The sequence below is a fragment of the Schistocerca cancellata genome, chromosome 1 (assembly GCF_023864275.1).
Source record: "Schistocerca cancellata isolate TAMUIC-IGC-003103 chromosome 1, iqSchCanc2.1, whole genome shotgun sequence".
Classification (NCBI taxonomy): domain Eukaryota; kingdom Metazoa; phylum Arthropoda; class Insecta; order Orthoptera; family Acrididae; genus Schistocerca; species Schistocerca cancellata.
Window position 1 is genome coordinate 55,229,179 of NC_064626.1, and position 576,716 is coordinate 55,805,894.

The 576,716-nt window shown below is 43.1% G+C and overlaps 1 non-coding gene across 1 annotated transcript; it reads right to left on the reverse strand.

Moving 5' to 3' along the window:
* Positions 1-270,344: 270,344 nt before the first annotated feature.
* Trnat-ugu (transfer RNA threonine (anticodon UGU)) lies at positions 270,345-270,419 on the reverse strand. The gene has a single exon. It is a non-coding gene; the product is annotated as a tRNA-Thr (tRNA).
* Positions 270,420-576,716: the final 306,297 nt, after the last annotated feature.

Consider the following 576,716-nt stretch of genomic DNA (forward strand, 5'->3'; position numbering starts at 1 on the left):
CAATACGGTGACACCATACACTCTGTACTTCTCTATTGGCACAACACGTGGGCCACTCGCATGCTTCCGTATGGTCGTATCTTCGTTGACAGTCTGCAGTAGGACACGGTGACAAATGTTTATCAGAAATGTAGGAATATGAAATATTCCTGTTACCCTTCGTCTTCCATGTGCAGGATATCACGTGAGGAAAGAGGAAGCTGAGTTTCTCACGAGAGCTGCTTTCAAAATAAGTGCTGATGTATGTGTAGAAGCTCTCCGGCCTGAGGGAAATTTATTATAAACATGGCTCTGAGCATTATGGGACTCAACATCTCAGGTCATAAGTCCCGTAGAACTTAGAACTACTTAAACCTAAGTAACCTAAGAACATCACACACACCCATGCCCGAGGCAGGATTCGAAACTGCGACCGTAGCAGTCCCGCGGTTCCGGACTGCAGCGCCAGAGCCGCACGGCCACCACGACCGGCAAGGAAATTTATTATAATCGAAATCAGAATATGTTCAAGTATTCTGTAGCAAAGTGATGTTAACGATATTAGACTGTAATTTTGTTGGGCCACTCTTTTACAGCAGGGGTCACCTGCGCTTTTCTACAGTCGCTTCCCACTTTGTTCTGGGTGAGAGATTCGTGATAAAAGCAAGCTAACTAAGAAAAAAATGTGTAGAGTACCCACTTAGATGCCGAATTAGATGTCCATTCGGAATTGGTGGTTTATGCTCTCTGGTAACCAATCAAGAAAAGTGGGACTGCAATCGAACATGAATCACTTGTTTTGCAGTCTTTGTAGTTTCCAATTTGGATGGCGCTACAGCCTTTACTTTTACTTCTAGGTGTATAGCGCCGTAGTCCAATCGTTTACTAACTGGTTCGTAATACTCATCGGGAACAGATGAAGCACAGATTGCCGGCGTGGTGGACATTTCCAGTGTTATGATCATTTAGCGATTCACTAGTAGTGATATCTTCCACTGAATCACCTTGTGCTTCGCCTTCATAGTGTAGTTCTTCAATATGATCAAAAGTCATTCCTTTCGTCAGCTCTAAGACTCGATCGACGATAGCCACTCCTATCAATGTGGAACGCCGAAAAACAGAACTGCCTGCTTCCGGTAGAACATTGGTAAAACATCTGTCTTGCAACACTTTTACAAACCAAAACAACAGCGTCGGTAACTTCCCGCTTGTCGTCGTCTGTGACAGGCTCCCAACTATGTACACTCCTGGAAATGGAAAAAAGAACACATTGACACCGGTGTGTCAGACCCACCATACTTGCTCCGGACACTGCGAGAAGGCTGTACAAGCAAAGATCACACGCACGGCACAGCGGACACACCAGGAACCGCGGTGTTGGCCGTCGAATGGCGCTAGCTGCGCAGCATTTGTGCACCGCCGCCGTCAGTGTCAGCCAGTTTGCCGTGGCATACGGAGCTCCATCGCAGTCTTTAACACTGGTAGCATGCCGCGACAGCGTGGACGTGAACCGTATGTGCAGTTGACGGACTTTGAGCAAGGGCGTATAGTGGGCATGCGGGAGGCCGGGTGGACGTACCGCCGAATTGCTCAACACGTGGGGCGTCAGGTCTCCACAGTACATCGATGTTGCCGCCAGTGGTCGGCGGAAGGTGCACGTGCCCGTCGACCTGGGACCGGACCGCAGCGACGCACGGATGCACGCCAAGACCGTAGGATCCTACGCAGTGCCGTAGGGAACCGCACCGCCACTTCCCAGCAAATTAGGGACACTGTTGCTCCTGGGGTATCGGCGAGGACCATTCGCAATCGTCTCCATGAAGCTGGGTTACGGTCCCGCACACCGTTAGGCCGTCTTCCGCTCACGCCCCAACATCGTGCAGCCCGCCTCCAGTGGTGTCGCGACAGGCGTGAATGGAGGGACGAATGGAGACGTGTCGTCTTCAGCGATGAGAGTCGCTTCTGCCTTGGTGCCAATGATGGTCGTATGCGTGTTTGGCGCCGTGCATTTGAGCGCCACAATCAGGACTGCATACGACCGAGGCACACAGGGCCAACACCCGGCATCATGGTGTGGGGAGCAATCTCCTACACTGGCCGTACACCACTGGTGATCGTCGAGGGGACACTGAATAGTGCACGGTACATCCAAACCGTCATCGAACCCATCGTTCTACCATTCCTAGACCGGCAAGGGAACTTGCTGTTCCAACAGGACAATGCACGTCCGCATGTATCCCGTGCCACCCAACGTGCTCTAGAAGGTGTAAGTCAACTACCCTGGCCAGCAAGGTCTCCGGATCTGTTCCCCATTGAGCATGTTTGGGACTGGATGAAGCGTCGTCTCACACGGTCTGCACGTCCAGCACGAACGCTGGTCCAACTGAGGCGCCAGGTGGAAATGGCATGGCAAGCCGTTCCACAGCCATCCAGCATCTCTACGATCGTCTCCATGGGAGAATAGCAGCCTGCATTGCTGCGAAAGGTGGATATACACTGTACTAGTGCCGACATTGTACATGCTCTGTTGCCTGTGTCTATGTGCCTGTGGTTCTGTCAGTGTGATCATGTGATGTATCTGACCCCAGGAATGTGTCAATAAAGTTTCCCCTTCCTGGGACAATGAATTCACGGTGTTCTTATTTCAATTTCCAGGAGTGTATTTCAGCGATGGTCGAAGGGTGTACGTCCTCCATTATTCTGATTATGCAACTGAAAGATATGACACAGAAAACAACAACTAGTTACTGCGGCATAATCAGAAAAGCTGATTACTACATACAGTACAAGTCATATGTCACTTTAAAAAACGAATTCTTTAAAATGGTTCAAATGGCTCTAAGCACTATGGGACTTAACATCTGAGGTCATCAGTCCCCTAGACTCCGAACTACTTAAACCTAATGAACCTAAGGACATCACACACATCCATCCCCGAAGCAGGATTCGAACCTTCGACCGTAGCAGCAGCGCGGTTGCGGACTGAAGCTCCTAGAACCGCTCGACCACAACGGCCGGCAGAAATTCTTTATTCTTGCTCGTTTATTATACTTATAACCCCCAACCTTATGTATTTAGTAGGTTTTTAATTGTTACAATATTATTTGCAGCTAGTTTACGAAGTTTACGAGTGAGCTGCAAGTAGTGTTACGTACGGAAGTCACTGTATTCTTTCATAAACATATTTTATTCTGAGGGTTAACGCTGACATATCACTACATATACCCTCAAGGTTCGCAGCAGCCTACTGACGGAAAACAAGTCTTTCCGGTTGACTTCTATAAAGTTCGGGCTGGATAACCTCAATGTTTGAGGTTCACAACCATGGTATGTCGAAGACGCAACCGGGACAACATAACTCTCCCCGCGTGCATTCCGTCCCGTGCCTCGCGATAGATATTCGTCGCGTGGTTGGCTGTCTGTTGTGGTCCCTCGTGAGGAATCCTCAGCACTCTTACTCGGAGTTGTTTTCATATGACAGGGCTTAAAATTTCAATTCTTTTACTAATTCACATCGTTTGGAAAATTAAATTATCTGCATTACTACTATCATTATTCCGTGTTGAGTTGCGTACCTTATTAACCTTCTTATCCTTACGACTTCTGATACGAAAAACTACAGTTGAAGAAAATGAAAACCGTCCAGTTTCCTCGAGATTCCAACCCGAGTTCTCCACTTCAGTTGCAGTTACTTTGACTGTTGCTCTATCAGCGCTCTCAGCTAAAAGCGTTTACCAAGTGAGTATTTAAGCGGCAATTGTAAAAGTTTCTTCCCTTGATTTCTGGAAAAGTATGCGTTTGCGGACCCCACACTAGATAATGAAAAATTCTCTATTTACCATTATCTATCGATCTCTCCATGTTGGAATCGATTGATCATCTTAACCTGTAGGGGTGACTTTCACAAAACTGGGGGGAGGGGTGTTGGGAGGTGTTGAATCAAAATATCTTAGAGTCCTCCGTTTTTGATTGAACACAAGTGACCTGCCAAATCTGAGCCGAATCGGTAGGCCGTGTCTGAGGCCTTCCCCTTGTCAATATCTCGTCTTCTGTTCGATAATTAGGCATTCCACCGTGGCACAATATTCCAGATGTTAGCGTCTGTCTGCTCATCGAAATCTCCGGAGTTCCGGTTTGTAACCCAGACACCACTCAGATTCTGAATAAAAATCATTATCCGATGCCATTGAATGCTTCTGGTATTTGGAGTCACGTTTTTCTGCCAACGACGCTGTCTGAAGAGGGTCATGTAACACGCTTACGCTTGGACCGTGTGACGCAGCCGAGAGATTCGCACACTGGACTCACACTCGAAAGGAAAACATTAAAATTCCCTCCCGGAAATCCGGACTTAGGTTTTACGCGATTTTCCTTAATCACTTACTGCATATTCCAGGATGGTTCCTTTGAAAGGGATCAACCTATTTCATTCCCCGTCCTTCCATGGTATGAGATTTTGGTCCGTCTTTAATGAACTCGTCTTGAATGGGACTTAACGTTCGTTACATTTCTTTCCCTTTGGACAAGATTCAGCCACTGCAAAGGGAAGAATCATAAATTATCAATGGCATCAGTATGCAGAAGGTTAAGCAGGCCACTGCGTTCAAGCTAAGTGTTTCACTGGGAATGGCGTATTATCAAATAGCATTATGATCACCACTTGGTTTGCAAAATTTTCCAGACATAAACTGTTCCCCCACTTGCGTGAAGAAGGAAGCAACTGTGACATTGTGCTTAGTAATGACATGCATATAGAAGATCTGTCTGTAGACTCTCCTAGCATTTTTTAACAGAGAGGAAAGATTTTACATAAGATGGAGCAAGTTACTGGTAATTAGCAGAAAACTTGGGCTACAGTAGAGGGGCATTATTGCATGGCTTTTTGTGTCGTTTTTGTGGTACTCTTTAGGAACTGTATCTTAAGATGTGCTACACACAAGTTTCTACTGACTTTAATTTTTCTTAGTTCTGAATTAATTATTCGCTCAATCGTCACAGGCAAGATTTATTTATTTATTTCATCGTATGGTGATTTTATACAATATACAGTTGATATAAGGCAAATGATTTTATACATTATACATATGATATTAGACAAGATTAAACCTTAACGTCCGTGTTTTTCAACCAGTTAATTTAGCTGAGTGTGAGAGTGAACAAGTCATCGGGAATTCCAGGGTAGGAATGAAGTGGACAGCGTTGGACTAAATGTTCAACTGTCTGCTCTTATTGATTACATTCACACATTGGTGAACTGATCCAGCCCCATTAGTACCTGAAGTATCGACAGCAACCATGTCCAGTCCTTAACCTGTTGAAGCGGCACCAAAGGTTCCTCAGTAGGTCAAAACCTTTTGGCTTCTTTGTGAGAACAAGGTGTTGGGCTCTTGTTCCCAATGTTTTTTTTTGTTTTGACCATTCATGCTTCCAGCTTTCATTTTGATCAAAACCATCCGCGATTAGCTGTCCTGCAGTAACACTTGCTGGTTTTCTTGATAGCAATCGTTGCGGTGGCGGATGACAGAATTCCTGGTGCAGTGTTACAGAGGGTGATGCAGACATTTTCTTGGCCTCCCTCAGTAGAGCTTGTTTCCGCCTTAAGTGAGGTGGAGGGATGTGACTCTGTACAGGTAACCAGTGGCATGGGGTTGATTTGATGGAACCAGTAATACAGTGCATTGTGCCGTTAAGTTTTGTGTCTACCTTCTTCACATGTACACTTTCCAACCAAACAGGTGCACAATACTCGGCAGCAGAGTAAACAAGACTGATGCCAGTTAAACGCAGACAGTCAGCAGGGGTGCCTCAGGTGGTACCACTGAGGTTATGTAGTATGTTGCTCCTTCCAGCAACTTTATGAGAAAGCTTGGTGATGTGCACTTTGTACCTCAGGGTTCTATCTAGAGTGATTCCGAGATATTTTGGGAAAGGATTGTACCTCATCGTTTGTCCATTGAGCAAAACTCATTTTTGTAGTTCGCAGCAAGATTCGCTAAATGGAAAGAAGAAACTTCAGTTGCAAACTTCAGTTGCTTGGGATCAATCTCCAGGTCTTAGGGAGAGTTGACATCTTCTCCATATTCTCCATAAGAATTCGTTCACCATCTTCGAAATTACTGCCCTGTGGTAACAGTGCGATGTCATCAGCATAGATGAATTTAGTTGATACTGTGGTTGGTAGATCACTAATGTATAAATTGAATAGTGATGGGGCTATAAGAGATCCCTGTGGTAGTCCATTATTTAGTTTCCGTTTATGTCTTTTAGAGCTGCCTAAAAACACTTCAAATTGCCTTTCACTAAGCATGCTGGATACTAGACCCACAATTTCTCGACTTGGTGCAACTTTCAGTAGCTTGTAAATCAGTCCCTGTCGCCAGACAGTGTCATACGCGGCTCTCAGGTCGATGAAGACAACTGTTGATATCAGATGGCCTTGAAAACCTGCTTCAGTATGGGTTGTTAGGGCAAGAACTTGATCGGTGCAGCTGCGTTCTTGTCTCAAGCCAGCTTGTTCAGGAGGGCTAGCAGCCTCAATGAACGGTGCTATTCTGGTTAGGAAGACTCGTTCCAAATGTTTGAATGTACAACTGAGCAGTGCTATAGGGCGGTAGCTTTCTGGGCTGTTTTCATGTTTGCCAGGTTTGAGAGCGGCTATAACTTCCGACAGTTGGAATTGTCTGGGAAGTTTGTTCTGTTCGAGTATGTAAGTGAAGAGCGCAGTGAGCCAGCGTATGCAGTGTGGGCCCATGTTCTTAATGAATTCATTATACACTCCTGGAAATTGAAATAAGAACACCGTGAATTCATTGTCCCAGGAAGGGGAAACTTTATTGACACATTCCTGGGGTCAGATACATCACATGATCACACTGACAGAACCACAGGCACATAGACACAGGCAACAGAGCATGCACAATGTCGGCACAAGTACAGTGTATATCCACCTTTCGCAGCAATGCAGGCTGCTATTCTCCCATGGAGACGATCGTAGAGATGCTGGATGTAGTCCTGTGGAACGGCTTGCCATGCCATTTCCACCTGGCGCCTCAGTTGGACCAGCGTTCGTGCTGGACGTGCAGACCGCGTGAGACGACGCTTCATCCAGTCCCAAACATGCTCAATGGGGGACAGATCCGGAGATCTTGCTGGCCAGGGTAGTTGACTTACACCTTCTAGAGCACGTTGGGTGGCACGGGATACATGCGGACGTGCATTGTCCTGTTGGAACAGCAAGTTCCCTTGCCGGTCAAGGAATGGTAGAATGATGGGTTCGATGACGGTTTGGATGTACCTTGCACTATTCAGTGTCCCCTCGACGATCACCAGTGGCGTACGGCCAGTGTAAGATATCGCTCCCCACACCATGATGCCGGGTGTTGTCCCTGTGTGCCTCTGTCGTATGCTGTCCTGATTGTGGCGCTCACCTGCACGGCACCAAACACGCATACGACCATCATTGGCACCAAGGCAGAAGCGACTCTCATCGCTGAAGACGACACGTCTCCATTCGTCCCTCCATTCACGCCTGTCGCGACACCACTGCAGGCGGGCTGCACGATGTTGGGGCGTGAGCGGAAGACGGCCTAACGGTGTGCGGGACCGTAGCCCAGCTTCATGGAGACGGTTGCGAATGGTCCTCGCCGATACCCCAGGAGCAACAGTGTCCCTAATTTGCTGGGAAGTGGCGGTGCGGTCCCCTACGGCACTGCGTAGGATCCTACAGTCTTGGCGTGCATCCGTGCGTCGCTGCGGTCCGGTCCCAGGTCGACGGGCACGTGCACCTTCCGCCGACCACTGGCGACAACATCGATGTACTGTGGAGACCTCACGCCCAACGTGTTGAGCAATTCGGCGGTACGTCCACCCGGCCTCCCGCATGCCCACTATACGCCCTCGCTCAAAGTCCGTCAACTGCACATACGGTTCACGTCCACGCTGTCGCGGCATGCTACCAGTGTTAAAGACTGCGATGGAGCTCCGTATGCCACGGCAAACTGGCTGACACTGACGGCGGCGGTACACCAATGCTGCGCAGCTAGCGCCATTCGACGGCCAACACCGCGGTTCCTGGTGTGTCCGCTGTGCCGTGCGTGTGATCTTTGCTTGTACAGCCCTCTCGCAGTGTCCGGAGCAAGTATGGTGGGTCTGACACACCGGTGTCAATGTGTTCTTTTTTCCATTTCCAGGTGTGTAAATTACTGTATTATTAAGATCAGCAGACCTCATTATTCTGAGACTGTAACTCTCGCATATCAGTCTACTGAATTTTCCTGTGATTAATTTTTGATTATCTTGTGTTTTAAAAACGAACAAACGAGTGTAGCCTCCTTCTAGTCAGTCTCTTATCTTACGTCTTACAGAATGTAAGAGTACCTTTTTCTTGCTATGCGTAAGTTTGTCATGCTGTTTCACTTTCTGTAATGCAGGTTTCCTATGGTGTTGAACGTCGTATTATCACTGTCCACCGTAACCAAGCACTTTAGCTCTGCGATAACGACTCTGCACCTGACAGTAAAGGAGGAAGTGAAACCAGCAAGTAACAGAGTCATTTTTGACCAGGAGGATGTCTCAGAATTAATGGTCCTTGACAATCTATTGACCACATTCTTTTATTTTATTAGTGGTGAGGTCACTGTGATGCATCTTACGTCCGACCAATTACCCTCCAGTGGAATTATGTACAAACATTTCAGTTGATGCACCCATTTCAATAGAGATACACTACGTCATTCAGCGTTCAACGGTATGTTTACGCGAGTTCTTCCAGAAGGTAACTGCGTCTGCACAATTCACTTGAGGGCCCATCAGGCCCAGGGCAGTGACTGCGGAGGCGCGGCCGGGGGCTTCGGATGGCGGCGTCGGACCGCGAAGGGCGCAGGGCGCAAGGGCGAGGGCCAGGCGCGGTATCCTGACCAGCTGGCAGTACGTGAGGAGGTTATTGGAGATATTGGGAACGTCTGCGTGGCCAGAATTCCTGCCGGGATGAATCCGCCGATGGCCATACGTCACGCAGTGGCTCCTTCCAATAAATCCCCTGGCCCCGCGTGGGTTCACAGTCTCTCTCAATATGAAATGTGAACGTATACTAACTCCCAATGATGTTCAGGTACGTTGGATAGCGTGAACAGCTGAAAACAGACAGTGACAAGATATACTAACCGTCCACTGCTGTGCGCTGTTTTAGCCCACTTTCCACGTCAAGTGTAAATCCTCAACTGTATTTTGGTAAACCTCACTGCGCAATTATAGGATCACTTTTTTTCGAAATCCCGTAATTGTCTCTCGTTGTGACGCATAGATTTGAAATTTACATAAGAGAGCAAGGTTTCGATGTATGTGACGGGAAGGTCATCGCTAAGATGTTGATGCAACCTTTAAGGTGGGTTAATGACGTCACTTTGGAACCATCTCTCTCTCTATTCGTTTAGTCGGTTCCGACTCTTCGTGACCCCATGATCCAAATCACGCCACTTTTTCCTGTCTTGCACTTTCTCCCGTAGACCTTCCAGGTTGGAACACATTGCTTATGTGAAGCCATCGGTCCATCTCATCCTCTGACGTCCTCTTCTTCTAGTTCCTTCAATCTTCCCCAGCATTAATGTTTTTTTCCAGCGAGGCATGCCTTCGCATTGTGTGTCCAAAGTAGATCAGCTTTTGTTTTAACATTAGACCTTCCAGGGAGAAATCTGGTTTAATTAGCTTCAATATTGATCTGTTGGCTCTCTTTGCAGTCCATGGAACTCTAAGAAGTTTCCTCGGAGTCAATTCTTCGCCGTTCAGCCTTTCTAATGGTCCAGGTCTCACATTCATACATCACAACTGGAAAGACCATAGCCCTCACAATACGGATCTTTGTTGCTAGTGTTATATCTCTGGACCTTATAACTGGAACCATAGTTCATTACAATTCCGTCCATCGCCATCGTTCACATGTCACACGATGAGACGGTAGTCTCACCTGTATCTCACCCATTTTTTTTACATCCCTGTGATGGAGGTCAGACACAAAGCGTTGACTCTAGCGGTTTTCTTGAGGATGGACGAGGAAAGCATCTCACAAGGGGCGACCATGGTGTTGGGATCACAGGTTTACTTCGAGCTTTGTACTCCCTTAGCAGGCCGTTCAAAGAACAGAATCTGCAATTAGTAAGATGCACTACTCTAGCAATTCCATGATAATTGGAGGAAATGTTTTACACGTCTAATGTGTACCTAATGTATCTGCGAATAGGTGCGCAACAGAACAGTCCCTGGCGCTGAAATGGATAGCGTTCGAACTTCAAAACACGAACATGAATTAGGCAACGATGGACTCCAGCTCAAACTTAAATTTTAACCTATATTTCTTCATCACTAGTCATATTATTTAATTTATATGACATTTGAGAGATAATATAATTTAAAAAAAAAAACCTGTATTTCCATGCAGTTTTAGTGAGATTCATGTTATTTGACTACTGACTATTTTTAATTAAATGTAATTATTGCAGTTAACTATTGACAAGTAAATGAAGAAACGCATAAAGTTAATTGTGAATTGTACAGTATCCATATAGGTGTAGATGTAGAACGTTAGACGTATAGGAGGTACTTATAAAAATTTTACATCGTTTTTCTGGGAAATTATGAGCCGTTGCATAAAAAGTCGCTACCCATGTTCTCAGAACAGGTCCACCTGTAACTCATCAAAATCCGTGATTAAGGGATGTGATGGTCCCCTTGATAGACCACTTGGCCTGAGTAAACTGCCCGATCCTCCAGCAGCAGGTAGGGGCGTGCAGTCTGTTTGAGCTGTACCCACGTCTCTCGGCTGGGGTCTCAAGCGATGGCACCCAATGGGAAGTCTCGCCCTGGCAGATCTACTTTGAAGACCAGAATCGTCAGGGCCAGCTATATGGCTGGTAGACCAGCGGCTTCGCCCTGTTGACGACGTTTCACGATTGTACTGTTGCTGCTACTCCACACATTCTACCGGTAACTGGCTTGGAGATGGCAACAGTTAGAAAGGAATGCACCAAAGGAAGGGCGGCTCTCAGCTGACTAAGAGAGTACTTGTACTCACTATGCCAATTATGTTACGACACAAGAACTGGCCTACAGGCACTTAGTAAGCTGCGCAAACGACGCGATGTGCTACAGCATGTATCAGTCTAGTCCATAACAAAATGCTATGATGCGGTACCTAGCTGCAGAACTAAACAGGTAGTAGGCGTGTATACTCCTCGGGGGATTACGACTACCAGGCTGCGTTCAATGGAGCTATAGTTGTTTGATTTCTACCATACAGGGTGAGTCACCTAACGTTACCGCTGGATATATTTCGTAAACCACATCAAATACTGACGAATCGATTCCACAGACCGAACGTGAGGAGAGGGGCTAGTGTAACTGGTTAATACAACCCATAAAAAATGCACGGAAGTATGTTTTTTAACACAAACCTATTTTTTTTAAATGGAACCCCGTTAGTTTTGTTAGCACATCTGAACATATAAACAAATACGTAATCAGTCCCGTTTTTTGCATTGTAAAATGTTAATTACATCCGGAGATATTGTAACCTAAAGTTAACGCTTGAGTACCACTCCTCCGCTGTTCGATCGTGTGTATCGGAGAGCACCGAATTACGTTGGGATCCAAAGGGAACGGTGATGGACCGTAGGTACAGAAGAGACTGGAACAGCACATTACATCCACATGCTAACACCTTTCTATTGGTCTTTTTCACTGACGCACATGTACAATACCATGAGGGGTGAGGTATACGTACACACGTGGTTTCCGTTTTCAATTACGGAGTGGAATAGAGTGTGTCCCGACATGTCAGGCCAATAGATGTTCAATGTGGTGGCCATCATTTGCTGTACACAATTGCAATTTCTGGCGTAATGAATGTCGTATACACCACAGTACATCTGGTGTAATGTCGCCGCAGGCTGCCACAAAACGTTGTCTCATATCCTCTAGGGTTGTAGGCGCATCACGGTACACATTCTCCTTTAACGTACCCCACAGAAAGAAATCGAGAGGTGTAAGATAAGGAGAACGGGCTGGCCAATTTATGCGTCCTCCACGTCCTATGAAACGCCCGTCGAACGTGTACCTCACCCCTCATGGTAATGTACATGTGCGTCAGTGAAAAAGACCACTAAAAAGGTGTTAGCATGAGGACGTAATGTGCAGTTCCAGTCTCTTCTGTACCTAAGGTCCATCACCGTTCCCTTTGGTCCCTACGTAATTCGGTGCTCTCCGATACACACGATCGAACAGCGGATGAGTGGTACTCAAGCGTCAACTTTAGGTCACAATATCTCCGGATGTAATTAACATTTTACAATGCAACAAGCGGCACTGATTACGTATTTGTTTATATGTTCAGATGTGCTAACAAAACTAACGGGGTTCCATTTAAAAAAGCGTAGGTTTGTGTTAAAAAACATACTTCCGTGCATTTTTTTATGGTTTGTATTAACCAATTACACTAGCCCCTCTCCTCAGGTTCGGTCTGTGGAATCGATTCATCAGTATTTGATGTGGTTTACGAAATATATCCAGCGGTAACGTTAGGTGACTCACCCTGTATACTCAAGATACATTAGGATGTTGTTGTTGTTGTAGTGGTTTTCACTTAGAAGACTGGTTTGATGCAGCTCTCCAAGCTACTCTGTCCTGTGCCAGCCTCTTCATCAGCGAATAACTATTGAAACGTGTATGCTTCTGAATCTACTTACTATGCTCATCTCGACGCTTCCCTCTACGATTCTTAGCCCCCCCCCCCCCCCCTGCCCCGGTCTCACTCCTCGACCATAGACACACTTCCCTCCAATACGAAACTGGTCACCCCTTAATGTGTCCTATCAACTGGTCCCTTCTTCTAGTCAGATTTCGTCACAGATTTCTTTTCTTCCCGGTTCTATTCAGTACCTCCCCATTAGTTTCGTAATCTACCCATATAATCTTCAGCATTATATTATAGCACCACATTCGAAAGCATCTATTCTCTTCTTCTCTAAAATGTTTATCGTCCATATTTGAATTCCATACATAGCTACATACATCTCCAGACAAATAGTTTGAGATAACGCATCTTAACACTTAAATCAATATGCGTTGGTAAGAAATTTCTCTGCTTCAGAGAGGCTTGTCTTGCCATTGATAGTCTACAATTAATATCTTCGCTACTTCGTCTATCATCAGCTATTATGCTGCCCGAATAGAAGAACTCATATATAATTCCCTCAGCGTCACCTGAGACTAGACTGCTTTCCATTATCCTTGGTTTGCTTTTGTTCATGCTCATTTTATATCCTCCTTTCAAGGCAGTCTACATTCTGTTCAACTACTCTTCCAAGTCCTTAGCTATATCTGACAGAATTACAGAGTCATCGGAGATTCCCTTATTTCTTCCCCGTGAATTTTAATTCCTACTCCAAATTTTTTCTTTGGTTTCCTTTACTGCTTGCTCAATGTTCGGACTGAATAACACCTGAGAGGTGCTACAACCTTGCCTCACTCCATTCTCAACGATTGCTTCTCTTTCATACCCTCTTACAACTGCAGTCTGCTTTGTATACAAGTTGTGAATAGCCTTTCGCTCTCTGTATTGTACACCTAGTGCCTTCATAGTTTCGAAGAAAGTATTTCATCAAACACTATCAAAAGCTTTCTTTAAGCATCAGTGTCTGTAAACATAGTTTTACCTTTTCTTAACCTACCTTCGAAGATACGTCGTGGCGTGAGTATTGCCAAGCATGTTCCTACGTGTCTCTGAACTCCAAAGTGATCTTTCCTAAGGCCAGCGTCTACTAGTTTTCCATTCTTCTGGGCAAAATTCGATGTAGTATTTTGTAACCATGACTGATTAAATTAGTGGTACGATAACATTCACACCTGTCAGCACCTACTTTCTCTGGAATTAACATTATCCCACTCTTCTTGAACTCTGAGGTTTTTTCACCTGTTTCATTCATCTCGCTTACTACATGACACAGTTTTGTCATGTGTAGATCTCCCAAGCCTATCAATAGCTCTGATATAATGTCGTCTCCTCGAGGGCCTTGTTTCGACGTAGGACTTTCTATACTCTGTCAGATTCTTCTCGCAGTATCATATCTCCCATGTCATCTTCATGTACGTCCTCTTACATTTCTATAATAGACGTTCATATTAATTTTTGTCAGCTTCATTTTCTGTACTTTTATATTTTATGCGTTCTTCAATTAAATTCAGTATCTGCTGTTTTAACCAAGAATTTCTATTAAGCCTTGTGTTTTCACCTCCTTGATCCTCAACTTTCTTCACTGCTTAGTCTCTGAAGCTACCAATTTGTCTTGTACAGTACTCCTTTCTGCTGCTGTAGTCAACTGTTGGCTAATGCTCACTCTTAAACCCTCAACAACCTATGGTTGTTTAAGCTTTCCAGGTCGCATCACCTCAATTTTCTATTTTAGTACAATTTCTTCAATTTTAGTCTACAGTTCATGTCCTTCAGAATATAGTCTTCTATTTGTTTCATTGTAGCCTTTCGTTCCGTCAGGTGTTTCCGAATAACTCCTCTCTTTTTTTTAGTACAAGCATTGCTGTTTCCATCCACTGGTTTACAATTGTCTTGATAATAATTCCCCTGTTCTATCTGCAATTCTGTCTGGATTTTTTAAAATGTATCTGGCAGTGTGAATTATATGTGACAAATTACTGCACTAATTCTACTTGTCAACGCCACGCTGAGATTTGCGCCAGCTCTGCTATTATTTTAGAATGTGGTGTACCGTTCGTATGGTCTCACACGGCCAGACGATTCGGCTGAAATTTGGAAGATCGCTTGCGTACAACCTAGAACGAAGGGCTCGAAGATATTTTGGCTCAACACCCTCCCGTTTCTGAGAATATTAACCCTAAAGTTTATGACGAGAAATCGATTCAAAACTGAAGGGATTGATAAATAATTGTAAATAGAACAATTTTCTTCATCAGGTATAGTGTCCACAAATGCATACTTTTCCAGAAATCGAGGAAAGAAACTTTTACAAAAGCCGGTTATGTACGCGCATGGTAAACGCTATTTCCCGATAGCGCAACGGCCTACGTAAACTGGCTCGGAAGAGGAGAATTTGGGTTCGAATATCGAGGAAACCCAGTGGATATTATTCTTCTTGTTTATATTATTCCATATCTCAATTGATAGGGATAGGAGGATTGATAAGGTGAGTAAAGTAAAGATGAATGATAAAAAGATAGGCAAATAAATTCCTCGAACGTCTTTGGATGAAAAAAAGAAACAACTGAAATGTTACTCCTGGTCACTTTATAATGGCTGTTGCACTCACTGTTGCGTGTCCTATCTTCGAACAACTGGATGGACGGTACTTGTCATATGAACATTCGAAACAAATATACTCGCGGCACCTAGAACATCTAATGAATGCAATCTTACGGCAGTTACTCTGTTCCTTTCGAATATTAGACGGAAAGCAAATCTGGTTTACACTTAAATACATGTGTTTTTCGGGAATTAATTTTGATGCGTACCACGCATACGACATCGTTGCCTGAAAAATTGGTGCTGAAAGTTGGTTATGAATTATGGCGTGAATAAATATTGCATCCGTGCGGTTGTGCCATTTCCGCTGGGTTTCCAGAAGCACACTGCAATTCTGAAGCCTACAAAAAAAGTTTCTAACCTGGTGGTAGAAGTAAACATCGCACGGCTGGCTTACAGGTGCGCAACTGGCGGTATTACTTTTACCGTGTACGTCGGTTACCCTCGTCATCAATAAACACGATGTCATACATTAGAATATCAGTTTGCCCACCCCAGCAATCCAATATTAGACAAAACTTGTTATCAGCAACGTATGGTTTTAAAACATTCTCAAGAATTGTTCTGTAAATTGCTTTTGTCAATTTCCCGGATTTGGAGGAAGTAATGTAAACCATTTTCAACGAGTCGGTTAGGCGATTGACCTCTTCTATAATCCGAGGACCAAATCTAATATTTGTTTCTTGTGAACACGGGAAAACCTTAGGCAACACTTTTCCAGACGCTGTGATGGCATACTCCACCGTGTACGAATGTGTTAGCTTTTTTTTCCTACTACCAACTGCGACAAGGGTTCGTTTTTCTCCCTTCATGCGATAACGTGTGTCGAATGTTCACCCGATACTCGCATCCTGTTTGAGCGGTGTTGATCATGTAATTACGATTAAAACCGGTCATATGTGACGTCGTTTGAGTGCTGAAAAGCGACGCCACTTTCTGTAAATCTTATAGATTTTCCACCTCCTTGTGGGAGACGTAAAGGGCTATTACAAATGATTGAAGAGATTTCATAAATTCACTGTAGCTCCATTCATTGACATATGGTCATGACACACTACAGATACGTAGAAAATCTCATAAAGTTTTGTTCGGCTGAAGCCGCACTTCAGGTTTCTGCCGCCAGAGCGCTCGAGAGCAAAATGGCGACAGGAGCCGAGAAAGCGTATGTCGTGCTTGAAATGCACTCACATCAGTCAGTCATAACAGTGCAACGACACTTCAGGACGAAGTTCAACAAAGATCCACCAACTGCTAACTCCATTCGGCGATTGCATGAGCAGTTTAAAGCTTTTGGATGCCTCTGTAAGGGGAAATCAACGGGTAGGCCTGCAGTGAGCGAAGAAACGGTTGAACACGTGTATCTGGACATGCTGGAAAATTGGCTCATGCCACAACTGGAGACCGACGGCGCCGACTTCATCTTTCAACAGGATGGTGCTCCACCGCACTTCCATCATGATGTTCCGCATTTCTTAAACAGGAGATTGGAACACCGATGGATCGGTCGTGGTGGAGATCATGATCAGCAATTCATGTCATGGCCTCCACACTCTCCCGACTTAACCCCATGCGATTTCTTTCTGTGGGGTTATTTGAAAGATTCAGTGTTTAAACCTCCTCTACCCAGAAACGTGCCAGAACTGCGAGCTCGCATCAACGATGCTTTCGAACTCGTTGATGGGGACATGCTGCGCCGAGTGTGGGAGGAACTTGATTATCGACTTGATGTCTGCCGAATCACTAAAGGGGCACATATCGACCATTTGTGAATGCCTAAAAAAACTTTTTGAGTTTTTGTATGTGTGTGCAAAGCATTGTGAAAATATCTCAAATAATAAAGTTATTGTAGAGCTATGAACTCGCTTCAATCATTTGTAATAACCCTGTACTTAGTGACATGCCGTTGACGATGTTTATATTCCGATTTGAAATTCCTTGCCCGAGATAATGATGCAGAAAATTTTAAATCCTTATTGAATTATGATAACAAAACCAGAGGCCGTATTTGAGTCCAAAGTCGTTTATTCTTTGTTAGACATGATGTCATTTTCGACTCCAAATGGTTTCATCTTCGGGCTCCAAGTATAACCTGCGTCCATATCAGTTTTTATGTGCAGTGAACAGCGGGCCAAAAGTAACAGGATTCCGCAACTTCAGTGGCAATAACTATGTCCCGCAAGTCAGATGACGAGTTGTCGTCTGTTATCCGAGTAGCCGATCTCTTTGTGTAATGCATTCATGATCTATCTAGGATAGCCCTACAATTGTCCACCCGTGGCCAAGACTGTTGCAGAGTCGACGAAGCCGTGAGACCATCTACTCGGCTCCAAATCAAATGGCCCCAGTCAGTTTTGGAGACGATGCTGCAAATTGTGTGCACTGTCGGCACCGCAAGTGCGAGGCCAGCAGTCTTCGTCACATCTTCTATCTGCCTGTATGTGCTGAGTATGGCCTCAGCCTCAATACCCAAACGGCAGATGTGATGGCGCCTGTGTGACGCTCGATAGTTACAGGCAGGGCCTGCTGCATATCTCGTATGAGGTCTTCCGGCAGACACTCTGAATGAACATGAGGTTTCGTTCCGATAGTGGAATATATTTACCTAAGGTACACCATAACGCTCCTGACACTACAGCACTTGATAACTAGCAAACCCCACTCTTCGTGTGCCTGCTCGGACCCTGCTGAAGCAACGACCACATGTCTTCTCACAGGTTGTGTGGGCGAAGCCAGATGACCAGTCTCCGCAATGGCCCCCACCTGGAGCGATACCAACGCGTTGCCACCCGCCACTCACCTTGCGGTGAGGGCAGAGTCACCTAGTCGGTTAAACTCAAAGGTGTCTCGACAGCAGAGCTCAAAGGGCAGAGTCACAGAGTCGGCTAAACTCAAAGGTGTCTCGACAGCAGAGTTCGTTGCTGAAACAATAGACACCTGTGGAGTCGTATGCAACGCCCCGGATTCTCCGCCACCGCTAAATCCCGAGCCAACAGCCTGGAAACAGCTGACGGTGGCAAAAAACGTCTTCAGCTGTTCGATAACTGCTGTCATCTCCTGCTGATGCACACTGTGCATGTACTGTAGTACTACTAGCTTAAGACTTGACTATAAAATCACGCACAGAAAGCTGAACAATAAGTTGCTATCTTCCTGACGAGTGTCGAATGGTACCTGATCCCTTTGTGAGCTCTGAAGCTAGGCGTTCAAAAGAAATGATATCTATGCTATAGATTGCGTGAATGTTCTCTTTGCAGTTGCTAAACGAGAGATCACAGCCCTTAAATACAAAAACACGCCCGGAATTTCGTAAGTAAACTACAAAAAAATACAGATCGAGCTAAATAGGTAACATCCTGCACTGCTGGCGTGTCGCAGGCGGCAGCTGGAAAATAACTAGGCTGAAACTAACGGTCGCTGGTGTTCCAAAATAAACAATTGTCAAGTGCACTACAGATTGCGCGCATCTACGTTTTACAGTTACTAAAATGCTGGATTGCACCAATAAAATACAAAACATGCAAGGAATTTAAGATTAAACTACGAAAAAACAAAAAAAGGCTAAATACGTAACTTGCTGCAGTGCTGGCGTATCATGTGTCACAGGGGACAGCTGGAATTTACCTCAGATACTTTTGGTCATGTAGCATTTTTACTAACTCTTCTGCCGGCCGCGGTGGCCGTACGGTTCTGGCGCTGCAGTCCGGAACAGCGAGGCTGCTACGGTCGCAGGTTCGAATCCTGCCTCGGGCACGGGTGTGTGTGATGTCCTTAGGTTAGTTAGGTTTAAGTAGTTCTAAGTTCTAGGGGACTTATGACCTAAGATGTTGAGTCCCATAGTGCTCAGAGCCATTTGAACCATTTTGAACTAATTCTTCTGTTTGTTTTTGTGTCTCCTCCAACAGCTGTCAACAGTCATCAATTAATTACAAGCGCGTCGCTAATAAAGCCTTAAATAGTTCAACGTTTTTCGCATTGAGCGCTCTACGCAAATTGCGGTAAATCGATAGTATTGGCACATGCTCACTGTAACGTTTATTTTTAGAATCATTGTATAATTAGTTTAGAGAACTTATTTATGCTCAACAATAAAATTAGAGGTTCACTATTTCGAAGCCTCGTAATTGTCTCTCATTGCGGAGCATACGTTCTAAATTAGGTTCAAAAGTGCCTGGATACTTTCTGTGTAATGGTGCAATAGCCTGACGCCCTGTGACGTTATCCCCGGCCTCGGTGATGCTACAAACGGCAGGCTGTTGATACGTGGCGTGAAATGCTGCCAGAGCTCAGATGTTCACGTGGATTACTGACGTCAAGTTGGCTTCAAATTTCACCACAATTCTACTCGTCACCTTCGTGGACATGTCACGCAATGGGAAGGTCGTCACAACGCCTCATAGCTACATTTCATCACTTCTCTTCAGATCGCTCCGATGCAGGTCAGAACCATGACACCTTGCGTTTATTCAAGCGAACGGATGGCTGAGACACACCGCCGCTTAAAATCGACACGACACGAAGAGGTCTACACTGAAACCACAATTGCAGCGTCTGGGGTGTAGACAACGAATCGATAAACTCTTCAGGCGCCAGAACAGCGGGAAAGCTCAACTGGTGTGGAAGTTTATGACGCGTAAATTTGTAACGTTTTCAGCGAAGTTGCGTGGGGGGCACAGAGGGTGTTTTTGCTGAAGTTTGGGGGGGAAGGGGTTGCGGGGGGGAGGGGAGGGGTTGGAGGGGTTGGCTCCTAGGGGGACGTGAAGCCTTTTTCTGAGTGTCGGTGTGTCTGACAAGGGAATGTGACAACGCTGGGATCACGGATTGACTTCAAACTCTGTACGCCTGTACTATGCCATTAAAACAACATAATGTACAAGTAGCAAGGTGAGCTACTCTGGTAATTCTGAGAAAATCGCAAGAGAATATTTACACGCCTGTAATGTTACTGGTGTGTCCGTGCATAGGCGCTAGAGTTCATGGTGGTTAAGTGGTTAGCGTTCGAGCTTTGTAGGACGAACGTGTGCGAGTCAACCCTTCATTTTTGTACTACAAGTGTCAATTCTGTGATATTAAAAAAATTGCACTTACACTATTCGTTCTCTCTACATTAGCAACGTCTCACCGATGAGCACAAGTCCGCCGCTCGTGGTCTCGCGGTAGCGTTCTCGCTTCCCGAGCACGGGGTCCCGGGTTCGATTCCCGGCGGGGTCAGGGATTTTCACCTGCCTCGAGATGACTGGGTGTTTGTGTTGTCCTCATCATTTCATCATCATCCAGGAAAGTGGCGAAATTGGACTGAGCAAAGATTGGATAATTGTACGGGCGCTGATAACCACGCAGTTGAGCGCCCCACAAACCAAACCAACCATCACCGATGCGCATGCGCTGTGGCCGACCGCTTCTAGGCGCCTCAGTCCGGAACCGCGCTGCTGCTACGGTTGCAGGTTCGAATCCTGCCTCGGACACGGATGTGTGTGATGTCTTTAGTTTGGTTAGGTTTAAGAAGTCCTAAGTCTAGGGGACTTATGACCTCAGATGTTAAGCCCAATTGTGCTTAGAGCCATTTTGAACCTTTCTGTCACACGAAAGGTCTTCTTAAGTTCACTCCTTACTGCTCCAGCAAGAACTGGGGTGACACTGAAATGAGAAACCTCTACAAACATTTTTACAGAAAAGGAGAATGTGGACCCCAGAGATGGCAGAGATAATAAAACCAACAACACCAACTCGTTCGCCGAGCGAGACATACGTCGGAATGACTTTTTGGTGTCCTGACGACGTCAAATGGCGCGACCGTTTCGCGGTTACGGTTAATTACTCAGCTAACACGGGACATCAGCGACTAAAAGGTAGATTAATTTTCACTTTTTCTTTCTTAATGCATTTGACGAGAACCAACCACCTTACTATCTAAGGACGTCACCGAAGCGAGAGATGAAACATCAGACATAAAGATGTGTCTTGAGCCACGGGTCTTAGTTTTCACAAAAAATATAAACACCAACCGTCATAGCCCTCAGTGTGCGTATAACTTACCACACACTGTCCACCACCCATATGACAGCCTCTATAAAATATTCCAGGATGTATTTGTAGCTCAAGGAAACTGTAAAGACCACTGTAATTATTGTCCAAGCTCAACTGTCCGTAGGTAAACGACCCTGTGGTTAAAAGCAAAATTTCGTAGACGTCGAATCATACAAGAATGAAGTCATTTTTCGTTTTACTCTACATCATTGTAAATATTTAATCTATATTGACATGTGCTTTTGATCTTCCATCAGATAAGCTTATAATCCCTTTCAGTATACCACGCACTTTACTTTTGTTACACGAAGTGCACCAAACGTACATGTATATTCAAAGAGAACTCGTACATACAGTGGTATTTCACTTTTACACGTAGTCCCTTACGATGCTTTCACTCATATTACATACACCTGAATATTTCGCAACTTATAAAAGATTCATACGTTGAATCTTTAAATATTTACAGCAACTGAATAACAGTAACTTATAAAAGATTCATACTTTCGAACTTTAAACATTTACAGCAACTGAGTAACAGCAGATTAAACTATGTTCGAGAATTCTGTCAATCTTACTAAATAACGTTTTATTTTCCACTTACGTATCTTCATCCAAATAATCCAGTAGGCTGGAAATTAGTGAAAGTGGCTACAAGCTGAAATTATTTGGTACTGGACTTTAAATTTTGGCATTCATCTGACAGCCAGACGAACCTCCAGAAAAATCATTGTCCAAACACGGAGATTATAAAAAGAAGGGACAAGTGACATTTATAAGATGTAGATCGTCAAAAGTGGATGTTTGTGTACATGTGCATGTGTGTGTGTTGTCTGCAAATGACTGAGCCACGTAAGGTCTGTAAGTGAAGAGAGTAGAGTGAACTGTTGCCAATACGATCGAATGACAAGACTATTTCTTTCTACTTGAATATCATTAATGACTGGTCGCCTAAGTGTCGCTGCTGTACTCGTTGCACCTGATGTTGGCTGTATTAGGGAAATAGGTCTTAAAACTAATATCTAACCAAGGCATTGATTTCCGTGGGTTAATTCGTTGCAAAGGTTAATGATTTCCTCCGCTGGTCCTAGGGGCTTTTTTTTTTTTTTTTTGGATGTTTAATATAAGAAGATGAAACTACTCTAGCAAACCCAGTAAGAGATATCCCCAAAACTTAAAACTGCGATCCATTTTTGATTACACTACTGGCCATTACAATTGCTACACCACAAAGATGACGTGCTACAGACGCGAAATTTAACCGACAGAAAGAAGATGCTGTGATATGCAAATGATTAGATTTTCAGAGCTTTCATACAAGGTTGGCGCTGGTGGCGACATCTACAACGTGCTGACATGAGGAAAGTTTACCAACCGATTTCTCATACATAAACAGCAGGTGACCGACGTTGCCTGGTGAAACGTTGTTGTGATGCCTCGTGTAAGAAGGAGAAATGCGTACCATCACGTTTCCGACGTTTATAAAGGTCGGACTGTAGCTTATCGCGATTGTGGTTTATCATATCTCGACATTGCTACTCGCGTTGGTCGAGATCCAATGACTGTTAGCAGAATATGGAATCGGTGGGTTGAGGAGGGTACTACGGAACGCCGTGCTTGATCCCAACGGCCTCGTATCACTAGCAGTCGGGATGACAGGCATCTTATCCGTATGGCTGTAACGGATCGTGCAGCAACATCTCCATCCGTGAGTCAACAGATGGGGACGTTATCAAGACCACAACCATCTGCACGAACAGTTCGACGACGTTTGCAGAAGCATGGACTATCAGCTCGGAGACCATGGCTGCGGTTACCCTTGGCGCTGCATCGCAGACAGGAGCGCCTGCGATGGTGTACTCAACGACGATCCTGGGTGCACGAATGGCAAAACGTCATTTTTTTCGGATGAATCCACGTTCTGTTTACAGAATCATGATGGTCGCATCCGTGTTTGGCGACATCGCGGTGAACGCACATTGGTATCGTGTATTCGTCATCGCATTACTGTCGCATCACCCGGCGTGATGGTATGGGGTGCAATTGGTTACACGTTTCGATCACCTCTTGTCCACACTGACGGCACTTTCAACAGTGGACGTTACATTTCATGTGTGTTACCACCCGTGGCTCTACCCTTCATTCGATCCCTGCGAAACCCTGTATTTCTGCAGGATAATGCACGACCGCATGTTGCAGATCCTGTACGGGCCTTTCTGGATACAGAAAATGGTCGAAAGCTGCCCTGTCCAGCACATTCTCCAGATCTCTCAGCAATTGAAAATGTCTGGTCAATGGTGGCTGACCAGCTGGCTCGTCACAACACTCCAGTCACTACTCTTGATGAACTGAGGTATCGTGTTGAAGCTGCATGGGCAGCTTTACCTGTACACGCCATCCAAGTTTTGTTTGTCTAAATGCCCAGCCGTATCAAGGCCGTTATTACGGCCAGAGGTGGTTGTTCTGGGTACTGATTTCTCAGGATCTATGCACCCAAATTGCGTGAAAATGTAATCACATGTCAGTTCTAGTATAATATATATGTCCAATGAATACCCGTTTATCATCTGCATTTCCTCTTGCTGTAGCAATTTTAATAGCCAGTAGTGTATTTCTCGGACGTTAAGTCGTCGACAAAAATATAAACATAAATTATTTTTAGGTCTCCATATTATTTCCAAAATTGATTTTTCTGTTGCAGATCTTCACTAGCAACAAACTGTTAGAGGTTGTTCAGGGATACTTGTGAACATTATGGAATGAGGGGCCGACAGTTTGCAGCGACTCGTTACACAGTTATAGCATTTCGTGTTTTTTCTTCTTTTCCCAACCAGCTTTCTATCTTTGTTCCTCTGAAAACAGTGCACAACAGCAGAAACGTCGACGGTATATTGGTTAACAAAGCTGTTGCATTCACTCGCGGTACTTTCTGTTGACAACACTAATGCTCACTTTTGTGCAGGACCTGAAGCTTGCATTCAGCATTGCTCCGTTGTGTCTCGGGTTTGATTTTATTAGTCTTAGTTCCACATTAACAGTGATACACAGCAGTAGGGACAGATTTTGTGACGAAGGGTTGCCCTCTTGCGTGGGTTCACTGAATGCGCTGGTAGGGCGATACAAGTACGCTTCGTTTAGCCCGTACTGCAGACACGGTCACATCGTCATAATACTTTTGCATCTTTACATAGGCACCTGCAAGAAACCGGAACCTTTCCTGATAGAACGATGTCATGTTACAGACCTTTTCTATGATTTGAAGGTAGTTTCACAGAAACAAATGTGATATGCGTAAAAACCGAATTAATCACAATTATATTATTATCCTACAACGCCGCAGAAGATTGTGGGTCTCTGTTACCAAAATATTCGGATAACATCACTGAACTATTTCCGAAAGTTTGTTCCTACAGTTCTGGTTCATCGGGTATACATAAACAATGTTTCCTTTAAAAAATTATTAATGCTTTCGTGGACACATGCTGATACAGGGTAGCAATTATCGAACTACACTCAACACAACTGTCATTATTTCTAAACGGTTTGGGTTAGGGCTTTCATGCTGCACTGTTGACCGCGAAGTTTAAGAATTAGTATGCGCGTGAGCGCCTTGTTGCTGTCGGTCATTTGCACGTGAAAATGTCGCGGTACAGATTGCCTGAGCATGTAGCACTTGTGAACCGTCTACTGTGCGACTAACAACAGCCCAGCTACGGACCAAAGTAAGTTTGCGTCCGAGTTCAAGCTGAAGACAATCGGTCCAAGTGTGCTAACAATCAAGAATTTGATTCGCAAGTTAGATAGAACGGGTAGTCTTTGCGACGACAGTATTGGCAAAGTAGGTCGTCAAGGAAGGATGAAAACGCCGGACAACATCGAGAAGACACACCAGCCCCAGGAAATCGATCAGATGAACTGGACAAGTGGTGGGGATCAACTGGGTGACAATGCGACAAATTGTTATTGAAGACATGCATCTCTTCCCATTTAAACTCATCAGCCATTAAGCCCCAGGCCCACGGAACAGCGGTTGTGTTTCGCCAACACTATTGTCCACAGAACTGACGAACAGGGCTTTGATGTGTATATGGTTGGGTTTAGCGACGAAGCCCACTTTCATTTGGACGGGTTAGTCTATAACCAAAACTAGCGCGTTTGGGGAATTGAGAACCGACATTGGGCGATCTAAGAGTCTCTTCACCCTCAACGGGCGACTGTGTGATGTACAATGTCCAGTCGCGCAATTATCGGTGCGATATTCCTTGATGGCGCAGTGACTACCGAACGGTACGCGAAGGTTTTGGATGATGATTTCATTCCTATTAGCCAAAGAGACGAACAGGGCTTTGATGTGAATATGGTTGGGTTTAGCGACGAAGCCCACTTTCATTTAGATGGGTTAGTCCATAACCAAAACTAGCGCGTTTGGGGAATTGAGAACCGACATTGGGCGATCTAAGAGTCTCTTCACCCTCAACGGGTGACTGTGTGGTGTACAATGTCCAGACACGCAATTATTGGTGCGAAATTCCTTGATGGCGCAGTGACTACCGAACGGTACGCGAAGATTTTGGATGATGATTTCATTCCTATTATCCAAAGAGACCCTGACTTGGACAAGATGTGGTTTATGCAAGACAGAGCTCTATCCTGTCGAAGCAGGAGAGTGCTTGATATCCTGTAGGAGCACTTTGGGAACCGCATTCTGGCTCTGGGGTTCCTAGAGACCACTGGCATGGGCCTCGATTGGCCGCCATATTCTCCAGATTTGAACACATGCTACTCACTATTGTTGCACTATATTAAAGACAAGATGTACAGAAATAACCCTAAAACTATTGCTGAGCTGATAACCGATATTCAGGATGTCATTCACAGCATCAATGTTCCGACACTTCAGACGGTCATGCAGAATTTCGCTACTCGTCTGCGCTACATCATAGCCAAATGATGGCAGGCATATCGAACATGTCATAACCTATATCGGAATATCTGCAGTGACGTTTACATGTTGAAAAAAGTGTGTGCACGTTTTATTTTTCATATAGTTTAACAATTGTCACTCTGTATGTTATCTATGTTGCTCATCTTCCCCGTAGCTTAATATTGGTTCTCTCATTTACACTGTCGAACGCTTTTATTAGATCCACAAATCCAGTGAGCGTGCCTGGAATTTTCGTCGGTCTAGTTTCCATTATCAGAACTGCCTCTCTATTGCCTTCACAATTTCTAAGGTCAAAGTGATCGTCACCTAAGGAATTTTCAATGGCCTTTTCCGTTCTTGTGTATATTATTATTGTCTCGAACGCGAATAAGCGATCCGTTAAGCTAATTGCGTGATAGTTCTCGCACTTATCTGTCTATGACACTTTCGAAATTCTATGGACGGTATTTTTCTTCTAAAGCCTGATGGTATGTCCCGAATCCAAACTCACAGATTCTACACACCGACATCAAAACTGGCTTGTTTGCCTCTTCCTCCAATGATTTTAGGAGCCCCGAAGAAACGTTACTCATCTCTACAGCCTTATTCGATAGCAAGACCTCCATTTCGACTACCATTCCATTTTCTGTTAGCTCATCAGACTGTACGTTCCCCTGCTAGAGTCCTTCAGTGTACTCTTTACACCACCTGCTCTCTCCTCTGCGGTTAACACTGGAATACCCATTGCAGTCTTAATGTTGATGCCATTGCTATTAATTTCTCGATAAAATTTTTCAGCTTCTCTATACTCTGAATCAGTCCTCCCGAGGACCATTCCGTTTTCGGTGTCTTCGTCTTTTTGTGTATGTCTTGGCTTTCGCATACCTGTACATCCTTTTTGTTCCATTCCCAAGTGACTTACATTGTTGTTTTCCTGTCATTCCCTATATATTTTTGTATTTATTTCTTCCATCGATCAGATTATATATGTCTTCTGCTACCCAAGGTTTCTGCACCGTTACGTTCCTTGTTATTGTATTTGCTTGTCCAGCCTTTAATTTGCAGGGCATAAATTAAAAATATTTTCGGAAAGAGCAGAGAAAAGTTTCAGAACCTCTCTTAGAGAAACATGTGATGTATGTGTTCTGCTGAAACTTAGTGTTAATTAAGACAACGAACGGAACAAAAAAGATAACTTTTAGCAAATACAATACAGACTCCCGTAGCATAAGTTACTTGTATTAACTAAAAACTTCTGAAGTGATAATTGTTTTTCATATCCCTTACTACATAATAAAGTCAATACCACCCTAGAAATTTCTTGAGGATTGTGGAATAGTTTCTAAACACTGCTCAGAGAAGCCGAAGACCTTCTTATCTCTCTTACACAAGTGTCGTCAGTCTATTAGTAAGAAGGACGTTTACTTACGCCAATTTGTGTCTCGTTTCTCAATTTCATCTTTTCCACAGACTTGGCGAACCAATACGCATGGATTTCTACCAATGAATGCCGTCTAATGATACCGTCGTAACCTCCGCAAAATCACTAAAGTACCCTGTAGACTTTCTTACTCGCGGTTAAACGAATCAACCTCGTATTTCCTTTAATTTTTGTAGAGTCCTGTCTTGCAGTTTTATCCAGATTGGTCGGAGTAGTGTATTTCTTGTTATCATATTCATGTTGATGACCATCATCACATCAGCACCACCATCAGCATCACTGTCATTTCCGCGAGAAGTCATGCGCTAGTGCTATTTATCTTTCAGTGTTCCAGGTTGCTCTACGCTTCATCTCTCAGCTGATAGGTGACAGCTTACTCTTTGGCAGACTACACGCTTTAAATAGTTAATTACACTCATGAGACAAAACGTTATACCCACTGCCCACCGCGAGGTTTTATGCTACCCGGTGGGGTTGGAGGCACGAGACGCGGTAAGAGAAGTATATGAGCGGATCAGAGACGAATGGGGAATCAGTATACAGGGTGTTTCAAAAATGACCGGTATATTTGAAACGGCAATAAAAACTAAACGAGCAGCGATAGAAATACACCGTTTGTTGCAATATGCTGTGGACAGCAGTACATTTTCAGGCGGACAAACTTTCGAAATTACAGTAGTTACAATTTTCAACAACAGATGGCGCTGCAAGTGATGTGAAAGATATAGAAGACAACGCAGTCTGTGGGTGCGCCATTCTGTACGTCGTCTTTCTGCTGTAAGCGTGTGCTGTTCACAACGTGCAAGTGTGCTGTAGACAACATGGTCTATTCCTTAGAACAGAGGATTTTTCTGGTGTTGGAATTCCACCGCCTAGAACACAGTGTTGTTGCAACAAGACGAAGTTTTCAACGGAGGTTTAATGTAACCAAAGGACCGAAAAGCGATACAATAAAGGATCTATTTGAAAAATTTCAACGGACTGGGAACGTGACGGATGAACGTGCTGGAAAGGTAGGGCGACCGCGTACGGCAACCACAGAGGGCCACGCGCAGCTAGTGCAGCAGGTGATCCAACAGCGGCCTCGGGTTTCCGTTCGCCGTGTTGCAGCAGCGGTCCAAATGACGCCAACGTCCACGTATCGTCTCATGCGCCAGACGTACAAAATTCAAACGCGGCAACCCCTCAGCGCCGCTACCATTGCCGCACGAGAGACATTCGCTAACGATATAGTGCACAGGATTGATGACGGCGATATGCATGTAGGCAGCATTTGGTTTACTGACGAAGCTTATTTTTACCCGGACGGCTTCGTCAATAAACAGAACTGGCGCATATGGGGAACCGAAAAGCCCCATGTTGCAGTTCCATCGTCCCTGCATCCTCAAAAACTACTGGTCTGGGCCGCCATTTCTTCCAAACGAATCATTGGCCCATTTTTCAGATCCGAAACGATTACTGCATCACGCTATCTGGACATTCTTCGTGAATTTGTGGCGGTACAAACTGCCTTAGACGACAGTGCGAACACCTCGTGGTTTATGCAAGATGGTGCCCGGCCACATCGCACGGCCGACGTCTTTAATTTCCTGAATGAATATTTCGATGATCGTGTGATTGCTTTGGGCTATCCGAAACATACAGGAGGCGGCGTGGATTGGCCTCCCTATTCGCCAGACATGAACCCCTGTGACTTCTTTCTGTGGGGACACTTGAAAGACCGCCAGAATCCAGAAACAATTGAACAGCTGAAGCAGTATATCTCATCTGCATGTGAAGCCATTCCGCCAGATACGTTGTCAAAGGTTTCGGGTAATTTCATTCAGAGACTACGCCATATTATTGATACGCATGGTGGATATGTGGAAAATATCGTACTATAGAGTTTCGCAGACCGCAGCGCCATCTGTTGTTGAAAATTGTAACTACTGTAATTTCGAAAGTTTGTCTGCCTGAAAATGTACTGTTGTCCCAAGCATATTGCAACAAACGGTGTATTTCTATCGCTGCTCGTTTAGTTTTTATTGCCGTTTCAAATATACCGGTCATTTTTGAAACACCCTGTAGCAACGATAAGTAGAGCAAACGGGGAAATCGGACGACTTAAGCGACTTTGGCAAATGCCAGTTTTCTGCGGCTTAGTGCCTGGGAGCAAGCATTTCGGAAACAGCCAAGCTGATAGGCTGTTCACTTGTTACTGTCTTGAGCATCTATGGGAAGTGGTTGATGAATGCTGAAACCACGAGTGGGCGACAAGAAGTTGGACGTCCGTACCTCATCACAGAGCACGGGGATCGGAGGTTTGTCCGCTGTCTAAGGCAGGATAGAGGTGCGATCTGTAGCAGATCTGACGACGAGTACAGTGCTGGCGCTGATGCAAGGGTTTCTGAGCACGCCGTTCAATGCACAGTTTTGAACACAGTGCTCCACAGCAGAGGACCCCTACGGGTCCCCATGTTGACTCAGCAACATCGTCACTTGTGATTGCAGTGGACACGGGATGTCAGTGGAATCGTGCCACCTCGTCGAATGGATCCCGTTTATTGCTAACGCAGGTCGATGGTTGCGTTCATATAAGCCGTCATCCAGCTGAATGGCTGCTGCAAACACGCAGCGCGCCACAGGTGCAGACAGGTGGGAGCAGTATTCTGTCATGGGGACCATTTACCTATCTTCCATCGGACTTGCGATGGTAATGGAAGGGTCCGTGACAGCTGCGGACTATTTGTAAATTATCAGGGACCGCTTGTAACCCCTTATTCTTGACCTCTTTCCCAAAAGCCCTGGCATCTTCCAGCAGAATAACCATGTCGCAACAGCAGAATCGTGCTGCATTGGTTTGAAATGCATGATAGTGAACTCAAGTTAATGTCTTGGCCATCAAATTCGCATTATCAGAATGAGAGACAACTCAATGGAACGCTCTTGCGTGCCAGCTGCACGCCCACAAACAAACCACCCGTGAATTAAGGGAATTGTGGTCATAATGTTTTGGCTGATCATTGTATATCGGTACCAAAGATGTTTATGGAGTTTGGTACAATCATGCTTGAGAAAGAATGAAACCTTTAAAGTTTATTTCAGTGGATACTCACACCATTTCCGTTTATTGATTTTTCTGGTTCCAAGCCTTCAGTCATTATCAAAAGCCTGTTATATTTCTTGGCCCTTGGCTTCGGCACAGTTTGGAGGGAGTGAACTCAAGCTCGATGATCCTTCTGTTCTACTAGGAGTATAGATTGCAGAACTGAGCATAGCCTACTGCGCATATTGGCAACATAATTGCAAGATCTTCGTATCTCCGTCTGCGTTTGTCTGCGTGAGCCAGATAATCCTGTATGTATATCAGTAAATTCCTCAACGATATAGAAAGACATCTGTATTTAGCTACTGAATTCGGTGCTACATTATATCATTTTTCTCTCTTCCTGTGATGAATCTGTTAATCACGCGCCTAAGTAGGTAATCACCATTAAACCTCGACAGCACGCACAATCAAATACATGTCTGAGAACATGTGTTACTTCCTTCGTGTTTACGGTATTGGCGGCGCCAAAACGTTAACGAGACTGAAATGTTGGAACCACCGTTCTCTGAGATATAGTCGAAAATCAAGAGCTGAAGTACACTACGCACCAGTAACGTACAAAATTTAAAGAAATAATTAAATGGTGATGAAATATATCTGCATCTTCGTACAGTATCGACCGAATGTTATTATAATCATCCCTATTCTTTTTCAAAAACAGTCTTTTTTCCTCAGTATCCATACCGTATTTTAGGTAACGTTATATCCTATATTCCAGTTCCCTTTGAAATGTAAGCTGATCTTCTTCAGCAGACCTGCTGCATGTGTGTGTAGCTTTATATCCCATACATTTAAATGATGTGCTTCTCCTGGTGTGACATAACATGAACTTACACTAAACTCATATTTACTGTGTCCCATATTTCACAGCCCTAACGCCGAGACACTGAGCACATAAACATATTGTAATAGACCATCATACAGGAAGGATGGCGTGGTCTACTCATTCGCAAGAGGAAGAAAGTCGATTGGTATACGTTTTTGTATTTCTGTACCTTCAGGAACATGACTCTTCCAGTGTAAGTCGAAACACTAAACAGAAAAAAATTAACCCGTTGTTTTACATCTATCATAGTTCTGTAACGTCCTCTTTAATACACAACTGATCCAAGTATACATTTTTTATGAAATTTGTCAGAGTTTTTCTCATCATTCTGTTTTCTGTATAGCTCACAATATCGGACTGATTACAATACGAGAAATGTTGGAATACCATACGTATTTCCTGTAATATTCGTGTAGTTTCTGTTTGATTTATTATAAGGACTCCATCGATATACAACATATTACTGTGAACACCATCTGTCCTGTCTCAAACTTGGATTTAGAGATTACTAGCAACTGTATAGTTATTACTGCTCTGTGTATTTTGCGGTAGAAAATCAGTACATTTGTGTCCCTTTGCTCGATTTCAAGACGTTATAGATCCTCTGCTGTAGTACAATCTGCTGGAACCGGATCTTTCCTTCAAAAGATACCAACGTATTGAAGAAAACGAAACTTCACCGGTGACCGTTCACATTTACCGTTGTTCGTTATTACTCTTACCCGTACTATGTGGCTTCCTAGTTTTCGGCGTAATTGAGGCATCACCTAATTCCTTCATAACGTAATGTGTATCGCTTCCTCACCCTATTGATTATGACACAGCTGTTCTATTCTGTTAGAGATGCTGCATAGTTCAGATAATTCGCGATCTCAAAATCAAGGTCGTCAAAGGTCAATGCGAACCTAGTCCTTTTTACGTCTCCGTCATGCAAGCGATATTTGCACGTTTTGCGCTTGACGACCTGATGACGCGGAGCATAATTAATGATTTGCAAATATTTGCTTCACAATTGTGCCAGCCGACGGTGGCCGTTACAAAGTGGTAATCATAAGCTAACACACGTTCATAACGACGTTTACATTTATCCACATTCGAAAATACAAGTGGCTGTGTCTGTAAACATCTACTGCCCGTTTGACGGTAGACCGAAGCATATGAAATGCTACAAACTCTTCATTTAACATGTTTAAATACAAAGCCACTTCGTGCTGCCGTCTGACAGTGGGATGTATATGATAATTAACTAAATTTATAGTTGTAAACAAACTGACACATTAACAGTGTTTATAGAGGGACACAAATCGAACGAATCTGCATTACAGGGAAAGCGTGATCAGTGTAACGATGGAACTCATACCGGTGCCCGGAAACTTCTGTCGTACGAGGAAAGCTTGCGTATTCGTCAAGGCGATATGTGAAATTATAACGCGTGAGAATCCAAAGATACTAACACACGGGAAGTTCGTCTATAATAGGAACAAGTGCAGTATTTACACGCCGAGAGATGAAAGAGAGTACGCAGACTCTGCCTTAAATCCGGAAACATTCCACGTCCCAGAATTTGGTTAAAAAACATTTAACAAAGGAACTAGAAAACGAAGCAGAATACGTATAATGCACAATCCACAGTCTACGCCGCAGCTATACTATCTCATTGTAATTTTCTGACGCAAAGATGCGCACATTATGTGCGCTCACATTTCGGATCAGGTAAAAAGGCGATTCATCATTGAAGACGGCATGATCCACATAATCTTCGTCATCATGCAGCAACATCTCGTTTGCTGATTTTGGTACGTAGACCGTGGTCTGTGGGCCTTAAAGCTTGTAGCAACTACAAATGATGAGGACCTTGCTGTTAGCGTTTTCTTAAAAATCTCCACCAAAAAGTCCGTAAAACTGGTAATTCACGACTAGTGTCCCGAAATATTTTCTGGTGGCTACGCGTAGAAGACTCACATTCGTTCACCACGTACTTCAGCCACTCTTGGTCGTTCCATACGCTTCCTTTTACGCACACGTATACACCACTCGCCATTAAAATTGCTACACTAAACAGAAATGCAGATGATAAATGGGTATTCATTGGAAAAATATATTATACTAGAACTGACATGTTATTACATTTCCACGCAGTTTGGGTGCATAGATCCTGAGAAACAAGTACCCAGAAAACCCACCTCTGGCCTTGATACGCCTGGGCATTGAGTCAAACAGAGCATGTATGGCGTGTACAGCTACCACTACCCATGCAGCTTCAACACGATACCACAGTTCATCAACAATAGTGACTGACGTATTGTGACGAGCTAGTTACTCGGCCACCATTGACCAGACGTCTTCAATTGGTGAGAGATCTGGAGAACGTGCTGGCCAGTGCAACAGTCGAACATTTTCTGTATCCAGAAAGGTCCGTGCAGGACTTACAGCATATGGTCGTGCATTATCCTGCTGAAATGTAGGGTTTCGCTGGGATCGAATGAAGGGTAGAGCCGCAGGTCGTAACACATCTGAATTGTAACGTCCACTGTTCAAACTGCCGTCAATGCGAACAAGAGGTGACCGAAACGTGTAACCAGTGGCACCCCTTACCATCACGCCGGGTGATACGCCAGTATGGCGATGACGAATCTACGCTTCCAACGTGCGTTCACCGCGATGTCGCCAAACACGGATGCGATGATCATGATGCTGTATACAGAACCTGGATTCGTCCGAAAAAATGACGTTACGCCATTCGTGCATCCATGTTCGCCGTCGAGTACACCATCGCAGGTGCTCGTGTCTCTAATGCAGCGTCAAGGGTAACCGCAGCCATGGTCTACTAGCTGATAGTCCATGCTGAAGCAAACGTCGTCGAACTGTTCGTGTAGATGGTTGTTGTCTTGCAAACGTCCCCATCTGTTGACTCATGGATCGAGACATGGCTGCACGATCCGTTACAGCCATGCGGACAGGATGCCTGTCATCTCGACTGCTAGTGATACGAGGCCGTTGGGATCCACCACAGCGTTCCGTATTACCCTCCTGAACCCACCGATTCCGTATTCTGCTACCAGTCATTGGATCTCCACCAACGCGAGCAGCAATGTCGCGATACGATAAACCGCAATGGCGATAGGCTACAATTCGACCTTTATCTAAATCGGAAACCTGATTGTACGCATTTCTCCTCCTTACACGAGGCATCACATCAACGTTACACCAGGCAATGCCGGTCATCTGCTGTTTGGGAATGAGTAATCGGTCGGAAACTTTTCTCATGTCAGCACGTTGTACGTGTCGCCACCGGCGCCAACCTTGTGTGAATCCTCTGAAAAGCTAATCATTTGCATATCACAGCATCGTCTTCATATCGGTTAAAATTCGCGTCTGTAGCACGTCATCTTCGTGGTGCAGGAATTTTAATGGCCAGTCTTGTACAAGCAAAACTGTCGAAGTTGCCCTTTCATTTGCTTTAATATTTATAACAGTATGTTAAATGTGATAACAGCTACAAAGCTTCAAAATCTTAATACTCATTTTGAAACACACTATTTTTCGGAGGAGGTTATGTTGACATCGGTAGACTGCAATCTTAAAGAGAAATGGAATATTGCTTACCATCGGGCCTAAGAGTCCTCCGCTAACAGTTACATAAACTGAGGAAATACTCGTAGGTACTTTAGTATACGTTAAAAAAGTAATGCCACGGGAATTTTTGTACTGTGAGCATCCACCTAGTTGTGAGTGTTATCAGATCCTAAAGAATTGTTTCATACTCATAATATTCATGGAAGTCTATAGTAATGTAAAAATCTGAAGTAGCTAGTAGTTGAATACCCCAAGATATATCCTGCTGAAACAAAACAATATATACTCCCAATTGCAAGCCGTTCTTATACAGCAGCAGCTACATTATTTGCTGTAATAAATGTAGAATTGATTCACGTTTTTCTTTTTTCATCAGTCATACTAAAAACATTGCCTTGTATTGATTCTTCTTTTGTCGTACATTATGCGTTAGATGAGTATGTGCCAAGCAAGATCGTAAGAGATGGAAAAGCGCCACCGTGGTACAACAACCGAGTTAGAAAACTGCTGCGGAAGCAAAGGGAACTTCACAGCAAACATAAACATAGCCAAAGCCTTGCAGACAAACAAAAATTACGCGAAGCGAAATGTAGTGTGAGGAGAGGGCTATGCGAGAGGCGTTCAATGAATTCGAAACTAAAGTTCTATGTACTGACTTGGCAGAAAATCCTAAGAAATGTTGGTCTTATGTCAAAGCGGTAGGTGGATCAAAACAAAATGTCCAGACACTCTGTGACCAAAATGTTACTGAAACAGAGGATGACAGACTAAAGGCCGAAACACTAAATGCCTTTTTCCAAAGTTGTTTCACAGAGGAAGATTGCACTGTAGTTCCTTCTCTAGATTGTCGCACAGATGACAAAATGGTAGATATCGAAATAGACGACAGAGGGATAGAGAAACAATTAAAATCGCTCTAAACAGGAAAGGCCTCTGGACCAGATGGGATACCAGTTCAATTTTACACAGAGTACGCGAAGGAACTTGCCCCCCTTCTTGCAGCGGTGTACCGTAGGTCCATAGAAGAGCGTAGCGTTCCAAAGGATTGGAAAAGGGCACAGGTCAGCCCCGTTTTCAAGAAGGGACGTCGAACAGATGTGCAGAACTATAGACCTATATCTCTAACGACTATCAGTTATAGAATTTTGGAACTCGTATTATGTTCGAGTATAATGACTTTTCTGGAGACTAGAAATCTACACTGTAGGAATGAGCATTGGTTTCAAAGTGACGGTCATGTGAAACCCAGCTCGCGCTATTCGTCCACGAGACTCAGAGGGCCATAGACACGGGTTCAAAGGTAGATGCCTTGTTTCTTGACTTCCGCAAGGCGTTCGATACAGTTCCCCACAGTCGTTTAATGAACAAATTAAGAGCATATGGACTATCAGACCAATTGTGTGATTGGATTGAGGAGTTCCTAGATAACAGGACGCAGCATGTTTTTCTCAATGGAGAGAAGTCTTCCGAAGTAAGAGTGATTTCAGGTATGCCGCAGGGGAGTGTCATAGGACCGTCGCTATTCACAATATACATAAATGACCTGGTGGATGAGATCGGAAGTTCACTGAGGCTTTTTGCGGATGATGCTGTGGTATATCGAGATGTTGTAATAATGGAAAATTGTACTGAAATGCTGGAGGATCTGCAGCGAATTGACGCATAGTGCAGGGAATGGCAATTGAATCTCAATGTAGACAAGTGTAATGTGCTCCGAATACATAGTGAGATAGATCCCTTATCATTTAGCAACAATATAGCAGGTCAGCAACTGGAAGCAGTTAATTCCATAAATTATCTGGGAGTACGCTTTAGGAGTGATTTAAAATGGAATGATCATATTAAGTTGATCGTTGGTGAAGCAGATGCCAGACTGAGATTCATTGGAAGAATCCTAAGGAAATGCAATCCGAAAACAAAGAAAGTAGGTTACAGTACACATTTCGCCCACTCCTTGAATACTGCTCAGCAGTGTGGGATCCGTACCAGATAGGGTTGATACAAGACATAGAGAAGATCCAAAGGAGAGCAGCGCGCTTCGTTATAGGATCAATTAGTAATCGCGAAAGCATTACGGAGATGACAGATAAATTCCAGTGGAAGACTCAGCAGGAGAGACGCTCAGTATCTCGGTACGGGCTTTTGTTGAAGTTTCGAGAACATACCTTCACCGAGGAGTCAAGCAGTATATCGCTCCCTCCTACGTAAATCTCGCGAAGAGACCATAGGGATAAAATCAGAGAGATTAGAGCCCACACAGAGGCATACCGACAATCCTTCTTTCCACGAATAATACGAAACCGGAATAGAAGGGAGAACCTATAGAGGTACTCATGGTACCGTCCGCCACATACCGTCAGGTGGCTTGTGGAGTTTGGATGTAGATGTAGATGTAGATGTAGCTGTTCATAGGAGTGCGTCATGGACTAAATATGTATAGAGTTCTAATAGTCATTGATTGAAGTAGACTCTTCTATGCAGAGAAATCGGTGTTAGTAGTCACCAAAGAAGCAAGAATAAAAAGAAGACGTGTGGAAAAGAGGAGAACAACGGAGGAAACATGATGAATATGCACCTGGGATGCATTAGTGTCATGCAAGTTTAAGGGCAGTTAGACCGGAAAAAAATATTCTTTTTCACATTTTTTGCATTTTTATCTCATTATAGAATTTGCAATTGTCAACTAATATATATATATATATATATATATATATATATATATATGTGTGTGTGTGTGTGTGTGTGTGTGTGTGTGTGTGTGTGTGTGTGTGTGTGTTTGCGTGTGTGTGTGTGTGTGTGTGTGTGTGTCTGTGTGTGTGTGTGTGTGTGTGTCACTTCTAAACTCACATGGGAAGAAAATCTACATTGGTTGAAAATATTACAATTTTTACGTACATTACTTGAAGATCTAATAAAATCGGTAACTTTTATTTATGTCTGTGGTTTGCTGTGTTATAACGGTTAAATTACCTGTTTCTATTGTTAGCACTGTCAAAAACAGTATCATGGTGCAATTACCGCAATGCACAGTACTCAAACAGTCCATACAACAACAAACATTCCATCCCAGCAGCAGTCATGGATACCATAAAACCTATTGAGAGAGGCATGGAAAATCCTGAATACTGAAGAATCGTCTGCATGGTCAGACTCAAAATTCTAATGAGTCATTCAGTAATCTTACATGGAGTTGTTTATCAAAAAATGTTTCTCTTCGAATGAAGACATTAAAGTGGGGCTTCAGTGATACTCTTATTTCTTTTAAGGATGGCCACATTGGTAGGGTGAAAGTGCTACAGCATATGGAAATTAATCCAGGAGCAAACAGCATTGGAGAACTTGAATGGATGGACAAGTTTCGCATTGATAAACAGAGTATGCAGCACAGTTGACTACTAAGGTGTTCAGAAAGAAGAAAACAAGAAAAAACTTGGAAAAAGATCCAGACAATGATATACAGTATGGCGCCAGGTGCTTCTAAGTGATTAAAATAAAAAAATAAGCATATACTAAATGAGTTACAGTCTTTTGAAAATTTAGAAGCAGTTCCTGAAAATATACATTTCTGTTGCATTTTCCCTAAATCTCAGAAACCACTTTGAGTAGAGTATTCTAATTTTTGGGGAGTAATGACATACATATCCTGAGACAACTGAATGAAAAGAAAAAATATAATGTAATGTATAAACAAAATTATTTAGGATAACGGACAAAAAAGTACACATATTTTTATCTGTGTAATAAAAAAATTGTATTTCTTAAACCAGTGTAGAAATGCAATTATTGTAGATCAGTAGACCCAGAACATACAGTTTAATGTCCTGTAAGAGTTCCATGTCAATGGCTACAGTAGTTGCTGAAATACATGGAAGGCAAGTCACTAAATTTAACTTTGTCAAACTCCCCTTAAAAGAAAAAGCAAGTTTTAACTTTAGCTTGAATTTCCTGAAACTTAAATTACTTCATGTTCTGATACACTCTGGCAAAAATCTATTAGTTACTGAGCTGAAATTTTGTATACTGCCTTAAAACATGCTTAACTAAAAAGTAGAGTCTTCTTGTGATTTAACTTTGAAAATAAAATGCTTTTTTGAAGGAAAACCCAGCATTCATTTGAAAACCTTTTGATACTCAAACTTAAAATATTTTCTACCACAATTTTTGACAGCATCACCTTGTCTATAGTCTGCTTTAACACATAGTACTGTAAATAACTTACAGAAAAAAAATTCTACTTTCTATTTTGAATAATATGACCTATGATGTATATAAATTATTAATGTGGTTTATTTCACTTACAACCGAAAGTAAAAGTCAAAAAGGGTGACAGATCTGAAGCTGTGGTTCATACAAAAGTATGTTCGCAAGTTATGTCTTAAAAAAGATGGCAAGCATTATATGGGCTTACAAATCTTATTCTTTGGGCAAACTGTTTAGAAAACTGTAAATTTTTTCAACGTTTCCGCTGGTAGTCACGGACAAGTCCCCATAAAGGACAGTTTCAGATGTATCTACCAGTCTGCATCTGGACGCCTTAACCCAAGGCCACTACTTCTACATACACCATGTTTAGGAGAAACACAACACCTTGAATGACTAGAGATAGGTTGTTCATATTCACAGGACATGTACAATAGAATGTTCTGCCGAAATGAGTAGCATATGAAGCATGTCAACCTTAAGGTTCAAGGTCAACATAGAAATTGTGGCTCAACAAGACGTACCAGTAAAATGTGTCTCGGCTTTTGGAGTTACTATAAACCAAAGGCAATGGATCAGTGTGACTTGAGTAGACATAATGGATACCTCGCAGATGTATGCCCAAACCATACTATCCAATCAGTGAGTTTAAAAGAGGACGTATTATTGGCGTAAGGGAATGTGATGCATCTACTGGGGAAACTGCAGCTCTTGTTGGACGAAGTTTTCCAGCAGTGCAACAGGTGAGTGCACAATGGTTTACGGAAGGCCATAGAAGAGGACAAGATGCGTCAAGTCGCAGCGCCCAGACTACCCACAGAGAAGATGGACACCTCATCCATCGAAAAAACGCACATTGGCCTTGAACATTACAGCAAAGAGAGTTGTGAACCAAAGTCAGCCAATAGCACGCTGACTAGGGCGACACCACGACAGGAGTGGCCCCCATATCAAGAGAATGTAAGTGCCCCTTCACCTAGCCATGGCCACAGTGGAAATCGAACCATTATCGAAGCACCTTAGCCATTACTTATGAACTGTTGTGTATACCAAACGACATTGAGAACTTGCATGTCGCCAGTTGCTTGCGACACCTCTTTGTGAAAAAGCAAATTTAAGTAATTTCAATTTGGCTTACTGTAATAAACTCTATTAATAAGATTTGCTTGAATTGTTTTCTAGCTAACTAAGAAAACTGCTTGCTAGGCAAATTACATTAGACAAGTAGGTAGTTTACTACATGGATTCCAATAAAAATCTCATCCCTCGCGGCTACAGAATTTTCTTTTGTGTTTTGCAGGCACCTTAATTCTCGCTTGTGCTTATTTTGCAATGGTGTTGATTTGCTTTAACAGACTCTTATTGTGTGTTTGCTAAGCAGTGCTTTCTGGTGGGCACTGCTGAAAATTTCTTTGGTTTTGTACTCATTTTTCTTGATTGCCTTGTCTGTTTCTTGTATTTGTCCCTTCCGGGCGTGCCCCACTCCACCTATCCTACCACCTGCTAAGTTGCCACGACTGCCAACATTACATGCAACTCAGCCAGTGCAGATGTTTCAGTTCCAGACTCAGCAAATATCTACACTTCTCAACACGGTGCAGCAGCTACTTGAAAACATTGCGCGCCTGATGGAACAAGCAAAATATAAAGCAGTTATATCGTCTTTTCGCCAGTTTCATGAACAAGAAAACGAATGTCTCGAGTGCTTGTAACAGTTCAAAGTCCACGAAATTGCTCACAACATGTCAGGTACTGTGAAATTACTATATTTTTTGTCCACAGTAGGTAGTGGAGTGTTTAAATGTATCCAGAGATTATATCCTAACGCCACACCAAGTGAACTTTCGTATGATCAGGTTGTAGATTCGCTAACTAACTCTTATGAGCAACAAGTGAATATGGTAGCAGCTACGTATCAATCTCTAAATGCATAAAACGGTCCGAAAAAGCTTATACTGAGTGCATAACAGATTTACGGGATATGGCAAGGAAATGCCAATCCAAATGTGCTTGCTCTGCTTTATATTCAGATATTACACTGCGTGATGCGATGATGTACAATGTAACTGATGTCAAACTCAGAAAACAGTCCAATCCATCATTTCAGCAAGTAGTGCAAATACTAGATCAGTATCATTACGGTGCCCTGTCCGCTGATAATGTTAAGCAGCAAGCAATTTGTTTGGTTGGGTCCCTTGTTTGCAACTGGACAATTCGGAAGCAGCAGCTTGCACTCGCCCCACGCCATAAACAACTATCCATGCTGCATAAGCAGCTCGCTACACAGGCAGCTAAACAGGCGTACAGTATTTCGTCATGTCCTACGTGTTATTCAACAAACGCCAAGACTGCCCCTCCCAACAAGCACAGTGCTATGCTTGAGGCAAGGAAAGACATGTAAAATCTGGATGTTTGCAACGGAACAACAAATTCGGTGCACTCACAGAAATCGAGTCACAAGGTCCATGTTGTTAATGCAGTATATTCAAAGCCTGCAACGGGAGTTCTCAAAACTGGCGCACGAACAGTTTCTTCAGTGATATGCCAGTCCAGCAAACTTTTTGCCTCTTTGTAGGACACATGTGAAATTGCAGTTTGGCGTAGGTGCCTCTGTCACTTTGCTGAATGGTCGCACATATGAACTGTTACGCTGCTCATGCCTGTCTAAATTTAGCACGAAATTGACAGCTTCTATTGGACAAGACATTCCCATTCTCAGAAAATGTACTTTCCCTGCAATGTATAGCTCGCATATGTGAACAGTGACTCCTATGGTGCTACAATCACGCGATTTTGAGAACATATTTAGTAATGATTCATTTGATTTATTTGGCTTTAACATTCAGGACATTGTGTTGTCAGTGTCTAGATTCCATGTAAAAGACAGTATAGCTAGCTTGCAGGAAGTATTCCCAGAACTCTTTTTTGTAGGTTTAAACAAGGCTAACAATTTTCTTGCACATGTTATTCTGAAAGACATTGCTAAGTTGAAATTTTGCCAGGCCTTAACACTTCCCATTGCATTATCTAGGCAAAGTGACTTCTGAACTTAAAGAACTGCAAGATAGTGGAGTCGTTGCGCCCATACAAGCTAATCCGTGGGCTGGTCCAATGGTTTTGCTCCCCAAACCTTTGGGTCACATTGGCCTCTGTGTTGACTTCAAGTCTACAGTCAACCTACAAACTGTGATTGATACCTATCCATTGGCATTCCTAGAGTATCACATGGACAGATTAAGCGCTGGTCGGTACTTTTATGAAATTGATACGCGCGACGGTTATCTTCAAATAACGCTCTCATAAAGTGTCAGTAGTAAACACTCATTTGGGCTTGTTTAAATATTTGCTATATCCTTTTGGCAGTGAAACATCCTAGCAGATTAAAACTATGTGCCGGACCGAGACTCGAACTCGGGACCTTTGCCCTTCGCGCGGAAGTGCTCTACCAACAGAGCTACCCAAGCTCTACTCACGCCCCGTCTTCACAGCTTTACTTCTGCCAGTACCTCGCCTTTTGGCAGTGCTTCCGCACCTGCCGTTTTCCAACGGTATTTGAAACAGCTGACTGCTCAAGTGCCAAACTGTTCAAACTATTTGGCCGATATTGCCGTAGCAGGTAGAACACCTGAAGATCATACTGCAAATTTGGCAGCTTTATTTCGTGTGTTACCTGACGCAGGACTAAAGTATAGACTGGACAAGTATGATTTTTTAAAGCTGAGTTGCAATATCTTGGTCATGTCAGAAACAGCCAAGGTGTACATCCTCTTCACTCGCATTCGTTAGCCATACGATACTTGCAAGTTCCTCGCAATATCACAGAATTGCAGTCTGTCTTAGAAAAAATGAACTATTATTTTCGGTTCATACCGAATGCTGCACAAATCGCAGCTCCACTGCATCGCTTGCGTCGCAAAAATGTCCGCTGTGTTTGGACAGATGAGTGCCAAGTGGCTTTTCAAAAACTTAAAGATGCATTATTCAGTGATCGAAGCTTAGTTCACTTTGATCCTGACAAACCAGCTGTATTGCAAGTTAAGGCTTCTTCTTACGGGATTGATGCAGTGCTTTCGCACAGAATTGGTTATGAAGTCAGATCTGTAGCTTTTGCATCAAAGTTTTGTCCATAGCTCAATGTAACTACTCACAATTTGAGAAAGAGGCTTTGGCTGTTGTGAATGGGGTCACCAACTTCCACCACTATTTGTATAGTAGAAAATTATACTTTATAACGGATCACAAGCCTTTGCAGTCCTTGTTTCATCAGAGGAAACCGATTTCTGTACGAACTGCCCAAATATTGCGAAGATTGGCTTTGTTGTTGTCTCAATACGAGTACGAGATTGTGTATCGTCCGACAGCTCAATATGGTAATGCGGACGCAATTTCACGTCTACCGATTGGCCCTGATACAGACTTTGAGGCTTCTGTGGCATCTTGTTGTCACATCGATGGTCAGGATTCTGAATTGCTTCAATTTTTTATACTGACCTATAGGAAAATTTGACAGACCACGGAAGCTTGTAAGTAGGCTGTTTATGTTTTCTTTATGTAAGTAGGCTGTTTATGTTTTCTTTATGTAAGTAGGCTGTTTATTTTTTCTTCATGTAAGTAGGCTGTTTATGTTTTCTTATTGGCAACGTTACGTAGCGCTCTATATGAAAATCACTGGCTGAGCTGTGTGCAGTCTGTGGCTAGTTTGCATTGTTGTCTGCCATTGTAGTGTTGGGCAGCTGGATGTGAACAACGCGTAGCGTTGCACAGTTGGAGGTGAGCCGCCAGCAGTGGTGGATGTGGGGAGAGAAATGGTGGAGTTTTGATATTTGTAAGAATGGATGTTATGAACTGCTATATGTATTATGACTATTAAGGTAATTACAATGTTTGTTCTCTATTAAAATCTTTCTTTTGCTAACTATGCCAAGCCCGCATCTCGTGGTCGTGCGGTAGCGTTCTCGCTTCCCACGCCCGGGTTCCCGGATTCGATTCCCGGCGGGGTCAGGGATTTTCTCTGCCTCGTGATGGCTGGGTGTTGTGTGCTGTCCTTAGGTTAGTTAGGTTTAAGTAGTTCTAAGTTCTAGGGGACTTATGACCACAGCAGTTGAGTCCCATAGTGCTCAGAGCCATTTGAACCATAACTATGCCAACTAGCAAGTTAGTGCCTTCCGTAGTTTGAATCTGTTATTTAGCTGGCAGTAGTGGCGCTCGCTATATTGCAGTAGTTCGAATAACGAAGATTTTTGGTGAGGTAAGTGATTTGTGAAAGGTATAGATTAATGTTAGTCAGGGCCATTCTTTTTAGGGATTTTTGAAAGTCAGATTGCGTTGCGCTAAAAAAATATTGTGTGTCAGTTTAAGTACAGTCGTGGATTATTGTTCTAAGGGGACGTTTCAAGCTGATTTAAATTTGAAAATTTTGCTAACATACATTCGCTCATCTTGGTCTCGCTCATTGCACAGCATGCAGAAATCTGTAGTGCGGTGACATTTTGCACGTTGGCATAGCCTCGCTGTACTGAAAGGAGTGATTCTTGTTCAGAATGACAGTGGAAAGTCACGTGTGTTGTCCCTAAAGTTTTGCAAAATGAAGTGTGGCAGTTACTTCATGACGGACACTGTGGGATTGTTCGTACGAAACAGTTATCGCGTCGACACTGTACTTGGCAGGGTATGGCCACCCAAATAGAACAGATGGAGTCACAGTGTCACACATGTGCGGAAAGTCAGTCCGTTTCGCCATAAAAATTCTCTGCTTGGGGTCAGTCGGAATCATCACAGCAACGTGTGCACATAGAATTTGCGGGACGTTTTTGGAACATTCGTTGATTGGTTGTGGTAGACTCGCATAGCAAGTTTCTGTTTGCTGTGCAAATGAACTCGACAACGTCATATAGCACAATTCAGGTATTTTCCTCTATTTCTTGCCACGAAGGTTTACCTGAAGACATAGTGTCGGATAATGTCCCTCAGTTCACGTCAAATGAATTTGAAACATTCTGTGAACGCAATAGCATACATCATCAGACTAGTGCACACTTACATCCACAGTAAAACGGCGAAGCCAAACATTTTGTCAGAACTTCCAAGCAGCAGATGTCCAAGCTTCGCTCGGCACACACCAGGGACCAAGCATTGCAGCTGTTTCCCGCCTATCGTTCACACCCACGAGATGGAACACCACCGGCGGAACTGCTTCACAGCCTCCGCCATCGGACACTGGTCCACCAGCTCCACTCTTCTGAGCATCGGAAGCCGAAGCAATTCTGCAAGTATCGCTTCGCGCCGGATGAATTTGTCTTTTAGAGGGTTTTTGGCGCAGCAGCAGGTGGGCACGAGGCGAGATAGTGCGTCCACTTGGCGCTTGATGTATCTCCTTTCAGGTCCAGACGGCTTGCAGCGCCGACACCACAATCAACTTTGCCACAGTCATGGGCACGGTGGTCCTTTGTGTCCCTTCCTTCAGATTCACGGATCCTGAGGACAGCGCGGCCACAGCAGCCGCTATCACGACACCGCGGGACGACCCCATGGAGACGAAGCCTTCGTCTCCTCCGCCTCCACTCGTCCTACAGATGGAGCTGGAACCGCCCACACTGCAGCAGCCGACGCCTACCGCATGTGGTTATTGGCCTACGGAGGTGGACGCGTACCATTCTGGTCGTTTTCCGGGGGAAATTTCCGCGAGAGCGAAGTCCGGATGTACGACGGGAAACCTGACGTGCCCTGCAGCCACAGCTTCCAGTCCAGCGCAGTGTCCATGTAGTGGACTGACAAGACAGCCAGTCCACAGTGACGGGTAACCGAAAGGCACGCGTTTACACTCGCCGGCTGGCGTTAGGTCTGAAACAGGATACGTAATGAATGCTATAAAGAAAAGTACGTAGCTGCTGGAATACTTAACTTTAATCCATCATTTGTATACAGCATTCTGGATGATACAAGTGAGACTCTCTCTAGAAATGGTTAATGGTGCGTTGCTTGGTCGTAGCCATGGACTTTGCTGAAGGCTATACTAACTATCTCTCGGCTAATGAGAGAAAGGCTTCGTCAGTGTAGTCGCTAGCAAAGTCGTCGTACAACTGGGGCGAGTGCTAGTACGTCTCTCTAGACCTGCCGTGTGGTGGCGCTCGGTCTGCGATCACTGACAGTGGCGACACGCGGGTCCGACATGTACTAATGGACCGCGGCCGATTTAAAGCTACCACCTAGCAAGTGTGGTGTCTGGCGGTGACACCACAGTCCACTCTCCAGCAAGGGTGGAATGTTCCGGCGTAACATCAAGCGCCAGTACGTCGGTCTGGAACGATACAGCAGGAAAGGCTGTGAGACGACGTCAGCCAATAGTGCGCTGACTACTAGGACACCACGGCAGGAGCGTCCCCTACAAGAAGATAATATAAGCGCAGCTTCGCCAGCTGCGGCCGCATTAGAAGACGAGCCATCATCCAAACGCCTTAGCCGTGACTTATGAACTGTTGTGTATACCAAATGACATTGATTGTTTACATGTCGCCCGTTGCTTGAGACACCTCTTTGGGAAAACGCAGTGTTAAGTATTGTATATTTAACTCACTATAGTCAACTCCATTAACAAGATTTGCTTGAATTGTTGTCTAGCTATCCGATAAAGCAACTTCCTAGGCACCCTATATTAGACGAGTGGGTAGGTTACGATAATCTGCATTGCATTGCAATACAGATCTGCGACCTCCTCGGCTCTGGCACAACAGTGGAGAAGTGTAACACTATCAACGGTGACATTCCTGTTCCAGAATGATGGCTGAAGGCTGAAGTTTTATTAGCCGCCAACGGTAGGAGTGGTGTCACAGTGACGTATTCCGACAATACAGGCAGCGCGAACTCAACGTTTTACGTTGTCGGGTGCTGTTGGGTACAACCACAAATCACAGTTGGTGTGTGTCCAGGGCTCTGGGATCAGTGTGTCCTACATGAATGACATCCTGCGACCTGTAGCCATACCCTATCTGCACAACACACCATACGCCATTTTAAGCAAGACACCGCACGACCACATGTTGCTGCATGAAAACGTGCCCTCTTGGTGTCACAGGGAGTGGACCTTTTTCCCTGGCCTGCCGTATCATCAGCATTTTCGCCAAGCGAAAATATGTGGGATATGGTGGGACGACGTGTTCAGCGCTGTTACCCAGTGCCAACCACTATAGACGAACAAACCGCCTATTGGCTTCTGTCTCGGATTCTTCGGCCGACGTTCATCTAATGATTTTTCTGACGTTTCGCCAGCACGAGTGGCTGGCATTGTCAAAGCTTCACCCTCCATTGCCGGTGGTGAACTGGAGGCGAGCTCGCGGCCGCAGGCTATATGTGCCTGGCGCGCCAACGTCCGAGGGCTTCTCCGCGGACATTTCCGGTGCGGTTCTCCTCTTGCTATCTGCGACGGTCGTTCGCTGCAGTACGGGAAGCCAGGATCCGTTTACCTTAAGGCTTTCCTCTTTCTTGTTGAAACTGTTCGCGTGTTTTTGGATTTCTACAGCTTCTCTGAACAAGCGCGTGTGATAGTGCTTCTCTACAGACAGAACTTCCGTGTCGGCGAATTTTATTACGTGGTCGGTCTCATTCAGTGCGTGCTCTGCCACGGCCGATTTCTCCACCTGCCCAAACCTGCAATGTCGCTTATGCTCTTTGATCCTGGTGTTAATGGATCGTCCAGTAATTCCGATATAAACTTTTCCGCATGTGCAAGGTATATGGTATATTCCCGACATTGCAAGTGGGTCTCTTTTCTCCTTCGCCGATCTAAGACACTCTTTGATCTACCTTGTCGGTTTGAAAATCGTCTTTACGCCGTGTTTGCGCAATATACGGCCGATTCTGTCCGTCACTCTGGGAATGTGTGGCAGAAAGGCTGTACCCGACATTTCTTTTTCTGGTTCCTTACTTCGCGGAGTATTTGGCCCTGTTACACTTCTAATGTAATTTGTGGAGTACCCATTGCTCCTCAGAACAGTTTCCAGGTGTTGCATTTCTCGTTTAAGGTGTTGAGGCTCACATATTCGTCCTGCTCTCGTTACGAGCGTACTAATCATGCCACTTTTCTGGCTCGGGTGGTGGTTTGACAGTTTGTGCAGGTATCGGTCCGCGTGTGTCGGTTTTCGATACACGCTGTGTCCCAGGTTTTCGCCGTCCCTTGTGACCAGCACATCTAGAAATGGCAGTTTCTTATCCTTTTCTACTTCCATGGTAAATGTTATGTTGGCATGGAGGCTGTTCAAGTGACTCAGGAATTCACCGAGCTGTTCTTCACCATGGCTCCACGTTGGTGAGCTTTTTCAGAGAAGCTGTAGCAATCGAAAAACACGCGAGCAGTTTCAACAAGAAAGGGGAAAGCCTTAAGGTAAACGGCTCCTGGCTTCCCGTACTGCAGCGAACGACCGTCGCAGGTAGCAAGAGGTGAACCGCACCGGAAATGACCTCGGAGAAGCCCTCGGACGTTGGCGCGCCAGGTACATATAGTCTGCGGCCGCGAGCTCGCCTCCAGTTCACCACCGGCAATGGAGGGTGAAGCTTTGACAATGCCAGCCACTCGTGCTGGCGAAACGTCAGAAAAATCATTAGATGAACGTCGGACGAAGAACCCGAGACTGAAGCCAATAGGCAGTTTGTCAACAAGTGGCCCCGAAAGCCTTAACAATTTTGTACTATAGACGAAATTTGGAACCAGCTGAACGCAGCATGGATGAATATACCACAGGACGGCATTCGCACTTTACACGCTTCTATGCTATCATGCATGGAACATGGAGGACCCTGTGTCTACTACGTCTCGGAACTCATGTTGAACCGAGATGACTGAAATACTATTCACTTGTAAGAGGACCATGACCAACGAATTTATTGCAAGTGCACTGGAGCAAACGTAATTTCGATGGACTGCTCACGCGCTGCCTGCGATATGTATGCTTCAACAGAATCGCAGACCAGAGAGCACTGTCGGCAGCAGTAGGAGTAGTAGCTCGCAGTCGAGCGGTTGGGCCGGTCGTGGAGAGCGGCGGTGGTGCCTGAGCCATGTCGAATATGGTAATACCAAAAATTACTATTCATAGCCGCGCGCATATGTCATTATGTTCGAGTATAATGACTTTTCTGGAGACTAGAAATCTACTCTGTAGGAATCAGCATGGGTTTCGAAAAAGACGGTCATGTGGAACCCAGCTCGTGCTATTCGTCCACGAGACTCAGAGGGCCATAGACACGGGTTCACAGGACAGGAAGATGCCGTGTTTCTTGACTTCCGCAAGGCGTTCGATACAGTTACCCACAGTCGTTTAATGAACAAAGTAAGAGCATATGGACTATCAGACCAATTGTGTGATTGGATTGAGGAGTTCCTAGATAACAGAACGCAGCATGTCATTCTCAATGGAGATAAGTCTTCCGAAGTAAGAGTGATTTCAGGTGTGTCGTAGGACCGTTGTTATTCACAATATACATAAATGACCTTGTGGATGACTTCGGAAGTTCACTGAGGCTTTTTGCGGATGATGCTGTGGTATATCGAGATGTGGTAACAATGGAAAATTGCACGGAAATGCAGGAGGATCTGCAGCGAATTGACGCATGGTGCAGGGAATGGCAATTGAATCTCAATGTAGACAAGTGTAGTGTGCTGCGAATAAACAGAAAGATAGATCCTTTATCATTTAGCTACAAAATAGCAGGTCAGCAACTGGAAGCAGTTAATACCATAAATTATCTGGGAGTACGCATTAGGAGTGATTTAAAATGGAATGATCATATAATGTTGATCGTCGGTAAAGCAGATGCCAGACTGAGATTCATTGGAAGAATCCTAAGGAAATGCAATCTGAAAACAAAGGAAGTAGGGTACAGTACGCTTGTTCGCCCACTGCTTGAATACTGCTCAGCAGTGTGGGTTCCGTACCAGATAGGGTTGATACAAGACATAGAGAAGATCCAACGGAGAGCAGCGCGCTTCGTTACAGGATCATTTAGTAATCGCGAAAGCGTTACGGAGATGATAGATAAACTCCAGTGGAAGACTCTGCAGGAGAGACGCTCAGTAGCTCGGTACGGGCTTTCGTCAAAGTTTCGGGAACATACCTTCACCGAAGAGTCAAGCAGTATATTGCTCCCTCGTACGTATATCTCGCGAAGAGACCATGAGGATAAAATCAGAGAGATTAGAGCCCACACAGAGGCATACCGACAATCCTTCTTTCCACGAACAATACGAGACTGGAATAGAAGGGAGAACCGATAGAGGTACTGAAGGTACTCTCCGCCACACACCGTCAGGTTGATTGCGGAGTATGGATGTAGATGTAGATGTAGATTTGTAACAAGTGATTTTGCACTAGTGTTATATCAAGTCCCATTTAAATGTTTTTTAAAAGTCTTTTAATAATAATCCTTCTTATAAAATCAACTTCTGACAACTATTAATCTGAATTTAAAGATTTTACTAAATCCTCCTATCCATGGTCATCTCGATTAGCGTAAAGAAAAATCAGTTGTTAATTTTTACACATGACAAATCTAGCGGCCAGTATTGCACTGGGATGTACCAGAAAAAATTTTTGTAGGAGCAGATATATACGCGTTATCCGGCGACGTAATTGAGATAGGAATTTTCAGTTTATTCAGCATGAAATTTCAGGGCCATGACGCAGCATTGTTGACGTCTAGATTTACCAGTTTATATTCACAGTCAGTTAATTATTGGAAGGTTATATATGAGTTACAGTTTTGTTGAGAGGTTAGTCACATTTGCCGGCTGCGGTGGCCGTGCGGTTCTGGCGCTGCAGCCCAGAACCGCGGGACTGCTACGGTCGCAGGTTCGAATCCTGCCTCGGGCATGGGTGTGTGTGATGTCATTAGGTTAGTTAGGTTTAAGTAGTTCTAAGTTCTAGGGGACTTATGACCTAAGATGTTGAGTCCCATAGTGCTCAGAACCATTTGAACCATTTTTTTGTTAGTCACATTTTATTATTCCGAGGTTACGGAAGTAAACTGTTGGGAGGTTACCCACTTCTGCAGAACATACTAATGTACATGTCTTTTGAGTATGGACGTCCTATCTCTAGTCGTTCAAGGTGTTCCGTTTTTTTCTGAACATGAGTGTATATATGCACGGTATAGACAATCTCCTGTCAAAACATGTATCATCCGCCGGAAGTATTTATGTAATTTATTTAATGCTTCAGTTGATACTCTGCCCCGGATACGCTGTCGTTTCCCCGAGCATATATTCCTTTATTTCTTTTCAGAGGTGTTCTTGGCAGTAAGGCCTTTGTAATTTTATTAAATTTTCTCTGGGCACCTAACCGTAACCTCTTTGATACAGGCTTTTGTGTGCACGGGGAAAATTCCTAACAAGTCCAGGAGTGCGTCAACACGCATCCTACTGAAAGTACCAGCCAGGCTGAACAGTATTCCTTTACGGATGTGACGCAGTTTGAATTTCGGCGTTTTCGCTTCGCAGTTTCAAGAGTATGTATTTTTATATAGTTCTTAGAAAATGAACTACAAATTGATCATGCTGTAAAATAATTACGACTATATTTATCGCTTTCTTGAAAATGAAAAATGTGGTTTTTCCGTGAGTTCGTTTATATATTCTGATAAAAAAATCAGATATTGATTATATTAATGAAGCAAGCAGATAAAAGTAAACCGTCACACTCATCGAATTTGAGCAGTTATTCCAAAGGTTAAATGTCATAAACCTCAGAAGAGCGCAATTTCAATGTACCTTTACTTGGAAGAAATTAACCACGAATGATGCGACGGTTGTCAGTTCATTTACTTGCCCTTCTCACTCCTTTCTTGAATAACAGTAGGTAAATGCTACAATTCTCAATAATAATAAGAATAGTTTTTTACTTCCGTTACACGGTTAATTAGGAGCGTGTTGTTACTCCAATAGAAAATTATTTTTCAACCACTTCTAAACACTACGAAACTTGAAACTAAAACATTCGTCCTCATAATATTAGCACTATTTTTTATCTTTTATAAATTATAGCAGTGATCTTTGCTTGTCTGCAACAGTTGACAGGTAAAAATGTAATACAGCAACACTGGCATCAACAGCACTAGTGACACTAATAGATTACACACTTAGTATCACAACAGTGAAAAAGACATGGAATTTGTAACATTTTAAGTAACGTATAAAATTTCCTTGCCTCTTTATTTACATGTCTTGTAGTTTGTAAATAAAATACTCCTTTACAATTTCCAGTCACAAAGTAGGAGACAAGAAATTCCGGTTTTCCTCAAGAATGGCATACAAATATTTCCGTGCTTCTCTTCTTCGAATGGAGAAACCGTGTAGTTTAAGGCTGGTATTTTTCGAGGGCTTGATTCGAAACAAATATGTGAGGTTTTGTTTTGCTGTGGGACACTATGACGTGATTAGCATAAGCCAAGACCTCATCTCTCTTGAAGCATCTTTAACGGCGACGTGATTGTGATTTTCGAAAAGGTGAGAACCTCTGGACTTTCTTCCGTGATAGTCCTTGCGATATTGTCTGTGATTATTTCCCACTGCACTACGCTGTCTTCACTATTAATAATAATAATAATAATAATAATAATAATAATAATGGCGTGTGACGAGGGCCTCCCGTCGAATAGACCGCTCGCCCGGTGCAAGTCTCTCGATTTGACGCCTCTTCGGCGACTTGCGCGTCGATGGGGATGAAATGATGATGAGTTGGACAACACAACACCCAGACCCTGAGCGGACAAAATCTCCGACGCAGCTGAGAACCGAACCCGGGCCCTTAGGATTGACAGTCTGCCGCGCTGACCACTCACCTACCGGGAGCAGACGCTGTCTTCACTAAAATGACGCTAGAAGTATCTGGGAAAATATATTTGCTTACAGCCCACGAACAAAACATACCGCCGTAAATTATAAAATACTCTGGCTATGGGCACATCTTTCACTGTCCGAAAAACGTATTTTTCCTTTGTGTTTGCCAGTAAGAATCATTTGTGCAATTAATCGCTTAATCTATGGTATTCCTTTTGCTAAATCCGAACTGACGATCGCTAAGTCCTTTCAGTTCTTTACAGTTTTTTAACCAGTTGCATGGAGATTCGTCTTCCTAAATGGCTGAGCAAAATGATTCGTCGAGATTACTTTGCATTTGTTACGTTTTTGTTACCACAGCGCTAGAACCTTTCCAGATATAAAGTATCCGACACTACACGAAGCATTCATTTCATAAAATCAGGAAATCAGGCACGACCTGGAGTGTTATGTGGTGCAAAGAATCAGCATAAATATTCTAAGTGCCGCCTGAGGAATGCTGCGCAGGCATTATTTCTTGGATAAATGGTATAAGTAGCCCCTGTCCAGGACAAGGTGTGTCCGTCACCATTCCTAAATCTACCTATAGTTCATATTCCTTGTCGTGTACGTCTTAGGGAAATACCATCTGCAGGAGATATTAGGCTGAATCCGTCCAATTACTATTTGTCGCTGAGACGTAACGGTTTATAAACTCAAAGGTGATTTTCTACCTTTCCACTTCCATTAATGTAAATATCTCCCCATGTGTTTAACTGGAATTCAGACTTTTGTGTGACACTGAGTGCTTACAATGTTTTTCAGAGAGATATTATTGCATTCACCTCAGCTGCTCCAGTGGGCTTACTTACAATTTATAATGCATTCGCAATCTTTCTTGTAACATTGCAGGATTGGACAGGGTCAAATCTAATTTTGTTTTTTTCCCTGCCCTACACTGTTGCGAACTAGGCTGTGCACGACGCTTCAGTCCTTCAAGGCCAATTTCTTCAATGACATAGTGTAGTTTGAAATCTCTACTGCCTGTAGCATTACTATGCTAGGCAACCGATGTGGCATTATCATCAGTGGTTGGGAAAACAGCAGAGGCACCCATAGGTTATCAGTGTATACACTGAAGAACCAAAACATGAACACTGACTGGTGGCCTTGTGGACAGTTGAAGCTGCAAGGAAAGTGTGCGAGTGAAGAAGAGACGAAAGGGGGATCATTGTAGTGATGATACGAGTCGCAAAGGGGGAAATCAACTGACGTAAGCGTCTGACAAGTGGTGGATTGCAGTGGTTCAGTGCTTGGGTAAGAGCTTCTCGGAATCGGTGAATCTGGACCGCTGTTCGAGCGATGCTGTCGTGAGTAGAAAGTTGTTGAAGGATGGTGAAACTGTGAATAGGCGACGAAGTGTTCGATATCAATAGATTTGAACAGAAAATGAATATTGGAGACCTTTTCGCAGTGTAGGCGGCTGTCTATGGTAGGTCTGCGATAGAGTACAATGCCGGTGCAGACACAAGTGTTTCAGAGCACATTGTTGAACATGGGACATCTCAGCTGTTCAGTCCTACGTGTTCAAATGTTGAGTCAACGACGCCGTTAATTACGACCGAAGTGTGCACTGGATCTTGGTTATTATGCCGAGAATCAATGGAAACGTGAAGCCGGGTAGATCAAGTCACATTTCTTACAACGCTAAGTTGATAATCGTGTCCAAATAGGCCGTCATCCAGGGTAAAGCCATGAACCACGACTCGCATTCAGGCTTGTTTGGAAATTTGTGCTAAGGTCTTATGGGACTTAACTGCTGAGGTTATCTGTCCCCAACCTTACACACTGCTTAATCTAACTTAAACTATCTTATGCTAAGGACAGCACACACACACCCATGCCCGAGGGAGGACTCAAACCTCCGACGGGGGTAGCCGTGCGAATCGTGACTAGACGCCTTAAGTTACGTTGTGCAAGACGCGACAGTTGGCTGCGACTGCGACGCTGCCCCCTCCTCTTTTCCCACCCTGGCAGACGGCGACACGACCGCAACGCGACAGGAGTCGTCGCTGTTTCCCAAACTCCGGTCGGCGGCGGCGGATTCAAATACATAAGAAAAATAAGAATTCCGATTTTCTTGCTGTAAAGATACTGTATGTTAATGCAACAAAGTTACATCGGCTCCTAGAGTTAGTTTTTGGATACAGGTTCTCCTTTTACTTTAAAAAATTGAAAAGTATCTCTTCCGGTTTTGCGTGTTTTTTTCGCTGTATATTACTTCTCTATCAATTGTGAGGAAAGTAAAAGGCACAAAAAATTTATGTTTGCGTATCTTACAGTTTCACATCACAGCTTGATAATGAGGTGTCTATTTTTCCGATATTCGTCACAGTTATTCCGATACTTAATTTACAAGTAACCTACTGCATAAAATTTGAATTGTGTACAGTGAAAAATGTGGTCGCTGGCTACTTTACGTATGGTCCACGTTAGGTCATACATCGTTGCCGATGAAAAGATGCTAACATATCGAAATTATTTTTAAAGTTGAGATTAGAATGATATCGATCTCCGTTTCCGAGATTTGGGCTCATATATCTCCGGGAGCGTCGCGACTAGCCGCCAGTTTTGTCGACGCGCAACGAGAATCGTGTGGTCATCACACGATAGAGAATGCATTTGTTTTGTTTCGCTGACACATTTGGACCTAATGAAACCATTTTATGTCATATATCTCCGGTATGAGTTACTACTATTTCTCCATATGCTCTTGACAATTTCATTTAAAATGCCACGAAATGTAGGTTTCTTAAAGCCAAGTGATCAAGCAGAACCCATTTTCGTGGTTGTACTTAGGCATCTGAACCTGTTCCAAGCTTTCTTTCTCGTTTATTTCTCTGATACGAGTCCCGAATATTCCTCCATCTGTTTCTGCACATTTCACCTAAAATTCCAATGAAAGATAAGTTTATTAACAATAAGCGCACGCTTGCGTCATTGCATTGTTTCAAGTTCTTGACAACAAGATAGGGTTACACCTTAAACATCTCTAGAATTTTCATTCAGAACGTCTACAGTATACACTGGCAGAAATGTGGAAGAAATAATGTCCGTGCTTGTTCACAAAATTTCCCCAAATTATACTTGTCAGTTTCTCCCATGCAGATACTTTTGGAACAAGCTAAGGCAACTTTCATAGCCGACTGAATCTTTATTCCCATCCAAATGAACTTCCATATTCTTATATTCTGACAGCATACATCGTTATGGATGACATGAACATTTAATCTTGCCAAGCTGCACTCAAAGATGACTCCAGGATTTACAAAAGACGAATTTCAATTGTGAACTGTGTCAGACCAGAAGGGCCTTGTAAAACAGTAGTGCACTTTTGGCACAAGTTTTTTGAGCACCATCTTCTACCAATGAATTGAAGTGAATGTGACAAATTACTTATTGCAGCATACTGTTTGCGCAATCTGTTGAGAAACGCCTTCCTCAAAAACGAACATCTACTGATTACAGAAAGCTGTACAACAATCTGGTGGTGGTTTCTCACAACTAGAAGGTATCATCAAGACACCAATCTACCGTTTACTTTCAAAGTGAATGTATTGTAAAATGTAACTTTCTCGTTGTTCGTTGTACTTAAGATTGTTCATTTTATAATGTACTTGCCGTTTTCAATTTTTATCGTCACAAAAAAGAGTAATGCGAAAATTTACCTTCAAGTTCATTTTCATCATTCTAATTCTACATCTGCATGGATTATACTGATTTTCATAACAGGCCTGAAAAATTTGCATTAATGGGAAAATATTATATATTTCAATCACCTGCCAGTTTCCACTGTGCACCAATTTCTTCCCAAATTCTGTCTCTGGACATAGTGTCTCTATATCTAGGGTTCTTCAAATCGTAAAGGCAAGGATGTTGCGAGACCAGCTCACAGAGAATCACATCCTGTGAGTGGCTCATTTCAGTTTTCCTTGACTGGCTCGACATCTTTCTGGCAGCCGTACGTCATTGTGTCATGCGACTTCCGTCGCAACACTGCTCACTGGTGCAGTGCTGCGGCAGCTGCCGCAACAGTCACGCGTCGCATCCCAAACTCGAACTGCACATGCGCCAGCAAGCAACTTCTGACGTCACGTAGCGACCCGTCGCAGTCGCTAGTGTGCGTCGCGTCTTGGACAACGTACCTTTAGAACAAGCGGCTACCCCATGAGGCGATTCGGGCCTGTGAAGGCACGTTTATGCTCTATGGGAGATTCAATTGCCCTTCCACGGTATCTGTGGCAGTAATCTAGTGCACCATTACATCTGTGGTCTATGGGAATATTATTGTGGATCACCTCAATTTTTCCATACATGACGCTTTCCCTAATGGCAGCTTCCAGCAGCATAACTGTCCGTATCACAACTGTCTTGGCAACCTAATTCTCCGGGCCTGATTTCAACGGAACGTTCGTGACCGCTATTGAGTGCGACTTCCTCTTCCCGAATAAATCGGCTTTTAAATTACGAAATTGTGTGAACGTTGCATCGAAATCTGATGCTACATACCTCTGGAAATATGCATTGGGCTAGTCTCATTCAAGCAACGAAGAATCTTTTCCATACTGCACTCCAAAGGTGGACCAAAATGGTATGAACCCAGTGATGATGATGTTGTGGCATGTCACTGTAGGAGTGCACTGAGATGACAAAGGTCAGGGGTTAGCACAAGGTGAATAAAACGGCAGTTTATTGCCGTAGCATTCATTTGCACTCAGGTGATTCATGTGGGAAGGTTGAAACGTCCCCTTAGAACAATATTACATGACTGTGCTTAAATTGACACACAATATATTTTAGCGCAACGCAATCTGACTTTCAGAAATCCCTACAAAGGAATGGCCCTGACTAACATTAACCTGTACCTTTCACAAATCACTTACCTCACCAAAAGTCTTCGTTACTTGAACTACTGCAATACAGCGAGCCCACTACTGCCAGCTAAATAAAAGATTCAAACTACTGAAGGCACTAACTACTGATAGGCATAGTTAGCAAATGAAAGATTTTAATAGAGAACAAACAATGTATTTACCTTAATAGTCATCAAAAGTCATAATATATACAGGAGTTCATGACATCCATTTTTACAAATTTCAAAACTCCGCCATTTCTCTCCCCACATCCACCACTGCTGGCGGCTCACCTCCAACTGCGCAACGCTACAACGCTAAGCGCTGTTCACATCCAGCTGCCGCTGCCCAACACTACAATGGCAGACAACAATGCAAACTAGCCACAGACTGCACACAGCACAGCCAGTGATTTTCATACCGAGCGCTACGTAACGTTGCCGATAAGAAAACATAAACAGCCTACTTACATAGCCCCCATGCTCCCCACAAAAAATTTTACAAACTGTTTTGGGCACTGGACAATACATATTTGTTAAAATTTTTCATAATCGTAATTACAATAACAAAGAAATCAAATGCACACACTTATTAATACCATGTTGGTCAAAAGCTAAAATTTTCTCACAGTCCATAAAGACGGTCAAGATTGTTCATCACTGTAAAATTGCAGTGTTTTTCTCAAAGTCTGAGCAGTAAAAGAAAATGCACACGGAAGTAGTGGATTTCCATGGAGTCTTGAAGAAGTAGTGTTGTCCTTCCAACGGAAAGACAGTGCTGACTCTTGACATGCTGATAGGTAATGGGCCACAACAGAGCAAACCCACAGCAGAGTCATTCGAACTTTTGAAGAATATTGGTAGGTAGGTCATCACAGAGCACACCCACTGTAGTCCTGGTACAGATTACGGTATTGGTGGGCTACCAGAGGTGCAGACCCACTGTAGTCCTGGTAGAGATTGTGGTATTGGTGGGCAACCAGAGGTGCAGACCCACTGCAGTCCTTGTAGAAATAATGGTATTGGTGGGTCATCAAAGATGCAGACCCACTGTAGTCCTTCTAGAGACAGCCAGCAGCCATCTGTTGCGGCTGTAACGTTGCCGGTAAGAAAACATAAACAGCCTACTTACAAGGTGTGCGAGCGATAATGGCCGGATGACGGGAATTAACATATTATGGACGCGGAATGGTAGTTTCAGCTAGACGCTTGGCACATTCCATTTCGGAAATCGTTAGGGAACTGAATATTCCGAGATCGACATTGGCAAGAATGTACCGAGAATACCGAATTTTAGGCACTACCTCTCACCACGGACGACGCCTTGCGGTGATGGGATAACTGCCTGCTGATGTCAGAGAAAAGATACAAGCACCTTTAACAGTGCACAGCATACAGTGTATCATCACCTATTTCTGTATGTGAGAATGTAACGTAGGATCAGTTTCATTCGAACCACCATTCAATAAGCTGCGGGCTTCTGCCACCCACATTCGACGTTTGAAAGGTAGAGATACAACGAAGATTAGGATTCCAGCAAGAGCCACGTCATCACCTTGGCACGAATAACAATATCCTGTATGAAAGTCAGTGCAAATGATGTGTGTACGTTTCCTCCAGATAGAAGGCAGGCGGAATCCGGATGTAGTTATACCGTCAAACATCTGTGCCAGTGGAGAAGAACACATCAACATTCGTTTGCTCCATACTAGACAGCGGACTTGTTAAAAGCTGACTAATTATTACATTGGTTATTTATTTAACGTGGCGCAGTAAATTTTGAGACTGCATGTGTGGAGTATAGCTTAAAATTTTTGCGCAGGATTTCAGATTAACAAAGATGATTTAACTCATTCAGTTACAAATGGTTCAAATGGCTCTGAGCACTATGGGACCTAACTTCTGAGGTCATCAGTCCCCTAGAACTTAGAACTACACTCCTGGAAATGGAAAAAAGAACACATTGACACCGGTGTGTCAGACCCACCATACTTGCTCCGGACACTGCGAGAGGGCTGTACAAGCAATGATCACACGCACGGCACAGCGGACACACCAGGAACCGCGGTGTTGGCCGTCGAATGGCGCTAGCTGCGCAGCATTTGTGCACCGCCGCCGTCAGTGTCAGCCAGTTTGCCGTGGCATACGGAGCTCCATCGCAGTCTTTAACACTGGTAGCATGACGCGACAGCGTGGACGTGAACCGTATGTGCAGTTGACGGACTTTGAGCGAGGGCGTATAGTGGGCATGCGGGACGCCGGGTGGACATACCGCCGAATTGCTCAACACGTGGGGCGTGAGGTCTCCACAGTACATCGATGTTGTCGCCAGTGGTCGGCGGAAGGTGCACGTGCCCGTCGACCTGGGACCGGACCGCAGCGACGCACGGATGCACGCCAAGACCGTAGGATCCTACGCAGTGCCGTAGGGGACCGCAACGCCACTTCCCAGCAAATTAGGGACACTGTTGCTCCTGGGGTATCGGCGAGGACCATTCGCAACCGTCTCCATGAAGCTGGGCTACGGTCCCGCACACCGTTAGGCCGTCTTCCGCTCACGCCCCAACATCGTGCAGCCCGCCTCCAGTGGTGTCGCGACAGGCGTGAATGGAGGGACGAATGGAGACGTGTCGTCTTCAACGATGAGAGTCGCTTCTGCCTTGGTGCCAGTGATGGTCGTATGCGTGTTTGGCGCCGTGCAGGTGAGCGCCACAATCAGGACTGCATACGACCGAGGCACACAGGGCCAACACCCGGCATCATGGTGTGGGGAGCGATCTCCTACACTGGCCGTACACCACTTGTGATCGTCGAGGGGACACTGAATAGTGCACGGTACATCCAAACCGTCATCGAACCCATCGTTCTACCATTTCTAGACCGGCAAGGGTACTTGCTGTTCCAACAGGACAATGCACGTCCGCATGTATCCCGTGCCACCCAACGTGCTCTAGAAGGTATAAGTCAACTACCCTGGCCAGCAAGATCTCCGGATCTGTCCCCCATTGAGCATGTTTGGGACTGGATGAAGCGTCGTCTCATGCGGTCTGCACGTCCAGCACGAACGCTAGTACAACTGAGGCGCCAGGCGGAAATGGCATGGCAAGCCGTTCCACAGGACTACATCCAGCATCTCTACGATCGTCTCCATGGGAGAATAGCAGCCTGCATTGCTGCGAAAGGTGGATATACACTGTACTAGTGCCGACATTGTGCATGCTCTGTTGCCTGTGTCTATGTGCCTGTGGTTCTGTCAGTGTGATCATGTGATGTATCTGACCCCAGGAATGTGTCAATGAAATTTCCCCTTCATGGGACAATGAATTCACGGTGTTCTTATTTCAATTTCCAGGAGTGTACTTTAACCTTACTAACCTAAGGACATCACACACATCCATGCCCGAGGCATGATTCGAACCTGCGACCGTAGCGGTCACGCGGTTTCAGACAGTAGCGCTTAGAACCGCTCGACCACCCCAGCCGGCTCATTCAGTTACATCAAATACCCAAGCTGCGAATGGAACAGTGATCCAGGAAGTGCTGAATAAATTTGTTTATTTCATTTCTATGATCACAAACGTGAAGGTTCTCAGACAACCAGTTTCGGTTAGCCATGATCTTCTTGAAATATGTTTTGAAAACGTGTCCTAATATAATGGAGCCATTTTGGCATTGTCAAATGATAAACACAAAATCAGCGCCAGCATCGCCGCACATATGAGAAATATGGTTTACACTTGTCTTCTGGTTAACAGCGCTATTGTTCATGACAGACCCCCAAAACTGCTCAAATATTAGCGCTGTTGACGAGATGATTCTAGTATATATCATACTTTATAAATGAGTGACGCTGCTGGCATTGACTTTGCATTTATCATATGACGATACCACTATAGTTCCATTATGTTAGCATTATTTTTGAAACAGATCTGAAGATGGTCATTCCTCACGCAAACCGGTAGTCTGAAGGCCTACAAGTTCGTGATCATAGACGTGAAATAAAGGAATTTATTCTACATCAACTACATTTCCTCAAAAAAAGGTGATAAAAGTAAATGTAATAACTGTAGCGACATAGCCTGCTGGATTCGGTCTACAAATAAAACACCAAAATTATGAATAAAAATATCACTGAAAAAGTAATATATGTTGATCAATCTGGCTTTACAAAAGGGCAGTCATCTGTTAACAATGTTTTTATACTATCACAAGTAATAGATGAAACTGAGAATTGAACAAGGAGTTCCATCTTGATTTTACAAATTTGAAATACGAATTTGATAATGTGAGCATGTATGTGCTATGGAATATAATGGCTGAACGATATTATGCATCTGATTTCATAAATACTATTAATAACCTGTACATGGACACCAAAATTATTTACATGTGGAAAAAATAACCACACAGCCAATGAACACACACGAGGGGTGAAGACATATATACTGCATTTCCGCAACGCACTTCAGTAGTGATCAGTATATGCAAAATGTGAATAAAAGAGAAAATAATTTTATATCGTGACATTAAATTCAGTCTTGTATGCAGCTGACCTTACAGTGATTTCAGAAAATGGAAAAGACCTTTGCATGGGAGTCTGTATGTTGCAGCACATAGCCTCACCATTTGATCCTAAACTGTCTGTAGATAAAACGAAAACAATGGAATTTGTGGTGTTATGGGCCAGTTTTCCGGAAGCTGTTCCGTAATGAGATTCATAACCCGTCTTTTCAGGTTAGACTAGCAAATCAATGTAAATTACATGCGAACCATTAAAGTACAAAAATGACAGAAAGAAACATCAATTTCCACATCAAAATAGTTCACCAGAAAATAAATAAATGATAAAGCACTGGGTTTGCAGTTAATCTGAAAACTTAATTTTGAAAGTAAAATTAAATAATGAAGATGCTGGTTAAATAAATGACTGACTGTAGCTGAAATTTTGTTATCTAAAAAAATGTTTGTCAGTAACTTCAGGGTAATTTAATGCAATATTTTCAAAAAAGGCAAGCGAATTATTTTTAATTGTAGAAAGATTGATTTGAATTTTCTTTAAGAAAATGAGCAATTGATTCACTTTCAGCATAAGTACAGTACAAAATGTAGCATAAGTCACTCGCTTAGCTAAATACTGAATAAACTAACTTGCACACACTTAATTTTTGCTGTATTTTTAGTTATTAGGTCCGCCAGTGAAATTTTACGTTACTTTAGGCGAGGTAAGTTAATACTCATTACTGCTAATTAGCTAAGCCTCTGTTATCATATAAAAAAATGAACAGTTACTGAGGCAGCAAAACTAAGACTGAAACTCGACATTAGCAAAAAAAAAAGTTAATCAATTTTCATGATTTTTCGTCACTCGGAGATTGCATGAAAAGGAAAGGGACCCTGCTTGGTAAAAATGTCTCAGAACAATGACAACACAGGAGCCCTACAGGTTTCAACTATTGCAGGTTATTATTCAAGAAAGTTAGTGATAAATATTGGTTAAAGGACTGCCACTGGGTAATGCCTGCATAATATTATTTATAGTCTCTGTTAACAGTATTACAGTGCTGCAGCAGTGCAGACAACAAAGAACGTAGCTAATGACAATGCTTAGCTGCTGCTGCTTGAGAACCACGAGATGTCTCCAGAGAGTTTACCTGTCAAATCCGACCTTGGCCTCAATGCTCGCTATTTAATAACGGTGGTGCACCTACATTGGCATGATCATAACTGTATACGGCGTCTGTAGGAGCGCCCAACAAACACTTCTACACTCTTTCAAGACTCAAGCTGCTCATTGTCCTCTCTGCTCTTATCGGGACAGACACTTTCTATGCACAACGCTAAGCAACGTCATAGCTACTGTTATATCGTTGTTGCTCTTGATACGTTTAAATACAGTTCACTTAGCGATTACAATTTTTATTGTGATTACAATCAATTATACGCCTTCACAAGTAATTACGCTATTAGATCCATTATTTGTTAAATATAGGATCTGTAATAAAAATTACAGATTCAGAATTAGCAGTAAATTACAAGTTATCAACGGATATTAAACGGTGAAAAATTTTGGATGGTGCAGAAGGTACACTCCAGGAAATGGAAAAAAGAACACATTGACACCGGTGTGTCAGACCCACCATACTTGCTCCGGACACTGCGAGAGGGCTGTACAAGCAATGATCACACGCACGGCACAGCGGACACACCAGGAACCGCGGTGTTGGCTGTCGAATGGCGCTAGCTGCGCAGAATTTGTGCACCGCCGCCGTCAGTGTCAGCCAGTTTGCCGTGGCATACGGAGCTCCATCGCAGTCTTTAACACTGGTAGCATGCCGCGACAGCGTGGATGTGAACCGTATGTGCAGTTGACGGACTTTGAGCGAGGGCGTATAGTGGGCATGCGGGAGGCCGGGTGGACGTACCGCCGAATTGCTCAACACGTGGGGCGTGAGGTCTCCACAGTACATCGATGTTGTCGCCAGTGGTCGGCGGAAGGTGCACGTGCCCGTCGACCTGGGACCGGCCCGCAGCGACGCACGGATGCACGCCAAGACCGTTGGATCCTACGCAGTGCCGTAGGGGACCGCACCGCCACTTCCCAGCAAATTAGGGACACTGTTGCTCCTGGGGTATCGGCGAGGACCATTCGCAACCGTGTCCATGAAGCTGGGCTACGGTCCCGCACACCGTTAGGCCGTCTTCCGCTCACGCCCCAACATCGTGCAGCCCGCCTCCAGTGGTGTCGCGACAGGCGTGAATGGAGGGACGAATGGAGACGTGTCGTCTTCAGCGATGAGAGTCGCTTCTGCCTTGGTGCCAATGATGGTCGTATGCGTGTTTGTCGCCGTGCAGGTGGGCGCCACAATCAGGACTGCATACGACCGAGGCACACAGGGCCAACACCCGGCATCATGGTGTGGGGAGCGATCTCCTACACTGGCCGTACACCACTGGTGATCGTCGAGGGGACACTGAATAGTGCACGGTACATCCAAACCGTCATCGAACCCATCGTTCTACCATTCCTAGACCGGCAAGGGAACTTGCTGTTCCAACAGGACAATGCACGTCCGCATGTATCCCGTGTCACCCAACGTGCTCTAGAAGGTGTAAGTCAACTACCCTGGCCAGCAAGATCTCCGGATCTGTCCCCCATTGAGCATGTTTGGGACTGGATGAAGCGTCGTCTCATGCGGTCTGCACGTCCAGCACGAACGCTGGTCCAACTGAGGCGCCAGGTGGAAATGGCATGGCAAGCCGTTCCACAGGACTACATCCAGCATCTCCACGATCGTCTCCATGGGAGAATAGCAGCCTGCATTGCTGCGAAAGGTGGATATACACTGTACTAGTGCCGACATTGTGCAGGCTCTGTTGCCTGTGTCTATGTGCCTGTGGTTCTGTCAGTGTGATTATGTGATGTATCTGCCCCCAGGAATGTGTCAATAAAGTTTCCCCTTCCTGGGACAATGAATTCACGGTGTTCTTATTTCAATTTCCAGGAGTGTATTTTATCTGTATTTTCGATGGTACAAGGTCACCAGCCCAGGTCTCGCCAGCATCACAAGTGTAAGCTTAAGGCTAAGCTGTAGTCTAACACAGATTATAGAAACTGTAAGATCAAAAATAGTCTTCAAAAACAAAATCCTGTCGTAATTTAAGTTTTTAAAATATGATGGGTGTGGCATTACGTTCGGATGCAAGCAAGTAATGGACCAAAAATTAATTAAATACATGTCCATTTGTGGAGGTACTGTAAAATATTTGCGGAATAAAATCAGGAAAAGAAGCCATAGGAAGTGTTACAAAACGTCTACTTTTGAAACTGAAGTATAGCGGACAACTAAACAACAAGAAAGTAGAATACATGATCAAGAAACAAGGTTTCTATGTAGAGCGGGAAGAAGTCCTAGAAAAGGTCGCAAAGTAAATGTGGGTACAATAAAAAAATTATGAATAGATAACGTGAAAGAATTGGGGAAGGAACGTGTAGACGGTATAGGTGGAACAAGGTTCCCGCTAAAGGCTACCAATTATAGAAGCACTGGAAAAATAAACTAAATAATGGCATATAAGAGATGTAGCAACGTAACAGGATATTTGCCTAACATTTGAAACAAAGAAGTAGCAAAAGATTAACACAGTTCTCTCCGAATGCAAAACTGGAACATATCAAGATTTAATAGTTTAATGAAATGTTATATTTATAGCTACATGCAAAAATCTCTATCTTGACTAATGTTGACAACTCCGTTAGCCTTCTAGCACTGTAGCATTCATCCAGGTTTTTCGGGGTATGTGCGCAGTTGTTGTTGACGATTGTCATGCATCTAAAAAATTATTTATCTAGAGAAGTTATAAAAATTGATCCGTTATGAACCTATGATGGTCCAGTAAGTGAGGCGAAATTTTTTTTTTTTTTTTTTTGCATGGACATTCCCCTTCTTGTTGATATTTTATTTCATATTCAGACTCTGTTCTCTTTTTGATGTTTTATTTATTTGTTTATATCCTACGCTCTAATTTCCACTGATAGCCTTGGGTGAGCCAGCCCTGAAAAAACTCTACCATCTAATGAGCAGGATGTATGAGACAGGCGAAATACCCTCGGACTTCAAGAGGAATATATTAATTCCACTCCCAATGAAAGCAGGCGTTGATAGATGTGAAAATTACCGAACTATCGGTTTAATAAGTCACGGATGCAAAATACTAACACGAATTCTTTATAGACGAATGGTAGAAGCCTACCTCGGGGAAGATCAGATTGGATTCTGTAGAAATGTTGGAACACGTGAGGCCATACTGACCCTACGACTTAACTTAGATTCAGGAAAGCCAAACTTACGTTTCTAGCGTTTGTAGACTTAGAGAAATCTTTTGACAATATTGACTGGAATACTCTCTTCCAAATTCTGAAGGTGGTAGGGGTAAAATACAGGGAGAGTAAGGCTATTTACAATTTGTGCAGATACCAGATGGCATTTATAAGAGTCGAGAGGCATGAAATGGAAGCAGTGGTTGGGAAGGGAGTGGGGCAGCGTTGTAGCCTATCCCCGGTGTTATTCAATCTCTATATTGAGCAAACAGTAAAGGAAACAAAAGAAAAATTCGGAGTAGGAATTAAAATCCATGGAGAACAAAGACAGCAAAGGACCTGGCAGAGCAGCTGAACGGAATGAACAGTGTCTTGAAAGGAGGATATAAGATGAACATTAAAAAAGCAAAAGGAGGAATGTAGTCGAATTAAATCGGGTGATTCCGAGGGAATTAGATTAGGAAATGAGACGCTTAAAGTAGTAAATGAGTTTTGATAGTTGGGGAGCAAATTAACTGATGATGATCGAAGTAGAGTGGACATAAAATGTTGACTGGCAATGGCAAGAAAGCGTTTCTAAAGAAGAGAAATTTGTTAACACTGAGTACAGGATGTCGTTTTTGAAAGTATTTGTGTGGAGTGTAGCCATGTATGGAAGTGAAATGTGGATGATAAATAGTTTAGACAAGAATAGAAGAGAAGCTTTCGAAATGGTGTGCTACAGAAGAATGCTCAAGACTAGATGGGTAGATCACATAACTAATGAGGAGGTATTGAATTGAAATGGGGAAAAGAGAAATTTGTGGCACGACTTGATTAGGAGAAGGGATCGCTTGGTAGGACATATTTTGAGGCATCAAGGGATCACCAATTTAGTTTTGGAGGGCAGCGTGGAGGGTAAAAATCGTAGAGGGAGACCAAGAAATGAATACACAAAACATATTCGGAAGGATGTAGGTTGCAGTAGGTGTTGGGAGATGAAGAAGCTGTAGAAGGGTAGAGTAGCATGGAGAGCTGCATCAAACCCGTCTCTGGACTGAAGACTACAACAACAACAGCAACAGCAACAACAATTTTTAGTCATGATTTCTTAAAAATGATTACCATTTATTAGTTGTTCTTCTGTATGTGCGTCAGATAATGCAGAAACTTCGTTATGTATGCATAAGATGAGGATGTTCATAAGCTGTTAAAGCCAATGAACATAAAATGGAAAAACAAGTTACAGTTTACAGTTATGTCGATAGTATTAGCACACTTTAGATTTTCACAGTTCAAATATTACTATGTTTTCATATTATGCGATGAGAAACCGAGAACATATGAATACCCGACCGTAGTGATTTACACCACATACCAGTAACAAGGGAGCTTCCAACCTGGAACCCACATTATGAACCAAAAGTGGCAAGTGAAAAAAATTCAAACAGTTGTGTCATCATGAGCCCATAGCAAGTCTCCAGCACAAATGTCCATATAACACTTCACAGCAGCATTATTATGCAATTCCTAGCGCCAGTATACACTATTAACAGATGTTTCATCACGGACTCACTGTGCCCGCAGTCGCTAGATCAGAAATTTTTTTGGCTGATAATACACCATCTTGAGTCACAACAGTTCTGTTTAATCAACACCTCCATCTTGGAGTACCATATTTAGCTACCTGAGTACAGTATTTGCTTCACATTATGACCCGACAGTAAAACAAGAAACAGTTTTACGAGAAAAGTATCTCAGTGAGATTGGTTAACAAATATTCATCATCTATTACCAATTGGCCCCGACATGTTTGTCGCCAGCATCGGAGAAAACTTCGTTATTACCACTAACACTTCAAATGGTTAGATTTGTTATGACTGTACAAAGTATCTCATTTTCGTTTACATAAACAAATATAAGTAAATGATTCAGTAAGAGCAGCTATTTTTGTTATTCTCATGTTATTTATCTGATTGTTCTTACCCATTCATACATTGCTCTGGTTTCAAATATCAACGTCAACCAGTAACGAACGAATATTTTAATTTATAGTTACTTAAAATTTCTTGAAAGGAAGATTCAAGACTTCTACAGCACCATCGTCAAGATTTTATTCTTGGGATTGCCGACGTCATTGGCTAGTTCTCTCTTTGTTGCAAATAGGTGAGGCTTTCATTCTGCAGTATCAGATTAACCCAAGACCTCAGTGTTTACTCCTTTACCTCATGAACCGTGGATTTCGCTGTCGGTGAAGTGTTTTTCGTACTTAAGCGCTACAGACGGCCGTAGGTGCAACCATATCGGAGCGGCATTTGTTGAGAGGCCAGGCAAACGTGTGGCTCCCGAAGAGGAACAGCAGCCTTTTCGGTGGTTGCAGGGACAACAGTTAGATGATTCAGTGATGTGGTCTCGTAATATCAATCAAAACGGCCTTGCTATGCAGGAACTGCGAACGCCTGAAAGCTAGGGTAAACCATAGCTGCAATTTTTCCCGAGAGCATGCAGCTGTACTGTATGGTTAAATTATGACGGTGTCCTCCCGAGTAAAAAAGGCTCCCATTCTCATCTCCAGGTGTTAACTACTCCCCAGGATGTCGTCATCAAGAGAAAAAAAAAACAGGCTTTCCATAGACCGAAGCATGGAATGTTTGGTCCCTTAATCGGGCAGATCGGTTAGAAACTTTAGAGAGGAAACCGAATGATTGTAGTTAGATACAGTAGGAACTAGTGACGTTCGTTGGTAGACGGATCAGGTGTTGGTTTAACAACGAATAAGGAATAGGTATTCGGAGGAGCATCTACGGACAGCATAGTGCAAGCATTTTCGTACCCAAGATTGACCAGAATGCTACACCAACCACAATAGTACAAATACATATGCCAATTAGCTCCACAGACGAGGAAGAGAATGCAGAAACATATTGTAATGTCCCCACAGAAAAATACCCTCTACCACGAAACAATTAATCATTGTCAATCAAATCATCCACATTCATTCACTTTGGAAAAGTATCTGATCTGGTTTTCTAGTAATATATGCGCCGACAGCTCGTCGACGCCAGAGTATTTTCTAGTATGTTTATTCTTTGGAATAACAGAGATACATGATATGTATTCTCCATGGTTGTTAGACTGGTAACTAGGTCAGCTTCGAAGTATCTGTTAAAGGATTGAGGTGTTTTCTGAGAGATAAATATTTGCTTTTCTTCTCGCTAAAGCGAGCTATTAACATTTGTGCCACTAACGGGTTGTTTGGAGTGAAAGAAACTGTAACGGAAAATAATTAAGACTTGGAACCAACAGAGATCTGGACATGTAATGGAGATGGATTGAAAATATAATTTCCTTCATAAATAAGGTTTGTGACCCCTTTTATTCTGGAGTGAATGAACGAATGAGTTCTTTGTCTGAATCATTGATGATCGCGTTGGCCCTGTAATTAGTGGGGAAGTTTCAGCTGTGTCGAAGAGAGGCTGCAATCACCGAGTCTTTGTTAAATCGTCCAAAAAGGCTTCGTACACGTCTGGAATTCGAAATCTTTCGTAAAAGGAACGAATTGTTTAAACGATTGATTTTCCCAACTGAATGCAGCGCTTAACAATAATAATAAATGTTAAGATCTCTTACAGCAAGCCAGCCGCTGAATACTAAGACGAAGGGCTCCACCAGAGATTCTATTTGGCTGATTTCACGTAATGAAATATTATATCAAAAACTGTACATAGATAAAGGAGAGAGAGAGAGAGAGAGAGAGAGAGAGCGAATGAAAAATTATAGAAAATACTAATAATCCTCCATTAGTCTAATTTTTCACCTGTCTTATCACGGATCAGACTAAAGACAAAACGGGAGGCCCTTACTCTACTGTATAGATTTATGTGTGAAAGTGAAGGGATCTTAAAGGCAACAGATACACGTCTATACAGACAAGACATTACACAAAGTTAGCGGCAAGCTGCATGCATTCATCATTCAGCATTTATTCTTCTTACATTAATACATTATAATGGCGACCGTGACAGGACACGTTTTTGGACGTTGCTAAAATAATTTTGTTCTCTGTTTCATGTGAACTACGAGGAGCTAACTTAACTGACGCTTGGAAAAGAGAGGAAATACTCGCAGTCAAATTAAGTGGATCTACAAATAAGAACACAAGACAATACACTGGGCACGGGGAAAAGGCCAGATCTATAGTTTTATTATTAAAGCTTGCTTAGTATAGATGAAGTATACGCTTTTCTGCTTAGTATTATTGGATATATGAACATTCATTAATTGTGTTCATGCTAGATGTAGTTTGATTGACCTGCCCCAGTTGCATTTATTTGTATAAGTACAGTAAGAAAGTAGCCACAGAAGTACTCTTGTGTGAACGGAGTTACATATTGTGACAGTAGAAGGGAGATATATATATATTGACAGTAGAACATTTATATGGTTTTAACTAGGGCAATGTTTAGGATGAGTCAGGCAGAGCATAGCAGCACGCAACAGCCTTCAGCTGTTAGCACTGATAATAATGATGTAGTAAGAAGTGTTGTAGAACCGATTGCTACAGATAGCGCAATAGAACGCCCTGTAGACACGGAGGGACATGTAACAACAAGTACGAAACATGGATTAGATCCATTGGTAATTATCATGAGAGAGATGCAGATGATAACCGAGAGCATGAATAATATGGAAACCGACATTAACGCGAAATTAGCCTCAGTTACTGAAGGGCAAAATGATTTGAATACAAAATTAGCCTCAGTTACTGAAGGGCAGGAAAATTTGAAAACCGATATTAACGAGAAATTAGCCTCAGTTACTGAAGGGCAGGAAAATTTGAAAACCGACATTAACGCGAAGTTAGCCTCAGTTAATGAAGGGCAAAATGATTTGAACGCGAAATCAGCCTCAGTTACGGAAGGGCAGGAAAATCTGAAAACTGAGATTAAGCAGCAGTTACAAGACAGTTTTTCCGAATTAGAGCAGCGGATAGAGGCGAAGACCAAGGAACTCAAAGATCAGGCCGATGAGACGGAACGAAAATTAACGGCACAAATAGAACTGGTGAAAGCTCAATGTGAGGAATCTACACACCGCGTACGTGTAGAAATGAAGGAGTATGTGGCTATTAAGATAGATACTGTACGGGAACAGGTGGAAATGGTTCCGCAATTAGTACAAAAGCAAGACACCATGTCATGTGCAATTGCGCAACTTCCTGAATTGGCACGTACGCAGACTAACCTAAAGGAAAGTGTTGAACATCTAACAGAGCGTCAAGACGTTATAGACCACCAAATTAACGTATTAACGGGTAAATTATCCGAAATCACATTAGAAAAAAAAGGCTAATGTGTGAAAACGTTGAGCAAAAGATTAAGGCAGCATTCCAGGGTTTATCTGGCAAACAGGAAGAGAATTTGTTTGCGAAAGGACTTGAGGAGGTGCGACAGCAGTTAGGGGCTGATTTGGAGTATTGGAAACAAACGATAGAAGAGTCGATGCGCGCTTCACAACAAAGCTCAGAACAAATGAATACAGGCCAGCAGCAGAAGTTGGCAGCGATTATAGAGCCAGTTACTGCACATTCGCACACGATACCGACTTGTGTAAGTAACTCAAACATTAATTTGCCACGAGCTAGTTGTTCGCGTGAATTCTTATCTAACGGAGATTACGAAAGCCTTTGCCATGCCGAAGAAAAAATGATAAAGCACCGGCAATTCCAGATTTTTAACCCTGACAAAAGGGGGGTCCATCCAATTGTTTTTATTCGAAGTTTCAGAGGAGTGCTACCCAGAAATTGGTCGGAGTGGCAGAAGATCAGTTTTGTTACAGGATATATACAAAGTTCGGGGGCGATCTGGGCCTCGGACATGACTTCTGTTTGCTCGACATATGACGATTTTGAGAAGGCGTTTTTAGCAAAGTTCTGGTCAGAAGGGGTACAGGAACGCCTAAGGCAGGAGGTGCTCTACCCAGAGCCTTTCTCTTTTTCGAAAGGAAGTCTTAGAAAGTACTTCGAAAAATATATAAATAAAACAAGATACTGGGACAGACCTATGCCCTTGCCAGACATAATAAACATACTTAAGGCAAGACTACCAACTAGCATCCGGAATCAATTGATTTACGGCAACGATAAAGACTTGGAGTCGTTCCTCACGACGTTAGGCCATATAGATATTATCGAGGAGAACAACCAGAAAGCCCGTAATAATAGATTCCAATATAGGGAGATAGAACCTCCGCCAAACGTTAGGCAAGGGAATGAACAGAGATCGTTAAATAATGGAGAAACCCCTCAAAATCTCAATAGTAATCCCGGCAACAGTCTTGCGAGGGGCTATCCAAGGAACAACAGGAACGGGAAAAGATACAATCCCGTGTGGGGGAACGAAAGGAATTTCACACCCCAAGCCTGGAATAATAACAATAATAGAAAGTGGAATCAACCGGCGGGAATGAATTCAAATAACCAACATCAGTGGGGACGGACATCTGCGAATCAACCGGTAATTACCGAAGTGACGGATGATGTCAACCAGCAAACAAATCAAAATCCAACAAACTTGTAAGGACCCACTCGTGCCCCGGAGGAGCGGTCAACAATTGGTTGAGGGGCAACAGGATATGTGTACCCATGCTAACGTATAATGATGGACGATTACTGGCAGATGAACTGACCGAGGACTTTGAACCACAAGATGAGGATAAGGAACAGGTGGCAGTAGCCGAAGTGCAAGTCATTTTGGAGACCGTACTTATAGTGGCGGTTTTAGACACAGCTGCAACCACAGATGTTATTTCGGAGGCACTATTCAACAAGATCAGAAATATAAGACGAGTACCAATTTTTCCAGTTCAAAATTGCAGAATAATAGGCGCCGTTGGGGCTCGATCGGCTAATGTAAAAGTGCAGTCACTACTTGGTGTAGAAGTCGGAAATGTAGCAATATTAAGCACATTCCTTGTTGTGAAAAATTTGGTGGTAGATTGCATTATCGGAGTCGACAGCCTACGTCAATACGGATGCAGAATAGATTTTAAAACAGGAAAAATTTGGTTGAATGTTAATAAACAAGAAATTGAGTTGGAGTTGTTGAAAAAAGAAAGCATTACGAGAAAATATAATTGTGGGATCAGTGTGCAAGTAATCAGGACGGCACAAAATTCGAAAGAGCACGTAATTAATGAGTTCCAAGTCAAAGATGATTTCGGTCAATTAGGGTGTGAAAAGTTAAGTGAATCCGACTGCATTATAGAAGATCAGAAGACGCAGCTCAATGAATTATTATTATTGTATGAAAACGTGTTTGATGAAAGGCCAGGAGTTATTAAGGGATACATATGCCATCTCTACGTTAAGCCGCACGAAACGTATTGTAGAACTTTCTATCCTGTTCCCTGGAGGTTAAAGGCTCAAGTTCAAAAAGAAATAGATCGCATGTTGAAATGGGGTTTGATCGAACCCTCTACAAGCCCATACTGCTCCCCATTGTTGGTCGTGCCAAAAGCAATTGGGACTGTTAGACTGGTACTCGACGCCAGAGAAATAAATAAAATCATAATTCCAGTAAGAACACATCCGGAAAACATAGACGAACTTATACAACGGTTCCAGGATGTCCAATATTTGAAGAGCATTGATTTGCGGAGCTCGTATTGGCAAGTCAAGCTGGATGAGTCATCAAGGAAATACACGGCTTTCATTTATTCCGGAAGAAGTTACCAATTTACTGTAGTTCCTTTCGGACTCAACATTAGTGCTGGAATCTTTATAGCAGCTCTAGATTATGCACTAGGCCCAGAACTCAGAAGCAGGATAACAGTGTTTGTTGATGATTTGCTTATTGCATCAAAAACTTGGGAGGAGCATATTACCTTACTGAATCGAGTGTTGGACGTGTTCAAAACCATGGGAATAACTGCTAACCTACATAAATCCCATTTTGCAGTAAACAGAATCAAGTTCCTGGGGGCATATAATTGACGCAAAGGGAATTTTACCAACCAAGGAGACTGATAAAATTTACTGAAGATTAGAAGATAGGGAGGAATGGTGTTGCGAGTGACAGAGATGAACGCTCGTAAAAACATAACAATAAACTGTTTGTGTGTAGTGTTAGAAAACTGAAATAATTAATCAGTGATACAGATTAGAGAAATAGTGACAAACTATTACTATCGAGTGCTGCAAAGAAGGTAGTGGAGATAGGCTTCACCTGACTGACCTTCAAGAAGAATGAAATGTTTCCCGCAAATGACGCTGCATAATCAAAAGAGGTTCCTAGTGAATGTTCATAGATAACTTCAAGTGCACGCTTAGATGTGTAAACGTGTGAAGGGATGCGTTTAGGCAGTGAATCATGAGTGACGGTTAACGCCGCAAAGATAATTTCCCGCGCAAAACAGTTGACGTCGGCGCGAGAGTTAGAATCGATATAGACGACACAGATATGCTTTGTAAGAGACTCGCATCAAACGCGAGGGTGAACTGATGGATGTTGAACTTTAAAAAAAAGTGTTGCAATTAGACGTTAAGAGTTCTTGATTTATTGTTGAATGTTAAAAGAAAGTAATATTCATAGAATTAGTAGTTATTTAATGGGTCTTGTTCGTTTTGGAATTTTGTTTCAAAAAATCCATTTCCATATATGTGCATGTATGAACGCCGGATGAATCAGAGAATAAATGAAAGAAGTGAATCCGCATTCCTCAATGCTAATAACTTTTACATTACAGCAATCAAGCGGAGAAATATATGTTTTTAGGATAAAAATATTTTGAGTATAGATAAATTATATGACTTTTCAAGGAAATGATGGATTATGTCTTTGTATAAAATGAGCCACACTTTCCATTATTCGATGATTTGAATCCAAAATCTACTGTAAGTTGCATGAATCCTTTAAATTACGAAGAATAAATCATGGACAGAAATGTGTCAGAATTTTCGGACTTATAAGCACAAGTGGGGATGCAAAGTCCAAAAGAATATTCAAACTAGAGTGAATATGATGATGTTTTTGGCAACAGCATTAGTCAATGGCTAAATGGAAAACTTACGTCAATGGCTAAATTCCTTGCAGTACATCGTAAGAAAAAGGATGCATGAAGCCATAAGGATTTTGTTTTCAAAAAAGGAGAATCTTGGACGGTGCAACCTAACCAGTTCTCTTACAGGAAGAGTTTCCCTTTCGGTCATTGCTAATTCTTTTGGAATGAATGTTGCATGTGAATTCGGGTATCCCTGTCCCTTCCACTCTTCCCATTGTGGGCCGCGTAGAAGACCGACTACAAATGTGGACGTCGGGGACATGCAAGATCCGGGGGAGTTTCAGCACCGCAAGATATTGTCCTAGGAACAAGATTGTAAAACGAAAACTCACGTTATTTATTGTAAAATGTTCTTTTTTTTTTGCTAGAGGCACAAATCACTCTTCTCCAAATCATTATATAAATCGATCCCTATCTTTCCTTTAGAGATCAATTTCAAAATAATTTTTTTTTCTTCTGTAGGCTTTCCTATCTTCTATGTACCGTAGGCTGGGGGTCTAGGCTTAAGAGGTTTTCCAAGGTTTCCCTGCTTAAGAAAGTTCCCGAATGGGTAGACCCTGATAACAGTTTCATGAAAGATCATCTTCCTTGGTTGTGCACAGCAGACATAACACCTTGATGCACGTAAAAGCAATACAGCCGCGGTACCTGTCTCTTCATTTCTTCTGTTTTCAAAGTTTCTTTTCTTCGTCTGTCTTAAACATAATATTTTTTTTTTAGGCGGAGGACTGACACTCATCACTTCCGGGTTATCCACACTAATAGATAGCTCGCGAAGTGTGTTCGGTAAATAAAAATTAAGCTCACAAACTTCGCTCGCTGCGAGGTACATTGTAATGTCCCCACAGAAAAGTACCCTCTACCACGCAACAATTAATCATTGTCAATCAAATCATCCACATTCATTCACTTTGGAAAAGTATCTGATCTGGTTTTCTAGTAATATATGCGCCGACAGCTCGTCGACGCCAGAGTATTTTCTAGTACGTTTATTCTTCGGAATAACAGAGATACATGATATGTATTCTCCATGGTTGTTAGACTGGTAACTAGGTCAGCTTCGAAGTATCTGTTAAAGGATTGAGGTGTTTTCTGAGAGATAAATATTTGCTTTTCTTCTCGCTAAAGCGAGCTATTAACATTTGCGCCACTAGCGGGTTGTTTGAAGAGAAAGAAACTGTAACGGAAAATAATTAAGACTTGGAACCAACAGAGATCTGGACATGTAATGGAGATGGATTGAAAATACAATTCCTTTATAAATAAGGTTTGTGACCCCTTTTATTCTGGAGTGAATGAACGAATGAGTTCTTTGTCTGAATCATTGATGATCGCGTTGGCCCTGTAATTAGTGGGGAAGTTTCAGCTGTGTCGAAGAGAGGCTGCAATCACCGAGTCTTTGTTAAATCGTCCAAAAAGGCTTCGTACACATCTGGAATTCGAAATCTTTCGTAAAAGGAACGAATTGTTTAAACGATTGATTTTCCCAACTGAATGCAGCGCTTAATAATAATAATAAATGTAAAGATCTCTTACAGCAAGCCAGCCGCTGAATACTAAGACGAAGGGCTCCACCAGAGATTCTATTTGGCTGATTTCACGTAATGAAATATTATATCAAAAACTGTACATAGATAAAGGAGAGAGAGAGAGAGAGAGAGCGAATGAAAAATTAGAGAAAATACTAATAATCCTCCATTAGTCTAATTTTTCGCCTGTCTTATCACGGATCAGCCTAAAGACAAAACGGGAGGCCCTTACTTTACTGCAGATTTATGTGTGAAAGTGAAGGGATCTTAAAGGCAACAGATACACGTCTATACAGACAAGACATTCCACAAAGTTAGCGGCAAGCTGCATGCATTCATCATTCAGCATCTGTTCTTCTTACATTAATACATTATAATATGATGAAAGATAAACGAAATTAACGGAGATGAACACTTAATTGTGATGAAGGACTGGAATTCAACAGTACGGAAAAGAAGAGAAAACGTAATGGGGGAAAGAGGAAGCCACTAACTACAATTTTGCTGAGAGCTTAATTTAATGGTAGCTAACACTAAGGTTTAAGAATCATTCAAGATGGTTATACACGTGTAACAGACGTCGTGACTTTCGAACGTTTCAGATTGATTATATAATGAAACGATAGAGATTTCGGTACCAGATTTCAAGCCAGGAACAGATGTGGACTCAGACCAGAATTTATTGATTATGATTGTAGACTAAAATTGAAGAAACTGAAAAAACGTAGGAAATTAGGAAGATGGGGCTTGGATAAGTTGAAAGAACCACAAATTGCTGACACTTTCAGAGGGGGCACTTGGCAACGCCTCACTATAGTAGGGGAAGGGTATACCGTCATAGAAGAATTGGTCACATTAAGGAATGAAAAGCTGAAGATAGCAGAGGATAAAATAGATAAAAAGACATTACCTACTGGAAATACTTTGATAACACAGGTGACTCTGAATTTAACTGATGAAACGAGAAAATACAAAATTGCAGGTAATATAGCAGAACGTAAATGACGAAAAATAATGCAGACAGGAAATGCAAAACGGCTAAGCAGGGACGAGAAAAGTAAAGACTTTTGATAAGAGGAAAATCGCTGTATGAATATCAAGAGCTCAGAAGGAAAACCAGAACGAAGCGAAAAGGAATAACTGAAAGGTGGGAGGAGTATATATCGCGTCTATGGAAGGGAGATGAATTTGAAGAGAAAATCACAGAAATAGAAGAGGATATAGATGGAGGTGAGAAGGGAGATATGATACTGAGAGAAGAACTAGGTAGATCAGTGAGGGACCTGAGTCGAATCAAGGCTCCGGGATTAGACAACATTCCGGCGGAACAACTGATGGCCTTGGGAGAGCCAGCCATGGCAAAGCTCTTCCCTCTTGTGTAGGATATATGAAACAGGAGAAATACGCTCAACCTTCAAGACGAATGGAATAATTCCTTTTTCAAACTAGGTGTGAAATTTACCGAGCTGTTAGTTAAATACGTCGTGGTTGCAAAATACTAACACGAATTTTTCAGAGGAGAGTAGAAGCCGAACTCGAGCAAGATCGGTTTGGATTTCGGACAAATGTAGGAACAAGTTGCGCAATACTGATCCTACGACGTCTCTTATAAGATTGGTTAAGGAAACGCAAACCTACGTTTGTAGAAGTTTTAGACTCAGAGAAAATTTTAACAAAAGTAACTGGTATACTCTCAAAATCTGAAGGTAGCAGGGGTAAAAGACAGGGAGCTAAAGGCTATTTACAAAATGTATAGGGACCAGACGTCAGTCATAAGAGTGGAGGGAAAAAGAATGTCAACTATAGACTTATGTGCCGGAAAGTCTTTCCTAAAGGTATTTGTATAGAGTGTAGCCATGCATGGAAGTGAAACATGTACGATAAACAGTTTAGACAAAAAGAGAATAGAAACTTATGTAGTATGGTGCTACAGAAGAAAGCTGAAGATGAGATGGGTAGATCGTGTAACTAATAAGGAGGTAATGAATATAAGTAGGTTGAAAATATATTTGTGGCACAACTTGACTAAAAGAAAGGACTTGTTGATAGGACACATTCTAAGACATCAGCTTATCACTCATTTAGTCTCAAGGTATTACTCATATACGAGGGTCAGTCAAAAAGTAATGCCTCCTATTTTTTTTTTCTACGTTTAATTGTCAGGAAATTTAAATGCAATTACATAGGTTGAAAACCACAACATTGAGGATCATTTTGTCATTTTTCAATGTAATCTCCGCCCATCTCTACAGTTTTGGTCCATCTTTGAACAAGGGCATGTATCCCAGCACGGTAAAAATCACAGCTCTGCTTCCTAAGCCATTGACGCACGGATGTTTTGACGGCCTCCTCATCTTCAAAATGAATCCCACGATGAGCTTCTTTTAGTGGCCCGAACAGATGGAAGTCTGATGGTGCCAGGTCAGGGCTGTATGGGGGATGAGGCAAAACTTCCCATCCAATTTTGACAATCTCGTCAGAGGTGTGACGACTGGTGTGTGGTCTTGCATTGTCATGCAAAAGAAGAACATCTGCCATTGATTTTGTTGGGCGAACTCGCTGAAGACGTGCTTTAAGTTTGTTGAGGGTTGTGACGTATTGAACAGAATTTATTGTGCATCCCTGCTCCAAAAAATCAACCAGAATCACACCCTCTGTATCCCAGAAAACTGTTGCCATAACTTTCCCTGCCGATCGCACAGTTTTGAATTTTTTCTTCCTCGGCGAGCTTGTGTGACGCCACTCCATTGACTGCCTCTTTGATTCGGGTTCAAAAAAATGCACCCATGTTTCGTCCCCGGTCACAATTTTTTTCAGAAACTCATCTCCCTCCAAACGGAAGCACTGCAAGTGTTGGGAGGCTATTGTTTTCCTTGCCTCTTTATTCTGATCGGTTAACATTCTTGGAACCCACCGTGCACAAACTTTTGAGTACCCCAATTGTTTAATAATCGTGATCACACTGCCTTTACTAAGAGAAATAATGCGACACACTTCAGCTGCAGTCACCCGACGGTCACCACGAATGATGTCATCAACTTGCTGAATGTTGTGTGGAGTCACTGCACTCACCGGCCTGCCGCTCCGCTTTTCGTCAGTCAACGGTGTTTGCCCTTCAGCTTCCTTACAACGACGAACCCATCGTCTAACAGTGCTGACATCCACTGTCACAACACCATACACCTTCTTCAGTCTTTCATGAATGTGTATAGGCGTTTCACCTTCTGCATTCAAGAATTCAATCACACAACGCTGTCTCAAACGAACATCGATGTCGGCCATTTTACAAACTTCTGCTGTGCTGCCACCTGTTGACACAGAAAGTTACTACTGCAGTGGATTGCAGAAGAAGGTTTGAGGAATGGCGCCAAATTCAAATTTTTCACTTAACTTAATTTCTTTAAGTAGAAAAAAAATGGGAGGCATTACTTTTTGACCGACCCTCGTAGTATTGTAGGAAAATATTGGGGGGGGGGGGGGGGGGGTAAAAATCATTCAGTGAGACCAAGAGGTGACTACAGTAAGCAGATTCAGAATGATGTAAGTTGCAGTAGGTATTCGAAGATGAAAATGTTTCCACAGAGTAGATAAGCTTTGGGAGCTGTATCAAATCCGTTTTCGGACTGAACACGACAACGATAACATGGGGAAAGTGGTTGTGTCACCACATAACGGAAGTTATTGTAGCTTATAGTGAGCTGATATCTTTCACATCAACTTCAGCTTGAATATATATATCTCATTATGCAGCCTCTGAAACGTTATAAAGCAAAACTAAACTTGAAATCCAATGAAAGACTTTAAAGACACGTTACCATTTCTACGCAAATTCCACAGAGTTTAAAACAGTAGCGAAGCAGTCAATGGGACTTGTAATTACCAATGATATCTTCTGATGTTCGTCTGAGAGATGACAGGTTATTCGACTCAGAAAAAGAATTTAGGTTTTGGTGTATGATATGCCTTGTGAAGGAAATTTATGCTGGTTTGTATAATGTTTAGTAAATTGCGATAGAGGGTACCGCATCTGCTTTGGTTACTGATGTATAACAGAAGGGTCACATTTAAGGAACTAAAAAGTTCGTAATATGTAACCCAAACACAGTAAAAACAAAAATAAAATAAAAAGAGAAACTTAGTGTTTGTATTATAAACACAAACCCATTATAGAGTTCCATTCTGAACAGTGTTACTAATGTTTCGTGCAGAAATTTACGGTGTAAATGCTATTTATCAACAGCCGTTGATCAGAAAATGTTTTCAAAGTGTTATAATATTGATGAGAAAATGGGAATACTAATTTGTGATAATTACCTAGTAGATATCTTGTACCATTCTTTGTTTCTGGCTTTGGTGACATTTACCAGCACAGATATGTTAAAAATGCAGTATAACGTAGCAGAGCAGTGTTATGGTGCAAAGAAACATATTCTCCACTCTGCGGAAACTTTTAATGGAAGTTTGTAAAAATTCAATACATCTGCAGTGCTTCGAAAACAGTTTTGGGGTGCTAGCGTTCCAAGAAAACCGATAGACTTTAGCTGGCACTTCTTAATTTGTTTACGGAAGTTGGTAAGAGGCTCCGCTTGAATTTAAGATGAAGGAGGTTCCGCTCTTAAGACCAACGGAAACGAATTCTTGGAAATAAAGGGCCTTCTCACGCCCAGAGTGGAAAAAAGAAAACAGGGCTTTCTTATAACACAAAGGAAAAACCAGTGAACTTTTGCTATTGGAAGGGAAATTTACTTACAGAAAGAAGTTAATTACATCTGTTCAGTGGATTTTTTGGGCACTTTAAGAAGTCGGAGAGACCACGGAGAGCAGCATCCTAGCAGCGCAGTAGGTCTGAGTCAATTCGTGGAGGTATCAAGTTGTGAGAGATCAGTTAGAGGTAACAGGTAATTATTTTAGTCGTCACATACTTTTCTAAAGTTACACTTTTACCAAGTACCTCATTCCCAGGACTGGTTAAATGCATCTTACCGTCTTAGTATTTGCTGTGCAGGGCTCATCATTTCTATACCAATATTGGAACCCACTTCCGTTTGAATCTTCTTAACGCAGTCAAGCAACGGTCAACTCCACATTCCCTCATCCCTTTCCACCTACTGCCTTCTATATCAATCTGACTTCTCGTTGAAACCTCAGGCTGTTTCCTACCATCGACTCCCCTCTTATAGTCAAACGTTTTCTTTAGGCAGCTGTTAACACCATCAATATATTTGTGGAAGTGCATGATGAACACAATACTGTTTTGTAAATAAATTTATTCACGACTGGTTTCGGTCGTAAGGCAACCTCATGGCAGAGAAATATCTTTTACGAAAGCAACATCACATGGCATTCGTGATTTTAAAGATGGCATGAACAATTGAACAGCTTGAAAAACGTAAGAAACAACTGTATGCAGCATTACATTACTGCCTCACACAACAAGTAGACTATTGACATTCAAGGTTACGAGTTTACATGATGGAGTCAGTGATGTAATGATGAGTACTGATGTTTGTTACGTTTTTAAGTCACTCAATGTTCCTCATGTCGTGTTTAAAAGCATTAATGTTTTGTGATGCTGCCTTTGTAAAACGTACTTTTCCACAGTGAAGATGGTCTTATGACTCAAATCGGTAGTGAATAAATTGACTTACAAGAGAGCGTTGTGTTCGTTAAACATTCAACATATTCTTCTACTCAGTTTATACAACTAGGCTTTGTACCCCCCCAGTTGGAATCAGTACCTGTGTATTGCGTATTCGGTCTATCTTTTAAATCGTCACTGTTCTTTTGTACTATGACATCCCCTATTGTTCTGGTCTTTTGTATAATGTTACCTACCAAACAAATACTTGCATAACAGCTCTCTCACACTTAAAATGAAGACTGGCGAGCCCGACAATGCTTCCTTATTACTAGATATGTATGGGTATCAGCTGTATGTCCTAATCTCCTTTTGCTCCTCTCTCTGTCCATCTGCATCTCCCACCAGTCGTTGTCGATGTCGACCTCCTGTCCCCTCTCTCTGTCCATCACCCCTATCTCTTTGTCCGTCCACTCCTCTCCTTCTCCCTCCCCCCACACTCTCTCACTCTCTTTCTCTCTCTCTCTCTCTCTCTCTCTCTCTCTCTACCCCTCTTTGCCTCTCTTTCGGCCACTCTCTCAGTTCATTTCCTATTACCCGATCAAAGTCCATTTTCCCGAACCCTTGTGTCCATATATTCCCCCCCTCTCTCTCGCTGACGATAACACTTATTTTTTGGTATTGCAGGCGATGCCTAGGTTGTGAACTGAAGGCACTTAAAATGAATGGGTCATTTGACTGGAATCATTGGTATATGGAGTGTGAGACGGACCTCTCCAGCTGTTGGATCTGAGAGGACAGTAGTTTAAACGGTAGTATTTCGCAAAATTTTAATCTGTGAATGGGTAGGATTACAAAGACTCGGGCAAGTCCGGAAGAACAGACACCGTCTATACGTAATTAATGTGACGACGGCAAATGATCTCTTCAGCGCAGATGCACAACAAGCTCCAACCCCTACAGAAAATCGGCAAAATGCCGCTAGCAATGAGGATAATGGTCAAGGGGTACTACAATAGTACTGTGTGTATAAGTTGAGAATTCGGGCCTGACGGTAGGCATTCTAGGGTAGTTCTTACAGTTACAACGGCTACTGTGTGTAGCTGTGCCAGTGGTCAGCACATCTGTCTAGTAAGCAGGCGACCCGGCTTCGAACCCTGTGCAGCATAAACTTTCAAGTTTCCCCATTGACTTAAATCACTGACCAATCGCACCCACTGTCTGTAATTCCTGTTTCTTATTTCATACTGACTGCTGCATCAAACTGGTGTCTATTCTTTCTGACATTTCTGAAATAACAGACACCCCAGTTGAGGAAGGCTAATGGTCTCTTCAGTAAAGATGCACAACGGGAACGAACCCTTACGGAAATCAGCGAAATGCCTCGAGTAATGAGCATAATGGGTAAGAGGCACTACATTAGTAGCGTATGGAGAATTTACGAATTTGAAGAATTTGGTTCTGACGGGAAGCATGCTACAGTAGTTCGTTTAGTTGCTATGACTACAGTGGCGTAGTGGTCAGAGCATCTGCCTAGTAAGCAGGAGACTGGGTTCGAGTCCTGGTAGGCTCAAATTTTCAAATTTCCCCATTGATTTAAACCAATGCATATTTTCCGCCAATACATATCATTCATTTGTGCCTAAGTGCTGCTACAGTAGCCACTGAAGGCGTCGTGCGTTGGTCTCTTAACAGCAAACTGCGTTTTTCTCAGCATCGCTCTGTCTATAGTTCTATGCCTTCTTTTATACCTATTCTGCAGTAATCTTTGCATATTTAGAGGCTTTTCTGAGAGTGACTTTACATCATGGAGGTTTCCTCCCACACAAACTGTTCCACTTGGTGAATGCGCATGGTCTGGTGCAGTTGTTAGATCGCTTACTGCTTCTACAATGACAGCTTATCAAGATTTAAATTAGTTTGAACGTGGTGTTATAGTCGACGCAAGATCAATGGGACACAGGATATCCGAGATAGCAATGGAGTGGGGATTTTCCCGTACGACCATTTCACGAGTGTACTGTGAATATCAGGAATCCGGATAAACATCAAATCTCAGACATCACTGCGACCGGAAAAAGGTCCTGCAAGAGCGGGACCAACGACGACTGGAGAATTTTCCAACGTGACAGAAGTGATATCCTTCCTCAGATTGCTGCAGATTTCAATGATCAGCCAATTTCAAAGATCAGCCAATAAAATATTTGTGGACATTAATCACTGGTTCCTAGCCAATTCTTTGTCACTAAACTTTGAAAAAACACACTACATGCAGTTCAGAACTTGTAAGGGGTGTCCCACGAGTATATGTCTAACATACGATGACAAGAAGATAGAAGAATTGGACAGTGTTAAATTCTTGGGATTACAGCTTGATAATAAATTCAACTGGGAGGAGCACACCACAGAACTGCTGAAGCGTCTTAACAAATCTCTGTTTGCAATGCGAATTTTGTCAGACATAGGGGATATAAAAATGAAAAAGCTGGCATACTATGCTTACTTTCATTCCATAATGTCATATGGGATTATTTTTTGAGGTAATTCATCAAGCCAAGCTAAAGTTTTCCGGGCACACAAACGTGCAGTAAGAATTATATGTGGTGTGAACGCAAGAACATCCTGCAGAAGCCTGTTTAGGGAACTAGGGATACTAACTACAGCTTCCCAATATATTTATTCCTTAATGAAATTTGTCATTAAAAATATATCACTTTTTCAAACCAACAGCTCAATTAATGGAATCAATACTAGAAATAAGAATAATCTTCAGAAGGATTTAAAGTCACTTAGTCTTGTACAAAAAGGTGTGCATTATTCAGGAACACACATTTTCAATAACTTGCCAGCAGCCATAAAAAGCTTAACAACCAATGAAATTCAGTTTAAGAGAAGTCTAAAGGATTTATTTGTGGCCAACTCCTTCTACTCCATTGATGAATTTCTTAGTAAAACTAACTGATTTGTATATAAGTACAACATAACTTCTGCACAATTTCAGTGCAGTAATCTGTTCACTGAAAATTTGTGTGTCTGTGTGTGTGTGTGGTTGTGTGTAAGTATAATCTAACTTCTGCACCATTTCAGTGCAGTAATGTGTTCATTGTAAATAAGTATTTCAGTAGTTGTATTACATGTTTATTAACTTATAAATAACTAAAAAGCTTTTTTATTTTAAATTCAGTGCATTAGTATTTGTAAAATGACTCTTAGTGTTCATTAAAAAATTACGATCATTCCACTTGGGACCTGTGGAATGGTACATTAGCTTATCTGTTTTAGTTGTAAATATTTGTCATGTATTGTTGTTTTTCTGACATGTTCCACATCCTGGAGGACCTCCTCACTACGGATCAATTGGAATGAAAGTAAATCTAATCTAATCTAATCTAAAGTCAACAAGTGTCAGCATGCGAACTATTCAACGAAACGTCATCGACATGGGCTTTCGGGGACGTAGAAGCCTCGAAGTGAGTTGTTCCAGCTTCCCATTCGACTTAGAACCAGGGGTCCACGACTTGTTATGGAAACAACGTTGAAGATTGAGAGCTTCGTCGAAATTCCATGAGCAAGTCTGTCTTTCTCAACGTTCTCTGCCAATCGCTGGAATGATCCGAGTATGATCTCGGAGCCCAGACGCAGGTATAGTTTCTTCCAACGTGCTCCTCACTCTGTAGTTCATTGCAGCCTCTTCCCTCAATAACTGCTGGAAACGCCTCTTCAGGCGATTGAATGAGGCCGACAGGCATACACACTGAGTGCACAAGGTCTTCCTTCCCGTCCCTTGCAGCTATTTCCCAAAGCAGTATCATTATTCATCATAGTCTTGATCTGCTAGTGAATAATGGACCAAGACCCTTTAGTGTTTGTATCCTGCTGGCACACGACACAGCACCTTTGGCAGTAGGTGAAGTTTACTTAAAGTTTTCCTCATATTCTGAAGAGAAGCTCCTCATCTCGTATCTTGTGGATCGATTCAGATTCCAGCATCCTACCTCTACTCCCCTGGTAAATCAGTTCTCCTCAACTCTGATTCCTCTATACAAATCAGCCCTTGGTTCACTTTGTTAAAACGCTTTGTGGTAGCCGCAGAAACGCCAAAGTAAGTGACGTGAAGTGTAAACTGAGATGTTTATACCGCTTGTGGTTTCTAGCCCCCATGAATCCCTGGAAGAAGTGTATTCATGCGCCCAAATGGAAGATGAATCAGTTCTCTTCCACTCTGATTTCTCTATACAAATCAGCCCTTGGTTCACTTTGTTAAAACGCTTTGTGGTAGCCGCAGAAACGCCAAAGTAAGTGACGTAAAGTGTAAACTGAGATGTTTATACCGCTTGTGGTTTCTAGCCCCTATGAATCCCTGGAAGAAGTGCATTCATGCGCCCATGGAAGAAGTCACTCCATATGGTAGTCTCAGATATAGTGTTGCATGCAGTGCTGACGCATTTAACACCCCGATTATGTTCTGATATTAAAACAAGTCTTCAAAGCACACTGAGTCCGAGAAGCATAAATTTCGATGAATGAGAACGGGTAGTTCATTCATTAAATAGTTTGATACACTCTGTCATGGTCGCAGCCTTCACAAATACTTTTATCTGTAAGTTTGAAACCAGTTGCTTTTGCGTCATATCGGCGTACCTTTATCTCTACAAAGCAAACGCTGCTTTATGAATGATAGCTTTTTGTGTTAGAATTACTGTGAGAGGTAGCTAGAAAATAAACAACTTTGACGTTTTCTATAGCGAACAACCAATGAAAGTATCATTAACCGTGTTGTCTTTTGGTGATTGTCATAACATGACAACAGTATTAAAACTGAAACACTTCCCTAATGTTCTCTATGATTATTGGTTAGTTATTATTGAACCAGCTGTCGGTTTCTTAGGCGACTGTCAAGTGGAAACTTAAATTCCCAAACACACATATTACTCATTCGGATATAGAAGATAAATAAACTGTGTACAAAACCAGTTGTTACAGTTTTATATCTACTTGTGGTAAGAAATACGACCGTACTAGAAATAGCTGAGTTATATGTATATAGTACACAGAATTCCAGCTTACTTTAAATAATCCTGTATAATGTCCTTTTCCCCTGTATTTTAGTTACGAAAATATTAGACCACAACAGTAAATTCAAGTTTATGTTTCGTGTGTTCTTGAATGAATGATATCAACATAAATATTTTGTTTTGGCTCTTAACCAAATATAACGACTTCCGTATGACATGAAAAACCAATACTTTGGTTGTAACCTTCTTATTTGTCTTTTGTGTCTGTGCAACTAATGTCTGTGAAAGACGTACATCTTTTTATCAGTGTTTCTGACAGCCAGTAGCACCTGATGATGGCCTAAGAAGCCGAAAGATGGTCCGTGACGAAAGAAATAATATTTTACAGAGCATCAGAGAAGTGTATTCTTTTAAAAGTTGTTTTCATTTTCTGTCCTGTGTTTCCCATTTAGTATCAACGATAGAATATTCTCGAGTTATAGAGTAATTCGAATTTACGCTCATTTTCAACCTTGAATATGAAAATGTGAGTAAAACTGAGGCTATCCAAATGTATCAAAGTGCGTGTATCACTTGAGCTACTTGTTCCTCAACGACTGTAGCAGCGGACAGAGGCAGTGTCAAAGAGGTTTCGTTCTCCACCATAACGCCTGGGGGACGCGCTGAGACAAGTGCGTTGCTACAGCTCCCACCAGACCGATAAAGAACAGGCTTCTTGGAAGGTTTCTCGTCGCCCACTCGCGCGACTGAAGAAATTTCGTCCTCCGGTTTGACCGTTTTTCTCTCAGGCAGTATACAACACCTCCAGGGATCTAGAGGGGGCGATTTCCTCGGCCGCCAACTGAAGTTCTTCCTTTGTTCGGGGGCACGAACTATATAGCTCTTCCTCCAGCAACAGGAACAGTACCAACTGTAAATACTTACAAGGTAAGCTTTCGCTACATAGAACAAATTATTACAATAATTAGAATTCGTGGTTGTTTCCATGTAGCACTATGTTGTAAACATACTAATTTAGTTACGTTTGCATGTATTTCAGTCCACAATTAGTTGATCACAGTAAGTGAGATTTACAAAAGACATATTGTCTGAGTATACAGTAGAACTGTATTACACAATAAGAGATTCTTGGGAGTCCTGAAATAGTATTTTTCTTCAAAAGGAATTTTCCACTTGCTTATAATTAAATAAAGAACATATTTAAGAAAATAATCAGTCTTTTCTTGTGAGGTCACACCTTAACAATTGTTATATACTTTGTCTTGCTCTTATTTGCTTTATATCTAATTGGAGTGTTCACACGACGGCAGTCTGTACAACGAATACCACAACGTTTTCATTAACAAGTTAACTGTAGAGGTAACACCCATAGACCGTCTATCTCTCTCTCTCCCTCTATCTCTCTTCTATGTTGTTTTATTTTATTTATCTGGTCGTCAAAATAAGTCACTTACTTGTCGAAGAAAGATAATGAATACGACGCAGACCACAGCAGTTAACATGCATGCAAGAAAGCACGCTTTTGCGGAAATAAGATCGCCATGTGGACATGTAATTATTCACGAATACAAATCGAGTGATTATATTGAAGGTCAGCAGGAGGAACTCCTGTTTCATGTTTTTGAAGCAGTTGAATCTCTGCGTTTCATCCTTTGTTGCATCATTTACTGATATGTTTAAAATTTACTTCTATTTCAGACCTGCCTACTGTACTCCACCTGTTTTAATGTTAATGACAAAGTAACTTTACGGCAGAAATGTTAAAAAACCCGATAAGTTTCGTATGATTAAGATCATGGTTAACTTCTCACCGATACTAAGTGATACCTCTCACTGAAAGCAGATAACATCTGAATGAGGGTTTCAGGCCCATAATTAGTGTGCATCAGCAGTCCATCTTATCGATGATACCGTTGAAATGAATCAACACTATCACTTAATAACAATTTGTGCTACAGAATCTCTCTGTGCACCTGCCTCGCGTACCGTCGATTCAGTCAAATATACACTAACATTCATGTACCTGTTTGCAATGTACGTAACTCCGTCTCACTACGTAAGTCATTACTTACGTTAAAACTTCCAGACTATCAGTCCCGCATGTTTCACTGACATATTGCTATTTTCATTAACTTGGTTATTAAGCTAAAACAGCGTTAGAGTCATCATGAACCTTGTTCTGAAATATCTTTGTTTTTGATTACTTATATAACTACATTGCTGAAATTACACCAGTACCCAAAAAGAGAAGTAGGAGTAATCCGCAGAATTACAGGCCTATGTCACTAACGTCGATTTTCAGTAGGGTTTTAGAACATATACTGTATTCGAACATTATAAAGTACCTCGAAGAAAACAATTTATTAACATATAGTCAACACGGATTCAGAAAATATCGTTCTTGTGAAACACAACTAGCTCTTTATACCAAAGAAGTAATAAGTGCTATCGACAGGGGATGTCAAATTGATTCCATATTTTACATTTACACAAGGCTTTCGACACCGTTCCTCACAAGCGTCTTCTAACCAAACTGCGTGCTTACGGAGTATCGCCTCACTTGTAAGACTGGATTCGTGATTATCTGTCCGAAAGGTCACAGTTCGTAGTAACAGGTGGAAAGTCATCGAGTAAAACAGAAGTAAAATCCGGAGTTCCCAGGAAGTGTTATAGGCCCTCTATTGTTCCCCATCTCTATTAACGAAATAGGAGACAATCTGAGTAGCCGTCTCAGATTGTTTGCAGATGATGCTGTCATTTACCGTCTTGTAAAGTCATCAGATGATCAAAAAGACTTGAAAAATGATTTAGATAAGATATCTGTATAGTGCAAACAGTGGCAATTGACCCTGAATAAAGAAAAGTGTGAAGTTATTCAAATGAGTACTAAAAGAAGTCAGCTATATATCGATTACGCGATGAGTCACACAAATCTAAGGGCTGCAAATTCAAATAAATACATAGGAAACACAATTACAAATAACCTAAATTGGAACGATTACATAGGTAATATTGTGGGTAGAGCAAACCAAAGACTGCAAGGAAGTGCACTCCACATGCTGATTTGATTACTGCCTAGTATTAACTGAGTGAAAGCTGCTAGCTCTTGGGAATAAGCTAATATTGCTAACAACAAACGACATTAAAGAAAATATATACTATGAGGGCAATGTCATAATTCCCAGACTATTGAATAGGGGTCGACAAGAGGTTCTCGAACTTACACCACATATAGCTCGAACAGCCCGTTTTTGAGCCAAAAATACCCTTTTTGAATCAGAAGAATTACCCCAAAAAATAATAATAAGCATGTGAAAATATGCAAAGTAGACTACTTTTCGTGTTGAACTGTCACTTATTGCAGATACTGTTTTAATGGTAAATAAAGCAGCATTTAGTTTCTGAACGAGATCCTGAACATGGGATTTCCACAACAACTTACTATCTATCCGAACGCCTAGGAACTTCAACTGTTCCGTCTCTCTTATAATATGCCCATTCCGTCTGATCAATATATCAGTTCTTGTTGAATTGTGAGTTAGAAGCTGTAAAAACTCAGTCTTACTGTGATTTAGCATCAAATTGTTTTCCACAAGCCACGAATTTATTTCATGAACTACATTATTTGATAACGTTTCAATATTACACACAAGATCCTCCACTACCAAACTGGTGTCATCAGTAAACAAAAATACTTTTCAATCACCTGTAATACTAGAAGGCATATCATTAATGTAAATAAGAATCAGCAGCGGCCCCAGCACCAACCCTTGGGGAACGCCCGACTTAACAGTGCCCCATTGGGACTTGCGACCGAACCGCTGAATCTTTCCATCAGTTAATGGGGTATGTTCTCCACTGACTCGGTTGTTTTAACCCCCTCCACTGACGGAATGACCCACTTCCCAATTCCGTATGTATAAAACCAATACAGACTTGTAGCTGTCACGCCTTTGCGCTTACTGCTACGTATTTTAACTGTAAATAGCTCAGTCCCAATGGTAAGAGGCAGTAGTGAATTCACGTAGTTAATATTTCAATCCAGCACAGCTGCCACAAGCACAGCTCACTTTTACTCCACTCCTACCCTCGCCATTGCACCGCATTAACTAGGTGCTACGTGGACCTTGCTAAATTCACTTGCGTATACATTTTCGACCGTTACTCGCCAGTATTTACCTAATGAATAGTACACTCCTAACTGGACTATTTCCCTAAGAGCTGTGATGATTGAACGGGTTCGATCCACGGCCTACAGTGCCCTACAGTTCACACGGTAACACTGCCTACCTGACCCACTTAACTTGGTAGTGAGCTTATGTATCCAATCACCACTGCTAGCAGCAGTGGATAATCCTATCAGCACGACGAGAGCAGCAGACTTACCGTCGAATCCTCCTGAAAATACTTATAACTATGGTCGCCAGCTCTGAAGGAGCAAAAGAATAAATCAATTTTTGGGCTCGTTTCAAAGTGAAATGGCTTGAGTTTAATTTAAACTTAATTCTGAATATTACTATTTCTGATCATTCTAGATGATTCTACAAAGCAAATACTCTCTCAATTTCTGTGAGGTGGCTTGGTAATTACTAGCAAGACAGGTTATGCAACTTCGGTTAACAAAATTATATCCTTCAACTTATTTAATGATTTTGGATATTACTCTTTGGACCATTGATACAGAATCAGTTAAGTGACTTTACTTGAAAGGTTGCTCAGAAAAATTTAAGTAACTGTAAATAGGCGACTCATTCTGGTGTGACCATTGCTCTTTTCAACATTCTTATACGCTAAAGTATTCTACAACCAAAAGAATTGTAAATGAAAGAGGCGATGGTGGCCTCAGTCTGATTTCACTATACTATGTTTGAGGTTACTACACTTTACAATGAACAACATGCGTCGTAATTTTACTCATTACTATATTCTGTCCTCTGCACTTGCATAAAAGAAAACTGGTATTCTCCTTTTACATGTATACAAAGTTCGACTTAACAATTACAAGCAGTCTTGCCTTGGGTAGACGTGTCGGTGCTGGTGATGAGATGCACGTGGCTAACGCAGCTCTTCACGCCTCATGCCCTTAATGGCGGCTGGAACTACGAGCTGTAGCACTCGTATAAGCTACTGCACGTCCGCCATAAATTCTGGGCGCAGGAACTCTTACAATCAGCCCCAGTGGCATAGAGGCGGCTTCGACAACCATTCGTTGCGTTCTACTCCACAAACGGCGACGATATTCGCCTCTTCGCTGTTGCACAATCACTTTTGCGTGAGCACAGTTACGCACGTCCGATCACGTCAACACTCCCCAGGCCATTTCATTGTTCAGTCCCTGTGTCTCCAGCTACCCCTAGCTACGCTCGTATCACCAAGAGTGGGGGCGTTCCCCTACCACCTTTTTACCGAAATCATTTAGTATTTAAGAATATTTATATTTACTACCCTGGAGTCCATACCAGCCATAATAATTTACTACTAGTGTTTTACAACATTAAATTATACAGTAATAACTTATAATTACCAAGAAAAAGAATACATTTGACTCTGAGAGCTTAGTGCATTGTCTGACAGCGCTAATTCCCAGTTTCGCCAATAGATGGCATCAGGGTGCACTCCCTGGCAGTCTCACACAAGCGCGCCCATTTCAGACGCGCGGGCTCTTAATTACTGTCAGCCAACCTTCATTTCAGTTCCGTTACACATGCCCCACTTCTTATTGAAGTATCTTACAGTGATAATTCAATAAGAAGTCTCTCCTATAATGAATCTGAAATGTTCGATAAGCTTTTTACCAAGGGTTTTCCCTTTCTTACTGATACACCTCGATACTTATATTACATATTTAAAATGAAACACCAATTCTTTCTCTCTTTCCTGCTAAACATTACATAAATGATTTACATATATTCTTTCCAATTTTCTTACTTCTAAACACAGTACACTTTAAACATCTTTTTTTTACAAAGTTTTAAATACACTTCTTTTATCTCAGGCAAGTAAAACACACGTTATGCGCCTATTACTTTGTAGCCCGTCCTTTTCACTTTACCTCCTCACTTTTCTACCTCTTCCACAACACTTATTTACACATCTATTAAGGCTTTCTTAGAAGCTCAGTCTTTCCCAGTCCGTTTAGTCTCTTCTTAAACTAGAAGTTTCTTTAGAATACTGCAATATATTTTAGTGAGCATTTACCTTTCACATAGAACAAAAGAAACACAACTATTTACATATTGGTTTACTTTAATATTTATTTATATATTTATTTTCAGTCTGGTAGAATTCGTGGTTCATACCTTTTGAGATCCACTATGTTTCTTACTCCCAGGCGTTTGCCTGTTAATGGGTACTCTAAATAATAAGCATTCACATTGGGTATTGACACTATTTTAAATGGTCCATTATATATATATATTTAAATTTGCTGATCTCGTTATTAATTTCACTTGACTTTTCATGTGTTTTTACAAGAACGAAATCACCTATTTTGAATTTGGGATTTCTTACTTTTTCGTCGTGACGACGAATTCTTGCATCTGCTTGTTTTCTCATCTTGTCTTTTACTAAGTTCTTTTTACTATCATAATCTAATTCAACTCTATTTGGAAATTCTAGTAGGTCTTCTACTAGACTTTTACTCCTTGTCTTTTTCAGGATTTCTTCTGGAGTAAATCCAGTGCTCTCGTTTGTTAATGAATTCATGATTTCTTCGAATTCACTCACATACATGCCCCACTTCTTGTGGTTACTATGGCAGTACGTCCTAAATAAGCGACCTATCTCACGCATATATCTTTCTGCTGGATTGCTTGATGGGTGATAAGCTGAGATATGTACCACTTCTACCTGTTTCTCAGTTATCCCATCCTTCCACATTTTTGAGCAAAACTGAACACCATTATCTGATAGTATTCTCTTTGGCTTTCCTACTTTCACAAAATAATCACACACCATTTTATCATACACAGCTCTGGCAGTAGCTTTTCTCAAGGGATTTAGCTTTATATACTTTGAGAAAAGTTCAACTGCTACAAATATGTACACAAAACCCCCCATGGTTTTCGGTAATGGTCCAAAGATATCTACTGCTACTATTTCTAATACTTCATCAGGTTTTATTGATTGCATGGGCCCTTGATTAGTTGCATTTGTTACTTTCGCCTTTTGGCATAGATCACAAGATCTTATCCTCTGTGCTACCCTTCGTGCCATGTTGTTAAAGGTAATGCATTCATCTAACTTATCGGTACACTTCCGTGCACCACAATGGCCATATGCCAAGTGAACATAATCTATCAGCACTTCAGTGTGTTGTTCTGGCCAACATACTCTCCACTTCCCTGGATTATTTAATCTTTGAAGATACAGTACACCTTTATGTATTTTATATGAAGCCCTTATGTTAGTTGCGTCCGGATTGTCAAACTTGACCTTTACCGACTTGAGTGCATCATCATCACTTTGATATCTTCGCATATTCTGAAATATTTCCCTAATTTTTTCTCTTCCTTCCGCTTTTTTGAAGTAATTCACGTCAAAAACATCTTCTCTATTCTTTACACTTTCTAGTGTCTCACATCCTTCCGGTAATCTCGACAAAGCATCCGGTACTGCATGTTCTTTCCCTCTAACATACTTGATCTCTATATCAAATTGTTGTAAAAACAGCGCCCATCTGGTCAACCTGTTATGTAACAATCTGCAGTCCTTCAAAAATATTAAAGCTTTGTGGTCTGTATGGACCACAGTCTTATGTCCCCATAAGAAAAGTTGAAATTTCCTAAAACCCCATACTATAGCTAAAGCCTCCTTCTCTGAAACTGTATAGCTTCTTTCGTACTTAGACATGGTTCTACTCGCAAATGCTATTTGTCTATGAGTTTTTTCCCCATCTATCATTACCTCCTGAAATATGGATACTCCCAATCCATAATCTGAACTATCTGTTGCCATGTGGAATGGTTCACACAGGTCAGGGTGCCATAACTTTACGTTTTTAGCCAAATTGTCTTTTAGCTGGTTGAATGCTGTTTCACATTCCTCAGTCCGTATATACACACTGTTCTTCTTAAGTAGGTTGTTCAGATGTGGGCTATTGAACACCTGATCATCCACATACTTACGATAAAAGGAACAAAGTCCTATAAACGACTTTAGTTGTTTTTTATTCTTGGGAGCTGGACAATTTCTTATTGCTTCGACTTTGTTGGGATCCTTTTCAATTCCCTCTGGTGTTACTATGTGACCTAAAAACTTTATTTCTTTCTTCACAAACTCGCATTTTTTCAGGTTCAGGGTCATTCCTCCTTTAATTAAAGCTTTGAACACCCTGTCGCATAACTCCATGTACTCTACCCATGTCCTTGTAGCAATTAACAAATCATCTACATAAACCGTGATTAGCGAACTAAGTTCACTCCCTAAAATTTTGTCTAAAACCCGAATGAACACTGAAACGGAAGTATTTAGGCCAAATGGTACCACTGTGTAATGGTAGCATTTGCCATTGAATAAAAATGCCGTGTACTTTCTAGACTCCTCACTTAATGGGATTTGCCAGTATCCTGCCATTAGGTCTAAACTAGTCATGTACTTTACACCATTAAACTTCTGCAATAAATGATCTATGTTCTCTGGACGATCCAACTCCCTCTTCACTACTTTATTCAGAGTACGAGCATCTATCACTATTCGTACACTTCCATCCTTCTTACCTACTATCACCAATGGGTTATTACATGGGCTAGAACTCAGTTCAATGACCCCACATGAAACCATTTTATCTATTTCTTTTTGAACTGCTTCTTTCTTAGACAAGGGTACATTATATGGTGGTTTAAAGAAAGGTTCATGCTCCTCTACCTCCATGCAGTACTCATAATTTATCACTCGTCCCGGTTTGTCCGAAAATACCTCCTGATTTTCTTTCAGAATTTGCCATAGATCCTCCCTTTGGGCATCAGATAGTCCTTCCGTTTTATCCACTACATTTCGAAGGAGTGTCTCCTTATTTCCATCTTCAACTATCTGCCTCACCAGAAACCAATCGAATTTTTGACCTATTCCTGAACCATGATCAACTCTAAATTCTACCCAACTCAGCTGGTTCTCTTCCATTACTCTAGATGATTCAAATGGTATTTCTAATACCGCACTATCAACTTTACAAACTATTACCCCTTTGTCACAATCTATAATTACTTTTTGTTTTATTAACCAGTCAATGCCTAAAATGATCTCGGCACTGAGCTCTGGAACTACTAAAAATTCATTAGAAAATAGCTTGTTTTTTATCTTAAATTCCATCATCACTTGATGTTTAACAGGTTTACTACATTTCCCTGTCGCCCCTATCACTTTAACACCTGTTACTGGCATCATGACTACTCCTCGTTGCTCTTTGTTCATCTCAAAAAATGCGTGCGAAATAGCACTTATTTGAGCACCCGTATCCAACAGTACATATAAATCGTACCCACATACATTAATGGGTAGGATTGTTTGCATCCTATTGTCCTCTTTCATACTTTCTTTATCTTCCCATAATAAATCCTTTTCCACCGCCAAGTTTTGCCATATTATTTTTCCGGGTTTTATACTGACCATTCCGTCCGGAGGTTTCTTTCTCCTTTTCATCCTAAATTCTTTCACCACTTTTTCCAATAGTCCTTCGTCTAGGCTCTTTAATGCCATCTCGTTCTCATTCGAATCTGTCATGCCTGAACTCTCGGTTGCGGAATCGGAAACTTCCTCTATTTCTTTTTCTCCCTGGATGCTTTCTGATGATTATGACGATAATTCCTCCTCCTTAGAAATATGACCTTCTTCGGGTTCAAATAATTCTCGCAAATTATAATCCATTTCTCTACTTTCCCTTTGTTGGATAGTGCATTCGCCACTCTTACTTTCATTATTTTCCCCTACTAATGGAATTCCAGTCTCACTCAACTCATTTGCTTCAGTACTACAGGGATCACAACACTCTTTCTCTTGGTTAGATACACTTTCTCTAATTTCTTTAAAAGAATCTTCATCACAGTCATGTACTCTTGCTGTCACTAGGTACACATCATAATCGGTATGGCTCTCTAACACTGTCATATTCGGGTCCAAATTAATCACTTGAGTGGAAGATCTTTCTAATTGTGCTGGCTGGCTTTTGAGCTGATGTATATATTCTGCATACGAGGTAATTTCTGAACCGACATGCGTCTCTGCACTATGCCCCTTTTTCTTATCCACCCTTTCCTCTTTAATTACTTCTCGATGCGATTCGTTGACTATTCGTACGAACCTTTTACCATAAGTCACATCACTCCTCCCTTGCCCCTGCCTCTCTGCACAGTTGCCATCCCTACCGACAAACAACGCCTCCTCTGACTCTTCCTTCATCAATTCGTCACTCTGACCGCGAATTGTACTTATTTCATTCACGTGAGCCTTCACATCCGACCGATATTCTTTTCCTACTTCATTTCCCTTAATAATTCCTCCCTGCTCTCTCTCCTCTGTTTGTATCCCTGCATTATACTTCGCAAAGTTTCGTTTATGTAACTGCTCTTCAGGCGAACGACGCACTATCCTACTATAGTACTGCCTACTCCGATCTTCCCTATATTTGGGCCATTTCTTTCTTTCCGCGCGCGTTAGGCCCTTGACCTGCGCGGTATTTAGTTCTCCTGATTTTGATAATGCATCCTGTTTCCCTGATAGTGTCCTCTCCCTCGCTGAGAGTTACCTTCTTGACCTCTTCCTCTCATCATGTTAATTTGCGGTTCATTCCTACCACCTTTTACTATTCCATTCTGATTTCTGAAACCTCGAAACTCTCTAGTTTCACGCCACCTATCTTCATTCTCGATTTTTTCTAAAAATTCATCGAATGTTCGATGAGTGCCTCCTACATAACGCTTTGAATCGTCAGGTAGCTTTTTCCACAACTCCCACACTATCTCCGATTCTGATCTACGATCTTTAAGATACTCCAAACGCTTGAACCATCCTTCACAGTATTCTTTCATGAGCCCACGCCCATGTTCTGGCATTCTGGCGACAACGAATTCTCTCCACAACCTATCTCTCTGTTGTGTGCTCCAGAATTCCTCAAGGAACTTTTCTTTGAAGTCTGTAAACTTCAAATTGTCGATATCCAAATTCAATCCCCAACGTTTAGCATGACCTGCTAAAGCGTCTATTACTAAATTAATTTTTTCTTTGTCCGACATGTCTGTTGGTAAGACACGTTCACAATTTTTTATAAAATCCATTGGATGCCATCCACCTTGTTTCTTTTGAGGATCGTATTTTTCCTCCCTACTCAGTATTTCCGATTTTTGCATTACCAATGGGATACCACTACAGTTAAGAAACGTCTGATTCTGAACTTGCTGACTTAATAATTTTATCTCATTACGCAGTGTATTTTCCTGCTCCTGCACACATGCATCAAAACTCAACATGGTATTGCGCAGTGTTTCAATATCAGCTGCCGTTTCTTTAACAATCTCTTTCTTTAGAACTGGTACTATCACCTGTAATTTACTTACAATTATCGGTTATAATTTTTCACTAACCAAAGGTTCCACTGATTTCTCTATTCTCTGAATTTCGGTATCAAATCTTTTCTCTATTTCTGTGACTTTTCTCTGGACATTTGTTATTTCAGCCCTAATGCTATTTACTGATTTGTTTACCTCTGTGATACGTTGGCTTTGCATATTCAAAATATCTAAATTGGCTTTTATTTTACCAGATAAGTTTTCATCCAATTGGGATATATGACTAGCCATTTCTGCTTTCAAACTAACATTCCCTCTCCCTTGTGACTTGCATCCACAGATACATTGGGTTCACTTTTCACTACCTTTGGTTCACTTCCCATTCCTCCTGTCTTATGGGTGTGGATTCATCTATAAGATTTTCCAACCCTACAACAGTATCTATGGTCCCTAATTCTGGGTCTGACATTGTAATGTTTTCGTCTTGCTTGTTACTATTCGACTCCATCTTAGGCTGCTGTATTTCGTGCCTAATAGAAATGTTTATTAAACCAAGTATTACTTGTTTAACTCCTCCTATTGGACTTACTTTTGCTGCTTTGCAGGTTGTCGTCTTGAACTTACCAATTGTGGTATATTTGTCTACAACAGAATTTTAAATTTAAAATTTTCTTGACACTACAAGTTTATATAAAACACTTTTATTGCAGCCATTATTCTACAAACATAGTTAGTCCTGTCACGGTCGCCACATGCAACCAAACCGCTGAATCTTTCCATCAGTAAATGGGGTATGTTCTCCACTGACTCGGTTGTTTTAACCCCCTCCACTGACGGAATGACCCACTTCCCAATTCCGTATGTATAAAACCAATACGGACTTGTAGCTGTCACGCCTTTGCGCTTACTGCTACGTATTTTAACTGTAAATAGCTCAGTCCCAATGGTAAGAGGCAGTAGTGAATTCACGTAGTTAATATTTGAATCCAGCACAGCTGCCACAAGCTCAGCTCACTTTTACTCCACTCCTACCCTCGCCATTGCACCACATTAACTAGGTGCTATGTGGACCTTGCTAAATTCACTTGTGTATACATTTTTGACCGTTACTCGCCAGTATTTACCTAATGAATAGTACACTCCTAACCGGACTATTTCCCTAAGAGCTGTGATGATTGAATGGGTTCGATCCACGGCCTACAGTGCCCTACAGTTCACACGGTAACACTGCCTACCTGACCCACTTAACTTGGTAGTGAGCTTATGTATCCAATCACCACTGCTAGCAGCAGTGGATAATCCTATTAGCACGACGAGAGCAGCAGACTTACCGTCGAATCCTCCTGAAAATACTTATAACTACGGTCGCCAGCTCAGAAGGAGCAAAAGAATAAATCAATTTTTGGGCTCGTTTCAAAGTGAAATGGCTTGAGTTTAATTTAAACTTAATTCTGAATATTACTATTTCTGATCATTCTAGATGATTCTACAAAGCAAATACTCTCTCAATTTCTGTGAGGTGGCTTGGTAATTACTAGCAAGACAGGTTATGCAACTTCGGTTAACAAAATTATATCCTTCAACTTATTTAATGATTTTGGATATTACTCTTTGGACCATTGATACAGAATCAGTTAAGTGACTTTACTTGAAAGGTTGCTCAGAAAAATTTAAGTAACTGTAAATAGGCGACTCATTCTGGTGTGACCATTGCTCTTTTCAACATTCTTATACGCTAAAGTATTCTACAACCAAAAGAATTGTAAATGAAAGAGGCGATGGTGGCCTCAGTCTGATTTCACTATACTATGTTTGAGGTTACTACACTTTACAATGAACAACATGCGTCGTAATTTTACTCATTACTATATTCTGTCCTCTGCACTTGCATAAAAGAAAACTGGTATTCTCATACAACATGCGTCGTAATTTTACTCATTACTCTATTCTGTCCTCTGTACTTGCATAAAAGAAAACTGGTATTCTCCTTTTACATGTATACAAAGTTCGACTTAACAATTACAAGCAGTCTTGCCTTGGGTAGACGTGTCGGTGCTGGTGGTGAGATGCACGTGGCTACCGCAGCTCTTCACGCCTCATGCCCTTAATGGCGGCTGGAAATACGAGCTGTAGCACTCGTATAAGCTACTGCACGTCCGCCATAAATTCTGGGCGCAGGAACTCTTACAATCAGCCCCAGTGGCATAGAGGCGGCTTCGACAACCATTCGTCGCGTTCTACTCCACAAACGGCGATGATATTCGCCTCTTCGCTGTTGCACAATCACTTTTGCGTGAGCACAGTTACGCACGTCCGATCACGTCAACACTTCCCAGGCCATTTCATTGTTCAGTCCCTGTGTCTCCAGCTACCCCTAGCTATGCTCGTATCACCAAGAGTGGGGGCGTTCCCCTACCACCTTTTTACCGAAATCATTTAGTATTTAAGAATATTTATATTTACTACCCTGGAGTCCATACCAGTCATAATAATTTACTACTAGCGTTTTACAACATTAAATTATACAGTAATAACTTATAATTACCAAGAAAAAGAATACATTTGACTCTGAGAGCTTAGTGCATTATCTGACAGCGCTAATTCCCAGTTTCGCCAATAGATGGCATCAGGGTGCACTCCCTGGCAGTCTCACACAAGCGCGCCCGTTTCAGACGCGCGGGCTCCAAATTACTGTCAGCCCACCATCATTTCAGTTCCGTTACAGACTCAACATCTCTACCACTCTCAATATTGCGGAGAATTACCTTCTGTTTTCTGTTCTTAAAGTAAGAGGCGAACCCATTGTAAGCTACTCCCCTTACTCCATAATGGTCCAACTTCTGCAGCAATATTTTGTGGTCAACACACTCAAAAGCCTTCGTTAAATCAAAGAAAACACGTAGCGTTCGCAACCTTTTATTTAATCCGTCCAAAACCTCACAGGGGAAAGAGAATATAGCATTTTCAGTTGTTAAACCATTTCTGAAACCAAACTGTACATTTGACAGCAAATTATGTTAATTTAAATGCTCCAGTAACCTTGTATATACAACCTTCTCGAGAACCTTAGCAAACACTGACGGCATAGAAATAGGACTATAATTGTCAACATTATCCCGGTGTCCCTTTTTATAAAGTGTCTTCACTACCAAGTACTTTAAATGGTCAGGAAACCAACCACTCCTAAAGGAAAAGTTACAGATATGGCTAAGTACTGGGCAAAAATACATAGAACAATACTTCAGTATTCTGCTAGATACCCCGTCATATCCATGAGAGTTCTTGGTCTTTAATAATTTAATTATTAACTCAATCTCCCTCTGGTCAGTATCATGGAGAAGCATTTCAGGTAACAGTCCCGGAACACTTTTTTCTAGGAGCGCTATATGATTCTTTGTTGGGACCAGGTTTCTATTTAGTTCACCTGCTATATTCAGAAAGTGATTATTAAATACTGTACATATATACGACTTATCAGTAACACGGACATTCCCACTAAGCAATGATTCTATATCCTCGACCTCTCTCTGCAGACCAGCCACTTCCTTTATGACTGACGATATGGTTTTAATTTTATCCTGAGACTTAGTTACTCTATTTGCATACCACATACTTTTTGCCTTCCTAATAACTTTTTTAAGCACCTTACAATACTGTTTGTAATGAGCTGCTGCATTTACATTTTGACTGTTTCTAACGTTTCGAAATAATTGCCACTTTGTTCTACTGGATATTCTTATCCTGCTAGTCAGCCACCCAGGCTGCCTGTTTGTGACAGTACCCTGTTTTGAACGTTCTAACGGAAAGCAACTTTCAAAGGGCACGAGAAAAATCTTGAGGAAAGCATTATATTTATCATTTACAAAGGTCTCTAGAGCAACTGGCTCAGCTTTCATAAAAAGTTGATAACTATATTTAACATGTGTTGCAGCACAAAAATCTTTTAGAGTTAAAACTTGTGAATCATGATCTGAAGAGCCATTCACTTTCTTGCTAACAGAATGCCCTTCTAGTTATGAGGAATGAGCAAAAATATTGTCTATGGTTGTACTACTGTTCCCTTGCACTCTCGTTGGAAAGAATACTGTTTGCATAAGATTATATGAATTAAGGAGGTCTACCAGCATCCTTTTCCTTGCACAATCACTTATACAATTAATATTGAAGTCACCACATATACCTACCTTTTTGTATTTCCCATGAAGTGAACCAAGAACCTCCTCTAGCTTTAGCAAAAATGTTGTGAAATCTGAGTCTGGAGATCTATAAATAACAACAGTTAGAAGTTTAACTCCACTAAATTTAACCACACCTGCACAACATTCAAACACCTTTTCAGTGCAGTACTTTGAAACATCTATTGACTCAAATGGGATACCTTTTTTTCACATACATGGCTACTCCCCCACACCGCAAAGAGTTCCTAGAAAAGCTGCCAGACAAAATATATCCTGGTAGAGGAAGCCTCTGATTTACCTCCTTATTTAAGAAGTGTTCAGATATACCAATTAACACAGAGTCAACATATATAAGCAGTTCACTGACTTTATCTCTAATACCTTGTATATTTTGATGAAATATACTAATTCCCTCATTACTCGGATACCTAAGCTTTGTCGAAAGCGGTTTCTTTGTTAGAGAGACTTCCCTTAAGCAGGAATACCTATCAACTGACTTCAATCTAAAAAAGGTGCAGCTCTAACACCCACTAGTACAGAAATTTTCCCGTGCGTGATCCCATCACCCCCAGCTAGGCTGTCACCTATAAGTTATGCCAACCTCCCCTTTCCATACCTGCTGAGATGCAGGCCATGTCTAGTGAAATCCGTCCTGCTGACAGACTGCACCGACACCACTGAAATATGACTCATGCCTTCTCTCATCAGCACACCCCCAAGTCTCATGTGATTACCCTTGACGGCTGTATTAAGATGAGGCCGATCGTGACCCTGAAACACTTCCACGAAATGCACATTCGTGTTGCCAGTCTGAGTGGCTACCTTTTCCAGGTCACCATCTATGTCATACTCTCCATCCCTATCAATACTATTACCTGCCCCACCCACAATCACTACCTGATCCTCTTTAGTAAAATCCCTACATAACCACCCTATGTTAACAGTCACCTGAGCCAATCCTGGATTAGGTTTCACAATGCTGTTGCCCTGGTACTAACTCCCCAGCACTTCCTGCAACTGCTGGCCTACACCTCTGCCATGAGAACTACCTAACAGCAGAACCCTCTTCTTCTTCGACTTTGCAACTGTTCTAGCCACCGTAACTACTGAGGTCTGCTGCATACTTGCTATATCTACAGCTACTGGACATTCCTCTCCACTAGACTCTGTCAGTTGGTCATATCTATTGTAAACACCAATAGTAAAACTATCTGAAAATCTTCTTCTCCTAGCAGATCTGTTGCCAACAGCCAGCTCCCATTCCCCAACCCCCTTCTCCCTCCTTATCCTATCTAGCTCCTCCTGTGCGGTTTTCAACTGCACCTGAAGGGCACAGATCTTTCGCTCCTGCTCCTCTATCAACTTACTCTTGCTACATAACCTGCAGTTGCAGGAGAGGATCTCACCAGAATGCCCACTGGCTTCCCCACTGCATTCCTCCGAGTGAAAATACTTCGAACAAGTCTCACACCGCAGTTCATTACTCACGAACCTACGGCAAACCCCACACTTCTCACTCATGGTAAGATTTTACAGGTATTGAAGCAAAAGAACTACTTTATGTAAGTTCCGCTAGTACAATAAGAAGATGTTAAATAACTAACTACAATAATCACAAACTTACTCTAAAAGGGAAGTAACTACTATTATTAACAGTGTTAATCATCAGCAAATGAGAATATAACAAAAGATTAACACAGAAAGAAAGTCAAACGTCTAATGACGCAATAACAAAACTGAAAACAGTTCCCAAAAATTTCTTCTGAAATTATTTCACCAGAAAACACCAAGAACACCGGTTGAAGACAACTAAATTTCCTAAATAAACCACTATACACAAACAATTAATTAGTATTTAGCTTTCGATGCGGCGCTGCAGCTGCAACTGGTCACCGCGGAATGTAAACACAGGTAAAAGGTTAAGAGGTTAAGTTGCTCGATACGAAACACTCACAAATATCAGGTCACAACACAAGAAAGGCGGAGGTGAATGAAGAAACCACTAATAAGTCACTTATATAGTAAATATTATCACAAAAACCGTTAAAATATGTATCTGAAACCTAAAAATATATCAAAACTTAGAGAACGATCTCACACGCAGTCACGCGCTTATGACGGCACACCAAAGAGTACTCCTGTGCGGTGTGGGAAGCGCATCAGGTAGGACTGACGTATAACATCGAAAAAGTACAGAGAAGAGCAGCTCGGTTTGTATTATCGCGAAATAGCAGAGATAGTGTCACAGACATGATACATGAATTGGAGTGGCAATCATTAAAACAAAGGCGTTTTTCGTATCGACCGGATCTTCTCATGAAATTTCTATCACCAGTTTTTTCCTTCGGTTGCGAAAAAATTCTGATGGCCCCCACCTATATAGGGAGAAATGATCATCAAAATAAGAGAAATCAGGACTCGCACAGAAAAGTTTAAGTGCTCGTTTTTCCCGCGTGCCGTTCGAGAGTCGAACGGTAGAGAGACAGCTTGAAGGTGGTTCGTTGAATCCTCTGCCAGGCACTTTATTGTGAGTAGCAGAGTAATCACGTAGATGTAGATGTAGACATATTGCAGATGAAAATCACTGTTACCATGCACATGATTTTTGTGAACTCTCTGTCTTTCATCTCCCCATCTCTGCAACAACTGCAGTCGGAGAGCAAATTGTAAGGACGTTATATCCTTTGCAGCTATTCATGGACGACACCAGAAATTTACCGACCAGAAGAGAGTGCCTTGTATATAATTGAAATATTTCTGAAAAATTTTCAATCTCCATAACATCATGTACTGAAACAGACACTGTGCTTTTATTTTTATTTTTTTTTAAAAAAGCGACTTACCACGAAGTAACGAGTTATTCCAATGCGATGGAAACTGGTAAATGTGATGTAAATGGACAGGCATACAAATGATTACAATTTCGGAGCAAATGGACGATTTATTGAAGACAACAAACTTCACATACTGATTAAGTCAATAACGCACTGGTCCAGCTCTACCCCTTATGCAAGCAGTCATTCGGTTTAGTGTTGTCTGAGGGAGTTGTGGACTGTTCTACTGAGGGATATCGCTACAAATGCTGTCCAATTGTCCCATTAGATCGTCAGAATCTCAAAGTGGTAGGAGGGTCCTGCCCATAATGCTCCATGTGTTCTCAATTGGGGAGAGATCTGGCGAGCTTTGCTGGCCAAGGTAGGGTTGGCAAGCACGAAATGAGGCAGTAGAAACAGTCGTCGTGTAAGAACGTGCATTATCTTCTACGAAATGAAGTGGTGCTCTAGACTGTCAGTCCTGGGGACCATATGTCGGCCAACAGTCAGTCTGGAATCCCAGCGCCGACCCGGGCGCCTCCTCCAGAGGCGTCTTCGGGCTGGAAACTCATTGACCAGAGTATAACTGTCTTCAGTGACGATTTCCTCGAACTCCGACAACCAATGAAGTCATGTGGACGCCCCAGACAGCAGTAGGATACTGAAGTTACTGTCGCTTGCCCTACGACCCTACAGCCATGAGTCTTGGGTGCCGTTTCTTTCCACACCAGGACGCCTTTGGTTGTTGGTTGTCATCCGCAGCACCCTTACAGCACAGAGATACGTCGACGATAGTATACGCCCCGTTTTGTTGCCCGTCACGCCAAGCCATCCTGGGCTTAGATTTCAGAAAGATAATGCTCGCCTGCGAGATGTTCTCTACTTGTCTAAGTGCTTGCCACGCCTCATCTTGGCTTGTAAGATCGCAATTGAGAACCTATGGAGCGTTATTGGCAGAGCCCTCCAACCAGCTCGGTATTTTGACAACATATCACCCCAGTTGAGCAGATTTCGGAATGACATTCGCCAGGAGATATCGTTGTTGTTGTGGTTTTAGATCGCAAAACTGCTATGGTCAATAGCGCCTTAGGGAAGTGTAAAGAAAACCAAATTGGAAATCAGCAGCAACTGGAGCGAAACTCAAAAAGGACAGACACTAAAAAAACAGAAGGAAAGCTTAGAGGAAGACATACAGCAACACTTAATCAGTGTAAAGTCTAATAACTGCTTGCACAAGGGCCAGGGGTGGACAACTCCGTTACTGACTTGCTCAAATTTTGAAGCTCGTTCTCTTGAAAAAAAAATCACCAAATTTTTTCAGAATTTGTAATCATTTGTTTTTCGGTACATGTACATCTCGTCTACCGACTTCCGTCAGTTTCGAATAATTCTGTCTTGTGGCGTCTTTTCCTTTCGTCTAAGAATGGATAGGGGAACAAGGCCTCCACTAGTACAGAACCGGTTCTGCCCTACTACTGGTATGTGCTTGAATAGAATCCATATTCATACTACTTCGTAGTTTATTTGGTACTGTCTACCTGGTGAACGTCTGGAGATATCGCAATGTTGGAAGTTTCAGCTATGTCATTGGTTGCTCGGTGCTTTTAAATAGTATACAGCGTCTGACGGAGGAACATTTAATTTTTAGGAGGTGCAAATATAGACCAGCTCAGATAAAATATATCTCATATCATATATCATGAAAGAAGGTTGTATACATGGAAGAACCCTGGACATACTAAAAGGTATCAGATAGATTATATAATGGTAAGACAGGGATTTAGGAACCAGGTTCTAATTTGTAACACATTTCCAGGGGCAGATTTGGACTCTGACCACAATCTATTGTTTATGACCTGTAGACTACAACTGAAGAAACTGCAAATTTAAGGAGATTGGACCTGGATAAACTGAAAGAGCCAGAGGTTGTACAGAGTTTCAGGGAGAGCATAAGGGACCAATTGACAGGAATGGGAGAAAGAAATACAGTTCAAGAAGAATGGGTAGCTTTGAGGGATGAAGTAGTGAAGGCAGCAGAGGATCAAGTAGGTAAAAAGACGAGGGCTAGAAGTAATCCTTGGGTAAGAGAAGAAATATTGAACTTAATTGATGAAAGGAGAAAATATAAAAATGCAGTAAATGACGCAGGCAAAAAGGTATACAAACGTCTCAAAAATGAGATCGACTGGAAGTGCAAAATGGCTAAGCAGGGATGGCTAGAAAACAAATGTAAGGATGTAGAGGCTGATCTGACGAGGGGTAAGACAGATACTGTCTACAGGAAAATTAAAGAGACGTTTGGAGATAAGAGAACCACTTGTATGAACATCAAGAGCTCAGATGGAAACCCAGTTCTAAGCAAAGAAGGGAAAGCAGAAAGGTGGAAGGAGGATATAGAGGGTCTATTCAAGGGCGATGTACTTGAGGACAATATTATGGAAATGGAAGAGGATGTAGATGAAGATGAAATGGGAGATACGATACTGCGTGAAGAGTTTGACAGAGCACTGAAAGACCTGAGTCGAAACAAAGACCCTGGAGTAGACAACATTCCATTGGAACCACTGACGGCCTTGGGAGAGCCAGTCATGGCAAAACTCTACCATCTGGTGAACAAGATGTATGAAACAGGCAAAATACCCTCAGGCTTCATGAAGCATATAATAATTCCAATCCCAAAGTAAGCAGGTGTTGACAGATGTGAAAATTACCGACCAATCAGTTTAATAAGCCACAGCTGTAAAATTCTAACACGAATTCTTTACAGACGAATGGAAAAACTAGTAGAAGCCGACCTCAGGGAAGATCAGTTTGGATTCCGTAGAAATATTGGAACACGTGAGGCAATACTGACCTCACGACTTATGTTAGAAGAAAGATTAAGGAAAGGCAAACCTAAGTTTCTAGCATTTGTAGACTTAGAGAAAGCTTTTGACAATGTTGACTTTCAAATTCTAAAGGTGGCAGAGGTAAAATACAGGGAGCGAAAGGCAATTTACAATCTGTACAGAAACCAGATGGCAGTCATAACAGTCGAGGGACATGAAAGGGAAGCAGTTGTTGGGAAGGGAGTAAGAAAGGGTTGTAGCCTCTCCCTGATGTTATTCAATCTGTGTTGAGCAAGCAGTAAAGGAAACAAAAGAAAAATTCGGAGCAGGTATTAAATTCCATGGAGAAGAATAAAAACTTCGAGGTTCGCCGATGACATTGTAATTCTGTCAGAGACAGGAAAGGACTTGGAAGAGCAGTTGAATGGAATGGATAGCGTCTTGATAGGAGGATATAAGATGAACATCAACAAAAGCAAAACGGGGTAATGGAATGTAGTCGAATTAAGTCGGGTGATGCTGAGGGATTTAGATTAGCAAATTAGACACTTAAAATAGTAAAGGAGTTTTGCTATTTGGGGAGCAAAATAACTGATGATGGTCGAAGTAGAGAGGATATAAAATGTTGACTGGCAATGGCAAGGAAAGCGTTTCTGAAGAAGAGAAATTTGTTAACATCGAGTATAGATTGAAGTGTCAGGAAGCCATTTCTGAAAGTGTTTGTATGGAGTGTAGCCATGTATGGAAGTGAAACATGGACGATAAATAGTTTGGACAAGAAGAGAATAGAAGCTTTCGAAATGTGGTGCTGCAGAAGAATGCTGAAGATTAGATGGGTAGATCACATAACTAATGAGGAAGTATTGAGTAGGATTGGGGAGAAGAGAAGTTTGTGGCACAACTTGACCAGAGGAAGGGATCGGTTGGTAGGACATGTTCTGAATCATCAAGGGATCACCAATTTAGTATTGGAGGGCAGCGTGGAGGGTAAAAATCGTAGGGGGAGACCAAGAGATGAATACACTAAGCAGATTCTAAAGGATGTAGGTTGCAGTAGGTACTGGGAGATGAAGAAGCTTGCACAGGATAGAGTAGCATGGAGAGCTGCATCAAACCAGTCTCAGGACTGAAGACCACAACAAAAACAACATCAGTTGCCCATATATTATTAGTTATGTATACCGGTACATTGCCCATAGAAGGAAACGGCAGACATTGCGTATTTACAGCCTCCATACATATGGTTTATAGGGGTTTCAGCGTCTTCTAGTCAAAGTTTATAATGGACTATTGGAATTTTGTGGATTGATAATTGTAATTCGCTGGGTAACCCCATTAATGCTAGTCAATGACGAGACATTTTTCACGCGTGACGATAACAACAACGCTTTACTCACATAGGTTGTCCAACGATAAATGATATGTCTGTGCAGAAAGACACATGTAAGAACGCTTCATTGTATGTGAGCTGCAGTTTGACAGAAAATCTGTCGATGGAGCCTCTTGAGAGAGCGCATTGCGAGTTGTTGGTCAAGGCTACCGTGTGTTACCGGGACCAGTTATCTACGATCCCTTGGAAACGGGAATACAGTATCAGTGAAAGAATTTCCTTTAGCTACGATTATGGGTAAGGTTCCCCTGGCACCCGAAAAAGGAAACAAAAAAAGCAGAAAAAATTAAAATTTGATTATTAGTGAAATCCGTCAGCTAAGTTTTCTCCATATAACAATCATCAAAAATATACTTGTGAAATATTCTGGCCTTATGATATGTAAAACATTGTGTAAACTTTAGCTAGCAAATGATTGTGTGTTCAGTGCGTCTATGTACTTGAAGAGTTAAAAGGTCACAGAAATGGTGTATATGAGGGAATGTGAAATTGTTTAAATTTACTGATACGTTCAGCGGTGATCCTCTCTGCACACAGTATTAAAAAGCTAAGATTGGTGGCAACCCGAACCATGTGAATAACAGTCCGGACACATACGAGGCGGTACACAAAAATATCGATCTATTTTTTCTAAAAGTTACATATTCTCAAATTCTTTACAAAACGACCTTATCCGCTTCAAAACATAATCATTACAACTAGTACCTTTGCTCCACCGGCGGTTCTACTGTTCGAAACATCTTTTGCAGTTCTCTTTAGAAATGGCTGACAGCTCCTCACTCCTTACTTACCTTGACTTCTTCAATGTTGTCAAATCGGTGTCCTTTCGTGCCCCTTTTTACGCGTGGAAGTAAGAAATGTCGCACCATGACTCATCATCAACAATGATCTTTGACAGAAAATCTGGATCAGTTTCAAACTTAAAATTAAAATTCCATGAACCGAGCTCCAAAATAATCCACTAATTTCTGACAGTTGATCAATTGTCTGTCAACGCGCTGTCAGCCCAAGCTCACGAATTTTTTTAATATTTTCGTCGATTCGAGCAGTTGATGGACGTCCAGTATGAGATTTGTCATCAACCGACATGTCGCCATTTTTAAGTCAAAAGTCAAGCAAACCAAAAACAGTTTCAGCACGCATTTTTACCAAGTAGAAAACAAAATTTCACCGCTACACGTTGTTCACCTAAACTTACCATCATAAAAAACTAAACAAGAAGAAAACAGAGATAGCAAAAACAATCACTGCAGATGAACAAAACAAGCCAGGTCGACAACACAGGGGGCACTGAACTGGTAGTGAGTTGTGCTTGACGTGACTAGCGGCAGAAATGCATACTGCGCAAGCTTTGCCCACGGTAATGTTATTCCGGTATTTCTCGGGTGCCCCCTCGTACACAGTATTTCGACTTTTGTTGAAAAAGCTACTCCAATCAGCCACGGGTCAGAAATAATCTTCCCGGAATGAATTATTCATACTCAGGCGGTTCACAAGAGTGTAAGAGGGCACATAACACATGTTACTTACTGCTGCAGATTACTGATCAATGAAACGCAACACAGAGTTAAACGATGATGACTTTAGTGTCATCCTAGTGCGCATAGTATCATTTGATCACCAAAGCTGCCATCAAGAGAATTCGACAAGATATGATCTCTATTTCCTGTGACATTTGCCGATTCAGTCCACGAGAGACCAGAAGCCAAGAAAATGTGAGCGCACTGGATTGGCGCTGACGATACGAACTTCACTGACACACAGACAAAAGACGACTCACCCTCGACATTTATACGTAAACAGAAACGACAGTTTCTAATAGCGTTATATTTCGTTGAAAAGACGCCTATGATTTAAAGGGCAAATTAGTTTTCTGACAAAAATGCAGCTTAATGTTTGAAATTCGCCTACAATCCTCAGAAAGTGTGAATGGTAGCTGCTTTATTTGTCATGGTAATTTTCAGGTAGTTTTGAGCGTAAATATGAATAAAATAATTAATTTGATAAATATACTCAAGCTCCATTGATATAACCATGAAACTTCTTGAGACGACAGATCTTGGTCAGAGATGTTAGTTTTACTGTGTCAGAGCAGCAGTAAGTGAGTGTTAGAATATGTGGCTATGGAGGCCTTAAAGGTTTGAAATGGATGGAAGCCGTTCTGTCGTGTAATGGACGCAGCATTATTTAAAAAGGATTACGTAATTACATGTTATGATGAAAAGTATAGAGTATCTGGAATTGTATTAACGGAGGAATTATGTAATCCAACGTGTAAGGTAACCTAGTTTTTTTATATTTGTAGTTGTGTAGTTTCTTATTGTTATAACATTACGTATGATTGAAGTTTGATGTAGAAATGTTTAAATGCAACATACGGTTTTGTGTTATAATTGAAACAACTGTCAAAGAAATTAACTGTACACAAGAAAATTATCAAGAAATATTTTGCTAACTTGTCTAGTTGTAAGAACTTCATGAAACTGTGTATTGCTGTCATGGAATAATTAAGCATAGTTTTACTTGGAGTCTATGTTCTTATTTATCCGTCGTTAAATTTAGTTCCTCATTTTTCATTCTTTACCTTTGTGAATGTGTTTGTATGCACGCATTGCATATAGCGAGTTGTGAGCTGCAGTTGCACTTTTGGGAGAATCGGTAAAATTACCGTCTTGCACTGCACATCTCAAGTACGGTAAATGAAATTTGGTTTTGGACACTCCTAATAGTAACAGGTTGCAGAACAGACTAGCGTTCCTTGTTCACACGTAGGCAACAAATTCAGTTATCATTAAAATTAATGTCGACTGAAAGATGCAGTGATTGTAGAAATGTATTTGAAAAATATATCACTTCAAGGATTCCAGATCAGTAAAAGATTTCAGAAATGTGCTTTCTTGTAAGTTTTCAAGCAGTTTATAAGAAAGTCAGATGCGTAAAATTTATATGTTCAATTTCTGTGTAATTACGGTAACAGATCTGATATAGGGCTTGTTTACAAGACTAAGATAAAGATGAACAATATTCCGGGCCAACATTTTAATCGTAATCGTGTTGTTTTGCAGTCAGAGAGCATGTATAAATTTCACTGAGAACGGATTTCCTTCTCGCAGGCGAATTGTCTGGTGTACTAGCTAGTCTAGATTTCACACGGTGCTTCCGTTCACAATTTAATTACTCCATACTTATGTTGTCCTGCACTGAGGTTTAAGTACTTCATTATCAGAATAAGCTTTACCTGTGCTTCCGATACCAATGAGACACAAACAGGAGTTTAGAAATTTAACACTAAACTTTCGAGTCTTATTAAGACGTATACGTGCAACATGTGTTTTAAGAAACCACGGCGACCAACTCGACTTGTCGAGCAGTATCTATACGATCGACTACAGTGATCGCTTTGAACCGTAGTTTAAAATTTTTTAGTATTCTTATTACCCTGTAATTACCAGATTTTAAAAAATCTTACTCCTCCAATACAAATTGCAACAGACAAAGCTTGATAAGTAATCTGAAGAGCTGTTTAGAAAAGTCAAGTTCCCTGGATACAATTGCAGTGTCGAAAATGTCCATGTTCATTTAGTGTACATGCTTTTGAGAATTAAGTCAGGTATGCGCAGAAAGGTGCATCGATATCACTCTGTGTTTAGGTCGCCACTGATTAGCAGAACTGAAATGCCTTACCTGCTGGTAGCTGTAGTTGCTCGGTGCCGTAACTGCATTTCACGATGTCCTTAGGATTCAGTTGTCTGTGGACGCACATATTGATGTTGCTCGTTAGTCCCTTGGGCTCAGACTGTTGCTTAGCAACGGCGTGGCCCGCTGCAGAAACGACTGTATTGTTGAGAACTAGTGTCACGTCGTGATACGTCGTTTGCACTGAGGCCGGTGTTACACTGCCATACACCATCGGCAAAGAAATTTTATTAAATATTCGTAAAATTTATTTGACAAAGATATTTGACGTGGCGCTCAAAAGCTGTATCATACATTTTGTCAAACTTCAAGATGGCGGACAACATCAACCCGTTATTAAGCGCTGCATGTGCTTGTACCTTAATTTCATTGTGTGTGCGTTTGGAAGAAAAGTGGCGGAAAAGGGTGGAAACATACTTGCGTGGAGCCGTGGGTATTACGTCGAGATAATAAAAGCACTCAACTAAGTTTGTTACGTCGACCCTTGCATAAATTACTTACAAATGGATGAGAGTGCGTTTCAGTACTTGCTCAGTAAAGTGGCTCCCCATATTACAAACCAGAATACTCACTTGAGGAATGCTATACATGTTGAAGGCAGTCTCAGCATCATTCTGCAATTTCTAATTAAAGGAGAGAGCCACTCGAATACTACAGCGAACATTTACTAAAACAAGTCCAGATAGCTGTGAAGAGATTTATAAAACCCTGAAGGAGGAATGTCTAAAGATAAATAAATATTTTTACACTATATGGACGCTAAGTTATATTTCCACTTTTAAGTTATTTAATTAGTAAAACTAGTGTTCGCATAAGTACAAAAATTAATAAATAGTATGAAACAGATGAAGCACTATATAACTTGTGGCTTCCGCAGTTCGTAAATAGAAAAATTGAATGGAGAGCAAAGATTTATTTATTATTTTAGAGTGCGTCGTCCTCTATTCCAGCTTGCTCAAAAGCTGTCTGATGTTTACAGATGTAGAGGTGGATGGCTGTTGCTGCGATTGTGCGATTGCAATCGTCTGCAGCATATCCCAACTGCCCATCTGCACAACATTAATAACATACGTTGTTCCCCTTGCCCCACCCAACCCTCACCCACGACCAAGTAGAAGCAAGATTGTTATAAAGAATCGAAGAAGGAACATAAAACTAAACTTTGCAGCCACGTTTACAAGGACGCTATGGACGTCAGACAGCTGTAGTGATTCCAGTGGTGGAAGCGGCGATATTTCATATTGAAGTGAACATACAGCGAACGAGTTTTATGATCAAATCTATAGTATGGCCATTCATTAGATCATATTTCTTTGGCGAAAGCCGAGCTTTGACTAAGTGCCCCACTGCACTATCTGAGTCCTTTCACATAAATATTTCACACATGAACTATGACAAAGAAACAGGATAGTGTAATAACGGAATAAGAGAAATTGCGGCAAATAATCACCGCAGAATCCAGGAAACCATCCAGCAGTGATAGGAGGAAGGCAACTAGGCTGGGACGATCGGGGCAAAGTCCCCTGGGATAAGATGCCTCTGGAAAGAGGAAAAAGAGACAGAAGAGGAAAAACTGTTAAGTCGAAAAAAATTATGAAATCGTTTAAACGAGGAAATTTGTGAAACCGATTAGACGAGAGCAGTCTTTTGCTATGTCAAAACAATGAAATACTATTTTGGGAATAATCCTGACGTTAGATATGTGAGTCATCTACCTCCTTCACCCATTAGAAAACTGAATATGTAGAACGTAAAGACTACCCGCCCGCACACCTTTGCGCGTTAGCACGGTGTTCTCGGAGTTCGGAGAGGATCACCGGCTCCGGGTTGAATTAGGGGTTGTGATTATCACTTACACAACCTGTTTTCAGCTATACCGACATCTTTAGTCTCTAGTTAAACCTGACTGTTAAAACCGTTCAAAACCACCTGTTTTAGAAATAACCGATATTTTGTAGCGGTTATTTCCAGTAGTAAACGTAGACTTCAAAACAAGATTGAACTACGACTTTGAAGCAGTTGGAAATCTAGCTCAACATTAAGTTGATGGTGTGGCGAAAATCGGTCTCAGTGTCTCCACCAAAGACGGGCAGGGTGAAGGGGACAGACGTAGCAACGGCGAGAGTGAAAGGTCGCAAGCTGAAGGCTGGCGTACATAGTCACTCTTATATGGTATCAGTTTTTCTCCCTAAAACAACGACAATATTTAGGGTTCAGTTGATAGCACTTAAACAAAATCATTAGTATACCAAATATATTTACTTTCTCTGGTAGGTAGGTGGTAGGTTCCTACAGGACCGAACCGCTGAGGTCATCGCACCCTACAGTTACACACTGCTTAATCCAACTTAAACTAACTCACGTCAGGGACAACACACACGCCGATGCCGGCGGAAGGAGCCTCGAAAACCGTGACAAGGCGCCAGAGATTTCGCCACCACCCTGTGCGACTTACTTTCTCTTCCAAGGTGAATTGTGGATGTTTCCTCCTTCTATCATGCCGAAAGTTTCTTGTACCTCCCTCATTTTTTAATGATTTAAAGCAAATGGAGCATTAGACTACATTCCTAACACATTTCGTTCCACTTCCAAACTGGGATGATACCAATCTGCAATACAGCCGATGTCAGAGGGCGACTGTGAGGAACTACAGTATTGACGAGGTGTACCGTCTAACAGGCCACGCCATGAAGCAGGAGGTACGGTTTTGTCTCAGCAGTGCTCCACCTGTGCTTATATGATATAGTTCTCGCTCGTTTCTAACAGTCGGCTTTGTTATTAATATAGCATCGATTGGAGTTCCCATTGTCTATATAATAACCGATAAGTTCAAACTAATGTGAATTTTACAAATAAACATTATTCACGTTTTTTTTTTTAAATTAAAAATTTAAAATCGTAAACCTACTGCTATGGAGAACTGATATGCTGATTTTTTACCTGGTTATTAGTAAGAAAAAAAAAAGAAATTGTTATAATCGATCTAAAGAAAGACCGAAAAATATCCATTATTCAGAACTAAGATATCGGCATCGGTTATAACTGGCAGTTTTTTGCCATCCCTAAATTAAGTCTTCCCAGACTACAAGGGGCTATGAGCCGGCCAGCCTAGGTGTCTTTTTTAAGCGGTAAGTTACTTTAATTATGAGAGACGACGGAATTAACCTAAATGAAAGTCATTTTAAAACTTTTTTTATTACCGTCCATGACCACAAATTTTTTTGTCTTTATACTTACGTTTGCATCCAGCAATGAGCATCTTCAGATCTGTTTTAAAACGTGTCCAAATATAATGAAGCTGAAGTGCCTTCCCCAAAAAATACTCACAAAACAGCTTAGCATCGACCCACATATTGAAAATATGGTGTAAACTATGCCACAGTACCGGCTCAGTCTTCACGTTTTCAGCGCTGCTATTCGTAATCCACATAACTGTTTGTTGGACACCTGAAACGGAGTTCGTGGAGAAAGTTGTAGTGTTATGCACAGATGCGTGTGAGAATTTGGACGCGTCAACTCTTGCGTTACATTCATGGAATGGTGAGAGATATTTAACACCAGAGATGAGACATTGTGGACACCAGTGCCTGCGATACCAATGAAGAAAACTGCGTCACTAAATAGCGACGCGTATCTGGTCGCATCCATCATAACTGTGTGTAGGCCGGCCTGTGTGGCCGTGCGGTTAAAGGCGCTTCAGTCTGGAACCGCGTGACGGCTACGGTCGCAGGTTCGAATCCTGCCTCGGGCATGGATGTGTGTGATGTCCTTAGCTTAGTTAGGTTTAATTAGTTCTAAGTTCTAGGCGACTGATGACCTCAGAAGTTGAGTCGCATAGTGCTCAGAGCCATTTGAATCACTTTGAACTGTGTGTAGACAGAAGTGTGGCGCCCAAACAACCGTGTATTACGCACATGCTTCGCGTTGTTTGTGACGCTGTAAAGTTTATCAAAGTGGCAAAAATTCGAAAGGGATGGTGGCGGGAGTAATTGCTGTTTTATTTTGGGTGGAAATATTTTTCTAAATTTTTGTATTGGATGTGGCCAAAGAGAGATTTTCTGCATAATTTGACAGTTTGACCTACCGAGATTAAATGGTCATGAAATTTTACACTGATATCTTTTAATGATATGCTAGTCGACAATTGTGCTGTTCGTTTCCTGAGGAATATCTATCCATATACCTTCTAGGCATTTCGAAAAACAGTCGCAAATATCTGAACTACAGACCACACATATTTGTTGTGGGACTTGGCCGGCGAATGAACAGAACCAAGAAATTGTGATACTCTTCATAGTTCTAAGAGGGCTTGTATTTTATACAGATTATCTAAAGAGAGCTCTCCTTACACAAGCACACTGTACAAAAATTTATCACCCCCAAAATGCAAACAACGCTAATACCGTGGAATACCATCCATAGCTATGTCTTACAGAAGCCATTCACTGCTGTTAGACGGTACAACTAAATTTTGGGGATCTTGACTGCTACGTTTCTGTATCAGAATCAGCATTAATGTACATACTCAGCAAGCCACAGAGTGGCGCATGACGGAACGTACCATGTTCCAATACTAGACATTTCGTTTCCTGTTCCACTAGCAAATGGAGCAAGGGCTGCAAGAACTTCAAAAAACATCCAGAAATATCTCAGTTTAGCCAGAGAGTTTGTAGAGGATGGTTTAATAGGCGAACAGTATGACTATCCATGATTTTCCATCCGAGTTTTGCTGAGATTACCATAATCCGTCCTTGGTCATTCTTGGTGAGTCGTCGTGTAGGATTCTTTCTATGTGCTTCATCGAGAAGTTCTCGAAATTTATGTCCAGAAGTAGCATCAGCGCCGTCGTATTCCTTGTAAAGTACAATTCTAGTTCCTGTGGTTGAAGTGGGAAGCTATAGTACTCGTAATAATGTGCAAAACGGATGTTACTGTGATGTATTTATTGACTACACACCATAAACTGGTAATATCGACACAGATAATAACGACTGACTCAAAATTAACAACTTATAGAGAGAATTGTCTTCCTGCTGAACTACGAGAGTGGTTGGAAAAGTATCGGAATCACTACGAGAGGTCAGCGGTAGCGCAACCAGTTGTTCACGTGACACTCATTGGACTCTTGCCTGTAAACAAGTGCCACGTCAGTGTTCTTGGAAGAGAGCTATGACGATGATGCGGCTCTGTTGTCGTTCCCGCGTGGTGATCTGCAAACATGGAAAAAATCGAGATTCGAGCAGTGATTAAGTAGTTCGTAAAGAAAGGTATGAAAGAAAAGGATATCCATGCCGATTTATAGAATACACTGGGGACTCTGCACCTCCATTTCCAACTGTTTCCAAGTGGACAAATGAGTTTAAATTTGGTCGGGAGAGCTTCGATAATGATCGGCGCAGTGGTTGGCCAAGATGTTTCCTACTCCAGAAGTCAATGCAGAAGTGCACAAAATGGTCATACAGGATCGCCGATTGAAAGTGCGTGAAATTGCTCACACTTGCCAGATATCATCTGAAAGGGTATATGTATATTACATTTTAACTGAAGAATTAGAAATAAAATGATTATCTGCAAGACGGGTGCCGCGACACTTGAGCTGGATCAAAAATGCCTGAGAATAGACATATCGAAACAATGCTTCGCCCGTTTTAGAAGAAACGAACAAGATTTTTTGCGCCGGTTTGTGACCACAGATGAAACTTGTGTGCACTACTATACCCCAGAGACAAAACAACAGTCAAAGCAGTGGAAACATGCTGATTCTCCACCAGCAAAGAAAGCAAAGACCAATCCTTTGGCTGGAAAGGTCATGGCATCAGAGTTCTCGGACGCGATGGGGATTCTTCTTGTAGATTATCTCCCTACTGGGCAAAGAATTACTGGAGGATACGATGCTAACCTGCTGGGGTAGTCGTGAGGTCTGAGGTGCCCTGCCACAGTTCCCGCGGCTCCCCCAGTCGGAGGTTCGAGTCGTCCCTCGGGCATGGGTGTGTGTGTTGTCCTTAGCGTAAGTTAGTTTAACTTCGGTTAAGTAATGTGTAAGCCTAGGGACCGATGACCTCAGCAGTTGGGTCCCATAGGTACTTACCACAAATTTCCAATTTTTTTCCTGGACAAATTGCAACAAAAGGTACGCGAAAAAAGGCTAGGTTTACCAAGGAAAAATGTCCTCTTAGATCAAGACAGTGCGCGCCCGCTCACATGTGTAGTCGCCATGGCAACATTACACGAACTAAGGTATGAATTATTGCCACACCCGTCTCATTCATCTGATCTGGCTCCGTCAGACTTTCATAACTTCCCAAAACTGCAAATTTTTCTTCGTGGACGAAGATTCAGTTCAAACTAAGAACTGATAGCTGTAGTTGACAACTGTTATGCAGGCCAGGAGGAAACTCATTATCAAAAATGTTTAGATGTGTGTGAAAGCTTGTGGGAGTCAACTGCTAAGGTCATCAGCCCCTAAGCTTACACACTACTTTACCTAAATTATCCTAAGGACAAACACACACACCCATGACCGAAGGAGGAGTCGAACCTCCACCAGGACAAACACATTTTCGAGATGGGATCAAGGCACTGGAACATCACTGGACCAAGTGCATTAATCTACTAGGAGTCTACATTTAAAAATATACAAAAGTTTCAGTGATGTAAGTGTTTTTTTTCTATTCTTTTCCGAGAAGTTTTCAAACCACGCAAGTAGAGCGCAAGGCATCCATCCTATGAGCGTCTGGCGAGTAAAGCGCACAGCCTGTATCTAGTACTCGCCCTCTTGATATTTCATAGCCATTCATACACTTTCGTTAGCTTAAACATTATTCAGGCATTTGTTAAGATGATCGATTCCTGACATTGTAATATTGTTGAAAGACAGTATTTATTACCTGCAGGCTTCTCCAAATATCTGTATTGAAAAATGCGAGTTTTCTACCGAATATGTGTTAGGCAAGGTTACTTGCTTCGCGCCAGAACAACTGTGCATTCACTACGTACGTAGATGCTTACGTTCAGGGCGTTCTCATGCATAACCACAGCGCCTCACACCACCGTCTACGCCGGCCGTGATGTCCGAGCGTTTCTAGGCGCTTCAGTCCGGCACCCCGCGACTGCTACGGTCACCGGTTCGAATCTTGCCTCGGGCATGGATGTGTGGGATGTCCTTAAGTTAGTTAGGTTTAAGTAGTTCTAAGTTCTAGGGGACTGATGACCTCAGATGTTAAGTCCCATAATGCTCAGAGCCATTTGAACCATTTTGAACCACCGTCTACACTGCCAGAACCATATGGTCCACCAGCTCGTTCAGCCAGTGTGGAAACTGCATCCCGCTACACTCACTGAATGTTATACTCTGTTCATCACAAGAATAAACCTGATGTCAACATTACGCCATGTACTCTACCGCGTTTCAAGTGGAGCGGTAGTCAAGCTGTGTCCAGCAGAGTCAAGTACCACAATTAGGACACGTTTTATGCTGTATTACATGCACATAGACTGAGCGATAATACGGGACAACAGCTTTACCTGTGCATTTAGCTTGGACAGCACTGGCCAGACAGATGATCCAACTAACCAGCAGAGATGTGAGCAGTTGCAGTTCAGAAGTAAAAAGATACGAGCAAAGAAACAATATACCTTCGTGTGTCATTGAACTTTTGAAGGAAATGAAATAATATTCGTCAAAACTCAAGCACTACCGCACGCTTCTTAGGTGATCAGACGGGAAGCAAAAAATGGTCTCATTCTAACCTAACACAGTATTCTAATTACAAACAAGAGTGATGAAAATTCCCAACTTCAACACAGAGAAATTTTTCTGAGCGAGCAATGTGTGATGCAAAAGCGTACTGCAGGGATTAAACCGTACTGTTGAATACTGGAGCCCCTAAAGGTATCAATTTCACTGAGTAGTCTGCTAACATCTTAGTCCTTCCTTATCCGAATCCGAGAAATACGTTTCACTTCTGGAACTGTTATCTGCTGCTTTGATAATTAGTCGATTGAGAACAGAATTCGCGAAGCCACACAAGCGCCTCATTTTCTCCTCTTCTTTTCTTATGTGCCGTTGAATATCCCGCCAGCGTTCGGCAGTGACATGTGAAAAAGCTGCTTGCGTTAGTTCCTGTACGTCAGGCAGCTCAACAGTCTTGTTATTTCTGCTTAACAATCTTCTTACTTCCCGGGCCAAAACCCTTAAGTTGGCTCGATATTATTTCTGTTGGGTTAATATTGTAATGGTTCAGTGGCAAATGTAACAATGCAGCATATGTATGGCGTGCTTGTTGTGGTGCAAATATTGTTCCTTATGTTTGTTCGATACTTACCACTCTGTGAGACTACAACTGTAGTATGAAACAATGGACGTAGTCCATATGAGGAGAATTTTATTTTTCATTTTTGCCCTATGTTATGTTTTCTTAATTTAAGCAATCTTTGTTAACGATCTTTCAATAAAATGTCGATAACTAAGAACTTATGTATGAAATGAAAACAGGAATATCGCTTCAGTATAGTCAGAAAAAAGAAGACTTGCATTATTCATATAAATTATGATGGATTTTACAGTTACATGACATGTAGGTACAGGGTGTTTCAAAAATGACCGGTATATTTGAAACGGCAATAAAAACTAAACGAGCAGCGATAGAAATACACCGTTTGTTGCAATATGCTTGCGACAACAGTACATTTTCAGGCAGACAAACTTTCGAAATTACAGTAGTTACAATTTTCAACAATAGATGGCGCTGCGGTCTGGGAAACTCTATAGTACGATATTTTCCACATATCCACCATGCGTAGCAATAATATGGCGTAGTCTCTGAATGAAATTACCCGAAACCTTTGACAACGTGTCTGGCGGAATGGCTTCACATGCAGATGAGATGTACTGCTTCAGCTGTTCAATTGTTTCTTGATTCTGGCGGTACATCTGGTCTTTCAAGTGTCCCCACAGAAAGAAGTCACAGGGGTTCATGTCTGGCGAATAGGGAGGCCAATCCACGCCGCCTCCTGTATGTTTCGGATAGCCCAAAGCAATCACTTTCTCAGTAAACCAAATGCTGCCCACATGCATATCGCCGTCATCAATCCTGTGCACTATATCGTTAGCGAATGTCTCTCGTGCAGCAATGGTAGCGGCGCTGAGGGGTTGCCGCGTTTGAATTTTGTATGGATAGAGGTGTAAACTGTGGCGCACGAGACGATACGTGGACGTTGGCGTCATTTGGACCGCAGCTGCAACACGGCGAACGGAAACCCGAGGCCGCTGTCGGATCACCTGCTGCACTAGCTGCGCGTTGCCCTCTGTGGTTGCCGTACGCGGTCGCCCTACCTTTCCAGCACGTTCATCCGTCACGTTCCCAGTCCGTTGAAATTTTTCAAACAGATCCTTTATTGTATCGCTTTTCGGTCCTTTGGTTACATTAAACCACCGTTGAAAACTTCGTCTTGTTGCAACAACACTGTGTTCTAGGCGGTGGAATTCCAACACCAGAAAAATCCTCTGTTCTAAGGAATAAACCATGTTGTCTACAGCACACTTGCACGTTGTGAACAGCACACGCTTACAGCAGAAAGACGACGTACAGAATGGCGCACCCACAGACTGCTTTGTCTTCTGTATCTTTCACATCACTTGCAGCGCCATCTGTTGTTGAAAATTGTAACTACTGTAATTTCGAAAGTTTGTCCGCCTGAAAATGTACTGTTGTCCCAAGCATATTGCAACAAACGGTGTATTTCTATCGCTGCTCGTTTAGTTTTTATTGCCATTTCAAATATACCGGTCATTTTTGAAACACCCTGTGTTTCACATTGAACGAAAGAAATGAGTACGGCGAGACTTTCTTTAACCTCATTTCGTTCGTTATTGCTCGTTAGTTCGTTGCATTTGTTGAGGACAGGTGTCCTACGACACCCATTCACGTTCAACCTTGATCCATTAATCCTTTATTTTATTTTCTACACACTGCATCTAACACACTGGCGGAACACGCTGAGCTAGGGTGCCGGTAAAGGAGCCTGCAGCTAGGATCGAACCCGGGCAGATCGGCTCATGACAGTCTTGCATACGACTGATTGAGGTACTTCACTTACCGGACTTGAACCAGCGATCTATGAGCTGCACTACGTTATCCGTCTATTATGCTACCGATTCCGCTATCAGTCCGATGTGCATCTGTATATTAACTGTATCAAACACAGTCCTTCGGAAAACCAAAAGCCGGGTTTTTCTCTAAATTTATGAAAAATGTTAAGAACGACCTATTTCTCGGCATTATATAACCGTGTTCCACACGCGTGTTTCTCTGCTGAATCGGAAGCAACCTCAGCATTTTCATACCGCGTATTAACAACGTGACAATCAGAGCAATACTGAGACTGTTACTGTACACGATTTTTCAAAGAAAAACTACATAGCAAAAACGTGACTATGGAAATCGTTGATGACTGTTAACGCATTAGAATATCATACAGTTTTATTTAACGTAACTTAGTAATAAAATATCTAGTTCATAAGTAGGACCTACTTCCAAGAGCGTAACAACACCAGTGTAGGTGCTTGACGGCTTCTAACCAAACATCGCGTTTTTGTTTGTCTACATGAGGTTTGTTCTTATGGTGAACAGAAGCGGTACAAAATTGTAAAACTTGAAAATAAGGAAATGAATTGTTGCCTGAAGAGAAGGGGTACCTTACAGGGTAAAATGAATGCCAGTATGCCTCGGTACGGATCCTAACTTCTCTTATCTTGGCCTTGTGGTCTTAATGCAGTATATATACATAGAAATGGCCACGACTTAAATTTGAGTTACGCGCCCTGTTACACAGGTGCCAATTACGTTGCGGGTGCACAAATAGGTTCATAAAAGTGAAGAACACTTGTAATAGTTTATGTAGTAGCAGTCTTGAAAACATTTAGACACTAAGCATAAGGACGCACCCTGTAAAATACAAGCAAGAATACTGCGCACAGCCATTCGTAGCATTGCGGACCAATTACAGGCACTTCATCATGTAATAATGAAATCAACAGCGGTTAGATGTACCTTTTGATCGGAAGCTCTAGAAAAATGCATCCGTAGCTCAGTGGTATAGTAGTCGGTGTAATAGGTAATTGCCTGGCGCCTACGTTTGGTTTCTATCGGGTGTAGTACATTCTATTTTTTTGTATTACTCTGGTAGTTTGTTTAAGCGATAGAAATCACGAATTTAATAGGCTCTGGTCATGGTTCTGATTGCGTTATTATCAGCCGTCAAAAGTGCTTAAAATTTCGTTTATGTATCACTTAAGGTCCGTTTCAAAAGCCCACAACATTGTCTGCAATCTGCAAGGAAGTAGGACTACGAGGTAGGCAATAAATCTCTCATTTCTTCCATCTCCTCCACGTAGCTGGAGTAACGTTCCAGAAGCCATCATGGACTCTTGGCACGGGGTGAGGCGAGCATTCTCGTCCGTTTCGAATCTGTCTATACGTTTTCAGTAGTGTTTACATCTGATGCACAGAAACATTAGTCGCTACGAGAAATCACATTATTTCCTGCAAACGCTTCCTGCATCGTTGGCCTGTGCGTAGCAGACTGGTCCTCGTGGAAACATATTACTTCCTCATTACATAGTTGTCTCACTGACGCCAGCGTGATATTACTCATAGTAAGACCATTTTGGCCAGCCTCAAGTCGACTATCTATCCTGCGAAGTATTTCAGATCCACAGGGACGTTTCCATTGAATAGGCATTCTGGCCAGCCTCAAGTCGACTGCGAAACATTTCAGACACACGGGAAGGTATCCAACCCCAAACTGCCACAAGGTTACGGCCACTGTATGATGCCTGCCAGTGTCGGTTCTCTGAAATTTTTCAGTAGTGTCTCCCGAAAACTAACACCGTTTTCCCTGTAAGGATTCCCATTTTACTTCGCGCAGCATCACGGTAATTCTCGCTTGTTGATCGAAGCTACCGGTGACAAATCTAGCAGCACAGCTATGAATTTCTTTGACGTCTTCCTTAAATCCTGTCTGATGAGAATCTCAAATACTCTTAAAGCATTAAAAAATGGGAGTACTAGTGTTTTATACGCGATCTCCTTTACAGGTGAGCTATACAATCCTAAAGCCGTCCCAGTAAAGCAAGGCGACAACTAGCATCTCCTAATAAAGTTCATACTTGTTTGTTCCATTTCACTTCCCTATGCAGAAAGTGAACCGAGGGCTGGCCGGCCGCTGTGACCGAGCCGTTCTATGAGCTTCAGCCAAGAAGCGCGTTGCTGGTACGGTCGCAGGTTTGAATCCCTATTTGGGGCATAGGTGTGTGTGATGTCCTTAGGTTAGTTAGGTTTAAGTAATTCTAAGTCTAGGGGACTGATGACCTCAGATGTTAAGTCTCGTAGTGCTTAGAGCCACTTGAACCATTTTCTACATTTAAATGGTTCAAACGCCTCTATTATTTTAGTATATATTCGGGTGTGAGCATTTCATGTACATAAACTCCGCGTGGCGTGTTTCACGCAACTGCGAGACATTTTGCTGAACACTTCGTTAGAAGAAGCCTTCTGAACAATGGAAAATGTTAACTCGCAAGTAGTACTGGATCAGTGACTGTTAGGACGTTCAAACTATCTGGTCTCAACACACTGCTTGCATACTTTGTGAGTAGCTATGAAATCTCTTTATAACCAATTTTCACTTTAAAATAGACAAAATAGGCTTGACTGATAATGTTCTGATGTTTGTCACTTGTCAGGGAATGGCAAAATTTCCAAAAAATGGACTCGGAACCTGTAAGCATTTCCTATACGAATTATCAGAGAAAGATGCAAGGCAATGTTTCAGTTAATCTATAATTAAAATTAACGCTGCTAGCTGTCTATATAAAAAAGAACTTCGACTCACATGTCAGAAGAAGAATATCATTACTAACACTGGGTCTGGTTTGATCAATTCACAGCCGGTGTCATGCTACATCCGGTTTTAGGTTATCCCAGGTATTAGGTTAGCCCAGGTAACCCACATGTGGTCCTCGGTTCGCCTACTCGCTCTTCCCCAGGGAACCATGGGAAATTGGTCCCAGGGGATGAAACCGGGTAATTGTAGGAATTATGTCCAAAGTCTGGATGTAATTTTACTCTGGTCACCTGTCATAAAAATGGCGGCAACACCTCTCCTTCTCCCCTCGCCACCCATCTGGACCAAGGATGAGTATTAAGCAAGCCCTTCTCACCTTCACCTTTTAAGACTGGGACCCTTGTGTGGATGGAGTTACTCAGCTCAGGAGCTGGACTGCACAGTGAGATGGTGTGTCTATTTGTTTATTAAAAATTACCTCACTTGTGTTCTATTTGTTAATAGCAATTTGATATATTTTCATTCGAAGCACCAGGAGAGACCACAACCAAGCAGATACGTAAATAATTTCATTATACCGTATCTTACATATTTTCCAACCATTTTCGGCAATTTTCCCACTTTATAACCGGAGGCACTTTGGAGCTTGGGGAGAGGTTGAAGGCTATGTCTATTTGTTAATAACTAAGTACTTCACCTTGGTGTATTTGTTGATAACAGTTTTGCATTACGTGGCACTACCAGAGACCACACTCAGGAACATATGTAAAACCTCTCATTTTTACGTTTTCTCCCCAATTTCATGTATTTTTATGGGATTTCCCACAGTTATGCGTATTTTGTCCAAGATTCCTCACATGTCGTCGACTTCATTATGCTCTCAGACAATCACAACGCGGTATATTACCGAATTAGGTATCACTGCTCTCGAAACACATCTCCCCAACTCTCTCTATTGCCCCTGAGACACCTGCGTGGGCACCATGTGATAGATTGTAGAGTGTCTCTTTCTGTTTCATTCATCAGTCTTCTGATTGGCCAGGTGCGGCGTACCACGAATTCCACCAATGTGCCAACCTTTTCATCTCGGCGTAGCACTTGGAATCTACGTTCTCAGTTATTTGACGGGTGTATTCCAGTGTATGTCTACTCTACGGTGTTCACCCCTTAGCAACAAGGAAGTTATTCCCTGATATCCTAACTCATGTCCTATCATCCAGTCCCTTCCCCTTGTCACTGTCTTCCATACATTCCCTTCCTCGCCGATTATGCGGAGTACCACGTCATTCCTGACCTTATCAGTCCACCTAATTTTCAACATTCGTCTGTAGCACCACATCTCATGTGCTTCGATTCTTTTCTGTTCTGGTTTTCCGACAATTCATGTGTCACTACCATGCTTCACAGTGCTCCAAATGTACATTCTCAGAAACCTCTTCCACAAGCTAAGAACAATGCTCGATTCCAGGAGAGTTTTCTTGGCCGGGAATGCCCTTTTTGCCAGTACTCGTCTGCTTGTCATCTCCTCCTTGCTCCGTCCATTATTGCTTATTTTGTTGCCCAGGAAGGAGAGTTCCTTAACTTTATCGACTTCGTGATCACCAACTTTGACGTTAAGTTTCTCGTTTTTCTCGTTTCTGCTACTTCTCATTGCTTTCTTATTTATTTGATTTACCCCCATTTCGTATTCTGAGCTCATCACACCGTTCATATCATTCAACGGATCTCGGAATTCTGCTTCGCTTTCACTAAGGACAGCAATGTCTTCAGCAAATCTTGTCATACTTACCTTTACACCTTGAATTTTAATCCCACTCTTGAATCTTCCTTTTATTTCCATGAATGTTTCTTCGATGTATAGATTGAAATATTTTGGACGAAAGACTACATTCCCATCTTATACCCTTTTTAATCATAACAGTTCCTTCTTGATTTTCTACTCTTATATTTCCCTCTTGTTTATTCTACATATTGTATATCATTCGTCTTTGCCTACAGCTAACCCCTATTTTTCTCAGAATTTCGAACATCTTACACCATTTGAATCTGTATAACGCTTTTTCCAGGTCGACAGTCCTATGAACGTGTCCTGAATTTCCTTTATCCTTGCTTCTGTTATAAAGTGCAACGTCAGAACTGCCTCTCTGTTGACTTTACTTTCCCTAAAGCCAAGCTAGTCGTTATCTAACAAATCGCCAAATTTCTTTTCCATTCTTCTGTGTATTATTCTTGTCAGTAACTTGGAGGCATGAACTTTTAAGCTAATTGTCCGATCATTATCGCACTTGTCGGCTCTTGCAATCTTCGGAATTGTGTTACTGATGTTTTTCTGAAACTCTCGCGGTGTATCACCAGTCTCATACATTCTGAATAATCGTTTTGTTGCCACTTGCCCTAATAATTTTAGAAACTGTGTTATCTATCCTTTCCTTTATTTGATCTAAAATCTTCCACAGCTCTTTCAGATTCTGATTCGAGTACTGGATCCCCTATTTCTTCACACTGGATCCCCAGTCACTTCTCTATGGATTCCTCTTCCTTCTTCTATCACGTCGTCAAACAGGTCATCCCCATTACAGAGACCTTCTGTGTACTTCTGCCTGTTCGCTCTTTCCTCTACATACAACAGCGGAATTTCCGTTGCAGTCTTAACGTTAGCGTCGTTGATTTTAATTACACCGAAGCTTGTTTTGACTTTATTGTAGCCTGAGTCAGTTCTTTCGCCAACCATTTCTTTTTCTATTTCTTCGCATTTTTCAAACAACTATTTCCCCTTAGCTTGCCTGTACTCTGCTTACATTTCACTCCTAAATGACTTGTATTTCTGTACTGCTGAATCTCCCTGAAAGTTTTTGTATTTCCTTCTTTCGAAGATCAACAGAGCTATATCTTCTCTTATCCATGGTTCCTTCGCAATTACCGTCCGAGTAACCATGTTTTTCTTTCCAACTTCTCGTACTACTCTTCTTACAGATTATTCCTCTTCCTCTGAACAGCCAACTGAACATTTTCTTTAGCACAATATGTGTAGCCTTAGAGAACTTCAAGCGTATTTCTTCATTCCTTAATGCTTCCGTATCCCACTTTTTTGTTCAATGATTCCTCCTGACTGGTCTCTTAAACTTTATCCTACTCTTCATGATTACTAAATTGTGATCTGATTGTTTATCTGCTCCTTGGTACGCTTTACAGTACAACATCAGCTTTAGGAATCTCTACCTGACAATCATGTAGTCTAAGAAGCTAGGGTCACGCAATAATATTCTTTCGGTGTATTTTTGTACTACTTATCATGATGAGAATCATTTTCATTACATTATGAAATGTATTTACGTGATTATTACTCACGGCCCCCAGTGTTTTACTTCCAAAAAGGCAAATAAATGTACTCCGATTATCAGAATAATATCAGGCACACTGAAGAAGTAGCCAACGGCCTTGCAGCAGTGGTAACATCGGCGCCCGTCAGATCACCGAAGTTAACCGCTGTTGGGGTGGTCAACCATCCGGTCTGCCGAGCTTTGCTGGCAAGCGCGGTGCACTCAACCCCAGTGAGAAAAACTGAGGAGCTACTTGACTGAGCAGAATCGGCTCCGGTCTCGTAAACTGGCACACGGCTAGAGGAGCCTGTGCTGACCACATGCATCCAGTGCACATGGACAGAAATGCGACGACCGAGAATGCAACACGGACCAGCAATTCGCTAGCCTGAAGCCTTGGCCGCTACACCGTCGACGTTTTCTTTGTTAGACAAGTAGAACGAGGACTGACCATCCTATACAGTGAAAGGACAAAACATTAATAATTCGAATGTTATTAACTTTGGACAACATATTATATAAAAAGATGCTTGTGTTTAGACCGTCTTTCGATGTATAGTGCTGAAAATATGGTATCCCGTCAGCAACTTCCACCTCGATTCCCTTTTTGGTCAAAAGGGAGGGAGTGTCTAGCAAAAAGCCCTAACACAAGTCTCTCTGTTTTCGATACAGAACGTTCTCGCAATTTTCACCAAAATGGGTGACACACATGTCAGACTCTCCTCTCCTCTCGCAAGAGGAGACAACATAAACGCAGCGGCCCACTGTCATATCCTTCACCGAGAAGCCGCGCAGTTCAAAGCAACAGGCGTGTACTTTCGTCCAGCAGCGTTGTTCCCACGCACGATAACGCTCGCCCGCACTCTCCTGCGTTGGTGTCGGATTAGCTTCGGCAGCTTAAGCGGGGCGTTTTTGAACATCCTTTAACGTCATCGCCCGTTAATTAGGACTTATTTCTTTTACTTGCAATTAACATGAAAGGCAGTTTCGGGTTTTATATTAAAATGGAAAGCAATGGCGGCAACGTTAAAAGAAATTGGGGCCTCTTTCAATAAACGACTGGCTTAATTCAGAACTTTTACGAAAGTGAATGCAATTTCTTCTGAAAGTAGCAACGGCCCACAGTTTTGGCTTGGAGGGCACGTCTTTTGATAAAATTTGATACTGACCATGAATTTTGTGGTGTCACCGCCAGACACCACACTTGCAGGTCGTAGCCTTTAAATCGGCCGCGGTCCGCTAGTATACGTCGGACCCGCGTGTCGCCACTGTCAGTGATTGCAGACCGAGCGCCACCACACGGCAGGTCTAGAGACGTCCTAGCACTCGCACCAGTTGTACAGCCGACGTTGCTAGCCATGGTTCACTGAGAATTACCCTCTCATTTGCCGAGACGATAGTTAGCATAGCCTTCAGCTACTTTTGCTACGACCTAGCAAGGCGCCGTATTCCATTGATATTGAGATTCTATTAATGTATCATCAAGAGCGAAGTTCTACAAATGTGGATTAAAGGTAAGTATTCCAGAAGCTACGTACTTTTCTTTATAGCATTCATTTCGTATCCGGTTTCAGACCTCACGCCAGCCTGCGTGAGTTTAAGCGCGTGCCTTTCGGTCTCCTCTAGCTACAAGGTGTTGGCTCTTCTGCCAACACTTCAAATTTAAATAGGTTTCCTTAGAAAGTTAGAATTAAACTGACTGTCGGGCTTTGTAATAATCAAATGATAGTAGGATCTATCGTATTTCACAAACAAAAGACTACGGCACATGAAATGGCGCACTAACACTATATTAACCAAAGGACACGCTTTCGTATTTGAGAAAACAAACAAAACAATGAATCTGTAAAGGAACTACAGATTTATAAACGAAATATTGTTAAACTTTAACAGTATATTTTAAGGAAATAAAAGTCAACTTACACTATCCTACACAGCCTAATATTTAAAACAAAATATTCTCTACATGAAAGCTGCTATATTCAAATACACGCACTTGATATTCTGGTTTCTAATAGTAATTCCAGTTGTTAATAATTAAGTAACAGTCCAAGAAAGATCTCCAATCACCATTTCATCGAATGCGCGGAATTAATCGCATAACATGAATCGTGTTAACCGAGAGAGACACAATGCCAAAAAGAAAGGAGCAAAAGAGCAGAGCAGAAAAGAAAAGAAAGTGGTGCCCTTGTTTCACGACTGTTTATACTACTTGCACGTTATGATCTTTGTGTGATTATCGATATAATATCCAGAGGTGCCTGCCATAATTACATAACTTTGAGTAAATTTTGTGTAAAAGTTAGGGACGTTATAATCCGCCGTACAGCCCAGGCTTGTCTTATTCTGAAACTGAAGGATTTTTTTTTTGGGTGGAAAACGAACTGAAAGACTTCCGTAGTTGTTTCAAAAAACTGGAGGAAAATGATTATGTGAAAGCTACAGCAAAGTTAGTGAGACACCACGACGAATGTTTGAATGCGAATTGCGAACAAGTAAGGACAGGGCTAAGTTTCGTTGCAGTACCTTAAATTGCAATGTGCAGAGAAGCAAGCGTTTTTTACTTTTGGAATGACACTTTTAGTTACAGCGGCATATGAATTTATGATTGTCAAATATAACTTCCAGCAGAAATACGCCTTACATTGCCCGAGTTTCTGGATAGGTACCGACAGTTATTGTCAGATACCCTACCACTGGTCAAGCCTCGGATGTATATGACTCTTGCCGTCCTTCACACATCGGCAAGTTCATAATAATTTTCCATGAAGGGAAAGCATTGGTCTGAAAAATTTTGGAGTACGACGCAATCCACTCTCTTCGCAGTCCAAGCAGATCGTATTATATCAAACTGGAGGGAGACAATTAAATGGAATTCTTTAAGGGAATGTCATGCAGTATCAGCCAGATTACAGTATCGGCCACTGCTGTGATTACCCTTTCGATCCCTAGATGGCAGTAGTGCGCAGTAAGCAGAAACAAGCTTGTGTCTCCAGGTGCACTGGACGCGGATAACTTCTTCCTCTTCCCAGCGATTTTTCTGCTCTGAGTACTTGATGGCGTTGCTGAAGCACTTAGTGCATGGAGGATATGTTGAGGCCTGTCGTGCACATTTTTAAGGAAAGTGATTAATGTTGTCTAGCGATTCAGGCGCTCAGTCCGGAACCGCGCGACTGCTACGGTCGCAGGTTCGAATCCTGCCTCGGGCATGGATGTGTGTGATGTCCTTAGGTTAGTTAGGTTTAAGTAGTTCTAAGTTCTAGGGGACTGATGACCACAGATGTTAAGTCCCATAATGCTCAGAACCATTTGAACCATTTTTTTTTTGATTAATGTTGTAGATGTATTTCGGTTACCTATGTTATGTAAGGAATGACATCTAGCAAATGTTTCATGACCATTTCTGTAAAAGACTAGATCCTACTGCTTATTTGTCGTGCAGTACCGGCCACTCCACTGTCTTACTTCTGGCCGATACAAAAAGCCAGTTACAGTATCAGCCAGAATAACTTCAATTTTTTAACTGTATTCTCTACTTTTTATCTGTTCTCGGACTGAAATGGCGGAAACTAAGAGTAAAGTAAGATGAAAATTGGTCGAACAGGGCACAAAAATGGCTGGGAGCAAGATTATGTCTCACAAAGGGACTGCGATGGAGGCAGCTGAAGCGTTTTCATTAATTAGAAAGGAAAAAAGATCGCCACCATGAGAGAACATATTAAAAAACGGACGAATTAAATTCTGAAAGAGAGTTGAAGAATGTTGTGGTGTTCCAGAATAAAATAAACACCCGAGGGGTGGCCACAGAAAGCCGCTTACAAAGAGGCAAAAACCTGGAATATACTGGAAAGAATGGGTCCACCGAAGAGACTAATATGTGAATTATGTTTTCGGAGTCATTTGAAGAAGACTGGTTGCTGTGTACCAAGTGTAGAGGCTGACCACATGTTGGATGTTGTAATGTTTCTCGCTTTGCAACCATCATATTCAGGTACAGAAAGCTCTTCTTACAGCAGTTGAGAAGGCAGCAGTTGCAAGAAGACGTAACGTGGCGTGTGGTACCGATGACAGACGGTTCGTTAGCTAAGGGTATCGTGAGAAAGACCGCCTGAATTGTGGTACTTCTCCGCGATTGGCTGCTGCATTCGGAAGTTGCGCGCCAAAATGACAAAATGGTTCAAATGGCTCTGAGCACTATGGGACTTAACAGCTATGGTCATCAGTCCCCTAGAACTTAGAACTACTTAAACCTAACTAACCTAAGGACAGCACACAACACCCAGCCATCACGAGGCAGAGAAAATCCCTGACCCCGCCGGGAATCGAACCCGGGAACCTGGGCGTGGGAAGCGAGAACGCTACCGCACGACCACGAGATGCGGGCCCAAAATGACAAACTATTGCTATTAACATTATACAAAGTGTTGTGGCGTAGCAAGACAGCCACACCACTCGGAGGTAGCCGAAAGGCACGCTAACTAATGCAGACGGGCGTGAAGTCTGTAACAGGATACTTCATAAATGCTATAAAGAAAATAACGTAATGTCGGTTTACTTAACTTTATTATCCTTGTGGTATACTTCATTTATGATGAATACAAGTAAGACTCTCTCCAGATATGATTAACTGCGCCTTGCTAGGTCGTAGCTATGGACTTAGCTGAAGGCTATTCTAACTGTCTCTCGGCAAATGAGAGGAAGGCTTCGTACGTCTAGTCGCTAGCAATGTCGTCCGTACAACTGGGGCGAGTGCTAGTCCGTCTTTCTAGACCTGCCATGTGGTGGCGCTAGGTCTGCAAGTACTGATGGCGGCGACACGCGGGTCCGACATGTACTAATGGACCGCGGCCGATTTAAGCTACCACCTAGCAAGTGTGGTGTCTGGCGGTGACACCACACAAAGTAAACAGCGTATTTACTTGCATGCCATATTTAAAACTTCTCTCAATGTCGTGCTATCATTCCATTACGTCACAAGCATTAATGACCAGCAGAACAATAAACAACTGCGAAACGAAAAGGCGAACGAAGCTCTTCGATGATCTCCGGATCCTGCCTAACTTTAATGGCTGGCGAAATGGTTCCGCTGTAAGATCAGAGCCGGTTCGGCCGTGTTGAAGGACAGACGTATTGTCTGCCGCGGTCAGTATTAGTTACGGTGTATGATTATGTGGTACATATAGTTGAGAGCTGTGTGACAGTAATTATGGGGATAGGTAGTTCATTTATTTGTTGAAGAATAGAAATTATTGCTGACTCTAAATTGGAGTGTAATTGTGCAGTTTCTCGTGTTATGCTAATAAAAAGCGACTGGCATCCCATATAAACAAAGTGATTGGAAATTTAATCGAGGTACTGCAATCTTAGTACAAATAAGATCAGTGACATGCCATCTGTGCCAGAGGAGGTACGAAGAGATATATTTTTCAGGGAAGGAATTTATCATACGCTCATATAAATATCATCCCTCTCTCCCTCTTTCCACTCTCTCTTTTTCAACTTGCCGCAAAGTTTGGATCAGAAGATTAGCTAAACATTGCTGAACTGAGCTGAAATAGTACCAGTAGCTTCCCATACTTGTTTTTTCTATTATTACATAGTGTATCATTAACAACCGATATTCTCACCGAGAAGACAATGGCCAATACTGCAAGAAACTTTCTACATGCCTTGTAATTCTAACTCCTTCACTTTCGATGTAATTTAGTACCATAAATAAAAAATTAAAAACATTACACTGTGCTATTCATACAGTACGTCTAAAGAGAACAGTATATTAATATCGAGATTAGCCACGACAAATAGTCAAGTCGAAAAACTCAAGCCGGCTAACACTGCACGACTCTGCCCTATATAACCGCCCTCCGTCGCTGATATTTTTCCATTACTTCAGTCACATTACTTCAGTCAACACTCGGTCTGCGTCCCAGCGACGGTCAAATCATCAATAACATCGCAAGAAGCCATGGGATCGCTTATTTTATTTCTTCAATATTACGGGGATTGGCCAAAAAAAGGCTTTCCATTTTCCCTGCCTATTGAGCCATAGAGGCTCGTCCCTTATGAAAGTCTGCAGAGGAATGGTCCTATTGAGCTGACAATAGGCCATCCAGGGCTAGCGTACCGCGCCGCGCATACTTCGCGGATGCTGTTCGGGCCACCTGCCGGTCGTTCGGTTTTACTGCGCGGACACTTTCCCTCAGAGATGCAGACGCTGGCTCCCAAGGCGGCACGGCCAACTCAGGGGCGTGGCATGGAAATACCCTTACCAGCAGGAACTGAAACAATGCAGAGTTTCTCCTCTCACTGGGTATGCTACGCACCGTCCTGCTGTTCCTTCGTTCTGCTCGCGGAGGGCGTCCTGTGATGGTTATTACTCACATTTGTTAATACTGTATTCCATCCGCAGTACAGTAGTACTGAAACTTATTTTCTTTGACGTAAACTATATTTAGCTTTTTTTAACTTCTAAATAGCTACATATAACGTTTCAATGATTTTAATTTATTAACTAATAGCATTTGTGCAGGATTAAATGCGCTCTAAAAAAATTGACTGGAACTTATCATTCAGTTCTGGGATTTGAGATTATTATCACGTGACTATCATCTTAAATACAACACACGTACGACGTCTCCATCACTTTAACGCATTATTCAGTTGGTAAAAATCACGATTTCTTTTTTCCCAGAACTGTTGATTGAAGCGCTGTGTAACGGTGGCAAAGGTTTCAATGCCTCAGTCGAAGCTACACTCTTCTTTCTTTACGAGAATAAATCGCCACCTTTTGAATAAACTCCTGTTTCATCGTACTGATGTTTATAACACTATGCATACGTATCATCTAGTCAGTTTAGTTTAAAAGGAGCTGTTAACATTTGACCTAAGAGTTAACACTAACTTTTAGAATAAGCTAAGGTAAACGAAGTGATGTGAAACGTATACTCCAGTAACAAAAGTAATAGGGTAGCGATATGCACGTATACAGATCGCGGTCTTTAAAAATTGCTTTCCATTAGAACGTTCTAAACAGGGTACTAGTAGTAATAGGCAGCCTTGGTGGCTGACTATGGGATAAGGATATCATGTAGAATGCAGTTGGATTTATATCAAAATTTTAGAAGTAGTCCAATCAAGCTACAGTAGCCCATTACATATAGTATTTTAAGGTACTTCAAAATATTGTTAGTAAGGCAAGGACAACGTGGTACTGAAGTAGAATAGCTCATTAACAGGATAAAATTTAAACCATATTGTCAGTTATGAAGGAAGTGCCTGGTCAGCAGCACAAGGTCGACGATATAAAGTCAGTTCGCAGTAAAAATGTTTCTATTACGGATAAGTCAGATTTATGTCCAATATTTTACAATTTTCAGAGCATTGCTGGTGAATTAAATAAAAATGACGTTTCTATAGGGAATCACATAGCTCTATTTGAGATGTCTGAAATACTCCTCTGTGATACTGACAAGTGGGAGATTGAGTCAATAATTAGATCACTGATAACTAACTTATCTCATGGATGCGATGGAGTAACTGACAGACAATTAAAGTACAGTGCTGCACATGTTGGTCCCGTACTTCACAATATTTGTAGTTTTTCAAGAATAGTCACTTTCCTGAAAGACTAAAGTATTCGGTAGTAGAGCCGCTTTATAAAAGGGAGAAGGGGATAATGTAGACAGTCTTAGACCTACTTATATGCCATCAGTTTTTGCTAAAATTATTCAAATGGCTGTGTTTGTGAGGATAATTAATCATTTTGTTTCAAATAATTTGCTATCAAATGTACAGTTCTGTTTTAGAAGTGGTTTAGCGGATTCTCTGACAGGTATTGGATGGATTAAACAAATGGTTTCGATCACTAGGCATGTTTTTTTTTTATTTAACTAAGGCGTTTGATCGTGTTGGTGACAAAATATTGCTCCAGAAGTGTCACCATTATCGAGTACAGGGAGTAGCTCACCATTGCAGTGGAAATCCCACATTCAGAATCTTGTTCAAAGATTTAATGCAGCCATTTTTACTGTTCAAACATTATCTGTAATAGATGATAGTTCGACACAAAAGGTTGTCTACTTCGCTTGTTTTCGTTCACTTACGACGTATGGTATTATAATTTGGGCTAACTCTTCGCATTGTCAAAGGATGCTTTTGGCTCAGATACGGGCGTTTCAGGCAATAAGGTGTGTAATTTCGCAAACCTCTTGTCGATCACTGTTCATTAGTCTGTGTATTCTGACATTGGAATCTCAATATAGATATCCTTTACTGTCATTTCGTGGTGCCAATATCAGCTTATTCCCAAGAATAAGCAGCTTTCACTCAGTTAATACTACGCATAAATACAATCTGAATTTGTGTCGCACATCCTTGGCTCTTGTGGAGAAAGGCGTGCAGTAAACTGCTGCATCCATTTTCAATATGCTAACACACGATTTTAAAAATCTAGCTTCTCCCTGCCATGGGGCCAAATGACAAAAGTGTCATCGACATACCTAAGGAAGCACTTGGGTTGGTGAGTGGCTGATGCAAGTGCCTCCTCTTTGTACCTTTCCATGAAAAGGTTGGCTACCAATGGTGATAAAGGGCTGCCCATTGTCACTCCGTCCGTTTGCTCATAAAATTGACCCCTGTATTGAAAATATGTTGAGGTCAGCACATGCTTGAGCAGGTCGATCAGGGCACCATCGATCTTCTCTCCACTGATATTGAGTGAATCGGTGAGTGGCACTCGTGTAAAAAGTGACACCACATCGAAACTGACCATGAAGTCAGAGTCCACGGCGTGTAGCTTCCTTAGTCATTGTAGGAAGTCCTCCGAGTTCCGAATGTGGTGTGCACAGTTGCCCACATATGGTGCCAGTATCTTCTTCAGGTATTGCGCAGTGAGGTATGTCGCTGCGCCGATGTTACTGACAATAGGTCGAAGAGGGACCCCTCCTCGTAGACCTTGGGGAATCCATAGAGTCTGGGTGGTACAGGTGCTTTGGGATGAAGCTTCTTGAAGACCTGTTCAGGTAGACCTGTCTCCTTCAGCAACTTCTGGGTCTTCTTGTCCACCTTCAAAATGGTTCAAATGGCTCTGAGCACTATGGGACTTAACTACTGAGGTCATCAGTCCCCTAGAACTTAGAACTACTTAAACCTAACTAACCTAAGGACAACACATCCATCCATGCCCGAGGCAGGATTCGAACCTGCGACCGTAGCGGTCACGCGGTTCCAAACTGACGCGCTTAGATCCGCACAGCCACACCGGCCGGACTCTCGTCCACCTTGTCAGTGGGGTTACCATCTAGTGGTGTGTAAGCAGTGTCTTCCAGAAGTTGTTGCACCTTCCTATCATACTCCAACTTGTTTAAGATGATTGTGGAGTTACCCTTATCAGCTGGCAGTACTACAACGCTGTCATCCTCCCGTAGCTGCCAGAGTGCCACCCTCTCTTCTTTCGAGATATGGGATTTGGGGGGCATCATCCTGGTGAGTGCCCTGCAGGCCTCCCTGTGGATATCTTCAGACACGTTGGATGGTAGCGTGTTGACGACCTGCTCAACCAAACTGATGAAGGCTGCCACAGGTACGCTTCTGGGAGTCACTGCAAAGTTAAGGCTCTTGCTGAGTGCTTTTGAGGTGGCTTCATCGAGCTGCTTGTCGCTCAGGTTGACCACTGTCCACGTGTCCCCATCCTGTTATACATTCTTGTTAAGGCGCTAAATCTTTGCCTGTTGACGTGCTGTTGATTTCCTCATGGTGTATTCAGCCAAGGACCAGGAGGCACCATCCTCCTAGTCACAGCCTTCTCGGGTCAGGGTAGCTGCTATGGAAAGGTGACATCTACGTGGTGGCGCATGTCACGCACTCTTACTCTTGCCAGCGCGAGGCTGTCTGATTCTGTTCGCCGTTCTGGTGTTAACATGATGCCCGAACTTTGCCAGGTGCCCTGATTGACCTGTTCAAGCAAGTGTTTGATTATGTTCGCCGTTTTGGTGTTAACATGATGCCTGAACTTTGCCAGGTGCCCTGTTCGACCTCTTCAAGCATGTAGTGACATCAACATATTTTCTTTACAGGGGTCAGTTTTAGGAGCAAACGGAAGCAAGTGAAAATGGGCAGCCCTTTATCACCAGTGGTAGCCAACCTTTTCATGGAAGGGTACGAAGAGGAGGCACTTGCATCAGCCACTCACCAACCCAAGTGCTTTCCTAGGTATGTCGATGACACTTTTGTCATTTGGCCCCATGGCGTGGAGAAGCTAGATGGATTTTTGGAACATCTAAATTCACGCCACCCAAGTATAACATTTACTATGGCGCTAGAGAAGAATGGACAGCTCCCATTCTAGGATGTCCTGGTCATGAGGAAGGCAGATGGCATTCTGGGGCACAGTGTGTATTGTAAGCCTACCCACACTGACTTATACCTTCAAGCCAGTAGCTGCCACCACCAGGCACAGAAGAATGGAGTCTTGAAAACATTAGTTCACAGGGCTAGGGCTCTGTCAGATACGGTAAGTTGTGTTCAGCAGAAATGGATACTCTTCCACAGACATCCAAAGGGCACTTCATGCTACCAGCCAACCACAGGGTACAGAAGAAGTGCCAGAGGAGACGAAGAAGGTGGCATACCTGCCATATGTTGGACCTATTTCTGCAAAGATGAGCAGAATTCTTTCAAAATATGACAGAAAGAGTATCTCCTGTTCACTCTCCAAAATTGGGACAATGCAAGGGAGTGTGAAGAACGACCTGGGGCTACATAAACCAGGCATTTACAACATCCCGTGGCAGTGTGGGAAATCATACATTGGCCAGACAACCAGGACGGTGGACATCAGATGCGAAGAACACAAGACGCACACTAGACTCGGATAGGCAACCAAATCTGTCATAGCAGAGCAGAGTCTGGAGCTCGGTCACGCAATGGACTACAACAACACCAAAATTGTGACACAGACTCAAAGATTTTGGGACAGTGTCATAAAGGAGGCCATCGGGATCAAGGTCACATAAATACTGTGCATAAATACTGGACAGGATCCTCCAATACGGCAGTCTCAGGTAACACCTGAAGAAGGCAATGTGTTACATAGCCGAAATATTGTGCCACAGCGACACAAACATCTGGAAGTTGACCCGATTATTCCACATGTCAAGATCTTACCGGGAAAGCCTGAAGAATTATTATTATTTTTTATTTGTATAACATTTATTATCAAACCCATACTTTTATCTAAGTAATCCTACAATGAATAAAATGTATTGCATAACAGATACTTTCAGCTGCCTTCTTAATAAGTGTATTTTTGCAATTTCTTTAATCTCTTATGGTAATTTATTGCACAGTTTCATTCCTTGGTAGAAAAAGCTGTTTTGAGTTTTATCTTTATTTTTTCTTGATATACGTGAGTTGAGTCTATCTCTTGTTGCATGGTCATGGACAAAGCGGTGTGTGCAGTAATTACCAATGTTACTTATGATGTGAACAGCTGACTGGTAAATGTATTCACATGGAGCAGTTAAAATCCCAAGTGTTTTGAACAGATGTTTACAATGAGCTCGACTAGTATTTTTGGCTATTATTCTTACGGTTTTTCTGGAGTTTGAAAATTGTGTTCATGTTTCGTGCATTTGTTCTCCGAAAGAGAATACCCTAGCTAATAATTGTACTCATATTCAAAATCTGCCGACAAAAACAGAAATACGTAACCACGACTTAGCCTTCTAAATAACGCATTCCATACAGAAAGGTCAGCTTCCCTTAAAAATAATGCTGAAAAGTATATTATTACTTAGTATTTCCAATTGACGGAATAAGCACTTAATTTCACCATCGCACTACACTCTCGGCTTGGAATTCATTACAGTAATGTACTTTGTTGGGTAGATTATGGCTGTAAAAACAGCTAAAGAGTAAACCGAGTGTTCTGCAGTGGTGAGAAAGATGTTCCTGTCACCATAAAACGGCCTCACTTTCCTCTTGTGAGTAAAGTTGCTAGCGATTTATTCACCCGTCCGGAATTATCCCCTCCCTGGCTATGCGGGTATTATTTCTCGCCAAGAACCTTGCCAACTTCGTCGCTGAGTCAAGAACGTAAAATTATGAAGAGCAGGGCTTTCCGGAAACAGTTTTGAACTTCAGTTTTCGGTTTACTGGAAACGGGTACTTATTATCATGCAGTTCTTCCTCTGAGGAACTGTCACATTGTGCAAAGACAAAAAGAGAAATCTCTTGTCGTTCAAACTTTTTATCTGCTTTTAGGAAACAACAATTGTGAATCTCACAACATTAAGGCTTGCTTAAAGCTGCGGCACTACACCAAAATCCTCATACCTTCAATAAACTTGTTCATAGCAATCGGAGGATTCGAAGTTGACTGTAACTCTCACTTTTACTTACGAAAATCTTTAACGAACGTAATTCGGTTTCATTTGCGAAAAAATTGCCGAGAGTGACAGAAGCGTTTGAACTCATCCACTTCTCGTATTCAGATCTCTTTAACGCTCATTTGCACGTCGATTGATTATAAATAAATTCATTATTTAGGTTTGATTTTCCGGACACCTTTATGACTTTTAAAACTGTATCTGTGTAACTGTAAAACTCAACTCAGCTACTAACCAACTAATCCACCCATCAACTCAATACGAAAAATAAGTTATTACTTATACTTAGACACCTCCTGGTGCGGCAATAAGTAGACAGATTGATTAGCGACTCCATTTAGTGCTGTGTGCACAACGACATTGTATCTTAAATTAAAAGGGAGGTCAGCGTTGGCCGTAATATTGGTGATTCATTCATAGCAAAATCGATTTTCAATCACATTGTGATCATCTTCAGTGCTGTGATGTATAAATTAGACTCATAGGCACTGGTATCAATAACTCCGTTATTGTGATCGTTTCTCAGTTTTGGTTACTGATAACTTGATACCAGTGCCTATGCGTTTAATTTACACATAACAGCACTGACGATGGTCACTATGTCATTTAAAATCGATTTTGCTATGAATAAACCATCAATATTACGGCCAACACAGACCTTCCTTTTAATTTAAGTCGACAGATGATAAAAAAATATTCTCACCGAAACGTCGCAGCAACTGGCGCCTCTACTAACGTTTTACGTACACATGCAGGCTGCACTGATTTTAAACAAAGTTTTATCTGGAAGAAATGTTCACCAGGGAATTTTTGCAATAACTCGGTGGCAGCGCCTATCACTCTCTATTGCGCTTTCTCTTCTTGCTAACAGACTACATTACACTAGTAATGATAATTTTTCAGCTAGGTTAATTAGTAGCTGCATCCAAATATACGACGATTAGGGAAAAACCTCACTGTACGATCTCTGTCATTTCACAAATTTAATCGAACTACTTTCAATACAAAATAGTATTTGCTCCACTAATGACACAAATTCATTAAAATCCTTTAGGACATATGTCAGTTTAATGCGTGAAGTGGTGTTAGATATTACATAGCAAGATGATTACTAGTACATCCGCACTTATGCTTTAGACATCTATCATAAACTGGACTCCAACATAATACTTCATTGTATCGTACTTTTATCTTACTACTAACGTAATCGCGTTGTAATGGATGAACGTCTGCCTGACACTACTCATGAAAAATCCGTGCTCAGATTAGTGATTCTGAGGAAACGAGAACTTTTCGCTAAATCTGTACCTCGGAGCTCTGCATCAGCAGTAATACACTCCTGGAAATGGAAAAAAGAACACATTGACACCGGTGTGTCAGACCCACCATACTTGCTCTGGACACTGCGAGAGGGCTGTACAAGCAATGGTCACACGCACGGCACAGCGGACACACCAGGAACCGCGGTGTTGGCCGTCGAATGGCGCTAGCTGCGCAGCATTTGTGCACCGCCGCCGTCAGTGTCAGCCAGTTTGCCGTGGCATACGGAGCTCCATCGCAGTCTTTAACACTGGTAGCATGCCGCGACAGCGTGGACGTGAACCGTATGTGCAGTTGACGGACTTTGAGCGAGGGCGTATAGTGGGCATGCGGGAGGCCGGGTGGACGTACCGCCGAATTGCTCAACACGTGGGGCGTGAGGTCTCCACAGTACATCGATGTTGTCGCCAGTGGTCGGCTTAAGGTGCACGTGCCCGTCGACCTGGGACCGGACCGCAGCGACGCACGGATGCACGCCATGACCGTAGGATCCTACGCAGTGCCGTAGGGGACCGCACCACCACTTCCCTGCAAATTAGGGACACTGTTGCTCCTGGGGTATCGGCGAGGACCATTCGCAACCGTCTCCAGGAAGCTGGGCTACGGTCCCGCACACCGTTAGGCCGTCTTCCGCTCACGCCCCAACATCGTGCAGCCCGCCTCCAGTGGTCTCGCGACAGGCGTGAATGGAGGGCCGAATGGAGACGTGTCGTCTTCAGCGATGAGAGTCGCTTCTGCCTTGGTGCCAATGATGGTCGTATGCGTGTTTGGCGCCGTGCAGGTGAGCGCCACAATCAGGACTGCATACGACCGAGACACACAGGGCCAACACTTGGCATCATGGTGTGGGGAGCGATCTCCTACACTGGCCGTACACCACTGGTGATCGTCGAGGGGACACTGAATAGTGCACGGTACATCCAAACCGTCATCGAAGCCATCGTTCTACCATTCCTAGACCGGCAAGGGAACTTGCTGTTCCAACAGGACAATGCACGTCCGCATGTATCCCGTGCCACCCAACGTGCTCTAGAAGGTGTAAGTCAACTACCCTGGCCAGCAAGATCTCCGGATCTGTCCCCCATTGAGCATTTTTGGGACTGGATGAAGCGTCGTCTCACGCGGTCTGCACGTCCAGCACGAACGCTGGTCCAACTGAGGCGCCAGGTGGAAATGGCATGGCAAGCCGTTCCACAGGACTACATCCAGCATCTCTACGATCGTCTCCATGGGAGAATAGCAGCCTGCATTGCTGCGAAAGGTGGATATACACTTTACTAGTGCTGACATTGTGCATGCTCTGTTGCCGGTGTCTATGTGCCTGTGGTTCTGTCAGTGTGATCATGTGATGTATCTGACCCCACGAATGTGTCAATAAAGTTTCCCCTTCCTGGGACAATGAATTCACGGTGTTCTTATTTCAATTTCCAGGAGTGTATATTGGAAATCACTATGACATATAAGTTAGTACTTCATAACGTCACCTTCTGCGGTTCAGGTGGTAGCTGGGAAATACTGCAGGAAGCAGTTCTGAACTGTAGTCATAAGAGATGGACGACGGGAAAGCAGTGCGTCAGTTGAGAAAGGAGTGAGATAGACCATGAGATGGATCCTCTCCACCATGTTATGAAATATGCTCGGTCAAAGAGGATTTAAGTGGACTAAAGAAAAATTTACAAAGAGAGTTCAAGTTTGGGTAGGAAAAATAGAAACTGTAAGGTTGCCAATTACATTGTGATCGTCAGAGACTGTGAAGGACTAGGATGGTCACTTTAACCAGTGGGAGCGTCTTGAAAATAGATCTTAAGATGAACATCGTCCTCGTGAAACATAAAGAGAAAGGCCAATAAAATCAAGTGACGCTAAGGGAGATCATTAGCAAATAATGCACGGAGAGTAGTAGATAAGTTCTGTTCTATTTGGACAGGAAAATAGCTGACCATGTCCAAAGTACAGGACATATAAAGGCAATAGTAAAAAAAGAGTTTGAGTAAAAGAGAAATAGTTTAAATTCTAATGTAATTTTATCTGTTGCAAACCTTTTGTGAGAGTATTTCTTGAATGGATGTGAAACATGGATGGCAAAATATATAAATAAGGAGAGATTATAAACTATTGAAACGTAGTGCCAAAGTAGGATGCTGAAGATTTCAAGTGCAGATAAGTTAACGAACGAAGAGTTACAGAATCGTTTATGAGAAAAATTAATGAACAGTACAACGGTTCCTCCTAAACATTTCAGATTACCAAAAAGAGCTAACAATTGTAAAACAAGCAGCACTAAAAATGGATACAAACAAACACTGGTGGGCACACCAAACAGAAAAATGAAGACAAAAGTAATGAAGAAAACTAACCAAACAACATCAGCAAATACAACTCGTACAACCACAAAAAAATAGCATACGATGACCTACCATAACATTTTTCACACACAAAATAGGTAACACATTACAAAAGCAAGGCATAATATTGCTTACAAAAGAAACAACTTAACACAAAAGCACATCCAAAATACCGAAATCAAAACAAGATAGTTACCAACAATCTCGTATCCATCACCTGAGGTGCAGAGACAGTGAAAAATATGCCTTGGGATAAATGGCAGGACCACTGACATGAGATGTATAGAACACATCACAGCATTGAAATATAGAAAAAACATTCAACATTTGCAGACCATCTAAAGCAAGAATGCTACAAAACAAGCACTAGTGAATAAAATATGAACAGCATAAAGAATAAGGGAAATTTCCATATGCACAAAGCATTAATACAAAATAAACAGCTGCTCAGAGGTCAAATAAATATATGAAACTAGAAACTACATAAAATATGTGAACAAATAATATGAAAAAGAACAGGACCTTTTCCTCCTTCGTCCTCCCCTAATCAACGCCCCCCCCCCCCTCCCTCCTCCCACGCACAATTTCATTTCACTTCTTACTCCTGACTATTTCTCACTATTTCTTTCAACTCACTCTCCATCGCACTACTATGCACTTATGTCCTCCCAACCTACTCACCCCAAGAATCTCCATTATTATATCCTTATTACACTTACACAATGTATAGATACGCAACAACGTAATTAAATAGAAAAACCCATGTATAATTTACTACAGACAAAGTGAAAGAATAAAAAAAAGAATAGATCAAAGATAAACTACTGACAATGTTGGCGACACTACAAAATACAATACACACTTAAAAGTATACAAATAGAAGAGTGAACAGTGGTGTACGAAAAAGAGTGCTGTATAAAACTAAAAATGCATGATTCTACAAAGCAGCGTAAAATTAGACCACAGGTATCAGTGTCTCAAGAAGAAAGAAACCAAAGACGGCATTTTCTGATGTAAACGAAGAACCCAGCAGAAATTACCGTAAGTAAAACCAACAATTTGTTAACGAACTGTTTTCAGATCTAGACAGGAAATGAAATTATAAACCTCTGCAATTAGAGGACGAATGCTGATTCTTTACTTGAATAAACACAACTGCACCTGTTGACAAAAACACTCATTTTCTTGTAGTTGTAACAAAGGATCTGAAATACCGTCAGGACTTGCAAAGCAACTAAGTACGATACGACAACACAAATGAAAAATTTAACTAGTAGATGGGAGGTTTACTCTGTGGTACACTGTAAAAAAAAACTTTAAACATTTTTAAAAAAATATTCAAGAGCTAATGGGACTTGCTCTCATACGGTCCTGTGCTAACTTAATCATGTACATAGGTACTTAATAATAATAACAATAGTAATAATTATAATAAGTTTCACAAGCTGCGACATCTTCGCGAAAATACATAGTGACCCGTATATGAAATAAGTTTCCTTTAATTTACGTCAATGGTCACAATCTTTTCTGTTTAACAGATTACCGGTTTCGGTCTTTAATGACCATCATCAGATCTGTCTCATAAAAACAAAGTCCATGGCTGCAGTGCATTAGGGCTTTGTTTTTATGAGACAGATCTGATGATGGTCATTAAAGACCGAAACCGGTAATCTGTTAAACAGAAAAGATTGCGACCATAGACGTAAATTAAAGGAAACTTATTAATTATAATAAGATCAATAATATAAATTTCGTGTGGCTCAATACCTCAGTGCCATTTCTTCAATTTGTGTGTTCCTAACCCATCATAGTCACCCTACTGGGCATGTAGCCCAATTAATAAACAGCAGCAGCCGTGTAATGGAGTTGAGAATTCGTGTAGTTGGAAATTCTTGTGCAGTGGTAGGGGGGAGCACAATGAACAATATACTAAAACTCCTGACCAGTGGAGTGTGAGCGTTTGGGTGGGGGTGGGCTTGTGTTGGCTAAGGACACTTTTTAATGTTTCACTTGATTAACCCAAAAACTGCGGCTGGTAGCGAAAATGTGTTCTAGCACAAAGATTAAACTATTTTAAATATTCTGCAAAAAGGGCGCTATTCATTTACTCTAGGACTACTAGTTCCCGCATTGCAGGAGATGGGTGAATGGCAGAATGTTAAAAACATTTAAATTATGTTAATTTTCGAAAGCAGTTGATTAAAGAAACTACAATATGATTGTACCACATCAAAATAAATAGAGCCGTATTAACCCTTAGCTTCCCAGGTGATTTTCTTGTCACCCTGTCCTAGATGCGGTCTGACAGATCGCTATATTTAAATAGCCATGAAAACTGCATTCAGCAATTTCAGTGAAACCGTTCAGATTTTTAACGTCAAAGATTACGTTACCAACCACACAAAAATTATATTTAAATACGCCTTACAGTTTATTTAATTAATAAAGTATCTAAACCGAAAATTGCACAAAATGAACATGATATTACATGATAATGTTACTAATATGAAAACTCAAATACCCTATATAAATTTTAATTTTGCTGTAGTTGATTGTTTATTATACATGTAATATTAAAAACATAAACTGGCAAAAAGGATTCAAGAATTAAAAATTATATTAGTATTTTTCAGGTTTTTAGTTTCTTTCTCAGAGCTTTTCTCTGAACAGACTGGAAAGTTTTGAAGAGAACTGAAGTCAGATTGAATCCTTCCAACATTGGCAAATATAAGGCGTCTTTCTCTTCTTTCTTAGGTGAGAGGTGGAGCATGTGGTGCGTCTTTCCAGTTGTTCTAGAACGCATTCTACATTTGCTTCTCTGACACCCAAAATAGATGCATGAGGTTCGCAGGGTATGTGATACCTGTCGATTCGCTTTTTATCTGTCGTGACCAACAAATTTGCAAGCTGTTTCAAACGCAGTAGACATACATATCCAGGGAATGTTTCTTATACGCAAAGTGCGTTAACATTACATGGTGTGTAAATATGAGTTACTAGTAACACCACCGCAGGAAACTACACTCCTGGAAATTGAAATAAGAACACCGTGAATTCATTGTACCAGGAAGGGGAAACTTTATTGACACATTCCTGGGGTCAGATACATCACATGATCACACTGACAGAACCACAGGCACATAGACACAGGCAACAGAGCATGCACAATGTCGGCACTACTACAGTGTATATCCACCTTTCGCAGCAATGCAGGCTGCTATTCTCCCATGGAGACGATCGTAGAGATGCTGGATGTAGTCCTGTGGAACGGCTTGCCATGCCATTTCCACCTGGCGCCTCAGTTGGACCAGCGTTCGTGCTGGACGTGCAGACCGCGTGAGACGACGCTTCATCCAGTCCCAAACATGCTCAATGGGGGACAGATCCGGAGATCTTGCTGGCCAGGGTAGTTGACTTACACCTTCTAGAGCACGTTGGGTGGCACGGGATACATGTGGACGTGCATTGTCCTGTTGGAACAGCAAGTTCCCTTGCCGGTCTAGGAATGGTAGAACGATGGGTTCGATGACGGTATGGATGTACCGTGCACTATTCAGTGTCCCCTCGACGATCACCAGTGGTGTACGGCCAGTGTAGGAGATCGCTCCCCACACCATGATGCCGGGTGTTGGCCCTGTGTGCCTCAGTCGTATGCAGTCCTGATTGTGGCGCTCACCTGCACGGCGCCAAACACGCATACGACCATCATTGGCACCAAGGCAGAAGCGACTCTCATCGCTGAAGACGACACGTCTCCATTCGTCCCTCCATTCACGCCTGTCGCGACACCACTGGAGGCGGGCTGCACGATGTTGGGGCGTGAGCGGAAGACGGCCTAACGGTGTGCGGGACCGTAGCCCAGCTTCATGGAGACGGTTGCGAATGGTCCTCGCCGATACCCCAAGAGCAACAGTGTCCCTAATTTGCTGGGAAGTGGCGGTGCGGTCCCCTACGGCACTGCGTAGGATCCTACGGTCTTGGCGTGCATCCGTGCGTCGCTGCGGTCCGGTCCCAGGTCGACGGGCACGTGCACCTTCCGCCGACCACTGGCGACAACATCGATGTACTGTGGAGACCTCACGCCCCACGTGTTGAGCAATTCGGCGGTACGTCCACCCGGCCTCCCGCATGCCCACTATACGCCCTCGCTCAAAGTCCGTCAACTGCACATACGGTTCACGTCCACGCTGTCGCGGCATGCTACCAGTGTTAAAGACTGCGATGGAGCTCCGTATGCCACGGCAAACTGGCTGACACTGACGGCGGCGGTGCACAAATGCTGCTCAGCTAGCGCCATTCGACGGCCAACACCGCGGTTCCTGGTGTGTCCGCTGTGCCGTGCGTGTGATCATTGCTTGTACAGCCCTCTCGCAGTGTCCGGAGCAAGTATGATGGGTCTGACACACCGGTGTCAATGTGTTCTTTTTTCCATTTCCAGGAGTGTATTATGCACAAATCACTGCACACTGTTCTACACTGCTGGAAGATGAGCTTTAGTCACCCTGTATGTCAGCCGTAGTGTTCTTCTAGGAAAGGCGACTCTCGCCACCATGGGCACTGCTTACATTTCAGTCTGCAGACAGACTACACCTCCCCAGCATTTTCCTTGCAGTTCTCGTGAGTGAATGGACAAGATAACTTACCTTAGCTGGTGTTTATATAGAAGATCTATTTTCAGTTTATTATATGAGTGCATATTTTCCACTGTTGAGTGAGTTGCTGGAACTACCAACCATACACCACACTTGAAAGCCTGCATATGTGTAATACGCTATCAACATGCGTTCGATTACGTAGCTTTCATTGTCTCCACTATCACCGTCTGGAATAATTTTCACTCAAAGGTTAAGGGGTATGTAATGCATCTCCCCAGACTCTGCTCTCTCAACATCTGAAGAGGTCCAGAGGCTTAAACAATTTCACTCTAAGACAGAATTAGTTCACCTAGGTTTTACAGAACATCGGATATTTTAACGTACGTTTAATACGCATTACAGAAGATCACTGTTCTAGGCTTAAATCTAATTATTCCCATTCCACCAGATATACTCACATCCAGATTTGAAGATAAATTGCCGATGTGTGGTAACTGGTTCCACTCAGCTCTGCCCTCCCTGTAAGTGCCTGCAGTACCCCAATGGAGAAGTTTTATACACTCTAACAGTGACACTATTAATGGCGAGAAAAGATCAGTAACCTTCAGGTCATTTATTAATTCACCACCATGTGACTGCAACAGGTATATACCGCTTTATAATAAACTGTTAACGACAGATAGCAGCAAGGTGGGACATTTACCAATCTAATCTATTTCTCAATAACACAACATCTGTCATTGGCAGTAGCACATTTGCAAATTCACCACTTTTCAGGCATTGTCTTCAGAAACGTATTTTACATAAAAGCTCACTTCAGAACTGCAAATAACTACTCACTCAAGAAACAGAAAATAAATGCATTATACAAACATGAGTTCAATGAAGCTATTTTGTCTTCTCACATAAGGTAACTCGGCAAGAAATACTGTGGGGATATAGTCCGCAGTCTGAAAAGCGAGTGGCGTTCTTCGCGGGGGAAGTAGTCTTTGGTGGGAGAAAGATATATCTGCTGTAATGGGTGACTAAGAGTCGATTTTCACTCTACCGTGTGGTAGTGTGTTGATATTAATGTATGTTCCGTCACAAGCGTTTCTTGCGATAGTGTTACCAGTAGCTCGTAACTGCATTCAATGTAGTGTTAACACACTTGTTGGAAAATGACCGACGCCTCCTGGTATGTCTGTACACTGTGTAGCCAGTAATTCGTAATGTCCGCTGTGGATGGTTGGTATTACTTCACATTGTACGTTCTTCCTGTGACGTAGTGGCTAGATAAAGTGAGGAATCACCCACTCGATCTTGCAGTTTACAGAGTGTGAAGAATGGAAGTGCATGAATACAATCTGGGAACTTACGTTCCCTCGCTCTTCTATTCCACATATCCCCTCGCCCATCCACCCTGTTACGCACCCAGATTACAAATGACCCCATAATACGGCTTTACTGTGGTTACATATCGTACACACATTTAACATTTGATCATCATCCATTTTATTTACCAAAAAACATTAATTTTATACCATTAAAACACTATTTTTAACAATACGGAATTTTTCTATCTCATGTAACGGGGAAATTATTAACACTGTTATAACTAAAAAGATGAGTGATGCAAATTATAGATTCAATGATCTTGAGAAACATCCGAAATCATTAAAACAAAACATGTCCCTAGGGCCTAAAGTAATCCCTGTCAGATTATTTACAGAACCGCAACTAGGAGAAAATACTACAGATCCATAAGTCAAGAAATAGTGCCCAGTGGTTGTATGAAGGCACAGGTCACAACTGACAGAAGCGACCCACAAAAAGTGACGTCGAATATCATTGGCCTTAGTACTGTAGAACCGAAGAAAATATTCTGAACTCAAATGTTATATGTTATCTTGGATAAATAGGTCTTCTCAATTCCAAGTAGCATAGGTTCCGGAAACGTCGGTCATGCGAAACTTAATTAGCATTTTTCTCACATGATATTCCGAAAACCGAAGGTAAAGGTAATTAGGTGTATGAAATTTTTATTGGTTTCCAAACGAATTATACGCAATGTTACGTGAACACGTATTAACAATAGTATGATAAAATGGTTACCGAACAACATAGAAATTGGATTCAGAATTTCTTGGTTGGTGGCTATGCTACAGCAGGTTATCTTGTACTGAAAGTCATTGACAGATGTAGGGAACAACTTGAGGCGTTCCCCAGAGTATGTGGAGCTTCTGTGATGCACGTTGTTCTCTATGCCCTTGCAATATCAGCAGTATGTTCAGGCAATTTGCACATGATGCTTTTATATATTGTGAAGTGCTATCTATAAAAACCGGTGCAAATATGCAGTCAGATCTAGATAAGATTTGAGAGTGGTGCAAAGATTGGCAGCTTGCTTGAAATATACACAAACGTAAAATAGTTCACTTCAAAAAACTACGAAAGGTAGTATTCTCTAACTACAATATGAATGAGTCTCACCTGGAATGAAGCAACTCTTACAAATACGTTGTCGTGAAGTTTATGTCGAAAAACACGATTTCGTATTCGCTTGTACATAAACAACAGTTAGCTCGTGATGCTGATGAAGCAAGTAACATATCGCAGATAACTACGTTTCGCTGTGAAAAGATCGAGTAGATAAGATTAGCATAACTACTTCACGATCTGAGGCGTTTAAATAATCATTCTTTGGAAGATCCATACGGAAATGGATAGGGAAGAAATTACAGTGTGACTGAGCTCAGCTCCATCTACTGGTCCTGTTGGGCTATTTAGTACTGGTATAATGATAAGCATTCTCCACCATACGACTTCAAAGAATATACGTTTATGCATGTGTAGATAAGCCTTGTATCTTCCACAAGGTTGATAAGACACGGCGACCTCTGAAGAGTTACATGAGGGGTTTTAGTTTCATTCAGCTTTTTAACTACCAGATTACAACACCACCTCCCGCAAAAGTCGTGGGTTCCCAGAAACATTTTAATTACAGTTCTGTTAACCTTCTTAAAGAGAATCTTTGTACACAACAGAGCCATTAGTACACTATTGCCGAAAATGCTGTTAAATGGGGTGTATTTAGTGCCGTCTATGTTTTTAAAGATATCTGCGAACTGAAAATTATTTTCGTCTTCCTTAGAAGGATAACAAGTCGTGCTCTTCTACGTAATCTTCTATCGTTTTCTTATCGTATATAGTGAAATCCCCTGAAGCATTTATTTATGTAACGGGAGATCATTACGAACGAAATAGTGCTCTTAATTTGTGGCAGGTTCAAAAGTGAAAAGCTGAACCGTCTATTCTTGTAGTTATGCCTGCTCTATGCGAGAGTCGCAAATGTAATATACTTTCTTCTTCCGTAGTACAACGTTAGATACAGCAATTAAAAGTATAATACACCCAATGAAAGCCTCTGACGGCAAGAAGCGCATAGCACCGCATTAGTGACCAGTCTAGTGATACATGCCACGTATTCGGGACGTTATTTATTTCGATGAAATGATAATTAAATCAAGACCCTAAGCTACCGACAGGCTTTGATATACGGTACATCTAAGGGGGCAGTAGAAAATAAGTGCCCCGACCGGGACACACAACCGGGATTTCCTGCTTGCGTGGCAGACGCTCTATAGATCTGAGTCACCAAGGACACAGAGCATAGTGCGACTACAGCGATTTATCCTTTGCACGCTTCCCGTGAGACCCACATTCCCCACTTAATGTCCGCACACTACATTAATGGGCAGGGGCACTACGAATGTGGCGTCTGTCATGTAAGCAGGAGATCCAGGGTTCGAGTCCCGGTCGATGCACACATTTTCAATTGTATCAACACGAGCCAGCCACCAGTGATATATCACTTTGTTGTCGGATCGGCGATTCAGAAGGGTTGATGTAAGTTAATCCTAACATAAAAAGAATAAAGGTGCTTTAAATGTGACAGACTTCTTCAAGCCATTACTAGGTAGCCACTGAAAAGTCGTTCGTACCTAATTTGATTATAGACAAGAAACTAGGGAATGAAAAAAATTTGGCGCAATATGCATTTTATAATTTTACAAAACATGCTGAACACGTCACTTACACAATGATCTAATGAAAACTCCACCATCAATGGATGGGTGAACTTGTGAAAAATTCCTTGCTCGGTAAATGCAAATTAGGCGTGGAAGGCACATAAAAATTCATTCCGCTCAGGTAACTAACAGGTGCCCTTTGAAATCAGGCAAAAACCGTTCTTCGAAGCTCTAAATAGGTTCTGATTACGTGCCCGTCTAGTTCTTATTGTTTGTGCTCTACAGCGAGTCTTTTGGTGGTCGTTAAAGCATTGAGTTTAATGAATAGGAACACTTTAATCTGCTTGATTGTTTACAATCTATTACAATAGTACATTCCGCAAAAAGGATGAATGCGATCTGAAGCTCGGTACTAGTGGACAATGAATTAATTTAAATGTGTTTGATCTCTCTCGACGTTTTGATTATTTTACTTCCTTCTTACGTTGCAGAATTGTATCTCCAATGTAATTTTAGCTAAATGTAACAGCGAACCACTGAATAAATGTTGTACAACTTAATTCGTGCTGTATTTCAGGTGTATTTGCCCATTGACGACAGAATACAAACTTTGTATTGTATTACGGCCGCATGTAGTTCTCCCATAGCAGGAAAACCATAATTTACTAGATGAAGATTCTGCTGCTATTACAAAATGCGTAAAATTAAGTGACAAAACACATTTATTTGACTTTGTGGGAATGAAAAGTAAAAAGTTGTCTTCCTGCCTATATACGGAGAGACGTATAGAGGTACCTATGATACTGACTGATCCATATAAAAAGCAAGTAACTTCTTCTTTTGCGTTTTATTTTAGATTTACGTTATTTGTTTTTAGGGTAAGGTCAGATAATATCTTCTGTTTCCGCTTCATATGCTTTCATTCGTGCTGTGTAGAAACATTTTTCGAACAATATAAAGTCAAATATCCCCCCTGTTTTGTTCTTTGTATGTATGAGACATCTAAGTTCCTTGTCAATTTGAATTTTGGTGAATTGGTTGATTTAGTATTGTTACAGTCACAAAAAAATCGTATGTGTTAAATTAATTTCAGAGGGTAAAAATGAAGAAAGTTTGATGTCTCCGTCCACAGCCTGACGTAACACTAGCTCGGATTACGAAACGATGTGTAAAGAAATTGATCGTGACATTTTCAAAGGAACCGTCCCAGAATTTGCCTGGAACGTTTAGGTATATCACGGGAAACTTATACACTACTGGCCATTAAAATTGCTACACCACGAAGATGACGTGCTAGAGACGCGAAATTTAACCGACCGGAAGACGATGCTGTTCTATAACAAATGATTAGCTTTTCAGAGCATTCACACAAGGTTGGCGCCGGTGGCGACACCTACAACGTGCTGACATGAGGACAGTTTCCAACCGATTTCTCATACACAAACAGCAGTTGACCGGCGTTGCCTGGTGAAACATTGTTGTGATGCCTCGTGTAAGGTGGAGAAATGCGTACCATCACGCTTCCGACTTTAATAATGGTCGAATTGTAGCCTACCGCGATAGTAGTTTACCGTATCGCGACATTGCTGCTCGCGTTGATCGAGATCTAATGACTGTTAGTAGAATATGGAATCGGCGGGTTCAAGAGGTTCATACGGAACGCCGTGCTGGATCCCAACGGCCTCGTATCACTAGCAGTCGAGATGACTGGCATCTTATGTGCATGGCTGTAACTGATGGTGCAGCCACGTCTCGATCCCTGAGACAAGAGATGGGGACGTTTGCAAGACAACAACCATCTGCACGAACAGTTCGAAGACGATTGCAGCAGCATGGACTATCAGCTCGGAGATCATGGCTGCGGTTACCCTTGTCGCTGCAACACAGACAGGAGCACCTGCAATGGTGCACTCATAGACGAACCTGGGTGCACGAATGGCAAAACGTCATTTTTTCCGATGAATCCAGGTTCTGTTTAGAGCATCATGATGGTCGCATCCGTGTTTGGCGACATCGCGGTGAACGCACACTGGAAGCGTGTATTCGTCATCGCCGGTTACACGTCTCGGTAACCTCTGGTTCGCATTGACAGCACTTTGAACAGTGGACGTTACATTTCAGATGTGTTACGAAACGTGGCTCTACCCTTCTTTCGATCTCTGCGAAACCCTCTATTTCAGCGGGATAATGCACGACCGCATGTTGCAGGTCCTGTACGGGCCCTTCTGGATACAGAAAATGTTCGACTGCTGCCCTGGCCAGCACATTCTCCAGATCTCTCACCAATTGAAAACATCTGGTCAATGGTGGCCGAGCAACTGGCTTGTCACAATACGCCAGTCACTACTCTGATGAAATGTGGTATCGTGTTGAAGCTGCATGGGCAGCTGTATCTGTACACGCCATCCAAGCTCTGTTTGACTCAATATACAGGCGTATCAAGGCCGTTATTACGGACAGAGGTGTTTGTTCTGGGTACTGATTTCTCAGGATCTATGCATCCAAATTGCGTGAAAATGTAATCACATGTCACTTTCAGTCTAACATACTTGTCCAATGAATACCCGTTTATCATCCGCATTTTTTCTTGGTGTAGCAATTTTAATGGTCTGTAGTGTATTTGGATGGTCGGAAATTTGAAGCGTAGACGTGTCGAGTGCAAGTCCATTGTGAAAATCACTCAGCCACCTCGCACAGTGATAGATTGTAAGTGTCCTGCTGTACGTATACCAAGTAAATGAAACATGCATTTCTTTAGTGTATAAGAATGTTAGAATAAACAGCATATACAGACGAACAGTTGATCAGATATTCCCAGACGTGTACCACTTTATTCTAGATACAAGGTGTGAGAGATATGTACCGACATTACAGTTTATTCTCAAGAAACAGTGGAGAAATGCACACAGTTTCAGAATTTTTTCTTTTATGTAATGTAGTGACTGGATGGAAGGCGACTGATTTATTGACGCGTTTTGATTACAGTTATTCGCGAATCTGAAAAGATTGCACAGAACACAAGAGAAGCACAGTGTACTTGGTTAGCATACAGGCAAAGACAAATAGTTAGAAATTCAAAATCAGGGTGCGCAGGAAACACGTACCACTGCCGGGCATAAAACTTCATACGAGCAGTATGGTGTTACACGCATGTTACACATTCCAAGAGGTTACTGAGCAGTAAAAGGCGTTACAAGGCGTCAAAGATTACGAAATTGCCACCAGCTGGCACTGGAGTGACATGTTAGGTCGTTAAAACTTACAATAAAAATATTGCTTACAAATTCACATAACTCGTAAAGGCTTACGAAAATAGTTTTGCAACACTTAGATTTTTTCTTAAATATGCGTAGTGAAAACAAAGAATGCAGGGGAATAATGTTGCTACAATATGGTAACGTACAAACAAGGACAAAGGGAAGGGGAGGTAGGGCTGGAATGACATTAGCATAGGGAAGCCATGACGGAAAATATCGAAGTATATGTCAAAGGTCAGTAATAGTAACAAGGCATACATGGAAAATTATTATAAAAATGATTTGCAGGGAATACACCTCAATAAAGGCAAAAGTGTGACGTCACAGAATTAAGATAGCATATTTCCTTTAACGTGAATTCCTGTCCTGAATTAGCAGACTTACAGGCAACAGCATCGAAGCGAAATGCTTTGTGGAGACACACGTCCACGTAAAAACCATGGGGTGGAGGCAAGCCACTGAAACCGTAACTTACCACACTCAAGAGTACATAGGTGAAATACATATTATAACACTGCAGGGAATAAATTTTCAGTCAATTTCAGCACCGTTTGGTGCGTTTCATTACTATTTCTTCATTATAACTTCACCCGTAAAACGAAGCAGGAGAAAGGGAATACAAGCGTCTAAAGAAAGGACATTGACAAGAAGTGCAAAATGACTAAGCAGGAACGGCTAGAGGGCAAGTGTAAGGTTATAGAAGCATATATTACTAGATGAAAGATAGAGTCCACCTACAAGAAAATTAAAGAGACCTTCGGATGAAAGAGAACGACCTGTGTGAATATCAAGAGCTCTGATGAAAAACCAGTCCTAAAGCTGAAAGGTGGAGGGAATATACAGAGGACCTATGCAGGGGAGATGAACTTGCAGGCAATATTATAGAATTGCAAGAGGATGTAAATGTAGAATAGGTGGGAGGCATGATACTGTGAGTATAATTTGACAGAGGACTGAAAGACCTAAATCGCAAGAAGGCTACGGGACTAGGAAACCTTTTAACAGCCCTACAGATAGCCATAAGAGAGCCAGCCATGAAAAAACGCTTCTATTTGGAGCGCAAGATATGAGAAATGAGAAGTACCCTCAGACTTAAAGAAGAATGAATGAATTCCATTTGCCAATAAAGTAGGTTTTGACAGGTGTGAATATTAGGGAACTGCCGGTTTAATGAGCTATGGCTGCAAAATACTAATACAGAAGAATGGAGAAACTGGTAGAAGCCGACTTCGGTGAAGATCGGTTTGGATTCTGAGGAAATCTAGGAACACGCGAGCCAATACCGAACCTACGACTTCTCACAGAAGATAGGTTAAATATGGTAACCGTACGCTTATGGTATTTGTGGAATTAGAGAAAGCTTGTGGAAGTGTTGACTGGAATACTATACTTCAAATTATAAAAGTGTCAGGGATAAAATACAGGCAGTGGAAGGGTTTTTACAAGCTGTAAAAAAAACCGTACGGCAGTTATAAGAATCGATAGAGATGAAAGGAAAGAGGTGGTTGAGAAGGGAGTGAGACAACGTTGTAGTCTTTCCCAATGCTAATCAATCTGTATATTCAGCAAACAGTAAAGAAAACTAAAGAAACATTTGGAATAGGAATCAAGGTCCAGAGAGAAGAAATAAAAACTCTGAGATTAGCCAATGACATCGTAATCCTATGAGGGACAGCAAACGACTTGGAAGAGCAGTTTAAAGGAATGGACAGTGTCCTGAAAGGAGAATGTAAGATGAGCATCAATAATAGCAAAACGAGGGTAATGGAAGGTATTAGAATCAAATCAGGTGATGCTGAGGGAGTTAGATTACGAAGTCAGACACTTAAAGTAATAGATGAGTTTTGCTATTTGGTCAGCAAAATAACTGATGATGGACGAAAGAGAGAGAACATAAAATGTAGACCGGCAATGGCAAGAAAAGCGTTTCTGAATAAGAGAAATTTATCAATATCGAGTATAGATTGAAGTGTAAGGAATTCTGAAAGTATTTGGTTGCAGTATAACCATGTATGGAAGTGAAACTTGGACGATAAACAGTTTATATAAGAAGAGAATGGAACCTTTTGAAATGGGGCGCTACAGAAAAATGCTGTAGATCAGATGGGTAGGTCACATAACAATTGAGGAGGTACCGGACTGGGGAGGAAAGAAATCTGTGCTACAACCTGACTAGGAAATGGGATCGGTTGGTAGGACGCGTTCTGAGACATCAAGCCATCACTAGTTTAATAGTGGAGGGAAGCATTGGGTGTAAAAATTGTAGAGGGAGACCAAGCGATAAATACAGAAAGTAGATTCAGAAGGATGTAGGTTGCTGTAGTTATTTGGATATCATGAGGCTTGCGCAGGGAAGGGTAGCATAGAGAGCTGCATGAAACCAGTCTTGATACTGAAGACCACAACAAGAACAACCTCACCCTAGCCGCATTCGACGGTACGCCGTTTGAATATCTACTTAGCTCCAACCTCACTTATTCCCTTGCTCTTAGGAGACAAACAATTATTAATACCGAAAGCATTTTTCTACATTGTAGCATATGCACGTACGTTGCTGCGTTTTGCGTTTGGAACAGCCTTCTAAGCCACCCTGATATAGTTGTTTTCTTGCAACACCACACTGCAGCTTGACATTATGCCATCCTTACTGACCAGTGCACACGTCAAGAAACACAGTTACCTTTTCCTGGATACCATCACATGAATAACTTCAATGATATAAATACAGGATCAACATTAATAAAACCAACGAACTGCAGGGACAGATTCGTGACTGGAAATGAAGGGAAAAAAGACACTGTGAGCATGTGTGCGGAAATCCAGCGTTGCCACGGTAGATGGAGCTGACGAATGACAGGTCCCCTGGCCACATGCCGTGTATTCCTTGTCTGTTGCAGGCTGTGTGATCCACCAGCACACTGTAATCTGCAGAATGTTCTAGTATTTATGTGTGGAAGAAGCCGAAGTGGCGTTTGTGTACGGCCAAGCAGAAGGAAAAGGTCGAGAGGCAGCACAGCTATACCGTCACATGTACCCTCACAGACCATCCTCATCCCACAATATTCCAGGCCCTTTTTTGACTGTTTGTGTGACCTTCAGTCCTTTCAGACAGAAGAACGCGCCGAGGAAAGTGCGTGCACCAGGTTCTACAGGATACAGCCCTAGTACAAGCTCCAGGCAAGTGACCCGCCAGTACACATCATGCGGACGCGATACAGCTATGTACTATGTTCCGGGACGATCTGTTCTCGTTGCAAAGCTCATTTCCAGACACATGTTCGTGCTGTTAACATTCCTATTTATAAGCTTTTTGTATAATCTTTGTAAAAGCAACAATTATCTTTATTTTAGCATTGACAGTCTCCAAGAAAAACGTATGATCAGTATGGACAGAAAATTACATACACATGCATAACAATAAACAACTCGTTACTCCATACCGACACATGAGAAATAAACATGTAGCATTAAGAGCCTAGACACACAGAAGAAACTCACTTAACATACAGGGTGGGGCATATGAAAATGGTCTGGAGAAGGGGATACGGATGGACGTGAATATATGTATATAACCATGGCTCGTGTGCACACCCCGTGGACACCTGACACTGTGATCCTCAACGGTCCAGAGAGTAATCCGGACTGTGCCGGTCTGAGTGGATCAGTGCAAAGGGCACGATAGTACTCACAGCGAAGCAGAGGGTGTAAGTTGTGGAAAGTTACGTGACAACAAAATCGTGGTAACGGTATGGTCAGTTGTCTGTTGAGGAGTTTAAGGGCTACAAAGTGCCATCAAAGACTGCCTTGTATCCTTAGTCTGAAAACGGCATCAGACAAGATCTGTTTCGAGCATGTCAGAAACTATTACGAAACGTGACCAGACACCAGAAAAATGTGGCTGCTGTTCACCAAAAGATTCCTCAGATTATAACCCTACCACTATTATTGTAATTTAGTATGCTTTTACCTAAATAACAGAAAAGTGTCTCTATTTTGCCACCGAGGGGGGTGGTGCAGTGGTTAGATACTGGACTCGCATTCGGGAGGACGACGGTTCAATCCCGCGTCCGGTCATTCTGATTTAGGTTTTCCGTGATTTCCCTAAATCACTCCAGGCAAATGTTGGGATGGTTCCTCTGAAAGGGCACGGCCGACTTCCTTCCCAATCCTTCCCTAATCCGATGAGACCGATGACCACGCTGTCTGGTCTCCTTCCTCAAACCAACATCTATTTTGCCTCTCATAACCTTCTTACTAAAATTGGGGGGGGGGACAGTCCTGTTGATAGGAAAAGATAATCAATAGGGTTACCTGTTTTACAGGATTGGACCGTGTGTTGTGTCTAACGGATAAATGAATCAGACTATTCACTTCTTTTCCTAAGATCTTGCCCAGCTGTTAGATAGAAACGCAGTCTGATTATACTGAAGCTAGGACAGCTCAGTTCCAAGTTCATTTAGTGGTTTAAAATACCTACTAACGGTCGCCAGCCTATGCAGGCAATGAAACATTGAAGTGTTGGAAAAGCAGAAGTATGAATTTTGCCAAATTTCTTGCTACTGTTTAAGTTGCTTCTTCAAATAAATATTACTCCACTTAAAGAGTGTTGGACTACACCCTTATATATAACGTTTATAAGAGAGAAAAAGCCCATTAGGTAACATCATGGAAGCTAAAAAATTTTTGGCCAGGCAGAGCCCTAAGGAACGCACTTTCCATAATAAACTAATTTAAATACTAAAATATTTATCCTAAAGCGCACACTATTTATACTGAACATTTCACTACAAGGAAATCTCCTTCTTACTGAAATTTGCTTTCAAAAGCTATTATTCTTTGCACTTACTCTGTATAGTTATTTAACAGATTCTAGTAACAAGGCTTCACTCTGATTGAATTTTACTTACGCAAACTTTTACTATTACTCTCTGCGATAGTTAAGACAATTTTTTCATCATTTACACATATCAACAATTAAAACGCTGTCTATTTATGTTAACTTGGTACTTCATAGGTCAGTTAAATGGGACACTCGGAGCAATCAAGCACCATGAGGGAACTCTATATAGATGTATGATTAGGATGAAATAACCGAGTGAACCAGTTTCTTATTAAAACATATTTTAAATTAATGGTTCACTCTTTATAAAAGTAAAAATACAAAAACATCTTATCTGGTGGCTGTAGGGTTGGGTGTGGCGAAAAATTATGACGGATACGCTACACACAGTACGACGTGCAAGTATCTTGTTGGGCTCAATTTCTCTTCTTGGCTGCTTTCTATTTTACATACGGTATCCCAACAACTCGCAGGTATTCCGAAAGCCGTTTGCAGTCTTCACCAGATGCAACTTTTGTGCAAATTTGCAGGCAATGCTTCTCCTGCCCCAAAAGGATGTTGCCTCAATCACTGTTGCATACAGACTGGGTGACTACCTTCCCACGCTTGCTCTAGGTAGCGCGCCAATTCGACCTTGTCACCATTTCCACTCAACAGAGCCACTTTCGTTTGAAACAAATGCACACTAGCTTTTACCTAGCACCTATTTCTTACATTCTTCCTAAGCATGACCATTTCTTGAACTGTCAATTTTACATCAACATGAATACTTTACACACTCAAATATTTGAAATACAAAATCTCATCAGAAATTTACTTAACGTAATAAACAGTTTACATAGTATTTTACATTCATTACTCACTTACAATGCAGAAGTTTCTGGAATAGTATCGAACACAGATAGCTTTACTGCTATGACGAAGGAAGTTAGTTTCACGGGAAATGTTAGGGGCGAAAATAATTTCGAACAAGTTAATATGGAGCAGTTGATGAGTGCAATATTAAATTTGGGATCATGGTTAGACTCAGAAATAGGAACAATTAAAACTGAGATGGGAACAATGGTAACACGGCTAGACTCACTGCTATCACAGTTAGGATCTGAATTAAAAACAGTGGGATCACAAATAAGAACAATTAAAACTAATATGAGAACAATGGAAACACGGTTAGACTCAGGAATAGGGACATATTTTAAAAACATGAAATATGAATTAAAGAAAGAAATTAGAGAAGAAGTAACAACCAATTTTGAATGCTCACGATAATAGATTAATTTCAATAGAAATTAGACAAAAGGTACAGGATAGAGAACAGGAAGAAAGAGATCGCGTGATAGTACAAAAATTTTCAGAGTTACATTTACAACGTGCACACGATAAGGAAGAAATATTTGAAAGAATCGAGGAAGCAGTACCAATTGAGAGAACAAATAACCTAACGCAACAGTATGAACAGTTAACTACTAAATGTGTCAACACCGAAACCCGAGTCGCGACACTTACGGAAGACGTAAATAAACAGAAAGAACAGATAGGTTACTTATCGGAAAGAGTTGAGGAGATTTCAGATAAATTGACAATTCTTAGTTTAAATGGGGAGAGAGATTCAGGTGATAAAGCTCCATTGCAATTTGCAGAAACAGAAGAGTACCAGAACATAAATAAACATGTTAAAAATCAGGGAAAATTTAATGAACGCGTTAAAAGGGAATCTGAGGCGTTACGAAAGCAAGTCAAACAAATTGAAAGCGAAATCGTAGGAAAGGACAGTAGAAGAAATTTAGAATCACAGATAGCAGAGGGTTTTGAAGAAAATAATTTATTTCATTTACGAGAAGCAACAAGAGAGCTCCAGGTGCGCGAACTTGACAATAATCGACTTTGGGAATGGGACAGACGCGGTAGGTCTTTGTCGCCACGAGGCGAAAACTTTGACTATAAACACTTTTTAACTGTTCGGAAATTTAAGATCTTTCGCAATTCTAAGAATGACATACGTCCATGTTCATGGTAAGATCAATTTATGTACGCACTTCCACCAAATTGGCCACTAAGTGACAAACTGGAATTAATGTGTGGATATTTAGAAAAGGAACCGGCGACGCACATGCGTGCAATTGTTAGAGATTGTAATAATTTAAATGATTTTTATCATGCATTTCTATCGGCATATTGGTCCGAAAACACACAAGACAGAGTCTTATTATGCAGCGTAATTTTAAACAATCTGAGTTCCGCACGCCAGCAGAATACTTTGAAGACATGATTCGAAAGAATAAGTTCCTTTCCAACCCTTATAGCCCGACTGAATTAATTCGCATTTGTTTAATTAAGCTGCCGCAATCGATAAGACAAATTGCTTTAGCCGGAAGATGTAAAGACGACATTGAGACTTTTAAGACTTTGCTACAAGAACTTGAGTATGACAACGACGACGGGACTTCTTGCAATTTTTTCAGTAACGGTAATTGTTTTGGGTTGGCAGGAGAGCCAACACCGGTATGAGAGGAAGCCGAAAGGCACGCGTTTTAGCTCACGCAGGGTGGCGTGAGGTCTAGAACAGGACAAGGAAATTAGACTGTAGAAAAAACTGACGTAGCTGGTGCAATACTTAACTTTAATCCATAAATGGTGAACATCGCTCTTGACGGTATATTATTCATAATCTCAATAGGAACTGGTAATGGCGCCTTGCTAGGTCGTAGCAAATGACGTAGCTGAAGGCTATGCTAACTATCGTCTCGACAAATGAGAGCGTATTTTGTCAGTGAACCGTCGCTAGCAAAGACGGTTGTACAACTGGGGCGAGTGCTAGGAAGTCTCTCTAGACCTGCAGTGTGGCGGCGCTCGCTCTGCAATCACTGATAGTGGCGACACGCGGGTCCGACGTATACTAACGGACCGCGGCCGATTTAAAGGCTACCACCTAGCAAGTGTGGTGTCTGGCGGTGACACCACAGTAATCACAATAGATTTTCAGAGAGAAGGGATAATGATCGGAACAGACGTTATATAGGAAATTTTGAGAATGACGGACGAAACATACAGGGCAATAGATACCAGCCGTATGACAATAACAGACGTTCTAACTGTAATTTCACAGACAATTATAATAACGGAAATTCCTACCGGAAACAGTAATCGGTATCATCAAGACAGAAATAATTCATACCATAATAGAAATTCTTACCACACAAATAACCAGGGTAGTAGATATAACAATAATTTCAGAAGTGACAGTCGAAATTACACAAGAAGCAGTCATGCAGATAGACAGGAAAATAGAAATTTTAATAACAGACACAACCAAGAATTTACATCTAACAGCCAGGAGGGATCTTATTGGCATCCTCCGCGTGACAGAAATTCCGAGAGACAAGTGCAAATCATAGAAATTGATCAGCGAGTTATCGCGAATAATGAAAGACGTGACGCAAACAATCGACAATGACTTGTAGCTTCGGCTTCTGGCAGCAATATAGACGGTTCAGAAAGTAATGACACTACGACTTTACACTACGTACGCCTGGAAGCCGTGAGAGACATTTTCCTAGACGAAAAGGAAAATTATGTAGACGCATTTGTACATTCTGTTATTGAAGTATGTGTGGGTAAGAATAAGTTCACTGCGGTTTTAGATTCTGGGATCCCATTGAATGTTATTAGTGAATCAGTTTTTCGTATATGTGTAAGAACTATTGCTTCTCCTGTGTTACCTGTTTCTAAAACTACAATTCGAGGAGCTATTTCTGGAAAAAGTGTGGAAGTCAAACAACAGACCAACCTAAATTCCATTTGTCAAGGATACGAATTTTCTGCTAATTTTATTATTGTTCCATTACCCAGTACACAAATTATATTAGGTATGGAGTTTCTTAACACACCAAGGCAATTTTAAACTTTAAAGAAGGAAATGTGAATTTGACTGTTGCCGGAATGACGAAATGTTTGAAACTTTTCGAGTGTTTGACAAAATCTGAATCAGACACAAAATGTTTAAGGTTTCTTAATTCTCATGTTTTCGCTGAGCATTATGACGACAATGTGTTCATTCATGACAGCGACAATAGATACCGAGACGCGATGGATGATATAATTAATAGCGAAGAATTAATTAATGAAAGGGTAAGAAAACTGAAGTGCCAGATGAGGTTGCAAGAGATGAACTGCACCAAATTTTGACTTCACAAGCTACAGTATTTAGTCATTACACAGGAGCTATACAAGGCTTACAATATTTATTTAAAGTAAAAGAACACACACCATTTTGGGGGAAAACGTACGCTATTCCTTTGGCTTACAGAGACAAGGTTAAGAGAACTTCAATACATGTTAGATCAAGGCATTATTGAGCCAGCAGTCAGTCCATACACCTTCTTAAAAAGGATGGGTCAATTCGTTTGGTTCTGAACTCCAGACAGATAAATAATATCATCATTCCTGAAACTGACCGTCCACAAACTCTAGATTAACTTCTTCAATATGTCCATGGAATTAAAGGTTTATCCACGATTAATATGCGCGCAAGTTTTTGGCAAATAGAACTTCAACCTGATTGTAGAAAATACACTGCCTTTTTAGCCTTTGATAACTGTTACCAATTTCGGAAATCACCGTTTGGACTTCCTGTATCTTCAGCAGCATTCATTCGTAGTTTAAACGAAATTTTACCTGTTTATCTTCGTGACAATATTACTTCATATGTTGACGATATTCTTATTGCTAAACAATATTGGAGTTAGCACAACAAAATTTTGAATTCATTATTACGTATTTTTGCAACAGTTGTCATTACAGTGAACTTGGAAAAATCTGAATTTGGTCGTTCTCTGGTGAGATTTCTTGGTCATATTATTTCTACAGAAGGTATTCTTCCTGATCCAGAGAAACTAGACGCTATTCGTAATTATGCTGTTCGTGCTACAAAACGTGATGTTCGTAGTTTCCTTGGTGTCTGTAATTTTCTTAGACGCTTTGTTAGATTGGAAGATTTGGCCACACCTCGTTTATGTGAACTATCTGGAAAGAATTCTAATTGGTGTTCGGATGAGGAAGCTCAATCAGAATTTGAACAACTTCGTGATGCTTTAGTTGCTGCTCCACTTCTTTCACATCCGGATTTATCTAAAGATTTTTGTTTGGCGACGGACTCATCATACAAAGGCCTAGGTGTACACTTATTTCAAGAGATAGAAGAAAACGGCGTTGTAGTACAGAAAACTATTGCATTAGGAAGTCTTGTTCTCTCTAAATCAGAAAAGAATTATTCGATTACGAAACTTGAAGCCTTGGCTGTGGTTTGGGCTTTCACAAAATTTCGCATATTTTTGTATGGCAGACATACTAAGGCTTACACCGATCATCGAGCTCTGGAATTTCTTTTGTCAACAAAATTAACTCATGGAAGATTGTCACGATGGGCGCTGTATCTACAGGAATTTGACTTTAGTATTGTTTACATACAGGGTTCTTCAAATATTATTGCTGATGCTTTATCACGTGCACCTATGCGTTTGAAACAAAGTGCTGAAGAGGACTGCAAGGAAAACAATTATTGTTTGATGTATATTAAAGGTGTTGCGTTTGAAAATTTTATTTCTTCTTCGCTGCAGGACATCGCTAAGGAGCAAAATAAGGATCCAATCTGGAAGGACATTAAGGAGAAGTGGAGATGAAAGGAAAGCGTAGCGATTAGACAGTATTATTTTGGTCGGAATGATATTCTTTTTAAACGAAAATCGGTCGACAAATCTGTTTGGTTAGTTGGCATTCCTGATGAGTGGGTTAATAAATTGATTTGGTATACACATTTCAGTTATGCACGCTTTGGTACCAGAAAATGCTTTCATAAATTACGAGAAAATTGCTATTTCAGTAATACGGAAAAACTTATTCGATCTGTTCTTGCCAAATGCAAATTATGTTAAAAGGCTAAGCCGCCAACTATTTCTCACAGAGCACTGTTCTTTCCTATCATTCCAGCAAAATTAAAGGAGATGGCTGCAGTCGATTTGTTCGGTCCAGTGGTTCGTTCTACTAATGGTTTTGCGTACATTTTGGTAGCAGTGGAATTGACATCAAAATATATGTGTTTTACACCTTTACGCAAAGCAACAGCTCGTTCAGTATCTAATGCTTTCATCAAACATTTTCTTAAAGAAGTGGGACATGTTGATAAGGTTATATCAGATAATGGATCACAGTTTCGCTGTAAAATTTGGCTTCGTACTCTACGGCTAGGTATGATTAAACCTATCTTCATTTCACTTTTTCACCCTCAATCTAACACTTCAGAGAGATGGATGAAGGAAATCAATAAATTGTGTCGACTTTATTGTCATCATAATCACAGAACATAGGATCAGTATCTTCATATTTTTCAAAACATTCTGAATGAAGTCCCTAATGATTCAACTTCTTTACCGCCTAATTGATATTAAAAAATAAAGCACTGACCAATCGCATTTCTGAAGTAGTTCCTTATCCGCCTACACGGAAACTTCGGCATTCTGAAGTTGTGAATCTGGCTCTGCAAAATATTGCATCTGCGGCTGCTAGAAGAGAGTAATCAACTAAACGTCCTGGTCGTTTAAAAACCTTGTCAGTTAGTCAAAAGGTGTTAATTAAGTCTCATTGTTTGTCTCACAAAGGAAAAGGCTTGTGTCGCAAGTTTTTTCTGCTTTATAACGGTCCATATAGAGTTCGCAAAATTATTCATGATAACACTGTCGAAGTAGATACTCTTAAATCTCGGCGCTCTAAGGGAATACGTCATATATCGAACGTTAAAATTTTTGTGGAATGACATACTTTTGAAAAACTAACTGTTATACGTAAACACACGGAGAGTACAAGGATACCGCGCCGTGTTCCGGCGGCGGCACATACTCAAAGCAACAGTCAAGTCTGCGCGGCGCACAAGGCAGTCGTTGACCGCAAACAATTACTTCTTACGTCACGCGTACCTACAGCTGATCGAGCGCTCAGTGCAAATGCACTGACAGCCGTAAACAAATACACATTCTAATTTCTCTGACTAAATTCAGTATAAAGCTATAGTGACTTGATGAATTATGTTATTAACGTTCAGTATTTTTCAGGATACAGTTGTATAAAATATTTAAGAATTTCAGGTAAATTCTGTGTGTGTCCGACGTTAAGAGGACTTGCTATCGAGAAAATTTTAGGATGAATGTAATTTCGAAGAAGAAAGTAATAAACTAAAAAGGTAACTATTAATTGAGTTTATTTTTCAGGTAACATATTTCTACTAAGGTATGTACTTTATACGTAATTTTCTGCTCGCGATTACGTGATTTATACTTTGTGCTATATTTTATGTTCTATGAATTTACTTGTGAAGCGACGTGCTTGCGTACATTTGCTGATTTTGACAATGTTTTATTAATGAACAGGGCTGTTACCTGTGTATATTATGCATCGCTTGGCTGCTATGCTTTTTCACTGATGTCACATTTTTTTACTATGTACCTGCTGTGCTTATTTATTTAAATTATAATTGTCACTTGATTAGTTGTGCTGATACGGTTATGTATGTTTACTGCTTGCGCCTTCACGTTTACTTATTCAGATTACACATGAACATTTATTTGCTTATGCTGATATGATGCTAATGACCTGTTTTTTATGTAAGATATATATTTGCTGCTTTGCGTATGGATTGCATATTTACACATTTCTGTTTTGTTGTCATAAATACACTCTAATTTAGTATATAGAAATGTTGATATGAGGTGTACGAACATGGAGTTTAGGCCAAAGTGTTAATAATAGATTGTTCCTTGGCAGAGCCTCGTTATAGGGATTGTGCTACATCCACTTGTTAACAATCTGTTCTCTACTGGTATATTTACTCGCTACTGCATATTTTGCTTACGCTCAGTGCCTTATATTTTAAGATAAGAAAATGAACTGCTACAATTCTACGAATGAAATTGGTACAAGAAACTTCTTTGAAGTCACATGAGCCGGAGGTTTTATGGAAGCTGTATGAATTTATGCTAATAGGAAGGAAGCTAACGACATGACATACCAACACTAGGTTTAGACCATTGACAGTTATTACACTGCATACTTCGTGAGCAACAGAAATAGCAAGTGACACTTGACACAATAAATACTCCACATGTTTGCTTCTGTTTTGCCATGATTCTGAAAGTGGTGTACACACTGTGAAATATTACGATCATTCACACTCCGTACTCGTACTTACTTACTGAAACTTATTCAAAGTAAAGGCTGTTAGAGGTCATGTATGCAATTCTTTTATTTAATGATGGACAAGGTAACCAAAATGTATTTTATAATTCATAATGAGTAGAAGATTTGGATCAGAAGGATTACACAGAGGATGTGCGTGGACATTGTGTCTTCGGATTGTATGGGATGATGAACTGAAGTTTGAACTAGGATTTTATCTGTACTTGTTCGAGGAGACTGACTAGAGGAAAGAGTTGTTGTGGAAGTGAAATGATATTGGCAATAAGGTTTATATGTATTGACGTATATAAGAGGTATTATTGAGGTATTGAGATTGTGTGAAGTTGATGATTATTGGAGTTTTGGTGGACACGAGGTAAGGTAAATGATACTGATGATAAGGTTTATATGTATCGACATAAGAGATATTATTGAAGCATTAATATTATGTGAAGTGAGGAGCATCTTTTTTTGTTGGTTTATATGGAACAAGGAGGATGAAGATGGCAGACTAGAACACTCAAGTAGAAGGAAGATTGTCTACACACACACTTTGTTAAATCAATAAGCAGTATATACTTTTTTTTTTTGGAGAGAGGAAGTATTTGCATATCTTGGCACACTGACAGTTGTTCAGCAACCGTACATTTGATTTGGCTTGGCAAACTTTGGTCTTGACATGATGACTATGACATTGTCTAATTATTATTGACTGATATACACTGCTGCCACTACTACACAATACACATGTTGAACATCAAAATTTTGACAGAATTGCATTTACACAGTTAACACTATTCAATTACAAAGATGAGTGAGTGTGTTTTGTGTGTTTTCCTTTCCTAATCCCAAATAATTGGTACCAACCTACCTCTTAAATATTATTTTACTTGTTTCTTGTGGCTTGCGCTGACACCCATAAATATTATAGGTTTACAGTTATTTTGTGTATTTTAATAGTTAATATGGCAATTATCTGATATAATTTGTGTGTTTGTTATAATTTATATGTTTAGTGTAAGAGCATTGATAATTATTTTGTAAGAGCAATTGTGTGCGCATTCAAACTGTTGTTCGTGCTTACACGTATTAACATTGGTGGGTGCCACTTGGAAATGTTTAATTTCTGTCGATAAACTCTGATGAAATGCCTGATTAGTGATAGTGAACATTATGGACTGTTACCTGCACTGTTCAACATTGCTGGGTGAAACTGATGGAACTGCTTCGACTGAAATGATGTCACTTGCTGGTGTCTGCACCTGTTAAACATTGCTGGATGCCACCGATGGAACTGCTACTACTGATGATGTCACTTGTTGCTGTCTGCACCTGTTCAACATTGGTGGATGCCACTGACGGAACTGCTTCTACTGAAATGATGTCACTTGTTGGTGTCTGCACCTGTTCAACATTGCTGGGTGCCACTGATGGAACTGCTACTACTCAGATAATGTCACTTGTTGCTGTCTGCACCTGTTCAACATTGCTGGGTGCCACTGATGGAACTGCTTCTACTGAAATGATGTCACTTGTTGATGTCTGCACCTGTTCAACATTGCTGGGTGCCACTGATGGAACTGCTTCTACTGAAATAATGTCACTTGTTGCTGTCTGCACCTGTTCAACATTGCTGGGTGCCACTGATGGAACTGCTTCTACTGAGATACTGTCACTTGTTGGTGTCTGCACCTGTTCAACATTGCTGGGGGCCACAGATGGACCTGCTTCTACTGAGATAATGTCATTTGTTGCTGTCTGCACCTGTTCAATATTTCAGGGTGCCACTGATGGAACTGCTTCTACTGAAATGTTGTCGCATATTGGTGGCTGTACCTGTTCAACGTTGCTGGATGCTACTGTTGGAGCTGTCTAAATACTGCTGATACAATGTTATGAGACTGCTATTTGCACCTGATGACCATTGCTGGATGCTACTATTGGAACTGTGAACTACTCTGAGGATTGCTACTTGTTTATTGAACTATTGAAAAGATTTTATGTGAATATTTGTATAAACTGATTTTTTGTATATTTACTGTTTATGAAATGTTATGAGACTCCAACCTACACCTATTTGTCATTGCTGGTGCCATTGATTGAATGATACTTGTGTAAACTATTGTGTGAAATCACATGTATGCAAGCACTTGTATTCCTTACTGTATTTTATATATTCGGTTATTGAAGGGTCAGTGCAAAGCCAAAATTTATTTAGTTATGTGATATTTACTTATTAATATTATCTTTTACTTTTATCTGTATTCTTTGCACGAATTTGATGGTATTTTCACCACCAATGCTGGCAAAAATACCATCAAATTCTAGTCCATGGAGGAGGGGCATATGAAAGGTTGCTACACTTAGTAACAGCGCCAGAGATTGCACCAAAGAGTATTATTCAGCCGCATCGACTGGCAGTGGTAGTTCAGAAGTTGCCGTGCGCAGTGCTTCTTGAGACGATGTTGATAGCAGAACTAGTTGTGAGAATGTCGTGTGCAGTTGTTGTGATGGGCTAGACAGCCGATGCTGTTCGATTGGGGATGTTGTAATGATCAGAGTGTATTTTTCGTCAATATATATGATGTAACAAAAAATTTTTGTATTTCAAATTTCCTATATAACAATGCCGCTTGGTCATAGGTTCAGTCAACAAAGCATCTGGCTTGTGTTCATGTATTAGAGTGTTATTCTAGTTTCTATGTGGAATCATAGTATTTCTGTATTTTTATTACTTCATTGTAAATGGCGTTTAAAGCATCTTGTCGTATTGAGGAAGAACCGTGCCAGATGTGTACGCTGAATCACACTTCCACACACAGTATAGTTACACTTGTGCCTTGTTGTTTCGTAGCATTCATAGTTACTGGGGACTTAATTAATTAATTGTGTTAACGGAAGTTTCCTTTCATTCTTTGTTGTTTTTCTATGCAGTCAGATTGCGTACTAATACTAGTCAGGGCCAACCGTTTACGAGACTTCATAGCCGAACATGTAACTACTAAAATATTTGCATTTTTATTTATTTAAGCCCCCATGCAACTGGTGAGACGGTTTACTGGTTTACTTTCGCCGATGTATACGTCGTAATCTGCGCTCACACAAATAATCGTAGCACTTCCAGTTCACCAAATATATGCTTGCACACTTGCACTATTAAACAATACTCTCTGTGGAAATAAATCGGCACGAAAAAGTCTTACTTAAACCACCAAATTGGCCACCCACAAGTGCGGCTCGCTCGCCACCCGCCGAACAACTACCTGACGACTGACTAACGACTGACTCTGGCCAAGATGGCCGCTCGCTTATATAGACTCCTATGTCTACTCCCCTCGTTATGCAAGTACCAATGTCACCTGTTAAGGTTACAAATTTTGACACATACATCCCTCAACAGAAATAAGTACACCTTCGGAACCGCGCTAAAAGTACATCTTATCTACTATGTTAAATTAATTTCTATGATTATTCTATCGTCGATAAATCAAGTTTTAGTTTTTGCAAAATTTCGTCACTTAGCGTAAATTTGTTTGTTTACATCTGTGCTGCAAAGTTTTAACACACAACTGCACATACCACTGTTTTTAGATGGAATCTATAGCGATCTACACATTGTGCTGCTCAAAATCTTCGTATCAATAATTATTATTTAATTATGGACGATAAATGTTAATAATAATTTGCAAACAATGAAAAATATTGCAAGTTAAGTGTATAGTATAAGTTAACTAGTCTAAAATACGTGTGATGCCACCCAAAATATTATATAGTGCCGTTCTTTACGTCATGAATTTTCTGTTGAATTTTATAAACAGTTTCCTATCAAACTTTGGTTATTGCTCTTTACCAGCTTAATTTTTTACGAATCTTAACATATGATTATGGCACTCGATCCGCTATGACGAGACGATTTTAATTAGTGCTCGCTCAGCCCTGCAAGTTGTTACTTACTATTTTTATTAATCCTTCTGTATTCGTGATATTAAACAATTTTGATGTTACTATAACTTTTGCGTCTCGTGACTTAAAATAAAGATCGATCTTTCACAAGGTGCATATTGCTGACCACAATCCACTGCCGCAGCGCTCTTCACCATAAGTTACATAGTTTTCGCGTAAAGCGCGAAAGACTAAAGAATGCCTTAAGCTGTGGACCACGTGGCCGCCCGGCGGCGGATGCATCCCACTGCGCATTGCAAATCTTGTGCTGACTCGCCACGCGCTTCCACGAATTGCGCACGATGTTGCGTTCTCGCTCTCCACAAAGCAGTCCTTGCATACTAGACCTATTCACTTAGTAACGGGGGTTTGAATCATCACAACCTGGAGTCTAGCAGTCTGGTCGTGTCTCCAGCTGTCCATTCACGTCACCTGATCTGTCAGTGTGCGACTACTTCGTGTGGGTAGCCCTCGAGCATAAGATGTATCGCAACAGTCCGCATAGTCTTCGAGAAGTACAGCAGAAGATTTCGGATGAGACTGAAGTAATTACGGCAGTCCAGCTTCTGGTGGTCACTTATACATATATTACTGCATTGTTAGTACTGCGTTTCTTCTCTCTGCTGTGCTTCTTTGTACGCTGGAACTCTCTACTCCTGTGCGTTTCTATTTGCCATTCCGTGTAGAAGGCAACAGCCGTAAGAAAAATTACACACAATACAAATTTTTGACACAAACAATGGCTGCACAGCTAAGACAACAGATAACCTACACAGACAAATACACATAAATAACGCAAGAAATTGCTGTGCCAACGAAGAAGGTAGAATAATTGCTAGCAAACCATACCTGGGACCTTTTTTTTCAAAAAAAGTGCTAACCAATTAAAAGCAAGTATAACATTTACATTCTCCGCTGAGAATAAGTCCGGATACTTATTAGCCCACAGAATGAAATGAGATTCCCAAAAATCAAGAGGAATGAGATGCATAAAATGTCACACCTCAGTTGTTCTGTCACGTCGGAGAAACAGGTAGAAGATTCGTACCTCGTTCCCAAGACCCACTAATGGATTCAGACACAACAACAGAACCAGCTAGAAAATTTACCTGTTGTTCCGCATATTCTGGTAACTATCAACAAGAGAACAATTTTGTAGTTTTACACAACGAAATAATTCCCTTAGCGCAACTGGCCATATACATCAGTAAAGTCTTTACACCTGCATTCTATGTGAAATAAACTGCCAGATTGTACAAGCCATAGTTTTTTAGTAATTTTAAAGAGTTATTTTATGTTTAGTACTGTTGTGGCCCAGAACAGTACTGCACACTTAAATTAAAAACATGTAATAATGTGTAGTGTCGTTACTTTCGCACATGGATCATCCACCTTCTTCAGCGCGGATGTACAAGTACGTCCGACCTCCTATGGGAACCGCAGAGTAGCCAACTGGAGTCAAAATGGAGAGGGGCTGCGGGCAGGTGCCGCTCGGTGGGCCTATGAGTCGGACGTGAGGCGTGCTAAGATAGTCCGTACAGTAGTTAATGCACCAGGCCTCTAAGTAGGAGATACCAGATTAGAATCCTGGAGTGGTACACATTTTAACTCGTCACCGCGGATTCCGTGTAATGTCCCGTTGCGGCTGACAGCAGTGACTGACTGGCCATAAGCCAGTACCACTCACGCTCTGAGGGTTCCGATGAAGCTTAATTATGTATACAGACCGTTCATCGATCTACATAGTTGAGAATGTCAACGATTTTTGATGCTATCGAGATTGATACTGGCAAGAAGTCGCTCCTGGGAACGTTTTGATTTGGAGTTTCAAGTCGAGTAAGAAATGACGAAAGAAAACTTTTTCCGTGTGGTAGAATAAAAAATTAATAATCTTCCGATATTTTTCTTTGCTTGCATAATCAAATTTTCTTTCTTACCAAGTTTCGTGATTCAACGGGAAAACGGAGAGTTTGCGAATATCAAAATATATGACTTCTGACTGCATTGGCTTAGAAGCTTAAAATTTTTAAACCATCAAGGAATCGTAGTTCTTAAAGATTTGAACTCATTACAGCTGTGACCTCCAGCGAAAAAGGGGCCGTAACAGATGCACGGGCAGAGACAGCCCGTGGTCTTGCGGTAGCGTTCTCGCTTCTCACGCCCGGTTCCCGGGTTCAATTGTCGTCGGGGTCAGGGATTTTCTCTGCCTTGTGATGACTGGGTGTTGTGCGATGTCCTTAGGTTGGTTAGGTTCGAGGGGACTGATGACCATAGATGTTAACTCCCATAGTGCTCAGAGCCATTTGAACCATTTTCGACAGAGACAGTCGGATAACAAATGAAAAAAAAAAGAAATTCGTGAGATTTAAGTGTAAATTAACAATTTCGATTTTTTTCCCTTTATTTGCACTATGAAGCATTTCTTCTTGCCAAATGTCATGATTCTGGGTCAATGGGAAGTAACCTGTCATTTTTGATGAATTAGTTCGCGAGTATCAAAATTTGTGAGATAAATGGACGTATCTTTTAACTGCACTGACTTATAACCTTACATTTATTACAATGAAAAGGGCCCATATACCTTAGTATGCGACGTACATTTCAACTTGATGCGTCAAGCCGCTCACGAGAAAAAAAGATCTTAATGGAAGTTCGAACAGAAGGATAGTCAGATAACAGATGTCAATTTTTTTCGTGTAGGATAGTTACAAATCGACAATGCTCTGATTTTTTCCTTTACTTGTACTGTGAAACCCTGCTTCTTGACAAATGTGATAGTCCTAGGTCAATGGGAAATATGCGATAGTTTTTGAAGAGTGAGTTATCGAGTATTTAAGTATGTGACATCGCGAAAGTTTTGATTGCATTGGCTTTCAAGCTTCAAGTCCGAATACGTCAAGTGGCCCACAGGCCTCAGTATATGAGTTGTACTACGTCTACCCGTTTCTGAGGAAAAGGGAAATTTGGACGCCAACCCCGCTTTAATCTGGAACCGCGCGACAGCTACGGTCGCAGGTTCGAATCCTGCCTCGGGCATGGATGTGTGTGACGTCCTTAGGTTAGGTATGTTTAAGTAGTTCTAAGTTCTAGGGGACTGATGACCTCAGATGTTAAGTCCAATAGTGCTCAGAGCCATTTGAACCATTTCACCTTGGGACAGACAGGCAGAACTAAAATTAAGCGATTCTATGAGTGTTCTCTTTATACCGATTGTGGCATTGAACAGTAAAAACTGTCAAAGTTCTTCACTGCAGAGCAAGAAGCATCGTAGAAGGAGTCAATCAGAAGCGGAATGCCTCAAGGGAAGAAAGTTGATCGAGTAGCAGTGGACGTAACATGTAACACGGTCCTCTAAACTGAGTGCTGAAGCAAACAAACGTAGCGGAATGCCATCGTTGCAATAGGCGGATACTGTGATTATGGTGGCTGTGCAGTGTCGCAGAAAGGGCTAGATCTATCGTAGGAGTGACTATTAAATTACCAACGCATCAGAAAGGTGTGTCTGAAACACGAATTTGAATAATCCTGAAGTGACCAAGAATCTGACCGAATGGGCAAACCTGGACGCATGATGCCATTTCTGCTTCACCGGACCACATGAGCATTGCCACCATAATTTCTACTCTCCTTATACATTTCTATTAAGTTTATGCATTCCTGTTAAGTGGGGAGACCTGCTGAACCCTCAACATGCCTAGTTGACTTGGAACTTCCATGGAGTATCATGTACTGTGGGAGGAACTTTTCCACTCTGAGGTGTAACACCTACTAGTTAACTGAGACTTTTGTGGTGTTGTGACTGTCAACATTCAGTTGGCCTTGTGGCGGCCTGACCAACACTCCTCGGAACAGATCGTTGTCATCCATAATCTTGAGCGTGATCCACTGCTGCCGTTTGCTATGGTTCATGCAGCAGACACCAAAGCTGTCAGTCTCTCTCCAATTGGCCTGCCACAGCCTTTCTCTACGTGGAGGACTGCAGGGCGTCTCTATTGCGTGATTATCTCTGACGTCCACAAGAACTCTCTAGAGACGCATTATCAGAGCTGTGGACCACGTTCTGTGCTGCCTGTGTTGATGGAAATTCTGAGTTCGACATCCGCCCATGATACAGAAGCTAGCTGCGTGAGCCGTTGCTGCTGCTCTGAAACTGCAAGAGGCGAGCATGCATCTTCACCTGCTTGTCAATTGTACGCTCCAGCCTATGAGATGCAGCACCTACTACTGTCCTGAGTCTGAAGGAGTGCTGTGAGATCGTCATCATCCATCATCTTTGGGGTGAGCCACTGCTGCTGCTCACCAAGGTTCCCATAGCAGTCTCCACGCTGCCGGTCTCTCTCTCCAAACGGGTGCCAAAGCCTTCCTCTGCATGACTGTGTCCACTCCAATCAGGGCTGGAGGGCGCCTCTCCTGCGTATTGACCTTCAACATTAACGAGACCACTCTGGAGATCCATTAACAGAACTGCAGACCACCGTCCCATGCTGTCTGTGTTGATGGCGCCCCTGGGTTCGTCATCCGGCCATGATATATCAGCTGGCTGTATGAGCCATTGCTGCAGCACCATGCGAGAGGCAAGATCGTGGCAGTGTCAGCACCTGCTGGCCAGGTGTGCGCTACAACCGTTCGCCTAAGCTGCAGGGTTCCTGGGGAAGGCAACTGTGTACTTGTGGTTAATCAGTACAGGATGTCACACAGACGGGTTCACACTCTTTGAATGTCAGCCCCCTTAGCTGAATTGTCAGCGCGTCTGACTGCCATGCAGGGAGCTTAGGTTGGGTTCCCGGGTGCGTCAGAGGTTAATTCTGCTCGCGGACCGGTTCTTGTGTTGTCAACATCATCACCAAAGATACGCATGTTTTCCATTGTGGCGTCAACTGATGAGACTTGCAACTCAGCAGTCGAACTTCCCTGGTGCGGACTCCCGGCCATCAGTACCACATGAAGACTTCATTTTATTTAACTGTTTGAAATTTAATGACTAAGGAGGTGTCAATGATCAGGTGATCCAATTTTTATTATATAGTGCTATCATAACTAGTGTGGAGCCATCAATTTTCTTCTTTTGTTTGTTTCCAGTTACCGGTAACTAAAACTAAATAACAAAATGTTTGGAAACTGGTGCTTGGACAAAAGGAAGTGGATATTAAAGTGCTATAGGATATGTGAAAACATGAAAGTTGATATTGAAGTGCAATAGTAAATGTGAAAATATGAAAGAAGGGCAGCTACGATGGCAGGCAGAATTTGATACTGTCGCTTTTAATAATAATGGAATTACGCTACCAAACCGAAAGGGAAGAATGTGTGCGCCATCAGAAGAAAATATCGTGTTGCATTAAGAAATCCATAGTGGACAAAAGAGGCGTGGATTCTGTGGTACGAGCTTTCTGAAGACCCACAGAGAAGACCACACGAGAAGCTGCGCTTGAATCAGGCGTAATCAGATCAAGTGCTCACAAAATTTTACAACAACCCAAGTGGAAAGCTCACATTCGCAGCTTGCTTCACGCCATGATTGAGGATTATCCGGAGAGGAGCCCCAATTTTGTGAATAGACTTGTGATAGTAAACAGTTTGACTGATGAGACGACGATCAGTCTGAATGGAACCAACGGCTGGCATAACTGTGTGTACTGGGTTAGAGATAATGCCCATGTTACGTAATAAAGAGGTATTGGTCTTCCTGGTTTGTCAGTGTGGTGTGGTATTTCTTTCGTAGGGCATGTGGTCCATTTTTTTCCCCCGAGGAAGTAAAGCACTTTACCATGGTTGAGGAACGATTCGTACCAGCTACCAGCTGTACCGTGATTAAGATTGCTTTCTTCAACCGGACGTTGGACCGTCCATTGCTATCGTCAGATACGGCAATTCCTGGATGAGGTGGATATACGAGAAGGAAGTGCTGAGCTTCCACCCAGATCTCCCTACCTAACGCCGTTAGACTTCTATCTATGTGGAACTCTGAAGGACGCCATCTACACCTCAAAGCCACATATGTAGCATGACATGATAGAGGCCGCTATGGCAGCCGCTCAGCCCTTTCCACAGGAAACCATAACATATGTGTGTCGATCGGTTTCGAAGTACTGCAGTCGCCATGGTGCTGACGATGGAGGACATTTTGAAAATCTTCAACAGTAAAACATTAATACTATAGTGACTAAAAATATGAATTAAAAATTTGTAGTTTCTGCTAATGGTGTTCGAGTTATTAAAGTTCAAACGGTGTAAACCGCTTTGTAGGGCATCCGGTATCTACACGACAGTCACATTTTCTTAGCGCTTTCGATTGGCTTTTAGGCCGACATCACTGCATCCCGGTCGGTACAATCCTAACTACTGTAAGGGTCACGGACTGTCCCTCTGTAGTATTTTAAATAGTATTAGTATCTCTGGTATATACACAAGATACTTCATCTTTGGTCCCCTTTTACTGTTATATAGGTCTGACGTTTGCCAGTGGACGGCTTCAGTGACGTGATGAGCAGTAGGAAAATGTTCAATAAATAATCGTAAATCAACGTTTGCTGATATTACAACCTTAAAAATGTTCTTCGTTGATCTGCTGCAAAATTTTTCACTGATCTTCATTGGAATTTCCATTTTTCGATCTGCGAATTTCGAAATTTCCCACTGAAGAATAGTCGCAAATACTGTATTACATGATTTTCATTTTAGGTTGTACCCTTGGTATCCGAAATGGACTATATGATTCAGTAAATACTCGAAAGTTTTTGCGGCTGAAGAAGTTATCATTCACACTATCAGTGTAAAAAATAGATTTTATTCCAGTAACTGGAAGATCGTGGAACCAACTGAAGCAGGGCAAAAGTTACCCACTTTCTTAAGTAGAGACGTAGCACATCTTAGTACCGAGAGAAGGAAGAGGGCAACCTCGAAAAGTAGTGTAGATATAAGGTCTGAAATGTAGAACAAAACAACTGATACTAATATAACAGCTTAAAGAAGTATCTACGAGCACAGTGAACGAGAAGTGAATGAACCTTTAAGAACTCTGTCCTGGCATCCGAAGATCAAGAAACATGAGAAACTACGAAACAAGACCATGAATCATGGATTACAAAACATGCGCTAAAACTTCTGGAGGAGGGGAAGAAATTATGGACTTTAAAGGTTGAAGAAGAAAACGGAAATTATAAAAAACTCTAAAAATCTATTGAACACAGAAGCATAGAAGACCAAGAAAGCATACATAAAAAGGCAGTGCAAGGATACAGAGTGAACGATAGAGGAAGGGAACATAGATGAGCTTACCAATAGATTAAGATGATAAAGGTAGTAACAGCACATTGTATATAAATGGGGAAGTGCTACTACGGCAGGTTGAAAAAGAAGAGTGAAGAGAGAGAGAGGGTGATATATACTTGCGTATTATAAACTCTTTCCTTGGAAACTTCTCTCCTTCATGCCTCCTCTGTGTTACTACAGATTAAGTGTCACTGATCTTCTTTGTACTAAGAGTGCAGTACACGCGAGATGCCTGCTTGCTTCCACCGCCCGAGTGGAGTGCATGAGTTCTAATAAATGATCACCAACCTGCAGTCCTCTATAGTTGTTGTCCCTCGCGCAGAAAACAGCACTTAGGTCGTGAATCCGTTACCATTACGCTGTAAGAAACTCTTTGCGATGAACTGTTACCTTAGTAATAATTAAATTCCCAATCAATTTGTTTATAAGGTATGTCACTCGGTTCTTATTGGAACAACACGAAAAAATGCACAATTACATTCCACTTCAGAGTAGCAAATAATTCTATTTTTCAACAAATTAATGAACTGCATATTTTCCGTAATTACTATCACACTGGTCTCAAGTAAATGTCCATACAACGATACATTGCTAATAAAGTCTTGACACTGACTGCGACAGACAACATGTCTGTCCTCCGAGATTACCAACCAGCTCTCACATTTGCAAACTAGACATTGCGAATTAAGTCTTACCTGAACCATGGCAGACAACGTGTCTGTCCTCGAACACTGCCGAACCAGCTACGATCTTACAGCAGAACCACTTCGCCCGCCATCCAAGTTAGGAGCGGTCCGAATATCACCGAAGTGCTATGTCTGCCTTTTTGTTTAGCAGTTGTTTATTATTATGCTGGTTTTCAATACTTGTAAAATAATGCAATGATAGCATGCTATTGAGAGATGCTTTAATTTAAAATGCGTGTAAATACGCTGTTTAGTTTTTCTAATATTAATAACAGAAGATTATAATTTTGGCGCGCAACTGGTGAAAGCAGGAGCCAATCGCGGAGGAGAAACTAAATTTAGGCGGTCTTTCCCACGATACCCGTACCGAAAATACCATCTGTTATCGATAACTCACACCACGTTACATCATCGTTTCACTGCTGCTTTCTAAACTGCTCTAAGAAGAACTTCTGGTAGCCGAATATGGTGGGTGCAAAGACAGAAATATTACACCACTTGAAAGAAAAGAAGTGGGAGAAGAATGAAAGCGATCATGAAAATGAAAGTAGTATAAAAAATAATCAGCTGGAACGTAGAACGATTATGTGTAAACTGGGAACGAACTGACAGCTACTGAAGCACCAGAGTGTGATGAGGTGACTGCAGAAATGTTACAGAAATTGAATGTCGAAACACACAACTGCCTAACGGCCCCAGGCGGCGAATCGTTTCCAGTTAATAACGCAAAGGCGTGACTGGAGCAGCCTTCAGCTGAGGTACTTCTTGCTACGATTTCATTTCAGTTTCCTGTAAGCAAACGACGATGTTTGCGGACTGATACAGCAGAACTCTACGGCATTATGATGGCTGTACTGCGCATACACATCTGATTTTCTAGCACTATATGACTGGTTAATATTGATAAAAATTCGTTATCGTCCTTCCAACAAAAAAGGTAATTGTACAACAGTTTTCTATTCGTTAAATAGAAATATAACTGATTACGATTTAGATTAAATTTTATATTCGTAATGCCGTAGTAAATGAAGACAGCTGAGCCTGACAGCATATACCCTCTCAAGAAGCGACGGAAAACTTCCAAGATTTTTTGACTTCACCTGTAACTGATTATGCTCAATGTAACTATGCATATCTCATCAATAATTTAATGCTGAAAATACATTTGACTAACTACAAAAGCACATTTGTTTTAATTTTTAGGATTCTGTGCCTTAGTCGGTATAAACGGAACGTTCATAGAATCGCTTTGTCGTGCGTTTGTTTGTCTGTCCGATGGTTCGGACCGATTTTTCTCAGGGACGGGTAGAGATACGAAGTTGAAGTTTGTGTTACACACTTACGTCTACTGTCCCTTCGTGGTGAGCAGCATCTGCACTTCTAAGTCAGTGCAGTCAAATGATACGGCCATTTATGTCATATTTTGGTACTCGCAAACTCACTCTTCAAAATCTGAACGGTACTTCACGTTGACCTAGAATCAATAAATTTGTCAAGAAACAAGCTTTTGAAGTATAACAAAAGGAAAAAAAATTACACAAAAAAGTATTCTCGCTTGTCTTGTAATACCAGAGGCCGATAACTTGCCAGTGTCGATATCGATAAGGGGCAAAAATCGTCGAGGTTCTCGTTACCGGACTTGATAAATTGTGTGTCAACATAATCAAGTTTGTACTGCACCCACAGAGTGCGATTCCTATTTGCAGTTGTCGAGTTTTTTTTTTTTTTTTTGAGCCTTCTCTAATGCTAATAAACAAACGCAATGGATTAATAACGAATATATGTGTGACTATAATGAATATTTCAAAGCTAAGAGATTAGTTTACCGTTATTTAAATAAACATGCAAATTTGGAAAAAGTTTTTGACTGTATTAAAACGGAGGAAAATACGTGGTTACAATTCGAATGCATGAACCGAATTCCTAGGATGCAAAGGTGCTACATCTGCGAGTGGCTGGATACAGGTGCACAAATCAGAGGAACGGCGACAACGCAATGAGGGAAGACCCCCTGCGGACTGGACTCAAACCCTCACCGGAGTCGAGCACCCAGGCTGGTGGGCCCAACACGAAAAGAGCGAGTCAGTAGCAATCTTTGCAACAAAGAAGTTCAGCCAACCTTCGACACAACACTGTCAACAGGTCAAGTACGAGTAACAATCCAGATTGAGTCTAAAGAGGAAAACCATTACCAAAGCGAAGTCGTCTACGAGCCGTCAGTAGTAAAGTAGAGATAGTATCGATCGCTATCAGACGAATTACACTACTGAATGATCCGGTTTCTTTCTTTTCTTTTTTTTTCACTTTGTTATAATTTAGGCACATTGACGCCACCCTTTAGCCGAGAGAAATATACAAATGTAAAACAGGGAGATTTTAAAAATTATAAATGGATAAAATATGAATGAAATACACAAAACAAGGGGAATGTAAATTGGAGAAACTGTCACAAGTTGAAATCACAGAGAACATAAATAAAAAACACACTGCACAAAGACGCTGAAGAGACACTGCCAGCTCTTATGACACAATGGAAACGTAGGTCACTGCAGTAAAATTCACATGGCACGAAAACACGTTAAAACATTGTACTTGGGGCTGAACACAAATGGAAATTACGAAATCCTCCACAAGTTAAACCTGGAATGACTTACAAAGATGGAGAGGGGAGGCTTGATGGAAGGAGAAGAGATGGAAGGGTCGGGGATGGTTGTTAGAAGAGAGCGCGGTGGTATGGGGCAGCACGGGAGTAAGATCAGGGTGGAAACCAAGGGAGAGGAGGGGAGAAGAGTGTTGGGGTCAGATTTGGAGGGATGTTGGGCCAAAGCACATCATTTGGGAATAGGAGATGGTGAAACTTTCTTTGGGATAGGACATGAAGAGTGTGTAGAGTAGGGGGACATCGCAGTATTGGTGCGGCAATGTATGGGGGTTGGAGAAGAGACATCAGAGGGTGAGAAAGATCGAGTTTTCAGATGGTGTAGAAAATGAAGATGTGTTAAAAGTAAGTGAGGAGATGTGGGAAGGTCATAGAGGACCCTTGAGGTGGACTAGACGAATACAGAAGGCGAGGCAGAGCACATGGCTTTCAATGATCTGGAGGGAATTGTACAATTACGATGGGTGGAGGTCAAAGCGAGACGAGTATAACACAGAGGATGGACATATCGAGGGTTTACAGGTATTGTGGATGGTGGAAGAATGCAATCCCCAAGCCTGGCTCCGTAGGAGTTTCAGAAGGCAGCGTCTATAGTAAGCTTTGTGTTGGATGGTAAGGAGATGGGGAGTCCAGCTGAGATGACGGTCAAGGGTGAGGCGAAGGTATTTCAAAGGGTGAGTAAGGTGATAGGTGGTAATAGATGGTAAGACAGAAATTAAGGAGCCGGAAGGAAGGGGTGGTGCAGCCTATGATGATTTCTGGGGTCTTGGAAGGGTTTATCTTAAGGAGCCACTGGTTACACTAAGTGGCAAACTGGTTAGGTGGGTTGCAAGGGAACACAGGAACCATTGGAGGGTAGGATAGAGAGTAAGGAAGGCGTTCTCATCTGTATTTTGAAGAAGATAGACTGTGGGGTGGGGGGGAGGTAGTTTGGTCATGTCGGCAGTGTACAGGCTGAGCGGTCGAGGTGCAGCGATATTTATGCCGGCCGCGACGGGCACTATTGGCCAGCGTGTTCACGAAGCGAGACGGTGCCGTAGCCACTAGGTGCGTGCAGTATTTGGTGAAGATACTTTCGGAACGTCTACAGAACAAGATAAATGGCTAACCTGGGCATACAATACAATTTTTCTACTGCAGAAAATACGAGGCAGGGAAAACAGAAAGCAAGGAAAAAAAATTACAGACAATTAGCGTCCTCTCCATAGTGCACAAGATATTTACTGAAATTATCACTGGCTGATAGAAGAAATGTTGTTATTTTAATCAAATCAAAATGATAAATTTAGCGGAACAGGCCACTTGGAAGGTGCGAAGGAAATCACAGAATAGAGCATTGACAATAAAATAAAACAGCAATATATACAGACAAAACAACATTATTGGGAAAAGTCCTTGAGAGCACGTGAGAAAAAACAACGGAATTAGAAATGATCTCTACATCTGCGATCTATAGATTGTGATATATTTGCGACTGCTAGATGTGACGTCATCCACACAGCTGGGTCTGTATTTCAGAAGAGTTAACTTTCTTGTCACACTGTGTTCTGTCGTTCTGTTGTGAGAAGTGTGGGAGGGATCGACGACCCAAACACACATGGTCAAACTAGAGACCAGAAGACTTTCACAAATGCAGATGTGGAGGTGAAAGTGGTTCAGTCTCCAGGACGCAGGATATCAATCGTCACAGCACGGAGCTGCTCAGCAAATATATCTGAAAAGGCTGTACGTGGAACTGCGGTGTTGAATGAAATTATGGAATGTATCGTGTTGTACGACATGATATCCTGCATCATACTGGTTTACTTGACACGATGCATTATACTACATGACTTGAGTACTAATAATCACAAGCAAAAAGCCATGAATATGTCATGTTGCTTTGATTTAAATGTCTTTGAAGCTGCTTCATAAGTCGAAAACGTAGTTCCCTTCTTTTACAACCCTAACTCTGCCCAGGATATATTCGCCTTTTTCTGCGCTACAACAGGAGCATGTTTCGTTCAGACTCATAATGGGCGACATGCACTTTTGTAGACGAAAAACACTTGCTTTGAATACCTGTATTAGCGTCAGCGTGTGTTCCTCTGGGATGAGAATAGCGGGAGCGATCCCAGACACAAGACACTGTCAAGCTGAAGCGGTTGAGGACATGAACAGACGCTTAGATGAGAAATGGACGCGTCCACTGTTAAAGCACAATAGTCCTATAGCCCCTGTTGTAAGCTTAATACTCTCGTCTTTTAGAGTGTTTAACCCGACTTATGGGGACTGCCCTACCATGATTTAGAAAATTTATTTTACTTTCGCTTTTTCGTCAGATGCCCTTCCTGTCACCACAGATATCAAGGAACCTAAGAGCAAGAAGACATGTTTATCATCTGATGTGTAAAGTGTAGGTTTTGTTCTGTGTACGTAACCAGGTATACACTGAGATGTGAAAAGGCATCAGATACTTCCTGAAATCGTGTCGGACCTGCTTCTGCCCTGCATAGTGCTGCAACTTGACGTGGCATGGTCGCAACAAGCCGTAGGCAGTCCCTTGCAGAAATCCTGAGCCATGTTGTCTCTATAGGCGTCCATAAGTGCGAAAGTGTTGTGCAGTAACTGAAATCTCGATTATGTCCTATAAATATTCGACGGGGTTCATTTAGGGAGATTTAGGTGGCAAAACCATTCTCTCGAATTCCAGAATGTTCTTCAAACCAATCGCTAACGGTAGTGGACTGGTGACATGACATCGTTGTTTCGGAACTTGAAGCCAAGTAGCCAATCATAGCCATTTCCAGTTGGACCAGAGGACCCAGTACATCGAAGTAAAGATAGCCTGCACAATTATGGAGCCATCACCAATTTGCACAGTGGTATGTTGACAACTTGGGCTTCGTGGAGTCTGTGGCACACTTGAACCCTACCATCAGCTCCTAGTAGCTGAAATCGGGTCTCATCTGACCAGGCCACGGTCTTCCAGTCGTCAAGGATCCAATCGATATGCTCAAGGGTCCAGGAGAAGCGCTGCCTGCAGACGATGTCGTGCTGTTAGCAAAGGCACTCGTGTCGATAGTTTGCTTCCGTGGCCCATAAGTGCCAATTCACCACTGACCTAATGGATACGATTGTTGTACGTTTCACATTGATTTCTTCCCTTACTTACCGCAGTATTACTTGTCTGGTGCCTGCCGGAGTGGCCGAGCGGTTCTAGGCGCTACAGTCTGGAACCGCGCGACCGCTACGGTCGCATGTTCGAATCCTGCCTCGGGCATGGATGTGTGAGATGTCCTCAGGATTAGTTAGGTTTAAGTAGTTCTAAGTTCTAGGGGACTGATGACCTTAGCAGTTAAGTCCCATAGTACTCAGATCCATTTGAACAATTTTTTTAACTTGTCTGGTAGCACTGACATCTCTACCCAAATGCCTCTGGTCTCGTTCGTTAAGTGGGGCTGTGGGCCACTGCGTTGTCTAGGGTGTCTGGAACGTGGTATTTGACGCATCCTCTTGAAACTACGGGTCTCGAAATACTTTCTTAACGATTTCGCTAATGGAATGTCCCATTCGTGTAGCTCCAACCACAATTCCGTGTTCAAAGTCCGCTAAATCCCGTTGTGCGGCTATTATATGGTCGAAAACCATTTCACATGAACCTCACGAGTACAAATAACAGCTCCACCAATGCACTGTCGTCTGTACCTTCCGTACTCGTTATTACCGCCATCTGCATATACACACACCAAGAAAAGTTTTGCATCACGCCGGTTCCCAGAACTCCTGAAGGTAGACGGTGACTGTGGATATTGTATCACAGACAAAGTCTCTTTGACTGTTCAGAGATGTACTGAACCCCGCCCACAGATGATGACAACCATGCAAGAGCAGCGCCTATTAGACGGAGGGGGTCCGACAGCCGATGTGTTTTAGTCATTTCACCAAGATTGAGATACACGTCACGTGTTGCCTGTAGTGCAACTATGCCTAGACGGTCAGTACCGAGTTACGATCGCGTCCGCATTGTTACTCCGTGCCAGGAAGAGCTCTCAACAATGGAGGTTTCCAGGCGTCTCGGATTGAACCAAAGCGATGTTTTTCGGACATGGAGGACATACCGAGAGACGGGAACTATCGATGACATGCCTCGCACAGGGTTACTACTGCAGTGGATGACTGCTGCCTACGGAATATGGCTCCGAGGTACCCCGACAGCAATGCCACCATGCTTAATGCTTTCCGTGCAGCCAGAGGACGTCGTGTTACGACTCAAACTGTGCGCAATAGGTTGCATGATCAGCAACTTCACTCTCGACGTCCATGGCGACGTCCATCATTGCAATCACGACATCACGCAGCGCGGTGCATATGCGCGCCACAACATGCCGAATAGACTGCTCAGGATTGGCACCAAGTTCACCGATGAGTGTCGCATATGCCTTCAACCAGGCAGTGGTCGGAGACGTGTTTGCAGGCAACACGGGCAGGCTGAAGGCCTTAGACTCACTGTTCAGCGAGTGCAGCACGGTGGAGGTTCACTGCTGTTTTGCGGTGGCATTATGTGGGGCCGATGTAAGCCGCTGGTGGTCATGAAAAGCGCCGTAACGGCTGTACGATATGTGACTGCCATCCTCCGACCGAGAGTGCAACCATATCGGCAGCATATTGGCGAGGAGTTCGTCTTCATGGACGACAATTCACGGCCCCATCGCTCAGATCTTGTGAATGAGTTCCTTCAGGATAACGACATCGGTCGACTAGAATGGACAGCACGTTCTCCAGGCATGAACCCTATCGAATATGCTTTGGATAGATTGAAAAGGGCTGTTTATGGACGACGTGACCCACCCACCAACCACTCTGATGGATCTACGCCGAATTGCCGTTGAGGAGTGGGACGATCTGGACCATGAGTGCCTTGATGAACTTGTGGATAGTATGTCACGACGAATACAGGCATGCATCCATTCAAGACGACGTGCTTCTGGGTATTAGAGGTGTACAGTAACCTGGACCACCATTTCTGAAGATTACGCTGTATGGTGGTAGAACATGCAATGTGTGGTTTTCATGAGCAATAAAAAGGGGGGAACTGATGTTTTATGTTGATCTCCATTCCAGTTTTCTGTACATGTTCCGGAACACTTGGGACCGAACTGACGCAAAACTTTTTTCATGTTTGTAGGCATATGGCTATACCATGACTTCTGACGCCTCAGAGTATATTTTAGGCCATCAGTTCGTATGTCGCTATGTTTTGATGACCTTCAAGATGAGGACCATGGTTTTCATGTCCGGATTAAGAAGGTATTTGCATCGTATATTGCGTATCTGTGGTGAATTAGAATTTACCGGCCGCTGAAAACTGCTGCCGTACGAGTCAGAATTCTGGTATGTTTCCGTTGCAGGAATTCTAGTGGTCCTCGAAGTAATAGATTCGTATCCTTCACGCTCATCAACACATTCTCCTACATCAAATCACATACCACGGATACTATGGTTGTAAAATTGTGAAGAAAATGACACTGACATTTTTCCGTACTCTATCCGGTTTATCGGAGTTTTTTCATAAAAATCAAAAAGCGACGGTACTTGCAATGTTCGAGCAGGTATCAACAGGCTAATGTAAGATTTATTTAACGAGTTTTGCGAGGAACAGTTTCACGTTTTTAATCTAACCTACACATTAGACTTTCTTTGTGTAGACCATTAATTTAACCTTTTCTCCTTTATGTTTCTGTCGCTCATCTAGATACAGTGTAAAAGTTATTTACATAAATGCAGTTTCGATCGTGGTGCGATCATCATCAGACCATTAGCAATCCACGACGATGGCTCGAGAGAGTGTGGCAAGGAGGAACCCGGTATGTAGCGATAATAAATACCACACCAAATTTCGATCGCTTTTACAAAATCCTCCAGGTTCCGCAGAGATTTCTGGCTAAATTATTTGAAAAATAACGTCAAGGTTCAGATTATTTTAACGCCGTTCGTCAATGATTTGGAGCCCTCTTTCCGTTATAACAACTCCGTATCACATTATCTACAAATTATTTACTCATAGTATCCTTCAGACATCTTGCCAAAATTGGATAAAATCTTCATGTGACATTGTGTTGTTTCCAGAAGTTAGTATCTGCGTGAAAAGATTAATTTACTCTGTATTTTATGCACGACGAATATGCTCAACAGCAGTAAAAAACGGAAGAGAAATGTTTGCTGAGCAGTTTAAAAGATTATACAGACGATTAAGTGTTATACATTTGTTTAATAATGTGAAATGCATTATTCCATGTTGCACCGCTTTTCAAATACCTTTGACGTTTAGCCGCAGGGGAGCTGCATTTTGTTATTCAGCTCGACCAGTTTCTCTATTTTTCCCACTGACTTGGCCATTGCAACGCTTTGTTATGTGTACTAGCGGGCCTAAAGAACGAGCAGGATTTAAGAGGATTTTCATTCTCCAAGAATGAACGCCCGAGATCGCAGATACGTATGCAAATCCGCAAATCCTTCTCAATGAGGTTTTATTGCACTTCAGGGTTTAGTGCACAATGTTTCTTGGCTTTTAAACTCGGAGAAACGAGCTTTTTCCAACGTTAAGGGCTTCGTTTGCGTTCAGTGCACAAGATAGTATTTCCAACGGCACTTTCGAGAGTCCTTAGGGCAGAGTAAAGCCCTTTCACGACATTTTTATTAGTTAGAATAGTGGAAAAATTTTCCGTAATCACTGTGACTTGAGGGAAATTGTTCTGCCATTAAATGTCATCGGTAAAAATTCGACAGCAACGTCCAAAATATGTGTTCTTAAATGTAATACTTCGTTAGTTTCTTTTAATATATTTCTCTTTATTTATTTGTACTATACTTAGGTGAAACGCAAATTTTCTCTACTTCTAGTTCCTTGGAAACCTTACAACACCTGTTGAAACCTTTAGTATTTGAAATTTAAATTCAGTTTTGATTTACTTCTTCAGGCGTCAATTATTAGCGATTTCGTTGTCACAAGTTTTGTTCCTGGAATCAACTGCGCTCTTTGAAGCAACTGTCATATATCCTCTAATAAGTACGTAGGACATGGTCTATTTGCTATCAAGAATATTCAGTAACACGAATAATTATTTTCAGAATACAATGTGACTGTACAGATTTTTCCTCATGTGTGTCACATTACCTTGCTTGTGCGCTAATATCACTTGTTTAAGATATGTAACTGCCACCAACACGACAGCGCTAGAATCTTTCTTTACGGGACGTCGAACAGTAGCAGGTGGCTACAGTGGAGAAAATGGTTATTTCCTTGATACAGGGCGTTTCAAAAATGACCGGTATATTTGAAACGGCTATAAAAACTAAACGAGCGGCGGTAGAAATACACCGTTTGTTCCAACATGCTTGGGACAACAATACATTTACAGGCGGACAAACTTTCGAAATTACAGTAGTTACAATTTTCAACAACAGATGGCGCTACAAGTGATGTGAAAGATATAGAAGACAACGCAGTCTGTGGGTGCGCCATTCTGTACGTCGTCTTTGTGCTGTAAGCGTGTGCTGTTCACAACGTGCAAGTGTGCTGTAGTCAACATGGTTTATTCCTTAGAACAGAGGATTTTTCTGGTGTTGGAATTCCACCGCCTAGAACACAGTGTTGTTGCAACAAGACGAAGTTTTCAACGGAGGTTTATTGTAACCAAAGGACCGAAAAGCGATACAATAAAGGATCTGTTTGAAAAATTTCAACGGACTGGGAACGTGACGGATGAACGTGCTGGAAAGGTAGGGCGACCGCGTATGGCAACCACAGAGGGCAACGCGCAGCTAGTGCAGCAGGTGATCCAACAGCGGCCTCGGGTTTCCGTTCGCCGTGTTGCAGCTGCGGTCCAAATGACGCCAACGTCCACGTATCGTCTCATACGCCAGAGTTTACACCTCTATCCATACAAAATTCAAACGTGGCAACCCCACAGCGCCTCTACCATTGCTGCACGAGAGACATTCGCTAACGATATAGTGCACAGGATTGATGACGGCGATATGCATGTGGGCAGCATTTGGTTTACTGACGAAGCTTATTTTTACCTGGACGGCTTCGTCAATAAACAGAACTGGCGCATATGGGGAACCGAAAAGCCCTGCATCCTCAAAAAGTACTGGTCTGGGCCGCCATTTCTTCCAAAGGAATCATTGGCCCATTTTTCAGATCCGAAACGATTACTGCATCACGCTATCTGGACATTCTTCGTGAATTTGTGGCGGTACAAACTGCCTTAGACGACACTGCGAACACCTCGTGGTTTATGCAAGATGGTGCCCGGCCACATCGCACGGCCGACGTCTTTAATTTTCTGAATGAATATTTCGATGATCGTGTGATTGCTTTGGGCTATCCGAAACATACAGGAGGCGGCGTGGATTGGCCTCCCTATTCGCCAGACATGAACCCCTGTGACTTCTTTCTGTGGGGACACGTGAAAGACCAGGTGCACCGCCAAAATCCAGAAACAATTGAACAGCTGAAGCAGTACATCTCATCTGCATGTGAAGCCATTCCGCCAGACACGTTGTCAAAGGTTTCGGGTAATTTCATTCAGAGACTACGCCATATTATTGCTACGCATGGTGGATATGTGGAAAATATCGATCGTACTATAGTGTTTCCCAGACCGCAGCGCCATCTGTTGTTGAAAATTGTAACTACTGTAATTTAGAAAGTTTGTCTGCCTGAAAATGTACTGTTGTCCCAAGCATATTGCAACAAACGGTGTATCTCTATCGATGCTCGTTTAGTTTTTATTGCCGTTTCAAATATACCGGTCATTTTTGAAACACCCTGTAAATGGTCTACGGTGGCAGCAGAAATGCCTTTTTGCAGCTGTATCTAGATACATACTTCACAAAACACTCTCTGCACTGCGTGGCAAATGTACTCGGTAGTGACGTTTAGCAATTTTTCTTTCGTATTCCATTTGCTTTTCCTTCCAGAGAAACACGCCCGTCTATACGCCTTACATTGCACCACACTCTGTCTTATCTTATTCCCAAGAACCCTACGAAAACTACGCCAGAGAGGCAGCGGGATCGTTACTGTCTTCCACGAAACTCGTTTTTATTTTTCCAACAGACTTGGCCGGTGGAGCGCTGTGTTTAAATTGCAGTATTTCGCGAAAACAATGTTACCGTTCCTAAAAAGATTCCGATTTAATCCATCGAGACCTTTGTTACATTCTAGTATCGGTGGTACCAAATTTTCAGCGACGAATCTGAATTTTTTTCGATGCCTGCTCTCATACCCGCATGATAACGATACCAGACGCCAGAGAAGTATTCTAAAACTAGTTCCTCCAGCTTCTAGATCAAAGATTTGGCGAGAATAATGTAATTCCTTCTTGAATAAGATTGCTTTGCAAACAAACATTGGCAAAACAAAAAAAAAAAAAAAAACGTACGAAGTCCGAACAGACCTTGAAAGCCCAACAGAACCGACAGGTCGCTGTGTCATCCTATTAATTCCAGACTTTCTGAAGCAGTTCGCTGCTTAATCCCCTTCAATCTTAGCTAAATTTCATCTCGTTCGAGATATGAATTTATTATTTATTTCTGTTCCACTACAAATTGAGAGCATCTTTGTGTCGGTGATCTTCGAAATAAGGAACCAATCGAGGCGCATGTGACTGAACTATGAAGAAGGAGAGACTTTTATTGAGAAAGGCATGACGTAACACACGGCACTGTACTAACAGCTGTTAGGGATCTAGATGCGTAATCGAATATTACAGCGTTAACCTTCGTCAGTGGCTGTCCTCAATGAGAGCCATGAGCTGTTTGAGCAAGACACGTGGTTTCATCAACAAAGCACTTTTAAGAAGTTTTCGTAATTTAAACTTAGTCGACCTGTTCTAGTTCCTAATCGAAGTAGGATACACGAATGGATTTTGAACCTGAGAGAGATTAGCTCCAAATGAGGATCCATTTGCTTTACTTCGGGCGATAGATAGCAGAAAATGTTAACAGTCAGCGTCATCAAGTAAGTAAACGTTTTCCAAATACATCCACGGGCCACTAAAAGCTTTCTGACTCCTTATGTTCACTTAACGGGTTACCTGAGGATCACATGTCCTAGGTACCGTATTCCATCACTGTCTTACAAGCGTGAGCTTGTTTTGGCTAACTATTGTGCCTTGTTATGAAATTGTTCATATTATGCCAGGATTTGTTTAATTCGTTTGCAGTTTCGCTCTCTGATTCCTCGGAAGGCGTCTGAAATTTCCGTGATCTCCATCCCTCTACATTGACAACGTCAGTTTCCTGCTTCCCATTTTTATTTTATAATTTATTCCGGAAAATAATGGAGAAGTGTTATGAGTGGAACAGGGAATTGTATCTATGCTTTATAGATCTAGAAAAGGCATATGACCGGGTTCCTAGGAGGAAGTTATTGTCTGTTCTACAAGATTATGGAATAGGAGGCAAACTTTTGCAAGCAATTAAAGGTCTTTACATGGATAGTCAGGCAGCAGTTAGAGTTGACGGTAAATTGAGTTCATGGTTCAGAGTAGTTTCAGGGGTAAGACAAGGCTGCAACCAGTCTCCATTGTTGTTCATATTATTTATGGATCATATGTTGAAAACAATAGACTGGCTTGGAGAGATTAAGATATGTGAACACAAAATAAGCAGTCTTGCATATGCGGATGACTTAGTTGTGATGGCAGATTCGATTGAAAGTTTGCAAAGTAATATTTCAGAGCTAGATCAGAAATGTAAGGACTATGGTATGAAGATTAGCATCTCCAAAACGAAAGTAATGTCAGTGGGAAAGAAATATAAACGGATTGAGTGCCAAATAGGAGGAACAAAGTTAGAACAGGTGGACGGTTTCAAGTACTTAGGATACATATTCTCACAGGATGGCAACATAGTGAAAGAACTGGAAGCGAGGTGTAGCAAAGCTAATGCAGTGAGCGCTCAGCTACGATCTACGCTCTTCTGCAAGAAGGAAGTCAGTACCAAGACTAAGTTATCTGTGCACCGTTCAATCTTTCGACCAACTTTGTTGTATGGGAGCGAAAGCTGGGTGGATTCAGGTTACTTTATCAACAAGGTTAAGGGTACGGATATGAAAGTAGCTAGGATGATTGCAGGTACTAGTAGATGGGAACACTGGCAGGAGGGTGTCCACAATGAGGAAATCAAAGAAAAACTGGGAATGAACTCTATAGATGTAGCAGTCAGGGCGAACAGGCTTAGATGGTGGGGTCATGTTACACGCATGGGAGAAGCAAGGTTACCCAAGAGACTCATGGATTCAGCAGTAGAGGGTAGGAGGAGTCGGGGCAGACCGAGGAGGAGGTACCTGTATTCGGTTAAGAATGATTTTGAAGTAATAGGTTTAACATCAGAAGAGGCACCAATGTTAGCACTGAATAGGGGATCGTGGAGGAACTGTATAAGGGGGGCTATGCTCCAGACTGAACGCTGAAAGGCATAATCAGTCTTAAATGATGATGATGATGATGATAATGATAATTTATTCCGGAGTCCGTACAGTTTTGTATTTTATCTAAATTGTTTCTCGTTAACCAGTACATTTTAGAAAGGAGCAATATGTTGAGGAATAAATGCTGGACAATTAATGGGTTTGCGTATTCATCGAACAACGAAAGATTGAGGAACTGAGTGCACTGTACTCATTTAGAGTCGTCACCCCTCTACGTTGTGCTGGGCTGTAGCTGTCAGTCGCAGTACAATCCACGCGATTTCAACCTCTCGTATCCTTCATGGTTCAGGATATACTTCTGTTGAACTTAAATAACCTCTAGTGACACTCTTTTGTAGACTTGCAGAAAATGACCTACAAACACGACTTTTAACTTACCTAAAATCCTTTCAGAGAGTGCTGTTGATACAATACTGGCTCATTTTTCCGAGCGGAGTTTCCTTCAGTTCCACCAGAACTGGAACCTGTCGGGCTCACAGACACATACAATGACTGCTAAACATGAATGAAGGGAAGCAGGCAGATTCCTTATCAATAGATTTCGGAAAGCATTTGACACGGTGCATCACTGCAGACTGCTAATGAAGGCAATAACATATGGAATAGGTTGCCAGATATTTGAGCAGGTCGAAGACTTATGAAGTAATGGAACCCAGTACGTTGTCCTCGACGGTGACTCTTCATCAGAGGCAGTGGCATCGTCAGGGGTGCCCCAGGGTACTGACGTAGGACTGCTTTTACTCTCCGTATAGACAAATGACCTGACAGACAGGGTGAGCAGAAGTGTGCAGCTTTTTGTTGATGATGTTGTGGTGTACAGGGAGAAAATACGTCAAGTGACTGTAGGAGGATATAAGAACATTTCCAATTGGTGTGATGAATGCAGCTAGCTCTGAATGTAGATAAATATATGTTATTGGAGATGGGTGACAGAAACAAAACTTTAACGTTCAAATTCAGCTTGAGTAGTGTATCGCTTGACACAGTCACGTCGATTAAATATTGGGACACGACGCTGCAGAGTGATATGAACTGGAAAGAGCAGATCAGGATGGTAATAGGGAAGGCGAATGGTCGACTTAGGAAGAGATTCTTTTGGACGGTTAACAGAAACGGTCAAGACTGCCAGTCGTGCTTGTGAGATAAAAGCAGAGCTCACCATTTGCAGCATAGTGGACAGGACCGATTGCGGACCCTGGTACAGAGCCGAGGGTCTGAATCAGAGGCTCGGACGGTTCTTCGGCCGTGTTGGTTGCAGATTCCTCGACTTGCGCCATACGGTGGTTGGATTTCGGGTTCCGCTGAAAAGGTCAAGACTCCATTACACACAGTAGTCGGCTACGCGGGTAGCAGGGGCTGTGTGGAGTGGACTGGGCGGCTTTTTAGGTTAGAGGGTCTCTGGGAAACACAAAAAGGGCTTCTGTCTCAAAGTGTGCAGGCCGAACACAGGAAGAACGTAGATACAGGTACATCGGTGTAACAGTTCTAAATTGTCGCAGCTGTCTTGGGAAAGTACAAGAGCTCCAAGCACTAATAGAAAGTACTGATGCTCAAATCGTTATAGGCGCTGAAAGCTGGCGAAACTGAAGTATATAGTTCCTGTGACCTAGCACGGGCAGATTACGTTCTTGGCGAACGCTGTAAAATAATAACTGGACCCTCTTACCGACCTCCAAACTCAGATATACAATTGCTGAATGTTTAAAAGGGAACTTGAGTTTGATTTCAAACACGTATCTGACTCATACAATTACAGTTGGTGTTGACTTTACTTTAACTTCAATGTGTTGGTGAAAATACATGTTTAATTCCGGAGGTACGCATAAAACACCATCCGAAATTGTGCTAAACACATTCTCTGAAAATTATTTCGGTAAGTTAGAGCTGGACCCATGCGAATAGTCAATAATTTGGAAAACACACGTGACCTCTCAACAACGAATAATCCTGAGCTAATAACGAGCATCAAAACGGATACTGGGATTAGTGGAAACAAGGTTGTCGTAGCGAGACTGAATATTGTAACCCCCAAAGCCTCAAAAAGTATACCTATTCAAAAAAGAAGTTAAAGTCAACTTGACGCCTTCGTGAGAGACAATCTCCACTCCTCCCAAATTACCAATTTAAGTGTAGACCAGATATGGCTTGAATTGTAAGAAATAGTATCGGCAGCAATTGAGAGATTTATATCAAATAAATTAATAAACGACGGAGCTGATCCTCCTTGCTACACAAAACGGGTCAGAACACTGTTACACAAACAATGGAAAAAACGTGCCCAATTTAAAGGGACGTGTAATCTCCAAGATTGGCGATCTTTCACAGAAGCCCTAAATTTAGCGAGGGCTTCAATGCAATATGGTTATAACAGTATCCACAACGAAGCCTTGTTGCAGTGGGAATACTATCGATGACAGTGCTGCTAAAGCACATTACTAAACAAAGCCTTCCGAAATTCTTTCACCAAAGACGACGAAATAAATATGCCATAATTCGAAACATTAAGAACTGCCAACATGAGTAAATTGGAAGTAGATATCCACGGAGTACTGATGCAACTTAAATCAGTTAACAAAAGCAAATCTTCCGGTCTAGACGGTAAGCCAGTTAGGTTTGTTTCAGACTACGCTGATACAATATCTCCATACTTAACAATTATGTGCTACCGTTCGCTTGGCGAAAGCTCCGTACCAAAAGACTGGAAAATTCCACAGGTCACACCAATATTCAAGAGAGGCAGCAGGAGTAATCCACTAAATTACTGACCCACATCATTAACGGCGGTAAGCAGCAGCATTTTGGAGCATATGTTGTGTTCAAACATTATGAATTGCCTCGAAGAAAACGGTGTACTGACACAAAGTCAACACGGATGTAGAAAACATCGTTTTAGTGAAACACAACTAACCCTTTACTCACACTAAATGTTGGATGCTATTGACAAGGGATTTCATACTGATTCTGTATTTTTAGGTTTCCATAAGGCTTTTGACACTGCACCACACAAGCGGCTTGTTGTGAAACTGCGTGCTTATGGAATATGATCTCCGTTAAGTGACTGGATTCGTGATTCCCTGTCGGCATAGTAACTGACGGTAATTCATTGAGTAAAACAGAAATGGTTACTGGCGTTCCCCAAGGTAGTGTTTCAGGCCGTTTGCTGCTCCTCATCTGTATAAATGATTTGGGAGACAATCTGAGCAGTCATCTTAGATTGTCTGTAGATGACGCCGTTGTTTGTCGACTAATAAATTCATCAGAAGATCGAATCAAATTGCAAAACGATTTAGCAAAGATATCTTTAGGGTGCGAACATTGGAAATTGACCCTAAATAACGAAAAGTGTGAAACCATCCACGAGAATACTGAAAGGCACCCTTTAAACTTCGGTTACATGATAAATCAGACGTAAAGGCCGTAAATTCAGCTGAATACCTAAGAATTGCAACTACGAACAAATTAAATTGGAAGGGACACATAGAAAATGTTGTGGGGAAGGTTAACCAAAGACAGCGTTTTATTGGCAGGACTCTTAGAAAATGTAACAAATCTGCTAAAGGGGTTGCCTGCGCTATGCTTGTCCGTCCTCTTTGAGAATACTGTTGCGCGGTGTGGGATCCTTTCCAGATAGGATTGACCGAGTACATCGGAAAAGTGGAATGAAGGGCAGCAAGTTTCGTATTATCTCGAAACAGGGGAGAGAGTGTCACTGACATGATACAGGAATAAATGTGGACATCATTAAGACAAAGGCGTTTTTCGTTGCTGCGGAATGTTCTCACGAAATTTCAGATCACCAACTTTCCTCTCCGAATGCGAGAATTTTCTGTTGACGCTGACCTACACAAGTAGAAATGATCACCATAATAAAATAAGGGAAATCAGAGCTCGCACAGGATGATTTTGGTGTCAGTTTTTCCGCGGGCTGTAATGGATTGGAATAAGAGAGAATTATTGTGAAGGTGGTTCGATGAATCCTCGACGGGGCAATTAAAAATGATTTACAGAGTATGCATGTAGATGAAGATTTACATGTGAACTGTAGGAATATTAGGAAAATGTGGTTCATCCGTAAAGGTGACCGCGTATAGAAGATCAGCACGACCCACTCTTCAGTACTACTCAAGTTTGGGTTCCCCACCAGGTCGGAATAAAGGAAGACATCGAAGCAACTCAGAGGCTGGACGCTAGGTATGTTACTGGTATGTTCTATGAACGCGGCAGCACGTTTTTCTTCATGAACCGAAATCGAAATCCCTGGAGGGAGGACGACGTTCTGTTCGAGGAACACTATGCAGAAAATTTAGAGACTCGGTATTTTAAGCTGCAAACAGAAAGAGTCTGCTGCCACCAACATACATTTCGCTCAAGGACCACGAAGTTAAGATAAGAGAAATTAGGGCTCGTACGGACGCGTATAGGCAGTCGATTTCGCGTAGATCTGTTTAAGAATTGAACAGGAATGGATTATGACTATAGTCCGATTAAAATTTCTGGATAGCTGACGTTACACGTGTGGTAGCTGGTTTCCTCCAATCATAACGCTCAACGTCTTGTCCGAACTGTTCGCTGTTACCGAACTGCGACAACAGGTGGTCAGTTCAGTTTCAATTCGCTATCATTTCTTCTTTCTTGATGTCTTTATAACCCGAATGGTCTGGTTCTTTTATTTCGTATTTCATCGCACATGATAACCACACCACAAACAAAACACACACACACATAGACATAAGGATATACACACGTTTCATACACAGCACTAGCTAAACACTACTGGATTTATCCGCAAAGTTGCGGTTCAGCGCCATATACACATTTATTATAATCACAGAGATCGGCTTACATTAGATAAGCTTCCCACGACATTGGTGAAATGGAATATTTGAAGGCTGCAGTTCAACATTGCGAATGGTTCAAATGGCTCTGAGCACTATGGGACTCTACTGCTGTGGTCATAAGTCCCCTAGAACTTAGAACTACTTAAACCTAACTAACCTAAGGACATCACACACATCCATGCCCGAGGCAGGATTCGAACCTGCGACCGTAGCGGTCATTGCGAATGAGTCACCATAACCGTATATATAAGAAATAGCGTAGTGCAGCGGTTAGCGTCTGCACTTGACTTGTGGAAATTCGTAGATTCCAACCTGGTCAAATGCAGGGAAGCCTCTTTATTCCTTAATCCAGTCGAAGACTATGACTACTATTTTTATATAGTTAATGCAGACACTTTGCCCAGTTATGTACATGGTCATTTTCAATTCCTTATATGTTCTTATTTTTGCTCTTATCATTCCTTTTCGTTTGGAATCTGTTTGTGTCGCCCATAATCTGTAGCCAAGTGCCAAATAAAACTGCTCGTCGGTTGGTAGCACAGCGACTTTCGGTAGCCCGTGTGAAGATACTTTCAGGTAACAATGGTAGCGAGAAATTACAGTTTGCTTTTAGCGCTGAAACTGAATTTTTTCGGTATTGAGTTTGCTCGTGGATGTTAGCTTTCATCGCCGTGAACATAGTCATCGTGATTTTAGTTTTGCCACAGATTATTGAGAGCCGTTTTGACGGATACGTTGTACATCGTAAGGTTGTGGTTAGGTTAGGAAACGATTTTACATTCAGTGCATTAAAAACGCATCGTATGCCGCAGTGCAATAACTGGTCACTTAATATACTCTATCGACAGAATATCTCGCATTACCGTCGTGCTTAGAGGCGGTCGCTTCCAACACTGCACGGCGTTATACGTTAACAGCATTTGTGAAGTCTCCCATCGTGTTTGTGTGTCGCCTATACGCGAGCTGTAGCCAGCGGTCGATGTGGGAACACCGCAGCGGCAAGTAACACACGTACACTATCAAATAATTTTAATCGGATTATAGCATCATACTCTGACTCGCAGATCTTCGGTATCTTTTGATCTCAAAAGTGGATGATCAGAGTTAACATTATACAGATGTGAAGTACTGGTGGATATGCATTGCAGAAAAGATGAGGTGAGTGGTGGGGCAAGGAGGCTACATATATTTTAATTCAGGTTGCACGTATTCAGGGGCAAATATACATTCATGGGCAAATTTTATTGATTTATGAACCCCATAACGCAGGCTGTTCCAGCTCGTCGGCTCCGTTGTGAGCCGCGGAGCTCCCTGCTCTAGGGAGCCGTGTCGCTCGCTGTGACCATTCAAGTGGGCCGGCACGCCGGCACGTGGGACGTCCGGCTGAGGCAGGCGGCAGGGCAAGCGTTTTGACGTGACAGCTGCGTCTTACAAGATCGACAACCTCATACTCTTAGCAGCTAAGAAGTGGTGACATGATAACCAGGAAATACGATGTTCAGGAAATAAATAAGAAACAACTGTTTTACGAGAAATTGCATACCAAATTTATTGGGCCTCTGTAGCTTGACATTTTCTTTTCATTACAAGATCAGAAGAATCAGGCGTCAACCGCAAGACCGCTACGGTCGCAGGTTCGAATCCTGCCTCGGGCATGGATGTTTTCGATGTCCTTAGGTTAGTTAGGTTTAACTAGTTCTAAGTTATAGGGGACTAATGACCTCAGCAGTTGAGTACCATAGTGCTCAGAGCCATTTGAACCACTTTGAACCATCAGGCGTCAAAGTGTTCGCAGCGTTAATGTGCAGAATGGCCTTCATTGTGGCATCCTGAAGAAACGACCGTTCTTACTCTTTTCATTGCTGAGTAAAGCTGCTCACACCCGCATTTCGTGGTCGTGCGGTAGCGTTCTCGCTTCCCACGCTCGGGTTCCCGGGTTCGATTCCCGGCGGGGTCAGGGATTTTCTCTGCCTCGTGATGGCTGGGTGTTGTGTGCTGTCCTTAGGTTAGTTAGGTTTAAGTAGTTCTAAGTTCTAGGGGACTGATGACCATAGATGTTAAGTCCCATAGTGCTCAGAGCCATTTGAACCATTTATTTAAAGCTGCTCACAACAATACGTAGATCCAAACATGCACATGATCTGAGCGGCATTGTTCTGAAGCTTGGGAAATGTTTTTCGCTGTAATGAACGATATTATCGTGACAAATCCAAGGTGTTGCAGTACCTCTTTTTCAACAAAGTTGAATTTTGCAAATCAGTAATCTTGAATTGAAGTGAGGATGACATGTCATCGGGGGAAACTGAAAAAGGAGTGCTGAACTCATTAAGTTCCATTTCCAAACTAGAGAAGTCTTGGAATCGTGTTTCAAACGATGTGGTAAGCTGCTTTAACTTTCTTTGGTAATCGCCGAAAGTAGTACCTTGAGGTAGTTTTAAAGAAGCAAGACGATTGAAGAACCTTAAATGTCCATTACTCATCCGCCTCTCAAATAAACGTAACCTTTCCATGAACGCTTTGATCTGGTCGTTTATGTCAACGATTATCTGCCCTTTGCCCCGCAATGACAGATTTAAATTATTCAGATGCATAGTTATGTCACCTAGGAACGCCAGGTCTGCTACCCATTTTATATCTTTCAGACAACACATTTCTTCCCCTTTCATTTCGAGAAAAAGGGATATTTCCTCACGAATGGCAAAGAAAATATCTAGAACTTTTCCCCGACTCAGCCAACGAACTGTACTGTGGTAACGTATATCCCCATACTCCGCCTCCATATCCTTCAGGAAACCTTTGACTTGGCGACGATTCATACCGTGACGCCACACAAAATTCACACACTTCTGGACATCTTTCACTACGCCACCTAGCTATACTGTTTCAGCACACAGTGCCTCTTGGTGAATAAAACAACGAAGAGTCAAAATATCTTTCTCGAATTCGTTCCTGAGTTTATTTTTCAAGCGAGAAGTAAAACCTTGGTGACGCCCTTTCATTTGTGGTGCACCGTCTGTAGCTACAGAATGGAGCTTATCCCACGGAGAATTCACATTGTGCACTGATCCACAAACAGCTTCAAAAATGTCTCGTCCTGTTGCGGTGTAATCGAGTGGTACCACATCCAAGAGTTCTTCAGTTACTTGCAGCTCCATGTCGACACCACGTACAAAAACTGCAAGCTGAGCACAGTCCGATATGTCGGTGCTTTCGACAAGCGCTAGTGAAATTGCAACAAAGCTCTCCGCCTTTTTCCTGAGCTGTGTCTCTAAATTTACTGCCATGTCCAGGATTTGACGAGACATTGTTTGTTCGACAGGCAAACCCTTTCAATTGCCTGCACCTCCCTTGGAAACAAACATTCCGGAACTGCTACCATGCACAACAATACGTGTGGTCCCACCGGAAACGGCTAGCCACTCGTCGCAATGATGTTAGCGACCCTGTAGCTTGCTCGAATTGCAGATTCAGTACTGTTTTCTCCGGTCTCATTCACCTCAAAATTATAAACGCATTACAGAACACGAACTATGTTGCATGTTTTGATACCCTCCGTATTACGAACCGTTTTTAAACTTACGTCTCCCGGTATGTCGTTCTTAAGCCTAGCTACCAGTTCTCTTCTTGCAACGCCTTCTACCTTATCGCAGTGCACTGCGTGAAGACGTGTATAATGTCGCTGTATATTGTACCCCTTCGCAGAGTTAAATACTATATGACATACAAGACACTGCGGACGACTATCCCTCTCAATGAATGGAGAGGTATCCTCTAATAGAGGTACAGGGCTCCTGCGGCTACTTATAGCTGTCATTGAACACGGATTATTGCGTCAGTTGCGGCTGCATGCGGCCAGGGGGCACTGAGTTCGCTTTCCCCCTCCACGCGGGCTCCGAGCTGCCGCAGTGAGCGCTCCGGAGCGCTCCGCCTCCCTGGAGCACGGTTGGAACAGCCTGCCTTAACGTCTCCTACACCTTGTAATTTTTCCTCCTTTCTGTCTACGTAATTCTGTAGCTCTCAATTCGTTCGAGCAATCAATCATTCATGATAGGAAACACAGTCATAGCTTAGTCACTCAAAATGATTCTGAAATTTTACTTGTTAAAATGAAATCAGGCGATGATTCTTCTTCTCTGCAGGCTCGTGCTTTGCGGCAGTCTGCTAATCTGTACAAATAAAATGCCTCGTAATTTTGGGAGCGTTGTGTAATCAGTCGGGAAACCTCAGATCGAGCGGATATTTGGCTTTGATGAATTTTAACCTTCCGAAGAAGTAATGGAGCTCTTGGATTATTAAATGCAGGTTCGTATCCAGTCTTTTGGAAGTCCCTTCTGATTAACAACTACGCAATATATCGATAAATATCATTAATTCCCAATTGTCACATACACACCCTTTTTTGAAGGACCAATATATATATATATCCTTTTTAATCGTACAGTTCGTATCAGTTATCTTCTGTTATAAATCTCAATAATCAGATTACAGTTCTTCCAAACCAAGCTCATGCTAATCGGCATAAAGACAATCCTGGAAGCTCCCTTTTCTTTTTTCTTTTTTCTAACAACCACCAGAGAGAGTACTACAAAGAATACTTATGCGCTCATGGCATAGCTATTGTATGAAACTCTCGTATATTGGCGCATGGATTCTGCGAGTATGAAGATAGAAAATTTGTAAACGTCATTCAAGGGTAGAAATGTATCAGAATAATTCATCGAATATAAAGAGATATTACAACCTATTGCAATGGTAATTGATTTATGACCCCATGGGGTTTATTTATGACCCCGTAGGAGCGAACTGCCCTCCTGGGAAACCCCCTCCTCACCAAACCCTATGGGAAATTCCCAACGCCCACCCCTCGCCAATGCTGGTACATGTACACTTTGGATAGGGAATTTATTGAGTAATTAAATTGATCAATTAATTAACTCCTCACCCTCCTGGGAAATCCACTGGCCCTACACTCACCAACCCACTTCCTCCTCACATCCCCTACCTGGAAATTGATAGGAAAAACAATCTCTCAGCATTGGAGAGGAAGGGTAATTTATTTCCTTTATTTTAGGTGTTACCCTCTCAGAAATCTGCAGGAAAATCTCAGCCCCTCACCTCTCCTCCCCCCCCCCCACCACACACACTCACACACACACACACACACACACACACACACACACACACACACACACACACACACATGCACAGATGGGAAATGGAAGGAAACCCTCAGGTTTTGCTCAGCTATTGACTGGAAGGTGCAAGTATTACCTTACCCAACTAGTACGTACAGTAATAATTAATTACACCGAAGTAGTTTGGAGGTGTGTCTTGTTGGAAAATTTTCGTGTATGTGCTCACCTTAACAGGCAGGGACTGAGCTAGTCCACAATGTCACCACCAGATGACATCCCCACCCCCATCACTCGCTCCCTCCCACCCTGCCCCACCCAACTAACATTGGCAGGAAAACTCACTGAGCTGCTGGAATGGAACAATCCGATGACAGGAAACTCAACTATATTGCAGAGAGTATAATAATATATTGTTTATTTATAAATGTCAATATTTGGGGGCTGCTTTGGAAGGTACAGCTCTTGTAAAATACATCAAAAGGAAGTAATTAAATATGACGCTTTTTCCCAATCACACAATGAATTCTGTGAACATAAAAGACTCTCCACATGTAATTACAATGTTACAGATCACACTAAACATATATGGCGAAAAAACAATTTTCTGACGGCACACACTTGCTTCTTCACACACGTCGTCTGCAGGGTACCAGGTGATGGCAGAATCAGCCACACATTTGTTCAGTATAGGGCAGCAATAGCAGGAGTGACGGCTCACTATAGGTAGTAGCCCCTGGTTGCCTGCTACTAAATCCCTGAACAAAGCATCAGGTGCCGGCGTCTCTTTCATACCAGACTCACTTCCTGTTTTGCTCCAAAACACGCAGCTTCCATACCAGGTCACTGGAAGCCACTGCTCTATGTGTTCGCCTCCAGTTCCACAGTGACAGGGTATAAGATGCTTCAGTGGTCCATTTTTCAAGAGACCACAAGCATTGATTCCTCATTGCTTATTGAAGCCAGCTGTATGATCGTTTTGGTGGCCTAGGTGGCAGTCATCATGACTACCAAATTAACTTTGGAAATTGCATCTTTCATTTATATGGCTTACAATGCATAACCATATGGGACAAGGGGTATCATGCAGGACTTAAAGCCATAGAGCATCGATAATATGGAATCAATTGTCAATCACAACAGTAGATCAATGGAATGATTTTTATACATCCACATGAGCGTGTAAGTATCTTCATCATCCAGCTTTTGTCGTATTTACCCCAGTTTTAAGTATTTCACGTCAATTTTCGTAATTTTACCATGTTTCCCATACGTTTGGTGCATGTTACACAGTTATGTGAGTTCCAAACCATCAGTCTTGATGACTTGTCATGGCAGCAAAACGTCTCATCATATCAATCTCGTGATGCTATCAGCCTGTGACATTGCAGCCTGAGTGTCAATTTCTGTATCATTGCTAAACCAGCCCCCAATCCCTTCATTACTTTGTGAAGGCTATATACAAGTGGAAACATCATGAACCCTATTACACTGCATACACCTCATAATAATAATACTGTTTCTCAGTGTAGGAAATATCTGTCATGAGAGAGGAGGCGCAAAAACTACGTTCATTGGCCAAAACACTTCATAAATTCGGTAGGATTTTTTTATGAATAGTCATCTTAGCCTGTGTGGATGGGAGTCACAAAATACTCTCATTGGTACTCGAGCATAACAATGGATGTTCACTCTATGCATCTGTTAACTGTTCCTTTCTTTAACCAACATTCCCCCTAAAAATCCCTCCGATTTAATTTGGTGCTAACGAGAAGTATGAACACACTATGTCCATTACATTTGACATCTCGTTAAGGAACAGAATGAACTGAGTTACACACAATTAATATATGCCGATATTTTCCTTTCACGGGTGACTGTCGCCCGTGATACAGACGTATTGTCATTCCAGTACCGTAATTAGCGCCCTATGAAGACTGTTCTGTACCAATTTTACTCACATCTCCCATACAACTATACACAATATCTTTAGATTCATGCAAGCTCAGGAGGTTAGCACCCTTTATTGATGTATAGCAGATCTGAGAGTGATGCATTTGAGAGTGTTGGGGTCATATAATAGACGGCTAAGAAGAAGAAGAAGTGTATGGTTTATGTATGAAGGTGCTCCATATGGAAGGAGTTTGAAAGGTTTTATGCAAATCATTTGTGCCTTCAGTTCTCTAGTATTGTTGTAGTGTTTGGATTCTGTACCAGGAAGATGCTGGAAAGACAGAAATGATAGTAGAACTTAAACTCATACTCCTAAAGCTACACAGTTCCACACTTAAAATCATAGGAATATGATGAAGGAGATCGTAGATGGTGATATTTATAGACCACCTTCGATAACAAAGAACTGTAGCTGTTATGCTTGTGAATTTCTAAGGGCAGTCCGTGTATAGTATCTATGGATGTGAGTTTCCTCCTGGGAGAGATGAATACTTCTGTGTGTTGGAGATGTTGGTTCATGTATAAATAGGAAGTAGTCATTTCAGAGAGAGAGAGAGAGAGAGAGAGAGAGAGAGAGAGAGAGAGAGAGAGAGAGGGAGGGAGGGAGGAAGGGACAGAGAGAGAGAGAGAGAGACCATGTGTTTTGACAGGGTTATGGATATCGAAGTGTTGCCTCCACCTTATGCTCTGTCTGCGAGAAAGTAACCAGGGGGGAAGGGGAGAATGGGACTGGAGTAAGGAGGGGTGGGAAGGTTGCTTCGCCCAGTGCCCTCTACCGGTGGTACAGTGAACTAGCTCAGCAGGGTGAGCACTTCCACTGATATGGTATGGAAGGTGTGTGTTGGAGACAAAAGAGGGGATGAGTCTAGTATCAAAGAGGCGCCGCCACCTGATGCTTTGTTCAGGGATTAGGTAGCAGGCGAGCAGGGGCTGCTACCAACACCAGTCTGGACTCCTGCAATTGCTGACCGGTGTTCACAGTATGTGAGACCGTGACCTCGGCGGTTAGCGTGATCAAAGTAGCTACTGTGTGCAACGGGAAAGTACTGGAAAATTGTTTTTATGCAAGATATGTTTATCGTGATCTGTAACAGCGTAACTACACGTGTAGAGTTCTTTATATTGACAGTATTCCTTGCAGTATTGGAAAAAAAGAGATCTATTTAATTACTTCTTTTCGATGAATTTTAGAAGACCTGCATCTTCCAAAGCATCAGAGAAGGATGATCTCCTGCTGAGAATAAAAGAAAGATCCAATCGTGAAAACTGGAATTTATAAATATATTTTTACACCCTCTGCAATGTAGTTGAATTTCCTGTAGTGGGAACCCTCCAGCCCAGCAGCTCAGCGATTTTACCGCCATTTCTTCTGGAAGGGAGGGGAGGAAGGGGAAGGGGATAGGGGTAGAGGGAGGGTCATCCTCTTGGAAAATACTCCCTGGAATGCTGTTTATGAATAGCAGCTCAACAGGTTTAATCACAGTCTGTTGTACAATTTTGGAGTCTGGGTGCGTGGATAGCCATTAATGTGGTCCTGCTGTCAAACGAAACCTCTTCTGTCTCCATAACAGCAGGTGTAGGTCCATTGTGTCAAGCCCACAGACAGGTTTATTGCAGGCACTTTACTGGCCCCCTTCTGACCGACACATGTCCATCACTGACACAGAGGCAGAACCAGATTTCATCGAAAGCCACATCAGACCTCCAACCTGCACTCCAATGAGCTCTTGCTTGACGCTGCTGAAGTCAACAAATGGCTGTGGTTTGGGGTCAGTGGAATGCATTCTACATGGTGTCTCGCTCGGAGCTGTCCTCGAAGTAACAGACCGTAAAAGTTAATTGTGTTACTGTGGGCCAACTGCTGCTCAAATTCCCGGTGCACGTATAGTATCTACGTTCCTGCCAAGTCTCTCTGCAGTATCGCAGAAGGAACATGCAGCTCCTCTTAGGATTGTAAGACAATCTCGTTCAAACTTATCGAGGTGTTGATAATAGCGTGTTTACCGCCTTAAAGGCCAAGAGGCCAACATTAACTCACCACGTCCAATCTCAAAGGTAACTAGCACTCACGACCACTCAGCATGTATTTAATGTAAACCTGATATTTTCGTCCTTCTACTAGGAGCGCCACTGTTATGCGACTATCACGAAATTTGAAGAGACATTTTAGACGTAGTTAGACGCCTACCAACTTCCGTTCACGTCACACAACTCCGTCTTGGCGATGCGCTTTTTCCCATCAGTGTATGTTGTGTGTGATACCATACTTTAACTTTTATGGATCGTAAATTCTGAGGCGGAGACTGGGAAACATCTGAGTGTTTACGAAGTGGTCACAGGAGACCATGTAAAAGCTACACACAGGACCGGACCACTGGCTGATTATATGTCGTGCAGATTGAGTCCGTGTCTGGTACTCCTCAATGTCTCGCAAGTTAGTGCACTGTGCGTTAAGCTACACGAGTATGTACTACTGTGGCCAACCGCCTAAACGACACAAAATAACTGTTCAGTAGCAAGGTTATTGTGTAGAGCTGATAATGTTGCAGATGCCTTTTTATGGATTTCTGAGTTATTACACCTACTTCCCAGTTAATTTACTCCTTAATGAATTTGGATGCTAACTACAAAAATCAGTTTCTGATGAACTGTGTACATCAGAGACACAATTGAACGCACAAAAATTATGTCTGTGTAAACTTTTCCTACTTCTTTAGGTAAAGAGTCACTCTGGTATAAAGTAGAACTAGGTCACATCTAACACAGTGCTAGCAGCTTCTGACAGTAGTGTTATGGGTTTGCCAAATATTACTGCAGTATTGTGTAAATGGAAATTCTGAGTTGGATTCTCCAGCTCTGTGGAAAGGGTGAAGAGCAGAATCCTTGTGCAACATGAATATTCTTTTTTATTTATTTCCTTTCATACATCTCTACGGTTGTAGCTGCAGAGGAGCCAGTTTAAGCTAGTACTCAGTGAATGAAATATGCTGAGACAGTGGCAACTGGCGAAGCACAGTGACCTGCCCAATGTAGATATTTGTCAGCTCTGTAGCACCGTCAGGCTAGGTGGTTGAGCGTGAATCATTCATGGCCCTTGGCGGCTGACAGAATGTGAGCATGCCCACGTGTAAGGAAGGAGCCTCAGCGACTGGCTGGAGGGCAAGGTAGTGGAACCCCCTGGGTGGACTTAGTATGAAGCCCACATCCTTCCGATAAGGAAACAACAACTAAGTCAACCGCCTCACTCAGTTTTTGATGCTTCTCAGTGAAGCTTGAGTATCTTAGACTCCAGTTACAGTGGCAGCATTATCGGTGGGTTCCGCCGACGACAGACATTGGCTCAAGACGACTGGTTTTTTAAAAACAATACACCACAGCTTATGCGGTCAGAATGTACCCGATCTCATCGCCCGAAGTTTACAAACTTCGGATGACAATCGGTTAAATTTAAATTAGCTTGTTTTCTTCGGCCATATTGACTGACACAACACGAAACATGGACTATGAGAAACTGAGAAGTTCCGTCAGAGACAGAGTTTATGGCACCCTGAAGAAGAAGAATGTCAGAACGGGAGATAGCTCGGAATCTATGGATTGGAACTGCGGGTTTATTGGACTTTTGTTCTAATTTACTAAGTTCATTTTTTGTAGCGTGAACGGGGTTAGTATTATGCAGCAAAGGGATAATAAATTTAGAATATACACAATAACTTATGATTTTAAGAGCTGTGTCGTTTTTGTTTCAATTATATCTTTACTTTTCCACGTTAAGAAGGTTCTCCTTCTTGGTGAAATCTACGTTATACAATGAATGAACGAGTGATCAAAGTGACGAATGAATGAATGGACGCATCCCAAATGAATTTCAGTTTATATCCATAAACTCGTTCACAAAAATTTTAATTGATATTACCTGTGACTGGAGTTAACTACCACAGTTATGCATGCATTTTTATGATACTGGAAAAACCACAACGTTTACAACGTCTCACGTCTACTGTGACTAATGGCTCAACTGGTAACACTGTTTTAGGTGTTGGTTTATGCTAAGGATAAATAAAGTTTTTCAAATGACTGACTCGTTTGGCGAATTACAGATGCTCTTCTTAAAGGAGAGAGTTGTTCACGGCATCATAATAGTGGTTTGTTCCGCAGTATACTTAAATATGTGGCCCTCCATGTCATAATGCAATTTGTATCAAATTTATCTTCTACATAAGAATAACTCTTGGCTTCTGGAATTCTCTGTAGTCAGATAATTGTGTTGAACGCATTGTTACTGCAGTACAAATAGTCTAAGAGTAAATATGCATGCGAAGCGGCACTTTTGCAACTAGTAATATATGTTAACACATTTTTAACTGCCATGTAATCCATTATCTTATGCATGAAATATCCACAACTTATATTCAAGTAATGGCATCCACAAATCATTCAAATTTCCACATATCTTTCAGTTGTACGCCATAAAAATAAACATGAAAGTACGGACAACAATGAAACAATGAGTGAGGAACCGGAAATACAGACAAATAACCTGAACCACAATCCAATACGGACTCACCGACCTGGGAGTCTCCATTGAAAAAACAACGCTGAAAAAAAAAGACAGGCAAGAGGAAGCCAGCTTCGTTTGGAAGACGAGGTCCCTAAACAGTCTTTAGAAGCCAGCTGTGTTTACAATGCAGGATGGAGCTCCGACCGAGGGCGCAGTCTGTCGAAGCCATTAGTCTCAACTAAAAACAGAAAAAGGATGCACTAGCTTGTGTTAGTTCTGTTTGAGCCTGTTTTTCTTTGGTTCGGCTACAGATGAGGGATTTCCGAAAACAGCATCCCTACTTACTTCGCTTTCCTGAAGCTCGCCACTGATAGTAGTTATTTGGATTAACAAAAACATTGCAGATCCAGTCGTGTGTGAAAATATTCGTGCACTACCGAAGATTTAAGGTTCTGAACCATCCTCAGCTCACACTGGCATGACACAGAGGTCTTCAGAGATTTAACGCCATGTCATAATTTCTAAACATAAAATATTTGCTGAAAAAAAAAGTCTTCATTTGTTTTGACTTTAAAAGTCGATCACAGGCATATGAGGCAGAACCAGGCTACATCACTCCTGTGTTGATTCTCATGACAGTGTGTCCTCCTTTATTTTCAAAATGAAGTGTGCAAAACTTGTGTATTTTCAATCATATCTGAAGGAGTAAATTTTGTTTTTCATTGGTTATTTGTCAAGCTACTTCAGTTAAAGATGCAGGCTTGTCGTTAGATACGCAAATGTTCGAATGGGACAAGGATGGGGAAAGAAACCATCTATGTGGCTTTCAAGGGATACATCCGTGCACTGTATATACGTGTTTCACGGATATCACTTTTAATGTAAATCAATATGGATTGGTTGAGATACTCTGTTTTCTAGGACGCAGCTGCACTTACTCAACAGCTACTCAACCACCGTCCGTCTGTAAGGTAATATCATAAATGGTATACAACTACAATCTAGTGTCCAAAAGAACATGTAAACATCTAATTGTGTGTGTACAATATTTTATTCATCGCATGAAGAAATCGCGATCTCCATCGTCATCTGCTGCCATATCACATCCACTGCTGGATTAAGGCCTCCGCTAGAATATTCGTTAAGTTTCGAGCGTTAGCGATGAGTTGATGCTCTCCGTAGCATTGATTCAAGTGTTGTTTAAGCACCTTCCATCTCGGTCTCTTGTTTTGTATTGGAATAAAGGAAATGAAAACTTGCTTTGTCCTCGTAAAATCCATTCGCTTGGCTTCGCGTAATGTCCACATCAGTTTCATTATCTTCACACCCACATTAACTGCGCTATGTTCCTTGTGGTGTGTAACGGCCCAGTTATATACATTTGTTTATTTCACAGCAAAATTTTATTTTAAATATAAGTGGTGAAAGATATAAATGCCATATTATTGCTGAGTGTTGGGTGAGGGAGCCAGGGGGAGAAATCCTGTAATTAATATTTGGGGAAAAATATTTCTTTCATATCGTCGTAAAAGAGCTTCCATGCAACCACCCGGATTCGAGCTCCGGCGAAGGCACTAGCGTGGCTGAGGAAACGAATCAGTCTGAGGTGCCGAATAATCACGCCAGAGGCCTGCTTCCAAGACCCGCCAATGTCATAAAAATAACCTGCTGAGTGGAAGTGTGTCACTTGTTTGTTCTTTGTTTCAAAAGTTAATATACCTTGGAGCTGGATCACATCCGGAACGTTTTTCTCATAGTCAGATGCGTATTCTGGTTGATTATTAATATCAGAGAATTTTTACTTTAGGCCCCTAATAGCGGCGGGTCATTCGAGTGAATCTATTTAAAAATTTCAGTCTTCAAATTCAATCAAGCGTTGTAATCTTACAGTATTCCGAACTTATTATTAAAGGGAACAACCAGAAGTTAAATGCAGGAAGGAAAGAAATAGTTCCACAAGACGTTCATCTGAAGTTTACACGTGTATGGCTGCTAAAGGTAGCGTTTGATAAAACGAGAAACTGCTGAGAAGCGGTGGTAACGCGGCTTTTCAGAAGTCTAACTAAGACCCCTGGACAGAAAGAAACTCAAATAAATAGGTTTTGGCTGAAATTTTCAAAGCAACTAACCAAAAGGGATCTAAGTCTTATTTTTGACGTCATTTATATACAGGGTGTGCGAAAAGTATTTCCCAGATTACATAAATTGATAACTCAGGCTAGAAGTAAGATACAAATATGAAACTGGTGTCTAATTGTATACAAATTATCATAGTTTTTTTCACAAATCAGTAAACTTCCACATGAGCACCCTTGGTAGCACGTAGCACTTCTTGGCGATATTCAGTTTCCGTCCACACATTAGCCGACATCACTGGAGGGATCTATTCAACGACTGTGGTTATCCGTTCCCGCAGGGTTTCAAGATCTGGTACACGTGTTCGGTAGACCTCTTCCTTGACATAACCTCATAAAAAGAAGTCTAATGGGGTTATGTCAGGAGAGCGTGGAGGCCAAACCGTTGGCACATCACGAAAAATCCATCGCTCAGGACGTCCAAACCCCAATGAGGCGGTGCACCGTCTTGCTGAAACAGGACATCGGGGTGATACTGAAGCAGCTGAGGAACAGCATACAGCTGCAACATGTCCAGATACACTGCAGATGTGATGGTAGCCTCAGCGAGGAAGAATGGCCAGATAATTCGATGATGCTATAGCGCGCACCAAACATTCACCTTTGGACTGCCTCTGGTGCACTCCATGACCTCGCCAGGGGGTTGTGAACCCCAAATGTGCACATTATGGCGATTCACTACTCCACTGACAAAAAAGGTCGTTTCGTCGGAAAAGGCAATTCGTCTGAGATAACCATCGTCGTCGTCAATACACACTCCTGGAAATGGAAAAAAGAACACATTGACACCGGTGTGTCAGACCCACCATACTTGCGCCGGACACTGCGAGAGGGCTGTACAAGCAATGATCACACGCACGGCACAGCGGACACACCAGGAACCGCGGTGTTGGCCGTCGATTGGCGCTAGCTGCGCAGCATTTGTGCACCGCCGCCGTCAGTGTCAGCCAGTTTGCCGTGGCATACGGAGCTCCATCGCAGTCTTTAACACTGGTAGCATGCCGCGACAGCGTGGACGTGAACCGTATGTGCAGTTGACGGACTTTGAGCGAGGGCGTATAGTGGGCATGCGGGAGGCCGGGTGGACGTACCGCCGAATTGCTCAACACGTGGGGCGTGAGGTCTCCACAGTACATCGATGTTGTCGCCAGTGGTCGGCGGAAGGTGCACGTGCCCGTCGACCTGGGACAGGACCGCAGCGACGCACGGATGCACGCCAAGACCGTAGGATCCTACGCAGTGCCGTAGGGGACCGCACCGCCACTTCCCAGCAAATTAGGGACACTGTTGCTCCTGGGGTATCGGCGAGGACCATTCGCAACCGTCTCCATGAAGCTGGGCTACGGTCCCGCACACCGTTAGGCCGTCTTCGGCTCTCGCCCCAACATCGTGCAGCCCGCCTCCAGTGGTGTCGCGACAGGCGTGAATGGAGGGACGAATGGAGACGTGTCGTCTTCAGCGATGAGAGTCGCTTCTGCCTTGGTGCCAATGATGGTCGTATGCGTGTTTGGCGCCGTGCAGGTGAGCGCCACAATCAGGACTGCATACGACCGAGGCACACAGGGCCAACACCCGGCATCATGGTGTGGGGAGCGATCTCCTACACTGGCCGTACACCACTGGTGATCGTCGAGGGGACACTGAATAGTGCACGGTACATCCAAACCGTCATCGAACCCATCGTTCTACCATTCCTAGACCGGCAAGGGAACTTGCTGTTCCAACAGGACAATGAACGTCCGCATGTATCCCGTGCCACCCAACGTGCTCTGGAAGGTGTAAGTCAACTACCCTGGCCAGCACGATCTCCGGATCTGTCCCCCATTGAGCATGTTTAGGACTGGATGAAGCGTCGTCTCACGCGGTCTGAACGTCCAGCACGAACGCTGGTCCAACTGAGGCGCCAGGTGGAAATGGCATGGCAAGCCGTTCCACAGGACTACATCCAGCATCTCTACGATCGTCTCCATGGGAGAATAGCAGCCTGCATTGCTGCGAAAGGTGGATATACACTGTACTAGTGCCGACATTGTGCATGCTCTGTTGCCTGTGTCTATGTGCCTGTGGTTCTCTCAGTGTGATCATGTGATGTATCTGACCACAGGAATGTGTCAATAAAGTTTCCCCTTCCTGGGACAATGAATTCACGGTGTTCTTATTTCAATTTCCAGGAGTGTATTACTGCATTTCGACTGCAGAGTCATATCTACGTGTACTGTCATTGGCAACAAGGCCTGAACGATTTGCACTTTGTACCATGTGCACGAAACAATAAACGGTTGTGTAAAATGTCATGGAGAGAGCTTTTTGGCATCTGTAATTCACGTGAGGCCCTGCGCACCGATCTCTTCGGACTTCGCAGAAAGGACTGCCCTACACCTTCCACCCTGTCTGCTGAGGTTCCCGGTCGACCAGACCTCGGAAGGTCAGCAACCGATCCATTGTTCTTGAACTTCTCATACCAGGCTTTAATTCTCTTGGCATCTGGTGGATTCCTTCCAAATGTTGTCTGGAAGTGTCTCTGCACTGTGGTTGGTGATCGTGTCTCGTGGTACCACAGGACACACTGTGCCTTCTCCTGATTGGTTAATATGGCTTCTTGGGTACTGCACCTCACCCACGACTTACGTACTACGAACCTGAAAAAGAGAAAAAAAAACTTTGATAGTTGTAAACAGCCGGCCGGAGTGGCCGAGCGGTTGAAGGCGCTACAGTCTGGAACCGCACGACCGCTACGGTCGCAGGTTCGAATCCTGCCTCGGGCATGGATGTGTGTGATGTCCTTAGGTTAGTTAGGTTTAAGTAGTTCTAAGTTCTAGGGGACTTATGACCACAGTAATTGAGTCCCATAGTGCTCAGAGCCATTTGAACCAGTTGAACCATTTTTTCAAGTTGTAAACAATTCGACACATGTTTCATATTTATATCTTACCTCTAGCCTTAGTTATCAATTTATGCAATCAGGGAACGTCTTTTCGGACACCCTGTATATTAAGGGACATGTTGATATATGTTGTTGTTGTTGTTGTTGTGGTCTTCAGTCCTGAGACTGGTTTGATGCAGCTCTCCATGCTACTCTATCCTGTGCAAGCTTCTTCATCTCCCAGTACCTACTGCAACCTACATCCTTCTGAATCTGCTTAGTGTATTCATCTCTTGGTCTCCCTCTACGATTTTTACCCTCCACGCTGCCCTCCAATGCTAAATTTGTGATCCCTCGATGCCTCAGAACATGTCCTACCAACCGATCCCTTCTTCTAGTCAAGTTGTGCCACAAACTTCTCTTCTCCCCAATCCTATTCAATACCTCCTCATTAGTTACGTGATCTACCCACCTTATCTTCAGCATTCTTCTGTAGCACCACATTTCGAAAGCTTCTATTCTCTTCTTGTCCAAACTAATTATATAGTTATATAGTTGATATATAACGTTTAAGAATGAAATCGTACCTACACGCAAGTTCAAGGCTGCCCTCAGACGATCTATTCCTCAACACACAGAACTCACAGCTGACATTCTGGGTTCTATAAGTACGCTGTTGACCCTCGCCTTGCTGAATGTCGTGTAGTTCAAGAGGTACTTATTTTATAGTAGTGGTATAAACTAAGAGACGGTACAATATAGGCAGGTCTTAACTATATGTTTCAGTTAAAACCAGCAACACTTTCGCAAACACTCCTCTATGTTTTACACTGTACCCAACATTTGTTGATAATTTTGATGGTTAATTACAATTCAGTTTCTACTAAATCCTTCCTTGGCCCCATTTTTGATTTTGGACACGTGGCGACTGGTATTGCTACTATAAGCCCTATGTGGCAACATAATGCTCTATTTACGGATAACCATAGTTTTCAGACACTTACGAGTCTGTATTTGTTGTAATTTGTCTGTAGAAAACTGAGAAAGAGAAAATGGCGACCTGGCCTATGGGCTTTAAAAAAAATGTGTTTGGCATCATTAGCGCAACATAATGTTGAGAAATGATGGTATCACTTTTATAACACGTTCCTTATCCTAAGTTATTTGTGAAAGAATTACTCTGTATTACAATATGGCAACAGCATGGCATTATTGAAAGTTAAGCGCAGGAAAATTGCATTTACCTGTAATAGTCTATCTATATGGGTGTCGTGAATTAAATGAGTGTGCACCTTTTTAAAATGTGCCTCGGCTAACAACGAAGAGTCATGCTGAAACAAAAACAAAAATTCGAACGGGATATTATAATTATAGCTGCAGCAAATCGTCTTCCAATGAAGTAGAAAACAAACTGGAAGAGCATATTCTTACATCCAGTGAGATAATGTTCGGCTGAAGAATCTCTGACTTAACAAAACTTGCGGTCGACATTACAGAAGTAAACCGCGTGCACCATACAATTAATGCAGATGGAGATATGGCAGCCAAAATGTTAAAAGCTGTCCATCCAAAAAGTGACGGCGAATAAGAGGGATATGAAGAAAGTTCAAAGTAAAACTTCAAGGCCTAGCCAAGAAGCCTATGTGACCTGACAAGCAGCCTATGCAAAAAAGTAAAAAAAAAAGCCAACAGAAGAAAAGAAGAAGAAATGCAGAACCTGTGAAAAGGAGGTGTTTTGGAGATTCTGCAGGGAAGCCACCACAGAAACTCATTCATGAAACAGAGGAACGGTATAGGGAGGAAAATCGACTAAAGGGAATGATCAGATGCACGAAATGCAAAATGTGCATTCGTGCGAAGTGCACTTCAGTGGAGAAGGGAGGGAATTAGAAGTGGATGCGTAAAGTTTCCTTCGCCAGGTCTTCTACTTGTGTCTGGATTTGAATTTGAAATCTCTTCACAAAGTTTAGAGAAGTGAGGACATGTCGCACTGTGAAACGTCCTTCATACAGTGAGGATAAAGAGGATAAAGTGGGCTGAGAGAAGAAGGGTATGTGCCGGCAGCAGGTGTAAGGGGCAATTGTGTGTGGAGTATAAAACCCTCTACGATCTTGGATATCTCCAAGCCAACAACGGCATACGACGTTACACATGATTCACTGTAAAGAGAAAAGCCCACTTCGTGATTAACATCATTGTCTCACTCATCAGCCACCAACTATCTGCTCCCAATCAAAGGCTCTGATATTTAGCGGCTGGCCTATCTAGCGCCGCGATTCCACTACAAGCTAGTCAGGTTGCACACTGGGCCATTCAATTTCCAACGAAGACCATCTCAGCTGATACCATTAACCGTAAATTATTTAATAAATGGCTCTGAGCACTATGGGACTTAACATCTGTGGTCATCAGTCCCCTAGAACTTAGACCTACTTAAACCTAACTAGCCTAAGGACATCACACACATCCATGCCCGAGGCAGGATTCGAACCTGCGACCGTAGCAGTCGCGCGGTTCCGAACAGAGCGCCTAGAACCGCTAGACCACCGCGGCCGGCAGTTAGTAAATATACTGTGGTGTCACCGCCAGACACCACACTTGCTATGTGGTAGCTTTTAAATCGGCCGCGGTCCGCTAGTATACGTCGGACCCGCGTGTCGCCACTATCAGTAATTGCAGACCGAGCGCCGCCACACGGCAGGTCTAGAGACACTTCCTAGGACTCGCCCCAGTTGTACAGCCGACTTTGCAAGTAACGGTTCACTGACAACAACGCTCTCATTTGCCGAGACGATAGTTAGCATAGCCTTCAGCTACATTTGCTACGACCTAGCAAGGCGCCGTATTCAAGTGATATTGAGATTCTATTAATGTATCATCAAGAGCGATGTTCTACAATGAATAGCATTCATTACGTATCCTGTTTCAGACCTCACGCCAGCCTGCGTGAGTTTAAGCGTGTGCCTTTCGGCTTCCTCTCATTGTGTCTAGGCTTTCTTGTCTAGACACAACATATAGTAAATACAGTAAATAAATTAACTGACGGTACCTGTCGGCAGCCCAAATGAAAAATAATAACGCACTGAAAACTACATACGGTGCAGCGAATGTCAAGCGCATAACTCTGCAACCCCTGATGTGGGACGCTAACATATATGACAATGGGTTGATTTGGCAAATGGTAAATGGAAGCTGATGGAGGCTGGACACCATTTATTGGTGAGCGTATATGCTGGATAAAAATTGTATAAAACATTCTCGGTATTCTTGCCGCGTCAGTTCTAGATAAAATCTCGAGCTTTCGACGATTACCTCCATCGTCATCGTCAGGAGCCGACTGTCTCCACTGCTTCTATGGTAGCCTCTATATAACCAGAAGACGGCTTCTGATTGGTCGGTTTATGATTGGTTGGCGATTACGTGCTGTTGTCTCAGACGGTGTCACTGTGTGAGCCGGTGGCGCCACCGCTTCCGTTTGAACGTAAACGCACAGCTCAGATGGTATCCGCTACCGCGACAAAAAATGACATCACTGTTGGAGGACAGTACGTATAAGTATTTTAAACGGGACCCAACTTTGACGTACAGAAGAAAAACCATGAAGTTACTGAAGATATCCGGGCTTCCAGGCGATATAACAAAAAAATCTCGGAGTCCGAGCTCCTAGACAGCCCAGGTTGTACGGACTAACGAAGCTCCATAAGGACAATGTTCCTATGAGACCTATTGTCTGTGCAATTGGTTCTCCTACTTATAAGTTGGCCGAATACCTAACAAAGTTGATGACTCCTATAGTCGGCCGGTGTGAACAGCACATCAAAAACTCCCAGATGTTCATTGAGAAAATCAAAGAGCTTAGAGTTGGTCCAAATGACACATTTGTCAGCCTGGATGTGATATCGCTGTTCACAAAAGTTCCTGTGGAGGACACTTTGAAAATGCTGGCGGATCTTTTTCCTCCTGAAACTATAAAGTTGTTCCGACACGTGATGACGACCACCTACTTCTTGTATGGTAATAAATTTTATGAAATGACAGACGGTATGGCGATGGGCTCTCCGTTGTCACCATCACTGGCAAAATTTTTCATGGAGAATTTTCAAGAACGTGCATTAAATTCGGCTCCCCTCCGTCCATCATTTTATCGTTATGTTGACGATACATTTATGATTTGGCCACACGGCGCAGAAGTTGTCGAACATTTTATGGAACAGATGAACAGCATCCATTCGAACATCCAGTTCACTGTCGAGATGGAGAAGGAAGGGAGACTGCCTTTCTTAGACGTTTTAGTACAACGACAGGCGGACGGGCGTCTTGGCCACTCTGTATACCGTAAGCCGACGCATACCGATTTATACCTAAACGCACAGAGTTCCCATCATCCTGCTCAGAAGAGAGCCGTTTTGAACACGTTGGTATATAGAGCCAAAACTGTTTCTGGCAAGGACCACTTAAGGTCCGAGATTAAACACCTGAAGAACATGTTCCGAAAGAATGCCTATGGTGCACGCGATACAAAGGCAGCGTTCTCCAAAAGAAGGAAACGTGAAAATGCTGCAACCTCACAGGATGAAACACCGATTGCGGTTCTTCCATTTTGTGGCGCGATTTCCAGAAAAATAGGAAGAGTCCTGCATAAACGTGGTATAAGACCGATTTTTCGTCCTGCTAAGAAAATTAAGGAGACGATGCACCGTGTTAAGGACAATCTCGGCCTCAGGGTCCCTGGAGTTTATAATATACCATGTGAGTCTGGAAGCAATTATATAGGTCAGACGTTTCGTACCGTTTCCGACGCTGTGCAGGACACCAACGCCATATCAGAAATAGAGAACTGGAGAAATCGGCAATTGCGGAGCACAGTCTCACGAACAAACATAAAATATTGTTCCATGAAACTAAAATTCTGTCCCATGCCTCCACGTACTGCGATTCTGTTATTAAGGCGGCTGTTGAAATGAGAATGAGCCAAAAGAACTTTAACCGCGATAGCGGATACCATCTGAGCTGTGCGTGGAAACGAGAGCTTGATGCAGAGAAGCAGCAGAGACGTTCCTTCCAAGGTTTACGTTCAAACGGAAGTGGTGGCTCCACCGGCGCACACAGTGTCACCGTCTAAGACAGCAGCACGTAATCGCCGACCAATCATAAACCAACCAATCAGAAGCCGTCTTCTGGCTATTTAGAGGCTACCATAGCAGCAGTGGAGACAGTCAGCTCCTGACGATGACGATGGAGGTAATCGTCGAAAGCTCGAGATCTTATCTAGAACTGACGCGGCAAGAGTACCGAGAATGTTTTACACATAAGTGCCGCCACAAAAAACTTGGTTCCCATACTGGATAAAAATTGTTGAACTATATGAGAAAAAGGTAATCTGGTTACAAGCTACGGAGTGCACACACTTTATTTAACATGTAAACGTCTCTACATATTCGGATTTGGGTTATGACATGATCGATATGCCTCCCACCATGAGCGACGATGTGGCGCGCACGAATAGCAAAATTCTGCATGACCCGCTGAACTGTCGGAAAATATACGCCGTCGATGATCTCTTGAATGGCTGCTCCCAGCTAAGCAGTATTTATTGCTGTAACCTTGCCTTTAATATCGCCCCACAAAAAGGAGACGTGTGTGTTCAGAGCCGGAGAATATGGCGGCCAACTGAGGCCTATAGCAGTGACGTATGGGTACCCCAGCGACAGAATACGGTCCCCAGAGTGCTCCTCCAGGACATCAAACACTCTCCCGCCTCTGTGGGTTCGAGCTCCGTCTTGCATGAACCACATCTTGTCGAAATCAGGGTAGCTTTGGATAATGGGGATGAAATCTTTTTCCACCACCTACACGTGACGTTCAGTAGTCACCGTGCCATCAAGGAGTATCGCACCGATTTTTCCGTGACTGGACATTGCGCACTACCCTGGATAATTAGATTCCTCCACGCTTGCAAAATATTTGTCAACTTCGGTTTTCAATTATTCTTTCGAAGAGAATCTGCGCTCACTGAGGAAAATTTTGAGCTTGGGGACGAAATGGAAGTCTGATGGAGTAAAATCAGCCCAATAATGTTGGTATGACAACAATTCGCATCTTAATTCATGTATGTTTACAATGGCAACGACATTTGTCTGAGGATGCATACTGCCTTGATGAAATGCGACTTTCTTCTTTACCAACCATGCTTTTCTTTCGCGTATCTTTGAGTGGTCCAGGAGGCCTTATGTGACTGTTCTCTAAATTTTTCAATAGTCTTCTCTTAAAGATATCTCCTTCCGTTCAGTGATTTCCATTTGCGTTCCTGAAGCATCTCTGCATTACTTACGTGATGTTGGAACCTACAGGTTAGAAATCTAACAACCCGCCTCTGAATTGCTTCGTTATCTTCCTTTAACCCGACCTCGTGCTGATTCCAAATCCTCCAATAGTACTCGACAACTGGTCGCACTAGTATCCCATATGGGTTCTCCTTTACAAATGACACACGCTTCCCTAAAACTCTCCTAACGAACCGAGTTCGACAATTCTTCTCCCCTACTACAATCCTCAGATGTTCATTTCGTTTCATACTGCTCTGCAACGCTACGCCTAGACATTTAGTTGACATGACTGTGTCAAGATGCACACTACTAATACTTATGGGCTTGTTATTCCTACTCATCTGCTCTAACTTACAATTTTTTTCATTTAGATCTAGCTTCCATTCATCACAACAACCAGAAATTTTGTATAAATCATCCTGTATCGAACTCCAAAGATGAAGTATGCTGGACAATAGTAGTTTAGTAGGCAGAACTTTTAAATCAAACACAGATTGGCCGTTGAAATTGTAGTAGTGTATGGACTAAATGCAATGGGGTCTCCAGCCATTTTGAATTCCCAACAATTTGACCATTACTCCAGGGGTTCTTACTTCAGTTCACGAAGCATCCCCGTTCTTATGGCGCTTTCATCGAACACAACATCCTGCCTCTGAATTGCTTCTATTCCGACCTAGAGGGGATCCCAGACACTATAGTAGTACTAAAGAACGGTTAGCGCATGTGTTCTATACGCGGTCACCTCCAAGAATGAATCATATCTCCCTGAAATTCTCACAATAAACCGAAGACGACCATTCGCATTTCCTACTGCCGTCCTTACGTGCTCTTTCAATTTCATGTCAGTTTCAAACGTCGCGCTCAATTATTTTTATAGACCTGACGCTACCAAAGCTGCATTCTAACATTCCCACTCATGTTTATTATCTTACATTTTTCTATAGTTAGAGCAATCTGCAATCTACCATTCATCACAAAAGCTAGAAATGTTTTTCTGTCCACCCCCAATCAGTTGACGACGTACGTACTCCACATCATCAACATACATCCACAGACCTCTCCTGTCTGTCGGTTCAGAATTCAGACAGAGAGAGAGAGAGGGAGAGAATAAAAGCAGCACAACGACATTTCCCTGGCGTACATTTGACGATACCCTTGTCTCTGATGAACACTCGCCGCCGAGAACTACGCATTGGGTTCTATTACTTCAGAAATTTTCGAAGTACTCAAGCATCTGGGAATCAATTCCATGTGCTAGTGCCTTCGGTAACAGTCTCCAGTGAGGCATCGTGTCAAACGCTTTCCGGAAATCTCGGAATATGGAATCTTTCTGTTGCCCTTCATTCGTGGTTTGTTAGACTGTCTGTCAGCTCGACAGCTTCAACTTTAGTTGGAACGGAAGGAAACTCTGCAACAGACAGACGTGTATGGCTAGTCCGGCTATTGCGCCATGCGATTTCTATATTTTCGGTAAACTGAAAGACAAATTGGGGGATTGGGGAGGGGAACGGATTGGGGGGGGGGGGGTACGGAGAGGGCAGACACTTCCAAACGACGAGAACGCTCACGGGATGCTTCTCGAATGGTGGATCGGATGTCTAACGACGAGTATCTGAACGATTAATATAGCGTTCCGATTGTCATTTACAGGGACCTTGGTGGCTATTTCGAAACATTGCGCCATGTTCCTATGTAGTGCAGCATTCAATAAAAGTTAATATATCAAATGACATTAAATCAAATTGATGTGCCCTGTATCAAAGCATTTGTCGGTTTGAGTAGCGTGACTTTATGGACTGCGTCATATCACCCCTTCACTGCCGCTTGTTTATTGCAGCATTCTGTCGTAAGACAACACAGTTTCATAAGCACCAAATCACTCTGCTACATATTCACCTACATCTACACAGATACTCCGCAAGGCTCTGCACGGTGCGTGGCGCGTTATACCCTGTACCAAAACTGATCATTTCCTTTCCTGCTCCTCTCGCTAAGAGAACGAGGGAAAAACGACTGCTTGTATGCCCCCGTATGCGCCCTAACTTCTCGTAACTTATCTTCGTGGCCCTTACGTGCAACGTATGTTGGCGGCAGTAGAATATTTCGGCAGTCAGCTTCAAATGCCGATTCTCTAAATTTTCTCAACAGTGTATCTCGAAAAGAAAGTCGCCCTCCTTCCAGGGTTTCCCATTTGACTTCCCGAAGCATCACCTGCCGCTAACAAAATGTAAGTCGACCGCTGTGGCCGAGTGGTCCTACGCGCTTCAGTCCGGAACCGCGCTGCTGCTATGGCCTTAGGTTCGAATCCTGCCTCGGGCACGGATGTTTGTGATGTCCTTAGGTTAGTTAGCTTTAAGTAATTCTAAGTCTAGGGGACTGATTACCTCAGATGTTAAGTTCCATAATTCCTGGATCCATATGAACCATTTTAATTTTTTTAACAAAATGTAAAAGCCCTTCTCTGATTGCTTCGATGTCTTCCTTCCCTCCAAGCTGGTACAGATACCAAACTCTCTATCATTACTTAAACATAGGTCTCAGGAGCGTCCTATATGCGGTCTGCTTCTAAGGTGAACCTCTCCTTCCTAAAATTCTCCCAATAACACCGATTCGACCATTCGCCTTCCCTAACACAGTTCCCACATGCTCCTTCCACCTCACATCACTTCGCAACATTACGCCCAGATATTTAAACGACTTGACTGTGTCAACCAGGGCACTAGTGGTACTGTATCGGAACATTCCTGTTTTCAATATGGTTCATATGGCTCTGAGCACTATAGGACTTAACATTTGAAGTCATCAGTCCCCTAAACTTAGAACTACTTAAATCTAATCAACTTAAGGCTCTGAGCACTATGGGACTCAACTGCTGTGGTCATAAGTCCCCTAGAACTTAGAACTACTTAAACTTAACTAACCTAAGGACGTCACACAAATCCATGCCCGAGGCAGGATTCGAACCAGCGACCGTAGCGGTCGTGCGGTTCCAGACTGTAGCCCCTTTAACCGCTCGGCCACTTCGGCCGGCTAATCAACTTAAGGACATCACACACATCCATGCCCGAGGCAGAATTCGCACCTGTGACCGTAGCAGCAGTGCGGTTCCTGACTGATGCGCCTAGAACCGTTCGGCCACAGATTTACAGTTTTGTTCTTTCCACTCACCCTCATGAACTTACATTCTTCCGCATTTCGGTCTCGTTCCCATCCATCACACCAACTGGAAATCTTGTCTTTGTGTTTCCACAGTCACTCAACTCCGAAACCGTACCGTACACCACGGCATCATCAGCATGCTGCCCACCATGTCCGCCAAATCGTTTATGCACATAGAGAACAATAGCGGTCCCAACACACATCCCTGCGGTACGACTGACGATATCTTGTCGCTGATGAACAGTCGCTGTCGAGGAGAACATACTGGGTTCTATTACGAGTGTCACTCCAAAAGAAATGCACACTATAGTTTTAAAAATCCATCGTATATTCCAGATGTATGAAAGTTTTACAGTGTGTAGATACATTCTTTGGGAACAATATTTTCATTTCTCCACATAACTTCCATCCCTCTCAACTGCCTTACGCCATCTTGGAACCAGCGCCTGTATACCCTCACGGTCGCCCTCCTTCCAGGGTTTCCCATTTGACTTCCCGAAGCATCACCTGCCGCTAACAAAATGTAAGTCGATCACTGTGGCCGAGTGGTCCTACGCGCTTCAGTCCGGAACCGCGCTGCTGCTATGGTCTTAGGTTCGAATCCTGCCTCGGGCACGGATGTTTGTGATGTCCTTAGGTTAGTTAGCTTTAAGAAATTCTAAGTCTAGGGGACTGATTACCTGGGCCAACCTGTAGGAGCCACTGTTTGGCATCGTGCACAAGGGAGTCATCATCTTCAAATCTTGTTCCACGAAGAGAGTTTTTCAGTTTCCCAAAGAGATGATAGTCACTTGGAGCCGGGTCAGGACTGCAAGGCGTGGGTTTTAGTGTTGTCCATCCCAGTTTTGTGATCGCTTTCATTGTGTTTTGACTGACATGTGGCCGTGCATTGTCGTGCAACAGCAAAACATCCTGGTTTTGCCGATGTGGTCGAACATGACTCAGTCGAGCTTGAAGTTTCTTCAGTGTCGTCACATATGCATCAGAATTTATGGTGGTTCCACTTGGCATGATGTCCACAACCAAGAGTCCTTTGGAATCGAAAAACACCATAGGCGCAACTTTTCCAGCAGAAGGTGTGGTTTTGAATGTTTTTTCTTTAAAGAATTTGCATGATGCCACTATATTGATTACCATGTTTCATCACCTATCACAAACCTTCCAAGAAATTCTGCTCCACCATTCTTGTACTGTTCCAAAAGTTCGCTGTATACCGTTTATCTTGTTTCTTTGTGAGCCACTGGGAACCCACCTGACACAAACCTTTTTTAACGCCAACACTTTCAGTATTCTGCAAACACTTCCTTCCCCTATCCCAACGTAGCGTGACAATTCGTTCACTGTGATGCGTCTGTCAGCAGTCACCAATTCGTTAACTCTCTGCACGTTGTCTTGAGTGTGTGCCGCACGAGGCCTGCCGCTGCGAGGTCAAGCCTCAATATTGCCGTGCACTCTTTCATCACATAACCTGCTTGCCCACCGACTAACTGTACTGCGATCGACAATAGCATCTCCATACACATTTTTCAACCTCTTTGGGTTGTTTCCCACTGTCTCGTTTTCACCGCGCACAAATTCTATGACAGCACATTTCTTCTAACGAGTGTCAAGTGTAGCAGCCACCTTGAAGATATGCTGTGTCGGTGCCACTCCCGGTAACAGGTTGAATTACAATTGAAAACAGGCCAAAAGGATGTATCTACACACTGTACAACTTTCACACATGCAGAATGAAAACTGTATTTTTACCAAAATAGTGTGCGTCTCTTTTGGAGTGATCCTCGTGTTTAAGAAGTCTTCAAACCACTCACATATCTGTGAACATATTCCATATGCTTCTACCTTCGTTACCGTCATGAGGCGTGATGAACACCTGCAGGATGTGCAGAGTCTATAGCTGGCCCTTTCTCCTGAATCCCTTCCATCGAGGGAAAACGAGAGGATTTTCAGCACAGGAATATTAAATGTGAGAGCAGTAGTAAACGCACAGTATCATGAGTTCTAAGTGTTTGTCTTTCACGATAGTAATTAAAATTACAGAGGGCTGTCAGACAGGGGTGGTCGAGAGCAAACGACAGACCTCCCTAGCAAAGCGGGACGCGGCGGAGTGGAGCAGCGCTCGAACCTCGGCCGCACGCACGATAAACAGCGGAAGTAATACGTCGCGAGAGCGCAGGAAGCTTTCGGCAAACATTTGAGCTCCAGGCCCTCAAACAAAGGCGTGCCACCGCCCGGCCCCGGATACCGCCGTCCGCCGTCTTAAATGGATAGCTCCGTCGCCACCCCTGAGGGCGCTTCCCGAAGAGTACGCGTTCACGTCGTTCAGCGGCAGGTAATTTGGCAAGGCGCGAAGTTCTCAGTGGCTACAATAGCAGAAAAACACTGAAATACTGTAACAAAACCCAAATATACTTCGTCAAGCACACCACAGCTTGTGTCCAGATATTCCTGGATGAAAGGGACCTAAGACTGAGCGTATCAAAGTAAAAATAGAAATGCAGCACTCAGTTTCAAATACATTCTTACGAAGGAGGAGACAGGAGTACCACCGCAGTTTAATCCTCGCATTGCAGCAGTGGTGGATCACATACACATTAGTGCTAGTGAGGTGTAGACACAGCCGAAACTGCCGGAGTTTGGTCATTTGAATCTCTATAGCACTCTAAATAGTTTTTCCGTAAGAGTGTGCAAATATTTAACAGGACACAAGGGATGCTCTACTGAAAAATTTAAGGTAGGGATCTTGAGACCGAAGAAGCCAGATTAAGGAGATAACAGGCTAAAAATCACATTACTGTGTACCTTTTAATTCATTTTAGTTAACTACAAGTACCATCATTGACACAACGAAATTACCGTTTGCACTGTAACTTACAAAACGTGCTGAAACTGACGGCCATCAACCTCAACGAAAATATGACATCGACGAACATGATTTTGACGCACCCTTACAAATATCCCTGCAGTGTTTCGAATCACATCACAGGCACCTACAGTTCTGCCAACTAATTCCATCTCGATATCCATGGGGGTCTCATACACAAGTGACTTTTGACACACCCTTATATAATGATCAAGCGGATTCAGGTCAGGTGACCTCGTGGGCCATCGAATTGGACCTCCCCTTGCAATCCAGTGACCAGGAAATGCTGGTCCTGCATTTCTCCATCGTATTGTACTGTAGGTATCTCAATAGCCCTGAGTAATGAATGGGTCGTCGATTCCTAGCACGTTCTGTCGAGGGACAATGTAAATACGATACAACAGAGCCACCTTACGGACAAGTAAACTAAACAAATCCTACATTACGACGTCATCGCGATGAGGCTCATCCTCCTTGTTTCCTTCCAGGAAATAAATAATGTACATGTAGATAAACAGCACAGTTCGTATAAACTTGTACGCATGTTATTTGTAAATAGGCTGGGAAACAACACTGCTAGACAAAGCTGTAGACATATCTCACTAAGCAGGCTTCCCCGACCCTGGGTTCCCTGCCTCAAACTGTTCAGTGGAGTATTCTCTATGTCCTGTTACATTTCTCCACGCTCTTATGGAATGACTATGCATACTGAATTTAGAGGCAAGATAGCTTCCCTTTTTATCGCATTATGATGCAGATCCATTGAAGGAAACTTGTCCTCAGTAGCTGAAAGGAAGAAGTACACACGTCGACAAAGAAGATAAAGAAATTGTACACAGAACTATCGTTTAGTATACAGTGTGACCCAAAAGTCCGCAAACATCTATAAATGCACTAAATCCCGGGATAATATATGTAGCGGATAAAACTTGACACACATGCCTGAAAACACGTGTTGTTTAATGGCAACCGAAAATGAGTGCAAAAATCGGCTAATAGATGGCGCCGGACCGACAAAGCCAATTTCCCACTCCCTGGGTTCGTCAGCAACCATAACTGCAGAAATGGGCTAGCGAAAATAATAGAATTGACGTTAAAGCTACATTGAATGACTAAAAAGTCACCGTGTGCTGTAGATTTACCACATAAATCGTGACCAGACACTTTTCCATGGAGGAAATGCAGGCTGTTGCTTTTCAAATAGCGTAGCAGGTACAAAGTATGCCAACTGACTGAATCGCGTCATCCATAGCGTGACTGATAAACACCTGCTCGAAGGAACGTCTTTTACGCACTACGGTGCTTCACCCTACATCGTTACACGTGTGAGATATATCTAGCGCTCATCGTTTTCTCAGTCCATGTGATTATTGGCTGTAGGATTACTTGAAGTACCGTAATGGTCCGACCTGATTAGCGATGTTAAACGACAACACTCTAAGGTAATTTCTCGACAAACCTACTGATGTGCTGTACAGTGCTTTTCACAACGTTGTCTCTCGACATGTTGAGTATTTGTTATAAAGAACATCGTCTTTGCCACAAATCAGTTGTTATCCTAGTTATTGCTCATGTATCGTGTTAAGCACCATCTATTGGTCGTTTTGTGCACTTGAGTGGTTCCTGTAAAACACCATATAATTTCAAGAACGAATGTGTGCCAATTTTTACGTCTCTGCGTACGCTATTTCGTAGACTGTTCAGTTTTCTAATGCAAACGGACTTCTGGGTCACTCTGTACTTATCAGCCATCTGTTGTAGAATGACCGCCTCTTTGACATGCGTAATATTTCAGTTTTGCACATCTAGCACAGTAATTTCAATAACTTGTGACGTGATTTAAATAAGCTCTACGCGATCTATAGCAAGACAGCAATATGCATTTCCTTCCTTTTGCATTTTCGGTTGTCTTTCTCTATACGGAGGTGTGGACATTGCCAAAGATTAAGTGTGGTACATCGAGACATTAATACAGATGCTTCTTAGTCATGTTCCGTCTCACGCCTTTAGTAGTCATTTTAAAGAAATATAATTCAACATTACTACTGCGATCAAAAATAAAAACGCAAACGTATAGAATATCGTTGAGTGCATGCTGGCCAAACGATGAATGAAATCTTTAGAATGAAAAACAAGGTAAACGAAATATTTCCTTCCGTTACTTATCCGTGCCAACAGATCTCCCTCAGCATGGTGATTACAGACGTAGCTCTGAACAGTAAGGCACGTAAAAAGAGCGGTGTTCTTTGGCTCGCAGACAAATATTTTATCTTATTAAATTTCAAGTGCATAATTACTTTTGAATGCATTACGGGAACAGCAGTGATCAATGTCTTGTAAATAATTACTATTGAGAACAGTCTTGATCACGATTTATTTAACAAGGTGACCGGTTTCGACCACTACTGTGGTCATCTTCAGACCATTGTGTAAGAACCTCTTTCTGTTGGAGAATCACTAATAGTAGTGATTCTCATGCGGCCCGAGGCAATACTTGCCGTCTTCCTTAGGCGCCGCATGCCGAGGAGGATGGAGCAGGTGTAACAGTGTCTGATGGCGGTGACCGTGAAACAATTCCGCCGGCGATGGTCTATCTCGTGGGTGCGAACGATAGAAAGTCAGAAACAGTTGCAGTGCTTGATCCCTGGTGTGTGAGGTGCGAAGGTTGGCTCTATGCTATTTGAAGACTCTGACAAAACATTCCGCTTCGCCGTTTGGTCGTGGATGGAACGACGCAATAGTTACACGCTATATGCCATTGCGTTCACAGAATGTTTCAAATTCATTAGACGGGAACTGAGGGTCGTTGTCTGACATTATGACTTCAGGTAAACCGTCGAACCAAGAAACAGAGGACAACATCTAATTGTGCTACGTGACGTTGTCGAGTACATTGGCACAGCAAAAGGAAACTTGCTAGATGAGTCAACCACAATAAACCAGCGACTGTTCCAAAAGTCCCGCAAAGTATGGATGCACACATTGCCATGATAATTGCGACTTAGGCCGAGAAGAGAATTTTTGTGGCGGAGCTGACTAATTTTCTGCACACGTGTGACATTCTGACGTCATCTGTTCTATTTGGGAGCCCGTACCCTGCCCAGTAAAGTGTTGACACGCTAACTGTTTCGTACGAACAATCCTCCAGTGTCCTTGGTGAAGTAAATGCAATATTTATTTTTGCCAAGCTTTAGGGATCAACACAGGTGTCTGTTGACTGTCATTTTGAACAAACACTTTCCTGTATAGTGAGGCTATGCAGCTTTAGGGATGAACACAGGTGTCTGTTGACTGTCATTTTGAACAAACACTTTCCTGTATAGCGAGGCTATGCAGACGTGTTAAGTATCGGCGTACTTCAGAGTTCTTTATGGTATGCGACGAGCGAGGCAAAGATGTGCGGACGTATTTTAGCAAAATGTTAAAATCCGAATCAGCCTCAGTGGCCTGTGCAATTTTCCTATGTTCAGCGGAAAAGATTGAAGCAAATCAGAATCCTGAGCATCAATGTGACAAGATGCAGCAGAAGCGTCAAAGTCTGAATGTTCAGTTATCGGACGATACACAATCTCGTACTGGTATTCAGAGAATAACAAAGCCCATATTTCCAATTTTTGGGCAGTTCATACAGGAACCGTGTTTGTCTGATGAAACAAGGACTGCAAAGGCTTGCGATCCGTTACTAAGCAGAATTTTTTGCCATATAAATAGTGGTGGAATTTGGTGACACGATACCCAATAGCCAAAGCCTCTTTATCGGTTTGTGAATAGTTACACTGAGCTTTGGACAACACTTTGGATGCGACAGCGACTGCCATATCTTTATCACCAATTCTGTGCGAAAGCACTGCACCGATTCCGTAAGCGAAGTGTCAACTTGAAATACAACGAGTTTGTCAAAATCCAAATCAACTAAGCATCGATCACTGAGCATGAATCTTTAAGTTTTTTAAAAGCTACTTGGCACTCATCCCTCCAAACAAGGGGGATATTCTGGCGGCGCAAGCCATGCAGTGAATCTGCATTCAATATGAAACGAATACAGTAGTACATCTTTCCTCAGACGGACTGCAATTCTGTGATATTGCGAGGAACGGGTAAATCTAGTATGGCTAACAAGTGCGACTGGAGAGGATGTTCACCTTTACTGTTTGTGACATGACAAAGGTACTGCAACTCAGGTTTAAAAAAAAGTCACACTTGTCCAGTCTGCACTTTCGTGCTGTATCAGATAACACACGAAACAAACCACGCAAGTTTGCAATATCATCTTCCGGTGTACGACATGCTACGACAATATCGTCCAAATAATTTGAACAGTTTGGCACTTGAGCGATCAGTTGCTATAAATACCGTTGGAAATTGGCGGGTGCGGAAGCACTGCCAAATGCCAAATGGAAATATTTAAACAAGCCCAACTGAGTTTTCACTACACACTTTCTGAAATTCTTCATCTGACGGTATTTGAAGATACATGTCACGCAAATCAATCTGTCCATGAGATCCTCTGCTCATGGTGAGGTGTAAGTATCAATCATAGATTGTGGGTTGACCATAGACTTAAAGCCAACACGGAGGCAAATGCGAGCTGAAAGTTTGGGGGGCTAAACTAGTGGATTTGCCCGCTGACTACCTTTTATGGGCGCAATAGCTCTGCTATCTCGTAATACTTAAGTTCAGCATCCACTTTGTCCCATAATGCAATGGGAACAGTTCTGGCCCGGCCAAATTTCGGTTGAGGATTGTCTTTCAGAGTAATATATGCTACAAAATTGTTAGCCTTGCCTAAACCTTCAGAAAAGTAATCCGGGAATTCCTTCAGCATGCTAGCTACACTGCCTTTGGCATCGAATGCAGGAACTGACAACACGTTGTATTGTATGTTAAAGCCAAAGAAATCAAATGAATCAAGACCAAGTATGCCTCGCAGACACGCTATTGTAGCACTGTAAAAGTCATCGTTCGCATATGCGAGCAATACATGGCAGGGGAAGTACATTTTCCGAGAATGGGTGTATCTTGTCTGTTATGAGCCATCATGTGCGTGCTAGCTTTAGACAGGCATGGGGAGCCTAACATTTCATATGTGTGATGATTCAACAGTGTAACACAGGTACCCGTGTCCAACTGAAATTTCCCGCATTTCCCACAAAGAAGCAAATGAACAAAACTTTCTTGAACTGCTCTCTTACTAGCTTTGCTAATGCCTGTTGCAGACTTTGAATATACCTTATACTTTTTGAATATACTTTATTCATGGCATGGGCCTTGTGACTGGGTTTTGTGAGTGGGCCGAATTCTTATGTTTGTTCCATCGCAAACATAAGGAATGTACATGTCCTCTCTTTCCACAAGTATAAGAGTGCGGTTGTTGGGAGGGGCAGTCTTGGCGTTTGTACTGAGAATAACACCGAGAGTAAGACTTAATTCCGTTCGCCTGTGTAGCCGTCTGTTCAGCGAGCTGCTGAAGCGGTGTGGAGAGTTGTTTACGTAGTGTTGCGGTGTGGCACGTGCAAGCTGCTTCTGCTGAATGGGCTGGTTGCAAACAAGGGACTGTACCTGACAAACTGCTGTCTTCAAATTTTTCGGCAGACGGGGCACCTCAATCGTACTGATCTAGTATTTGTGCTACTTGCTGAAATGATGGATCGGACAGCTTCAAAATCTGTTCTGTGAGTTTTACATCAGTTACACAACATAAAATCTGAATATAACGCACCAAAATCATATCTGAATTTTCATTTCCTCGCTATACACTGCAAATATGTTATCACTAGCGTTAAGTTCGTTTTGATCGTTTTTTGAAATTAAAGAATTGATACCTAGCTGCCACCACATTCACTTGTTGGTCATAATAGTTAGTTAGCGAATCCACAATCTGTTCATACGAAAGTTCACTCAGAGTGGCGTTACGAAATAGCTCCTGTGGGAGGTGAAACACAGCACTTGATACCATAGACAAGAGATAGGTAATTTTCGCAGTACCTGGTATGTTGTGAGCAATTACGTGGTCTTCAAACTGTTGCAACCACGAGATCCATTCCTCATGTTGTTCATCAAACTGGCGAACAGCTGGTAAAGCACTTGGAGCTGTGGGAGGTGTCGCTTGGTCCGTCGGGCGTGCAGTGTTGGCCAGCAGCTGCTGCACTGTGTTCAGCAGTGTAGATATTTTCTGGGTCTGAAACCAAAACATCTGCGCTGGGGGTGAAGTAGGTGGGGTGGGCATGTTGGAAGAGACCGATGCAAGAAACAGATAACGCAAGCAAGAAAAATGAGTACAAAGACAAAGAAAATTTCGGCAACGCCCACCTGAAAAAACTGATTAGCAAAATCATGAAAAGAGTCTGTTAAAGCAAGTAAACACCACTGCAAAGAAAAGACAAGAGAGAATTAAGGCGCCGGCAAAACACAATAGAAAATTCATTTTCCACCAGGCACTGGGTTCTTCTTATAACTCGTCGCAAACGTAGTACCCCGCTCACTCATTTAAGGAAGCTAATTTCTCGGATCACTAGACAACAATTCAAGCAAATCATATTAATGGAGTTTATGACAGTAAGTTAAATTGACAATGCTTGAGTTTGCACATTCACAAAAGTTGTGTCACAAACAAATGGCGACAAGCAATTATTCAGTGTCCTGTACAGGTGCTGACAGATTGAGTACGGGAGTCCTTTATTTTCAACAAAAGAAAAGGGAATCTTTTTCCTAAATGCGTGAGCTATGGATGGCAATGGATCTGCACAAAGCCGTGTATTGGCCCAGGGTTGGCGACACATCAGATTTTTCCACTATGTGCCGCTATCCCACGGCTTGTTCACGTGATCGACGAACAAACAACCTTTCTGCTGATGGGGTGACACTTAGGGAAGCGTCGCTTGCCTTGGCAGAGCTCCTGCAGCAGCCAATCAGAAAGGTCCAAGAGATCACGTGTGAGTGTCCAGCGCGCCGAGCTGCGCGGAGGAGGCGTGTGGATCGCTCTCTTTCACTGACAGGCCCCCAACGAGATCAGACGCATTGGCCGGTTGCCGCCGTGCACTATTTGAGCCCCGGCTCAATCTGTTTCCGCCTTAGGGCCGCTAAACTAAATTAATGTACCCCGGCTAGGTCATCAGTAAATGTTTTTATTTCAAAAACGGGAGGCAGTTTGCTGACCGGAGTCGAAAAATTAACTTGTTCTTTTTTAGACCCCACTTACACCTCAGCCACATCCTGACATGCACAACTGGTGTCAGAAGTGGTATCTGACCCACCATGCGGTCTAACAAGTATTGAAATTACGGCTAGATGCCGGGACATTTTCTTTGACCTGGGGGTCATTCAGTAAATTAACTTCTTGTGGTGCTGGAAGCACCGATACGACACTGCATTATTACATGCAGCTGTCCCTGTTGCTGTTGCGTCGGCCCTGGTGGCCCGTTTTATTTCAGCATTAACGCACGCGATACAGCGACATCGCCCCGCGTTGACTATCACGCCGCCAGCTGAGCCGCAGTCAGCCGGATGCCACTGCATCAGATGCTGCCGGGGCAGCACTTCTCACCGCCGCTGTAGCGTCGCTGCGCAGCCAGCAGGCAACGCCCGGCTGCCGCTTCGTCTGCTTTCGCCGCCGCCGCCAACGTCGCCGCCTCCAGCATAACGAACTAGTGTAAGTCGCGAGCAATTGGAGTAGCCTGGCCTCGCTATCTTTGTAGCAATTCCTTGAGTTGTTTGTGAGGTCATTTTGTAAACATGCCTCACACCCGTTCAAATAAGCAAACAGGAGCTGCTGCCGAAATTCCTGGCGCAGACCCTGTCACCATGTTAGAAGAACAGATAAGACAGTTAACTATGCAAAAGATGGAATTGCAAAAGCAGTGCAATGCGCTTGTGGCGGAAAGAAACAAAAAAGTTACTATTGAACAAGCAGCTGCAAGAGCTTGTCGCGCCTCTCTACTCTTGTTGGCACTATCCATGCCGTAAATTCCATCCCAACTTTCGCGGGTAAAACTAACGAAAATGTAACGATATTTTTGCACTGTGTCAAAGATGTAGGCAGGACTTGTGGCGGGCATGATAGTTTCCTTTTGAGTGTGCTGAAGCTGAAACTAGCAGGAGATGCTCGAACATATCTTGAGTCAGTTGACGCTCTGCGAGATGCTATCAATTTTTGAAGCCTTGGCTAAAGGGTTAGCAGAGCGCTATTCCGATAAGAGAGGTGTCAGTTATTATCGGGATTTGCTGTCTACCTTAGGACAGAGAACCAGTGAAGATTTAGAAGTATTTGCTGATCGAATCCGCACGGTATCGTGTCGCACTTACGTGCTTAGCAACTGCCATGCCCGTAATGTAGTTTTAATAGAGGAAGCAGAAGCAGGGGCTATAGATGTGTTCATTCGAGGGATTAACCCGCAAACCGGGCCAGAAGTGAAAATGGCTTCCCCTACTACATTGCACGAAGCTGTGCGAATTGCACTGCTACGTGAGGAAGGAGGGAGGTTTGTTACTATCCCATCGCGAAGTAAAGAGTCGCGGCGCGTGTTTCTTAATTATGCTAAATGTCAGCGCTGCGGGAAGTTTAATCATACTGCCGCGCTCCGTGTTGTGGCAGATGCCACAAGATCGGGCATACTAATGCCACATGCCCCCAAAACAATGTAACCAGATAAAGGCAGCAAAATGTTCCACAGACAAACAGGCAGTGGGGTAGTTACCAACAGAGAAATGGTCGGGGGGCAGGCTCAGCCACCAACCCTCGCCCCCGATAAAAATAATGACACCGGTGTATAAAAAACAGCAGAAAGATGACGTGGCAAATGTTTTGCTAGAGGGTAAACTCAGGGGTAGAACAATAAGAGTGTTAGTAGATACGGGAGCACAGATTAGCGTGCTGTTTGTCCCCTATCACGATACGCGGAGGTTGACACCGCCCAACTATCTCATTGCTGGATTGGGTGAGGGACTGATCATTCCTGCGGGGTCATCTTTCCCTAGCCTTCAGTTAAGTAAAAAAACATATGGTTTTAATATGGAGGTTGTACGGAAACGTAGGAGGGACTTGGTTATCATTGTAGGCAACGATTTCCTCAGTGAGTACCAAGGGGTAATCGATTATAGGACGCACACCGTCCGATTTAATGGGGCGTTCGGACCGAAAACGCGCAAGGAAACTGTGGGGGACGGCCACTCTCACAGGATCCGACAGAACCGCGTACATGGCCCATTAAATCGTTACGCCCAGTTACCACTGAGAGTGGGACGGGCTAGGTTCTATGGATTGATATCAAAGCTCCACTGCCTACTAGTTCAATCCTTTTTGTGGATCCGCTCCGTCAAAACGATGTGTTGGATCGGTTACAAGTTCATGTGAAGAGAGGTTTGTGTGCTGTAGAGAGAAAAGGGAAGAAGTTTTGTGTACCTGTATGTGTCGAAAATTTTGGTTTGAGAAAGATAGAGATTCCACGTGGAACAGTTTTAGCATGTGGTCAGGAAATAGAAGATGATGACTTTTCAGTGATAAATGAAGGTAAGAGTCAAAATAGGAAGCAGTTCCCTATTAGAAGTGTGCGTACCCTGATACCCTCTTTGCAAAAGCAATTTAATGAAAAGTTAGAGCATTTGAGTAAAGCAGAGCAGAGGCTAATATGGCCCGTATTGGAAGAATTTGCGTGGTTGTTTGACGAAAGGCAATATTTGCCTGCCACTGACCTCATACAGCACGAAATTCCCACCGTGGGTGCTAGACCTACACTCCTGGAAATGGAAAAAAGAACACATTGACACCGGTGTGTCAGACCCACCATACTTGCTCCGGACACTCCGAGAGGGCTGTACAAGCAATGATCACACGCACGGCACAGCGGACACACCAGCAACCGCGGTGTTGGCCGTCGAATGGCGCTAGCTGCGCAGCATTTGTGCACCGCCGCCGTCAGTGTCAGCCAGTTTGCCGTGGCATACGGAGCACCATCGCAGTCTTTAACACTGGTAGCATGCCGCGACAGCGTGGATGTGAACCGTATTTGCAGTTGACGGACTTTGAGCGAGGGCGTATAGTGGGCATGCGGGAGGCCGGGTGGACGTACCGCCGAATTGCTCAACACGTGGGGCGTGAGGTCTCCACAGTACATCGATGTTGTCGCCAGTGGTCGGCGGAAGGTGCACGTGCCCGTCGACCTGGGACCGGACCGCAGCGACGCACGGATGCACGCCAAGACCGTAGGATCCTACGCAGTGCCGTAGGGGACCGCACCGCCACTTCCCAGCAAATTAGGGACACTGTTGCTCCTGGGGTGTCGGCGAGGACCATTCGCAACCGTCTCCATGAAGCTGGGCTACGGTCCCGCACACCGTTAAGCCGTCTTCCGCTCACGCCCCAACATCGTGCAGCAGGCCTCCAGTGGTGTCGCGACAGGCATGAATGGAGGGACGAATGGACACGTGTCGTCTTCAGCGATGAGAGTCGCTTCTGCCTTGGTGCCAATGATGGTCGTATGCGTGTTTGGTGCCGTGCAGGTGAGCGCCACAATCAGGACTGCATACGACCGAGGCACACAGGGTCAACACCCGGCATCATGGTGTGGGGAGCGATCTCCTACACTGGCCGTACACCACTGGTGATCGTCGAGGGGACACTGAATAGTGCACGGTACATCCAAACAGTCATCGAACGCATCGTTCTACCATTCCTAGACCGGCAAGGGAACTTGCTGTTCCAACAAGACAATGCACGTCCGCATGTATCCCGTGCCACCCAACGTGCTCTAGAAGGTGTAAGTCAACTACCCTGGCCAGCAAGATCTCCGGATCTGTCCCCCATTGAGCATGTTTGGGACTGGATGAAGCGTCGTCTCACGCGGTCTGCACGTCCAGCACGAACGCTGGTCCAACTGAGGCGCCAGGTGGTAATGGCATGGCAAGCCGTTCCACAGGACTACATCCAGCATCTGTACGATCGTCTCCATGGGAGAATAGCAGCTTGCATTGCTGCGAAAGGTGGATATACACTGTACTAGTGCCGACATTGTGCATGCTCTGTCGCCTATGTCTATGTGCCTGTGGTTCTGTCAGTGTGATCATGTGATGTATCTTACCCCAGGAATGTGTCAATAAAGTTTCCCCTTCCTGGGACAATGAATTCACGGTGTTCTTATTTCAATTTCCAGGAGTGTATATCTCAAAAGGCATATAGGATCCCTTATCATTTACAACCAATAGTGGAAGGCACAGTTCAACAGCAGCTAGCAGCGGGGATTATTCAACCATCTGCCAGCCCCTGGTCGTCCCCAATCGTTCTGGTTCGTAAGAAATCAATCAATGGCGAGAAGAATTATAGGCTCTGTGTTGATACGAGAGCGGTGAATAAAGTAACAACACCTGATACTAATCCTTTGCCTCGTATTGACGAAACCCTAGATCAATTAGGAAACTGCAAGTATTTCACCACTTTAGATATGCGATCAGGGTATCATCAGATCCCGATAGCTCCCAACGACAGACCTAAAACCGCCTTTATTGTGCCTTCGGGTTTGTATGAGTTTTTACGCATGCCATTTGGTCTCAGGAATTCTCCTCCAACCTTTCAAAGATTTGTTGATTTATTGTTGCGTGGTTTAAAGCCCACTACATGTTTAGTTTATTTAGACGATATTATTGTTTTTTCTAGAACTATTGAAGAACATGCAGAAAGGTTGAGGTGTGTTTTGTCACGTTTGTTGAGTGCCAATTTAAGTCTGAAGATAGAAAAATGTTCATTTGCACAGTCACAAGTCCAGTACTTGGAACAAGTAATTAGTGCAGAATGTATCAAACCAGATCCTCGGTTGACTGAGGCTGTGAGAGATTTTCCCACCCCAACCACTGTAAAAGAGTTATAGTCACTGCTTGGATTATATAATTACTATCGTCGGTTTGTGAAAGATTATTCCACCATAGCTAAGCCATTAACCAAGTTGTTGAAAAAAGGTGCAGTTTTCGAGTGGTCAGAAGAAAGTGAAGTAGCTGTAAAGAAGATTAAAGAAGTACTAACAAGCTCACCTCTGTTAGTCTATACAGATTTTGAAAAACCTTTTATTCTTGCAACCGATGCCTCAGATTTTGCTCTGGGTGCAGTCCTTAGCCAAGAATATAACGGAGAGGAATGACCTGTTGGGTATGTCTCCCGCCAGATGAATCAGGCTGAAATAAATTATAGTACTACTGAAAAGGAATTGCTTCCACTTATGTTCGGGGTAAACTCTTTTAAATGTTATTTGTATGGTAGAAAGTTCACCGGAATTACAGATCACGCGGTATTAACTTGGATGTTGAATCTGAAAGAACCTAGCAGTCGTTTAACTGGATGGGCTTTAAAACTAGCCGAATATGACTACGAGGTTAAGCATAAACCTGGTAGACTGCATTCTAATGCTGACTACCTGAGTCGTAAAGTAAGGGTAGTTCAAATAAATGCCGTTTTGATTGAGGAACTGAAAGAGGCGCAAAGCCGAGATGTTGAATGTCATAGGTATGTTACCAGTGTAGATTTCATTACTGAAGATGGTATTTTATACCGAAAGACTCCGGGTGGTAATAGAGTTGTAATTCCTAAGGAACTGCAGTCCTGAATAATAGCTCAATGGCATGATAGTTTGCAAGCATGCCATAATGGATGAAGAGCAACAAAAGCAAGGATAGCTCCACAGTATTGGTGGAAAAACAGAAAAAAAGATGTCCTAAAGTATATTCAAAATTGTTTACCTTGCGCTCAAAGAGCACCCCCTCCGAGGACCAAAATACCTTTACAAAGCCTTTCAGAGGCGACGAGAACATTTCAGAATATTTCTCTCGATATCGTCGGTCATTTTCCACAAAGCAATCAAAGCAATAAATATATCCTGTCCTTTAGGGACCACTTTTCTCGATACCTTGTTTTAGTACCTCTCACTGATATGACAGCAGAGAGAGTTGCTAGAGAATTTGTCAATCACTTTCGGCAGCCCTGACGCTGTTCTAACAGACCAAGGGACGAACTTTATGTCGGCTTTATTTGTTCAAGTGTGCAAGCTTCTACGAATCAAAAAGTGGAGAACCATCCCCTTTCATTCAAAGGCAAATGGTCGCCTGGAACGTGTCCACAGGACAATTAAGAAAATGTTAAGTTACTATGTAAACAGAACGCATTCAGATTGGGACCGTTATATCAATATAGTCGCTTCAGCCTATAATAGCCGTGGCCATGAGTCAACAGGCTATAGTCCTTATGAGATAGTTTTTGGCAAACCTATGAACTCACCTTTTGAATTGGACAAATTGCCGCCAGGTGCGGACATAACTGAAGTCAAGAGGTTAGCTCGCCGTTTCAAGTCAATTTGGAAATAAGTTCAAACCAATAATTCCAGCCACCCAAAAACAATTACAAAAAAAAATGGCTCTGAGCACTATGGGACTTAACATATGAGGTCATCAGTCCCCTAGAACTTAGAACTACTTAAACCTAACTAACCTAAGGACATCACACACATCCATGCCCGAGGCAGGATTCGAACCTGCGACCGTAGCGGTCGCGCGGTTCCAGACTGAAGCGCCTACAACCGCTCGGCCACAATGGCCGGCAAAACAATTACAGCAGAGTAATAAGAATGCAGTAATGCCCCTTTACAAGCCTGGAGATTTAATCTTGTTGCATAACCCAACAGTAAGACGAGGTAGAACAAAGAACTCTGCACCTCAATATGAGGGACTGTGTCCTATCATTCGGTTAACCTCTCTAGTAATTGCTGAAATCCAGTTGCCAGATAGGTTAGTGATACTACATTTTGATCGTCTGAAACCCTTTTATGGAAAAGCACCTTCCATTCCGACAGTTTTGCCTGATCCATCGCCTAGTAGTGTATCAACTATGCCAGGACCTACAGTGATTAATGTAAAGAAAAGAAGGTAAAACCTTTACCTGCCAGTCCTAGATATTCCTTAAGAAACAAGCATCCTTATGCATTGAGGTCAAGAGACTAAGTTTGTATCTTGATTTGTATATTCATTTGAAGTTTCATGTAATACTTGTTCAGTTGCATGCGCTGCTGCAGCCTTAAGTGTAGGTTACTAATATGTAAGTGCAAAGTGTAGAGTTAGTAGTGAGCAAGCTAAGTGCCCGAATTATGGGTTGGAACGTTAGTATAATTATATTCGATGAGGAGATATCTGCTCAAATAGTACGATATGTTGTCGCAAGGGCTCCTAACCACTTCCTGAATGGAAAAAGTCATTGACAAATAATATGAGACTATCCTGATCCTTCACTAACACGAGTTTAAAACTCAATCCTGGAATATTAGATCAGTTATAGCCACTGTTTGTATCTTCCATGTAATTAAATTTTCCAGAGCTTAAGATAACGGAATGATTACAACTGCCCACATTTTCTGCAGTTCATGTGTATTACACTAGAGAATATCAGACCCAATGCTTGTAATCGCTGGGTCACTCTCATACTAGCCTCATCTGCCTCGTCGTAAATATCACACCACATCTCTCTCTCTGTTTCCCACCCTGAGAGTACAAATCCATGCTGAAACTATGGAGATTATCCCAGAGTTTCATCTATGTATCAGTAAGGTAACAGGGCCAGAATAGTGAGGTTTTGGAATTATTTATTATCGAAAGAAATAATTGCACAGTACATACAAACCTAACATTCAGGCTGGAAGGACACAGCAATATTAATTATATTTCTTTTCACACGTTGCACTGTCCATCTACACCTATGCAAAGTACGTCTGACTATTAGTAACAAAATACACTTACTAGTGCCACTGTAATGAAAGAGAGCTGGTAGCTGCACCGAAGTTTTAGCGCGTCATATGCCTACACTGAAATGCTCGAGAGTATGACGAAGAACGTTGAACGGTAAGTGTTCTGTGAAGAGCAGTGATCTATGTTGTGGTACCTGGTTATGGGAACTACACTTGTAGTATTTATGCCATTCATCCTCCATACGACAGTACTGGTAACTTCCCTTTTGAATATCGCTGCAATAGCTATTAACCACATATCATTTTGCCTAATGCTCAAATAAAGTACTTTTTTCACAATGTCTGCCGGCGTACACAACACAAATTACTATCTTTTAAGAGGAACTTTTATTGATAGCCTAGCAGAAGCTAGTGAAAATCTTTTCCCAGGGTACAAACCGAGTGAATATTCAATGTAAATTCTTCAATACTATGTGATGAAAAAGTAACTGATTTAGTCAAAGTTCACATAGAAAGATACTGGCACTACTACGTAATTGGTAGAGGACACAATTGTTTCTAATGTACTGTATCTCAGTTCGTATAGCGCCCTATAATATTTTTCCGCTATCTTGGAAAACAGGTATGAAACGTTTTTGTGCTCCACCGTTAAAGAGACCTTTGGTATTCGCGTTTGCAAGTTAAAGGAAGTAGTGCCGCTCTTGGGCGTCTTCGGGCGTACTCCTTCGCCATACACATTCAGGAGTTGGCGGATATACATAGGTTAGTGTGGCCGGCCACTACGATGTGGATTTCTGTATCCAACCTGGCTATGTACGGAAGGGAGCTGGGCTCGGAATCGTCCGATGGAGAGCACTACTTTAACAAGAATAGAATCAGAATCGTAGTTAGAGCTGAAGTATTGAGTATCGCAACTTCACTAGTTTGGCGTAGACAAACACTAGTGCACTAAAGTCATTCACCCACATAGTGACAAATAACAGGCCACGCCATCGCAGGCAAAAACAAAACGTAACTAAGCGTACGAAGAAGCGCACAGCTGACTGATGGAGCGTCCTTGCTGGAGGCGGCAGAGCAGCGCATTCCGTTAGATACGCAGCCGCACGCACACCCACACACCAGTACACACTACGTCGAATGAATTACGTCGAATGAATCACTGCGCCACATTTTGTCCTTTGTTACGTCATCTAATGAACCACACACATCCTAGTTGATGAATTACACTACTACACGAAGTATCTTATACCTAGCCAAAAGCAAATTACATAAAACACAGTAGTAAACGAAATTATTGCTACATTATCTATAGCCTTGCAACTAATTCACACTCTTATGCTGTCTTAAATGCAACCTAGAGCATTCAACAAGCACGTATGAGAATTACAGGATACACAATAACGTGATACGCCATGAAACGGGATCTGCACTACTAGTGTAAATACGTCTCAGATTTACACATTTGCTGTCCTCTACAATGCAGATACTTAGATTTCTTCGCTAATGAAGAATACAGGGTGAGTCACTTAACGCTACCGCTGGATATATTTCGTACACCACATCAAATACTGACGAACTGATTCCACAGACCGAACGTGCGGAGAGGGGCTAGTGTTATTGTTTAATACAAACCATACAAAAATGCACGGAAGTATGTTTTTTAACACAAACCCACGTTTTTTAAATGGAACCACGTTAGTTTTGTTAGCACATCTGAACATATAAACAAATACGTAATCAGTGCCGTTTGTTGCATTGTAAAATGTTAATTACATCCGGAGATATTGTAACCTAAAGTTGACGCTTGAAACCTCCGACGTTCAGTTGCATGTTGTAACAGACACGGGCCACGGTCGGCGAGCAGCATCTGCAGGCATATGTTTACGATGACGACCGTGTTTACGAGTGTGGCTGTAGTGCACTGTTGTGGTTTGGTCTAGCTGTCGCAGTGTCCGCATGTAGCGCTTGCTGCTATTTTTATTCTGCATTCGTCTCCTCACGCAGACCAACTGTAGTACACCGTGTTACCAGACGTCTGCGATAGTGTAGTGTTGTAGGAACTGTGACTATGGTGTATTCGAACTCTGAAAAGGCGGAGATGATATTCATCTATGGCGAGTGTCGACGAAATGCAGCTGAAGCCTGCAGGGTGTATGCAGAACGGTACCCGGACAGAGAGCATACAACGTGCCGCACATTGCAAAACATCTACCGCCAACTGTATGCAACAGATATGCTCGTAGCACGCAAACGGGACCGTAACAGGCCCGTCACAGGAGAAGCGGGTGCAGTTGGTGTGCTAGCTGCTGTTGCCATGAACCCACACATGAGTACACGGGACATTGCGAGAGCCGGTGGACTGAGTCAAAGTAGTGTCATGCGCATACTGCATCGTCACCGCTTTCACCCGTTTCATGTGTCGCTACATCAGCAATTACATGGTGATGACTTTAATCATCGAGTGCAATTCTGTCAATGGGCATTAACAGAGAATGCCTTGCAGTTCTACCTGTTTACCGATGAAGTGGGTTTCACAAACCACGGGGCAGTGAATCTACGGAACATGCATTACTGGTCCTTGGACAATCCTCGCTGGCTCAGACAGGTAGAGCGACAGCGACCGTGGACTGTAAATGTATGGTGCGGAATCATTGGCGACCACCTCATTGATCCTCACTTCATTGCAGGGGCCCAAACAGCTGCAACATACATCGCGTTTCTACAGAATGATCTGCCAACGCTGCTCGAAAATGTCCCACTGGAAACGCGTCGACGTATGTGGTATCAGCATGATGGTGCACCTGCACAATCCACTCCGTAATAGAAAACGGAAACCACGTGTGTACGTGTACCTCACCCCTCATGGTAATGTACATGTGCGTCAGTGAAATAGACCAATAGAAAGATGTTAGTATGTGGATGTAATGTGCTGTTCCAGTCTCTTCTGTACCTAAGGTCCATCACCGTTCCCTTTGGATCCCTACGTAATTCGGTGCCCTCCGATACACACGATCAAACAGCGGAGGGGTGGTACTCAAGCGTCAACTTTAGGTTACAATATCTCCGGATGTAATTAACATTTTACAATGCAACAAACGGCACTGATTACGTATTTGTTTATATGTTCTGATGTGCTAACGAAACTAACGGGGTTCCATTTAAAAAACGTAGGTTTGTGTTAAAAAACATACTTCCGTGCATTTTTGTATGGTTTGTATTAACTAATTACACTAGCCCCTCTCCTCACGTTCGGTCTGTGGAATCGATTCGTCAGTAATTCATGTAGTTTGCCAAATATATCCAGCGGTAGTGTTAGGTGACTCACCCTGTACAAAACTATTAGCTTTCATACAAGTGATCATTATAGAAGGCTATCTCAGAGAATTATTCACTGTTTACATACTACACAACTATAAAATTATGTCTTACTGATCGCAACAGCGGCTCACCGAGCAGACGCCACAGGTAAGTCATGGATCGTCGAGATGTCGCCGTGGTGCTACAGTACGTGCTCAGGTAAGTCTCCAGGATTAGGGAGATACATGATAGAAAGAGGATAGGGCATGACACACACCTGCTGACAAGATAGAGACATAGTTAATGACAGCTGGTCTGCATAATTACTCATGCAAGCCTATACTTCGAGTCAAGCTCAATAGGTTATGCGTACTTTACAAGAGCAGAGTAACTGGATTTAAAGAAAGAACCACTTATTAGAGAGTGTGGCAGGGGTTATAGGTGGTACAGAACAAGTGAGTGAATCTCATCATGTCACTGCCATGATTTTATTACAATTTAACACCTCAATGAATTACATTTGACCCACATCACCACAGTCCCACTCGCTCCTATTTGCTATTACCGTCATTTACGCACTTTGTACCGATCACACCACCTTGCATTACAAGTAATGTTTTCACACACCCAGTAATGGAAGTCCTTAGTATCAATAGCCATGGGCCATGACAGTCTCCTTTCAAGTGACGTAATTCGTCCGGAGTTAAATGTCTAAATGCCAACTCGTAGCAGATTGCACATCTGTTAGTCCTGAGACGACTATACTGCCTTGCAGTTGCTTTGAAATGCTTGCTCACTGATCTAAGTCCTAACCTAATTTGAGTTGTGTATTTCATTGTTTTGTATCAATTTATTGTGGTGCTAATTGCATTATGCCTCATGTCAGTTTATTATGTTGTATGTGTGCATTTTTTTGTCATTTTATGTTGTATACCTTCAGTTTGTATACACAGGAAATGGCACCTAAGCCATGCCGGTGACCCTACTACCTTGCATAACATGGAGCGGCTCCGCGATAAAGATTAATACACCTGTTTCTCTGTGGGAATGTTTCGCTGCCACCGCAGCGATGGAAGACCATCTGACACAGTCACTGACGTGTCAGATTGATAGGTTGGACTCAGTACATTATGGGAACTACTCAGGAATGGGCTCAAGCGCTACGTAGTAATTGGCCAAGGGTAAAGGAACGCCTGCTGAGTTGGCCTGAATCCCAGCTGGCTAGTTCAGCGAGAGACAGATTCGCACTCACCATGGCCAACGAGCAACAGGGACGACTATTTCGTTGGCTCGGTTTTTTCACGCTACTGACAACACACGGCATGCTGGTATCCGTGCTGCCGAATCGGTGGATACCTGCAGTCGCCAGTGATTGCAGCCCTCCCCTTTTATTACTTACTCTACTCTCGAGCCCTCGGATCTATCCTGTCTTTCTTCTTTTGTTAATGAGTATGCAGTCGTACCGTAAATTACTCCAACAATACCGGTCCTATCCGTCTTTCCAGCCATTTTTCTCATCGAGGTATCGCTCCTCCCTTGTTGCAGTGCCCATGTTTAAGCTATTCTCCGACGATCTATCGTGAAATGAGAATCGTGTCTCTGCTATCTAGCCAAGCGAAGAATCAGTGTCTTTCAACAGTAGGCGAAATCCTGCGTTGGAAATTTTTTAAGACGTAACCATGGGCATTACTTGGTTGTTCTTAAGGAGAGCTATGTCCCTCCCCTAAATTATATAAATTCAATCATCGTGTTCGCATTTTCACTTTTCCTTGCTGCTCGAAACTTTTCGTGAAACTAAACACAAGTGCGACGCGTAATTTGCGTCGTAGCAACGATACGACACGTACTTGGAAGAGCCACCACACAGTTCTTAGTGCCAACATAAATTATCTCTCAGCGTAACTCGCTAAACTAAGTACGCCAATACTCGGTCGTGTAAGAGGGAAGTTTTATTCCCCGCGCGTACTACTGTGAAGCAGTGCAGCACGCAACACACGTGTGCGTACGGGCACGAGCTGCCTGATTAGCAGCCACGCGCGTACGTATTGTAACCGGTAAACTTTACTGTTAAGCTACGCTTCACCTCTCAGAATCTTTATCCACAGAATGGACAATAAGTCACTTTGAGCTTTAAAATTCTATACATTATTACAATGATGATCCGCCTTTTCTTGTACTACAGTCATTACATACTGCGTTATTTCGCTGCCTTCTTAGAACCCGAGTATTATGCCAATTGTTGGCACATTTCTCCAACAGTCACGTCAGCGAATCTCAAGTTTTCATAGAAGTAAAGTGCTGAAGTATCTGTCTTGTTAAGCTGCTGTTCCCAATTTGCCTGAAGCAATCGGGGTGTAGTCACCACTTCAGTCATGCTGTTAATTACTTAATGCCTTGATATCATAACCAGTATGGTCCTTGGTTGTTGCCAATGCTTCTCACGTAACCATCTCTCCGCAAATGCTTGCTATTTCATCCTTTTCTGCCATGCTCTGCCTTACTTTTACCTGATGCCAGGAAACATTTTGTTATCCTCGTAAATATGCACTGGTTTGCTTAATCCACGAATCTCGACCACTGAATAACAGCAGTAGCAAGTCCTTCTTCAAGTTAGCTACTACTCAGCCCATCTGGCAATCGCAACCTTGTACACCAGAATCTCTTTCACGGCCGCTATCATCGGTTTTTCCTCTCATTACCTCTGGTGCTTATATGATGATGAAATCCCATCTCGCTTTGGCAACTCATAGCGAAGAATAGCCACATATTGTCAGACATAGTGTAGGAACTACATGTTATCGCTTCATGAACGCATGCACAACGTTCCTTACACATTCACACACACCTCATCCACATGATACGTGTACAGTCATACTCACCCCACCCTGAAAGGGAGAGTATAAACTCTACTACAGGAGATGTATTAAAAGTGTTCAACTGCAATTGTTTTGTTTGCATTTCTGGCGGTTAAACCCTCTATCTGGTTATCGCGTTTGCATCTACTCACTTTATTTGGAGAGAATTATTCGTTAAATAATTCTCACCGGAAAAAAGTTGTTACAGTTCGCGCAGAAAACGCTTTTCAACATAGTGCGCAATGTGTTGTCTAGGGTAGCTGCAGCGATCTGAACAGTCACTCTGGAAATAAAAACTCCGTATATGAAGGGCCTACGGAATTTTCAAAAATTGTATCACTTACAAAATGTAACTACCGCCATTCTCTACCTGTGTGTAACCTTCTGTGTAAAGGATACAAGCAGTCATGTTTTTTATCGCATGGTTAAGTGCCTCCATCAACACGCTTAACTGTTTATCTGCATCTACCAGCTAAGAAACCTTCTACCTCAACAGATTGACTCTCGTTGATATCGTACCAATATTCTGGGTGAAGATCAATAAATATCTATATATTAAACAAAAACACACACAAATAACACGTAGGCGCTGCTGATCCCCTTTCAGTCACACTTCTTACATAGCCGCGGGCTTATTCCGCTGACTAATTCACTCAGTCAGATTGTGAAATTGCCGTGTCAGCCTTCTACACGTGATCGCTGACTATAAGTACTTGTCAGCAATGCTGACAACTCTCTTTTGGCTACTTGCTATTGTATAAAGACCCGTGACCGCTCACTTACTGGCCAGTTCAGTATTAACAGTGAAGTTGCATCCGCCTCATCGGAACATACTACTCTCCGACTCCGTTGCCCGGTAAATATTAACCAAACACTATTACGCACTGCTGTGATATATATTTTCGTCATTACTACATACAGTCGCACAGAGGTATTCTCACGCCTTCTCTCTCTTCTGAATGCAGGACACTACTACACTCTGTCCTTTCATCGGCCACTTCGGCGGTGTCACTCATAATCTATTGGAGTTGTTGAATAACTACCAGGAGAATATCGACCAGACATTACACCATGAGATGCTGTGCTTTGTTGATTCTTTTTACTGCAGCTGTCAGTCTCCCACTCTTTAGTAATAAAATGATTCAAATGGCTCTGAGCACTATGGGATTTAACAGCTATGGTCATCAGTCCACTAGAACTTAGAACTACTTAAACCTAACTAACCTAAGGACAGCACACAACACCCAGTCATCACAAGGCAGAGAAACCCCTGACCAAGCCGGGAATCGAACCCGGGAATCCTTGCGTGGGAAACGAGAAAGCTACCGCACGACCACGAACTGCGGACCTTTAGTAATCATCCGTCATCGTCAGACATCATGTTTGAACGTTTAGACAACTTGCTATATACCCTCCATCAAGCGGTAATACGTGCCGATATACAACTAACCTCCGTTAAGGAAGAAGACCTAGCTTTACAACAACTTATCAATCGCCTATTGGCCTGTGAACCTTTACTTGAACAATCAGGACAGACTTCCACCTTACGAACTCTGTGGGATTTAAAACAAGCGCTGCTAAACACTCAAGAACAACTACAAAGCATCTTCGACACTGTGCCCCTAACTCGGGTTAAGAGAGCCTGGTTCAATGCCGGAGGTACGATACTCAAAACTATCTTTGGTACCCCCGACCATGCTGACGCTAACCGCTGGGACCAAACCCTTCGCCAAGTAACTTTTACTACTAACCAAAATCGGGACGTACTGGTCCGCCAGAAAATTCGCCTCACCCATATTGAAAACAGTTTATTAGCTGCTACTAGGCACATTCGTGTCATGGCAACTAACCTTGTACACCGGTACGAAACATTTAGGAATCTTATGCAACGGGACCTTGAGTTTTTACATCATACCATAACTAATGTGACCTACACTTTGAAGCTAACGAGAGCGCTACAGATCTCACTATACAACACCCATGCCATTCATTTACATATTAACACCTTCCATACTACACTCCTGGAAATGGAAAAAAGAACACATTGACACCGGTGTGTCAGACCCACCATACTTGCTCCGGACACTGCGAGAGGGCTGTACAAGCAATGATCACACGCACGGCACAGCGGACACACCAGGAACCGCGGTGTTGGCCGTCGAATGGCGCTAGCTGCGCAGCATTTGTGCACCGCCGCCGTCAGTGTCAGCCAGTTTGCCGTGGCATACGGAGCTCCATCGCAGTCTTTAACACTGGTAGCATGCCGCGACAGCGTGGACGTGAACCGTATGTGCAGTTGACGGACTTTGAGCGAGGGCGTATAGTGGGCATGCGGGAGGCCGGGTGGACGTACCGCCAAATTGCTCAACACGTGGGGCGTGAGGTCTCCACAGTACATCGATGTTGTCGCCAGTGGTCGGCGGAAGGTACACGTGCCCGTCGACCTGGGACCGGACGGATGCACGCCTAGACCGTAGGATCCTACGCAGTGCCGTAGGGGACCGCACCGCCACTTCCCAGCAAATTAGGGACACTGTTGCTCCTGGGGTATCGGCGAGGACCATTCGAAACCGTCTCCATGAAGCTGGGCTACGGTCCCGCACACCGTTAGGCCGTCTTCCGCTTACGCCCCAACATCGTGCAGCCCGCCTCCAGTGGTGTCGCGACAGGCGTGAATGGAGTGACGAATGGAGACGTGTCGTCTTCAGCGATGGGAGTCGCTTCTGCCTTGGTGCCAATGATGGTCGTATGCGTGTTTGGCGCCGTGCAGGTGAGCGCCACAATCAGGACTGCATACGACCGAGGCACACAGGGCCAACACCCGGCATCATGGTGTGGGGAGCGATCTCCTACACTGGCCGTCCACCACTGGTGATCGTCGAGGGGACACTGAATAGTGCACGGTACATCCAAACCGTCATCGAACCCATCGTTCTACCATTCCTAGACCGGCAAGGGAACTTTCTGTTCCAACAGGACAATGCACGTCCGCATGTATCCCGTGCCACCCAACGTGCTCTAGAAGGTGCAAGTCCACTACCCTGGCCAGCAAGATCTCCGGATCTGTCCCCCATTGAGCATGTTTGGGACTGGAGGAAGCGTCGTCTCACGCGGTCTGCACGTCCAGCACGAACGCTGGTCCAACTGAGGCGCCAGGTGGAAATGGCAAGGCAAGCCGTTCCACAGGACTACATCCAGCATCTCTACGATCGTCTCCATGGGAGAATAGCAGCCTGCATTGCTGCGAAAGGTGGATATACACTGTACTAGTGCCGACATTGTGCATGCTCTGTTGCCTGTGTCTATGTGCCTGTGGTTCTGTCAGTGTGATCATGTGATGTATCTGACCCCAGGAATGTGTCAATAAAGTTTCCCCTTCCTGGGACAATGAATTCACGGTGTTCTTATTTCGATTTCCAGGAGTGTATTACGCTGCTAGGACTACAGCATAAGCTTAGGCCTACGTTAATGCCTGCAGAACTGTACCTGCAAACTCTGGCTAATGTTTCGTTTCATCTGTCATCGCCAATGCAAATGCCTTACCCCGTATGGGAATCTTCGCTACCCCATTAATATGCAGCAGCTACAGTACATCTTGTGCGAACCTCTCAAGGACTGTGCGCACAGATCTCACTACCCATCACATGCACCAACTGTGAGTTTGAATGCTACCGACTACACACCTTTCCGGTTACTTGGGTTGCCCTACGAAAGCAAGTGACTTGACAAACTAATGATATCTTAGCTATTATCAAAGATCGCTAAAGACATTCTGTCATGCAGCTGACTGACCTCCATCAGTGCCTTCACACTAATTACTATATGTGTTCAATATAATCTAATCATACTGGAACTAAGGATTGTGAGGTCGCCTTGTTTTTAAAGGAAACAAAAGCCCATCCTATCCTCGTATGTTATCGACCTTGCGTGAGCCTTGGTTTAAACCAGTAGGGGATAGTTTATTATATTTTGTACCTCAAAAATTGCTTTAATATGCTATGACCATGTTTTCGTGTCTCGGACGTATCGTTTCGCACTAGAAAACAGTGTATTACTGTTCAACATGTCCACTTGTGATTTAATAACACCTACTGTCAAACTGTCAGCACACCTAACACAAGTGAGAAATTTGAGCCTCGGACCCTTTTTACTTTATTTACCTGAGGCACCAGTAGTACTACCATCACCCGATAGTGTAGCCAGGCTACCCAATGAGTACTTCAGTCAATTGACGAATTACTAGCTCACGAAAAGGGCCAAATCGCCCTGGATCGAGCTGTTGCTCACATAGCTATCTGGCGGACCCAGAAACAATTGTATATGGTTACTGTGCCCAGTGCCGTGACTGTTCCAACTCTGATTGTCACAGGATCCACTCTCTGGTGCCTGTATAAGAAAGGATATTGTAAACAAATTAAGTCAACATAACCAACTGTCCCCGAGGCACCGCCCGAGGGTGAATTTCGACAAGAGTAATGTCAGGCATGGTCTACCATAGTGAAATACACTCTAACTGAAATAGAGTTTGTATTGTCTAATGTTCATTTACTATTATTGTTATCATGTATCAAAGTATCTACTCATGTAAACAATTGGATAAAGATACTAGAGATGACCACTGAATGTAGGAAACCTTAGTTTATTTGCTGCTGAAGCACACCCCTGAAAACTTTACGGATACAATGATTGGGGGAGTATTTCAGTACCTGCCTACACAATAAGCAGCTGCCACCATGCCGTCCTTACCTGAGGGAACGACAGTGTATCCAACGCTGCGCGGCGCTCTGTGCTGCCTCGCTCTCCGTCAGTGGCACATGGGCCACCCCATCGCAGCGCCGCTTCTGACCCAAGCATTCTCACTCTGTTTATTTTTCAATGACTGTCTATATTATATGTGAAAGATATACCATCAACAGTTAGAACTTAGTGTTTAACCAACTGCAAGCAGTGTCCCTACACAGAAGCAAATGTCTTTTATGCCACATATGAACATGTTTTGACTTTCTGATATCGGTATATGAAGCAATTTTTTAGGTTGTTAGTGTTTCAATAAGTCTTTAATTTTTATTCTGAAGCTATTGACCATAGATACCACCTCTCAGTTTGAGAATTTCAATGTTTTACCTAATTATTTACTATCTTCATATTCTCTTTATGTTAACTATGTCTGTCAATTGAATACATTTATTTTATAGAGCTAACTAATTTGTTACAGTTCCTACCTTCAGATTTTAGTTTATATTCTGAAACTGATTCCACTATGTAGCAACGAGTTTAACGTTTGCCAAACAACACAAACAATTACACATTTCTAAAGTCGCCTGTAACCTTCAAAAGATCAGTGCTGATTCAGTTCGGCCAGCATCTACACTTCTGCTACACCGAGTTTAGCGTTGCAAGTATATATGAGTAACAGAATCTGTAATACTTCATTCCAATGTTGTGAAACTTTTGACACACTTTTAACTTTTTGTGCTAAGATTTGCATTCTGATCCAGTAATGATGATGGGAAATTATCATATTGAATTATGTGTGATAAGATCAATGTCTCTAAATGTTTTATGATTTTGATCAACAATCTTCCTGTATAATATGGTTTTTTCTTAAAAAAAAGGGACTTTCTTTGTATTTTGTTGTAAAGCCACTCCAGTATACATAGATGCATTTGTGAAACTTAGATTCACCCCACCCCCATCCCTGGGAGAGTATTTCAGTACCAAGCTACACAATAAGCAGCTGCCACCATATGAACATGTTTTGACTTTTTATTATCGGTATATGAAGCAATTTTTTGGGTTGGTAGTGTTTCAATAAGTCTTTAATTATTATTCTGAAGCTATTGACCATAGAAACTACCTCTCAGTTTGAGAATTTCAATGTTTTACCTAATTATTTACGATCTTCATATTCTCTTTATGTTAACTATGTCTGTCAATTGAATCCTTTTATTGTATAGAACTAACTAATTTGTTGCAATTCCTACCTTCAGATTTTAGTTTATATTCTGAAACTGATTCCACTATGTAGCAACGAGTTTAACGTTTGCCAAACAACACAAACAATTACACATTTCTAGAGGCGCCTGTAACTTTCAAAAGATCAGTGCTGATTCAGTTTGGCCAGAATCTACACTTCTGCTACACCGAGTTTAGCGTTGCAAGTATATATGAGTAACAGAATCTGTAATACTTCATTCCAATGTTGTGAACCTTTTGACACACTTTTAACTTTTTGTGCTAAGATTTGCATTCTGATCGAGTAATGATGATGGGAAATTATCATATTGAATTATGTGTGATAAGATCAATGTCTCTAAATGTTTTACGATTTTGATCAACAATTTTCCTGTGTAATATCGTTTTTTTAAAGGGACTTTCTTTTTATGTTGTTGTAAAGCCACTCCAGTATACATAGATGTTTTTGTAAAACTTAGATTCACCCCAGCCCCATTTTTGCAAATATTAGCACACCCGACCAAGGGAGCAAATTGTTTTCTTTTATCAGCGAACAACAACTAATTTTCACCATAAAACCTCGCTCCTGCGGAAGGGGAAGGAGATGTACAGCTGCTGACATATTGAGTACGGGAGTCCTTTATTTTCAATAAAAGAAAAGGGAATCTTTTTCCTAAATGCGTGAGCTATGGATGGCAATGGATCTTCACAAAGCCGTGTATGGGCCCTGGGTTGGCGACACATCAGATTTTTCCAGTATGTGCCGCTATCCCACGACTTGTTCACGTGCTCGACGAACAAACAACCTTTCTGCTGACGGAGTGACGCTTAGGGAAGCGTCGCTTGCCTAGGCAGAGCTCCTTCAGCAGCCAATCAGAAAGGTCCAAGAGATCACGTGTGAGCGTCCACCGCGCCGAGCTGCGCGGACAAGGCGTGTGGATCGCTCTCTTTCACTGACAGGCCCCCGACGAGATCAGAAGCATTGGCCGGCTGCCGCCGTGCACTTTTCGAGCCCCGCCTCAATCTGTTTGCGCCTTAGGGCCCCTAAACTCACATTAATGTACCCCGGCTGGGTCATCAGTAAATGTTTTTTTTTTTTTTTTTTCAATAGACGAGAGGCAGTTTGCAGACCGGAGTTGAAAAATTAACTTGTTCTTTTTTAGACCCCACTTACACCTCAGCCACATCCTGACATGTACAGTCCTCTGTTATACACAATTTCAACAGTATCTCTGCTCATCTTCCACTCCGGCCACAGCTGGCGGCGCGGCGATTGCATTCTCTTCGCGTAGATGCCTCTCCATTCGTAGTGTCGTTCTAGTCAGCGTACTATTAGCTGATGTCGTCTCACAGCCCTCTCCTCTGTTCTTGAATATCGTTATGGCGCTTGTCATTACGCCAGAACACTCTCTGTTTACATATTATTTGTTTTATTATAAGTAGCGCTTCTGTCGTCGATCTGCTTCTCCGAAATCCGCCTTGTTGATCGCCTAATGAGCTCTCAGCTATAACGTTTAACCTCTTGTTCACTGTTTATGCATAAACTTTGTATGCGGTCTGAAGCAAATAGATTCCTCTGTAGTTCTCGCAAATTACTGCGGTCTCCTTTCTTAAATAGTGATGGCACCTTTGATTCTCACCGGGGTTTTGGAATTTCTCTCTTTCTCCAGCACCTATTAAAGAAATATAGCAATTCCTTTTGCAGTAGGGTGATTCCATATTTTAGCTGTTCAGCGCTTATATCTCCCATACCAGTAAGTTTTCTGCTTTTTGTGGGGTTGAGAGCTTCTCTTAACTCGTCCATACAGAAATCATCTACACGTCCTATTTCAAGTTCATTCTCTATATTCTCTGTGGAGCATTTTTCTTCACACCACAAGTTGTAATGTTCTATCTATTTTGCTTACTGGACGTTATTTATTTGAGCAACTTCTTTTTCAGCCTTTCGTGAATATTGCTTTATATCAGGCTTAAAAACGTATCCCAGGACAACTGCTGAGCTTGTTTCACAGCTCGATTTGCTGCATTCCTCTCTTGTTTGTAAATTCGGTGATTCTTCTCTGTTGGTTCATTTAGATAAGCATCTCGTTTTTCCTTATAACTTTATGGAATTCTTTGTGTCCAAATTTTTAATCCTTTCTTCCTTCTTATCGTTTTCCTTCTTTCTAGGACTTCTTCAGCACCCTTGTTTACTGCAGTTTCAACACTTCTATTTCTTCTCCATTTCTTCCGCTTCTTCTTTCTTCTCTAGTTCTTGATTAAGTCTCTTGTTCTACAGATCTCACATGCCTTGCCCATTTACTAAATATACTTTATAGATTTCTTCCTTCATCTTTTCTTTTCTGTCAGTCTTTTGTTCTTTCTCCATTTAATGTACATATCTATGTGATGGATCTCCAAGAAATACTCAGAGCCAATGTCATATCCCCTGTATGGTCCTGAGTCTCTTACTTTGCCTGCTATTTGCCATCAGAATTTTCATTGATGATAATATTATGAATAACAGACTTAAATACTCGAGCTGATCACATAGTTGTCTGGATTTTTTTTTTTTGCAAGAGAATAAATTGGTTTTCTTTATTTTCTTGAAAGGAACAAAATATCTAACGAATGTTCCTTAGTTATTTATGATGTTTCTCCATCGCTCTTTGCAAAGTCATCAGTTACAATCCGGCAGGCCGAGGAAGTCCGTGAAGAGCAAGGAAGAAGTGTGCAGAGTAACTGGCCACGTTATTGTATTTAAAGTGCAGAAGAAGAGAAATCTTGTACACCCACGAAGATTGCAAAGGAGTATAAATTATTTTCTTTCTTTTTCTCAAGGATTATTCACATTTGAATACCTTTCAACGTGTTAAATAGCTTAGCAATTAAAATGAATCTGTACAACAGCATTTTGTAAGAAGGGGAGCGCGTGCAGCAACAAACATTCGGAGAGTATTTGAACCATATTCTGCGTATCCAAGGAATCCAGCACCTCATTAAACAATTTTTAGTAAAATTTGTTTTTCCATGTGCCAAGTGCATCATGATATTTAAATATTGGTTTCTGGCTTAAAGGGATACTACTATCGATATTCTATCTATAGATGTGCAATCGCAGATCTTGTCGGTGCTATGAACATCCAGATACATCTGTAAAACAATGTACACAGTAACCATTTTCTCTAATGTAATGGTGGGGAATAACCGTTTCTGGTCCTTGGCTAGACAAAATAACCTCTGCAACCATGTCAAAAGAAGCAACTGCCATGATATGTGATGTACAGACATGTACACAACAATGGTTACCTACACCAGGCGGGCCAAGAATTTGGCCTGTAAGTCATGCCCTGGCATGAATGCCGTAGCCCTCAACCTAGCTGCACACTTCCCCACGGTGACGGCACACTGTCTGATTGTGATGAGGGGAAAATGAAGGCATGGCCTCTAAATGGCAATACAGTCGCACTACATACGACATTGTTTTGCTTTTGTTTCGTATTTCACATTTCTCAACAACAATGATACAAACAAAACTAATTATCTGTATTATTTAATTATTTTCGGAGCACTGAGGACATAATATAATTTTTACATCGTACAAATTGTGAGCGTATAATGTCACATGGACAATGTCTCATATTTTCGAACTCTGGTTGCACACGAAATAGTGCCCTATTTAGTTTCATGATAGAATACAGGTCCTTTACACACATATATTGATCGCAGTATTGTAGCATATATGCAGTGTCAATGCAGTGACGTGGAAACTTTAGCTGAGAAAAACAATGTAGACGTCCTGGACACTTTGAATGCAAAAGCATTTGCCTTTAAAATGGGAGTTACAATGCAGATCAATCAGTTACATCTGCAGAAGCGCAGGGGTGTTTCCAGGTGCAATGGCAAACAGTCTTGAAAATTGCTCTAAAACAGATGCCAGATGGTAGTGTCCTCAAAACGTTTATAAAATTATCTTTATAATTCTTTCATGGTCACGGTGTATTCTTCAAACCTAGCATTTTCTTTCACATGAGGCACCTTAGGGAACCAGAGTGTAAACACAGTCCAATTGTCGGAGTCTGTCTCTTCTACAACACGGTTTTCTTTTTAAATGCATTCCAGTCAAGCCAGAAATAAGCTGTCTCGCACTTTTGCAGTGTGTAGCCAAGTCCACTTAAAATTTGAGCTCTGCAATCCACTCTGGACGTTCTTTTTTTATTCCTGAAATCCATTTTCTTTATAAATTCAACAACAGCGGGTTTTAAATCGAATACCCGTGCCTGACGTACCCCTTGAATTAACGAATATACGTTGCAATAATTTAGAATGTCTCCATACAGTTCGTTCAGCTCCATCGAAATCTTACATAACTTACTAGAGGAAGTTGCGTGCAACTTCAGGTATTGTACTGTTCGTACCACGCATTTATTCACATGCTCTATGGCTGCAAATTCAGCAGGAAGTGCTACCAGACGTACAGAACGATCAACCCCGTCTACCGACCGTTGACAATTTTTGCTCTTTCATTGTCAACTAAATCTTTAAATTCCTTCTGCATGGTGCTGTGTTGTCCTTTCATAGCAAATTTGCAGTACTCATTAATTATACAGTAACACAAACTATAGTGAACACTCTCATCCCTTACTTCTGTCATTCCTATGTATCTATAAACCTTGTGACGACAGGTCGCTAGACTGTTTTTGTGAAAACAACCAATGGACCTGCGAACATCCTTCATAGCACGAACAAATAGCAAAAGGCCACCACTATTTAACCGAAATGAAGAGAGTTGTGCCGTCCGAAACGTGCCACACAGCACATACTAAATGAAGTGTCGCGCTGTCCCGTGTCCTTCCGAGAAGGACCGAATAAACCCGAGTCAGGCCGATGTTCGACCTGCACACGGTCCACATACTCGACACACGAGCAGTTTGGCGCGCTGTGGCCGGGCCTTGTCTATCGTATACTTTCTGCGTAATGAGCAGTGTCGATACGACTTTTCGCCCTCTGTACGTGGCATCATATGATACATTTCTCTCCTTCTTCAGCCTTCCTCACTCACCTAAGTAGCTGCAGAAAGAAGCTGTCACAAAGCGATAATCGGTTCTGTGTGTTCTCCAATCTTACACCAAATTTCGGTAATAGATATATTGTTTAGATATTCATTACGGAACAAGGAAAATAAACTGATTAATATTAAGATACAGTGTCAGGTTTCATACCGATCTTTATTGGTTCAAAAACCAAGCGCTTTACTGGGGTAGGTCATTATAAGGTTACTGAGAGTACAACAGAAGATCGGCGTATTAAATAAGCAGGCGTATTCCTATCCTGAACTACTTTAGGCTTATCTCTCTTTATGGTTTTTACTTTAAATCATGGTTACGTAGTAACATTACCTCACGATGACTTACCAATACGAAACGCGTCGTTTTTTGGGCGAATAAGGAACATTGTGCAACCTCGGACTGTTGCTTAATATTAATCCCATAATAAGATTGTTGTACTACCGCGCAGCAAAGCATTGGAATAAAGTTTTAGAAATTTACTTGTTACAACGTCCTCATCAATGTTTTCCTTCATCTGCAAACTTTCTGGCATTTTACTGGCTGTCGTAATAATGATGTGACACTTGGAAGAGTAATACTTCCCTTTTCAACATAATCATGACATTCGCAAACGAATAAGGGTCGCACAAGTGTCTGAATGGACATCAATGGTAATTAAGATAATAAGCTACGCGTTATTTTCATGATTATACCAAACAAAGCATTCAAGTAACTTTACATAAGATGGAATATTATTGCATGACCTTAGATTTAGGTTTAACTTCATTTTGAAAGTTTAAACTATTTCAGAAACCCGACTTAGATTGTCATTTCGATTACACTACTGACAAACTAGAAAGTATTGAGACCTAGAAACGACTGACGCACGTATTCTGACGATGTCCTCTGTCATCGACCGCCGGCCTTCCCACGCATTCTCGCGTTGTCAGCTCTAAGAACGGCGCAAAACTCTGCTGCAGAATTATTCCAATATTAGAGATTTTCAGCAGCAGTTACGGGGCAGAGACAGGACTACTAAGAACCCGTTTGTAGTAACACGGTTCACGTTTTCCGTCGCACTTCACAGTACACCGGGAACTGTCTCATAGGCATGCCCAATGTCAACTGACTCGGCACGTCCAGTGCTGCCTGAGTTGTTGTTGTTGTTCCGCTGGCAGAGGTCGCGGCCGAATTCTCGCGTGCCCTCTGGTGGGCGGGACTCTACTTGCGGCAACTACCATCCGTGACGCGCCGTGCCGATGTACGCCTCCCGCGATGTTTCTGATGGCTGCTGCACTCCTCCTCCTTCGGGTGGTGAAGCCACTGTGATCCACTGCGTCGGAAGGTGGAGCGTCGTGCAGGAGCATGACCTCCACGTCCATCGGAAGGCTGGAGTCGAGGGGATCTGCCAAACTTCGAGCCGGAACCTTCGAATACGGCTGGAAGTGACCCACACGAAGAGGCCCCCGTCGTCCCCCCACCGGAGCCCGGGACAGAACGGGAGACATGCCGTCGAACTCCGGATCCTGGTCCACCCCGGGAGGGGCAAGACCCAGTGGCGGGGACGATGGGGAAGGGACAACCACAGGTGAACCAGCCTCCAGAATAACCGGGCCTGCGAGGGGGGCCGGCTGTCGCTGGGCCATCACTAATGATGGCGATGCCGGTGCTGGAGCTACTGGAGGCTGCCAAGGCTGAGCGCCATCGCAGTGCGGCGAATCACAGGGGGCAGTTGTGGTAGCGTCCCCTGAGAAAACAACACAGGTGCCGGGATTGGGGAAGACGGTGCCCGAGAGGTCGGAGGGTGGGTGCCCAAACGTAGACGTAGCTGATTTTGGTGACGACGTACCTCCCGGTACCCCGTCTGCGAGGTATAGAGCCGGCGGCCATTTCGGCGCAGACCACCGCCAGTGTCCAACGTGGATTGCGACCAAACCCACGTGCCCAAACCGACGTAACCGGTGGAAAGCCGGGTACTCCGTTTTGCGAAGACTGGCGAGGACTGGGCTGGAGGAGGTGCAGCAGAGTCCTAGGTTGGCGCCCGTGAAGGAGCTGTGCGGGGCTGCGTTCTCCCATTGGTGTGGCCAGGTATGCTGTCAGGGAAAACGTCAACGCTTCCTCCGCAGGAAATTCGTGCACATTCATTTTCATCTGCGTCTTAAATGTGCGCACCATGCACTCGGCTTCCCCAATCGATTGTGGATGGAAGGGGGGAGAGCAAGCGTACCGAATACGGAAGCGCCTACAAAAATCCTGGAAGGTCTGCGAAATAAACTGAGGTCCATTGTCCGACACCAGGGTGACTGGCAGATCTTTCACAGAAAAGACTTTTGCTACTGCCTGGATTGCCACTTCTGAAGTGATTGAGGAGCAGCGAACCACATATGGAAATCGGGAATAAGCATCAATGACAATGAGCCAAAAGCCATTGAGAAACGGGCCCGCAAAATGGATGTGAACACGTTCCCATGCCTGGGTTGCAGGCGGCCATGAAGAGAACTCTGACCTGGGAGATGCCTGTTGGCTCGCACACTGTGAACAGGCGGCTACCAAGTGCTCAATTTCTCTGTCAATACCGGGCCAGTACACACGTCTGCGAGCCAAGGTTTTAGTGCGGGAAACACCCCAGTGCCCCTCATGTCATAACGTGAGGACTTCCCTTCGCAAACTTGCAGGAACAACCACGCGAGGAGCTGTATCATCAGTACCCAGAAAGAGAACTGCTTCCAAGGCGAAGAGGTGGTCTCGTAGAACAAAATAATTACGAAGAGGGTCCGAGGCCCGGCCTGGAGGTCGGGATGACCACCCCTGCTGAATGAGGCGAACTACTTGCCGGAGAACCGGGTCAGCTGCCGTTTCGCTGGCAACACTAGAACTAGTGATCGGGAAGCCATCAACCGCTTGGCGCGACGACACATCCAAGTGAAAACACATAATCTCCTCTGGATCGAACTTAGGATCCGGGCCCACCGGAAGACGGGAAAAAGTGTCTGCGTTGGCATACTGTGCGGTAGGGTGAAAATGAATGTCATAATGGTACTTAGAGAGGAACAAGTCCCAGCGCTGTAATCTGTGGGCCGCCCTATCCGGAATCTGAGAGGCGGGGCAAAATAACGATATTAACGGCTTATGTGGTCAGTGATTAACTGAAACTTCGTGCCATACAAGAATGGGAGAAACTTGGTAACAGCGTAGACAATGGCCAAAGACTCTTTTTTCGACCTGCGAGTAATGGGCCTGTGCCAGACTAAGAGTTTTAGACGCAAACGCCAGTGGCTGCTCGGAACCATCCACGTTGCGATGGGCCAGGACCGCCCCCACCACGTACTGCGAAGTATCTGTAGCCAGGACCAACGGCTTATGGGGATCAAAAGTAGCCAAACAAGGCGCTGACGTGAGGAGGCCCTTCAACGAGGTGAACGCTCGCTCGCACGCAGGCGACCAACCAAAAGGAACACCCTTGCGCAGAAGGCAGTACAGGGGGCGGGCTATGGTGGAAGCCCTGGGAATGAACCGGTGGTAATAGGCAATCTTGCCGAAAAAAAGGTTGTAACTCCTTCAGCGAAGCGGGCCGCGGAAAGTCGACGATACCTTGGACCAAACGTTCTAGCGGCTGGACGCCGTGCCGAGAGATTGTGTAGCCCACATACTCAATGGACGGTTGGAAGAAGTTTGACTTACGCAGGTTGCAACGCAAGCCCACAGACCTGAATTTGAGAAAGAGGGTGCGAAGGTTGTGCAAGTGGTCCGTCGTGCTGCGGCCCGTGACAATTATGTCATCCAGGTAATTAATACAATGAGCAATTGTCGACGTGACATGCTCAAGATAACGCTGGAATATCGCCGGGGCACTGGATATTCCAAAAGCCAACCGCTGGTATTGGTAAAGGCCAAACGGGGTGTTGACGACTGCCAGCCGTTTGGAGTCCTCATCAAGAGGTATCTGATGATAAGCCTCCGAAAGATCGAATTTCCAAAAATATTGGCCTCCCACCACGGTGGAGAACAATTCATCAGCACGAGGCAAAGGATAGGTGTCCACCACCAATTGGGAATTAATGGTGGCCTTGAAATCGCCACAAAGACGTAATTTTCCCGAGGGTTTCCTGACAATAACGAGAGGCGAAGCCCACTCACTAGAAGAAATGAGAAGAACGACCCCTAGGGCTGTCAGCCAGTCTACCTCTTATTTAACCTGAGGGTGGGGAGGCAAGGGGATCTGCCTCGCGCGTAGAAAACGCGGGCGAGCCGACGCCTTCAACGTTAAGTGAGCTTCAGAGTCTGAAACACGCCACAGGCCCTCCTCAAAGATATCCGGAAAGTCAGAGATCAAAGATTTTAATAATTGATAGGGAAAGTCTTCGGAATCCAACTGTATGGTGTCAGTGATAGAAAAACGGAAAGTTTGAAAGACATCGAAGCCAAAAAGGTTGGCGGAGCTCGCATCACTGACAACAATAAAAGTAATAGGACGAGTGACTGATTTGTAAGTCACGTCGTTAGTGAATTGACCCAGTAGGGGAACGAACTGTTTACCATAACCGCGTAGACGCCGGTAAACTGGCGCGAACGGGGGCGACCCAAGGTCGAAGTAAGTTTGTGTATTCAACAAAGAAACTGCCGCGCCCTTATCTACTTGCAGTTGTAATCGGCGCGACCGAACCGACGCCTTGATAAAGAGTTTGTGTGCCGATGCGTCGGGAGCCTGGCCCGATGAAACTTCCTGAATGTCAACGTCCATGTCCTCTGTAACTGCTTCCTTCAGCTCTTTTGCGGCCGAGCGGCAAACTTTAGCAATGTGTCCTCTTTTGTTGCATTTGCGACAAACGGCCCATCGCTGGGGGCACTCCGACCGATCATGATGTACACTCCTGGAAATGGAAAAAAGAACACATTGACACCGGTGTGTCAGACCCACCATACTTGCTCCGGACACTGCGAGAGGCTGTACAAGCAATGATCACACGCACGGCACAACGGACACACCAGGAACCGCGGTGTTGGCCGTCGAATGGCGCTAGCTGCGCAGCATTTGTGCACCGCCGCCGTCAGTGTCAGCCAGTTTGCCGTGGCATACGGAGCTCCATCGCAGTCTTTAACACTCGTAGCATGCCGCGACAGTGTGGACGTGAACCGTATGTGCAGTTGACGGACTTTGAGCGAGGGCGTATAGTGGGCATGCGGGAGGCCGGGTGGACGTACCGCCGAATTGCTCAACACGTGGGGCGTGAGGTCTCCACAGTACATCGATGTTGTCGCCAGTGGTCGGTGGAAGGTGCACGTGCCCGTCGACCTGGGACCGGACCGCAGCGACGCACGGATGCACGCCAAGACCGTAGGATCCTACGCAGTGCCGTAGGGGACCGCACCGCCACTTCCCAGCAAATTAGGGACACTGTTGCTCCTGGGGTATCGGCGAGGACCATTCGCAACCGTCTCCATGAAGCTGGGCTACGGTCCCGCACACCGTTAGGCCGTCTTCCGCTCACGCCCCAACATCGTGCAGCCCGCCTCCAGTGGTGTCGCGACAGGCGTGAATGGAGGGACGAATGGAGACGTGTCGTCTTCAGCGATGAGAGTCGCTTCTGCCTTGGTGCCAATGATGGTCGTATGCGTGTTTGGCGCCGTGCAGGTGAGCGCCACAATCAGGACTGCATACGACCGAGGCACACAGGGCCAACATGGTGTGGGGAGCGATCTCCTACACTGGCCGTACACCACTGGTGATCGTCGAGGGGACACTGAATAGTGCACGGTACATCCAAACCGTCATCGAACCCATCGTTCTACCATTCCTAGACCGGCAAGGGAACTTGCTGTTCCAACAGGACAATGCACGTCCGCATGTATCCCGTGCCACCCAACGTGCTCTAGAAGGTGTAAGTCAACTACCCTGGCCAGCAAGATCTCCGGATCTGTCCCCCATTGAGCATGTCTGGGACTGGATGAAGCGTCGTCTCACGCGGTCTGCATGTCCAGCACGAACGCTGGTCCAACTGAGGCGCCAGGTGGAAATGGCATGGCAAGCCGTTCCACAGGACTACATCCAGCAACTCTACGATCGTCTCCATGGGAGAATAGCAGCCTGCACTGCTGCGAAAGGTGGATATACACTGTACTAGTGCCGACATTTTGCATGCTCTGTTGCCTGTGTCTATGTGCCTGTGGTTCTGTCTGTGTGATAATGTGATGTACCTGACCCCAGGAATGTGTCAATAAAGTTTCCCCTTCCTGGGTGGGATTCACGGTGTTCTTATTTCAATTTCCAGGAGTGTATACAGCACGGCGCACAGGACGGTAACAGGGGCCGGCAGCCGGAACTCTGTTTACGCGTCATGCGGGAGCGGCCGTAACGGCCGGATTGTACGGCTCGCACGTCGTCCACCCCGGACGCAGTGGACGCAGCCGAGCCGCCATGAACCGTCGCGACGTCGCACTACCCTTCCAACTGTTGACCTGCGGCGTGAGAGACTTCATACGATTGAGCAATGGACAGGACTTCCTCGAGGGAAGGATCTTCTAACTGCAGGGCCTGTTGCCGGACCTCCCTATCAGGGACCGAATGAACAATGACGTCGCGCACCGTAACGTGGGCATACGACTCTCGCGACTGCCCCGTGACAAAATGACACTTGCGACTAAGACCGTGCAGGGCAGCGGCCCACGCCCGGTAAGACTGATGGGGCTGCTTCTTGCACTGATAGAACTCGACCCTAGCAGCCACAAAATGCGTGCGGCGGCGATAATATGAAGACAGCAATGAACACAATGCGTCAAATGACAAGGACGAGGGTTACTGCAACGGCGCTAGCTGCCGCAAAACTGGATACAGCGAGGGAGATATCCAAGACAAGAAAAGAGCACGACAGACTTCCGCATCGGCAACATGAGACGCCCGGAAATGCTGCCGAAGGCGATGTTCATACGCCAATATATAACGGTAGTATCTGGTCCCTAAAGAACAGTTGCCGTGTAGGACCATGCAGCTTTGCTAGAAATGCAATGATAGTTAAATGGACACCCTAGCTGCAAACAGGCGTTGATGTACTTCATTGGGGACATGTTGAAAATGTGTGCCCCGACCGGGACTCGAACCCGGGATCCCCTGCATACATGGCAGACGCTCTATCCATCTGAGCCACCGCGGGCACAGAGGATAGTGCGTCTGCAGGGACTTATCCCTTGCACGCTCCCCGTGAGATCCACATTCCTAACAAGCCCGCACCACTACATTCGTAGTGCACCTAATAGATGTTTGCCCATCATACTCCTTACTCGAGGCAGATTAATCTACCAAGTCCCGTACGAGTTCGGGCATAGTGTGTGCGTTCGCACATATATGGTTAAAATATGGCTTCCCGGCCATTGACCTTCTTGTGCGAACGCACACGCTATGCCCGAACTCGTACGGGACTTGGTAGATTAATCTGCCACGAGTAATGAGTATGATGGGCAAACATCTATTAGGCGCACTACGAATGTAGTGGTGTGGACATGTTAGGAATGTGGATCTCACGGGGAGCGTGCAAGGGATAAGTCCCTGCAGACGCACTATCCTCTGTGCCCGCGGTGGCTCAGATGGATAGAGCGTCTGCCATGTATGCAGGGGATCCCGGGTTTGAGTCCCAGTCGGGGCACACTGTTTCAACATGTCCCCAATAAAGTACATCAACGCCCGTTTGCTGCTAGAGTGTCCATTTAATTATCATTTCGTTCATACGCGTCCCAATCCTCCGACGTCTTGTCATACGGGGTAAAGAGAGGTGGGAACGGCGCTGGAGCAGACGGCGTGGAGAGCAACGCCGAAACCACTTGTTTCATGGTGGCCATGAGCTCCGTCTGACGCTCCACCAAAACCCGCACTAAATCCTCCATGCCGCGGATAAGATGCGAAACCGGAACAACAACGCAACACGCGAAAGAACGACCCTACTCGTCGCCAATTGTGTAGTAACACGGTTCGCGTTTTCCGTCGCACTTCACAGTAGACCGGGAACTGTCTCATAAGCATGCCCGATGTCAACTGACTGGGCACGGCCCGTGCTGCCTGAGTTGTTGTTGTTGTTATGCCGGCAGAGGTCGCGGCCGAATCCTCGCGTGCCCTCTGGTGGACGGAACTCTACTTGCGGCAACTACCGTCTGTGACGAGCCGTGCCGATGTGCGCCTCCTGCGATCTTTCTGGTGGCTACTGCACCGTTCACTTCGTGATCCGTCCAAGAGCCCGTATCTTGCATTTCTCGTCGAAGTAATGTGTGGAATGAAATCGCTGGCTCACTTCCTTCCTTTAGCTTCCCCGCTTGGTGATACATATACACTTTTCTTGCGTTAGACAGACTCTGACATGAGGAAGACATTGTGGAAACAAGATATTTTGTCTGACCATGTAAGCACATACGATATCATCGACAAGTTAATCGCGTTCAATCTCTCTCTGGAAGGAAGATTTCTACTTACGATAAAGAAAGACTTTGAAATGAAAAATTAGTGAAAGTGGTATCGGGAACTTTTTCCTTGTCCCGATACGCTGTAATATTCAATGACACGGGTTTGTCTTCCAATAGAAAACGAATTAATGATATGAAAGTATGGAAAAATGATCGAAAAGTATTTTCAAGCTATCGACATGAGTCCTAGAAGTTTAATATATAAAATATGGATATAAGTTAACACGGTGGTTTTAATACGTCACATAAAAAGGTGGCTGTTTCTTACAAGGGAACCTCCTCATCGCACCCCCCTCAGATTTAGTTATAAGTTGGCACAGTGGATAGGCCTTGAAAAACTAAACACAGATCAATCGAGAAAACAGGAAGAAGGTGTGTGGAACCATGAAAAAAATAAGCAAAATATACAAACTGAGTAGTCCATGCGCAAGATATGCAACATGAAGGAGAATGTGAGCCCAGGAGCGCCGTGGTCCCGTGGTTAGGGTGAGCAGCTGCGGAAACTCTCGGTGCTTGCTTCAAGTCTTCCCTCGACTGAAATGTTTGATTTTTTTTTATTTTCAGACAATTATTTTGCGAAGCTGCACAGGTACACAGAGCAGAATTGTTTACGTGATCGTGTGTCAATTATCAGAGTTCAGGCACTCATACATAATCAACTTCGCTCTCCAAAGTTCCAGGACATGTTCAGATTTGCTTGGACATATGCAGGATTTGACGGTCTACATACGGAAAAATTTGAAAACCTTTAAAAACATATGTTTTGACAGAGCACAGGGAAAACTGTGTGACTGTGAAACTGTTGCATTCATTTGTTGCAGTTTATGTGTCAAACTCTTATGTTTTCATCACTTTTTTGGGAGTGATTATGACATCCACAATAAAACCTAAATCGGGCAAGGTAGAAGCATCTTTTTACCCATTCGCCAAGTGTACAAGTTAGGTGGGTCGACAACATATTCCTGTCATGTGATGCACATGCCGTCACCAGTGACGTATAGAATATATCAGACGTGTCTTCCTGTGGAGGAATCGGTTGACCCATGACCTTGCGATCAAATATTTTCGGTTCCCATTGGAGAGGCACGTCCTTTCGTCTACCAATCGCATGGTTTTGCGGTGCGGTCGCAAAACACGGACACTAAACTTATTACAGTGAACAGAGATGTCAGTGAACGAACGGACAGATCATAACTTTGCGAAAATAAAGAACGTAAATTATTCACTCGTGGGAAGATTTGAACCAAGGACATCTCGTTCGGCCGCTGCTCACGCTAACCTCGGGACCATGGCGTTATTGAGCTGACACTTTCATTGATGTTGCCTATCTTGCGCATTGACTACTCAGTTTGTATATTTTGCTCATTTTTTTCATAGTTCCACACAACTTCTTCCTGTTTTCTCGATTGATCTGTGTTCAGTTTTTCAAGGCCTATCCATTGTGCCAACTTACGACTAAATCTGAGGGGGGTGCGATGGGGAGGTTCCCTTGTTGGTATTTTCATTACCTCACCTTATATTTTACTTTCTTTAATCGCGATCTTTACTTTGCTATAATCCACGAGATCTTGCTCTAACCAGTTTCATTCCGACACTTTGCTCAGTGACGCTGTCAGTCTTTGGCGAGTCGGTTTTCTCCTAATCCAGCAGCAGTGGCCTCATTGTCAGAGGAGAGCTACCCACGACTACTACTACTATACAAGTACTACTACTCATCATCATCATCTTGGACAGTTTCCAGCCACTGGCTGGGTCTGTCGGGAACACAAGCCTCTCCATCGTGTTCTGTCTTTCCACCATTCCCCCTCTTCCACCTTCGTCCAGTTCTCTCCTCTTCTCGTCACACATTCCTTCACTCCCTTCACCCATCTATCTCTTGGTCTTCCTCTGGGCCTCTTCCCCTCCAGTTGCAGATCAAACATCCTCTTAGGAATTCTTCCCTCATCCATTCTCTTCATGTGTCCATACCACTGCAGTCTTGATTTTTCTATCCTGTCCTGTACTGGTTCCTCCTTTAGTCTTTCCCTCACATACTCATTTCGCAATCTGTCTCGTCTTGTTACACCCAACCTGCTCCTCTGGAACTTCATTTCGCTAGCCTGTATTCTACTTTTGTCGCTTTTGTGCATTACCCATGTCTCACTTCCGTATGCCAATATGGGGACAAAGTAGGTTCGGTATATAATTCCCTTGGATTTCTGTGGCACCTCCTTGCTCCAAATAAGCCCCCTAATGCATTTGTAGAACTGCCCTGCTTTTCTGCACCTTTCATTTATTTCCATTGCGTTTCCCCCCTTACTTTCAATCACGCTTCCGAGGTACTTGAAGTTCTCTACCACTTGTAGTTTTTCCCCTCCACAAGTTATATCCACATTTGGCCTATTCGTCTTCCTTGTTGTGACAATTATTTTACTTTTCTTTGCAGAGAAATGCATTCCATATTGTGCTGCCGTTGCCTCTACTACTATTACTTCTAAACTAGTCTGGTTCCTGCCGTAAGCTGGAGAATCACATTCGAAGCTGTAAGGTGTTGAGAACGAATTTGTTTTCGTCTGACATAGACCCACGGGTTCAAGCAGACATTAACATGTACAAGGTATCAGGTAAGATCGATCCCATTTATATTAAGCGACGAAGTGTGGTTTTACTTGTGGGGTTAGCTGAAGATGGTGGTTGGTATCGTTTCTCATGTAGGTACTCAATCACGTGTTTCCGCGCAGTGGAGTAATTGCATATAGGTTTCTGATTCGAAACTGGCTGGATGCTGGTTACGGCATTACGTGTTAACTTTATTCGGTTCTTCCTAGGATAAATTCAAAATGTTATCTCTCCTTAAAGGTAAAGCATTACACGGTTGAGCCAAAACATTATGACCACCCGCTTAATAGCGTGTTTATCAGTCTTTGGAACGAAATACATCACTGATTCTCCGTATCAGGGTTCCGACAGTTTGTTCGTAGGTTTGCGGAGGTAGGTGCAATTCGCGTAAATAACGGGCCGCTGATTTGCGTACGCAGTGATGGCTCCCGATAGCGACCAGGATGGGTACCATAGGATTTACATCAGGTGAATTTGGTAACAGAAACATCAACGTACGTTTACTATGGCGCTCCTAAAACCGGTGTAGCACGATTCTGGCTCCAACACACCAACAATTATACGAGGTGCATTCAAGTTCTAAGGCCTCCGATTTTTTTTCTCCGGACTGGAAAGAGATAGACACATGCGCATTGTTTTAAATTGAGGCCGCGTTCATTGTCAATGCCTCCCAGAGATGGCAGCACCGTATGGCAGACGGAATTTTACCACCAGCGGTGAGAATGAGAACAGTTTTAAATACTTAAAATGGCGACGTTTTCCTTACTTGAACAGCGTGCAATCATTCGTCTTCTGAATTTGCGTGGTGTGAAACCAATTGAAATTCATCGACAGTTGAAGGAGACATGTGGTGATGGAGTTATGGATGTGTCGAAACTGCGTTCGTGGCTGCGACAGTTTAATGAAGGCAGAGCATCGTGTGACAACAAACCGAAACAACCTCAGGCTTGCACAAGCCGGTCTGACGACATGATCGAGAAAGTGGAGAGAATTGTTTTGGGGGATAGCCGAATGACTGTTGAACAGATCGCCTCCAGAGTTGGCATTTCTGTGGGTTCTGTGCACACAATCCTGCATGACGACCTGAAAATGCGAAAAGTGTCATCCAGGTGGGTGCCACGAATGCTGACGGACGGCCACACGGCTGCCCGTGTGGCATCTTGCCAAGCAATGTTGACGCAAAACGACAGCATGAATGGAACTTTCTTTTCGTCGGTTGTGACAATGGATGAGACGTGGATGCCACTTTTCAATCCAGAAACAAAGCGCCAGTCAGCTCAATGGAAGCACACAGATTCACCGCCACCAAAAAAGTTTCGGGTAACCGCCAGTGCTGAAAAAATGATGGTGCCCATGTTCTGGGACAGCGAGGGCGTAATCCTTACCCATTGCGTTCCAAAGGGCACTACGGTAACAGGTGCATCCTACGAAAATGTTTTGAAGGACACATTCCTTCCTGCACTGCAACAAAAACGTCCGGGAAGGGCTGCGCGTGTGCTGTTACACCAAGACAACGCACCCGCACATCGAGCCATCGTTACGCAACAGTTTCTTCGTGATAACAACTTTGAAGTGATCCCTCATGCTCCCTACTAACCTGACCTGGCTCCTAGTGATTTTTGGCTTTTTCCAACAATGAAAGACACTCTCCGTGGCCGCACATTCACCAGCCGTGCTGCTATTGCCTCAGCGATTTTCCAGTGATCAAAACAGACTCCTAAAGAAGCCTTCGCCGCTGCCATGGAATCATGGCGTCAGCGTTGTGAAAAATGTGTACGTCTGCAGGGCGATTACGTCGAGAAGTAACGCCAGTTTCATCAATTTCGGGTGAGTAGTTAATTAGAAAAGAAATCGGAGGCCTTAGATCTTGAATGCACCTCGTACTGCTGAAAGATGACATCACCGTCGGTAAAGACATCAAGCAGTCAGGATTCAGGTGGTTTGCAGCTGTCAGCGTTTCTTCGATTACTACCACAGGTCTCATTCCAGTGCAGGGGACTGCCTCCCACAGCATAACACTGCTCCCTTGAGCCTGTGTCCATGGAGCGCTGCGCAATTCGAAGGGCCGTCCGCCTCTATGACGGCGTTTGTGGAGACGACCATCGACTTAGTGTAGCAAAAATGTGATTCTCCCGAAATGCCGACACGTTTCCATTTATCGACGGTCGAAACTTGATGGTCTCGTGCCAACTGCATTCGTAGTCGACTAGGTCGTTGCGTCAACATGTGGGCAAGCAGAGGTGGTCTGCTGCGGAGCTCCATGTTCAACAATGTACGATAAACTGCGTGCTCCGAAACACTTGATCGTGCACCTGGATTGTGCTCTTACGACAAAAATACTACAGATCACCATCCGTCATACTTTATAGATCAGACATGCATCCGCACACAACGTTCTGTGAAGACTCGTGGGCGTCCAACCAATTACGACCTAGTGGCAGTTTCACAGTCCATCTACATCTTTCCGTAGACGATCACGATAGAAACACGCGGACATTCGACCAGCTTCGCCATTTTCGAGATACTCGTTCACAGGATCTGCATAATAATTGTTGTGTCGGCAGATTAGCCAACACAACGTACACTAATTTATAGAGGAGGCCGAAATGCACGCGTCAACTCACGCAGGTGGGCGGTAGGTCTGAAACAGGATACGTAATGAATGCTATAAAGAAAAGTACGTAGCCGCTGGAATACTTAACTTTAATCCATCATTTGTATACAGCATTCTGGATGATACAAGTGAGACTCTCTCTCTAGAAATGGTTAATGGCGCCTTGCTAGGTCGTAGCCATGGACTTAGCTGAAGGCTATTCTAACTGTCTCTCGGCAAATGAGAGAAAGGCTTCGTCAGTGTAGTCGCTAGCAAAGTCGTCCGCACAACTGGGGCGAGTGCTAGTCAGTCTCTCTAGACCTGCCGTGTGGTGGCGCTCGGTCTGCAATTACTGACAGTGGTGACACGCGGGTCCGTCTTGTACTAATGGACCACGGCCGATTTAAAGCTACCACCTAGCAAGTGTGGTGTCTGGCGGTGACACCACAATAATAATCTGTCCTTTGTCAAAGTAGCTTATCGCAATGGATTTCCCCATTTGCTGGCCATACCTTCGGAGATGATTACCCATCCGTCCCTGCTCCACTTACATACTTTTATTACCGCGTCACTTGCCCGTAACTCCCACAGGCGGTAGCTAAAGTCGCTGTCGGCAGTGGTCACAACTTTTTGGCTTATCAATGTTTTTTTCGAAGACCTGTGTTTACATATTTCGTGATTGATGTCTGCTTGTGAACCCAATACTTGCAATGGTTGACTAAAATATGTTTATGCGATTATGAAGTTGGTTTTTGAAAGCTTTTGTCAATAAACTGCTGGTTAAACTCGGTTTTCACAATATTATTTTACCGAGAATCCCACAATTTTTGTTCTATAGAATCAATTTGTGTACGACATGGTGGGTGACTGCCGTCTTATTGTCTTCTATCGTATAAAGTAATTGCTAAAATTGTAATCACAGTGATGATTGCTACTAGTTACTGAGACATAGCTGAGCTTGTTTCTTGGTTAGGTTACAATAAATCCTTACCATCCTCTGGCGGTACACTGAAGAAATTCTGTAACGTTGATCTTCATGATTCTTGAGGATTAATACTCGCCTCTCGATGATACAGCGCAATAAACACTAAACATGTAACACACAGTTTTTGTGAATATGTGTCTTTACCTGTGATTGCTAAATATGGGGGGAATCTTTCGTAAAAATTGACTTGAAACACCAAATAAGAATACACGAGTCTAGCCCTACTGTGACACTTAATAATTTATGTGCTCATCAAGAGGGTCAGTCATCTCATCAATATATCTGTCATAAGTCTTTTTAATAAATTGTTCGTGAATTTGAAGTGTTTGCTTTATTTAGCGAAGTTGGTCAAAAGGTACTGCGATAGAATTCTTAACTGTTTATGTTTGTGTCTCCTGCTGTTACATCAGAATTCTTCTCTAAATTAAGATCTCGGGTTACGATGGACAACCGCTGCATTACCAACGAAAGGTCGAGAGTTCAGTAAGCATATTGGGCGTTTAATGACGTTTTAACTTCAGTAATAAATACGTTATCTGATCAAAACTATATGAACACCTGCTAGGGGGGCGTGTCCACTTTTCACCTTTATGATGAATGGGGGCACATTCAACGAGATGTTTGAGTATCGTTGCAGGAATCGCAGTCCATTCCTCCTGAAGAGTCGAGACCAGAATTGGGAGTGATGTTAGGATCTGGAGCGAAGTTAACGTTCTTACGAATTCCAAAACTGTTCCACTGGGTTCAGGAATCTGAGTAGGCCAGTTAATTTCCGAAATTTATTGTCCACAGATAACAGTGTGTCCTGATAGAAACAGTATTTGTCCTCGATGTGTTCTTCTGCTGTACGCAGCGCACAATCCTGTAAACTGAAATAGTATACATCCGTATGTAGCAATTTCCTAAGCAAATTAAGGGGACCACAACTTCAACACGAAATGCACCGCCATTCCGCAACACCACCTCCCCCGTAGTTCACTGTTCTCATTACACATGCAAGCAAATGCCGATATCATGGCATTCGCCAACTCAAAACCCTTCGATAGGATGTCCACTGCATGCAGAGTGATTTTTCACACTAAATCACTCGTTTACTGTCCTCTATTGTGCAGTAACTTCGCTCTTTACAACTCTTCAATTGTCGCTTAGCGTTGACTACAGATGTGCGTGGTTTACTAGGACCTGCTCGAACACTCTGACGTATACTTCACAACGCCATACCTACAGTCATTGTACTACGTGGATTGATACTAATACTTTGGAACTCAGGACTGATTCCTTCAGTTGAACTGAAGCAGTTTATTACCAACATCCTCCGCAGTGCTCGAAGGTCACTATCTGTCGTTCCACGAGGTCTGCCCGTCTTAGTTTAGCCGTAGTTGTTTTTTAGCGATCCCACTTCACCACCGTCCCATCCACAGTCTACTTAGAGATCTGTAGACCGGCTGAAACGTCCCTGATGTATTTGTAATACAGGAGACATCCAGTGATTGGTTCGTGTGCGAAGTTGCTGAGCTCTCTTAGACGATCCAATCCGCTGTTAATGGTTCTCTATTGGCAACACAATACTCCCCGGCTCCTTTTATATTTAAGGTCAATCTCGCGTGACATCTAGCGATCAGTTCTGCGTTACATAGATGTGACTCTGTACTTCGGATCTGACATTGTACGTAGCTATGATGGTATGAGAAAGTAATGTTATTGATGCAGTGATAAAGGCTCCAAACTCTGCAAATGAACATTTCTTTTATACGCGTCCGGTATGGTTGCTGCGAATATTCCATGATACAAAATCCAAGGGCCCGAGTATCGTGCGTTTCTACAAAAGTAATGCGGGCAACATTCCTGAGGAATCGCCTTTAAGGAAAAATTTCTTTAGTTTTTCAGCTATCAAGAGGCCGCGAAAAGCTTTCGGCGCTGTATACGTAAGGACCTCATAGTGATACAGATAGCCTTCAACGAAAGAACGGACGATCATTCATTGGCCACCTCATTGTTGGCAAACTCTACGGAGAAGAACACTCAAAGCCATTATTGACACCTTATAAAGTGTTGGAAGGCACAAATCAATCATTTAACAGCAGCATGTTATAGAATTGGGGTCCTAAAACGCTATTTTTTGACGAAATTCAGTAAGAAAAATTTCTCATTACTTACTGGGATGTTGGGGCCTACTTATTGGAAGTGGCAACTATTCTACGCGTATCATGTCTTTATTTGATCCAATTAACGTCTGTGGGCCATCCAAAGTATCGAAAGTATCGCTGAAGAATGCAGCGGCATCTGCCAAGGAGCAAATAAACTAGTTTCATACACCAAGAAAGTGCTTCTCTGTAGAAAAACACTGTCGAAATATCGTTGCCGCTTGAGCTGACGAGGTATCGAAGATGATTTACTGCTGTCAGCTTTTGCAATGAACAATTTCATGCCGTGAAACGTGTGATTGATTCATTGCCGAGTAAATCTTCAGTTTCAGTACGAGGAAGACAAAACATTTTCACTAAATCGAAAAACAAAAAAATTCTCAGGCCGACCTCCATTTTAATTCCTGCTTCCCTGCCGTTAGCACTGAATGATTATGTTCTGTCGGCATGCCTCAACAGAAATTGTTGACAATGTGAAATGTAAGCCGATTGACATCAGAGGCCATATTCGTCAGACGTTAGTAAATAAGACTGAGGCTGGTTTGGCAAGAAATCTACGCTACCTAAGTGTGATGTGATGAGAAGATATTATTTTCCTCCTTCTAAAACTTGGTTTCTAATCGGCAGTACTCTATGACTGCAGAGAATTTGGAGAAGCACCTGATTCTTTGCTATGCTCCAAAACGAAAGGCCAAGTGAAAATGGACATTATAGTGAACAGATGTAACCGAAAACTGTTTTCTCTTATAATTTTCAATGCGATAGGGTCCACAGCTATGATGAATGTTTTGAATGATTTCTTGAACCCTTCAGCTGCCATTTTCTTTATTTCCTGTACGATTGTACAATTTCGGCCTTAGGCCATTTTCAAGTATTTTATGGATGATTTTTTGGAAACAGATTATATCATATACGTCGTAGCTCCTATGACATCATGTTATGCTCATAAATTATTTCGAGATGTTCAAGCGATGTTAGGATCACCTAAATATCGTGAACACCTCGAACTAATTTATGAGCATAAAACGAAGTCATAGGAACAACGTCGTATATGATATAATCTGTTTCCAAAAATTCAACCATAAAATACTTGAAAATGGCCTAAGGCCGAAATTGTAAATCGTGCAGCAAATAAAGGAAATGGCAGCTGAATTCTTCATAAAATCACACAAAAAAGTTTTCTTTTACTAGTATAGTACAGACATTCAAAATAACTTAACTGATTATTTTAATAGAATATTTGTGCTTGTAGTTCCTTTAAATTCTTATTGACACAATATAATAACTGTAGTATAACCCAGAAGTTCATTTCGATTGTTGTTGTTGTTGTGGTCTTCAGTCCTGAGACTGGTTTGATGCAGCTCTCCATGCTACTCTATCCTGTGCAAGCTTCTTCATCTCCCAGTACCTATTGCAACCTACATCCTTCTGAATCTGCTTAGTGTCATTTCGATTGAAATAACTGTTTTACATGAAGTATTTAAGAAAGCTCTCTCGTGATATTTTCTTACGTATTGTAATCATTTTTATTACATAAATACGTTAATATTATATAAAAATCTGGGTTTACTAATTATGTTACGTAATATCTACTTTTGCTGTGCACATTGAATAGTCTGGATCATTAGAATTCTCTTGTTATCTCACACGTCACTTACAGCTGCCCAAAACGCAATACATACATGGGTGATTACTTGCTTATTACAGAGAGCTCCATTCACTTCTTGTTCCCATTAGCGAAACATACTGAATAGTACACATTCAACATAGAGGCAAGATATGTGTTGTACAGTGTGGCTGTAATTAAAATTTCACTACCTGAGAGTGCCCCCATGGATAACGAGTGATACTATGACAGTGAAACTTTGTGAAAAAATTTGTAAGGACGGGCGGCAGAAAAATAGTGAGCAAGCGACTGAAAGAAACTCATTTTTATTTTCGCGTGAAAGGGTAACATTTCTTAATTGCGTATCATATTTATGTTCCGGGTTGCTCAGTGTGGCGACCATCGGTATCAATGACAGCATGGAACACCACTAGAGACTGCTCTACCGCTGCCAGAGACATCTCTAGTGGGACGTCGCTACCTCCCTCACTATGCTCACCAGCAACCTCCAGTGTTAGTGTTCCGTTGATAAAACCTGTCCTTCAGGCTGCCTTGCAGTCAGAAATCCCACAGATTCTCACGTTGTGATCTCGGTGGCCATAAAATGACCAATGATTCGGTTTTCTCCAAATGTAGGCCTACTACGAAATAACTCAGTGACCTCAGGAGCAATGTGAGGTGCCTCAAAACACACGATTCCAAGGCGCCTCTCTCCCATGCATCAGCGGTCACATGATGGGGAAGCCGTTCACAGCAACGTCTGCTGTGCAGGATGATGGACCAGCACCAGCGCCCAACGGCAAGTCATGACACCAACACCAGTAACAACGCAAATCCTGCAGTGCACAGTCTGAACATATGTGCGGTTGGGTACTCATATGGTAAATAGTCCCCCGTCTACACTGGTTCTAGCAGCGAGTGTTTAATTGTAACCAACATGTACTTTAACACACAAGGGTCAACGATTCCGTTGTCAGAGAGAAAATGCTTTCTGTATGAATGACGCGAACAGATGGAAAGCTTTTGTTTGCGGCAAACCAGCTAATTGTAGTGTTACGTACATAAATGTAGCAGATGGGTAACGTTCATAATCTGCTAACAAATTAAAAGCGTTTGCTCACGCACGCTAATAGGCGGGTTTCACGCGACCTCTGGGGAACAGTAAATCAGAATGCGATTTACATGTATCCAACAGTGGCGGTCGGTTAATTGCCTGTAAACTGACATCCAGGCTACAACGTATTGTGGCGGCCTTAGCTTGTGTGGAAATCTGTGACGAATAGTAGAATAGGTGGAGAGAAGGTATCAATTCTGATGACTTAACTGTCAAGAAGGCACCAACGATGTAGTGTTTTCTATCATAGTCAATCACCTATGATCCACTTTTATAGTTACCTTCCTGTGTCCTCAATAGCTTAAATGTGAAATTAATGTTGACTGCAGTGAAATACAGGAAGATGCGACTAGTAAATCAAGCTGGAAGAAGTGGGGAGGCACGTTCGTTAGGACGCATGTTAGGATTAGGATTGGTGGATTGCAGATGTTTCTTTTTTAATGTAGGTGATAAATATTGTTGTAAGTAGCCTTGGTGTCTCATTTGACAACATAGAGTTAGTAATCGTCATGAAACCAGTACGCATTGAGATAGATAATCATCAGGTAAAAATGACCACACGGAAATGTTAGAGTACATTGATGAAATTTTATTTCTTGTGCGTGTAAAATATAGTAAGAAGAACACATGACTAAATGTGTAAGTGATTTGTGGTTGTAAACGATACGAAATTAGAGGCACTAAACCACAAGATTTCGCCGCAAATGCTCCTCCAGCCCGGCAAGAAAGTCGTGGTACACAGTGGGTATGTATAATGAATAGCGCCTAGACGAATCCCCACTGTCTCTACCCAGCTACGTCACAAAGAGTGAATATTTCGAAATGGTAAACTGGCCCTTTCGTAGCCTACCTCTTAAACCAATATTGAAGAAGTGCAATGGCATTCCCATGAGTCTTTAGCTACCACTAAATATAACAACAACGTACACAGTACAGAAACTAGCAATCAATACAATTAACGCAAGAAAGGCACGTAAACAGAAAAACATAACTTACGTATTTCATCAAACACTCTTTCGCACTGCAATTTTTTCTCAGTCTACCTGTAGGGCAGGAAAGGTATTCTCCCCGGAGAGGCCATTTTACCACCACGAGTACTGCCCGCTTTTCAGTTTACAGGTACACTATACCAGTCTCTCGGTTACCCATGACCAAATACAATGACGGAAAAAAAATCGCGACACCAAAAAATAGTGTGCAGCTTTTTTCCCCATTTTTGAATACGCGAACCCTCTCCAAGTAAATATATTCTGGGACCCCCAGAAACATAATAATCGAATGTAAGCGATTTCAAGAGCAACGTTTTTAATTTTCTCTCCATTGATTATAGACTGATCGAAAAATCAATTGCAATGTGAAAAGAGGTAGAAGCAATCTACGGGCAGAGATGTAATTATATTCTTCGTCGTCATAGCGGCGTAGGGGTGAGAAGAGGTAAGCGGGGGATAGTCTCGCGTCTTCGGTCACTACACTCAGTGGTCCGAGTACGCAAGGAAGTACGGACGTGATTATTTTTTCGCGCTTCGTTCCAAGTGAGCACAAAATGGAGAAGTTTTATTTCTCCTACGGCAGCGACTCCCTGAGCAAGGCTTAGCGACGCCTTAGGGGTTCGCGACCCACAGGTTGAAAAACACTTGTTTAGAGTAATGAAATTTCGCCAATAGGTAACATATTTAAGTCATTAACGTTGCATGATCACAGGTTAATGTCAGTGCGAGATAAGCCATTGCAAATGTGAAATGCTGGTACATAAAATAACCGGTGAAGCCACCAGAATGTTGAATGCAGGCAGGCAAAAGAGCGTGCATTATCTTGTACAGTAGCTGGATGTCACTTTGTAGGATGGAGTTCCAAGCATGTTGCACCTGGTCGGTCAGCACAAGGACGGCCAATGATTTGTGGATGAGTTATCGTTGGATGATATCCCGTATGTCCTCGATTTCAGACAGATCTGATGACCAAGCATGCCAAGGGGACATGTCGTTGTGGCCGAGCGGTTCTAGAAGCTTCAGTCAGGAATCGCGCTGCTGCTACGGTCGCAGGTTCGAATCCTGCCTCGGGCATGGATGTGTATGATGTCCTTACGTTAGTTAGGTTTAAGTAGTTCTAAGTCTAGGGGAGTGATGACCTCAGATGTTAAGTCCCATAGTGCACAGAGCTATTTGACCTGTCGACAGTTTCTAGAGCATGAAGGTTTACAGCACCTGTATGTGTACGATCACCTGGAATGCTGTTCATAAATGTCAGGACAACGATTCGGATCACAAGACTGACGTAAAAATTTGGAGTAAAGTCGCGTGGAATAACTTCAAAAAATGGTTCAAATGGCTCTGAGCACTATGGGGCTTAACATCTATGGTCATCAGTCCCCTAGAACTTAGAACTACTTAAACCTAACTAACCTAAGGACAGCACACAACACCCAGCCATCACGTGGCAGAGAAAATCCCTGACCCCGCCGGGAATCGAACCCGGGAACCCGGGCGTGGGAAGCGAGAACGCTACCGCACGACCACGAGATGCGGGCGGAATAACTTCTCCAGTGCTCTTGCTGTCATAAGAAATCGCACCCTAGACCATTACTGCAGGTGTTGGCCCATTGTGTCTAGCAATCAGACAGGCTATTCACATGCTCTCAACAGGCCTCCTTCTAACCAACACACATAAATCACTGGCATAGAGGCGGAACCTGGTTTCATCAGAAAACATCTCCACCTTCCTCTCCAGTGACCTCTCGCTTGATACCACTGACGTCCCAAATGGTGGTGGTTTGGGGTCAATGCAAGGCACGCTACAGGGCGTCTGGCTCAGAGATGTCCTTCGAGTAACCAAAATGGAACAATTAGTTGTGTCACTGCTGCTGGAATTGCTGCGGCAGATTCTGTGAGATGCGCCACAGCCCAATGCCGAAAACGACTGCCTTCCCTCCTAGAGCGCCACCTGGCCGTCTGGAGCCTGGTCTTTTTGGGACCGCACGTTCTCGTCACCACCGCTGCCAGCAATCTACACAGTGGCTACATTCCTGCCAAGTCTTTCTACAAGAGGGAATATCCAGCTACTCGTAGCCCTAATACACGACCACTTTCGAGGTCAGTGTGGTGCACACAATGGCGTCTTTGTCACCTTAGAGGCATTCTTGACTGACGTCAACTCACCAATCTCGAAAGTAACTAACGATCACGACGGTTACAGCGCGCATTTAAAGCAAATCTGATATGCATCCTCACAGTGGAGCTGCTAGCGCCACTCTTACGTGGCTGGCACGAAAACTGGATAACCTTCACCTTTCATATGTAGAAACTGGCCAGCTTTCATTTGTGTCGCACAACTGCTTCTTGGAGTTGCGATTCTTTTATCCGTTAGTGTATTTCAATGAGTGTAAAGTATGGAGCTCAGCTGTCAAACACTTTCCACCGATAATGTTCAGGACAGTGTTTACAGCCATCCGTCTTGCACTACTTGTTGAAAAGTATCGTGCAGGCGACTTTCAAGGAACGGCACAGCCATTCGCCTTAAAACGTCAATATCGTAACGCTTGCTGTCCGAATTGTAGGCGGTGTGAACTAGAGGTGAACCCAATGGCATCTCATACCATCCTCCCAATGTTGAGGCTCTGTGGTGATCAAAATAACAACTTTCGTGTTGTGTACGACATCATACGCAAGGGCAGCAGAGTTGTATGGCAGTTGTCGCCATAGGAAAGTTGAACAAGAGCTGAAATCATTACCGAACAAGTTAACACAAATATGAAAGTTCGTGGCAGATTAAAACTGTGTGCCGGACCGAGACTCGAAATAGGGACTTTTGCCTTTCGCGGGCAAGTCTTCTACCACTGAGTTACCCAAGCACGACTCATGCCCCGTCCTCACAGCTTTACTTCTGCCAGTACCTCGCCTCCTACCTTCCAAACTACACAGAAGCTCTACTGCGAACCTTGCAGAACTAGCACTCCTGAAAGAAAGGATATTGTGGAGACATGGCTTAGCTACAGCGTGGTGGATGTTTCCAGAATTAGATTTTCACTCTGCAGCGGAGCGTGCACTGAAATGAAACTTCCTGGCAGATTAAAACTGTGTGCCGGACCGAGACTCGAAAGGAAACGGTCCCGAGTTCGAATCTCGATCCGGCACACAGTTTTAATCTGCCAGGAAGTTTCATATCAGTGGACACTCCGCTGAAGAGTGAAAATCTCGTTATGGAAGTTAACACAGTAATAACAAGATTTACTTAGCCTGTATTTCACAAAGAATACGATGACTCGTTACAAATATTGCAGCAAGAAATAAAGCCCTGCTCTCAACAAGGATGAGGCTCTCTGAACTAAAGCATGTGCCGCAGCCACAGCTAGGTGGCGTCTGCGTATGGTGACGTAGCGAAGTTGCTCCTAGTGCGGGTGGGTGTTTAGCTGCCGGCATCCATCCTACATCAGGGCGGCTGAGGGAGGTCGTGACGCGGAGCCGATGGAGGTATGGCTCAGCAGGTGTGTTCTATTGGATCTGTATGATCCCACACGACCACTATCAGCGTCTGATTGAAACTCTCATTCATTAAGTCAACTGTGATGTTGTGCTAACAATCTGGAATGGTCTGAAAAGACGGTAGAAGTCCCACTTCTGTGTCCAATGTTTTGCGAAAAGACAGTATAAGTCGCACTTCTGTGTCCAATGTTTTGAGAGCACCACGTACGGCGCACCCTCTTTGTTGCTGTGTCAAGAGAAGCCGCCACCATGATTGCCGTGTTGATCGGCCGTGAAATTCCCTAAGTAGTTGCGCCATCCATGTGAATACTTATCTTACTGCTAAAAAGTCCGTTCACATACTGACATACTCCTCTCGGACGCTAGTCGCGTGGTGCTATTGACATCCTGCATAGCGTTGTGTACGACCCTAGTGAAACCATTGATTCCGTATTGGCTTGACAGTAGCGAGCTTGTTAGTAATGCCAGTAGAAACATCGCGGAACGATAGACCAACTTCTAGATACGTTATGGTTCCGTTGCGTCGAATTACGACATACTGTGCACGGTGGCGTTTCTTCTTCTTACAGCTGCCGTAACGCGGTCTTCTCACAGACAGCTAATATTCCGAATCAGAAACTCGTTGCCTAATCTTCCGTTGTATGGAGAAAGTAGATGACATTAATCCTATCTGGCATGTGCCGATGACCTGAATGTTAATCTTCTGCATATACAGACGTGCTGTAAGTTTCATACCAGACTGACCGTTGTTGCATGCCGCTACCATGTTGTTGCAGTCCTAATGGCCGGTTGTGGACATAAGAGCCGAACATTTCTGAGAAAGAAACCACCACAGGTAGGATCAAAAACAAAGAAGTGATGACCTACCACTGCGGAATTGCTTATTTTTTAACATTTTCTAATCTAAAATAAAACCAATTTCCTGGAGATGCGAAAGGTTCTGTCCACAAGTATGCGAATCTCAATCCGTGCTTTTCTTTCACTGTATCCTGCGAACTGTGGATGAAGGGTAACAGACATATTCCATTATCCTACATTTCCGGAAAGCGTTTGACACAGTGTTTCACTGCAATTAAAGTAGATCTGAATATGCGAATGAGGTTCTCACATATGAGAGTAGCTCGACCACTATATAAATCACATAACCCAGTACGTTGTCCTGAACGGCAAGCGTTCTCCAGCAACAAGGGTATTGGAAAAAGTGCCCTGGGAAGTGAGGTAGGACCGGTCTTGCCCTCTAAATACGTAAACGCATCTGACGGATAGGACGAGCAGCAATCTGTGAATAATTGCGGATGACCCAGCTGTGTACGGAAATGTATCATCGACAACTGCCTGTACGAGGATACGCGGTAACTTTGAGATGATTTCTATTTGGAGCGATCAATGCCAATTTCCTCTAAAAGTTGAAAAATATAAGATAATACATCTGAGTAAGAAAAACAATCCTGTTATCTTCGACTACAGTATTAGTTGCGAGCTACTCAACGCAGTCACATCGGTTAAATATGTAGCCCTAACCTTGCAAAGGGATATTAAAAGGGAACGAATATGTGGGGTTTGTCGATGTTTTGCAGCGCCATGACAAGCCCTGGGTTAATACGACTGTCAACGGTGTTAACAGAGAGCTGGGGTTGGGTGGTGGGAGGGGGGGGGGGGGTTACTCTTGGCAGAAACTAAATTTAATATCTGTGCTGTTCCTGTTGATGCAATTGGGAGTTGGGGAAGGATAGATTAGGTGATCTCTTTGCAGAAAATTTAAGAGGGGCCACATGCATGCAAAACTGAATACCTGTGATTAATGGAGTCAGAGAAACACATTTTTTTATGTTAGAGTGAGGTTACAGGCATAGAGTACCGAGAGAGGTGAAAACAGAACAGTGCCATAATGTCTCTAGCAGTATCCAAAGAAATAAAATTAGAATATTTCATCAGAACATTGGAGGACACATGAAGTTCTTGTATGCCTAGAAAGTGAGGTAAATTCTGAAGGTATAGATGTTTCGTGTCTCTCTGAACACCATGTAGCCGCAGGGATGGAGAAGTTAAATGTAAGGGATTACAGATTAGCATCTTACTCGTGTAGAGTCAAAAAAGGAGGAGTTGCTACTTATATAAAAACTAGACACAAAGTCAAACATATTGAAACAAATAGTTTATGTGTAGATCACATTCTTGAAGCATGTGTTTGTGAGTTGCTACTGCAATGTACTTCTATAGTAATTGTAACAATCTACAGATCCCCTTAAGGTAACTTTCAGTAATTCATGAAAAATCTATAGGCACTATTAAGCCACCTTTCAGACAAACAGAAGCAGTTAGTGGTTTGTTATGATTTTAATGTATATTTCATAAAAGATATGGATAGGGGAAATGAGCTAAAATCTTTGTTTGGTTGCTTCAATCTAGTATCTGCTGTAAGTTTTACGACTCGTGTGCAGCAGGATAGCAGGTCACTTATCGATAACATTATCATAGGCAGTGCTCAGGCAGAAACAATTAATATGTAACCAGTTGTTAGTGGGCTATCTGATAATGATGCACAGCTAATGGAAACAACACATATAGCACCTTACAGGCTTCAGGCAGATGCATACAAGGCAGGGAGGCTTATTGATGCGAACAGGGTACAGAGATTTAAGAGCAGCGTAGAAGAAATATACACAGAAATATACACAGAAAATGATGCTAATGCGAAATTCAATTTATCCCACCGTAAATTTGTCTCATTATATGAGAGTTGCTTTCCTGAAGCGTTAACAAGTAACCCATGGATTACTACGTGAAATAAGGTATCGTGTAATAGGAAGAGGGAACTATATGGACAGGCCAGAATAAGTCAGGATCCGACTTTACTTGCTTACTACAAAACGACTCTAATATTTTAAGGAAAGTCATTAAGAAGTGTGGAAGCTTATGTGTTCTGACAGAAATTAAAACTATATGGAATATGTCAAACGGGAGATGGGGCAGCCGGTCAGTACACAGCATACCATAGCAATAAAGCTAAATGATGATGTCATGAGTGATAATTCACAAGCTGCAAGTATTTTTAACAATCACTTTCTGAATGGAGCAGCAAAAATGGTGTTAAAGGGTTGAAGAAGTAGAAAAAGTATTTTAAAATGTCATTCCAAAGACTTTAGGCCTTTAGAAATAGCACCAACATGCCCTGCTGAAATTAAGGGAATTATAAATATACTGATAACAAGAGCTCATGTGATGTTGATGGAGTCTCTGACAGAAATTTGAAGTGTTGTTCTAATTTAGGAACCTGTGCTTTGCTGGCACAGGGAATTTTTCAGACCTCTTCATAAGAAAGGGTACAAGAGTGGCTTATATAATTACAGACAAATCCCATTGCTGACTTCATTTTCTAAAATATTTTGAAAAAGTTACGTATTCCAGAATAATCTCATATTTAAGTTAAAACAATTTACTCAGCATTTCACAGTTCGGATTCTGGAAGAGTTACTTGACTGAGAATGCTATCTACACATTTACCCATCATGCAGTAGAAGCCCTAAATAACAAATTATCGCTAGTTGGTATTTTTTGTGTTCTTTCGAAGGTATTTGACTCTGTGGAAGATGTCACACTCTTAGAAAAACTCAGGTTTTATGAAATTGAAGGCTACACACACAGCTAGTTTGAATCATACTTAACGAACAGAAAGCAAAAAGTGGTGCTGAAGAACAAAAATAATGTTGGGAGGGTGGTAAATACTAGTGAGTGGGGAGTTATCAGAAAGGGAGTCCCACACGGTTCAAGTTTGGGCCCTCTGCTGTTCTTTATTCATGTGAATGACCTCTTACTTAACGTTCAGCAAGCAGAACTAGTACTTTTTGCAGATGACAAGACTGTTATAACAAAAACCATTCCAGAAAGAGCAGCTGAAAATATTGTTAAGGATGTCTTTCAAAGAATTATTAAATGGTTCTCAGAAAATGCACTCTCCCTTAATTTTGAAAAACTTCACTATTTCCAGTTCTGTACACCAATTAAAGTCAAACCAACAATTGGTGTAGCATATGAACAAGGATCAGTTAACAGGGCAGATTTCTCCGAATTTTTGGGTGTTCACATTGATGACCACTTGTACTGGAAGAACCATACTACTGAGCTTCTCAAACAATTAAGTTCAGCTTCTTTCGCTCTTCGTATAATCTCTAGTCTCGGTAATAAACAGATAGGCCTCCTAACGTACTTCGCATATTTCCACTCAGTAATGTCTAATGGAATAATTTTCTGGGTATCTCACCACTTAGACCTAAAGTATTATTGCACAAAACAGAACAGTGAGAAAACGTAGTGGTGTTCACCCAAGGACGTCATGTAGGCGTCTGTTCAAGAAGTTAGTTATTTTAAATGCACCATCAGAGTACTTACGTTCGCTAATGAAATTCTTTATAAATAATCCATCTCAATTTGCGAAGAACAGTGACGTTCATACATACAACACTAAAGAGAAAAATTACCTTTCCTATACGTTATTGAAGCTGTCAGTTGCTCAAAAGCGAATATATTATTCAGCAACCAAAATGTTTGATCATTTGCCCAACAACATAAAGTGTCTGGTAGGTAGCAGATCAGATTTTAAATTCAGATTAAAATCATTTGCTTTGGACAATTTCTTCTATTCCTTGGACGAGTTTCTGTTTCAGAATTGGTAAAAAAAATTGTACCTCTAAATGTAGTTGCATGTGTAGAACTAAAAATTTCAGTAATATTAATATTAGCACTATTCATTTGTTCCACATCATATCGATAAAATACTTGTAAAATGATCTAGGGAACATGACGTAACTAAACTAAAATAAACTATGTAAGGACGGTAATATTGAAAGGCGAATGGTCGGCCTCGCTTTATTGCGAGAATTCTAGGAATGTGTAGTCTGTAAACACAGGAGACTGCGGAGAGAAAACTAATGCGATCAGTTCTTCAATACTGCTCCAAAGTTTGGAATTCCCAACGGGTCGGACTAAGGTTTTAAACCATAGGTTAGTACGACACACGAGTATTTCAGAAACACTCCTCGGTATCAAATGGGAATTGCGAGACAGAATACAACTTTTTTTCACGGTACAATACTGGGATTGCTTAAAGGACCTGCATTTGCGGATGACTGTAGAACAATTCTACTGTCACCAACGGACGTCTTGCTTATGGATCGCAAAGACAAGACAAATGTAGGGGATCCGTCAAGACGTGTTTGTTATGTCTGTATCGTGCAGTCGTTCGACCAGAGGCTCTGGGTGGTCTACGTGTGTGCTGCATAGCTTTATCCTGTGAGATTGTGCACAAATACAGAACATCGTGCACTTTAGATTGTGGATGCATAAAAAAAACTGTTTTAATTTTTCTTGTTTACATATCCTGTCTATCGCCATTATAACAGCGTATATCTATGACATCTAGAGTGTCACTATTAGTACCTTGATCAGTTATTTATATCTGACTGTTGTTTCTCAACTAATCTATTTTTGCTACTACACTGTTTTCTTATTACTATACAGCCTTACTTAGTGGGTAAAGCATAGGGATGTGCTTGCTGAGTTATTAGGTGGTGCATTGGCCACTTTTAACAGGTATCAGCATTCTTTCCTTTAGCGCTGCGACGTTGGGGCACCTGTGGCGTATAACGTCACGATTCTGGTGCCACTGAATCTCGCTAGTAATACGTAATCACTTCCTCAACCGAAGAGCAAAATCTGAACAGTTTGTCCTCAGTCGAGGGTCAATGGCGGTCGGCGGTTTGTTCACGTATCTTCGGAAAGATTGCGAAGGTGGTAACTGGCCATACGGCAGCCTTTTGACGCCTTACCAACTATTATGAGGTACTGCATAGCGTTGATAAAACACCTAAGCCAAAACGGACTGCCTCCTCCGTTGGAAACTCGAAACCGGAAAGGTACGGGGTGTGGGTCTGCAGGTCATTTAGAGTTCTAACGTCAGACCGGTAACAGAGCGGATTAAGAAAGTGCAGACATGGCTGGAGAGGAGGGTCTTGTTGTCGATGAGCATAAAGCTGTGTTTTTGGATATGGAAAGCAATGGGTGAAAACTAGTGCATATCAATCTAATTTTGGCAGGAATGCCGCTTGACGTCTGACGCCGTATTCGGCAACTTTATAATGGTGGCTGATTTGGCGCAGACCTTTGGCCTCATACTTGTCATGGAACCACCGCTCACTATTTTCAGCATCGTGCCGAAAATAAATGGTAGTTTGGAGCCGAGTGTAAGGCCTAAAGCAGTCACTCAGATGAATCAGCGACCATCTAGAGTACAAACTATTCTTACTCCGGTAATAGGTGGAGAACAGTAGGGCTGCTCAGTGGGCGACAGGCAGTTGGCATGGGCCGATAAACTAAAACTGGCATAAAATATTTGTTGTTGTTTAAGCATAAGGAATAACTACTTGAAATGTCTACTTGAGCATTTGTTTTCGTGTAAATAGAGTAAAATTATTTTTGGCCAAAACTACGCACTGCAAGAAAATTGCGGGAAAGAAAGGGCACTTGGGCTATCTCTACTAACACAAGAAAATGGCGGGAACAAAGGGATGTTGTGCTACCTCTAATAACATTTGTCACCCGACTGCCACATCATCCTAGGAACTGGCGAGAAAAAGGACTCAGAGTGTGTGAGACATAACTCTCTATTTAAACAATTAGACGCAGAGCCGCCATCAAGTGTGTTCGCCATGGGCTCCTGGCACGTCATTCTCTTGAAAATAGGTGGTAATTTTGCTCTAAAAGCTTACTCCTGCAGCTGAGGGGTGTTAGAAAGGTGCTGCCCCCACTAGAGGCTGCTCATGATGTGATCTAATTCGAAGATGTTTAATTTCTTTATTTTATTTAAATTCGTGTAAATATGTTAAAATCTATTATCTACCTACATCATTAAGTTGGTTCTACCACCATACACTATAAGATGCAGAAATATCAGTGCTTGTTGAGTTGCCAGCGTTCAGTTAGTGAGATGTTGGTGCCAGACGGGGAGGGGGGGGGGGGGAGGGCTTTAATAGCTGTATTACATGCACTCATTCAGCCGAGGGGTGCATCCATAGCTCACTACATGAAGAATCGAAACGAGAATTAATCCTTTAACAAATCAAAAGGAAGAATACGTTCCTGCAAATAAATGCTTTGCATTAAAGATGCATTATACTACACATGGAAACATCTGTCTCTGCTGGAACTGTCTATCATTTCTAAAACCTACGAATAAGCTCCAACCACACAAGAGTAAGTACCTCTCATCCACCATACCGAAGAACTGACTTAGATCGCGAGATCACCACTGCAAGGCGCCTCGACAGGCCACGTGATTGTGCATTCATTCCATAGGAACATGATGACATCATGTGATTTTCTCAGCCTCAAGTCTCCCCCAGCCTCCTCATCTCCTCAGCGATCTGGAGGGGGAAAACTGCTGGCAGTGTAATCAGTCTGTTCTGGGCTGCTGGAGAAAGATATGAGTGTACTTTATTTACTTCTATAACAATTTGTTTAGGGACAGATGTCACATAGTTTATTTATTGCACTGATAAACAGCACTCACACTGCTGGCGGTCTGGAGGGGAGGGGGATTGAAGTGAAAAAGTAATCAGTGAGTTCTGGGATGCTGGATAGAGAAAGGAGTGTACTTTATTTATTTTTGAACAGTTTATTTAGCCACGGATTTCACCTCCTTCATTTATTACAATAATGCTAAACACTCACACTGATATTCTTGCAGTCACAATTTACAGTTTACAGACCTGGAAACTACTCGTAAATAATGCATTACCCTGATGTGGAGAAACGCAAAAAACTTCTAAATTCCAGAATGAGATTTTCACTCTGCAGCGGAGTGTGCGCTGATATGAAATATCCTGGCAGATTAAAACTGTGTGCCGGACCAAGACTCGAACTCGGGACCTTTGCCTTTCGGGGGCAAGTGCTCTACCAACGGAGCTACCCACGCTTGACTCACGCCCCGTCCTCACATCTTTACTTCTGCCAGTACCTCGTCTCCTACCTTCCAAACTTTGCAGAAGCTCTCCTGTGAACCTTAACTTCTAAATTACCAAAATAATTCAGTACACACCATACAGACGTGCAATATACTAGTAGATCACCGAAATAAAGCATGCAAACATGCTCAAAATGCATAAACACCCAAAGTAATACAGTGCACAAACACTCAGTGCATATAAAAAACGCAACTTATCAGCAACTCGAGCCCTGATTCTACTTGATGGAAAGCCTAAGTGCACCCCCTAACACATGGAAACTGTCCACATGTGGGAGGGGAAGCTTAGGGTAATTTACTTTTGCTCAGCAAAATATCTCAATTATCTAACCTAATTGCTTAATTATTCACGAAGATAGGTCGTACTTTCATAACTATATGCATATCACTGCACAACTAGCACTTAAACTCGCAAAAACTCGTGTTATCCTGCTGGGAAAAATATTTCCTAATACCATTCCAAACTTACGCAAATGTCCATCCTAATAGTGTACACTACTGGCCATTAAAATTGCTACACCACGAAGATGACGTGCTACAGACGCGAAATTTAACTGACAGGAAGAAGATGCTGTGGTATGCAAATCATTAGCTTTTCAGAGCATTCACACAAGGTTGATGCTGTTGGCGACACCTACAACGTGCTGACATGAAGACAGTTTCCAATCGACTTCTCATACACAAACAGCAGTGGACCGGCGTTGCCTGGTGAAACGTTGTTGTGATGCCTCGTGTAAGGAGGAGAAATGCGTACCATCACGTTTCCGACTTTGATAAAGGTCAGATTGTAGCCTCTCGCGATTGTGGTTTATCATATGGCGACATTGTTGCTCGTGTTGGTCGAGATCCAATGACTGTTAGCAGAATATGGAATCGGTAGGATCAGGAGGTTAATACGGAACGCAGTGCTGGATCCCAACGGCCTTGTATCACTAGCCGTCGAGATGACAGGCATCTTATCCGCATGGCTGTAACGCATCGTGCAGCCATGTCTCGATCCCTCAGTCACCAGATGGGAACGTTGGCAAGAGAACAACCATCTGCACGAACAGTTCGACGACGCTTGCAGCACCATGGAGTATCAGATCGGAGACTATGGCTGTGGTTACCCTTGATGCTGCATCACAGGCAGGATGGTGTACTCAACGACGAACCTGAGTGGACGAATGGCAAAACGTCATTTTATAGGATGAATCCAGGTTCTGTTTACAGCATCATGATGGTCGCATCCGTGTTTGGCGACATCGCGGTGAACGCACATTGGGAGCGTGTATTCGTCACATTTCAGATGTGTTACGACCTGTGGCTCTACCCCTCATTAGATCCCTGCGAAACCCTACATTTCAGCAAGATAATGCACGAACGCATGTTGCACGTCCTGTACGGGCCTTTATGGATACACAAAATGTTCGACTGCTACCCTGGCCAGCACATTCTCCAGATTCCTCATAACTGAAAACGTCGGGTCAATGGTGGCCAAGCAACTGGCTCGTCACAATTCAGCAGTCACTACTCTTGATGAACTGTGGTATCGTGTTGAAGCTGCATGGGCAGCTGTACCTGTACACGCCATCCAAGCTCTGTTTGATCCAACACCCAGGCGTATCAAGGCCATTATTACGACCAGAGGTGGTTGTTCTGGGTACTAATATCTCAGGATCAATGCACCCAATTTGCGTGAAAATGGAATCACATGTCAGTTCTAATATAATATATTTGTCCAATGAATACCTGTTTATCATCTGCATATCTTCTTTGTGTAGGAGTTTTAATGGCCAGTAATGTAATTAATCACAAAGATCAACCATTATTACACAACAATATTCACAGCAATGCGCAAGGACGGCAGTACTCTGCAAAAACAGACTTCTAATCTTATCCTGCTGGGGAAAAAAAATTATGCCACTCCCAACCAGTGACAGAAACATTGAGACTCTACCCTACACCTACAAGAGAGGGGGAAAACTACAGACTACATCCTAGTGTTGGACAGAGAAGAGTTTTAAAAAAGTGTATTATCTGCAAGCAAACAGCATACATGCCTGTTAGAAATCAGAGTTCGTTACACACACCTATTAAAATTCCCCCCAAACCAAAGCAAATACACGATATCACAGCTGATGGAAAAAAAGGCATCACAGTACTGGAGAAATCGTTGTCCTAAAAGACTGAGTTCTCATCCGTATACCGTCACAAACTACAGGATGGAGTTACTACACCGACAATCTTGCGGGCCCTGTGGTCCCATGCTGGTCGGTGCTCCGCCAAAATGCCTTGCCCCTGTCTGGCTGGCGTCTAGGCGAAAGTCATACAAAAAGAAACGAAATGCTCTCCAACTGTTGATGTGACTGGATACAATCGAGTACAATGCTATACTACACCTGATCAGCGCATTTGGGATAGATGTTGGCAGCTGTATTACATTATTTACAAGCAATTTTAGAACACGGAAGGAGAGGTTATGTTAAGATCGCGTGGATAGAGCTGACAAGAAATAGCTAAAATTGCGAAAAATAACGGGGAACAGGTACAAATTCATCGAATGAACACCGAAATGCAGGGTAATTGAGCAAGTACTTGCATATCTGCTGGTTGGCGCGAAACAATTTGAACAAGGGAACAAGTGTTTGGCAGCAAGAGGAATCTGAGGAAACGTCACCATTGACGTGGAGGGAATCAGGGAAGGAGTCAACTTTTTCTGTCGCCGCAGCGTTATACTCTATGTCTGTTGAGGTAGCAGTGATACACGCGAGTTGATTGCTGTACCTGGCGCTTTTCAGGAAGACAGAGAATCTACAACCTCTAAACGTACAAGCATCTGCGTTAAAGGATAACAGGGAGTGGCCGGGGCTATCGATTGAGATGGAGCTGTAACAAGGTGCAATTTAATGGTGAACTGATGATGCATTCTAGAGACGGAGAAGTTGCTGCAGGTCAATTTTTCCACTTTTGTGTCAGGATGCATCAGGATGCTCCGTTTGACTCGTATACAGCCACATGTTGTGTATGTGATTTAAGGTACTGTGTACTTGCGATCGTTAACGGTAAACCTGTCGCTCGTCAGAGGACTTCCATCTCATGTGTGATGAAACATGTCACATTCCTCAAGACAAACAACGTTTTATGCGATGTACTCCATCCCGCTGTCGCATCTTGGGTGTAAAATCGAGACTTCAGCTTCATAACTAAATTAGTGATAGGTGCTTGTGAAGCAATGCAGTCCCTGTGTATACATTTGCCTGACAGATGTGCTGTTTACAGAGTTAGTGACGGAATGTCTTGTAATTTTCACATGTGAAACACTGCTGCTATGCACTTATCTTTTTCCTTGTAAGATGTATTCTCCATCAGTAACGATCATTTTGTATAGGACTGATGCAGGCATAGTATAATTTCCGTGCTGTGATCGGATGTGAACAGTGGATGCTATAGATTTCGTGAAAGTTATATTATGCTCGTATCACACAGAGCCCATGTTTTAAGAAAGTAGTTTTTTTCGCTTAACGGTTCGTAACATAGATTATAGTAGAGAAACCGGGAAGAAGGGCGTATGTCATGCGCTGAAATATATTTGTTACATTAGAATGTTAGCAACGCAACATTCCATACAACTTATATGTCTGAAACTCAAGCGGTCTAACATTATAGCCCGTTTTAAGTGCGGAACTTTGTAGCCTTAGGAGTGCGTGTGTTTATGTTCTCTCCTACCAGTACCTTCCATCTACGGATCGTACACTCTGGAATAATACTTTAAAATTGATATTTTGTTTGAATTAAGTAAAGATGCTTCAAACTTCACCCGTCTGGTGCTCCATCGCACATAAAATTCATCCGTCTCTTGTTCTTCTTAACCATCTGCTATTACATCACAACACCTTCAAATCTCTCACTATACAGGGTGATTCAAAAAGAATACCACAACCTTAGGAATTTAAAACCCTGCAACGACAAAAGGCAGAGCTAAGCACTATCTGTCGGAGAATTAAGGGAGCTATAAAGTTTCATTTAGTTGTACATTTGTTCGCTTGAGGCGCTGTTGACTAGGCGTCAGCGTCAGTTGATGCTAAGATGGCGACCGCTCAACAGAAAGCTTTTTGTGTTATTGAGTACGGCAGAAGTGAATCGACGACAGTTGTTCAGCGTGCATTTCGAACCAAGTATGGTGTTAAACCTCCTGATAGGTGGTGTATTAAACGTTGGTATAAACAGTTTACAGAGAATGGGTGTTTGTGCAAAGGGAAAAGTTCTGGACGGCCGAGAACGAGTGATGAAAATGTAGCACGCATCCAGCAAGCATTTGTTCGCAGCCCAGGAAAATCGACTCGCAGAGCTAGCAGAGAGCTGCAAATTCCACAATCAACTGTATGGAGAGTCCTACGAAAAAGGTTAGTTATGAAACCTGAACGTCAACTACCCGAGGCGATGGATCGGCCGCCAGGCAGCCCGTGACAGTTCACTTCATCACTGGCCTCCAAGAAGCCCTGATCTTACCCCCTGCGATTTTATCTTATGTGGGTATGTTAAGGATATGGTGTTTCGGCCACCTCTCCCAGCCACCATTGATGATTTGAAACGAGAAATAACAGCAGCTATCCAAACTGTTACGCCTGATATGCTACAGAGAGTGTGGAACGAGTTGGAGTATCGGGTTGATATTGCTCGAGTGTCTGGAGGGGGCCATATTGAACATCTCTGAACTTGTTTTTGAGTGAAAAAAAAACCTTTTTAAATACTCTTTGTAATGATGTATAACAGAAGGTTATATTATGTTTCTTTCATTAAATACACATTTTTAAAGTTGTGGTATTCTTTTTGAATCACCCTGTATATTGGTAAGGAGTGCTAACCTTCTCGACATGGGCACGTCTCGAGAAATCTTGTGCACTTGGATGGGCGGGGACTCAGCAAGCTCCATTCTTTCATGAGACACGGAATGTAGTGGTCTACTTCTGGTCGGCAGCAGATAAAAATCGGTTATGGTGCTGGGGAGTGGGTTGGTCAATGTCAGTGTGAAAGGGGTCTTTCAGTCTCTGATTTTACCCTAATGCTCTCTGGCTCCCATCACCATAGAGATAGATCGTAAATTGAGCATTATGCTCGAGTGTTTAGAAATATGTAGAGCACTGTCTGATATACGTTGATGATCTATGTGTTCGAAAATTAACAATGAATTGACGTACTGCACAGTCATCTATCCCCATTGGCAATGATACTAGCAAAACGAAGAAGGGGTGGTTTAGCTGTGGTACTGAAATTGGGAAACATGCTGTCACATAATTAGTCGGTGTGGAAATTAGTGTAAAATTGCTAAAATTTTTCACACTCTCAACTGTGATGCTTATTATTTCTGTACATCGATGGTGTCTTTTCCATCCCATCCGTCCACTGACATGCTGTTGGTAACCAGATAATGATTGACTGACAACGCTTGATGAGTTGGAGGAAGAGTTTTGTGGAAGGGCGACACCTTCTGATGATGGCTAGCACCGCATGATAGCGGATGTAATGTCTCTTGCAGCGGTCTCTCCGTGATATTTTCAGAAATTTTATAAATTATATAACTCAGTACATACCTCGAAATATCTCTTACCTTACCGATCTTCAAGAATCATAAAAGAAGGTTGTATACCTGGAAGAATCCTGGAGATACTAAAAGGTATCAGATAGATTATATAATGGTAAGACAGAGATTTAGAAACCAGGTTTTAAATTGTAAGACATTTCCAGGGGCAGATGTGGATTCTGACCACAATCTATTGGTTATGAACTGCAGATTGAAACTGAAGAAACTGCAAAAAGGTGGGAATTTAACGAGATGGAACCTGGATAAATTGAGAGAACCAGAGGTAGTACAGAGTTTCAGGGAGAGCATAAGGGAACAATTGACAGGAATGGGGGAAAGAAATACAGTAGAAGAAGAATGGGTAGCTCTGAGGGATGAAGTAGTGAAGGCAGCAGAGGATCAAGTAGGTAAGAAGACGAGGGCTAATAGAAATCCTTGGGTAACAGAAGAAATATTGAATTAATTGATGAAAGGAGAAAATATAAAAATGCAGTAAATGAAGCAGGCAAAAAGGAATACAAACGTCTCAAAAATGATATCGACAGGAAGTGCAAAATGGCTAAGCAGGGATGGCTAGAGGACAAATGTAAGGATGTAGAGGCTTGTCTCACTAGGGGTAAGATAGATACTGCCTACAGGAAAATTAAAGAGACCTTTGGAGAGAAGAGAACCATTTGTATGAATGTCAAGAGCTCAGATGGCAACCCAGTTCTAAGCAAAGAAGGGAAGGCAGAAAGGTGGAAGGAGTATATAGAGGGTTTATACAAGGGCGATGTACTTGAGGACAATATTATGGAAATGGAAGAGGATGTAGATGAAGACGAAATGGGAGATAAGATACTGCGTGAAGAGTTTGACAGAGCACTGAGAGACCTGAGTCGAAACAAGGCCCCGGGAGTAGACAACATTCCATTTGAACTACTGATGGCCTCGGGAGAGCCAGTCATGACAAAAGTCTACCATCTGGTGAGCACGAAGTATGAGACAGGCGAAATATCCTCAGACTTCAAGAAGAATATAATAATTCCAATCCCAAAGAAAGCAGGTGTTGACAGATGTGAAAATTACCGAACTATCAGTTTAATAAGTCACAGCTGCAAAATACTAACGCGAATTCTTTACAGACGAATGGAAAAACTGGTAGAAGCCGACCTCAGGGAAGATCAGTTTGGATTCCGTAGAAATGTTGGAACACGTGAGGCAATACTGACCTTACGACTTATCTTAGAAGAAAGATTAAGAAAAGGCAAACCTACGTTTCTAGCATTTGTAGACTTAGAGTAAGCTTTTGACAATGTTGAATGGAATACTCTCTTTCAAATTCTGAAGGTGGCAGGGGTAAAATACAGGGAGCGAAAGGCTATTTACAGTTTGTACAGAAACCAAATGGCAGTTATAAGAGTCGAGGGGCATGAAAGGGAAGCAGTGGTTGGGAAAGGAGTAAGACAGGGTTGTAGCCTCTCCCCGATGTTATTCAATCTGTATATTGAGCAAGCAGTAAAGGAAACAAAAGAAAAATTCGGAGTAGGTATTAAAATTCATGGAGAAGAAGTAAAAAGTTTGAGGTTCGCCGATGACATTGTAATTCTGTCAGAGACAGCAAAGGACGTGGAAGAGCAGTTGAACGGAATGGACAGTGTCTTGAAAGGAGGATATAAGATGAACATCTACAAAAGCAAAACGAGGATAATGGAATGTAGTCAAATTAAGTCGGGTAATGCTGAGGGAATTAGATTAGGAAATGAGACACTTAAAGTAGTAAAGGAGTTTTGCTATTTAGGGAGTAAAATAACCGATGATGGTCGAAGTAGAGAGGATATAAAGTGTAGACTGGCAATGGCAAGGAAAGCGTTTCTCAAGAAGAGGAATTTGTTAACATCGAGTATAGATTTAAGTGTCAGGAAGTCGTTTCTGAAAGTATTTGTATGGAGTGTAGCCATGTATGGAAGTGAGACATGGACGATAATTAGTTTGGACAAGAAGAGAATAGAAGCTTTCGAAATGTGGTGCTGCAGAAGAATGCTGAAGATAAGGTGGGTAGATCACGTAACTAATGAGGAGGTATTGAATAGGATTGGGGAGAAGAGAAGTTTGTGGCACAACTTGACTAGAAGAAGGGATCGGTTGGTAGGACATGTTTTGAGGCATCAAGGGATCACAAATTTAGCATTGGAGGGCAGTGTGGAGGGTAAAAATCGTAGAGGGAGACCAAGAGATGAATACACTAAGCAGATTCAGAAGGATGTAGGTTGCATTAGATACTGGGAGATGAAGAAGCTTGCACAGGATAGAGTAGCATGGAGAGCTGCATCAAACCAGTCTCAGGACTGAAGACCACAACAACAACAACATCTTACCGATTATCAATGCAAAGTTGTTTCAAGCTGAATTATTCCTTGGAGCGTCCATTTACTCCATGGAATAGCTTCTGTGCTATTATGTTTTCTCTTATGAAAAGAAGGAGACTTCTTGCTGATTAGTCGTGAAAGAAGAATGTATATGTATGTATTGTTGAGCTAGTCGCCATCTAGATGAGATTCTGTATGAGAAGGAATTTAATACATGAACTAAACTAAAGTAAGTGTGTTCGCGTATTATTTAACTGATTATTATTGACAGTGTCTGCTTACTACGCTGTGTTGCACGGGATCAGTGGGGAACGCCTGATTTACACAGGACGAACCTGCCGTTTTGTATGCTCAAGATATCCAGTTACTTCAAATAAATAGGCTAACACGGTCTTACCAGCAGATCTCCGGTCTTCCCCATGTGGTCACCGAAAGTTAATAATTATTACAAATGTTTCCAGGAGATCGACTGACAATTTTCGTCGCACCGAGACTTCGAAATTGCTTCACTGCCTTATGGAATTTAAGTTAAGCTTAATTTAATCAGGATAGAACAGTATTGAACTGTGTGAATGTGATAAGCCTGCTTTGTCAATGAAAATTCCCTTAATATACGCATGTTTTTACTATCCTGATCAGTGAAGCTAAATCAGGCCGGTGTGAGAGAGGTTTTTAAATTTTAGATCCCATACAAAATATATATTAAACGTACATGACTGCAATATAAGGAATCTGTGGAAACGGAACGCACAGCTATCAGCTATTCCATCACTGTGGCAGATGAGTTTAAGTGTAGAGCTCGTGAATCACCTGGAGATTGTGGTTTGGAAATTCCCCACAATGCTGCGTAACCCTTCCAATTTCCTTACGTTGTAACTGACTTTTATTTAAAATCATACGTTTTGTGTGGTGTGTTATGGTAGCAGCAGTAGCAACATCATTTACACCGTGCGATGTCTAGTTTCTGCGGGAGGCCATGGATCAGAGCGTGTTAATGTTAGTCTAGAACCTGACACAGACCTTAGAGTCTTGGCAGGAAAATAAATGTTCGCGAGTGTGCAAAGCGCATTAGAGGAGAAAAAATTATGTTTCAAACAACGAGATAGGGACACAGGGAGCATCCCTTCGGACTTACAGTAGAGTTTGCAGGATACGATCATCCTCCTATAGTACAGGTGATGAAACTTTAAACTGGTCTGGACAGTTGATCAATACCTGTATATTTATTAGGATGTTCACATGTTCTCGATGCCCGTATGCATGAGGCATTTGTTATCGATATATGGGAGGAGAGAGATGGTGTAAAAATCTTATCGAGTTCTTTATCGGATGAAGTTAGCGGTGCTTCTTCGCCATCACAGTACTGCACGACAAGCAGATGTGAATGGACTCGCATCTTTGGTACTTGGATGTAGTTTGGGAATGCACCACCATGCAGTAGCAAAAGTCCTTGTCCGACTCACAGTTCTTATTTCCATCGAATGCTCAAAACACAGTCCTGCACAGTGACGCAGCTTTGCATGTTTCTGCATGGGTTGCAGATGGTGGTAGATATATTTTCCCGACTCCTACTCATTTCCGGCATAAAATGGAACGATCACATTTGTAAAGCTGGAGAAATGGCAGGAATTGGAAGATCCATGCCGGCAGGGGTGGCCGAGTGGTTCTAGGTGCAACAGTCTGGAACCGCGCTACCGCTACGGTCGCAGGTTGGAATCTTGCCTCGGGAATGGATGTGTGTGATGTCCTTAGGTTAGTTAGGTTTAAGTAGTTCTAAGTTCTAGGGGACTGATGACCTTAGAAGTTAAGTCCCATACTGCTCAGAGCCATTTTTTTTTTTTTTTAAGGATCCATGGGAGCTACCTAAAACGAGGTTGGAATTTTACTGTAGCTGATAGGTTCGAGAAAGGTGACTCGTTTCAAGACATGAGAACGCCAGAGATATGCTTTATTAGTGGCTGTAATCAATAAAGGATCCTACGCAGGTATGTGCTTGAATGGGATGACTTGATTCCAAATCCCAGACAGCATTTTGGCACTCAAAAGCAAAATAAAATTTACTTGTGGCAAAATGCCAACAGCTACCAAACTCAAGACGTAGCAAATGGCAGAGTGATATCCACCCTTTATTCCAAGCACTACATGCATACTGTAGTGCTGGCAGAAGAGCCAACACTGTGTTGCAAGAGGAGGCCGAAATGCACGCGTCAACTCACGCAGGTGGCGCTAGGTCTGAAACAGGATACGTAATGAATGCAATAAAGAAAAGTACGTAGCTGCTGGAATACTTAACTTTAATCCAACATTTCTGTACAGCATTCTTGATGATACAAGTGAGACTCTCTCTAGAAATGGTTAATGGCGCCTTGCTAGGTCGTAGCCATGGACTTAGCTGAAGGCTATTTTAACTGTCTCTCGGCAAATGAGAGAAAGGCTTCGTACGTGAAGTCGCTAGCAAAGTCGTCCGTACAACTGGGGCGAGTAAGTCTCTCTAGACCTGCCGTGTGGTGGCGCTCGGTCTGCAATTACTGACAGTGGCGACACGCGGGTCCGACATGTACTAATGGACCACGGCCGATTTAAAGCTACCACCTAGCAAGTGTGGTGTCTGGCGGTGACACCACACATACACTCTTAATTGAAAACCCGAAAAACACCTCGTGGCCAATACTTCCCACCAACACTTACTAACTGCCTTTCCCCAAAATCAAATGTGCACTACGTTAAGAAAGTAGCGGATAGCAGAGTAGGCGTAGCGTGCATATGGGGGTTTCTTGGTGAACAGAAACCGTCATACTAGAACAACGAAAGCCAACGACCGAAAAGCAGCAGCTTCGTTGGCCGAGATTTGCTAAGTCAATACGGGCGGAAAATTGGAGCCAACGAAGCGGTTGGCCTTGGTTGTGTTTCGGACTGACGGCGGTAACATCTAAGCATTAGGGTAGAGTTGGTAGGACAAACCTGCTAGTTTGTACGCCGAACGGGATTTTCGTTGGTTTAGTGGCGATTTTCTATATGTGTTGATCGGATATGTATCAATCGTGTCTACAAAACTTTGGAGTATTGTGTGGAATAGAGAGACGGCATTAAAGCTGAAAATTTTATCGTTGATGGTGATGTTTATTGGATCATATAAACTGCGATTACAAAAATAAATTGAAAAGATGAAGCGCTTCCAGTGGAATAATTGAGTTGTGAGAAAATGACTTGCACAATATAGAAAAGAAAGTGGAATCTTTATGGATATCTTTTTACTGCAGCTACAGCTCTTCAAATGTGGTACCATCTTTGCAATTTTAGGACCTTCACATTTAAATAAAAATTCTAAATGTCTAGCTCTCATTTGCAAAAAATGTGAAATAGTTCATATTCCAATTCAGCTTCAAGATCAGACACTAATTTTGGCCCATCACACTGCTCCCAACTTTTTGAAAGGGAAGTCATCGATCAGCATCGTTTCTCCTTAGACATCTTTCACGAATGATCAGCTTCATGCTGCACATGCGGCCACTTCTAAATCCTCACATTCCCTCACAATACTGGACGGTAAAAATTTATTAAAACGTTATTTTACAACTATAACACAATAGGGGAACCTCGACGAGTAATTAGAGCCATGTGCGATTTGACAAGGCCGAATCCGTTGGTCATCCGAGGATGACATACCGAACGCGATAATTTGTCTTCTTTGGAACAGTGTGTACCTGCTGTTAGAGGAACCTATTCTTAGGGTCAATGAAAAATTGCATGCAATAACGGAAGACAGATCAACCGTACTACTATTGGAAGAAATGCTCTTTCTAACAATTCAGCAAGAGAAAATGTAGATGCAGCATGATTAAACGGCTAGAAAATCAATACTGAAATTCCTGAATTACTTTCATTTATTAAAGTTGAAAAAGTCGATGCAGGATCATAAAGAGTGCTGATACCAACAGCCGTGGAGACCGATATACATAGTGGAATGTGGATAACACAAGGGCTGTCAAGACTCCAACGGCGGCGGCGTACAAAAGCCACAAAGATCTCGATTATCCTAGTGAGGCGATTAAATTGCCGAATGCAAAATAATTTAGGTGAAGGTAAGCATCAAATATGTGTCAAACTCGGTAATAGGTAGCTTTTGTAAACCATCTGCCTCACGATCTATAATGGGAGAATGATTACGATAAAAATGGCAGGAGGAGGTGGTTAGTAACTTTCCTCTTCATTATACCGTAATACGAGGCCATTTCAATTTTCCAGCTAAAGAATGGGTGACTCATGTAACTGAAACTGATGACAGAGACAGGGATTCGTATGTAACAGATACGAACGCCTCATTTTCTGAAAGTTATTTCCATCGATTAGTTACGAAACTAAGCGTGACGGCAACTTATTTGAGCTCTTAGTAACTGAAAGACCAATAACTGCCGAAATAGTGAATGACAAATGAGGGAATCAGTGACTGTAAGGCAGTTATAACAGAAATGATTACAGGTGTTCCAAGGAATGTTAAGAAGAGCATGAAAGTATTTGTACCTAAACCAGAATGACAAGAAATGAATTGCAGATGACCTAATTAGTCAACATACGGTGTAGAAGATGCTGAACCTAATTTGGTGAAACTCAAAAGCATTTTATAATGTGCCTAGGTATACAGGATTATTTAGCTGTCCCTGCCCACCGGTATTACGCATCCCGCAATGCCTTTAAAAACCTCGCGCGACGGTTTCATATTCTCTTTCTCGCTACGTGCAAACTGTTAGTTCCACAGAAAAAATGAACAGGATCTTTTTCCAGGAAATGTAATGCAGTACTGAGATACGTTTTCGCTGGAGCCGCGGTTTCCGAGGTATTCAAGAAAAACGTGTTTGAAGGTCACATATCGAAGTTTCCCTCGACTAACTCGAAAACTAGGGCCTCAACTAACAGCGTATCCTAGTGCAAAATTTAACTACGTTAAGTTTCCTACAAAAAGATCCCGTTCAATATTTCTGTACGAGTAACAGCAGGGGCAGCAGATTCACCCTGTATCTGTGCTGAGGAAGATTTTGAGTGATCAGTAAAATCCACTGTGTTGCAAAACGGCATTGCAAAGTTGTTCCTAAGGCAATGTCAACTTCCATACAGATTTAAACCTAGCACCACCAAGGGGTGGTGGAGTAAAGAAGCAAGAATTTAGGTAGTTTTAGAAAAATATCCAGAGTATGTGCTGTCATGGTTTTAGAATTTTTGTGTATTATTTGAGCCGGCCTATTTTATTTTATGTAAGTGCAGGCAGTTACGGTGAGACTACTTTTCTCATTAATACATTTCTCAATACGGCAGAAAGAATTGCAGTTTCTTACTGTTGGTACCGTTCAACTGTATTGCCATTGTTGTTTTGAAATAAATCTCCTTTGTTGTTAGATCAGTTGTACATTACTCGCAGTTCTAATAAAATGTCTCGTCAGTATCAGAGGTTTCTCACAGATGAAGAGATGTCAGCTACAATAAATGGAGGAAGTGAAGGTGATGAATGTGATCCAAAAGAAGATGATTCAGTTGTCACATACGACAGTGACACAGCAATTGAAAACGAGTCAAGTTCACGGAGTTCATCGCCTGGTCAACAGCATGCAGCTGCTTCCAGGAACAATGTTATAGCAAAAAGCGGTAGGGAATACATTACTGAGCCTCCAAGGCAAGTACGCAGGTCAGTACAAAATATGGTGAATTTTAGTGAAGGTTTGACTCAAGAAAATTTGACCTCTGATGTGTCACAACCTTTCAAAAATTTATAACTTCACAAAGAATGGTTATCGTGGACCATACAAATCAAGAATCTCGTTATAAGAACTCAAAACTTACAACCATAGAAGAAATGTACGCCTTCATTGGTCTTTTGATACTAATGGGCACAAATAATGACATTAGACAGCCTCTTTAGGAATTAACGGGGTAAAGAATATGTGCATAGCTGCAATGAGTCGTATTCGATATAGAGAACTTCTGTCCGTGATTAGATTTGATGATAAAGAAATAAGATCCGAAAGACGAAAGCAGGATATGTTTTGCGCCTTCGTGAAGTTTTCGACAAAATTGACAAAATGTTTATGAAATACTACGTACCTAGTGCAGATCTAAAGATAGATGAAATGCTCTCCCTATTCCGAGAACGATGCCCCTTTAACGTCTTCATGAAAGACAATTCTGAGAAGTAGGGCATTTTGATTAGGATATTATCAGATGCACAACCCGGTATGTTCTAAAAATGGAGATCTATGCAAGGATGGATGAACGAACTTTTGAGGAACGGAGTACAAAGGCAGTTGCTAGACGCCTAGTGAATCCACTGGCAGGAAGTGGAGCAAATATAACAACAGATCGTTGTTATACATCCATAGACCTAGCTGAGGAGCTTTACAATGATGACAAGTTAACTTTGGTGGGAACATTGAAGAGTAACAGAAAACACGTACTAGAAAATCTAAAGAAGACGCAGGGTCAAGAGTTATATACCTCTAAGTTCTTACTCACAGATCCGAAAACAGGCAGCGCACCAGTTAAGTTGGTTTCATACATCTCCAAACCGAGGCCTACTAAGAACCTCATGCTGCTTTCCACACAACACGATGATAACAAGGTAGATGAGTCGACAGAGAAGGAAAAAAAACAGCAGTCTCTCCTACAATGAAACCAAAGAGGCATAAACAGCATTGATCAAATGACGCCACATCATTCAGTAAAACGAGAGACGAGAAGATGGCCATTACCTCTCTTTTTTACTTTGATCGATATTGCCTTCTCAGTACTGGAACATTTCTCATGATAAAAAACCCAAACCGAAATAAGAAGAAGCATATTGTAACAATGCTGTATCTGCTAGAATTAGGTCAACATCTCGTTAGGCCAGCCGTGGAAGAAAGAGCAAAGTATATCATCGGTTTACAAAAGTCTATCATCTCTGCAGTGCAAAGTGTTCTAGGGAAACGCTGGCCAGCATCACTGCAACTATTAAATCTGTTGATTTTATTCAGGAGGAAGATTTCACATCTGTCTGAAGAGTAAACACTCTAAAAAGGAAAAAGACAAGATGACAAAAGAGTCTATAGTTTGTTGAAGGTGTTTCAAGTATGTGTATTCTACTCATTCTGCGAAAACAATCATTTGCAAAGGTTTTGAAATTGACAGTGAATGTGAGTAGGAAGAAATAACTCAATTGTAATTTATGATTTTGAATTTCTGTTTTCTTATTTGTGGTTTGCTATTGTACGTTCTTTTAAGATTTCTTATTGTAAGTGTTATGTATATGAAAGTTTAGTTTCATGACAAAAATATAATAATATTTCTCTTATTCACTGCTTTATTTATTGTATTTGTATATGTTATAAGGCTCCTGATAACTATGGAAAGTGTGTTGCAACCTAGTAAAGAAAATCGTTGTTCATGAAATAATCAAAACAAAAGAAACAAACAAAATGTTAAAAAGTGAAATGAATGTGAGGGCAATTTTTGCGCCCCTTACCCCCCCCCCACCCCCACCCCCAGACATCCATGTGAAAGATCAGAGCATAGTGGTGCTACGGTTAACCAAAGTAAAAGTTCTGTTAACTGATGAAACTGACCGAAGCTGAAATGAGCGTAAGGTGAAAAAGCGATAAACGTTTAATGAATCTGGAAATAAATATTTTCTAATCGATGTGGCCAAAAATTCTAACATTTGTCTTTCTCACGTAAAATGTCTCAGCTAATAAATGTCATCTTTTCTGTTCACCAGTGACTGGTGGCATCGAAACGGAGATTCTTGGTAAGCTTGATTTTCAAAACCACCTGTGTGCTGCTGTACTGCTGTCTACCTTGTCATCAGATCACAAGTCCCAATGCCTGGGCACTCTGACTGCTCATTTGTTACCAAGCCCTCCATGTCTCTTATTATGATACATTCGTACGGTTACTGATTATTACACAGTTCAGATTCAGGTGTTCCATTACGAGGTCGCAGACTGACGTAGAGTATTGACTGTGTGTTCTAATGTGTATACTGGTGCAGTTTGAATTTCCTAGTGGTGGACATGTTGAAAGTAAGAGAATTGAATAACGTAATGGTAGTGTGGCTGAGTCATTAAAAAAGCCTGCAGAACACGGTTAACCTTCTTTTGATCGATGTTTGTCAGTTTGATAAAGCCTTTTGTTGGAATTGTGCGGGCAGACCACAGTGAGCCTGTTCCAAATGCTTGGAAAAATGTAGTGCTTCTAATCACCAAGTCAGATTGACTTTCGTCTAATGTCATGCTTGTAGCCGTTTCTTATCAGTTTCACGGCCTCCGATCATCTCATATTTTTCACGTCTCGTCCGAATCGATGCTGCCCCTTAACGTCACACGATATCCATATACTTATCTCGAGAATCACCTTCAATAGCTGTTGTGCGAAAGGCATTGGTGAACTTCAGCATACTGGTAACTGGCTAGGGCGGAAAATATTTCTTCACAGGCAGCTTGATGGACCAAATCCATTCAAATTAGTCACTACCGCTTCGTGTAAGTGTTGACAGTACCGCAACGTAGTTGCTACTTGAGGTGTCGTTAATCTATTAACATCTCGAGTGAGATGTAGTAGTAGATCAATCTTGGTACGCGGCAATGAAGATTCACTTGATTATGTCGTTTTCAGTTGCTTCCATTCCCAGGTAGAGAAGGAATATACAGAACTGAAAATTTAGTCACCAATGAAATTAACTGCACATCGAATATCAGAAACGCTACTCCTCAAATTTCAGACCTTAAGATCAAGTGGGCGCTCTGACTGTCAATCTAACCTCAGTAAATCCGAAGTAGAAGACTAACAAGTGTCACCTCCCCAGTAGGAACTGCTAAAATCCACTAAATCATCCACTGTAGCAGAGCGGTTCTAGGTGCTTCAGTCCGGAAGCGCGCGACTGCTACGGTCGCAGGTTCGAATCCTGCCTCGGGCATGTATGTGTGTGATGTCCTTACGTTTAAGTAGTTCTAAGTCTAGGGGACTGATGACCTCAGGTGTTAAGTCCAATAGTGCTCAGAGCCATTTGAACCATTTGAAATCAAAAAAGGAAACTCAATGATCATCCTGAGCATATGGGTAGATTCGAGGATTGCTAAAGCACCAGTGGGATCAATGTAGAATTCTGTAGTAGCAACTGGTCTAGATGTCGGTATATTTTTTTGTTTGTCAGCAAATCTCGAGCTCTTCGATGACGCCTACCAACAGATATTAGAATAGGAACTGAATGGCAGTCACTTAGGACTCTAGTTGTATTCCGTATATTTTATGTTGTTTCATTTTATTATATTTTCATAATTCTGTTTGGTTTATTCACGATATATTAACAACTGTTCACGTGAATGCACCGCAACATTATGTGCCTAATATAAAGTATTGTGTAAGGGTCGCTCAAAAGGAAACGAGCCGGAGGCATAATTACAGCAACCTGTACATGTATGCTACAAGTATTGACCCTGGTTGTTGTGACACTTGTCCCTCTGTGACACAAAGCGGTGAATTGGTGTCTCATAAAATTCCTGGGGATGCGATGTTAACCAGTTCCAGATTTAATGGTAATCATTGTCCTGATGGGCAGCCAGACAGGAAATGCCGAGTCCTACTTATCTGTATGGGAGTTAATAAGGATAGCAAGCACCATTACCTAGCGTAGAAATTTCAGCTCATATACGAAATGTGGCAATAAAGCAAACACATCCATAGTGTGCCGCATGTTCAGTATGACAAAGGTATGATGTCACCTTACCATATCGAGAATAGGCTAATGAAAATTTCTGTAAAAGCAGTAAGCATTGTTCCTGAGGGCTTTTGCTTGCTGTGTCACATGTTATCGGAGTTCATTTAAGCGAAAGTCAATCAACATGTGGTTATAGATCCGCAAGAAAGAACATGATTGTTATAACTCACTTTCAAGAATGGATGAGTGATTCTGAAAGATTTGCAATAGTGGCATTTTCTTCAGTTGTAACCAACTCTCTTGATTATTATAAATGTGATGACAATGAGAAAGATGTGAAGAAATACATTATTATATGCAGGCAGGTAGCCACACCCCAGAAAATTCGTGTCCTCGAATAGTATTTTGGTGTCTTCACGATAATATAGGTTTTTACAGTCATGACGTAGCCAACGTTTTCATAAAGACATCTCTGTGATGGAGAGACGTTCTGGGTATTTGGAGTGAGGCGATGATGGCTGACAAATGCTTCAGCAAAATGTTCAGCAAGAGCAAAAGTCTGCCGTTGTGGTGGTCTTCAGTCCAAAGACTGGTTTGATTCAGTGCTCCAAGGTTGTCTGCCCTGTGGATTCCTTCTATAATTCATATCCATTTGACCATACTTACTATGCTCAAGCTTTGGTCTCCCTCTATAGTTCTTTCCTCAAATTTCCTATCTCACCAAGTTGACGAGCCCTCTCCCAGCATCAACCGAAACCTTATTTTAGCAAATATGTGACTAATACCTGTCACCCTTCCCCAATTCAATTCAGTAGCTATCCCTTCATTCGGCATCTGAGCTAACCAGCAAATATTCAGTTCTGTGGCACCACATTCCAAAGCGTCCGATTCTCTTCATATCTGAGCCGTTAATCTTCAACGTTTCTGTTGAATCCAAGTCAGCATTAAAAACAATGTCTTGACAAAAGACTTTCTATCATTTAAGAGGAGAACAAGGCAAGTGGCAACTGTGGTGTCACCACCAGACACCACACTTGCTAGGTGGTAGCCTTTAAATCGGCTGCGGTCCGTTAGTATACGTCGGACCGGCGTGTCGCCACTATCAGTGATGGCAGACCGAGCGCCGCCACACGGCAGGTCTAGTCTAGAGAGACTCCCTAGCACTCGTCCCAGTTGTACAGCCGACTTTGCTAGCGATGGTTCTGTGACAAATTACGCTCTCATTTGCCGAGACGATAGTTAGCATAGCCTTCAGCTACGTCATTTGCTACGACCTAGCAAGGCGCCATTATCATTTGCTATTTATCTTATGATGCATGTACCATCAGACCGATGTTCACCAATTATGAATTAAAGTTAAGTATTCCAGTAGTTACATACGTTCTTTGCTACTGTAAATTCCCTTAACTGTTCCAGACATCACGCCAGCCTGCATGAGCTTAAACGCATGCCTTTCGGCTTCTTCTCCTTGTGGCTTGGCTGTCTTGCCAAGTCACAACAGTTTGGCGACGAGAATTTTGCGTTCGTATTGATTTTCCTGATTTACTTGTGTCATGACTTCGCCACAATCTCCAGATGTACTGTCCGAAATTTATCGCTTGCAGAATCAGCAGACGCAGGCCTTATTGGATGCCCTTGGACAGCTCATCCAGGGTCAACGTGCACTGCAAAATGATACGGCAGCCGCCGCTCCACCGCTCACGCAGCCACAACGCGCAGTTGCACCACCTTTTCGTCCTCTTGATGCGGCACTGGAAAGATGGACGGAGTGGTCACGCCAATTTGGATTCCATCTCGCCGCCTACAGAATTCAAGGTAACGGGCGGCAGACTTTCTTATTATCGTGTGTCGGCGTGTCCACGTACCATGTAATAGTAAAATTATTTCCCCGACACGACATAGCAACTCTGTCCTACGACGACATTTTGTCTGCATTAGATGCATATTTCAAAGAAACAGTCAACGTAGTTGCAAAAAGGTATACCTTCTTTCATACAAAACGTACAGCCGGTCAGACTAATTGGGAGTGTGTTGCCACCTTGCAAGGCCTTACTAGGGATTGTGCTTTGGAGTGTGAATGTGGACTCCCTCATTCTGATACAATGGTACGTGATGCAATTGCACAGAACGTTTCTGATGTTCGTATAAGGGAACAGATTTTGAAACTAGTCAATCCCTTCCATCAACAAGTGATGGACATATTGGATCAGCAGGACACACTTGACTTTGCTCAGGAATCATATGAAATTTCGCCACCTGTGTGTCAGGTTAACCAGCCCACCGGGCGAGCTGCACGGAACGGTAAACAGTCCTCGCGCCCGGCCGTGACAAAGCCGCCTGGCTCTCAGCCACGTGCCCCGCGTCGGCTTGCAAATAAAATGAAATCATGCCCGCGGTGTGCTACTACACATTCGCATGAAAATTGCCCATCACGCTAGGCTATTTGCTTTTTGTGTAATAAGAAAAGCCATGTTCAAAATGTTTGCCAGAAAAAGCTCCGATCGGAAACTCACTACCTTTCCAGGCGCTTTGCTTCGCGCCGGAATCAGAATTGAAAAGGATACTATGGCCCATGGAAATTCATGTAGTTCATTCCACTCCACCCAGTGCCAATCTCCCTAACAGTGACAGTGTTCATCCAACAAATTTTGTGCGTCGACATCGCCGGAAATCCCGTCAAGTCACAAGTGATTCTCTACCAGACTCGGTTCATGTTGCACGAGATAGTCGCTCTTGTCGTCAGCAGGACAATAAACCTTATGTTGATTTGGACATTAACGGCAAAGTGATACCGTTCCAGCTCGATACTGGAGCTGCAGTTTCACTACTCAATCACGACACGTATAAACAGCTTGGCACAACTCCATTGCGTGCCGCAAATGTTAAGCTAACTAGTTATTCCGGACAGGCGATCCCTGTGTTCGGACAGTGCCTCCTTCTTGCAACATACAAGGGATGAACAAAACTTGTGTCATTTTACGTCCTTCGTTCTTCTTCTGCAGTGAACTTGTTTGGTTTCGATTTGTTTCAGTTGTTTAACTTGTCTATAGTCAATGAGGTACTATCAGTGAACCAGACTGTGCCTTCAGCCAGTGTTTCTCGTCTCTGTGACCATTTTGCAGACATTTTTGCACCGGGCCTCGGTTGCGCTAAGAACTATAAAGCGCATTTGGAACTGAAAGTAAACGCTCAACCGAAATTTTTCAGAGCGCGCAATGTTCCCCACACATTGCGTGATGAGGTCACAAGAACATTACACGATTTGGAATCACAAGGTGTAATTGAACGTATGCAGGCTTCTCTCTGGGCATCACCCTTAGTAATTTTGCAAAAACCTTCCGGAAATTTGAGACTTTGCTTGGACTTCAAGGCAACAGTGAATCCACAACTAGTGACTGCAACTTTTCCTTTACCCCGCCCGGAAGATCTTTTTGACAAACTGTGCCCGGGTGAATATTTTTCGAAGTTGGACCTAGCAGATGCGTACTTGCAAATACCAGTGGACGAAGAATCCCAGGGCGTTTTGGTGGTTAGCACTCATCTTGGTTTGCACCAATTCAAACGACTGCCATTCGGGTGTGCATCCGCCCCTGCATTGTTTCATCAATATCTACAAACTGTTTGTGCGTCGGTCCCTACTGCAGCAAACTATCTGGACGATATTGTGATCTCCAGAAAGATGGAAGAAGAACATTTAGCCAATCTCAGAACATTATTTCAGGTCTTGCGACAAAATGGTCTTCACTTGCGGAAGGACAAATGTGTGTTTTTTGCTCTTGACTTATCCTATCTGGGACACATACTCAATGCCCAAGGCATACATCCCAGTCCAGAGCACCTCCGTGCCATACAAGACTTGCCTTCGCCGCAGAATTTGAAGCAGCTACAGAGTGTGCTGGGTAAAACAAATTATTATCATCGCTATGTGCGCCACGCCTCTTCCATTTCAGCTCCGCTTCATAGCTTACGCCGTAAGGATGTTCCGTTCATCTGGACGACGGAATGCGAACGCGCCTTTCGCCAGTTGAAATCGGCGTTGCTTTCCAATAATCGCATTACGCCATTCGATCCTCAGAAACCCCTTCTGTTGATGGTGGATGCATCGGATTTCGGGATCGGTGCTGTGCTTGCACACAAAGATAGTTCGCACGATCGCCCTATTGCCTTTGCGTCCAAATTGCACTCGTCTGCGCAAAGAAATTATTCACAGATCGAGAATGAAGCATTGGCTCTCGTATTTGGTGTTATAAAGTTTCATGATTTCTGGTATGGTCGTCACTTTACCATCATCACTGGCCACAAACCTTTGACATCGCATTTTCATCCAACCACGCCTGTACCTCCACGTACAGCGCCGAATTTCATTCGTTGGTCTATTTTCCTCTCGCTGTACCGCTACGATATCCTGTAGTGGCTTAGCTGTCTTGCCAAGTCACAACACCAACCATCCACCGATTTCCCAGGAGTTCGATCAGTGGACCCGGAGTAAAAATAAGCGAACATGTTTGTCGGTTTATTCGTAAATATTCGACCGTTTCTGAAAAAACAGTTACTGTTTTTGAGGTATTTTAGAAATGCTTCATGTGGCATTTACCGCGCAATATAGTCAGACCAAATGCTGGCTCCGCGGTGAGCGTCGCGGTTTTGTAATTTTGCGCCCCTTGTTCGAAACCAGATTATTGTTTTATTTCAGTTTACGTTGTTTTATTGTTTCCATTTCTTTACCCTTGTCCGTAGAAGGTTACTACACGAATGTTTCTTATCCAATTAGGGATATAAAGCCGTTACATTTGTTGTAAAATTACATCTGAATTTCAGCATAAGTATTATACAATTATTTTGTAATCTATGTGTGCATCGTATGTTGAGTGATTACAATCTTTTTAAACTCACATATTTTGATATTTAATACCCATATCAATGTATCTATTAATTCTTATATTTCCTTCATATGTCTACTTCAGGAAAATTTGATGCATTCCCTTGGATACCGATCGTACAAGCATTCAGAACAATGTTCTGAACACCACGAGCATAGTATGGAGGCACGTTTGCCACAGTGACATTTCTTCGCAGGAACCACTCTCGGAAAAGATACTTCGTTAACACTACTGAAAATTTAGCGCGTTGGCGTAAATACGCAGCAAACCATGCATAAGGGATCACTTTTCCGTAACGTGGTGCCTGCAATTCATTATGAATCAAGATAGACGACAAGAAATACACCAAAACAATTTGAAATAATTTTGTCACCTTTTTAATTCATTCACTCTAAATAAAAGCACGCGAAAACACTTCTGTGGTAATCTTCTACAGACACAAACAAAAATGAAAGTAATAATAAGGTTTCGAACATGGGGCGCAAAACTAACAACCCCCGATGCTAACCGCTGTGCCACCACTTCATCTGCAAATATAGCGCACTCAAAGACGTAAAACGTATCTAGAAAATACCTCGAAAACATTGGCGTTTTTTTCTGAAATGGGCGAATGTGTACCAATAAGCTGAGATACGTGGTTGCTTCGTTTGACCCTCTTCCATTGAGCGAAGTTTCTGGGAAATCGGGTTATGGCACTTGCATTGTCTCCTCGTTAGACGTATACGCGTTGTTAAGAACATTCTCCTTTTCTGAAATGCATTTCTTATTATTCCCAACATGCAGTTCATATGCTCACTACTTCGGCCGTTGTAATTTATATTTCGGCCCAAATAGAAAATAGATCGCATGACTTAATTCATCTATTTTCCATTAGCTGTGATTTACTTTTGTTGAAGGTGATCACATAACATCAAGCCATCATCAACACAGTTAAAATGCTCCTCCCAGTATTTCACAGTCACTGATGAGATTGTAGTGTCATTGGGAAACCTCGCAGTTTTCATATCTGCCCCGAACTTTATTTCTCCTTCAATGTCTAGACTGAATAACATCGCTTGTCTCCAACTACGAAATTTAAACCGAACATACTGTTAGAACCCCTCGAGCTCAGGCGATTGTCAGAACGATCGAGAGGTATAGTTTGGGAGAGAGGAGTGACTCATGCCAAAGAGTGCAGATCAGATGGACAAGAGTGTCATTAATTTTACAGCACCGAAGGTACAAAGCCAGACATCTCAGTGATGACACCGAGCGGCATGCATGCATGGCTCAATGCCATTGCCAGTGTTGGAATCTGTTGTGCTGGCGTCCGGACGCTCGTCCTTGCAGACGTACTACACACGCCACAGCCAAGTGGCCGCTGCGTGAATTGGCCGCGCTGGTAGCCCCGGGCACGGAACACTGCTCCCGCAAGGGCAACTCGCGGAGCACCGAAGGGAAACCGCCGTTTGCCGTCATTGTAGCGACTTTCCTGATTACGGCAGCTCCGGCAGTCTGCTCGAGGCAGCTCGGTGAGTGACCGCCGCCAGCTCTACACCCGGGAGGCCGCGAGTTCGCGTCCTGACTCTGGCCCTGCCCCTGTGGACAACAGCTTGCAGTCCGCAAGACGATGTTACCAGAGAGCGGAGGCCGGCAGCTATGGTGCGGACGTTCAGAGGTCCTCGTGGGATGCCTGCAACTTACATAGCCGTCATTCTCTCCAGATCTAGACGGAATGGCGTCATGACTGTCAAATTCGAGCCTCCAGGCTTGCTTATACGAGGTGCATTCAAGTTCTAAGGCCTCCGATTTTTTTTCTCCGGACTGGAACGAGATAGAACCATGCGCATTGTTTTAAAATGAGGCCGCGTTCATTGTCAATACGTCCCAGAGATGGCAGCACCGTACGGCCGATGGAATTTTACCGCCAGCGGCAAGAATGAGAACTGTTTTAAATACTTAAAATTGCGACGTTTTCCTTAGTTGAACAGCGTGCAATAATTCGTTTTCTGAATTTACGTGGTGTGAAACCAATTGAAATTCATCGACAGTTGAAGGAGACATGTGGTGATGGAGTTATGGATGTGTTGAAAGTGCGTTCGTGGGTGCGACAGTTTAATGAAGGCAGAACATCGCGTGACGACAAACCGAAACAACCTCGGGCTCGCACAAGCAGGTCTGACGACATGATCGAGAAAGTGGAGAGAATTGTTCCGGGGGATAGCCGAATGACTGTTGAACAGATCGCTTCCAGAGTTGGCATTTCTGTGGTTTCTGTGCACACAATCCTGCATGACGACCTGAAAATGCGAAAAGTGTCATCCAGGTGGGTGCCACGAATGCTGACGGACGACCACACGGCTGCCGTGTGGCATGTTGCCAAGCAATGTTGACGCTCAACGACAGCTTGAATGGGACTTTCTTTTCGCCGGTTGTGACAATGGATGAGACGTGGATGCCATTTTTCAATCCAGAAACAAAGCGCCAGTCTGCTCAATGGAAGCACACAGATTCACCGCCACCAAAAAAAATTTCGGGTAACCGCCAGTGCTGAAAAAATGATGGTGTCCATGTTCTGGGACAGCGAGGGTAATCCTTACCCATTGCGTTCCAAAGGGCACTACGGTAACAGGTGTACCCTAGAAAATGTTTTGAAGAACAAATTCCTTCCTGCACTGCAACAAAAACGTCCGGGAAGGGCTAACGTTACGCTACAGTTTCTTCGTGATAACAACTTTGAAGTGATTCCTCATGCTCCCTACTCACCTGACCTGGCTCCTAGCGACTTTTGGCTTTTTCCAACAATGAAAGACACTCTCCGTGGCCGCACATTCACCAGCCGTGCTGCTATTGCCTCAGAGATTTTCCAATGGTCACAACAGACTCCTAAAGAAGCCTTCGCCGCTGCCATGGAATCATGGCGTCAGCGTTGTGAAAAATGTGTACGTCTGCAGGGCGATTAAGTCGAGAAGTAACGCCAGTTTCATCGATTTCGGGTGAGTAGTTAATTAGAAAAAAAAATCGGAGGCCTTAGAACTTGAATGCACCTCGTACATACGTCTTTTCCCTACGCCTCTGACATATTTATCCGGATGGGACAAGTGGAGTACTCTTTATTATTAAGACGTCTGCTTTCCTCAGCCCGCTTCAGACTTTACACACAGGTCGGTAGGCGCTGTCGTAACTACATCATATGGGTTCATGGCTCTGAGCACTATGCGACTTAACTTCTGAGGTCATCAGTCGCCTAAAACTTAGAACTAATTAAACCTAGCTAATCCAAGGACATCACACGCATCCATGCCCGAGGCAGGATTCGAACCTGCAACCGTAGCGGTCGCGGTGTGGTAAACCTGCCTCACAGAATCGTTTGCTAAATATCAAAATCGCCATCGTCTGCCATCCGACGCTAGAATCGGGCCCTTAACTATAATCTTCCTGCCATAGCTGCACGAAATTTACACAATTTCTCCAAATCTGTGCCTGTACTTAACCGTGGCGGACCGATAATTTCACCTAACGAAGTAAAATTAATAAGAGTATATATTGGGCGGTCCATTGATCGTAATCGGGCCAACTTTCTCACGAAATAAGCGTCAAATTAACAAACTACAAAGAACGAAACTTGTCCAGGTTGAAGAGGGAAACCAGATGGCGCTATTTGTTTGCCCCTCTAGATGGCGCTGCCATAGGTCAAACTGATATCAATTGCGTTTCCTTAAATAGGAACCCCCACTTTTATTAGATATTCATATAGTACGTAAAGAAATATGAATGTTTTAGTTGGGCCAGCCGGCCGCGGTTGTCTAGTGGTTCTAGGCGCGCAGTCCGGAACCGCGCGAATGCTACGGTCGCAGGTTCGAATCCTGCCTCGGAAATGGATGTGTGTGATGTCCATAGGTTAGTTAGGTTTAAGTAGTTCTAAGTTCTAGGGGACTGATGACCACAGATGTTAAGTCCCATATGAAACGTCCCCTTTGAACAATTTTATACATATGAAACGTCCACTTAGAACAATTATACAAGCCTGTGCTTAACCTGACACACAATATTATTTAGCGCAACGCAATCTGACTTTCAATAACCCCTACAAAACAATGGCCCTGACTAACTTTAACCTATACCTTTTACAAATCACTTACCTCACAAAAATCTTCCCTACTCAAGCTGCTGCAAAACAGCGAGCGCCACTACTGCCAGCTAAATAAAAGATTCAAACTACTGAAGGTACTAACTACTGATAGGGATAGTTATCAAATGAAAGATATTAATAGAGAACAAACAATGTATTTACCTTAATATTCATAATTGACATTCAGTCTTACAGATTATCAAAACTCCGCCATCTCTCTCCCCACGTCCACCACTGCTGGCGGCTCACCTCCAACTGCCCAGCGCTACGCGCTGTTCGCATCCAGCTATAGCAGTTCATGACAACAATGGCAGGCAACAATGCAAACTAGCCACATACTGCACACAGCACAGCCAGTGATTTTCATACAGAGAGCTACGTGGCATTACCCATATAAAAATCTAAACAGCCTACTTACATAGCCCCCATGCTCCCCACAAAAAAATTTTACATAATATTTTTGGGCAGTGGCCAATACATATTTGTTAAATTTTGTTTTTTCACAATTACAATAACAAAGAAATCAAATGCACACACTGATTTATACAATGTTGGTCAACAGCTAAAATTTTCTCACAGTCCATAAAGACAGTCCAGATTGTTCATCATAATAGTAATTACAGTTTTTGTTTTTCACAAAGTCTCATTAGTAAAAGAAATTGCACATAGAAGTAGTGGATTTCCATGCAGTCTTGAAGAAGTAGTGTTGTCCTTCCAACGGAAAGACAGTGCTGACTCTTGAAATGCTGACAGATAATGGGCCACAATGGAACAAACCCACAGCAGAGTCATTCGAAGTTCTGACGAATATTGGTAGGTAGGTCATCACTGAGCAGACCCACTGCAGTCCTGGTAGAGAGTATGGTATTGATGGGCCACCAGAGATGCAGACCCACTGTAGTCCTTGTAGAGATGGCCAGCAGCCATCTGTTGTGACTGTGCAGGTGCACAATCACCATTGAAGAGTCTTGCGGATAATAGAGCAAGTCCATAACCACCACTTGTGCATTCACAAAGTTTTTGGGAATTGTCCTTAGAACCAGCAATGCTGTTATCCAGTCCCTTGCTGAATTATTAACACACGTGCAAACACTAACAGTCCCTACTTCTCACATATTGTCCATATACTATGACCAACAGAAATGTGTGCAGTGAAATGAATGCTTACAAGTTACTTAATTTGAGTAACTGGTGTCAATTACAATTATATAACATAAGAATACAATTACAAAGATACAAAATACATCATTAAAAACATAACAATACAGATAATATTTGTAGTGCAGGCTTTACAAAACAATAGAAATAAACATATACATCAGTGTTACAGGAATGATGACATGAGTACATACATAAAAGATCAGAATCACTTTTAAAAATTCAACTTCACACATGAGCATTAAAACAAAACAGAATAAATAAAGTCTAAGCATCTTTACAAAGAAAATAACAGAGTATTAGAAAAATTCTACAACATAGCTCTCATCAGCTAAACACATAAAGACAGGAAAAACACAAATACACACGGGTACCCAAACACATAGTGGGATAACACAAAAGGAAAGGACAGGGTTTGTTTTCAGTGTTTTGGTACTGCAGTCCACCCCACAACTTCATTCGATAGATCTTTCGTCTTATTTCAACATTTGTTTCCACCAAAAAAATCCTATCCAAGCATGCTTTCTGTATTTATATGTTCACATATTGCTTACCTCATCATTTATTTACAAGAAAATCCTACCTATACCTTGTTCCTGTATTCTATTCATCTTTCTTTCAAAATAATTATTTCTGATTGTACAATACTCATTGGGGCCCAAATCTTTCTTCGCAATGCATTCTTTACCTATTCTCCATAGTCAGTTTCATATATAGTCTACCCCCTCTTAAGCTAACTTAAATCTACTGAGCTCAGATATATATACCAAAGGACGAGGCAATGCAGCATTACAACAAATCAACACAAACAGAAATGACAAAGAAATGCAAATTGGCAAAGCTAGCAGCATAAATTAGCAAAAGTCAAATTCAATAACACTATGCCTGGCAAACAGCAGCAACTTATACCTAAACATGACATAGCTCAAGCAGAAAAAATATTACAGTAAAAACAACAATGCAGACAAGGGAAATGCATATTCACATCTTAATGTCTATGTAATTAAAGTGGTCATCTTAATGTCTATGTAATTAAAGTGGTGCACCATAACAACTTATTGTAAAAAAAATATTACCATGTACTTGAAAAGAAAATTTTGTTTTACTGTTGCTAGTTCCTTCTTATTGTTCTTTCCTTTCCAAGTGCTCCTTTTTAAAGAATGTGGATCATAAAATAATTAATTAATAAATCTGTTGACAGAAAGAGTTCACATTAGCAAATGCATTTCATTTTATAAGAGCAATGCTGCAACACAGCTGGAAACCAGACATCAAATGAAATAAGCAACTACGAAAAGCAAAGCATAAAAATATCATTCAGTAGTCATGTGACATTTCATTTCATAAGTTAATTGCTCTCAACTCTCGTACAAAGACTCTTGTCATAATCAGGTGTGCAGATGTAAAAATATTTCTTGTCAATTCATAAGCATTTCAATAATTAGCACAAAGTGTGAGTAATCATATGTTTTTAAGTAACGAGGGTGTCGCATTAGCGATGAAAGGCACGCCCTAATGGCTTGTTCTCCAGGTGTTTGACACAGCTGTGTGCCCACAACGCATTACAAAAATCATATGTTTTCAAGTAGCGAGCGTGTCGCATTAGCGATGCCCTCTACAAGGAAATGTCATTAACAGGTGTATAGGCCTCTCTTTGTCCTTCTCTTCCACCTGTGCCTCTGGCACACCCTAATGGCTTTCTTTTCTACCTGAGCGTCTGAAAAGGCTTGTTCTCCAGGTGTCTGACACACCTGGGTGCCCACGTCACATTATGTGCAGGTGGTCACTTAACTTTCTTACGGAAATATTTACGACAGTAGTTTCCGCTACAGTGACAGTCTCATATAAAAACATTTCACAGGTCAAGAATTTGCGTTACAAATCTGTAGAAACAAAATGCTATTGATATGACAGTGTCCAAAATATTTTCGCCGGCATTGTGATACATTCACGCATTTACACACACATTTCATAACTCTTAAAGTACGATTCTTGGTTTCCAACATCCTTTTTCACAAGTCAAGAGTCCCTAACCACTATTCATTACTCCTTACCTTATTCATCGACACTTTTTCCATATTTCATCATAAAAGATACATAGCATAATCAAATAACTCATATAGCATCAGCTTATGGATCATAAACTTACCGCAGCAGCATAATACACATCGTCGTCGTAAAAATAACATCATAACACCTCAGTCAAATGTCAAAAACGTCGTAGCTTCCTGCAATAATTTCAAAACCTAAAGAAAATTCTCTGCTCATTTCAGTAGTGTCATCTACCTCAAACGTACTTTAAAAATTATGATCTCATACCAAAATACATCATTCAAAGCTCTCATAGTATCACAATGGTACCAAAAAAATATGAACAGTGCAAAAGGTACAGACAAAGTACAATTTCTTAAGTGTGAAGTAATCCAACTCTGTAATTGCGTAAACATGTTTCACTGACGTAGTAAAAGGATGTTTGTTTCTCTGTTAAATGATCAGATAGGTGTGTAATTTATGTGTTAGAGAAATATGGTACCGATGTGTAAAGTTGTATAAGCAAATACCATATTAGCTAGGGCTCCTTGTGCTTGCCAAACACATGGTACACAAAGTAGGCGTGTACCCCCCTGAGGTTTGTTGTAAGTATACCCTCAGGTGTTACAGATTACAGCAATGGAATGAAATGTATCACGAAAAACTTTCTTTGTAATTCAAAAATCTTTAAAAATAAATGTTTTAAGTACAAAATTAATCACTCAAATACGTGTCCAGTAGCGCTAAATATGCGTCTTGCTGTAAGATAATCTCTGGGAAGTGTCGTAGTTATTGTCCTCCGAAAGCTAAGTTCTGCAGAAGTCAATGTACTTACCTCATGATACACAAAAGTGAAATGCTTTGCGTATAGATAACTTAGTTATTATGCTTATTGTTGCGATGAAGAAATTAGTGTGCTGTAAAGTATTGTTGTGCTACGGAAAAGGCTGTCTCATTGTAGCTATACCACAAAAGTTACTACTAAAACATGGTTTACTTTCCAGAATAATTCAGAAAAACTGTGCAGATAAAAAACAGATACACCACAAAAGCAACATTGTAAATTGTCACTCATTAGTAACGTCGTGATATAATCGTGTAGCTGTCACACAAACCAACCACTGTGTCATCTGGCATTTCACAGAAAGCACCTCAAATCCAGAATCCACTCGTAAGCAAACCAAAATGTTGCATGTTAACAGTTTCTTAAGTCTGACAAATTGTACAAGTAGCGTTAAGTGAAAATTGCAAAGACTAAGTTAAAAAGCAGATTATCTGTCAATAAATGGTTTTACATGAGAAATGTGGTGTAAACCTTTACTCTTCCTAGTACGCAGAGTTTCAACTTGAATGCAAGTATCATGCGGTATTCGTCCGTAAAGAATACGGGAATTTTGCTCAAGGTTAGCGTCAATGTTATTTTTCCCTGAGCCAGCGGGCGCACGCGGCTGCCTGCGGTGTGAGTCATTGTCTGTTTCTTTGTTGGCGCGCGCCGTTACTGGGATTAGGAGGCCTAACTTCCACAAATTCGCCTTGCCCAGAGGGCCCAGCTCTGTTTAAATCTCGCCAGTTCTGATGCAATTCAGGTCTGTCGTTACGATCATATCGTCTGTCGTCATGTCGGTAGATTCCATAGTTTCTTTCTTGTCGGTCACGTGGTGGAGAATTTCTCCTTGAATCGTAACTACGCGCTGGACCGTTGCGTCTAAAGTTATTCTGTCTCCCTTGATAATAGTTATTTTGGTTCCCATATTGTCTGTTTCTCTGATTGTCTCTGTGATAGTCATTACCGCGGAAAGGTGATCTTTCCCTGTAACTATTACTCTGCCAGTGGTTATCATATGGGTGGTGTCTGTTTTGGTCACGATTTACGTTGTAAGAATAGGTTTGTCGTGGCCATTTATTGTTTCTGTCGTCACGGAATTGAGACGGATGTGACCTGTAATGATTGTTTTCCTGTTTTCGCATCCCGCGACTGTCTGTGTCAATTTCCAGTTCTTGTAACAGTCCCTGAAAAGCTTCAATGTCGTCTTTGCAACGTCCTGCTAAAATAATATGTCTCAAATGTTCGGGCAGTTTGATTAAGCAAATGCGGATGAGTTCTGAGGGGCTGTATGGGTTTGATAGGTACTGATTCTTGTGCAACATGTCTTCAAAATATTTGACAAGACTGGAAAATTCAGATTGTTCAAAGTGTTTCATCATCATGATGTTATGTTTTACACGGTCCTGTGTGGCTTGAGACCAATATGCTGAGAGGAAGGCATGGTAAAACTCTCCTTCACTGTGGCAATCGTGAATGACCGATCGCATTCTTACAGCTGGTTCATTCTCCAAGTAGCCACACATAAATTCTAATCTGTGCTCCAATGACCAGTTGGGAGGGAAACAATGAGAGAATTGATGGAGCCACGCTTGTGGATGAATGTCGTTGGCAGAATTCTTGAATGTTTTGAATTTACGTGTAGTAATGAACAGCTTATAGTCAAAATCATCATGTCGGCGAGTCACATATCGGTCATTGTTACGTCGTTTCGGCGGTTCCATTTCAAATTTCGGTGTACCTTGCCAATTTCTTTCATAATTACCGAAATGCCCTGTGCTATTATTTTGTGGCTTTTCCGTATTTCTAAGTTCCTCTTCCCGTGTTGGAGCGCGAGTATCCTCTGAAATATGTAATTCTTGTATTACCTGTGTCAACTGATCTTGTACTTCCCGAATTTCTCTTTTGTACTGTGTATTGATGTGATTTTGATTTTGTTTGAATTTTCTTATTTGTTCATAGTCTTCTGTGTCAGTGAAGGCTACGGGTCTTGTGTCATTCAGATCATCATCTACCTTTGTAGATAAGTTAGTGACCTGATCCGAAAGTTCGGCTACTTTCTCCGATAGTGAACACATTTCCTCAGTGTGTTTTTCTGAACCAAGTTTCAGAGTGTCCATTTGTGTTGAGATCGAATCTACTGTGTTCTTTAAGTTTTCCTGAGTTTTTGCCAGTTGCGTAACCGAATCGGTAGATGCAACTGAGTCAATTTTAGCCCACAAGGTCTCATGATTTTCATGAACAATGGTTTGCAGCTCTTTTATGGCTGCTTCGTGATTCTGTAATACATTCTCATGACGCGAAAAAATAGGTTGGAAATGCTCACAAATTTGTGTTTTTACGTCATTACAGACTTTCTGACATTTCGATTCTATTTTATGTAACTCAGTAGTTAAATCTTCACGTGTTTGTTCAAGCATATGTTCCACTGAGTCTAACTTTTGAAGATTTTGTTCCATTGTGTCTAACTTTTGAAGATTTTGTCCCATCTGTCTCTGATTTTGTTCCATTTGTTGCATTAATTGCAATAATAATGTATTAGTGTCTGGAATCTGTTTCTCTATGCTTTTTGGCAGTGCGTTTTCACCGGCAGCATTCACATTTTGACAAGCAGAAAATGTGTCTTGACTCATTTGAGAAAACGGTGAGGACGCAAAACCTGAATCTACAGTATTTGCAAAATTGTGTCCTGTCATTTCGGATTCCTGAGGCGAGCTGTTGCCGACCGATCGATCGATAATGCTTCCCTGTTCACTACCTGTTTCACTGCCTACGCCATTGTCTGACGCCCGCTCCATTTCCCTATGCACAGTTACCAAATTACTACTTTGAATATTAGTTAACTCATTACATGGTGGGGCCAACACACTGCTTTCGTCTTCACTGTCATTTCTCAGTTTACTTTGGAGTCGAGTGTTACGTTTTTCACACGCCATTATTTTCACAATATTTCACACGATAACACAGAAAATCACAATTTGAATAGCAAAAATAAGAGAACACATTAACATAGCACTGAAAATAATATCTAGTTAATTGCAGCTGCGAAATACTTGTTGCAAATCTATATGCATGCCACAACTGTTTTACTGTGCAACAATGAAAGTCTGCAACTACCCAGGAGATTCTCTCTACAATTACGCACTAGCAATAAACAAAAGCTACATTAAATACACAAACTACAAGAAAAAATCAGAAGATTCCAGTGAGGTATCCTAGGCTAAGGGTCGACATATGAAACGTCCCCTTTGAACAATTTTATACATATGAAACGTCCACTTAGAACAATTATACAAGCCTGTGCTTAACCTGACACACAATATTATTTAGCGCAACGCAATCTGACTTTCAATAACCCCTACAAAACAATGGCCCTGACTAACTTTAACCTATACCTTTTACAAATCACTTACCTCACAAAAATCTTCCCTACTCAAGCTACTGCAAAACAGCGAGCGCCACTACTGCCAGCTAAATAAAAGATTCAAACTACTGAAGGTACTAACTACTGATAGGGATAGTTATCAAATGAAAGATATTAATAGAGAACAAACAATGTATTTACCTTAATATTCATAATTGACATTCAGTCTTACAGATTATCAAAACTCCGCCATCTCTCTCCCCACGTCCACCACTGCTGGCGGCTCACCTCCAACTGCCCAGCGCTACGCGCTGTTCGCATCCAGCTATAGCAGTTCATGACAACAATGGCAGGCAACAATGCAAACTAGCCACATACTGCACACAGCACAGCCAGTGATTTTCATACAGAGAGCTACGTGGCATTACCCATATAAAAATCTAAACAGCCTACTTACACATAGTGCTCAGAACCATTTTTTTAGTTGGGCCACAGTTTTCGCTTTGTGATAGATGGCGCTGTAATTGTCACAGACATATGGCTCACAGTTTTAGACGAACAGTTGGTAACAGGTAGGTTTTTGAAATTAAAATACAGAACGTAGGTACGTTTGAACGTTTTATTTCGGTGGTTCCAACGTCATATATTTACCTTACTGAACTTATCATTTCTGAGAAAGACCGCCCGACTGCTACGGTCGCAGGTTCGAATCCTGCCTCGGGCATGGGTGTGTGTGATGTCCTTAGGGTAGTTAGGTTTAAGTAGTTCTAAGTTCTAGGGAACTTATGACCTAAGATGTTGAGTCCCATAGTGCTCAGAGCCATTTGAACCATCTGAACCATTTCTGAGAAAGCATGCTGTTACAGCGTAATTACCTGTAAATACTACGTTAATGCAATAAATTCTCAAAATGATGTCCGTCAACCTCAATGCGTTTGGCAATACACACACATGTAACGACATTCCTCTCAACAGCGAGTAGTTCGCCTTCCGTAATGTTCGCACATGCATTGACAATGCGCTGACGCATGTTGTCAGGCGTTGTCAATGGATCACGATAGCAAATATCCTTCAACTTTCGCCACAGAAAGAAATCCGCTGACGTCAGATCTGGTGAACTGGCGGGCCATGGTATAGTGCTTCGACGACCAATCCACCTGGCACGAAACATGCTATTCGTCACCGCTTCAACCATACGCGAGCTATGTGCCGGACATCCATCATGGCCGGCCATTGTAACCGAGCGGTTCAAGGCGCTTCAGTCGGGAACCGCGCGACTGCTACGGTCACAGGTTCGAATCCTGCCTCGGGTATGGATGTGTGTGATGTCCTTAGGTTAGTTAGGTTTCAGTAGTTCTAAGTTCTAGGCGACAGATGACCTCAGATGTTAAGTCCGGATTGTAAGTCCCATAGTGCTCAGAGCCATTTGTTAAGTCCAATAGTGCTCAGAGCCATTTGAACAATCCATCATGTTGGAAGTACTTCGCCATTCTGTCATGCAGTGAAACATCTTGTAGTAACATTGGTGGATCATTACGTACGAAATCTGCATACATTGCATCATTTAGATTGCCATCGATAAAATGGGGGCCAATTATCCTTCCTCCCATAATGCGGCACCATACATTTACCCGGCAAGGTGGTTGATGTTCCACTTGTCGCAGTCACTGTGGATTTTCCGTTGCCCAATAGTGCACATTATGCCGGTTTCCGTTACCGCTGTGGGTGAATGACGTTTCGTCGCGAAATAGAACGCCTGCAAAAAATCTGTCATCGTTCCGTAATTTCTCTTGTGCCCAGTGGCAGAACTGTAGACGACGTTCAAAAACGTTGCCATACAATTCCTGGTGCATAGAAATATGGTACGGGCGCAATCGATGTTGATGTAGCATTCTCAACACCGCCGTTTTTGAGATTCCCGATTAGTCGCAACAGCAGCTAAAACACCTACTTGGGCATCATAATCTGCTGCAGGTCGCGGTTGACGTGTCACATGTGGCTGAACACTTCCTATTTCCTTAAATAACGTAACTATCCGGCGAACGGTCCAGACACTTGGATGATGTCGTCCAGGATACCGAGCAGCATACACAGCACACGCCCGTTGGCCTTTTTGACTACAAAAGCCATACTTCAACACGATATCGACCTTTTCCGCAATTGGTAAACGGTCCATTTCAACACAGGTGATGTATCACGAAGCAAATACCGTCCGCACTGGCGGAATGTAATGTGATACCACGTACTTATACGTTTGTGACTATTACAGCGCCATCTATCACAAAGCGATAAAAGTGGTCCAGCTACAACATTCATATTTCTTTACGTAATACTGAATATGTAATAAAAATAGGGGTTTCTATTTTAAAAGAAACTTAGTTGATATGCGTTTGACATGTGGCAGCACCATGTAGAGGGCCACTATATCGCCATCTGGTTTTGCCCCTTGAAGCTAGACGAGTTTCGTTCTTTGTAGTTTTTTCGCTTGATCCTGTAGTTTTTTCGCTTGATCCTCATTTCGTGAGATTTTTGGACCGGTCACTGTCAATGGCTCTGAGCACTATGGGACTTAACATCTATGGTCATCAGTCCCCTATAACTTAGAACTACTTAAACCTAACTAACCTACCGACAGCACACAACACCCAGCCATCACGAGGCAGAGAAAATCCCCGACCCCGCCGGGAATCGAACCCGGGAACCCGAGCGTGGGAAGCGAGAACGCTACCGCACGACCACGAGATGCGGACTATCATCACTGTCAATGGACGACCCTGTATATGAATACAGGTAAGTAAACCGCTGGTATCGAACATGTCTAAAATTATGGGGAGAAAAGACAAGTGTTTTATTAATTATCAATAATAAATTCATTTGCCTTAGAGAAAGACCTAGCTGCAACGACATTAAAAATGTTTAATTATTTTATTTTAAGTACTAACAACAGATATGTAAATCCTCACTCAGCCTTAAATATATCTCCCCCCGCTGTACCAAAACAGAACATTGAAACTGTACATTTAATAAATATATGGAATAACTCCTGTAAAATTTGAAGCCATTTTGACTATTTTTCGACCGTGATTGTCTGAAGAAATATGGAAAATGTTTTTTTTTATTTACTGCTGCCAGTCACAAACTTTGTCAGGTATTGTATTACGTATTTTAAAAAATTGGATTAAATGGCACTGAGCACTATGGGACTTAGCTGCTGTGGTCATCAGTCCCCTAGAACTTAGAACTACTTAAACCTAACTAACCTAAGGACATCACACACATCCATGCCCGAGGCAGGATTCGAACCTGCGTCCGTAGCGGTCACGCGGCTCCCGACTGTAGCGCTTAGAACCGCACGGCCACTCCGGCCGGCCGTTACGTATTTATTAAGCGACATGTTTCCAGGGAGTACCTCACCTTCAGGCTAAATGGCATTACTAACACAACTTTACAATAAGGTCATACTTATGTTACATAGTCTTTCCATAAATGCTGTGGTCATCCTGTGGAAAAAGAGAAAAATTATTAAGAGGCGATGTCATTTTGCAAGCTGGCCTGATTTTTGCACGAAAATGTTTTGTAAGGGTCACACACTTCTTTCTTCTGGCGTGGTAGTCTCGTTGTGATGCGCTGAAGTGTTTCCATTTCCGTAGTTCTCTTGTCATTCTTGGTCACTGTTCACAAATTTTCACTAACATAACAGTAACTTAGAGATACGATCACAAACAAATGTGTAGTGCAATGGACGAGATGGCGGTCGAAATACAGCTGGTTTCGATTTGACTGTCGATTTGTTGATCTATGTGGTGGCAGATGTTTGCATGTCTTCTGCACGCCTTGTTATCGTATTACAGATGTAGGTTGACAAAATTCTTTACAAATTGATCACCTGTTACAATATTATTGAACTCGTCATGAGATAAAAAATAGTTCAAATGGCTCTGAGTAATACGTGAGCTAACATCTGATGGCATCAGTCCCCTACAGCTTACAACTACTTAAATCTAAGTAACCTAAGGATATCACACGCATCCATGCCCGAGGCAGGATACCAACCCGCGACCGTTGTGGTCGCGCGGTTCCAGACTGAGGCACCTAGAACCGCTCAGCCACAACAGTTGGCCGATATAAACTATTTATTTTACATATTTCTAAGCTATTGCTGGGGCTAGAGCTAAACGACTGTCATTTTATGTATCTTTTATTCTAAGAGTACTGTAGTGAAACTAGAAAGGAAATTTAAGATTTTCAGATGTGTCATTTAGTTCAGAATCTCGTTATTCACCATGTGGCCATGGATGAATATTTCCATTTCTTCCATGATGCCCATTTCTAAATTATGTAGTATTTTGAGATCTTTGTCAATTGTAACACTGTGTCCTGTTTCATTTATACACTACTGGCCATTAAAATTCCTACTCCAAGAAGAAATGCAGACGGTAAACGGGTATTCGTTGGACAAATGTATTACACTACAACTGACATGTGATTACATTTTCACCCAATTTGGGTCCATAGATCCTGAAAAATCAGTACCCGGAAGAACCACCTCCGTCAGTAATAACGGCCTTGATCCGCCTGGGCATTGCGTCAAACAGAGCTTGGATGGCGTGTACAGGTACAGCTGCCCATGCAGCTTCAACACGATACCTCAGTTCATCAAGAGTAGTGCCTGGCGTATTGTGACGAGCCAGTAGCTCGGCTACCATTGACCAGACGTTCTCAATTGGTGAGAGATCTGGAAAATGTGCTGGCCAGGGCAGCAGTCGAACGTTTTCTGTATCCAGAAAGGCCAGTACAGGACCTGCAACATGAGGTCATGCATTATCCTGCTGAAATGTAGGGTTTCGCAGAGATCGAATGAAGGGTAGAGCCACGGGCCGTAACACATCTGAAATGTAACGTCCACTTTTAAAAAAGAGATGGGGCCCCTCCACGCCCGCACCAACGTGGTGACCAAACCAAAAGTTCTACTGTCACCTCCGTAAACATGTTAGTTATCTAGTAGGTGGATCACAGGATGCTGGGCTGTGATGTTGTCCGAGCGTCTGGGTAAGGCTACGCATTAACACGGTCCATCAGGTGATAGATAGTGGACGAAACGCGAGTGAGGGTAGCGATTTGAAGAGCAGAGGGAAAAAAGTGCCATGGCTCGTGCCGTGGGAAAAAAACCTCTGCGACAGTGGGATGGGTAGTAAGAGCAGTAGTGGCTTACTAGCTGCGATAGCTCATGCAAGGTTGGATTTGTTAGTATAGGTATCATGCATCATTACCGTGACAGGCGATGGCGATGTGTCCCAGTTGCTGCGGCTGCTACTTTCCTGGAACAATCAAGATCGTTATACAGTAGTGGGAGATCGGCCATTGATCATCTCACTGTGTGGGGGATGTGTGGAGCTTGTTTGCATGCAGTGTACGGTACGGCTTCCCTGTGTGGTGCCAGTTATTCGGCAGTGTATTTCAGCTGGATATCCAGTAAATGCGTGTGATTAACAGGGGCTCGCCTGTGCCGTTATGTTTGCGTAAGCTTGGCCATAGACGTTATGTCCTTGCAAGTATGTCTTTTGGTCTTTTATGTTTCCATCTATGGTTGTGGTCGTAGTTCCCCAGATTCAGAATAAACGGGTTCTGCGAATGTCTGGAGTTTCTGTATAGTCTTGTGGTGAGTTTGTGGATTACCTCCGTGAGAGTCTCAAGTCGGTATTCACGGTGTAGGTCCGCGATGCGTGTGTATCGTGGAGCATTGCTTATGATTTTGAGTACCTTGTTTTGTATGAGCTGCAGACGGCGCAGGCGTGTAGGCGCAGCGTATCCCCAGACGGGAGCTGCGTACGTCATCAGGGGTCGGATAAGTGTCATGTACATGGACCTCGACACCCTTCTGTTCAGTGTGCTACGCCTGTTGAGCATAGGGTAGAGCTGTTTGAGCCTCGCGCTAGTTCGGTTGGTCATGTGTTGTATGTGGTCCCCCCAGAGTAATTTCCGGTCCAGCCAGACACCGAGGTATTTGACTTTCTCGCGGAAACGTATTGGACGTGCATGTAGAGTTATTGGTCTGCAGTAGCGGTGTTTGCGCAGTTGCTTCGGTCTTCTCGTGAACAGAACGGCTTCGCACTTGTCGACGTTTACTCTAACACGCCATTTCTCCAACCAAGGCTCGGCCACTCTGAGTGCAGTCTGTAGGCGTGACGTAATGTTTGATGGTTTCCAATCTTGCGCAAGGATGGCTGTGTCATCCGCGTAGATTACCATCATTGTGTTGTGTGTGGTTGGGAGATCGTTTATGTAGAGGTTAAACAGTAGGGGCCCTAGGATGCTTCCCTGGGGTACTCCCGCGTGTATACCGTGTCATGTTGACTGTTTTCCCTGCACGTCAGTGTTGAAACTCCTGTCTGTGAGGTATGAGTGTATTAGACGCAGCAGCCCGTCGGGGAATCCCGCGTCGCTGAGTTTGCGGATGAGGCCGTTGTGCCATAGACGGTCGAAAGCCTTTTCGATGTCCAGGAACACTGCCCCTGTAGCTTTCTTTATGTTGAAGCCATGTGTTACGTGTTCAACGACCCGTAGGAGTTGTTGTGTTGTGGAGTGGTGATTTCTGAAGCCGAATTGCTCCGGTCTCAGGATGTCATTTGTTATGCAGTGCCTAGTGATGCGTTTGAGAATCACCTTCTCAACAATCTTACTGAGCGAGCTCAGAAGGCTGATGGGTCGGTAATTTTGTGGGAGGCTGTGGTCTTTCCCCGGCTTCCTGAACACCAGGACCTTGGCCGTCTTCCAAAAGGCGGGGAAGTGTTGGTGTTTTAGTATGGCATTCGTTATGTGTGTTAGGTACTCAGTTGCTTTATCCGTGAACTCCTGGAGGACATGGTTTTGAATGCCATCATGACCAGGGGCTTTCCTAGCAGCGGAATGCATTATAGCCCAGGAGACTTCGGCTGTGCTAGCATGTCGAATGTCGTCGCGCGATGGTTGGGCTAGAATGCGTGTAACCTCTTGGTCAGTAGCAAGTGTGAACGCTGGATCTGATGGTACCAGGTTCGGTGTGAATGACGCTGCGAGTGTTCGGGCCATTAGTTCTGCTTTCTCTTCCGCTGAGTATGCAGGTCCGTCGGGCCCTTGAAGCGTTGGGGTGTATATTTTCGCCCTGGTGAAGTGTCGGGCTAGTTGCCACACGCCAGGTCGTGTGGTGTCCAGCCCTTCGAGTTTGTGGTTCCACTGCTGTGTTCTGTGTGTTTGTATTTTATCGTGTATGATGCCCTGTAGTCTGTTAATGCGCCACATGAAGTACGGACGCCTGGTGCGCTGCCATTGTCTCCTGAGGCGATTCCTCATTGAGATTAGGCCCAGGATTTCCTGGGGCAGGGCCGCACTGCGTTGTTGTGAGGTGCGATCAGGTATGGTGCCTGCCATTGCGTCCTGGACGGCGTTAGTGAGGGTTTCTACTGCCTCGTCAATTTGCGCTGCTTCATTAATTTCGTGTATAGGTGGGATGTGGCTATCGAGCGTTTGCTTGAACCTTGTCCAATCCGCACGCCCGTAGTCCAACATCTTACGTTGTTCCATGTGCTGCAGTGTTTCCTCAATGTATAGTATTACAGGTTGGTGGTTTGAGGGCAGATCGTTTTCAACGGAAACGTTGAGTGTCGATGTAATGCCCTTGATGAGGGCCATGTCTATCACGTCTGGCCTGTGTCCCCTCTGATAGGGAATGTGCGTCGGTTCAGTCGGCGCTAGTATAATGTAGTTTCTGCCAAGTGAATGTTCGTACTGTTTTTTGCCGTTGGGATTTCGTATGCGTGAATTCCATTCTGGGTGTTTTGCGTTCAGATCTCCAGCGACTATTACTCGCGGTGAAATGTTGAGTAATGTGCTGATATCGCGTGTTGAAATGCCTACAGGGCTGTTGTATACCGATATCAGTGTGGTGTAGGCTCCGTTGAACTTGACTCTGACGGCCGTAGCCTCGATTTTTTCCAGTTCAGGGAGCTCTATGTTTGTGTGCTCAATGTCTTTGTGTATGACGATTGCAGTTCCACCTGCCACGGCGTCGCCCGGTCGGTCGGTACCATAGACACAGTAGCCAGGAAAGTTTAATTGTTTGTGCGGTTTAAGTTTAGTCTCGCTCAGTAGCGCGACAAGGATTCCCTTGCGCTCCATGAACGCGGCAAATTCTGCCCTTTTGTTGTGGATCGAGTCTGCATTCCAGAACAGGATCCGTGATAGTGTGTGCGGGTCTGCGTTATGGGCCGGGTGTGGTGTATTATTCATGTAAGAGTGTGAAATAGTATTGTGATGGCAGTGTGTATGACAGCCCAGTATTGCCCGGGTTCGGCGCTCATGAGCTGGGTGATGAGTGTAGTGACGGCCATCAGCACCTTGGTAAGGATTTCAATGATCGTGTGTCGGGGGAATAATGTTTCCAGTATTCCCCCAGGTGATGTGTTGGTGTTGGGTGTGGCAGCCTGAGGTGCTGTTGTGGGGTTAGCGGCCGCTTGTGCAGGTATTGGTGTGTTGTTTGGGGCGGCATTTGTGTTTCGTGGTAGAGGTTGTGGCGCCTGAGTTACTTCTGTGGTGAGGGGGATGGTAGTGTGAGTTACAGTCTCAGTGTCTTGTTGACTGTTTTCCTGTGTGTTGCTGTTCTGTTGTTGCTGCGTGGCCTGTTGTGGTGATTTCGTGTTCCCCGCCCTGTGTTTGCGTGTACATCTATTCTTCCTCTGGGCTTGGGGTCCGGGGGGTTCTTGTGTGGATGTGTTTTCCTGTATATGGTGCGTTTCTTCGCAGTTCGTGATTTCCGGGAGTGGGGTCGTGTTGTTTGGGGGCATAGGTGTTGGTACCGATGCTTGCTGGGTTTCAGGTGTTGTCTGTGGCTGTTGTGTGGCTGTTGCAGCGGTTGTTTCACGTGTGTGTGTAGGGCGCTGAGGTTCCGCAGCCTGTGCCGTTCCGCCAGGGCGTGTAACCGTGGCAAACGTTACGCCGTTCCTTACTGGGTTCGACGCTGGCCTTGGGCGTGGTATGTCGTACAGTACCCTGCTTTTGTCTTGTTTTCGCTTCAGCGCCTGTTTGTATGAGTTGCACTGTCTGAAGTTTGCCGCATGGGACCCACCGCAGTTGGCACAACGTCGCTGGTTTGGCTGTGTTTGTGTGCAAGTGTTGGATCTGTGGTTGCCAGCGCATCCGCGGCAGCGAGTTGCCAGGCCGCAGCGGAGGGCCGAGTGGCCGAACCGCTGGCAGTTGTTGCGTTGTTGGGGGACGTTGGGTGGTTCGTAAAGTTCTACACGCACGTCCATCCGCAGAAAGTTTTTTATCTGCAGAATGGCGCGGGAATCAGCCGTGTCGGCTAACTCAACCATGTAGTGTGGTAACGGTGCGTGTGTACGGAACCCTGTCATCCGGGAGGCACTTTTACAGTCGAATCCCAAATAACAAAGGGCCGCATGTACTGTCTCGTTGGGGGTGCTGGGGTCCACTCCCTTGATCACGTACTGTTGGTTTCTCTCGTCCAGCGTTCTGAACGTGTAAAAACGTCCACTGTTCAAATTGCCGTCAATGTGAACAAGAGGTGACCGAGAAGTGTAACCAATGGTACCCCACACCAGCATGCCGGTTGATACGCCAGTATGGCGATGGCGATTACACGTTTCCAATGTGCGTTCATCGCGATGTCGCCAAACATGGATTAGACCATTACGATGCTGTAAACAGAACCTAGATTCATCTGAAAAAGTGACGTTTAGACATTCGTGATGACTGGGTGTTGTGTGCTGTCCTTAGGTTAGTTACGTTTAAGTAGTTCTAAGTTCTAGGGACTGATGACCATAGATGTTAATTGCCATAGTGCTCAGAGCCATTTGAACCATTTTGAAAGACATTCGTGCGCCCAGGTTGGTCGTTGAGTACACCATCCCAGGCGCTCCTGTCTATGATGCAGCGTCAAGGGTAACAGCAGCCATGGTCTACGAGCTGACCGTCCATGCTGCTGGAAACGACGGCGAACTGTTCGTGCAGATAGTTGTTGTTTTGCAAACGTCCCCATGTGTTAACTCACGGATCGAGACGTGGCTACACGATCTGTTACAGCCATGCCGATAAGATGCCTGTTATCTCGACTGCTCGTGATACGAGGACGTTGAGATCCAGCACTGCGATCCGTATTACCCTCCTGAACCCACCGATTCCATATTCTGCTAACAGTCATTGGATCTCGACCAACGCAAGAAGTAATGTCGCGAACGATAAACCGCAGTCGCGATAGGCTACAATCCGACCTTTATCAAAGTCGTGATGCTACGCATTTCTCCTCCTTAGACGAGGCATTACTACAACGTTTCACCAGGCAACGCCGGTCAAATGCTGTTTGTGCATGAGAAATCGGTTGGAAACTTTCCTCATGTCAGCACGTTTTAGGAGTCGCCACCGGCGCCAACCTTGTGTGAATGCTCTGAAAACGTAATCATTTACATATCGCAGCATCTTTTTCCTTTCGGTTAAATTTCGCGTCTGTAGCACGTCGCCTTCGTGGTGTAGTAATTTTAATGGCCAGTAGTGTATGTTTCGCTATAGCTGATTTAATCTGTTTGCCAAGTCTGATAGACTCAATGCGTTCTTTAAATCTGGTTTTAAAATGTCTCCCTTTTAGCCAATGTAATATTTGTAGCAATGACTGCATTTAATTTTATAAATTCCTGCTCTCTTATGTTTCTCTGTGGGATGTGAGATGTCATGTATCCGGTTTTTTTTTTTTAAGTTGTTGCTGGTGGCCAAGGTGATGCTGGTGTCTGTTTTTTTAAACAGCTTGACTATTTTGTCTGATATTACACCTAAATATACTAACGTTATGTACTTGGGATTTTGGATGTTATGTGAGGAAGCTATGTCACATTGTTTGTCGTATAACAACACTGTAGAGATGCTACGTAGGGACATACACCCTGCACAATGCAACAGAAATGTGACGATAATGGCATGACATTACAAGCGACTGCACGATCCAGTCACATTAATGTTGTAACCATCGCCTATGTTCGTCGTGAACGTGCAATGACTACTCACAGACGGCACGTGACAGCACTAGTAGTGGAGGGTACATAAAGCGAGTCGAGGAACTCGATAAACAGTGCAGTCGTTGTATTAATCGCGATAAGGAGCGATTAATCTGACGTCATAAAGGGGCACGATCACTGGCTCTCGGGCCAAGGGTGGACGCATTTCGGAAACGGTATAGTTTATAAACAGTTCACGTGGTGGTTAAAATATATTGCGCTCGGCAAAAATGGTGCTATCCAAAACTGGCGAAGAGATAACTCTGATGAACCACAGGCACAGGGGTGAAAGACGGCTGCGGAGATGTGTACGGCAGGAGGAACATGTAACTGTGCTCACCATATGTCCCTCCATATGCGCATCCTACGGCGCCTAAGAGCTGAGGATGACACGGAGGCCTTGCGGTACCGTTGCGCCTTCAACATCTGTTCGGACGGTTGTAACGTTGTGGCTTTAATCTGCTATGTAAGCGGTGCTGATAGACAATAAAAGCGGGTTAAAAGCTGTGAGCTGTCTGGGGAAGTTAACCTTGCATTACTGAGCAACTGTTTCACCAGTTATCCAGTCTAGCTTACCAAATTCCCAACCAGACTAACATTAATTATAATCTTTTAATAGTCATATGACAACCGGTGATATATATATATATATATATATATATATATATATATATATATATATATATAAGAGAATTTACATAAAAAGAAATAAATCAGTTTATATTTGGAAATTTATTTAAACATTGATCATTGAAATTTCAGCATATTGAGTCGTAACTAAGCTGGTGCCTTATTTAGGATTGTGAAAATGTGAGATTGTAATCTTAGGAACACATCAAATATGGGAGACTGCATACAACACTGCATTCATAAAATAACACACAAAGAACGTTGAAACATATGCAAGAGGAAATTAACCACAACCAACCGATTCAATTTTCACCCAAAGAAGTTACGTTCGTAGCGCAGTCCTGTCCGTCACGTAATTACCACACACTGGTATACTAAATTCATACTACCTCTCTGTGAAATCTTCCTGGAAAGAATAGCTGAGGGCTACTTTGATGATTACACGACATGCTTCACGTGGTCAACTTGGTTTACACAATGTAACTCGACAATAATTTTGATAATTAAAATAAATTAGATCGAAAAGCAATTTACAAAAAAAAAACCCGAGCTGGTTACTATCGTCTTACTATTAACCTGATGGGTCAAACAATTGTATAAGCACGTGGTACTGGTCCCACAAAGTACATCCCACGTGGGTTGAACATAAAGAAAATTTGCTATATTGAAAAATATTGTCAAGACAAGACGTTATAATCTCACGCACATTCGCATTTAAGATTGATGATCTTAGTTAGAGTTACTGATCAACACGTGGTTCCACTTTACTCACAAAGTAGTGACAAAGCAACTACTGGAAAATATTCTGAACTTCACACTCGAAATACACTGCGTTGCTATTTAAGATAACATTAGATATTTTAGAGCTAAACCTGAAATAAAAGTGATTAAATTTTCTGTTAGGCTGAACTTAAGAAATCCATTGTCCTATGGACTTAGCAGACACGCGCTTAGCCGGAGATCTTACCACTTAAGACGCTCGCCACGGACAGACTGACTTGGTCCCTTCCTGAGGGTGGCTCCCCACTACAAACGGAAGTGGCCAGAGGGGCAGCTTCCTATACCAACATGACAAGGGACAGGCAGGACCATACTAAAGATAGAAACCTCTTTGCTTTTAGAAAGCGCAGCTACCTGTTCCGACGTTGGTCCTACTGTTCTCTAGCAGACAGGCTTGTCTGTTACCCTGAGGCATGCAACTAGAAATACATTTGCTCATTCATCCTCTCACACAGAATGGAATGGGGTTGACGGTACCTTATCATATACAGTGTATAAAAGAAAGCGAATGTAGGTTCCGTATGTTACTGTGTGACATGAATTACATATAAACTGTGTTTTAAAGTGTTGTAGTGTGACAGATCGTTCTTGTTTATGGGTAAAAGTAGCACGTTCCACTACTCAGTCTCGTCCCAGATAGTCAGCAACACCACAGTAAATTTAGAAGGGAATTTATGCCGTAAATGACAACAGATTTAAGGAATTAACATGAAAGGAATCCAACAGAGACCTTTCACGGTGTTAGTTTTTATGTTTCCTGTGAGACTAGTGTGACTATCCCAGTTACTTATCCAACTGGTTCCCGTATTTACTATAATACGGCGTTTACACTGTATTTATAATTTATGTTTTCCGTAGTGATAGAATGCAGTGCCAAATGTAACTAGAGTTCATTATTATCAAATTTTTATTCAAACGTTCCATAACGACGTCCCAAATGGACCCAGAATATTGATTATATATGTTGTAATATCTGTATTTGTGCAATTTACACTCAATCTCCGTAAATGATCACTAAGTCGAAAGTCAACGTGTTGGATAGTGCAGAGATCATGTGACACTGTCTTTAAAAAAGCTTGGGCAGCGCGTTTCGCGGCCTTTTTGTCGGTGTCCATCAGTTTCATGAGGTCTTTTGTCGGATATGAGTAGACAGAGCACTGTGTTAGCGGGACGCAGAATATTTTGGTGACCGCGAGTTGAACACTTAGACGTACTTCATAACTTTGAATTCGGTGGGAACTTACGAATTTCAAGTCGCTTTCACCGACTGATTGTTTTGTGTCAACGCCAGCACTATCTTTGTAAGCAGCTGTGAACTAAAATGATTTTTCTGCATAATTTTTCTGATTTTAATTATGTGACGAACATTTCTTCAATAGTCGCGATAAGTTTACTGATAATGAACTTTAGATTGCGACGTGAATGCTAGTGAAGTGTCGCGCTGTCAGACTTTTAAGATTTTGCTACTCGTTCTTCGTGAAATAATATCCAGCTTGATGCACTTACAAGTGTCTGCAAATGCTCTGCTGACAGTATGTAACTGTATTCACTTTACTGGTTTGAATACAGAGCAGTAAAAGGACGTTTGGTTAAATTTAATGCTACTACTTATGGTTAAATGTAATGGTGTATGACCAGCGTCTATTGGTTTCAGAGAACTGAAACTGAAATATTAGCTCCAGCAACCTCTTTGTCCAGTGATAGAGCACCTCTTCTAGTAGTACAACTAGAGACATACAGCCACTCCTGTTGCTACGTCGCACATCTTACTACTTTGCATAATGACATGGCAGTACACACAGAAGCTTTTTAATCAAATGCTGCTCAGTCCCATAGTAGGAAACCGGAATAAGATAATTGTCTAACTGAAGACAGGCGCATGTTGTACATTAAACAAGAGCAGTGGCAGTTTCAGAGTTTCGTTGTGTGCAGTCAGCTGTGCCAGCCGCACACAAAGCTCGTAACACCCTTTTCAAACTGCTAATAATGCTAATATACTTGGTGTCTACTTTCTGCTGTATGTCGCTCAAGTCGTTACACTCACCTGTTTACGCCATTCTTTCAAACTTTCTAAAGTATCATCGACAGCTCGTTAGTACAGGCTCTTCCGACTGCTCAGCCATTAACGCAACTAACGAATGTAATCCTTTCTGCGAGTTTGGTACTATTCACCTTGTTAGAACGACCGTTTCGAAAATAATCTCTGTAGGTGGAGGGTGGAACTACGCAACAGACACACAGAACTGTGGCAGTGTGCGACGTCTGACAGAATGATACAGTCTCGCTTGCTTCTGACTTTGGGAGCCTGTTTGTAGGATCAGTCACTTCGAGTAGTCACAGGAAACCTCGTTAGTTCTTAAGCAACTCTAAGTTCTGAATTTGTGTTCAAAAACCAGGCACAATCTGCACAATGGATAGGGAGAAGCTCATAGTGTTCAACAAATGCTGACATCAATGTCTGCCGCCGTTTAAGCCTCATACCACACCCTCCAGGAATAACTCCAATGTCTAAAATTCAGTGTCCAACAGTATCCTCCGTCATGGAAAAAGATGATCTTCACAATCAACGCTTAAAAGATTCATGTGCCATTATAGGTCGATGCACCTGTAATTCCCACCTCTATATTTCTATCTGACCTCATACAATCAGCCTATACAGTTAACTTACAGAATAAAAAACTTCGGACTACCGTTCGACCATAACTTAACAGGGAAACAGCAGATACTAACTATATTCTGAAACTGCTAAAACTACTAATCGCCAAATATATGTGTTGCATCCACGTCCCATATTCGATTCCTAAATTGCCTTAATCAGATCACTCCTCCCTCATGACGATGCCGCCTTTATTTTATGTTCTGCAAGCTTGAACCTATCGTTCCAAATCTTCGAAAGTCATACACTCCGCTTTGCCTTTCTTATCTATCTACCACTTCCCGCTATAATCGTGTACGAACTTATTACATTTCTTTCTGCTCTCTTGCAATGAACTTTCATGTATCTTACACATCTCAAAACCTTACTCCAACCTCAATATTAATCTTGTACCTACAGATCCTGCGATCCTAAGCCTACAGGCTTAAATATGTCACTCCTTCCTGAACTAACCGCAAGTGCTCATACAGAGATGTTACCACTGTTCATACCCTGATAAATACCGCCAAACAGGATATATGGAAAACGTGGTCTGACTTTCCATTAAGGAGTAACCTGATAGCAAACCTTCAGCAAGGTGCAATGACAAGGGAAGCTACTCAGTCTGCATGGACTAAAAGTGTGGTAAAATGCAGCTCATAGGTTCAGTTAGATTCAGTTATCATCTATAACCAGCAGACAAACTGACAGTATAACTCATACTTATCAAAGTTTCGTGTTCCACATACGTCACCTCCATTGTCGGATGGTTTCGAAGTGCAGCATCGACATTAAACTTACTTTTTACTTTATATGCTGAAAAAAGAAACACTCCTGGGTACAATGGAATCCTTATGCAAAATACTGTACATATTAAATAGTTACGTCGTCCCATGCGGCCAAGTTTGGGCGGTTACACATGGCAGAATTAGAAAACCATGGAAAGAGATACAGGATAACGAATTTCCATAAACAAGTTAAATTGAAATCCCATATAACTGAAAAAGAAGTTTAATATACAATTCAGTCATGGAGACCGTGAAAAAACATTCCGTATTGACTACGTTTAATTCCCTTTAGTGTATTATGTTAGAACCACGCCATATAATTAACACTCACCGGAACATAAAACATCATTTAAATTCGGAAGAGCTGCCAATAAGTCAGGTGACGTAACAAACGCTTGTTACTCAAGTAGATTCGGATCACCACAAGCTGTAAAGCAACTGCAAGGGTGGAGAAAGACTCAGATTTAGCATCGCAAAACAGTCATGACTGTCAGAAACTAGTCGCTTTTTGAAGCTCATTCATTTCAACGTTACTGCAATGCACCGAAGATGCTCGCCAAACCTGCCCTCCTGCTCATAAACGGATAACTAATTTCGTACTCGTTGCTGGTGTGCTTCCCACGTCGAAGACGAGACGAAAAGTGTTGAACCCCTTTTGCTCCAAACAGCGTGATGGAAACAACTGAATTTATACAGATTTTGCGTTCCGATTGGACGATTCCGCTCAAATGGAAACTGATGACTCCACCCAGTTGAACAGATCTGCCTACTCCAGGAATATCCTAAGTGCCACAGGGCATCTATACATGTCTATATTTCACCAAGTTGTATCGTGTGGGCAGACAAGTGAGTAATACATTAAATGTAGTCATAGTTGTGAATATAGAAAACCTCCAGCTGAATAATGGAATGAAGAAAATGAAAATTTAAGCCACACCAGGACACAAACCAGATAATCGGCTCTACACGAGCGGTCATCTCAACTCATTCGGCTATACGTACACGACTCATAGACAGAATCACAGTTTTATATAACATAGTTCATGTACCAAAACCTGGAGTCGCACACCTTGTATTGAGACAGGACGAGTCACTGTCGCACTATTCTCCCTATGCAAGGGCACAATTAGGTTTCTCACACAAGACATCGTGTTTGTGAGACAACAGAAAGTTATCAGTACGATCAGGGATTGATGGAGGCGTGTAAATTGCTAAAGCATGTAGTATCTTTAAGGTGGCTCTCCTTCAGATACTATTTTTGTGGAATTGAGAACAAGCAGGCAGTTTGTTCATTTAACAGCAAATCTTGCAGTGGACGGATGAGGCTCGAAAGCCAAGTGCAGCTATTAAGGAAAGGAACATCTCGAAGCACTTACTGTAGACAGAATGCTGGACCCAAGAAGTTGACTCACAGTGTGCAGACGATGGGTTCGTTCCAAGTGGCGGAAAAACGGCCTATCTGGTCCTACCTGTTAGTTGCCTCCTGCCTCAGCAGGGACTGAGGGTGTGAGAGAAATCTAGGTCGCCCAGCCAACATGTTACGATAGCATTGTAAACACATTTTGTGAGCAAGGATGGCAGCCATAAAAATTCACGAGTTTCCATTTTTAGCGTGTAACGGGATCTACTGTGGGAGCTGCCAGTTAGTGACATCCCTCGGCCTTTACAGTCTTTGGGAAGCCTCAATTCTTCAAAAGAATTTGTGAAGGAATGCAGCATTTACAGTGGCTCTGAAATGATCCATGTTCTCTCTGTTTAGCCAGGTCCCCTGGACGGATACACAGGAACATTCAGGCTGTCCAGATAATGATCTCCATGATAAAAGTGTTTTTCACTTCAGAAGCATACGGAAACTCGAAATAACACACGGTTTAAAGTATCTGAGGAAGGAAAAAGTCAGGAGCCCGTCTCCTACTCCTCATTTGCTAGTCAGAGATTGGCCAGTTCTCCTGAAAAGAGAAGAATAAGGTTAACTTCGATTAGGATTGGCCAACGAGTAGAGCAGACGAGTTAGAGGGGAGACGTGAAGCTCGTGGAGTCTTGTGATTGGCAATAAACCCTTGTGGAAGTGGTTGAGTGAGTGCTCTTGGGTATACTGAGGTTTGATGGGAAGTGAGGGCAGGAGAAACTTGGCCTTCCGATTCAGACTCCAGGCTGTAGTGTGTTGTATGATTCAAACTCCAGTCTGGAGAAGATTCTAGTTTTGACTTCTGTTATGAGTGGGTTGCACAATGGACACTTGTCCTGAGCATGGGTTCAGGCTATCACTGGACTTGACTGTGGAGCCAGTGGTGAGCATTTAGCTGTAATAACAGTTTAGACGTCTTGGACAGCTCGCTGAGCCGAGGGCGATCACGTTCATGACTGGTCTGCTACACTGACGTTTGATGTCCCTGTGTGCACTGTCGTATAAGGGAGTAAGATTGGTACGCGGCATGACTGGTGAATGGGAGTATCACGCGCTGGAATCTGCCGACATTTTAGGGTTCTATAATAGAGTAATTGCAATCCAACAGACTGATAGCCATGACTTCGTATATTTCCTGCCCACAATAATGATTTACAGGTACCGCACATAACTGCTCTGCAAATGCTTGCACCACGACTGTCACCTGAGACATTACCGCACGTTGAGGAAATAGGTATTGTGTAGCTGCTGCAGCTTGTGAGCGTAAGCAAGATCACAAACTCGCCACTTGTTCTCAGCTGCACAAGCACAGTTTAACTTCTGTACAGAATAAATCCATTAAGGCCTATTCATTGTTAGATGATTTCGGATTGCGTTATTAATATTTTTAAGCCACAGTCTAGTATAGTCACGCAAACCTTAGTCTTTTCCAACTATCCACCACACAGGGTAATTAATTATTCATTCCTTACTTTTGCTGTCATCAGATAATATTTTATTTTTGTCATCTCACTTAACATTTATTTTTATCCAGTATTTAACCAATAAACTTGTTCTATAATTTTTATAAGAGATCAATCCCATCTCGACTTATTAATCACACCTCTATAATTGACAAAAATAGTGACTAGGCCACCATTTGATTAATAGTATTTCAGCATTCAAGTTCACTTAGTTTTGACAGCTGTGACAACCTCTAGTGCCGGATATCAACAACAAACACAATTAAAGGGCAAAAATCAATTTAGCAGATGCATGGCGCAGGTGGTCAAGCGGAAAGTTTACCAGTGAAAGGGAATGCTGTAAGGGCGATAACTCAGAGTCACCTTTCGCCTTCCAAAACACACTGAAAGTCCGGTGTAGTCTTGGAATTTGGCGATCCTGTGAGGATCCTGAATTGATGGCACCTCCTGTGACTGTCAGATGCCATTTCCATTACTAGACTTCCGTATCTGCATCCTGAAAGTCAGTTATTGCACTAAGGTAAATTAGGTTTCCATAATCACAAGAATTTCTGGCGCTTAATTTCTTGGTAATTTGCAAATTTTGCATGTTTTTGGTTTTAGTTGTTGTGATTTCTGTGTCAGTTGTTGATCGTCTCTGATGGAGAACAGCATTGTGTTAACATGTGTGACGGGAGATTATCTGCGCTGTTGAATTTATCATAGGTCAGGGTCGTTTGTATTTGATATGTGTTGTCGGGGATTTAGAATTTCTGGCCTGCCAGAGTGAATTTCAGGTTAGAATCGTGTGACACTTATACAAAGAGCAATTGAAACCTCTCGGGAGTAGAAACCTGAATACATGCTCACTAGAAGCAAGGCACGTTTGTTCCAAAGTAGTGGGAATATGCCAATCACGTCACAAGTGGATCAATGTCTGAGCGGCAGCATTGCTTAGGAGAAGTCCCGGAGAAATCTCAGTCGCATGTAGTAGCTGACCTTGCGGATATGTGGAACGCAAAATTTCCTGATTACGACGAGGACATTCATACAACGAGCGTGAAGCTGAAACTGCAGCAGAGTTCCAGGTGGAATCTTCTGGCACTGCAAGACGTACCGCCAGTGAGAGTGGCAGAACAGATTCACGAACAATACGTCACAGAGCGATGGAAGGTATTAGTAGAGGATCTCAATTTGAGGCCGCCATGAAATTCATACAAGAAGCGAAGAAGAAGAAGAAGCAGGAGAGAGAGGGGAAATAGCCACGAGGGATATGAAGGAATCAGTTACTAAGGAGACGAAGGAGATAGGGATGGGAGCTGAACAGCATGTTCGAAGTGTAGAGCAGGTCAAGAAGTAAGTCGCGGGTGTTAAAGAACAGGTAGAATGCGTCGAGAAAACATCGACAGAGACGCAAGAGGCCGCGAAGAATGAAAAACGCGATGCCAGGGCATCAAGATTAGACGCCTTGTTAGCTAAAGAACAAGTATAACATGCTACAGCCGAGAATGAAGGTTCTCTCCACACTCCAAAAACCCATAAGTAGGATCGTCCCGAAAACACAAGAAAAAGTGAGAACACAAAGCGCATCGAGCGGATCAGGAGCAAACTGGCAGAAATATCAGAGTTTAAACAAGAGCTAACTTGGATTACCTCACAGCAAAGTGCGCTAGCAAATGACGTGCAGCAAACACGTCAGCGCGTTGCGCAGTTAGAATCACGGTCTGGTGTAGTAGCACCCCCATGAACACGGAAGGAGAAAAGGGCGTGTATTACGGCATGTCCATACGCAATATGAGGCTACAGCAGCAGCAAAATTGCGAATGCTGCGGGAGAGCACACCTGCCGCCATAGGCCGCACGGCATAGTGCGCACTGTCGGAGAAGCAAAGTACGGCAGAAACCGAACCAGAACACGTGTTCATCTTCGGCGAACCGAAACATTACACCGTGAATCTGACGCAGAAGAGCCGGCACTAACAGTGCACAAGGATCGTTTGGACACTGATTTATGGAGCTCCTCCTGCTCAAATGAGGAAAAATTCGTTCGCAGGAAATGTCGATGCAAACGTTTCTTATCCATTCAAAATTGACAAGTCTACAAAAAGAATAATCATACGTTACATAAAGAAAATTGGATAGCCCAGTACGATAAAGTGCTACTGGCATCGTGGCCACTGAAATACAAGCTGGAATTAATCTGCCCAGTACATGCGCAGCTGTCACGCATATAAAGAGTTCAGGAACGCGTTCCTCAACACAGATTCGTCGCAAGATGCGCAGAAGAGAATCAAACAGGAGACTATCCTCGGCAATGACTTAGGAGCCTCAGGATTCTGTGGTCCGATAAAGTTCTCTCAGTCGCTAACAAATGATTTTCGGACCACCCCCGCACAGTTCCAAGGAAATTGTCACGGACTGTTACGTCAAATTACCACTTCGCTACCAACAACCCTTCATCGAAAGATGCAACGATTCCACTGAATCTTTCAAGAGCGCGCCAAGCCAGTTAAGACTATGCCAACGAGATACAAACGCAGGAGACAGAAACCGAAACAATGACCCGCAGTTGACAAGGTTTGTCAGAAAGGAACGAACACAGGTAATTATCGATCACAGGAAAACAGTAACAACTCGAAATGTAGAGGGGTAACTAGCTACATCGGAGAAAAGGGGCAGACGAGAAAACTACGACGGTAATTACAACGCACAGCAAAAAGGTAACTGGGGAGGGCAGCGAAGGTCAAACCAGTTGCAGCAAGATACTGGTGAACCACGGCAACAAAGGAACAATTGTGTAAACAACAGTCGATGGTAGCAAGACAACCAGAAAGATCATAATATAAAGATTAGGCAACCCAACCCGTCACAGGGGAAACGAAATAGAAGTATACATAGAAACTGTTGTTCGGATGCTGTAGAATAAACTCAAAACAAGGGCGCAGGAACAATCAGTACGAGCAAAACCGACATGTTAGAACGTGAAGACACAAGAGCGATCTTGAGTGAGGAAATATAGTCATACCATGACCGGACCTACATCTTATTATTCACGTCACCATGGGCAACATCGATCTGGCTGGAATTGTGGCGATGTCGGAATCTGCGTACAGGAGATAGATTGCGAATCATCCCGGCCAGCACTCTAGGTGAAGGAAACGAAAATCACTGCCACACTGAGAGAAAAGCACACGGAAGTGCGGATGCAAATGAGGTTGATGTTCTGCTACAAAGGGCATATTCGACAGGGATTTCCTGAACCAACCTCACACGAGGAGAGCTCACGTTGTAAAAGACGTTGTCAAGAAAATTACGTTTTTTGGTCATGCAATACGGACGCAAATTCCTGCCAATTGCCTCAACCTAAATTACACCACACAATGGAAGGAAGATAATAATCAGTCGTGGTGTGATGAGTGTTGTCGCATTGCGCAATAAGTTGAACAAATTCGTAGGGAGATGCACAACGCGATTGATAACATATTAGGGACCCTAAAAAACATTCCAATGAATGACAAGGATGACCTGGGAGAAATATTTCTTCAAAACGCGGATGTATTTCTGCCGGAAACGGGCGCTATCCGTAATTGTGAACATGCATTGCGAGTCCTCGAGGACACAAAATTCTTCGTACCGCCCTACCAGATCTCCCCCTGGCCTACCGCCACAAAGTTTTCTGAGAGATCAAGAGGGTGCTAGACTATGACATCATTGAACCAACAACGTCCACGTATAAACAACCCCCTTACGGCAGTAGAAAAGTTAGAAGAGTCCGATGGCTCAATCTGCTTGGTGCTGGATCCACGCCCAATTAAAACCATCCCTGTCCAAAGAAACTGGAGAATCTCTTACAAAACTTCCATATCGTAACAGAAATCTCGTCCCTCGGCTTATGGTCCAGTTTCTGACAAATTAAACTCCACCGAGACTGCAGGAAATACACCGCATTCCTCGCCTTCAGTAGACATCCCAAACGCAAACGGTTAAATGTGTCCTTAGCCACCTTCGTTAGGGAACTTGGGTATCTTAAAATATTTCGTGAACCAAAGGGTCACCACTTGCATACACGATCTCTTAATTGCGCAACCAACGTGGAAGGAAGTATTAAGGGATATACTACAGATCTTCAAGGAATGCGGCGTAGCTGCCAACATTACGAAGTCGTATATTAGGACCCCACGAGTAAAGTTTCTCGGCCATATATCATCGCCTCGGAAGGAATCTCGTCAGATGCCCTCAAGATCTAAGCGACAGCAACATTTGCAAAGCCAGCGACTAAGAAACAACTTTCCTCGGTGTGGCCAATTTCTAGAACAGATTCATCCACGTGAAGGCACTAGCAACACGACGATTACGCCAGCTCACCTGGAAGAAAGCGCCATGGGACTGGAACGATGTGGCAGGAGATGAATTCCTGGCCCTCAGTTCTGTGCTGGTTAATGCACCCATTTTGTCACACGCCAGCCTGGCGAATGTTTTCTCCATGGGAACGGCAGCCCATACTCTGGTCTGGGCGTACTAATCTCCCAGATATGTTAGCGAGAGTGGAACATAGCGCATATAACCATTCCTTCTCTAACCTGTGCCCTCAGAAAATGCGAGAGAAACTACTGGGTAAATGAGTTGGAAGCACTGGCGGTCGTGGTTGGTTTCGGAAAATTTCGAGTCTGTCTGTAAGGGAGAAAATCAAGAGTCTTCACAGATCACAAAGCCTTGGAGTTTCTACACGAGTAGAAGTTCCGAAGTAAGAGGCTAATGGGATGGACACTCTTGCGACAAGAGTACGATTTTACTATTACAAACATTCCACAGGAGGAGTACAGCATCGTGGGTTCGCTGTCACATTCACCTGTGGGACTGGAAAGAAATGGTGCAAATCCACTAGAAGAAGAACACTACAGCCTGTATTTTATTAAAAAGGTGGCGTTTCAGAATTACGTCACCACGAGCCTACAGGACATCATCAGGAAACAAGACATGGGCCCAGCTGTGCTTGCTCCAAAGAAAAGGTTAACGGATAGGACGGAAACTAATCTCAGGCACTTCTACCTATTGCAGCAGGGAATATAGTATATTCACAGTGAAGGAGAAGGAGCGCGTTGGCGAGTTTGCATTCCAGATTGACTTGTGAATGAGGATAACTATGCACATTTTGGAGATAAGATATGCTAACTCAAATTACGTATATTGTGCTACTTTAAAAGTGTCGACAGACGAATTGGGAAGATTTTGGCAGAGTGCGAAGCCTGTCAGAAATCAAAACATGATACGGTGACAATGGAGGCACCTCTGCATCCCGTAATTCCAATCAGACTAAAACATCTATTTGCAGCCGATTTAATGGGCCGTTTTGTGCGCAGGGGTAGAGAATATGGTTACATCCTGGTTGTCGTGGAACTGACATGCGAGTATGTCATCTTAAACCCTCTGAATAAGGCAACAGAGCAGTGTGCACAGTCTTGTGCAATAATTTCCTCACCCAGATATGCTAAGTAGAAAGCATTATCTCCGGCAATGGACCCCAATTCCAGTCAGAGAAATCGAATTCTATAATAAAGAAACACAGGTTTAAACCGATATACAGATCACTGCGGCCTCCCCAATCGTCCCCAGCAGAAAGGATACTGAAAAACGTAGGAAGCCTTTGCCATAAATACTGCACGACACGACATGACACCTGAGATGTATTCCCACACGATTTCCAGGATGTGATGAATGACTTGCCACATGGAGTGACTAAAATAGCACCAGTGACTGTTCAGAGGAAGAGGCAACCGTGAGATCTGTCGTTGAAGTCGTAGACTTGCCCCGAGAACCGAAGTGCGATTCTAGATAATTGTTGATTTGGCCCTCAAGAGGCATCGTGAGGCGGGAGTGAAAACAAAACACGTCTGCAATAGAAAGGCACGGGTAAGGGAATTCTACGTTGGTCAAAAGGTGTTGGTTAAACGTTTCCATCTGCCTATCAGGCAGAAACAGTTGTGTCACAAATCCTACTCTGTCTACAGTGGACGTGTTCGAATCCGCAGGATCACTCACAAGACACACGGGAACTCGAAACCTTGAAATCAAGGAAATGTGTGGATATTCACCACATCTTTCAAATGAAACCATTTACAGAATACGTGTTTCTGGTAGTTCAGTTAGGTTACAATCAATTTCTACGTAGATCTTCCGGAGATCAGCAAATTTTAGAGGATGCTGAGTAGAGTGGTCCACATTATACAGAGTATCTGAAAGTGATTTATTTGTTATTGTCCTTTACTAGCTGATTGCATGACTCCCAAGTCAGAATAGTATAGAAACCCGTGTTAAGCTATAGCTCTTCATATCAACTGACACTTTTCTATGGCATGATAACCTCTGCATGCCGACTGAACTGAGCCTAGGGCCCAACCTGCATTAACCTTTGTGACAAATTGCCATTCTGTCTTCCCACCACACTGTTGTGGTCTATTATCGAGCTCCAAAAAGTGTAAGAATATTCGTCAAGAAAAGACTGCACTATGAACATCAAATTCAGCTAATAGTTCTCAGAGTAGTGTCTTCCCCAGTATCAATGTGTTCGTTTTTCTACCGTACCTAGTGCACTACCCAAAAGGACGGTGTACGTGGCTTCCCACTGGCTAGCGATGACGAGATTGCGGCTATGCCACTGCCCACACATAAGGTGTGCGTGGAGATGCTAAGTTTGTTGGGATTCTGGGTCATCGCCAGCCATACTATGAAGCCTTTCTGGAGGTCCTTATGTTTTTCTGGAGCCTATAGAGCGCCATACGCAAAGCACACGATGACGGATGAGCATATACAGTGCGAGTCACAGTGGTATGGCTTACATTGGGGTTCAGGAAAAGGAGGGTAGCAGCGAGAAGGAGACCACTGGTGAGGATAAGAACCCACATTAAATTTGAGATCTAAATTTACCTTTTTTGTATTTTATTGCAGCAACGATTCAACAAGAGGAAATTGGAGCCGTTTTCGTAACATGCAGAGCAACAAGTAAGTGGGAACGAGTGTCTCAAATGTGAGAAAGCAGGAGCATGTGTCAGGAGGCAGAGCATCTATGTAGGCAAATGGGAGTGTGGCGTCAGACCACTTCGGTATTGGGAGACCACGCTGCTGGAAGTACCAAAAACAGGAGGAGTTTACACAGCATACTCATAATGTATGAATAGCGAGGGTTTAGAGGTAAAGATGACAGGAGTTGGGTAAAGAGAATAATAGTAAATGTGGTGTGCAAAGAACATGTTGGGCAAGAGTGGATGAAGTGCCAGCCTATCATAGGGGTACAGCACGATGGGAAATGGTACTAACACAGCTCACACACGCAGACCACAGACACTGCACGTCATATACACTCCTGGAAATTGAAATAAGAACACCGTGAATTCATTGTCCCAGGAAGAGAAAACTTTATTGACACATTCCTGGGGTCAGATACATCACATGATCACACTGACAGAACCACAGGCACATAGACACAGGCAACAGAGCATGCACAATGTCGGCACTAGTACAGTGTATATCCACCTTTCGCAGCAATGCAGGCTGCTATTCTCCAATGGAGACGATCGTAGAGATGCTGGATGTAGTCCTGTGGAACGGCTTGCCATGCCATTTCCACCTGGCGCCTCAGTTGGACCAGCGTTCGTGCTGGACGTGCAGACCGCGTGAGACGACGCTTCATCCAGTCCCAAACATGCTCAATGGGGGAGAGATACGGAGATCTTGCTGGCCAGGGTAGTTGACTTACACCTTCTAGAGCACGTTGGGTGGCACGGGATACATGCGGACGTGCATTGTCCTGTTGGAACAGCAAGTTCCCTTGCCGGTCTAGGAATGGTAGAACGATGGGTTCGATGACGGTTTGGATGTACCGTGCACTATTCAGTGTCCCCTCGACGATCACAAGTGGTGTACGGCCAGTGTAGGAGATCGCTCCCCACACAATGATGCCGGGTGTTGGCCCTGTGTGCCTCGGTCGTATGCAGTCCTCATTGTGGCGCTCACCTGCACGGCGCCAAACACGCATACGACCATCATTGGCACCAAGGCAGAAGCGAATCTCATCGCTGAAGACGACACGTCTCCATTCGTCCCTCCATTCACGCCTGTCGCGACACCACTGGAGGCGGGCTGCACGATGTTGGGGCGTGAGCGGAAGACGGCCTAACGGTGTGCGGGACCGTAGCCCAGCTTCAGGGAGACGGCTGCGAATGGTCCTCGCCGATACCCCAGGAGCAACAGTGTCCCTAATTTGCTGGGAAGTGGCGGTGCGGTCCCCTACGGCACTGCGTAGGATCCTACGGTCTTGGCGTGCATCCGTGCGTCGCTGCGGTCCGGTCCCAGGTCGACGGGCACGTGCACCTTCCGCCGACCACTGGCGACAACATCGATGTACTGTGGAGCCTTCACGCCCCACGTGTTGAGCGATTCGGCGGTACGTCCACCCGGCCTCCCGCATGCCCACTATACGCCCTCGCTCAAAGTCCGTCAACTGCACATACGGTTCACGTCCACGCTGTCGCGGCATGCTACCAGTGTTAAAGGCTGCAATGGAGCTCCGTATGCCACGGCAAACTGGCTGACACTGACGGCGGCGGTGCACAAATGCTGCGCAGCTAGCGCCATTCGACGGCCAACACCGCGGTTCCTGGTGTGTCCGCTGTGCCGTGCGTGTGATCATTGCTTGTACAGCCCTCTCGCAGTGTCCGGAGCAAGTATGGTGAGTCTGACACACCGGTGTCAATGTGTTCTTTTTTCCATTTCCAGGAGTGTATTTACGGAAACCGTAAATGTTAAGGATGTCACGTTTAGTCTGTACGATAACATCTTCTTTTCAATTTTTTTTGTTTTTCCGATAACATTTATATCAAAATTATATAGGGGCTCGCAATTTGTTTGTTGTGACGTATTATTGTGTTTTTATCTAAGGCATAAGGAACCACGTACGTACGACTTTGTAAAACATTGCCTCTGAAACGTACTACGGGGACTGTCGGGTTTTGAGAATTGTCAAACACACTATTGATACATCCTGTGGGACATCACGAGGTAACACACAGTGACCATCGATAGCGTCTCGTGGCAGCCTAAAAGGGAGCGGCTACCAAGTGGAGGGCCCGCAGTCAGTGCTGAATGAGAGCTAGGACAGCTGGGAGACTGCCCGCTGCTTTAGCAACACAGTGGAAACAGAGGGGCAGCTACGCCACATGCAGCAGTTACTGTACACCAGTCATCCCCAGGTGGTTGTGAATGGAAGCGGTCCTCTGGACAAGGGTAGTCCACCTTGATGCCACGTCGTTTCCTTGACAGCCTGGCGGATGGGTTGATCGCCAAGTACACGACAGCCGATAGCAGTCACACACTGAGTGGTTGTGAATGGGACAGTTGAACTGAGGACTCGTCCCTGACGTCACGACACGCCTTCGGAGGACCCACAGACGAGCCGGTGTCACAACAAAGCCCATAGGGATTCCCCAGGCGCACACATCTCCTCTACAGATGGCTTGAAGAGGCAGGTGGCCAAGATCCGGACGAGTTGCGTCTGCAGGCGGGTACCATTATGAAGACAGGCACTGTCAAAGGTAGGGACACCAAGAGTTACACCAGGTCGAGATGTTCCCAGCAGCCCAGCTGCCTCACTAATGCTGCCATGAGCCAGATGGGGCCAAAACAGTCCGTTGCTCCTCCTACATCAAGTGCTGAGTGAGGGCAGCCCTCTCTTTAGCAGAACCTTGCTGCACACGGCTGCTTCAGACAGTCCAGGAACCATCTGTGTGAGTTTAGTGCCATGTTCTATATGTGTGTCTTTGTAGACGTAACAAGTGTCCCCAGGTACCCTTGTGGAGGGAGGGATGGTATGATTCATGTTCAGACATTCATGTAATCCCGTATATTGTCTTATGCAACTAAATTTTACTGCTAATCTACTGTAGATAATTTGTCAAGCGTTAGTTAAGTAACTTAATTCGAGTGATTTTCATAGATTTTAGAGGTAGAAGAAACAATATTACACTGCTCTAGGAAATAAGTACGACAGATGACACATATAATTCATTGGTTGGATTTACGGTATGAGTGCGTTTTTTAAGCTACAGTTATTGTCCGTTTATGTATCAAGGATGACGGAAACCTTGTATGTCTCCGCACACGTGAATCACTGAGGCACAAAACGGTACAGAATCCATAGAATTGTAGCATTATTAGGGACATTAGTCGTTTATGACCTCAGAAATGGTCTCAGTGAATAAGGAAATAGAAAATCTGGTACAAAGCCTTTTAACCGCTTAGTACTGGTCTATCTGAAAGCTGGTGTGTAGCTACGACCCTTGCTCCACAAGGAGTATTCTCAACTTAGAAATGTTCACCTATGGATCTTCCAGGCATGCAACTATGTGCGACGGAGTGCCTATGAAGTGAATGAGGTCAAGATAGGTTGTTTGTCATGTTCAGTCTAGGTTGGGAAAGTCGCTCTCAACACCAATGCCATCTTTGTGAGTTCTCCATTTAATTCGATGATTTTCTCTGTTTCATGTCAGTAATGACATTCTGAAGGGAGACACCACACATGCGGAAATCAAACATGGTGGGAGGCAGTGAGAGAGAATGAGTCACTATTCTCAATATTCAAGGGTTCAAAATAATGATGATCTTTCACCTAAGACGTAGTGTTTGTGAGACGACAGGAAGTTATCTGCGTGAGCAGGTGTTGATGGAAGCATGTACATTGTCAATGCATATGGGATATTTAGCACTGCTTTCCCTCAATGAATATTTTTATGGATTTTAGAACAAGTGGGCAGTTTCGTTATTTAAAAGTAAATCTTGCAGTGGACTGTTAGGGATTCAAAGCCCTAAAGCTCTTATTGGGGACAGAGTGCTCCGCCCAAAAATTTCTTTCACGGTGTTCACACAATGCTTTGAGTCGAAGAGAAAGAAAAACGGGCTACCTGGCCTCCTGCCACAGCAGGGGCTGGGGGTGCAAGAGAAATGCAGGTCGCCCAGCCAACACGTTATGACAGTATCATAAACTCCCTTTGTGAGCAGCGATGGCAAACACAAAAATCCGCGAGTTTCTGTGTTCGCCGTGAAACGGAAGCTCTTCAGGCCACGTGGTATCACACCTTGGCCTTTAGAGCCTTTTGGGAAGTCTCAGGCCTTCAAAACGATTTCAGTAGCAATGCGCCATTAATGCCGGCTCTGAAATAATTTATGGTAGGACGCAAAAGCAACTCGCCAAGTTTAGGCACGGCCCCTGGTCGGACACACAGTAATATTCAGGTCATCCTGATACAAATTTCCATGACAAATGTGTTGTTCACTTTAGAGTTATACGGAAAATCGAAATAACATATTGCCTAAAGTGTCCCTGGTAAAGAGCAAGTCGGGAGTACAATGTCTTCTCCACACTGCGTGGGAATTTGTGAATATGGGTTTGGCCAGTCCTCCTGAGAAGAGAAGAACATTGTTAACTTTGATTAGGACTGACCAATGAGTAGAGCAGATGAGTTAGAGGAGAGACATGGAGCTCGTGGGGTCTTGTCAGTGGCACGAATACCTTTTGGGGTCAGTTGTGTGATTGCTCTTGGACAGTTTACCAAGGTTTTCTGGGAAGTGCGGGCAGGAGATATTTGATCTTCCGAATGAGACTCCGGGATTCAGTGAGTCTTCTAATTCAGACTCCGGTCTGGAGAGGATTCTGGCCTTGTCTGTTGTTATGAGTGGGTTTCACTAACGACCCTTGAACTGAGTGTGACTTCGTACTGGCACCGGTCCTTACCGGGAAACCTGTGGTGAGCACTTAGCTGTCAGTTTAGACCTGTGTCTTCTCGGACAGGACAGCTCGTTGTACCGAGGGCAGTCTTATTCGTAACAGGTCTTCCACTCTGACGTTTCATCTCCTTGTGGACATTGCCGTGTAAGTGAGCAAATTTGGTTCATGGTATGATGAACGAACGGGAGTATCACACGTTGCAATCTACCGAGACTTCATGGCTATATCAGAGAGTATTAGTGATCTATCTAACAGATCGCGCATTGTGAGTTTGCATATTTCGTGCCTGCGATAGGGAATTACGGGCAAACGCTTGAACCACAACCGTCACTTGAGACACTACCGCACACAGAGAACAGGTGTACTATATAGCTGCTCCATCTTGTTAGGAGAAGCAAGATCACAATCTCGCCACTTGTTGTCATCTGCACAAACGCACTATAACTTCTGTGTAGAATAAATCCATCAAGGTCTATTCAGTGTTAGATTATTTCACATTTTGTTATTCATCTTTCGAGCCAGAATAAGTAGTCCAGTCAGACAGACCTTGGTCTTTGGCAACCAGCAACCACACTGGGTTGTTAACTGTTCGTTGCATATTTGTGCTGCCATCAGATCATGTACTATTTTTGTCATGATCCTAAACATGTATCTTGTCCAATTTTTAATCAATAAACATGTGACAAACTTTTGTTAAAGATCTGTCCCCTGTTGATATAGTAATCATCCATCTACAATGGACAAAAAGTAATGACAGGCAACCATTTCATTGATAGTATTTCAGCATTCAAGTTCATTTGGATTCTGATGACTGTGATAGTCTCTAATGCGGGCTGTCAACAGCAGTCACAGTTAGAGGGTTCAAAATGGTTCAAATGGCTCTGAGCACTATGGGACCTAACATCTGTGGTCATCAGTCCCCTAGAACTTAGAACTATTTAAACCTAACTAACCTAAGGACATCACAGATCCATGCCCGAGGCAGGATTCGAACCTGCAACCGGAGCGGTCACGCGGTTCCAGACTGAAGCGCCTTTAACAGCACGGCCACACCGGCCGGCCACAGTTAAAGGGCAAAAATCAATTTGGCATATGCATGGGGCAAGTATTCAAGTGCCAGGGTTATAACTCAGAGTCGCCTGTAGCCATCCAAAACGTACCCCAAGACCAGTATAGCATGGCAGTATAACTACTGTACAAGGGGAGGAAGTTTCCATTGAAAGCTGCTGCTTGCTGTCGGCGGATGTATACGATATTGCAAGGCCTGTGTTGTTAAGAAGTACGATAGAATGTTCCTTCGGACACGCTTACAGCAGCGAACCATTGATACATGGAAAGGGGTTCCTAATGAAACGGCCGCGTTTCTACTTTCTAGACAGTCTATATCGACGAAGCTTTAACTGCCTCCCTTTACGCGACAGTGTAATCCCCCCCCAGAGATTTACGCTATCATCTTCCAGCTTTAACGCAATACTCTTCCTCCCATCCATGTCAGGTTCCACCAACGCCCCCCTCCCCTCCCCTCCCAGTCATTCCCCTTCCGCCTTCCACGTCATGATCCTCACTTATGTTCCAAATATCTGGTGCCGCGTCCTCCACTCCTGCTGTTCCATCTCACTTCCTTCCTTCCCAAGCCACTCATCCTGGAACAAACCTCTTCACCTTCTGCTCAGTTGCTGTAGGGGAGAGTGGTGTACCCAGAGGATGTTGTACGAGGGAACACAAGACGTTTGACATGTGGATGTGTTTCGTGCAGCATTTGAAATTATTTCGGATTGTACACATTTAAGTGCTGTGTAATGTAGTAAAGATGTCTGGAATACATTGTTAATTCTTCAGGTTCAGAATTTTTTGGTGGTAAATTGCTATACATTTTAGGAACTATTTTTATAAAATGTAGATTGTTAAACCATATTTTGTCAGCCGTGCACCAAATTGTACCTAGAAGCAGAAGTACGATGCATGTTCAGAAATTAAATGTACTGTGACCGTAAGGGTCTGTGGTTCTTTGTTGTTTCAGAGTTGGTGACACTGAGTGGTAGAGGGAATCCCCCGACTATAGCGTCCAGTTGCATGAAAGATGTTGGCAAAAAATTCCACCAAGTGGGAGCCACCGAGTGTGATCCACGTCCGAGTCGCAGAAGGAATAATACCTACTGAATTTTTTTCGCGAACCAAAACGGTTTACGGCGAAGGTGTCATGAACCGAACGAGTGTGTTCAAGTGGTGCACGGCGTCTGGCTGAGGCTGAACAAAGGGTTCATGACGAGGAGAGGAGTGGAATACCTTCCACTTTGACTGATGAGTAGGTGCAAAAAATCGAGAAAACTGTTCGTGAAGACCACTGATTGACAGTGGACGAAATTACTGTAATATTTCCCGAACTCTCCTGAGCTCAATTACATGAGAAAATCACAGAAAGCTGGGATACTGGGAACTATACGCAATATGGGTCCCAAAACTGCTGTCAGAACAGCACAAGTAGAATCAGTTCAGTAGCGCCCGTGAGTTAATGAAAGATTTGAATTGGAAGGAGATATCCTGAGCCCTGTTGTGATTAGAGATGAAACATAGGTGGCTCAATTCAAGCCTGAGACACTAAGAGTCATTACAGTATCCTCATAGTATAGTCACATCAATTCCCCGTCTGACAAAAAAAATTACACAATTTTGAACCAAAAAAATCGTGGCCTCAATGTTTTGGGATCGAAAAGGCACAATTTTTATCACATTTCTGCCACGTGGAAACGCCATCAATGCACAAAGATATTGTGATATCCTAAAAAAAACACCGAAAATCTGGGTTCAAAATAAAATTAAGTGAATGTTGACGAGAGGAATGTGCTTATTGCATAACGCCCGTCAACACACAACCTTAGGCACTAAGTAGCTCTTGGATTCCGACCATGTCGGAGAATAGTGAACAGGTGTATCAGAAGTATCGGGTAATTCTTCTCGAGAAAAAATACAAAATCTAGATATTTTGACATGGAACATATGATATTTTCCAGTGAACTGAGTAGGTTTAATGTGTTGATAGTTCTGTCTGTCTTGAACATGGATATTTGTGTCAGTACCCAAAACCTACTATTTCAAAGTGTATTTAACTGTTAACGGATTTTTGATCGTACCTTTGCTTACTGATCACTGGTGTGTACTAGAGTAGCAATGTAACAAACGGACAAGTGCGTACAGTACTGAAAGGTTTTAATCAACTGCAACCCATTGGAACTTCAATAGAATGTTTATTCTTGCGTACGTGACCGTGTTGTATCTTGGAACTTTTTTTCACATTTGGAGAAACCTTCATAGACAGCAGTAATTTCTGCAGCACATATAAACAGAATACCTTCGTTTAAAAATGGTATAAAATAATATTCAACTTCTCCTTCGTGGCTGGCTAGAGGCTAAAGCCCGCAAAGTGCATCGAGGCACAGTACGTATTTCATACAATTTTTTTAAGATCAATATTTTTATACCCTGAGGGGCGAAAAGTCATGAGATAGCGATATGCTAACGTACAGATGGCGGCAGTATCGCGCACACAGGGTATAAAAGGGCAGTGCAGTGGCGGAACTGTCATTTGAACATGGCAACTCATGTGGAAACCTTACCGAGCAGAGTTAACAGACATTGGACGCGGAATGGTAGTAGGAGCTAGACGCATAGGACAGTCCATTTTGTAAATTGTTAAGGAATTCAATATTCCGCCATCGTCAGTGTCAAGAGCGTGCAAATTTCGGGCATGGACAACAAAGTGGTCGACAGCCTTCATTTAACGAAGGAGTGCTGCGTGGTTTGCGTAGTGCCCTCAGTGGTAACACACAGCCAACATTGCTTGAAATTTATTAAAAGACATCACAGTCGCCGTTGACTGTATAAAATATTTATTTTTACTATTTTAATTTCGGCCTTATGGCCATTTTCAAGTAACACTGCAAAGTTACTTAAACAGAAAAATACAAAAGTGAAGCGCTGGGTGTATGTACATAATTAAGCAAACATTTCATGAAGAAAGTAGCTCAATTATAAAAATTGGAGTTAAATGTACATTACTTACACGTCGTCGTCAAAATGCAGCCTTTTGACTGTGATAGTCCCACGAGATCCGATGAGTACGGCACTTATTACATCGTAATATGTTGTTAAATATATACTGAACTGTCGATGTTACCATCGTTCTTATAATCTATCACACATACAAGTTCAGGTGCACTGACAACATGTCGAGTTCAATCAGCTGGCGCGAAAATACGTTTACTAAAGGTACTGCCTGTGCACGTAACAAAGACAGTGCACACCAAGGATACAACTTATAAGCTTTATATTGTAAAGTCTTTTCATCTGTCGACATCATACAGCTTAATAAATAGTGCTATGATTGTAATGGGCAGTAGGATAGGATGGGAATATTTATTTATAACATAATAGGGGATAATACATGTGTTACCTGTTAATAAGCTCTTATAATAAGTGCTCTTAAATGGGATGAAAACAGAGCTCTGATACATAATACTTTGTATGCGTATATATTTTACGAATATAAATGGCGTAAAACGCTCGCCAGCAATCCAATTCACTGTGCACCACAACAGATTCTGACAAAACATCACAATGCCTCCGCACAAATACTTGATGTATCTTTCAACCAGGCTCTATTATAGCAAACAGTACTACGTAATTATGTATACTATCCCATCGAAATTGTTTAAAATGTTTTCGGTAAGTGTCTAAAGTAATTGTAAAATTCTATGAATTACTGTTGAAATAGATTGATACAATAAATTATAAGCTTCGGATACAAAGAAATGTCGAGGCTACACTTCATTTATAAAACATACAAAAATAAAATACATTGGAGTGTGCTTTTCTTCCCTCGTTGTAGTCCATAAACTTTTCTTTACAGCAAACTACATCAGATTACTGATAAAATTTGTTACTTATGATTTAAGACAAAATTTGTCACATACATCACGTCAAAACTGTCGATCTTAAAATACATAACATAAGAGAACAGATACATTGCGAGTGGTTGCGGATATGACATTACACAGTTACTAATATAATTTTGAAGCATCTACGTATTGAAATGACCGCAGAAACCAATGTGGCACGTGCGACGTTACGTAGTGCGGCGAAATGTGTCGTTAATGGGCTATGGCAGCTGACGGCCGACACGAATGCCTTTTCTAACAACACGGAAACGCCTTGCCTGGGGTCGTGACCATATCGGTTGGACCAAAAACGACTGGAAAATCGTGGCCGAGTCAGATAACTGCCGATTTCACTTGGTAAGAGCTGTGTTTACATGTAATAGTCCCCCATTCGGATTTCCGGGCGGGGACTACTCAAGAGGACGTCGTTATCAGGAGTATATAAGCATGGAGAGCTGCATTAAGCCAGTCTCAGGACTGAAGACAACAACAACAACAACATCAAGAGCTGATGGTAGGTTTGAGTGTGGCGCAGATCCTACGAAGCCATGGACCCAAAATGTACAAGCTGGTGGTAGTTTCGTAATGGTGCGGGTGTGTTTACATGTAATGTACTGGGTCCTCTGATCCAACTTAAACGATCATTGACTCCAAACGGCTACATTTGGCTACATGGGGACCATTTGCAGCCATTCATAGACATCGTGTTTCCTAACAACTATTGAATTTTTATGGGTGACAATGCACGATGTCGTAGTGCCACAATTGTTCGCAATCGGGTTGAAGAACATTGTGGACAATTCGAGCGAGTAATTTGGTCACCCAGATCTGCCGACATGAATCCCATCGAACATTTATGGGATATAATCGAGACGTCAGTTTCTGTACAGAAACTTGCACTGGCAGCACTTTCGCTATTATGGACTGATAAAGAGGCAGCATGTTGAAGTATTTCTGCAGGGGACTTCTAACGACTTGCTGAGAACATGCGACGTCGAGTTTCTGCACTACGTTGGGCAAAAGGAGTTCCGTCACCGTATTAGGACGTATCCCATGACTTTTGGCACCTCAGTGCATACTATTAACGTCATCGTAGAAGAGCGGCAATGAACAGACAACAGCCTACCTTCGACCTTACGAGTGAGAGAATATCTGTAAAAAAAAAGAAAAAACGTCATACCACATTTATATAGAAAATTGTGGTTTCCAAAATTTACCGTATTCACCTAGCCAGAGCATGACTGGCTCTATGGATCCCGTAATTGTGATACAAAGTTTCAGGATTTTTTAACTCCAAATGAATCAGATACTCACGGAAGACCTAGGTTCAGAAAGGCTTATTCTAAAGGTAAAAGTGTACACGAGAAAGTTTCAGATTTACATCTGGTCTACTGACGCTGACAGAACTCAAAACGGAACTCTATTTCTAACGATTTCATTTATGGGTACAGTTTGCAGAAGGCGTTTAATCCCTGACATATCTTCAAACAAAGAAGCTCAAAGTCTATGCAAGCATGACAACGACACACCAAGTTTTTTACTTCACGTTAGAGCAATCCCAGTGCAGTTACAACACGGTCGACGGCAGCGAGAATAGATCGTATTCAGCATCGAGTGTGATTCCGTACACAGGAATTTTCTCATGAACCCTACAAGAAAAATTGCAGCAGGATCAGAGCTAGTGAATGAGATGTCCACCAAGCGTGACTGAAGTCGGGCGGGTTGCGTCACCGAATCGCTAGGCGCTGAGCGGGCAGTGCGGTACTACGGTTTCGAATTTTTTCAAACTGTTGCATCCTTGAGCTCCCTGTTCGCAATGTACGTTCCCCAGTTACAGAGATCGAGGATCACAATTTATTAATAGTTATAACACAAAGTGATATCACAAGTAAGAGTTACATTTTCTGAAAGTACACCTCTTACAAAATCTACCCCCTTTTGTGGCTTCATCGTGATGACTATTATTTGTATATCTATGTCCACATGTACTTTGTTTCTTGCAAATTCGAGGTCTGACGCATGTCACGATACACTAAGGAGAAAAATGTCCTCGGATACTTCCTAAAATCGTGTTGGACGTCATTTTATCCACTGTAGGGAACACTCGACCTGGTATGGACTCAACATGTCCTGCAGAAATACTGCCAATGTTGCTCTACAGCAGTTTATAATTGCGAAAGCGTTGCCAGTACATGGTGTTGTGCAGAAACTGACCTCCCGATTATGTCCTGTAGTGTATGGTGGGATCATGTTGGGCGATCTGGATGACCAAACCATTCGTTCGAATTGTTCAGAAAGTAATTCAGAACAGTAGCTTACAACTGTGGCCCAGTGGAACGGCACATTGTCATCAATAAAAATTGCATCTTTGTTTGCTCTCCAAATAGCCAAACATAACCGTTCTAGTCAATAATCGGCTCATTTGAACCAGTATACTTCATGTACACCAGCTCGCACAGTGCCATGTTGACAACTTAGGTCCATGTTTTCGTAGGGGCCGCGCCAAACTCGAACCCTGCCACCCACTCGTACCAACTAAAGTCTGGACTCTTTGAATAGGATACGGTTTCTAGGATCCAACCGTTATGGTCAAGAGCCCAGGAGAGAAACTGGAGTTGATATTGTTCTGTTAATAATCGCACTCTCTTCGATTTTCTGCTCCGTACTCCATTAACGCCAAATTTCGTCGCACTTTCTAACGGATACGTTCGTCGTACGTCCCACATTGATTTCTTCGGTTATTTCACGCAATTTCGCTTGTCTGTTAGCTCTGACAACTCCAAGAGAACTTCGCTGTTTTCAGTTGTTAAATGAAGGCCCTCTCCCACTGCGTCATTTATGGTGAGAGTTAATCCGCGAAATTTGGTATTCTCGCCACATTCTTGATACTGTGGAGGGTTAGGTTGGGTTGTTTCGGGGGGAGGAGACCATACAGCGAGGTCATCGGTATCATTGTATTAGGGAAGTAAGGGGAAGGAAATCGGCAGTGCCCTTTCGTGGGAACCATCCCGGCATTTGCTTGGAGCGATTTAGGGAAATCACGCAACACCTAAAGCAGGATGTCCGGACGCAGGATTGAACCGTCGTCCTCCCGAATGCTAGTCAAGTGTGCTAACCACCACGCCACCTCGCTCGATTTGACACTGTGGATCTAGTAATGTTAAATTCGCTAACGATTTCCGAAATGGAATGTCCCATGCATCTAGAACAAACTACCAATCTGCATTCAAAGTCCGTTAATTCCCATCGTGCGGCCATAATACATACCAAAAACGTTTCACGTGACTCATCTGCGTACAAATGGCAGTTCGCCAACGCACTGCCGTTTAATATCTTGTGTACGCGATACTACAGTCATCTGTATATGTCCATATCACTGACCCTCGAGTTTTATCACCATACTGCATATATCCAGAGTATAATAGGTATAATGGCATGTATTTCTGTTGGTGACAAAGAACAGTGTCGTGAACATTACATCAGTATTTACGTCATTTGCAGACTATTGATTATAGAATTCATAAGTAATTTTTGTTTTAGTTTGGACAAGAAGAGTATAGAAGCTTTCGAAATGTGGTGCTACAGAAGAATGCTGAAGATTAGATGGTAGATCACATAACTAATGAGGAAATATTGAATAGGATTGGGGTGAAGAGAAGTTTGTGGCACAACGTGACCAGAAGAAGGGATTGGTTGGTAGGACATGTTCTGAGGCATCAAGGGATCACCAATTTAGTATTGGAGGGCAGCGTGGAGGGTAAAAATCGTAGGGGGAGACCAAGAGATGAATACACTAAGCATATTCAGAAGGATGTAGGTTGCAGAAGGTACTGGGAGATGAAGAAGCTTGCACAGGATAGAGTAGTACGGAGAGCTGCATCAAACCAGTCTCAGGACTGAAGACCACAACAACAACAGTACCTCCAAGCACATGTTAAAAAAAAAGCCATTTACGCTTATTATCAGCTGGGTAGCAGATCAGGTGTTCAAGTGGGGACGCATTGGAGCTAAAACTTTTATTGTTTGCTGACAGGCGTAATCCAATTAGTGGTGCTGTTACAACTGTGCAGAAAACGTCACGTAGCAAATTATATGAAGTATTCCTGGGAAGAAAGACGCAAAGAAAAAGGAACAAACACACTGACGTATCTACATATTAGGGTACAACATGCAAAACTGTCGGAATTTATATCCGTTCTACATCTGCATCTGCATAAACACTCAGCAAATCACACTGATGTGGCTGCCAGAGGGTTCATCGAACCACCTTCACAGAAACTCTTTATTATTCCACTCTCGAACGGCACGCGGAAAAGACCAATACTTATATCCTTTTGAGCGAGCTCTGATTTCCCTTATTTTGTTATGATCATCGTTTCTCCGTACGTAAGTCTGCGTCAACAAAGTATTTTCGCCTTCGAAGGAGACAACTGGTGATGGAAATTTCCTGAAAAGTTCCCGGTGGAACGAGAAATGCGTTTGTTTTAATAATGCCCACCCCAAATCCTGTATCATGTGCTTGACACACTATCTCGTATTTCTCGATGATACAAAACTTGCTGCTCTTCTTTGAACTTTCTCGATGTATACAGTTAATCCTATCTGGCAGTTTCGCTCACCGCACAGCACTACTCCAAAAGAGGACGGACAAGCGCAGTGTAGGCAGTCTCCATAGCAAATCTGTTGCATCTTGTAAGAGCTCTGACAATAAAATGGAGTCTTTGGTTCGCTTCCCCATAACATTTTCTATGTGGTCTTTCTAGTTTAAGTTTTTCATTGATTCCTAGGTATTTAGTTGAATTTACGGCCTTTAGATTTGATTCATTTATCATGTAACCAAAGATCAGGTAATTCCTTTTAGCACTCATGCAGATGACCTCACACTCTTCATTATTTGGGATCACTGCCCAATTTTCGCGCCGTAAATTTTCTTAAATCGTTTTTCAATTTGTTTTGATCTTCTGATGATTTACTAGACCATAAACGACAGCATCATCTACAAACAACCTAAGATAGCTGCTCAGATTGTCTCATAAATCGTTTATAAAGATAAGCGACAAGAGATAGCCTATAACACTATTTTGGGGAACACAAGAAGTGACATCTCTTTCTCTAGACGACTTTCCATTAATTACTACGAAATGTGAGCCTTCTGACAAGAAATCGCGAGTCCTGTAATATAACGGACACAATATCCTTCAGAAAGCAATTTTAATACAAGCTGCTTGTGAGGTACAGTGTCAAAAGCCTTCTGTAAATCTATAAATGCAGAATCCGTCTGAACTCTCTTGTCAGTAGCACTCAACACTTCGTGTGAGTAAAGAGCTGGATGTATATCGGCGTCATAATCTTTACACGAGTCTGTCCAAAGATATACATATTATACCATGAACAATATTAAAGGCATTAGGTAGATCACTTCATTTTGTTTTGCATGTGTACATTAAATTGACAGTTACTGGCAGATGCACATAATGCAATTATGTAATTTTTTTGGTAGGTTTCTATGCTGTTGTGTATATTACGGGAGGTTAATAATAAATTACATTGTCTGGAATCGAAAAACATGTCTGTCTTTTACTGCAGTGCGTACGCTAGTGGGGATCTGGAAATGAAGAAAATCGAAGCCATTAAGATGCGTCGATACAGAAGTTTGTTCCACTCAATCGGTGGGGAATTAAGCACTTTGAAAACTCTAACACAGAAGAAGGGCATTGGAAAAAATATGAATATAGACGTTAAACTTTCATGAAGGTACAGGAAAACATAGTTAATTACATCAAACCACCCAGCAGTGCGAGTTCGCAAAAATATGGAATGTAACGTTTAGATCAAAAACCATATTTGTACCATAGTCACATCTAGCATCCACAAACAAGTTAATATATAGTAATGTTCTGATAGAGAAAACACTGCAGCATACGTTTTTAAAGTAATAAATAGTATGCTTCATTGTTCAACAAAAAAACAAGTCATGGGAGGAGGGGAATTTAGACAACATGACGAGGATATGAAAAGACTGGTCATTTGCCACACCAGAATGTATTATTGATACCACAGGTACCTTCGCCTTCGGTGACACAGGGAAACTGCAGTAAGATGCATGTCTACAACGACGGACGAAGGTGTAGCTCATAGCCTTCTCGATGAATACGTGCGGGTTTGTTCACCATGACCATCGTCAGCAAGTGTAACTCATTCTGCACACGATAACAAAGGCGCCTTTGTTGCACTGTCGTTTCGCACCTGCCGATAGACTTCCGGCGCATTCAGAGCCAGAAGTTACGCTCATTAACGGGAGAGCTGCTCGTTAATTTTATGCCACACGGAGACATGACCCGCGGGGTCCTCCGAGTTCTCTGTGCCCATTCCCCGGCGAACGCAGTAGGCCGACGGAGGGATGGTGACGCAGGACGTATCGATCTGGGGCATGATACGGCTGCACCCGCCCCCGCCACCCCACCTCACCACCCCGCTTCCCCACCCCTGTCCACACTCTCTGTCCGCCACCCGGAGAGCTTCCGTTTGCTCGGTGAGGCGGCAAAACGCTGCCGCTGCTGGTGGTGGCTGCAGCTGGGTGGCTAACTGGGGCAGAAGTGACATAACACATCCGACGTACAAGTCCTAGCAGATATCAGTAACATGATTAGTACTAGGCACAAGTACATTCTGAGGCGAATAGCAAGCAGAATGCATGCAATGATCTCTGACGACCAGTTTGGCTTCCAATTAATTCTTGAGAAAAGAGCAAAGAAGGGTTATGACACATATAATGCCTTCATCGACTTAGATAAAGCATTTGACGGGGAAGAGAGATGGCAGCTTTTTCAGATTTTTGGAGAGATTGGTATAAAATACGACGGCTGTCCAGAAAGTAAGTTACGATAGATCGCGAAATGAAAATCAGAAACGTTTAATTTGTAACAGTTAGCTATACCTTTCAGCTACTTCTCTATGTAGTCGCCGTTCTGACTGAGACATTCGTCGTAGCGTTGTACCAACTTTTCAATACCCACATCACAGAAGGCAGCCGCCAGTGAATCCAAATGAGTCTCTAAATTCACTCATATGGAAACGTTTTTGGTATGTATTATGGCCGCACGATGGGAATTAACGGACTTTGAATGCAGATTGGTAGTTTGTTCTAGATGCATGGGACATTCCATTTCGGAAATCGTTAGCGAATTTAACATTACTAGATCCACAGTGTCAAATCGAGCGAGGTGGCGTGGTGGTTAGCACACTTGACTAGCATTCGGGAGGACGACGGTTCAATCCTGCGTCCGGACATCCTGCTTTAGGTGTTGCGTGATTTCCCTAAATCGCTCCAAGCAAATGCCGGGATGGTTCCCACGAAAGGGCACTGCCGATTTCCTTCCCCTTACTTCCCTAATACAATGATACCGATGACCTCGCTGTATGGTCTCCTCCCCCCGAAACAACCCAACCTAACCCTCCACAGTATCAAGAATGTGGCGAGAATACCAAATTTCGCGGATTAACTCTCACCATAAATGACGCAGTGGGAGAGGGCCTTGAGCTATGCAACCAACATTACGTAACTGTCGTGCGGTTTCTTCACCAAGACAATTCTCAGCCTCATTCTGCAGGGGCAATGAAGATGTTCCTGCATCGTTTCAATTGGAAATGTTTGGTTACCCACAATACAGCCCGTAATTGTCTCCCACTCAGTTTCATCTCTGCTCAAACGAACCGCTGGCTATGAAGACAACATTTTGGCACAGACAACGAGCTGTAGGCCTGCGTAGAGAATTTGCGGAAAGCGTGAAACGATGCCCTAAAAACACATTTGCATCTGCTACAGTTGACAAAATTGCAACTTATGATGCAGTTATTGTATTTAATGATGGGAACATCGGGAGGATGTAGGTATTAGAAAGAATGGGCTTCAAAATAGTAAATTTTACTCAAGCATTCTGAGAAAAATAGATTTACAGCGCGTCTCTGCAGGTGAAAAGTCGGTTGAAAACTTGGTAAAGAAAAGAAGACAGACAACAAGAAACGAGATGAGAAGCCTTCAAGGGAAAGACGACCCAGAGTACAAGTGTGGTGCCTTCTGAAGAAGTGACATAAGGAAAAAAGTTAGGTTGAACTTAAAATGCGTTTCCTGAAAAGTTTGTTTTTTAAAGTTTAGGTATCTTTTCCTCAGATTCTATGAATGCTAGAATTATGAAATTTTGTACACATATTTCTGTAAACCTAATAAATGTCTCAAGAGCAAATTTTGAAATTCTGATTTCGAGCTGAGATATGGAGCAAAGTGCATGGAATTTTCCAAGAATTTAAAACTGTACTTGTAGCATTACAATTAAAAAATTATGAAAATTCTCCTATTTGACCTATTTCAAAAACCTCAAGTGAGAAGCTTACAACATATAAAGAGGTGAAGCAGAGAAATTTTTGTAGAAATCTCTTGAATACTTTCTGAGAAAAAAGAACAAACATTATTTTTAGAAAATAAAACTTCAAATTTCGTTCAAAAGAAAGTTGAATATATATAATCAAAGGATTTTATAAGTAAATGCATTACTTTCATGTAAAGCGTGGAACAAAATTTCATTACCATACCTCTAAAGCCGTAGACTTGGTGCATGTTTGAGATACTGTGTTTTTCATCAACATCCCCCATTAAGTGAAGACGCAGAAAAATTAGAAGTAAGCTGGCCCACATCTAAATCACCGTTAGCTCTTTCTGTGATATGAAAATTAATAAAGGTAAAACAAAAATCTTTGCGGATAGCACCCACAGCACCGTTGGCCAGTGCCCAATGCCATGAGCGGTTGGAGAGTGTCGATTCCTGTTCCTGCACAGGGAGTAAGATTAATCGGACTGGTGGTCAAGAAAGGGTGTTGGAAGTCAAATCCACCATGCAAAAGCTGCTTTTAAATAGGGGAGAAAGCCTTCCACATTCAGCAGCATGCTCAAGTTCTCCTGGGTAGACAAGATGTCAAACGAAGAAGTGCTCGACAGAGTCGAGGAAAAGAAGCCTTCTCTCCTTAAGTAGTCGTACAACGAGGGACACACTGGTTGGCATTCTAGGGAGATGTGATGTTACTGTTAAAAGTATCACTGAAGGGACAGTAGAAGAGGCAGGCCGAGGCTGAAATACATCAACCGGGTCATCGAGGATACCAGCGGCACCATCTATACCGCTCTCGACAGGAGGGCCGAGGACAGTAATGGATGGCGAACTGGTGCTAACCATCCAGGAGGTTGAAGACCTAAGAAGAAGAAGCTAGAACAAATAAATCATGAGACGGTCGGACCTTTTATTATATCACACTGACGTACATTACTTAAAGAGTTGCTACATCTAATATTATGAGAGACATTCTTACAGAAAATGAGTTTGCAGTGCTAGTGTGTTCTCAGTACTCCGAAGAGCATCCCTGGAGTTGCTCCAAGTGCTATATCACGGAGAAATTGTTTCACACTTTCGTTACGAGATAGTTTGAAGTTCCGTGCATCAAGGTCTTCTATACTTAATTGAAGCATAGTTAGTCTGTTAAGCAAAGGGCATGTAAGCTTTTGTTTCTATCAATAAACCATCATTGTAACTGGAACTGATAATTTGGATTTCAAAAATAGAAAAAACAGCTGGAGAATTGAATAGACGAAAACAACAAGCGTCTGGAAAGCTCCATTAAAAGAAAATGACAAAAGCTAGTGTTCTCGATGAACAGTCACCAGACAATTAGGTTAGTAAGTCTTATTAATGTTTCAGAAACATGAATTTCCAACATTTCTTTCTTTCAGTTAATATGCTGAAAGTGGTATTCGTGATGTCACATTCAATCTTTGAATTCACTTCTTATTGTGAAATAAAATCTGGTACTTTAAAATAGAACAGAAAAGTGTAAACGTGTTCAATAGAAAAAAAAAACCATGGGTGACATGCACCATGTCGTACTTTACCTGAAAGACCAGCCAAGTTTTATTAGTTACGAAACAGGAAGGCTTATTAACGATGTGGCCGTTTCTTTCTCATCAACACAGGGAAATTTATAGCAAACTTTGAAAAAATTGCCCCCAAGAATGTAACTGTATGGGAAACAGACACCAGTTTTAAGACATGTTTTTCCTTGAAAGAAACTTTTTTCTGCTCTGGAAGAAGATTTAAGGGTTATGAAAAAATTATCTTCTCGATACGAAATTACTTCTCTATCTCTGTGATTCTATCACTACAAATAAAGCGTAGCACGTCAGTACCGATGGCGTCTGAAAGTAAAACTTGTTACTGGTTCTTAGAACTAGTCAGTTCCGTAGTACTTCACACTGGAAGTTCATCGTAAATTACTTATTTCCTAACTCTTGTCTTTATTTCTTGCAGTGATGACATGAGCAACAAATTAGATTTTAGCTGAATAAATTCTCAATTTTTTGAGAGACATTACATTTTTTGGATACGGGTAGGTGATACGCAAACATAAATATTGTTTGTTGTTTATCTTGACAAATACGATACTTTAGCAGTTAGAACACCTCACATTCCTACTTTTCAGTTATTATTTAACGTTTGAAACCGTTGGACAGTCACCAGTATTTTTATTGTAAAGGTTTTTTTGTTGAGTCACCACTTTTGTGACTGTTTTGATGTGGCCTACCACGAATTCTTCTGCTGTGCCAAAATGTCCACCTCAGAGTAGCAATTGCAACCGGCGTCATCAACTATTTCATGCATTTATTCCAATATCTGTCTTCCTCTACCGTTTTTACTCTTTACGCTACTACCATGAGGTTATTCCCTTATGTCTTAACAGATGTTCTGTCATATTTCCTTTCTACTTGTTTCCCATATATTCCTTTCCTCCTCGATTTTGCAGAGAACCTCTTCATTACTTATCATATCCGTCCACATAATTCTCAGCATTTGTCTATGTTGTGTACGACTTCGTATACAATGACACGGATAGGTGGGCCACAGAGGGGTGGGGCTACTGATCGTAGGAAACCTGGGCAGGTGCAGAAGTTGTTAGCGAACAATATAACACAACAAAGATAAGATTTACTTAATCTGTATTTCTCTAAGCGAACGAAGACTGATGAGAAACGATGCAGCAAAGAAACAGACTCCAGCTATTTCAGTGTAAACAGAAAGAGAGCCTATGAACAAAAGCACGAACTATGGTGACGATGCGTAGTGGCTAATAAAGCAAGTGGGCTGGGTGTCTGCCACTGGCCATCCTACACTGCTGGCCACCGTAAATGCAACACTCTGAAGGAAGCATCCGAATCAAGTGAAATTTACACCATGAGTTTGCAGCGATGAGATATGCAACTGATTAGAATTTCAGCGCAGACGCACATCACGCGCGCCTGTGGCGCCACCTCATAGCGCCATTTAAGGCTTGGCGATTTCGACGAGTGTACGTTCGGCACGTGTGTTTACCTTGTGGTTGTTTCACAAGACGATCAGTTATGCCTCGTAGACAATAGCGAACATCTTTTGATCAAGTATCCGAGTTCGACAGAGGAAGGATAGTGGTTTACCGAGATTGTGGATTATCATACAGAGATATCGCTAGTCGTGTTGGACGAAACCAAACAACTTAATGCGGATATGTGACCGTTGGATGCAGGAGGGTACGACGGACCGACGTGGTCGATCGCATTCACCTCGGTGCACCACTGCACGTGCTGATAGGCAAATTGTGCGCATGGCAGTGGCAGATCGCTCAGTGACATCCCGAACCATAGCACAGCACATTGCGTCTGTAACGCATCATCCAGTGTCTGCGTGTACGATTCGACGCCGTTTACAGCAGAGTGGTCTGTCCGAAAGACGTCCATTGCTTCGTCTACCATTGACGCAGAACCACAGACGTCTCCGTCGCCAATGGTGTGATGACAGACGGATGTGGACGGCAGAATGGAATGACGTTGTCTTTACTGTCGAGGGACGCTTCTGTCTGCAGCACCACGATGGTCGGATTTGAGTGTGGAGACACCGTGGAGAGAGGACGCTAGACAGCTGCATTATGCACCGCCACACTGGCCTTCCACCGGGTATTATGGTATGGGGCGGTATTGGATATTACTCTCGCACGCCTCTAGTACGCATTGCCGGTACTTTAAATAGCCGGCGCTGCATATCCGAGGTGCTGGTGCCAGTTGTCCTTCCTTACCTTCAGGGCTCGGCCACAGCCATATTTCAACAGGATAATGCGTGACCACACGTGGCACGCATTGTCCAAAGGTTCTTCGTCAATAACCAGATTGAATTGCTTCCCTGGCCGGCTCGCTCTCCGGATCTTTCGCCGATAGAAAACATGTGGTCCATGTTTGCTCAACGAGTGACCCAGATTACATCCCCAGCTGCCACACCAGATGATCTTTGGCAACGTGTGGAAGCCGCTGGGGCTGCTGTACCCCAGGAACACATCCAACGTCTCTTTGACTCAATGCCGAGACGTGTGGCTGCGGTGATCTCCAACAATGGCGGCTACTCTGACTACTGATTCTGGCAGGAACCACATGTCACAGACGTCTGTAAACGTAATCATTTGATACCTGGTCAACATGTTATCTACAAAATAAAATTTGTTGTGCTACCTCTTGTCTTTCTTGGTATTGCATTTATGGTGGCCAGCAGTGTATATTGTGCCGGCAGAAGGCGCTCGTAATCCAGAGCCGCTGCAAGCGTGGGTTACAGGGCGTGTTCCACTGTGTCCACCAGATCGCACACGAACGCTATCGGAGTCAGACACAAACTTGCTATTCCTCTACCAACTCTGATTCGCCGGTAGAGTGGTACCGATGCGGGATGCCACGGTCTGTAGCACCACACCTATATGCTTAGATTCCCTTCTGTTCGAGTTTTCCCACAGTACATGTTTCTCTACCATAACAAAGCTGTTCTCCAAACGTAAATTATTAGAAAATGCTTTCGCATATTAAAGTCTATGTTCAATACTAGTAGATACCTCTTTGCCAGGAATGTACTTTTTGACAGAGCTAATCTGCTTTTTATGTCCTCCATGCTCCATCGATCAGGTGTTACTTGGCTGTCTTGGACGCAGAATTCCTTAATTTCGTCCACTTCGTGATCCCCAATTCTGATATTTAGTTTCTCACTGTTCTCAAATCTGCTACTACTTCTCATTACTGCCAATCACTCTCAATCTATATTCTGTATTCGTTAGACTATTCATTCCCTTCAACAGCTCCTGTAATTCTTCTCTTTCGCTGATGATAGCAATGCCATCAGCGAAATTTATCATTATATCCTTTCACCTTGATTTTTAATCCACTGTTGAATCTTTCTTCTATTTTCGACATTGCTCATTCAATGTAAGGACTGAACATCCTTGTCTTACACTACTTTTAATCCGAGAACTTGATTCTTGGTCTTCCAGTCTTACTGCTTCGCCATTGTTCTTGTACATATCAAACATCACACACAATTCCTGAGAATTTCTAACACCATTTTACATTGTCGAACGCATTATCTAGGTCAACAAATCCTACGAACTTGTCTTGACTTTTCTTCAGTCCTGCTTCCGTTTTCAACGCTATCCTCTGAACTGTCTCTCTGGTGACTTTACTTTTCTTAAAGCCAAACTGATTAGCGTCCAACACATCCTCAAGTGTCCTTTCAATTCTGATGTAAATAATTTTTTGCACCATCTTGGATGTATGATCTTACCGATCTGTGCGATAAATCAAGCACTTGGTGGTTCTCGCTATCTTCGGAATTGTGTGGATCATGTTTCTTCCGAAACTCTGATGGTATATCGCAAGTCTTACACATTATTCACACCAGCGTGAATAGTCGTTCCGTCGCCACTTTCCCTAGTGACATCCGAAATTCCAGTGGAATGTTACCTCATCATTCTGCCTTAGTTGATCTTAAGTCGTCCAAGGCTGTTTTAAATTCTGATTCTAATGCTGGATACACATCTTCCCTATAAACTTCCGTGTCTTCGTACATCCCGTCGCCAGGTAAGTCCACCCTCTCATAGAAGCCTTTAGTGTACTCTTTCCACCTACCCACACTCTCATCAGCATTTAATAGAGGAATCTCCATAGCTCTCTTAATGTACAGCCCTTCCCATTAACTTCAGTGAACGCTGTTTTGACTTGGGGTATGCCGAGTCAGTCCCTCAGACAGTCGCTACTTTTTCGATTTCCTCACATTTTCCGTGCAGCCATTTCGCCTTAGTTTTCATGCACATCTTATTCATTTTATTCAAAAGTGATTTGTATTTGTATAATCCTGACTTTCCTGCACATTTTTGTGTTTCGTTCTTTCGCCGATCAAATTAAGTATTTCCTCAGTTACGTGATCTAAGAATTTCTGCCTCGCCATAATGTAATCTAACTGGAATCGAACTGCATCTCTTATCTTTTTCCGTGAACAGTTCTTACACATGTGGGTCTTGAAAACAGACTTCTGTGTTAGTAGCAGAAATTATTCCAGAACTCAAAAAGTCCTTCTCCTCTCTCGTCCCTATTACCAAACCCATATTTTCCCGTAATCCTGTCTTTTACTTCCTCCTCTGAAACCGTGGCCGGCCAGAGTGGCCGTGCGGTTCTAGACGCTACAGTCTGGGGCCGAGCGACCGCTACGGTTGCAGGTTCGAATCCTGCCTCTGGCATGGATGTGTGTGATGTCCTTAGGTTAGTTAGGTTTAATTAGTTCTAAGTTCTAGGCGACTGATGACCTCAGAAGTTAAGTCGCGTAGTGCTCAGAGCCATTCGAACCATTTTTTGAAACCGAGTTTCTATCCCTTTCGCCATTAGATTTTCACATCCCTTTACTTATCGAATTACAATTTCTATATATACTTTCTCTATGTATTCATCACATGCTAGCGACTTCGGTATGTATGTCTGAACAATGGTTGTTAATGTTGCAAGTTCATGAAGGCACTGTTGGTCGAGATAGTCCCACTGCTCCACGGCGATACGGCGTAGGTCCCTCAGAGTGGTTGGTGGGTCACATCATCGATAAACAGCCCTTTTCAATCTATACAAGGTATGTTGGATGAGGTTCACGTCTGGAGAACATGCTGGCCACTCTAGTCGAGCGATGTCGTTATCCTGAAGGAAGTCATTCACAAGATTTGCACGATAGAGGCCCGAAATGTCGTCCATGAAGACGAATGCCACGCCAATATGCAGCCGATATGGTTGCACTATCGGTCGTAGGACGGCATTCACGTATCGTATAGCCATTACGATCGCCTTCCATGACAACCAGCGGAGTACATCGGCCTTACATAATGCGACCCCAAAACACTAGGGAACCTCCACCATGCTGCACTCGCTGGACAGTGTGACTAAGGCATTCAGCCTGACCGGGTTGCCTCCAAACACGTCTCCGACGATTGTCTGGTTCAAGACATATGCGACACTCATCGGTGAAGAGAACGTGATGCCAATCATGAGCGGTCCATTCGGCATGTTGTTGGACCCATCTGCACCGCGCTGCATTGTGTCGTGCTTGCAGAGATGGAGCTCGCCATGGACGTCGGGAGTGAAGTTGCGCATCATTCAGCCTATCGCTCACAGTTGTAGTACAACGTCCTGTCGCTGCACGAAAAGCATTATTCAACATGGTGGCGTTGCTGTCAGGTTTCCTCCTAGCCATAATCCGTAGGTAGCGGCCATCGGCTGCAGTAGTAGCCCTTGGGAGGCCTGAGCGGGTCATGTCATCGACAGTTCCCGTCTCTCTTATCTCCTCCATGTCCTAACAACAAGAGTTTGGTTGACTCCGAGACCTCTGAACAGTTCCCTTGCTGTGGGCCCTTCCTGGCAGAAAGTAACAATGCGGACGCTATCGAACCGCGGTATTGACCGTCTAGGCATGGTTTAAACTACAGGGTGTTTCAAAAATGACCGGTATATTTGAAACGGCAATAAATACTAAACGAGCAGCGATAGAAATACACCGTTTGTTGCAATATGCTTGGGACAACAGTACATTTTCAGGCAGACAAACTTTCGAAATTACAGTAGTTACAATTTTCAACAACAGATGGCGCTGCCGTCTGGGAAACTCTATAGTACGATATTTTCCACATATCCACCATGCGTAGCAATAATATGGCGTAGTCTCTGAATGAAATTACCCGAAACCTTTGACAACGTGTCTGGCGGAATGGCTTCACATACAGATGAGATGTACTGCTTCCGCTGTTCAATTGTTTCTGGATTCTGGCGGTACACCTGGTCTTTCAAGTGTCCCCACAGAAAGAAGTCACAGGGGCTCATGTCTGGCGAATAGGGAGGCCAATCCACGCCTCCTCCTGTATGTTTCGGATAGCCCAAAGCAATCACACGATCATCGAAATATTCATTCAGGAAATTAAAGACGTCGGCCGTGCGATGTGGCCGGGCACCATCTTGCATAAACCACGAGGTGTTCGCAGTGTCGTCTAAGGCAGTTTGTACCGCCACAAATTCACGAAGAATGTCCAGATAGCGTGATGCAGTAATCGTTTCGGATCTGAAAAATGGGCCAATGATTCCTTTGGAAGAAATGGCGGCCCAGACCAGTACTTTTTGAGGATTCAGGGACGATGGGACTGCAACATGGGGCTTTTCGGTTCCCCATATGTGCCAGTTCTGTTTATTGACGAAGTCGTCCAGGTAAAAATAAGCTTCGTCAGTAAAGCAAATGCTGCCCACATGCATATCGCCGTCATCAATCCTGTGCACTATATCGTTAGCGAATGTCTCTCGTGCAGCAATGGTAGCGGCGCTGAGGGGTTGCCGCGTTTGAATTTTGTACGGATAGAGGTGTAAACTCTGGCGCATGAGACGATACGTGGACGTTGGCGTCATTTGGACCGCAGCTGCAACACAGCGAACGGAAACCCGAGGCCGCTGTCGGATCACCTGCTACACTAGCTGCGCGTTGCCCTCTGTGGTTGCCGTACGCGGTCGCCCTATCTTTCCAGCACGTTCGTCCGTCACGTTCCCAGTCCGTTGAAATTTTTCAAACAGATCCTTTATTGTATCGCTTTTCGGTACTTTGGTTACATTAAACCTCCGTTGAAAACTTCGTCTTGTTGCAACAACACTGTGTTCTAGGCGGTGGAATTCCAACACCAGAGAACTCCTGTGTTCTAAGGAATAAACCATGTTGTCTACAGCACAATTGCACGTTGTGAACAGCACACGCTTACAGCAGAAAGACGACGTACAGAATGGCGCACCCACAGACTGCGTTGTCTTCTATATCTTTCACATCACTTGCAGCGCCATCTGTTGTTGAAAATTGTAACTACTGTAATTTCGAAAGTTTGTCCGCCTGAAAATGTACTGTTGTCCCAAGCATATTGCAACAAACGGTGTATATCTATCGCTGCTCGTTTAGTTTTTATTGCCGTTTCAAATATACCGGTCATTTTTGAAACACCCTGTACATACAACACAAGCCGAGTACCTCCTTCCTGGTTGAATGACCGGAACTCATCGACTGTCGGACCCCCTCCGTGTAATAGGCAGTGCTCATGCATTTTTTTTTACATCTTTGGTTGTGTGTGTAGTGACATCTCTGAACAGTCAAAGCGACTGTGTCTGTGATACAGTATCCATAGTCAATATCTATCCTCAGGGGTTCTGGGAACTGGGGTGATGAAAAACCTGTTAGATGAGTGTATAAAAAAATCTTTTGATATGTTCCCTAAAAGGGAGACGCGCCAGGTTAGCCGAGAGCCCTAATGCGCTGCTTCCTGGAGTCGGGTAGGCGCGCCGGCCCCGGATCGAATCTACCTGGTGGCTTAACGACGGAACCCAGCCTTGATGTGGTATTTAGGCGGTTTTCCACATTCCACTAGGTGAATACCGGGCTAGTCCCCACGTCCCACCTCAGTTACATGGCTCGCAGACATCTGAACACATTGGCACTATTACATGGATTACACTAGACACAGACAGTTGGGGTACACTTATTCCATCTCGGGGGATATGGGATGGCGGCTGAAAGGGCATCCAGACACCCCTTCAATTAATCTGGCCAAAACTGATTAAACCTGCCGACCCTGCGTCATTGTGGGTAAAAGGCACAAGCAAAAGAAAGGAAGAAAGTTTCGCTAAATGGGAATAGTATCTGCCAGGGGAAATACTAACTAACCTAACCAACAAGAGACGAATGGAATAAATATGGAGGACGTACTTTTCTCAACTATTCGACTGCAACGAAGCCCTCTGTCTTACTTTAAATTTGAATAACCTTACATAGTTGATGTATGAGCTTGTGCTGGAAAGTAGTGGCTACGTATTTTTATGTGAAAGTTCTTAAAGATTTTGTAAATAAAACAAGCGTTATTGTCATTATTGTCATTCTACAACTTCATTTTTCATGTCTAGTTATTTTCCGCTCCCTGATTCTAGACGACTTCGAATTGTAGCGTGTAACATGGTGGTGTGTGACGTAACTACGTCGGTGGGCAGAACAGCAAGCTGTAATCAAGATTCGAATCTGAAGTGTTCGACCACACGTGGAGCAGCTTGCCAATGCCAGACCACGCACAAGCCCTACGACAGTTTGTGCTATTTCTGGTGCGGCTGGTCCCGGCGTAGGTTCGAGTCCTCCCTCGGGCATGGATGTGTGTGTTTGTCCTTAGGATAATTTAGGTTAGGTAGTGTATAAGCTCAGGGACTGATGACCTTAACAGTTATGACCCATAAGATGTCACACACACATTTGAACATTTTTTGATATTTCTGCAGATGGTGCCATGAGATTCCTTCCCGAGATTCACTCTATAGATTATCTGAGGTTACAGAAGATGACTCAAGACGTGAGAGATGGTTTGGGGGAAGACAACAGATGGTACAGAGGGTAACGGTCCCGTGAGAAACTGCCGCAGTTTAAGCAGGAGGGCATTCTGACTGGCTGCCAACACCGGTCGCAGGGCACAAAAATTGTTACATTCATTTATTAATATCTGACAACGTTTAATTGAGATATTATTGTCTGTCACATTGAATAAACTCTGAATACCAAGCTGTAATCTTCTTACTTCAGTATCAATTTTTAAAAGAATTGTTGTTAACATTACAACGACGATACTCAGACGAAGCACTTGGCGCACACTAAGCTCACTCAAAAAGTATGCTCCGGACGATGCGCGTTGTCTGTTCAGTTGCCTGCGAGAACCGCCAAGCGTCGATTACGTCAGCATTTGCCCTCACACGTCTCCGCCCACCGTAATGACCAGTCTGGTCATTTAAAGTTTTGTTCATAGTTTTCAGCAACTGTTTTTGAAGAACGCTGATTTGAAGAAAGAGAACACTAGTTGCGTTCAAAGTTGTTCTTTTACTCATTTCGTGTGCTATTTCTTCGTATTGGAAACCTTGTTATTTCATTCAAACTGTCACTCCTTAGTGCAATCCGACTTCTTCTTTTGTGACACATACACTTGCTTCACACAGTCAAAGAGGAAGACTCAATCACACAGTGAAAATTAAATTATGTTCTACTACAATTGCAAAAGGGAAAAATAAGACATTGGCACTCGATGTAGTCATTCTGATGTCTATATATAGGAGCAGAAAATATCGCCTATATGTATCTATATATCATCAACAGCCCTGGTGTGTAGCAATGGGTTGAACGGTACGTTTGGCGTTACAGGTCGCACAAATAAAATCCCGGATGCGCGGAACACAATACTGTATTCAAATAACGAGCGTCTACTTGCAGAGCAGAGAAGTTAAGAGTAACAGCTTATACGATTTTTGTAAACATGTTTTGTACAAAACTTAATACAATAGAACGGCGACTAATTGCTGTATGAAATGGGAAACGAGCGACATTATAATCGAACAAAACCTCTTAGCACATTATAGCTTTATCTGTTTCATGGGTTGTCAATAAAAAAAGCCACTACAATCCATCATAACTTTTCATATCATTTAGTCGAATCAAGAGCCTTATTCATCTCCTCTATTATGTTACAATCTCACTTCAAGAACAACAAATTCTCGACCTGAGCTCTATCACTGCGCTGGGACCACCACATCTACACACAATATTAGGTATGTGATGTGTAAGAGTAGCTATGATTTCTACCTTGAAGTGGCAGAACACGACTAAGTCCCTCGCATAGCCTGCATTTCCACTGCAAATAGAGGCCGTTTTATGTTATTCGTGGTAACATGGAGGAGGTTAATGAATAAATAATGAATGTATTGAAGGAGTTTTGATTCGGACACAAACTAAAATCATTGTATGGGATACTTAGCTCAGTTTTTATTTTGTCTGATGGGAACTGAGAAAACACCTCCTATACATCTATACTCATTTCTCACCTTCACAAAACCAATTTCTTACATACATGACACGACATGACATCCCTTGTGGTGATGTTTCTGAAGACTATGTTCCTTGGAGGAAGTTTTACCACAGAAGTGAGGCTATAAAACCTGTTAGTAAGGACAGTGTACTATCGATACGACAACTGTGAACAGTGTTAGAACACTGTATGACAGCGTTATATTGATTCTCGAACTGTGTTTGAATTGTATCTGAACCGTACTTCATCTCTGAGCTCTGTCCGGACTGTCACGAATTAGTCTTACGAACTGCTGCGCAATGCTGAGTATCGTATAAGTAGAACCTACGGACTCTATGTTAACAAGCGCAAAGCAGCGTTAAATAGAAATACTGTGCGAGGTGCTTGTGTTACGTGAGGGCCACTGCTGATCTAATGGGACTAAGAGATGACGCTACGCTGGAGGCTGCTTCAGAAGCAGGCGGCTACTTCAGAAGCAGCCGACACGACAGGCGCGAAACGCACGTCAGCGGAGTCGCGGAAACAGGCGATTCAGTGGTTCTGAAAGCTCTATGTTAGGCCTGCTTCAGCAGCAGAGTTTCATGGCAGTAGAATGAACAATAAAACAGATTAATGTTACGCATGGTCAACGTAATTTAATGTCTGCAGTGGCAAGTAAAAAATACTAAATGGTGTACAAACGTTTACAGATATAGTGTAATAATTGCTGCATTTAGAAATGCCTATACAAAATTTGTAAATTTTCTCAACTATAAATTAGCTAGCGAAGGGGAGAGAAGATAAGATCTTAGAAATAGGAAAGTGGGGCAAATTAATTATGATTCAGATAAGCTACAAGAATTGCAAATTGATAATATTACCTGCGGATCTTCTGGTAAGCAACTAATGATACATTTTCATGGAAATGTAGGTTCTGTTTTAAATACGTGTTTTGAAAATGAAAATTATGTCCTGCTTGACCACAATGAAGTAGTAAATTGGAATGAAGGTGCCAGAGAAATAGGAAATGACGTCGACATTTCAAATGAGCCTGCAGTAAAATCGGATTGATTAAGCCATGGTACTGCATTGCCAAATGTAAATGACTGCAAAGGTAATAATGTTGAGGAACAGAACCAGGCTTTATCAACAGAAATAAGGTCACTATTAGAATCACTAATGCAATCATTTACAACAGAAACCACAAAGAAGCTACAGGCAGGCCATAAACCAACTAATTAGAAGCTAGATGCAAGGCAGAGTGAATTCAATAATAGCTTTAAGGCACGGTTACGAAATCAATAGCACACAAGGATAAAATTATCAAAGAGAGATGTACACGAAGAAAAGGATGTTTTAGGAATTTAAGCGAGTATAGAGAAAAAATAAATGATAGAATAAGTGAGCACGTGGATATATATGACGAAACAAATGTAGTTCGAACTAACACTGAAGCTTTAGATCGTGAGGTTCTTGAAACAGGTGGCACACCCAAAGAGATCATTGACCCTTTTGATAGAAATAAATAGTGTAAGTACACCAGCACGTGTCTGTAACTGAGGAACAATGTAAACTTAACAGTTGTTAGTGTAGAGTCAGTTAGAAGAAACGAAATATAGGTACGTGAATACTGCAGATTTGGACACGAAAACTGATGAAGCTGTCGAAAGAGAAATTAAAGTTACTGAACTCAGTACTATTCTACAAGCACCTAGGGAGGTTTTGATTGATTTAGTGTCTAAGGAATCATCTCAGTGTAACCGTAATATTTCCAACGTAGACTCCGTTTGTAAAGACAGTGCAGTTTTCATTCAAATAAATCTGAGAGGATTCGCTAGAAACGCAAAGAATTATAGAAAAGTAAATAACAAAATTGTGACAATTAACGTAACTAAACTTACCAGAAGTATTAAACCGAAAGTTAAACCACAATGTGACTGGGAAGAGAGAATAAGTAGCGTTAGTCAAAATGGCGTATCAGATTGCGTCACTGTAGACAATGGTTACACCCTGTCAACGGAAAGGCACGTACAGTCACTGACTGACCTTCACGCGGCTATTAGAGCTAAGAATTACGATTACGCGGACACAACAAGAAACTTTCCAGTGGGTTACGTGTTAGTTTAAAGTCACAGAAGTTAATAAAAGTGCGCACAATTTTGCTTGAGTTGGATGTGAAGGCAGCAGCTGGCAAAAGAAAACTCGATGTTGTAGTAATAACACTCCGGTTTGCTACTGTTATACCATAACCTCGAAACTGAAGGCAATTTGTAAAACAGAATTATTTTGTTGGATTGATAATGGTATAAAGCAACAGAACAGTGTCACCCTCTGAGAGGAATTTTGCTATGTTAACCGTGTTGTTCCTAACGGAGGTGGCTTATCGGAAATGAAAGTCAGAATTACGTAAATATTTGAACAGTAACAAACAAAATTTTGCCTATCGGCACTGTTTAACTGATAAAGAAATCGGTCGCCAGCCTAACTAAGCAAGAGAATGATTACCATTCTCGTTCAAGAAAATAGTTATTAGTAACTTTAAGGGATAAACGCAACCTATACTTTGTCACAAGCGAGTGCAGTGAACTCTGACACATACATATCTTTACGGTAAGATTGAAGCTAACAACTGGAGCGGCACAAACTATTTGCAATAATATAAGAGATAGCGAAACACACTATTACTTACAGGGCTTAAATAAATTATGGTTTTACTGATTAGTGGTCTTTCCGTTACTTGTTACCGGGCATTAATACAATAGACAAAGTGTGTATCTTGTTATACTATTAATGTGCACTTCCAATACACAAGAGAGACAAACACTTAGCAATCATGAACATATAGTTTACTACTACTGCAGTTTCCCACTTTTACTACAGCGAAACACAATGTTGACAAAATTGCAAGAAACTGACTCACCTTTTAGAATTTACTACAGACAACAATGTGATCATTAACTTTATAAGCCTCAGTCTTAAGAACTTTTAATTTTGAAGTTAGCAACAGCACTTTAATAATCAGGTTTTATAGGAATATTTTCAGCAAACAACATTTACTTTAACTCACTTTCTTGCCATCTTAACTTTAACTTTCTTTTTACTATGTTGAAGAGGCATTACTGAACAAAATGTTGGGCTTTAATGTTCTTTTAGTAAGGACACTCGGATTTCACTTTAGCTCAAACGGAGAGGAACCTGAGAGGTCTTATGATGAGGAGAAATATCAGGGTAGGTACGTAAATTCAGACATAAATTACCTTATATTTAAGCACACTAACACATCCATTAAGCTGATCCTTCACTATACATCATTGTAGTATTTCGTTGCAATGATTGCGCAATGTGGTGGCAACTGCATGTAGGTAGGTGGAATTGCAGGTAGAATTGCTGGACTCTGTCATTTTCTTGGTAGCGATGATAGATACAAATTCCAGAATAGTTCCAGCTAGTTATCCATCCATCCGAGGCATTGGAAAATAGCAGAAAAAGCCTCTCTCGGAAGCAGCACAATATGCATCTTTTACATGGCAGTGCACAGTCTGGTAGCTCGTCTCCGACTCGTAGCTCGTCCCCGACTCGTAGCTTGTCCCCGACTGACTATCAGTTCCCCCTTTTCTACATGGGCCAACCACAATTTGCGCACGCTACACAGTTCCGTTCCCGAGGGGAACCACAACAACTTTTACATACACAATAACTAAGAACCCTAAGTGAGGATCAGCAGTTTACATAACAGCAACCAAACACATTAAATAAGACAGAACATTTTTCACATATTGACATTTCTACCAAAAATTATTCACACAGAATTACAATTATATACAGTAAGTTTTGTTCCCTCCAAATAGGACAAGGAGTTTAAATGAAAAATATGCTACACAGCATAGAACCAAACCATGACATCAAAGTTTGTATAAAGAAAGCAGTATACAATTTCATATTATCGATTCAATCACACACATTTACAGAAGCACAGCAATGTAACATTAAATGAAACAAAAGCACAATAACTCCATACAGCATAAGAGCTATGGTGTTACACATGCCCCATGTTTCGTTGAAGTTTCCCATCAGAGATACTTCAAGGAAACATCCATAACACCTAAGTGGTGCTGGCTGTGAAAAAAAATTATACCATCCAACTTCAGTTGGGACAAAAAAAAATACATATTACAAACATACAGTATATACACTAAGAAAATGCATACATTTCTTCCAAAACCTTTTCCTAAATAAGACATTTATAGTAATTTTCATTTTCACACTTGTTTAAGGATACTAATTTTCATCATTACACAAAATATGTTTAAACATGTTCATTTCATACACACACATTTCTATTAATAGGCAATCAGTACACAAAATAAATCTGCATATTAGTAGAAAAGGTATAGCCTTCAAAATAAAATAAAAAAATAAACACATATACAATAGCACAGAACATTTTAACTTAACAAAGCAGAAATTAGTCTTTCAATATTTTCAAAGAAAGTAAATATTCACAGACACCCAAGCATGTTTATGAGCATAGTACATTTTACAAGGTTCAGAAATTAATGGAATGTTAAAAAATTCATTTTGCATCCACATATGTACCAATATCTACACAAAACTGCTATGAGAGCTTTATCCAACTGATTCCTTAAACACAAAATTAACTTTTCATGGTTTTTGTTTCAAAATTTTTAACTTTAAAGCTGCTCTTCATTAATAGCAGTCCAAAATGTTTTTTGCACAATAACGCACTAACCTATTCAGACCCTATCTTTAATCATTACTGCTGTGTTTTTAAACAAGGCAGTCCAAAACTTTAAGTTATTCCAAAAAAAAATCTATTATCAAAACATCTACATCCATTTGAATAAGAATCCATATACATTTTATAATAAATTGTCACTGACTTCAAAAAGAATAGTCAGTTCATAACACATAGACCAATAGACCTAACTTACTTCACTGCTTGCCTTAGCACTAGCAGTCCATGTCACACATTCTGCCCATTATTGGCGTGACAGTCTTTGTATGTAAACATTTAGGCACAAATACACAATTTAGATTAAGAACACTAAAAGACACATTTTTAATTTAATACACTGCTTCATTCTCTAGGTTTGGCAGATCGTGACCACTTATCAACTTCTTGCCCCACAATGGCAAGTCCTTTGGCTACTGCTCACATAGCATATTTTGTAGTCCTCAGCTTCAGGACCACAGCATTTTTATTCTTTTGTCTTGTTTTGCTGCCCAACAACATTATTTTTGAGAGGTTTATTGTCATCATCTTTAAGTTTTTCATCATCATGTCACATCTTTGTTACCAATTGCATTAATGGTATAAAACATGAAACCTGTAACTCTGAAACAGTAATTAGACACTGGTAATATTAAATTTTTCTTTACACCATGACAAAATCGGGTAACATATACATTAACCAAGTAAATTTTAAATGACATTTTTGGTATAATGACAATGTTCAGGAGTTATTTAAGAGTCCCAGATTTGTAATTTTTCTTCCCATTTTCTTACTCAGTAATACTGCTTTTAAAGTCAATATTCAGTTTAATTACACATTTAGGTTGTCAAATATGTCAAGATCAGGACAATAATTTTGTATACTTATCTCTGCCAACTTTTTGTGGCACAAGACATATACATCTCATATGTATCTTATACACATTAGTCAGGTTCATCTCCTCAGTTTTTGACACACATACAGTTTTCAAGACAATATTTGCCCCATATTTTCAAAAACATTTACATTTAATCATATTATGGCATTCATTTACCTTTTCTTTTCAGTATTCTTACCTTTTCTCATCCATATTTTTCTTTCCAATTACTTTCCATTACATTTTTCCTTTACAAAACCCACTATACTTTCATTATTCTTGGTCATTTTTTAGTGTACCCAATTTAATTATTCAATTACTTGTCAACACACAATACACGGTATCTTAAATTATTTCTACACTTTTCAGTTTACTCTGATAGAGAAGAAGGAAAGAAGATAGTAAAAGTTCTGAATGATGAAGAGGAAGGTTGGCAGCACGAAAAGAAATGGAAGTAGTGCTGGCAACGACTCGGGTCCCTGGTGCTCGTCAGGCACCTGACAATGCAAAGAGTGCGTTGTCCCCTGAGGGTTAACAACCCTCATCTGAGGACATGTACCTTTAAATACACAACATACTGCAAACATTAACACTTTCTGATCTTTAAGTATATTAGAAATAAATTATAATCTTGTGGAGTTCTTTGCACTTGCATAAAGTTACCATAAGCATCATTATTCATAAAGTTTTCATGTTTCTCACACTACATGGCCCTATCTTCATAATTAGACTGGCAACAATAAGTATTCAATTGAAAATAAACATTTCTTAAGCAAAGTCAAACAGTACACTATAGTAAATAAACAACAACCTGCCACAGGCCTAACGATCAACAAAACAATAATTCATTTTCAGGTAACACTCAGACATAATAATAATAAAATCATCCATTATATTAAAATATATACAAAAACAGCAGCCTGCCCCCCAGTCTCTTTATTAACAAGGCAGTCTCTTATATTTCATAAAACAATTATTAAGTCTGGTGGCTTTTTAGGCCTCCTATCTTCTACATCTTTCACTAAGCGATTCAGATCTTGCCAACATTTTGTTTCATCAGGTGGCTTTTTAGGTTTTGGAATTTCAAACTCTTTAGCTAGGCACAACATCTCCTATTCTGCTCTTATTTTATGAGGCGGTTCTTTTTGTTCCTGTACTTCACACACCTTCAAAACATTTGTTAAGGCTTGGCCCAGTATAGTATCATCTGGAGGATCCTGCAAATTATGCCCCTGTGTTACATTACTAAATAATTCCTTCGGTTTTGGCCCAGTTCTACTTTCTGTATCTTGCTTTGGAAAAAGTCACTAATTTTCTCATACCCTCTGTCTGTAAAAGTATATTCACTTTCGTTTACACCTGAAAACTCATCTTCACTGGAGTCATCGCTACTCTCTTCCTCACTATCAGATTCACTTAAGTACTCTACTTTAGAACAATAGGGAAAGTTAGTATATTCATTCTTATCTGTATTCATACACCATTCATCATCTGAACTATCACTGATTTCATTTTCGTCACCAGATTCGAGCAGGAAAGCAACTTTTAGACAGTGGAGCAGATTATCACTAGATGTTTCAGCCATTTCGTTTTTCGACTTATTTTCTACACACTGCACATCGTTTGCAGACTCAGGCACTTCTGTTGTATCACTTTGAACGATTTCAGCCTTAACTTCATACTTAGTATAATCGTCATATACTTCGATAACCTTCATTTCATTTTCTTCCTTACTATCAGTTTCAGACAATCGTGAGAAACTCCTACAAGACCCTTCTGCATTAGAATCATAAAACACCTTTCCATCAACAATAACTTCACCTGCACTGCTTATAATCTCATGTTTACTAACGTCCTCCTCTTCATCAGTTTCACCTATTATTAATTGTGGACACGTCTTTTGCGTGGCATATTCTACCTTCCTTTCCTCTTTTTCATCATAACCTCCCCCATATCTACGTCTTTTACCTCATACACATCATTAACAGTACCAATATTCCCTTTTTCACTCACCTTTTGTGTCTCCCTTTCATTCTTTAATAAAGTCTTTTCGCACGATTCCGATACTAAGTTATCCTTATCATATGACATATTAACTTTATTTCCATTTTTACATTCATTTACTACTGAAACCGGCCAACGGAAGTGTCCGATCCCGCCTCTTCTGTTTCTCTCTACGGCAGCCATCTTGTTCTGACGTCTGCCATTTGTGTGTGCTGGCAAGTGCAATGTACGGTGTTCCAGCAAGCGCTGGCCCGAGCACGAACGGTCACGTGACTTCGCACTGGGAACGCCACTATTTATCACTCCGCGCCCGTCTTCCATAGGCGCGTCCTTAACCTCCATGCCCAGTATTTTACATCTTTCCTTCTTGAATTTGTGATTTGACACCTTTTCTTTGGGCCCAAAACTGGTTTCCGCGTCAATCCGGTCCGTAACACACGCGGTTTTCAGTTTTCCATTTCGTCTCTATTTTGGAAATTCCGTGCCATGTATCCTCTACCGCGCGTAGTATAATTTCCCCGGCCTCTCGCACGACCTCTTTGAATCGTGTTTACACGATATCTTTCGTTTTCAGGTCGTTCGTTTTGGTCATTGTTTTCACGCGAATAATTGTTGTTATGATGGGGACGGGACTCGCGATTTCTTCGCCAGTGATCTTCATCCTCTACCCTTTCCAAGAACACAAAAAAACTTCTGTGGGTACTCCCAACATATCGTTTAGAATCCTCAGCCAGTTTCTGCCAAAGAACGCAAACGATCTCAGCTTCAGTCCTTCTAGCCTTCAAATGTATCAGTTTTCTGTACCATGATTCGCAAAATTCTTTCATGGTTTGCCTACCTCTGATGTCATACAACCTGGCCATTAGAAATTCACGCCACAACTTGTCTTGTTTTTGTTCTGACCAGTATTCGTCAATAAATATTTGTTTAAAGGTTTCAAAAGACATCTGGTTAGTATCCAGATTCAACCCCCATCTATTTGCTTCTCCTGTTAGTGTATTAATTACAACATTAATTTTTTCCTGGTCAGACAAATATTCAGGAAAATTTCTTTCGCAATTCTTTACAAAGTCTAGGGGGTGCCATCCGTTATGCTTTTTTGCAGGGTCGAATTTCTCTTCGCCCTCTAATATTTTACTGAGAGGCATTCTTTCAGTAAAATGTGTAGGTCCAGTTTGTATTTTTCTTTCCAAGTCATACATTTTGCCTTGGATTTGTGAAGTGTTATGTTCACACTTCTTTTCGAAGTAACAATCTGTTTGGTTAATTCTCGACTTGTTTCTGTTACAGATTGTTTAATCTGTGCAAATTCCACATTACATTCTGTTTCTATTTCGGATTTAATACCGAATACCTTTTCATCCACTTTAGTACAGACAAAGGGTTCTATTTGATCTTGAATTTTAATTACGTCTGCGTCAAATATTTCGTTAATGTCATCAATTTGTCCCTGTATGTTGGCAATATTGCCATTGATGACAGTAATCTCGCTTTTGAGGTTTTTAATTTCTTTACTCACAATGTCTACTTTTACATCAACCTTCTCAATCTGTTTACTAAGATTCTTGCCCTGCTCTTGCATTTGTTTACTAATATCACTACCTAGTGCTGCGTTTTGCGCTGCAATTTGTGCCTTAATATTATCATTTTCTACTGCATTTTGCTGTCTCTGTGCTGCAATTAGCTGCCTTTGTTCTACATTTTTTGCCCCAGTGCTGTAATTTGTGCAGACAACATTTTTAACAAATCTATCATATCTGAATTCTTTTCACATTTAGGATCTGCTACATTTTCGTGTTCAAGTTCTACTTTCCTTTCAGTTTTTGGTGATTCAAACATATCCCTCGATTCATCAGCATTGCCACTGTCTTCGACAACATCGCCTACATTGTCTTGCTTAGTACGTGCGACACACATAGCTACGATCTGTTTATTGACGTCCGCGTGATGTTGTTGTTGTTGTTGAGGTCTTCAGTCCTGAGACTGGTTTGATGCAGCTCTCCATGCTACTCTATCCTGTGCAAGCTTCTTCATCTCCCAGTACCTACTGCAACCTACATCCTTCTGAATCTGCTTAGTGTATTCATCTCTTGGTCTCCCTCTACGATTTTTACCCTCCACGCTGCCCTCCAATGCTAAATTTGTGATACCTTGATGCCTCAAAACATGTCCTAGCAACCGATTCCTTCTTCTAGTCAAGTTGTGCCACAAATTTCTCTTCTCCCCAATCCTATTCAATACCTCCTCATTAGTTACGTGATCTACGCACCTTATCTTCAGCATTCTTCTGTAGCACCACATTTCGAAAGCTTCTATTCTCTTCTTGTCCATACTAGTTATCGTCCACGTTTCACTTCCATACATGGCCACTCTCCATACAAATACTTTCAGAAACGACTTCCTGACACTTAAATCTATACTCGATGTTAACAAATTTCTCTTCTTCAGAAATGATTTCCTTGCCATTGCCAGTCTACATTTTATATCCTCTCTTCTTCGACCATCATCAGTTATTTTACTCCCTAAATAGCAAAACTCCTATACTACTTTAAGTGTCTCATTTCCTAATCTAATTCCCTCAGCATCACCCGACTTAATTTGATTACATTCCATTATCCTTGTTTTACTTTTGTTGATATTCATCTTATATCCTCCTTTCAAGACATTGTCCATTCCATTCAACTGTTCTTCCAAGTCCTTTGCTGTCTCTGACAGAATTACAATGTCATCGGCGAACCTCAAAGTTTTTACTTCTTCTCCATGAATTTTAATACCTATTCCAAATTTTTCTTTTGTTTCCTTTACTGCTTGCTCAATATACAGATTGAATAACATCGGGGATAGGCTACAACCCTGTCTCATTCCTTTCCCCACCACTGCTTCCCTTTCATGCCCCTCGACTCTTATAACTGCCTTCTGGTTTCTGTACAAATTGTAAATAGCCTTTCGCTCCCTGTATTTTACCCTTGCCACCTTTAGAATGTGGAAGAGAGTATTCCAGTCAACATTGTCAAAAGCTTTCTCTAAGTCTACAAATGCTAGAAACGTGGGTTTACCTTTTCTTAATCTTTCTTCTAAGGTAAGTCGTAAGGTTAGTATTGCCTCACGTGTTCCAACATTTCTACGGAATCCAAACTGATCTTCCCCGAGGTCCGCTTCTACCAGTTTTTCCATTCGTCTGTAAAGAATTCGCGTTAGTATTTTGCAGCTGTGAGTTATTAAACTGATAGTTCGGTAATTTTCACATCTGTCAACACCTGCTTTCTTTGGGATTGGAATTATTATATTCTTCTTGAAGTCTGTGGGTATTTCACCTGTCTCATACATCTTGCTCACCAGATGGTAGAGTTTTGTCAGGACTGGCTCTCCCAAGGCCATCAGTAGTTCTAATGGAATGTTGTCTACTCCCGGGGCCTTGTTTCGACTCAGGTCTTTCAGTGCTCTGTCAAACTCTTCACGCAGTATGATATCTCCCATTTCATCTTCATCTACATCCTTTTCCATTTCCAAAATTTTGTCCTGAAGTACATCGCCATTGTATAAACCCTCTATATACTCCTTCCACCTTTCTGCCTTCCCTTCTTTGGTTAGAACTGGGTTGCCATCTGAGATCTTGATATTCATACAAGTGGTTCTCTTCTCTCCAAAGGTCTCTTTAATTTTCCTGTAGGCAGTATCTATCTTACCCCTAGTGAGACAAGCCTCTACATCCTTACATTTGTCCTCTAGCCATTCCTGCTTAGCCATTTTGCACTTCCTGTCGATCTCATTTTTGAGACGTTTGTATTCCTTTTTGCCTGCTTCATTTACTGCATTTTTATATTTTCTCCTTTCATCAATTAAATTCAATATATCTTCTGTTACCCAAGGATTTCTATTAGCCCTCGTCTTTTTACCTACTTGATCCTCTGCTGCTTTCACTACTTCATCCCTCAGAGCTACCCATTCCTCTTCTACTGCATTTTTTCCCCCATTCCTGTCAATTGTTCCCTTATGCTCTCCCTGAAACTCTGTACAACCTCTGGTTCTTTCAGTTTATCCAGGTCCCATCTCCTTAAATTCCCACCATTTTGCAGTTTCTTCAGTTTCAATCTGCAGTTCATAACCAAGAGATTGTGGTCAGAGTCCACATCTGCCCCTGGAAATGTCTTACAATTTAAAACCTGGTTCCTAAATCTCTGTCTTACTATTATATAATCTATCTGATACCTTTTAGTATCTCCAGGATTCTTCCAGGTATACAACCTTCTTTTATGATTCCTGAACCAAGTGTCAGCTATGATTAAGTTATGCTCTGTGCAAAATTCTACAAGGCGGCTTCCTCTTTCATGTCTGTCCCCCAATCCATATTCACCTACTATGTTTCCTTCTCTCCCTTTTCCTACTGACGAATTCCAGTCACCCATGACTATTAAATTTTCGTCTCCCTTCACTACCTGAATAATTTCTTTTATCTCGTCATACATTTCATCAATTTCTTCATCATCTGCAGAGCTAGTTGGCATATAAACTTGTACTACTGTAGTAGGCATGGGCTTTGTGTCTATCTTGGCCACAATAATGTGTTCACTATGCTGTTTGTAGTAGCTAACCCGCACTCCTATTTTATTATTCATTATTAAACCTACTCCTGCATTACCTCTATTTGATTTTGTATTTATAACCCTGTAATCACCTGACCAAAAGTCTTGTTCCTCCTGCCACCGAACTTCACTAATTCCCACTATATCTAACTTTAACCTATCCATTTCCCTTTTTAAATTTTCTAACCTACCTGCCCGATTAAGGGATCTGACATTCCACGCTCCGATCCGTAGAACGCCAGTTTTCTTTCTCCTGATAACGACGTCCTCTTGAGTAGTCCCCGCCCGGAGATCCGAATGGGGGACTATTTTACCTCCGGAATATTTTACCCAAGAGGACGCCATCATCATTTAATCATACAGTAAAGCTGCATGTCCTTGGGAAAAATTACGGCTGTAATTTCCCCTTGCTTTCAGCCATTCGCAGTACCAGCACAGCAAGGCCGTTTTGGTTAAAGTTACAAGGCCAGATCAGTCAATCATCCAGACTGTTGCCCCTGCAACTACTGAAAAGGCTGCTGCCCCTCTTCAGGAACCACATGTTTGTCTGGCCTCTCAACAGATACCCCTCTGTTGTGGTTGCACCTATTGTACGGCCATCTGTATCGCAGAGGCACGCAAGCCTCCCCACCAACGGCAAGGTCCATGGTTCATGGGGGGGGGTCCGCGTGATAACATACGTAATTTAACTCGCGCGTAATGCCATCTGTTGGTGTGCTGCCTAAATTACTCTCGATTGCATTCTGCTCTCGCGTATCTAGATTCATTTCTAGTTTCCTGTCCATTTTAATTACTGTTAAGTATTGATACCTTTTATTTTCAATTTAAGCTGAACTTTCATTACCCATTCTGTCAAGTAAGTTACAGGTTCTTGCCGCTGGACGTTTTGTGTTCACTCTATGTTTGTAAAAAGCTAACTACTTATAATTTTTTCCCGTCTGTAGGTGCAAACTGAACAACGTCCTGTCACGGTCGCCACATATAACACTCCGGTTTGCTACTGTTATACCATAACCTCGAAACTGAAGGAAATTTGTAAAACAGTATTATTTTGTTGGATTGATAATGGTATAAAGCAACAGAACAGTGTTACCCTCTGAGAGGAATTTTGCTAGGTTGACCGTGTTGTTCCCAACGGAGGTGGCTTATCGGAAATGAAAGTCAGAATTGCGTAAATATTTGAACAGTAACAAACAAAATTTTTCCTATCTGCACTGTTTAACTGATAAAGAAATCGGTCGACAGCCTAACTAGGCAAGAGAATGATTAAGATTCTCGTTCAAGAAAATAGTTATTAGTAACTTTATTGGATAAACACAACCTATACTTTGTCACACGCGAGTGCAGTGAACTCTGACACATACATATGTTTACGGTAAGATTGAAGCTAACAACTGGAGCAGCACAAACTACACTCCTGGAAATGGAAAAAAGAACACATTGACACCGGTGTGTCAGACCCACCATACTTGCTCCGGACACTGCGAGAGGGCTGTACAAGCAATGACCTCACGCACGGCACAGCGGACACACCAGGAACCGCGGTGTTGGCCGTCGAATGGCGCTAGCTGCGCAGCATTTGTGCACCGCCGCCGTCAGTGTCAGCCAGTTTGCCGTGGCATACGGAGCTCCATCGCAGTCTTTAACACTGGTAGCATGCCGCGACAGCGTGGACGTGAACCGTATGTGCAGCTGACGGACTTTGAGGGAGGGCGTATAGTGGGCATGTGGGAGGCCGGGTGGACGTACCGCCGAATTGCTCAACACGTGGGGCGTGAGGTCTCCACAGTACATCGATGTACTGTAGCTGGGCTACGGTCCCGCTCACCGTTAGGACGTCTTCCGCTCACGCCCCAACATCGTGCACCCCGCCTCCAGTGGTGTCGCGACAGGCGTGAATGGAGGGACGAATGGAGACGTGTCGTCTTCAGCGATGAGAGTCGCTTCTGCCTTGGTGCCAATGATGGTCGTATGCGTTTTTGGCGCCGTGCAGGTTAGCGCCACAATCAGGACTGCATACAACCGAGGCACACAGGGCCAACACCCGGCATCATGGTGTGGGGAGCGATCTCCTACACTGGCCGTACACCACTGGTGATCGTCGAGGGGACACTGAATAGTGCACGGTACATCCAAACCGTCATCGAACCCATCGTTCTACCATTCCTAGACCGGCAAGGGAACTTTCTGCTCCAACAGGACAATGCACGTCCGCATGTATCCCGTGCCACCCAACGTGCTCTAGAAGGTGTAAGTCAACTACCCTGGCCAGCAAGATCTCCGGATCTGTCCCCCATTGAGCATGTTTGGGACTGGATGAAGCGTCGTCTCACGCGGTCTGCACGTCCAGCACGAACGCTGGTCCAACTGAGGCGCCAGGTGGAAATGGCATGGCAAGCGATTCCACAGGACTACATCCAGCATCTCTACGATCGTCTCCATGGGAGAATAGCAGCCTGCATTGCTGCGAAAGATGGATACACACTGTACTAGTGCCGACATTGTGCATGCTCTGTTGCCTGTGTCTATGTGCCTGTGGTTCTGTCAGTGTGATCTTGTGATGTATCTGACCCCAGGAATGTGTCAATAAAGTTTCCCCTTCCTGGGACAATGAATTCACGGTGTTCTTATTTCAATTCCCAGGAGTGTATTTGCAATAATATAGGAGATAGCGAAACACACTATTACTTTCAGGGCTTAAAGAAATTATGGTTTTACTGATTAGTGGTCTTTCCGTTACTTGTTACCGCGCATTAATACAATAGACAAAGTGTGTATCTTGTTATACTATTAATATGCACTTCCAATACACAAGAGAGACAAACACTTAGCAATCATGAACATATAGTTTACTACTATTGCAGTTTCCCACTTTTACTACAGCGAAACACAATGTTGACAAAATTGCAAGAAACTGACTCACCTTTTAGAATTTACCACAGACAACAATGTGATCATTAACTTTATAAGCCTCAGTCTTAAGATCTTTTAATTTTGAAGTTAGCAACAGCACTTTAATAAGCAGGTTTTAATGGAATATTTTCAGCAAACAACATTTACTTTAACTCACTTTCTTGCCATCTTAACTTTAACTTTCTTTTTATTACGTTGAAGAGGCATTAATGAGCAAAATGTTGGGCTTTAATGTTCTTTTAGTAAGGACACTCGGATATCACTTTAGCTCAAACGGAGAGGAACCTGAGAGGTGTTATGATGAGGAGAAAAATCAGGGTAGGTACATAAATTCAGACATACATTACCTTATATTTGAGCACACTAACACATCCATTAAGCTGATCCTTCACTATACATCATTGTAGTATTCCGATGGAATGATTGAGCAATGTGGTGGCAACTGCATGTAGGTAGGTGGAATTGCAGGTAGAATTGCTGGACTCTGTCATTTTCTTGGTGGCGATGATAGATACAAATTCCCGAATAGTTCCAGCTATTTATCCATTCTTCCAAGGCATTGGAAAGCGGCAGGAAAAGCCTCTCTCGGAACCAGCACAATAAGCATCTTTTACATGGCAGTGCACAGTTTGGTAGCTTGTCCCCGACTCGTACCTCGTCCCCGACTGACTATCAGTTTCACCTTTTCTACACAGGCCAACCACAATTTGCGCATACCACACAGTTCCATTCCCGAGGGGAACCACAACAACTTTTACATACACAATAACTAAGTATCCTTAGTGAGGATCAGCAGTTTACATAACAGCAACCGAACACATTAAATAAGACAGAACATTTTCACATATTGACATTTCTACCAAAAATTATTCACACAAAATTACAATTATATACAGTAAGTTTTGTTCCCTCCAAATGGGACAAAGAGTTTAAATGAAAGATATGTTACACAGCATAGAACCAAACCATGACATCAAAGTTTGTATAAAGAAAGCAGTATACAATTTCATATTATCGATTCAATCACACACATTTACAGAAGCACAGCAATGTAACATTAAATGAAACAAAAGCACAATGAATCCATACAGCATAAGAGCTATGGTGTTACATAGTGTTGCAACAAATAAAGTATGAACACCGACCTCAGAGGGAATTTCATCATTTGCAACGCTAGGTGACCCACGATCAGCAGGCACTCGAGTTATTGGCAATTTTATTTAATTTTCTTTTCATAATGCCTGTCTTCCTCTTCATCCATTGAGAACTAGATCCATCACATTTATCTTTCTTCTCTATATAAACGAAAAATAAGCTGTAACATATGGGAGAAGTTTACAGAGTAGGAAGATTACGGGTATTAAGTAAAGATTAAAACAAACTGATGTGATGTAACATGTTATTTCTTAACTGGGAGTCATCAGGTGAAAAAAAAATTATGTTTTACTTTTTTATTCCAGTTCCTGATCACAATTGTAAAGTTCATCAACGATGACCGGTTCGAATCAGTAATGACCATCATGAGATCTGTTGACTCAAACCGGTCATCGTCGAAGGATTTTATACTGTGATCAAAGAGTGGAATAATAAAAATGTTTAACTATACCTGGATCACTGTTTACTGTCGCGACTATGTCGCAGCTGGGGGAGAAAAATTATATTTGATGAAATTATGCTAAAATCTGACACTGATCGACAATGAGAAGATACACGTAGTATTTAAATCAATCTGTGTAGCCAAACTACACTTAACTGCAGTTAGAGAAAACAGCAGCAAAACGAGACGTGTTGGGGGAGATTTTGATAAAGATTACGTGAAAGTCAGCCAACTATGTGAGAATTATGGAATTCTTAGGAGGTTTACGGCGATGTGTGATTTCCGCCAGTATTTAAGGAGATGTTATGGAGCAGACATACACTCCTGGAAATTGAAATAAGAACACCGTGAATTCATTGTCCCAGGAAGGGGAAAATTTATTGACACATTCCTGGGGTCAGATACATCACATGATCACACTGACAGAACCACAGGCACATAGACACAGGCAACAGAGCATGCACAATGTCGGCACTAGTACAGTGTATATCCACCTTTCGCAGCAATGCAGGCTGCTATTCTCCCATGGAGACGATCGTAGAGATGCTGGATGTGGTCCTGTGGAACGGCTTGCCATGCCAATTCCACCTGGCGCCTCAGTTGGACCAGCGTTCGTGCAGGACGTGCAGACCGCGTGAGACGACGCTTCATCCAGTCCCAAACATGCACAATGGGGGACAGATCCGGAGATCTTGCTGGCCAAGGTAGTTGACTTACACCTTCTAGAGCACGTTGGGTGGCACGGGATACATGCGGACGTGCATTGTCCTGTTGCAACAGCAAGTTCCCTTGCCGGTCTAGGAACGGTACAACGATGGGTTCGATGACGGTTTTGATGTACCGTGCACTATTCAGTGTCCCCTCGACGATCACCAGTGGTGTACGGCCAGTGTAGGAGATCGCTCCCCACACCATGATGCCGGGTGTTGGCCCTGTGTGCCTCGGTCGTATGCAGTCCTGATTGTGGCGCTCACCTGCACGGCGCCAAACACGCATACGACCATCATTGGCACCAAGGCAGAAGCGACTCTCATCGCTGAAGACGACACGTCTCCATTCGTCCCTCCATTCACGCCTGTCGCGACACCACTGGAGGCGGGATGCACGATGTTGTGGCGTGAGCGAAAGACGGCCTAACGGTGTGCGGGACCGTAGCCCAGCTTCATGGAGACGGTTGCGATTGGTCCTCGCCGATACCCCAGGAGCAACAGTGTCCCTAATTTGCTGGGAAGTGGCGGTGCGGTCCCCTACGGCACTGCGTAGGATCCTACGGTCTTGGCGTGCATCCGTGCGTCGCTGCGGTCCGGTCCCAGGTCGACGGGCATATGCACCTTCCGCCGACCACTGGCGACAACATCGATGTACAGTGGAAACCTCACGCCCCACGTGTTGAGCAATTCGGCGGTACGTCCACCCGGCCTCCCGCTTGCCCACTATACGCCCTCGCTCAAAGTCCGTCAACTGCACATACGGTTCACGTCCACGCTGTCGCGGCATGTTACCAGTGTTAAAGACTGCGATGGAGCTCCGTATGCCACGGCAAACTGGCTGACACTGACGGCGGCGGTGCACAAATGCTGCGCAACTAGCGCGATTCGACGGCCAACACCGCGGTTCCTGGTGTGTCCGCTGTGCCGTGCGTGTGATCATTGCTTGTACAGCCCTCTCGCAGTGTCCGGAGCAAGTATGGTGGGTCTGACACACCGGTGTCAATGTGTTCTTTTTTCCATTTCCAGGAGTGTTTATGTTTCCATAAATACAAAATACAGACTTAACAATAAGGCCACATATGAGATTGCCCCCCCCCCCCCATGAACCATGGACCTTGCCGTTGGTGGGGAGGCTTGAGTGCCTCAGCGATACAGATGGCCGTACCGTAGGTGCAACCACAACGGAGGGGTATGTGTTGAGAGGCCAGACAAACATGTGGCTCCTGAAGAGGGGCAGCAGCCTTTTCAGTAGTTGCAGGGGCAACAGTCCGGATGATTGACTGATCTGGTCTTGTAACATTAACCAAAACGGCCTTGCTGTGCTGGTACTGTGAACGGCTGAAAGCAAGGGGAAACTACAGCCGTAATTTATCCCGAGGACATGCAGCTCTACTGTATGATTAAACCACTTGTATGAATATCAAGAGCTCAGATGGAAACCCAGTTCAAAGCAAAGAAGGGAAGGCAGAAAGGTGGAAGGAGTATATAGAGGGTTTATACAAGGGCGATGTACTCGAGGACAATATTATGGAAATGGAAGAGGATGTAGATGAAGGCGAAATGGGAGATAAGATACTGCGTGAAGAGTTTGACAGAGCACTGAAAGACCTGAGTCGAAACAAGGCCCCGGGAGTAGACAACATTCCATTTGAACTACTGATGGCCTCGGGAGAGCCAATCATGACAAAACTCTACCATCTGGTTGAGCACGATGTATGAGACAGGCGAAATACCCTCAGACTTCAAGAAGAATATAATAATTCCAATCCCAAAGAAAGCAGGTGTTGACAGATGTCAAAATTACCGAACTATCAGTTTCTGAGTCACAGCTGCAAAATACTAAAGCGAATTCTTTACAGACGAATGGAAAAACTGGTAGAAGCAGACCTCGGGGAAGATCAGTTTGGATTCCGTAGAAATGTTGGAACTCGTGAGGCAATACTGACCTTACGACTTATCTTAGAAGAAAGATTAAGAAAAGGCAAACCAACGTTTCTAGCATTTGTAGACTTAGAGAAAGCTTTTGACAATGTTAACTGGAATACTCTCTTTCAAATTCTGAAGGTGGCAGGGGTAAAATACAGGGAGCGAAAGGCTATTTACAGTTTGTAGAGAAACCAGATGGCAGTTATAAGAGTCGAGGGGCATGAAAGGGAAGCAGTGGTTGGGAAAGGAGTAAGACAGGGTTGTAGCCTCTCCCCGATGCTATTCAATCTGTATATTGAGCAAGCAGTAAAGGAAACAAAAGAAAAATTCGGAGTATGTATTAAAATCCATGGAGAAGAAATAAAAACTTTGAGGTTCGCCGATGACATTGTAATTCTGTCAGAGACAGCAAAGGACTTGGAAGAGCAGTTGAACGGAATGGACAGTGTCTTGAAAGGAGGATATAAGATGAACATCAACAAAAGCAAAACGAGGATAATGGAATGTAGTCAAATTAAGTTGGGTGATGCTGAGGGAATTAGATTAGGAAGTGAGACACTTAAAGTAGTGAAGGAGTTTTGCTATTTAGGGAGTAAAATAACCGATGATGGTCGAAGTAGAGAATATATATAATGTAGACTGGCAATGGCAAGGAAAGCGTTTCTCAAGAAGAGGAACTTGTTAACATCGAGTATAGATTTAAGTGTCAGGAAGTCGTTTCTGAAAGTATTTGTATGGAGTGTAGCCATGTATGGAAGTGAAACATAGACGATAACTAGTTTGGACAAGAAGAGAATAGAAGCTTTCGAAATGTGGTGCTACAGAAGAATGCTGCAGATAAGGTGGGTAGATCACGTAACTAATGAGGAGTTATTGAATAGGATTGGGGAGAAGAGAAGTTTGTGGCACAACTTGACTAGAAGAAGGGATCGGTTGCTAGGACATGTTTTGAGGCATCAAGGGATCACAAATTTAGCATTGGAGGGCAGTGTGGAGGGTAAAAATCGTAGAGGGAGACCAAGAGATGACTACACTAAGCAGATTCAGAAGGATGTAGGTTGCAGTAGATACTGGGAGATGAAGAAGCTTGCACAGGATAGAGTAGCATGGAGAGCTGCATCAAACCAGTGTCAGGACTGAAGACCACAACAACAACAACATGAGATTGTATACGGTACATAAAGGATTCACTAACGAGTCACTCATACAGGAATGTAACGCACATTACAAAGGTCATGACTGTTCTACAAAAGAATTAACTCGATGAGAGACAATTCACTCAGCCTCATGAGAAGCATCGCACTTTCATAAGAAAATCTTTTATTGTTGCTAAAGTAATACAATGAGGGGAATTAGTATGAGAAATTAGACCATGTGCCCACACACGGAAAAATACTTAATTTATAAACACTGTTTCACAATTGCAAGGTATATAAAAACTTCAATTGTCAGTTACATTAGAAGATTAATTATTTGTCACACGACCAGTTTCGGGCTTCTGCCCATCCTCAGTTCTTTATACATTCGTGTACATGTTTATATTGCTGGAGATCGCCGTATAAGTACAAAAAAAATTATTTGCTGGTTACTAACCCTATACACGTAGGAAAATTGTAAGTGGCAAGGCAGCATTTGTCGAAAATGTATCTGTACTTACATTAAGATAAAGAATCATTGCTATATTTACGCTGTGGTGGTAGTTTTTGGACTTAGTTGCACACTTTTTATCATTTTCACGGCCATATTTCAGTTTTATAAAGTTTAGCTTCGTACTACACTATTGCGACGTGCACTAGTCAAATACACTGTGTTTACATACAAACATGTGGGCTATGATCAAAGGATAAAGATGGAAAAAATCAGCAGGGCACAACATTGTAACTGCGCACCTGAGTCTTATTTCGGTCATTACGTTTTACGCATTTTCCGTTCAGCTCAAACACCTACGTTATTTAAACATAAGTCTCATTAAATATATGTAAATTAACATAAGTAATTAGCCATTTTGATGAAAAATTCACAACTTACTCGTGTCAACCTGTCTGCTGTTGCCCAGCTGGTTTGTTAGCAATGCTCGACTATAGGTGGTAAACAATGAAATATTTCCTATAGATATGTGAGTTACCGTTGCCTGATTGCATCCTATTACAGAATCTGAACCTCTGGAACTTTCGTTGACTTTTCCCTCTACATCGTTTGTTTTCATATTTTTACTGGACGCAAGTATCCGGCTGTTAAGTTGTATAAACATTTGATGGCCAGTATAATGTTTAACTTGAATAGTATATCTTTATTGTCCTAGGTTACAGGATACCGAATGTACCGTTTGCCATTGTATTCACTTTCAGTTTCTCATGCTGTGGAGGCTTTAAATAAGGGCATTAGTCTGGCCACGTACAGCGCAGCAGCCTGCCTAATGTACACACACTGTGTCGCCTTAAGCTGGGGCAAACTTTTGGCGGATTTGCAACGAACCCCCCAGGGGGGAAGCGCTGATAAGGCCGTCGAGCGAGTAGCCAAGTTTGGGGTCAGTCGGAGGTCGCGGCACTTAGCCAAGTCCAGGGCGCGCTTCAAATGGCTAACTGCCCGCAACTGCTCCAGATACTGTACGGCGAAGTACGCAAACTAATAAGATCTCCCTCTAGTTTCTGATCTTCCTCCTCCCAGGAGAAGTCCTTCTCAGTCTCGTAAACAATGCCACTACAGACCCGTTTAGCAGAATACCAGTGGGGGCTGCGAGAGTAGTAATGCAAGAGCTGATGTGAGCAGTAAATTGCCTAATTAGATCTCTAGTAAAATACGTTCACGCCCGGCAACAGGAAAATACTGTAATACGATGAATTCATTTAAACGCAATTGTCGACACTCTTACTCTCTTAGGACAACAGGCGTCAAACAGGTAGAAGAAGCCCACTATGTAAAGGTTAGCCAGTTATTAAGCACAGCCCATCCGTGCCATAAGGAAATAAATATCACTGAAGATTTGTAAATTACTTATATTAAGGGTATCTACATTTATTTTGAAAATATTATGAAAGATAATCAATTATACAAAATGACAGAATCGCATTATTAATTTTGTCCCCAACCAGTTTCAACTAGTTACCAACCGTTCACAGGCAGGATGACGACTCCAGCGAGTGACCAAATGGTGTAAATAGCCCTGAAGAAAACCCCATCGAGGGTTGAAACCGATTGCCGGCCAAATAAATAATACGGTTGTGACTATGATTTTGATTAATTGATTATAAGTAAACCAATCGTTATCTAAAAATTTATGAAAGATAGCCGTAAACACAAATACATACCAACACAAAAATAAGTAAATACAAAAGACGGCTTGCAGCTAAAGAATAATACGAGTGGAACGGAAAACTGTAGATGTGATGTAGATTTACAAACGAATAAATAATTACAATTTCGGAAAAATCGGATGAGTTAGTCGCGAGAAAGAGCTCCACACACTCAGCATTTCAATAACGCGTTGGTCCACTTCTGGTCCTTATGCAAGCAATTATTGACACATCTGCCGAGGAGTATTCTGGTATAACTCTTCAGTTGGCGCATAGATTATCAATATCTTGAACTGGTTGGATGGCCCTGCCCATGATGCGGCAAACGTTCTCGATTGGGGAAAGATCCGGCAACCTTAGTGGCCAAGCTAAGGCTTCGGAAAGCAGGAATTCAAGCAGAAAAAATTCTCTTTGTGTGCAGGCGAGCACCATTTGCTGAAATGTACAGGGTGACAATTATTTAACTACACGAAAACAAGGAAATTAGTTACAGACTGCGGCGTGCACACACTTTATTCAGCATGTAAACATTAAATATATTCGTATTTACGTTATGATATGTTCAATGCGCCTGCCATCATTGACGATGATGTGATGCAGACGAAGACCGAAATTCTGCATGACCCGAGGATAATGACCTCCTGAATGGCTGTTTTCAGGTCAGCAAGGGTTTGGGGTTTTTGCTGTCTTTAACATAACCCTACAAAAAGGAGACGCATGCGTTCAGATCCGGAGAATACGGCTGCCAATTGAGGCCCATGCCAGTGGCCTCTGAGTACCACAGAGTCAGAATGCGGTTCCCGAAGTGCTCCTCCAGGACGTCAGACACTCTCCTTCATCGATGGGGTTGAGCTCCGTCTTGCATGAACCACGTCTTGTCAATATCATACTCACTTTGGATAACTGGGATGAAATCATCTTCCAAAACCTTCACGTACCGTTCGGTAGTCACCGTACCATCAAGGGATATCGCACCGATTACTCCCTAACTGGACGTTGCACACAGCACAGTCACCCACTTAGGATGAAGACACTTCTCGATCCTTAATTGCGTATTCTCAGTGCCCCAGATGCGCTAATTTTGCTTGTTGACGAACCCATCCTAATGAACGTTGGCATCCTTTCTAAGGCAAACCATACAATTCCCATCATGGCCCGCGGACAACAGTGCAGTTTTAACGTCCTAACGCAAACCGTTTAAGGGGCTCCGGAACGCCCTGTACTTGCAATGTTAAAATAACGCTTATAAATTACATCTTTCCTCACAAAGTATTTGAGGTAGGAAGTTGAACTTTTTACAGATTATTTATTGGAATATGGGCTACAACTTAACACAGGGATTTTACAAAATTTTAGTTCAGTTATTAAAGATGATTTTTTTCAATTGTAATGAAAATTCACAACATTTTTTTGCAATTTTTTATTTATATATTCAAAAATATACAGTTTTTTGGAAAAAGGCTGTGTTAAGTTATGCAGAAGGTACTGTGTAACATTTACTGAAAGTTTGAAACAAATATCTTTGGAAGATCCTTAGAAAACATGTAATTAGTATGAGAAAATAAAAGTTTTGGGAATCGAGCGACAAAGATTGGATTAACTTTTTAGTGCATTCCAGGTCCATAGGATGGATTATCTTCATCCTCTGCAAACTCCTCCTCCAGGTTCCTCTAGATCCTCCTCCTGTTTACTCTTGCTTGTATTTCTAGACTCTTTACAGCCCTGTCTGCAGCCCGAGGCGTTCCTTGTCTAAAGCAAGCATCGCTCGTACCATGTTAGAACCTATCTTCATTCCCATATTTCTAAATACCTTACACCTTACAATGTTGCCATCATTGAAAGTCGCAACAGCAACTTTACTTTTACTCATTATTATACTTCAACAAAACAGAGACTCAAGAAACAGAATTAATTACGAATATTTTCGAGATAACGACAGAGTAAATGAACATGAAACAATCGACAATCACACCAGCGATATATATTGAACCATCACAGGTTAGCCACAACACATACTTTATCTCACATCACTAAAATGTACCTGATGAACACGGACGTTAATAATAACACCATTTGACAGCAATTTAACAGCGCCACAGTGGGTCACGCCCATGTAGAACACATTTCATGAAAAATTTAAAAATATTTGTACTCTTCGGAATTGAATAAATTATATATCTATGAAAAGGTAATAGTCTGCAGATTCAGAAAACGCAAAAAAGTAAAAATGGAACTTTTCATGATTTTGAGCCTTTCCGGAGTCCCTTAAAAGATATGACGATTTTATTTCATATATGGTATTACAATCCCTGTAAGTGTAAAGCTACCGTCAATGAAGGGTAACAAAAAGCACTTCTGTAAGGGTGCCGCGAAAGTCAACCAAAAGAGTCCTATGAAATCAAATAGTATCCCAGTTATCGATTCCAGGTTGTCGGGCTGTATGGCCGGCGATAACCTGATTGGTATCCCACTATTGTCTGGGGCGTCTTCAGACACATCTTCGCAGGTCATCGGGGTTCAATTCGAAGAGGGACTATCATCGCTAAAGACAATTCTATTGCAGTCAATAAGGTTCTATGCCGAAGAAGTCTCTGAAGCCACCCAGGCGGCGGTGGGGCACCAACCTGTCTGTAGCCCGCCATACGGCGCGAGACCCAGCAGTGGTGGTCTGGGGAGCCATTTCATTTCATAGGAGGCCCGCCTTGGTTGTCAGCAGCGGCACACGTAAAACACAGCGGTACATCGATAATATTCTACGGCTCGTCTTGTTGTACACCATGGATAGCCATTCTTGGCTTACATTCCAGCAAGATAATGACCGCCGCCATACGACGAGTGCTTCTAGCGCTTGCGTTTGTGTTTGCCAAACATTGCCCAACGAGGTAATCGGGTGAGTCACAATTCGGAACGTTTGCAAAATTATGGGGGGGGGGGGGGGGGGGGGCTCAGATCAGCTTGAATTTTTAAGATGTAACATCCCATGTGGACAATATTTTGCAGTATATTCCTCAGGGATGAAGTAGTGAAGGCAGCAAAGGATCAAGTAGGTAAAAAGACGAGGGCTAGTAGAAATCCTTGGGTAACAGAAGAAATATTGAATTTAATTGATGAAAGGAGAAAATATAAAAATGCAGTAAATGAAGCAGGCAAAAAAGAATACAAACGTCTCAAAAATGAGATCGACAGGAAGTGCAAAATGGCTAAGCAGGGATGGCTAGAGGACAAATGTAAGGATGTAGAGGCTTATCTCACTAGGGGTAAGATAGATACTGCCTACAGGAAAATTAAAGAGACCTTTGGAGATAAGAGAACCACTTGTATGAACATCAAGAGCTCAGATGGAAACCCAGTTCTAAGCAAAGAAGGGAAAGCAGAAAGGTGGAAGGAGTATATAGAGGGTCTATACAAGGGCGATGCACTTGAGGACAATATTATGGAAATGGAAGAGGATGTAGATGAAGATGAAATGGGAGATACGATACTGCGTGAAGAGTTTGACAGAGCACTGAAAGACCTGAGTCGAAACAAGGCCCCCGGAGTAGACAACATTCCATTGGAACTACTGACGGCCTTGGAAGAGCCAGTCCTGACAAAACTCTACCATCTGGTGAGCAAGATGTATGAAGCAGGCGAAATACCCTCAGACTTCAAGAAGAATATAATAATTCCAATCCCAAAGAAAGCAGGTGTTGACAGATGTGTAAATTACCGGACAATCAGCTTAATAAGCCACAGCTGCAAAGTACTAACACGAATTCGTTACATACGAATGGAAAAACTAGTAGAAGCCGACCTCGGGGAAGATCAGTTTGGATTCCGTAGAAATACTGGAACACGTGAGGCAATACTGACCTTACGACTAATCTTAGAAGAAAGATTAAGGAAAGGCAAACCTACGTTTCTAGCATTTGTAGACTTAGAGAAAGCTTTTGACAATGTTGACTGGAATACTCTATTTCAAATTCTAAAGGTGCCAGGGGTAAAATACAGGGAGCGAAAGGCTATATACAATTTGTACAGAGACCAGATGGCAGTTATAAGAGTCGAAGGACATGAAAGGGAAGCAGTGGTTGGGAAGGGAGTAAGACAGGGTTGTAGCCTCTCCCCGATGTTATTCAATCTGTATATTGAGCAAGCAGTAAAGGAAACAAAAGAAAAATTTGGAGTAGGTATTAAAATCCAAGGAGAAGAAATAAAAACTTTGAGGTTCGCCGATGACATTGTAATTCTGTCAGAGACAGCAAAGGACTTGGAAGAGCAGTTGAACGGAATGGATGGTGTCTTGAAGGGAGGATATAAGATGAACACCAACAAAAGCAAAACGAGGATAATGGAATGTAGTCGAATTAAGTCGGGTGATGCTGAGGGAATTAGATTAGAAAATGAGACACTTAAAGTAGTAAAGGAGTTTTGCTATTTGGGGAGCAAAATAACTGATGATGGTCGAAGTAGAGAGGATATTAAATGTAGACTGGCAATGGCAAGGATAGCGTTTCTGAAGAAGAGAAATTTGTTAACATCGAGTATAGATTTAAGTGTCAGGAAGTCATTTCTGAAAGTATTTGTATGGAGTGTAGCCATGTATGGAAGTGAAACATGGACGGTAAATAGTTTGGACAAGAAGAGGCTTTTGAAATGTGGTGCTACAGAAGAATGCTGAAGATTAGATGGGTAGATCACGTAACTAATGAGGAAGTATTGAATAGGATTGGGGAAAAGAGAAGTTTGTGGCACAACTTGACTAGAAGAAGGGATCGGTTGGTAGGACATGTTCTGAGGCATCAAGGGATCACCAATTTAGTATTGGAGGGCAGCGTGGAGGGTAAAAATCGTAGGGGGAGACCAAGAGATGAATACACTAAGCAGATTCAGAAGGATGTAGGTTGCAGTACGTACTGGGAGATGAAGAAGCTTGCACAGGATAGAGTAGCATGGAGAGCTGCATCAAACCAGTCTCAGGAGTGAAGACCACAACAACAACAACATTCCTCAGGAGGGCGACCAACAACTCTATCAATCAATTCAAAGCCTTTGCATAAGGGCCAGATGTGGATCAGTTCGTTATTGACTTGCCCGATTAGTGAATTTCTACCTCATGAATCAATTATCTAATTTTTTTTATACTGTAAGCACTTGTTTTTTGTACATGAACGAGTACATCACCTTTGCCGATTTCCCTCCCATTCTGATAATTCATTCATGTTGCATCCTTTTCCTTTGTCTTAGAGTGTACTTAGCCCCAGCTTCGGAGTTACGTGCCCCAATTTATGCTGTAAACACACATATTTTTTTCAAATAAAAGTATAGAACAACAATATTTAGTAGAATAATTCTGTCAATAAGAACGCCTGAGATGAAGAATCACTCCGCTTGCGCTGAAATAATTCAGTAAATATTAAGTTTCGAAATAACTAGAGTCAACCAAAAGAAACGGTACAATCTTAGATTTTTACCACTGTGTCAAATAGAAACTGTTAACCATTAAAACAATATCCATCCACTTATTACGAATAAACAAAATAACTGTGGGAATTACTAAAGTACATTTCGGAATTCTAAACACTTCTTCTATTCTCATTGTAGTGATCTAACATTATGAATAATTTTGCATAAATCTATAAGGAAGCAGCACGTTTCCGCTTGGTTTACCCATTATAGGTAACCTCTGCAGCATACTTAGCGATAGTACAGCAGTAGAGTAGTCTACCAAAATAACAACTGGCAAATTCCCTGCATACCTGTTCTTTATCACAGCCATATCCTGATAATATCGCTCGCCATGTTTATCAGAAATTTCCCTCAAACTGGATGGGAAGATTTCGATTTGGGTTTGGTGGAAGTGAGTTTCAGACACTTCTTACAGCCAAGGTTTACCATAACGTGACAACAATACACCCGAAGGTTACTTATAATTTTGTGCTCTCTCTTTTTTACTGCGATAAAAAAGTTTCTATATGGTTCTCTAATAGCCAAGAAACCGTTCTTCAATTCATTATCCCAGGAAGCCTCTGAAATGCGTGGACCAACGGCCCACACTTTTTATCATTTGATATATGAATAGCTCTAAGATTTCTTAAGTAACAGAAGCAAGTACGTTGCCCTTGAGGGCGATTGTTCATCAGAGACATGGGAATCTTCTGGAGTATCCCAGGAAAGTGTGATAGGATTGTTATTATTTTCTTTATACTTAAATGATCTGGCGGACAAGATGAGCAGCGATCTGCAACTGTTTGATGACACTGCAGTATAAGGGAAAATATCACCGATTGGTGACTGTAGGAGTATACAGAAAGACGTAGGCAGATGCGATGAATGGCAGCTGGCTCTAAATGTAGAAATATGTAAGTTAATGCAGATGATAGGAAAAACAACCCTGTAGTACTCTAATGAAGTACTAGTTGTGTGTTGCTTGATACAGTCACGTTGGTGAAATACCAAGTCGTAACATTCCAAAGCGATATCAAGTGGATTGTGGAAGTAAGGATGGCAGTAGTGAAGGCGTATGGTCAACTTCGGCTTGTTGGGAGGGCATTGGGAAAGTGTAGCTCGTCGATTATTGAACAACGTGCGACATATTCTTCAGTTCTGCTCAGGTTTTTGAGAACCCAACAAGTCGGATTAAAGGAAGATATTGAGTAAATTAAGAAGCGTACTACTAGATTTATTGTCGGTACACTCCATCACGCGAGTGTTACGAATATACTCCGTGAACTCGAAAGTGAATCCTTGGAAGGGAGTTTTCTTCTTATAATCGCTATTGAGAAATTTTAGAGAACAGCTGAATGCAGGATGCAGCACGATTCCATTGCAACGACAGTGCATTTCGCTGGGCCTCAAATACAGGATAAAGGAAATTAGAGCATGTAGACAATTGTTCTCCAACGTTTTATTTGCTAGTTGAACAGGAAAGGGAATGCCTTCTACCCTCCGCCATAGGAATTACGGTGGCTCGCGGACTATGTAGGCAGATCTAGATGTGTAAGGGGTTGTCAAAGGAAAACGAGACAGATGAGAAAATGTACTGTTTTTTATTTCGGGAGTAACCACCATAGATGTCCTTCTGCAAAGTGAATCGACGGTCATGAGCCGATTTCTTCCAGGCTCCAAAATTTGATTATCACGTGGGGAGAAGTCGGAACCGAATGGAGGACGCCTAAGGATTTCCCCGTGAAATATCTGCAGCGGAGTCGCCAGCCCACATGTTGCCACTGTTGTTTCTACTACGTTACAAAAGTGTCCCTGGAAAGCAATTACACATCTTCCAAACAGTCATTGTCTCTCCCCACGCGATATTTTTAGAGCCCAAAAGAAAGGCATTTAGGCTGCCGATTTTCTTCGGATGAATAGGTGCAAGCCTGGACACAATTGTGGTTCCGTAGGCAACCGCAAACATTATTCCATTCAGGCAGTGACCATCATGTGTCGCAGTGGGACAAATATATTCTCAGTAATGGCGATTACTTTTGAAATAATATTGCATCACGGGGTAGCCACGCTGTCTAAGCATCTTGTCACGGTTCTCGCAGCTCCTCCCGTCGGATTTTCGCGTCCTCCTTGGGGCAGAGGTGTGTGTGTTGTCTTTAGCGTCAGTTAGTTTATGTTAGGTTAGGTAGCGTTTAAGCCTAGGGACAGATAACCTCAGAAATTTGGTCCGATAGGATCTTACTACATATTTCGAAAAAATTTTTAAATAGTAAATAGCTTAGCAAATTTTTTTCCGTCGGTCTCGTTTACATTTGACTGCCCCTTGTAGATATACTCAATCGTACGACTTATTCCCTCAAGTACTTAAAGGTCTCACCTTCGTGACTCATTTGCTTTACAAAAAGAATATCATTTTCTAACACAACACCTGAAGTAAGATACTGAACTGTTACGATGTGAGCCTTGAATAATAGTTTTATTATACTGTTTAATTCTTTTCACATGTCTAAATTTTTCATACAGCCACAAAAACTTCTGAGATTTTCCTTTTTAGATGAAAACTTTCTTGAAACAGTACTAGAGCTGAGTCTGGATTATTATTTGTGATACTCATTATCAGAAAAATGGAACTAAACTAGTAAGCTAGTTACTTGGAATTTATGGTTTCACTGTTGAACGGTGTAATAATTGGGAAACAGGGTTTTCACTTAAAAAATTATGACTTATTCTGGTGTTGGTGCTTCCTTGCACAATAAAGCATTCTTACTGATCGGAACCCAATCATTCGCCTGGACTGCTTTGTCAGTATGAGCGATAGGGGCCAGAATCCGTGTTGGAGTCACGGCCTTGCATACGGTATTAATTAAGTTTCAAAACATGCCTCATTTTGCTGGCGTAACTCTCTTACAAACAATCTCTAGGCTACTGCTAAGACTGTTGTCCAAGATATTTTTTGTCTGCCAGTGGTGGTCCAGCCTCTGTAATATTTGATAACAACGGTAGAGGTAACTCACGATCTCATGCTGCGTGAGCAAGTCCTATATGAATAGCTCACTTGATAAGAGCGTTGTGCTGAAGAGACAATGTTCCGCGTTGATGTCTCAATCGGGACAAAGTATTAATGACCTACGAAATTGCATATGAGCGCACATTCCAGTGACGAGTGACAATTCATTCTGGAAACTGCAAAAGAGTTCGCAGTTAGTGCGACTAACATAATAGATAAGTTGGAGCCCTTCCACCAAAATGTCATCAGAAGATAGGAACTGCCTGTACCATTCGTTCGTGCCAGGTAAACGCTACTTACAGACGCTGTAGCATAACGAATTTAACATAGTTCTACTAGTATACTCATCACGTCTCTCATGCTTTCTCATAGAAATGATTGCTCACTCGACTGAGTATTCTCAAATGCAAAGGTACCGAGTTGAGATTCCAGTCCAGCTCATAGCTTCAATGTGCTAAGAAGTTATTTTTCAATTGTTTACAGATTGTTTGTGCAAGAAGGCAGTTCCTGGAATCAGTTCTTTAATTATTCTGCTTGATAATAAATGAGAGAGACGAGACTTTGAAAGGAGTCTACTGGGGTACAATTGTATGTGGTACGTGAATATGATAATAAATATAGTGTGAACGAAAATTTAACTATGATTTTATAAACGGTATATGACTTGGTAGGCTTTATAGTACCGAACTCTGGCTGTGCGCTGCCGCAGAGCCGAAGATACTCCTTCTGGTCTGGGACCAATAGTGTTGGGGTAAGAAAGCGCTAGGCACACAATAGTGGGTAGCTCTCTGTGAGCTTAAGAGGGTGGAGCAGGCAGTTTCTGTGGTGTGCTCTGTGAAGCCACCAAGTGTTACAGTAATGTAGGAATGAAGAGAACAGGTGAACAGAAGTCTTCTGGCTGTCAAGACAGAGATTTTAATTTATGTCACTTGTTTTGCTAGCGAGTTAATATAGATGAGTTGGCTGATAATTGTCAATTGTTGAGTAACTTCACAGTGCACGTAAACTGATTTGATATGAAGGCTAGTTAGATATTCCATTTTTGTAATGTTTCTAAGTTTTGTTGTACAGAGCTATATGTAATTTGATAATTTGCGTTTTTGATGATTTATTGAGGTCAGATAATACTTGCTGTATAAATCTCATTTGTAACAGTTTTTAAATATTTCTTTATCATACTTAAGTGAGGGCCTGTGCACATAATAAATAAGTTATTCTCTTATCTCTAAAGCAGCAACGATGGAATGCGATATATTCTGGTCTGTCATAAAAAAATAAATATGCTAGCTACAGGATCATCAGTGTTCAATAGTGGCCATAATACGTTGAATTATACATGAAATTCTTTCGGCTGGTAAATGAAAACGTTTAAGAAAAATCCAAATTCTTTGAAGAAGACCTGGACAGAAAGGCGGTAGCGATTGTGGCGAAATACTAACACAGATTTTTATGTGGAATTGTATTGCAATTAAATTGTCTTGTCAAAAACATCTGACAACTGAAGTTAAGTTGGTCAGAAAAATACATCATATTTACTAAATGATTCACGCACAAAGAGATTCGCACAGCAAGTATTATCTAACCTCATTAAACCAGCATAAACGCTAATTATCAAATTAATAATAGCTCCATTAACAAATCTTACGAAAGTCAAATATCTAACTAGCCTTATTGTCAAATCAGTTTACGTACATTCTGGGATTACTCAACAATTGACAATTATCGGCTAACTCATCTATACTAACGCTCTGGCAAAACGAGAGTCATAAATATTAGAAATCTTTACCTTTCTAGCGAAAATACCTCTGCATACATGTTATCTTAATTCCTACATTAATGTAACATTTGGTTACTTCAAAGAGCAGAAAAGCTGCCTACTCCTTCACTTTCGCTCAAAGACAGGTAATAACTTAACTACAATTGTTCGCCAATTGCTCTCAGACCAGAAGCAGTATCTTTGGCTATGCAGTTGTGCACAGTCAGCGATCGGCACTATAAAGGCTGTCAAAGACATACATTGCTTAAAATATCATACTTCCATTTTGGTTTGCATTAATATTTTTATCACATTCGTGTGTCACATACAAGTTTATCCCAGTGGACCCCTTTCAACATGATAAGAATGTGTTTCCGATAAGATGTTTATCTCTGTAATTTACAAAATAATAATTCAACTTTTATTTATCGAGATAGATACGTGTAAGAAAGGTTACCCTTTACGCTGAGCTTTGAACATAGTTTATTGGGTTATTTTCCAGACAGCTACACCAACGAGCGATAACTTTGTGCTCTACTTCCGGGATATTCATTTACGTAAGACGTCCCAGTTCCCATTTTCCTGAGTAGAAAATTCAGTGGTCCTTCTAAAGGGCCTGAGGACGAAATGTAAAGCTGTAGGTGTCAGGGAACGAAAAGCTTCCCCGACGCGCTGCTTGAATTTATGAACGTTTACATTGTAAAATGTATCCTTACACTCCGGATATCGACGTGCAGCGAACGTGGAATACACATCCAACAAGTTTTCTTACAGGCTGTTTAGTTTTGCATTCAGGAAAACAGATCTTCGTATTCCGATCAAACTTGCCTTTGCAATATCCAGAATATTTACTAGAGTTGTCTCTGGTTACTTAAACTCCAATCAAGCAAAGGGACATGCTAGCTTTGGATGAGACCAGAGAACATTTCACTATTCCTACGATCTGAACTGAACTACCAGAAGAAATGATGCTACTCGCAATAAGAAAGACGGTAAGTCAGACCTTCGTCAGATCATCCTGATGCGGTTTTCAGTGATCTCCCTTAAGTCCATCAGGTTTGTTAGAAAGGGAAAATCCGAATTCCTTCCTCATTCTTCCGCACACCGAACTTGCACTCTGTCTCTAAGGACTGTAAGGTACAATGGATTTTAAACCATAGTCTGCCTTTTTATATTAAACCTCGGTGTAGAATGGAAGTATGAGTACGATTCATTTGTGGATGTTACTGAGTTTTTAGAAGATATTTAACCTCATTTCAAAAACCTCGTTGCAAAAAACGCATGATAAACAATTCCTTGATTCAACCTACCTTATGACATTGAAGTATAAATCGGCCAGTGCTACATCTTACATTCTGACTGTGGGATATACAAAAGTGAAAGAGGAGTTGGAGGAATAGAGAGAGCTTTCGGAAACTCGAAGTCAGAAACAGACACAACTCTCGTCGCCAGTCCTGTAAGGGCCTCGTCGCTACTGCTGTAAAGGCCGAGTAGCCACTGCCGTCACGGTAGGTCGAGTCTGTGAGTTCGTGAATCGGCTACTGGTGCAGCACACCGCTAAGACAATTCCTCCCTGCCACTGTTACACAGCTCTATGCCCAAGGATCACGTAACAGGATAAGAGAACGAAGGTTCTGCAACCTCCAACAAATTAGTAACAAAGTCACACAAATGAGTTAAAGGATTTACTCACCTTTGTGACTTGTTTAATACTGAAGTTTGTAACACTGCTTGTAACAAAACACAAAAAAGCCCTCAATGGCTAAGTGTAAATAAACGTAGGTAAACTTCACAGTATACAGGGTGATACAAAAAGGTACGGCCAAACTTTCAGGAAACATTCCTCACACACAAATAAAGAAAATATGTTATGTGGACATGTGTCCGGAAACGCTTACTTTCCATGTTAGAGCTCATTTCATTACTTCGCTTCAAATCTCATTAATCATGGAATGAAAACACACAGCAACAGAACCAGCGTGACTTCAAACACTTTGTGACAGGAAATGTTCAAAATGTCCTCCGTTACCGAGGATACATGCATCCACCCTCCGTCGCATGGAATCCCTGATGCGCTGATGCAGCCCTGGAGAATGGCGTATTGTATCACAGCCGTCCACAATACGAGCACGAAGAGTCTCTACATTTGGTGCCGGGGTTGCGTAGACAAGAGCTTTCAAATGCCCCCATAAATGAAAGTCGAGAGAGTTGAGGTCAGGAGAGCGTGGAGGCCATGGAATTGGTCCGCCTCTACCAATCCATCGGTCACCAAATCTGTTGTTGAGAAGCGTACGAACACTTCGACTGAAATGTGCAGGAGCTCCATCGTGCATGAACCACATGTTGTGTCGTACTTGTAAAGGCATATGTTCTAGCAGCACAGGTAGAGTATCCCGTATGAAATCATGATAGCGTGCTCCATTGAGCGTAGGTGGAACGAAACTAAAATGAGCTCCAACATGGAAATTAAGCGTTTCAGGACACATACCATATAACATCTTTTCTTTATTTGTGTGAGAGGAACGTTTCCTGAATGTTTGGCCGTACCATTTTGTAACACCTTGTATAGCAAATGCAATTTACAACAACTGTCTGCTCACTTCTAAGAGATCACTAAACGACGTACCCAATCTAAGTTAGCCCTGGACGATGATCTACAGGGTAAGTCACAAAGTATTGCCACCAACAATAACTCCGAAAGTATGATATTACCTCAAAAGTTAGTGAGACAAATGTTGCATGGGACAACCGGGGCCATAATATCACGTTGGTTTTTGTTGCTAGGTGGGGTCGCTTCAGAGATATGAAGGTCAGCATTGTTCTTTTAAATGGGATGCTTTAGTTTGGTACTAATTTTCTGATAGCTACTGAGACGAATCCAATGATGTGTAACAGTAAGGCCTTTGAAGGTGAACGAAGGTCAATAAGGTGGCATGAACGTCCATTTACAGAAGGTGTTCGAAGTGGTGGCCAGTGGTATCAATGCAGTGCTGCAATCTTCTTATCATGAGTTCAGTTGTATTCTGTGTCACTGCGGCACTTGTCTCTCGTATATCGTGCAAGTAGTTAATATTTTCCGAATATGGCGTATCCATCTAACGTGCCATTGACATGTAAACACCATTCGACGGTTTCTCAATACACACTAATAGGAACGGTAAGTCTAGTATCACCGAACCAAGCAAGTCTACATGCTTCTCATTTACGGAGAATGCCAACTAAATTCAGTGGGAGTTAGAACCTTATAAGCTGAAAGATATCCTCGACGTACTCATCCTACACGTCGTACATTTAAATATGTCTATGATAAACTGAGAACAACTGGATCTTTAGCGCATGGGAAACATATCCGACAAAGGAAAGTTTACTAACAAGGAAACGGAAAGTGGTACTGTTACCGCTGTGGTTCGAGATCCTTGTGTTAGTTTTCATCAAGTAGCAGGGGAATCTGGCATGAGCCAGAGTACATCTACATCTACATGTATACTCCGCAAGCCACCCAACGGTGTGTGGCGGAGGGCACTTTACGTGCCACTGTCATTACCTCCCTTTCCTGTTCCAGTCGCGTACGGTTCGCGGGAAGAAAGACTGTCTGAAAGCCTCTGTGCGCGCTCTAATCTCTCTAATTTTACATTCGTGATCTCCTCGGGAGGTATAAGTAGGAGGAAGCAATATATTCGATACCTCATCCAGAAACGCACCCTCTCGAAACCTGGCGAGCAAGCTACACCGCGATGCAGAGCGCCTCTCTTGCAGAGTCTGCCACTTGAGTTTGTTAAACATCTCCGTAACGCTATCACGGTTACCAAATAACCCTGTGACGAAACGCGCCGCTCTTATTTGGATCTTCTCTATCTCCTCCGTCAACCCGATCTGGTACGGATCCCACACTGATGAGCAATACTCAAGTATAGGTCGAACGAGTGTTTTGTAAGCCACCTCTTTTGTTGATGGACTACATTTTCTAAGGACTCTCCCAATGAATCTCAACCTGGTACCCGCCTTACCAACAATTAATTTTATATGATCATTCCACTTCAAATCGTTCCGCACGCATACTCCCAGATATTTTACAGAAGTAACTTCTACCAGTGTTTGTTCCGCTATCATATAATCATACAATAAAGGATCCTTCTTTCTATGTATTCGCATTACATTACATTTGTCTATATTAAGGGTCAGTTGCCACTCCCTGCACCAAGTGCCTATCCGCTGCAGATCTTGCTGCATTTCGCTACAATTTTCTAATGCTGCAACTTCTCTGTATACTACAGCATCATCCGCGAAAAGCCGCATGGAACTTTCGACACTATCTACTAGGTCATTTATATATATTGTGAAAAGCAATGGTCCCATAACACTGCCCTGTGGCACGCCAGAGGTTACTTTAACGTCTGTAGACGTCTCTCCGTTGATAACAACATGCTGTGTTCTGTTTGCTAAAAACTCTTCAATCCAGCCACACAGCTGGTCTGATATTCCGTAGGCTCTTACTTTGTTTATCAAGCGACAGTGCGGAACTGTATCGAACGCCTTCCGGAAGTCAAGAAAAATAGCATCTACCTGGGAGCCTGTATCTAATATTTTCTGGGTCTCGTGAACAAATAAAGCGAGTTGGGTCTCACACGATCGCTGTTTCCGGAATCCATGTTGATTCCTACATAGTAGATTCTGAGTTTCCAAAAACGACATGATACTCGAACAAAAAACATGTTCTAAAATTCTACAATAGATCGACGGCAGAGATATAGTTCTATAGTTTTGCGCATCTGCTCGACGACCCTTCTTGAAGACTGGGACTACCTGTGCTCTTTTCCAATCATTTGGAACCTTCCGTTCCTCTAGAGACTTGCGGTACACGGCTGTTAGCAGCGGAGCAAGTTCTTTCGCGTACTCTGTGTAGAATCGAATTGGAATCCCGTCAGGTCCAGTGGACTTTCCTCTGTTGAGTTGTTGTTGTTGTTGTTCGTGTTCTGCATCGCCGTGAATATCATCCTTGCCGGATCAGTCTCTACCAAGATTTAACTGTTGCGGTTTGTATGCGTCGCATTGAATTCTGCCGATCGGCTGAACTTCATATTCAGAGGGATGACACATTTATTGATTTGATTTTACTTTCTGACGAGACTACATTCGCGAACCATGGAAATGTTAATTTGCATAACATGCATTACTTGGCAACTGAAAATCCATGTTGGCTGCGGCAAGATGCAAAACGATATCCGAGGTCGATGAATGTATGGTGTGGGATTCTGGAGGACCGAATTATAGGCCCCCATTTCATCGACGGAAATCTTTATGGTAGGAAGTACACAACATTCCGGCCAGAAACATTAGGTCTGTTATGGGAAGGAATACTTTTAGGAACAAGGAAAAGAATATGGAAACAATCCAGTGGGGTTTTTCGTTGGTGGCTAGATATGAGTGGCGAGACAATTTCCAAATCGTTGGATTGAACGCGGAGGAGATGTGTCGTGGCCGGCTCGTGCGCCAGACTTGACGCCTCTAGATTTTAAGCCCGCATCTCGTGGTCGTGCGGTAGCGTTCTCGCTTCCCACGCCCGGGTTCCCGGGTTCGATTCCCGGCAGCGTCAGGGATTTTCTCTGCCTCGTGATGGCTGGGTGTTGTCTGCTGTCCTTAGGTTAGTTAGGTGTAAGTAGTTCTAAGTTCTAGGGGACTGATGACCATAGATGTTAAGTCCCATAGTGCTCAGAGCCATTTGAACCTCTAGATTTTATCTTGTTGGGATTCGTTAAAGACGTTGTTTGTACCACCTGAAGATATGCTAGAGAGAATTGTCAGAGCGTATTCTTCGATAAGCGCCAATGTGATAAGGAGTACCACTCAATCCATGATAAGAAGATTGCAGCAGTGCGTTAATACCAATGGGCATCACTTCGAACATCTTCTGTAAATTGACGTTCATGCCACTTTTGTGACCTTCACTGACCATCAAAGACCTTACTGTTACACGTCATTGGATTCATCTCGATATCCGCTATCAGAAAATAAGTACCAAACTATAGCAGCCCACTTTTAAAAAAAAATTGGCCTTCATATCTCTCAAGCGACCCCACCTAGCAACAAAAAACCAACGAAATAAATGCCCCTCGTTGTCCCATGCAACTTTTGTCCCACAAAGTTACCCGTTCCTGTGATACTTTCAGAGTCATTGTTGTTGGCAACAGCTAGTGGCGCACCCTGTACAACAAAGTGGGCGAGAGCTTCTCTTCTCTCTTCCGAGTTGTCGCCCGGTCATTGGCAGATTGCACTCGGCCGGCAATTGGGCGAGGCCAAGCTCTTATCTTCATCCTCAGCGCCGCCAGTGGCGCTGGTGGAACTCGCGCAAGTGGCGAATCTCTATGGCACTGGCTGCAGCTCCCATCTTAGCTCCTCTGATGCTTATGCCCTGGCTGTGTCTTGTTACGACGGCACAGCAGTGTCAATGCATAGTATCTGAACTACTTCGTTTTACTGCTGAGACTGTACTTTTAGCCTCATGCCGGAGGTTAACATCTGGAACGAATGAAGAACTTAACACATAATGTGTGAAAGGGAGTCTCGACATCAACTACAATGAGGTGAACATTATGGACAACGGACACACAGTAGAACAAACAGGCAAAGTTAACACAGAAGTAACTGTACGTTTTATTGGGTTGTTTTGTGCATGACAGTTGAAAAAAGCGACTGTTTAAGCCGTAAAATATACAAACAGGAGACTACATTAGTAAAGCAGGCAATAGAACAAGATGTGGATCAGGGAATAGATTCCTTCATCCTCGTAGGGGACTGAACGCTTACGTGTAGGTCAGTTTGTCGCCTTTTACCTTTGTATGCTGCCGATGCACTACAGCGAATACGTCCACACCTGGAGACATTCACTTTTGAACTCATATGTGTCAGTGAGGCAGCACACGTGCTCTGAAGCACGAAGAAAGACAAAAAAGATCACAGTTTAACATTCGCGACCACTGCGAGTCCATTACACACGAAGCAGTTACTGGTTACAGAAGGACGGAGAAGTATGTCGGCCGTGTCCATTCAAATAACAAGCAATCACCAAAGCAGCACAAAATTTAAATCTTGCCACACCCAAGAGTGAAATTTTATTTGAAACCCTCGCTCCATTGTACTATGAAGAAAAGAGCGGCGCTATCAAAGGTATCCATTCTAATCACTTTCTGTGCAAAATATGCAACTGTTAAACTTGAACCCTTAACATAAGCTGCTAGGTTATACAACAGGATGGATTATTTCTGTGAAAATGTCCCTCTGGCCAATTTATCTTGTTTCGAAAAGTATTTAACACGCAAAGAATATTTACATAACTAAGTAAGACAACCACGCTTAACACACCTGCAACAATACTCGACCTTCGCAAAGGGAAAAGGAAAAGTGGTTAAAACTTCAACCCACAACAGTAAACTTATACTTTCGGTCAGAATAAACGGTATATGAGAATCTAAATAGCCCACGGCAACAATAGATCTTATTCTATCGGTGGAAGCGTAATGGCAGGCAGATCGTGATGAACCTTCTTCACAGAAAGGACTACTTACATACTGTGGCAATATAACTCTCATGAAGTAGGAAGCAATGTGCTTAATGTTCAGGCACATGCATTTATATTATTGTACACGTAAAGCACGATTGAAAGCGTTAATATCCATGCCGATTGATGGCAACTTGGAAAATGTCATTGGCATTCATTATATTTCTTTTCGCAATTTAAGAATTTTGTTAAGAGCAAACGAGGGGTAATCCTACAGCGGGACTACCGAGGATGTAGAATGAGTCATTAATTTCGTAACAGCTTTACGCCTCGAAGGTCATGAATATTGGTTTTTGAATCATACTATCTCAGTTATACAACATCAAGAAATGCAATAATGTTACAATAAGTATTGGGGTATATTCAGACACATGTGCGTCAACCAGTTTTATTAAGCATATGCCATTTTTTAGGTAATGACAAAATTTTTGAAGCGGTAATGAGTTAAATGAAAAGGAATTTACATGGTACATTATTCTAAGCTGTCGCTATGGTCTGGTGTCTGTTGAAATACGTTTTCACTGTGCTATTTCTTAAGAGGCTATATAGAGTTTTGGGTGAAATTTTATTTGGTGTCTTATTAAAAACTGCTGGGAAAGTTTGGTCCTCTTATTTGCCGCTGACACCACTTTCATAGAAATGTAGTGCCTCAGCAAGGTCCACTGCTTTTGTGCTACATAATGTCAGATTCTTTTGCGTCACGATGCATGAGATGGTAAGTCCCCATTTTAATATGGCAGTATTACTACAGCCAATGTCCAGGTTAAGACGATTAAGTGATCTCCAGGTTGGCCTTGAATGACTGCTTCCTGGGGGTAGCTCCTCATTTGGTGGTACCCAGTCACCTTTAGCTCTTTCCTGACGACGATGAAGCCTCCCTTCCGACTCTGTCTTCACAAAGGTGGTGCTACCTGAGATGTGGCTTTTCCCGTTACAAAGACGTCGGGCAGCAGGTTCATATCCATCAGGTGTTTGTCTGTCCTCTGTGTTGTCTTTGCCCCTTTCGAATTTCGCTGTTAGTATCCGCCTGATATCGGGTGGAGCTGTTCTGACCAGAACCTGTACCTTCTCGGCTGGTATTGGTCTCAAGCGTCCTGTCACCTGGCCGCAAGTTTGGCGAAGAGCAATACCAACACTTTACGAATGGTAGGATAGGTACCAAACGGGGGAAGCATATTCTCCTGCCGAACTGCACAAAGCTAGAGCTCACGTCCGAAGTAAATGTTCCCCAACTTGTGCCTTTGAGTTCTTTTAAGATACTTTTTCATGCTGCGGCCTTCATTATGTCACTGTCACAATGTTAATTGAATGCCAGACTCGTATCAAGAATAATCTCGAGGTATTTATGGGCAGAGCTGTGACTGAGTGGAGTTCCGAGAGATGAGACTTTCAACCTATAAATAGCATATTTGTTGTCACCGAGATGGAAAGTGCCGACTGCTGTTCTACTTGGATTTGGCTTCAGTCTGTTGGCCTCTTCATACTTTCACATCTCGTCATGAGCAGACGAAAGTTATTTTTCAACGCTTTAAAATGTTTTATTCTGGGTAGGGAGGGCCAGATAATAGGCATAAATAAATGTGGTGCAATTCTTGTTAAGTGGTTGATCGTTGGTGAACAAGTTAAATAGTGTGGGAGCAAGAGTGCTTCCTTGGGCTAGACCATTTCTTGTTTTGCGCCACCGAGTTTTGGTGATTTGAAAACTAACACAGAATCTTCTTTTGCTGTGCAGCTCTGCACTGATCTTCATAAATGTGTACTCTTTCGCTGTCGTGCACCCCTTTTCTGACGTTACCTGACGTTTACCGTGTCGTAGGCCGCACTCTGGTCGAAAAGGCAATACCTGTGACAAGACTGTTGTCGAAGCCTTCCTCGATATGCTCGGTAAGTTCGATACCTGCCCTGTGAAAGACCACCCAGGTAGCAAGCCAGCTTGTTCTCTACTGGACATATCTGTAATGAGCGGGATGAGTCGGGTTGGAAGAACTCTTTAAGATAGCCTGAATGAATGGTGGAGTAAAGATGCTGGGTGATGATTTGCTAGATCGTCCATTGATTTTCTGAGTTTGATCGGCGTGACAATTTGATCTTGTCTCCAGAGCTTCGGAATGTTAAACTTTTCCAAACAGTTGTTGACTATTTGACGAATACTGGCAATACCTTTTGTGTCAAGGTGTCCTTGCAATACTACATATACACTGTCTATCCGACAATTTTTCCATCTTTCAGAGCTCGGATAACATTAGTGATATCTTCTATTATCAAGGGGCTGCCAGTATCTCATTTCACTGTACATCGCCTGTTACTTTATCAATAGTCTTCAGACGCTTCCAGCTGCAGTTACCATTAAGCGGACGTTGCAGGTCGATTTTATTTGCAAAATCTTACAGCTTGGTGGGGGTCATTGGATAACTTCATTATTGTCTCATTGTCATTTCCTTAGGGATGTTGACACTGTAATTACGAAAGATCTTACCTACTCTCTTCATTTAGACATCACACGCCCGTATACTGGTCTGAAAATATCCATGTAAGCGGCTGAGGCTAGTAATCACAATTTTCTACATTGTGATCTTGGCGAAATAAAGTCTTTTAATTAAACCTACAACATTCACGTATACAGACTGCAGTCTCACATTAATGTGACCACCACCTATGTTCGACGTCAACGTACAATAACCATTCACAGACAGCTTGTGACAACACTAGCAGTGGAGGGTATATAAAGCATGTCGGGGGACGCGGAAATGGGTGAAGTAGTTCCCATAAAGCGGAAAGGAAGCCATTTATCTGAGCTCCAAAAGGGCATGATAATTGGATTTCGAGTCAAGGGTGGAAACATTTACGAAACGGCTAAGTTTGCAAACTATCCGCATGCCGCTGTGGTTAATGTACAGGGTGAAACTTATTGAATTTCATAAAAAAGATAAATTAGTTACAAAGTACGGAGTGCACTCACTTTATTCAACAAGTTAACGTCACTACAGATATTCGTATTTAGGTTATGACATGTTCGATATGCCTGCCATAAATGGCGATGATGTGGGGCAAACGAATAGGAAAATTCTGACCCGCTGAAGCGTCGGAACATCGATGCTGTCTATGACCTTCTGAATGGCTGTCGGTTTTGAGGTTATTGCTGTACACATTCCTTTCATTATCTACAGGACAATATGGCGGCCAATGGAGGCCCATGACCGTGGCCCCTGGGTACCCCAGAGCCAGAATGCGGTCCCCAAAATGCTCCTCCCGGTCATCAAACAATCTCCTGCTTCGATGAGGTCGAAATCCGTCTTGCATGAACAACATCGTGTCGAAATCAGGGTCACCCTGGATGTTGTTGTTGTGGTCTTCAGTCCTGAGACTGGTTTGATGCAGCTCTCCATGCTACTCTGTCCTGTGCAAGCTTCTTCATTCTTAGAACTTACTGCAACCTACATCTTTCTGAATCTGCTTAGTGTATTCATCTCTTGGTCTCCCTCCACGATTTTTACCGTCCACACTGCCCATTTATACTAAGTAGTTCAAATGGCTCTGAGCACTATGGGACTTAACTTCTGAGGTCATCAGTCCCCTAGAACTTAGAACTACTTAAAGCTAAGGACATCACACACATCCATGCCCGATGCAGGATTCGAACCGGCGACCGCAGGGGCCGCGCAGTTCCCGACTGTAGCGCCTAGAACCGCTCGGCCACCCGGGCCGGCTATACTAAATTGGTGATCACTTGATGACTCAGAACATGTCCTACCAACCGATCCTTTCTGCTAGTCAAGTTGTACAACATTTTCTCTTCTCCCCAATTCTATTCTATTCCTCCTCATCAGTTATGTGATCTACTCATCTAATTTTCAGCATTCTTCTGTAGCACCACATTCTGAAAGCTTCTATTCTCTTCTCGTCCAAACTATATATCATCCAAGATTCACTTCCATACATGGCTACACTCCACACAAATGCTTTCAGAAACGACTTCATGAAACTTAAATCTATACTCGATGTCAACGCGTTTCTCTTCTTCAGAAACGCTTTCCTTGCCATTGTCAGTCTACATTTTATATCCTCTCTACTTCGACCATCATCAGTTAATTTTCTCCCCAAATAGCAAAATAGCTTTACTACTTTAAGTACCTCATTTCCTAATCTAATTCCCTCAGCATCACTAGATTTAATTCGACTACATCCCATTATTCTCGTTTGCTTTAATTGATGTTCATCTTATATCCTCCTTTCAAGACACTGACCATCCCGTTAAACTGCTCTTCCAGGTCCTTTGCTGTCTCTGAGAGAATTACAGTGTCATCGGCGAACCTCTTAGTTTTTATTTCTTCTCAATTGATTTTAATACCTACTCCGAACATTTATTTTGTTCCCTTTACAGCTTGCTCCATATACAGATTGAATAACATCGGGGAGAGATTACCACCCTGTCTCACTCCCTTCCTAACCACTGCTTCCCTTTCATGCCTCTCGGCTCTAATACTTCCATCTGGTTTCTGTACAAATTGTAAATAGCCTTTCGCTCCCTGTATTTTACCCCTGCCACCTTTAGAATTTGAAAGAGAGTACTCCAGTCAACACTGTCAAAAGCTTTCTCTAATTCTGCAAATGCTAGAAATGTGCGTTTGCCTTTCCTTAATCTTTCTTCTAAGATAAGTCGTAAGGAACTTATCTTAGAAGAAAGATTCTAAGATAAGTCGTATGGTCCCCATGAACCATGGACCTTGCCGTAGGTTGGGAGGCTTGCGTGCCTCAACGATACTGATAGCCGTACCGTAGGTGCGACCACAACGGAGGGGTATCTGTTGAGAGGCCAGACAAACGTGTGGTTCCTGAAGAGGGGCAGCAGCCTTTTCGGTAGTTGCAGGGGCATCAGTCTGGATGAATGACTGATGAGGCCTTGTAACACTAACCAAAACGGATTTGCTGTGCTGGTACTGCGAACGACTGAAAGCAAGGGGAAACTACAGCCGTAATTTTTCCCGAGGGCATGCAGCTTTACTGTATGGTAAATTGAAGATGGCATCCTCTTGAGTAAAATATTCCGAAGGTAAAATAGTCCCCCATTCGGATCTCCGGGCGATCCCATGCCTACTACAGTGGTAAAGGTTTATATGCCAACTAGCTTTGCAGATGACGAAGAATTTGAAGAAATGTATGATGAGATAAAAGAAATTATCCGGGTAGTGAAGGGAGACAAAAAGGTAATAGTCATGGGTGACTGGAATTCGACAGTAGGAAAAGGGAGAGAAGGAAGCATAGTAGGTGAAAATGGCTTGGGGCTAAGAAATGTAAGAGGAAGCCGTCTAGTAGAATTTTGCACAGAGCATAATTTAATCATAGCATGGTTCAAGAATCATAAAAGAAGGTTGTATACATGGAAGAATCCTGGAGATACTAGAAAGTATCAGATATATTATTTAATGGTAAGACAGAGATTTAGGAACCAGGTTTTAAATTGTAGGACATTTCCAGGTTCAGATGTGGACTCTGACCACAATCTATTGGTTATGAACTGTAGATTAAAACTGAAGAAATTGCAAAAATGTGGGAATTTAAGGAGATGGCTCCTGGATAAACTGAAAGAACCAGAGGTAGTACAGAGTTTCAGGGACAGCATAAGGGAACAATTGACAGGAATTGGGGAAAGAAATGCTGTCTAAGAAGAATGGGTTGCTCTGAGCGATGAAGTAGTGAAGGCAAGTAGGTAAAAAGACGAGGGCTAGTAGAAATCCTTGGGTAACAGAAGAAATAATGAAATAATTGATGAAAGGAGGAAATATAAAAATGCAGTAAATGAAGCAGGCAAAAAGGAATACAAACGTCTCAAAAATGAGATCGACAGGAAGTGTAAAATGGCTAAGCAGGCATGGATAGAGGACAAATGTAAGGATGTAGAGGCTTATCTCACTAGGGGTAAGGTAGATACAGCCTACAGGAAAATTAAAGAGACCTTTGGAGAAAAGAGAGCCACTTATATGAATATCAAGAACGCAGATCGAAACCCAGTTCTAAGCAAAGAGGGGAAAACGGAAAGGTGGAAGGAGTATATAGAGGGTCTATACAAGGGCGTTGTACTTGAGGACAATATTATGGAAATGGAAGGGGATGTAGATGAAGATGGATTGGGAGATACAATACTGCGTGAAAAGTTTGACAGAGCACTATAAGACCTGAGTCGAAACAAGGCCCCAGGAGTAGATAACATTCCATTGGAACTACTGACGGCCTTGGGAGAGCCAGTCCTGACAAAACTCAACCATCTGGTGAGCAAGATGTATGAGACAGCCGAAATACCCTCAGTCTTCAAGAAGAATATAATAATTCCAATCCCAAAGAATGCAGGTGTTGACAGATGTGAAAATTATCGAACTGTCGGTTTAATAAGCCACAACTGCAAACTACTAACGCGAATTGTTTACTGACGAATGGAAAAACTGGTAGAAGCAGACCCCGGGGAAGATCAGTTTGGATTCCGTAGAAATGTTGGACCACGTGAGGCAATACTGACCTTACGACTTATCTTAGAAGAAAGATTAAGGAAAGGCGAAGCTACGTATTGTAGACTTGGAGAAAGCTTTTGACAATGTTGCCTGGAATACTCTCATTCAAATTCTAAAGGTGGCAGGGGTAAAATACAGAGAGCGAAAGGCTATTTACAATTTGTACAGAGACCAGATGGCAGTTATAAAAGCCGAGTTGAATGAAAGGGAAGCAGTGGTTGGGAAGGGAGTGAGACAGGGTTGTAGCCTCTCTCCAATGTTACTCAATCTGTATATTGAGCAAGCAGTATTGGAAACAAAAGAAAAATTTGGAGTAGGTATAAAAATCGAGGGAGAAGAAATAAAAATTTTGAGGTTTGCCGATGACATTGTAATTCTGTCAGAGACAGCAAAGGACTTGGAAGAGCAGTTGAACGGAATGGACAGTGTCTTGAAAGGAGGATATAAGATGAACATCAACAAAAGTAAAACGAGGATAATGGAATGTAGTCAAATTAAGTAGGGTGATGCTGCGGGAATTGGATTAGGAGATGAGACGCTTAAAGTAGTAAAGGAGTGTTGCTATTTGGGGAGCAAAATGACTGATGATGGTCCAAGTAGAGAGGATATAAAATGTAGCCTGGCAATGGCAAGGATAGCGTTTCTGAAGAAGAGAAACGCGTTGACATCGAGTACAGATTTAAGTGTCATGAAGTCGTTTCTGAAAGTATTTGTATGGAGTGTAGCCATGTATGAAAGTGAAACATGGACAGCACATAGTTTGGACAAGAAGAGAATAGACCTTTTCGAAATGTGGTGGTACAGAAGAATGTTGAAGATTAGGTGGGTAGATCACGTAACTAATGATTACGTGTTGAATAGGATTGGAGAGAAGAGAAGTTTGTGGCACAACTTGACTAGAAGAAGGGATCGGTTGGTAGGACATTTGTTGAGGCATCAAGGGATCACCAATTTAGCATTGGAGGGCAGCGTGGAGGGTAAAAATCGTACAGGGAGACCACGAGATGGATACACTAAACAGATTCAGAAGGATGTAGGTTGCAGTAGGTACTGGGAGATGTAGGAGCTTGCACTGGATAGATTAGCTTGGAGAGCTGTATCAAACCAGTCTCAGGACTGAAGACCACAACAGCAACAACAACAAGTCGTAAGGTCAGTATTTCCTCACGTGTTCCCACATTTCTATGGAATCCAAACTGATCTCCTCCGAGGTCGGCTTATACCACGTTTTACATTCGTCTGTAAAGAATTCGCGTTAGCATTTTGCAGCTGTGACTTTTTAAATTGATATTTCAGTTATATTCACATCTGTCAACACTTTGTCAGGACGGGCTCTCATAAGGCCGTCAGTAGTTCTAATGGAATGATGTCTCCTCCAGGTCTTGTTTCGACTTAGGTCTTTCAGTACTCTGTCAAACTCTTCACGCAGTATCGTATCTCCCATTTCATCTTCATCTACATCTTCTTCCTTTTCCATAATATTGTCCTCAAGTACATCGCCCTTGTATAGACCCTCTATATACTCCTTCCACCTTTCTGCTTTCCCTTCTTTGCTTAGAACTGGGTTTCCACCTGAGCTCTTGATGTTCATACAAGTGGTTCTCTTATCTCCAAAGGTCTCTTAACCTTTCTGTAGGCAGCATATATCTTACCCCTGATGAGATAAGCCTCTACAGCCTCACATTTGTCCTCTAGCCATCCCTGCTTTGACCTTTTGCACTTCTTGTCGATCTCATTGTTTGACGTTTGTATTCCTATTTGCCTGCTTCATTTACTGCATTTTTATATTTTCTCCTTTCATCAATTGGATTCATTATTTCTTCTGTTATCCAAGGATTTCTAGTAGCTTTCGTCTTTTTACCTACTTGATCCTCTGCTGCCTCCACTACTTCAACCCTCAGAGCTACCCATTCTTCTTCTACTGTGTTTCTTTCCCCCATCCTGTCAATTGTTTCCTTATGCTCTCCCTGAAATTCTGTACTACCACTGTTTTAGTCAGTTTATTCAGATCCTATCTCCTTAAATTAACACATTTTTGCAGATTATTCAGTTTTAATCTACACTTGATAACCAATTGAATGTGCTCAGAGTTCACATCTGCCCCTGGAAATGTCTTACAATTTAAAACCTGGTTCCTAAAACTCTGTCTTACCATTATATAATCTATCTGATACTTTCTAGTATCTCCAGGATTCTTCCATGTATACTGCCTTCTTTCATGATTCTTGAACCAAGTGTTAGCTATGATTAATTTATGCTCTGTGCAAAATTCTACCAGACGGCTTCCCATTTCATTTCTTACCCACAATCCATATCCACCTACTATGTTTCCTTCTCTCCCTTTCCCTACTCTCTAATTCCAGTCACCCATAATTATTAAGTCTTCGTCTCGCTTCACTACCTGAATAATTTCTTTTATCTCATGATACATTTCTTCAATTTCTTCATCATCTGCAGAACTAGTTGTCTTATAAACTAGTGCTACTGTAGTAGGCATGTGCTTTATGTCAATCTTGGTGACAATAATGCGTGCACCATGCTGTATGTAGTAGTTTACCCACACTCGTATTTTTTTATTCGTTATTAAACCTACTCCTGCATTACCTCTATTTGATTTTGTATCTATAGCCCCACCTGAGCAATGGTCATCTTCCTCCTGCCACCGAACTTCACAAATTCCCACTATAACTTACTTTTACTTATCCATTTCCTTTTTAAATTTTCTAACCTACCTGCCCGATTAAGGGATCTGATATCCCACGCTCCCATCCGTAGAACGCTTCTTTCTCCTGATAACGACGTCCCTGTAACTAATGAAAAGGCTGCTTCCCCTCTTCAGGAACCTAACGTTTGTCTGGCCTCTCAACAGATACGCCTCCGTTGTGATTGCACCAATGGTACGGCCATCTGTATTGCAGTGGCACGCAAGCCTCGCGACCAACGGCAAGTTTTATGGTTCATGGTGTTGGATTGGATAACTTCTTCCAAAACCTTCACGCACCGTTCGATAGTGACCGTGCCGTCAAGGAATATCCCAACGATCATTCCGTTACTGGAAACTGCAAACCACACAAGTCACCCGTTGAGGATGAAATTACTTTTCGTTCGAGAAATGCGGATTCTCAGCCCCAAAATGCGCCTCTGTGAGCGAACAAATCGTTCGTGCCATCTCTGGTGTTGTCCTAGATCACTCATTCCTTTGCGTTTGATATTGGAGCTCTTTACGTAGGGTCCTGTCCCGACCCATACAATTTACACTCTCCTCGCAATTTAGTTTAATGTGTCTGGACATCATGTGCTATGTCTTCTACATGCATTACGCCAGTAGGAATGTCATCATGCACTGTTTACTCGGGACTTTTGGATTTGGCGAGGAGTTCCAAAATAACTTCCATTACAAAGGACAAAAACCGACGTCTTATTACGAAACTTGACTTGTGTTTCAATCCATACTCGTTTACCCAAAATTTTCAATAAATTGCACTTCGATAACTACTTTCATGCATCGGTTTGTTTACCAGTTGAGCAATGTGGCTACCTAAACATAAAAGTCTCTTGCTTGTTGTATTCTTTTGTTATTAATTGATACTCTTGAATAATTTATTGTTACACTTACTGCCTTTGTTTTACTGTCTCAAATTTTCTAACTATACTTTGTGAGATTCCCCTTAATTTAATACGCCGGTCTTTGTAAACATTCTTCATTTTTAGTCGTTACATTTATCAAAACACATTACTGAGGGGCAGTCAAATGAAAACGAGACAAATGGGAAAAAGTAAATAAACTGTTTAATATTTTGAAAATAATCTCCTGAACTGTAAATACATTTATCCCACTGTCCGATACGATAGTCAGTGCCTTAATGGAGTAATGTTTTTTGTTGCCTACGGAACCGTGGCTGTACCCACGTGTACATCTTTTCATCGGTAGCAAATCGACAGCCGCGAATGTCTTCAAAATGAAGGAAATTCATGACGAGAGATCAGGACTTTATGGAGAATGTGTCAGCCGCAGCGAAACTTCGTCAGCCTAGTCGATGAAACGTTGGCAGCATGTCGGTGGCCTATATCCTCAATACAGTCCCGATCAGTCCCTATGCGGTTTCCATATATTTGGACACTTGGAGAAAAATATTCTTTCACGTCGATTTGCTTCGGATGAAGAAGTGCACGTCTCGGTACAGTCGTGGTTCTGTAAGAAACCACAGACGTTTCTCCGTGGGGGCACTGGCTATCTTGTATCGCAGGGGGATAAATGTGTTATGCGTCATGTGGCTTACTTAATGAACAGTTTAGTTACTTGTTCCAACAGTGTCGTTTTCATGTTATCAGCGACGTGTTTTGCCTACTTTTAAGCTATGTCGGTTGTCCTCATTCCATTCTAGGATGAGTTAGACAGTATAAACTTCTTTATTTTTTATTTTATACGTCTATTACCGTAGAACCAGATTTAGGATTAAATTTCCAAGGTCATGGAATACGTCAGTACAAGAAATTATAACATAAAATAAAAACATAAAATAAAATGATTATGTTCCCATAAAAGACAAGCCAAATGTTTAAGTAAATGCAGTCAACAATATAACAGAGGAATCAGTATAATTTGTCAAGGAAATCGTCGACAAATTACAAGGAGTAACCCATGTGAAAACTCCTCAGTATCGATTTGAAAACGCATGGGCTATTGCTAAGATGTCTGAACTCTTGTGGAAGCTTACTGAAAATGGATGCAGCAGTATATCTATCACCATTCTACCCAAGAGTCACGGAAGTGCCATCAAAACACAGACTGGATTTTTGCCTAGTATTAACTGAGTGAAATATGTACATTTTTGGGAATAAGGTGATATTTTTAACAAGAAACGACAGTAAGGAATACATATATTGAGAAGCCAATGTCAGAATACCTAGATTAATGGACAGTTGTGGGCAAGAGGTTGGCGAACTTACATCGCTCATGACCCGAACTGCCCTTTTCTGGCCCAAAATATTGTTTGAGAATGGAACAAATATAATACATACGCGAATTAAAACAAGCAAAGTTGACTAATTTTTGTCTCGAACCTTCACTTACCTCAGATATCGTTCGAATAATAAAAATGGCAGTATTAAGTCTTTGAACAAGATGCTGAAGAGTGGGGTTTCCGTAACAGTTTACTGTCTATCTCAACACCTAGAAATTGTAACTGTCCAGCTTCGCTATTCTTATGCCCATTCCGTGAAATTAAAACGCCGGGTTTTGTTGAATTGCGTGTCGGAAACTGTAAAAACTGAGTCTTACTGTGATTTAGCTTTAGTTAATTTTCTACAAGCCATGAACTTGTGTCATGAACTGCACTATTTAAAACAGAGGCAATGTTGCATACAGCATCCTTTACTACCAAGCTAGTGTGACCAGCAAACAGAAATATTTTGGAATTACCTTCAATACTAGAGAGCATACCATTATATAAATAAGGAACAGGAGTGGCCCCAACCGTAATCCCTGGGGCACTCAACCCCCGCCCCCCACCAGTTTGATCGTACCCCACTCAGACCCTACATCACAGGCCTTTTGCTGTCTGTTGTTAAAGTAAGAGTTGAACCAGTTGTGAGGTACTTCCCATATGGAAGCAGTGTTTTGTGACCAACGCAATCAAAAAGTATGACCAGCGTTCGAAACCTTCTGTTTAATCTAATCAGTTCCTCACAGAGAAAAGAGAATAGAGCATTTTCAGTTGTGAAACCACTTCTAAAGCCGAACTGTATGTTTGGTAGCGAATTATGTATTATAAACTGATCAATTATCCTTACATATAACAGCCTTTTCAATAACTTCAGTAGGTCTAAAATTGTCTGCATTCTCCCTTTTTAAGTTTTGATAAGGCGGCTTCACTACTGAGTACTTTAACTGTTCAGGGAACTTGCCATTCTGAAAGGAAACAATAAAAATAATAAATAATTATGCTGATATGTCACATCCTTTTCTATATCCCAGATTAAATACTATTGTGTCTGTTTATTTCCTGTAGTATGTTTAAATTTTTATGTTCATAGACTGTTGTTGACATTTTATATCAAGTACTGGGATTCCGGTAATTATCTGATATTTGCCTCAGCTTTTGCTTGTGGATTCAGTTATAGCTCCTTCCAAGACGTTTCCCAGGCTGAGTATAAGCCATGTGTGCGAGTTTCGCAGGAGAACACCTGTGAAGTTTGGACGAGAGGAGATGATTTATGGGTAGAGGTGGCTAAAGAAGTGACGACGGGGCGCGAGCCATGCATGCATATATCAGTCGATAGAGCAACTGCCCGCTCGTGAGACACATGAGCCTCACGAGTAATTCTGAGGGAGGCAGGCTACGAGCTCTGTCGGCGAGACAGGCTCGCGATCCGCCCAAAGATAAGGCTCGCGTCGCTCCGTCTGTTGTGAGGACATCAAAGGGCTGCGAGGCGAACTGCGCCAGTGGTGCGTATGGCGACCAGCCTCGTCCAGCTGGCCCGCTCCACTCGTCCAGATGCGGCTCGGACACTTTGGCAGAAGTCGCGGAATAGTACTCCCCCTGTCGGGCCAGGGCCCTTACCCTGCACACCTGCACCGCTTTGGCCTTAGCCAAAGTGATATGTGTCAATGTGGGCAACATGGATCCGCTCAAGGCCCACGAGAAAGACAGGCCGCAGCGCGTACGTCACGAAAGTAGTCCTGAACTCACTCGCTCTCTCAGCCCAGCAGACTAAATGCGTTTCTAAACCTGTTAACTTGCAGTTGGGCGTGTAAGTACTAAGGAGAATTACATCTTTCCCAGAAATCTGCCATTATGAAGTATTACTGTTTAACAGTACTACAGCAAAATTTAATTCAAGATCAATAGTCGATGTTGTTGTTGTGGTCTTCAGTCCTGAGACTGGTTTGATGCAGCTCTCCATGCTACTCTATCCTGTGCAAGCTTCTTCATCTTCCAGTACCTACTGCAACCTACATCCTTCAGAATCTGCTTAGTGTACTGATCTCTTGGTCTCCCTCTACGATTTTTACCCTCCACGCTGCCCTCCAATGCTAAATTTGTGATCCCTCGATGCCTCAGAACATGTCCTACCAACCGATCCCTTCTTCTAGTCAAGTTGTGCCACAAACTTCTCTTCTCCCCAATCCTATTCAATACCTCCTCATTAGTTACGTGATCTACCCACCTTATCTTCAGCATTCTTCTGTAGCACCACATTTCGAAGCTTCTATTTATTCTCTTCTTGTCCAAACTAGTTATCGTCCATGTCTCACTTCCATACATGGCTACACTCCATACAAATACTTTCAGAAACGACTTCCTGACACCTAAATCTATATTCGATGTTAACAAATTTCTCTTCTTGAGAAACGCTTTCCTTGCCATTGCCAGTCTACATTTTATATCCTCTCTACTTCGACCATCATCGGTTATTTTACTCCCTAAATAGCAAAACTCCTTTACTACTTTAAGTGTCTCATTTCCTAATCTAATTCCCTCAGCATCACCCGACTTAATTTGACTACATTCCATTATCCTTTTTTTGCTTTTGTTGATGTTCATCTTATATCCTCCTTTCAAGACACTGTCCATTCCGTTCAACTGCTCTTCCAAGTCCTCTGCTGTCTCTGACAGAATTACAATGTCATCGGCGAACCTCAAAGTTTTTACTTCTTCTCCATGAATTTTAATACCTACTCCGAATTTTTCTTTTGTTTCCTTTACTGCTTGCTCAATATACAGATTGAATAACATCGGTGAGAGGCTACAAACCTGTCTCACTCCTTTCCCAACCACTTCTTCCCTTTCATGTCCCTCGACTCTTATAACTGCCATCTGGTTTCTGTACAAATTGTAAATAGCCTTTCGCTCCCTGTATTTTACCCCTGCCACCTTCAGAATTTGAAAGAGAGTATTCCAGTCAACATTGTCAAAAGCTTTCTCTAAGTCTACAAATGCTAGAAACGTAGGTTTGCCTTTTCTTAATCTTTCTTCCAAGATAAGTCGTAAGGTCAGTATTGCCTCACGTGTGCCAACATTCCTACGGAATCCAAACTGATCTTCCCCGAGATCGGCTTCTACCAGTTTTTCCATTCGTCTGTAAAGAATTCGCGTTAGTATTTTGCAGCTGTGACTTATTAAACTGATAGTTCGGTAACTTTCACATCTGTCAACACCTGCTTTCTTTGTGATTGGAATTATTATATTCTTCTTAAAGTCTGAGGGTATTTCGCCTGTCTCATACATCGTGCTCACCAGATGGTAGGGTTTTGTCATGACTGGTTCTCCTGAGGCCATCAGTAGTTCTAATGGAATGTTGTCTACTCCCGGGGCCTTGTTTTGACTCAGGTCTTTCAGTGCTCTGTCAAACTCTTCACGCAGTATCTTATCTCCCATTTCATCTTCATCTACATCCTCTTCCATTTCCATAATATTGTCCTCAAGTACATCGCCCTTGTATAAACCCTCTATATACTCCTTCCACCTTTCTGCTTTCCCTTCTTTGCTTAGAACTGGGTTGCCATCTGAGCTCTTGATATTCATACAAGTGGTTCTCTTATCTCCAAAGGTCTCTTTAATTTTCCTGTAGGCAGTATCTATCTTACCCCTAGTGAGACAAGCCTCTACATCCTTACATTTGTCCTCTTGCCATCCCTGCTTAGTCATTTTGCACTTCCTGTCGATTTCATTTTTGAGACGTTTGTATTCCTTTTTGCCTGCTTCATTTACTGCTTTTTTATATTTTCTCCTTTCATCAATGAAATTCAATATTTCTTCTGTTACCCAAGGATTTCTATTAGCCCACGTCTTTTTACCTACTTGATCGTCTGCTGCCTTCACCACGTCATCCCTCAGAGCTACCCATTCTTCTTCTACTGTATTTCTTTCCCCCATTCCTGTCAATTGTTCCCTAATGCTCTCCCTGAAAGTCTCTACAACCTCTGGTTCTTTCAGTTTATCCAGGTCCCATCTCCTTAAATTCCCACCTTTTTGCAGTTTCTTCAGTTTCAATCTGCAGTTCATGACCAATAGATTGTGGTCAGAATCTACATGTGCCCCAGGAAATGTCTTACAATTTAAAACCTGGTTCCTAAATCTCTGTCTTACCATTATATAATCTATCTGAAACCTGTCAGTATCTCCAGGCTTCTTCCATGTATACAGCCTCCTTTCATGATTCTTGAACCAAGTGTTAGCTATGATTAAGTTATGCTCTGTGCAAAATTCTACAAGGCGGCTTCCTCTTTCATTCCTTCCCCCCAATCCATATTCACCTACTACGTTTCCTTCTCTCCCTTTTCCTACTGACGAATTCCAGTCACCCATCACTATTAAATTTTTATCTCCCTTCACTACCTGAATAATTTCTTTTATGTCGTCATACATTTCATCTATTTCTTCATCATCTGCAGAGCTAGTTGGCATATAAACTTGTACTACTGTAGTAGGCATGGGCTTTGTGTCTATCTTGGCCACAATAATGCGTTCACTATGCTGTTTGTAGTAGCTAACCCGCACTCCTATTTTTTTATTCATTATTAAACCTACTCCTGCATTACCCCTATTTGATTTTGTATTTATAACCCTGTAATCACCTGACCAAAAGTCTTGTTCCTCCTGCCACCGAACTTCACTAATTTCCACTATATCTAACTTTGACCTATCCATCTCCCTTTTTAAATTTTCTAACCTACCTGCCCGATTAAGTGATCTGACATTCCACGCTCCGATCCGTAGAACGCCAGTTTTCTTTCTCCTGACAACGACGTCCTCTTGAGTAGTCCCCGCCCGGAGATCCGAATGGGGGACTATTTTACCTCCGGAATATTTTACCCAAGAGGACGCCATCATCATTTAATCATACAGTAGAGCTGCATGTCCTCGGGAAAAATTACGGCTGTAGTTTCCCCTTGCTTTCAGCCGTTCGCAGTACCAGCACAGGAAGGCCGTTTTGGTTAATGTTACAAGGCCAGATCAGTCAATCATCCAGACAGTTGCCCCTGCAACTACTGTAAAGGCTGCTGCCCCTCTTCAGGAACCACATGTTTGTCTGGCCTCTCAACAGATACCCCTCCGTTGTGGTTGCACCTACGGTACGGCCATCTGTATCGCTGAGGCACGCAAGCCTCCCCACCAACGGCAAGGTCCATGGTTCATGGGGAGGCAATAGTCGATATAAATTGTATTTTGGCTTGTTTATAGCATTTAGTCTCTTCTGCTTAACAGTACTCATTACTTGCTCGAAATGGTGCCTTATGCAAACGACAATCATTTTAGCATGATTTTATTTTATTGTACGACTTTACAGCCACAACAAATTATAAGTTGGCCCACGGACTTCGCATCATCATTGGACTAATAAAAGTAAGATTATATAATAGCGGATTCCAGTAGAAGAATCAGTTTTCGTTTGTACGGACACTCCTAATTACGAGTTAACAGGTGTAGAAACAAAGTCTATCTGCTGATTTGAGCGAGAGAGTTAGCGCAGGACTACATCCCACGAACACGTAACACTAAAATATGTCTCACACGCACACGTAAGACCAATGTCAGAGATAGATGACATAGGGCAGGCTTGCAGAGACCCAGATAACTGGAGAATGCTTTAACCGCATCGCTGATGAAATATCTGGAGCATTACACTAGACTTACAAGCAGCAACGACCATATACAAGATCACGATCCGAAACACAACCTACACCACAACATCAAGCATGGGAAAACAGAGATTCTAACTTTCATATGGAAGCAGATGATCATGAAGACACAGATGATGACATCAACACTCCGATACCACCAGATACATATACAGCGTAGTAGTAGGTCACATGATTGCAACAATATTACAAGTAATACAAAAATGGAGTTTATAAATAACTTGGCCGTAAGGATAATAAAAAATTTTCCTGTTGGTACAAGTAAGACCAATATTTATTTAGATCTTTGGATCATTATTCTCAAATATGTAAATGTTTAAATTGTGAAATGTACAAGCTGCAAATTGTAAGACATGTGACCTTTATAAAAACTGAGTATAAATGTTCATATGCAGTATAATAACACGTAAATACACAAACACAAGCTCACAACATGGGTAAGAATCGCCCTGTGGCGAGACGAGGGTCGAGGTCACCTCCCGAGGCTCTGCCCCGGCTTACGGCGCGGTTATGTGTAGGAAGCAATTCTATAGTAACAAATTCACAGTATTGTCATAACATATACACAACTCACGTAGGACTAATATCACAACACACATACATATAGTAGTAGCTATAGAAGAACGGAGCATGCTAATTCAGATGAGACAGGCTCGAAGTATGTACCAAAGCCCTCCCAATTGAAACAGCTAGGCAAAGTGACCTCATCTGCTATCTAAATAACTTTTGTGTATGATTTTCTCATTTACAATATGGTAGTTTTTAATAGTTGTACTTCAAGTGTCTTGTGTTTTCTTGTTTTTGCTCTTTAGTTAACAATTTTATTATATAAAAATCAGAAGGGTTCTAAAATTCTGAAAACTTTCTGTTTATACTAACAAACGACCCCGTATTGTTGCCAAGGTGTTGCCTCGCTGTGTTTTGTTAATAAATAAAAAACGCGTGTATTTCCTTCTTGGTTTTTATACTTTTCTGTGTTATGGAGTTCGGTATTTCTCTTAAAAAGCCAGTAGACCAGAAATTATTTCAGAAATTATTCAGTTCATATATATTTATGAACAATATTCTGTGCTGGACAATACCACAAAGTCCTATTTTAAATTAATTCTGGCACTCGGGTTTGAGGAAGTGAACGCTCCAAACTGGTTTGCTTTCAAAGTGTTTAAATTTTTGCACTGCAAATATCGGCTGCAGATAACAATCAACTCTGAAGTAAATGATAAATATTTATTTTAGGAAAAGAATAAAAACCCTATTAACAATCTTAATGGGGTTCGGCACCGTTTCGGTTCTGTCTTCAGGGCTACTTAACTTTTGATCTTCTCAGCTTATATTTCGGTCCCTAATATTTGTTATCTTTTTGGTGTTACAACCTCTTATATGATTAACTGTATCATATCAAATATTAAAATATTTCTCTATATATTTTAGCTTATTTCAATTACTATAACAACATAGTAATAGCTTATGGTCTTCAAACTTAAAAATTAAAAAGAGTCCAAATTCTGATAAAAATGTGAGGTTCAAGGCAAAATGAGCTATGAACATCTCAGAATTTTAAAAAATAATAGAAACAGATTTTTATTTTTTATTTTATTTTATTTTTTTTTTACTTGGAAGGTACTGAGCCCCCTTAAAAGTATTCACATGTAGAGTGACCACATTTAAGGAGTTTCAGTACATTTTTAAGTATTTCAGGAAATAATAATAACCAGTATCGCTTAAAAGCAGTGACTCATTTTATTTTACTGGTTTTTATTCCTTGCTGTAGCGGCTGTAATTTTTGATATTTTTTGTCTGAACCGGCAATGTAAAACAGACATCACTACTTCCACCACATCAAGTGGATTTAGTGCTCACATACTCACACTGAGCCGTGAACACTTCCCATTTTATCAATGAGGAATAACTGAACATGATTACTACTGTTATCGGTGCCATGCGTGCAATGGTCGTACTATCGTTAATGGCGCGAGACCTGCACGACCTTATAGCAACCGTTATAGTTCTGCATTATTCTGTTACACTATGGGTGAGTTCACGTAATGAAAGAGAGAGAACGTAAGATTAACGGACTCATTTATTAAACAGTTTAGAGTCGAACAATAATAAAATCAAATGGGGGTGGGGGGAAGAAAGACCCGAGTTCAGCAGCCTGCCCCAACGTACGTTCATAACAAGCCACGATAGCAGGAGGAATGAAATTTTAGTAACGATCGCCGTATTATCAAATAGGGTCCAATTTCCTAAAGGAAGGGTTTGAGGGCGTGCAACGACCACCACCAGGAATGAGCCGAAGAGTAAGAAGATGCTACTGTGCGTGAATCGCTAGGTAGCCTCCCGTACTAAAGCAATAAAACCCCCAAGACGCGAATTATTCACAATGATCTATCAGGTTCCCTCTGGGCCGCAGGGCGCGAATGCACAGTGCACGTCGGCACTCATGCTTACCGAACTTCATCTCCTGGAAGCGGCACCTCCGGTCTCCGGCACGGAGACACTAGAACTGATGCTACTTTCTCTTTGCCCACTATCCATATGCAGAGGGTGGTTGGCGCCCGCCCGCGAAAAACGGGCGCGCACCTGAGCTGGCCAATCATAGGGCCGAAACTGCACAGGGAGGCGACCTCGCGACGTTAAGATTGAGCAGAAATAGCGTTTACAAGTTTGGTAAGGCAGGTTGGGGAACTGAGAACAGGAGAAACTTTGGCCACTACTGAATGTTCAAATGACACCACGTGCAACCCTGGCGATCGGAAAGGGGATGGGAAACGGAAAGCCATCATGCCTGCTAGGAAGAGTGCTGCCCTCGCCCATAAATAAAGAAAATTTCCAGTGAAAAGCCCCTCTCACAGATCAGTGTCTACAAACTGCAAAAAATCGTCAAATGAATCAGGCAAGGCATAGAAATTATTAATATTACCTGAATTATTATTTTACCGAGTACCAGAATGCTGGAATTAGAAATATGAAATACGATCACTGAATGGTGAATGAAGTGCACGTCTTTTACGCTTGTGATCAAAATTCGGCGAAATGAGTCCCTGGACATGACCTGTGGTAATAATTCAAAGATGTCACTAAACACGCCCAAAGATGTAAACAGCCATGCAAGAGCAGCGCCTATTAGACAGTGGGGGTCCGTCAGCCGATCAGTACAATTCATTCCACGAGGAAGGAGGACACAGCTCGTGTTGTCAGTAGTTCAGCCACGCATAGACGGTCAGTACCGCGATTCGATCGCGTCCGCATTGTTACTTTGCACCAGGAAGGGCTCTCAACAAACGAAATGTCCAGGAGTGAACCAAAGCGATGTTGCTCTGACGCGGAGGAGATACAGAGAGAGGGCTACTACAGCGGTGGATGACTGCTACCTACAGATTATGGCTGTGAGGAACCCTGACAGCAACGCCACCATCTTGAATAATGCTTTTCCTGTAGCCACACATCGTCGTGTTACAAACTGTGCGCAAAAGGCTGCCTGATGCGCTACTTCACTCCCGACGTCCATTGCGATGGACATCTTTCCAACCACGACACCATGCAGCGCGGTACAGACGAGTCCAACAACAAGCCGAATGGACCGCTGAGGATTGGCATCACGTTCTCTACACCGATGAGTGACCATATGCCTGCAACCAGACAATCGTCGGAGACGTGTTTGGAGGCAACCCGGTCAGGCTGAACGCCTTAGACAAACTGTCGAGTGAGTGCAGCAAGATGGAGGTTCCCTACTGTTTTAGGTTGGCTTTATTTGGGGACGACGTACGACGCTGGTGGTCTTGGAAGGCGCCTTAACGACTGTACGATACGCGAATGCCATCATCCGTCCGATAGTGCAACCATATCGGCAGCACATTGGCGAAGCATTAGTCTTCACGGGCGACAATTTGCTCTCCCATCATGCACCTCTTGTAAATGAATTCCTTCAGGTTAACGACATCCCTTGACCAGAGTGGCCAGCATGTTCTCCAGACATGAACGCTATCGAACATGCCTGGATAGATTGAAAAGGTCTGTTTTTGGACGACGTGTGCCACCAACCACTCTGCGGGATCTACGCCTAACCGCCGTTGAGGAGTACCTTGATGAACTTGTGGATAGTATGCCACGAATACAGGCATGCAACTATGCACGAGGAAGTGCATCAGGGTAGTAGAGGTACCGGTGTGTGCAGCAATCTCGCCCACCACCTCCGAAGGTCTCACCATATGGTGGTACATCATACAATGTGTGGTTTTCATGAACAGAAAACAAGGACGGAATTGATGTTTATGTTGACTTCTGTTCCAATTTTCTCTGCAGGTTCTCGCACTCTTGGAACCGAGGTGATGCAAAACTTGTTTTGATAGCCATTGTTTCCGTATAGTAACGTAAATCGTAGCTATTCAAGTTGAAGAAACTGAAAGTTAGGAACACTTCAAATTGTGTGATTATGGCGGCAAACGAACACAAAGCTAGGTCAATTTACTCTTAGACGAAAGTAAGTAAAGAAACGATGCAAAAAACAGTATTTGTTGCCCTCGACATCTTCGTTACTACGTTTCACTTTCCAATGGTGGCTACAGCATCGAGTACCTGATACATCTAAACATGAATTTCGTTGGAATGCGATTTCTCGAAACGTTGTTACTTTCGTCTGTCATCTCTACCACACTATCTGATCCATACATAGGGCAGAAGTTAGTTCGATGTTCAAGTAGTACAGATTTTTATGCGTGATACAGAAGGTATCATTAGAGTTGTGAATATGAAAGCGTCTTCGCTAAAGTTTCAAAGGAACTGATGCAGGCATACGTACTCAATTATGTAAACAGGCAGAATACGGCACTGCGATCTGCAACGCCTATGTAAGACAAGTGTCAGGCGCAGTTGTTACATCGGTTACTGCTGCTACACTGATCGGTTATCCAGATTTAAGTGAGTTTGAACGAGCAATGAGATACAGCATCTCTGAGGTAGCGATGAAGTGGAGATTTTCCCGTACGACCATTTCACACAAGAACCGTGAATATCAGGCAAAACATCAAATCTCCGACATCGCTGCGGCCGGGAAAGGATCCTACACGAACAGGATCAACGACGACTGAAGAGAGTCATCCAACGTGACAGAAGAGCAACCTTTCTGCAAACTGCTGCAGATTTCAATACTGGGCCACCCAGCAAGTATCAGTGAGCGAAACATTAACGATATGACCTTACCTAGCCGAAGGTCCATTGGTGTCCCTTTGATGACGGTACTCCTCGCCTGGGCCCTCAGCACCGAGCATTTGATTGTTCATGGCTGAGCCGGCCGGTGTGGCCGAGCGGTTCTAAGAGCTACAGTCTGGAACCGAGAGACCGCTACGGTCGCAGATTCGAATCCTGCCTCGGTCATGGATGTGTGTGATGTCCTTAGGTTAGTTAGGTTTAAGTAGTTCTATGTTCTGGGGAACTGACGACTTCAGATGTTGAGTCCCATACTGCTCAGAGCTATTTGAACCATTGTTGTTCACGGCTGGAAACATTTTGCCTGGACGAACGAGTCTCGTTTCAAGTTGTATCGAGTGGATGGGCGTGTACGGTTGTGGAGACAACTCATGAATCCATGTACCATACATTTAAGCAGGAGACTATTCAAGGTGGTGGAGGCACTGTAATGGTGTGGGCCGTGTGTAGTCGGAGTGATATGGGACTCTTGATACGCCTAGATACGACTCTGACAGGTGACACGCACGTAAGCATCACGTCTGGTTACCTGCATCCTTTATGTCCATGGTGCAATCCGACAGACATGGGCGATTCTAGCAGGACAGAATTGCTACAGAGTGTCTCCAAGAACAGTCTTCTGAGTTTAAACACTTACGCTGGCCGCGAAACTCCCCGAACATGAAGATTATTGAGCATATCTGCGATGCCTTGTAACGCGCTGTTTGGAAGAGATCTCCAGCCCCTCGTAATCTTACGGATTTATGGACAGCCCTCCAGGATTCATGGTGTCTGTTTCCTCCAGAATTACTTCAGACCTAGGCTCGTCCATGCCACATCGTGTTGCGGCACTTCTGCGAGCTCGAGGGGGCCCTACACGATGTTAGACAGGTGTACCAGGTTCTTTGGCTCTTCAGTGTAATTTCTTTTATCACCCTTAAAGGCTATAAACACACATGAGTTTTTTCTTTGTGTACATCTATGGCAACGTATCTTTCGAATTATATAACTTTCACTGGTCTCTTTGTACCATTAATATTAAAAACTGGTACTTCGGTTTTCATGTTTACTTATTAATATTATGATAAGACCTAATGAATGTAAAACCTCACGTAGATAGTTAGCTGAATTGTGTGCAGACTGGTAGTCACTAGTACGTAGGTAGCTAGTAGCTGAAGAAAAGGAATTTTTGATAAGTTATTGATAATCAGCTTCTGAACACTGAGATTATCCACCACCTGCGATTCCTTGGGTCTCCGTTGCCTCTTCTTCTACCTTGCACCTTACCAAACAGGGGACTCCCAAGAAAGCTGGCGTTTGCTATAACTGCATAGTCCATTATTAACTTATGATCCTGGCATGGTCACATTTGCGAGTACGAAGAGCATCCTCATGGTTCAAGGCCTGGCAAGCAGCTGGGGTGGTGAGGACGAAGACAGAAGCAGCAGGAGCGCAAGTCAGACATGTTAGGCGTGTCCTCATAGACGAGTTTAGCGAACACAAGTAGTATGAACGCACCTCAGCACAGTGGAGTGCACTGACCGACACCAACATCTCCATCATGCAAAGTTTGCTAAACCAAATGCAAAACGGTACCCTGAACACATACAGACCAATTTTTTTTTTTTTTTTTTTTTTTTTTTGTTTTCCGAGAGGACACTGATGCTGTGTTAATCATTCGAACAACCAAACAATTTGAAAAGTTTTTTGTCCACCCGCAGTTCCAGATGTTTTGGTTTTATAGCCAAGCACACTGATAAAAGGACCAACCTAGTGAAACAGGAGCTGCAAATGGTAGATGGATACATCGCCGACCTTATTTTTGTAGGAGCCGATCTAAGGTAGCACTTCACGTGGTTTGCTTATTGCTTAGTCGTGAGAAACGAAGTGCTGAAATTTATAGAATTTGAAAGTTTTTATTGCTCCTTAGAAGTATGTGAAATACTTTTAAACTGATGCGAAACAATATAAGAGAAACATTCTGGTGACGACCGCAGATGCATACTGAATGTAGATTTCATAAAAATATGGGCAGCAATCGTGATACACTAATGTTGTTAATAGCGAAGTGTGACTGAGTAGGCTTGAAATAAAAACATATCCTCATCATTTCATCTCAAGTCAAGGAACTGACGTTTAACATAATACTCCAACAAAAATAAACATCCAGAATGAGATTTTCACTCTGCAGCGTAGTGTGCGCTGATATGAAACTTCCTGGCAGATTAAAGCTGTGTGCCCGACCGAGACTCGAACTCGTGACCTTTGCCTTTCGCAGGCAAGTGCTCTACCATCTGAGCTACCGAAGCACGACTCACGCCCGGTACTCACAGCTTTACTTCAGCCAGTACCTCGTCTCCTACCTTCCAAACTTTACAGAATCTCTCCTGCGAACCATGCAGAACTAGGAAACATCCCCCAGGCTGTGGCTAAGCCATGTCTCCGCAATATCCTTTCTTTCAGGAGTGCTAGTTCTGCATGGTTCGCAGGAGAGCTTCTGTAAAGTTTGGAAGATAGGAGACGAGGTACTGGCAGAAGTAAAGCTGTGAGTACCGGGCGTGAGTCGTGCTTCGGTAGCTCAGAGGGTAGAGCACTTGCCCGCGAAAGGCAAAGGTCCCGAGTTCGAGTCTCGGTCGGGCACACAGTTTTAATCTGCCATGAAGTTTCAAAAATAAACATCGTAATTAAAGGTAAAAGTTTCTTCTTCTTCTTCTTAGTGTACCTGTCCGCTTCGGAAGTTGGCGATTATGATGGCTATTCTGCCTTTATCAGCTGCAATGTCAAAAAGTTCTTCAGAGCTAATATTAAGCCAAGATCCAAGGTTGTCGTGCCAGGAAATTATTCTTCGTCTCAGAGGTCTCTTTCCCTCGATTTTTCCTTGTAGGATACGTTGAATCAGCTCGTATCTTTCTTCATGCCTCATGAAGTGGCCAAGGTATAGTAGTTTGCGACACTTGACGATGTTGATCAGCTCTGGGCTTTCGTTAACTCGGCGTAGAACCTCGACGTTTGTCACTTTTTGACTCCTTGATATTCTCAACATTCTTCTGTACAGGCAGACGTGAAAAGCTTGGAGCCTGGCAGTGGTTGTCTCTGTCAGGGTCCACGCTTCCACATCTTATAAAAGAACTGAGAACACATAGCACTTGAAGAGCCGCATTTTTGTGTTCATGATAAGATCGTGACTCCTGACGGCTGAGCTCATCGAGCTAAACACACTCCTTGCCTTTCCGATGCGACACTTTATCTCCTGCGAGCAGTCCCACGCTTCATTAATGATGGTGTCCAGATACGGGTACTGTGAAACTCGCTCTATGCTTGTGTCATTGATGTACAGATTCACACCTCCAATATTCTTCCTGCTGATGATCACAGTTTTTTTTTGTCAGTGTTGGCGTTCAAGCCGTATTTCTTGCTTGTCTCAGGAATTTTGTTTATAGGCTTCTGCAGCCCTCCAATTGTATCCACAAACACCACGGGGTCATCTGCATAACGGCAATTCTTGAGTGTGACCCCATTCACTGAGATTCCTTCTTCCGCGTCAAATAAGGCTTCTTTGAATTGTATTCCGAATACAGCTTACAGAGCATCAATGATATTATTCAGACCTGCCTGACGTCGTATTCTCACTTGTTATGACTGGTCTTGGTCTATTCTCATGACTGCAGATATGTTCCAGGATAAATGGGCTACTATTCTTCGATCTTTCCCATCAAATCCTGTTGCATTTAGTACTTCCATAACGTGTTCACGCTTCACACGATCAAATGCCTTCTCATAATCAATAAGCCAAACAAATACATCACAACTGATGTTCCTCCATCTTTGGAACAGTACTTGTACGCTAAATACTGCTTCCCTTGTGCCAACAGCATGTAGAAACCCTAACAGTTTGGGCGCTATTTGGCCTTCACAAATCTTGTATATCCGCTTGTGGATCACTTTAAGAAACAGTTGTAGCAGTTGGCTCATTAAACTAACTACAGTTAGTCCTCACACATTTAGCAATTCGGTTTCTTAGGTAAAGCAATGAAGTCTGATGTAAGGCATTTTGGAGGGATTTAGCCCGATGAGTTAATGTGATTGAATGTTTCTGTAATCGGTTTTACTTTTTATTTATTGAGTAGTTTGAGGAATTCAGTTTCTATGCAGCCTGACACAGCTGCTTTCCCCTCCTTCATTTGATGCATGGCCGCTTGCACTTCACTTAATAAGATATCTGGTCCCTCTATGTCTAATATCTCTGGTTCTTGCTTCCTCTGGTCATCTTTGAATAATTGTTATAGATATTTCTTCCAATCTCTCTTTTTTTCCTTCCTTATCGATTATGAGGTTGCCACTGTCATCTTCTCGCTCCCCACTGCCTGATTTGCGATATTGTCCTGTGGCCTCTCTAACCTTCCGATGCACGTTAAAATCATCATACCTACTCTGGTAAAGCTCAATTTCTGCATATAATTCAGTTTTTTTCCTTGTGTTTGACTTCTCTGATTTTCTTTCCGATTGAATTCTGTATCGCTTTGTTGTTGTTGTTGTTGTTGTGGTCTTCAGTCCTGAGACTGGTTTGATGCAGCTTCCATGATACTCTATCCTGTTCAACCTTCATCATCTCCCAGTACCTACTGCAACCTACATCCTTCTGAATCTGCTTAGTGTATTCATCTCTTGGTCTCCCTCTACGATTTTTACCCTCCACGCTGCCCTCCAATACTAAATTGGTGATCCCTTGATGCCTCAACACATGTCCTACCAACCGATCCCTTCTTCTAGTCAAGTTGTGCCACAAATTTCTCTTCTCCCCAATCCTATTCTATACTTCCTCATTAGTTATGTGATCTACCCATCTAATCTTCAGCATTCTTCCGTAGCACCACATTTCAAAAGCTTCTATTCTCTTCTTGTCCAAACTATTTATCGTCCATGTTTCACTTCCATACATGGCTACACTCCATACAAATACTTTCAGAAATGACTTCCTGACGCTTAAATCTATACTCGATGTTAACAAATTTCTCTTCATCAGAAACGCTTTCCTTGCCATTGCTAGTCTACATTTTATATCCTCTCTACTTCGACCATCATCAGTTTACTATTTTAACTGTTTTAAGTGCCTCATTTCCTAATGTAATTCCCTCAGCATCACCCGACTTAATTCGACTACATTCCATTATCCTCATTTTGCTTTTGTTGATGTTCATCTTATACCCTCGTTTCAAGACACTATCCATACCGTTCAACAGCTCTTCCAAGTCTTTTGCTGTCTCTGACAGAATTACAATGTCATCGGAGAAACTCAAAGATTTTATTTCTTCTCCACGGATTTTAATACCTACTCCGAAATTTTCTTTTGTTTCCTTCAATGCTTGTTCAATATACAGACTGAATAACATCGGGGAGAGACTACAACCCTGTTTGCCTCCCTTCCCAACCACTGCTTCCCTTTCATGCCCCTCGACTCTTATAACTGCCATCTGGTTTATGTACAGATTGTAAATAGCTTTTCGCTCCCTGCCACCTTCAGAATTTGAAAGAGCGTATTCCAGTCAACATTGTCAAAAGCTTTCTCTAAGTCTACAAATGCTAGAAACGTGGGTTTGCCTTTCCTTAATCTATCTTCTAAGGTACGTCGTAGGGTCAGTATTGCCTCACGTGTTCCGTTATTTCTTCGGAATCCAAACTGATCTTCCCCCAGGTCGGCTTCTACTAGTTTTTCCATTCATATGTAAAGAATCCGCGTTAGTATTTTACAGCTGTGACTTTTTAAACTGATAGTTCGGTAATTTTCACATTTGTCAACACCTGCTTTCTTTGGAATTGGAATTATTACATTCTTCTTGAAGTCTGAGGGTATTACGCCTGTTTCATACATCTAGCATCTTGCTCACCAGATGGTAGAGTTTCTTCAGGACAGGCTCTCCCAAGGCTGTCAGTGGTTCCAATGGAATGTTGTCTATTCCGGGGGCCTTGTTTCGACTCAGGTCTTTCAGTGCTCTGTCAAACTCTCTACGCAGTATTGTATCTCCCATTTCATCTACATTCTCTTCCATTTCCATAATATTGTCCTCAAGTACATCGCCCTTGTGTAGACCGTCTATATACTCCTTCCACCTTTCTGCTTTCCCTTCTTTGCTTAGAACTGGGTTTCCATCTGAGCACTTGATATTAACACAAGTGGTTCTCTTTTCTCTGAAGGTCTCTTTACTTTTCCTGTAGGCTGTATCTATCTTACCCCTAGGGAGATAACATTCTACATCATTATATTTGTCCTCTAGCCACGCCTGCTTGGCCATTTTGCACTTACCTTCGATCTCATTTTTGAGACGTTTGTATTCCTTTTTGCCTGCTTCATTTACTGCATTTTTATATTTTTTCCTTTCATCAATTAAATTCAGTATTTCTTCTGTCACCCAAGGATTTCTACTAGCCCTCGTCTTTTTACCTACTTGCTCCTCTGCTGCCTTCACTACTTCATCCCTCAGAGCTACCCATTCTTCTTCTACTGTATTTCTTTCCCCCATTCCTGTCAATTGTTCCCTTATGCTCTCCCTGAAATTCTGTACAACCTCTGGTTTAGTCAGTTTATCCAGGTCCCATCTACCCAATTCCCACCTTTTTGCAGTTTCTTCATTTTTAATCTACAGGTCATAACCAATAGATTGTGGTCAGAATCCACATCTGCCCCTGGAAATGTCTTACAATTTAAAACCTATTTCCTATATCTCTGTCTTACCATTATATAATCTATCTGAAACCCGTCCAGGGTTCTTCCATGTATACAACCTTCTTTCATGATTCTTGAACCAAGTTTTAGCTATGATTAGGTTGTGCTCTGTGTAAAATTCTACCAGACGGCTGACTCTTTCATTTCTTACCCCAATCCATATTCACCTACTACGTTTCCTTCTCTCCATTTCCCTACTGCCGAATTCCAGTCACCCATGACTATTAAATTTTCGTCTCACTTCACAATCTGAATAATTTCTTTTATTTCATCATACATTTCTTCAATTTCTTCGTCATCTGCAGAGCTAGTAGGCATATAACCTTGAACTACTGTATTAGGCGTGGACTTCGTGTCTATCTTGGCCACAATAATGCGTTCACTATGCAGTTTGTAGTAGCTTACTCGCATTCCTATTTTCCTATTCATTATTAAACCTACTCGTGCATTACCCCTAATTGATATTGTGTTTACAACCCTGTAGTCACCTGACCAGAAGTCTTGTTCCTCCTTCCACAGAACTTCCTGAATTCCCACTATATCTAACTTTAACCTGTCCATTTCTCTTTTCAAATTTTCTAACCTACCTGCCCGATTAAGTGATCTGACATTCCACGCTCCGATCCGTAGAATGCCAGTTTTCATTCTCCTGATAACGACATCCTCTTGAGTAGTCCCTGCCCGGAGATCCGAATGGGGGACTATTTTACCTCCGGAATAATTTACCCAAGACGACGCCATCATCATTTAACCATACAGTAAAGCTGCATGCCCTCGGGAAAAATTACGGCCGTAGTCTCCCCTTGCTTTCAGCCATTCGCAGTACCAGCACAGCAAGGCCGTTTTGGTTAGTGTTACAAGGCCACATCAGTCAATCATCCAGACTGTTGCCCTTGCAACTACTGAAAAGGCTGCTGCCCCTCTTCAGGAACCACACGTTTGTCTGGCCTCTCGACAGATACCCCTCCGTTGTGGTTGCACCTACGGTACGGCTATCTGTATCGCTGAGGCACGCAAGCCGCCACACGAACGGCAAGGTTCATGGTTCATGGGGGGGGGGGGGAATCGCTTTGTATTCCACCAAATTACCTTTTTTCTTCCTCCGTTCTTCAATGAGGTCAAGAGTCTCACTTATTATTCAAGCTTTTTTCTTTCTAAAGTCCGGTCTCAAATACTCTTCTTTAACTTCTTGTACCGCTTCTTGTAAGTGGGTGAGTTTTTTACTGGTGTCATCCCCAGTGTTTCTTCATTTGTTGTTTAGGGCTGTCTTGACTGCCTGCTGTAAGGTAGCATCTTTCAAGTTTCTCAGGTCGTATTTTCGTGATATTCTGCAAACAACATGTTTCATTCTGAGTTTGAAATTTCTTACGAGTGGCATATGCTCTGATTGTATGTCTGCTGACATCTGTGCAATTTCCCTCTGTCTTGTTCACTACCATGACATCAATCCGATTCCTCACAATTGGTCCTGGTTTGTCCAAGGGCAATGTCCATGTGTATAACACGAAGTGGAAGATTAAACCATGTATTCATCACCAATTGTTGATTTGTTTCTGAAAATACCTCCACGTCAGCTTCTCGGGTGTTTCTATCCAGTAGACCATAGGGTCAAACGGAGCTTGATGTTTTTCCTGCTCCAAATTTTGTGTAAAAGTCACCCATGACTTTACTCAGATCTTCTCTTTTTAGCATGTTCAGAATATGGCTGATGCTACTGTAAAAATTTTCGACCTCCTGATTTGGTTTGTGTGCTGTAGGTGCGCAAAATTGAATAATGTTTTCGTTAACTGGTCTAGCTTTGATTTCAGCTAACGTAACATGTTTTTAAACTTGGATAACATTGTCATTTTGCGACTCTTTTGTTAAGTATGATTCCAACTCCAAGTTGATGCATATCACTGTCAGTAGTAAATTCCGTGATCATTTTTTATAATGTTCCCAGTTCCTGGCCATCGCATTTCTCTTATTCCTAATGTTTCAAGAAAACTTATCTTATTACTATGAATGCTTTTTATACAGCAGAAGAATGCTTGGTGCTCTGGAACGATCCCTGTAAAGTAACATAGAGCGCATCGTGCTAGTTAAGAAATATGTGAAAGGTGCGTGGAATATGAATGTTAAAAAAAAGACTATAACAGATAAAAATTAAATATTAAATATAAGAAAGAGAAATACACGGAAACAACCACAACTCATTATGGTGAACGGAACGGAACTGTGATTGGAACGGGCTCTGTGGCCCACTGAATCCAAGGAAATGACTTGCGACCTCTCCTCCCACGAAGATCACATCTGCATATGAAACGGAAACATTTGATTTATAAGGAGTATCCATTTGAAATTTTAATAATCTGACTCCATAAACATCACAGAAGCCGCTAACTTACTGGTAAGTCTATCATTAAGACGCCAATATAAGAGAAATAAATGATTCTAAGCCGACCGCGGTGGCCGTGCCGTTCTGGCGCTGCAGTCCGGAACCGCGGGACTGCTACGGTCGCACGTTCGAATCCTGCCTCGGGCATGGGTGTGTGTGATGTCCTTAGGTTAGTTAGGTTTAAGTAGTTCTAAGTTCTAGGGGACTTATGACCTAAGATGTTGAGTCCCATAGTGCTCAGAGCCATTTGAACCATTTTTTTGAAATGATTCTAAAACTTTTAGCTGTAGGTAATCAGGTCAAGAATGTAATAGAGAAAAGGAAAGACATGAATACGAACAGGAAGACAATTTAGGGCAATGAAATTCTGCGCTGTGAAGGTCACTGAGTGCCAAACAGATATGTTGAAGAGCGGAAGGACAGTCGGTGAACCGATGATACAGAGCAGTGTGCAAATGCGTCGCAATAAAGTTATATGTGGAAAAGATTAAATGACATGCCCCCACTTCCAATGCAAAAAACCGCGTGGTAGCGGTGTGTCGGTTTTTTATATGCAGGGGGTAAAATTGTACGTTTGTGCTCATTAAAAAATAACTGTTTTTACTCGCATGTGAAGCGCTCTTGTGATAAAATGCCAAATGAATGTGTTTCTAACAACCGCAGACAGAGCATTCTATTTATTAAGCAAATCAGCACTGGTTTTTAACCGCAAAATTTTTGAGGCCTAGCTCTCATAAAGAGCACGTTAATTGAAGTTCAATATTTTTTGCCCATCGTCGTCATTTTGCACAACTATCGCTAATAATCACGTGACTAATAACCCATAAACAATGGTTGAGTCCATAACAAATAGATCGGGTATCTACGTGTTAGTCGCTCAGTATTTGTTTGGCTCTTTACGTCATTCTACGGGTGTAGACGTAAGCGAGTGTTTTCTACGAATTATCTTTTTGTAAGGTTATAAACTGGAAGCGCATTTAGCCAGGAGACAGATTCGATTGCACTGCGAATAGCTTACGGATCACTACTAGGACTCCAATCGGGACAATAAAAATATTAAACAAAATATAAGAGAAAAAAATGTACTAAGCAGAAAAATGCTGGAGGTATTCGATTGAACAAGTGCTTATAGCTTTTAAGATATGCTTTTTAGAGCACATGTTTACTGGACATTTTTTTCTTGTTTTGGTCCATACTACCACTTCCCAAAATATCAAAAGCAAAGAGCTTGCAGTGGAAAGAATTTGTTTCACAGTATCAAAGATCAAGAACTGCCCATAGCTCTTAAGGTACGAGTTTCAGAGCCCATTTTTAGTTCGATTTTTTGTTTCGAATGATCATTCCTGCCATATCCCTGAATATTGACCATCACTTCTGAAATACACTGTATTCTAAATACATCCGAATATATATAGCACACATTTCGTTCTCTTCTGATACACGCTAGCGTTAGAACAGGATTCATAACACAGCTGCATTATTCCATTTTTTGGTGCAAAGAACAGATTTAGACACAACTGAAGTCATTTTTCACGAATCTGGCGACATTTTCATGGAAGTGGACAGAATGGTGCAACTGAGTGCGTGAAGGATTACGTACTCAGTTTCTTGTTTTCACTGTGCAGCGGAGTGAGCGTTGCAATGAAACTACCTGGCAGATTAGGACTGTGTGCCAGAGCTGGACTCGAATACGGGACCTTTGACTCTCGCAGGCAAGTGGACTGAGGTACTGACGGAAGTGAAGATTGTAAGGTCGGTCGTGACGAGTGCGTGGGCGGCTCACTCTGTAAAGCACTCGCCCGCGAAGAGCTAAGGTCTTGGCTTCGATACGTGATCTGGCACCAAATCTTAATCTGACAGTAGGTTTCAAACATGTACCTTTCTATACTGTTCAGGCTCAACATATTCGTGTGATCAAAAAGGGTTCGAAACAAGAGAAGTCCACCGCATGCAGGGCCAGAATTCAAACATACATGCAAAACTCAAGGATTTATGTAAACTATCCGCATCCTTGTACTGACAGTCAGGGAAATATAGTCAATTTATTAAAAGTGAAAAGCTTTCGCTACAAAAAATATAAGCCAGGAGTGATAGAGTTCAATTACACTTAACGGGTTGTAAAGAAACCTATACAGTTAGTACAGGACGTCCTTTAAATATGACAAATACCGGCCTCCCACATCTTCATCGTAATTTTCTGCTAATAAGTGGAAAGAGAAGGATTGCCTAATGTAGTTATGGAAAAAGGAAGTACTTCTTGAGGAATTCACCCCCGAAATTATTTTGTCTCAGCTTCATCTGCAGCCATCGACATAGTTCTTGACCTTGTGTAGAAGGTAGTGACAGCAATAATGCCGATGTGTAAAGTGCACAGAAAAAAACAGCTACTTCAGTGTTTTATAATTATTTAGTGATCTAATAAAATGATTGTCATTCCAGTCATTTACTGATGTGTTTTTATAAAATATAACTTCGCGCAAGTCAATAAATAATACAGTGATGTCTTCCAAAACCATGTAAGTGCAGCAATATTTGCTTCTTCTGTTAGTTACTAAAATATAATGATGCTTAAATTATTCAGTTATGCATTAAGATTTTCTAGACATCGTCATTAGTTAACTAATGCAGTGAAACAATACCTTTGTAGGCATAATTATTTGTGGCTTAAAGAAGGAATTACAAATAGAATTTACTGAAAGCTAGCTAAAAGGTAATTAGCGGGTTTTTACATTATTCTACTGTCAAGCCCAAACTCAACGTCATGTCGTCGTTGCCGACGGTCTCGTCCAAATATGGCCATTCTGGATGTCTGAAAAGCAATTGCTTCAGTGTCAGCTGCACAATGTGTGTATGCTATACATCACATAAATTCTCCATAAGCCATTTGTGAGTTCTACTTTCATTTCGTTTTGAAGTAACTCACAGCAGTTATGTGCTAGTTAGCAGAGACATGTTACGAACCAATTCAAACCAAATAAGAACAGGAGAAGTAGTACCATTAACAAACAGATACACAATCGATAGGCTTGCGTTTTTAGATGATATACGTATGTATCGCCTCATGGCGTGATGTTAATGAAAACATATCAGTCAGAACACTGACTAATAACTGCAAACACATGGAAACTGGTACATATGTTGTTTGTTGACGACACAGTTGTTCACGGGACAGTTCCGTTGTTTGCCGTGCAGATTTCATGTTAGTTACAATGAACGACTGCTCCCGTTAAATGTTCATGAAAGTTTGTTAAATGGGATGCGTTGGAGAAGTGTTATTGCAATGTTGGAATTCACTTCTAATGGTCTGCGGACTTCCGCAGTCGCTATCAGTAAATATGTAGGCTTAGGATGTGCAGAAATTTTTTCTCACCAATAAAGAATACAGAGTACAGAAAGACGGCCATCCATAATCGACTACACCTCGAGTGTTTAAGATTCCCATTGTGCCGGATTAAACGAAGCCATCGACAAAACCCCGGGCTGTTCATCCAGGTTTGTTAACGGTCGTTTCATCAGAACGAGAGTTTTACAGATATGATTTGTAAACTTACTTGGGAATCTTTTGACTGTACAAGATCATAAATTCTGGAATCTCTATGGAGGATATTTATAGAATGAAGATGTCCGGCAGGCCACAGAATGGTTCTGCCCCTTACAAAGTTCGTTTGCTACCGTAAGTACAAAATAAAGGTGATTAATTTTCTTACATACACTATGTGATCAAAAGTACCCGCACACCCTCAAAACCATATGTTTTTCATATTAGATGCATTGTGCTCCCACCAACTGCCAGGTACTCCTTATGAGCAACCTCAGTAGTTATTAGACATCGTGATAAAGCATAATGGGGCTCTCCGCGAAACTCACGGACCTCGAACGTAATCGGGTGATTGGGCGTCGCTTGTGTCTTACGTCTGTAGGTGAGATTTCCACTCCTAAACACCCCTACGTCCACTGATCCCGATGTGATAGTGAAGTGGAAACGTGAAGGGACACGTACAGCACAGAAGCGTATAGGCCGACCTCGTCTGTTGTGTGACAGAGACCGAAGACAGCTGAAGAGTGTCGTAATGTGTAATTGCCAAACATCTATCGAGACCATCACACAGGAATTCCAAATAGCATCAGAATCCACCGCAGGTACTATGACGGTTAGGCGGGAGATGAGCAGACTTGGATTTCATGGTCGAGCGGCTCCTCATAAGCCCACATCATGCCGGTAAATGCCAAACGACGCCTCGCTTGGTGTAAGGAGCGTAAAGATTGCGGTACCCAATGTGGGGATCCGATGGCAGTATGTGGGTATGGCGATTGCCTCCTTAACGTCATCTGCCAGCGAGTGCAGTGCCAAGAGTGGTATTCGGAGACGGTGGTGTTATGATGTGATACTGTTTTTCATCTACCTCTTGTTGTTTTGCGTGGAACTGTCACAGCAAAGGCCTACATTGATGTTTTAAGCTCCTTCTTGCTTCCCACCTTTAAAGAGCAATTCGGGGATGGCGACTGCATCTTTAAACACAATCGAGCACCAGTTCAAAATGCACGACATGTGGCGGAGTGGTTACAGGAGGGTAACGTCCCTTGTGATGGACTGGCTTGCACAGAGTCCTACCCTGAATCGTACTGAACGCTACAGAACACCTTTGGGATGTTTTGGAACGCCGACTTCGTGCCAGGCCTCACCGATCCACGTCCATACCTCTCCTCAGTGCAGCACTTCGTGAAGAATGGGGTGCCATACACCAAGAAACCTTCCAGCGTCTGATTAAACATATGCCTGCAAGAGTGGAAGCTGTCAGCAAGGCTAAGGGTGGGCCAACATCATACTGGATTCCAGCATTACCGATGGAGGATGCCACGAACTTGTAAGTCATTTTCTGCCAGGTGTCAAGATACTTTTGATCACATGGTGTAGGTTCAATTACTAATGGTACGCGGGACAGATATTTATCGGCTATGTAATTTCTCATATGAAGTCTAATCAAATTTTAAACACCATTTATCAGTATGGCCTCACCACGAAACAAGGAGAGTCTCCTACTAATAAACCCAACCGTGCACAGTGCCGTGATCTACCTTACGCCAACATATCGAATTTTAGAATTTCAGAATCTTAGAATTTTATAACACTGGGTATTCGTTCAGCAACATGTGGGCATCTGCCGAGATAGATACGTAAGTTCATTGTATGAGAACTGCGCAGGATTAAACCGAAAAATAGGACTACTAATTACAGAAAGGCTATGTCGGGAAAAAGTTATCATACAGAAACTTAATGTATTAAGCTTCTATAGTGAGTTCTCCTATACACCCAAACCTGTGAAACATCCACAGACATTAAAGCCACAAGCCTCTAAAAATAATCACGTTTCAGGGTTAGCTACAAAACTGTCAGAACCATCTGGTTGGATGTAGTCGTAGATACCAAATCCTTTTCGTAATTCCGATAACCAGGTTACGAACATCGTTCACTACTTTCTTTGTAACAAACCTATACGCGTGTGGAATTGGACGGGGATGAATTTGGCAATATTTAAAATCACAGCGCTACTACGGCCAGATTGGAAGCGATTCCCTAGCGCGAAACATTACAGCTACACTTGTTTCTTATGACAGAGCGTCTACTAAAATGGTTCAAATGGCTCTGAGCACTATGCGACTTAATTTCTGAGGTCATCAGTCGCCTAGAACTTAGAACTAATTAAACCTAACTAACCTAAGGACATCACAATCATTCATGTCGGACGCAGGATTCGAACCTGCGCCCGTAGCGGTCACTCGGTTCCAGAAAGCAGCGCCTAGAACCGCACGGCCACTCTGGTCGGCTGCGTCTACCACTCGATGACAATAAATACCAGCAGATACGACTGTCAAGAGTATCGTGTTCGGCAACACGCGATACAGAAACGAAAACCTCATAAGAAATTATGTCACCCTTCCAAAATATGTGCGAATAATATTGCCCGTTGAGTGATAACGACTCCGTATTAAAAATCTCACTCTAATTTGTTACTGGCTTGCAACGACAAGCTCCGTCCACATACCGTGGCATATCTATCGGCACCAGCCGATCGTCACGTCCTCTTCTGCCACTGCGTCAGTTGATGCAGTATGGAGGAGCCAGGGGTGAGCAAACTGCTCTCCATTGTCAGTTTCTTGTGACCTGGAGGCGTTACTATTCGACAGCCAGGAAAATAGCGGCAGTGCGCGTTTTCGAAATAGCACACTTTAAATTTCAATGTAAAAATTTCTAGAGAAACCAATTTGTTTATGGGTATAACCGAACATCGAAAAGAGACATAACAATGTTCGACCGGCAGGGCTGATGGACTGGAAGGAAGCCATAAAACGAAATATAGATAGAAACAGAACAACAAATGGTTAATTGCTAGGCTGTGCTGATCAGACGTTCAGTCCCTGTTAAGTCTTACGATTTTTGCATGTCACATATCTGCTATTTCCCCTCTGGAAATGCTTGTTAATATGAAACAAGCCAGACCGCACAATGAGTCGGAGTCCATATGAAACTAGGTATCCGAAAGCACTAATAAATCGTTGCGGTGTAAAACAAACTTAAGAGTTCCAGACAACATACCTTTTTCTTACTTATCGAGGCTTAGTGGCGATCATTTCACCCTGTCTTATTGATAGGAAAGGGAAGGGCCAGTAGTGATACAAAGCATTTAGCTCCATTCGCTGTACCACGACTTGTGGAATACATATGCTGAAATAGTTGTGAAGCGTTGTTATCTAGTGACTAAGAGCCACAGTGGCGCCAGCAGAAAGTCCGTGGACGCATTGTGCCGCTGTGGCTGCTGATTATGGGCTTAAGGAGACTGAACGTCTAAGGTCATGAGCCTCCTCATTAAAAAAGGAAAATCAGTTCTTACACGAGGCCGCACACACAGTGAATAATTTAGTGAATAAAACCATCTAGGTCGCTTAACAGATTTCATTGCTACGCCATTTCTCCTATGTCATCACAATGAATCTCTATCTAAAATTATAGGAACAAAGAAAAAGGCAGGCGTTTTTGGCTATAGATAATCGTGGTATAAGAGTATATAAATTAAAAGTTCAAATATATTGATAAAAGTTTACTCATCAAAAATATAGAACTTCGAAAATGTCAGTGTCAGTATTAATCGCGCAGTCAGTAATAATCAATTAACAATATCGCTCCCCAAAACTGTGAATAGCTGTAAGTCACAATTTACATGCGGCACTAGTGTGTGGAACGTTACCCTCAAACTTTGTTAACACCATTTTTATTTCTTATTTTTTCCACTTTCGTGCTCATAAAAGGACAGACGATATTTAAATTACAAATACTCGAAGTCGAATAAAGAGAAACCTAATTCAAAAGAGAAGAGGTGCCTACTAATAGAATAGCGAATTAGATGGCTAGAGCCATGTTGTCAGTTAACACCCCAAGTACGAGTAGGAACAGGTTTTTAAGACTGACACCGAACTTTGTTTCCCAAGTTCTACGGTTTTCGTGAGTGAGTGTTTCTTCTAGCTGGATACGCACAGGGTGACAATTATTGAACTATATGAAAAAATAACGTAAATCAGTTACAAACTACGGCGTGCACAAACTTCATTCAACATATAAAAGTCACTACAGAAATTCGGATTCTTTTTTTAGGTTACGACATGTCCGATATGCCTGCAATCATTGGCGATGATGTGGCACGGACAAATAGCGACAATCTGCATGATCCGCTGAAGTGTCGGAACATCGATGCTGTCGGTGACCTCCTGACTGACCGTTATCAGTTCAGCAATGGTTCTGGCGTTATTGCTGTACATCTTGCCTTTAGTAGAGGCCCACAAAAAGGAGTCTCATCTTTCATGTCGGGAGAATATGGCGACCAATCGAGGCCCATACCAGTAGCCTCTGGGTATCCCAGAGCCAGAATGCGGTCCTCTAATTGCCCTTGCTGGACATCAAACATACCCCTGCTACTAGCGGTCGATCTCCGACTTGCATGAACCACATCCTGTCGAAATCAGGATCAAAAATTGTTCAAATAGCTCTGAGCACTATGGAACTTAACTTCGGAGGTCATCAGTCCCCTTGAACTTGGAACTACTTAAACCTGACTAACCTAAGGACATCACACACATACATGCCCGAGGCAGGATTCGAACCTGCGACCGTAGTGGTCACGCGGTTCCAGGCTGTAGCGCTTAGAACTGCTCGGCCACTCCGGCCGACGAAATCGGGATCACTTTTAATAATGGGGATAAAATAATCTTCCTACACCTTCACGTGACATTCGGTAGTCACTGGCCCATCAAGGAATATCGCCCCGTTTATTACGTGACTGGACACTGTACACCACGTAGTTACCCGTTAAGGGTGAAGAGACATCTCGATCGCGAAATGAGAATTTTAAGTCCCACAGAGGCCGTAATTTTGCTTATTGACGAACCCATCCAAATGAAAGTGGGCTTCGTCGCTAAACCAAACCGTACTGCGCATACTAATTTCCATCATGCGCCACAGCCAACCCAACCGTGCAGCTTGAACTTCCTAACGCAAAATGGGCAGAAGTTTTAACGATTTTATTTCATATAGTTCAATAACTGTCACCGTGTCTCTCATTACGTTGGTTAAATCTTAACTGCAGATATATTGTGACGGCAGTAGCCGAAACGGCATAATAAAGTTATTCATTAAGCTTGTTAGTCACCACAGATGCAAACGACTTCTCTTCCTCCATGGCAACGCAAGGGCCCACACAAGTCTGCACACGATAGAAGACCTCACAAATCTTCATTGGACTGCATTTCCTCTTGCAACCTACAGTCCGTTTCTTACTCCTTCCGACTTTTATCTGTTTGGCCTAATGAAGGCTGCAGGAAGCAGTACGTGGATGATGGTGGGGTCATTGATGCACCAACGCGTTTGATCCAACGTCCAACAGTAGGGCGTTACCACGTGGACATACATGGCCTCCCAGTAAGGGAGTCACACTGTACGGAGACTATGTTGAAAAGTAGTGTTTTATAGCCACAAGATTGTGGAATAATATGTTGCATTGAATCCTGAATAAATCCAGCCAGCTTTCAGAAACAAATATTGTTAATTACTAATTGTACTGACTACTTTCATTACATATAGCCTTGGGGCATTACTTGCACGTACATTCTCCTTGTAACTCATGCAGATAACATGTTCTTCCACTGGAGATTGGAATTTTTTCTTTCATTCTCTCATTCAGTTGCACTGCGAACCCTGATTAATGTACAACATGGCTTCATCTCTGCACACAGAAACTGGTAATTCAATGATAAGTTTGTATTTTCAGCTCCTTCTTCGGTGTTGCAAAGATTGTTCTTCATTGCTACTAACAAGTTCGAAATTTCTTCTCGGCTACAAGTTCACTCTTTACGCACCTGATAATAATGGCTAGCTGCACCATAACACAGTTTCTACAAAGATTTACTTACTTTATGTGAATGTCCTTTGCCATAAATTATCATTTATGCGTCTCACGGCTTTCATAGTTTTTAACGGCATGGCAGCTTCCCTGCTAGTGGGTAGGAGCTTGAACAGACTGGTGCTCGCGCTCAAAATAAGCTCTGATGTCAAGTTATCGGGCGATTCGTGTACCTACAAAGAATGGGTATATACGCTAAAGAACGCAGATAGAATTGATGCATTGGTCAAAAGATTAGCAGATAGCTATTCCGATAAAGGAGACATAAGCTACTGGAGAAATAAATTACCACCATGAGACAGAAGCAAGATCAAGATCTTGAACTGTTTGCCGGTATAACTCTTACAATTTCGTACCTGAGACGTACTCATACCTTGGAGCCGGGCCAAGGGACAAAGATGGCCAAGGGACAAAGACGTGTTAAGGGAGTAGGACGTCAAACGGGCCGACTTGGAACAGGAGAGGCACTACAAGACATTTTAATTTCCAATTTATACACTTTTACAAATAAATTCTCATAACATTGTCAGCATGACCAGGAAGGATTCAGGATTCACATTGATAGCAGTAGGAGTTCAAAAACATAAGAAAATAATTTTTTTCCACTGAAATTTCATCATTTTTTCACTTACTATTGTCTGCATTTGTTGCTATAGGTACACTTTTCTTCGTAAATAAGAGATATTTTTCGATTAATTTTGCGTAGCATGAAACCATACCTCCAGGTATACGTAACTCTAGAAATTGTTTAAGGAAAAACGAACGAGTTGTTACATTTTAAACTACTTGTTTAGAAAAAATTCAAATTTTAAAGTTAATTATCTCAATTTTTAACACAGTTTTTAATAAATTTGGAAAGTTGTAGAGTTTAATACACCTGTAAGTATGGTTTGCAAGCTGAGCAAAATTCATCGAAGACTCTCTCTTACTTACGAGGGAAAGTGTACCTCTAGCAACAAATGCAGCCAATAGTAAGTGAAAATAGCCGATAGTAAATGTTGAGATAAGCTGCGGAAGTTGCATGCGGTAGATTAATCCGAGGGCAGGGAAGATTTAAAAACTGATAGGGCCTTACAACTTGCCAGATTTACGTAACCTTCACACAGAGCGCCAGCTATTCGCAACAAGTATTCCACATTCATCTTCCCGATGTGTTCTATTCTACCCTATTTTCGTCTTTCCTATCGACCCTTGATCGAACAGTGGTGGAAGGAGCGTTGTGTCTTGTACACATCTTGCTATCAACAGACGTGAGAATTAGCAAACGCGCAAAAAACGTGTCTAACGGGGACCCAAAACACTTCAGAGCGCCACGAAATGAGCCAAGTCGTTAGCCCTCATGAGAGCGAGTTTATTATTTTTATTTTTTTATTTTTTTTTTTTTTTTTTGCAAGACCAGACACCGACACGGAAAAAAGCGTCTAGCGCTTATGAGAAGAGCAGCAGGTCATCATTAGTATGATACGATCCTGCAGTATCTGTGTTGTTCCTTCGGACACGTATGCAATATTATTGCATCGTACATCTGAACAAGACAGGCGGTGGAATATCCTATTTATCCGCCGACACCGGGAAAGCGACTTTCAATTTAAATGTCTCCCTGTACGGGAACCGGTATGCATGCGACGGCATGTGTACCTAATAAGTTCGAATATGTAAACGATAAAAACTGGAATTTCCGGTGCTCATACCTCGGGTTCAGTTGGCAATAAAATGATAGGGCAAGTATTTTGGACGGCCCTTGCGCTAGAGACCATTTATTAGTCAACGAAGAATCGTCTGATTGTCACTATCGTACCGTGCCGATTGTGAATATTATACACTTCTTCCTGCTTAGGAAATGGAGCAAATCTTTTGGTTCTTTTTGCATTTGATGTGGTCTACGACGGGCTTCATGCGACATTGAAAGGCACCATTAGTTCATGGGTGGTTCCACGGAAAAGAGCACATAAAGCGTATTTTACTACGAGTATACTTCCTCCTTCGCCAGTGAACCAAAACCAAAAGGAGCATTCCATGGCGGCCCCGCACAGCAAATGGCTGAAATTTTTGCGGTGTACTCCTGAGATCACGATATCGAAAAACCTTGCAAATATTCTTGATATGTCCAAGGTACAGATGCTCGAAATAATAATGAAGAAACAAATTAAATTTAATTCTCTTGTCATTTATCTACAGGAGCCTTCTCCCGTCTTCAAAACACTTTATCCGTTATCGACAAACGCCACAAAACATGTGTTTTGGGTACCTAAACCCAGTAACAGTTCCGAGACGGCTATGCACAGCAAACGGATCCAATTTTTACGATGTATTCCTAATATCCCGAAACCGTAGTTTATAAAGTGACGTATTACGGAAAAATATGCTGTAAAATGACTCCGTTATCGTTTGGGAACATAATGATGTAGTACTGAAGCACATGTAACAATTTTTTGAACGTGAAGTCCGATCTGAGGCGAAAAATTAGTTTTGCGTTATAAAAATTTCATATACTATGTGATGAAAAATATCCGGACACCCGGCTGAAAATAACTTACAAGTTCGTGGCGCTCTCCATCGGTAATGCTAGAATTCATTATGGTGTCGGCCCACCCCTAGCCTTGGTGAGAGGTTCCACTCTCGCAAGCATACGTTCAATCAAGTGCTAGAAGGTTTCTTGGGGAATGGAGGCCCAATCTTCACGGAGTGATGCACTGAGGAGAGGTATCGACGTCAGTCGGTGAGGACTGGCACGAAGTCGGCGTTCCAAAACATTCCAGACGTATTCTATAGGATTCAGGCCAGTCCATTACAGGGATCTTATTGTCGTGTAACCACTCCGCCATAAGCCGCCCATTATGAGCAGGTGCCCGATCGTTTTGAAACATGGAATCGCCATCCCCGAATTGCTCTTCAACAGTGGGAGCAAGAAGGTGCTTAAAACATCAATGTGCTGTGCTGTGATAGTGCCACGCAAAACAAATTGGGGTGCAAGCCCCCTCCATGAAAAACACGACCAAACCATAACACCACCGCCTCCAAAGTTTACTGTTGGCACTACGCACGCGGCCTGATGACGTATACATAGCATTCGCCATACTTACACCCTGCCATCGTATCGCCACATTGCGTGCAGTGATTCATCACTCCACACAACGTTTTTCCACTGTTCAATCGTCCAATGTTTACGCTCCTTACGCCAAGCGAGGCGTCGTTTTTCATTTACCGGTGTTATGTGTGGCTTATCAGCACCCGCTCAACCATGAAATCCAAGTTATCTGACCTCCCGCCTAACTGTCATAGTACTTGCAGTGGATCCAGATGCAGCTTGGAATTCCTGTGTGATGGTCGGGATAGATATCTATCTATTACACAATACGAAAATGTTCAAATGTTTGTGAATTCCTGTGGGACCAAACCGCTGAGAGCATTGGTCCCAAACCTTACACACTACTTAAACTAACTTATGGTAAGACAAAAACACACATCCATGGCCGAGGGAGGAAGCGGGCCTTCTCCGGCGGGAGAGGCCGCTCAATCCGTGACACGGCGCCTCACACCACTCGGCCATTCCGCGCTGCTCACATTACGAACATCTTCTACTGTCTGCGGTCTCTGTCAGACAACAAGAGAGGTCGGCCTGTACGCTTTTGTGCTGTAAGTCATCCTTCACGTTTCCACTTCACTATCACATCGAAAACAGTGGACCTAGGGATGTTAAGGAGGTGAAATGTCTGGTACAGACGTACGACACAAGTGACACCCAATCACCTGACTACGTTCGAAGTCCGTGAGTTCCGCGGAGCGCCCCATTCTGCTCTCTCACGATGTCTAATAACTACTCAAGTCGGTGATATGACGTACCTGGCAGTAGGTGGCAGCACATTGCACCTAATATGGAAAACGTATATTTTTGTTGGTATCCGGGTACTTTTGATCACATAGCGTATGATACACTTCGTACAAAGTTCCATTATTTACTACCCTCCAGGAAACTTCTCGCCCTCGAATTATTCTAGGCACCGATACCTTGCTGAAACCCGAATTGAAAAGTTCTGAGATAATTAGCGAGTCAGGGAACGTAAATCGGAGAGACAGGTAAGTGGCAATTGGAGGGCGGGGGGTGTTCATTGCAGTTAACCAAAATTGTGTCTGTATTGAGGTCCAAGTTGAGTGTGACAGTGAAGTTATCTGGTCGCGCAGAACAAGTCCAGGTGAAATGAAGCTAACCGTTGGATGTTTTTACCGACCACCCGATTCTGCTGTGACAGCTCTAAAGCCATTCAAAGCAAGTCTACGGTCAGTAACGCTTAAATACCCATATCGCGCAATACTAGTTGTAGGTCACTGTAACCCACCGTGTGTAGACTGGGATGACTATGGATTCTATGCAGGGGTACAGGAAGACAATGGCACAAATCACTTTAGAGCACGGTATCCGAAAACTGTCTTGAGCAGGTAGTTCGTCAGCCCACACGCAATGGAAGTATCTTATACGTTGCAGTTACAAATTGGCCGGAACTTATCGACAACGTCAATATAGAAACATTGATTAGCTATCATGATATCTTTATACCAACTATAGTTACGAAAGTTAATAAGTCAATTAACAAGGTTAGGAGAGTATTTCTGCAGTAAGAGCTGATAAGCAGGCGTTAGCGTCTCATCTAGGCAGTGAATTGACACCACTTTGTTCCAGTAAGATAGCAACAGAGGAATAATTATGCGCAAAGTTTAAGCGGATTGTAAATCGTGTTCTGGAGGACTGTGTACGTAGTAAGTGGATTAAGGAGAGAGAAGACCCACCATGGTTTAATAACGAGATACGGAATACGCTGAGGTGCAGAGGCTGTTGCACTCTCGGTTCAAAAGAGAAAGCGCATATGGCGATAAGCGAAGGATAGTAGGGATTTGTGCGTCTATGAAAAGACCAATGTGCGAAGCATGCAACAGCTACCATCGTCATTCCTTATCAAAAGAACTGGCAGAGAATCCGAGGAAACTCTGGTCCTCTGCAAAATCGCTAGGGCTTCCATCGAGTCACTTACTGGGAAGTATGGTGACAGTTAAAGTTAAAAAACGAAAACCTTAAACGTTTAACAAATCGTTGAAGCAGGAGAATCGTACGACCCTGCCATCGTTTGATCATGGAACAGACTCCCGTATGGACAAAATAGTATGAAGCATCCCTGGCGTAGAGAAGCACCTGAAAGAGTTGAAAACACATGAGTCACTGGGCCCGGATGGAATTCCCATTCGGTTTTTCAAAGAGTACTTTACAGCACTGGCCCCTTACCTAGCTTGCATTTATCGGCAATCTCTCACCCAGCTCCAAGTCCCAAGTGACTGGAAAAAGCGTAGTTGACTCCTGTTCTCTTACGCAAGAAGGGCAGAAGAAGGAACCCGCAGAATTATTGAACAATATCCTTTAAACCGGTTTGCTGCAGAATTCCTGAACGCGTTCTCAGTTCGAAAATCATAAATTTGCATGGAACCAAGAATCTTACGTCCACGAAGAAGCACGGTCTTAGAAATCACTATCGGGAAACTCGGTTTGACTTTTCACACATACTGTGGACCACGGACGAAGGACAATGGACACAATCCGTATTTCTTGATATCTGGAAAGAGTTTGAAATGGCGCCCCTTTGCAGATTGTTAACGGAGGTACGAGCATATGGAAAAGATTCACAGATATGTAAGTGGCTCGAAGAATTCTTAAGTTATAGAACCCAGTATGTCGTCCTCGACAGGGTGTGTACAACAGAGACCAGGGTATCGTCAGAGGATGCCCGAGGAAAGTGTGAAAGGACCGTTGTTGTTCTCTATATACGTAATTGATTTGGCGGACATTGTGGGCAAAAGTCAAAGTCATCGCTTGTCTGGTGATGAAGCCGTGGAAAACGAAGCTGAGGAACTGTAGGAAGGTACAAGATGACTTAGACAAAATCTCTAGTTTGTGTGATGAACTGCGGCTAGCTCTAAATGTTGAAAAACTGAAGTTAATGCAGATGAGTAGGAAAACGTTGGGATACAGCATTAGCAGTGTCCTGCTTGACACAGTCACGTCGTATGAATATCTGGGTATAATGCTGCTAACCGATATGAAATGGAACTCATGTGAGGATTGTGGGAAGGAAGGCGAATAGTGAGTCTTCGGGTCACTGGGAGAATTATAGGAAGGTGTGGTTCATCTATGAAGGAGACCGTATGTAGGACGCTTGTATGACCTATTCTCTAGTACTGCTCTAATGTTTGGGATCCATATCAGGTCGGATTAAAATAAGACATCGAAACAATTCAGAGGCGGGCTGCTAGATTTGCTACTGGTAGGTTGGAATAACACGCAGGTGTCACACGCATGTTTCGCGAACTCATATTCTCTAACCAATGTACAGTATGACGATTGCAAAGACAACAGAAGGAGAACAGACACGTCAGTAACCGGACAGGAAATTCATAATTTTGTGGAAAAAGAAGTTGGGCACCCGGCAGACCTGAATACCTGTTTTGCAGTCCAACACCGTGACCGCACAACCACTACGGTGTTGTTCTTGCGATTGTCTCTATACTGCACATCTTGATATTAGACCTTTCACTGTTTCTATCTTGCTTCTTTTTTTCACATTTCAGTACACCTAGTTTCAGTTTTCATGCGTCATCTCTGTTCAGCTTCTGGTGAACTATCCACCGGGCCATTTTACCATTAAATAGAAGGGATTGGGGGGGGGGGGGCGCCATGGGGAGTTTCCCTTGTGAGAAACCATTTACAAAGACGGATATAGGTAGGTTTGTTCCATGCAGTACAAGAAAGCATTTTTTCAGGCACATCAGGTAATTTGAAATACCCCTCCCCGAGTATCCACATCGCAAGCTGCACGGTGCCAGCAGCACTCTATTTTGCACCGGGTGATACAACAGATGTCAAGCTGCATCACTATCACCCCAGTGTGAACCAGGTGAGTCACTTCCACTACATCTGCATCCACAGCTGAATGGATACTCTGAAAATCACACTGAAGCAACTGGCAGAAGGTTCATAGAACCATCTTAACAACAGCTCTCTATTATACTAATCTCGAACAGCCTGAGTAAAAAAACCAACACCTACATCTTTCATGCGAGCTCTGATTTCCCTTCTTTTATTATCATGATCTTTCGTCCCTATGTATGCGGGTATCAACAAAATATTTCCGCATTCGGAAGAGAATGCTGGTGATCGTCAATGCGTTGTGAGATTCCGCCGCAACGGAAAGCTCATTTGTTTTAATGATATCCACCCGAAATCCTGTATCACTACCGTGACATTCTTTGCCCTATTCTGCGATTATGCAAAACGTGTTGCTCTTCCTTGAACTTCCTCGATGTACTCCGTTAACCCAATCCGGTAAGGATCCCACACCACGCAGCAGTGCTTCCGAAGAGGACGGACAAGCGTATTGTAGGCAGATTCTTTAGTAGATCTGTTATATTTTTTTTAATGTTCTGCCACTAAAACGTAATCTTTGGTTTGCCTCCCCCACAAACCTTTCTATGTGTTCAAAAAAAAAAAATGGTTCAAATGGCTCTGAGCACTATGGGACTCAACTGCTGTGGTCAGAAGTCCCCTAGAACTTAGAACTACTTAAACCTAACTAACCTAAGGACAGCACACAACACCCAGCCATCACGAGGCAGAGAAAATCCCTCACCCCGCCGGGAATCGAACCCGGGAACCCGGGCGTGGGAAGCGAGCGCTACCGCACGACCACGAGATGCGGGATTTCTATGTGTTCTTTCCTATTTAAGCATCTCGTAATTATAATTCATAGGTATTCAGTTGAATTGGCGGCCTCTAGATTTGACTGATTTATCGTGTAACCGAAGTTTAAAGGATTCATTTTATCACTCATGTGGATGACCTCACACTTTTCATTATTTGGGGTCAATTGCCAACTTTCACACCATACAGATCTCCTCTAAATCCTTTGCAATTATTTTTGGTTTTCTGATGACTTTGCTAGACGACGGCATCAATTGCAAAAAACGTAAGACGGCTGCTCAGATTTTCTGCTAAGTCGCTTATATATACTCCTGGAAATTGAAATAAGAACACCGTGAATTCATTATCCCAGGAAGGGGAAACTTTATTGACACATTCCTGGGGTCAGATACATCACATGATCACACTGACAGAACCACAGGCACATAGACACAGGCAACAGAGCATGCACAATGTCGGCACTAGTACAGTGTCTATCCACCTTTCGCAGCAATGCAGGCTGCTATTCTCCCATGGAGACGATCGTAGAGATGCTGGATGTAGTCCTGTGGAACGGCTTGCCATGCCATTTCCACCTGGCGCCTCAGTTGGACCAGCGTTCGTGCTGGACGTGCAGACCGCGTGAGACGACGCTTCATCCAGTCCCAAACATGCTCAATGGGGGACAGATCCGGAGATCTTGCTGGCCAGGGTAGTTGACTTACACCTTCTAGAGCACGTTGGGTGGCACGGGATACATGCGGACGTGCATTGTCCTGTTGGAACAACAAGTTCCCTTGCCGGTCTAGGAATGGTAGAACGATGGGTTCGATGACGGTTTGGATGTACCGTGCACTATTCAGTGTCCCCTCGACGATCACCAGTGGTGTACGGCCAGTGTAGGAGATCGCTCCCCACACCATGATGCCGGGTGTTGGCCCTGTGTGCCTCGGTCGCATGCAGTCCTGATTGTGGCGCTCATCTGCACGGCGCCAAACACGCATACGACCATCATTGGCACCAAGGCAGAAGCGACTCTCATCGCTGAAGACGACACGTCTCCATTCGTCCCTCCATTCACGCCTGTCGCGACATCACTGGAGGCGGGCTGCACGATGTTGGGGCGTGAGCGGAAGACGGCATAACGGTGTGCGGGACCGTAGCCCAGCTTCATGGAGATGGTTGCGAATGGTCCTCGCCGATACCCCAGGAGCAACAGTGCCCATAATTTGCTGGGAAGTGGCGGTGCGGTCCCCTACTGCAGTGCATAGGATCCTACGGTCTTGGCGTGCATCCGTGCGTCGCTGCGGTCCGGTCCCAGGTCGACGGGCACGTGCACCTTCCGCCGACCACTGGCGACAACATCGATGTACTGTGGAGACCTCACGCCCCACGTGTTGAGCAATTCGGCGGTACGTCCACCCGGCCTCCCGCATGCCCACTATACGCCCTCGCTCAAAGTCCGTCAACTGCACATACGGTTTACGTCCACGCTGTCGCGGCATGCTACCAGTGTTAAAGACTGCGATGGAGCTCCGTATGCCACGGCAAACTGGCTGACACTGACGGCGGCGGTGCACAAATGCTGCGCAGCTAGCGCCATTCGACGGCCAACACCGCGGTTCCTGGTGTGTCCGCTGTGCCGTGCGTGTGATCATTGCTTGTACAGCCCTCTCGCAGTGTCCGGAGCAAGTATGGTGGGTCTTACACACCGATGTCAATGTGTTCTTTTTTCCATTTCCAGGAGTGTAGTTCTGTTTGGAAGATTGCTAGAAGTAAAAGTATTAATAATGATTTGTCAGCTATATAGATTGACTTATCGTGAAATCAAGAGGTAGTCAGTAAGAATGACAGAGAGGAAACTGCATGTAAGCAAACTGGGGAGGAAATGATCGTAGTAAACTTTACTAGGATGTACTACGTTCTTATCGTATAAAAACGACCGTAATCATTACTCGTTTTAAAATAGTTCATTTTTAATTTTCAGTCACAATCAGTTTTATAAATTTACATACCGGTTTAATCGTCGATATTCACAGTAATGAGCAAGAAACAAGTCCCCAAATTATGCTTAACGTTTCCGCTGTTCGTGGATCTTAAGACCGAAATAGTTAACCAAAAGTAAATATAAATGTGACTTTCCTGTAAATTTTTAAACAAACACCCATAAGGTCCAGATCAAATAAACGACAAGACCACGTTGTCTGTCTCCATGACCGATAGTTCTACCAGAACAGTGATGGAAGAAGAGATGCAGTTTAATGACGAAGAAATAGGTGATCAGACAAATAGTGTTACTAAATACCAGTTACTAAATACGTGTTGTCTCTTCTGCAGATTCTTACAATTCAGCTTTCCCCTGGCTCTGCAACCATTTGGCCTCACTTTCTCCTTAAGAGTTACAAAACTTTCATTCTTGGTTCCTGTGGTCACCAGTCACGTCTCCTTCGTAATCGATTCCTCCATGCTAAAGCCTTCTTACACTTATATCAGTCACTCTTCTATACATAACTATAACCTCATCAACATATCCTTTGAAGACTTGATAAGTACATAAAGAACAACGCCATGAACGGAATGGACTTCATATATACTACCTTATGTTATTTAAGAATGATGCGTGAAAAAGTTATAGAAAGCAGAATGACCACTTGCGTATGATCTCCTCTCCATCTTATGGAGGCAGCACTATTACAGTACATCGCTGAAGTGAGGAAGATAGTGAAAGTGGATCTAGACCAGCAAATTGTATTCTTGATCAAGATAGCTGTATTTGGAACAATCTAGGAAGGTAAGATTCGAGGAGAGTCTCCAACAAGCATCACCTGTTTATCGCAAGCGGAAGCGATTACGCCTTTATTTTCGTTAAAATATTCTTAGAGCAAATATGTCAAGCACATGAACGCGTCGTGACGATAGAAAAATCACCTTCATACCATTCTGCGTTCTTACATCATCTCTGAGGGCTGAGACCTCTCCATGCAAAGAACCGCTATCCGTTAATAGCGGTTATGGAACGACGTTTGTGGAGCGGGACGCTCAGTCCGCCTATGCTAAGTCTGATGGGCCCAAAAACCCGGGGCGTGAGGACGCAAGAGGCCGCAATTATGTAGACAACGTTTGGTTTACGTTCATGGAGTGGGGAAGCTATGAAGTCCGTCTGCGGCTCCCAATAACCTCCAGAAGGTGGCGTCGTCACGGAAAGTAAGATTTTTCATCTGGTTAATGCAACGGTCGTCGTCTGTCGGGGCCAATCTCCGGGTGTTGTAGAAGCTATTTATGACTGTGTGGAAACGTTTCTCTGCATTTTTTGTGATCGGAATTTACCTTGCGTTGTGTTACTCGCCCCTTGCATGATCGTGTATTTGAACGCCATGTTGACTGACTTAAGGCGCGTGTCGTAAGAAAAAAGTATTGGGCTGTGCACCTCCTGCAATCCGTTGTTTTCCCATAGACGGCGTAGGTCACTGTGCCGATAAGCACGTTGTAAAATGTTTAAATAACCTTTTACTGTCTGGTGGAGAGATGGAGTGAACCGTGGCCAAATTTATGGATGATTGAACTGCGAGATTATGTTAATGTTCAGCCGGCCTGATGGCCGAGCGGCTACAGTATGTAACCGCGCGACCGCTACGGTCGTAGGTTCGAATCCAGCCTCGGTCATGGATGTGTGTGATGTCCTTAGGTTAGTTAGATTTAAGTGGTTCTAAGTTCTAGGGGACTGGTGACCTTAGAAGTTAAGTCCCATAGTGCTCAGAGCCATTTGAACCATCTGAGCCATGTTAATGTTCGCTAGTATCTGCTGTTTTAGTACGTAGGCGTATTTAACTTTAGTCATTGTTATTGTGTATATATTCTTGTGTTAAGAAGTTTAGTCCCCGAGGCATTTAAGTACTATAGTCAATTATATTTAAGGTAGTGCTAGAGTTTCTATTTGTTAATCCGCCTAGCCACGACTGACATCGGTTGCTCGGTCTGTCTGTAATGTTGGGTCTGTTGGGTAGAGACCGTTGTTGACTTGCTCTCCGCAGCTTGTAATTCCCGTGTTGACACTAAGGTGTTAGTTCTGCCGGAATCTCATTTGCAGAAGTTATCAGTTCTTGTGAGCACAAATAAAGGTACCTTTGCATCTGTAATTTTCGTCCGCTGGCCAGCAAGCTTTGGTTAATGATTAAAAACATCTCTAACTGGTCTTCGTCCAACCTAGTGGCTCGTGTTAGACGAGTTCCCTTTCCGTTTCGGGTAAATGTTTCCTCCTTCTGGTAAAGCCATCCTCTTTTCGGAGCCACGCTGGGTTAAGAGTTGTCCGAGCGTCTATTGTCGCTCAATGTTCGAGGAGACTGAAATAAGAGGTTAATTATCTACTCCAGCGTTATGCCCAAGAAAGACGAATTAGAGCAGTTCTGGATAACCTAAGTATTGTACACTATTAAGGTAGTTCTAGGTTAGGAGAAATTGCTGTTTGGTAAAATATAGCCTTCTGTGTTGGTTATCCGGCGTATTCCACGATCCAACATTGTTGTAGAACTGAAAGATTTGGTTTGGATACATTTGCTGAGACGTGACTTAATAATTAGCTATTGATGTAAATTGCTTTAAATGAATCTTCTTTAATGTGTGGTTATAATTCTTAATGAGTGATCGCCCTTGACGGTGTAATATTTAATGTACGTCTGACTGTCCCCGATGTCACCTACTGCCTTCACTCAGAGATTGTAAAGGTGATTCTTGCTCAAGTTTATGGGACTTTATCATTTATGTTCTTAAATCTATGTTTGTTGAAAAGGAATAATCTTATATTCGTATTGTTTATTAAGTAAATCTTAAGTTATATAGCAAATATTAACACTGCTAATATTCTCTCGTTGTTACACTTGCTTGCTCTGTGGTTTGCACTGAAGGGTGTGACAATAATTGCAATATCTAAAGTGAAGCGTTTGGGCGAATTAATCCTTTACCTTATCAGTACCTTTAAAGATAACTGATTGTTTGTCGCTTATTATTTAAATTGGTTGGGAAAATAGTTTGATTGATCCCGTAGAAATAGTACGTCAGTCAGGTGTCATGTACTTTCGGTATTCTACCAACCATTTGTAGAACCCATTCTACTTCTGAGTCTTGTTGTACTGCGTTGTCATTAAGCAGCTTGTCATAAAGTTCCGGCCTATTATTGAATGTGGAAGATTTTCATACCTTGCCTGCCATTGTGAATAATTCACGTTTACTGTACTGGGACAAAGATGCATTAGCACGTTTCAGGAGTGGTGGATAAGATCCCTGACTCTGACTTCAATGTAATCTATGGTGCGCTTGGTCTCCAGTCTTTTGTGCAACCCTATGGATTTCTTGTTAGAGACGTAGTAGAGCCTAGGTGAGTTTTAAAGAAGATGAACTGATATTTGTGAATCTGGGAGAAATTATTTGGAATACGTGATCGTGGCAACGAAAATATCTCTATAAAGCGATTTTACTGACTGTATTTTTGGAATGAAATATAGGATAAATAATAATTTTCATAATTTGCCTTAATTTGATCTCTTTGTTTTCATTATGTCAGAAATTACGCAATTCGTTGAAATGTCTGCAATTTTGGTAATGGTAGAATTTCGCAATTGTTAGAGTGTTCTATTAGCAATAATCAGACTCACTCTTAGTAAAGTTCTAAATACTTTGTCGTGTGTGCATTGCACCTTGCGCCACACGCTTTAGCAGGCTGTTTCTGACAAGCAGAAGGGAGGAGGAAATTGGTGTTTAACGTGCCGGCGACAACGAGGTCATTAGAGACGGAGCAGAAGCTCGAATAAGGGAAGAATTGGGAAGGAAATCGGCTGTGCCCCTTCAAAGGAACCATCCCGGCATCTGCCTGAAACGATTTCGTGAAATCACGGAAAACCTAAATCAGGTTGGCCAGAGACGGGTTTCAACCGTCGTCCTCCGGAATGAGAGCCCAGTGTACTAACCACAGCGCCACCTCACTCGGTTTTCTGATAAGCAAAGAAAAGTTTAAGGTAGGTAATTTTTCTTTACCTGCTACATTTGCTCATTTAAACTTGTTTTCGACAACGTCATCAAACAGGACACAAAATAGCATGCTGAGCAAGAGGGTGGTTAAGTTCCTTTCAAGGGAGACCTGACTTCGCGTTCTTGTGAGCACACAATACGTCGTCAGAATGGTCAGGTGTTATACTAAGGCTTGCCGGGGTGGCCGAGCGGTTCTAGGCGCTACAGTCTGGAGCCGCGCGACCGCTATGGTCGCAGGTTCGAATCCTGCCTCGGGCATGGATGTGTGTGATGTCCTTAGGTTAGTTAGGTTTAAGTAGTTCTACGTTCTGGTGGACTGATGAACTCAGAAGTCCCATAGTCCTCAGAGCCATTTGAACCATCTGTTATACTAAGGAAGGAAATTAATCTACAGCGTACTGTGAATATCATAAAACCTTTTTTCTGTGTTCAGCAGTATTTTATTTCGTACATATTTCTAGTCAGACATTGCACCTCCTGTTACGTAACTTTCGCAACGCACTTCAGTATCGAGTGTCAGCTAAATAATTTCAATTAAGGACTTAATTTGTTTTTTTATCATTTAATTAAATTCATTTAGATCTCAAATTTCATAAATATTAAAATTTTGCCTGAAGACACTGTTCACATGTCTAACGCAGCTCTAACAGTCTGTTTGGCACAGCAGTTGAATACGATATCTAACGCACATGTTATACGAGAGAGAGTTTCAGGAAAGAGTACATTCAGTATTTCACGTATAGATAAATATCATAGAAAGCCTAAATATGATACATTGCTGATATTCTCTCGTCACCGCGATTCACATAAATTCACGATGATGCTGCGTATAATGCCACGGCTACCTGTTACCCAAAATGTTCGGGACATCAGCGAGCAGCCCTTAGGTAACCAAAATCTGATACTGTTGTCTCGCTTCGAGGCTGCACAGCTGTGCCGAGCTACTGCTGTATCGGGTTTCCTATCTGCTCCGCCGATAGTATGTAATGCCTTTTCGGACTTAACGACCTAATCCGCACCGTTCCTAGACTGATTTATTAACCCTTTCCAACCCAGTGATGCCATATGGAATCATCATATTTAACTTTTTCCCAAGGCCAAACTATTTGTCCAAAGGTTATAAACAAGTGTGCAGGGCTTTCTAAAGCTCATTGTTCTTAGGTTGGCTACCGTGAATTCGCTAAAACAGAGAGCACCAAGCTACAATGCCTTGACAAAAGTATTGTTGCATGCTGTCTACGATACAGTGCACCCGGCTGGACTTTCAAAATATTATATCAAGGTAAAGGAAGCAAACTAATATAAAAGTTGCACTAATAAATTATTGCTGAAAGTGTAAATTAACTAGTAAACACTTTGAAAATAATGTTAGTTACGGTAATTTTCTGCTTGGAAGTCACAAACATGTGTGATTCCATGTGGCATCATCGGGCATTTGTTATGTTACCAAATGTAGTACATGCAATAACTTCGCCTAAAGTTTACCATAATGTGTAACTCTAATATTTTCAAGTTTCTTTTGAAGCTTTATTATGCTAACTAATATTAATATGTTAAAATTTTTATTGATAGAATTTACCAGTTTTTTGCTGCTTTAGAAAAAATTCCTGGTTTGTTTACCAAATGATTCGCAATCATAAATCATTATAAGAAGAAGAAATATTGCTGCATCTCGAAGGTGATTTACCTGATTAGGACCTTGATACGTCTGATGTGGAGGAAGAGATTGAAAATGCTCGGCAACAGGACCCTACTACACTGGATATACAGTTTCTTCAAGAAATGGACGTGGATATGGTTGAAATTCCCGACCCTCAAGATGATGAAGATGATGAAGATGATGTTCCCTTAGCTTCAAGATTACTTGCTGAGCCATACCTTGCACCAAGTCATTCCGCTCAGAAAATTCAGTGTGATACACACCGGGATCTTCGGTGGAGAATGAAGGACATTGAAGAAGTGGACACATCATGTAATGCAGTTTTTTCTGACCCTCCAGGAGATGAACTGACACCTTTGCAGTATTTCAGAACAATGTGCAGTGATGACATTATCCAGAACCTAGTCGAGCCATCTAATCTATACTGCACACAGAAAACAGGTTCATCCTTAGATACAAATGTTCGTGAAATAGAAAAGTATATAGGGATAAACATCCTAGCAGGTGTTGTGAAAATGCCTAGCTACAGAATGAACTGAGCAGGGGCTACAAGATTTTCTCCAGTAGCTGACCCAATGCCTAGAAATAGGTTCGATAAGCTAAGAAATTATTTACATGTGAATGACAACACAAAATGAAACAAAGAGAGGACCCTGATTATGACAAGCTGTTCAAGGTGAGACCATTTGTTGACAAAATCAAACAAGGCTTTTCAGTTATTGAACCTGAGGAATATCATTCAGTGGATGAATTAATCATTCCTTTCAAAGGTCATTCATCCCTGAAACAGTATGTAAAAAGCAAACCACACAAGTGGGGTATAAATGTTTTTGCCCGTGCTGGTTCTAGTGGCATTGTGTAGGATTTTGAAATACACCGAGGAAAAGGAGCTGTACCTAATGATACTGGTCTTGGTGTAAGTGGTGATATTGTGATAAGGCTTGTGGAAGGACTGCCAAAATATAAAAATTTTAAAGTGTTTACAGTTAATTGGTTCACCTCTTACAATCTTATTTGTGCCCTGAAAAACTATGGCATTTTTGCTGTAGGAACTGTCAGACCCACAAGACTTCAAGGCTACAATCTAAAAGCCGACAGTGAGCTGAAAAAGCAGGGGCGAGGAGCATACGATTATCGGACTGGAACAAAACGGAACATCATAGCGCTGAAGTGGTATGATAACAAGTCTGTCGTTCTTGCATCATCATACAAAGGAATAAGTCCAGTACAACCAGTGAAACGTTGGCCAGTGGGAGAACGAAAATATATTGATGTTCCAAGGCCAGACGTTGTTAGAGAATATAAACATTCGATGTGAGGAGTTGATCTGCACGACATGCTGGTTGCCCTGTATAGGAGTAATATTGGTGTGAAAAGATTTTATCTAAGGATCGTATTCCACCTCCTTGACATGTGTGTTGTGAATGCGTGGCTCTTATACCGCCGACATTGCAGACGAAGAGGAATTACCAAACACATATGTCTGTTGATTTTTCGGTCTCATGTAGCTAATGGACTACTAAAAGCAGGAGACATTTTGGTAAGAAGACGAGGACGGCCATCAGATGACAGTCCATCGCCTACGGCTGTGAAGAAACGAGCCCCATTGGTTCCCAGCCCAGTTGATGATGTAAGGTATGACAACATTGGACACTGGCCACACCATGTAGAAAACAAACAGAGATGTAAATTGTGCATTACATCATATTCTCGAACGAAATGCATCAAATGTAATAAACCTCTTTGCTTTACCAAAGACAGGAACTGTTTCTTAAATTTTCATGTAAAGTAACAATCATGCTGTAAAAAAACATAAAATTGTCCTGAAATGCAAGTTGCATTATTGTATGTACTACTTTTTCTTTAATAAACTGCATCAAATTGTGTAATTAAAATATTCATTCAAGTTCCATTACCAAGCACTGTGACATCCCAACCACCTGACTGCACGAAACAAATCCCGCCCAATGATGCCATTGGGAGTCATCCCAAATTTCCCTCCAAAAACAAAAAAATAACAAAATTTCTTATAAATATATATTATTCCAATCATTATGTAGGGAAATACGCGAAAAAATATTTTTTCCCACAAGTAAGTAAAAGTTGGGCAGGAAAGGGTTAAATGACGGGTAGTCTTGTTCGAAAATTTAAAAAAATTTGGTATTGTTTCGACTTAAAACATTATCTGTGATGTCTACTTTATTGTAGTGCATATCCAATGTTCGCTAGAAACTCCGTTACCGAGGCGAAAACCATTCGCAACGGGGAGCAAATAGTCGACGCCTCTACCATTGCGACAGCATGTAATTTTCACGATTGTCTAACAGGAAGTATGGAAATCACGAAGGTGATCCAACTAGATATCGTTTGTTAAAAATATCTGCACGTAAGTTATCAAAATGCGTTCCGAGGGAGAACTGCAGCGGAAGACGAAAGCTACCACATAGGCCCGGAGGACAGCAATGGCAACGAAGAAGACGGAGAGGATCTGCTTTAGTATCTGGAACGACTGCTATATGGTCCAGGAGTCGGTGACTAGAGGTATTTATAACTCAACGACAAAAAAAATATAACGCACTAATTTAAGCCTATATTTCACATTGCCAGCCGAAGTGGCCGAGCGGTTCTAGGCGCTACAGTTTGGAACCACGCGACCGCTACGGTCGCAGGTTCGAATCCTGCCTCGGGCATGGATGTATGTGATGTCCTTAGGTTAGTTAGGTTTAAGTAGTTCTAAGCTCTAGGGGACTCATGACCACAGCAGTTAAGTCCCATAGTGCTCAGAGCTATTTGAACCATTTTTTTGACATTGTCGAGAAATATAATTTGAGAATAGTATACTGGGTTTTCATCGGACATTCTGTGTCACCGTACGCAGCTACACTCCTGGATATTGAAATAAGAACACCGTGAATTCATTGTCCCAGGAAGGGGAAACTTTATTGACACATTCCTGGGGTCAGATACATCACATGATCACACTGACAGAACCACAGGCACATAGACACAGGCAACAGAGCATGCACAATGTCGGCACTAGTACAGTGTATATCCACCTTTCGCAGCAATGCAGGCTGCTATTCTCCCATGGAGACGATCGTAGAGATGCTGGATGTAGTCCTGTGGAACGGCTTGCCATGCCATTTCCACCTGGCGCCTCAGTTGGACCAGCGTTCGTGCTGGACGTGCAGACCGCGTGAGACGACGCTTCATCCAGTCCCAAACATGCTCAATGGGGGACAGATCCGGAGATCTTGCTGGCCAGGGTAGTTGACTTACACCTTCTAGAGCACGTTGGGTGGCACGGGATACATGCGGACATGCATTGTCCTGTTAGAACAGCAAGTTCCCTTGCCGGTCTAGGAATGGTAGAACGATGGGTTCGATGACGGTTTGGATGTACCGTGCACTATTCAGTGTCCCCTCGACGATCACCAGTGGTGTACGGCCAGTGTAGGAGATCGCTCCCCACACCATGATGCCGGGTGTTGGCCCTGTGTGCCTCGGTCGTATGCAGTCCTGATTGTGGCGCTCACCTGCACGGCGCCAAACACGCATACGACCATCATTGGCACCAAGGCAGAAGCGACTCTCATCGCTGAAGACGACACGTCACCATTCGTCCCTCCATTCACGCCTGTCGCGACACCACTGGAGGCTGGCTGCACGATGTTGGGGCGTGAGCGGAAGACGGCCTAACGGTGTGCGGGACCGTAGCCCAGCTTCATGGAGACGGTTGCGAATGGTCCTCGCCGATACCCCAGGAGCAACAGTGTCCCTAATTTGCTGGGAAATGGCGGTGCGGTCCCCTACGGCACTGCGTAGGATCCTACGGTCTTGGCGTGCATCCGTGCGTCGCTGCGGTCCGGTCCCAGGTCGACGGGCACGTGCACCTTCCGCCGACCACTGGCGACAACATCAATGTACTGTGGAGACCTCACGCCCCACGTGTTGAGCAATTCGGCGGTACGTCCACCCGGCCTCCCGCATGCCCACTATACGCCCTCGCTCAAAGTCCGTCAACTGCACATACGGTTCACGTCCACGCTGTCGCGGCATGCTACCAGTGTTAAAGACTGCGATGGAGCTCCGTATGCCACGGCAAACTGGCTGACACTGACGGCGGCGGTGCACAAATGCTGCGCAGCTAGCGCCATTCGACGGCCAACACCGCGGTTCCTGGTGTGTCCGCTGTGCCGTGCGTGTGATCATTGCTTGTACAGCCCTCTCGCAGTGTCCGGAGCAAGTATGGTGGGTCTGACACACCGGTGTCAATGTGTTCTTTTTTCCATTTCCAGGAGTGTAGTTAACCAAAAGTAAATATAAATGTGATTTTCCTGTAAATTTTTGAACGAACATCGATAAGGTCCAGGGCAAATAAATGACAAGAACACGTTGTCGGCCTCTATGACCGGTAGTTCTACCAGGAAAGTGATGGAAGAAGAGATGCAGTTTAAAGACGAAGAAACTGTTGCTCAGACAAATATTGTTACTAAATACCAGTTACTAAATAGGTGTCCTCTCTTCTGCAGATTCTTACAGTTCAACTTTCCCCTGGCTCGGTAACCATGTGGCCTCACTTTACAAAACTTTCATTCTAGGTTCCTGTGGTCACCAGTCACGTCTCCTTCGTAATCGGTTCCTCCATGCTGAAGTCTTCTTACACTTAACTCAGTCACCCTTCCCTACGTAACTATAGCCCCATCAACATATCCTTTGAAGACTTGATATGTACAGTAAGGATAACACCATGAACGGAATGGACTTCATATATACTACCTTATGTTATTTCAGATTGATGCGTGAAAAAGTAATAGAAAGCAGAATGACCACTTGTGTATGATCTCCTCTCCATCTTATCATTTAGGTCCTTAGATGATTTAAGAATGATGTGTGAAAAAGTAATAGGAAGCAGAATAACTACTTATCTACTATCTCCTCTGTGGGAGAGACAGAAGTGAAAGAACAATCATCTCATGGAGGAAGCACTACTAGAGGCCATCGTCGAAGCGAGGAAGATCGTGAAAGTGGGTCTAGACCAGCAAATTGTTTTCTAGAACAAGATAGCTGTATTTGGGACAATCTAGGAAGATATGATTCGAGGAGAGACATGAACTAGCATCACCTGTTTATCACAAGCGGAAAGCCTTTTTTCTTTTTTGTATCTGTCTTCCATTTCTATCTGCCTCTACTTTCGTCAAGATATAGTTTCATAGAGCAAATATTCAAATTGAATGAATGCGTCGTGTTGATAGAAAAATTCCCTTTATAACTTTCTGTATTTCAACCATCGTCTTTGATGACTGAGACCTCTCCATGCAAACAACCGTCATCCGTTAACAGCTTATGAGTATTACTATCCTTTCTTGCATGTGTATAAGGAATACACACAAATGACCACTTGTCATGCACTTATGTCAGAAAACTGCTTGATACTGTCACGAATGCTGGTATCAAAATACTTTTAATTATCTGATGGCGGCAGTAACCCTAAACAAGTCATTTTGAATTGTGTAGCTGCCGTGATCAACTTGCACATTTATAAATGAGGTACTCTGATGAGCGAAAAGAATGTGGCAGCTGCACAACACGACACTGAGTGCCGCCTTGGAGTTGCTGGCACCTGTAGCTTGAGGAGAGTAATAAAGCGGAACAGACACGAATGACGAACAATTCTGGCGACGGCACGGCAGGAAAATGAGGAAATCCACTGACACACATTACTTGCTTCTGCGAAGAAGCATCTCGGAAACAGCTGGTCAGTTGTTCGTCTATTGCTGTCGCGAGCATTCATAGAACATGACCGAACGAGGTTGTAACCATGAGTAGGTGACAAGGCGATGGATGTCCCTGCCTCATCACAGAGGGTTTAACGAGGAGGCTTGCCAGGTCTGTAAAGTACACTACCGGCCATTAAAATTGCTACACCAAGAAGAAATGCAGATCATAGACGGGTATTCACTGGACAAAAATATTATACTAGAACAGTAATGTGCAATTTGGGTGCATAGATCCTGAGTAATCAGTACCGAGAACTACCACCTCCGGCCGTAATAACGGCCTTGATACGCCTGGGCAGTGAGCCAAACAGAGCTTGGATGGCGTGTACAGGTACAGCTGCCCATGCAGCTTCAACACGATACCACAGTTCATCAAGAGTAGAGACTGGCGTATTGTGACGAGCCTGTTTCTCGGAAACCATGGACCAGACGTTTTCAATTGGTGAGAGATCTGGAGTATTTGCTGGCCAGGGAAGCAGCCGAACATTTTCTTTATCCAGAAAGGCACGTACAGGACCTGCAACATGCGGGCGTGCATTATCCTACTGAAATGTAGGGTTTCGCAGGGATCGAATGAAGCGTAGAGCCGCGAGTCGTAACACATTTGAAATGTAACGTCCACTGTTCAAACTGCCGTCAATGCGGACAAGAGGTGACCGAGACGTCTAACCAATGGTATCACATACCATCACGCCAAGTGATACGCCAGTATGGCGATGACGAATACATGATTTCAATCTGTGTTCACTGCGATGACGCCAACCAGGTATGCGAACATCATGATGCTGTAAACATAACCTAGATTCATCCGAAAAAATGGCGTTTTGCTATTGGTGCACCCAGGTTCGTCGTTCACCATCGCAGGCGCTCCTGCCTGTGATGCAGCGACAAGGGTAACCGCAGCCATGGTCTCCGAGCTGATAGTCCATGATTCTGCAAACGTCGTCGATCTGTTCATGCAGATGGTTGTTGTCTTGCAAACGTCACCATTTGTCGACTCAGGGATCGAGACGTGTCTGCACGGTCCGTTACAGCCATGAAGATAAGACGCGTGTCATCTCGACTGCTAGTGATACGAGGACGTTGGGATCCAGCACGGCGTTCCTTATTACCCTCCTGATCCCACCGGTTACATATTGTGCTTACAGTCATTGGATCTCGACCAACGTGAGCAGCTATGTCACGATACGATAAACCGCAAATGTGATAGGCTACAATCCGACCTTTATCAAAGTCGGAAACGTGATGGTACGCATTTCTCCTCCTAACACGAGGCATCACAACAACGTTTAACCAGGCTACGCCGGTCAACTGCTGTTTGTGTATGAGAAATCGGTTGGAATCTTTCCTCATGTCAGCACGTTGTAGGTGTCGCCACCGGCGCCAACCTTGTGCAAATGCTCTGAAATTCTAATCATTTGCATGTCACAGCATCTTCTTCCTGTCGATTAAATTTCGCGTCGGCAGCACGTCATCTACGTGGTGTACAAATTTTAGTGGCCAGTTTTGTAGCATACGAGGCAACCTATGGCGGATCTGACGACTCACTACAGTTTTGGTGCAGGCACCTGGAGTTTCGGACAACAAAGTTCAGCTCCTGTACCTGAACACGGGCCTCCAGAACGTACAGTCCTGCTTGTTTTCATGATAACACTATAATCAATTACAATTTCAGTAGGCAGGGGATCATCTACACCAGACGGTAAATCAAGGAAAACGTGTCGCTTGATTGGATGAATTACGTTTCTTGTTCCACCATTTCTATGGTCGTTTCCGGATGCGCCAACCTCCAGGCGAAAGTCATCTCGAAATTAACACCACTCGAAGGAAGAATACCGGTGGGGGCGGTAATGCGCTCTTGGACACATATGACTTGGCTTCCACAGGATGTGTTGTAGTAACCAAAGGCATCATGTAAGAGCTACGGCAATATGACTGTGAACCACCTGCAACCTTTCATGCTTGATGTCTTCCGCGACGGCGATGGTTTCATCGAGAATGATAAAATCTTCAGATGTGTTTGAATTCCTGTGGGACCAAACTGCTGAAATCATCAGTCCCTAGACTCACACACTACTTAAGGGAACTTATGCTAAGAGCAAAACACACACACACACACACACACACACCCTTGCACGAGGGAGGACTCGAACATCCGGTGAGAGGGCCCGCGCAATACGTGACATAGCGCCTTCTACAGCGCTGCCACTCCGCGCAGCCAGAATGTTAACTGTCTGTGTAACAGGGCCATAAACCTGCTACAGCACTGATGACTTGGATATCGACTTCATAAAGCCATGGTACACATCCAGAACGTTATCTTGGGACAGCCCGACGACCACAAACCACCTGCCGGTAATATAGCTGAATTGTATGAGCAACTTGTAAACATCAGGTGTCATGTACTTTCGGTATCCTGACATGCATTTGTTGAACCCATTCTATTTTTAATCCTGTTTAACTGCGTCGCCATTAAGCTGCTGATCACAAAGTTATCGCCTTTGTGAATAATTCGCGTTTACTGTACTGGGACAAAGATGCATTAGCGCGCTGCATGAGTAGTGTATAAAATTTTTGACTCTGTGTTTAATGTATTCTATGGCGCGCTTGGTTGCCAGTCTTCTGTGCAGCGCTGTGGATTTCTTGAAAGAGGCATAGTAGATAGTAGATAAGTTTTAAAAAAGGAGATCTGATATTAGTCAATCTGGGAGAAATTATTTGGAATACGTGGCTGTGGAGACGAAAATCTATCTATAAAGCGATTTTGTTTTCTGTATTTTTGGAGAAGATTTTTTGAGTAGTATTTCAAGGTAAACTGTGAATGCGCAAGAATGAAATATTTGTTTGACATAATTATCAACTGAATGAAATGGTTCAAATGGGGACTATGGGACTCAACTTCTGAGGTCATCAGTCCCCTTGAAAACTACTTAAACCTAACTTACCTAAGGACAGCACACACATCCATGCTCGAGGCAGGATTCGAACCTGCGACCGTAGCGGTCGTGCTTTTCCGGACTGTAGCGCCTAGAAACGCTCGGCCACTCCGGCCGGCTACTGAATAAATAATAATATTCATGACTTGTCTTAATTTTATCTCTTTGTTTTCATTAAGTCAGATATTACGGAAATGGTTGAAATGTCTGCAATATTTGTAATGATGGAATTTCGCAATTGTTGCCAGCCGGAGTGGCCGCGCGGTTCTAGGCCATACAGTCTGGAGCCGCGCGACCGCTACGGTCACAGGTTCGAATCCTGGCTCGGGCATGGATGTGTGTGATGTCCTTAGGTTAGTTGGATTTAAGAAGTTCTAAGTTCTAGGGGACTGATGACATCAGAAGTTAAGTCCTGTAGTGCTCAGAGCCGTTTGCACCATTTTTTCGCAATTGTTAGAGTCTTCTTTTAGTGATAATAAGACTCGTTCTTAGTAAGCTTCAAAAAACTTTGTCGTGTGTGCATTGCACCTTACGCCACACGCTGTCGCAGGCTGTCTCTGACAAGGAGGAGGAACGAGGAGATTTGTGTTTAACGTCTCGTCGACAACGAGGTCATTAGAGACGGAGTACAGGCTCGAATTAGGGAAGGATTGGGAAGGGAATCGGCCGTGCCCTTTCAAAGGAACCATCCCGCCATTTGCCTGAAACGATTTAGGGAAATCACGGAAAACCTAAATCACGATGGCCGGAGACGTGTTAGCACCGTCGTCTTACCGAATGCGAGTCCAGTGAGCTAACCACTGCGCCACTTCGCATGGTTTCCTGAGTAGCAAAAAAAAGTTTAAGGTAGGTAATTTTTCTTAAGCTGCCACATTTGCTCATTTATACTTGCTGTCGACAACGTCAGCACAACGGACATAGAATAGCATGGTGAACTAAAGGGTGGCAAAGTTCCTTTCAAGGGAGACCTGACTTCGCGTTCTTCTGAGTAAACTATGCGTTGTCAGAACTGCCAGGTGTTAAACTAAGCAAGGATATTAATCTACAGTGATCTTTGAATATCATAAAACACTTTTTTCTGTGTCCAGCAGTATTTTATCTCTTTCATATTTTTAGTCAGACATTGCATTTCATGTTACGTAACTTTCATAACGCACTTCAGTATCGAGTGTCATTTAAATAGATTTCACTGAGACCTAAATTTGATTCTTTTGTCATTTAATTAAATTCGTTTACATTATTTAAAATTTCATAAATATGTAAGTTTTTCTTGGGATCACTGTTCACATGCCCAACGCAGCTACAAAAATCTGTTACGCACAGCAGTTGAATATGATATCTAAAAATGGTTCTGAGCACTATGGGACTTAACATCTATGGTCATCAGCCCCCTAGAACTTAGAACTACTTAACTAACCTAAGGACAGCACACAACACCCAGTTATCACGAGGCAGAGAAATTCCCTGACTCCGCCGGGAAGAATATGATATCTGACGCACACATTACACGAGAGTGCTTTTGGAAAAAGTGTAATCAGTATTTCACGTATAGATAAATTACACATAAAGCCTAAATATTATATATTGCTGCTATTCTCTCGTCATCGAGATTCGCAAAAATTCTCGTTGATACTGCGTCTAATGCCATGGCTACCTGTTTCCCTAAATGTTCGAGACGTGCTTTGTCAGCGAGCAGCCCTTAGCTAACCAAAATCTGATATTGTTCCCTCGCTTTGGGGCTGCACAGCTCTGTGACCTGTGACTCCCCCTTAAATAATTTCGCAGAGATCGATCTGCAAGAGCCAGCTGCCGCGCTCTAGCCGAGTTCCTGCCGTATCGGATTTCCTATCTGCTCCGCCGATAGTATGTAATGCCTTTTCGAATTTCATAAGCTAATCCGCGCAGTTCCTAGACTGATGTATTAATGTACCGGTAGTCTTGCTCGAGAAGTTCAAAAAATCGCTATTTGTTTTGGCTTGAAATGTTTTCTGTGATTTCTAATTTATTGTAGTGCAAATCCAATGTTCCCCAGAAACTCCGAGGCGAAAACCATTCGCAACGGAGAGCAAATTTTCGTCGCCTCTACCATTGCGGCAGCATGTAATTTTCACGATGACCTAACAGGAGGTATGGAAATCACGAAGGTGATCCAACTAGAGATCGATCTGTTAACAATATCTGCATGAAAGTTAACAAAATGCGTACCGAGGGAGAACAGCAGCGGAAGACGAAAGGTTCCACAGACGCCCAAAGGACCGCAGTAGCCACGAAGATGATGGAGAGGACATGCTTTTGTATCTGGAACGACTGCTATAGGGTCCAGGAGTCGGTGACTATAGGTATTTTTAACTCAACTACAAAGAAATATAACCCAATAATTTAAGCCCATCTTTGACATAATTTGAGAATAGCATATAGTGTTGTCATCGGAATTTGATACAGGACTCCTAAATTACATTCTGTGTCACCGTCTTCAAATGTGTATTTTTGGTGCACGCTTATATCTCCATTTTTTGCATGATAACAATGACATTTGTTTCAAAAAGACACCATTTTGTGGGAACTTAATGTTTGGAAAAATATGGTAATTATTCTAAGAGGAAATGTACTTACACAAAATTATGTACGTGGACGTTCTGTACGAGGGATTCGGGTAATCTTGTCGAAGTCCAAGAGGTTCTCCTGGTTCAGTAGTTACAGGGAGCGCCTGATATGGAGAAGTGAGCGATTTATTGTAGACAAAGGTCTACAAAATAATCTGTAACGTCGGATTTACCATTATTTTGTATATTACTTAGAAGAGAATGCTTTCAAACAGGCTTTCCCTCTCAACAGCTTTGATATGGGAGACCAGGGCAACGGCTGCAGAAATTCTTGCTCGATGTTGTATTGCTGTCCTTCTATTAGAAAAAATATTCACTGCAGATTGATAACTCAAGATTATTTGTGTTGTAAAGGAAGATCAAGGTTTTTAGCTTGAAACACTTTCTCAAAGACAGAGATCCTCAGAAAATAAAAAGATCTCGTCCTGCATGAAACAACCAATCTTGAAAGTGAAAGGTAATTAACAAAAATATTATGAGGGCGATTTGAAAGGTAACAGCAAACACTTTTTTTGGCGAAGCATGTGTCTCATGACGATACAAAAATGATGCCATCCATTTTTCCAAACTGCTGACTGAGACCTGGTAGTCGAGGAAGGCACGATTCGGTTACGATTGGTTCCCTTTGGCTATTACACACATTTCTTTTAAAACGACAAATCCAGACACAGCAATAAGTAGATATTACACGTTATTAATGAAAGAATAAACAACTGTGTAATTAACAGTGCTTTCAGTGCGTTACAATTTATCAAATGAGCATAACATACAAACACAGCAAATAATGTTTTGAAAACAGGCCAATGTGATACCAATTAGAATTTTTAGGCATGTAACCACAGTCACGGCTGAAGGCCTTTGACGCAAGGGACGGAAATTACAGAAAAATTAACAAACACACTGTTAAACAGCAAAGGTTAATTTAAAAATCCAGGAAAGTGATCACGAAATCGGTGAGACACAATGATGGTTAACTTGGTAGCGCAAGCATTTAAACCTACTGTAACGGCAAGAATGACAATTATATAAAAAATTTTGAAATATACAATAAAATGGTAAATACGAGTACAATAATAACATACAAAAGCCAGCCAGAGACGGTGCACCATTAATCGACCTCTGAGTAGGTCCGGCAAAAAGCACTTCGGCGAATGATGAGACAGGCTGACAAGAGTTGCATTCACTTCACAAGATGGTAACTCAGGCTAATGGCAGTCTAGTGATAATCTTGCTGAGGCTACGTGACGTCCAAGAAACCAAAGGCAAAGATGTAAAAATACGCCAATGACAGAACCGGTGGTAGGGACTCCGCCCACAGACTTCTTAGAGCGCCCGTGACCAGAAAGGAATCATTACCACCAGAGTGGAACTGGAATCAAGAAAGCTGTCAAAACTAACCGCCTCACCGGACAGCAACGGCAGGGCAAGAAAACGTACAGTGCCGTTACATACAATAACCCCCAGGGCAGGCAACTGGGGTGTTAGTGGCCGAAGTTCAAAAATGGTTCATATGGCTGTGAGCACTACGGGACTTAACATCTGAGGTCATCAGTCACCTAGAACTACTTAAATATAACCAACATAAGGACATCACACACATTCATGTTCGAGGCAGGATACGAACCTCCGACCGTTGCAGTCGCGCGGTTCTGGACTGAAGTGCCTAGAACTGCCCTGCCACCGTGGCCGGCGAACCTAAGTCACTGGAGGATCGCAAGATCTCACAATGGTGGAGGTTCCTCACCTTGAATTCAAATGCACTCAACTTATAGGTTGCAGGATCCGGTATACGACGAGGTCGTGCACCCTGGTGACAACAGGTCTTCGATCTGGCAGTCCATGCGCGCCGCCAGCAGTCTCGGTGTGTTCCCGCACTGCATGGACTTGGCTCCTCCTGAGTCCCCAATCGAGCTCGTCACTGACACGACGCAGAAGAACCACAACGTCGCCCCAAAGATAGGTTCACAGTTACTACATACCGATAACCACCGCTGCTACCACTAGTGGACAGGCAACCCTTGCCAAACCAAGTTGCACCAGTCAACGCCAGAAGAAGACAAACCACCGCAACCACGTCAACAAAACGATACGGTCTGGCCTCCAACAGAGGACGGAAACGTACAAACAGCACCAACGTGAGCAGCAGCAAGGCTCACTGACCTAAACAATACACTTCACCCCCATACCGCCGCAACCGCTTTTTTATTCCATTCGAATAAAGAGTGCACCTCTTCTCTAATCTCATAACCACTTTTAAATCGTCTTCCTCTGGTAGCGTCCTTCAGGGATCCAAACACATGGTAATCTGGAGATCAGGGAATGTAGTACGATCTGCAGTCACAGTCTCCGAATGACTCCAAGAGCCACAGTGTCGATGTAGGGGATCGCATTGTCTTAAAGGAGAAAAGCGTCTCTAGACAGACGTCCTCTGAGACGGCTCCGTATTGCTGGCTTAAGCTCATTCCTCAACATGGCGCTGTACCGGGCACTGTTCACTGGAAAAAGCGAATGTGCATATGGCATCGTTGGCCACGAGGCACCTGTTCGGGGAAGTTCGGCTGCGAGGTGCAAGTCTTATTTCATTCGACGCCACGTTGGGTGACGTGCGCGCCGTTGGTGAGGACGAAATGATGATGAGGACAACACAACAACCAGTCCCTGAGCGGAGAATATCTCCGCGGCAGCCGGGAATCGAACCCGGGCCCGCTTGGATGGGAGGCGAGAACGTTACCACCCAGTTAAGCAGGCGGACACTATCGGCACATTGGTATCCCAGAAGAGGGTGAGAAGAATTTTCCCAGCTGGAGGTTGAGAGTTGAATTTCATCTTGGCTGAGCACTGTATTTTGCTGTCTTGCTTATGGTGCTCCATCCAGGTTTCGTCTGCTGTGACGATACGTGTCAGAAAGCCCTCGGCTTCAGTGTTATATAGCAACGGAATCGATGTGGCAGCCTCAAGCATCTTTGGCACCCATCTTGCACACAAGATACGGTACATGGGAACCTCCTCACTAACAATTGTGAGAGTGGATGCAACACTGATGCTCAGTTCCCTGGCTAAAGTTTCTACACAAATACGTCGGTTCACATGACTTATGGCGTCAGCGCGTCTTACATTCCCGTCAATAACGGACGTACTGTGACAACAGGAAAAGTTGCTCATATGTTACTGATGTACATCTACTTTTAAAGGCAACTACCGACTCCTCCACTCTTCTCTCACTAATTCAGCTATCTCCATACCTTTCCGACATTCTTCTATCGAACTCTCGAGATTTTACACCCAACGACAACAAAAATTGTATTAGTTTTCGCTGTTCTTCTACGGTGCACACAGCTACGGAGGCGGCCATTTCGTTTGAAATGTCTTTACTATTCAGCTTGTCATGCCATCTTTCGACATTTGCAGGAACTTTCTCGAAGAATGCATCTTCGCTTCCGGGGAGTTTCAAATCTCTGACATGTTAATTTTATTTAATATTGATAGTTTGCTGTTACTTTCTGAACTACCCCCTTGTAACAGGTCCGTCTTAACAATTAGCCTACTCTATGCATAAAGCCCGTGCCAAATAACGGGACCGGATTGGTTCTTGAAATCAATTTTTAAATAATAATTCCTCATCATCACAGTAACACATATTTCAAAAGTACTGTTGGACTAAATGTCGCTGTAAATTGGAGATCACTGTTTCTTAATGATTAACAACAATCCTAGTTCGTTTTACAGTGCATGGTTATCAAATCATTAATATTCACAAGTCATTTTGCAAGCGAAACGCGTACCAAACTTTCGGTGACTCTGCGCTGGTACGTTTGCATAATGCAAATCACTTAATTTGTTCCTATGGAACTTGTTGAACCTCCAATTTACTTATGTAATCAAATTGATCGCTCTGTACACTTTGTGATTAGCCCTCTCTCTCTCTCTCTCTCTCTCTCTCTCTATCCATCTCTCTCTCTCCCTCTCTATCTCTCTCTCTCTCCCTCTCTCCCCACTTCATATCCGCTAGGTTTCGGATTGCGTTTGGAACTGCAGCTATAGCTGTGGTCAACAGGGTTTAAATTAAATGGCAAGTTTTCGCCTTGTTACAACGTTTTGAAAACTGCCCCAGATAAAAAAAAGAGAAGATAAGTCTCTCTATGGTACTCACTTCTAACGCCAACAGAAAATATGAAATACACGAATATTGTAGTACTCCTCACTAAAGGGAACATCCCTAGTGTGTTTCAAATTATTACTCTGTATTTCAATTGTTCATTGCTCGGTACTACATAGAGAAAACAGTAACACTGTTTTGAGGGGTATTACGATAATTCCAATCATTTTTTTGGATGAGGTCGTACAGTTTATCAGCACTGATAATGCATGTAATCCTTCCCGTAACCCACATCGAGCCACGTACCAAGGTCTGCGACGGCCATATGTGTCAAATTCGTAGACAGGCTTAGTTTTACTGTATTTCAGTTTTGCGAAAAAGCTGAATATCCCAAACGATCGGCCAATATTGAGTGACATTAGTTTGCACAGCTGCCAAATTACAAGGTTCATTTCCAGTGGCGACCTGCGTTCTTTGAACAAACTAAATTATTATCGTGGTATACACGCAGTATGATGCCACTAATAGCCACTCGAAGCTTGTCCTCACCAGAAGTCACATGTCAGTGTGCCGCATGTGCTGTTATTCTGGTGAGGTAATACACTACTGGCCATTAAAATTGGTACACCACGGAGATGACGTGCTTCAGACGCGAAATTTAACCAACAGGAAGAAGATGCTGCGACACGCAAATGATTAGCTTTTCAGAGCATTCAGACAAGGTTGGCGCCGGTGGCGACACCTACAACGAGCTGACATGAGGAAACGTTCCAACCGATTTTTCATACAAAAACAGCAGTTGACCGGCTTTGCCTGGTGAAACGTTGTTGTGATCCCTCGTGTAAAGAGGAGAAACGCGTACCATCACCTTTCCGACTTTGATAAAGGTCGGATTGTAGCCTATCGCGATTGCGGTTTATCGTTTCGCTACATTGCTGCTCACGTTGGTCGAGATCCAATGGAATCTCCTTTAGGGTGACGCCTCCTGCTGTCAAGAATTCAGTGATTGCACGTTGCTTAAATCGCATTGACCGACCGTCTGCGCTGGGTTCCATACTTTACACTGTAACAACGAAAACGTTCAATACTAAGGCATCCCTCCAACTGGAGCTGTAGAGAACAGGCTACGGAACAAGCCAGTACCTGCTGCATACCAATGCTTCCAACTGTTGAAGAGTTAAGACGGTGGAGGCATTACTTTTCACTCAACCCTAGTATATGTACAACACCCAAGCAGACTGCAAGACCAACAACGCAGCGCTCTAATTAAATAGGGTGCAGCATACGGATGTAGTGTTCGTCCATACTACTCAATCTATACATCGAATAAGCAATAACAGGAATAAAGGAAAGGTTCAAGGGTGGGTTTAAAATTCCAGGTGAAGGAATATCAAAGATAAGATGACATTCAGTCCTCGGTGAAAGTGATTTGACGCACCATCGCTCCAGTGCTATTGTAAAATGTGTATAGATAGAGTATTGCTACACATAAGCGTATACAATCCTTGGAGTCAAATTGGGATTTTTCTTAGTTTGCTATTTCGAATGTAATCTGGTTTCGTTTACCTTCTATTATTAGATTCTGTTACAAATTATAAAAGTATATTAAACAGAAAATAATAAACAAAATAAAAAGTTGCTAAAAACCATATAAAAATAGTTGTTGATACAGCTCTGTGGTGGTTTGTCAGCATGTTGGCGAAGAGGTCTCGATACCGAAGCATTCGTGAGAATGACCAATAGGCAGTGTTCGTCTACTGCAGGGGCGGGCAAACGCTGCACGCGGCTCACGAGCGCACAGCGCTGCACGTGTGCTGCTCGCGTGCAATCGTGGACAGGTGCAGTAGGGACAGCTGGCAGGTTGCGGCAGTGTAGTGCCAGGCTAAGCTGCGGGCGTTGATGCGAAGCGACCACTACGTAGTGAATGTTGTATTTCAAGAACCGGAAAATGCAGAGGGAACCAAGGAAACGGAGAACTGGAGATTTGCTATCTTTTAAAAAGGAAAATTCGAAATGTTTAATATGTCGCAGCATTCTCGCTGGTCAGCGGAAGTTTAGTATTGAAGGCCATTATAATAAATTTCACAAGGAAGAGTAGAATTTATTGTCGGATTCTCAGCGGATGGGGAAATTGACTGAGATTAAGAAGAGCGATCTCACGATACTAGATGAATCTGTCGTAGTTGCTGTTGTCACGAGAGATCTGCGACTTCCTTTCGTCATGTCTCTGATCTAACTGATTTAACATTTTATGGAGCACTGTTTTCAATTTTTCAGGACGACAACAATAATAGCCCAGCGGTACGTGCAAGTTATAAGATTGTGCTTAATATAGGGAGAGTTGGAAAACCATTTGCTGAATTAATAAGTCTCGGTTAAGAGCAAACATCAGTGATGAAAATTTACGTAACTGTTTGCCCTTGTCTGTATGTAGAAATTTTGTTCCAGATATTAAACGTATTGTAAACCCCACCTGTGATAATTAAATAAAACGTATCGTAGGTAATAGGTACTCTTTCAAACCATGATTTCTTTCAAACACTCCTACTGACATTATTCCTTCATTCAATAAAGCAGGCTAGGAAACAAAACTCATTACAGAGGAAGGAGCGGACAGAAGGTATTGTGGGGAAGGGAGATAAGCGGGTGGCCAACTTACCCCTATGTGCACGCAGAACACCTGTTAACTGCACGCGTGCAAGTGCGCCGCACACGTGCAGGATTCCTGCCCGCCGCTGGTCTACTGCATGAAGTTCATATATAATGAACGAAGTGTCCCAACAACCACATAACGGTATGGGTTTTCGACCGTGGAAGAAAAGAAGAATCCGGACGCAACGTGATGTCCGTAGTGTATGCAGTCTCAGAAGATCGAGTAACGAAGGCCATTTGTGTTCTGACCCCAGACCAGTTTGCCATACTGCCTCTACAAGTAAAGCGATGTCGTATCGTATCTGGAGATGTACAACGACTACATGAATCCGTGTCGCTGAGACCAATACAGAAATCCAGTTATTTACTACCTTATACCACGAGGACACTACGCGCATCGGCAAAATCGGAAGACCAAGTACGCAGCTTTGATGTTTTGCAACAATCGTCTCCATCAGAGCCGACATGCTACTATCAACAGCCCTCGCCAGCGTCTTATTATCAAAGTTGAACAAAGTAAGTGGGCGTAAGCTATCAGGGGAAGCCGGTCCAGTGCGTTTCTGGAATAAAACTGTTTTTCCTGATTTGAACGAGCTCGGCACTACTCTACTCTGTAACACTTCATTCAAAAGGGACTTAAAGGTAGCACACAACAACGGCCAAATGTGCTCATAAAATTCCTTGGTAATTACATCTAGACGCGGGGACTTTTGAGGAGGCGATTCCTCAATATGTTTGTAAACTTCCTTAGGCTGAAAGGCAACTAAGAGCGTTGCATTACGTTCATGTGTAATTGTAGTATCAAAAACGCTGACAAGTGGGTCGTAAAAGGTTTCAGTGGACTCGTCGATGTCGTAGGTGTCTATATAGTACTGGTGTAAAATACGCACTATATCACCTTGAGCCATTACGATGCGTCCATCATTTGTCGTGAGAGAATGAATACAATCGCCTCAGCGATGGGTCTGGTGGCGATGCAAATGACACAGAAGTAAGTCAGTTCTTCCGTCTCCAATGAACGTTGCTTCGATCGGATTTTCAAGCCTTCCATTTGTATTCTCTTCAAGGTCAACCATTTTTCCTTTACACGCCTAACACCCGCAATTCGCAGAGGGGCGAGATCCGAAGCAGCATAAAGTTCACGCAGAATGGAATAGTAATATTTATAAGCTCTCCGAAAGTCCCTAACTTTGGCAGCACAGAAAAGTATGAAAGTTTGCCTGAGCCTCGGCTTTGCTAGCTGCGTCCACCAGTAAAGGGTGGAAGAGTATTTCCCAGTGGACCATAGAGTACGCTCCCACATGACTCGCATATGACTGGGTGTTTGTGTTGTCCTCATCATTTCATCATCATACAGGAAAGTGGCGAAATTGGACTGAGCAAAGACTGGGTAATTGTACGGGCGCTGATAACCACGCAGTTGAGCGCCCCACAAACCAAACATCATCATCATCACATGACTCGCATCGTCATCGAGAGAGGGGTCAGCTACACGGAGGGAGAAACAATTTGACTGGTGGCCGTGCAAGATTGGAAGTTGTGGCCACAGCACAGTGATCCGTGAAAGAAGCTGGGATGACTTCAAAATTATGAATACTATCACTTAGGCAGTCTGATAAGTAATACCTAAATAATCTGCTACTAGAAGTCGCAGGAAAGTGTGTAAATTTAACTTACGTCGTGTATTTACATATCCAGATGTCTTTTTAGGGGTAAGTGGTGGACTATTCATGTAATTCAAGAGGGATATTAAAATTTGGAGACTGATCTGCAGGACTCAATACACTGTTAAAACACCACCCAACAGAATAACCGGAGGACTCTTACGCAACAGATAAGCAATATCCTCTTTATAAAACGTAAACGATCCACTTCGCGACCAGTCCCAGATGGGGCATATAAAAGAGCCAAGGTAAGATTAAAAAGTTGACAACCTATGACCCAGCCAGAATCCAACATTTCCACCTCGGCAATAGGAATGCCTTCGCAAAAGAGTAAGGCAGTCCCCGTAAAATATTCGGGTGCTACATTATAGATCATACGAAAACCGGGTAAAGAGAAATTACTAAATGACACCTGCTGTAAGAAGGCTATGTCCACACGTAAATCATAAATGTACTGACGCAGTGAAGCCAATCGCATTTCTGATTCCACACGACTACATTTAAGAAAAGGACCCTGTAGGCGTGGATCGTTGATCAGAGCTATACAGGGATGTACTGAGCAGAATTAGGTAGACAGCTGAGCGTCAAGGTCCACTGTGGAGTCCACAGATGAAGCAGACATCGGGAGAGCAACCTTTTTTCTTCGATTTCTTACGCGACACCGCACAGTCAGGTTGTATACGCTGTTTCTGTCGGCTACATGGCATGGCGGTCTCTGCAGACTCGCAATTATACCAAAAGTCTCCATTTTCATTACATAGAAAGCAGGTACCCTCTTGATCAGTATACATGACACGAACGCGATAACCACACACCAGCAAATGTGATGGAATGTTACCTTTGACACGCATTTCCACGAAACAAATTCCACTGTAACACTGTAATCTGTTTTGAGTAGACCACCGCTCACGACGGGCTTTCTTCACCTTACCATAAAGAGTCAACACGTCATTTAGAAAGTTGTCATGAGCCTCCGGTAGTGGGTTGAACACTCGAACTTTGGTATAGTCAATTTCAGCATCTGCGAATGACACACTACTAACAGAATTATCGAGATGCTTGAACAGGATCTGAGAAACTTGTCGCGACAATCACCTGTCAACGTGAAGGGGTATATAAATGTCACGTAAAATATGTAGTAGTCTGCGTCAAAATATGTGGTGAGCACCTGATCAGAGTTTACATGAAATGTATCGACAAGCCAATCATGGATTTCTATCTACATCTACATCCATACTCCGCAAGCCACCTGACGGTGTGTGGCGGAGGGTACCTTCAGTACCTCTATCGGTTCTCCCTTCTATTCCAGTCTCGTATTGTTCGTGGAAAGAAGGATTGTCGGTACGCCTCTGTGTGGGCTCTAATCTCTCTGATTTTATCCTCATGGTCTCTTCGCGAGATATACGTAAGAGGGAGCAATACACTGCTTGACTCTTCGGTGAAGGTATGTTCTCGAAACTTTGACAAAAGCCCGTACCGAGCTACTGAGCGTCTCTCCTGCAGAGTCTTCCACTGGAGTTTATCTATCATCTCCGGAACGCTTTCGCGATTACTAAATGATCCTGTAACGAAGCGCGCCGCTCTCCGTTGGATCTTCTCTATCTCTTCCATCAACCCTATCTGGTACGGATCCCACACTGCTGAGCAGTATTCAAGCAGTGGGCGAAAAAGCGTACTGTAACCTACTTCCTTTGTTTTCGGATTGCATTTCCTTAGGATTCTTCCAATGAATCTCAGTCCGGCATCTGCTTTACCGACGATCAACATTATATGATCATTCCATTTTAAATCACTCCTAATGCGTACTCCCAATTAACTTATGCTATTAACTGCTTCCAGTTGCTGACCTGCTATTTTGTAGCTAAATGATAAAGGATCTATCTTTCTGTGTATTCGCAGCACATTAAACTTGTCTACATTGAGATTCAGTTGCCATTCCCTGCACCATGCGTCAATTCGCTGCAGATCCTCCTGCATTTCAGTACAATTTTCCATTGTTACAACCTCTCGATACACCACAGCATCATCTGCAAAAAGCCTCAGTGAACTTCCGATGTCATCCACCAGGTCATTTATGTATATTGTGAATAGCAACGGTCCTATGACACTCCCCTGCGGCACACCTGAAATCACTCTTACTTCGGAAGACTTCTCTCCATTGAGAATAATATGCTGCGTCCTGTTATCTAGGAACTCCTCAATCCAATCACACAATTGGTCTGATAGTCCATATGCTCTTACTTTGTTCATCAAACGACTGTGGGGAACTGTATCGAACGCCTAGCGGAAGTCAAGAATCACGGCATCTACCTGTGAACCCGTGTCTATGGCCCTCTGAGTCTCGTGGACGAATAGCGCGAGCTGGGTTTCACATGACCGTCTTTTTTGAAACCCATGCTGATTCCTACAGAGTAGATTTCTAGTCTCCAGAAAAGTCATTATACTCGAACATAATACGTGTTCCAAAATTCTACAACTGATCGACGTTAGAGATATAGGTCTATAGTTCTGCACATCTGTTCGACGTCCGTTCTTGAAAACGGGGATGACCTGTGCCCTTTTCCAATCCTTTGGGACACTACGCTCTTCTACAGACCTACGGTACACCGCTGCAAGAAGGGGGGCAAGTTCCTTCGCGAACTCTGTGTAAAATTGAACTGGAATCCCATCAGGTCCAGAGGCCTTTCCTCTTTGGAGCGATTTTAATTGTTTCTCTATCCCTCTGTCGTCTATTTCGATACCTACCATTTTGTCATCTGTGCGACAATCTAGAGAAGGAACTACAGTGCAATCTTCCTCTGTGAAACAACTTTGGAAAAAGACATTTAGTATTTCAGCCTTTAGTCTGTCATCCTCTGTTTCAGTACCGTTTCGGTCACAGAGTGTCTGGACATTTTGTTTTGATCCACCTACCGCTTTGACATAAGACTAAAATTTCTTAGGATTTTCTGCCAAGTCAGTACATAGAACTTTACTTTCGAATTCATTGAACGCCTCTCGCATAGCCCTCCTCACACTACATTTCGCTTCGCGTAATTTTTGTTTGTCTGCAAGGCTTTGGCTATGTTTATGTTTGCTGTTAAGTTCCCTTTGCTTCCGCAGTGCTTTCTAACTCGGTTGTTGTACCACGGTGGCACTTTTCCATCTCTTACGATCTTGCTTGGCACATACTCATCTAGAGACCTTGCTGCACATGTCGCATTCTTTCATCGAAAATGAAGCTTACAGTACCTTTTCGTGGAATACACGTTTAAACCATAGTAGCTATAACGGAGCGGCCGACGCCGCTGCAAGTAGACGAACACAAACAGAAAGTAAGGCGGAGCGTAGGAGCTACGACTCACTCGGCAGACAGAAGAACACTAACGAGGAAAACTTCACGCAAGCTACGCTGCGGCAAGTGAAATAAATAAGAAACTTCCCACTCGGCGCTCGAAGCGGAACTGTCGTTTGGCTATCCGTGCAATGCTCACAGCCAGCCAGACCCAAAATTCCATATGTCGACAACCACGCGTCTACGAAATGTACTTCCATAACGTACACTATGTGATAAAAAGTATCCGGACACCCACAAAAACATACGTTTTTCAAATTAGGTGCATTGTGCTGCCACCGGCTGCCAGGTGCTCCATATCAGTGACCTCAGTAGTCGTTAGACATCGCAAGAGAGCAGAATGGGGGGCTCCGCGGAACTCACGGACTTCGAACGTAGTCAGGTAATTGCGTGTCACTTGTGTCATACGTCTGTAAGCGAGATTTCCACACTCCTAAACATCCCTAGGTCAACTCTTTCCGATGTGATAGTGAAGTGGAAACGTGAAGGGACAGGTACAGCACAAAAGAGTACAGGCCGACCTCGTCTGTTGACTGACAGAGACCGCAGACAGTTGAAGACGGTGGTAATGTGTAATAGGTAGTTCGAGTCCTCCCTCAGGCATGGGTGTGTGTGTTTGTCCTTAGGATCATTTAGGTTAAGTAGTGTGTAAGCTTAAGGACTGATGACCTTAGCAGTTAAGTCCCATACGATTTCACACACATTTGAACATTTTTTTTTTTTTTGTAATAGGCAGACATCTAATCAGACCATCACACAGTAATTCCCAACAGCATGAGGATCAATTGCACGTACTATGACAGTTAGGCGGGCGATGAGAAAACTTGGATTTCTTGTCCGAGCTGCTACTTATAACCAACGTCACGCCGATAGATGGCAAACTACGCCTCACTTGGTGTAAGGAGCGTAAACATTGGACGATTGAACAGTGGGAAAACGTTGTGTGGTGTGACGAATCACGGTACACAACGTGGAGATCCGATGGCAGGGTGTGGGTATGCCGAAAACCCGGCGATCGTTATCTGAGAGCGTGTGTAGTGACAACAGTAAAATTCGGAGGCGGTGGTGCTAGGGTGTGGTCGTGTTTTCCATGGAGCAAGCTTGTACCCCTTGTTGTTTTGCGTGGTACTATCACAGCACAGGCCTAAATTGATGTTTTAAACACCTCCTTGCTTCCCACTGTTGAAGAGCATTTCAGCGACGACTACTGCATCTTTCAATACGATCGAGCACCTGTTGATAATGCACTGTCTGTGGTGGAGTTGTTACAGGACAACAACATCCCTGTAATGGACTGGCCTGCACAGAGTCCTGACCTGAATCCTATAGAACACCGTTGGGGTGTTTTGCCAGGCCGACTTCGTGCCAGACCTCACCGAGCGATATCGATACCTGTCCTCAGTGCGTCACTCCGTGAAGAATGGGCCGACATTCCTCAAGAAACCTTCTAGCTCCTCCCTGAACGTATGAGTGCGAGAATGGAAGCTGTCATCAAGGCTCCATGAACTTGTATGTCATTTTCAGCCAGGCGTCATGATACTTTTGATGACATAATATACACTCCTGGAAATGGAAAAAAGAACACATTGACACCGGTGTGTCAGACCCACCATACTTGCTCAGGACACTGCGAGAGGGCTGTACAAGCAATGATCACACGCACGGCACAACGGACACACCAGGAACCGCGGTGTTGGCCGTCGAAAGGCGCTAGCTGCGCAGCATTTGTGCACCGCCGCCGTCAGTGTCAGCCAGTTTGCCGTGGCATACGGAGCTCCATCGCAATCTTTAACACTGGTAGCATGCCGCGACAGCGTGGACGTGAACCGTATGTGCAGTTGACGGACTTTGAGCGAGGGCGTATAGTGGGCATGCGGGAGGCCGGGTGGACGTACCGCCGAATTGGTCAACACGTGGCGCGTGAGGTCTCCACAGTACATCGATGTTGTCGCCAGTGGTCGGCGGAAGGTGCACGTGCCCGTCGATCTGGGACCGGACCGCAGCGACGCACGGATGCACGCCAAGACCGTAGGATCCTACGCAGTGCCGTAGGGGACCGCACCGCCACTTCCCAGCAAATTAGGGACACAGTTGCTCCTGGGGTATCGGCGAGGACCATTCGCAATCGTCTCCATGAAGCTGGGCTACGGTCCCGCACACCGTCAGGCCGTCTTCCGCTCACGCCCCAACATCGTGCAGCCCGCCTCCAGTGGTGTCGCGACAGGCGTGAATGGAGGGACGAATGGAGACGTGTCGTCTTCAGCGATGAGAGTCGCTTCTGCCTTGGTGCCAATGATGGTCGTATGCGTGTTTGGCGCCGTGCAGGTGAGTGCCACAATCAGGACTGCATACGACCGAGGCACACAGGGCCAACACCCGGCATCATGGTGTGGGGAGCGATCTGCTACACTGGCCGTACACCACTGGTGATCGTCGAGGGGACACTGAATAGTGCACGGTACATCCAAACCGTCATCGAACCCATCGTTCTACCATTCCTAGACCGGCAAGGGAACTTGCTGTTCCAACAGGACAATGCACGTCCGCATGTATTCCGTGCCACCCAACGTGCTCTAGAAGGTGTAAGTCAACTACCCTGGCCAGCAAGATCTCCGGATCTGTCCCCCATTGAGCATGTTTGGGACTGGATGAAGCGTCGTCTCACGCGGTCTGCACGTCCAGCACGAACGCTGGTCCAACTGAGGCGCCAGGTGAAAATGGCATGGCAAGCCGTTCCACAGGACTACATCCAGCATCTCTACGATCGTCTCCATGGGAGAATAGCAGCCTGCATTGCTGCGAAAGGTGGATATACACTGTACTAGTGCCGACATTGTGCATGCTCTGTTGCCTGTGTCTATGTGCCTGTGGTTCTGTCAGTGTGATCATGTGATGTATCTGACCCCAGGAATGTGTCAATAAAGTTTCCCCTTCCTGGGACAATGAATTCACGGTGTTCTTATTTCAATTTCCAGGAGTGTATATTCCCCTCCAGGTCAAACGTTGTACTTGAAAGTATCATGCCCGGTATCGGCAGGTATAGGTACCTGTGTTATTCGGATTATGATCCAAAGTTCCTTTTGATATGCATGCATGACCTAAGGAACTTTGCACCGTAATCAGAGTAATACAGGCACAGCTATATCGTATTTTTGAATTTTGTTTCTTCTCCTTCAACTAAAATCTTCTTTTTAGAGAACCCTTTGGTTTCATTTACATTCTTCGCATTCCAGAATAGTCAAAATTACTTGCCAGAATACATAGAGACTGGAATGACCAACTGGTCGTACATGGAATACTCCCTCTTGAAGCGTATGATCTGTTACGAAGATTGAGTTTACTTGCTTAAGTTTTATCACGTGTAGGCCTAGGATTATAACACGCCAAACACAGCAACTGTCTGCTTTACTAAGGATTATATTTCGTATTTTTCGTATCGACTTTCAAGCGACAATTAATGGACAGGCCTAAATATTATTCAAATTGAAGAGTAATTCCATTCTGGACGCACACAATGGCATAAATCTTTTGGTGTATTTACTTGGTGCTAAAACCCAACATAGATTAATAATTCATGTAGAGCATGCAATGTGGTCCAGAAGCTTTAAACGGCACAAGGAGCCGACTTTATTGGATTCGTGACATCCCACAGAACTTTGCGCGTGCTGAATACGATATGCTGTGTGTGTGTGTGTGTGTGTGTGTGTGTGTGTGTGTGTTTGTGTGTGTGCGTTCGTCTGTATGTGGTGAGGGCTATGCGACGCCGAGGTATTGCACGAGAATGGTGTATTTCACCCTGTTACACTATGAACAGTCGTGTGAAGTAGTTCGAAGTGGACTCAGTAGCTTGTGCCGTGCATTTATTTCCTACAGTGATTAAAGTGCCGCTAAGTTATTTCTTTTTAATTGTCTTAGGTCTAGTAATTTCGTCTGCCTTACAGTGAACTTTGCAAGATATGGAACACTCGTGAACTCGTCACATATATTACACAACTGAGCAGTAAGTGTATTTATGCATGGGCGTGCCTAGTACAACGCGGGATTAGCCGAGCGGTCTAGGGCGCTACTGCCACGGACTGCGCGGCTGGTCCCGGCGAAGGTTCGAGTCCTCTCTCGGGCATGGGTGTGTGTGTTTGTACTTAGGATAATTTAGGTTAAGTAGTGTGTAAGCTTCGGGACTTTTGACCTTAGCAGTTAAGTCACATAAGATTTCACACTCATTTGACCATTTTTTGCACTCATAGTGCTCAATGCACGCAGTAGTCAGGAGTAAACTGACTTTTTAAAAAAATGTCTTGTCGTTTGGTGCATTTAACCTCTGTTAACCCCAAACTACATGAGTATATATCTGGTCACTACAACAAATTTATGTTAGTACATAAAACGAAGTAAGTGCCTGATAATTGCATTTGTAAATTACACCCTTCTTGTATGTCAAAGATCTTTTTCTAAGTTTTCACATTTCCAGTTGAGAAGTAAAAGATGATATTAGTATTAAATTGAGGTCTTAATTTGTTCAGACTTCTGCCTAATGTTACTCGCTGATTGGTATTACTTTTATGTGTAGCAAATACCTGAACTGATCATCTCGTGGTATCGAATCACCCCTAGAACAATCACAGCTAAGACATTAATGAAGATTATTCTAGTGGGTCTTAGTTTATCTGTTTATTACTACCACGTATATACACTCCTGGAAATTGAAATAAGAACACCGTGAATTCATTGTCCCAGGAAGGGGAAACTTTATTGACACATTCCTGGGGTCAGATACATCACATGATCACACTGACAGAACCACAGGCACATAGACACAGGCAACAGAGCATGCACAATGTCGGCACTAGTACAGTGTATATCCACCTTTCGCAGCAATGCAGGCTGCTATTCTCCCATGGAGACGATCGTAGAGATGCTGGATGTAGTCCTGTGGAACGGCTTGCCATGCCATTTCCACCTGGCGCCTCAGTTGGACCAGCGTTCGTGCTGGACGTGCAGACCGCGTGAGACGACGCTTCATCCAGTCCCAAACATGCTCAATGGGGGACAGTTCCGGAGATCTTGCTGGCCAGGGTAGTTGACTTACACCTTCTAGAGCACGTTGGGTGGCACGGGATACATGCGGACGTGCATTGTCCTGTTGGAACAGCAAGTTCCCTTGCCGGTCTAGGAATGGTAGAACGATGGGTTCGATGACGGTTTGGATGTACCGTGCACTATTCAGTGTCCCCTCGACGATCACCAGTGGTGTACGGCCAGTGTAGCAGATCGCTCCCCACACCATGATGCCGGGTGTTGGCCCTGTGTGCCTCGGTCGTATGCAGTCCTGATTGTGGCGCTCACCTGCACGGCGCCAAACACGCATACGACCATCATTGGCACCAAGGCAGAAGCGACTCTCATCGCTGAAGACGACACGTCTCCATTCGTCCCTCCATTCACGCCTGTCGCGACACCACTGGAGGCGGGCTGCACGATGTTGGGGCGTGAGCGGAAGACGGCCTGACGGTGTGCGGGACCGTAGCCCAGCCTCATGGAGACGGTTGCGAATGATCCTCGCCGATACCCCAGGAGCAACAGTGTCCCTAATTTGCTGGGAAGTGGCGGTGCGGTCCCCTACGGCACTACGTAGGATCCTACGGTCTTGGCGTGCATCCGTGCGTCGCTGCGGTCCGGTCCCAGGTCGACGGGCACGTGCACCTTCCGCCGACCACTGGCGACAACATCGATGTACTGTGGACACCTCACGCCCCACGTGTTGAGCAATTCGGCGGTACGTCCACCCGGCCTCCCGCATGCCCACTATACGCCCTCGCTCAAAGTCCGTCAACTGCACATACGGTTCACGTCCACGCTGTCGCGGCATGCTACCAGTGTTAAAGACTGCGATGGAGCTCCGTATGCCACGGCAAACTGGCTGACACTGACGGCGGTGGAGCACAAATGCTGCGCAGCTAGCGCCATTCGACGGCCAACACCGCGGTTCCTGGTGTGTCCGCTGTGCCGTGCGTGTGATCATTGCTTGTACAGCCCTCTCGCAGTGTCCGGAGCAAGTATGGTGGGTCTGACACACCGGTGTCAATGTGTTCTTTTTTCCATTTCCAGGAGTGTATAACTAAACTTGAGTGTTACGTTATGTCATCTTGATGAGGCTTCAATTGAGGTTTTCGGTAATGGATTTCGGAGTTGTTTGAAGGCAGTCAGATTTTGTTATAGCCAGTTTCAAATACACAGGAACTATCTGACGTATTCTGTAAGACTGTTGACTTATGCTAAAACGTTTTACTAACGTTTCTGTTAGCCAATTTACAAACATAACGTCGACATGAACCACCGAAATACCGTGAATATATTTCCAAACCTTCCTGAACTCCGTTTTCTTTCATTCGAGAAGTGTCCAGGAACGATTGTGTGGCGGTGACCTTGTGTCAGCATACATTCATTGGTTTCGCATTCTTGCTAACATTTTTCTTCAGTTGCCAGCACAGTGTTCCGAATCCGTCGTAAGGTGAGCAGAACTCTTCTTTTAATGGCCACAATATGGAGGTGAAACCGCCACCTACAACAAGAAGGAATTTGGCTCAGAATTTGGAACCAGCCCATAATAGCAGCTTCAGCGTTGATGATCAGTAGATTTTGCCATATAAGGGATTTTGTGACGTGTAGTAGGTAAGAATGAGTCAAATGGTACTAAATCAGGCTAACAGTCTCGAAGACCAGGTTCTGCCATTACGCTGCCTCAATGGTTTGTCTGTGAGCGAACACGATGTGATCGTCTACGAGAAGCATTGCTACACTTGTCTTCGCTATATCTGCAACAAATCAAACAACGCTGCAAAGCAGTATGCAGCCACTCATTGCTTTACATATTTTAAATCGTTAAGGATGACAATACTTGTATCCTCGGCATCTCCAACCAAAAAAAAAAAAAAAAAGATGCACAAATATTTGCCTTTAGGTTATGTTCACTTTCCTCAGCACATTGTCAGGACTGCACTTTCTCATCCAGCGGAAAGCGGCTGGTTTAACTTTCGTCTGGATCCGTAGTACGAGGGCAATAGTTCTTCAGATGACGGATCCACCTGCCAGAGTATTTTTCTGAAACGATCTTCGTCTAGGGCTCTTGTCCCAGAGCCAACAAACGCGACACCTATCGTAGTTACTTTACGAGCAACAATATTATGTAGTGTTCATTTCAAATACTTTATTTTTTACTTTTCTTTAGCTTGCACTCATCTGAATGGTTTTGTTGCCACCCACCACGATTTCCTCTCTTGTACCACTGTCTACATCTCAGAGTAGCATTTTTATCCCATGTTTGCAGTTACTTGTTGGAGTTGACATATCTTCTCCTACAGCTATAACCCTGGACAGCTCCCTTTAGCACCAAACAAGTTATTCTCCCTTACCTTAACACCTTCACTATCATCACGTATCGTCTTATTGTCAATGTTTCCATATATTCTTCTCATCTCCGATTCTGCGGAGAATCTCTTCCGGTGCTACCTTATCCGACCACCTAATTTTCAACAAATTTCTGTAACAAAGAATGACGGAACGTTACAATTTAATATGCTGTTGAAGATAACGTTATAACAGGCCACATCCTTCTATTATTTTTTGAACTAATTATTTACGTACGCGAGAATGAAAAATACTTTAAATATCCAATTGCCATACAATTCTTCACATACGTAAATATGGGCATTAACATTTACAAGAACATGTTTTGTCATAATAAAAATATGAACACGGTAACATAAAAAAGATGCATAGAGACTTAAGTAATGTATGCACGGAAAACAACCCATCACATGCATTAAGAAAGTGAAAAACTTGATCTCGTGCGTAAATTTGGGTAACGTATGGGGAAGTGATTGCTGTAGGTGAGCAATGGTACAGTACATTTATTTAATTATGTATTGAAAACTCTTGACCCGACAGGTTAGCCGAGAGTGCTAATGTGCTGCTTCCTGGACTCGGCTAGGCGAGCCGGTCCCGGATCGAATCCGCCCGGTGGATTACCGACTTTGGCCGGTGTGTCGGCCAGCCTGGATGTGGTTTTTGGGCGGTTTTCCACATCCCGCTAGGTGAATACCGGGCTGGTCCGCACGTTCCGCATCAGCTACATGACTCGCTGACATCTGAACACGTTCGCACTATCCCATGGATTACGTTAGACGAAGACACCTGGGGTACACTAATTTCGTCCTGGGAGGTACGGGGTGGCGGCAGGAAGGGCATCCAGCCATCCCTTACAACTAACCTTGCCAAATCAGGTTCCTTACCGTGCCGACCCCGCGAAACCGAGGGACAAGACACCAGCAAAAGAAAGAAAGACATTAAAAACTCTTGGCGAAAAGAAAGTAACATGTAAATATAAGCACTCTCACTGACTGACACACAGATTCTGCCATACGCACTAGAAAACTCTTGGAAGGATGCATTAAAGGGACCCGCACACGCGCTACGTACACTAGCAACAAAGCGGGTCAACAGGGGCAGTAGTTGTCTGCACGTGGCTGTGAGGCTGCTGTCTCCTGGCATCTGGCTGAGCCGTCTCCACGGTCAACAACCACATCAGCCGGTTTTTTCCTATTACTATTTTCTTAAAGGCACTGTTCAGCATGTTTCGAAATTTTTCCTTTCGTTCACTGTCACCTTTATCATGATGGTTGACTATCTTCCGGAATTCCTTCACTGAACAAGACGAAGTAAATATTCCACAATTCGAATCAAGAACTGCTGCCAACATGCCTGGCGTAGATACAGGTATCCTCCGTGTATCGAAGGAACAGATCAATTAATAAAAGACAAGTCTCCCGGTCCACATTGTTACTTGTTAGAGTTCTTTAAGTGACTGCTGGTAATTAGCTCCTTACTTAGCAATCATCTAAGACCGCTCACTCGACGGGAGACCCGTACCTGCAGACTGGAAAGTCGTACAGGCCACATCTGCACTCAAAAAACGACATAGGAGTAATCCGCTGAATTACAGGACCATTGCACTGACGTCGATTTGCGGTGGAATCTTGGAACTTATTCTCTATTCGCACATTCTGAACTATCTCAAAAATAATCTATTGACACATAATTAGCACAGATTCAGAAAATATCGTGCTAGTGCAAAACAACTTGCTCTCAGTTCTCGTGAAGTAATAGTTCTATCAAAATGGAATCTCAAATAGATTCACATTCCTAGATATTCAGAAGACTTTTCATACCATTCCTCACAAGTGCCTTCTAATCAAATTCCTTCTCTGTGGAGTATCGTCTCAGTTGCGCGACTCGGACCGTGATTTCCTTCCAGAAAGCTTACAGTTCTTATTAACTGACGTAAAGCCATCTGGTAAAACAGTAGTGGCATCTGCGTTCCCGTAGGAAGTGTTATAGGCCCTTCCCTGTTCCTAATCAATGTACATAATTTGGAAGACAATATCAGTAGCCATCGTAGATAGTTTGTAGGAGGTGTTGTCTCGTACAGTCGGGTCATGTAATCAGGAGATCAAAGTTAATTCCAAGATGGATTATGTAAGATATGTGCACGGTAGGAGAAGTGAGAGCTGAGCGTGGATATTGAAACATGTGAAGTCATCCACGTGAATATTAGGGATGTTGTTGTTGTTGTGGTCTTCAGTCCTGAGACTGGTTTGATGCAGCTCTCCATGCTACTCTATCCTGTGCAAGCTTCTTCATCTCCCAGTACCTACTGCAACCTACATCCTTCTGAATCTGCTTAGTGTATTCATCTCTTGGTCTCCACCTACGATTTTTACCCTCCACGCTGCCCTCCAATACTAAATTCGTGATCCCTTGATGCCTCAGAACATGTCCTACCAACCGATCCTTTCTTCTGGTCAAGTTGTGCCACAAACTTCTCTTCTCCCCAATCCTATTCAATACTTCCTCATTAGTTATGTGATCTACCCATCTAATCTTCAGCATTCTTCTGTAGCACCACATTTCGAAAGCTTATATTCTCTTCTGGTCCAAACTATTTACCGTCCAGGTTTCACTTCCATACATGGCTACACTCCATACAATTACTTTCAGAAATGACTTCCTGACACTTAAATCTATACTCGATGTTAACAAATTTCTCTTCTTCAGAAACGCTTTCCTAGCCATTGCCAGTCTACATTTTATATCAACTCTACTTCGACCATCATCAGTTATTTTGATCCCCAAACAGCAAAACTCTTTTACTACTTTAAGTGTCTCATTTCCTATTCTAATTCCCTCGGCATCACCCGACTTAATTCTACTACATTCCATTATCCTCGTTTTTCTTTTGTTGATGTTCATCTTATATCCTCCTTTCAAGACAGTGTCCATTCCATTCAACTGCTCTTCCAAGTCCTTTGCTGTCTCTGACAGAATTACAATGTCATCGGCGAACCTCAAAGTTTTTATTTCTTCTCCATGGATTTTAATACCTACTCTGAATTTTTCTTTTGTTTCCTTTATTGCTTGCTCAATATACAGATTGAACAACATCGGGGAGAGGCTACAACCCTGTCTTACTCCCTTCCCAACAACTGCTTCCCTTTCATGTCCCTCGACTCTTATAACTGCCATCTGCTTTCTGTACAAATTGTAAATAGCTTTTCGCTCCCTGTATTTTACCCCTGCCACCTTTAGAATTTGAAAGAGAGTATCCCAGTCAACATTGTCAAAAGCTTTCTCTATGTCTACAAATGCTAGAAATGTAGGTTTGCCTTTCCTTAATCTCTCTTCTAGGATAAGTCGTGAGGTCAGTATTGCCTCACGTGTTCCAGTATTTCTACGCAATCCAAACTGATCTTCCCCAAGGTTGGCTTCTACTAGTTTTTCCATTCGTCTGTAAAGAATTCGTGTTAGTATTTAGCAACTGTAGCTTATTAAACTGATTGTTCGGTAATTTTCACATCTGTCAACACCTGCTTTCTTTGGGATTGGAAGTATTATATTCTTCTTGAAGTCTGAGGGTATTTCGCCTGTTTCATACATCTTGCTCACCAGATGGTAGAGTTTTGTCAGGACTGGCTCTCCCAAGGCCGTCAGTAGTTCCAATGGAATGTTGTCTACTCCGGGGGCCTTGTTTCTACTCAGGTCTTTCAGTGCTCTGTCAAACACTTCACGCAGTATCGTATCTCCCATTTCATCTTCATCTACATCCTCTTCCATTTCCATAATATTGTCCTCAAGTACATCACCCTTGTATAGACCCTCTATATACTCCTTCCACCTTCCTGCCTTCCCTTCCTTGCTTAGAACTGGGTTTCCATCTGAGCTCTTGATGTTCATACAAGTGGTTCTCTTTTCCCCAAAGGTCTCTTTAATTTTCCTGTAGGCAGTCTCTATCTTACCCCTTGTGAGATAAGCCGCTACATCCTTACATTTGTCCTCTAGCCATCTCTGCTTAGCCATTTTGCACTTCCTGTCGATCTCATTTTTGAGACGTTTGTATTCCTTTTTGCCTGCTTCATTTACTGCATTTTTATATTTTCTCCTTTCATCAATTAAATTCAATATTTCTTCTGTTACCCAAGAATTTCTACTAGCCCTCGTCTTTTTACCTACTCGGTCCTCTGCTGCCTTAACTACTTCATCCCTCAAAGCTACTCATTCTTCTTCTACTGTATTTCTTTCCCCCATTCCTGTCAATTGTTCCCTTATGCTCTACCTGAAACTCTCTACAACCTCTGGTTCTTTCAGTTTATCCAGGTCCCATCTACTTAAATTCCCACTTTTTTGCAGTTTCTTCAGTTTTAATCTACAGATCATAACCAATAGATTGTGGTCAGAGTCCACATCTGCCCCTGGAAATGTCTTACAATTTAGAACCTGGTTCCTAAATCTCCGTCTTACCATTATTAGGGATAACAGTTGTGAATAACATAAATGGGAACGATCACATCATAGCCAAAATGGTGGGGAAGTGAAACCAAAGACTGCGTTAATTCACAGAACACTTAAAGATGCAACAAATCCGCCAAAGAGACTGATTACACAGCGCTTGTCCGCCCTCTGCTAGAGTTACTGCTGTGGGCGTGGTAACTACGCCGGATGGGACTGACAGAAAGTTTCAAAGAATGGTAACTCGTTTTCTGCTATAGCGAAATAGGGGAGAGGATGTCACGTACATGATATGTGATCAGGGATGTCAATTATTAAAACAAAGGATGTTTTTGTTACGGCTGGAACTTTTCACGAAATGTCTATCATTAACTTTCTCCTCCTAACGCGAAAACATTTTGTTCACGCCCACTCACGTAGCAAGTAATTACAGTCGTAATAAAATAACGGATGTCAGGGCTCGCATGGAAAGATTTAAGTGTACTTTTTTTTCCCCACGAGTGGAGCGGTAGAGAAATAGTGGCAATGTGGTCCGATGAATCCTCTGTCAGGCACTTAAGTGGGATTTGCAGAGTAGTCACACAGATACAAATGTAGCTGACGAAATTACCATTTAACCACATTATTCTTACATTTAGGACAATTTCTGTATCTGGTCACAAAACAGCAGATGGCTGGTATGTGTGCTAGGTACTCCAGTAATGAGAACAAATTTACCTCAGCCATAACTGCAAGTGAGTGTGTGAAGCAAGTTTTTGGCATAAATGCATCGCTCGTAATGCTGTTCGCGGCAACAGTTCATTTGTGCTGGTTGTATTACTGATGGTTTTCCAAGTTCGTCTAGTATTACTTGCCCGTATCAGGAGATCTATGTTTTCTCATATAACTTCCCATTTTATGTTGGAATACTTCCGTTTAGCCCAGCCCTTACTTTCATATTCCTGCATATCCCTCATTATCAATTGAGTTGTGTAATTACACTGGACATAACTTAACTCTATATAATAGTATTCTGTGGCACATCTTAACTTGTGAAAGATACACAAAACAGATGTGCAGTGCTGCACTGCGCTTTGTTCTTTAAAGCACCATTTGTACACTTGATGCAGAAGGCTGTGTAATACTGTCGGATGTTCATGGCCAAGACCGCCTCCATCTGAATGTAAAGTGCATGTTGTTGTGTTCACTTTGAGTATTTCCCCTTCCCGCAAGAATCCAGCTGCTATCGCTGTTTTTATTTTTTCCTTAGGAAACGGAAGTATTTGACCCACGTGACATATTTTAGACAAAATTGACAAATTTATTACTCTTACCCTGTGCATTAGACCCATTTATCTCCATTTTACACTAAGATCTTATAACTGGTAACAATTTGTGTCCAGATTGCGTAGGGATCTCCAATGTTTCTCATATTTAACATTTTACATTTGGCTTCGTTTATATCTGTTCGAGAACCTAAGCACTATTTGAGAATGTGTCTCTCAAAAAGATGTACTGCTTCAGAGCTTTTGATTAGGACACCAATGTCTTCTGCGCCCGATGTCACTGTAAAATTTTGACCAAGAGTGTTTAATGCTGCCAAACGCTTTTGGTACATTCACTGGTAACGGTTTTCGTGAAATTACGTGTAGTACATGTACTGCGGGCTTTCTTGGGGACTTTAGTTTTGTTTCGAGGATTATCCGTTCACATCTACTTTTGTCATTGTTTATTATCATAAAAACCCACTTTCTTCATTGTCTTCTGTAGATCAGCTGGTTCTGTGAAAGTCTATGAAAATGAAACCTGCAGTTACTGTTGCTATACCTGTTGTCTCTATTACATCACCATATTCTTCTCTAGTTTGGACAATAATTCTTCTGGTAATGCAAGGTAATGTTTCGCTACGATCGCGTGGAATGTCGTTGAGAATCTTTTCTTAATTGCTCTGGCTGCTATCTTATAGTCAGTACTTAGTAATGTAATAGGCCTTAGGTTTTTTAACTGGCTACTCTCTTTTCTGTTTGGAATGAGCACTGCTCTCCCGTCCTTCAGCTCTCTCGGTAGTTTTGTTCTCCTCTGTATTTCATTTCGTACCTGGGTTATAGTTTTGCCAATAATATCCCAGAACACCCTATAAAATTCTGTTGATAAGCCATAAGGTCCTGGTTATTTGCTGACGAGATGATATACCTTCTTCTACTAAAATCAGAGAGCAGATCAATATTGTTCAAAATGCTTCAAAAGACTCTAAGCACTATGGGGCTTAACATCTGAGGTCATCAGTCCCTTAAACTACGTAGACCTAACTGACCTAAGGACTCTCTGGCTCTGAGTACTATGCGACTTAACTTCTGAGGTCATCAGTCGCCTAGAAGTTGGAACTAATTAAACGTAACTAACCTAAGGACATCACACACATCCATCCCCGAGGCAGGATTCGAACCTGCGACCGTAGCGGCGCTCGGCTCCAGACTGTAGCGCCTAGAACCGCACGGCCACTCCGGCCGGCTGACCTCAGGACATCACATACATCCACACTCTAGGCAGGATTCGAACCTGCGATCGTAGCAGCCGCGTGGTTCCGGTCTGAAGTGCCTAGAACCGCTCGGCCACAGCTGCCGGCCGATCAATATCGTCTTCTGCATTTAGCGGTGTGTTAAGTTAGTTCTACCTCAATTTCGCTTTCGTTTATTACTAACTGTGAATGGAGCTCTCGTTAGTATGATATATTTCCTGCAACATCTTTGATTGTTTTGTTAGTGTATTTCCGCTGTCCGTTTATAATTCTTATTTCAGAACTCGTTTCCGTTATATGTTCATCTACGGCAGTTCCGGATTTCTGCCGTTATTTCTGGTCCTACTAAATGCCTTCTGCTTATTGCGAGTATTTTAGCTTGTGTCTTTTCCATTTCTTGGAAGGCTGCCTCCAGTCTATTTTCCTGCCTTCACGAGTTTCTTGAAGCAGCGTAATAAAGTTCAACGGTATTTTTGAAGTCCGCGAATTTTATTTTGCTGTAACTGAAGCAGGCGTGGTTAAGTGACTTTGCTGCACCAATCCAGTTCAAAACAGCACCACCTTTGGCTTCATATATTATCGTGTAACGTTTTCGTGATATCCCTCTTCAGTTTCCCGTTCTTCAATGAAGCTGCATTTAAATACCATCGGTTCCTGGATCTTTTTGTGATATATTGTAGCAGCACAATGATTCAAAATGTAGGCTGACGTGACCTGTACCTACGATGTTTCTGCCTATATTTCCTGATAGATATATTCTCTCTAAACAAATTGAAGAATTTTATGTGACACAGGTAATCGTGACTCGCATAAAATTCTTTACTTTCCAAATGTACTTCAGTGACATATTTGTAACAAGGCCATGGCATTTTTCATAGTAATTAGAATTAGCCTTTTTATTGATGCCACTATTAATGTCTCTAACTATTAGTTAACTAATTTGAAGGAATTTTTCTTAGTTAATAAATAATTTGTTTGTTGAAAAATTTGGCTCACTCCTATTTTACTGAGCTGCCCGACGGAACTTATGAGTTTACTACCATAACATTATACACTGATCAACTCACAGCCCTTCTGACTCTGATGTTCAGTCCAAGGACCGGTACGTTCTCTCTCCAGGGGACAGCCGTTCTGCTTGGTTCTTCTGTCGTCATAATGGTGTATTCGTAATAAGCAAAATTTTAAACGCAACGATATTTGCTTCTTGCAACATGAAAAGTCTGCTCCGGCGTCGTACAAAAATTCCATTAGAGTTGAAAACTTTAATTTTGGGGAAATTCTGTCAATGTTTGAACTTATAACACTATATGTTTGCGTTATTTAAAACAGTTCACAACACAAATAAGAAAAACATGGATGTGAGTAAGCAGCAAAATAACAAGAGCAGAACGTAAATGTAGACTCTAATCATCATACCACTTTTTTCCAATAGATTTGCCTCATCATCCAGTCCAGGCATATTTTTCTTCGTAGATTTCAGTCATTTCATGATCCTTATCTATCTTCACACCTTCTTCTTCGTCATCTGTGAAGCTGTAGATTTGTTTTGCTACTGCAGATTTTGGCTTGGCTTCGAGATATTCACCTGTTTCTGGAGTACGGCTCGCCCATCCTGTGTCGTGACCAGTTCCGTCTCTCTGTGTCTGGCTTCTTTTGTCAGCTCTTCTACGATCGTTCCGAAACATTCCACGTGTTGCTTTCCATTTTCTCTTTCTGATTCGCATCTTACTTTATTCCTCACTGCATTACACCACTCCCATCGGCACTTCCAGTTTTTACTTCATGTATTTTTTCAGGGTATCTCAATAAAGTATACTCTCTGCCTTCCTTGTAAACTATTTTCTTGCTTGACACTGCCAGTTCTTGTCATGAGGGATTTACTTTCAGGTCATTTGTTTCTTTGTCCTTTATCTCTATTTGGGCCATGTTTTTACCTTTTCTGTTTCTTTGCTTTGCGTCCTCCCGTTGCTCTGGAGTATCGGGAACCGACATAACGGTTTCTTCTCCTGTTTCGCGTCCTTCTTTTGCGCCTGTAATCTGTTTTTCTTCATCCAAACAAAATTTTCTGGACTTCGTGGGACTTTTATTTCTTGTAACATAATTGGTGTTACGGCTACAGGTGCTGCGGCACTCAAATTATAAATAGAAAGTGAGTGTGATCTCCTGAGTCGCAGAATCACTCCTCATTTTCTTAACGTCACGTGAAGTGGAGGATCCTTGAGTGTTGCTGCTTCATCTCTTCCACTGTGATCAGCAGTCTCCGTCACCTGCTCACAGTCGAATCAGCTGCAGAAGACATGTGCACGCCAGTCACAGTCCCACAACATTCCACCACCACCAAGTTGGGCTGAGGCATTATTCAGGTTGTTCGGTTGATTTGGTGGGAGGGGACCAAACAGTGAGGTCATCAGTACCATCAGATTTCAGGAGGATGAGGACGGAAGTCGGCTGTACCCTTTCAAGGGAACCACACCGGCATTTGGCTGAAGATCTTTAAGGAAATCATTGAAATCCGACATCAAGATGGCCGGACACGGGTTTGAACCGCCGTCCCGCCCGAATGCGTCCAATGCGCTAACCCCCGCGACACCTCCATCAGTCCTGATTCAACAGAATGCATACGTAGTATGTTCCAGTACGCCGCTCATAAAAACTTTTGTATCCTGCCTGGAAGGCGGCACGTGGGTGTTGTTGTTGTTGTTGTGGTCTTCAGTCCTGAGACTGGTTTGATGCAGCTCTCCATGCTACTCTATCCTGTGCAAGATTCTTCATCTCCATGTACGTACTGCAACCTACATCCTTCTGAATCTGCTTAGTGTATTCATCCCTTGGTCTCCCTCTATGATTTTTACCCTCCACGCTGCCCTCCAATACTAAATTGGTGATCCCTTGATGCCTCATAACATGTCCTACCAACCGATCCCTTCTTCTAGTCAAGTTGTGCCACAAACTTCTCTTCTCCCCGATCCTATTCAATACTTCCTCATTAGTTATGTGATTTACCCATCTAATCTTCAGCATTCTTCTGTAGCACCACATTTCGAAAGCTTCTATTCTCTTCTTGTCCAAACTATTTATCGTCCATGTTTCACTTCCATACATTGCTACACTCCATACAAATACTTTCAGATATGACTTCTTGACACTTAAATCTATACTCGATGTTAACAAATTTCTCTTCTTCAGAAACGCTTTCCTCGCCATTACCAGTCTACATTTTATATCCTCTCCACTTCGACCATCGTCAGTTATTTTGCTCCCCAATTAGCAAAACTCCTTTACTACTTTAAGTGTCTCATTTCCTAATCTAATTCCCTCAGCATCACCCGACTTAGTTCGACTACATTCCATTATCCTCGTTTTGCTTTTGTTGATGTTCGTCTTATATCCTCCTTTCAAGACGCTATCCATTCCATTCAACTGCTCTTCCAAGTCCTTTGCTGTCTCTGACAGAATTACAATGTCATCGACGAACCTCAAAGTTTTTATTTCTTCTCCATGGATTTTAATACCTACCCCGAATTTTTCTTTTGTTTCCTTTACTGCTTGCTCAATAAACAGATTGAATAACATCGGGGAGAGGCCACAACCCTGTCTTACTCCCTTCCCAACAACTGCTTCCCTTTCATGTCCCTCGACTCTTATAACTGCCATCTGGTTTCTGTACAAATTGTAAATAGCCTTTCGCTCCCTCTTTTTACCCCTGCCACCTTCAGAATTTGAAAGAGAGTATTCCAGTCCACATTGTCAAAAGCTTTCTCTACGTCTACAAATGCTAGAAACGTAGGTTTGCCTTTCCTTAATCTTTCTTCTAAGATAAGTCGTAAGGTCAGTATTGCCTCACGTGTTCCAGTATTTCTACGGAATCCAAACTGATCTTCCCCGAGGTCGGCTTCTACTAGCTTTTCCATTCGTCTGTAAAGAATTCGTGTTAGTATTTTGCAGCAGTGACTTATTAAACTGATAGTTCGATAATATTCACATCTGTCGACACCTGCTTTATTTGGGATGGGTAGGAGCAGGGAAAGGTGAAATTCACCTTTACCTTAGCCACAAGAGTAATACATAAATTTGCCCTGAGGTGCGAATCTGAACCAGAGTGTCCCGGCCGTCTGCTCTTGATCAAATGGGCTGAATCTGTAGCGGAGGCTGGACAGCGCCTGCTAGAGGCCGCAGTCGTCGTTGTCTGTCATAGCGCCAACTTAACTGGCAGCTAAGCCAGATACCACAAATACGGTATTTTCCGGTGCTCATACCTCGGGTTCTACTGGTAATAACAACGAAGGCTTGAGTGCTTTGTATAGCCCTAGAGCTAGGGACGATTCGAATAACGAACACAAGAATCGTCTTACTGTCAGTATCCTGCTGTATAGGGTCAAAGTACTAAAATTCCGAACTTAATCCTGGTTAATCAAATGGAACAAATCGGTTGGCTCTTTTTGCATTTGACGTGGTCTACGACGGACCTGACTATACTTTATGGAGGCACCACTATTAGTTCATCGGCGGCTCCTTGGAAAACTCCACAAAAATGGTGTTTGTACTATATTTTCCCCGTCAACAGTGGACCAAAACTTAGCGGAGAATTCCAAGATGGATATGCACAGCGAATGGCTGAAATTTCTATGATCTATTCCAAAGAACCCGGTCTCGAGCAGCCTCGAATATTTTCTTCATATCTTTATCCGTTTCCAAGATAGAGTGGTTCAAAATTATCCTACATGTAGAAGCGTTACCTCACCGTTTTGATACGTTATAGAGAAACACCCAGCCGCGGATTCCCAGACGACTTTGCACATAAAATTGCTGCAATTTTTACGACGTATAGCAAAGATCCTGATCTCGAACTACCTTGGAAATTTTCTTCATATCATTATCCGCATCTGAGATACAGAAGTTTGGTTACTGCACTTGAAATAGTAAAATACTTATATAAAATCAGGGTGTAAGGCGAAAACGTAGTTTATAAAATGATGTAGCACACGGAAATGTTTTACAAAGCGTCTCCGTTATCATCTGGAAACACTCCGCAGTAGTACTGAGGCACATGCCTAATTTTTTTGCGCGTAAAATTCGGTCTGAAGTGCAAAATTTGTTTTGCGTTAGTTCAGTTACGTATATGTGAACTACGCTACTGGTCACTACTATTTTCATATGATTTACATGCCCTGCTGCAGCAGGGTAAAGCTGGTAGCCAGTAGAAAGCTGCTGCTATCAGACGACAGAAAATACGAATATGTTACTGTTTATTTAAAAGATGGATGAAAGCTGCTTCATTCTGCCTTCGTCGACGCCTTTCAAATCTTCGAAAAAATCTTTGGCATGTGGACATAGCTGCACTTTTTTATGCTGAGAGAGAAGAAGACAGTGGCAATGACAGAGAGACGGAAAAGTAGCATATACGAGAAGATAGTGGCTGTGTTACAGAAACACTGAAGGCGATAATGGCAGCGGGAGGGAAGGAAAGGGACATAGTGGTAGGGGAACACAATTGACAGTGACATAAAAGAATGAAGCAGATAGTGCTGTGGTGGTGGTACGGAGGGGTCAAGGGTGGGGGGGGGGGGAAGAGAGGAATAAAAGAACAGAGCAAGTGGACGTGGGCGAGAGCCAGTGATAATGAGGGACAGTGTATATAACAAATATAAGACAAAAGAGTGAGATAGTTACCGTGAGAAGAGGCACCAGAAGTCGGAATTAAGTGAGAGCAAGAGGGAAACAGTGAGGGTGAGACGATACTGTAGTTCTAGTGTAAAACTAAAGGTCTGTGGATGTGATACAGGAGACAATGACAGAGACATAACGAGATAATGCCAGTGAAATAAGCTGAGAGAGTGACCCAGAAAAGACAATTGGGCCGGACGGTATAAGCGACTTACAGCGATGGAATAGTGGATGTGAGTGAGTTACAGTTAGGGCAGCTATTGAGAGTTTTGGATGTGTTGTATGTTAAAAAAAGGGTGAATATGTTCGAATGCCAAAATGTTTGGGAAAATTTGTAAAGATGCTGAATAAGGTAGAATGAGGCAGCTGGTACCCAATTTTTCAGTCAGTCTCTTAAATAAACTAGAACATATTCACATTTTTTTCCGCTGGTTACAAAATATACTGATTCTCGGCTAAGTATCATAGGGGGCTAATGCACGATATCCATAAACTTTAATACATGTGGTATTTATTTCTATAACACACTTTTGACGTGCGTGACTCCATTCATCACATGGAACATAAGCGGCAAAGACCATATTTTGCAACGACTCTTCAATACCGCTGAAGTACGGAGTTTATTGCTTCTGCAGCGATCTCGAACGCAAGTTAGAATATCGTAACTGTTCTGATACCAAGTCAAGCCTGAGTAACTATTATGCCCCTACTTGTACTATGTGGCTAAACTTCATGGTTCCACCGCAGTTTTAGAAAACAGTATTACATAACTCGGAGCTACTCAGTTTCAAGAAAACGGCATTTGCAACACATGACAAACCTTCTCCCACAATACCCTCCTTATCGATCTTCACTTTTTCTCCTACCAATGTTTTTATTACAACACCTCTCGGTCCAGTGAAGCCTCAGTTAAATAAAAATTTAACTACATCTGTTCTTTCCTAATTATAAAGTTCTTCCAGTCCATATGTGGCTAACAGCAAACCAGTGCTTAATAGATTTTTTAGGCAGGTTATCTACATAGAAAATAGAGAACAACTACACCTATTTAAGAATCGCGATCGCGCTGTGCAGACTTGGATAACCTAAAAGAACGTATAAGGAGATCGAATACTGAAACAACAAATACCTTAATTTGGTATTTCTTAGAAGAATCATTTAGTCAGTGTAGCCGAAGGGCATCGTCTAATATATCAGACCAATGTCGCCTTTGTTAAACTCAGTAGAAACTAGACATATAAAAAAAAGGACAATCGTTACCTTTTAACAAAGGCGATGTTGACCTGATATATTCGACGATGCCCTTTGGCTACACTGACTAAACGATTCTTCTAAGAAATATCAAATGCATGCTTTTAGGTTATCCAAGTTTGGACAATGCGATCGCGATTCTTAAATAGGTGTAGTTGTTCTCTGTTTTCTATGTCGATAACCTGAAGATGCCTAAATAAGGCGAAACGTCTCGTTGAAAAACAAAAATCTAAAATTGCAACCAAGACTGTTTCTAAGCAATAATATTTCCTTCATCAATCATCAAGATTTCCGCCCGGCGATAAGTCAAACTCTAAGCCTGTTAGTCGTTTAAGCCCTTTTTTTATATCAACGACTTTTTTTATAAAAATCGTCTAATCGATGTGCTTGCGCTATTTGTACCCACTTCTGAATCAGCAACCAATCACAACTCGAGTGTGTCTTTGACGTTAATAATCTATGGATTATGCCGAGAGTGGAGTTCTAAATTTCCTAGTATGCTGCTCACTCCACAGGCGCTGAAAGAAGGAACTAAGGCAGCGTCTGCATACTTGGGAAGGGAACCTAATCAGGCCGAGCTCAGACCTCTTATAGAACTGGATTTTATGCTTCCGTGTCTTGTAAATCTTTGTTGTGATGTCTGCTTTGCTGTCGTGACACAGTGAAAAGTTACACAAGCTCATGGCACTGTTTCCTAATTGTGTTCTCCTAGAAGACAGGCTATAAATCTGAAACCAAAGCGGTATTTACGTTTTACAGAAAAAGCTATGCATAAATGAGAACGTAGATGTAAATCTGTTTTGATGAAAATTGTTTCAACAGTGAAAAAGTCAGAATTATTTGATGAGATAAATAACTTTCCGTGGTTCTTCGTACTTAGCAAGAGCACAGGATACAAAGGATAAAGCAAAACGGTGCTATTTGGTGCGTTCTAGATGTTGTTTGACGTGTTTGCAAGTACTGATTTTCTCGAGCAAATAAATGTATACTTTCTGAAATGTTTGTATGACGTCTTCCCTATTTTTCGAGTTCTAAGAAGTCTTAAGAATTTATCACACAACCTTTGACAAGAACTTCCATCATTAATTCTGGTTTCGTCAGTAAAAGACTGTATTATGGTTGCCATTTACTACATTCTGTTACAGTATTCCGATTTTTTCGGAAGAATAGTGTTGTGTCACCGCCAGACACCACACTTGCTACGTGGTAGCTTTTAAATCGGCCGCGGTCCGGTAGTATACGACGGATCCGCGTGTCGCCACTGTCAGCGATGGCAGACCGAGCGCCGCCACACGGCAGGTCTAGTGAGACGTACTAGCACTCGCCCCAGTTGTACAGCCGACTTGCTAGCGAAGCTACATTGACAAATACGCTCTCATTTGCCGAGACGATAGTTAGCATAGCCTTCGGCTACGTCATTTGCTACGACCTAGCAAGGCGCCATAGCGTTTGATAATTAATAGTGTGAAGCCTGTACAGTAACGAGAGATGTTCTACAATTGTGGATTAAAGTTAAGTATTCTACCAGTTACTCTTGTTTTGCTAGTCTTATTTCTCTGACCTGTTCCAGACCTCACGCCAGCCTGCGTGAGCTTAATCGCGTGCCTTTCGGCTTCCTCCAAACTCACGTTAACCGTTCAGATGCCAAACTGCACAGCAGGCAGCTCTTACGAGCAGTTTTGGTGTTGACGTATAAAGACTACTTGAAACAGTCTAGACTCAGGGAAGGAATAAAATGCCACGGGCACCGAGTAGTCAACTGGTCCAAGAAAGTCGATCGTGTGTAAGGGCCTTTAAACAGCCAATGTTCTTGACAGCCGTCCAGCGTTGTCTACACTCCGGAGATGCGACTCAATAGAACCACACCTACGAAATCTACATCTACAACTACGTGATTACTCTGTTATTCACAATAAAGTATTGGGCAGAGGGTTCAATGAGCCACCTCTTCAAGCTGTCTCTCTACCGTTCCACTCTCGAACGGCGCAAGGGAAAAACGAGCACTTAAATTTTTCTGTGTGAGTCCTGATTTCTCTTATTTTATCGTGATGATCATTTCTCCCTATGTAGGTGGGTGCCAACAACATTTTTTCGCAATAGAAGGAGAATACTGGTGACTGAAATTTCGCGAGAAGATCCCATCGCAACGAAAAACTCGTATTAATGATTGCCGCCCCAAATCACGTATAATGTGTGTGGCACTATCTCCCCTCTTTCGCGATAATACAAAGCGAGCTGCCATGCTTTGAACTTTTTCGATGTCATCCGTCAGTCCCACCTGATGCGAATCCCACACAACTCCAGAATAGGTTAGACAATCTCTTTAATAGACCTGTTGCACCTCCTAAGTGATCTGTCATTGAATCGCAGTCTTTGGATTGCCCTACCCACAACATTATCAATGTGATCATTCCAGTTTAGGTTATTTGTAACTGTATTCTCTAAGTATTTTGTTGAATTTACAGCCTTCAGTCTTGTGTGACTTACCGCGTAATCGAAATTTAGCGGATTTCTTTTAGTTCTCATTTAAATAACTTCACGATTCTCTTCATTCCGGGTCAATGGCCACTTTTCACACCATGTAGATATCTAAATCATATTGAAAATCGTTTTGGTCATCTGATGACTTCACGAGACGGTTAATGACAGCATCATTTGCAAACAATGTAAGACATCTACTCAGATTGTCTCCTATGTCGTTAATATAGATCAGGAACAATAGACGGCCCACAACATTTCCTTGGGGAACACCGGATATTGCAGGGCTATTACAAATGATTGAAGCGATTTCATAAATTCACTGTAGCTCCATTCATTGACATATGGTCACGACACACTACAGATACGTAGAAAAACTCATAAAGTTTTGTTCGGCTGAAGCCGCACTTCAGGTTTCTGTCGTCAGAGCGCTCGAGAGCGCATTGAGACAAAATGGCGGCAGGAGCCAAGAAAGCGTATGTCGTTATTGAAATGCACTCACATCAGTCAGTCATAACAGTGCAACGACACTTCAGGACGAAGTTCAACAAAGATCCACCAACTGCTAACTCCATTCGGCGATGGTATGCGCAGTTTAAAGCTTCTGGATGCCTCTGTAAGGGGAAATCAACGGGTCAGCCTGCAGTGAGCGAAGAAACGGTTGAACGCGTGCGGGCAAGTTTCACGCGTAGCCCGCGGAAAATTGGCTTATGCCACAACTGGAGACCGACAGCGCCGACTTAATCTTTCAACAGGATGGTGCCCCACCGCACTTCCATCATGATGTTCGGCATTTCTTAAACAGGAGATTGGAAAACCGATGGATCGGTCATGGTGGAGATCATGATCAGCAATTCATGTCATGGTCTCCATGCTCTCCCGACCTAACCCCATGCGATTTCTTTCTGTGGGGTTATGTGAAAGATTCAGTTTTTAAACCTCCTCTACCAAGAAACGTGCCAGAACTGCGAGCTCGCATCAACGATGCTTTCGAACTCATTGATGGGGACATGCTGCGCCGAGTGTGGGAGGAACTTGATTATCGGCTTGATGTCTGCCGAATCACTAAAGGGGCACATATCGAACTATTTGCGAATGCCTAAAAAAACTTTTTGAGTTTTTGTATGTGTGTGCAAAGCATTGTGAAAATATCTCAAATAATAAAGTTATTGTAGAGCTGTGAAATCGCTTCAATCATTTGTAATAACCCTGTACTTTTGTTCTTCCCGATGACTTTCCGTCTGTCACTACGAACTGTGACCTTCCTGACAGGAAATCACGAATCCAGAATAGGCACGCAGTTCCGTTAGAGGACGCTTGTGAGGACTGGTATCGAAAGCCTGGGTATCTAAAGGTATGGAATCAACTGGACATCCCCTGTCGATATCACTCATTACTTCATGAGTATAATGAGCTAGTTGTGTTTCACAAGAACGGTATTTTCTGAATCAGTGCTGACTTTATGTCAATAAATCGTTTTCTTCGACGTACTTGGTAATGTTGAAACATCGTATATGTTCAAGAACCCTACTGCAAATCGACGTTATTGTATGGGGCCGTAATCAGCGCGTTACTCCTACTTTCCTTTTTGGGTATTGGTGTCACTTGAGCAATTTTCCGGTCATTAGGTACGGAACTTTCTGTGAGCGTGAGGTTGCATATAACTGCTAAATACGGAGCTATTGTATCAGCATACTCTGAGAAGAACCTGATTGGTATGCAATGTGGACCGGAGGCCTTGCCTTTATTAAATGATTTAAGCTGCTTTGCTATACCTAAGATATCCGCTTCTATGTTTTCCATCAGGGCAGTTGTTCTTGATCGGAATTCAGGATTATTTACTTCGTCTTCTTTGGTGAAGGAGTTTCGTAAAAAGAGTGTGTATTAACTCTGCTTTAGTGGCACTGTCATCAGTGACTTCACCGTTGTTATCGCTCAGTGAAGGTATTCACTCCGTCTTGCCACTGGTGTGCTGTATGTGTGAGTAGAATGTCTTTCTCTTTTATGCCAGATTCGGAGACAGAGTTTCGTGGTGGAAATTACTGAAAGCATCTTTCATTGACGTACGTGCCATATTTCAAACATCAGGAAAACTTTGCCAATCTTGGAGATTTAGCGTTATTTTAAATTTGGCATACTTTTTTCGTGGCTTCTGCAATAGCTATCTGACACGTTTTGTGTGCCATGGGGGATCAGTTCCATCGCTTATTTATTGATGTGGTATATATCTTTCAATTGCCGTGGATGCTATCTCTTCAAAACCATTCCACATCATTTCTACGCTTACATGATCGGAACGGAAGGAGTGGAGACTGTCTATTAAAAAGGCGTTCAGAGCATTTTTATCTCTTTAGACATATATACTTTGCGTTTTTTAATGGTTGTAGGTGTTACAACACTCAGCCTAGCGGCAAGTGCCTTGTGGTCGCTAACCCCTGTATTCGTCACGATACTCCCTACTTCTCCAGGATTATTAGTTTTTAAGACGTCAAGTATGCTTTCGTGAACATTTAAACTTCGCGTGGGCACATGAACTAATTGTTCAAAATAATTTTCTTACAAAGCATTCAGTACAATTTCGGATCACGTTTTACGCCTGCCTCCTACTTTAAACGTATACTTTTTCCAGCATATCGAGAGCAGATTGAAGTCACCACCGACTATAGTTGTATGCGTGGGTTACCTATTTGAAATGAGACTCAAGTTTTCTTTGAAATGTTCAGCAACTATATCTTCGGAGCCGGGGTTCGGTAAAAAGATTCAGTGAAATGTTTAGTCCGATTGTCAAGTATAGCCTGTACCCATACTATTTCTCAGGATCTATCTAATTCAATGTCACTACAAGGTAAACTACTTCTGACAGCAATAAATACTACACCACCAACAGTATTTAATCTATCCTTTCGTAACACTGTTCGATTGCTTGAAAAAATTTCGGCTGAACTTATTTTCGGATAGTTCCAGCTATCTGTATCTATAACTATTTGAGCTTCAGTGCTTTTTAATAGGGCTTGGAGCTCTGGTTCTTTCCCAAAACACCTACGACAATTTACAACTACGATACCGATCGTGTCTACAACTATCTTACTGTTTTTTACGTGGCCGCTTTTAAACGGAGGCCTTCCTGTGGTTTCTCGAGACCCTGTAACCTAAACAACCACTCAGTCCCTTCCACAAGGCCCCCGCTTCGTGTGTGTAGTTGACTCCTGACCTATTAAGCGGAACCCGGATACCCACCACCCGATAGCACAAGTCAAGGAATCTGCAGCCTACACGGTCACAGAACCGCCTGAGCCTCTGATTGACATCCTCCAGTCGGCTCTGCACCAACGGACCACAGTCGTTTCTGTCGACGAAGCTGCAGATGATGAGCTCCGCCATAATCTCGTAAGCAAGACAGGCGGTCTTTACCATTTCCGCTAGCCGCCCGAAACCAGAGAGAATCTCCTTCGATCCAAAGTGACACATGTCATTGTTACCAACATGAGTCATCACCTGCAGTTGGTGTACCATGTCCTCTTCATGACATCCTGAAGTACCCTCTCCACATCCGGAATGACTCCCCCAGATATGCACACAGTGCACGCTGGCTTCCTTCCCCCTCGACAGTTATGTTCCTAAGGGGCCCCATTACGCGCCTAGCGTTGAAGCTCCCAAGTACCATCAAACCCACCCTTTCCGAGAGCTCAGACCTTGCGGATGGAGAAGCTTCCTCTGGAACAGGGTGGACGACTGAATCCGGCTTAGAGACTTCGCCAGCCACAGATAACGCCAGAAACCTGATCATCAAACATACTGGGGAGGCTCTGCGATTGTCACCTCGGAAAGTATTTCTCTGTCTGTCAGACTTTGGAATGATCTACCATTCGATCATGGATGTGGGGTCAACCTCAGTGCAGGCAGTATCTCGGACGGCCACAGCAGTGGACCGATCGCGGGACACTTGGGACGTGCTCCACATCCCTCGCATCCAATCCCCCACAGTGATGCCCCTTGGCAGCAGCCTCAAGCTGTGTGACAGAAGCCAACACAGCCTGGAGTTGTGAGCGAAGGGTTACCAACTCAGCTCGAATCTGTACACAGCAATCAAGTTCCTGTCTATTACTGAAGTCGTTCTTGTTTGAAATTCGTAAAAATATATAACAAAGGAACGGTGTACTCGCATTATTAGCAGCAGGAACTCGAGTTGCTCTGTCACTGACGGTATAACCATCATTGACAGGCACATCGATTTTCGTCTTTTACGGTTTTTCCACAGTGACATAGAGTCCTGTGATCCAAATGTGCATTTTCAGCAATTTCGTCCTCAAGGCCGACGTTTGATAATGATGCGCTTCTTTTTGGCCAGGAATGCTCTCCTTTCCCGTGCTGGTCCTCTTTTTATGTCCTGCTTCCTCGTCTGTCATGTTTTTCTTTCCTCCAAAGTAGCAGAATACCTTAACTTCGCCTACTTCGTTGAACCGAATTTTGGTGCTACGTTTGTAAGTGATCTTATTTCTACTATTCTTTATTGCTTTTGTCTTTCTGCGTTTCACTCTTAGTCTGCTGGATGTGTTCATTACATCGTTCATTCCACTCATCAGGCCCTGCAAGTATTACGTTCACTGACAGGACAAGTTCGAAAACATATTCCCAGACAAGCGACTTTCCATGTGGCAATCCATACCCACTCACCCCTTTCTTTCTCCCTCGGACACACTACCTCGTGTCTGTTTACGCTGCTGCATTAGCTATGAAAACTATACAAATTTTGCACTTTGGAATCAAAGTGGTCATCACTAATTGTGATAGGAGCTGTATTAAAATTTATTGTTGTGGAGCCTCTGCTACCCCAAGCGGTGGCTTGTGTCGCTTCGATTTGCAACCGGGCCTGTTCACTGAGGATAACAATATCATCACCGAATCCGTTCGTTATTAGTCGTCGATTCTCACTTTTCTCTCTTCATTTTTGTACATTCTTTTATTGCCCGCCTGTCCCTATCGTTACATCTGTTTTAATCAGAATTCGAACGCTTTGTTGATATTTTGCACTGTCCAACGCTTTTTCTAGCTCCTTAAATCCTAAGAACATGTTTTGAATTTTTTAAGTCTCTCTCCCACTGTCGAGCACAATATCAGAACTGCCTGTCTGGTGCCATTACCTTTTACAAACCAAACTGACCGTCATCTTAACTGATCCTCAATTTTCATTCCGTTCTTCTATATAATGCTGTTGATGCAATGAGATAGGGGTTTTGTGTCGGTCACCACGAACGTCCCCATACTGAGTGTATCAAGATCACACCACAAATTTATACAGGGTGATTCAAAAAGAATACCACAAATTTAAAAATGTGTATTTAATGAAAGAAACATAATATAACCTTCTGTTATACATCTTTACAAAGAGTATTTAAAAAGGTTTTTTTTTTCACTCAAAAACAAGTTCAGAGATGTTCAATATGCCCCCCTCCAGAGACTCGAGCAATATCAACCCGATACTCCAACTCGTTCCACACTCTCTGTAGCATATCAGGCGTAACAGTTTGGATAGCTGCTGTTATTTCTCGTTTCAAATCATCAATGGTGGCTGGGAGAGGTGGCCGAAACACCATATCCTTAACATACCCCCATAAGAAAAAATCGCAGGGGGTAAGATCAGGGCTTCTTGGAGGCCAGTGATGAAGTGCTCTGTCACGGGCTGCCTGGCGGCTGATCCATCGCCTCGGGTAGTTGACGTTCAGGTAGTTACGGACAGATAAGTGCCAATGACGTGGCGCTCCATCCTGCTGAAATATGAATTGTTGTGCTTCTTGTTCAAGCTGAGGGAACAGCCAATTCTCTAACATCTCCAGATACTGTAGACCAGTTACAGTAGCACCTTCAAAGAAAAAGGGACCAAAAACTTTATTGGCTGAAATGGCACAGAAAACGTTCACCTCAGGCGAGTCACGTTCATACTGAGTTGTTTCCCGCGGATTCTCAGTGCCACATATACAGACATTGTGACGGTTGACTTTCCCGTTAGTGTGGAAAGTTGCTTCATCACTAAACACAATCTTTGAAACGAAAGATTCATCTGTTTCCATTTGAGCAAGGATAAAATCACAGAAATCTTTTCTTTTAATCTTATCAGCTGCAGACAGTGCTTGAACCAATTTCAGAAGATAAGGTTTCATAACTAACCTTTTTCGTAGGACTCTCCATACAGTTGATTGTGGAATTTGCAGCTCTCTGCTAGCTCTGCGAGTCGATTTTCCTGGGCTGCAAACAAATGCTTGCTGGATGCGTGCTACATTTTCATCACTCGTTCTCGGCCGTCCAGAACTTTTCCCTTTGCACAAACATCCATTCTCTGTAAACTGTTTATACCAACGTTTAACACACCACCTATCAGGAGGTTTAACACCATACTTTGTTCGAAATGCACGCTGAACAACTGTCGTCGATTCACTTCTGCCGTACTCAATAACACAAAAAGCTTTCTGTTGAGCGGTCGCCATCTTAGCATCAACTGACGCTGACGCCTAGTCAACAGTGCCTCAAGCGAACAAATGTACAACTAAATGAAACATTATAGCTCCCTTAATTCGCCGACAGATAGTGCTTAGCTCTACCTTTTGTCGTTGCAGAGTTTTAAATTCCTAAAGTTGTGGTATTCCTTTTGAATCACCCTGTATTTTACGGCTCCATTATGTCCTGCATGACCCAATGCACAAAACGTGACTCCAGTCATGGCTGTTAGTGAAACTATAAGACTTACTGCTTCCTTACAGGTTTGAGTGAAATCCATAAGGGGAACAGGCTTACCAGTACTACTTAAATAATTCAACTATTTCGGTGTTCCGTTGAAGTATATTAGTTCCATTGATATACTGTGGTGAAAATTGATAACGTGTTGATCTTACTGTGTCTTCGTCAGACAGCAGTAGATTCCAGAGGGCCCGACACCTACCGTTGTCAGTTGGCTTCTACATCTGCAGCTACATCTACATCTACATAGATACATCGCAAGCCACCGTACGGTGCGCGGCCAGGAGTACTCTGCACCACTACTAGTCACTTCCCTTCCGGTTCCACCTGTAAACAAAGCGAGAGAAAAACGACTGTATGTAGTTCTCCTATGGATCCTGATTTCTCTATCTTCCTTACGCAATGCACGTTGGCGTCAGTAGAATCGTTGGACAGTCAGCTTCAAATGCTGATTCTCTAAATTTTCTCAATAGTGTTTCTTGAAAAGAACATCACCTCCCCTCCACGGATTCCCACTTCAGTTCCTGAAGCATCTCCGTTACACTTAATTGTTGTTCGAATCTGCCGATAACTAACCTGAACTGCTTCGATGTCTGCCTCCAATCCAACCTGGTACTGATACCAAACACTTGAGCGGTACTTAAGAACAGGTCATACAAAAGTCTTATATGCGGTCTCCTTTACAGGCGAACCACTCTTTCTTGAAACTCTCCCAATAAACCTGATTCGCCTTCCCTATCACAGTTCTCACACTCTCGTTCCGTATCGCTTACAACGTTACGCCCAGATATACACTCCTGGAAATGGAAAAAAGAACACATTGACACCGGTGTGTCAGACCCACCATACTTGCTCCGGACACTGCGAGAGGGCTGTACAAGCAATGATCACACGCACGGCACAGCGGACACACCAGGAACCGCGGTGTTGGCCGTCGAATGGCGCTAGCTGCGCAGCATTTGTGCACCGCCGCCGTCAGTGTCAGCCAGTTTGCCGTGGCATACGGAGCTCCATCGCAGTCTTTAACACTGGTAGCATGCCGCGACAGCGTGGACGTGAACCGTATGTGCAGTTGACGGACTTTGAGCGAGGGCGTATAGTGGGCATGCGGGAGGCCGGCTGGACGTACCGCCGAATTGCTCAACACGTGGGGCGTGAGGTCTCCACAGTACATCGATGTTGTCGCCAGTGGTCGGCGGAAGGTGCCCGTGCCCATCGACCTGGGACCGGACTGCAGCGGCGCACGGATGCACGCCAAGACCGTAGGATCCTACGCAGTGCCGTAGGGGACCGCACCGCCACTTCCCAGCAAATTAGGGACACTGTTGCTCCTGGGGTATCGGCGAGGACCATTCGCAACCGTCTCCATGAAGCTGGGCTACGGTCCCGCACACCGTTAGGCCGTCTTCCGCTCACGCCCCAACATCGTGCAGCCCGCCTCCAGTGGTGTCGCGACAGGCGTGAATGGAGGGACGAATGGAGACGTGTCGTCTTCAGTGATGAGAGTCGCTTCTGCCTTGGTGCCAATGATGGTCGTATGCGTGTTTGGCGCCCTGCAGGTGAGTGCCACAATCAGGACTGCATACGACCGAGGCACACAGGGCCAACACCCGGCATCATGGTGTGGGGAGCGATCTCCTACACTGGCCGTACACCACTGGTGATCGTCGAGGGGACACTGAATAGTGCACGGTACATCCAAACCGTCATCGAACCCATCGTTCTACCATTCCTAGACCGGCAAGGGAACTTGCTGTTCCAACAGGACAATGCACGTCCGCATGTATCCCGTGCCACCCAACGTGCTCTAGAAGGTGTAAGTCAACTACCCTGGCCAGCAAGATCTCCGGATCTGTCCCCCATTGAGCATGTTTGGGACTGGATGAAGCGTCGTCTCACGCGGTCTGCACGTCCAGCACGAACGCTGGTCCAACTGAGGCGCCAGGTGGAAATGGCATGGCAAGCCGTTCCACAGGACTACATCCAGCATCTCTACCTTCGTCTCCATGGGAGAATAGCAGCCTGCATTGCTGCGAAAGGTGGATATACACTGTACTAGTGCCGACATTGTGCATGCTCTATTGCCTGTGTCTATGTGCCTGTGGTTCTGTCAGTGTGATCATGTGATGTATGTGACCCCAGGAATGTGCCAATAAAGTTTCCCCTTCCTGGGACAATGAATTCACGGTGTTCTTATTTCAATTTCCAGGAGTGTATAAACGACTTGAATGTGTCAACCAGGACACTAGTAATACTGTATCCGAACAGGGTTGATCTTTCTACTCATCCACATTAACTTACATTCATGACGCAGACTGGAAATTTGTTCAGTATCGTCTTGTATCTTCCTGCAGTCACTCAACTTCGACACCTTACCGCACACCACCGCATCATTAGCGAAAACAACCGCAGATTGCTGTTCACCCTTTCCACCAAATCATTTATTTATGTAGAGAACAACAGCGATCCTATCACACTTCACTGGGGCACTCCAGATGATGTCTCTGTCTCTGATGAACACTCGACGTCGAGGACAACCTGCTGGGTTCTATTATTTATGAAGTCTTCGAACGACTCACACATCTGCGAACTTAATCCATATGCTCGTACGTTAATAACCTGCAATGGGGCACGATGACACACGCTTTCCGGTAATCTAGAAAAATGGCATCTGCCTGTTACCTCCTAAATGGCGCACGTACCAAGAGCAATTTTATGCTTTCGCTGCCAGACATTTAAATAGCCCATGCATCAGTCAATATTTACGTCTGCTGCCAACGTAGATTGCTGAGAGCCGCATATAAATGATGCATCCCGCATAATGACCACATTCACGCATTCATTCGCCGAGCCCAAGAGTTAAGCGACCGCACGCCGGCCACTCAGTCAGTTCTTGATCAATTGCCTCACGTTGCCAGCAACTTATCTAGTGACCGACCAAATCAAGTCGTCGAACAGTTAACGCAGAGTGGCGAAGTATTAGTCGACCACAATATCATTGCACCTGGGAGTGCGGTTCTAGGCGCTTCAGTCCGGAACCGCGTGACTGATCCGGTCGCAGGTTCAAATCCTGCCTCGGGCATGGGTGTGTGTGATGTCCTTAGGTTAGTTAGGTTTAAGTAGTTCTATGTTCTAGGGGACTGATGACTCAGATGGCAAGTCCCATAGCGCTCTGAGTCATTTGAACCATTCTTTGAGCACCTGGGAGGAAGGGTGCTTTGGTCGGTTTATCGTGAGTCAGCGCGTTATCGGTATTGACAGTTTACGCACAACTGACTTGAAAACACGGATGCCGCTGTGCGCCTTCCTTGGTCACCACCATGTCACCTCGTGTTTCCTATAACAACCAAGTGCAATAATATCGTGGCTGAGCAGTATCTGTCAGTTGAGAGAATGTGTATACTATTTCTAATTGCAGCCTCTTGTGAACTTTAGCTAGATTCGATAACAGAAGCTGAAGAATCGAATTAAAGTTTGTGCTATGGCTGGGGGTTGAATGCCGCTCTCCTATTTATTAGTCAGATGTGGTAATCATTACACCACCATAGCAATTTCGGTAACACAACTGCATTCACTACTGTTGTCCACCTCCCTCCCTAACATCTTCATCTACACCTACCTATGAAGATACTCGGCGAGCACCGTGTGGTGCGTTGTGGAGGGAACCCTGTACCACTACTAGCCAGTTCCTTTCCTGTTGACTGGCTAATACAGCGATGGAAAAACAAGTATCTACACTCCTGGAAATTGAAATAAGAACACCGTGAATTCATTGTCCCAGGAAGGGGAAACTTTATTGACACATTCCTGGGGTCAGATACATCACATGATCACACTGACAGAACCACAGGCACATAGACACAGGCAACAGAGCATGCACAATGGCGGCACTAGTACAGTGTACATCCACCTTTCGCAGCAATGCAGGCTGCTATTCTCCCATGGAGACGATCGTAGAGATGCTGGTTGTAGTCCTGTGGAACGGCTTGCCATGCCATTTCCACCTGGCGCCTCAGTTGGACCAGCGTTAGTGCTGGACGTGCAGAGCGCGCGAGACCACGCTTCATCCAGTCCCAAACGTGCTCAATGGGGGACAGATCCGGAGATCTTGCTAGCCAGGGTAGTTGACTTACACCTTCTAGAGCACGTTGGGTGGCACGGGATACATGCGGACGTGCATTGTCCTGTTGGAACAGCAAGTTCCCTTGCCGGTCTAGGAATGGTAGAACGATGGGTTCGATGACGGTTTGGATGTACCGTGCACTATTCAGTGTCCCCTCGACGATCACCAGTGGTGTACGGCCAGTGTAGGAGATCGCTCCCCACACCATGATGCCGGGTGTTGGCCCTGTGTGCCTCGGTCGTATGCAGTCCTGATTGTGGCGCTCACCTGCAGGGCGCCAAACACGCATACGACCATCATTGGCACCAAGGCAGAAGCGACTCTCATCACTGAAGACGACACGTCTCCATTCGTCCCTCCATTCACGCCTGTCGCGACACCACTGGAGGCGGGCTGCACGATGTTGGGGCGTGAGCGGAAGACGGCCTAACGGTGTGCGGGACCGTAGCCCAGCTTCATGGAGACGGTTGCGAATGGTCCTCGCTGATACCCCAGGAGCAACAGTGTCCCTAATTTGCTGGGAAGTGGCGGTGCGGTCCCCTATGGCACTGCGTAGGATCCTACGGTCTTGGCGTGCATCCGTGCGTCGCTGCGGTCCGGTCACAGGTCGACGGGCACGTGCACCTTCCGCCGACCACTGGCGACAACATCGATGTACTGTGGAGACCTCACGCCCCACGTGTTGAGCAATTCGGCGGTACGTCCACCCGGCCTCCCGCATGCCCACTATACGCCCTCGCTCAATGTCCGTCAACTGCACATACGGTTCACGTCCACGCTGTCGCGGCATGCTACCAGTGTTAAAGACTGCGATGGAGCTCCGTATGCCACGGCAAACTGGCTGACACTGACGGCGGCGGTGCACAAATGCTGCGCAGCTAGCGCCATTCGACGGCCAACACCGCAGTTCCTGGTGTGTCCGCTGTGCCGTGCGTGTGATCATTGCTTGTACAGCCCTCTCGCAGTGTCCGGAGCAAGTATGGTGGGTCTGACACACCGGTGTCAATGTGTTCTTTTTTCCATTTCCAGGAGTGTATATGGCTTTACATGCCTTCTGAAGCCATGCTGTTTCGTGGACATAAGCTTCTCAGTCTTAAGAGAGTTTCTTACATTCGAACTGAAAATATGTTGAAGGATTCTACAGCAAGCATAAGTTAGGGATATTGGTTTGTAATTTTGCGAGTCCGCTTTCATACCCTTCTTATATACTGGAGCCACCTGCGCCTTTTTCCAGTCGCTTCGGGCTATGTACTGGGCACATAAACTTAGTTTACGTCTTCAGGCAGTAAATTCTTCAAACTTTTTTACAGATAACGTAATATTTGCTTAACGACTATAATTGACCTAGGCTAGTCTGTGCATCTGCGTTATCCATACTGCTACAGTGATGTAATCGTTAGCACATTTGCCTAGTAAGCTGACGACTTAGGTTCAAGTTTTGCCCGTGGCACAAATATCAATTTATTTCTTCTGCTTTTGTCATTATCGAAGATAAAGTTGTGACTCATTGTCTCGAGAAAACTGTAATTCCAATCGGTTCAGCTAAATTTGTTATCATTATCTACAGTGTCAAAATATATTGTGTCCACAACTTTTACATAGTGCACCATCAACACAACAAAGCCAAAGTTGAGTATGTTTCTTGATGTACATTTCTAATGAGGACATCTCATTTTGGATTTTGTATGTTATCGATGTGCCTGTAAGACAGAGAGAAAGTTATGTTACTGATAAACAATCTTTGGTCTTGCTGTGGCACCGTCTTTCCTCTGGGCACTCCGATACATTCTTAGTTCAAGTGTGGTAGGTGATGGACGTATTTAGTAGGTATGTGCTGACTGGTGATGGTATCTGTTAGATGAAGAAAGATTTATTGTAAAGGACAGCAAGGGTGAATACCATGTGAATATTGACAGGTGAAAGGAATACAAATTTTGAATAGTGCATATTTTTTTGAATACACGAAGTGTGCGGTAAATTTCCATCACTGCGCACCTGATTTGTAGAAATGGTTATTGGCAACTAGTAAAGTTTGGTTACTTCCTCAGAGCTGATAGAATGACCGCCACACTTCCCTGAATCATGCATTAAGATTTCAACTGAATAAGCTGTTTGATTGTTGTAGAAATTCTCTTTTAACATTATAATATTTTCAAATCATTTTTCACTTTATGAAGCATAGTATTGATCAGACCAATGTTATGTGTGAAGATCATGCGAAGTTTTACTGCGTCATTTTGAATACGTACTTCATTCTAAAATCGTGGTCTTGAAATATCATTTCTTAGGAATAGCTATTCTACTTATCCCACTGTTTATCGTTACACATTACCACGTAGCACCATGCAGTATGCAACAGTTGGAATATACACTCCTGGAAATGGAAAAAAGAACACATTGACACCGGTGTGTCAGACCCACCATACTTGCTCCGAACACTGCGAGAGGGCTGTACAGGCAATGATCACACGCACGGCACAGTGGACACACCAGGAACCGCGGTGTTGGCCGTCGAATGGCGCTAGCTGCGCAGCATTTGTGCACCGCCGCCGTCAGTGTCAGCCACTTTGCCGTGGCATACGGAGCTCCATCGCAGTCTTTTAACACTGGTAGCATGCCGCGACAGCGTGGACGTGAACCGTATGAGCAATTGACGGACTTTGAGCGAGGGCGTATAGTGGGCATGCGGGAGGCTGGGTGGACGTATCGCCGAATTGCTCAACACGTGGGGCGTGAGGTCTCCACAGTACATCGATGTTGTCGCCAGTGGTCGGCGGAAGCTGCACGTGCCCGTCGACCTGGGACCGCACCGCAGCGACGCACGGATGCACGCCAAGACCGTAGGATCCTACGCAGTGCCGTAGGGGACCGCACCGCCACTTCCCAGCAAATTAGGGACACTGTTGCTCCTGGGGTATCGGCGAGGACCATTCGCAACCGTCTCCATGAAGCTGGGCTACGGTCCCGCACACCGTTAGGCCGTCTTCCGCTCACGCCCCAACATCGTGCAGCCCGCCTCCAGTGGTGTCGCGACAGGCGTGAATGGAGGGACGAATGGAGACGTGTCGTCTTCAGCGATGAGAGTCGCTTCTGCCTTGGTGCCAATGATGGTCGTATGCGTGTTTGGCGCCGTGCAAGTGAGCGCCACAATCAGGACTGCATACGACCGAGGCACACAGGGCCAACACCCGGCATCATGGTGTGGGGAGCGATCTCCTACACTGGCCGTACACCACTGGTGATCGTCGAGGGGACACTGAATAGTGCACGGTACATCCAAACCGTCATCGAACCCATCGTTCTACCATTCCTAGACCGGCAAGGGAACTTGCTGTTCCAACAGGACAATGCACGTCCGCATGTATCCCGTGCCACCCAACGTGCTCTAGAAGGTGTAAGTCAACTACCCTGGCCAGCAAGATCTCCGGATCTGTCCCCCATTGAGCATGTTTGGGACTGGATGAAGCGTCGTCTCACGCGGTCTGCACGTCCAGCACGAACGCTGGTCCAACTGAGGCGCCAGGTGGAAATGGCATGGCAAGCCGTTCCACAGGACTACATCCAGCATCTCTACGATCGTCTCCATGGGAGAATAGCAGCCTGCATTGCTGCGAAAGGTGGATATACACTGTACTAGTGCCGCCATTGTGCATGCTCTGTTGCCTGTGTCTATGTGCCTGTGGTTCTGTCAGTGTGATCATGTGATGTATCTGACCCCAGGAATGTGTCAATAAAGTTTCCCCTTCCTGGGACAATGAATTCACGGTGTTCTTATTTCAATTTCCAGGAGTGTAGTTTGAAAATTTTGTCTGGAAATAGAAATCTAACTTAGCCGCCTCCTAGTCGCTGTTTGCTGTTGTGCATTCGAGAAACCTGGAACAGTGTTGTGAAGACGCGAGGTAAGTGGAAATTTTGACTAGGAAAACATAATTGCTTTACTTTTATCGGGAGTATAATAAAAGACCAGCTGCATTCAGATCAGTTACAGTTGAGCTCAGATTAGGTTCTCTTTAGTCTAAGGTTAGCATACGAGTTTAAGTTGTATAAGAGTTTTTGGGTACGTAGTTTTGGTAAGACGTAGGCTTCTATACAATTTTTTGGGGGGGGGGGTAAATGTTGGCTAAATTTCACACGGCAATATATAGTGGGGAAGTTACAAATTACTTTAATAAATGATCCATGTAGATTATTATGACAAATGATTGTCCCAGTTTGTAATGTGTTGCCCTAGTTATCCTATTTTAGAGATATTGCCCTGTGACGTGACCGAGGCAAGCGTGCAATTAGATCTCTTTGCTGCAGCCAAGGAACTCTATGTCGGGGGGGGGGGGGGGGGGGAGGTTCACTTGCACCTGCTGCTACCTTTATGTTGTGCAACTAGTTTATTGTTATATAAAACCGTCCCCATATTGAGCAACTAAGTATTTTTGTTTTATGTTCGCTAAACAAATATTACGTTGTATGGAGAGCAACTAGGTTGCTATTTAATGATGACCGAAATCAAATTTTGTGTCTCTTTTCTGCACGGGAGGCCACTCACGCGCTACGAGAGGGAGCACAGCATTTAAATGACAGAACATTTAGTCCAATATGAATGCGGCCAGTGGAATTTAATGATCATACGAATCCAATGAGCCATTGGTGAACGCTAGCACACAATGGCGACAGCGGTATTGCTTCCGCGGTATTGCGTGCCCTCGATGCCAAACAATGTCAAACGTGGCGGAGATGTGGCGGCCATCGGCTGCCGGCTGAAAGCGTTTCCGGAAAATGCTCTAATTCGCCAAAGGGCTCTATCAGCACAAAGCTATAAAGTTATTTCATGGGAATACCGATGAGCAGCGTTTATTGTATTTCTCGAATCGTCCCTAGAACGTAAAATGTATTTAATACTCCTCTCTGAACCTACGAAAATATAACGGTATAAAATGGAGATAATGTGCTTTTAATACCTATTGCATCGAATAAAATTTAAGTACCTTGGTGACATCGTCGGAGAAACGTTCTGGACAAGAAAGCCCTAAGGAACGAATACATAAACTTCGCATAACCTATCAAAAATCGTGCACGATCGACTACTGAAAGTGGCTTTCAATGAATACTTAACAATGGAAACTCCCCATTGCTCCCCCCCTCCCCCCCCTTCAGATTTGGTGGTAAGATGGCCCAGTGGACAACGCCCGTCAAAAACAGAACAGAGCTCAAGCATAAAACAGGGAGAAGGTGTACAGGACTGTGAAAAAAATGCAAAACAGAAACCCGTAAACAGTCAAAGTATAACTAGTGCAGTACTGAGCGACGCAATTCAGGCGCGGCGTCGCGATTAAGGTGTCACGGTGTTGGACTATAAACAGACGAGCCGTATTCTAAACTCGCTCCTGTAATTTATTTCTATTTCCTTTCAGAACATTATGAACTGTCCTTCCGTTCATTGAAATGGTTGATCTCCTTCTGTAGTCTTGGCAGTTGTCATAGTATACGAGGGTTGTAGAATATGAGTCGTGTGGTAAGAGTACGTTACCGTAGCAAGTACATGTGATGAGCAGTGACAGCATGCGAGAGACATTTCTTACAATAAATTTTAGAGGTACACTTTAAAAAATACACTCCTGGAAATGGAAAAAAGAACACATTGACACCGGTGTGTCAGACCCACCATACTTGCTCCGGACACTGCGAGAGGGCTGTACAAGCAATGATCACACGCACGGCACAGCGGACACACCAGGAACCGCGGTTTTGGCCGTCGAATGGCGCTAGCTGCGCAGCATTTGTGCACCGCCGCCGTCAGTGTCAGCCAGTTTGCCGTGGCATACGGAGCTCCATCGCAGTCTTTAACAGTGGTAGCATGCCGCGACAGCGTGGACGTGAACCGTATGTGCAGCTGACGGACTTTGAGCGAGGGCGTGTAGTGGGCATGCGGGAGGCCGGGTGGACGTACCGCCGAATTGCTCAACACGTGGGGCGTGAGGTCTCCACAGTACATCGATGTTGTCGCCAGTGGTCGGCGGAAGGTGCACGTGCCCGTCGACCTGGGACCGGACCGCAGCGACGCACGGATCCACGCCAAGACCGTAGGATCCTACGCAGTGCCGTAGGGGACCGCACCGCCACTTCCCAGCAAATTAGGGACACTGTTGCTCCTGGGGTATCGGCGAGGACCATTCGCAACCGTCTCCATGAAGCTGGGCTACGGTCCCGCACACCGTTAGGGCGTCTTCCGCTCACGCCCCAACATCGTGCAGCCCGCCTCCAGTGGTGTCGCGACAGGCGTGAATGGAGGGACGAATGGAGACGTGTCGTCTTCAGCGATGAGAGTCGCTTCTGCCTTGGTGCCAATGATGGTCGTATGCGTGTTTGGCGCCGTGCAGGTGAGCGCCACAATCAGGACTGCATACGACCGAGGCACACAAGGCCAATACCCGGCATCATGGTGTGGGGAGCGATCTCCTACACTGGCCGTACACCACTGGTGATCGTCGAGGGGACACTGAATAGTGCACGGTACATCCAAACCGTCATCGAACCCATCGTTCTACCATTCCTAGACCGGCAAGGGAACTTGCTGTTCCAACAGGACGATGCACGTCCGCATGTATCCCGTGCCACCCAACGTGCTCTAGAAGGTGTAAGTCAACTACCCTGGCCAGCAAGATCTCCGGATCTGTCCCCCATTGAGCATGTTTGGGACTGGATGAAGCGTCGTCTCACGCGGTCTGCACGTCCAGCACGAACGCTGGTCCAACTGAGGCGCCAGGTGGAAATGGCATGGCAAGCCGTTCCACAGGACTACATCCAGCATCTCTACCTTCGTCTCCATGGGAGAATAGCAGCCTGCATTTCTGCGAAAGGTGGATATACACTGTACTAGTGCCGACATTGTGCATGCTCTGTTGCCTGTGTCTATGTGCCTGTGGTTCTGTCAGTGTGATCATGTGATGTATCTGACCCCAGGAATGTGTCAATAAAGTTTCCCCTTCCTGGGACAATGAATTCACGGTGTTCTTATTTCAATTTCCAGGAGTGTATAATCATCCGTCATATATTCTTTCAACTAAAGTGCTATCTAAAGGAAATAGAAGTGCGTAGTACATCTTCATAACAATGAAATTACACTTTTGCATTTCAAATTCAATTGTTGCAGATATCGACGTAATGGGAATCACTGAAGCGGAACACTTCTTGTAAAGAATTTCGAAGACTTAATGCAACTGGCAATTGATCAACTTGTACCGAGTGGCCTTCACGTGTGGTGAGAGATAGCTTGCGGAGATGTTCTACCACACGTTCTTGCACTGACGTTGTGGTATCCGAATTTAGTGGTAGTTCTTCGAGGGCCTGCCTCTGGTGACTTCATAGAGCCTCCATGGCGTCCTGATGAAGGCTGTGTATATAGTGCTGCAGTCCTGCAGTGTGTAACTCTTCTGTATGAAGGAATGTAGTACGAATACTAATTGGAAGGAATCATCGACGGGTTGACTGGACTGCATTAGCGCTTCTATCAGTACAGCTGTGGGAGTGTTTGGATGTTTTTCAGATATGGCTAATGTCTGTGTACCAAAAGAGTGCAGTTCATTTCGGCAACAAGTCGGTTAGTTCTAAGCCTTCCCGAAACCGTTAATTATGTGCATAACGCATGGGATACTTTCAAAATCTCCCTCTCCACAGCATCCAGTAAACAACTAGTGCTATCACCCTTACTGTTTCCTTCGCCACGTTGAAAATTCGTGCTAAGCCCAAGTCTTTGAAAGTAGAAAGGCGATGATCAGTTAGACTTTTTGTGGCAGTACCAGATTTATTTTCGAATACATTTTTGCCACAGGCCAAATGGAGTTCAGAAGCAAACGCCAAGTGTAAATAGGCGTTGTCTGCAAGTTACCCTGAAAAGAGACACTTAAGATTTTGTGTTCATAACTGATTTGGAACAACGATCGTTCAGGGCAGTGATTCGAACGTGTATCAGATCCGTCTTAACGCCGATTGATACCAGACTCCGACGCTTACCTACACAATACAGGGTGCGCCGCTTCCATGTCCTCCCTGTTAACAGCAAAGAAGCCGAGTTCATCTGTGTACGCACAACAGACCATCCGCGTGTGGCCAACTAACACGCTTCGGCACATGGGATTCAGTTTGCGCAGCAGAGCCTCCAGCGGGATCGCGAAGAATCCCGTGGAAAGTGGACAGAACCCACAAGCTTTACATTGATCATAATCCTTGACTCTGAGTTGGACGACAAATTCATGACTGCGTTAGACTGCACTCATGACTGCATTACTTTTCAACATAGTTTTATTCAAACAATTATGATTGGTTTTGTTGAACGCTTTGGAAAAGTCTGGGGTTCCGGACTGAGGCGCCTATAACCGCTCGGCCACTGCGGCCGGCTCAACCACTGTAACTGAACAGTTACGTTTCTGGGCAATTTGTCGGTCAGAGAAGTCCCAAAAGTGTACGGGTAGTTGAGAGATTGGCTACGGCATCTCCACACGTAAGCAGGGTGTCGAAGATAGTACGTCCGGTGATCGCACTAATTCTCGATAAGGATTTTCTTAATAGCGATTTCTCAGGCGAGCAGTAAAGAAGCGGGTAAAGAGTTTCTTGTCTACATTCTGTAGGCACTGACCTTATGCAATCTCTTTGCCGTTTGTATATACACTCCTGGAAATGGGAAAAAGAACACATTGACACCGGTGTGTCAGACCCACCATACTTGCTCCGGGCACTGCGAGAGGGCTGCACAAGCAATGATCACACGCACGGCACAGCGGACACACCAGGAACCGCGGTGTTGGCCGTCGAATGGCGCTAGCTGCGCAGCATTTGTGCACCGCCGCCGTCAGTGTCAGCCAGTTTGCCGTGGCATACGGAGCTCCATCGCAGTCTTTAACACTGGTAGCATGCCGCGACAGCGTGGACGTGAACCGTATGTGCAGTTGACGGACTTAGAGCGAGGGCGTATAGTGGGCATGCGGGAGGCCGGGTGGACGTACCGCCGAATTGCTCAACACGTGGGGCGTGAGGTCTCCACAGTACATCGATGTTGTCGCCAGTGGTCGGCGGAAGGTGCACGTGCCCGTCGACCTGGGACCGGACCGCAGCGATGCACGGATGCACGCCAAGACCGTAGGATCCTACGCAGTGCCGTAGGGGACCGCACCGCCACTTCCCAGCAAATTAGGGACACTGTTGCTCCTGGGGTATCGGCGAGGACCATTCGCAACCATCTCCATGAAGCTGGGCTACGGTCCCGCACACCGTTAGGCCGTCTTCCGCTCACGCCCCAACATCGTGCGGCCCGCCTCCAGTGGTGTCGCGACAGGCGTGAATGGAGGGACGAATGGAGACGTGTCGTCTTCAGCGATGAGAGTCGCTTCTGCCTTGGTGCCAATGATGGTCGTATGCGTGTTTGGCGCCGTGCAGGTGAGCGCCACAATCAGGACTGCATACGACCGAGGCACACAGGGCCAACTCCCGGCATCATGGTGTGGGGAGCAATCTCCTACACTGGCCGTACACCACTGGTGATCGTCGAGGGGACACTGAATAGTGCACGGTACATCCAAACCGTCATCGAACCCATCGTTCTACCATTCCTAGACCGGCAAGGAAACTTGCTGTTCCAACAGGACAATGCACGTCCGCATGTATCCCGTGCCACCCAAGGTGCTCTAGAAGGTGTAAGTCAACTACCCTGGCCAGCAAAATCTCCGGATCTGTCCCCCATTGAGCATGTTTGGGACTGGATGAAGCGTCGTCTCACGCGGTCTGCACGTCCAGCACGAACGCTGGTCCAACTGAGGCGCCAGGTGGAAATGGCATGGCAAGCCGTTCCACAGGACTACATCCAGCATCTCTACGATCATCTCCATGGGAGAATAGCAGCCTGCATTGCTGCAAAAGGTGGATATACACTGTACTAGTGCCGACATTGTGCATGCTCTGTTGCCTGTGTCTATGTGCCTGTGGTTCTGTCAGTGTGATCATGTGATGTATCTGACCCCAGGAATGTGTCAATAAAGTTTCCCCTTCCTGGGACAATGAATTCATGGTGTTCTTATTTCAATTTCCAGGAGTGTACGTCTCGGCAGTTCAGTTGGACTAAATAACCCAGTCATTTACATATAAACACAGTGGATACCATTATAGAAACACTACCAGCTTACACAGTCCCTTGTTGACAACTTGGGTCCATGGCTTCATGGGTTCTGTGCCTTACTCGAACCATTCTGAAATTGGGAGTAACCTGACAAGGCCAAGGATTTCCCAGTCGTCTCTACAGGAGAGCCGCTGCAGGCGATATCGAGCTGTTATAAATCGCTCTCGAGTTGGTTGTCTGCTTCCATAGTCTATTAACGCCAGATTTCGGCGCACTGTCCTGTCGGATACAACCCTCGTACGTTCCACGTTGATATCTGACGTTACTCGCGCAGTCTTACTAGTCTATTTGCCACTGCTCTTGGCCGTTAGGTGAAGGCCGTCGGCCACCGCTTTCTCCTTGGTGAGAAGTAATGCTGAAATTTGGTAGTCTTGGCACACTCCTGTCACTGTGGATCTCGAAATTTTGAATTTCCTAACGGTTTTCGAAATGGAATGTCCCATTCGTCTACTTGCAGTTACCATTCAAAGTCGATGAATTCCCTTCCTGTGGCCATAATCGCGTCGGCACCTTTTCACGTGAGAGTATAAACGACAGCTCCACATTTGCGCTGCTCTTATACTTTGCTAAAGGACACTGCCGTAATCTGTATATGTGCATATCGCTATCCAGTGTGACCTCAGTGTACCTAGAACAAGGAGACTTACGTAGGTGGAAATTCAACGTCTGCTCCTGCAGCCTCTTCCCCCTCCACTTGTTCCGCCCAGTTCATGGTAGTGAGGATTCCTGTGTCGTAGCTTGAGCAACAGATAGTCTTTTTGGTTTCCTCGGGGCCTTCGTCGCGACAGTGCTGCTACGAGCGTTGGGGCAGGGCCGCCGCACAGCCCTCCCTTTTACGCTTTACCTGTGTTTCTAACCCTCAGATGGAGCTTTCTACTACATGTTACTCCCAGTGTCCACTCCTCCACAGTTCATCTGTTGGCTTCAGAAGCGGCGACGGCTGAGAGGCCTGCAAGTCGCTCTTGTTACTGCTGTCCTGCGTGTGCGAGGCGTCCTTAGAGGTGTTACTTCGTGCACCTTGTTTGGGTTCTAAGCTTTCGTATCCGTTTTAATGTTTCCCGAACCATTCTCTGAGAAAACCAGCGGCGGCAAGGCAGTCTCCATTGCTTCACGAACCGTGACTGAACTTGGACGTGAGCTCTGTCAGGCAGGGAGCATTTATCAGTGTGAACATCCACCTCCATAGTCTGGTTATGAAGATGCGAGCGCCGCTGCCTAGACTATCTCACTCGACACTGTTCGTGACGTAGTTCTGTCAATAACCGAATTTTCCCTCGGTAGTTGGACAGTTTACTTGGACAGTCATTCCGAAAGCGGTCCATCCTGTTACAAATTCTGTATGTCTGCGTTTGTCCCAAATATAAGATGCACGCCCTACATCCTCCGATTAACAAGTGCAACGGGATGCGCATTTGTAGGTACAGACAGAACTTCCACTTGATAGATGGACGCACTGCACCGCTTTTCATTTGTTACACTGTGAACATATACATACAGTCTTAAAGCATTAGCTATTTCCTGATCCGGATGAAAGGTCATAGAGATCGAGTGCCATAACATGCATCTTGCACGATTACGTCACTAATGATGCCGTCAATATTATTGTATTTTCTGATTCCATAATTTTCCGACACTAGCTTCACATGTTTGTAGGAAAAACATGAATACAGGTAGAGGTCTAACTGCATGCTTATTAATTCATCTCGTGGCAAACATAAGAGACCTTTAGTTTGCGAAAACAGCCACATGTCGCACTTTGTATTTTTTATTGACCGTTTTCGCTCTTCAAATGTATGAGAGCATGATCACAATATACAGTTTAAAGTTGACTGACAGCATTAAAGATTGCCATTAAACGGTACATTGTGATGAAGCTGTTGCTCATTTGAAGAGCGAAACCGGTCAATAAAAAATGTGAAAGTCCGGCTTGTGGCTGTTTTCGCAAACTTAGTTTTAACAGTGCTCCCCCTGCTGCAGGCAACGCCTGCTCTTGGTACAAAACACCTTGTACCCAAACGTGAATTTCCACCCCTGTTGGGTTCTGCGCGTTCCTGACGATAGCGAGTCACGCAGTAAAACTTCTACGAGCATTTTCAGCCATTCCACTAACCAATTATCGAAAGATTCATTAAAACCTCACGAATGTAGATGATGAGGTTGAAAGGCAATCCTGTGACGACTATATAAATGATTGATTGAGAATGTTGGGATGATTTTAGTGTTCAAACAACATTTATTTTTTGTAAAAAAAAAAACAGTCTTAAATTATGGCAAACAAGTTATTTATTCAATACTTTAAACAACTAACAGGTGGTTAAGACTACACTGAACAAGGATCCTGGGTGGCAGAAGTGAGTCAAGTACTCTGGCCCTAAATGTTTGGATAACGCAATCCGAATTGTCCGCAGCTCGTGGTCGTGCGGTAGGGTTCTCGCTTCTCACGCCCGGGTTCCCGGGTTCGATTCCCGGCGAGGTCAGGGATTTTCTCTGCCTCGTGATGACTGGGTGTTGTGTGATGTCCTTAGGTTAGTTAGGTTTAAGTAGTTCTAAGTGCTAGGGGAGTGATGACCATAGATGTTAAGTCCCGTAGTGCTCAGAGCCAATCCGAATTGATCCGACGGTAAACAAACTTTGATTGATCAAATCTACTGTATTTTTTCTACACAGGTGCAGCTGAGAGCAAGTGGCGATTGAGATCTGTACACCTTGACAATACCGGAGCTGCAGTAAGTTAACCTGTCAGCTATGTGCGGCGATGTAAACTACAGCTGGCGAGATGTGTGTGGTGGAGGTGAGACGTGAAGGCGGCACATGTAAATCGATCGCGGCCACGAAAGAAATGAAAAATTCTCAGGGTCTATCGATCGGGCACATGCGTCGTAATTTACTCTGTGGCAGAGCCCTGAAATCACAGTAGATTTCAGTGTGTGACACACCCTTTCGCTGGTCGTACCAAGGACCAATTAGGCTCATTTATACGACAGAGTGCACAAGGATACCAAACGTTAAGACCAAAAACCAATAAGTGTGCCCTCAGCAAACGAACAGTCCGAGACGTTTGAAGTCACACTGTCGGTACAGTAAGAACTTCACCACAGGCTTCCCAGTCCATACTACTTGCAAGTGAAGTCAGTCTCGGGACAGGTTCCAAGTACCAACCACACATGCCAGAGCCTCGACTAGATGAGCTTCTAGACCAAAGTCCCGACCCCCAGTGCTTGGCACCTCTGCAGAAAAAAAGAAAAAAAAACGTTTTCCCGCAAAAATACACGAACGACACCGCCCTCACTCCACCTTAATGCAGTCACAGAGCACCAGAGGCTCTAAACCTCCTCTCGCAGACGACAGCACAAACTCATGTCGAACCAGGGAAAGAGTTAAGTAATCTGCATCTCTGATAAAGAAGGACACCACCAGTTACTGACTTTTTTAAGTTTTCGCAGAGTGGGAAGATTATTTCCTCGGAAGTCATGTCACTTACAACAGTAATAAGCAAACAGATAATTCTTAAAGACGTAAATCTACATCGCCTGTGCCCAGGAGCCTGTTAGTCCTAGCTATGAGGTGTAATAAAGATTCTATCACTAAACGTTTCTCAGATGCCAGATTGCTTTCAACTCCCAACTTGCCATTTCTACGAGCTAAGAACCATAAAAATACTGCATGCTTTTAGAGCCCTACCAGGTTCCATCAATGTCTCCTCAGGCCGTTAACTTTCTGGAGTCTCGCTCATGGTGCATCACGTTTTAATAAAATCTTTAATAATTTTCCGTATGCAGAAAATAGGTGGGAGAGTAACTTGTCCTCTCTTAAGGTAACTCCCCATCACACCCCTCTCAGATCTAGTGGTAAGATGGTCCAGTGAACAGCCCATCAAAATCTGAACACAGATCAAGTATGAAAATAGGAAGAAGTTGTATTGAACTGTGAAAACAGAAGGAAAATTGAAAAAAAAAAGAATGGTCCAAGCTGACGAAGTGCAACACCAAACACATTTGGTGACCCATGGCGTTGTTGTTATTTGGTCACAGCATTGGACTGCGGGGCATGAGATCTGTGTTTGTGTCTCCCTCAAGCCCTGTGTTTGTTTCTTCTGACAAAGTTACGAAGTGTCCTTCCAGTCATTGACATATCTCTTTGCTGTATTCAGATCTGTGTCAGTGTCATGTTGTAACGTCTGTTAGCAACAGCAAGGTGTAAGGAAGGGACTTCCCATTTGTTCTACACTATTACCACATGTTCTGATTGCTGACCGCAGTGGCAGAGCAGTTCTAGGCGCTTCAGTCCTGAATCGCATGACTGCTGTGGTCGCAGGTTCCAATCCAGCCTTGGGCATGGATGTGTGTGATGTCCTTAGGTTGGTTACGTTTAAGTAGTTCTGAGTTCTAGGGAACTGATGACCTCAGATGTTAAGTCCAATAGTGCTCAGAGCAATTTGAACCATTTTTACATGTTATGACTCTTGCATTCCGTTTCGGAAGCTTTTACTCTTGAATTCTTTTGTTGTGACATAGTTCATAGCGATTTATTTGTTATTTTCGTTCACGTGAGAGGTCTGCCAAGACTACAGAAGGAGAACAGAGACATCAATGACCAGATCGGAAGTTCATAATTTTATGGAAAGGATTTCCGGGACACTATACAGTTTCCAAGAGTTCGTTCGACTTGGTTCTTATTTTACAAAGCCATGTGACATCAGTATAACACTAAGAACCTTGTTAGATGCCCACTTTTCGTGCCAATGCATGAGCAACACATCACGCATGTCCTGTTAGAATCGTGAGTGGTGAAACAGTTTTTTAGAGCATGAACTGTGACCTCAGTAGATGCTAGATGCATACACATGTCCCATTAGGATATCGACCAGTGGAACAAATTTCTAGAGCACGATCTGTGATGTCAGTATGTGCGTGCAGGCTAGGTGCATCACGCATGTCCCATTAGGATTGCGAGAGAGAAAGTGGCCAAACAGATGGGAGGGATGACAGCACCCTCTGGTGGCAGTACTGTGTACTATGTCCAGACCAGGTGACAAGCACACTGTTTCCCGCCATTTTCACCCACACCAGATCGCCATCTTGGATTATGTCATGGAGCAGATGACAGTGCCCCCAGGTGGCAGTAGTGTGTATTAGCTCAATTGAACTCCAGACCTTGTGGCGAAGACACTGGATGGCTGTGCTGCCTCAAATTGTTTAAATAAAGACTGAATACCAAAGACTTACGTCCAGCACAGGCCGAGTCCTCTTCCCACCATTTGGTGCGAAGAGGTGGCGGTCAGATGACTTAGGCCAGTGGAGGTAGCCCAAGTGACCTAATTTCCTGTCATCGTTTTCGGTTAGTAGAGGTAGACATGGTGTGTTGCATTGTCCTGATAAAATATGAACTTCCCGCCATTTTCTGGAGGAGGGGGGATAGGTTAGTGGATGTTGCCCAATTGACCTATCTTCCCGCCAAAATCCGCTGTCTTGGATGACGTCAGGGCCGATATCTTGTATGAAGCCATGTACCGTTACCAAGCCTACAGGCCGCCATCTTGGATGAAGTCAACACCACCATCTTGGATTGATCAGGCACCAATGGAGAGTGTGGTGACATGAAATTTGCTGTACTACTCTCCTGCTGACCAATATGGGCCACGAGATACCGCAAGTGGTGAAGTTGGTCAGATGCAAGCCTCACCTGCTGATTTAAGAGTTGATAGCGCCGAGCTGTGGAAATAGCAGTGGATGCTGTGTGCAGCCTGGTTGGAAAGGTCCCATCCTACTATGCATGCTTAAGCTTTACAGCACCTTAAAGACCACCTGTACCAAATGGAGGTAATAACACCTGGCTGGGAATCCTCGAAGTCACAGGGCCAGGACAACAGAGTAGATTTAAGTGTTATCGTAAGGCCACGTCTTAATATGGAATTAGACCTGTTGTTACATTAACGTGCCTCTGAGTGATTGTGTGTGTGGTCATCAATACGTGTAACTGATGGTAATTTATTGTTCCATGCCACATTCAGCATAAGTCTATGAGTATTATCTATTGTAAGTTGATCAAATTGAAATTGTATCATAGTCTGTGTCAAAGGCAAGGGACCCTTTGCAGGTGAGTACGCCCTAGTCATTGCATTACCAGGCACTGATATTTCGTCCTTTTAATTTCTAAGTAATTTGTGTATGTTTTCACTTCTCCAATACGTTAATATAGGTTACATCCTAGGCATTCTCATCTGTAGCCCTATTTGGGCAGGTTACTGTTCCCTTCTGACGTGTGTTGGCACGGTAGTTATACCAGCTGACGGTGTGTTCCTCTTTCCTGGGCCCTGAGCTGAGGCGTATTTTCTCTCTCTTGTGGTTGCACTTCCATTGTCGCACGGCAACTAGGCAGTCTGGTACCTCTAACAGCCACATCATGTTGGCTCAAGTTAAGTTGATCGTTTGATAAGGGCCACGGTGGAGTTGTCCAATTAATTTGGAATTCTTAATCTACACAATTGTGAATTTAGTAAGCACCTAAGCTTTGAAGTGTGTTCTGTAAACCCCTAAGTTATACCTCACAATAACTGCTCTTTGACTACTCTTTTAAGCCTTGCACCAATATTGATACTTCTGGAGCATGTTAAGTTGTAAGGCCCTTCACTTATGAATATGAAGTGTTGAGTTTTCCCAAATTACCACAGTCATTAGCTAACTCCACTCATTGTAAAACTTGACTGCTTGTTGCCCTTTGGCTGTGATAGCCACCTGCTGTAATTTACAGCTTATCTTATATTTTGGGAGCGTGTATATTTGTAAGGGTCATTCTCAGTGTTTCTGCTGGTGTGTACAAGTTGGGAGCCACATTTAAACTTCATGTCTTCTCAGCTTAGCATGTATTTTGATGGACTGTTTACTTATTTTAGGGTCTTTGTCAATGTCTCTTCTGGTGTGTACTTGTCAGGAGTTAGATTTAAATTGCATGCCTTCCAAACCTGGCTTATGTTTCGGGGAACTGTATATTTTATTGTTTAAGAGATTTCATTAACGCCTGTATATCATTAAGTGCTTTCCAACAGCCACAATCAGTGGAGCTACCAATTCCGTATTTTGGATGGGCGTTTTCTATTTGTTTAACGTGTTATCGATGACTGGGACTTGTTAGTACATCTAGTGGCAGTTATTTGTAATTCATTTTACTGACCAGATGGCAGCCACACCTAGCTCGTGCGACTTCTTACTTGTGTTTGGTGACTGTATATTCCTGGTCCCAAGCCCTGTTCTTAACGGTTTAAATTGTTAATATTTGTTATTAATGAGTTGATCTTGTTCAAGTTCTTTAGCATTTGTAATTATTTATTGTTAAGCAGTAAAATGTATTTCATGAAACAACAATGATGAAATATGTGGGTCAAACCTCAACCCTGTTGAGGTATCAGTAACTGAATGAAATACGAGGTGACAGGGAATGATATGTTTATTGAAAGACAACACTTACTCTGCTCTGAAGTCACAGTGATTTATGATGGTCCCCCGGACACTACAAACGACGGGACGTAGGCCTTAAGAGGGTGCATCACCTACGTCAGGGCACGCACTGAAGTGCGCATCCATGTTGACCACACACTTGGTAAGGAGACCTTGCGGTAGCGCATCCCACTCCTCCGCTAGTGTGAGTGACAACTGCTGGAGTATCGCTGGTGGATGCAGAAACGTTGCACTACGGCTCCCAACTCATGCCACCCGTGCTGGACGAAACTGTAGTCAGGGAAACATGCAGGCCACTCCACTCGCCGCATGTACTCTCTCCTCCACCTGCGCTGTTCGAAGCTGTCACTCGTTGTCATCCACAGAAATTAAGTAAGGGGCTAATGAACACCTGGAATGTCATATTTAGTTAAGGCTTACAGTGGCACAATAACACTGACCTGTGAGCGTAGCGTTTTCAAAAATTTGGAGACCAGTACGCCATGCAAAGTCATATCCATGGGTATAGTACGTTTTCGCGCTTCTCGTCAAATGAGGATTACTACTTACATTTAATCTGCTCTCATCCGAGAAGATCACGTGACGTCACTCCTCGTTGGTCCATCTTTTGTGCTCTGGGTGCCATAGCGAACGATGTGCGTGTGTGTATAGAACACAACGTAGTGGTCGGTCGGGTGAAGAAACTACCCCAAAGCTTTCGCCATACAACTTCGGAGCGCCGGCCAGGGTCGACGAACGGTTCCAGGCGCTTCAGTCTGGAACCACGCAGCTGCTACGGTCGCAGGTTCGACTCCTGCCTCGCACATGGATGTGTGTGATGTGCTTAGGTTAGTTAGGTTTAAGTAGTCCTACGTCTAGGGGACTGATGACCTCAGATGCTAAGTCCCATAGTGTTTAGAGCCATTTCTACTAACTGAACCACTTTGGAGCGTGAGATTTCGTGCCTTGGATTTCTGCTGAATGGGTTTCCGACTGCAGCCGCTGTCTGACGTGGTTCCCTTTTTGTCAGCTGCACGATGTAGCGGTCATCTACGGCTGTAGTTGACCGTGGATGACCGCGTCCTCTGTTTCGTGCAGCAGTGCCCGTGCAGTTGGAGAAATGCTGTGAGCTATACAAAACTTACGGAAAACACTCGTCACACTTCATCTTCTTCCAGTTTCCCAATGGTTCCTCGTACGAACGTTTTCTCTGCACCACGTTCAAATCAAGAACGAAATTGCAGCACATTGTTCCTCCTCACTGATTGACAAACACTGTTCTCTCCCACTCCTTGAACCGCCTCGTGTTTCAGGGCCAAAACGATAATTCCCGACAATTATCCTGGGTATACTGCGTGTTCCCATCCTCGCAACATTAGTATATGTCAAGCATCGTCCATCATAATAGTTTTTGTGGCTCAGGTGTTACTCTGTGAGGAGGCAAAATGCTGGATGGGAGGACTGCCCTCTAAATCGTTGAACGCACAGTACACTCACCTGTCAATGCTATTGTGACACTCTACTCCTTCGCCATGTGCAACTTGTCATGGCTTTATTCGGCTCCGGCTTAATGTTTAAAGCTCACAATGCGGGACAGCAAAGAACGACGCCGGTGTAGGAGCTCGTGGAATGAGATGATATTTTGCGATTGGACGGGAAAGCACGTTACACCGATTTAAATGCCACCGAGCACTTGGCGGGCACGTTAAGGAGGTGTATTGTAGCACGTCCACACGCAGTAACGACCCTCAAGCCAGTGTATAAAGGCCGCAAGTTGGGAAGGGTTTCTGTTTCATATAGTAGAAAGAAGCTGTTGTTTTTGTGATCTGGGCTGTAGTCTTCAGCATCGAAGTCCTTCATGTTTAAAACAATAGGTATGTTCTAAAGGTTTATCTTAAGAGATAGTGTCACAGAGTTATATGTTTGTCGACTGTAACCTGGAACAAAGCATACGAGACTCGTTCAATAAACGACACAGCATTTTTGTACATGCTAAAATGTAGCTTTTTGTGCTTCGAATTTCGTGTTTTTCAGAAGGTATGTTGATTGTCGAACAGTTCCGACAGATATCAGAGCAATAGCGAATCATCAGAGAGGCGTCCAAGCGATACATTTGTTACAAGCAACGTATTGTCTTTTGTATTTGAATTCTTGGTTGCAGTACAGGATTTTTATTTATTTATCGTATGTCAATACAGGCACGTAAGAAACAAACAGACAAATCACAAATATAACAAACGTTAATAATTGCAAACCAACATTACTAATATAACAACGTTTACGGATTACAAACAAACATCAAGTCCATTAATGTAATATATCGACTCAGGAGTAGCGAGCAGGAAGTCGTCGGGGCTCCCATTATAGGCTCTTCTGGAACACTCTTCAACAATGTGGCTGTTGGTCTGACTTTCTCCGCAGTCACACCCCATCTGCCATGACGAGTTCTAATGCTATTTAGAGTGGACCACGTTTTCCCTGGTAGGTCAAAACCAGGTGGCTTTTGTGTGATGCAAGGCATGTTATGATTTTTCCATGCGTTCCATTTTTCAGACCATGCGTTTGTGATACTGAAACCTTCTTGTACACAGTTCCTTGCTGTTCTTGTTGGCGGGTTCCTAGATCGAAGCCTATTAATGTTTGCAGCCTCAATGTCTTGGTGGATTGGCAGGCTTCGATTTTCCATGATGTTTTTGTATTCACGTACAACGGCGTCAGTACGTCGCAGATGTGGCGACGGGATGTGGCTTAATATTGGGAGCCATTGCGTTGGAGTGGGTTCAATTACTCCAGAAATCATCCATTGAGTGTTATGCAACTGGACATCCACCCTTTTTACATGTGGGCTGTTTAGCCAAATCGGAGCACAGTATTCGGCAGCCGAGAATACAACTGCTAAAGCAGAGGTGCGGAGAGTGGAGACCGTTGCTCCCCAGGTAGTACAACAGAGCTTTTGAATAATGTTGTTTCTTGTCTTTAATTTTTCGGCAGTCTTGGTTAGGTGTTCTTTAAAGGATAGTGTTCTGTCCAGCGTCAAGTACTTCAGAGTTTTACTGTGACTGAGAACGGTGTTTTCAAATCGAACGTTGAGTTCCTTTCCAGCGAGTTTGTTGTTGAGATGGAAGCAACTAACCTCTTTTTGGAAGCATTTGGTTGAAGTGTCCACTTACGGAAATATTCACTCATTATCTTCAGGTCTTTCATTAGGATATCCTCAGATGCTTCAATTGTGCTACATCTTGTAGGGAGGGCCCAATCGTCAGCAAACCCAAACTTTCTTGATTGTGTTTCCGGCAGGTCTGCAATACAGAGGCTAAACAGCAGTGGTGCAAGCACTGATCCTTGTGGTAAGCCATTCTTTAGTTTTTTGATAGAGCTGTAGTCAGTGTCCATACTTATTTGAAACACCCTATCATTGAGCATGCTGTCTATTAATCGTGCTATAGATTTGCAAGGAATTACTCGAAGAATTTTGTACATGATGCCTTCTCTGCACACAGTGTCTTAAGCTGCTGAGAGGTCAATAAAGGCGACTGATGTTTTCAATTTTCTCTGGAATCGAGCCTCAATGTAAGTAGTGAGTGACAACACCTTGTCAGCACAACTTCTTCCTGGCCGAAAGCCTGCCTGTTTAACTGGGATCACCCTGAACAATTCTGGGCTAATTCTGTTATATATAAGCCTCTCTAGTAATTTGTAAATTACAGACAGCACGGCAATTGGTCTGTAGCTTTCTGGGTTGTCAGCTGGCTTCCCAGGCTTTGGAATAGCTATTACCTTAGATCGTTCGAGTTCTTGTGGGATATTACCAGTTTGCATTATGTTTGTGAAAAATATAGCCAGACATACTTTTGTATACTTGCCACAGTTTATTATGATTTCAGGATGAACGTTGTCGAAACCTGGTGCCTTTGTTGGTTTGACATCTTTCAGAGCTTTTTCTATGTCTTTGCAGTACAGCAGTCCGTAGTGAACACCCATAAACGTTTGCAAGGAGAGTGTTGTAAAAATGCAGTTGTCAGTAGTACGGCTGGGCAATGGATAAAGATATTTAAAGCTGCAAGTAGTACGGAAACTGAATTTTATGGTCGACCAGGTTCGTGACGTCCTCGCACAGCGTCACCCATCCTAAAACCCAGATCTGTGGCCGGCGCCAGCCAGGGTGGCCGAGCGGTTCTAGGCGCTACGGTCTGGAACCGCACGACCGCAACGGTCGCAGGTTCGAATCCTGTCTCGGGCATGGATGTGTGTGATATCCTTAGGTTAGTTCGGTTTAAGTAGTTCTAAGTTCTAGGGGACTGATGACCTCAGCTGTTAAGTCTCATAGTGATCACAGCAATTTTTAATTTTTTTTCTTTTTTTTTTTTGTTGAAAGGCGGACTTCCATGGGTTTGGGCTTCTTAACGGTTGTCTACGTGGGTCACACCCTAAAGACGATTAGAGCTTCATTTATGCAGTCAAAACGTGACTTCGACCACAGGAGAACAGCTTTTCCCAAGAGGGAATACATGCTACTTCACAACGCTGGCGGAAAGGTAAAGAACATGAAGAAATGTTGACTGAGGTTGTCATTAAACTCTAATTTTTACCATAAAAATTTTCTGAGAAAAAAATTGTGAGCCAATAACTACTCTGCGACGCTCTGCTGTTATATCGAGACATCGTATTATGATTATAGTGAGTCTCATATCGTCCACTGATGGAACACAACATCACTCCCTTCCTCGATGAAACATAAGGTCCTGGCTTTGCGGCACCAGTACAGTGTGTATCAGTAAATTATGGTCCACAGTTTAACCCATTTATTACACAAGTCTCTGCTGAGGAAAGTTCGTAGGCAGCAGGCTGTTAGATGCATTGAAGTTAGGCACATTACTTAAGTGTGTTGCATGCCGTGAATATTTAACGCCAGTTTCAGCGCGCCAATCTTGTTTCGCATCACGGCCAGATGGCTTGGTAAGCCGATGAAGTAGATTCGGTGCCACAGGAGCGAAAGACTTCCTCAAGAATGTACCGGCAGTGCGTTTCTCTCGCTCACGGGTCCCTGATTACGGAAGCGTGGCCCGCAGACGGTCTTCCCTATTATACGGCTATAAGGTGGGCGGAGCGACGGAGTGGAGGGGGCGTGCCGCCAGAAGGACGTGCTGGTAGTGGGAGGGGTAGCGGTGGTGGAGGGGGGTGAAGAAGACGCCCGTGGCTCCCCATGATTACAAGAGAGACGCTCCAGGCGGGGATAAAAAGCTTTGGCGGCGTGACTCTGGAAGCTAACAGCTTTATTATCCCGCAGGACCTGGTACTTTTGTGTCTGTGCGTGTGCGCGCGCGCGTGCGTATAGGTGGATGAATGTGTGAGAGACAGAAGGAAAGAGAGGAGAGACAAGGAACCAACTCAGAGGTGTGGAAGAATACGCAGTGCATTCGTAATGCAGAGGCACTCGAATGTCTCCCTCTTTCGGTGTAAAGTGCTTAGCGGTTGTAACTACACGGCCCAGTCGCGTTACTATTATCACCGCCTACGATCGACGTCAAGGGGCAGTAGCCACCCACACATGGCAGGTGGCAGCACTAGCAGTGGGGTGAGTACAAAGAGTGTCGGGGGGATGCGGGAAACAATGCAGTTGTTGTCCTATTGCGGAAAAGGAGTGCTTTATCTGACGTCCAAAAGGGCATACTCATTACCTTTTGGGCCAAGAGTGGAAGCATTCCCGAAACTGCCAAGTGTGTAAACCGTTCGCATGCTGCGGTTGTTAAAGTGTGCCATGCATGAGACACAGACGCGATCCAAAATTGGAACTGGGCAACTGTGGCGCGCCGCGGTCCTATAAATCCCACGGGCGAATGACATCTGTGATAATGTCCATGGTCACACAGATGTGCAACTGTTGGGCAACTGACAGTCAGATGAACAAAGACGCTACTAACAGTGTCTTCCCAACTACCGTTCAGCATAAATGAAGTGGCTACAGGTGGCCTTCTCTGGTAAGTCACGTTTTATGCTCCAACGGGCAGATGGCTGTTGACAACTATGGCATGAAACGTCTCAAATCAAACAAACTTGCAAAATTCGTCGGAAGGATCCTGGCCAGAAGGCATTTCCTCGTTGATTTCGCTATTCTGAAAGGCACATTGAATCAACACAAGTATGCGTCTATCCTTGGGGACCACGACCACCTCTAAATGTAGTTTCCTCTCTTCTGCACGGTGGCATATACCAGTAGGCCAATGCGAGTTTTCATACAGATCTTAGTCCACGTGCATGGCTCGAAGAGCACCAGTATGAGTTTTCCGTACTGCTTTGGCTATCAAACTTCCTGAATTGAGAACACAATCGGAAAACTGTGGGTTCTTCTCGGTCGGACGGCTCATGCCATTGATGCTCCTTCGAGAAACATAATGCAACTACCGCGGCACTGGAGACAGCATGGCTAAACTTATCTGCCAGTACCATCCAGAACTTCATTGAGACTCTTTCGACACACTTCACAGCAATCTGTTCTGCAAAAGGTGATTGACATTAATGTCACTGGACAATGTATTTATTATTTAACGTATGTGATTTCAGGAGTGTCGTGGGACTAGTTAACAGAAACTTTATTTCGCAGTACATGTAATGTTTGGATAAATAGGAACAATCTACTGACGCTTACAATTCTGATCTGTCTGTACTGTGGTGTGTGTACTCATTGCAGTGGGATTTAGCTGTGGACGGTTCTACGCGAGCTACACTTTCACTCCAACAATCTAACTCTTTTGTAGCTAAGACCGAAAAAAGCAGTACACGCTAAATTTATATCGAATAGTAAAATTGATTGGCGACCCTCAAATGGCCCGAAGCTGAAAAATAGTACATGCGTCTGTTAACTCGGTTTAAAGGTGGTACATTCATCATCATCTACGCCTCTTTCTTGTTAAAAGAGAAATGGTGAAACATTAAAGCTATTGCAGCAACCTTAAGTAAGTTTCTGAATAAAAGTTTCCAACTCCATAGCTGCAGGCTAGGTGTGGAATGACCCTGCTTCGATTCCCGGTATTTTCCTTAACTGTTTTGACGTATGAAGGACTAGATCAATTTCCAATCAGCCTCTTGAGGCCGAGTGAGGCGTTGCTTGAATGAGAGAAAGAGTGAACAATCTACTGGTGATAACGACTGGAGCAATAGGCGATATGCTCATCACACGTCTCACATCATAGGTGACTCTCCGGACTGCCTTGCAGCCAGCAGTCAGTAAGTCAGTCGGAACGGAGCTAAAACGTAACCCCTGAGCGGTATGTAAAATTCCTCGAAGAATATATGCCAGAAAAAGGAGTATTATGATGTCGTTAATAACGTGTACAACTTGGTCACTTGAACTAAGAAAATATACATTGATCAGCCAGAACATCATGAACATCGACCTACTACCGTTATAAACCCGTCTACACGAGGAATAATTAGTAGTCATACACCCGCACGGTGTATGTAGTATCAATGAGCGTGCTGTCCGTGTGTAAAATGGAAAAGGCGAGCAATCTATCTGAGTTTGACCGGGGGATTTTATGTGTGTGTGTGGCTTGAGGTTTTCGGGCGCTAAACAGCGTGGTCATCAACGCCCAGGGGGCTTTTATGATGGCCCAGAGGATCGCCACGAGCTTTTCGGAAATTGCACGGCTTGATGCATGTTCGAGGAGTCATGTGATGAGTGTCTTCAACACTTGGCGAAACCAAGGGGAAACCGTGTGCAGATATCTTGGGGTTGGGCAGTCATCCCTCTTCACAGATGTCGGACGACGTTGGCTGCGAAGACTTATAGAACAGGACAGGCGGCGAACTGTGTAGGAACTAACATCAGACTTTAATGATGAGCAGAGCACAAGTGTGTCGGAACACACAGAGCACTGTACACTCCTAACGATGGGCCTCCGCAGCCGACGACCCATGCATGTGCCAATGTGGCAATGTTAACACGACGAGATCGGGTACTACGCCTGAAATGGTCTCGTGACCATCGGCTCGGGAAGCTGGTGCAATGACAGAGCGTTGCATGACCCGACAACTTCTTCATCAAACCGACGGTACGGGGCGAATCTGTCGTCTCATGGGTCCCGTGGAGCTGGAGCAAGGTACCACGACGCTCAACGACTATCGTACACTAGTTTCAGGCTACATACACCCCTTCATGACGATAGTGTTTCCCAAAGCAGTGGCAGTTTTCAACAGGACATTGGACCATGTCACAAGACCAATAGTCTGATGAAGTGGTTCGAGGAACAGAATGGGGAGTTTCAGTAGATGTTCTAGCTCCCAACTATCCAGATCTGAACCCGATCGTTCACACCTGGGATGTGATCGATCGTGGTGGCACAGCTCATCACCCCCTCTTCGAAATTTACAGGAATCAGGTGACTTGTGTATGCAGATATGTTGCTAACTCCATTCAGCGGCCTAGCAAGACCTCATTGCTTCCATGCCACGATGCCTCGCAGTGTTATCTGTGCCAAATGAGGACATACCGGCTATAAGGTAGATGGGCATAAGTTTTTACACCTTCCAGCACCCCTGCGTAAAGCAAATTGTTTGTAAGTATCGCATGCTGTGGGAGTGTTATATTGGGTGAATCTGACACTTCTGACAGTAATTGCGCATCCTTTGTACCCTCAGGTTCATGCTTTAACGTCGAAATTTGTTGTGAGGGGAGACAACAGTAATAGAAACTGTCCTGAATAAATCTTTTATATCAAGAGACACAAAAGTCAAGAAATCTATTTTCGCAAGGAAATGAAAATTATTTTCCATCTGTTCGGTCGTCATTTATCTTCTTCTTCGGCGTCTTCGTCTTCATCATCTTCTTATTCATCTTTCTCTTATTCACCTACGTCTGTTTGGAGCAACATCTCCACCATATCGCTTTATTAGCTGTTTTAACATCATGAGCAAATAAATATAAAGCCACAATTTCGGAATCTAAATACTAAAGATGGTTGGAGTGTTTCTTTTGCAGCAGATTTACTGATTTCTTGATCAAAATTGTTATAATTTATCAGTTGTCCCATCAATAGGGAGGCTGTAACTTACATTCTAGCAAGAAATTTGCATATTCATCTTAAAAAGTTTTTCTTCCAATGAGACAGCTACAATTAATTGTAGAATTCACATGTCCTAAATGCGAAAGCCGACATTGTCGTCCATCAAGTATGACTTCCAGGTGTTTGTATAGTAAAGGAAATTCCGTTCTTTCCAGTGACGGTAGTTTAGTAATCACGCATATGTTTTTGTGTGGAATGACCATGTTCATCAAAGTCAAGAATGAGTGAGCAGACATCTTCATATACATCTTTACTGCCACTAACTTAAACATATCTGACCGTTATCTTCCAGGTTTTTATAAATGTTTTGAAAAGCTACACGTCTGAACGCCGGCCAGGGTGGCCGAGCGGTTCTAGGCGATACAGCCTGGAACCGCGTGACCGCTACGGTCGCAGGTTCGAATCCAGCCTCGGGTTAGTTAGGTTTAAGTAGTTCTAAGTTCTAGGGGATTTATGATCTCAGATGTTAAGTCCCATAGTGCTCAGAGCCATTTTCACGTCTGAACCGGAAGTTGCATAACCAGTGAATGGAAAAAACTCTGCAGGACTAACAAAAGCCGGCCGCGGTGGTCTCACGGTTCTAGGCGCGCAGTCCGGAACCGTGCGACTGCTACGGTCGCAGGTTCGAATCCTGCCTCGGGCATGGATGTGTGTGATGTCCTTAGGTTAGTTAGGTTTAAGTAGTTCTAAGTTTTAGGGGACTGATGACCACAGCTGTTAAGTCCCATATTGCTCAGAGCCATTTGAACCATTTGACTAACAAAAACTTAGCTAGCTGATCTCGAAGGAGAAGAACTCGTTTCGAAATGAAGACGAAAGAGTGTTACACAGGGCTCCAAAAGCACATAATCTCTCTCTTCTTTATCAGCCATTATTGTGTTAAAAGGACAGACAAATTGGGGTGTGTGTCTCGCATTGGACCGGCACCTCTGTCATGGATAAAGGGTGGAGGGGTTAGCTAATGGTAGCTCGTCTACCGGTCCTGGAGCTCCTAGGTTCAGTGTGATTTCCATCAAGAACCTGGCCTTCTTCGACGGCCACTTGAGCGACAATTTCCGCCGTTGCTTTCCCGACAAATGCCGTCCCCGTTCCTGGAAGGAGGATTTACCTTTCGTGCTTCACTCCCTAACAGACCCTACTGCCACACTCTGGTCTAAGGTTCTGGCCCTCCTGAGGTGCCCGGACAAGTCACCCAGACGTTCAGGGACCTAGACCCATCTAGCCTAAGTAGGGAAACGTCACCGCGCCCTGACTTGGCAGATCATGCCTCGGGACTCCAGAGGCACAGCGAGAACCTTCGACTGCTGGAGCCCAAATTCCACCCTGGCAAACGATGTAATCGAAACCGATGCATAGAATGGGCGGCGCACCGGGGCACCTCTACATTTTGGTAGCCGGACTGAGTACAGCTTAACATCTGCAAGGGTGATAGGGGCACTTCGGAAGAGAAGGCTGTATACCCCCTTTCGCCAAGAGGCCCCAAGCACCACCTTAAGACCAGCCAGCGGACGCCTATCTGGCCTCGTTGTTGCTCCCTTTTATTAACAACAATACGCACGAAAGGGCAACACACCGTATGGATGCTCCACAAGGCAGAAACACCCGGAAACGACCAGCCGTTCAAAACGGCTCAAATGGCACTGAGCACTATGGGATTTAAAATCTGAGGTCATCAGTCCCCTAGAACTTAGAACTACTTGAACCTAACTAAGGACATCACACACATCAATGCCCGAACCTGCGACCGTAGTGGTCGCTCGGTTCCAGACCGTAGCGCCTAGAACCGCTCGGCCACCCCGGCCGGCCGACCAGCCGTCCACGTACACGCGGTGTGAGGCACCCGCAAACGAAAACATTCAAAATCCGTTAAATCTCATTTCAGAAAGCGAGTAATCTGAACACACAATTACCAGTCGCGTGGGTTTCTGAATACACGTTTTACACTGCTAGCGGCATCTTCTAACTATCCCTGTCCTTCTGGTACCGGTGGAGTAGCGTCTAAATCAGCGGAAAACTTCTCCCATTGGGGTCAAGGAATGCGAATATGTTCCTGCCTATTTAAAAGACTCTGGGTCACCAGTTGCCTCATTCTCCATTCGTCAGCACCTTTAAAAATAACCGAAAAAATTAGATACGTCAACATGTTACATGCTACTCACCTAAAACACCGACGAGCTCCCTTAACTGTAATCCACTCATACACATTAGTCCTTCGCAGTAAGTCGGTCGTAGCTGCCCTTCCTCACTCACTCATTCACCACAACTTATTCTCATTATCTCTTTGTGTCTCTCTGTTATTCTCTTCTGTGTCACAGCCACCATCTAATTCGTTCTGTCCTACGGGTATTGTCTGCTCTCACTGTCACTGTCTCACCCTTCCTCTCTATTACTGCTAATATCTCACCCCTTCCTTCTAACTGCCCCTGTCTCTTCTCAATCTTACAATCGTTATCCTTGTTGTCATTGTCATATACGCTGTTTCTCATTATCATTCACTCTCACCCACTACCAGTTTCTCTACGTCCCCCGCCCCTTCGCCGCTCCGAACTTGCACTGTCTCCTTCGCTCTGTCAATCTTTTCCTAACACTGCTCTGTCTCTGTCAGCTATTTTACACTGATTCTGTGTCCGTTTCTTTCTCTCACACTGCCATTGTCTCTTTCGTTCTACTGAGAAAATTTTTAAGGGTTCTGCCGAAGATATTGTAAAATAGCTGGCACCCCACCTTTCAGTCAGAGTTTTTTTATTAAAAAGGGACAATTTCGCGTTTTTTGTGCTCCAACAGGAGATTTCTTCTGTTGGCTACCTTCTTTTCCTTTTCGCAGCTTGTATAACTCATATGAACAGAAAATGTTCGTCAGTAAAATTTAAGTAGTTTAACTATATGAGTTTGAAATAAATCAGAAATAATTTAACGCCTCAGACCGGACATTTCATGTAAATAAAATGCATGTTATTCACTAATGTAGCGGAGACTCTCTAGAGTACATTTCTCCGTGCTAAATTACATCTTCGCCTCACATCAAATTTTATGTCAGTACCTTAAGTTTACAAGTAGCGCAACTTTCAACCGTTGCATCTCGGAAACGGATAAAAATACAAAGAAAATTTTCAAAGTTGTTCGAGACTGGTATTTTAGGATTTAATAATCATAATTACAGCTATTTTCTCTGCACATCCGTTTCGGGATCCACGGCTGGATTTTTGTACTCAAAGATACAAGTTTTTGGGGTGTTTCTAGATTACGGATAAAGATTTTTGAAACAGGTGGGTGTTCTAGATAAACGTCTAGAGACTGTACCGATAGAATCTGAGCCATTTGCTGTGGTTATTTATTACTTAGAATTCGCCGCATACCGGATTTTATGTGTACAAGTAGGCGAACTTTGAATCTTTGTGTCTTGAAAAGGGATAACGTCATCAAGAAAATTTTCAAGACTTTTCGAGACCGGGATGTTAATTATATCGTAAAAATTTCAGCCATTAGCTGTGCATAGTTGTCTTTGAATCCTCGACAGGAATTTGGACCGCTGGTGACGGCGAAAATATAGTAAAAAACAATTGTCTTGTGATTTTCCAAGGAACTGCTGATGAACTAATAGTGCCTCCGTAGATCCCATCAAGATCAAAGTCTACCACATCAAATGCAAGGTAAACCAACCTATTTACTCCACTTGCCTAAGTAGGAGGAAATGTGTAATATTCATATTGTGACCTTGTAGTGTAGCGTAGTGACACGAAAACGATCCTGCCTGTTGGGAAATATAAATAGTCGACAGCGCAAGGGCTATCCAAGACACTTGACGCTACCCATTTATTGTAATATAACCTGAGTTATGAGGAACGGAAAATCCAGTTTTTATGCGTGCATACATATCGGTAACAAAGACGCAGGACTGACTATCAATGAACGTCAGAGAAGATTGTGGAGTTGGCCGCAGTTAACACTGATCCTACGCTGCGCTCGGTTTTTCCAACGGTGAGAAAGGCGTTCTAGCTCTGCCTGAGGGTTAGCAGCAATAGCGTTCACCGTGTTCTGCTGTAGCTCTTCGAATCTACACTCCTGGAGATGGAAAAAAGGAACACATTGACACCGGTGTGTCAGACCCACCATACTTGCTCCGGACACTGCGAGAGGGCTGTACAAGCAATGATCACACGCACGGCACAGCGGACACACCAGGAACCGCGGTGTTGGCCGTCGAATGGCGCTAGCTGCGCAGCATTTGTGCACCGCCGCCGTCAGTGTCAGCCAGTTTGCCGTGGCATACGGAGCTCCATCGCAGTCTTTAACACTGGTAGCATGCCGCGACAGCGTGGACGTGAACCGTATGTGCAGTTGACGGACTTTGAGCGAGGGCGTATAGTGGGCATGCGGGAGGCCGGGTGGACGTACCGCCGACTTGCTCAACACGTGGGCGTGAGGTCTCCACAGTACATCGATGTTGTCGCCAGTGGTCAGCGGAAGGTGCACGTGCCCGTCGACCTGGGACCGGACGGCAGCGACGCACGGATGCACGCCAAGACCGTAGGATCCTACGCAGTGCCGTAGGGGACCGCACCGCCACTTCCCAGCAAATTAGGGACACTGTTGCTCCTGGGATATCGGCGAGGACCATTCGCAACCGTCTCCATGAAGCTGGGCTACGGTCCCGCACACCGTTAGGCCGTCTTCCGCTCACGCCCCAACATCGTGCAGCCCGCCTCCAGTGGTGTCGCGACAGGCGTGAATGGAGGGACGAATGGAGACGTGTCGTCTTCAGCGATGAGAGTCGCTTCTGCCTTGGTGCCAATGATGGTCGTATGCGTGAGCGCCACAATCAGGACTGCATACGACCGAGGCACACAGGGCCAACACCCGGCATCATGGTGTGGGGAGCGATCTCCTACACTGGCCGTACACCACTGGTGATCGTCGAGGGGACACTGAATAGTGCACGGTACATCCAAACCGTCATCGAACCCATCGTTCTACCATTCCTAGACCGGCAAGGGAACTTGCTGTTCCAACAGGACAATGCACGTCCGCATGTATCCCGTGCCACCCAACGTGCTCTAGAAGGTGTAAGTCAACTACCCTGGCCAGCAAGATCTCCGGATCTGTCCCCCATTGAGCATGTTTGGGACTGGATGAAGCGTCGTCTCACGCGGTCTGCACGTCCAGCACGAACGCTGGTCCAACTGAGGCGCCAGGTGGAAATGGCATGGCAAGCCGTTCCACAGGACTACATCCAGCATCTCTACGATCGTCTCCATGGGAGAGTAGCAGCCTGCATTGCTGCGAAAGGTGGATATACACTGTACTAGTGCCGACATTGTGCATGCTCTGTTGCCTGTGTCTATGTGCCTGTGGTTCTGTCAGTGTGATCATGTGATGTATCTGACCCCAGGAATGTGTGCAATAAAGTTTCCCCTTCCTGGGACAATGAATTCACGGTGTTCTTATTTCAATTTCGAGGAGTGTATTAGGATTGCATGAGTACACGTGACCCTTCATTATGGCCCATACCTAAAACAAAGGGGGAGAGAGCGGCCGAGATGGCCAGGATATCGCACTGCCTCTGCGAACTGTCCTCTCCTCATGGAACATCACATTGTATTCGTGACATGGCAGTTAACGCAGAGTGTGCTGTTGCTTTGTCTTGCTGAAAACATCCATATAGTCGTTCATTTTCAGTGGGCTGGTCAACGTATGGAATAACCAGTTTCGTGAAGTACAGTTTAGCATTAACAGTATGATGAAAGTTGCGGACACCATATATTGCGCACCAAACACCATTCTTGAGATTATGTAACAGCTCCTCGTTGAAATGGCTGGGATTTTATAATGCCTTATGGTGTACGTTCTGTGAGTTCACATACACTGATACGATGAACCAAGCCTCATCTCCTGATTCCGCTTGACTCAGATACCACTGGCAGAAGTCAACCCGCAAAGTTCGTCTGGACACCTTATCAAAAAAAAAATATATATATCTGTGATGGGCCGTTCTCACGCTCACTAATGAGCATCAGTCCAGAGTGAGTTTAATAAAAATTCTTCGAGTTTAGTTTTATTTTCGCCATGCTGTACTTCCTGAAAGTTAAATTTCAGCTCTTCAACCACTCCATGCGATCTCCGTAAAAGCCCTAAGTGTTACTTACTTTTGTATTATGGTGTTTAAAAGCTGCCGTAAAACAATATGATAAGACTCTCACTCCGGCTGGCACTTCAGGTCATCGACAGTAATTTACCATTTGAAATGTTCATAAGATGTCGTGTAGCACATAATGAGAGTCCACGAATCATATAATGTGATTTTTGAACACGGGCAACAGCTTCTGCTCGAAAACAACACATGATACAGCAGCAAAAGCTTGTGAGACTTTCATTGAATTCCGACAGAAATATACATTGATGATTCTTTCAATGCATACAATTACCATCAATGCGAAATTACACGACTATCAAGATTGATAGAATGATACGTGGCATACGGTAGTCACACGCCAGGAAGAACTTTTCAAAAGATATCCTTTTACAATTCGCCCTGAGATGTTCGAAAAACGTGGTGTATATAGTGAGTTACAGTACTAATAAAGAACAGTAAATTTCTACACACCATTGGTATGGTCTATGTACACTTCCGCAGTACCAAGCAATGGACGCGATGGACAGAAACCGCTGATATAACGCAACTGAGTTCCAAAAATTGCTTACATCAGTAATACAGAATTTAGCAAACGTTGCATTAGTCTCGAAATGCACGCATTACAAAGTCTAAAACAAAAACATTTGTCATGCTTCGCAGAAATAATACTTTCCTGCTACTAAACTTAGAATCTTACGAGCATTAAAGAACATTAATCTCTTGCTAAAAGATTTAAACATCGTATTTTTGCAACACTATTCTCTGACGCTAAGAGCATGTCCTCAAGAGTTTATTGCTGTCGATGTGGACGTTACAGACAGAACGGAACAGCTGCGTCGTGTTAAAGATGTGGGTAACTTACAGTCCTCTCACCTACCCAGTTCAAAAAAACACCTGATTTTGTAAAGACAGACTGCACTACAAAGGCCATGATTCCTTTCTACATAACCTACAACTAACTCTCTACCGGCCGCGGTGGCCGAGCGGTTCTAGGCGCTTCAGTCCGGAACCGCGCGGCTGCTACGGTCGCACGTTCGAATCCTGCCTCGGCCATGGATGTGTGTGATGTCCTTAGGTTAGTTAGGTTTAAGTAGTTTTAAGTTGTAGGGGACTGATGGCCTCAGATGTTAAGTCCCATTGTGCTTAGAGCCATTTGAACTAATTCTCTTCGCGGCAACAGAAAGACAGATAACTTCTTGACTTAATTCCCATTAAAATTTCCATACGAGATAAAAATCTCAATAATATTCAATTATTATTTTAAATTATCCATCTTTCGACAGTTTTAATGTTGTTAGCGTATTCTCCAGTTTTGTGATGCTCTTTACATCTTTACCAAAATATTACCTCCACATTCTATATGATGTCTTTTGCATCAATCTTGTTCTCATATGTATCTTTCATAGGCATCTCTTCTTATATGTTCCCTGTGGTACTTCTCCATATACACTACCGGCCATTAACAATGCTACAGCAAGAGCAAATGCAGATGATAAACGGATATTCATTGGACAAATATATTTTACAAGAACCGACATGTGATTACATTTTCACGCAATTTGGGTTCATAGATCCTGAGAAATCAGTACCCAGAACAACAACCTCTGGCCGCAATAGCGGCCTTGATACGCCTGGGCATTGACTCAAACAGAGCTTGGATGGCGTGTACAGGTACAGCTGCCCATGCAGGTTCACCACGATACCACAGTTTATCAGGAGTAGTGACTGGCGTATTGTGAAAAACCAGTTGCTCGGCCACCATTGACCAGACTGTTTTCAATTGGTGAGACATCTGGAGAATGTGCTGGCCAGGGCAGCAGTGGAACATTTTCCGTATGCAGAAAAGACCGTACAGGGCCTGCAACATGCGGTCGTTTATTATCCTGCTGAAATGTAGGGTTTCACAGGGATCGAATGAAGGATAGAGCCACGGGTTGTAAAACATCTGAAATGTAACGTCCACGGTTCATACTGCCGTCAACGCGAACAAGAGGTGACCGAGACATACATCCAATGACACCCCATACCATCACGCCCGGTGAGACGCCCGTATGGCGATGACGAATACACGTTTCCAATGTGCGTTCACCGTGATGACGCCAAACACGGATGCAACCATCATGATGCTGTAAACGAACTAGGATTCATGCGAAAAAAATGACGTTTAGCCATTCGTGCACCCATGTTCCTCGTTGCGTACACCATCGCAATTGCTGCTGTCTGTGATGTAGCCTCAAGGGTAACCACAGCCATGGTCTCCGAGCTGACAGTCCATGCAGCTGCAAACGTCGTCGAACTGTTCGTGCTGATGGTTGTTGTCTTGCAAACGTCCCCGTCTGTTGAGTCAGGGATCGAGACGTCGCTGCACGATCCGTTACTGCCAAGAAGATAAGATGCCTGTCATGTCGACTGCTAATGATACGAGGCCGTTGGGATCCAGCACGGCGTTCCGTATTACCCTCCTGAACCCACCGATTCCATATTCTACCAACAGCCGACCAACGCGAGCAGCAATGTCGCGATACGATAAACCGCAATCGCCATCGGCTACAATCCGACCTTTATCAAAGTCGGAAACGTGATGGTAGGCATTTCTCCTCCTTACACGAAGCATCACAACAACGTTTAACCAGGCTGCGACGGTCAACAGCTGTTTGAGTATGAGAAATCGATTGGAATCTTTCCTCATGTCAGCACGTTGTAGGTATCGCCACCGGTGCCAACCTTGTGTGAATGCTCTGAAAAGCTAATCATTTCCTTATCACAGCATCTTCTTCCTGTCGGTTAAATTTCACGTTTGTAGCACGTCATCTTCGTGGTGTAGCAGTCTTAATTGCCAGTAGTGTAGTACTTTATTTGCACACTAATTTTAACAATTTTTGACAGAATTGCCACTCAGATTCTTCCAGCTTCTCCTCTGTGTTACCAACAGTCCCACATTTCGCTAGCATACAACTTCTTCATTTATCTTCAGTAACTTATTCTTCATCTGCGTATCAGAGTAGTTGAGGAAATCTACGTTCTCTAGGTATTTATTTATTCCAGTCTTCTATTAGTCCATCTCTTCCTCCCTCCTCTCTCTTTCTCGCCTTCTCCATCTCCCTGTCCATCTTCTCCGTCTCCTGTCTTTTCCACACGGCAGTCTCTGTTAATGTACTCCTGCCACCCTCTGTCCATCTCCTCTCCCCCTCTTTCTGTCCATCTCCGTCTCCCACCCTCCCTGTTCATTTCCTCCACTTTCCTCTCTCCAACCATGTCCTCCATTCTGTCGGTCCATTACCCCTCCTTCTATCGGTGCCTGTCTCCTCCTTCTCCACGCTGTCTGTGCATCTCCTCAATCTCCCTCCTTCCTCCACGTTCTCACACTCACCCCAATAGCCGACTGGTGGCTCTTACTCCTACAGTATTTCTTTCCAGATTGTAAGTAGTATGTGTACCAATTAATTTGACTCTAGTTGTCCCAGGATGTGCATTTTATCGTGGCTTTGCTCGCATATGAACTTGTCAAATACACGAGTATTTCACACATATTTAACATATTTCACTCTCATTTGTACACGTATTTCACCTGTATGGCAAGCGAATTTCGCCTACAGTTTCATTTTCATGCAGTTTAATGTTTATGACGTATCTACTGAACTTGCTTCCTTCTTATGCTTTACAATGATATTTACGTACATCCATTTGTGTACGTGCCTACTGTCTGCGAAGTATATTACATTCTTAATAGAGTTAGTAATAAAGAAAAAATAAAATAAAACGTCATGCGTGAAGCGTCAGTTTTTGTCGCATCTTGGTATCTGGCGTCATATCATCTGAACTATGTGCTGTAAAATGTTTTATTTTTGTAGATACATATAGCAGCAAATGTGGATATCGTCTGTAAAAAGTGTTGTGAATCGAATTAATAACAACGAAGTAATTCATTTAAACGTCTTTCATGCTGCGGTGGATCTTCAAGTATTCAGTGGTTATGACGCTGTATCTCCTGAATTAAGTGTCGTATAATTGTGTAATTTTTCTGGTACGTACAGCGGTGTGTGTGAATACACTCGGAAAAATTGGTCACTGATACACTTAGAAGTAAAGAAGTAATACATTAAGACGTCATCCTTTATGTGGCCATATTACTGCATAAACAGCGAGAATGTTGTAAGCAAAAAACTTTTGTCCGTTCGTCATTTTGTGGGTATTACCAGCGAGAAAAAATTTTGCAAAAGTTTTAAATTATGTGCTTTCATTCTTAAATACTGGATTACTATAGTACTGTTATTGTAGCTTCGTAAGCTACCCTGCTTTCTCACTCCCACCGCTTTTCTTCGATTGGTGTGTGGTTCTTAGCACCACAAAGTTTTCTTCCAGACAGTAAATGATATGTGTACCAAGTCCGGATGAAATCGGTCCATTTGTTCAGGAGGGGCTGTGGACTGTACATACAATACATGTGTGTATGCATGTCTATCATCTCTACGGATCTGTAATACGCGTATTGCTCTCTTATTGAAAAATATTTATTACCTTTGCGATTTTGTGTGTGTGCGTGTGTGTGTGTGTGTGTGTGTGTGTGTGTGTGTGTGTGTGTGTGTGTTTGTGTGTGTGTGTGTGTGTGTGTGTGTGTGTGTATCTGCTCTTTGCCACTAGTTTCATCCAGTACGAGCTCAACACAACACATTGACTTACAATCCGATGATTCGATGCTCCATGTTCTGGACCCAGCAGCGACCCGTTATTGTTCGGA